This window comes from Argiope bruennichi, chromosome 10 (genome assembly GCF_947563725.1).
Source record: "Argiope bruennichi chromosome 10, qqArgBrue1.1, whole genome shotgun sequence".
Taxonomy (NCBI): Eukaryota; Metazoa; Arthropoda; class Arachnida; order Araneae; family Araneidae; genus Argiope; species Argiope bruennichi.
This window is the reverse complement of record NC_079160.1, coordinates 10569133-11090198: the sequence shown is the minus strand read 5'-3', so window position 1 is coordinate 11090198 and position 521066 is coordinate 10569133. Positions and strand designations below refer to the sequence as shown.

Sequence of the window (521066 nt, the reverse complement as noted above, 5' to 3'; positions counted from 1 at the left end):
GCACATGACTCATAATGTTATTCATCCAGCTGGGTCATATTATTATAAATTTGCATTTAATTAAATCTGTATTATATTATCATTTTATCTATTGCATTATTTTCTTTTACTGTATTTTCTGACAAAGAATCCCCTTCCCTTTATGTTTTTGATTCTACATTCTATCTTTAAAATGATATTTTATGTATGCCTGGCTTTGCTCTAAAATTTATAAATGGCTAACATCCTTCAATAAAAAGATGAGCTCAACCTCAAAGACCACTCGCATTTTTATGAAATGCATTTACTTAGTTTATTTAAAATCATATATGTATTGAAGAAATTATGAAAAGAACGAATATTGGAATAATAATAATTGCATTGTTGGAGATTCCAAATTTCAGAATTTTAAAATTAAAAACTGAAGAAGTAAAAAAAACACTAATCTGATTGTCACAAAATGGCAATTTGCCGAATGAGTTGCTACATTGGGGGGAAGGGCAGAGGTTGCTTATTATGATATTAGAAGTTCCATTAGTATTATAAAAATGAAAATGTTTTTGTATGAGCCATTGCATTGCTATTGAGTTATATCTCCTATAATTTTTAAAACTAGCAGTTTTATAGCTTTTTTCTTTTAAGAAAAAGATTTTTACATTTTCAAAATTGTTAGTGATGAAGGATACTCAAATTTGAACTAGAGACCCTTCAAACTACTGTTGAATGATCTTCTGCTGAGTTATATCTCTCCAGCTTTTACCAACTCATGAATTACAGTCACAAAGACATGAGTAGCAACACAAATGTTACACAGTGTGTGTGTGTGTGTTTTTAATTTAAGCTACACTTCTACTAAATATGAGTCATATGACAAGTCCAATTACATCTGCGCGATTAGTGCCCAACTGAAACAAGTAATGAGAAGTTATAAACTCTGATTTAGTTGGTAAATGAGAAAAAAATCTTGTAAATTTTGATTTAAGATTAGGTAATTGATCTTCGTAAAAATGCTTTTATTTATTTTCTTTGTCTATATGTTAAGTCTAAGCAATGTCCAACTACCTCCAGTCTTCGCTAACACCAATTATGTAATTTGATTCAACTTTTCCTTTAGTTACTGTTTTAACTCATCTATTTACAGATATTGATATGCTCTCTTATATTGGTCCTTTCTATAATTTCATCATGTTTCCGATTTTTAAAAAATCTTTTAAAAACTTTTTTTAAATATCTTGAATTTATTATTCAAACAAAAATTATGAAGAACAATGCATTGATTTTTATTCTAATCCAGATACAGATATTTATCAGATGTATTGACTGAGAATAAGTACACAGTAATTTTTAAGAGGCATCATAGAATGTTTGTAGATACATAAGCAAATGTTGTTTTATAAATTAAATAACTAAAGAAAATAATTTAATCTATAAAGTTTAAATATTCCATTTAGTTCCTAAATTTTTAGCATTCTGCTTTAAATTTTTCTTATCTATTTTGGAATCATTTCCTTTAAATATTAAAAATATGTATTCTATTCATGAAAAGAATATTTTTCAAAATTAAATGCTCATGTCAGTGCAGTTCAACAAATATACATGTGACAATATATTAAAATGTTGAGTATAACAGATATGGAAATTCTTAAAAGGCCCAATTTTTATTTCAGTTAAATTAAAAAGATGATACCTATGAGATTCATTGTAGGAAATAATTTTGGAATTAAAATTTTGTATAGTATTTTAAACTTTTAGCTAATTTGAAAGACGTCTAACACAAAACAGATATGGATCAAAAGCCATATTCAACCCAGCAGCAATTCTGGTAGATAAGGACTGGCACTGAAAATTAAATATTAATAGCATTTCTTATAATATACATATTAAATGTTTTTATAGATCTATCTTGCTTATTGAAAATTTTTATCAATATAATACCTAAGTTTTGTGACAAACGTTTTTTTTTTTTTTTTTTTTTTTTTTTTTTTAAGAATTTGTGCTGAAAGGAATAGGAATGAAAAAATGAAATGGCGTTGGAAAACAGAAAACAAAATATATCCTTCTGATTTAGGTAAAATTATATATAAATACAGTAAATAATATCTCGGTTTCATTTCAATTGATTTGAATATGTATAACTTTGTTGTTTTTAGACTTTAATATCTATTATAATCCTTAGGTTTTTAAAACTGCTGGATATTTGAAATTCAAGACAAAATCAAAGATGGAAAACTCGTTTAATCCAAAAATGTGTTAGCTGCATTCAAGAATATCTGCAAAAGATGAGGATTATATAAATATAAGCATATTTGAAAACTTAAATTGCATTTCAGTAATGCAAAAATTTTTATAAAATTTCATATATTTTCATATTTAGTTTGAAATTTTACACAACATGCAAGACAGAAATGTAAGAATGATACATAATGTGATAAAAGTCATTGCTACAATCATTAATAGTATCTTGAGAAGAGCTAAATCCTTCACTTTATAGATGAAACACTTTTTAAATTTGAAACACACATGAACATCATTTAACTCATTCTGTTTCAAATTTTATTCATAGTTTTGAGTATTTAAATTTGGAGCATTATCTTGTCCTGCATGTACCATGTCATTAAACATTAATAAAGACTATGTTATCCAAGATTAAAAAGAATGAGTTTTAGATCAGTTATAAAACCTTTGTTCTTCAAAAGAATTGAGGTGCAATTCTGTTATTCAGTTTTGTATTTATGTAAAATTTATCTCAAATCGTTTTTAAAAGCTCACAATAGAATTCTACAAGAATAAGGTCATTCTAGGTAGAAATAAATGCTATTAAAATTCATATTAAGAAATTTTTCAATTTGTGTAATTTTTTAGAAAATTTGAAATATATATAACTCTTATAAAACATATCTCTTTTTCATACAAAATAAAAAGTTAAATAATTAAATAAAACACTTGTATTTTTTATTTAAATTAATGAATCATTTTTAAAAATATTTTATTTATATTGAGGCATAATTCAAAGTATTTATAGAATAATAGTCTTGCAATTCACACTTCTTAATGCTCTTACTTTAGCTCACAGAAAAATAGCTTGAAGGACAAACTCTAGTATTTGTGAACAATATACTTTTCTGTGTTTTAACATACAATAGAATTCCAAATATATGGATTAAAGAAGCTAGACCAAATCCAGATAATTGTAGAAGGGGGAAATTATATCTCAATGAGGGGGATGAAATTTGCTTACAATACAGTTGATATTTTATTTTACATACTTATTATGTTAATAACTGCTTAAACATGTCAATAAGTTATTATGTTACTGTCTTTACTTGGAAAATATTTTGTTAGCAGATTTCTTTTCACCTCTCAAGTGATCCTCATATATGGTGTAGTATTTATAAAGTGAGTATTTTGGATTAGACAGTTTGAAAAGCTCCACATCATAACTTTTCCCACCTTAAAATTTGGTAAACAAATTACAAATAAAAAATAAATTTTGATAAAACAATTTTTTATACAATCAAATCATGAGTTTCTTAAACATTTAAAGTTAATTTAAGACGTTGCAAAAAATAGGAATATAATGAAGCTTCAATTTCAGAATTATATATAAATATATATAATTTAATTATGAACTGCCAAATTTAAAATATATAAATGCTTTACTAGTAGTTTTTTTTCCCCAAAAAAAACAGCCACAACAGCAAATCAATTTCCTCAAAATAATATTTTTTCAGTAGGGAATAAAAAAAATCTCAATTTTAATATTATATTCTGAAAATTCTTTATTCTTCTCACATTGTATAATTAATGGGAAATTGACTTGTTTTTGCATGTCTGGAATAACTTTAGTTTGTCCTATAATTAAAAAAACCCATCTGTATAAGATAAATATAAAAATAATAAATTTTCATAAAGTAATGTCAAGGTTTATTTTCATACACCTGTCTCACACTGATATTAATACGACCATTACTTATGTACTTATAAAATTCTACCCAATCGCTGTCATCAGTGTCCCAGTACCTGTTAACAACATTCTCTGTTAAAATGCAAGGGACAGCATGGTAAGAAAGTCTGCAAGATTTTGACATCACAATTATATCGCCACTCCTTAATAACATCGAAAACGGTTTTTCAAATTTATTTTCAGTTCCTATTAAAAATACTCCAGTCTGTCCAAAACTAAAAGATATTATAGGTGCATCCACAGCTTCTTCTGAATGGTCGTTGTGTATACTTAAACTAGATTTTAAACTATAATAATTAACAATTGCTGCTTCTGGTTTGAAAGTGGCAAAACCTAAACATTCAGCAATGTGTTTAGACAAATTTTCCAAACAATCAGGAAACTCGGATCGCGAGCTGGGATCATACACTTTTGTGTCCCAGTTATGATGATAACCAAGGGTGGCCCAGCACAGTTTCGGTAAGTATTGTCTTTGTATAGGATCAGAAGAATCTCTAAGAGACCAAATGTCGTCTATATTTTTGTAATGAAGATCGAGATTAGTAACTGATGGTTTTCTAGGATATACCTCTAAACATTTTCTGATCCATTTCTGTTGTCCAGAACAGGTAAATGGGTTTTGTATGTATATAAAACCATTTAAACTTTTTATTGAAAATAGGTTCCATGTCGAATGATTTCGAAGACTAAGTTGTTCGCACAATACACACTGACTTTCGTTGGCCATCGTTTGTAAATATTGTTCTTTAACACAAACTATAGCATCAAAGTTGCATTTTAAATCAAAATCTATAACCCGATTTAAATTAGGAGGAGGATTTTTCTTCTTGTAATATTTAAATTCTTCTTTGAAAAAATCCCTCTCATTCATCTTAGAGCACACTTTATATATATTTACGTTTTTATTTGTAAAACGATGATGCAATATCTTTTCGTTGCCATTCCTCACTGTCAAAATTTCTTTCCGACATATGGCAAGTTTCAATTGATTTTGAGGAAAATTGAAATGTATCTTAATTCCGATAAATTTGGCCCCTATTTGGAAATTAAACTTTTTATTTGAAGTATGCCTTTGTTAAAGCAGAAGATAAATTTCCATGGACATCGCAATTACAGAAGAAATATTACAGCACAGATTTCCTCCAGTAGGACGAAGCAAAATGGATTAGAGAATTAGTAGATAGAGATGCATAATCCACGATTTTTTGAATAACAAATAATTTTGCTATTGTTATTTTTAAATATTTGTTCCAAATATCTGTTATTTCAATCATATTATTAATTTAAAATTATTATTTTAAATTAAATATAAAATTTATTAATTGTAATTAATACTTAATTTACTAATTTAAGTAACGTGTCATTGAATTAATTTATTTATTTCAGCTTACTTCTTAAATTTGATTTTTTTCAAAACTATTTATTTAATTTTTGTATTGGAGTAAACCATTTTCTGAAAAATTTGAATTAAATATAAATGTTATTTCTTTAAATTGTTTACTTTAGTTCTATATTCTATCAATAGATGGCGCGAGCAGTAAATGGAATATATGCAAAGTCAAATCACAAGCAATTAAGAACGATTTGTACATACGAATACCAGTAAGACCGGTTACTCTCATGAAGTGGAGCGGCGACTTCACACTTTCCAGTGAAGTCACCGCTCCGATAAATTTCAGTGCAATTCAGTGATACGATGATTCCAATAACCGGTTCGTTCACTTTTCAATCCGTTCACAGATTTCTCCTTTTCTGTTATGTTCTAGAGCTTCCATCGGACAGATCGTATCGATTGTTACTTTCCAGCAAAGTCACCGCTCCGGTAAATTTCAGTGATATCGTATCGATTGTTACTTTCTATCGTGATCCAAAACCTGTAATCGAAATATCACCAATAAGATCGCATCAAGGATTTGAATCACACCCCTCTTTGAAAAGTATTGATCCCTTGTATTTGTGACTTTTTGATATTGGTTACGTAATAACCGCTCGTAAAATATTCGTCATCCCTATTAGTAGAGAGCATTTAGTGCATTTAAAAGGCCTTCATGAATTCAGCTCACTGTAAGAAAAAATTATTAACTGACAGAAAATTTTCATTGAAATTTAATATATTAAATTTATATAAACCATAAATCATATTATATTATTCCGAAAATCTTCCAGTCTGTATAAAGTGAATTTGGTCCAGCAAACAAGATAATGGAGAAAGATGCTTTGTTCCATAAATATTCCAGAAAACGCGAAGTATAGGCGGCAAAAAAAAAAAAAGCCAAGGTGTACGTAAAATTAGCATTTTTAAATATTTGTCTCCTAAGAACACATATTTCTTTATTACATAACAGCAAGAATGTGGCGCCTACAGCTCGCAACTTCGGTCTTCAAATAGAACTCCAGAGGGAGAGAGAATGCTCGCTTAGTCATTTTGGGTTTATTAAAGAATTTTTGACCATACGGGATGTCATATGGAATTCGCCAGAGGAATCTTCGAATCTCTACTTCCAATAGAGATCGGCCACAAATCTCATATTTTTCAAAACCTTCATTTTTGTCGCCAAAGCTCATTATTCACCAATTCAGATTCATCATATTTCTCTCTTTTCAACAATAAAATGTTGGAAAGACACTCATGGGACTAATATGACAGAGGAATGGTATAACAGATGCCTAACACTATTCTCTTCAGTTAAATACAATTATAGACTAGCACATTAGATAGACAAAAATTTGAATAAAATGTTTATTTTCAAATATGGCGCACTTTTTCCATTAGATATTTAATACCGCTTCCGAAAATATTGTTTTTAAAGAAATCGCCTGTTAGTATTTATCCATGGAAATCCATTTTTCCTTTTTCTCTATGATTGGTGGCAACGCAAAGCTATTAAATTTGTTATTTATGAATCATAGAGATTTTTATTCAGCTGTATAAAGTGAAACAGGTCAAAATTTTATTTAACAGTTTTTATTCAACATAGCAAAGTTAATGTCTGCAGGTAAAAGAGCATTAAATTATTTATAATTTTGAGTTTGTAATGAACTTAAAATATTATTAAATATTTTTAAAGTAACAGACAAATTTTAAAAATAGCTCTTTTATTTGCTAATTTAGAAATCAATGATATAGATTAAACTATACATTACTGTTTTTAGCCACTTTTACATTGAGATCCATAGAATAATTGAATTTTTTTTTTCTTTCCAAATTTCAGCTGTAGATCAATGAAGGTAGAGGATGCTCGGGTCATGGAATTTTTTTTTTTTTTTTTTGCTACATTATCATATTTTATTTTAAAAAGTCACCTTAGCTCTCTTTAGCTCTCCTGGTTGTGATAAGATTTAAAATTAATGTACGGTTTATCGCCAAGTATATCATAATCGCGCCGACCATCCCAAAACATGACAAAAGTTATCTATAAAGGTAATAACTGGTTTTTAGGGCTAAATTTTGATATACAGACCTTGTGAGATTGGCATTTTTTCGGTTGCTCTTTTGTTACCGTTTCACTATTGCTGCCATTCGCGCCACATTCGTCCATTTCACTAAAATTTGGCGATAAACTTTTTTTTTTTGCTGTTGTTGAAAATAACTGTCTATCAAAGCTGCTCCATTTTTAGACTTACTATAAAAATTATCACATTATCATTGAGGAATCGGGATTAATCCTAATATCCGTTACGAGGACGATTTGGCGAGATTTGGAAGAGCGATAAAGTTTGCAATCTGTAGCTTTTTTTCATAGTATGTTTATGTATTTACAATTTTTAGCTACGACATTCGTAAACACGTCATTTCGGCGTTGGCAACAGTTTGGCGACAAGCACCAACACGTCATTTAGGCGTTGGCGACATTTTTCAAAATCGCGCCGATCGTGTAACGGATACTAGGATTTGACCAGGAATCGCCCCAAAGCAATTCCATCTTCCGTAAATTAATCTTTACTCTATCTCCGATTGCAACACCGCTGTTTCTTTATAAGTTAATTTTTTTTTATGCATTTGAAAAAGTTCCATGGCTTTTTTAAATCGGCAGAACACAATTTTGGGGAAAGAGGAGGCGATTTTTTGTCAAATGTAAACTTGGTAATTCTTTGTTGTGGCCCTAAAAGCAGTTTGTTACCATTCACTTAGCGAACCAAGATGGCTGGCTTTGGCGAGTTTTTGCAGGTTGGTCCGAATTTGTCTTGCTTGGCGAGGACACTAATCTTATCCAAAATTGAATGAAAATCATGATTAGAGTGCATTGACTTTATATTAGAACATTATCTGAAAATAATAATAATTCTTATTAATTCATTTACCTAAAAAGTTGTTACTCTTTTCATAATCATAACGTTCTCATGCATCTTTTGCCTATATTTTGAATAAAAAAAACCTTGAACTCATCTGGAAGTGAGTTTATATAATTATTTTTTATTCTTTAATTATATAATTATTTTATAATTTCGTTTATATGATTATTTTAACTATTTAATAAAACACCAATAAATAATAATAAAAAAAAGTCATTCAAAGCCGTGCATCAGCATATGGAAGAGACTGTATATGAAGTTCATTTGCAGATTTTGCAGCAGCATCGGCTTTTTCATTGTGATAAAAGATTTGCATATCAACGTGAAATATTGATTTTTTCCAAAAATATCTGAATTCAAGTAAGTCAGATTATAAAACTTCTTTGTATTGAAAAATACACTTTATCGGAAAATATTTACTTCACAGAGATTTAAGTCTATCAGAATGGCAGCAGCTCTGAATCATGATCTTTGGAAAGACTGCATGAGAAGAGAAGAAAAAATTAGAAATAGATTTAAAAAGAAAAGCGATGGACACAGGTAAATTATTTCGTATAGATTCTTTTAAAAAGTTGATTGCATAATGGTTGAGCACAGTTGACGAACAGTATATAAAATTCCCAGAATCAACTTTTCGTATATGAAATTATTAGAAATTCTATTTCGATATTTTGATGAGTCTTCACGATTTAGAACTCCTTGAATTCAAAAAACACATATTTTTTGGAATCATGTGTTTGTCTTTGAACACGATAATAGTAAAAACGTATTGTCACAAATCTATGTTGCTGCTTCCCAGCATGGTTGGTTCTATAACAGGAAAGACCGATTTACAATCATCCGTATTGTAGGCTGCCGGATGCCGAGCCAGTGATCCTAGAGCTTGGCAACAAACTTGGCGATCATTTGGCGACAAAATGGATAGATATGGGAAACTTTGAGAATTTTATCGATCCGTCCATTAGGAGCAGAGATACGCCTGATTGGTCCAGAAGGTTCTCGTCCCGCCTCCCGGGAACTATAAAAGGTCGGTAGTCCAAAGCTACGGGCAATTGTAGTCGGAGTCGTCGACAAGTAACGAGTCCTCGAGAGGATGGTGAAGCAACAGCGGAGTGCCAGCGTTGTGTGGAGCAAGTGCTGAATTGCTGTGTGCCGAGTCCTGTTGTCTACTGAGGAAGCAGCGTCGTATTTTGTGTGTAGTAGCGAGTTGTGAGAAGAAGCAAGTCGGCAGCTAAAACGAGGTGACAGTGAGAAGTTCAGCAAAGCCCCGAGGATCCCCTCTCCTGCTGGATTCTATCTGGCCGCTTTGTGTGCTGCGGTCAATTATTACTTGTGGGCTACTGTCTGTCTTAGTGTGCTGTCTTGTATTTGTCTCGGTTGTAAATATTTGTTGTCTGTGTACTCGTGTTCTTCGTGTAAATAAACGTCGTTGTTTTCTACTGAGGCCTGCTGATTGTGTTCTCACACTATACACACACTATAGCGAACCCGGCTGTAAAAATTCGTAACAGTATTGAGCTGGACGGATGAAATCTGCAATGGGACTCTAATAGTAAAAATATAGGTTTCTATCAAATTGTGGACAAAATCCACTGGAGGGAAATTATTACTTCCTTCGTATTCATGTGAAAATGATAAATCAAAACACGCAGAGAACGAGATGGATGAAATTTAGTGCATAATTTTAGCATCCGAAATATAGATATACATGAAATGTTGCACCAAATCCACCAAATGATTGACCTTGATGCCTGCTTATCCATATGTATGAAAAAGCGATAGCCTAACGGCATAGAGAAATAAAATTTCATATGCCGTTTTATCATCAAAATTGTACATCTACATTCTGATTTAACATTGCCAAAAAAAAAAAAAAGATGTTCAAAATTCATACTCGATTTTCTTTTCTTAATTCTACGAAATATAAAATATTATGGAAGTCACAACTTGCAAAAGTCGAGTGAGATGGAAGAAACTTGGTCGACAAAATTTGTAGATTTCTACCGAATTTTGAACAAAATCCATTAGAAAAAAATCTGTTGTCCGGCAATTCGAGTACAAGTAAACTCTATAACTACAAAATGTAAAGATCTATATAGATAAATTCAAAATTTTATCAGTGTAACTGTAGCTTCGGGAGCTGTATTTCCGTTTTTCATATCATTCTTGAACGCATGCCATATGCCTATTTCAAAATTTTATTCTATTCGGTCCTTGTTATAAAGTTAAATGTCGTTTTCCTTCTCTTTTTTTACTATTATAGTGTAAGCAACATATTATCACGGAATATCATTCTGCTGCAAATTATTATACACTTATGCAAAATATTTGTTAACATATGCAAGTTAATATCATCATTTCAATTTTTTAAAAAAATAAACTTTAGCTTCTCTTAATATTATCATGAATCTATTATGTCGAGTGTTGAAAATCACATGTAAATCAATAATCTTTTCCGTTCGACTGTTTATTTTTATAGAAAAAAAAAAGAATAGACAAATTGTGGCTTTTGTTATATGTTTCTAGTGGTACACCTATAATCTCTGATTACTTTTGATGAAATGTTTAGTTACATGAATAAATTAGCTCTATTAAAAACAATCATTTGTTATTTTTTATAACTAGATTTAAATTCTACCCCAAACTGTTGCCAGTTTACGAGAGACAAACGACGACGATAAAGAGGGAAAAATTCTATGCACCACCAGTATCAGTTTGCGAACCTATACATCAGAATACCTATACCTGCAATCCCAGGAGGCAAGAAATAACTGAAGACATACCACCAATTACTTGCATCCCTGCAGAAGTTAGTCAGGACCACAGACCAGCTTTACATCTCGTCAATTCTTGCCCGCAAATAAAGACGCTTCAGCTTCCAATATTCCATAAATCGGCTAGCTCTGCAAATATGGTGAAAATGGAACATGAATGTGCAGAAAGGTCTGTTGTTCAGAAGGAGTATCTACGGCCTTTAGTTGTGGAGAAACACCATTATCCGATAGTGCATAAAACAGAAAAAGTGAAATTAGAGCCTCACTTTATAACAGCGATTGGTGACCAAGGAATACCATTTCGAGAACGTTGGCTGATAGTAAAAAAATAAATTTATAGCAACTAGAAGTAAAAGAATGGAATAGATAAATATATTTAATATCAGTAATATTAATTTCTTGCCTTATCATAGAGAAAGATGAATGATCAAAACCTTTGACTTTTATTATAAATATATAATTCACTTCTAATTGATTCAAGAACTAAAGATGAAATACTGAATTAGATTTTTCAGGCAATTTTATAAGCATTTTCAATAGTTATATTTTATGTCAAATTTAGAATTTATACATATTTTTATCGAAAAATAAAATTATATATTTTACATATTTTTGAAACATTTGGTTCTGTTTTAATTGCTTAATTTAAGCAACGAAAAATAATACAGTGCATTTTTAGTAGCTTAATGCCAAACGACATTCATCAAAACAAAAATAATATAAGATACAAAAATAATATACGATATTAAACATATAATAACGCAGTTCATTATATGTTTTGTCATTTATTTAGCTTTATAGAATTCAAAAGATGTTAATTTTAGATAATGTTCGTAGAGTTTTACAACGATATATGCAAAAACAAATCTGTTTATAAATAATTTAATTTTTTTTATTTCCGATAATAATGCGAAATATTAAATTTTATTTCAACCAAAAATCATTTAATTTAAGGCAGAATGTATTACTATGTTTCTAACAGTCTAAAAGAAAGTTACTTGGGAATAACACGAATGAATCGAAATGTTTCATTGAAACCCTTTTAATTGTCTTCTGATAAATGGCTGTTTCTTAATTATAGATGATATAAAAAGTATTTCTGTCGTTCTTTCTAAATTAAAAATCGGTTAGAACTCTGAAAAAACGATCGACTATAGGGAAAAAAGGGGTGATTCCGCATACAGCCGATTTTGGTAGCAAAAAGTACAACGAAGGATTTCGAACCACCTGCCCAAAGCCAAAAGGATACGTGATCGAATAAGGCCTTTTTCCTTTTAATTTCTCGTTTTCAGTAGAACATTATTGGATATAGAAATGAATTAGCATTTTCCTTATAATTTCAGACCTTCAAATTTAAGATAAGAAATTCTTTTCGTAAATAATAATAACAACTTCCACTTACAAATATTTTATGTGAGCAGAATAGATCATTTTTTAAAAATCAATTTTGCGAATTTTAATCAAAACAGGCCCGTTGAATGAATTGATTCTGAGTGAGGTAACTCCGTGCAATCTGAAAAATGGTGCACGGTATTATCCCATATCAAATCAAGTGAGCGGCATTGCATCGAAGTAAAAATTATTTACTTTATGAGTACCTTGTTTATCTTATAGATGCTTGAACTTATATACGGAATAATAATAAGGGGTCTCAGAGACAATATCAACTCAAAGAAGCTATTGAAACTGTTTTACAGTTAAATTACTGTTAAGCTAGTTAAATGAGGGTAGTTTTAATTTGTTCATTATTTTAATGATAAAAGAATTTTTAATTCCAAAATGACATTATTTTTTACATTTTTGTTTGTAAATATAAGATTGTATAAATTAAATAGAACGATGGATATAAGGATTTTAAGAAACAGCAATATTTTCTCTCCTTATTTATCAAACTGATGCGCGGAATGACTCGCCATACTTGGTAATACCGTGCAAATGAACTTTATATATCTCTGTGTGTGTAAAGATATTTTTAATTATAATTTAAATATTAATTCATCTCCAAATTTTTAGCTTATATTAACTTCATTCGAAAATAGTCTCTTATTTCCTGATCTATCTCTGCCCTTTTTATTTAATTAATGCTACACGCGATCTGTTCACGCTCCGAGTGAAGGGATAAAAGTCCTTAATGTTTGCAACGTTCTTTTAAAGATATCTCAATTTCTCTATCTTAAATCTACATTTGTCAAAGAAATCCATATCGAAATCTCATTGCAAAAACTATTGAAGGGAAAATTTCGATCTCTTTTTTGCTCTTCTGCTCTTGTGTCATGATATAGACTGACGTATTTCTTACCATTTATTCTTGTACATAAATTATGCCTCCCCCGATGAAATAAATTTCAAAAATTTCTTCTCTTCAGCCACGCATCTGCTAATATATATATATATATATATATATATATATATATATATATATATATATATATATATATATATATATATATATATATATATATATTAAGTGACTTGGTTGGACAAAAAGGAACCTTTTTCAGTTTAAACTTCAAAGTTTGCATTTAATGAATAAATATTAGTCTGTGTAAAAGCATTATTAAATTCTACACAAAGTACTGATTAGGGATCTTGGACTAAAATCTACTATATAACTGGACAGTTGGATTATATCAACTAAAAGTAGCTATTGGAGGTGTTTTAAAGTTAAATTACAGTCACGGTAAAATTCGTTAAATAATGTTGCAAAAATCTCTCAGGTGCGCGGAATTCATCCATTCTATATTTTCTTGTTCATTATTATCATCTGCAATTAAGTAAGACCTTTTAAATGTTCATCTGAAAATAGAAATTAGTATAGAATTATCAATAAAAGAGATATATTCATAGTAAATTTTCTTCATTCAAAATCTGATTTCTTCATGAACACAAAATAACAGAAATTTTTTGTTCTCTGATTATCTGAAAATTATTCATTACCAACTTCCTTTCCTGAATGTCGACCTTTATCTGTCATAATTTCTCTTTTATTGTTTAACTGCCTTTGGCATCGCAAGTAACGATCGTAATTGGAGCCTACAAGAATTCTCAAGAGCAACATTGCTAATCTTTAATCCAATCCGTATTGCTCGCAATGGCTCGGTTTGAGTACCAGTTTGATGAAGCTCCTGGGACCAATGCTCCTGTTTCTAGCCGAGCAATCGCCTTTCATTTTATTGGTTCCATCGCTGCTGTAGGAAGGAACTATTTTACGAAACGTGAGGATCATTCAAAAGGCTCGAGCGATTATACCCAACAACAAGGGCTGATCCTGGAGGCTAAAATTGAAAGTTCTTTAAAGTATCTTCACGTATATTTACTATAGCGCCGAATCCTTAAGGCTAAAACAGAAAGTTCTTCCAAGGTTTTTCTTTACAGTTTCTTTATACGAATATCTCCTCAAATATGAGATCGAAATACATTCTTTTTATACAGAATGCAGTTCTTAGTATTTTCTTATTTTTATATTATTTCTTATTTTTTGTGTAAATTTAAACAATGTATTTGGTTGTTGCATTGAAATTAATATCGTTTTCATTATTTCATCAACTATTTAATCTCATGACTTTCATTCATTATTGAATCTAAACTAGAAGGATTCTGTTTAATAAATGTGAAGTTGACATGCGAAATATACAGGGAAGTTAGAGAAACGCAAAAATCTAAAACTTCGAATTTGAAAAAAATCAATAGAAACATAATAGGATGACCAACGGAATGGATAGAACGGGTGAAGACTATTAAAATAAAATAGTTTTAATATTAGTAACAATTGTTGAAGAAATCATGAACTGTAACGTTTCCCCTCTTTTCTCACATGGTAATTGGCATTCCGTCTAGATGTAACGTCACCCGTTTTCCCACACATAATTAAGTGCATACGCACTTCCAGATGTGGATCCTTTTCACTAGGTGAGTCATCATGTCTGGTCTTTTGTTGCTATCCAAGTGTGGTAGCATAGATGTGTGCCTCGTCGTTTCAAATAGATCCATCATATCTTCAAGGGAGAAGAACGTCAAAACATCCAGATGCTAAACATTTTTTTTCTCTTATGCAGAGACTCCTCAAGTCATCACGAAACGATCAATCACTAGCAACCGTTGTCATTAAGTATCAAACGCAGATGCACTCAGCCGGTGTTAGCCGTGAATTGATTATAATTAACATGTGTTCGGGAGGGGTCAGCTACAAAGATGGATCATTAACAGACATTCCAACGATCGACTGGAGACCATTGAGGAAGCATTGCTGAGCAGCTATTGGGTGATAAAGAACTCAAATACACCAATGAAAAAATTAGTGGCGGAGATCTGACGGAAATAAAATGCGATATTTTTTGTTTGCTTGTAAAGGCGTCAGATGAGTCGGAGTTTGAGATGCGTCGGATTGGAATTCGGAGAAAGGTCGGTGTCCGAAGAAGTTGTTCCTGATTTTTTGAGAACCTTCGTGTGATTCGGCTTTCTGTGGTAGGATCCACCCGATAAAGATCGGTGGACTTCAGGAGCGGCCCTGGAGTAGCCGTTAAGAGCTAACAGCCTGTTAGCGTTTTCAAGATATTTTTGTGTACATATATAAGGCTATAAATGGAAGAATTGTTTGTTAACAGGACTCTCTTATTTGATCGGTCTAGATAAAGATATTACAGAATATATTGATTGGAGAAACTGACTCAAAAGTTTGTGAAATACGTAGAAAACACTGATAGAGAATTAAATGTATTGACAAGATAGAGGGAATGTTAATTATTTTAGATAAATTCATCATGATATCAAAATTCAAAAAAAATATTTTATAATAAATGCATTATGATTATAAATTAGGATTTAATTTTTTTTTTCTCTCGTTGTCATTTTCTCTTAGGAATTTCTTTCTAATTTACAAAACCTTAGTTTGGAAATTTAAATGCTTAGCTTTATGGGTAAAAAAAGTTATTTAATTCATTAAAAATCTAATAAATAAAACTTCAGGACCAAGTATTTTAAAACTTTTAAACGGAAAACTGTGAAATGGCAGACATCATTTCATAAAATTTCATCGAACGACATTGTTTGATTTTCGACAAATATTTGCCATGTCATTGAATTCTGCCAGTAATGAATTTTTATCATTTGGCATTCATTACTACACTGAATTATTCATTGCAGGATCTGATGAGTGAAATCCTTCTTTATGAAAATGCCATTGAGTGTGAGGTTTGTCACATTTGCAATACATATGAAATGCGACATTCCGCTGCCATTGGTTATTATAGCATATTAAAACCACTTGTTATTATGCAACATGTTTATTAAAGATTTGAAGCAAACCTTCCAAATTACTAGTTATATAATAGTTAAAGTAGTAAACAACATGCGAGTTATTAAAAGAGTTTAAATGGCCTTTTCCGAAAGAGAAAAGACACTTTAATATGATGTATTTATTAGAGAGTATTATTTTTATCAGAGAGTATAAACCCACCGGGGGGGAGGAGGTTATAACTGAGGATGAGAAATTTCCAGCATGGTGGTTGGTTCTCGTCATCCTGGTGGGAACACAAAAAGGTGGGAGTCTTGCTCTTTCCATCGATGACTGAATGTACTTCCCAAGGGAAGGGTTGTACCGTGGCTGGTGATGGCCTTTAAAACTCAAACACAGATCCCGCCAGTGCTGCTATTGCGGCGGTACGGTCATTCAGGTTTTCGCGAGTGCCTTACGGCGAGTCGGTGTCGCCAGTTTAAGGTTTAAGATTATTAGAGAGTATAGGAGAACGTTTTGGGGAAGTTTAGAAACTGAAATCTGTAGCAACCCCTTTCATTCTCGGAATATGGAATTTTTCAAAGACGTAGTGTATATGTACCTTCCGAAAGAGATCTTTGTGCACCAAAATAGAATTTTTGTGATGAAAAAAAAGATTTACTAATAAATATAATTTTGTGAAGGTCATTAAATATAATAAATAATTAATTATAAACTTTTTAAATGTATTCTTATAAAAATATATTTAATGATGAAGATTTTAAGTCCACATCACATTTTTGAAAATGGTGGAAAAATATAAACAAGTTCAAAATCGAGCCACAACTTACCAAATTTGACTCATGACCTCATGATGTTTTAGCAAAAAAAATAAAATAAATAAATAAAATAAAATAAAAGTATTCTGTTTATTCCGGAAAATAAACGTATAAGAAATCTTTCTATTCTGTTTATATAAAAATAAGACCGACGCTAATCAATCTGCTTTAATATTATATGCTTTCCCTATACAATAGAACCTCGCTTATTTATTATTTATAATGCATCATTTTTTTGAAGAAAGTTGTCTTTGGCTTCGCTTTAAAATTTGGCGAAAATGGGACACAACTTCGTTATTAAATGAATTAGTAGCAGGTGTAACTTCTGCCTTATCAGAGCAATAAGTATGCCTGCTTGCATGATGTTCTCAACATATGAAGCGAAACTTTCTGGAATATTGTTGTCTTCCTCATTTCACCGGAAGATTGTTGCATTGTTGCGTCCATTATTTCGTCCTCCTGTGACAAAATCTCCGGCGCAGAATTTTGTTGTGACACGGAATGCGGTTCCATAAATTCTTCTGTATTTCTGGCTATGTTTTACCACCATCTCATCGTGGTGTTGCTATCCATCTCTAGCCGCATAATCTTGGCCAGAATCCTCGATGAAGGCTCCGCAGACACTTGGTCGAACCTTCCGAAATCTAACTCGATAACCCTACTCGGCCAACACAAGAGCACATTCAAGCCAATCCAATATCAGTCACTGTGTCTCTCCGCCACTCGTTTTGCGAAACAATGCTCATTAAACGAAACACTGCTTTATATCTTGTTTCGCTCGCTATACGAATCTCTCGTTATGAGATATGTTCGTTTGTGGAGATAGCAATCCCGAGGATCGAACCCGCGACGTTAGGGTCCGTAGCCACGTAACTACTAGACAAAAGGGATCACCCTTGCCAGAGGCTGTTAATTTGCTTATGAAGCTACCACCACACTTTAAGCGAAGCTTGAGTATATTCATTCAGCCGATTTAATCGATAACTCCTTGTTAATTTTGTTTCCTTTTTTTTTTTTTTTTTTTTTTTTTTTGCGTAGAAATAAATGAAAATTTTTTCCTTTACCTCCTTTTCGCCAACGACACCAATACCACAGAGAAGTGGTCCTTTTTTTTCTCCGCTCTTCTAGGAAAGTAAATTTTTTTTTTCTCTACTTTCAGTCTGCGATCTTGAAAGCATTAAAAAGGCATCGAATATTACTTGCAATTTTTTAATGAGAAACGATAAATATAATAATTGTAAGTTAAACAGCTCAATAAGAGACTCCGTTTTTCATTAAAAATATATTCCTACAGTATTTTCTTTTTTTTGGAAATCATTTTTTAAGCATGCATTTTAACATTTCTCAATGTTTAACACAGTCCATGACGTACTGAAGATTCATGTTTTCTCAGATCAAGCTACATGTTTCATTTTCTAATTAAATACTACAACAATGAAACAATAAAAAAGAAGCAAAGAAATAATGAAAACATAAAAACCAATAAAACAGTGGTTTAAAAATGAGTCTTTGTAAAAAAAATCGATTCTAATACTACAAACTTAAGTATTTGCTCAAATCAGCGCCTTTTTCTTTCATCGAGTGATATGACAATTTATTTATGACAATTAAATATAAAAGAGGATTAAGTTCTTTAAACGCATCTCTACTTTATATTATAAAAATCTATGAAGCATGAAACATCTGCAAATTATAAATGGTACTTACAGCGTCTTCATAAACCAGCAAATAACCTTTTATTCCTTTCAATCAATAAGATTTCCAGCAAGGAAAGGAATAGAAGATGCCTGAAACATTTTATTTTTTGAAACATTTTAATTTATAAATTTAATGTAATAATTTTCTTATTGACATTTACATTTTACATTTACATTACATTTTTTATTCTTACATTTTTTAAGAATATCCAATATTTCCACATTATTCATTCCACGATCATTTGGGATTAAGTTTTTATTCTTTTCTGGAACAATTACAAGAATTTCCCATAATGTCTGGGAATAGGGGAAAAAAATCCAATTATTAACTTCATCTTTCCCAGAATTCATTCAGAATAAAAACTGAAGATGCATTCTAGTAGGAACGCTCCTTTTTAACAGTAACTTTTTTAACAGATATAAGAATCTATACAGTCTATCAAACTTTTAACATAAAATATTGTGAAAGAAATTGAGAATCCATTGGGAAATCGAAGAACGAAAATTTAAAGAAATGCTTATAATAATTTAAAACTTAATACAAAAGAGAGAATAAAATTTTGAAAAATGTCTCATGATGATATTTAAAAAAAACACAAATAAATTACACCAAAGAAGATTTTTACGAATTCAGTTCAAAATTCTGTTTAATTTATTATTAATGCAATGTTGAATTTTGTCTCTCAAAATGTTTTATGTAACCTATAATAAAATACTCTAAGTTTTAAAACGTCAGAAGCATTTTTAAAAACGTTTAATAATAGAATTCCCAAACCGAACATTTAAAATTACATATTGACAGAGGTTTCAGGATGTTTACTTGTCTTTGACAGTTACTTTATCTTTGATTGTAATTTTTTTTTCATCATTTTTTTCTAATATGAATATTGAGAAATTTTAAACCAAATTTTCTTCAACTGCTTGTCATAAAAATCTCAAAGATTCTATTTTTACCTTTTCGTACACAAAATATAAAGAAAATATTGTAATCGTCAAAAAAAAAAAAAAAAATCGAATTCGAGATCTTGGCGAATCTCCAAGTTTCAGATCTGCCGGATTTCGAAAAACGCATTTTTGACATTATGTCTGCCTGTCAGTCCGTCCATCTATCTGTCTCTGACAAAGAAAAATCAAAAACGCTTTGATCTAGACGGATGAAATTTGGTATGCTCTTTCAGAAACATGCAAACGTAATAACTCAAAAATACAATGACTGAAATATACCAAATTTGGTATGAAATTTTGTAACTATAAGTGTTGTTTAGTGTCAACTTTTTGTTTATATCGGTCAAAGAAAATGTGTCTAATCCTCAAATTCCATTTTCGGATACCATTAACCGCATTGCAGGAATTAATTCATCAACCCCCTCCCCCACCCCAAAAAGAATCTCACCAAGGATTAATCCATAGATTCAGTGAAAAATGACGCCAAAGATGAATGTTTCGTTAACTATTGTAAGCCAAAGTCATGCGAGGAGTTCTCCGGAATAACATAGAGATAATTTAATAGAGACTATGCTAGAAAGTTTTGAACAGACCATTCATGATGGATGGGTTTTTTTATATGTTCTCAAGTATTTTTAAACAAATATAACTAAACAAATCAATTTCAACTACTGCTTTAACAATTCGTTGAATAGTTATTTTAAATGTAATATTTTTTCAGGCGCCATTCATTAATATACAATCTTTTTAGAGGTTTCTAAAATTTATTTTCTACCTAATATTCCCGGCATTATTCGTGATGAAAATGCTGTAAAATATTTTAAAAAAATATTTAACAAACTGAAACGAATTCTTCCTCGAGCTGAAAATATTTATGAGCAACATTTAAAGCACCTATGTTTGATTTGTTTTATGGGAATGCAATTCTCATAAAACAAATCAAATTATTGACGGCTACGTAGTTTCAATGTATATGTGAACCAGCAGGAGCGATCTCCTCAACGCTTTCTCGTATACTCTCTAATAAAGATGTCATAATAAAGAATGCCTTCATGGAATTGGCGCACAATAGTTACGAAATATTAACCTTTGGCTTGAATTTAGGATTTTTACTGAATTCATCATTTGATCCTTGGCGAGTTTTTTGGCATTCCTTGGCATGCGGTTGGTATCTGAAAATGGAATTTAGTCGTGTGAATACAAGTAAAAAAAATCGAGACTAAATTGGACGCATACTTTGTATTTCATCTGAATTCAGTTTAAAACTTTAATCAAGGTTTCATCTTTAGTTATACTATAAATTTTTTTAAAAATTTTATCGAAAATAATCAGAGAAAGTGGTTTTCTCTAAATTTTGTCGTATATTCTCTATTAAAAGTGATTTTGCGTTTTGGATGCATTTTCCCAATTGATGGAAACAAATATTGGACACAAAACTACATTTGATATATTTACGTCATTGAATTTTTTTGCGTTTACATGTTTGTAAAAGCACAGACCGATAGACGATCAATCCGATGATGGATTTGGCTCACAATTTGACAGGTGTCTGCAATATAGATGATAAATTTGTGTACCTAATATTATCCTTCTAACTGCCTTTGTTTTGTATTTATTGTGTTAACTTATACTCGAATAACCGGGCAGACAAACTTCCTCCGAACAAAATTCGATAACATTCTACAAATATGGTGTAAAGCCTCTAACACAAAGAATGTTCTTTTGTTTCTTACGCAGTTTATAAAGACAACCTATGATATACTTAAAAATCATCACGCTTACGTGTGATAAAATTAATTATTATTAATGTTCATTTAACTGATTGAATTAAACCAATTACAGTGAGGAATATCCAAGATTATATGGAATATTCAACTTGTATTATTTAATGCAAATGAATAATATAGTGAAGGTCATTAAAAGTTATTTTCAAAACAGGAAGTTCCGCCCTCTACAACTTAGTTCTAAATTTGAACTTCATCACAATAGTTGATGGTCCAATCATCACGACGTGGGAGCATTTGGAACTAAATCTTTCCATTCATTTCGGCGGAATAATTCGAAAGAGGAGGGATTAAACCTCCCAGAAAGATGTATCCGCCACACTGGAGACAAGTCCTAATACAATTCCGGAATAAATCGTCCCAGAAAGTCTCCGCTCCAGACGATTTTGCGAAATTTCCACTTAATGATTGAGTTTGTGGTGACTGAGGGGCACAGGTGATCAACGAGCGGAGGGGAATGCTGGGATGTGATTTTCCATTTCAAGAACTTCGGTCGATTAAATGATTCAACCTGCATGCTTCTGCAAGAAGTTAATCATTTCGACACTGAGGGTTTATTTTTTTTTTTTTTTTGTGCTAAGCCCTGAGAAGAGTTATGAATTTAATAAATAATTAATAAATACTTTGAACTTCTGTGAAAAATGTATCTTTTAAATTTATCAATGCCTGACTGTAATACTTTTTTTAAACGATACTAGTTTTATTTTTGTTATTATGTAATTATGATTTATTGTTTTAGTAAAATGTATTCTAGACACGAAAAAAGGAAATAAACAATACTTATCCATTAATGTAAAAAAAAAAAAAAAATGCTTACATATAAAATCATTGTAAAAAAAATAAAAAAAATACGAGCGAAATAAATGAGCAATTTCCATTTTTATTCTGAGGAAAATTATCGTTTGGCACTCGTTTATTCTTTTCTCTTCTCTTCGAATGAAGCAGAATCAGCATTCTTATTCATAGTTTTTCTGGGGAAAAACGTCATCAATAAAATGAGAATTTGTTCTTTCTCTATCACAAAACCTAGTAATTTTGAAGATAGAAGAGGATTCTCGAAATAAATCTAGAAAACAGTTTATTTGATTGCATGCAGTTATTTATAAAAAATAAATTATACGGTTCCAGTATAGTTATTTTTTGAAATACTATTAGCACTTCGAATAACAGTGAAAGAATGATCGCTTTGCCACTGAAAACTTAATAAGACGGTATATTTTTATTGCTACTTATCTATCAAAAAGGATGGAAAATAGCCCAAATCCAATTTAAGAGAAGAAATTCGTTGGTTTATTTTCGATAAATTAAAAATATATATGATATTGTTTAGCGGTTGAAAATGTATTGTAGCTTTTGAAAAGAATTAAATGAGCATCAACGTTCACGAATTTTTAATGAAATAAAAGTTAATTCAGACCAAAATTTTTTCGAATTCACAACTGAAATCGGAAGAAATTTAAAGTAGTCAAAAATTTAAATCTTATTTTATAACATTCACGTTAGAAGATTGGAGATTTTTGACATGATAACATGCTTAAACTGGATAATATTTGCAAATTGCATAAAGAAAAATTGTTGAAAAGGCAGATGGTTGGGCATACAGATACTGAATTTGGCAAGACTTTTCCTCATAAAATGCAGCAATAACTAAAAAAAAGTTGTTTTTTTTTGAAATTTTAATCGGATGTTTCATTAAAAATTAATGGAAACACTAAAGTACAATTAAGTAAATACTAATGTACGATTAGTTGAACAATATTTTAAATGATTTTACAATATTTCCACTGCGTAGCTCGCATGTTTCTACACATATAGGTGAGGGGAGACAAGAATTATGCGCTCCTAAAGGAGTCTTATAATAGTAAATTTAAATAAGACTTTTTGCTAATTTATTTGCTATATTCTTTAAGTGCAGCAGTTCGTTTTTTGTTCAACTAGTATGTTTTTTAAAATAATTGATTTTCCAAAAAGTTCAGTTCCGAGATATTATTCCCTATGGTGGGCAATTTGAAAAATTTATTAAGAAATTCTAAAAAGAAAAGAAAAAAAAAAACCTGAGATTGGAATAAAATCAAATCTATAAGGTTCCCAATATTTTCCCCCCTCTAAATGTCTGAGAACAATAAATAAAGCCAACATATTTCAAAATGTTATAAAAAGAAACTTTCTTCAAAAATATATATTTAGAGGCAAGGTTTTCAGTTTTATTTAAAGTATTCCTTCCATTCAATAATTCATATTTAAAAAAAAAAAAAAGGCTATTTTTCGCTATATAAAGTAGTCTTTTGATGAAAATATAAAGAAAAGCATTGATCACTTTTCTGTTATGTATTAGTATGAGTAAAAAAAAAACACATTTAAAAGTAATAAACACTTTAAAGTTAATTAGGGAAGGAGAAAATACATTCCTCATTATTTTTAATAGTAACTTTCTTTATAGGAAACAGGAAAACACTCTCGATTAATGTTGAATTAAAAAAGAATGATCTGTACTGCTAAGAAACCGATATGAAATCCTGAAATAATATTCAGCATGTTAGATCATTTAAGGGGCTAGCAAACTTCCTCAACGTATCAAGAGAGAGTTCAAATTTCCGCTCTTTGAAACAAGTTGGAATGAAGAGGACCTCTATGGGAGTCGGAAAGTGAGAGTCCTATTTCCAAAATAAAGAACAATTTCCTTCTATAACGAAAATTTTCTTTCAAGAAATTTTGAACAAAGAATTCCAGTATTATTTTGTCATCGCTACTGAAGCACCTAAATTGGAGTTTATCATCTCTATTGCAGGCCTATCAAAACACTCAATTCTTGGGGATCAAATTGATCCTATCAATTCCATCTTTACAGCCGAAGCTTTAGCAATCTGTCTTGCCATTGATGAGCAACCTTATTTCAGCAGTTCCGCTCAAAATAAATTTAGATTTAGTGTTTTTTAAAAAAATATATCTATATTTTTTAATAATTATTTTTAATTTACTATGCTACGAAATATACAAGATGATCTGTAAAATTCTTTTAAGTCCATTAAATTCAGACGTTTCGGTCAAGAAAGTAACGTATACTTACAGTAAAACGACTATGCTGCATTGAGATGTTATAGTGCGAAACAAGGAAATTATAAAAACGTATTCTCCGATAATATATGATTTTAAATATTTTTTCCGAGTTAAGCAACAAAGAAAGGAAACTAAAATAATAATAAAAATCTGATAGATAAATTCGGGGAGATCAAAGGACATATTTTTCAATTTTACGACGAACTCTTTTTGAAGACACAAAAAGTTAATAATCTCAAATATCTCCACGAAACTTTCCCCCTGTGTTTTTCATGGCACAGATTACATTTTTGTGATTGGAATTTTGGCCAATACTCTTCCCTAGTAACTTTTTTTCGCCTCTAGGGTTGCTGTAACCTGTCTCAATAAATTCAGCACAATCACTTAACTATAGGTATAAGTTTCTCCCTTGGCTATACGAGAAAACGTTCTGAATTTGAAGTGCTTATAAGGACTTCACCGATCATCCTATCTACTGTTTCAATCTACAAATATCTTATTTGAAAGTATTTGCAGCAATTGATACTTAAGATTACTGGTATGAATTTGTATAAATTGCAATTATAACACGGTATCCGAAAAATGATAAATATCGACCCCCCCCCCCCCCATTTTTCTTTTGAAAGGCCATACTCTTAAGAAACTTGAAAACCAAATTTTAAGATTTCACGTAATATTTTGAATCAAAAAATATCCAATCGCATTGAGTTAAAATAAGTATTTTGTGTGCATTTTTCTAAGTTGGAAATAATTTTAAAAATACAAAGTTCCCCGATTGTTGTCAATATCAAAACTTAGCAGCTTATGTGGTCAGTTTTATCATTCTGAAACATTTTCACATTATTAAAATTTAATTTCTGTTCTTTCCATGATCTCGAGATTTGCACATGCAGAAAGATGAGAACTCATTACACATCCTACTTCTGTGAATAATTAAGTTGATCTTGTAGCTAAATGTAAGCACTTTTCACCTCACCCCTTTCGACAAAATCAATATCCATTGAAGCATGCGCAAAAGGTTTCGAAAACTGAGTATGAACAACAATTAAAAAACATTTTTGAATAAATCAGTCATCTTAAGTGAATCATCTTTCACTTCTCAAATCGTTCCGCTTTCTTCTTTTCAAAGTTAGTATTATCTGTTACCTATAAAGAAAGGACGTTTAAAAGGCTAATAGTTTTTAAACATTTTTTTTAAAAAGAAAAGTAGAAGAAACTTCGCAGAATCTTATTCATTTTGTTGAGAAAACAACTGAAGTGTTCCCGAGTTACCATGAGTAAGGTGACCATTCGTACTGATTTTACCAGTACAGTACTGGTTTTCAGGGCATAAGTCCTGGTTTGTCATTAAACATAACCAGTACACGAAAAGTACTGGTTTTAGATTAGAAAACATTAAAATAAAAATAATAAAATTAGAACTGGCAACCCTGATAATTCCATGTGATATCGTCAGGTGTCGCATGAGCAGAACCGCCACGACGTCATACAAGCCAGTGGTGGTCTGATGTACTAACTACTGTGATGTACCTACTTTATTATTATCATGGCGGCAAAACGACAAAAGTGCGTATTTAATGATGATTTAAAATTAAAATATACATTTATTAAAGAAAGTAATAATATTGATCCTAGTGAAGTATATTGTGAAAAATGTAGAAGTACGTTTTCTATTGCAAATAGTGGAAAAAGCGACATTGAAAACCACATAAAACAGTTAAACACAAACGAGCAGTGTCAGCAGCAATTGCAAGTTCGAGTATGACATCATATTTTAAGAAAAAAGAATTTGAAACTGCCGAGAAGAAAATAGCTGCAGCTAAAGGTTTGTGGGCGTATCATACAGTTATGCATAATCAATCTTTTAGATCAATGGACTGTACCTGTAAACTTATTACGGAATATTTCGATGCTAAATTCACATGCTCTAGGACCAAATGCGAAGCTATAATCACCGATGTACTTGTCCCTTATGCAAATCAAATATTGGATGAAGATTTGAGAAACGTACGTTTTATATCAGTGTATTCAGACGCCTCAAATCACAAAGAAATTAAACTTACTCCTTTACTTGTCAGATATTTTTCATACAAGAATGGAATACAGGTAAAAATTATTGAAGTAAAGGATTTGCCGGGAGAAACGTCTGACATAGTTACCGAATATATTGTAGAGGTCTTAAAAAAACATAATTTAGAAAGCAAGATATTAGGGTTTTGTGCCGCCAACACCAACACTAACTTTGGAGACATGCGAAGAGCCGGGAAGATAATATTTTTACCAAGCTAAAAGCTACTTTGGGCGAACGGGAGCTTGTGGGAATTGGTTGCTCAGCGCATCTTTCAAACAATTCTATACAAACCGCGGCGGACTGCCTTCCAATTGATATACAAACTTTAATTACCAAGATTTACTCTTACTTTCACATTTATACTGTGCGCGTCAGTGAATTAAAAGAATTTTGTAGACATAGAATATTAAAAAATTTTGGGTTACAGTGCTACGCGGTGGTTAGCGTTACGACCAGCTATTGAGCGCCTGTTGGAAATATTTCCTGCATTAAAATCGTATTTTGCGTCTAATGAAAAAATTCCGACAATTATTAAAAATTATTTTGAGAATCCTGAAACCGAATCTTGGCTTTTCTTTCTCCATAATGTGTCGTCAATGTTTCATAACACGGTTTTAAAGATAGAAGGACAAAATATTTCTATGTTGGAAACAAATATCATTTATAAAGACCTTAAAACCAAAATTGCTGACAGGATAGCAAGTGTGTTTCTGCCCCTGCAAGTTCGACAAAATTTAAAAAAGCTAGAAGACGGCTCAGTTAAATCGAATATTTTCAAAGAAAAAGTGGTGGAATTTTACAGTACATGTTTTCAGTATCTGGAAGAATGGGAAGGCCATTTTGAGGGAATCGAGAAGTTTAATTGGATTACATTAAACATGAAACCTATGCATCAAATGGTTCAAGTATGTAGTGACTATTTAATTCAATATTATCCGGAAATAAATTTAATTGAGCTCTTAGATGAAATCTGTTTCATTCAGCGCTACACCACAGATGAGAAACTTGGGCATTGGAAACAAAATTGTGTTTCGGTATCAAATAGGTGGATTGAAATATTTAAAACCTTTAAAGAAAATGATGTGTCCAATAATATTGGAAAATTGGTAGAGTATTGCCTCTGTATGCTAGGAACTAATGCACCGACCGAACGGGTTTTTTTCTTTATTAAACAACATCTAGACTAGCAAGAAAACCCAATTGAAAGGGGAAACTTTGAAATCCTTGTAGATTGTAAAAAATAATTTAAATACAACCTGTATGGAATTCTATAAAAATATACAGGAAAACAAAAATTTGTTAAAAGCAATTCACTCCTCAGAAAAATATAAAAAAACAAACTAAATTAAATAACTCCCTATGTTTTATTATGTTATTATATTAGGTATGGCTTATCATGTTATGTTTTATTTTTATATTGTAAAATCATATTTTAGTTTTCACATTTCTTGTGTTTAAATAAACGCAGCATTTTTTGATATCTAAATGTTTTTTATTTACTTAGGTGTACAGGTTGGCCGTTGAGTGAATTTTTGATAAAAAATTATAAAATTTGGGCGTGGCTGGTCAAAATTCATGTTGCCCTGGTTTCAGGTTAAAAAAAAAAATGGTCACCTTAACCATGAGGCATGTTTTGAAGAGAAGACTTGTGAAAATAATTATGAAAATCAACCATACAAACGAATGCGACTTTGAAATACAAGTATTGAAACTAAAATTGAAAATATCTCTATTGCATCAAACTAATTATTGTATAAATACCGTAATTTTTTTTTTGGCTGCATGGAGTTGATTTAAACTCAGTAATTAAGTGTTATGTATAAAGATAATTATTTTTATTATTTTACAAGTGCATCTGGTTACATTTTTAAAAATGAAAATATTAAATTTCATCTTTTTCAAAATGGAAATATTAAAAAAAAATCAAAATTGTATGAGCATTATTAGTTGCTTTATGGTCTTACAAATTTATGTATTACTAAACTATATGTATTAGTAAAAATAAAGATTTTAAAAAAAAGTTTTCTACTCAAACGCATATCTTTCCCCATTAAGATAGAAATTTGAAATCTTTTGCAGATAATTTCATATTTTATGTACAATAAGAAATATGGATTTATGTCCGAGATTCCAATATATTTTTAGAATTTCAAAATCACTTTTAGTTGCAAAAATAATAATTACAATTTATCAGTCAGTCCCTCAATTCCATATTAACTTTTGTTTCCAATAATCTAAGATATATATCACATGAAACAATTAAAAAAAATATTAAAAATTAATTTATAAGTTTAAAATAATGGTGCCATTTGAATTTTTCTTGAGAATTTAATCATCAGATTATAAATGCCTTTATAAAAATAATTGGCAATGAATTTTTTTTTTTGCAACAATAAGAGCAATTTGTATAAAATTCATTAACAGAATATGTATCTCAGTGTTTAATTTTAGTATGCAAATTGCATTTATAATGGAATGTGTTTTCTAGTACATTAATTGAACTTTTAAACATGCTCATTAAAATAACTTTTATTGTGAAATGGCAAAAAGCTATAAAAACTACTATTAAAACTTGGCAGATATACATCCCAAGGATTAAAAAAAAAAAAAAAAAACCCCAGCACATTCAATTAGAAAAATTGATGTAAAACAGATGAATCGTCATTATATTTGGCTTTTTACCAACTACAAAGTTTCATTTCATAAATGCTTATACATTTTTCAATTACTTGTCATTCTTTAAATATTACATTTTTATCTTTAAAATGCAATTATATTTGAATAGTTCTAATAAAGTAAAAAATTTAACACTCGAGGAATGGATTAAAGTAAATAAAGTCGAGGACTTTCATTTAAGTTCTGCCATTAAATTTACCCATTGTCAGCAACACCAAAGTACAAGACAAGTTATCATTATCAACGATACATTTTTTTATGAAATAAAAATAACAATTCTTTTAATACTTTGGTTTATCAGTATTATTTTACTCAAAAATAATCAGCAATAACTTTTTCAATCACTTAAAAACTACAATGTTAAATAGCTCCAACTTGAAATCTCGCTTATTAACTTCTGCAAACAATTTTTAATTTTGTAAAATATTAGTTAGATGAATCATCCAAGGCAGCAAAAGAAACCAATTTTAAATCTAAAAATAGTAGACAAGATCTTTCTCCATTCAAAAAAATCTCATTTATTAAAAAAAAAAAAAGTCTAGCATCTAAAAACCATGAGGGGAATATATATATATTACTTTGTGTAGCATTAAAATTTTTTTTCTAAATTTATGCTAAGTGGCATTTGTAACAAAATACTACTAAATAATTCAACTACACACATATACAAAACCTTTATTGACTGCTTAAAATATTTGAAATGTTAAACTCAACTCCTTTTGTAGCATTGTCAATAATAAATGCAACGCAATTCTAGAAAACTTTCGCAGATTAGCTCCAACACTTGCCATGGAAAAATAACCCAAGAGGAAAGCTTATAAAAATAAGGACAATTCTCAAAGGAATTTCACCAGGCACCAGCAAATATTTACACAGTATCTAGAAATAAAAAAACATAAAAAGCCATTTAAAAACTACACTAAATTTTCAATTTTAATGTAAGTTAAACATCTCAGAATAAATATTTCACCATTAGAATCAGACAAGAGGTGTTTCAATTCATCATTAGAATACTTAGTAGATATTATACAAATTATTCTTGTAACTGTATCCAGGATATTATTTGTTTACAAAAAACAATAATGTTTGTAATACAGTCAATTAATATACCCTTTCAAATAAATACCACAGAAACATAAGATTCAAGTGGCAGCGTTGTGAAGGGAAAGCTTTGTAATAGCAAGTGTAGAAATTTCTAAACTATTGATAGCACAAGGTAAATTTTTTAAGAATCGCACTAGATATCAACGAGTATGTTTGCGATATTCAAAAACAAAAGTAAATGAAGAAAGAAATTTTACATATATTCAAGATGAATTTGAGAATTCTTTCTTCTTAAGGCTTACAACTTGCTAAACATAATCACCATTTACTTCCTAATGACACTCTTCAATTCACAGCAGGTTAAAATAAACATTGAATTATTTCCGCATAAAGAAATATTCACATATAATATCAGCAATTGCAGAATATAATTTTGCAGTTATTGGGAAAAAATTTAAAATCCAATGTAAAACTTCAGAATTTTACTATCATTCATTATACGAGTCAGTCAAGAGGTGTCTTTGTTTTCATCATGTTACAAAAACATTGGATTCAGAATGGATCTCAGTAATCAATAAAAATACAAATCAAGTCACTCAGTAAATTATCCAGTCATCAATTAAAATCAGCACTCTAGCCTAAATTTTCATCATTGTAACAGTAATAATTTTATCAAATTAGCATTGTATCCTCATTCAAGAGTTTCTATCATCATTTTTCAAAAGCTAATACATTTTAAATAATCATTGGATACATTCACAGCAATACTTGACAACTAAATGCTTAGAAATTAAATTAGCAATACACATGAAAATAAAGTAAACAACCTTCATAATTGCAGGATTTATTTCATTTTCAGATCATCTGGTTGATATAATCAAGAGGCATTTCTATACAAGCACAATATAACATATATAAAATTAAAGAACTCTCATAATTGCAGGATTATTTTCATTAAAAAATCAAAATGGTATTTGTAATCATAGAGAACTTATCCTTAAAAAAGGCAATTGAGATCTAAATCTATTGAACTTTATCAGAATATAGCAATTTTGTTCATTAGGTTCACTAGAGGTGTCAGTGTATTTCATCATTTTCAGTTCAATAATTTCATATAGAACACTTTAATAAAGCAGGAAAGAAGCAATTCTTCAATGTATTCAGAAATTAAGCTCATGGAATCATAAAAACATCATATGAGGTGTCAGAGAATTTCATCATTTTCAGTTTTAAAAAAAAGATTAAGAGAATGTTCCGCCAGGCAAAAACTATTTTAATTGATACTAGAATGTTTGAGAACTACGGAACTTGCAGGCCAAACAGTACGGTTCCTGCAGTACGAGGAACTCCATTTATTTCCCTGCTTTTATCATTCCATCTAGTGCAACTACACTAGCTGGTCAAGTGTCAACAGGTTTTTCTAAATCACGAGCAATATATGATCAGATGTCCGAGAACTACGGAACTACCAGACAATGATTGTTCTGAAGTACGAGGAACTCGGCTTTACTATTCCTGCTTCATATCCCAATTAGAACACGAGTTCTAAAGGTCAAGTGTCAACAGGGTTAATAATTTATAGAATAAGATCTTACCATTATTTCATAAATTTGATATATCATACTTGTACGCTTTAGCTATATCAAATTCATTTTATAAAGTATCCAACAGCAAACTAAAAATTTTAAGTCATGATTTTAAATCCACAATTTAAATGCAAAGAAAATTACTACATACTATTGAACTTTTTACAATACGATTATGCTCATTAGGATATCAGGCAAAAAGTTGCTTTCACGTACTCTTAAGAAATAATTGCAAAATAATTATGCATTTTATTGAATGCATATACTTTCACTTCAGAATCAGTATATGCCTATTTTGATAAGGAAAAAAAAATGGTTGCGTTAAGAAATAAAGCACGTTACAATTGTGAAAACTCAATCTGTTATAATCGGCAAGAAAAAATTTTTACAAACAAAATTATAGAATAAAAAAGCACTTATAAGCCTTTAAAATATTTTGTTTCAAATATATTTCGAGAGAAGAAAGACAAGAAATACTTTACCACACTATTTCAACTACAAACCTATCATAATCAAACATTCCCAGCATCCACGCACCACTCACTACCAAATGCCGAAGGAGAAATGGAGGAAGTGCATGCAAAGAGATTCCAGATTTTGAAAGCTAACTTTTGCTGTTGCCATATCCTCTTCATAAATAGAAAAACATAATTTTTAATTAGTTACTGTTGCTCTTGAGGTCAGAATCGATCTCGGAGACTGGAAAACGCTGAAAGAATATCAAAATTCCATTGCTTAAGAGCTAAATTTACAATTGTTTCATAATATTCATAAGATTTTAAAGTCAAATCAATCAAAACTTTATTTGCCCATCATGATATATTTTTGTAAAACGTGCAGAATCGTTAAAAGGTTCTCCAATTATTGTTCTCCTATCAGCATAAAATATTCAACAACATACTACAATATCTTCATAATTCAAAATACTGAACAGCATCGTAGAGATGCAATACAGTGACTTGTGTCCCGACGGGACAACCATTTGCCATTGTCCCATTGTGGTCACGTGATTTTCCTGAAGTAGGCGTGACATTCTATTGCGCGTAGGGATGACGAATATTTTACGAGCGGCTATTACGTAACCAATATCAAAAAGTCACAAATACCAGTGATCAATATTTTTCAAAGAGGGGTGTCATTCAAATTCTTGATACGATCTTACTGGTGATATTTCGATTACAGGTGTTGGATCACGATATTAAGTAACAATCGATACGATCTGTGAATGGGTTGAAAAGTGAAGAAACCGGTTATTCTAGGAATTATTCACCACAGTATCATTGAATTGCATATCACTGAATTTATCGGAGCGGTGACTTCACTGGAAAGTGTGAAGTGACCGCTCCACTTCACAGGATTTACCTTGACTCTCCGATATTTATTTGCATTTGATGATGCACTATTCCATAAAGATCATTTTTAATGACTTTATGACTGCATGTAACATGACTGCATATATTCTGTTTACTGCTGGCGTCATCTATTGGTAGAATATAGAACTAAAGTAAACATTTTAATGAAATGACATATTTTTAATTCAAATATTTTAGAAAATGGTTTACTCCAATGAAGAAATTAAATAAATACTTTTGAAAAAAAAAATTAAGAAGTAAGCTGAAATAGATAAATTAATTCAATCACACGTTACTTAAATTAGTAAATTAAGTATTAATTACAATTAATAAATTTTATATATAATACTAGTTAATAATTTTTTATTTATAATATGATTAACAGATATTTGGAACAAATATTTCAAAATAACAATAGCAAAATTATTTGTTATTCAAAAAATCGTGGATTATGCATCTCTAACTGCGCGCAATAGTTGGCCACTTGGGGAAGACGCGCTACCCCTAAGCCAGGACGCCGGCAAACCGGATAAATAAACATGGTAATGATGTAAAATAATTTTAAGTAACTTTGTGAATATCTGTGTGCTTTTATTTATTACTAATCGCTCATGGCCACCAATGGTTCACCGGAAATATTGACTGTATTTAATTTCAGATATTTCGTTTAGATATAACTTCATGTTCATGATTTCATCAAACTGACACATATTAAAGATGTGTTATTTTAATTTTCTCACTTGAGTTCTGTTTATTTTATAAATGAAAGTTTTCTAATGGAGACCAGTTCCATGCTCTAACGACACTATTAAAAACAAAAATGTCCCATTTACGTAAATTATAAATTTCATGGTATTGCCACTTTACTCTTTTATTCGTCTTACAAATTACACTAGTATTAAACAGAATCTTTCTTCTTAAACTTTCAAACACGAAAAAAAAAATCACGCGTTTAGATAATTGCTGAAACAATGAAAGTGGTTTGAGCTTCAGGACAACAATGTAATTTGTTGTTGGAAATCATTAAAAAGTCATCGAGAGTGGTTTCCTCAAAACTTTCTCGCACACTTTCTAATAAACTTGTCATGTCAGAGATCACCTTATATGGCATTAGCTTATAATAGTTAAAGATAGTAACTTTTAGCCTGAATTTAGCATTTTTACTGAATCTGTCGTGTCATCCTTGGCAAATTATTTGGCGGTGTGTTAAAAGTATTCAAAAATTGAACTTGAGTTTTAGACACGTTTTTCTCACACGATTGAAACAGAAATTTGCCAGGAAACTACACTTGTAGTTACAAAATCCCAGACCAAATTCGATACATTTAAGTCATTGCGATTTTGAATTATTGCATTTACAGGTTTCTGAAAGCACAGACTAATAGACAATCAACCCGTAATTAGATTTGGTTTCAAATTTGAAAGATATCTATACTATAAAAGTTGAATCTGTTTATCGAATTTTATCAACCTAACTCTCTTTTGTAATTATTGTGTTAACATATTCGAACAGCCTGACAGACGCACTTCCTCTGAACAGATTTTATTCAAAATTCGGTAGAAATCAGCAAATTTGATATAAAGATCTTTTATCAACAATCTAGTTTAAAGCGTTATGAATTATCTGTATCACAAACAGACAGATGGACATTTTCCCAAAATGAGTTTCTTTTAACTTAATGGAACGTGGAGATTCGCCGAAATTTCCAGTTCAAACTTTTTTTGACGATTACTATACTTTCTCTATATAATGCATATGAGAAGTAAAAGTTGCCGAAATTCAGCAAAAATTTACACCGTGTTTAAATTGGTATTATGGAAAAGATATATTTTTTTAAATTTTGAAACTGTGTAAAATTTACTTTTATACAATAACATTTTAAGCGAGAAAACGATAAAATTTAACTTAATTTTTAATTTAATTAAAATTTTAAAAAGTAGCTCTGAGATGAACATTTCTGACTTTCAGTGAACAGATAAGCAAAATTTGATAGCTACAGGTCAAATAATAGGCCTATAGAGTACCAACCATTGACCTGCAGATGTATGAGTGTGTGCGGGCGCACACACACACACACACACATTATTAGAATAGATAACTTATGACTGGGGATATTCACGTTTATTTAAAGTCATATTTCAAGAGATGCTTGTTGTTTTTGGATATTACAATAAGAATGTGGACGCAATGAAGTAACTAAGTTAATAACGTTATGTCATCGACGTCCTTTAGACTAGGGGCCTTAGGCAGTTGCGTAGGCGGTAATTCACCATTCCGCGATCAACACTTTCGATTTATTTTTCACTTTCGTTTCTTCACAGAGAGATGGTGTTTAAGAAATTCAACAAGCATTTCATTGCTATCAATTATGCACATGTTCATGTCAAATTTTCACCAGGTTTCTCAAAATCTTTTGAAAAGTTTCATGTCTGAGGCAGAAGTTACATTCATCAATGACACGACACAGTTAGTCAAATGTGTGACAAAGGCAAGGGAGAGAAAAACGAAAAATCCTTATTACTGCTAGTTTGTCAATTTTTTCAACACCTGCGAATGCTGAGAAAACTTTTCTTCCCAATATAACACTAATTCTTTGTAGTAATATATATTAAATTTAAATTTCCGTATGACTTACTTTCCTAATTATTTTTGAATATGTTGAAAATGAGTTCTGTTTACTTGCTCATATTTACTTGTTAGTGACAAAACAATTTTCACTGTCTACAATTTTACTGCAATTAAAATAAAGGCTATCACACAATTTAAAACTCCAAAAATTCCTTAACAAAGCCATCTCATTAATAGAATAATGAGAAAATAATCATGTCATTCACCGATCTCAATGTGAACAATGAAATTAAATTTTCTTGTTGTGCTCCTTGCTTGGTTAGGTTTTCATTCATTTGATTTTTTTAGTTAAGAATTTATCGATACTAGTTGAAGAAAATATTGTAAAACGCCAAATGTATCTGTTCCGAAGAGAAAAGGTACCATATAGCATGAATATCTGCTTTTTACATGGTCTATACCTCAATTAATTATTATGAACGAAACCAAAGTTGTTTTTCATTGCAGATGAGGAAAAAAAAGTGTTGTAGGAATTTAAAAGGAATATTCTGCATTTGTACTTCACAATTCTCTTTAATTGGTAAATTTCATTCATAATTTTGGTTCAATGACGTATTTAGACATTTTGCGGCCGTAAATAGGGCTCTGGAGGTTCTTTATTTAGGAAGTTGGTCAGTATAATTTCACATTTGAGCATATTTTTAACAATAAACCTTTTAAAGATTTATTTTAGGTTATTGTTTTTTAGTATATATATATATATATATATATATATATATATATATATATATATATATATATATATATATATATATATATATATATATATATATATATATATGTTTATTTATTTATTTGCTATTATTTTATTTACGTTTGTACGTAATATTAAGAAATGAAACGCTCAAAAATTTTAAGTACTGTGATACCGGAGTAAACATAATAGTACAGATAAGAATCTTGAAAAATTTTAATACTATTCCAATATTTTATCCTCTACATTTTTATAAATTTTTTGGAAAGTTTTTTAATCATTCCGAAAAAGGTTCTAGCTCTGCCCAAGCATAAAGCGCTCTCCATATACACTATTTATAGCGAAAAAAATCATTTGCATTATTTATGCATGAATTTGGAAACCCACTGCGCTTTTGAGCATACGTCAGGCATTTATTTCGTCAAAAAAGGGGTGAGAGGAAAAATGAAAAGAAAGGATGTTTACATTTAACAATGAGGTGAATTATAATTATTCGCAAAATTAGGAGAAATGATAATAGCTCATCTTTCTACGTACACCTTAGTGAAGTACAATCACCAAAGTGCTAATTTGCAGTATGTACTGCAGATTGCTATTTGGCAATGAAATTAAACTGAGTCTCAAGAGGAAAAAATTATATTAAAGTAAAAACCGTAGTGAGATTTGCCAAAATTTACTTGCATTCATTTTAAATACTATACAAGATTTTCCTTCGGAGAAAGTAAATCTTATTCTAATATTCTCAGGTATTTTTATAGTTTCTTCTTTTTTTCTGATTTTAACAAAAAAAATCTTTCGCATTTTTGCTTGTTTCTTGTTAGTACCAATAGAGACATTGATATATATTATTAAAGTCTTGAATAGAAGGTTGGCATTAGATTTTAGGAATCATTATTGGACTTGTGCAAAAAATGTTCCATAAATCATGCCAAGAGAATCATTGCAACAGATAATTTCCTTCAAGAAATTCTTTTATTCCTTTTTAATTCGACAAATTACATTACAAATTCTATTGTCTAAAAACGTTGAAATTCTGACAAAATGCATATTACTAAGAATATTATCATTGGATGGCGCCATTAAAATTTATTTTTGCATCTTTTTAAAAATCAGTTTGTGAATTTTTAATAATACTCATGCTCTCTACCGTTTTCTCTCGGAACTTACGAATAAGAGAAGAGTTAGAAAATACTATTAGAGCACATGTGCACAGCATCATTTCATTTACCATAGTAATGGATAGTAAGATGCACAAACAAATCGTCCTGGCCGGGTTGTGATAAGCGACCTCTGGTGATCGACCTAAACACCTTCGAACGACCAGGTTAAGAACTATCTTTAAATGCATTACTCGTTTTTAAAGCAACGCACAACAACTGTTAATTAACGCAGCTTCCAATTTATTCTTGATTTTTCAGTTTTAAATTCAACAATTGGTAAAAATTCGAAAGATATTAAAATAAAACCCAAGAATCTCTAAAGAAACACATTTCAATTAAAATATATTCAATTTTATTTTTTTAAGAAAATACGTAGACACAGACTATCTACATCACTCATCCATCATTTCATTAGTGGGGGTAATCGAATTTCCATTAAGAATCGGTCCGCCACCCCTTTTACGAAGATCGATCAGACCCTCATTAGCGTAAGCATTTTTAAGTCTTGTATTCAAGTTACAATGGAATCGCATCTTGTCCAAGCAGATTCGATTCGATTTGTTGCCAAATTTGAAAGGAGCAGTCATTTATTCTTAAGATGGGGTCTTTTTGTAAAGAAAATGCGTACCCTGTTTGCGGGGGAGTGCTTACGCTCACGTGGTCTCACAATGTATTCGCTTTTAATGAATCTCTAATGGCTATGTTTGCTACATTTTGAAAATGATGGTTTTAAAAGCAAGATACATTTTTGGTAATGCCCATCAATTAAGGATAAAAAAATGATGTAAATGAAAGATTTCATAAAGGGAAGAGAAGATAAAAAAATAGCGATTTTTATTTTAGCTACATTTTTTTCTAAAATAAGTAAACTTTTTTTCCCTTATGCATTTCATTTTATTACTTTGTTTGTATACGAAGTAAAAAAAAATAACGCAATATAATTTCCACCTCAAGATTTTGACTCGAACTGAGAAGGCATAAAATATTTTGATTAAATTAATATGAAATATTGGACATTATCAGTGAAAGAGAAGAAATCCAAAATACATATCCTATTTTCATCATTTTACTGCGAAGGACAAGATATCCAATGTTGAGATAGAGGGAGAATTCTTTTATTGATAGTATTAAGGAAAGTTCAATTTAGCTGAATATAACTTCTACCGACATAAGATTATTTTTCCGCATTTCTTGCAAAGGGCGAAATGCTGGCGTAAATATACATCTAATTTTCTTTTATTCTTATTATCTTCATCGGAATAATCAATTTGTAATAAATGAAATAAAAGCATGATTTTAAGATTTATACTACAAAATAAAAGTATTTTCTTCCCAAAAATAAGAAAAGGTTACAAAAAAAAAAAAAAAAATCAGAACAGAAGGTGGTGGTGGTGGGGGGGGTAATACTCGTAGATTGATCAACTACTAAAAATTCTTTTAACACTTGCAGTTTGAGAGGATGAAAAACAAAGGCATTCTTCTTGAACATATTACGCCATTCTTTTATTTATACTTAAATAAATATACGTCATTCTTAATAGTTCCCATTCTTTTCCTTCTTTTAGTTTTCATATGTCATTCTTCGTAATTTTTATTGTTTTCAGTCTTTTAGTATATATACGCGATTCTTTATAGTTTTTTTTTTCGTTCTTTTAGTACTTATACGCGATTCTGTATAGTCTTCATTCTTTTAGTATTTATGCATCATTCTTTATATTTAACCGAATTAGCCGACTAATGTGATATTTAATTTACACATTTTATTGTAATAAATCGATTTTTCACCAACCCATTTTAACCGATTTTTTTTCCGGAATTTAAGCGTTAAGCTTAAATAATGACTTTTGAATTTGTTTCCTATTTATTTTTAGCAGTATAAAAATAATTTAAACAATAAAATAATAGTCATTTGATGTGGGTGAAACATATTTCAACTTCCATGTAAGGATCCCTCTGTCTCAATCATATTAATATAAAAATGAATTAAAATTGGTAAAATTGTGGTTAGCATGGATCAACATAATTTTTTGAGTTTATTTAAGGTGGGCATTAAATTCACCACATTCTCTAGACGGATTCCATTTAATCTTACATATTAGTTCATATTTCCAGATGGCGCATGCAATAAAATCTATTTTTGGTTTTAGTATCAGAAACTACATACATACAAATCGAAATACTAATGCTTTATACTTGCGCCTTCCACAATTTCAAGCCTTTTTCTGCGAATACAATTACAGTAATAAGGCGTTTTGAATGATTGCAGTGATTTGTGTGCCTTGTTGTGTGTAGACATCACTAGACTTATAATGCCCATATTTACAACAAAGCTTCAATTGGCAGAGTTAAAAATTACCAATTTTTTATTTAATATTTTTTTTGTTAAAATTTATTTATAAGAAGTAAAAAAGATATCATTTTAAAATGAATAAATTATTCAATGATTCAAAATAATTAGAAGAGAAAATTTGTTATAACGAAATGCATCACTATGATACATAGTATTGATTACAATGAGTATGCTGCCGTTGTCCGAAATGATAGGTGTTTCCTCTGTGATTCAATAGCTAATTCCGAAACCATTAAAAACCACTTCCAAATAAAACTACCAATATCAAAAATAATCATCAATGACCTCCTCATTCTATTCTGTATTTTCTGGTTGAAAAATATATTCTAATGTAACTGAGCATGTTTGGTTAAGAAATGTACGTTCTATGGTGTATGTCGTTGGTATTACACTCGGGATGAATATTTTGAAAAACCATCTAAAATAGCTATATTTTTACATAAAAAAATGGAAAAATATATCTTTGAAAATAAAGTATAGCGGTTGAATGACAAAAGTTTTTTAAAAATACAATAAAGAGTTTTTTTCCTGCTAAAAAGAGATATAAAGCAAAACTTCTAATTTAGTGGTTTAGGAAACGATTAGTTTAAAATCTCGTACCTAACTTAAAAAAGCATGTTATATACTTCTTGAACAAAAAAATAATCTGTGCTTCTATTCACCCTTTAAATATTAGGATTCGACTGATAAATAATACAAAATCTTCATTTCTTTTTTTTTCACATTGTGAAACATTAAAGTAACTATGGAATATTTATGGATTACTTATTCTTTAGTTAACTGCAGGACATATTGAGAAATTATTATACCAAATTTGAAAAAAAAATAAGCAACAAATTTTAATTTATGTGATTTTTTGTCAGAAAATTCTCCCAAAGATTTTGAGAAAATAGTACATAAAGATGCAAAATAGCATAGAATATATAACTATGGAAACATAAAAATCAGTGTAACTTCTCTCCAAAAAAGGGACGTAGAAGCAAAATTAAAGCAGTTTTATAAAAAATTTTCAAACAATAATAATATTAATTAAAAAAATCCTATTTTCTCAAAAAAAAAAAAAAAAAAAATGAATTTTTGAACCTTACCTACATAATCACCTACCTTAAGACTGCAAAAACAATTTCCATTTCGCCTGAAATTTTTTTTTCGCCTGAACTGAAAAACTATAATTCTATTCACTCTTTAAATATTGGTTTCGACTGATAAATGACACGAAATTTTCAATATTTTTTGCATTGTATTTAAACTTATATAAAATATTTCTTAATGAGCAGATTAGGTATTCTCTGGTTCAAGCATTGTAAAATGTACTGAGAGATTAATAAACGAAATCTGAATTAAAAATATGCATTAGATTTTAATTTAATAGGTTTTTTCGTAAGAAAATTCCACTAAAGATTAGCATTTGAGAAAACAGTATATAAAGATGTAAAATAGCTTAAAACATATACAAATGAAAACATAAAAATCAATGTAAAAACCTTCAAAAGGGATGTAGAAACAAAATTCTGATGATTTTTAAAAGAAAATTTGTCAGATATTAAAAATATTAAATAAAAAAAAATCATATTTTCACAAGGGAAAAAAAATCGAATTTTCGAACCTTAACTACGTAATTGCCTACCTAAAGACAGCAAAAACAATTTCTCTCTTGCCTTTTTTGTGATCCAAATTTTTCGAATTCTGTCATTCACACTGTTTTATAAATATAGTCTCTACTAACTTACGATATATTTAATGTTGTTCAAAGCGAAATTCTTTTAAAATACTTACATTCGCGCACATTGGGGAGGAAATAACTGCTAGTTGAAAGCAGTTGTCTTTTAGGATTCAATTATTGAAAGCTAAATTCAAATTTTCATCTTTCATCATCACATCAGCGAACATTTTCAACAAACCACGGCACAGACAATTGCATTTTGCGTTGCAATAAACGCATATTTACATTTTGGATGTGATACTTTCAAGGTATGGTAGTTTATTCAGAATAGCGAGCGATACCGTAAAAATACGATACAAAATTTTTGCGCTTTTAGGATTGCTTCCGTTTAGCAGCCAGGCTGCCCATGTCCCTTTCCCTACTTTATTTCTAGAATGGAAGAAAATCAGTCCTCACCATTGATTCGCTCAGCAGAAGGGAGTGGCGTCATTCAATCCGAATTTTCAATTGATTTCGATTTTGGCCTTCGCTATTTCAGAACTGTAAAGGTACTTTACTTTCTTGTTTAACTGATTGGTTGTTCCGTTTTAACCCCATGATTAACATGGATTTGCCTCACCATAAACACGGAAGAACTTTTACAATTAAGTGATTCAGTTAGTCTCAAGGTGGGTTCACACTCATCCAGTTATAAGATTTCAGTAAGTCATGCATGCGCAGAAGTAAGATTGCTCAAACTCTGAGAAAACGGACACTAGCAAATTCTTGTCTCGACGGGAAAAGGACTTGTATAGTTTCTGCGCATGCGTGGTCTTACTGGATGGTTTGTAACTGGCTGAGTTTAAACCCACCTTCAGGTTAGACGAATTAATTGAAAAATTGCGTCTTGATAACTACTATTGCGTTGTAAGATTTTCATATGCTGAGAGCATGCATGATGACCTGCCCCCACCAGGCCGAATAATTAACCAATGATATTACCCAATTTTCTTTCATGCTCGAAAAAATTTAAGGAAATGACACTTCTTGATATACAGAGATATTCTGTTAGTATTTATTTCATCTGCATGCTTTCAATGCTTGCAGATGAATCTTTGCTGAACTTTGAATGCTTTCAATCTTTGGAATATTTGTTTTTCCAATTTGTATTTTATTATTTGAATAAAAATATAAAGACTGGCATGGAGCCTCTAGTGTTCTTATAGATACTTTTGTCATGCAACCCTTTTCATCTTGGCAGTGGCGAACAATAATTAAGAAATATGAACCTTTGGTGTGAAATCAGCATTTTTACTGAATCTATCGTGTGTTCTTGGGGGATATTTTTGACGATTATTCCCTGGTTAGACGGTAAATAGTACCTGGAAACTGTGTTTTAGAGTGTCTTTACCAATCAATTTAAACCAAAATTTGCCAAAATAACATGCCAAATTCGATATATTTAAGTCATTACGTTTAAATATTTATGAAATAATTTAATTTAATCTCTAGATAAATTTGGTCTCTAGTTTAATAGCTATTTACACTTTACAAGATAAATCTATCTATAAAATTTTATCTATCTAAATCTTTATTTGTAGTAGTTATCGCATTCACATCCACCCGAATGGGCAGACAGACAGACTTCCTCTGAATGGATTTCATTCAAAATTTGATAAGAGATCAACAAATATGGTATAAAGATCCTGTACCAAATTTCATCCGTCTAGCTCAAAGCGTTTTTGTCACAGGTACATAGACATAATGCTTAAAATGTGTTTTTTCAAACTCAATGAGATTTAAAGTGTGGAGTTGTCACAAAGTGTCGAGTTTGAATTTCTTGACAATTACAATGTTTACTTCATACTTCATAGACGAGAAAGTAAAAAGGATGGACTAGACAGACAGAATTTCCTTTGCACCTTCTCTCACTGCACGTTTTGGAAGCAACACTCCATGAGACTCTAAGAACTTCTTTCAGAAGTTGTAGTAAATATGATATTACCCTATTCAGAAAAATTCAGTTTGGTAGGCATTTCGATGCGAGCTGAATACATTATTATTATCTATTCATTCAGCATGCATCTTCGTAAATGAAAACAACATCGTAATGACCATTTAACTGAAAATACGTTAGCGTTAAAAATTTTGGGACATTCTTTTTCTTTTCAACTATAAATTCTTAAAGCAGAATATTATTAATATTGGATGGAGACAGCTATTTATCTGAGTATGAAAGCATTAAGAAAGAAAAGCACCTAAAGGAGAAAAAAAAAAAACCACCTCCAGTTTTTATTGAGATTTGTTTTTTTTTTTTTTTGCAGCTGACCCCTTTTACTTCATGCTCACAACAAACAGAAGATAGGGACATCCGACATTTCTTTTTGAAGAAATGAAGAAACTGATATTTGATGAATCACTTTATAGATATTGACTGTGGACCTGCATTCGATTGAACTATTTTTCAGTGTATGAAACTCTTTTTGCACCTTTAATAAAAAACATTTCCTCAGATAAAATGATGACTGGTGAACGTATTTTTTCGCCGGCGCCCTGGCATAGGGGTAGCGCGTCTTCCCCGTGATCTGGGCGTCCCGGGTTCGAGTCCCGGTTTGGGCATGGTTGTTCTTCTGTTGTTCTATCTGTGAGATGTGTGAATGTGCCCTCCTGTAAAAAGGGGTTGTGCAAGTGAATGAATGATGCGTGAGTGGCAAAGTCGTACTCTTGGCCCTAGTTGGCGCTGCTATAAAAAATAAGAGACGCTCCCTCTCCGGCTTAAATCGCTGTCTTCGTAACAGCGGGCTTGTCAGTGGCAAGTGCCATAAGAAACAAACAAACGTATTTTTTCTTCCACTTCACTTATTCTACCACATAGTAGAACCTGACTTTCTGGCTGATTTTAGAAGTCATTTTTTTTTTACTTGTTTTCGGAATTAAATACGCGAAACTCTGAGATTTTACATAAGTAAACAGCGGGAGTGATCTCTTTAATACTTTGTCGTATACTAACACAATACGGCATTTTGTGCTTCAAAGTACAGAGAAGAAAATTGTAGATCGAATTCGAATGCTTTCCTTTCTAGGAAATAGTTCCAAAATTCTCTTAACGTTGAGGGCAAGATTACATATCGAATTCCACCTGTCTAAATTGTAGCATTTTTAAGTTATCGAGTTTGCACACAAGTAAATATATTGGCGATGTTCTGATTTTATCTAACTTTTTACATTTTTTAAGACTCTTTGAGTAATGTGTTCTCATGAGCATAGACAGATGGATAGACATATTTCCTGAACACGAATTTGTGTAAATATAATATGATAGAAATGTATAAAGCCGGTGAAAAAGCCAAATAACATGTTTCATATCTGCAATCCATTGAGTTTTTGAATTATAGGGCTAATAGACCTAAAGCTGAACATAGTTTCAACGATTGGGAGGGGTCTTTCCAGAACTTTCTTGCATACTCTCTAATAAAATGTGTTTTAGATAAATTGTTTCTCATTCGATTGAAACTAAATTTGACACAGAACTACTACAATTATAGCCGAAAAATCACATATGCAGCACCTCTTTTCCCCCTTGAGCAGAGAGCGTCCCCTTATGGCGTTTTGCAGAAGACAACCAGTTGAACGGCAGACCTGCACCCTGAGGTTGACTTTTTCCCCCATGCGCAACCCTTGCGCTAACGCCGAATGTTTTCGGCTGGAAACCGTGGAATCTCTCCACCATACTGTTCTTTAATCTAATTTTCTATGTGTGTCTGTAGTAAAAAGTATTTGTGAATTTTGTAGTATAGCTGCGTTTGTGAAGATTAAAAATAGTGCATTTAAAACCGGGCAGTTCCTTAGAAAACCACAACACACCACTATACATATTAAATTCCATATATTTAAGTGTTAAATTGTTGTGTTATTATTTACATGTTTCTGAAAGTGCAAACCGATAGACAAACAATCCCTTGCTGGATTTGATTTAAAATTTGATCGGTGTCTACAGTATAGATGTTAAATCTTTGTACTATGTACTTTTCTTCATCTTGTACTTATAGGATCAATTTATATTCGTACAGACAAACTTCCTCTAAATAGATTTTTACTCGAAATTCGATAGAAATTTACAAATTTTGCTTGAAGATCAGATGCCAGTTTTCTTCCATTTAGCTGAAATGCTTTTTATTTATCTTTGTCACAAACAGACATTTTCCAAAAATGTGTCTTTCAAACTCAATGCGATTTGAAGTATGGAGATACATCAAAATCTAGAGTTCGAATTTTTCGATAATTACAATAACTTCGCTATACAACGTATACGAGAAAATAAAAATGTATTTTCTAGATTCAAGGAAATCTAAAATGCAAAGATTCATCAAAATCTCGAAGTCGAATTTTTTCTGATTGCAATACTTTCTCTTCGTATACCAGAAAGTAAGACAGTGGAAAATGGTGCAGCTTATTTGAGAAAATATAAATTGCGAATCAATTTAGATTTCAGATCTTGTCGATATTTTGAGGTAAAAAATATATTTACGAAAACAAAGGATGATAAGACCCAGTGGCTTATTTGCTTCATGGATAGCATTCGATTGTATCATTACAAAACAGAAGGTCCAAGACGAGCAAGCAAGTGTGAAAAAACTCATGAACCGTCTACATTACCTTGTGAATATGTTTTATTGGCCATTCATTTCCAAAATAGTATTCCACGAGATTTATTCTGTTCATAATAAAACTATCAAGCTTCTAGTTTCTATAAATGAAGGGGAAAAGAAAAGGAGAAGGAAATACTAGAAAAATGATCAGGAAATAACAGATGTAAGGATATGATGCGTAAAGCATAAAACGTACTTTGCGATTTAACCTTTTGTTAAAAAAGATTTTCCGGCACTGCAGTTCAGAAATTGAGAATTTTCTTCATCGACATCCGAATTATAGATTCTAAGACAATCGTCCAAGCAAAATTAATCTAGGACAGAGATTCCCACTAGTGGAATATTCGGGAATCTGTGGATTAAGTGAAAATAAAGCTGGCAGTAACGAAAAATGCAAATATACCAGTGAAAGTGGTCTTCTCAAAACTTTCTTGTATGTACTCAAATATAGATTTTATTCTCTTTTTTCCCACAGAACTAGGAATCTTGGGTAAGGCTGCAAATATCTTGCGTGACATTTTAAGATGAGATTATGTATTTTGGGAGCCTTTTTCCCGGGAAATTGACAAAAAATTTGACGTTAAACTACAATTATAATTACAAAATAGCATATCAAATTTGTTTAAATCTTTACTTTTATGAATTATCGCAATTGCATGCATGCGGAAGTATAGATGAGCAATCATTTCACTGATCTGGTTCAAAATTTTCTTTGTATTTTAGATGCTAAACCTGTGTATGAAATTTTATATTCTTAGATCTTGGCAATTATCATATCCATTTATGCTCGTTACAGCCAGATAGACACACTTCCCATGTATCGATTTCGTATAAAATATGCTAGAAATCTACAAATCTGGTGCAGTGCTCGTATGCTAAATTTCATCCACATAGTTCAAAATGCTCTTGAGTTATCTTTGTCACAGACAGAGAGACAGACGGATATTTTTCAAAAGGGTGTTTCTCGAACTCAGACAGGACTGAAATATAAAGATTCATCAAAAATCTCGAGGATGAACTTTTTGACAATTACAATACTTCTTCTATACTTCGTATACAAAAAAAGTAAAAAAAAAAAAAGGAATATTTAGAATTTTGTTTCAGCAGTTTCATGCGGAAAGATAAAGTTTGCTATGTAACGGCTGAGTTAGCTTGAATAAATAGTCCCCGAGGCATTATTTATTATTTTCGGTCCCATTCATAATTTATGGATTTACAAGTAAAAATGGTATCTGGGGTAATATATTATTTTTTAAACCTCCTTAACATATTTATCTTTAAAAGTTGAAATAAAAGTATTAATATTTTATCTCCTTACTATGTCCTAACAAGGGGAAGACATGAGGTTGAAAATTCATGATGAATTGGGGATGAGATTTAATATAAAAGTGGTATACATTTAGAATGTTCACACACGAAACTATTAAAGCGCATTGACGATTCGATTTCGGAAAAATGGCCCTCAAACTTTCTGCATAGCTTATATATTAATAATGTGTCGCTGTTGCCGAGGCGCGAATGGTATATTGGCTAAGACGCTGGCGTAGCAAACAGGCGACCCGAATTCGATTTTGGACTAGCATTTTTTTTGTTGCTTTTTTTTAATTTGTTTTTGTTTTTGATTAATTTCAAATTAATTCAGCAATTTACGAACAGTTTTAATTAATATGTTTTTCATTTTTTATGCAAAAATAAATATTTATTCTCCTAATATTACAATTTAATTTTTAGAAAAAATACAATATGAAGAAAAACAAATATTTTTTTTCATTTGAAATGTTTTTACGATAATTATCTCTTCTACGTGACAAAAAATGAATGAAATATTTTTATGATGTCAGAAATTTAATTAACATTCAGTTATATATGTAATCATTTTTCCTGTTTAAATATAAAATCATAATTCGATATTTATTTTTAATGGAGATTAATTTTTAAAACATTCATTTTTGATTGATAAAAAAAATTACATATTAATTGAAACTGTCTGTAATTTCATTTAAATAATTTTTTAAAAGAAAAAAGCGTTCATATTCCAGCATTCATTTTTTTAAAAAAAATTATAATTCAAATAATAAAAGAAACCAATTTTTTTTCGTTTAAAAATTACTATCATACTAATTGAAATTATTTTTAAAATGTTAATTTAATTTAAGTAATTCTGAATATTTAAAAAAATGAATTCTTGCTCATAATTGTATTTCTTCTAACAATTAAATTGTAATATTATAAGAATAAATATTTATTTTTGCATAAAAAATGAAAAACATATTAATTAAAACTGTTTGTAAATTGCTGAATTAATTTGAAATAAATCAAAAACCCAAATAAAAAAAGCAAAAAATACTAATCCAGGATCGAACTCAAGTCTCCTGTTTGCTGCGCCAGTGTCTTAACCACTATACTATTTGGTCAACAGTAATACATTATTAATATGTAAGCTATGCAGAAAGTTTGAGGGCCATTTTCCTGAAATCTACTAGCTATTTCGCTTAAATATTTTCGTGAGGGAACATTCTAAATGTATACTACCTTTATACTAAATCTCATCCGGAACTGAATTTTCAACCTCGTACCCTCCCCTTGTAGGACCAGAACCCGAGGCATTACTAACCACATCATCTCCCCCTCCCGATCAGCTCACTACAACATTAGTAACAGTTACAGAAAAATACAAAGAACCGATTTTAAAACAGTAAAATATTTAATACTTTTTCATGAAAACGAAACTTGAAGAAAGGATACATTATCCTTACACGTATCTTAATAACAAATAATGTAGTAAATTTATCACAGCTCGAATGACGAGATTGTATTTATATTCATTGGTAATTTATGAAATTCATATTCAATGAACATTAAGGATTTCATTGAAATTGTTTTCCACTTGTATATTGATAAAGTAGAGGAGCACATAGTAGTTTTAATTATAAGATAATGCAAGATTATTTCAATTCTGTTTCCATTAATTAGGAGAAGAGAGTTAAAACTATTATAAAAATGAAATAAAATATAATATAAAAAACAATTTCTTAGAATTACATAGGTTTCAAGTCCGAGACCCGATTCCACCGAAGAACCGTTGTGTAAGGGGGTCTATTGCACGTTAAATCCGTCAAGGCCAAACGTCCTCCCGCTGGTGTCTTGTGGTGTGGAGAGGTGGGTACCAGCTCAGCTGTCGTCCTCGTCATCTGACCGCGGTTCAAAATTACGATGTCCGTCCCAAAATAGCCCAAGTGTGGCTTTACAACGGGACGTTAATATAACTAAACTAAACTAACTAAACTTAGAATTACATAGTGATAGTTCTTTCTTTAAACTCTATTAGTTCTTAACATCTGTATAGGTATTAATAACCAGCCGCCTTTGGCGATCAGTAGGTTCCTCGTGATTAAGGGATGCAAAAAATTTCAGTTGTTTCCTCAGCAAACTATTTATAAACTTCAAATTTTTATAGAAATGACTTCAAAAACCTTACACCACTCTGCCCATTATGCTTTGCATTTCCCTAATTTTCTGTCTTCATCTGTTTACATCCAATTATATCACAGAAAAAAAAGCAGCAGTATGATAAAATGAAGGCAGTTTAAAATTTTCCCATTGTTGCTTGATTCTGAGCTTAAATTTTAATTTTAAATACTACAAAAATTCGAAAAAAAAATAATATTAAAAGCGGGCCTCATATTGAAATCTATTTAACATGTAAACCTAAACCGAATCTTCATATCTTGATTCCAGCATTTGAAAAGAAAAATAAGAATGACATATTAGTAGTATTGATACAAACGGTCACGAACCTCAGTGAAATATATTGTTGAAAAGTGCCCTTAAAATACGCTATTTCAATGATACGATACGAAGTTCATTTCATTATTCAAGTACTATTGATAATTGTATTCATTTACAGTTCTGTTAATTAACTTCAGATTTAATTTACGTACAGATGCACTTTGAGGTTTTAATTAACAAAGCTGCAGATGGTTTATTTTTACTTTTTTATTTTAAATGCCTCTTGATTATATTTTTGTTTTTGAAACTAATTGTGCCATTTAAAAATTAAAGCTTTTAAACATTTCATGATTTATAGTAGAATCTTCAGTTTTATCTACCATTTTCCAAAACTAACAGTATTTATGTCCAGAAACTTTAATTGGAAGTTGTTTTGGATTGTATTTAATTCTGAACTATTAAAGAAAAATACAAAAATTACAACTAATTTAAATAAACTGCACATTGGTAATATTATTAATATAACTGAATCATTATTATTTCTACATTTATTATTACATTTTTGAAATTATAATTAAAGTATAAACCATTTGAATGTTAAACCATATTTTTGTGTTTCCCCGATATAAGCCTTCGAAATATTATTGTAAAGAAATGATTTTTACAACATCTTGACATTTTTTATATGTCTTTTGAATGATAGCCATTTGTTTCGGTATTTTTTCCACTGAAGTTTGATAAAACAATTTGTTTACATTACGTTTATCAATGCGTTTGATTGTTTTTACGAAATTAAAATTGTAAATAAAATAATTTCACTAAATATTTAATTACGTGGTTTTCTTCAGTTGAGGATAGCTAAGAAAATAAGATTTTGTGTTATAGTTAGGATTTCAATATCGCTATGATGTCGACCAGAAATGTTTTTCTATATGATAAGCAGAAAAAGTATTAGGATATTAAAATAACAGCTTTAATGTCTATGATAAACGTACGAAACATTTGTTTTTAATAACATTAAGCTTAAAAACATTTTGTTGTATATCAAGAACATCAAATTTTGCATAAAAAATTCAGTTGAAATTAAATGCAGCAATTATTTTAGTCAAACTAACGGCTTCGGAAGCTATTATAAAAAATTTCTTTGCACGAAGATTTTTTTACGGGTGTAGTCAAAGATAACAAATATAATGAAAGGGTAGAGGAGGAAAGAAGGCTGAGAGCCACTGCTCCATCTCATTCCGGTTCTGAACAATAGTGTTCATATACATGTAATGATATTTTCAACTCTTAATTTAATTCAAATTAATTTCCAAAACTTTATCTTAATTTAGCCCATAGTAAAATATTCTCTTATTTTCTGATCCAATTCCACTTTCGGTTTAATTAATTCCTTTATAAAAATAATACCCCATCAGTACTACGTATCAAATGAAAGTGATACTTCTGTTGCCCTTGTCAAAGGTCAAAACTTCTATTCAATTGGCGCGTGGCCGGAAATCCCATGTTATATAAGACTAGTGATCATTTGGTTGTCCCTTTTTTCTTAGTTCTACTTTTGTGTCGCGCTGCGTCTTCTTGTAAATAATTATGCTTTCCTGGAGGGTTGTAGAGAGAGAATAAAACGAAATTAAAAATACAAAGTCTCTTCACTCCTTGTTAAACCTGCATCCTGCGTCATCCAAAATAATATTACATACATGCATGAAAAAAAAATGGCTTTCCGGGGTTCAAAAGTTGCTCAGATGAGTAATTTAAGTGTTAATATCCATTGTTTTCTTTCTTCTTACTCAATATGTAATTATTACTCTGCTAGTCGTCTTTAGCGGTTATGTGGTTCGCAGGAGATATTATATTTAATTTCAATAAATTGTTCAGGTAAAATCTTCATGCCCATGATTCCATTAGATTGTCAGACATTAATTATTATATTTATATGCATATGGTCTGCATATGTTTTGTTCATTATAATAGTGCATATAGACTTTTCTAGTGGACACCCGTTTCGTGGAATTATGCTCTATTCACCTCCGAATTCAGCGCTATCATAACTTCACTTTTTTTATTTGTCCTGCAAACTATATATTAAACAGGATTTCTTTCTTTAGGTTTCTACAATAAAAGAAAATCACTCAATTTGATGAAAGAATGAAAACGATTTCGGTTTCATTCAAAACAATGGAAATGCTGTTTTAAAATATACTTAAAAGTTAATTAAATCTGAACTATAGAATTTTACAGCAACTAAATTGGAATCATTGTAAATAGAAGTTTTTGAATTTTAGGATGATGTAAAAATCATTTTTGTGTCAGAATCAATCGCGAAAAAAAGCTAAAATTCTGCTTACTTTTTGATTAATTAAAATTAAAAAATAATTGTTCCACACACACAGGCACGCACGCATACACACACACACACACAGAGAGAGAGAGAGAGACTCATCTTTATTATCATTATTATTAGCATAGAAAGCATAATTTTAGATTAAACTTGTGACATTTGAGATTTAGCAAGCTCAGAAATTCTATTATATTGAAAACATTCAAGTACGCTTCCATTTTAACCTAATCAACTGTTGTATGGTGCTGCTTGATATGGCTTGAAGATGTTTCACTACATTTTTTTTACGACGCCATTAACTCTCTATACTACACAATACAATGTTGGTAAATGATATTAAAGAAATTTCCTGTTAAATGCAACGCAATTCTCGAAGAAATTTTTACGTTTCAGTTAAAACATTATTAAAAAAATTCGCTTCGAAAATGTTGTTTGAAGTGAAATGAGTCGTATTCTAAATTTTAATATATACTGTATGCTAGATTTTTATTATTATAAACAAAAGTTTTTTTTACTAATAGTTTTTTTAGAGTATTTACATTAAATTGTTCTTTTTATGCGTTGTGTTTTTTTAAATTTTACGTATGAAACAAAAAAAGAAAAAATTACAAGATTCGGTGAAATGGGTGTCCCATTATGCTTCATAAAATTCTATCATATAAACTTTCATAAAAATATTTGCAAGAGAAGAGACCAGTAGAAAAGAAAAAAAAAGTAATCATTTCCAAAATTTTATTCCATTTTGTCGAAAAAAACAGATCTTTATTTCTGTAAATTGCGAGGGCAAGTAATAGAAGTAAAAGATTGATGCCATTATGAAAAAGAAAAATTATCATACCAATGAATTAAGTTTGGTGGTAAATATTTCGAAAGAAAAGTTTTTTCTTCTTTAAAGAAAAAAACTCCATTGAATAAAAGGGAAATGAAGATGAATAGAAGGAAAAAATCCAAACAGAAAGAAACTATCTTCTAAACTGAAATCTAATATTTAAGAAATATCCCAGTTATTGCAAAATTTTCCTGCTTTTAATGACAGAAGGATTGTTCCTATGATATATGACAGTTTATAAAAACCTAATAAGTCAATAAAAATGGTTTGGATAATTTTTTAATGAAAAATGAATAAATAAATGAAAAAAATTTAATGAAAAAAATAGTTAATTGAATTTATTTTTTCATATTTAAATCATCTCGAAGCATTTCTTGAAACAGAAATTACAATAAAATTTGAAACTGATAATTTTAATTAAATTAACGATTATTATTAATTCATCCTTTGATACTACCTGCATTACTCTCAGAATGGAATTACTTTTTAATTTTTTCACTATTTAAACATTAACAATTTAATAATTTGGCTCAAAATTCTAATTATAATCTTACGTATATTTTGTATTTGGGAACACAATTTCCAATACTTATAACAAAAGTTTAGGGTAAAGAGTAAAGTTATCATGTATCATATCAGTTACTGAAAGTGGCATAGTATAAATCACAGAAAAGGAGGAGACAGAGGTTTCACTTGAGCTTTTGATTAACGATCGCAGCGCCATCTCAACCCAACAATTCTAAGAGAACTAACTACAAAACACAGAAATCATGGAGAGAGGGATTTTTCTCTGTGTTATACACATCTTAAGCAAGAAGTAAAAACGTTTTTAATATTAGCCATCGTTGTAATTCAAATACGCCTGTAACAGAAGCTTTTTAAATGTATAGGACATTTTTAATGTAAAAGATTCCTTTATTTAAAATATTATAATACAAAATATAAATATAATTCTTTTATCGTCTAAAACTTTATTTTTAATTGGAAAGTATCTTTTATATTAAATATTATAATATAGAAACTTCTTCAGTCGTCTGCAATTTTATTTTTTACTAGCCGCCTTTGGCGATCAGCCGGTTCGCCAATCTTAATGTTCGTTTAAATTTTAATAATTAAATAGCTTGAATCGGAGTTTAACCCCCTTCTTCGCCAAGTTGCGATAACGCGCCAAAGCTGGCAATCTTTATTATGCACTATGATTGAACATCTGCTCTTTTGCTTTTGAACATTTCAAAAGGCTGTTGTTGGCAATTTTTAAAAATTTCGCCAAGCAGGGGGTTAAACTCCGGTCGTACCATTAAATATTTTACGCAATTCCAACTTTAATAGATTCTTCAGCAAAATATTTTAAAACTTCAAATTTTGATAGTCATATAATTCACTCATAATATTATAAAGGCCTTCAGTCATAACGTGATATGTATCTCTCTAATTTTCTGTCAGCACCCGTAGAATTTATGGTTTAAATTAAAGTGTAAATGATTAATCTTCAATTAATATAATAATATTTTTTACTGAAACAAAGCATTTTCTTTAATAATATGATTACTGATAATAGAGTCACTGAGCGTTTAAACTTTGTGGGCACTAAAGAATATCTTTCTTAATTTATGTAATATCTCAAGAATTTGTCAACAAAATTTTCTCAGATTCATCATGAACAGATCGATTCATTAACAATGTTTCATTTTAAATGCCTCAAACACTAAGAAAATAAAATGAATCGTTTAAAATAATCGGTCGAAAACAGGTTTAAATAAACTACTTAAAAAACGATGACTTAAAACTGTAAGCATATACAAAAAAATATATAACTAACATAAATACAATTTAATTACAAAAGCATGCAACTAACCTAAAAATAATTTAAATCGTTGAAAACAGGTTAAAAAAAACTACTTAAAAAACGATGTACTTAAAACTATAAGCATATTTAAAAAATATATAACTAACATAAATACAATTTACTTACAAAAGCATGCAACTGACCTAAAAATAATTTAAATCATCTGTTGATAACGGTTGTTATGGAAACAATCAGAATGCGCATGCGTGAATTTTCTTCGCCACTTACGGTAACGTAAATGCGTGAATTTTTCTACGCCAGTTGGGGTAACGCTATGCAGATTAGACATTTTTAATTTCCTTTATTCTGTGTTATTTTAATTCCAAAGTACTTCAAAATGAATCTGAAACATGGATTAATTAACAATGTTTAATTTTAAATGCATAAAACATTAAGAAAATAAACAGAAACGTTTGAAATAATCCGCCGAAAAATGTTAACCCTAGCCTCATTACTGTTGGGAGAAAAAAAACAAAAAAACTAAAGCCTTACTCATTTGGCGGTGAGGAAAATGGAAGATTTTTTTTGTCGGAAAAGTTGGCGGTGGGGAAAATGGAAGATTTTTTTGGCGGGAAAGTTAGTTTTTAATTAATAATTAAAATTCTAATTAAAATTTCAAAAAAAGGGACCCCAGGTGCACATTCCCGACCTCTAAGGTATACATGTACCAAATTTGATAGCTATATGTCAAATGACCTGGCCTGTAGAGCGCCAACACACACACACACACACACACACACACACACACACACACACACACACACACACACACATTGAGCTTTATTATAAGTATAGATTATCTATTATTATACATCAAAATTTTTAATACCTCTTAGCTTCTTTACAAATTATGGACTGCCCAGAAATATATGAAAACGTCAGAAAGCTGATTTTTTTCAATCAATAATTAAAAAAAAAACAGTTACAAAATTTAATCAAAAATTAAGTGAGAACTTAATTTTGTATTTTTATATAGAATAGGAAATCAGTAATTTTCAATTGTGGATTTCAATCATCATCGATCGTTAAAGCAAGTAATCAAGTTTTTAATCAATTTTTAAGCAACGGAAAGTCTTTAAAAGTTTTAAAACACTCACTTATCTTTAAGTCTAGTCTCTAATCTCTCTTATATCTTATCAGATGAAGCTTATCTTATTGATAGATTTCCTTTTCTTGTGTTTCAAATATTTCAAATTCAGTTTACTAAACAATCCCTAAGTGCAGTAAATTTGCTCGCACAATACTGCACATGCGCCATGGCGATATAGTTTTTAATTTATAAGAATTTAACTATTTAATTAATTATCCCGAACTTTAGTTAAAATTTTCCTTATGCTTCATAATATTTATGAACAAAATTTGAAGGAAATCTATTCTTTACATTTTTATGAACAACAACAAAAAACCCCCATTAAAGTTTTAGTTTTATTTGTGTAAATTTTCACTAAATAAACAACATTTTTATAAGTACAGTTTCATTTCCCCCCAAAAATTACTAAAATACTTTTCAATTTATAAATTTGTTGTCTTTGTGTAATTATTTTTGACATTTGAGTTGATCTTCAATAGCAAAGTGATGATATTGTTAGTAGTATGAAAAAATTTTGTGTCTTGTTTTGTCCGAAAATTTTCTGATGAACCACTCTCTATATAAAAGAATTTTCTGAAAAAAGTTTAAGGAAAACTAAAACACGATTTATAATACTGGGAAGTTTACGCGTGTAACGGCACAGATTTATAAATGTGGAAATCGCGTGTTGTCGCGTTTCTATTCGCATAAAAGAACACAAGATTAAGTAAGCTTGCTAAATCTGAAACTTTACATCAGAAGTCACAGTTAAAGTTACATCATAGTCTAGAAAGGTCTGTGGAATAGCTTGAAAAATCGTTGCTTACATGCGACCTCGTCACGTTAGGCAACTAACTATTCATCGGTTGCTAAATATCTGCATTCCAAGAAAAAAGTGAAAAAAGCCCCTTCTTTAAAAAAAATGCTACAAAACAGTTTTCGAAAGAGATATTAAACCAAGACGATTTTGGGAAATTCAATGTAAATGGAGTTTTCTCAAGCGTTTAATAATGCCGTCAATTCTTACAAAAACAAAGAAAACGAAATTAATAAGAAATGACGTTACATTCTTTTTCACTTTATTTGGCGCGAAGCAATATCACTCCGTAAATCAATTACGGTGCATAGTTGCGTACAATTTTCTAGAAAGAAAGGCATCAAGGCACGCAAAAGATGAATGCGAAAATATTTCATATCTAAAGGACATAAACTGAGTAGAGACAAGTGAACAAAAACATATTTTAAATCACTTAAAGTATTTTAACACGGAAATACACATTCACAGTTTGTAAGCACATTAAAAAAATAAATTAAACTCTTTATTGAATTCAAAAATAGATTATTCTTATTATAGAAAAAAAAATGAAAAGTCTGGAGTTTCTCCTCTCGAATTTCTTATGCACTTTTTCTGCGTAATGACATCATTCATTAACGGTATACAAGCAAAATAAATACACATTTATGTATGTAATGCGATTACGTAGCTAAGAAAACTGGCACCATTTAAGAAAGTAGAAATCCAAACAAACAAAAGAATAAAACCCCACTTACATACAACAATTTAATATCTATATGTAGCTTGCTTTTCCAATTTTTAGTCAGAATTTTAATATCATAATATTCGTAGACTGTCAAATTTTCGGTTTATTTCGCGATGAAATAAAGCATGCCTCACACAAAAAACAACAAATCAGACCGCTGGATTTAGATCTCCCAAATTTTCTGTGTAATTATTTCTTGGGGAACAAATACTCAGTAAAAAGCTTTCAAAATTTTAATTAGAATTTCAATTAAAATTAACGGAGATTTGAACATTTTTCTCAATAACTTTAATATTATTGGACAAAAACTATTTTTACACTATTTAATATTAAAAAGATAGTTTTTTTAAGGATATCAATTGTATTTCAAAGAATGTTTCTTAAATTTTAATAAATTTTTCAAAATTAGTTTTAAGCACACTTTTATTCCAATCCTTTTCTTTTATATAGCTCCAGGAAGCAAAATCTTGGATTGTAAATAATTCGTACGAGTATTCTAAAAGCTTTCGTATGACTAAAAATATATAAATGTTAGAATTTTTAGTTCTTAAAAATACTTTAACATATTTCAAAATATTAGGTACTTTTTTAATATTATATTAAATATTTTTTACTCTGACATTCTTCTGTAAATTGTTTGTTGTCAAAATTGTTATGTATAGAATGTCACGACTGATGCCATCAAGTTAGACAAAAATAGATAGAAGAATCAAGTTTTAAATATTATCATTCTAGGATTGTTATCAGATTTTAATAAAAAATTTTTTTTCGAATATGCTTGCAGATAAGTCGACTAGTATGAAGAAATAAAATACTACAGTAATGACAGATTCGTAAGAAAAAGAAAAAAAAATATCTCATAATATTTTTAAGCATCAATCAGAATCAAATTGCATATAAATAAGTACTTAGGTGCCATGGTAAGGAAAATCTTGCTTTCATTCGTAATAGCATATTCCCTATTTGTGATTCAATTCGAATCAGAATCAATTGTAATAATAATAATAATTAAAAACACTTTTGTATAAATTTTTAAAAATAAGATTTATTATTTAACTGCAATATTTTTATTTGATATTGAATTCATTATAAAAATTAATTTTGAAACTGAAAATTATTCTAGATTTCAATAGTAATAAAAAAAGCAATCGCTTTTTTATAACTTTCATAATATTCTACTATGCTGCAATTATCTCTTTTGATAACTTCAAAAACGGGCTAAATTTTGCATCAAAAATTTCTTGCATAGAAAAAGAAAATTTTTTTGATGCTGCTTTAAAATGAAGAAAAAAGAACACTCATACGTATCCACACACAAAAAAATCGGTTTACTTTGCATCGATATTATTTGAGAAGGAAGAATGCAGCTGTCGTTTATCGTTTGCTGAAGAACCCTAAAAAAACAATTTCATTCCCAACGGAAGCAATAACTGCTGCCCACTTTTTTTCTTTTCTTTTTTCATTTCTGTGCAGGAATTCACACCACACATTTGGAACGTACTTATTTCATTCGGCTTCTGAGTCGGAGTAAAAGAAAGAAAAAGTTTTGCAAGTCATGAGAACAAATGAGACTATTCGAAGTACAGAATATAATAATAATAAAGATAAACGTGTTCTTCATTTTATATGTTGACGAATGAAATAAAGTATGTAATTGATCAATGGCTCAGTTTCAGATGGAGTAGATTTCTTCGTATTCACCTTCCATACATAAAAAAAAAATCTGTAATTAGAACTATTTCTGGAATCTTGGGATTTAAATTAAAAAAACAATTTCTGTATATCGTAAAATAGTTCTACAAATTGGGGAAAATGATTTAGGATAGAACGTTATGAATGCATATTGAGATTTTAAAAAATGACTACATAAGGGAAACATATAAAGACATAAAAGGAAATAAATAAATAAATAAAATTGAATATGAAAAAAAAACCGTTTTACAGAATCTGATCTTTAATTGAAATTCATGAAAAACCAAAATTTGCTCACTAAAAAAATAATGAATACTTGCCGAGGGATATTATGTAAAGCAAAGTTTACACGAAGCTAAATATTGTGCCAAAGAAGCCCATGTCTGAATCAGGAATCCCAATGGGGAAATGGGAAGTGATTGTCCTTTCGAGTCAATTATTTGTCATTTTTATGACAATGAGGGCTCAACTGTCCACATTAGGACAACAGCAGAAAGACAACTATCGCTCACAATAATTGGTATTGTGCGATCGTACCTTTATTCCTTTATTCTTATCTTCTGTTCCAGGAATTTTAACTTGAAGTGAAATTTTGACTATGAATTCAGGCTTCAGCTGTAGGTTTATTATTATGAAATAAGTATGTTAAAGAAAATCTTTGAGTATGAGAGAGAAATTAAGCTAAGTAAAAAAAGAAAAATCAAATGAAGCATTAAAGAAGCAACGAAGAAGTATGGAATTTCAACACAACATAAGAGGCGAGCAACAATTTCAAAAAATCATTGTTATTAGGATTGATCTTTTCCCTGCCTAGACATCCTGAATGACTTTTGTTGAGAGCTGATTGATTATCGTCGAAATAGCAGAGGCGAAAAATGTGAGTGTATGACTGAAGCACCAGCTGTTTTTATTAGAAGTGTACCAACTCTTCCTAAAGGAGGTATGTTCCATCTTAAAAGTAGAAATAATTTCATCCAATTCCTTTGCTATACTTACCAGGATAGAGAGAACCTGCTTATTCCCCAACCAATAAATAAATCCATCCACAAATAAGTAATTTATTAATTTCATCGAAATTAATTAATAAAAAATATTCATCGTTATTAATCTATATCTAGATTATATAATCACCTAGGCCCTATGAATCTTACTCTAGCCAAATGCATTGCAGAAATGCATGCAGTTGCAAACTATTTTCCGTAAAGCAGTTATACATGTTAACTAATTAATAGGAAAAAATATATGTAAAAACAAACTCAAAACCATTTAGCATCACAATTGGGAAGGATTAAATATCCATTTGTTTTCAGTATCTTTTGCATTATGACGGCAAAAACATAAGGAAACTTGCACGTGACTTTATTGCAGGAAATTGCATCGCTTTGTTTACGTTGGGTGGTATAAATCGAAATAATTAACAGATATAACGTGGTAATAATTATAATCTATGTAACATAATGACGATAATTGATTGCCATTTGATTCATACTGATTTATCGAAACATTCATGAATATTACATATTTATTATATATAAATATTACATAGATGTACCTAATATTTATTTTCATTTCGAATTATAGAAATAAATCTCTTATTTTTGGAACTAGAAGCATTTGATGCAGAGAGAGAGAGAGAAACTGCTTGAAGTACAGTTAGTTGTTATACAGCAAAAAATTAATTTGCTGTCTTATTTTTGATGAATATTTTATTTGTACTTGTCAAAACAGAGTCAGAATAGAATTTTTGCAGAATTAAATCAGATTAATTCTTAAATAAAAAAATTATCATATGAAAAAAATGCTCTTCTGATAAATAATTCTGATTTAGTATGGCGATAATTAGGGTTAAGCGTCTAAATTATGGTTAATGTCAAAACAGTTTACTCGAGTCTGTTCTGGTAATTGCTTGAATTTAATAACATAAACGCAATATTTACAATTAATTAAAATATTAAAGTAAAATTTAAGATATGCAGTATTAAATTATACACAAATTTTTAATAAATACATTATTTTTGGGGATATTTTTTAATTCTTTTAGGCTTAAAAATTTTGTTCTTTAGATAACATGCTATTTTCATTAGATAAATGCTAATTACTTACAAAACACAAGGACCGAATCAAATAAAAAATGTCATTCAAAGAAAACCAATTATATCGAGTAAACATTTATTAAATTAATGCTATGCATTTCTCGCAACCTCCAATTTTTTTTATCGGGGACAGTTTTGATACCAATAATCCATAAAAAGAGAAATTAAACTGTAAATCATTTGCATACAAATAAAAAGTAATTCATTTATAAATTCTTGTAAATAGTTATATGTCGATAAACATGATTTAAAATATCTCTCGTACATGCAATATATGATATTTGTTTTTTAATTCTTCAAGCTATTTTTAATGGACTTATTTTATATTCTAAAAGATGTTTATGTATAAACTTAAGAGCATAAATTATCTTACATTTAGAAGCAAAATGTATCATTCTTCAGTATGATGATTAAACGTTAAAATTTCAGAATTTTATTTTCGTTTTTGAAAATTAAATCATTTTACGTGTTATAATTTAAGCATTTTTTCCATATAATCAAAAAAAAAATGTTTTTTGAAATTTGCTTCAAGAACACGAATTTTGAGATAAATATTCCTCTGTGACTTGTCATTTGATTTGATTCGCACCGAAATTATTTAATATACGTACAGGAGAATATTGAAATCACCTTTCTGGCATTAATACAAACAAAAGTCACTTGCTGTCACTTGCTTGAATGTTCAACTAAATTGTACAAGCAAATCTCACAAATAGTTGATTTTGTTGTTTCGTCAAAGAGCGAACTTTCATTGGTTTTCTTTTTTTGAAATAATGGAAAACATTTCTCATATATAAGTAAATTAGATTAAAGAATTTCCTCGGTGGGCTATTTTTATAAATATCATGACGTGAAACTGAAAATTAAAATAGTTTGAAAAAGAAATCAAGTCAGTTATCATGAAATTAAACTTTTAATCTTTTCATATTCAGGTGAAATGTTTAAAATGTGCAGGCCATTTTAATTTTAGAATCGGCTGTCTATATCAAAGAATGAAAAAGATCTTATTAAAGAAAGAAAAGATAACTCAAAACTGAGCCTGCTGCAAGCTTTTTTTTAGAATTTCGCAGAACATTTCGAGGCATTCTTTTGTTTTATACGCGTGAGTTCTTATATTAAAAAATAATTTCGATTAATAATCGCGATTAAATTAACGTTGTTATTAAAAATAAAACAAGCATATTTGGTTAATGCAAAATTTCTTAAAAACAAATTTTTTCAATTTTATTTATAAATTCTTTTAATACAAATTATATTTCAGCATTGGTCATTGTTATTATTTTTTTTAAAAAAACTTAAAAACCGGGAAAAACTCAGAAATTCTGTATATTTAAATTTTTTTTCATTTAATACAATTTAATTAATTACATAATTGATTAATTAAATACGCAATTTTCATTCATTTGTGCGTAGATTACCATTTAGTCCTCATTACAACTTCTCTAGTCTAAAGTAAAAGTGGATATGCAATGAAAAGCACATTAATCTGAAGATTCCATAAGGTAATTACAAGCCTGGAAAGGTTTATGCAATTAAAATATTTAAACAAGTCGCTTAGAAATACGACACGAAGCAGATTTCAGGAAGGCAAGCAATATCCTTTCTTGTTTTTGAAAGGATTTCATTCCAGTTTATTTTTTATAATATTATTAAATTAAATATAAAAATAAATACATTGTTCAGCAAAACGTTTGATTCATGTCCTGTTTGCTGATTAAGAATGGTTTTCTGGCTAGAAAATGATAGAGATTCCTATTTTTTAGGCATATTTTGTTGTAGACACTATACTATTAATAAAAGTGAATGTGTGCGAGTGCATGTGTTGGCACTCTAGAGGACGACACTGTTTAACTTAAAGCTACTAAATTTGTCACAAATATACCTTGAAGGATGGGAATGTGCACCTCTGAGAGAATTTAATTTTTAAAAAATTAATTTGAATTTAAGCAGAATTTTGTTTATTTTTCGAGACAACTTCCTAAATTATTATCGCAAATAATAATAATAATAATTACTCCGTTTTAAAATACGGAAAATTGTCTTTTTTTTGACGACATCAATTTAATAATCGTGGGAATTTTTGATGAATTTTCGCCAATTTTACAAATATTTTCTTGCCTAATAAATAACAGTCGATTACATTATCGCCCCGAAATTCAATTCGCTTTCATTGTTTCATCAACTCTCTGACCGCGAGGTTTACTTCCATTGCTGAAAGCTAAAAAAGCATTCTGTTTATTACTTGTGCAGTGTATAAAATAAAAAAGTGAAGTGACTGTATCTCGAAATTTAGACAAACTGGATATTTACGTTTTTCGTAGCTGACTAACAATTTTTAATGTTACGGGAACTATCTTCATTAGAAAGATTTATTTTCAAAAGAAACATAATTTAAGGCAATTAAAATAACACGATTTTAATGTCAAACAATTCAGCAAAATCATGGACATGAGTTTATATCTAAAAGATTTATTGGAAAACAAATATAATCATACTACTCATCTCTGGCGAAACAGTTGGTCGCCAAAGGCGTGTAACCAGTCATAAACAACAATATATAGACACAGAATAATAAGAATATCCTATGAGAACTTTAATAAATAAAAAAAAATTACAGCAAACTACACAATTTGATGAAAACTGTTATAAATTCATTTCAAATAATCTATTTTCAGATATCACTTTTAATATTCAAAGTATTGGAATGTTAGGAACCTAAAATTCTTATGATATTGAATATCATATCTATATTTTATACTTTATTTTCAAAATATTTCCAAGAAGCATAAATGATTTTTCTGCTTTTGCAGTTTTCGTCTGATTCGAGATTAGATTCTTAGACATGAGCAACTGGGAAAGCATTTTATCAGAGGAATTCAGAAAATGGAAGACGAAAAAAAGAACTGGAGAGAAAAATCCACTTGCCCTCAATACTCATCCAATAAAGGTTGCTAAGATGTGGGTGCTTCAAAAAAGTAGCTGGAGATTATCTATCCAATCAGACGAGGAAATTAATTACATTACTTTAAAGAGAGTTGTAATTAATTTCTCATTCTGCAAAAAAATTCAATCAGTCCCATGTAATATTTATTAAGAAAATATGAGTTGTATAATTCTTGTAAAATAAATAAAACCATATTTTAGAAATATACTTTTTAAGTGTACTGTGAAGTAAAATGATTCGGTTTTAATTAACTTCAAATTGTTATTCATTATTATAAACACTTTGAAATTTTTTTTTAAATTTCAAATTCATGACTAGATAATGTTATTGGTATAGAATCAAGATTTAATTAAATGAATCCCTCTACTGGTAACTAATTCTAAAGAAAGAACATCTTTTTCTTAAAGAATATAAGAATATATTATTATTATATCGTAAAGAATATACGAATACGAAATTTAAATGAATGGATTATTAAATGAATCCCTCAACTGGTAACTAATTCTAAAGAAAGAACATCTTTATCTTAAAGAATATAAGGATATATTATTATTATATCGTCAAGAATATACGAATATGAAATTTCAAAATACTGGCCCAACAATGCATGACTAAAAAAGTGATTGTAAAATTTTGTCCTTTCAAATAAGAAACCAGAAAAAATACAAGTGGACTTCTTGCGCATTTTTACTTACCTCGTTTCTCTTCATTTCTCTTGACTACATTTCTTATGCTATTCAAACAAACGGCCATCGAGTTCTACAAAACTGTCACTAAATCCAACATTTTTGTTTCATAGCTGCATTTAAAGATACCTATGTTTTCTTAAAAGTATATCAAACAGAACTATTGACATCTCAAGCATTTAAAGTTATATAAAATATAAATTTTTTTCTCCATAAACCATAGTTCTTATAATTTCGCGATAGATTTTGTCATGCAAGCTTTTCTTTCATTTAAATTTATTCTCCTAGTTTATAGGATCTTCAAATTTTTTTTATCTGTGATACTTTGAAGCTTTCTTTCTCAAATTGCTTGAACAATAATGATCAATAGAGCATGATATATATTTAGCATGGATATATTTAAAGTGCCATTTGAGAGTGGTCTTACTTGTTAAATATATTCCTTTAGCCTTTACTATATCTAAGCAGTAGGAGTGGTCTTTCCAAAGAGATTCTCTATTTTTTAATAAAGATACTATCCCTCTCCCAGTATAAAATTGTGGATCTTGGTAAAGCTGCCAATCCTTGCGTGGCATTGATACAATAATTAAGAAATATTGATCGTCGGTGTGAATTTACCATTTTTGCTGAAACTATCATTGATCCTCGACGATTTTTTGACAATTAATCATGCAATTTTTTTTCATTTAAATTTATTAATAATAACCGAAAATCAAATTTGTGTTTTAGATGCATTGTTTCCAACCGATTGAAATAAAAATTTGAAGTGGAATTACAATTGTAGTCACAAAATAACATTCTAAATCCCATATATTTAAGTCACTGCGTTTTTGAGTTTATCACGTTGTGAAAGTAAAGGCAACAAAAAATTAACCACTTGATGGAATTAATTCCAAATTTGAAAGGTATCTACACTTTAGATGATAAGTCGATATACAAAATTCTAGCCATTTAACTTTCTTTGTTTAGTAGCTTTCATGTTAAATTCTATTAGTACATTCGGATTGATAGACTTTCTCTGAATGGATTTTTCTGGACATTCGATAGAAATCTATAAAACTATATACCAAATTTCATCTATCTAGATGAAAGCATTTTAAAATTATCTTTATCACAGACAGACAGAATGCCAAATATGTTTTTTTGATTTCGGAACCGATTGAGGGGAGTGTCGTGAAGTTTCTGAACTCAAGGTTCTTAACCTCCGGATATAACAGGCGAATAGAGTAATTGCATGGCAACGAGATTATTAAGTAAGTGGCGATCTCAGAGAGCTCTAAGACGTACAGATTCGTCAAAATCTTGTGTTGAGAGTTTCTGAAAATTATAATATTTTCCCTTCATTTAGTACAGGAGAAATTAAAAATTGCATTTTCTAAACTAGATTCTCCAGTATACTTGAATTTAATGTGACAAAACTTAAAATAATATATTTTAAAAATTTGTTTTATTTCAGAAACTATATTAGTTTTGAAAGGAATATATTTTTATTCCTAAGTTATTCTGTATCGAATTATTCTGTATCTATTTATTCCTAAGTTATTCTATACAAAAGCGCTTTTCATTTTCCCTTTCTTGCATAGCTTTAGAGAGTAACCAGAACAGAATGGGCGAAATTCCGGATTTCTACAAAATCCGATGGCGTCTTTTGTATGAAGCAAATGTCACCGGCAATGCTTCTTTCTGGACTTTGAAAATGGCCCAGAATTCCAGTGGAACGGCATTTCTCCGGATAAAACAGCTTTTTTTCAAAATCTTTTGTATCAAAGCACAGTCACTTAGATCACAGTTTTATCTCATTTCTAGTTGTATTCTTTTTTAAAATGCTCGGTAGTAAAATAAGGAGTTGAAAAACGATGAAAAAGAAACTGAAAATGAAAAATGGCATCTATTCTGGATTTAATTCGGATCTGGAATAAAAAAAAATTCAAAAATTTCTTTTACGTACTTCAGCGATTTAACTTAATTTGTTTTATACTTGTGAAGATGAAATTTTTTTGAGACTGAAATTTTGCATTGTTGTGTACTCTTGATGACAACATGGCATTTAATATTAAAAACGTAATTATCAATCAAAGGACTTTCTAATTGAATTTCGATTTTGTATGAACGATGCTGTTTAGTAATAAATTTAAAAAAGGATTATAACTTCTTTTTAATATTGATAAGGACGAATTATGTAATTAATAAAAAAAATTAAGAAATAGAAATTAACAAAAATAATGAATATTTTTTAATCGCACGTTTATTAATGTTTCAAAAGTAGAAATAATTTTGTTTTATCGAAAGTATGGAAGTAAAAAAAAATAACAATAAATCGTTTGGATAATGAAACAAGGCAATAAGGATAACATACATTACCAATGAACGGATTCGAGAGGATTGAATCCGGATAATAACAAATCAATAACTTAATTTTTAATAACAAATCAAATTTTTATTTTTGATTTCTCCTCTAAATGGGAATGGATGACCGTTCGCTGGCGATGTTAGTACATGCAAGCACATTTTCAAGGAAAACTATTATTTTTGTGTATTTGGCAATAGAAAGTACTACACTAAGTCAATGGGACTACATGATGGTGCATTACGTATTATGTTAGTTAACAAAATCAACTTTACACACAAATAGAGATCTCAGTTCATTTTTTAAGGCAGATAACCATGTTGATAAAATGATATTTTTTACAAAAATAATAATTTTTTAAAATTTATTATTTTTATGATTTGAGCGGTTTTCTAAATAAAACTGTTTGAATTTTGTACCTAATTTCATTTTTGGGAAGTTATACTAATTTTTATATTTGCATTTATATACTTTTTAAATATTATTCCATATCTTCAAAAACTACTTTCTCATAATCTTATTTTTGGTAGAATTTCTTACGAAAATCCTCACGAATTAAACTCTTATGCATATTTTTGTTCAGATTTGGTGTATAACTTTCTGAATATGTTTTGCAGTTCCTGAACTAGAGAATAATTGCCGTTCATTAAGAAATATTCTATAGTTATTTTGATATTTCACAATGCAGAAAAGATTGAATATTTCGTGTAATTTATCAGTCGAAATCCAATATTTAAGGAAAGTATAGAAACACACTTTATTTTTTTAGTTCAGGAGCTAGGTAATATATTTCTTATGCTACCTGGAAAATTTTAAGTAAATAATTTAATAAACCTCTAAACTAAAAGTTTTTTTTCTTTACAACTTTTTTTAGAGGGCGAAAAAAGCCCCTTTTCACAAGTAAGAAACTTTCGCCATTAACTGGTTATTTTGCTTTCATACATGTCTTTTCAATCTTTTTTTAATACAAAAATTAAAAAAGAAAAATATAAGTATTTAAAGAGCGTTTTTTCTGAAACTTCGTTCCGAACGGAGTCACACGTTTTTCTGTGCAGTTTGCCTTCCTAAAGTCGAAAACTTGGGCTTTTCGTTTAAGAAATAGGGGAGAACGAAACATGTGTAATACGAGTACAAGAGAATAATTTCGCCGTAATATTCAAATTCGCGCGTGCTCGACGGACCGCATCGCGAACACTTCCGACCGAGACACCAGCTCTTCTCTCATTTCGCAGACAACATGAGATTCTTTTGCGAAAATTAAGAATGAATGAATCACAAGCTGAAAATCCTACTTGATTATTGAAGCACAAAATACTAAGACTATACGAAAGTTTGTCAATATATATTGACAGGACTTATATATATTAGCCTTTTCATTTGGGTTTTACTTTTTGAGAGGGCCGCGGTGGCCTCGTGCTAAGGCTTCGAATTCGGAACCAAAGAATACCAGGTTCGAGACCCGATTCCACCAAAGAACTGTCGTGTAAGCGGGTTCTGGTACGCTTTAAATCCGTTAGGGGCAATCGTCCTCCTGCTGGTGTGGTGCGGAAATTTGGAGAGGAAAGTGCCAGCTCAGGTGCTTTCCTCATCACCTGACCACGGTTCAGAATTGCGAGATCCGTCCCAAAATAGCCCTAGTGTTGCTTTAAAATGGGACATTGATGTAATTAAGCTAGTATTTCATGTGGGAAAAATGAAAATAAAGAATATCTGTCGGAACGTATTATTAAGAAATGAAAGATGTGCCCATCCAGATTGTTAGCAATACTTGTATATGATTGTCACAAAGTAACTCACGAATGTGCATGCGCCAGTGTGCACGTCTTTAGACAAATTTTTAGTTCCACAATTAGTAATAGAAAAACATTCTCAATGGCAGAATGTGAGAAACAGAAAAAAAAAATAATTATAATATACATTAGATTTACACATGTATTAACATTAAAAATTTTGCTTCCTTGCAGTAGGATTTCTCTGCTCCTAATGTTCACGAACGATCAACTTAAGGATTGAAACAAATAATGATCCACTAACAGAAAAAAAAAAGAATGCTGAAAATAATAAATTAATAAACTAATAATTTTACCAAATGCAAAATAAAAATAATGCTGATAGTCAATACTAGGGATAACCTCTAATTGAAGTGGGCATATTATGTATCAGTGTAAATGTAAAATAATAAAAATTGCAGATCTCTGCTCATTAACCTTTGTTATAATCCAGCAATAATAAATAAAATATGAATTAGAATAAAAATGTGAAATTTGAGATCTCGTAATTACTTTTTATTCGTGCTTAGCTTTATGCCCACATAAATAAATCACTCAGTGTAAGCATTAAAAAAAGCACGGTCTCAGTTGCTGGACATTGAAGCATGAAGCGAAATAAAATTCTGATTTCTCATCCGATAACGAGCCAGTCCAAAAGAGCGGGGAAATTTTTAATTCCTTCCAGCATTACAAACGGATGTGTATGATTAGATTATAGATGATAAATGTTTCATTTTCTTCAAATGCATACATACGTAAGCATACCAAGTGGATAAACAGTTGGAGGTATTTCACTGATTTCGGACTTTATGAGGCATTATTGTTTTTTTTCTATTGAGCTGGGCCATTTCAAAAGTCTCTGTGACTTAACGAGTATTTCTCATAGTAAGAAAAAAAATGATTTGCTTAATCAGCGATGTTTCTCAAAACGATTTGAGAGGAGGCACCTTGACGTCATATGCTAGATTGGCCTATATCAGTCTGTGTTTGTTTGAAGAAAACCCTTATATACATATGGAAGAAGTTTTAGATGGGTAGCGTTGTCGAATGCTATTTCGAGGAGTTCGAGAAAATGCCTATAGAGCCTTAATTGACGAGATTTTGTTTCTAGCATAAGTTTTGAGGTTAGAGGTGGACTTATTATCCATCTCAGAGAGGTGATATTAAGTGAGCAAGAAGATCGCTTCTTAAGTCCCAAAACTTAAATGTCCCTATATAGGAAAAGTAATTTTTAATATCTTAAAAATGTTACAAATTCATAGTACGTCAATAAATGAGAATAAAGTGCTTAATAAAAACCAAACATTTTCTACATCCTTCATTCCACAGATATTATGTTGAAAGCGACACCAACTGGTACATGTGCGAAAACGCGGAGGTTTTCTGTTTTTATAAATGAAAAGTAGATGTTACAATTCATGATATTTGCGTAAAGCCAATAAGGTCCCGCAATAAGATCGTGTAATGTCCTAACAATGACATGTACTCTCCCTGATGGAATAATTGCATTTTTTTTCATTTAAGTTCCCTGCCCATGCATGATCTTATTTACTGACAGTAATAACTTTATGCAAATGTCTTTGCAAATGCATGCACATGGCAGAAAATATCTACAAAAAAATGCGATGAATAAATGTAAGTATAGTTAAGTATTAAATCTGTTGATATTAAAATAAAGTCTGTTATTAATGTAACTGCTTTTATACGAAATTGCTTTGCGAATATTCACGAACTACAAATTGAAATGAATTCACAGTAATTAGGAGGTTAAATGAACTCCTAAATAAGAGCCACGTTTTATTTCCTCCTATATAAGAATGGACGGGAGACCAGATATGTTAAAGAAAGAGCTCTTTGAATTTTGAATGAATTCTGTGTTCATTTAAATATAGATTTAAATATCAAAAGACAAAATACGTCATTCGATGCACACGTTTGAGACTTCATTTTAGTACAAAGGATTAAGCAGGTAACGCCTTGCGTCCCATTTATAATGCAATGACATCTCACTTTGGAGGCTAAGCTAAATGCATTCCATTGTTTTCTTTAAAAAAACATTCTTTTAAATACGTCTGCGTGCATTTTCAAATTTCTAAGTACATCTCAACTACCTCATACCAACCATTAATCATATTTTTGAAGTCAAAATGTAATCATTCCGATTTTTTTTGCTACTTTCTTTGGTTTTTTTTTTAACTTTTTATTTTAGCTTGCAAGAAATTCGAATCTGTATTCTTTGGTATTTAACTACAATTTAAAAATCTTTTGATTTACTATAAAAATAATTTTTAAAGATTATTTCGTGACAATTCTTCGATATTTTTAAAAAATTCAGAATTTAATTTTATTTCCCAATTATATTAATATTGGTGTTTTTAGCGTGATTTAAAAGAAATTTATTGATACTAATTTAAAATTACATTAAATTATAAAATAAATGCATTTTTCTTGAAAAAAGCTCCTTTTTAGCCAATAAAAATTCTTTTGGAGAACAACTTGTGCTACCCATCTATGAAAAATATTTAAAATGTCGAGGATGAGGTGAGTTACTAGAGATTCGATTCCTAATAAAATAAATCGCAATGTTTTAAAATTTGGGATCCTCCGGTTGAAGATACAGCCTTTTTGATTCCTGAGTTCGCATATGCGCGAAGATGCAGATCAGTGGTCAGCCGAGTCTTCAAAGGGTTAGGTTAAAAAGTTGATATATCTCTACAATTCTACGGAGGAATCTATAGATTCCTTGTCAGAAATGTAGAAAAGTATTTCTTTCACTTCATTATTTGCTTTTTGCTTTCTGGTATATAAAGTATAGAAAAAGCACTGTGATATTTAAAAAATTCGAACTTGAGCTTTTGACGAATCTCCTCGATTTAGACTTCCCTATGTTCGAAAGTTGCATTTTTTGTATTACGCCTATTTGTCCATTTATCACAAAAAAACAAAAAAAACAAAAGAATTTCAGCTATACGAATGAAATTTGGTATAAGTCTTTACACCAAATTTGTAGATTCCTGTCAAATTTTGAGCAAAATCTATTCCGTAAAAGTCTATCTCTCTGGCTGTTCGAATATAAGTTAACACGGAAAACTACAAAGCGAAGAGAGCTAGATGGATAAAATTCGGTACTCAGATTTAACATCTGCAGTGCAGACACTTATAAAATGTTAAGCCACATTCAGCAAGGGGTTGACCGTATGCCGATCTATGTTTTCAGAAGCACGTAAATGTGATAACTCAAAAGCTTACTGACTTAAATATGTCAAATTTGGTATGTGATTCTTACTGCAATAAAAGTTATGTTTCAAATTTTAGTTTCTATCGATTGAGAAAAAAATGTGTCTAAAACACAAATTTTACTTTATTAGAGAATATGCTAAAAAATTTTGGCCACTCTCGTTGATTAGAGTTATTTATTCAGACGAACATGAGCGGACGTATTCACACGGAACATGGGCAAACTTCTCCTTGGCCTATTTTAACAAAATTTGATAGAAATCTTTGCTTCTGGTATACAAGATAAAGAAATCTCAGAGTGTATGCGAGCAAGCCAGTACTGGTATAAAACCGGCATATGAAATACATGTCTCTAGCTTTCTGTATTTTTAATCTATATATCATGTTCAAAGACGTATATAATTCTAGAAATATGCTTCTCGTATTCCCAGAGGCGTAAAATGTTGAAATTCTTCAATATCTCGAGACCGTGGCTTGAGAAAGAGACAAGAAATATGTTTTTAACAATCTCGAGAGATGGGTTTTTAATACATGAAGTCGACATTTTGATATTCTAACTGAAACCGTGCAATGGAAGGAAAAATAGAAAAAAGAACATATGGAGCACTGCTCTGTTAAAGCTCTGTTTTTTCTCAGTTTTAACAAAAATGGATGCACATGGAAATAAAGAATCTATGATATTTTTACAACAAATGATTTACGAATTGTCCATGTAGTATGTTTTCTGCCCTCGAAAGGAGCATCCACTTTGTTGAAGATATAAATATACATTTCACGAATAGACGGAAAAAAATAAATTACAAACAATGCTCCCACGCGAGTTTGTAGGGTGGATATTGCAGCTATAATTCTTTGCTCCTGACTTTAATTTGGTTGGCGAGAAATATATCTTCTTAATACCGCAATTCAGTTTTCTATTTTTATGTACTCACATTTGAAAAAAATGTTGTATTTTAAATTTGTGCTCATACGAGGAAACAGTTCATTATGCGCATTATATTACTGCTTTAAAAATGTTTTTTTCCTATCTAACAAAAAAAAAAACCCATTAAAAATTGAATAAAGGAATTTCGAAATATGTTTGAAAATGCGATTCAGTTGAAATCGTGTGTTCTATAATTTTTTCCTTGTATTTTTACGTTCTCATAGGCAATATCAATTGATACTTAGATTTAAAAGGACTTGAAATCACTTACTACCTTATATATCACATACCGTAGTACTTTTATGGTTGTTACAAACATAAAATGGAATATACACCCAAACACTGTGACCACCTATTGAACTATCCGACTTACTTCAAAGTCAAAATCAATCAAAGTGGTCTTCCTAAAATAGTCTCGCATATTCTGTAATAAAATGGAATTTGTGTTTCAAACTCGCTTTTTTTTAACTGTTTGAAACCAAAAGTTGACACAGAACTAAAATTTTAATCATAAAATCACATTGCATTCATTCAATCACATAAAAAATCGATATATTTAAGCCATTGCGTATTCAGTTATCGTGTTTACATTCCTCCGAAAGAATAGACCGACAGACGTTCGTTCAATCAAACGTTGGATTTCACTAAACATTTGATAGATAGTAAGTTGTTAGACAGACATTTTCCAAAAATGTGTTTTTGGAATCAAGGATTTCAAAAACACGGAGATTCGTCAAAATCTCGAGTTCGAATTTTTTTTTCTGACTGCAATATTTTCTCTAAACGAGAAGGTAAAATCAATTCACAAAAATTGTTTCAGCTGTCAAATTGATGCAAAATTGCAAATTTCAGCTGTCAAAGAAAATATAAATTCATCAGCTATCAGATGCGTTGGAATTCTGCTTCAAATTATTAAATGCATTTGATTTTTTTTTCTTTCTTCACAATGGTTTTTAATAAAAAAATGAATTTTCTAGAATGGCGTGTAATATATAGCTCGACTATAGAAAAGCCATTTTTACATAAAGAATTTGGCAGATATTAATTTCAGTATTCCTTGTCTTCTGATAAAGAAATCCCGAAGTTGCCGATTACATTATTTTCTTGTAAACGAAGTATAGAAAAGTGGGAAGAAACATTTCTTTTTTGCATCGAGTTTTCAGAAGATATCTCCAACATATTAAACCAGTTAAAAGTCTAACAGTAATCTTAGATACTGGAACTAAATTATACAAATATCACTCGGATGTAAGATAAAGTATATATAACATATAAATAAAAATATATGATAAGAATATTGATGGGATACAATGAATTTAAATAAAATATTATACAATAAAGCAGTACAAGAAATGAAATACAATGTTTAAGACTGTGAACGATAGAAACAAACGTTGGCAAATTATTTACACTTTCAAAAATCAAATATGTGAAAGACAGAAAATTGATTTTGAAGAACAACAACAACAACAACAACAAAAAAACCATTTAGAAAAAAAAGTGGAATTGAAACTATGAATATAACTTAGTGTAGTTTTAGATACTTAATCTTATTTTGCAGCTAATCTATTGACTCATGTAAAGATTATAAATTTTCCTGGATTTACAGAATTTATTTAACTTGGATACAAGAATTAATAATTTAGGGAATTATTCAATATATAGGTTTGGTTTGGTATTGTTATTGGCGCAAAAGCCATATAAGGCTATACTGCGTCATGTTACGTATATAAAATATTAATGAAAATATTCATTTATATTAAAAATGAAAGGAAAATATTATGAAAAACATATTAAAATGCACAAAAGTTCAAGGATTCATGTTGAGGTGGGATTTGATAGATAGAGAAATCAGTAGCAGTGTTAAAAATTCTTTCGCTGGTATGGTGTGGAAATTTAGAGAAGGTATAAGAAATATTTTTATGTATTGCTCTCGTCTCTAACTACGATTTACAATGTTGAGGCCCATCCCAAAATTGCGGTTGTGTTGCTTAAAAGTGGGATAAAAATATAATTAAAGAAAAACTAAACTCTAAAAATCGCCGTATATGGCGAGATAATGTTTAGCTGTCAGGAAACTCGATTTCGAGACTTAAATGTTGGTGGGAATTTCAAGACCTTTTTTTATTAAAAAAATATTTCTTAAAAATCGAATATGATGTACCTAAATAAATGTGCAAAAATAAAGAGGAAAATATGGATGATATTCAACAAAAACATTCTTAGTTTTGATAGGAACCTTGAAATAAAAATAAATGACGTTCAATTTTTTCCTATATGTACAATTATGAAAAGGAAAACATTTTGTTCATGACTGCTCAATGCGGAATGCATCAAAACTTTTAGAAAAGGAAACGTTTGTTTTGACATTGTGCTGGTGGCACAAAAGGCAAAATATCGAAAAAAACTATGAACAGTCTTTTATTTGTTATCAGTTATTCTTATTTTCTTGTATTCCAAATTCAAGAAAAGGAAGGAAAGGAAAACGTTAAAAAATTGTGCCTTGAAGGAGGATACATTTTTATGCATAAAATCTCAATAAATTAAATAAATTCGCCTTTGAGATTATATCTTCCTTTTAATTTATCTATACATATGATAATTCAAAAGCTGAATGATCCAGGTGAATGCCACTCAATAAGTGATCTTCAATATTATACCGTACAACAGTAATTTCATGAAGCTAGAAGCCTGAAATAGGGTTAGACATTGGTTAATTTCTTGAATAGAAAATATATATCCACTTTGGATTTAGTCTCTCAAAGGGTTAATTGTTTGTAAAACTATTTGTTTGGGGGAATGTGAAAGTGAAATTTTGCAATAATAACGAAATAGAGTAGAAAGTTAAATTTTAGTGTGTAGCAAATTGTACAACAGCTTTAAATTTTGAGACATAAGGCATCAATGGCTTGATTATCTGTCTGTCTGTGTAATTAGAATATTTGCCCTTTTAGATGGGTTGTTATCTTACAAACAGTATCCCTGGAGTGATAAACAAAGATTGAGAAATGAAATTGCAGTAGAAAATTTCTTGCACATTGGGAGAGTTCTCAGGGGGAAAAAATGGTGGTAGCTTATTGAATTTTCTTCAAAACTGACAACATATAGTATGGATATTGGAAACAGACAAAATTAAGGTTTGAAAATCCCTTTTTAGTCCGTAATTTTTAGTAATGGCTGCTGTCAAAAAACTTTCAATTCAAAAATCGTTCGTCTTAAGGAAGCGCTAATTAGACTAATTTAATTTATCTTCTATTTTTAATATTAAGGAAATTATAAGTAAGGGAAAATTTCAACCCCTGTCATTTTCACCGTCTTTGAGATAAAAGGCAAATCTACGAACTCAACCGAGGTTTATATATCTTTTACAATATATTCTAAACCAGTTAAAATCCAAATAAAATTACTCTAGTTATCTTGTAAAAAGGATAGCATGCGCAAATCGTTATACCCACAGTAATTTTCCCAAAGCCATGTCAACAAGAGCTATTGCAACAAGGCGGGAATAGCCTGGTTGGTATGGCTTTGGGTTGCGAGTTCGAACCACGCCGGCCGAAGACTGTTGTTGATCCCGCACTAAGGTAATTAAAAAAATGCAACGAATTAGATACTTATGATTTTGTTTATTGTTGCATGAAAATAGTATATCACACCAAAATTTGGTCCCAATCTTCCAAAGGAAGAGGTCTGAAGTACGTACTTTTTGGAAGTTAGAATGTAATTTTTGCGATTATTAATCTGGAAACTAATAGATTTGTAAGAGAAACGAAAATGCCTCATAACGAAATTGTTCGTAGGGAATAGATTATGGCCTTTTTTAGTAGTAGTGATTTAATGGAATTAATTTTTATTCTTGTAGTATATATGATATACTCGGTAGTAATTATGTTTTGAAATCCATTCTATCTCTTGCAAGCAATACTTGCAAGAGCACAGATAAACCTGAAAGAATATGTAGTGAGTATTAGATAACACCTTATCCATTTAATATTTGCTTTTAGTAAATTCTGTTGCACTAAATCAACATGAATTGATAAAAAATACGAGATCTTTTACTTCTCGAAACTTTTTTAATACAATTTTTTGTAAGTAAATTGTTTTTCAATAATTCCTATTCAGTTAAATTTTAAAATGATCTTCCTTTAAAATTATCTTCATAGCGTTCTTAAAAACGTAGTTGAAAGATAAGACAAAATTAAAATTTCTTCCCAAACTCCCTTGAAAAAAAAAAAAAAAAAGGAAAGCCCTAAATAACCTACTACAACAAAGATAATCATTTTAATTTTTCTCTATTTCAATAATAAATAAAATATTGAAATGTATTCAAGAAACAAACATTTAGCTATGTTCTGAAGAAAAACCCTATATACCATTATTCAAAAAGAGTTAATTTAATAAAAGTTCAAGAAATATTCAAAATGTGTCGTCCAATTATCCAAAAATAATGTTTAGTTTTTAAAACCCGTCAACATTTTCTGATATTATAAGAAAACTGTTATTCACGAAATTGAATAAAAAAATTCACTAAAAATTACCTGTACCCGTAATACATGACGAATAAGTTGATATTTCCATTGTATTTCGAGCCATGATTAAAATAATATATTATTTTTGAGCTGTCCCTTCAACAGAATGGTAAAACCGAGTATTTAAGCATGGCGATGAACATCAGCTAAATAATATCTATAAATTGCTTGATGCAAGAATTATTCAAGATGCTAAATTAGACAAATAGTCTTACCTTGAGTAACTAAATCCGACTCGTATTTACCTACAGTAAAAAACTTTACTCACTAAAAAAGGAGCTTTCAAAACTTTAATTAGATTTTAATTAATTGAAAAGCTAACGTTTTCTTTAATATTTTTGAAGTATATTATTGTATAACTATTTTTAGAACAGTTTAATATTTAAATAATTACTTTTACAGTGATACCAATGTTATTAGGTATATTTTTTCTTATTTTTTGGATAAACTTGAATTTATTATGAATTACGCTGATTTAATTATAATAAACTAAATAACTATTACAATTTGGCCACAATGTTTTTTCTGTATATAATGCGTGTACGAAATTGTGTTGCAAGATAGTGTGTAATCGATTAGTCTTTTAACAGCTGTCGTACGATATCAACAAAAAATAAAAGATTTTTCTGGACGAGACAAAAACCTTCTTTAAATTAGATACAAGTAACACGAAAAATATTTTGATAATAATTATTAATACTTTTGAATTTTTTTTTCCAATATGGGAAGTTAAAACTAAATAAAAAGTTTTGGAAAGTATGTACGATTTAAACCGAAAATGTAATTTAAAATATAAAAAAATTACCAACCGTCAATATACATTTTGATTTTCTCATTGCAGAACTTAGAAAAATAAGTATGCAAATGCAAGCATAAGAAATTAATTAAAGAAAATTAAATTTATTAATAACGTCCAATTTAAATTAAAGCACAGAGTTTAGAGAGGTAGGTAAACTAAAAAGAACAGAACAGAACGCCGTCTCATTCCCCCGTATCCATGACCATTCTAGATTTGGTGGGCGTTATGGGAATTTTATTTAAGTACCAAAATATTTACAATAGAAAAAAACTTAACTATGTACAGATTTTACAAGCATATAAGAAATGATATTGAGATGGTTTCGTTTACAAAGTTTTCAACCTTGAAAAATGATTTGAAACAATAATATGCAGAAAGATAAAATGTATGAAAATGTATCTACTTATTCAGTGTCCACTTATTATCGTGACATTGTAGATGAGGATACAATTATAAAAATCAGATGGAAAATAATTTGAGTAATGGTAACAAAGAGAAACTTTGTTTGATCGATATTTTTGAATGCAAATATATAAGAGACTGTGGGGCTTGGTTTTCCCCCTTAGTCTTTGTGAGCATGACACTTGATGTTGAGAGCTAGGGAGGCAAGAAACTTAAAAATAATAATAATAGCGGAATGCATAAGGTCTAGAGGGCAGTGAAATGGAACTGTCTTATAAAAAGAGCGCTGGTTCCTATTTAAACGGGTAAATCTCGAAATAATTGTTCTTTTGCGCTTTGTGTTTCAAAAAGTTGTTAAAAGAATAATGATTCACATACGAGTTGAGAGACTTTTTTATTGCTTTAAGAGTTGAGAATTATAATTGCTGATGGATTTAATTTTTATGAATTACCTTAAGATATGTCATTATTTTATGCTTTCTCATGGTCATTAATATTTATCAAGAATGCGAATCAGTTTTAGAATGACGGGTCAATTTCGAAATAGAACATCAAAGTCTAAAAAAAAATTGCTTTTGATGAATTGTTTGTAATTTTTTTTTAAATGAAGTATTCTTTCTACAAGTTTAAAAGGAATAACTGCATAAAATCTAGGTTCTAATTCAATTAAATGTTTTCAAAGTTCATTTCATTAAAACTTTTATTTTCTCTAAATTCTGCTCCAGATTCCCAAATTTTATGCCAAAAATGACACCACAGAATCTTGGAAGAGCGGAGTGCATGAAATTCTATTTATCTCTCTTTTCCGCAGGAACAAACTTACGGCAACTTTTTGACAAAACTCTTAACGCTATGTCTGGAAAAATACATAATCTAATCAGAATTTTTCAAACGTCCCAAAACCACCTGCTGCCATCAACACTTCTCTTCCCCCTCCCTCCCCCCTTTTTTCGTTTTCTCGACCACTAAACGATAACTGGAAGAAAACTTTTCGAAATTTTTCCATTCGATTACCGCCACTAGAGGCGCTCCGCTGCGGCTCAACCAAAGCGGCGCGCGCCCAGAAATCCGAAATCGTCTGCTCATTTCTGCCACGAGGAGCCGGCACCGAAGTTCGAAATCGTTTGTGAACTTCCCGAAGAAACAGAAGCCGCAACAGCAGCTCTCTCGTCAACCCCTGCTGTTCTAATGAGCGTTTAAGTGACCTATTTGATAGTGAAACTGACACTCGTATCATTAACATTTCCTCCTCATCATATTTTATCTTTATTTATTTATTTTTTTTTCGTTTGGAGAACCGCATAAACATTTACTTATTTCTGTGTCTTTTTTTTTTAAAAAAAAATTTTGAAATGATGTTTCATATGGACTGACATTTGAGTTAAAAATTTTTGAGTTATGATTATAATTGCTTTTGACAATTTGAATCTGCATGCAGAGACGCACACTTGAAATGAGATAAGCAGATGAACTGGGTTTTTATTTTCTGACCTATAAATCAGGAAACGAGTTTGTTTTAACAAGTGACAGAACGCAACGAGATTTAATGCTGCTCTAAACGATCTGAGAGACGTGCGCCTGCCGTGACTGTAATTAGATTTCCTGTTAAATATTTTGGATAATCACTGGAATTTTATGAGCAGAAATTTATAATCGTTATATGATTTTTGGCATTTTTTCCCCTCATAGTATTGTAACAGGAGCACAAATGTTAAATTTCTGCTTTCTACAGGACGGAAATAAAAAGAGAACTTAAATTTGAAAACTTTAGTAGTTCTTTCTTTGGATCTGACAACAATTTTGAAATGAAATAAGTAATAACCACCATTTCAAGAAATGGGAAAATAAATGGAAGTAATGAACGGTTTAAGAAACTTTTCGAACACTGAAAAACAAGAACTAGTGTGATATTTTTTCAAAAAGATTCAGAATCGTACGAACTATTTTAGAAAATTCTGTTAGATAGTGAAATATTCTTCAAGTATTACATGAATGATTTGAGAATTCGTGGCCATATTGACATGCAGCAAAATATAAACTGAATAAAGAAAACGCTACAGTGTTCCACATGGAATTTAAAAGTCCTTTAGGGATTTTCCGGATCATGACTATATTTTGAGCATTGCCAAATACTTTTGAATTATGAAACGCTTGTTATCGCTTATTTCTGAAATTTGAATTCGGTTTTAACTTTTAAAATGGAAAATCTTTCTCGAAGCGACAATTGTGGTTAAACTTCTATCCCAGAATTTTTAGAAAAATATTGAAGCATTCGATAATCTAAAGAGTAGAAAATGAAAATGAATTCATCAGTTAAGGTAAGCAATTTATATCATTTATATTTTTTATGGTTAGTATAGTTATTTAATGAGCAATTTTAAATTTTTGGCTTCTTCAGATCATAGATTAAATCTGTAAGGAAAATGGTCCGTAAAAATGTCATCAACTAATAAATGCAATTTTATACATATTTATATATATATGCTATACAATTTTACATTTCTTAGATCTAATAATATAATGTTGAAATATTGCTTTTTATTTTTACTAGTGATGCTTTTTGATCATGTTTAAGTAATATGAAAGATATCATGATTAATACCATTTTTGAACTGAAGTAGTGTTTACCAACTGCCCGAAGACAAAATTTTAATTTTTTCGTTATAAATTTTTGAAATTTTTTTCCCGTGATCACTTTTTGGCCAAAAAATTTTTTTTTCATGATTTTTTTTTCCTTCTTTCGAAAAAATTTATAACAGTAACACGATTATACAAAATAAAACTGGAAAATAAAGCTTTAATTCATGATCCAAATCAGTTATCAGTGAATGAATAATATCAATAAATTATTCAATTAAAATAAATAAATTCAAATTTTTGAAATTCTTTCAGATAATATAAATAATTCATTTTATGCCAAGGTGATTTTCTCAACAGTTCCTGCTTTCAAATATTAAAGAATAGGAAAGAAGTCTAAATCTAAAAGCTATTCAAAACCATTTGGCTCAAAAAATGAAAGTTTTGTATAATAGAAAGAAATTCTTTCCATAATTCTTTAAGAACATTGTTTTATTCAAATAATATGAATTCAATACAGATAGGCCTAGCGATACATTTGATATAAAGAGAGAACTCAATTTGATTATCTCTTTACAAATAGATATAAAAAAATCGTATTTATTTAAATTCAAATTTGATATTTTTTTGAAATGCATCGCTTTCTTGAATACAAAGTATAGAGAAAGTGTAACCGTCCAAAAATTTGGATTCGAGATTTTTACTAATCTCGATGCTTTAGATCTCCTTCAAACTGAAAAACAAATTTTTTGAAAATGTCTTGTTGTCGATATAATAGATTAAATTTATCAAAAATTTATTCAAAAATGTCTGCCTGTCTGAGACAAAGATAAATCAAAAACACTTTGAGATGAAATTTGTTATATGATTTTTACATCAAATTTGCAAATTTCTATCCAATTTCGAGAAAAGTCTATTAAGAGCACGTCTACCTGTCCGGCCGCTCGAATATAAGTTGACACGGTAGCTACAAAATGAAGATAGCTTGATGGATAAAATTCGATTCACTGATTGAACATCTATAATGTAGACACTTATCAAATGTTGAGCCAAATTCAACTAGGGGTTGACCGTATGTCGGTCCGTCGGTTTAATAAAATTAAAATCCTAAACTTTCATTTGAGATATTTTGATATTTTGTATAATTTTAATGATTTTCCTAAAAAAACTATAAAAGATTTTTAAAAAAATTTAAAAAGTTAAAGGAGATTTCAACTTTTTCTTTGAAACATCGTAGAACGATAACGTTTCAGGCTGGATTCGTTTGCTTTCGTTTTACTTTTAAAATTTATTCTCAACACGTTGAGTGCCGTTTCACCTTTATTTGACTGACAGCCAGAGTTCACATTCAGTGCAGAATTCGAGTAGAGCAGTATCGTTAATTTATATTTTCTTGTTGTATCCGTTTGTTCACCTTGTGAATCGCCAGTGATTCACACCTATTATCTAATCAGATATTCTCTTCTCTACTACAGTTAACCAACAGTAAAGCATCTTATTAGACAGTGGTTCGATTCACAGTCATGATTGATGGCAAAGAACGTGTTAAGTTACAAAGCAACAATAAAATGCGTATGTAAAGTGTAACTTGGCGGCGTAGTACATGAATATAAATGTAACTAAATCAATGAAAACTGTTGCTGTAAAATATATTAATTTTTTAAAAATTTAAATTAGAGAAAAAATGTTAGGGAAGTAAAATTAGTAGAACTGAAAGGCTAGTTTTTTGAATTTTAAAATACTGAAAAAATATAGCTTGTGCAGTTTTGTGCTCTAAAGTTATTGAGAAAGGACTCAATTTTTGTTCATTATTATTTGGTCTACTAACGTTAGTTATAAATTTTAAGTTTATACTGAATGGTATACTTTTACAATTTGGATGTTATCGAAGTATTTCTTGATTTTTCTATATACTTCCACAGTGTGACAATTTAAGTCTGGGATCACCATGGAGTAAAGACAGCTTTTTCGCTCTGACAGGTTACATTTTATATCTGATACAGCTATTCAATTTATGCTTAAAGATCACACACTGAAATTCATTCTTACAACTTTTTTTGTATGTTTGCTTTATAATGCTTACATATAAAAGGTGAGACAGCTTCCTGGTCGAAGGTTTTATTCGAAAGTTGACTTAGATAGTTATTTTTGATATTACTTACTGTAATTCATCCATCTAGAAGTTATAGAGTTATGTTATTTGTTATTTTTAATGCTTACATATAAAAAGTGAGATAGCTTCCTGGTCGATGATTCTATTCAAAATTGGACTTAGATGGATATTTTTGACGTTATTTACTAAAATTCATCCATTTAAATGTTATATGGATTTATTATTTTTTTAAGACAACCCAAAAGATAGATATTAATTCAAAAAAAATTTCATAAAAATGTTAGAGGTACTTTATTTAGAATTTGATTCATTTAACCGTTTTATCCCTGTTCTCATAATAATCATTAATCTAACTGACACCTTTTGCAATATTAGTTATTTTTTTATAATAGATCAAAACGCAGATGTGAATTCATAGTTTCATAGATATTTTTTCTGATCTCACGAATGTCTAAATGATGGAACTTATCGAATTTTTCGTCATTTCATCTTTTAACGACAGCAGAGCTTTCTATAATTCGCATGCGAGAAAGAAAGTCGTTCAGAAACAGGAACTCCGTCAACAATCATCATCGCTAATTTTTGAATTGAAAAATAATTTAACGAAGTGAAACAAAATGTTTTCTAAATTTTTTGGGTGTAGAATTCTTTGATCTTAGTTGAGAAAAGAGTTATAACAAATTCGCAGAGAATTTAATTATCTGATCTGAAAATGTTCTCGTTATTTTCAGTAAGGCCTTTTACACTAAATCTTAAAATTCTAAATAATCCGTGATGACAATAGTTAATTGTTTTTAAAGAAATTATGACCATGATTGCAAAAAGTTAGTCATGGTTTTAGAAGAACTTCTACCAAAGACGCATTATATTAAAATTCACATGAATTCAGTAATATCTTTCCCCTACCTATTCACTTGAATAATGGCAGCTCATTTTTCGAAGGAAAAAGTCTACGATAAATTGGGAATGCTCGACATTTTCATCGGTTCTTTGCACAGAATTCTTGTATTTCATATTGTTAGAAAAGGATGACTTGATATAAGAAAATCATTTTCTTCTTTTAATCTTAAAAAGGTGTCGGAATTCTAAGGTAATTAAATTGTTGTCGTATTTACATGTAAAATTTAAAAAAAAAATGATTTACATTACTAATGACATCTATCATGCATTTGTATTTAACATATTTCTATCTTTCGTTTATGAAGTACGAAGGTCGTTTTTTCTTCTAACTCTGATGGAATCATAAAGAAAAGCAAAATGAATTTGTTATAAAAGTATAAGTTATGTTTAATCTCTTTTACTTTCTTGTATATGTAGTACAGAAAAAGTGTAGTAATCATTAAAAAAGTCGTCGAGATTTTGAAAAATCTCCACGTTTTAGACCTCAATGAGTTGGAAAGTAGAATTTGTCTGTTACAAAGATCTGTTACAAAAACGCTTTGAGCTAGACGGATGAAAGTTGGTATAGAGTATTGATACAAAATTTGTAGATTTCTGTCACATTTTGAAGAAAGTCCGCTCAGAAGAAGCCTGTCTGTCCGGCTGTTCGAATATAATTTAATTCGATAACTACAAAACGATAAAATTCGACACCCAAAATTAACATCTAAAGTCTGGATAACTTTCAAATTTTGAGTCAAATCCAACAAGGGATTGACCGTCTGTCAGTCTGTCATTTCGAAAACATGTAAACACTATAACTCAAAGACGCAATGACTTAAATATATCAAATTTTGTATTAGATTTTGTGATTACAATTGTAGTTCTGTGTTTCAATTTTGTTTCAATCGGTTGGGGAAAAACCGATTGAAACACAAATTCGATTTTCGGATACTATTTATCTCATGCCAGGAATTAATAGCCAAGGATCGCACGACGGATGAAGTAAAAATGCTAAATCCGCATCAAAGGTTCATATTTCGTAACTATTGTACGTCAATGCCACGCAAGGTGTTCTGTGGGATAACACCTTTATTAGAGAGTATGCTAGAAAGTTTGGAGGAGACAACTCCCAATGGTTACTTCAAGATATAATTGCCATGAAGACATTTGTGATAACTGCGGATGAGGTTCCCGAATCCCTCTTCGAAAAACGTTGCCAACAGTGATGTGAGATGTACTCTAATGTCCATGTGAATCTCCACATTAGGCATTTCTTTTTCTTTTTTGGGGGTGTGGTGTGGGGAGGAGAAAGAAATACGGAAAAGGAATGCCTAAACATTCCTCATTCAAAATCCCAGTTTTTACATAATTGTCTCTCAGTTAAGATTCCAACATCCATCGTTTCTTTGAATGCCTCGATCCAATGGTTGAACAATATTCTATGTTTTGCAATAATTTTTCACCCTTATCCTTGTTCATGAAGAAGGCGGCTTAGAGCCGAGTGATTTTCATATTTTTTTTCTGAATTGAAGAGCTTTTTAGGATGCCGAAACAATAATTTCATACTAATCAAGATCTTCAGAGAAATATTAACAGCTTTTTCTTGTTACGTGAGACAACATTCCTCGAGCAGGCTTCCTGGCCTACGAGTAGCGCGTCTTCCCCGTGATCTGGGCTTCCCAGGGTCCAGTCCTAGTTCGGGCATAGTTGTTTCTCACCCTGTGTTCTATCTATGAGGTGTGTGAAAGAGCTCCCCTGTAAAAAGGGGTTGTGCAAGAAAGTGTATGAGTCATCTTCATATGAGCTAGAAATCAGATTTCTACCCTCAGATGCTCAGGGATCTTTTCTGGAAGTACGTTTCTCGATGTAGGAATCGGGAAATTCATCCACCGTACTAATTATTTTACGTTTCGGTTGTTGAAAATAACAAAATAAGTCTATCAAGTAATATGATCAAAAGTTTGCTATTACTAGAATATTATGGAAGCTGTTGTATATTTGGTAAAATGAATAAATGCAATGCGGCTTGATTTTAAAATTATATTTTAATATTTACAACATATTTACACATTCATTGAGAAAACAGTTACAATTCATGAGAGTGTGGTTAAAATTGTAAAAATGCGGTTATAAAGCATTTATATAAGTTGAATAATATAAAATTAAAAAATATATATATATAAGTTGAATAAGTTGAAGTGTGATAATTAAAACATTAAAAAAATAATCGAAAATACCGAACGAAATTCTCGCGATACTTTGGGGTTTCATATTAATTAATTAAAAATAAAAAACGCCAAACGAGAAATTAATAATGCCATTTGAAGTTCTTAATTAATTAAAAGTAAGAAACCAAACGATAAATCAGTAGCGCCATCTGAAGGTGACGTCACTTCATAAAAGCGCTGAACACATCCTTTTAAGAAAATTTCTGAATGTCACGTCGATTAAGTCGAAAAGTAACAATGATTAAATATAACTCTTAATAATAATTTTTTTTTGTTTTCTACAATTGTCTTTTTTTATAGATCATCGGAAGTTCAACAATGAGACGTCTCTCGTATACAAAAAGAATCGGAATCATTCAAACAATACACTTCGATATTTTGATGAATTTCCTCGATTTAGAGCTCTTTGCGCCGGCAAAATCTATTTTTGAAATTCTGTCTATACTGAGAAAGCTCTAACTCAAAATCTCAAAAAGCTTTATAAATGAAATTTATCACATGGTTTTAGAGCTTGAATTTTATTTCAAATGTCATTGAATTTTATATCAAATTTTTAATTAAATCTGTTACGAGGTTAACAGTTTTTCTATCTACCCTTTGTATGCGAACGCAATGACACCTAAGCCTCAAATTTTGAATCCAGTCATCTAATGGAAAGAGACAGAAATTGCATATTCGGTTGTTTTCTCCATATGACGAAGAAAAACGAGAAAACGAGTCTATTTTGATTTCATACCAGAGAGTCGAGGGAAGACCATATCTGTGGGTTAAGTAAGATGCGGCGAGCTTTTTAACCTCTTCTTAGACAGTAACGAATCTGCCTCGCGCATCGAATTACTGAATTTTTAATTTAAAATTTAAATAAAGCTGAACGATTGAATAATTAAAATGTAAAAATCAATTAAAACACTTCAATATCTCATATTATTATAGAAATTAAAGCAGTAATAAATGTCCCAAATGGAATGTGCCATCCAATTAGGAAGTTAAGTAAATTCGTTATGCTTCAATAAAAATAAGTTGCTTGATGCTTTAAATGTTGGCTGGACTGTCAAAAACGACTTACTGTAAGTATTTCTGAAGTATATCTTTTAACGCAGCTGAAATCTTAAGCGAGATATATAAAAACATGAAATGACATTTCTACTCTCTAAAAAATTCATTCGGAAATTCAGAGTTCCATTTTTAGAGTTTTAACTCTCTGTTTATAGTTCATAGTAACAATGGAGCTTAGCCCCCGCTTGGATGTAACTGAGCCAGGAATGTTTTGACAGGCTTGTTATATTATTCTCTTCAAAGCCATCTCCACCGAATGTTTTTCAAACTTTACCTTTGGCTTCAACAGAATTGTCTGAAGCGGGATGTATAAAATTTTCAGGCTTTATATTTGAGTCGTACGAAAGCAAACAGTAAAAAAAAACACCTGGAAAATTATTATAAGTAATAATATTTAAGGTGTTAAAAAAAGAACGATCATGGATAGAGGGTGATAGAATTAACAATTTCGTAATAGTAGTGAAAGGAATGTAAGATAGAAGCGTGGAAGTAAATAAAGTAAAATATGTTTTAATCACGAAATATTAAATAAAATAATGCTTGATGTTTACTAAAAATACTCAGTTTAGCAAATACTAAAATGTTATACGTATTATCATCATAATAGTGATGGATTGATCGAAGTGCTTTTTAAAATGCAAGTAGTTTTCACGTATTTCAATCCAATAACGCTAAATATAGTGACACTAGGTATTCAGAGATATTAATGCGTGTCTTATAAATGAAGATTTTCAAATTTCTACACAGAAATCAACGCAGAAAATGTCTATCGGTCCTTCTGCCACACGCGTGTATCTCGGAACAAAAATGAAAAAGCGCTGAGAGTTAATAAAGAGCAAATGAAGTACGGCACGCAGTTCTGCTAATAAAATGGCACAGAATGACCAAAAATAACTTTTCCAACTTGAAGATATTTGCGATTTAAACTAATGAATGCAATGAAATAAATGAATGAAGGCGGGGATCTAGAAGGCCAAAAAATAGGGCGAGAATGCCCAACACCCCCTTTTTTTCTCTTCTAAAATTGGGAAATCATGTATTTGGTGCCTTCTTGTTACAAGTCACTTGTGCCTGACCCCCCACTCCCTCACATCATCTAAATTGCTAATTTGCCCTTATTCAATAAAATCCTTAAAATTCCGATCACTCTTTTGTCTTACCTTTTTTATATAAATATCTGATATCAATTTATTGAATATAGATTTTTATTCATTGAAAAATCAATAATATTCCTTACGAATAAATCTATGCATTTCACCTGCTATTCACTATAGGGCAATAAATTAACAAAATAGAGAAAATAAATAGTTTTCTGAAGAATTAAAAAATTATCATAATTAGATATTTGGGAATAGTAAAAGAATTTCTCTGATAAGTATTTATTTGTAAATCGTTCTTGATATTTTTGCTTTTTACTTGTATACGCATCATGATATAAAATACTGTGCAACTTATCCGGTTTAATGGAGCTTGAAATGAGGAAAAGAACATCTCATTGTTTAATTTTTCTTTTAAATAAGATTTTACTCTTCTTATATTTTCTATTCCTTAAATTGTGTTGAATTCACTGTAAGACGTATTTGAGAAATGCAATTTACTTTATTACTTGATTTATGCAATTTGCTTGAATACTGGTTTCAAAAATCGTGAGTTGGCATATAAATTTCATATATTTGATTTTACAAACAAAAATTTACAGGCTTAAAATGACAGACCATTATCACTGTAAACATATAATTTCAGTTTCTGTTTTCTGATATTCAATAGAGATACTCTTGATTCTTTTCTCACCTCTTTTTGTGTTAAAATCAGCTGCAGAGGTCTAAGCAAAACTATCTTACACATTCTCAAACAAAGGTGCTGTCCTAGAGGACGCTCCTTGCATGGCACTGGCATACAATAGCTACGAAATATTAATCTTTTGGAATGTGTTGAGGATTTTTACTGAATTTATCGTGTGGTCCTTGGAGAATCTTTGCCGATTAATCCGTGGTTTGTGGTACTGTAAAAGTACCCAAAAAACAAACTATGTATTAGACGGGTTTTTCCCAACGGATTGAGTTATCGCGTTAAAAATGCGAAACTCAATATAAATTGAGAAATTAAAATTTGTCACAGAAATCAAAATTTGATATAGAACTACAATTGTAATGACAAAATCACACACCGAATTTGATATGTTAAGTCGAATTTGATATGTTTTTGGCAGTACGATACTAATTTGATATGTTTTTAGCAGTATAGACGGCCAACCTCTTGTTAAATTTCCCTCAAAATTTGATAAGCGTCTGTCCTACAATTGTTAAATCAGTCTGTAGAATTTTATCAATTCGTCTTGTATTTATGATATTAACTTATATTCGAATAGTCAGAAAAGACTTCCTTTAAATGAATTCTCTCCAAAATTTGATAGAAATGAAAAAAAATTGGTGTAAAGACCGTATACTAAATTTCATCTGTCTAGCCCAAAGCATGTTTAGATTATCTTTGTCACAGATAAACAAAATTTTTCCAAGAATATTTTTTTCGAACTCAGAGATGTCTAAAACCAAGATATTCGTCAAAAATTTCGAATTGGAATTGCTTGAACATAAGAATATTTTCTTTATACTCCGCATATGAGAATATTTGAAGGATTAAATGAAAATAAATATTTTTTTTTAATTCGCGATATATACAGCTATTCAAATTTTTAGGGTCGTCCAACTATTTTCTCACGGATTAAGTTCTAGGCCGAAACAACGGAATTTCACATCGTATAAACTTGACCCTCCAGAAAAATTGAAAGGAAGAGCTCTTTCCGGAAGATGTCTGAGACTTCAGTGATAGTACTTCCGGGCGTAGCTATTTTCGAACAATGGACTACAGTTTCTGATGTGAAGCTGTTGTAATTTCGAGAAATATAAGAAGTGCAGACTGCAATATTCGACAGATCAGATGACTGAACGAATGAATAAAGTATCCAAATGTGTAAATTTTCATAAAAAAAAAACCCATTGAAATTCAAAATATTTGTTTATGGTATATAAAATGTTGCAAAATATGCAAAATTAAACAGAAATGTCCATTATACATAATAAATATTGCAAATTCAGAGCGTTAGCATATTCTTTACGCCAGGACAAAGTCATTGAGATATGCGTGCAGTGAACACATTTACTAGGGTGGAACAAAAATGGCCTTAATATATGAAAAATTATAAACTTTGCGAAAATATTTTTTATATGAATGTTCGTAAATATAATGTTACAAAGGGTTGTTTCAAATGTATATATAAGCATTACAACTAAAAAAAATTATTAATTACAAAATACATAAATAGGAATAAAATATTTTTAATGCCAAATTTTGTGCTTCTTACTTCTGTATCCTTAATGACTGCAAATGTTACAACTGCGAAATATTTATTTCTATTTCATTGCCACATTTAACAGTTTATTGTATGAAATTTCGGCATATTCAAACTTGAATCCATTTTTGTTCTTATGTATCCTTCTCTTGCGAAGAAACCAAGACATTTTGAACTGATTCGGTCTTCAGTTTTACAGCTCTTTCCACTGCTAGCGTATGGCAAGGAAACCGGGGAAATTCGATAACCGGATCCACTAATATATTCGGCTCAGCTTCAGATGCCTTGAATATAAATATAATATTACCAGTTAAATATAATATCAATATTACCTAAATAGTTATAGGTAATATTGATACCTAGTTAGCTACCACAAGTGCTTTGAGGAAGAAAGAAGCAAGAAAAAGTTACTAACTACAAAAAAAAAATTAGTTAAGTTTAATCAAGAACGGACAAAAATACTAGTGTTTCAGAAACGGTTACTGGCGACAATGACAACGCTGAAGATCAACAGTGTTCTTAACAAAACGAGGCAAACCAACCAGATCTTTCAAATACATCTTAAGACTTTGGCTGAGTGCATTGTGAAAGTGTATGTGTTTATCTGGTTTAATATTAAGTTAAAAATCTTCATATACTTATGGATCCAAACATCTGCTTAACTTTATGTCATATTCAAGATATCTCTAGGATGATCTCAAGAACGTTATATAACTGATTATTCAAAGAAATGGGTACTTTGTTGCTCCGGAAAATATCCTTTTGTCCATGATAAGTAATAAATTCAACGAGAACTTGATTTAAGACGTGTTTTAAAAGTAAAAACAGAAAGTAGAAGCGGAGTCAAGAATTTTAAAGCTCCAAAAATAAACTTTGATGCAAAGGCTTATATCGACATGATCTCATGGCTTGAAAATGACGTAACTGACCCCCCACCCACCCACCCACTCCTTGTTAAACATGTTTTCTGGAGACTGTCTCAAAGTGTTACATATTTCACTTACAGAAGGATACTTCTCTGAAGTAATTTTGAGGTTATGTCTGATATAATAGTAGCACTTCATAACAGATTTGTAAGTAGGCAGTTCAACTTCAAGCAAATCACCAAATTTCCCAAAAATAGGACATTCTGACATTTGCCTTGTCTTCACTAATTTAGTCTGAACCGTTTCTATTCACAACAAAGTACACAAGCACACAAACTAACACATCACTTACGATACTCAGTTACACAATAGACGAAGCGGAGATGCCAACTGAATTGAACTCAGCAAAGTTGCTGACCTGACACCAACTCTGAACTTTTCACCACATGCGGGCAAATCTCCGCCTCCCTTCAATAACATCTGCTCCGGTGATGACTCAGTGTCCTGGATGCCATACCAATGCAATAATAAGACTGTTTTTATATTTCTATTCATATTATAATAACCATTTAAAACTTTTTATTTCATAATCGAGACATGCAAACATTTTTGAAAATATTCCAAAAGGTTTGTTTTTATAAAACTTTAACATCCTTTCGGCATTTCAAGATATACTCCAATATTTTTCATATTTTTAATTTATCTTATCTACACCAAAAGGCAAATTTTTGACGCCATTACGAATTAAAAATCAACAGTTGAATATTTCTTTAAAAAAGTTTAATATATAGCAGAAATTTCTACTTTATGAAACTGTAACGTTTTTGTGGCACCTCAAAACGTACTCCATTATTTTTCTTATTTTCAGTTTACCTTATCTACATCAAAAGACAATTTTTCTTCGCTATTACAAATTAAAAATCAAAAGTTGATTTTTTCGTTCCACCCTAATGTTTACTCTTCTAGCTCACAACTCACCCTTTTGAATAAACCCATCTAAACAACCATTTGAATTATTGAGAAACTATTGTTTAAAACCAGCTAGAGTGGTCTCTCTATAAAAAATTTTCGTAAACACTCTAATAAAGCCATTATATGCCTCCACCCCCTGCATAAAATTGAGCCCCTTGGGTAAGGTCACGAATTCCGTGAGTGCTCCGTTTTTTATTGAATGATTTATCCGCAGTGAAGAAAACAATTATTTACGTATGAATTGTATCTTAATGGCGAACAATAGATACGAAAGATCCATCTTCGGCGTGAATCTAGTGTACTTTCATTGGGAATTTATTTTGATTCGCTGACATGCAGTTAATACACAAGTATCAAAAATCCAATATATAATTTCAACTCCTTTATATCGACGGATAGAAACGAAAATTTGACACAGAATTACTATTGTAATCACAAGATCATTCAAAATATTTGTTATTTAAGTCACTGCGTCTTTGATTTATCGCTTTTGCATTTATGAGAAAATACAGGCCGATAGGTTGTCACCCTTTGAAACATTTAGTATAAGCTTTTATATGTATATGCACTTTAGATTCTAAAATTGTGAATCAAATTTCATTTATATAAGTGATTACGATTTTAAATTGGTTCATTTATATGCTAGCGCAAACATACACACGGAGAGATAATCTCCTCTTCACGGATTTGGCTTCAAATTTAACGCGAGTCTACAGGTGGTTATCAAAATAAGGGAAACCCCTTAGGTCAATTAAGAATCCTTTATTAGTATGGTGTAGGACTGCTTTTGGTATGTAATACAGCTTGTATTCGCCTAGGAATCGATACATACAAGTGTTGAATAGTGTTTAGAGGAATATTGTAGCATTCTTCTTGGAGATATTGTGAAAGGTCTGGGAGTGATGCCGGGGGAGGATATCGATTCCGTAATGAACGCTCTAAAATAGACCATAACGGTTCAATTATATTGAGGTCGGAGGATACTATTGTGCGGGTCAAGATAGATATTTAACTTCACCCTCGTGTTCATCAAACCATGATTGGACAAATCTCGCTGCATAGATAGGTGCATTATCATCCTGAAAAATTTCATCTCCTGCAGGAAACAATGTTTGCCTCATAGAATGGACATAGTCAGCTAAAATTTCTCTGTACTTCTTCCCAGTGATTCTTCCTTTCAGGGTTACGATTGGTGCAGTAGAAAACCACGACATGGCTGCCCATATCATGACAGATCCGCCTCCATGCTTGACAGTTGGAAGGAGACAATCACGATCATACGCTTGTGCAGGTGTCCTCCAAACGTGCACCCTTCCTGTTGTAGGGAAAAGTGTGAAACACGATTTGTTATTACTTTCTTCCACTTATCAATCGACCAGGTTTTGTGAGTGTGACACCACGACGAGTAGACGACGTTTACCATTAACATCTGTGACAAGTGGCTTGGGAATTGCTGCTCTGCCTTAAATGTTCTTTTTATTAAGGTGCCTTCTAACTGTAATCACTGACACTGAAGAATCCAGTTGGGAATTGAGTTCTGTGGTCACTTTTACTGCAGTTGGCCGCTTTTTAGACATTACAATCCGCTTCAATACCCGTCGGTCTCTTTCACTGCGCTTCTCTGTCCACCCACTATTTTCCTTTGCTTAGCTTGTCTTGCTGCACTGTGTATATGGTGTCATGACTTTAGACGCCAAATCTCTAGATATGCCTAAAAGTTGGTATTTTTCGGTCACACTTGCACCAGCTAGAAGGGCTCTTACTATTTGGCCTCTTTGAAAATCTGAGAGTTCTGACATTTTGCAGTTTTGAAAAAAAATCCAAGAATTACAGAATTTTAATAAGGCTAAAGCTTACTACCAGAATGTATACATTGCTATTCATAAAAAAACCGGTGGCTATTATTATATTTTAATGCTTACGAAGCGCATTCAAAAATATCACTTTTATTCACAGGTGTTTCCATTATTTTGATAACCACATGTATATTACAGATGCTAAACTTATATATCAAATTTGATCTACTTATCGATTTTTTTTGCTTTTAGTTGCTATCGCATTCGTTGGCACTCGCATAGACGGCAGACAGATTACCTCTGTGCTGATTTTGTTTAAAATTTGAAAGAAACATACCAATTTCACGTAAAAACTAATATCAAATTTCATCAAACTAGTTCAAAGCGTTTTTTGAGTTATTTCCGTCACACATAGACATAATAACAAATATATGCTTTTCTAAATCGCTAAAGCGTGAAGATTCGTCAAAATCTCGAATTCAAATTTTTTGACGATTACTATACTTTCTCTTTGTTTATTTATTATAAGAGAAAGCAGAAAAGTCCCGCTGTGTTTTGATTTTTAACAACAATTTATTGAATTATTAGTGTTATAATAGTGTAATAATTCAATAGTGTTGAATAATTAGTGTAGTGTTAATTGAATATATAGTGTTACATTTTATTTGCATTTAAATTTATTTTTCTCAGAAATAAATTTTAAACGGCGCATCGAATCACAATCTTCATAAACTGAATTGTGGAGACACATAAAGTGAAAATGCGAATGGTATTCAGTTCATTTTATAATCTTTTTTCTCATAAACGAAATGTTTTTATTTTATTACATCTCTTGGGGGGGGGGTCATACTTCTTGTATACTACCACGATATCTCGAGTTTTTTATTTTTATTTTTCGCTTCATCGCGTAGAAAAAAAATGCCTGGAACAATAGATTTTCACATTGTGAAAGTATTGTAAAATTTGACAATGCTCTGAAATGTTGGTAAGAAAATATGTACAAAAATTTAATAATGTTGCATTTTCCCTTTATGGTGATCATAAACGCATAAATAAGTGTACAGAAAGACACTCAATCTGATGCAGTTTTCATTATAAAATATGATATGAAGCTTTTGTTTTTTTATAACATTTTTATTTGGCAATCTCTCTCTCTCTCTCTCTTTCTCTGTCTATCTATATATTCAACACATGTCTCTAAAACGGGAAGCATGGCGGAAAACATTGAAAAAATTTATGTTTTATTAAAAGAACTGTCTTTTATTTCTGTTATATGTGAATAATCGCAAATAGAATCAGCATATTAAAATGATCTGAGAAGTATTTTAAAAAAGAGATTGGTTATATAAGAGGGAAGGTGACATATGACGGATTTGATTATCCAGTTTTTTCGAAGAGGAAAAATATTAATAGTATAGCATCTGTAACACCTTACTGAAAAATTTTACACACAAGCACACCATCTTTCGAAAGATTATTATTCAAATTCCGAATCTATCATAAAATGGATCTTTGTTCTAAATTTATGACTACCTAACCGCCTTTGACATTCCACTTTCTCTCCTAAAATATGGAATGTGTTTAATTTCAATTAAATATCTTCTATATATGTTGATATCTAGAGTTAACAAGATATTTTTAAACATTAAATTGTGTTGGATATTTATATCAATTTATTTTGTTATCTTTGCATCTACTCTATTTATTCCTCGTGTACACTAATTTCTTTATGAGAGTGAAGATAGATGATTTTACAGTAGCTTTAAAACTGTAACTGTCTTCGTTATTTTATTAAATACACATTGCCTTACGCTGTGTTGTAACTTCATCTGCTTATTCCTCGTGCAAAATTATGAATGGGTTCCATTGTGAAATGAATGAGGTGCAATTGATATGTGTTAAGTGAGTACATACAGAATTTTGTTAAAAGAATTAAATTATTGCCGTTATAATTATTCAGTATGCTCTATTTATTTTAGGACGTAAATTAATAACTTAATGGACATTGCTTACATAATTCACAAAATCTTTAATAGCTATCCCTACAAAAAGGAATATCATATGTACATGACAAAAATAAAATGAATATATAGCAATTATTTCTTAGTTTCTGACTACGGATTTAAAGCACGCGATTAAATATTTGTACAAATTATAAAAGTAGCTTTCATTTCCTCGTAACAATGAAAAATAGGGTATCAAAATAGTGCTTAAAAATAATTTTTAAAAATTGTCAAAATCAGAAAAGAAATTTTACGATACTATACAAAATGGTTATGACGTGACATAAAGGTGAATAGTTTTTGAAATTTGAAATGATATAAAATCTTTTTTGCATAATAATATTTTTGAAAGTTGTGGGAAAAAACATTGAATTTCACTTTAATTTTTAACACTTTCGCTTTAATGATTAACTTGTGATTTGGATCTGATATCTAAATAGCTAATTTATTTTTTGATATTTTTTAAAACACAAATAGAGAAAAAGTCATCTAACAAAATATAACGTTTGAATCAGGCATAAAGCAAATGGCGTGAGTGGCAGCAAACTTAAGTGTATTAGCCTTAATTAATAAAAATTTCAAAAGAAAAATAAATGCTCCAAGGGCATGTTAAAATTCTTCAAAATATGCTTGTGTCAAATTTGGTTGCTTTATCCCAGCAATCTTCTCTATGAAGCCCCAAAAGACATACAAGCTTTCTTTTCCACTTTCTCGTTTATGAAGAATAGACAAAGTATAGTTGTCGAAAAAAAAAGATTTAGACAAATCTCCACGTTTTAGATCTCCCTGAGTTCGAAAAACACACAAGATTTTTTTATTACACCTGTCTGTCTGTGACAAAGATAACTTAAACTGTCCAATTTTTGTTTCAATCGTTGTGGAAAATAGAGTCTAAAACATCAATTCGATTTCTGGGTATTATTAACCGCATGCTAGGAATTAATCACCAAAAAACTCTCCAAAGATGACACGATACATTCAGTAAAAATGTTATTTCCATGCAAAGATTAATACTTAGTGACTGTTGTACACTAAAGCCATACGTGGTATTCTCTGAAATGACACCTGTATTAAAGACCATGCGAGAAGATATTTAGGAGAGCATTCTCACTGGTTCATTTTATTAGTAGTAGGTATGTAAAATTCATTTTAAATATTAATTTTCATGGATTTCAAGTGAAAAAAATATGGGTCGTAGAATGTAGCAATGAATAAATTACAAAATATTCCTTTTCGACACGCGAGTACAAACACACCGGCGATCTTCAAAGATCTAAACCCTAGCGGGCAAGTGGTACTAAGGAGCTTCACTGCATGTGTCATCCTCTGGCTGAAAAACCGTTTAATCACCGCGAACCTTTCTTGCGCGTCAGTGGTCCAAGAGATAAATTTTACAAATAAAGTGCTGGGTGCTGCTCCACTTTCTCCTGTCGCCGGCAGGAGGGTGAACAAATCTTTTTTCACTCGGCGACTGTTAGGAACGAAAGATGTTGATTTTTGCTTTCGGCGTTTTCGAGGAAATTTTGTATTTGTCTTTTTACCGTACTGGTGTCTTCGTTTCTGTATTCTGTTGCTAGTGAAATCGCGTTATAATCTGACTTCAGTTTGGATTGTTACAAGAGTGTCGTACAAAAAAGACATATTTATGGTTTAACACTTTAACCTGTTAACTGGGCATGATGAAATATTTCAATGCAAAACGAACTGAATACAATTACCCGGTTAACAGGTTAATGGCCACTCGCACAGCCTGTGTGAGACAGCCAGAACAGTTATCAATGTCGCTCGCACAGCATGCGAGGGATGTTTTTTACTTTCGCATATACGAAGTATTGAGAAAGTATTATAAACGTCAAAAAATGTCTAGCTGTCTGTCTATCTATCTATCTGTCTCTGACAAAGCTAACTCAAAACACAAAAAAATGTTTTGAGTGGAAATTTCGTATATGGTCTTTGCATCAAATTGGTAGACTTTTATCAAATTTTGAGCAAAACCTATTTAGAGGAAATATGTTTATCTAGCTGTTCAAATATAAGTTCAAATGATAACTACAAAATGGAAACAACTTGACGGGTAAAATTCGGCACATAGATTTAACATCTCTGGTTTGACACCTACCAAATCTAACTAAAACTTGACCGTCTGTCTTCTCTTTTCAAAAATATGTAAAGGCGATAACGCAAACTTCAATCTATCAGTTGATAGTTCTGTGTTAAATTTTGGTTTCAGTAGATTGGAAGAAAAACGTCTGTAACACACTTTAATGAGAGAATAGGCGAGATTGTTTTGAGAATACCACTGCCGCTGGTTTGTTTCATATGTATGTTCGTGCATGTAGAATTATTTGCATAAAGAGTTTTAAAATGAATTCTTCAAAAATATTTCCGACTCCTGGGGATATTTTATTGGACGTGAGGCTGTTACAGTGTTAATGAAGTTTGTTATAAAATTTCGGAATGCCCCGCATCGATTTTCTTGTTTACTTCGAAATATCACACTTTTGTATTTAGCTTCGTAATGTAGAGAAATGTAAGGAGTTTTGACTTGCATGATTCCTCTTTGGCAGATTTGTTCTGAAATCGGGTGATTTAATTTAAAATTGATCAACAATCTGGGAGAAAGCCACATATAATATTTAATGCATATTTTTTACCAAGCTTATGAATTCCTTTCATTTACGCACGTTTGAGTGAAAACAAACCTTTTGATAGATTTGGTTAATATGAGATCCTGATATACATTTTTAATATTAAGATTATATATTAGAATTCAGTAATTTAGCCTGTTGTTTCATTTTGAGAGATTTTGAGTTATAGCGTACACTTAGAGGCCAACGCACATAGCGAGAGATATTCAACCATTCTTCAGCTTTGGCCCTACTCCAGATACAGATATTTTATTTCGACGATGAAACGTTAAGAAAATTTCATTTATATAGGTTGAATTTTTCAGTTATCATATGCATATATAATATAATTTTCCAGGTGCGTGGCCCAAATGTAGGTAAATTGGGATGAAACTTGAATTAATTTTTCTACGGAAAGGCAAACATTTTTTATAGGGACGAAAAATGGAACCCGACTGTTCGCACCAAAACACATGATCAAAGTGTTTGAAATTTTTCTCTTAGTGATTCTACTAAGAAATTCTTTTAGGGATTTCTTTACACGTGTTGATTTAGAAAAGGGAATCTTGGGTATCTTTGAAGCTATGTCTTATGTGTTAAGGATATTTTAATCCTTTCACTCGGAGATTGAGAACCAAAGAATCAGCCATTTTTTAGAGTGGGTTCTGGAAATAATTGAAAGAAAAAAAGTGAGGTTTAAATCAGGAAATAAGAGAAAATTTTAAAATAAAGTAAATGGACCTATTTACGATAAAGAAAAGAGGAAGTGAATCAGGATTTCAATTAAATTAAGAGATATTATAACATATATACATACATACAAGTAGACGTTTCTTCGAAATTTTTTTAAATGGGATATAAAGCTACAGTTTCAGTTTAAATATTGAACGCGGATGGACATTTCAACAAATGTTGTTTCTGAACATAGGGAAGTCTAAAACATGAAGATTGTCAAGATCGAACATTTAATGATCATAATTCTTTTCTAAAGTGTATTTGCAGAAAATAAAAACTTTTCCTCTCATCAGCCTTTTATAAATACTTTATTTCTAAATTTCTATATCAATTGTAGAAGTTGTCAAAAATCAAACCAACTAATCTTTAAACAGTGATTGCAGCCATAAAGTTCAAATCCAAAATTTTGTGCTAAAAATTATTTATTCAGTGATGCCAGTTTGGCTGAAGTTATATTTTCTGTTTGAACTTTCTACAATTTCAGAATTTTTTTTAAACTTTAGCTACGACTAGCTGTATACGAATAAAATATGCAACATTTTTCGTTGACTTAAATGGTGTGGAGATGGGCAATAAAAATAATAAATGAAAATATATACGCTATTTTTATCCATTGAATGGCAACTCGTGTCAAAAATATTTATTACTCCTATTTTTTTAATTCAGTTTTTTCTTATTATCAATAAAAAAGAAATAGAAAATTCATTTTAAAAAAGATCTTAAAAGATCAGTTTTATTAAAAAATTTAAAAAAGATCTACAGCTTCGGCATAAGAAACATATTTCAAATCTCATGAATCTAGATCATTATTTTTTACAGTTACACATCAACGAGTAGATAATTACAATTTTTTTCGAAGTGGGGAAGTTTTGAAACTGAAAATTCATAAGAATCTTCAAGTTTAATCTTCATCAGTTGCGATACTTCTTTAAAAACATTTTTATTTCACTTCATTTGATTCATGGTAATAGAAATGATATTTTACAATGGATCTTCCTCTCATTTTCCGATGCATTGCAGTTCTGAAAATATGTGCAAACGTGAGTTCTGAATGAAGATACTCGATTTTAATATTTACAGAAATGAATCAAGAATTCATGGATCTTTTTTTTTACAAGTATAATTTCAGTTGTAAACACATTTGAAAAGAAGAATGGATTTAAAAATTCTATGACATTAAAAAAAAGAAAATAATTATTAAAACAAAACCTAAAATTTAAAAAATAATGAAATTTTTTTTTATCACACACTAAAAAAAAATGGGTTCATAAAATTTGAATTTTATTCTAAGATTTTTTACTAAAAATGAAGTATTGACGAGTTCTGTAAAACAAAAGATCTTGTTCTAGTTTTTCACTGCATACGATTATTCAAATCCGGGCACTCCTATTTTAAATTCGCCTTTTGTGTTCCAATGAAATCATACATCTTTTTAAAGCAACGATATTACTTAACAACCAGTGGCTGCGCACTTACTCAAGCGATAACGAAATCATACATAATGCATTTAAACTACTATCCCTAATAGGATAAGTTGTGTCAGTATTTGAAACTTGAAACATAGCAAGAGAGAGAGAGAGAAACAGAGAGAAAGTCAGCATTATACTGAGATGTTAGAATTCACCCTATTTATCTATGTTTTCTTTCAATCATGAAAGAAATCGGTTTAGAGGAAGAATATAAATTTTTGTTGTTAAATCCTAGATCAGTTCCTAAGTCAGTTTATATTATTTTAAATTGTATTTTAAAGCCTTGTTTAAGGAAGAGATATCTTGATGATATCTTAATCTTCTAAGTTACAAGAAATTTCAATTATTAAATGTTTCTTACCCCATGTTTAATCATTTATCTACATTCAAATTATTTTTTTCTTGTCAGAAGTTAATTAAAAGCATAATTTTTATAAAAAGGAAAAAAATTAAAAATGTTTTGTATTTATGTTGAAATATATGGAAACACACAGAAGTAGACTCATTCTGTACTGCATTACATATTCCATTTTACGACTACTAATTATAAATCACGACAATAGTTAAACACATTAAGACTTAGTTAAACAACGGAAGTTTGCTTAAGGGAATAGTTAATCGTTTCTTTCCTAACTATATTTTATTGTGAGGAGCAAACGATCCAGAAGTTTCCATTACTTCCTTTCTCTTCCACTTTTCGTTGCTTAGAGAAGTAATTGAACAAAAACTTTTCTTAGTGGCAAATAAATTGGTTGAGGAACCGAGAAAGCAAAGTCGAGGATGGTGATTTTATTTGGCATTCTTCCCTCTACTTGGAGGTTTCTAGATATGAGGATGAGAAGTGTCCAATATGGCAATGGTTTTCGCCTCCTTGATGGAAACTGTAATGATGCGTAGCTGAATTGCCTTCACTACAATGACGGGACGAGATTCTTTTAGATAGGGTTGTACCGTAGCCGAGGACAGTTATTAAGATTCGACTATAATTGCCGCCTCATTGCGGTCACTGCACCCAGATTATTCAACCAAATCCTTATACTTTCGGGCAGAGGGAATGCAGCTCCTAAGTAATTATTTTTTTTTTATTTCAATAAGGAAATAAGGTATTTATATGTGACCAAATTAGAAATAAATATTAAGTTAATAGTCAAAGAATCAAAAAGAAAGATTAACTGAATCCGGCCCGAAGACTTTTTCAAGGGTCACCCTCAGGCAAGGATTCAAACCAGGGATTTTTTCTGTGAGGGGTCTGACTTTTCGTCCAACAAATTGACCCCTCGTGACCCGAAAATCCCAGAAAATTGAGGTTTTAGAGATAAATTAATATCACAAGATTAAAACAAGTAAAAACACTAGCAAAAAACAAACCAAATAAGACCACAGCAAATCAAACCACAAGATACATGAAAAAAAGTAATATAAACACAAGGCAAATCACTTACAAAATGAAAGTACAAATCTGAAGAAAACTACTTGAGGTTAAAACGTGCTATTGTAGATGTATTTCGTTGAACTAAACTAAGAATTAATTTTTCCACGTTTACAGCTATATCCGCCTCCCACGTTTCGTCATAATGTATCGTCATCAAACTTGAAGCGCCATCTATTGAATTAAAACTCAAAGCAAACAAACCAGAGGAAGTCAGAAATTAAACAGACCCTCTCTTATCAAAACTTCTATATTGCCAAAGTTTTTGCAGAAATTAAACAGACCCTCTCTTATCTTACCCTCTTAGACCCTCTCTTTAAATTCTGACTTCCTCTGGTTTGTTTGCTTTGAGTTTTAATTCAATAGATGGCGCTTCAAGTTTGATGACGATACATTATGACGAAACGTGGGAGGCGGATATAGCTGTAAACGTGGAAAAATTAATTCTTAGTTTAGTTCAACGAAATACATCTACAATAGCACGTTTTAACCTCAAGTAGTTTTCTTCAGATTTGTACTTTCATTTTGTAAGTGATTTGCCTTGTGTTTATATTACTTTTTTTCATGTATCTTGTGGTTTGATTTGCTGTGGTCTTATTTGGTTTGTTTTTTGCTAGTGTTTTTACTTGTTTTAATCTTGTGATATTAATTTATCTCTAAAACCTCAATTTTCTGGGATTTTCGGGTCACGAGGGGTCAATTTGTTGGACGAAAAGTCAGACCCCTCACAGAAAAAATCCCTGGTTTGAATCCTTGCCTGAGGGTGACCCTTGAAAAAGTCTTCGGGCCGGATTCAGTTAATCTTTCTTTTTGATTCTTTGACTATTAACTTAATATTTATTTCTAATTTGGTTAAGTTCATTTGTGTTTTAGTTGCAGCAGCATTAGCGCTCTCTAAATACAAAGTATATTTTATATTTTATTATTATATAGATTCAGAAAAATTATATAGGTGTTTTTGCACATTGTTTATTTATGGATTGATAGTTACGTATTTATATGTGCATATTTTAATACTTTTATCTCTGTGAGTCATTTGAGTTACATCTAGAAGATCCCTTCTAAATTATAATTAAGAGACAGTATAGAAAGGTTCATCTAATCAGATGGAAGATGTGAAGCACAAGCGCAAATTAATGAATATTGGAAAAAGTATATGGTGACTTATCTGCAGGGTGATTCCAAACTCATAGTACAGACTTTGAAGGGTACTAGGCAACAAGGATACGAATAATATTCTCATAGTAAATCCAGATCGCAATGCATTTCTTTAGTCATAAATACAGGGCGTTTCAATTTAACTGAAACAAGATATTTTCATTCTTACTTCTGAAATAGGCAAGATATTTCAATGAAATTTTCAACAGTGGTAGATTTCTTTAAAATAATCATTTATTGTAACAGGAATATATGGGTGCAAGTGATGAGCTGAGACTCAAACACAAGAAATAAGAGATAAAAGGAAAGACAAATAGAGTTAATAGAAAATGGAAAATTGTGGGGCACATTGAATAGAGCTCGGTGAACAAATCCCATGGCCATCAGGATCTCCCGATGTATACAGCCTCGATTACTTTTTATGAGTATGTCTAAAAAATCTTGTTTATGAGACTCCAGTTGAGTCAGTTCAGAATACCGTTGCTCGAATATCCAGTAGTTGCTGAACACGTGCGTGTAATACCTGACATCTTTGGCAGTGGTATACCAATCGTTCCACCGACGCTGTCAAGCGTGTATCGCATATGCTGGGCGCAATTTTGAACAGTTTAGGTAAACATTGGGCTTGTCAACGATGCAACCAATAAATATTTTGTCTTTCTATTCCTCTTTTACATCCATCACTTACGTTCATACATTCCTGTACAATAAATGATTGTCTCAAATGAATGTATAACTGTTGCAAATTTCATTAACCTATCTTAACTAGTATAGAAGCTAAAAACTAAACATCTTGCTTCGGCTGAATTGAGACACCTGTATTTATGACTTTAGAAATACCGGCATCCTGGCATAGGGGTAGGGCGTCTTCCCCATGAACTGGGCGTCGAGGGTTCGAGTCCCGGTTTGGGCATGGTTGTTCTTCCGTTGTTCTATCTGTGAGATGTGTGAATGCGCCCTCCTGTAAAAAGGGGTTGTGCAAGCGAGTGAGTGATGCGTGAGTAACAAAGTCGTACTCTTGGTTCTAGTTGGCGCTACTAAAGAAACAAGAGACGTTCCCCCACCGGTTTAAAATCACTGTCTTCGCAACTGCGTGTTTCTCCATAAGAAACAACATGACTAAAGAAATGGTTTCCTGAGTGAATATTATTCCTATTTTTGTTCTCTGCCTCCCTTCCAAGTTTAAACCGTGACTATGGATTTTATCACCTTTTATACTAAGTTTGATACTTCTTATGCCCTTTGGAGAGTCGGAGCAGTACTGTGGTTGTTATACCAAATTTGATTTTCCAGCTCTTATGTCTTTAATAAGAAAAGGTTTAGTTATCATAAAATACATATTTTACGAGAATTCTTGATAAACACGTTGCATTTACTTCACAACGGCCCAGATGCAATTCTGACACAATTCCAGAGGGTGGCGTGTCGAAGCGAGCAATTGGGTTTGTCGTATCTCCATGTTTTATGATTTCAAAATATTTTATTCAAGTAAACCTAAAAGAATATAAATCAACGAATATTACTTTGTATTCTTAATACCTCTACCTGAAAACATAATCTGAATTCTTAAATAATCAGACAGTGGTGAATTCTTAAATAATCAGACAGCAACAAGATATTCGAGTAGAAATTTATAAATTTATTTTATGTATATCCTATGTACTTGAAAAAGTGATATTATATTCTCAATTAGTTTTTACAATTTTTACATATAGAAAAACCTTTGCGTTATAGTGAAACATAAGACATTTTCAAACTAAGCAACATTTTGTAAACCTTTTGTATACTTAAATACAATAACGAATCTGGGCAATTCTTCTATTATGAAATATGTTTTAGGGATAAATTTAACGAGTTTGGATCTTGACATTCTTTTTTAAGTACATTTCAGTCGAAATTATGTCAGAATGAGACGTCAGCAGTGCCGTAATGTCTTCGTTTTTGATCATTCCGTTTCCATGCTATCTTCATGAATTCGATCATTTTCATGAGATGAATTTCTGAAAATAATAATCATAATGAAATCTTCACTAATATCAGGTTTTCTCTAAACTCATTATTAGATGGCACTAGTTTAAATATAAACACTCAAGTGAAATTAGTTTTGTAATTAATTATTGATTTAAAATACTTACTAATGAATGAGAGTGACGGCATGAGTTTGGATTTTTTTGGAGTGTCATTTCAGATTTGCAAGTTTAATTTAGTTTTATTAACATGACATTTTGAATCACCAAGAGAGTTATTTTGGGAGAAGCATAATAATTTTCGAAACTTTCTTAAACGACGAGGAGGAATTCGCCTCGAAATGATCCCTTATTTCTTAAACATTCTCTGCAATCAAGAGAGTTTTTGTATTCCATTTTTTTAGAAAGCTGACAGGCATGAGATTTGTACACCAAATGCAATTCTTAGACTTTTTGGAGTTTCTATCTAAAAAGCATTCATATTAACTTTTTATACCTTCTTACGAATTTTAAATTTGAAAGCAATACATTTGCTTTTTTCACTATGATTTAAAAAGTGATCCATATTTTAAATATAGGAAAATTTTAATTTTAGAAATTTTATTAAATGAAATTTCTGTAAGAAATAAAGCAAAATAAATGCAACAATATGCCAACCCATTTAATTTTGAAATTTATAACAAATTTGATGATGAATTTCTTCAAAATAAAGAGAAATCACGTATAAAAATTTTGTATGAAATTTATATTTACAATCCCAGATAAAGAATGATATATTTGTAACATTTCAGTACCTCATTTATAGTTGAAAAGTGTGTGAGTACTTTCACAATATTTTATAAACTAAGAAGTATTAACCACTAATACAATTAGTCAAAATGAAAAAAAAAATGTCAAAACGAAAACAATTTATGCCAATCTCATGCTTACAACCACTGCAAAAGCCGATCGAATTTTGCACATTTATCACTTCTGATAAAATCTATCCATGAAATGTAGTTATAAACTCGCCCCATCATAAAATCCATTTTCTTATCTAAGTCAATTTCTTGATTGCACCCAGTGGAATAGCTCTCCAATGTAATGAGAAAAAAATAAAGCACAAGGAAAAAACCTCATTCACTGATGCCAAGGAAACGGCAGTTCCGAAACATACAAAAATCGTAAATGGAAATAATAAGATGCAACGCATGGAGAAGAAGAAGGAACCTAAAGCGAAATGTTTGCTTTATCTCTTTCTTTAGTAATCCGTTAGATAAAGCCATAGAGTCGCCATTTTCTTTAGATATATTACAACTTCAGGTTATTTCAGTGTCTGGGGACCTTCTTAAGCAAAGGAGGGTTTGAAAAACAAACAATTCATTTATTGTGAAGATTTAAAATTTCTTTCTTGGTGGTTGAAAGGCTTGTAGCTATTGCTTCAAGGACTCGACATTTTTTTAAGTCTAGGTCTTCAAGCTGCTTTCAAAGAGATGCTTTTAGTGGATGTAATGATGTCGACGAGACTTCGGAATTTGAATTCAGTGAGGAACTTGGGCAGTTTGTTTGAGAAAAAAAAAAGGATGAAAAGGGGAACAAAAATATATGCATACTGTATCTTTATAAACTTTGTCATTTCACATTCAAATGGATTGTAAAGGACGAGGATTGTTGAAAAAGTATTTCAGTAGAGTTACTTTCAAGAGATTTAGCAGATTTAAGCATGATACAAGCCAATTTTGTTGTCAAGTTCTCAGTAATAGTCTTATTTATAGTTGTTACTGTTCTGAGGAGGACTTCAAGTTGTTTTCGTAGTATGATGTCTTTTAGAAAAGAAATTTATGTATTTTAGTAACATGTAATAAACATTTTTGTTTCTATGATACATGGTTAAAAGAAGCGAATCACTTTCACCAGAATACAAGCCAAGATAAAAATATAATATATAAATAGGTTATGCTGAAATAAAGATAATCTCGCGATGTTTTATTTTAAAATATTGTGCACTATTTTAGCACTACATAGCTTTATTGAAAAAATTTGTATGTTGTGCAATTGAATTATGAAAAAAATTTGCAATATTTTATAGAGAGTTTATTTCAAATATTTAGAGCAGTTCATACTAATACATATAAAAGTTGCCCTATGTACAAAACGAAAAATGTTATGAATTCTAAATTTTTTAATCATTAAAATTGCCTTGTTATTATAAACAGTATAATTCCTTATATTTCTTAAATTATACTCGTATAGAATCAAAATTTAATTAAATTAATTGGTTATTTGTTAATTAATTTCTGGAAATATTAAAATAATCTATTGACATCTAAAATACTTTAGTATACAAACATTAGGAAGTGAATGAAAAATCTATTGTAAATTCTATTTTTATTAATTTGAAATAAGTCAAATAAAAAAATGTGTACAAAAAAAGGAGTCACATGAATGAGACTTGAAAAATACAATAAGTAAACCTTAAACGTTTCATACTATTAAAGGTTACGATTCTTCTTATTGGAATCTCTTTATATTGCTGCACCATTAAAAATAATTTAATTGAGTTTATTTATAATTTACATCTGATGTGTAAGAAATTCACAGAGCTCAGATAGACAGACACACTCTCACGCACGCACGCACACACACACATACAAAACTTCATGTTATTAAATATTTTTAGCATAATGCATTCAGATAATACAACTTATTTTTATTCATTATTTTTTTATAAACATGCAACAGTTGGCAAAAGATAGTACATTTATTAAATTGTTACAAACATTTACTATCATTTAAACTGTTAAAAAATAATTATATTACAAGCATTGTACTTTATAATAATGTACTTTATAATAATAATAATAGATAAAGATACATTTCCATTCGAACTTCTCTTAGATAAAAAAAATAACCGATGCGAAACGCAACCTTTAATTAAAAAATCTTGTACCAAATTTGACACTTTTACATAATTAAATAAACCATCAGAAACAATAACAAAATTCCGATTGACTGAGTTTAAACATTTAAAGAATCGTTCCTACCAAAATACAGAGATTTGATTATCCCACTGATTTGCCATTCATTTGAGGTTCTTGGATAGCTGTTAATTAAAGGGTACATTCCTCAGGTGGTCGCTTTGCTAACATCTTAAATAATGGCCCGACCAGTCTGCTAATTGGATTTCTGTGAGTGATATTTCATTCCAACAAGCAGGAAGGTATCTTCTCAAACAGATCGCCCATCTGTTTTGTATGATCTAAGAATGATCTGAATCGGGGGAGCGCATCGATCTTTGCAAATGTCAAAGAAGCCATAGATTAATCCCTAGATTTAAGAAAATTGCTGCATGAAATCCTACTTTTTAAACAGGCGAAATTGTTTAAAAATATCTGTATAGTGAGTGCTTGTTTCTGAATCCTGGAACTAGTTTTTTTTTACGTTTTTACTTCGCAAAAGGATGATGCAAACGAAAGCGAACAAATTTCCGTAATTATTTGTTTCTTGATGATTTCAGCCCGTAAAATGCGTTTTCTTTCATTTTTCCTTCGCTTCTCGCTCTGGACTGCACTAATCTATTTTGATTCGAAACTTGTATATTGGTTGGTCATATTGCTAATTCAAGTGGCAATAACTATTTCAGGTACTGTCTTTAGCATCATTTGAAAAATGTTATGAAATGAGATTAAAAACGTTGATGAAAATTCAATGAGAATAAAAAAAAAAGGGGGTATTTAAAAAAGATTAGTTATTATTTGAAAAAAAGGTTAAATAACCATTTTTTTGACAAATCTACTATAATAAAAATTTACTGCAAATAAAAAATGTTCTAGAGTATTTTGTTTGTGACCGTTTTGGCAGTTTTGCAGACTATCCGGGATTATTATGCCTCGTAAGGTTAAGACTAATTTGGGTTCCATTACTTCTTGCCAAGAGAATGATGTCATTCTCTTGGCAAGAAGTAAGATTCTAAGTAAAAATACTTAGAATCTGTATTTTTACAAATTATGTTCTTCTTCGGATTAGGCGTAGTAGAAATTTGTCTCTGTATAGGAAATAAGGTTTTATAATGCACAGGCAGCTTTTATCGTTCAATAATTCTTTCACATGCAGCACCAATTACCAAAAACTTTATATCCACGTTACTTCTTTATCCTTTGTTGTTATGGACTCTAATTGAGACACAAATCGGACATCTTGTTTCGACCATTACAAATAAAGTTTCCCTTGATAACTTTAAATAAATTCTTAATTTATTCACTTTTAGTTTCTCGTATTCGAAGTATACAGAAATTATTATAATTGTCATAAAATTCGATTTGATTTATCCCCATACTTTTGATTTCCTTGAGCTCGAAAAATACCTTTTTGGCATCATGCCTATCTGTATGTGACAAAGATAATTCAAACTGTACGTACAAAAATTCTGGCCAGATGCATGAAACGTTATATTCGGTCTTTATTTTTATACAAATTTTATTAAATTTTGTATAAAATATATTCTAAAGGACATCTGACTGTCCGGGCGTTCGAAAATAAGTTAACACGATAAATGCAAAATGAAGTGATTTAGGAAGTTAAAATTCAGTACACATAAATTAACACCAAATGGTAGACAGCTATAAATTTTTGAGTAAAATTCAGCAAGGGTTTGACCATCTGTCGGTTTGTACTTTTAGAAGCATATACACATAACTGAAAACTGATACCTGAAAAACTCACTGACTTAAATATATCGAATATGGTGCGTGATTTTGGGACTATAATTGAAATTCCGTATCAAATTGTGGTTTCAACCGGTTGGGGAAAAACGCGTTTAAAACACAAATCCTATTTTCGGATATTATGCCAAGATTTAATCGCAAACATCTCGCCAAAACCACATAATAGGTTTAGTAAAAATATAAATTCATCCGAAGATTAATATTTCTTGACTATTCTAAGCGAATGCCCTGCAAGGCATTCTATGGGATAACACCTTTATTAGAGTGTATGCGAGAAAATTTTGATGAGGCAACTACGCTTTTTACTTAACAGTAAAACAGATTTTGAGAGGGCCAGGATATCCTGGTTGGTAGGCTGTTGGATTCCTGTCCCTTGGGTAGCGAGTTCGAACCCCGCTGGTCGAAGACTCTCCGTATATGTGGTGGCTGGCGCATGTATAAATCCTTCATGGTCAAAGTCCTCCATGTCGAGTATAATACCACTGGGTGTACTGGATCATAGGTACGTTTAGGTAAATTGCGATCTGCGGTGAGTGAATGAAATGCATGAATGAAGTCCACCTCGTAAAAAGGGTTATGACATGTATGTAGCCGAGTCGTACTCTAGATGGCGCTAGTGAAAAAACAAGAGACGAATCCTTTGATTAAAATCACTGACTTCTAAAGTCAGTGGGCTTGTCCATGACAAGGTACCGTTAGAAGCAACAACTGATTTTGAAAATCTTAAATGCAATATAATGTTCCAAAATTATTAAAGCCAATGAATTATTTCGCCTCTATTAAGCTGGCGTTCGTTCCAAACTACTAGGATGATCTACAGCTGGTGTTAGTTCATGGGCACTACCTGCTCTATTGGAGATGTAAGGTCCATGAACGTCAGATCATCGAGGGAAACATAAGGCAAAAGGCAGGATCATTTTTGTGTCATTATTACTGTTCTTTTAGACAGATGAGATTTGTTGACAGATGGAATAACGAATCAATATCAAATTTTTAAAATATTTATTTCTAGAACACAATAAAAAGTTTTTCAATAGAAGCTATAAAAATGATGCAAAACTAGAACAGCTTTCAAACTAGTTTCTAAAAGCATGGAACGTATGCTATCTCTTCTACTCCCTAATCGCCAAGTCAGTATAAAGAATCCGTTTTTGTCAAGTTTAAGATAAATCATCTGAGGTTAAGAAATAAAAGTTATTTTTAATTACCCACATAGAGAGTGAAATTTGGCAACAGGTTTCTGCCTGCAATTCAATAATTAAACTAGATTCTCCTATTTTCTCACCAGAAATAGCATTTTGTGACATTCTTATTACTATTATACTGGCTCAGATGTGTCATATTGTTTTCCTTTTTTGCTGAAGAATATGCTCTCTCACGACCGCTACAAGAAAACAAAGTCGAAAATCAGCGCAATAGAGATATGAAAACTAGCATTTCAGCATAAAAAATATTTATAATACAAATGGTTAAGAAATTCCTTTCCACTTAAATATATAATTAAACTCCCTCAATATTTATTTTTAATTGAGTTAAGTTAAATTACCAAGAATGAATGCTTCTTTTATTTTTTTATTATTAATTTCCAATTTTTGGATGGCAACACGATTTTTTTTTTATTTAAAGAAATAAGTTCGAGAAAGAAACATTTTTAAGAAGATTTGTTCTGAAGTTAAGGGTAAGTGGAACTCATTCGTGAGTAAAAGAGAAATTTGTTATATTACATTGATCTTCTAGTGAAATTTGAATAATTGTATTATTACTCAACATGGGGGAAAATTAAGTTTTTTGTTAGTTTCAAGAAGCAGAAAGTTTCTGTCGAAATTAAATTATTATTGTAAATTATCTATCAAGAATACATATATTTAATTATGAACTCTCGTCTTCCGCACCAAAAAAGTTATCTAATGAGAACAACAGTAAAACGAATTACGAATTTTGTTTTATAGTGAGTGCAATGTATCTTGCACAGTCAGTTTTATAAAGAGTTTTCAGAAGCGTAATGCATTGTGACAAAAATTAATTGCACAGTAAAAGTTCTTGTGTTATTTTTATTATGTTGTGCAGTTGTGAAAAGAGAGTTCATTATGACTCATTAATGTGTTCGCTTCTCGTCTGGAATAATTCTTCTACCAACTCAGAAATAAGAATGTTCTTTTTGGAACTTTTAACTTCACGAATATTGAAATGTCTTAGTTTCATGCTAAGATTTTATTTTTATCGTTTGCTCCTGTTTCTAAAATAATTTGATTTTAAGAATTTATTTAAAGAATAATACATCAATACAATATTAATTAATAAATATATTAATTAAATTAAAGTATTAATATTATATTTGGAAAAATCAATGGAAAATGTACCATTTAGAAATTCAAAAATATTTTTAAATTATACTAATTCAGTTATTATGCAGTTTTCGTAGAATTTTGTAAATTTTTTGGAAATATTTTTTTAGTATAATTTTCAAGATAACGTTTCATTGCTGCCTTGAGATTCAGACTTTTTCGTTTTATCAAATATTTAATCACATCATTTTCTTCCATTATTGAAAGATAAGGAAGAAAAATGTCTGTTTATTATCTCCGTCGTTTATTCCTTCAATCAAAATGTGAAATACAAGTCCTTTACTAGATAGTATGCAATTGGAAGATGAATTCCCCAGGCAGTCCCTTTTTATTGCTACTATGACGCTATGGCACTTGATTCCATTTGGAAGGTGATTAATAAAGAGATGAAATATAATGCTGTTAAAATATAAAGGCTTTAATGTTTATAGTAATATGATGCTTATGAATATTTTGTTCAGATAATTATGAACATTGAAATACACATATGATATTTAAAATCAATATTCGGCGGAGAAGTTATTCGCCAATGGCGGTTAGTTCCTAATGAGACGTTTATCCATACCATTACCATTCCTGTTTTGCCGGATGAATAATTAGAATTTTTTAAAAACATTTCCAGTTTGTCATATCAGTCACGAATTCTATTTGATCGCTAATGCAATGCATCAAGAAATAATCAACATCATAACCAGCTCTAAAGAATAATACATCAAAACAAAAATTGCTTACGTAATAAAAGCGTGTTCGTAGTTTGTGTGCGTTATTCTGCTGACGCACACAAGGTGAGAATGCTCTGTGACTAATTAATAGCCTACTCTGCCAGCCTTACCCTAACACACTCTTGGGGATTATATCCTTTTCAAAAAGCATAAACGAATATTGAAATACTTTTGTTTTATTAGCGTTTAAACGAACGCTTACGTTGTTTTCAAATTTCCTTTTTGTAGTTTGCTCTTGAAGTTAAAGAAATTTTATATATTATTTTTGGTAAATATTTTATTAATAAGAAGCTTCAGAAATTAGATAAAAAAGAAAAGGAAAATAATACTTGATAGAATATTAAATACTACAGATTTCATCATCCCCAAGGGAACGTTGGAAGGGAGAAAAAAACAAAAACACTCGTTTCTTATCTCTGAAGAAAGAAAAGAAAAAAGGCACTCGTTTTCAGGTGTTTAGCATAATTGTGAAATCAATTAACTTCGAACTTTCGCATCTTTTTTTCCTTATAATTTTGATGAATTCTGTCAAATAAATGAATGGAAATGAATAATTTGAAAATCGACTTGTTTAGATAATGCAAAATATCGTATTCTAACTTTAAATTTTACGGCATAAAAACCAATCATACAAATTTCAGAAGTTAAGAAAATAAGTAAATAAATTACTTAATAAAAGCTTATTAAAAATCTTTTCATTTATTGACGACATAGCAAATCAGGTTAAGAGAGACATAATGACTAACATGACTGCATTTGTCAATTAATGATTCAGTGTTTTACCTTATTTTGTGACGTTACCCCCGCTGGTGTTTTGTGGAGAGGGGGGTGCCAGCTCAGGTATCGTCCTCTTCATCTGACCGTCATTCAAAATTACGAGGTCCGTCGCAAAATAGTCCTAGCGTTGTTTTAAAAAACGGGACGTTAATATAACTAAACTAAACTGTGATCTTACATCTTCTTTTTTTCTTTTCTAATACGATAATAATGATTTTCAAAAATTTAATGAACCAGTATAAATTAAATCTTTTAGTGTTCTTTCTTTCATTATCTTTATTTGCGACGATTCTTTAACCGTTTATCTTCGACGAATCTTTTATCAGAGACACTCTTTCAGCGCTCTTTATTTCATCTTTGTTTGCGAGGAATCCTTAAATATTTATCAGAGAAAATCGACAAACACGTCATCTTCTCGCCTTCAGCTTTGTGTTGAAATTATGCATTTTTCATTTTGCATGAATCGAAATGGATTAAAAAATAGAATATGCGAGGTGCATTTGAATACATACAAGTTGAGCATTGAATCAACTTCATAATTTAAATACTTCATTAAGTTATAGTAGAGCAAAAAGCAAAAACATGGTGACAATGCTGACATCAGATAAATGATTGAATAAATTAATTTCTGATGAAGCCTGAACGATGAATTTCTGCTATGATATCTTTAAAGTTCCTCAAAACGTTAAAAGATTAGATTATGTTAAATGGCAATTTTAAAGTTATCATTTGTTAGTCAACAAATCTCTAAGAATAGAGTTCCTATCCTTAAAAAAATTCCCCTGTTGTTTTTGAGATGCACTATCGAGGGCCTTCGATATTGCAAAAAATATTTTCTTATAGAAATGAATCAGAACAGAGAAAAAAAAACCCGAGTCGTACTAATGAACGACATACAGAGATTTCATTATACCTAATGCTTCTATTATGTCCATGAATTCAGAATATGTGGCTGAGTCAAACTACAGTCAATCAGTTCTTTGAATTGATTCATTGCAACTATACTTTACTTCTAAACTTTATTGAATAAAAATTATTGGACTTGTGTGCATCATTCGTCAGAATGCAGTTTATTTCTTTCTAATTTTGTAAGCTGAGAAAAATTTACTTTTTAATTGACAGATCAATTGGATGGAAAACGGAATTATCTTTAACTTTTCTCAATTCATAAGTTCGTCAAAATTTCAATTTGCTACTTCATATATGTTTAAAAATTTATTTTTGAAACAAATACGCTATATTTCATAAATTATATATTTCAGGATTTAAAAGTCATTCAAAGTTGACTATTTTATTGGACAATGCTCATTTTGTCTAAACATACTAACTGGGAAAATGGAGGACTGTAAAATTTCTGCCGCTTTAAAGAATTTAACTAGCAATTAAGTAATTAATTGACAAAAATTTTGACTTTGTCCGAACGTAAACTGTGTATTTTGAAGATTTACTATCAAACATTTCAGCTAATTAAAATATTTCATCACTGTATTTTTCTTAAAGGGTTTTTCATTCTTACAGTTTAAAAATTATTTGCAGGAAATTTAATACACTTTAATGTAGAATTTTATTTATTCGACGTCTATGACAACAAATTAGGAATGGAAGGGACATGCTTCATACAAAACACATTTCGCCAGCTATGAAACGAAAAGCTTTTCATGATATACTATATTTGAAGATAAAAACAGCAATTACATTCATTATAAGCAATCATCTAGGTTTTATCTGTAGCAAATATTAAAAAGATTATTAAAATGAATCAATTAGATCAAAACAGTTAAATACTATTTTCTCGTGTATAAGGAAAAAAATACTATAATCTTCAAAAATTTTGACTTTAAAATTTAGATAAATTTTCAGATCTGTACGAATCCGATTGTTTTATAATTAAATCAAAATTATTCTTTTTATATATGGAAAATTCAATCAAGTGGACGGCTGAAATTTGGTAGTCTTTCTTACACAAAAGTTGAAGATTTCTGTCAAATTTTCAATGGGATATAATTATGAAAAACTGCTGTCTCTCCTCCAGTATAATTAAATCAAAAGTAAAAATCTTGTTTGATAAAATTTAAATTGTAATTCTACCATAGTAACTGTAAATGCAGCTGCCAAATTTTGGATTCAATCTAATTAAGGATTAAGGACAAGTATATCCACGTTTATGTGAAAGCGGTTACTCAAAATTGCATCGACTTGGTTAAGTGAAGTTTGGTATATGGTCATGTGACCGAAAGTGTGCATCAGAAACAAAGTTCTGTGTCTTATCAGTTAAAAGAAAACTTAAATTCGACACTTTATTTTTCTCATACTATAAAGGCATAAAACTTACTCATTGTGTCAAAATGTAAAAATTTGGCGCAATATATATGCAAACATTTGGGGAGGGGAGGAGGTGCAGGAAGAATAGTTCTCTTTTATTAGTTAGTACTTGCAGGTTACGTCATTACGGTGCGTGATCCTCTTGTTCGATTTGTCGCCTTCCTTTATGGTATGTGTCAGAGAGTTAAATATTGAAGATTATAATTCTTGAATAAAGAATAAAATATTCAATAAATTTAAAAAAAATGGGGAATAAAATTATGTTTACAGACAAATATTAGTTCGGGAACAATGATAAAATATTTTGTAGCATCTCCATTTGTAGTATATATCCATTTGTAGTATATATATATATATATATATATATATATATATATATATATATATATATATATATATATATATATATATATATATATATATATATATATATATATATATATATATATATATATACAGGGTGTTTCATAAATGATGGGAGTAACTTTAAGGGGTGATAGTTCTGGCAGAAGATAAGGTCCAAGTAGATGGTCATTAGATACAAGCGTTTAAAATTTAACCCCCTGAACGCGGTTAAATTTGCGCCACTTAACCGCTCCCGGTGGTTTCAATTTTGCGCTCAAAATTTAAGTTAAAGTCTAAGCTTTAGTAAACATTTAACAAAATAAAAAAAATACTGGTAAAAAGTAGTTGTTCGGTACTCCAAAGTCTAGAGCGCCCTCTATCGGCATTTTTTAAACTTTGTCTTAAAAAATTTTTTTAAAGAAAATACTAATTTAAAGAATGATTTTAGCGAAAACCGCAAATGAATCGATCCATTTTTCCGTTTTTTATCATCATTTGAAATTTAGGGCTCTAAACTTTGATGGCGCCTATCTCCTTCGGAAGACGTTTGGGACACTTGGTTTCCTATTTACTATTACTCGTCTTGATGTGTACTATCACCCCGTAAAGTTACTCCCATCCTTTATGAAACACCCTGTATATATATATATATATATATATATATATATATATATATATATATATATATATATATATATATATATATATATATATACACGAATGCACGCAAATGCTAAAATTATGCTGTCTACAAGAAATTCTGCCGAGATACGCCAAAATCTCGAGTTCGAATTTTTTTGGCTATTTACAATAGTTTCTCTTTGTATACGAGAAAAAAAATAATTCCAAATAAAAAAATTTTATTTTTCAAATATAAAAACAAAAGCTCATTTTAAAAAGTTATTTTCATGGATTTCTTGTGAAATTATCTTTTGTTATCAAAAAAATTCTCAAAATGAGGGAACCATTCTAAGTCTGGCACCAGTTTTTTGCAAATTGTGGCAACCCTTAAATATATTCGATAATTGAATAATAATTGCTTTTTTTCCTTGAAGCTACTCACTGTTCTCTCCTCAGCCCCAAAAGCACTTAATGGTGAATGCTTTCAAGTTGATTTAAATTCCTAGAAAGATGTCCATTGAGTGGACACTCACAAAGGATTTTATCGATTATAACTTGTGCAAGGTCTTTAAGAAGTGCTCTGAATATTAAAAAATTTAATAAAAAAAACGCGACAAAATAATCCTATTAGATACTGTTTTAAAATCCCCGCCCACCAAAGAATTTTAGTCCATAATCTTTTGCACAAAGAGTTTCATTCTTTTTAATCTTGTCTATAGACATTTTTTAATACAAAAATAAACCTTGAACTGAATATTTAGGATATTTAAAAGATAATTTCAGTCTGAATTTGCACTAAGAATAAAGAGTTCTGATTCTGAAATAAAGAATTTTGATAAAATTCGTAACTTGTTTGATTTTATATTAAAATCTATTTATGTTTTTAAAACATTCACAGTCTTTCCATCTGTTTATATGCAACATAATACACATTGTAAATCTCAATTTTGTAGATTGTAATATGCATTTTGTAATTTGTAATATGCCTTTTAAAAGTTACACGAATACCTTTAGATAATTTCGAATTGTGATTAATTGATGAAAGAAACACTAGAGCCGAAACTATATTATCCAACTTACGCATCAAATAAAGCGATGGTATTTGACTCCGTGGTGAAAGCTTATAAGCCAGTTAACAACTATGCTGCACGAACAATTGCTTTTGTATCATGGTCATGTTACTGGACTGCGAACCACAAGGTCTCAGGTTCTATCCTCGCTCATACCTATTCGCCACAACTCCCAATGACAAAATTCACAAGCTAAAAATAGTGACAGAAGTCTCACAACCGCTACCTTTCCACAAGAGCACATATACTAAATTTTTTTTTTCATTACAGTGTTTATAAATACAATATGAAGGAAAAAGGATGATGCCATGACAACAAACTTAAAAGTGTTATTGAGAACGGTTACTGTATTTTGTTTTCAATAATTTAATTTGTATCCGGTTTCCTAAAGTTTAAAAAAACTCTAGTGGATAAACTCTAATCCACATACGTAAAAGCCATTTTCAACATTTTGTATAGTTTGTGACAGCCAATTATAGAAGAGTTAGTCTTTCTGCTAATAAGGCTTTTGCTAAAAAATTTTCTGATATATATTCTTTTTAAAAACTTCAATTTAATTTGATTTGTTTCTAAAAATGGAATTTTGGAATCATTTTTCATTTAGTTCTATATTTTCTGAAGTTATGATATTTGTGCATTTATGTTGTATCAATGGCAATTATTTTAATATTTTAAATGAATTGATTGCCAATGAATCGATTTATTATCGAATTACCAATTAATCGATTTATTTTATTATATTTTGACTTCGTATCTGTGATGCACCTTTGGGGATAAGTCCCCAAACATTTTCAATAATGCTTATAAAATGAGTCCCCTGACATAATAATGCTATAATGAATTAGAAATTAATTAAAAACTAAAAATAGGAAGTAATTATGATGAAAATCAAATTTTTAGTAAAAAATACAAATTGTATTTTTAGGAACAGCATTTTCTTTTTTTCTGCTATTTTTAAAACCGTTAGACCTTATACGGACATAAAGTAAAAACTTGAATGTGAAACTAGTATCAAACTTCATGTTGCATTAATTAGTACTGCGACGTTATATCCTTTCTCCTCCTGCTAAATACACAATGTATTCAAATTTAAACTGACATAACATGCATGATTCTTTATTTATCATAATTCCTTATAATGAATAATAAATAATTTCTTGCGATGAACTTCATTCAATCACAAGAGTCCTTTTATATCATATAAAATAATTAAAATTTTTAACATTGAACTCATTTGTACACCCGTTTTAAGACACGAATCCTTGTGTTTCTATGGATCACAGTTTAAAATCTAAGGTCATAATAAGGTTAATCTAGGATCTAAGTCATTATCAACCAAGAGTCAACAAAGTTCTTATAAAGTTCTGTTCTTTGTCATTTTGGACAATTCATTGCTTCTTTTTCTCTTACGTTATTCTTTGTTCACACTTCGTTGTCTTCATTTGCTAAAATTACTTTGAAATGTTCTTCCAGAATACTTTTACTGCAAGCAGCAAGGTCGCCCTAAGTTTTGAACTGTTCTTGTTTGACTAACACTCCTAAGATGAGGAAGAACGATAATAAAAACTGAACGAATGGAAAGAAACAATGCACAAAAAAGCCCCTCCCTCGGTTGGATCTTGAAAGAGGCTATTTAAAAACGAAAACAATTGCCATCTCACAAATTCTGAAATCTAATTTGAATACAACTGGCAAACATTTCAGACGCACTTAGCCATAAACACTTTCCTTTGGCATTGCTTATGACAATATTCTTTTGTACGATGCAATATCCCCTGTTTTATTTTGTCATCAAATATTCCAGAAAAGAATATTTATGTTCAATTCATTCAACATAAGGCTGTCCTTGAACTACATGAAATTTATATTAGTTTTTTTCCCTGAAAAATAAATCGTTCTTTTAGCAAATGATCTTCTAAAAGCTTCGAATTACTTTTTCAGATAAAGATTTCAGCTCAGGAATTCTTCATTTGAAGGCGGGAATTCTTGTTGCCATTTTCAAGTTCATTTTTGTATTTTTAAAACGCTGTGTTTTAATTTCTCTTTTTTATTTTTAATTCACGAGAATTATAATAATAAATTGACTATGTTCGGGCCGTAATTTACCAATTGGTATTTCTTTTTTCTGTCTAAATATTATGTAGAAAGTATTTTTTTGAAATAATATTAAATTATAAATAAAATATAGCTTGTCAAGCGGCAATAGCAAAATTTGAAGAACTATAAAAGACTAAAAATGAATATTAACAGAAAATTTACATGCAAAAATATAACAAAATTTAGATTATAAAATTAATGAACATTTTTAATATTTAACAAGAAAGTTTTAAAATAAATCTCTCTCCATAATTTAGATAAATAATTTATCCAAATTTATCATTTAATTTATTTATCAATTAATTATTTCCAAACTATGATTTCTTTTATTTATAATTTAAGTCAATTTTTCTACTACAGAAAATAAATAAAGTTCCCAACTATGATAACATTTTTTTGAAAACCAATGGAATAATATTTAAAAAGTATTTATTACTATATTTCAAAAACATTTGAAAAATAACAGGGCTTCTTTATTTAACGTATCTTTTTCATTCTCACCAGTTATTATGTTTTATATAAACAAACACAATACTAAAGACTACAAAAGCAGTTATGATGAAATAAAAAATTATTACGTTAAATTTTGGAATAGCAATAAAATAGGAAAGGAAGTGTTCTATTCTCTTTCTCAAATATTTACATAATAAAGAGAGTTTCATAATTGATTTCGTCATATAGTGGAAAGTATTGAGGATACTTTCTCTTTGACCAAATGAATCCAAAATTTGATACATAAAGTGGATTAAACAATTGAGAATACACCTTGATAAATCCATTTTTCAATATAAATAACCTATTGCCGAGAAGTGCAAACATATTTTTATCTTTACACGTAGCAAATGGTTTAATTTAAAGTAAAAATAAAAAGCAATTAACGAAACATTTCTAGAATTTACCCCATTCTTCTTGCGTTACTTATTTTAAATGGGTTTTTGTTTCCAATTTTATGTTTCTGGACCACTATTTCGAGTGTGGTCCACAGATATTAAATGACTTTGATGCCGAGGTACTATGGTAGTGTGTGTAACTGATGTTTATAATGAAAAAGACACCACATTTTGACACATGTGCAGTGTGCTTTCCATCTAGTTCCCTTTAATTTCATCTTTCCTTTAGATTGCTGCGATGGTTCATCCAACTTGCTGCAGAGATTTCTCAAATGATAGCCAGAAGTGTAAGTACTGAAACTGTGCGAAATGTAATTTGACAAGCTGAATATAAAAGTCGAATTGTTAGAGAGAAATCATTCATCAGCTTGCAAATTCGTTTGCAAGGCGTTTGAAATTTGAAGGCGTTTGAAATTTGCAAAAACTCATCAACTGAAGACCAATAACTTTTGGAAGAAAGTTATATTTAGTGATAAAAGAAAACTCAACATTTTTGGCAGTGACAGTCGTCGCACCCTATGAAGAAAGCCTAATACTGCTTTTAACCCAAAAAATTTACATCCTACAGTTAAACATGGTGGTGACTTTGTCCTGGCTTCATCCAAGGTGGGGAACTTAGTTCTTATAGATGGCCTTATAAACCATATGGTTTACTTGGATATACTTCGCAGCAATCTAAAGAAAGTGCTAAACATTTGGGTTCAAATGGAAATTTCATTTCGGACAATGACCCGAAACAGAATGCACATAATGTCAAAATGTGATGTCTTTTTCATTGTAAACATCAGTTACACACACTACCACAGTACCCCGACATCAATGTCATTGAATATCTGTGGGCCACATCGAAACAGGGATCCAAAAACACAAAATAGTTGCAAAACCCATTTAAAACAAGTTTAGAAGAAGAATGGGATAAAATATCTTCAGATACCACTAAAAAATTGATCTATTCAGTACCGCAAAGTTTAAAGGTCATTACAAAAGCCAAAAGACCTGCAACTAAATACTGATACTTTCTTTATGTGTAAGATATTACAAAAATTTCATTAGTGTATTCTCAATTTTTTTGAGACAAAAATCCGTGTATGTTTATTTAAAATGCTTCAGAAACTTTTCAATTTAGAAATTTTTCGTTGATTGCTCTTTGTTTTTACTTTAAATTAAAGCAATTGTTACGTGTAAAAAAAACACGTTTGCACTTCTCGGTAACGTGTTATTTATATGAAAGTCAGATTTATCAAGTAAAAGTAAGGTACTCTCAATTGTTTGAGCCACTGTATATATAATTTTGGTTTCAGAGATGATACATTAAATTTCATTTATCTAGCTTCGAGCATTTTTGAAGTACTGCCTATACATACACATGAATACATATATATATAATGACAGTAAACTGTTTAGAAGATTGAATGCGGCTATATGAATATGATGATAAAATCTTACTCAAAATCTTATTCATCTAGCTCAATGCACTTTTGAGCTATTGTGTTCATATGAACGTAATGACAAGCATATTTCCCGTTGTGAGATTTCATGTGAAATTTGACAGAAAACTGTATATACAGAATAGTATTGGCATCACATAACAAATTCCATTTATTTTGAATATTACATCTCCGAGATAATCGTAATCAAATAATCAGAACATGCATGCCATAAACCAATGTAATTCTCATATGATTTTTTTTGATCATAGAAGAGGTTCATTCAGTTAGTGGGGTCGATTTTTTTTGGATGATTTCAGTATTATCTATTCAAATTATTTTGGATGAAAATACCACCAAATCCTTGTCTAAATATTGTGACAACATCGTCCTTAACAATCATATGAATCGGGTGATAAGTTACTCTAAAAAAATGAAACTGAAATAAAAGAAAATTTGTAAATAATAGGCAAGAATGCATCATTATACAAAACATAAATTGAATAAAATACCAAACGTTTTCTACGTTTTTCACTTTAATGATAGAAATTTTTGAAATTCATTAGTGGACTATAGACAAAATTGTTTTCAGAAGTTTCCTATAATAACTCTATGAAATTCAAGAATAATTTTAGTATAAAGCATTTATTTCAGAGAAAGAATATGATCTCATATTCCCGATTAATAACTCGATTTTTACCAAATTGTAGAAGCACAATAGCGTTTCTTCTTAGACATTTCATAAACAATAAGAAAATTCTTTGTACTTTTCAATTAATTTCTAAATGCAATTTTCAGAGTTTAAACAAGCAGGTTGAAGCCGGAAATTAAGTGAATTTAGCGAAGAGTATCTAATAATAATTTCATGAGCCTCTTCAAAATGGATTAGATGTGAAAATGACGTGAGGACGTTATAGCCGCAATTCCTGAGTCTCTAATTCCACGAGAAAATATAATTTATTACTCAACTCTTTGAGCAACGAAGATGAATTATTTCTCGCCTAAAGTTGTCGGGTTATTATCGAAGGATTTCGTTTGTCTTTGGCATCAAGTCCAGAATCGTTTGGCATCTATTACTAGGTATTGATTCCATGAAGATAAAAATTTGCTGTTTTTTTTCAGTTGTATTAATGTCAGCTTAATTTATGATTGTAATTGGTTTTAAGCCTCATTAAAAATGTTAAATTAATTGAATAAATGTGTTCAATATTAAAAATTCTACTAAAGAGTAATTAAGGACAGCTCGGTAAAATTAAGATAAATGGCCTTTCTGTAGCAAAAATTAATGAATTTGAGTAATTTTTTAAAGAGGCTCTAGTTTGCAGAAAAAAAATACTATAAATGATATCGAATTCAAAAAAAATATTCGATCATTTTTCATATACCTTGCAGAATATGTAGTTTTATTGTTAAATAAAACGTCCTTTCAATGACCTTCTAAAATAAAAGTAAGAAAAAAAGTTACTATACAATATTACATCTTTACACACATAAAATTAGTAAAAAATAAATAAATATGTAATGAGGAGATTAGAATTGCAATGTGCAACTGCAACTTTTGTCTAAAGTTGAAAAACAATGTCTTTAAATTTTTGTAAAAATTCAGACTGTAGAATTATTGAAAATTTTGTTAATTTTTGTCTCTGAATTTTACCATTTTATTAACTATATTACAGTGGATTAAGGGTGCAATATGGAAGGCTACAATAGCAAAAAGGAAATTTTGTTACCATCGAAACAGAAAGAAAAAAAAATGGAACATTGTTTAATCTTGACGACAGACTATTATTAATTCTAGTTGCAATCATGCGTCAACTGATAACAATTCGAGGACCTTTTTTATTTTATGTATAATATATTATTATATTTTTATTTCGAGGTTCTTTTTCATTTACAATTTTACTTCTTGGTTGAAAGCTTCCGAGACGTGTATAGAAAAATTTGAGAAAATTCAGAAACAATGTATCTTTTCCAGAAAGTTAAAGCCTTCGTTTCTTTAATAATACGAAGTTTAATTTCACAGATCCATCCATTTGGGTGTCATGGTGAGTGGGCAATTAGTGAAATATTAACGAACTAATTACGCAAGTTCGTTTTTAAAAAGCAATTCTTTTAAACAGTAGTTAGCTATTAAAATCACATTAAGGTTGATACAAATATAATTAAATGGGATAAGGATCGTGCCTTGAAATAATGAATTTCCATAATATATCTCTAACATTTTTCAAATAAATGAAATGCTGGTTCAATTTTTAAAGTTCTAAGATTATTTTTAATTGATAGGATATAGTTTCATTTGTTAACTAAATAGAAAAAAAAAGAAGAAATGAGCATCTTTCATGGATTATTTATCTGAAAAATATTAATTAAATTAAAAGATTTAAAGTGAAACTATGGAAGTAATTAGAATGCTTAATACGAATGAATGATTCTGTATACAAAATTAGAAAATAATTTTCAATGTAAATTAAAAAATGTGAAATGACTCACAAATGTCTATTCAATTTCAATAAATAATTTGAATTCAAAAATTGCAATCACGGGTTTTCAAATTAATTAATGATTTTGAAAGATTAATTAAGAATTCTTCAATTCCTAATTGAATTGAATAAATACTTTCAGTCATTAAATTTTTACTTGTGTGAAAAATAGAAAGCTTAACGTTAGAACGTAAGCATCCATTATGATACTACAACTTGTATGTAATATTTAAGGGTTACTTTTTAAAGAGACTAATTTATTAAGTATATTGATTTTATAAAGTTAATTTATTTTTACAATCGCTCTTTGTTTTATTCTATTTGATTTGTGTAGATTCATTGTCTAAAATAATAAACTGAAGCCATTTTTTTCACAGCTTTTTAAGCTTCATTTATGTTGTCATTTTTTACAAACATTTGTTTTTCTTTGAGATTGTCAGGAGCTTCATTAATCGTTCTTTATGTCGCCTCTTCTACCGGGAACAACAGATTCCGGTGTCAAGATTTTGTCCCTCATCAGTTTCCGACGTAATCACCGTCTTCAGTTCTCTTCTGTTTTCTTGTTATTTTTGGCCATTACCTTCAGAAAAAATGAGAGGGAAATCTTTGGTTGTCAGAAATATGAATTGTTGAGTTAATCTCATTAAATGTTCGGTAAGAAGTCGATAATGAAGCAAATTCCAAAAAGTGTATTGGATTTAAAAAAAAAAGGGAAAGTCTAGAAATTCCTCTAATAAATTGCAATTTTTTACCTTTAAATTTCTGAATATTTAAAAAAGATTTTCAAAGTTTGAAATTTTAAGTACCTGTCGGTTTTCTGAAAGTATCAGTTGCCCTCAATAGTTTTTATGAAATGTACAATAATTTTTTAAAAAAAATTAAGACAAAAATTGTAAATAATTTCTTTCTAAACATAGGAAGATCATAAAATAAAGGCAGACATTATTAAATCTCAATTTGATATACTGGCCGATGTTGAAAAATGGCTTAAAATTCGATACGCATCCATAGTGTTAAAAATAAAACCATATGCAAACTTTTTATTTTTATTTTTTAGTTGTGATTCAGAATTATAAATATTATAGAAATGCGAAATCATTTTCTTAAAATTCATTATGAAGTGGTGCCATTTACACATTAAAATCACTCATTTTTGATGAAATGAGTCGATTAGCTGATAATTGAGAATTGAAAGTTAAAATATATTCTAATGTATTCGGGATTATATAAATGTTTACAATTTCAAAATATAAATTTGATATCCAACAAATAATTAATTAAATAATTTTTTTATTTCATTTATTATTCGAGAATACAAAATGAGTCATAATTTTTTTTTATAAAAATGTTTTATTCTGCTGTCGTCATTTTCAACTAAGCCTAATTTCTAACATACTTCATTTTCATGTTCTTAATGTTTTAGAACGATTTTGAAGTCTGATACACTATTCTCTTCAAAATTATAAACATGCGTCATTTAATATGTTTAGAAAGTAAAACTGCAAAATTTTGAAGCACCATATATTCCAATCGAATGCTACAAAATTACTAAAAGCTTCTATTTTACAACCAGCATATTCAGTTTATATTAAAGACACATAATTTATATAAAAGTTTAAATTAAAGGAAAATTTATTATCCTGGACTTCATAAATGAATGTGCAAAAGTTTCGCATAAATTTATTAGTCTAATTTAAACATAATTATAAGCTCTGACAAGAAAGTAACATAATTCTAAAATAAGAGTTTTGCAGATATTATTTCATTGCAGGAAATAATGTGAAGCTTTACAAAAATTTACCATATTAAAATTTTTAAGTTTCAGTTAATCAATATTAAGATTAAAGTGCTGTCAAGTATTGGAATGATATTTGTTTTATTTTATACAATAAATAATATATAGAAAGACAAAGCTGGATGCAGTTAGGTGATAGGTAACAATCTTCTTGTGTATTTCCAATTTGCTATCAAAATTCAGTATTGGACACAATGTAATATCTTGCTCACTAGACTGCTTATGCTCACTAGCTACATTCCATAGATGATAGTGATAAGCCGGTAAGCCGGGAGAAGAAAGTTTGGGTTCTATCCTATTCTAATGATCAATATAAATCTATAAGCCTTTAATTGATATACTCTGTAGCAGCTAATGTTAGAGCTTCGATCAATCTCATTTCGGGAGGTCTTTTTTTAAATTTTAATTCCTCCTCTTCTATAGGGACTCAAATGTGGGCCAATTTCCCCTCAAGTCTTTCAAGAATCAACGAATCACACATGTTGGAACTAAGTCAGATAGTACCTGTGATAGAAATCGAGGGTGGCTTCGACCTACAATAGATTTCACACTTCATTCACTGTCACGAGTTTTCGAATAGAAAGGCCTACACCATCATCACAACAAATTAATAATAGAAAAATTGGGATTAAAAAATAGTGAAACAGAATCTTTTCTGTAAAGCTTTATGAAAACTCCTAAATTTCAAAATGTATAGTTCGATATCTAATGGATTACTGGGAGTGTGATTTAAGTTTGAGAAGTCTGACAAATTATTTTTTGTGGTTAATTCACTTAACTTAATTATATTTGCCAGTTTCTTTTGAAGTTTATAATGATGTAAATATAGGAATTTGATTAAAATGGGTGCAATTATATTCATTAACATGACATTGTATATTGCTTGAATAGTCTTATTTCAAGTATAAAAAGATCATACACATTAAATTGTTGCCACTTATTGATTGCAAATAAAACATGATATTACAGTGGTTTGAAACTTTGGAATTAGAGATAAATGCAACGTATTAATCCACTCATGCAAAAAAACTGCCAGAATTTCAGTCTATTAATTCCATTCATTTTGACTTTCTTATAAATTTTTGCCTTCTTTTAGAATGGGAAAAGATGAAGAAAATAAGAAAGAAAGAAAGAAAAAAAATCAAGAAAGGAAAAGAGTGGAAATGAAATTCGTTAAGTGAATTTAAGAAGGGATAAAGCAGCCATTTTTCTTTTGGCTAATTGCGTTTCTGCAATAGACTTTTGAGTAAGAAGTTAATGGAGTTAATTTTAATTTTTAGTGCAAAAATATATTACTTCTAGTAGTCTTAAATTATCCACTTTCTTTTTTACCAAGTACTCAAAATTTCACTAAGCAATCTAGAAATCCTCGTTATTTGCTTTTATTGTTAGTGATAAAAATTACTTTTTAAGAGCGTGTTATTTTTCCAACAGCAGTATCCATAATTATCACGGGCCTTTAAAAAGTTATTTAAAACAGCTTTATTATTGTTTTAACTTTTAGTCTAATATTTTGGAAAGGCAACATATTTTAATAGCAGTCAGAAATATTTTGTTGATGTCAAGTTTTATTATCTCACACATTTTAAGAATAAATAGTACATTAATGCATGAATGAATAATAAAAAGTTTGTGATGTTTAAACAAATTGCATAAAATGTATAGGAAAAAGTGACTTTTGTATTAGTTGTCTGTAATATAATTAATAAATTTAATGCTTTCGTTAGCCTTAAGACATAAAATATTTAACTTAATAAGTTGCTTTTAATTCATATAATTTTTTTTCTTTGTGCTGTACCACTAGATTATTCTGCATCGGATTTATCTGCTGCTCGATTGTATCTTTTTATATGCATTCTTCTTGTGTTACTAATTTGTGATGTCATTAAGAACACTTTAGAGAGTTTTACTTATTTGCTAATTTTAATGGTTTAATTCAACCTAGATATATTAATTTATATTATTATTTTTCCTGTGTTTACAGGAATTATTTCTGAATATCAGTCGAAATTTTGAACGTGATCAAAGGACGAGAGCGGCATCTCAGTCGGTAGCCCCTTCCTCAAATTTTAGAATCGCACTAGTAAGTTCTTGTTATGGATAGATTTCGGATCGATCATTAAATTCCTTAAATGATAAATGTAAACAAGAAATGGTAATAACATTGATGCTGAAAGACGCAGATGATGCAAAACAAAAATGTGGCCCAGTTTCCTCTAAATTCTTTTCAGAAAGGCGGCTTACTTCCATATATTAAAACTAATCTTAGATTTTTGTCTCTCATTTATCTAACTCTTTGCGTTTTTCAATGAAGGCGCTCATGTATATTTAGATGAAAAGATGGCGAAGTCTCTATCAACTTGGTCCAAAAATCATTACAGATCTATTTCTTTATACAAAATTTCATCTTTATAGGCTTTTGTACTTTCGAATTATCATGTACACATACACACAGATTGACAGACTTCCTTTTGGCAAACTTCAACCCATATATAAGATAGAAATCCGCAAAATGAATGGAAGGACCACATACAAAATTGGATTGGATTTCTTTAACTCATTCCACTTTTGAGTTGTCATTTCAGGACACAGGGAGTAAAAACAGGTAGAATTTCAAAAAATATTTTTTTCTTGTATTCGGAATAGTCTGAAAGGTGGAAGTTCATAGAAAGTTCGATGTCGAATTGTTTGAAAATCATTCTATTTTCTCTTTGAATACTTTGTACAAAAGGAAGTAAAAAAAAAGTTTAAAAGCACAAGTACAGACAATGTGTTTTTATTTTTACTGTCCATGAAGACTGCAAAACAAAATTCGAAAAGTATGGGAGGGGGGGGGGTGTAGAATTTCCTTACTTCAAATACGAGCATGAAGGTATAATGGACGCCATTCTACTTATTTTAGCAGCCCTTTTCCCTTTCAACTCATCCTTTTTCAATTGCGTTATCAGAGACGTAATAAAACTTGAAATGAGACAAAGCGCTCGTTTTAAGTTGCTGTATTTTGGTAAAGAGGACATGAAAAAAAAAGGGGGGGGGCTGTTTCATTCGCCATTTCAGAAGAATGCGGCTCCATTAAAAATCGTTCTGGTCTTTTCCGAAGTCCAAAAGGAAGCAAGACCGGTGACACTTGCTTTTCACAAAAGGCTGAATTATAGAAATCCGGAACGACTCCATCCTAAAAGGAACATAAAAGTCACCTAAGAAAATAATAATAAAAATATCTTTGTTAAGAATCTTTTTTTATGGCAAACATTGATACAGAGTATTTGACAGAAAAAAAAATCATTTGAAACTCTTTTGAAAGAAAATAATTTTGAAAACTCATGGTTTCAACCTTTCTGCTATATCGTTTTCAAGCATTTTTAAAGTCTGGAAGATTTTGAAAATTTAATTTCTCAGTTAAGTTAGAACTGAACATTTTATTAAAAATATGAAACTTAAATAATACTTAAAAAGCTTAAGATATAAATTTATTAAAGTAAAGACAAGGAAAAGTATTGTTGTATAGACTTATATTATCCTATGCATTCATATTTGTATCGAGTTATATTTTCGACATCATTCATAAAATTAAGTTGTAATTAAAATCATTATAAAGAAACCAAGCCAAAAATATTTAATAATTCCAGGCGGAATTCCAACGCACTGATGATTAGATGAACTTAGTTTTTAGATTTTCTTTAGCACCTGATTAGCAATAGGACAACTAAAAAAATCTTTGTAAATACATTTTAATTTTTATATCACGAAAATGAACAAAAATCAAATATTTAGAGTATAATTCTTTCTGATGACGTATTTTTCCAAAAAAAAAATTATCCGTATCTACGCTTTTAGAGAAAAAAAAACATATTATAAATTTTACATATTCATCTTGCTGCGCTTCGTATTTATCCTGTGCACACACACACACACGCGCGCGCGCGCGCTTGCCCAGACAAGCGGATGTATGATTTGCACATCGAGTGTAAAAATTAAAACATATTTACAGTGTACTTATAACGACAAGTCAAATTCTGTGTATCTAACCCTTTATATTTTTAAGTATAAAGCTCGCAATCACTCAGATAGACAGATGTGCTGTCTTTTCATTCTTGGATTTGGCCTAAAATTTCATATATTTCTGAACTTTATATGTACTGAATATCTATAAAAATTTATCTGTCTCGTTATGTTGCATTTTATCATGTATTAAGGTAATTTACGCAAGGATAGACATAATTCCAAGAATGGTTTATTGAGACTTGGATAGAACTTAATTACAGAATTTTACAAAATCTTCGACGCCTATTATTTTGAAAATTACAAAAATCTTTATATACTTCTCATATGAAAAAGTAAAAAGAATGTTTTTTGAAAGATTCCACAACGCCTGACTAGGTTCAATGACTTCCTCAGAAGTCTTTCATTCATTTAAAAGTTTAAGTGAACGTTCATGTGTAAGGAACGCATAAAAAAGGCATCATGTGTTTTCATAACATAATGCTTCATCTACTGTGGCAAAAAACTTTATACACTTTTTATTTAATTTGATTTATTTCATGTTTATAAAGATGTAATTTTGTAATAAGTGTTTCAATCTTTTCCTTAAAAACTAAAGTTTTGAAACTTTTCTGATTTGTCTGTTTTTGATGAAAACGAATTATTTTAATATATTCAGAATACAATCACTAAGTAATCAATTGATTTAATTAAATTTTAATTCCATAGCAATGACATTATGTGATCATAAATTTAAGAATAATATTTTTCATAAATTAGGTTTATTTATTTAAAGAATATCTTCTTTTCAGTATACTTGCAAAAATGATTGTTTTCTTTTTAAAATTATATAACACTTTTTTCTCTGAAATGGACTCACCAATACTTTTGACACTTAAGAAAATCGTTGTTGGAAACTGCATAGGAAGTTTATTTCACTTTAACGCTCTTTCATTTTGAATATCCATGAAGAATGGGAGCAACAAAAGGCCGAAACTATGGAAAAAAAAAAACGAAGTTTTCTTTTTTCAAATTCTATCATAAAGCTATCACGGATGAGATTTCCCCTACGCACTTTCTCCTTTTCATTTCCATCTTTCTCAAAGAAGTGTAATCAAAGAAGTTATAAAAGTAGAAATGAGGGAAAGCGTTCGTTTTAAGTTGCTATATTTTTACACAGTTTTCGTATAAAAAAGATGTTTTATCCGCCATTTGGTAAAAACGCTGCTCCATTAAAAATCTTTCTTGTCATTTTCAACGTTCTCCGGAAGACAAAACTGAAGACAAGCACTTTTTTCAAAAAAATCCTTTGGAATTTATCGAAATCCGGAATGACTTAGCTCTAAAAGGGATGTAAAAGTTGCATAAGGATGTAAAGATAAGGATGTATGCTTTTCTAAAGTATTACTTTCTTATATAAAATATATAAGAACTATAAAATATATATATGGAGATATGGAATATATATATATATATATATATATATGGAGAAAGCACTGTAATCATCAAAAATTCGAACTCGAGTTTTTGATCTCCACGTTTTAGACCTTCCTGAATTTAAAAAACACATTTTTGGAAAATGTATTTCTGTCCATCTGTCTCTTTGTGGCAAAGAGAATTCAAAAACGTTTAAAGCTAAAGGAATGAATTTTGGTATATGATCTTACCCCGAATTTATAGATTTCTAACAAATTTTGAGCCAATCTGTACAGATGATGTCTATCTGTCTGGCTGTTCATCTATAAGTTAACAAGATAACTACAGAACGGAGAGAGCTAGATGGATAATAACATCGACAATGCAGACACCTGTCAGATTTTGAGCCAGGTGTCGAACGTCTGTCGGTCTATACTCCCAGAAGCATGTAAGCGCGATAACTCAAAGACGCAATGACTTAAATATATCAAATTTGGTATGGGATTTTGTGACTACAATTGTAGCTCTGTGTCAAATTTGGTATGGGATTTTGTGACTACAATTGTAGCTCTGTGTCAAATTTGGTATGGGATTTTGTGACTGCAATTGTAGCTCTGTGTCAAATTTGGTATGGGATTTTGTGACTACAATTGTAGCTCTGTGTCAAATTTGGTATGGGATTTTGTGACTACAATTGTAGCTCTGTGTCAAATTTGGTATGGAATTTTGTGACTACAATTGCAGTTCCGTGTCAAATTTTGTTTTCAAACAGCTCGTCTAAAACACAAACGCATCTATTAACAATAGTCAGGGATTAATCGAAAAAAAAAACCTCGCCGAAGAAGAACACACGAAGGATTCAATAAAAATGCTAATTTAACGCCAAAGCTTAATATTTCTCAACTATTGTACCCCAACGTCATACAAGGCGCTCTCTGCCTTATCGAAGGTTCACAGTTTTTTGCGAGGATTGGTAGATAATATCTTTATCAGAGAGTATGTGAGATAATTTTGGGGAGAACCTTCCATGATTTTTTTTTATGTCTGAAGTATCGAGGTTAAATGAATAAGAAGAAAGTGAGTGCTGTTTGAGATTTTTTAGAAATAGATTAATCCCGAGAAGCAAATCATGTTCATTTTCTGTCGTTTTAATATATTTTAGTAATCTTGTGATGAGATCTCAGTTTCGGAATTGGATTCTTTTATATTAACAGGCCGATTCCAACAAGCTTTTTTTTATTATTTATTTTTGGCTTGGTGTAAATACGGTCGGATGTCGAGTATCAAAAGTCCCCCTCCCCTGGTATGAGAAGGGAATTTAGAAGGGAATGTATCGTTTCATGCATTAACCGTATCTTCTGGCCTCGGTTGGAAACTACGAAGTTCACCCCAAAATAGTTCTGTTATTCCAAAGCAGAATTCTAATATATCTAAACTAAAATAAAAATTTCCATCCTTCAATAAGAACATAGGGAAGATAGATTTAAGCTAAATTAGAAATCCAATTCCATTCTTGCCATTTTGAAAATAACTTAAGTCAAAGAATGGCCACGGGATAACATCAGCAAAATGTAGTATGAAAGTTCATTAATTATGACAATTTCAATAGACATAATTCATAAAAGTCAACGAACATGCCTCGTGATAAGGAACTGCTTGTTGTCTTCTAGCGTTATATGACATTATAGAATAGCACCTTACATGACATCAACAGGAATTTTCCCATCCCATATGATTTTGTAACATCTAGAGTCACTGAGAATAAGGAATTTCATTCTTTGCTTCATTTTAAATAAAAATAATTGATTCTTTTTGAACGAAATATTTTTTTTTATCATTCTTTATAACAATCTGAACATAAAAAAGATTTTTTTTTGGTATGAGGAAACGGGTGACGAGATTAGCCTCAGTAATCTCTTAATTTGTAGGTTGTTTGTTCAAACCTGGTTCTTTATCCCTTTTCCCATTTATTGGATAAGAACCGAGTGCAAGTAGAATATTTTTTCTCTGAATTCTTTAGATGAAGGGCTCTAATGTTTACAGAGAGTCAAAATTCTAATATGGAATCGGACTAAAATGGCTGAAAGGCAAAAATCATTTGAGATTTCTGATAGATTTCTAAAAATAAGTGGAAGAGAATATATGCATGCGGTTTAGGAACACTTTTTAATTTTGAAAATCCACTTCCACTTTTTTAATTTTGAAAATTCAAAATATGCACTTTTTAAAATTTATTTATTAAAACAATCAAAATTCAGGAATTAAGTGCTGATAAAGTTTTACATACTTGAAATAAGGACTATTTTTCAATAATTTTCACGGGAAATAGAATTTTTATGAAATTTTCATCTCTATTTCATACCGATGACGAAAAAAATTTTGTGAGTTTAAACTTTTGCAGAATTTATTTTCGATTTACGACATGAAACTTTTTCTCGCCGATAAACGCATTTTGTTGCCAGCAGATTGCTTACCTCAGGTATATCTGGTTACATAACCAAAATATTATAGCTTTACATTGTAAACGAGCTAATTGAGTTCATAAAATGAGCTTTTTAAATATGCTTTACAAATAAAATGCAAACTTAGCAATGTTCAGAAATAATTTTATTGCCAACGATATTCCATTATTGACTTTTGAATAATTTCTTGGAGATTATTCCGAATCTCGCAGTATTCTTATCTCCTAAAAGGGAAAATTAAATTTCGAAAAGGATATTTCTTGACACTTGAATTGTATAACAGATATCACAAATATAAATCAGTAATAAAATTAATCCGAAATGATAGATAAATTTAATTCCAAATAATAATAAATATACAGATAAAAAATTAATCTGTACTACAAATCATAGAAAATTTCCAATGAATGTGAATCAAAGAATAAAATTTGAAACAATATTGAAAAAAGAAAAAAAAATTCAACAAATCTAGCTGGTTCAGTAGTTATTACATACAAAAAGAGGAATGATGTGCTATAAAAATTCAAGATGTTGTCAAATTAAGTGTAATAAAATTAAAACTAAATATTTGCTTCAATTAATGAATGGTAAAACATTTTTATATAATTTTCCTTTATTCATAATGAAGTTTTGTATTGAAGGTTTGCAATCAGTTTGACTTCATGTTGTATCTGTCTGTCTCTCTTGATATCTTAATTCCATCACTTTAATATCTTGATGGAATATTTGTCTACATTCCCTACTAAAATAATCCATATCCGCTGTCATGCTGCCTCCGCCAGTCTCTCTTGATATTTTTATTCCATCCATTTATTATCTTGATGGGATCTCTCACTTCTGTCTGCATTAAAATCATCAAGATCTGCTGACATGCTGTATTTGTCTATCTGTCTTGATAACCTTGATCTATCCATTTAATATCTTACTGGCATATCTTTCTTTATTCCGCTCTAAAATGATCCAAATCTGCTTCCATGCTGTATCTGATTATCTGTCTTGATATCTTTATTCTATCAATTTAATATTGTGCAAGAGTCTCTCTTCTATAATGCATATTCAAAAATGATCCATATCTTCCTTCAGGTTTTATCTGCCTATATCTCTTGATATCTCTATTCCATCGGATTAATATCTTGGTAGAATCTCTATCTCTTTATTGCGCACTAAAATGAACCAGTTCTGCCTTCACGTTGCATTCGCCTATCTGCGCTGATAACTTTTCCCTATCAATTTAATATCCTGCTGGAATCTCTCTCTTTATTCCGCACTAAAATGATCTAGATTATCTGTCAAAACGAAAGAAACGAAGAAAATGCACCTTTGTGTTGATATTAGCATACAATTTTTCAAAACTTTTAAGCATATTTCGTAATTATTATTCATAGTTCTCTGATTTGTGATTACCACAGAAATTACTTAATAACTAATATGAAAATTTCGCAAGCAGAAGACAGTATACCGGTCATAGATGCTGAAATATTTTACTCTTTAACCAGGAATGAACGAACGTGAGAGCAATCGAAAATCCCACTTATCGCAGTCCAGGAGACGTTTTACGAGTGATGATTATTTGATGAAATCTTCTTTATTGTGTCATCTATTGAGCTGATTCATTACACCAAGTTTTATACGAAGCAAGGCAGAATGATTATACATCTATAAATCAATGACTATTTGTTAATATTTTATATACCTAACGTCAGCAATTTTATTAAAGACTATCTCAGTTTTCTCTAGTGTGTCCATTATTACAATACCAAGTGAAGCAAAGATCCTTTATGATTCTTTTGTTGTCCTAGTAGGAAGTTCACCATCTTTAAATCAACAAAAATGGTTCACTGATATTTATTTTAGTAGAACTCATGCCCGGCGATTTCAAAATTGTGGTTATTTTTTTTTTAATTTACAGAATGAGCAAATGGCTGGGAAAGTTAGTGATTAGCTATTGTAAAAAAAATTTCAAATTGTCTGTAGAAATCTTTGCATGCTATGATTCATAATCTATCTTTAACTAAAAGAAAAGCGGAGGAATATTACTTCAATATGCAAGCTCCCTATATCGACAAAAAAGATTGGATGAATTTACCTGTTAATTCTAATGCAAACAATTTCTATAACATTAATGCAAAGTTAAGTTAATGCAAACAATTTCTATAGCATTACTTAGTATGCAAATAAAGTAATGAACAGAATAAACGGGCAAATAAAAGATGTATGTATATAAATTAGCAATATAACTAGTGGCTGAAAATACCACTAAAAAGTTGTGAATATGCATTATGTCAAAACTTAACACCAATTTATCAAAAATAATATCACTTTTGAAATAAGTATCTTGAAGATATCTAAAAACAGTTAAAACCTTGTTGGCAACTGAAATCAATATTCTTGCTTATATCATTAACTAGAAGAGTCATGTTGTATATGATCCTCCACAATTTAACTATGTATACGCATGACTTTCATATAAGAAGCGCATAATTAAAGTGTAAAAATATTTTGTTTTTAAAAACACTTGTATCTGAAATAGTATTAAAAAGTAGTTTCCTTTGATTTTGAATATTTATGAAATTTTAGTCTTATAATGAGTTACATTATGGAGTCTTGAAATAAATATTTCTTAAATTTACTACTTGGTGATAACATACATATCTGGTCTAAATTTAAATTAATTAATCGATTAAGGGAGAATTCAGTTCAGAAAATATTAAAACTTTTCGCCCTCGCCGGAAGCATGCAAATTCGCACGATTTCAAAGCTTTTGTCCATTAAAAAGAAGTTGAAAGATGACTGTAAAATGCCAACTTTACCAACATGAAGCAATTCATTTCAATAAAGAAGTGTAAAATGGAGATGAAAAAAAAAATGTTTTCTTGCTTTCGGTTTTAAAAATATTCAAACGAATATTCTAACAAAACAGGGTCTCACATTTTTTAAATAAGCTTTTATATTGCACTTTATAAAATTAATTGCTGGTTTTTAATTGATATTTACTTTGACCTTTTCCTAATTATGAGTCATTTTTCTGTTCATTCTTTGACTAACAAGCATTTTTTAAAACGAAACTTTCTGCAGTGGACTTTCCTGGAGGTAATTTTTTAAAACAATGCGAGGTCGGCTGCCCAAATCTCAGTCTCCATATTCGAAGTATTTTGAAGGAATTTCTATGCGAATACATTAATAATAGATTTCGTTAATCCTTCAGTTCCTGAAGTTTGGAGCCATTGCATATTTAAGAGAGAATTTTCTGAAAGAGCTTCTGGGTAAAATGAAGATGAATTTTTCACATGGGCAACATTTAAGTACCTGAAAACAGATTTCACGCTGAAATTGCCTCTGCGAATTTCAATTATCTAATTAATCTTTCGGATTTATCTTTTACAGCTTACGGAATGTTGGATTATTAAAACTATATATTTTCTGAGAAATAATATGCCGTAAAATGGAAGCGAAAAGCGTTGAAAGATGTTAAAATTAAATAATTGGAGATTTTTAAATAATTCATATAAACGAAAGTTAAAATTCATAAATAGTCTGCAAGTTATAGAGAACTAATAAGCTGATTTCTTACAATTTTTGAAATTAAACAACATGAAGCATCAGGATAATTTTAATGGTGGTTGCGCGATATAATTTAATTAATTATTTTTTTAATTAAAAATTGTATTAACAAACAAAAAATTATTTTATGTTCAATTTTTGCCATTCGTAAGAAAGAATGCGAAAGAATTTTAGATATTTCAAATCACGTGAATTATTTCCCCTCAAGTGTTGTCATTTGCAAAGCTAAATTAAATGTTGCATTATTTTTAAAAATGATGAATAGTGGAATTTTGGTGGTTTTTTTAATAATCATTTGATGCTGCTGATATCCTCATATTAATTAAAGTTACTGACGATTAGAAGATATTATATATTATAATCTTTATTATTCCGTCAAATGTTGAAATAATAAGTTTTCAATTCTCTCCATAAATGTTGATATCACGTCAAAAACTGATTAGAGATGATTGCAATCTTCATTATAAGTATTTCAAATTTGCATTTTCGAAACATAAGGAAGCTTTTATTGAAAATTAAGTGAAAAAAAATTTAATGGATTATTTTCTATTCATAAAATATAGGAAATAATTTTTTACTGCAAGTAACACCGTGTTACTCGTGATACTCCCCTTTTGTCATACCAATTTTTCTTGACAAAATCTTGGCTCAATCGGATTCGCACTAAATGGGCAAGAATGATATTAGTTGCAATACGAGTATTGATTGTATTGAAATAAATACAATAATACTTCATGTTTTTATTGTCTATGTATGTGTCTTTTTAATATGTATTTTGTATCAAATATACTAAATTGAATAAAACGTCAATAAATAATGAGATGATTAACAGCCATCTAAAGAGATGTCATCTGAGTATCATCAAATGGAATGTAGTGATACGACATCTAAAAGTAAAAGTATAATTGTGAATAAACAGTATACAAAAACAAATTATAAATGATAATTTTTTTCTTCTTTTCAAAATTGTTTACTATACAGTTATATGCCTAGAATTGCTCATTCAATTACATAGTACAATTCATCCGGATATGATTAAGTGATTATAATGCTGCGAGGACAATACCCAAATGTATGACCTGAGCATGTATGACCTGACCTTCATTTCATGAGAGTGACTCGTGACAATCATTATCGCCCCTCTTTTGTGCCACGTTTGGGACTCGTCATTTTCACATTTGCTTCGAAGCTATTATCTCGAGTTATATTCAACACGGTAAAGCAAAGCTTAATCAGCATGTTTGAAAGGTCAGTATTACATCAGTTATCGCTCATGGACTTGCAAACACTAGATTAACTTCCTAAACACAGGAGCTGTCCACAAGCTATTTCAAAAGAGTTTTTGTGTGGTATAACCTTTCATACAGTTAAAACAGTTCTTTCAAGATATGGGGAAATGAGTTATTCCTTTTCGTGATTGATTTTGGAAAAGTATTTCTTTACTTCTTTTTAACATTCTTTGTGTGGGTCCGGGTCACCAATGTGGTTTAATCCTTGTTCTTTGTTTATAGTTTGCAAGAATAAAACTCCGCTTTATAAAAACGAAATATTTATTAGTAAAACACCATAACAACTTCACACGCGACCAGCGTGCTGACGTCCGAACAGCTGTTGTTACAAGTGACTAAGAACAAATTAAAAATTGACACCACATTATTTATATCGCGAAGATCAGGTCAGTTTCAGTTCACTTCACTTTACAGAAATGCCGATCAATATAATAGCGCCGCCACACTTTGTTTTGATCTATTTACATAATAATTTTCCAAAATGGAATTCTTGTTCTTCGAGTTACTTATTTGCAAGAAATATATATTTTTTTAAATTTTAAATAATTCAAGGTATTAGAGAAAGAAATCGAAGTTCACGTTTGTGTTTTCCTTAGGCTTGGGCAGAGATTAAATGATTCCGTTCTCATCCTTTTAATTTAACTAATTTTTCAAGCTGCTATAGATGTTCTAAAATAGTTCCCGTGATCAATGCAAAATAACCCAGATGCTTCAAGAAACTACCAATTTACGCTTCATTTTAACATTTTTTTAAATTTGTTTTTGTAAAACCGATTACAGCTTAAATGTCTTTATTTAATTTCTTTTTAATAGAAGAATTTTAAATATATTAGAAAGAGGTTCAAATTTTCTTGATTTATTACCTTACCTAGTCATTTAATATAAAAAGTTAAAATGTACATAATAAAGGAATGCGTTAAAAAACTGCAAAACTATATAATTATGCTGCGCATTTTAATCATTATGGATTTAATATTGTTAGCAGAATGATATGCCTGAAATGAGGAACTAAATCAACTGCATTCATATTATTAAACAATATGCTAATTATCATATTATATTTAAGCGAAAAAGATGTTGCGTAGACTAATGTTTGTAATAAAGAAACAGTGGAAGTGCTCTAGTATACTTTTACAATTTGTTTTAAACTTCATCGTCCGGCGCATAGAGACGAGGAAGGAATAGTAGGGTGTATATACCTCAAGTATCAGTCTTTGGAGACGCAACTGAAGCAAAATTATAATGGGTTTTATCAACTTTGAAAGGCAATTCTGATAAAAAACTGAAAAAATAAAATTGCCCCTACCAAAATAGGGCCATTGACACTTGCTAAGCCGTTGATGACGACTAGGGAAGAAAATTCATATTAGATCTTTGATGCCCCTTTTTCTCCCTACGCCATTGTTCGCTGTGCAGTGAAATGAATGTAATATGGATTTTGCTTGTATTTCCATTGAAAATCCAATATTTGATTCAGAACTTCAATCTGTATCTGAAAAGCACATTCTAATATTTTATTTATTCCCACTTCTCGAGTTATTATATTCACGTACTCGAATGGGCAGACCAATCAACACATTGATTGGTCTATCAATGTATGATTGAGAAAAAAACGCTGCACCAATTTTCATCTATACAGTTTGCTGCTTTTTTGAAGTATTATGTTAACATAAATATGAACAACAGATAGATGTCTTCTGTAAACGATCTTCGTTCAAAATACAGTACACTCCCAAGTATTCGACCTAATATGGCGGAAGAATAGGCCGGATAACAAAAAACCGTTTAAGCCAGAGTTCTATGAATTCATTTCTTTGCCCATGAATACCAGGTGACAAAGTTTTTATATCAAAACTCATTCTTATAATGCATATTTCCTCACTTCTTATTGAGTACTATGCCCTCCATTTATCCCAAACCGTGTAGAAGGCGAACGCGGCCCGCCCCGAAGAAGCAGTTGCCGGTAACGTGTCGAATTAAAATAAAAGTTATATATGCTTATATACTGCACTGCAAGAATTTATTAGAGAAAAGTAAGTTCAAGGATACAAACTGTTCACATTTTAGCATGAATTCTGTACACTTCACTGTGGTAAAATTGAAAAAAATAATATTAAGCATACCCAAAGAACAATTTATGAATTCTGTACGTACTGTGAAGTTATAATCAGGAACAGCGTTAACAAATGAGGTCCGTTACAAACTGACGAAACAATGAACAACGAGCGGAACGCTATTCTCTTCCTGTCACAACTTGTATTTTGCGCAAGACATGCAGAAGGATTGTAGTAGACGCCCGCTACCAAAACCTTGGTAATGTTGCCAATACAATGCTTTGTCTTCTTCAGTTCATTGCGATAAAGAAATCTAGTTCTGATAGTAGACGCCCGCTTCCAATGCCTTGGTAATGTTGCCAATGTAATGCCTTGCCTTCTTCAGTTCATTGCGATAAAGAAATCTAGTTCTGATAGTAGACGCCCGCTTCCAAAGCCTTGGTAATGTTGCCAATGCAATGTTTTGCCTTCTTCAGTTAATTGCGATAAAGAAATCTAGGTATGATAGTAGACGCCCGCTTCCAATGCCTTGGTAATGTTGCCAATGTAATGCTTTGCCTTCTTCAGTTAATTGCGATAAAGAAATCTAGGTCTGATAGTAGACGCCCGCTTCCAATGCCTTGGTAATGTTGCCAATGCAACGCTTTGCCCTCTTAAATTAATTACGATAAAGAAATCTAGGATAGTAGCGAATAGGATACTCGGAAGTGTACTGTATAATATAAATCTACAGTTTTAGTTTGAATAAAATATACTAAATATCGGCCAATCCCACTGCTTTCGGTTATTTCCACTATTTATGCCTTGGACAACCAGAAACTCTACTCGGTGAGACGTCATTTTTTTAAATATAAAAACTACAGTATTTTCTCTGTTTACGAAAAAGTTATTATACCTCAAAATGTACAAATTGGAATTTGCTTTTTTTACTCAAATAACATAATTATTCATTGAAAATTTTTGATTTATTAATATAAATGTCTTTATAATCCTCAAGAAACACAGTTCTTCGGTTTTAGAATTACATTTTCATTTATATTTTCCTACCTTGCTCAGGTGTATCGATTAAATACCCCAGATTATAGTCTTTAATGTCTCAGGAGGGAAATTTTGAAAAGGTTAACTTTATTTTAAAGATTAATGACACTTTCATTCCAAGTATTATTCGAGGCTTCATAAATTAATTAACGGGACATTTGAATCTGACGTGAGCAAATACGCAGACGATGAATTTATTATTAAGAGCATTATATCGGCACAGATTTAATCAATAGCGATTTTATCGATTACTCAACATAAAAGGATGAATGAAAGAAAGTAATATATAACTAAAGTATGAAATGAACTTAGAATGAAGCAGACTCCTGTTTTTTTTAAAAGGTCTTCCTGTGTGATACAAGCAATTTGTGTTGGAAAAGGATATTATCTAATTTCTATGCCGAATATATTTACTTTTTCGTATATGTAGTATTAGAGAAAGTATTATAATTAGTAAAACGTTCGAACTGTACATTCTAAACTATTCGAACTATACATGCCAACAACTATACTTGAAGCTTATCAACCACATTTTTGAACTGCCCCCTGTGGGAGTGCAGTTAGGTGGAAAAATATATAATAATAAAGTATTCATTTTCTATCTGAATCGTTGCAAAGTTAATATAAAAGTATCAAAATAAATATAAAAGTATAACGCAAAATAGGCCGTTGATGACTTTGTAAATCTAACTCTGATGACTAAATAATTACCTTTTCCTCTTTATAAATTCTTTACAATCAGTTAAATATTTATATTCTCTGCCTTGTACTTAAAATATGTCGTTTGTTGGATTCAGTTATATCCGGAATTGTTTCCATCAAACCGAGATCTTCTGTAAGTTTGTAATTGTCATTTGGTTCTATGGCGAGGTTTAGGTCAGAGGTATTGGCAGCGATTTGCTCATACATCTGCTTAAGTGCAGCGAATGCCACCTGTAGTTGTGCCAGTTCATTACATTCGTTTTTGACGGGATTGATAATATCGTTTTCTATTAACATGAGAGCATTTCATTTTATTATTTTCGAGCATTGTTTCTGACTCAGCTTTGAAAAAAAGACCCACAGAGGGAGTGTTTTCGCGAATTTTTCTCACATAGTTTCTTAGAAATGAATTATTAACCGCATGCCACTAGCGAACGATAGTTATGAAATACACAAGTGCACAAAAATTCAATTATATAGATCATTTAAAATATTTGTAAGTATGATGACAAAATTACATCCTAACAAACATCAAACAAATCAAGTCAAACGTAAAGATTTTCAAAAAATATGTTTCGAATGCTTAATATGTTTAAATAGAAAAATAATAAGTTTTTTAAAAGACCTATTTTTCAGATAAAATTAATTTGATGACCCATCCGTTTTGGCTGTTTAATCAAAAATTAAATAATGAAACAAAACGCTTGGTTATTATTTGAGATAAGAAACTGAAACAAAAAAGATTTTTTTTAAAGGAAGGATTTGTTGAAAATTTTTAAAACGCGAACCTTTTTTTCAGCACAGTGTTGCCCCATTACTATCTGAAAATGATGATATTATGTTAATTAATTGACAAATTATTAAATTACTATAACAAATTGATAAACAATTTTATTGCTAAAATCTTATTACATGGTCTAAACTTTCATCAATATCTTTTGGTGATTAAGAGGTAGAGACTCTCATCAGAGGCTGTAAAATGGCTTAGCATGCAATTATTAATTGTTGAACTTAGTAATGTGTACAATCTTTACATTATTGGAAGATTTAAAACGTGCTTCGATCACGGGAGAATTTTTCGATATGAAGCAGTAAAATGAATCTGGCATTTATTTAAATGCAGAATGAAATTTTTTAATGTTTCTTAAACAAAAAGAAACTGATAATAACTTTATTAAATTTAATGACAAATTTTTTTTAAAAATAGGCAAAACTGGTACAAGAGGTAGCATATATTTGTCATTTAATTATTTTCTTCCAATATTAGAAAATTATAGAGACAAAATGATATTTGATATTAATTGTTAAGGAATCAAATTGTGATATATATAAATATGAAATAGAAATAGAATATATAGCATTGTTATCATGAGCATATAAGCGTTCAATGTTTCAAAACTCTAGTATGGAAAATAATCCAGAAACAGATAACAGAATTCCATTTATTGTCACTATGCGACAAATAAGTTAAATAAAAGTGCAAAACCCCCTTATTTTTAGTTCTTTCTGTAAAAATCGACCGAAACGACTGAAATTGAAAATGCAAGGATCTGAATATGGATGCATGAAAAGTAACGAGGTATAAAATGCTTAGACATAGGTTTTAAAAAATCAAGGGCATTAGGAAAAGATACATAAATGATAATCTGATTGATGCCATTGCTTAAAAAGCATTTTTTTGTGTAAAAATTTGCAACGAATAAAAGTGAAATATTGATATTTTCTTACCCTCGAATTTAAAGTTAACATTATTTCTAGATAAGTAATATTTGCTTATTGCAAAATATTAATAAAGTATAATAATCCGAAATGATCAAGAAATGCTATGAGAAAATTAAAATTGCAAATGCATTGTTTTGGTTTTTAGAGACAGATTCAACGTGGGAAGTACAAACCATTTTTTGAAAGTCTAACTTTTAATTACTATTTTGTAACTTCAACAAACAATGACTGTAATTAAATTTATTATAATTGGTGTTTTCTTAAGATAACGAGTTTGATTCAAAAGCCCTGTCGTGTTCTATCTAAAAACATGCTTTTTAATTAGAAAACAGAAAAATCCATATTTCTTACAGCAATGCCTGGCTAAAATAGCAAATTCATGCTTTTATCCACAAGAATAAATATTCCAAACTAAAACAATCACCTTAGAATTTTCTTTGTTTAAAATAATGTTTCGGGGGGGGGGGGTGTTTCTATTCATTTCAATTTGAAACGAATTATAATTTGGAAGAAATCAGCCTACGCAATAAACAATTTCAAAGGTCTGGCCATTTTCTTCTTATAAATATTTCGTCTTTTCAGAAATAGCATAGATATTTTAGGATGGAATAATAGATTTTTCCGGAAGAATTAATATTTTTCATATATTAAAATGTGTTTAGTTATAGGTAACCTGGTTGAAATTAAAAGTTTCTTCATTTTCTTAAAAAATATCAATTGATATTGCCCAACAGCGATACTCAGAAACAATTAGGTGTTACTAACGGTATTTAAAGGATATTTCTATGTTTTGATATACGCTTTCACCGGTATCTTTATCTTAAGTAAATTTTAAGAGCAAAAGTGTGGTACTTTCAATGGATCACCACATTTCAACTTTCACCATTTAAGAAAAAAAATTATTAGGGTACTGTTCAGCAATGGATTGTAAAACTCTCTGCACTTTTGCGCATGCGTTAGGGTGGGTTTAATCCGTCAAATTAGGAGTGAAAGGAAAGATGAAAGGAGGAGTTACATTTAATTACATTACTTAGTATCTAATAGGGGAAATCCAAGGTCAAAGGGAATACCGAAAATGCACCCATCGTTCCGCGTCTCACCCTTTAATGAGTGTTGCAAATGTGATCGTCTCAGAGTCTGTTGACGAAAAGTATGTGACTATGTTGAGAAGTCGAATTTTTCCCCTAAAATCTAAAATTTTTTTTAAAAAAAATTAATTTTTTAATATTTGAATATTAAGAAATAAAATCTTTCAAACCGTTCTTCATAAAAACTTTTGAATTCTGTTTTTAAATCAATTTTTTGGGAAATTACACAGATTTTTACATTTGCATTTGGATACATTACAATGCTATTTTACATCTTTATATGCTGTTTTCTGCGATTCTAATCTTCGGTACAGTTTTTTTACGAAAACCCTCATAAATTAAAATCTAAAGAGTGCTTTTTTTGTTCAAATTTGATATAATAATTTCTCAATATAATATGCAATTCCTGAACTAGAGAATAAGTAATCTATTTATTTGCAAATATTTTCTGTTGTTTTAGTACTTCAGAATGTGAAAAAATTGTTAATGACATTTGAATTGAAAGTAACATCAGAAATACTCAAAACCCATCATATATTTTTATTTGCAACTCGTTGAACATTACAGATTTTTTTTTAATTCTAAGAGACTTATTTTCTTTATAATATTTCATTTCATACTCTGGTAATGGGAGATTCGAATTCGCACCTTTTAAAGAAGACACCTTCAAGACCCGGAGGTGGGATCCAGATTCACAACTTGTCGTCTTCCTTCTTTCGAATTCCATCAGAACTCCCTCAACAATTTTCATCTCACTCCATTGATCGATACTCATATTTTAAACAAAATTGCTCCCTCCGACGAACCGAATTGTAAAAAGATAAAAATAAAAAAAATCGACGGTTAGGTTTCATCTCTAGAGGAAAAAGCGAAAGGAAATTTCCTGCAAGTTCTGCAAAATGATCTGCACAAGGAGTGCTCTGTAGAGATATGAAGACGTTTAATGAGCTCACTAAAATCGTCTGCAGTTGATACAATTACGGACGATTTCGTTGACAGAATTGTTGAAAAGGATTTTTTTTTTTCGTATCTTCAGAAAGATAAAAAGTTTTAAAATTTGGGAAAATGCCAAAGGTGAAAAGATTTCAGTTTTGCACTTAGAACTTCACCTATTTTTGTAATATTGAGATCTACAGAAGGCGTTTAAATTTTTACTAGATATTTCTAATTCGGTTAAAGAAATCTTTTCTTACTTGAAATGCATGGAGTTTCTTAACATTCTTAACCCATAACTCACATCTTATTGATCAATATTTATTATTCTACAAATCTTTTATCTTGTAAAAATCTGTGTTAAAGCAAAGTTTAACTTAGTGTAGGAATAATTTTAGTATGAGGTTCAATAGCTTAGTAAAAAAAATTTAAAGTTAATAAATTTAGTAACTTATAACCGGCTATTCCGACCGCCCGAATGCACACGGAAAAATCTGAATGACCGGACGGCCGCAACAGCAACATTGGTGGAAACTGTGGTTGAATCTTAAGGGCCATCAGCCATCACCGGCCACGTCCCAACCTTTCCCTTGGGAAGTACGGTCCGTCATCGATGGGAGTTAGAAGACCCTCATCTTTTTCTGTACCCACCAATGTGGGGAGAACCAACCACCATATCAGGATCTTCTCATCCTCAATTATGTGGTGCCCTCCAGTGGTATAAATTTTATAAAAGTATATACGTCAATATTTCATACATATACACTAAGGTACACTGGTCGAAATGTAAGTTTTTAAAGTTACAACTAGCCAAATAGGCAATCGACAAAATTTCATTCAAAATCCTACAAATAGAAAAATGGAACATTTTTTAAGAAAGAACAATCCTTTTACTATCTAAGATGACGTCCGTTTGGCGAGCATTTTAATGGATGTCAAAAATCCATGAGGTGCGGAAAGTTTCATGCGATAACCAATTATTACCGATTTAATAATCAATTATATTTATTTCGCAAATATTATAATGCAATATATGATGATAATAAACTGTCATTCAAAATTTCTTAAACACTTAGTCACAAATGCCAATGGGATAAAAAAAAAGATTATTTGGATTAATTGCAACAATTTTTTTTTTTGAAATCATGAACGCTTGCAAGAAATACCAGGAAAGGAACAATCTTCAGTTCAAATATTTGACAAAATATTATGGAAAAAATGTGTCACACTGCATATTCTTGCATTTATGATAATTTCATGCTATGCTGTTGCTTATCCCTCTTGGATTGACCCCCAATTCAAACCAAGTCCAAGAGATCGGGAAAAGAGAGGCGCAGTAGCTTCTGAGGGTAAGAATCCCTGAGCATCTGAGGGGAGAAATCTGCCTTCTAGCGCATATGAAGATGGCACTCACATACTCGCTTGCACAACCTCTTTTTACAGGAGGGAGGGGGCTCTTTCACACACCTTACAGATAGAACACAGAGGAATGAACAATCATGCTCAAACCCCAGATCATGGAGAAAACGTACGACCCATAGGCCAGGACGCCGGCTTTCATGCTATGTATATTTAATTAAATTTATTTTTCATCAAAAGTAGTAGCTGCTAAAATTTTTCAAGAAGAATAGGATAAGGGAAAAGAAATAATCATCAACGTTTCTTTTTTATTAACAGGATGTATTTTTCATCTTTATGTATTCTTTGATATATTATAAATTGTAGATGGAAATTTTCATTTCTCACTTCGTTAAATTCCAGCGGATTGTATTCTTCAGCCAAAGAAATAATTTGTTTTCAGATGCTATTGGCACAAATATGAATACAATCAAATTGAGATGAAATTTGATTGTATTTTAACTTTTTAAGTAATTAAGAAAAAATTTGCTGTAATCAACAATGCGATGCAAATTTGAAATTTCCTGCTGAAAAAATGTTCATGAGTGCTTGTGAGATATGCAGATGACTCATATCTTTGATTCATAAAATTGTGAAGTAAAAAAATTGATGTTCTTAAAATTACCATGCACGCGCAGAAAGGATTTATTTTAAAATGATATTCTTCTAAAGATGGAAGATTTTACGATTCGAATCTTGTTATATACACTCCAGAATTTACATCAGAATTATTTCGGTTGTCCGCGAGTTCTTAATGTTTTAAAAGTTCGAACCATATATTTTAGATACATTTATTTTATATGGATGACATTGTTCTTGGAAAGTAAACCCTTTTATACTCAATAGAAATCTCAGAAAGAACTGGTAAGTCTTGCAAATAAAGTAACTTCAGAATACTGAAAACTCATCAAATGTTTTTGAAAAAAGCATAATATAACTTTATATATTGTAATATTTTCCGTTCGAACACTGATAATGAAGGACTTGAATTCAGGTATGATGAAGACAATTATGAACCCCTGAAGGGGTTCATTATCCAACTCAAGATTTTTACGAATCTTGTCAGTCTTTCAATCGAGTTCTTTGAAAACGCCCTCATCAATCCATTCACCCATATTTTTAAAAACTTGCTCTATTCAATAAACTTAACTGTAAAAAATGGATTGTTGAGTCTTTTTTCTAGGAGGACTGGAAGGAAATTTTTTTTCAAGCTTTGCAAAACGTCTCGTATGAATGGCATTCGTCGGAAAAAAGGAAAACATTTAATAACTTCGCTCAAATCCTCTGCAGTTGATAGAATGGCAATTAATTTCTTTTGTAGGATCTTCTAGAGAGAACTTAATTAGTTTAACTAGGTACAAAAATAGAAAGAGTAAAAGCATAACAAAACAAAATGGTGATGTTACATTTTTTTAAAGATATTGTGAATTGATCCAGAATTTATTAAAAATTGTATTATTACATTCGACGTTTTAATTGATTGCATACATTATTTGTGAATAATACATGTTTTTTTGTGGTTAAAGTTAACATTATCTCATCTACGCGTTTTTTTTTCATATATTTTATATCCAAGAAAATCTTATCTTTCCCAGAAATTTACAGACAACTTCAACAAATATCTTTTTAAATTTCCTAGAATAAATTTTTGAACCGATTTCAATGTAAACTTTGCCTTATTTTTCAACTGCAAACAAACTAGTTTGGAAGGTGCAGAATTAGAAGTAACAACTTCTTCCAAATATTAACCGTACTGCTACGAAATTTAACAGAGAAGAGCAATATGTTTTTTCATTAAAAATTTAAATTTAATTACATAGTATCCATTTGAAATCGGTATTATTAGCTATATTTGTTATGAGAGATTGTTAGAAAAATTAGAAATGACTCTTTTCTTTATTGTATGATAATAAAATTAATGATAAATATGATTTTATTTATTCCTTTGTTGGTTGGTGGAATGGTGTCTAAAATCAAAGAAGTCAATTTATTTTTATGAAGATCTGAACAAATTTAAATAATATTTTGAAAAAGGAAAAACCCCTTTTCCATGAAAAAAAAATGATTTAAATATAGTTAAAATGAAATTAACGAAAATAAAGTAAAGGAAAATTAAACCTAAAATGAATACCCCTTCGTTTTCATAAATATTTAGTTAAATGTGGATACCTTCAAAGAAACAAAGTATAACACTGGAGTAAAAGAGTAACATATTTCTGTCTTTGGCTAGTAAAAGTCTAAATTTGAAGCCATTCTTTTTACAGAAAGCATAAAGGTTAAAAATTTTTATCCCTTATATATGTATATATAATTTTACAGGACTCATTAAGTAACATGTCTTTTTTTCTTTTTATTCTATTGAGTGCTTTCCATGATGAATATTTCGAAAAAATGGCAGCATATTTACTTTCCCATTTTCTTAGACGGACGTAACCTCACCATCGATTTTTCATAATTCAGTTTGCCGGATGTTACCTTTTTTCTCCTTTAAACACGGGTATCGATCAGCAGATTGAGACGGAAATTGACGGAGAATTTTTGATGGCAATGAAATGACAGAAAAAGAGGAGTTGCGACGCCATGGATATCTTGAGAAGTTAAGATAGAAAATGAAAGAAATTTTTTTTTGTATACGTCTTAAGAAAAATAGGAAAACTTTTATCTGTAATTTATAAAATCATTGGTTAATATTTGTGGTTAATTTGTTATTATTTTATTCATCTATATATTGAATTTAAATAAATAAAGGGTATAGAATATTTTTATTGAAACAAAAGATAAATAATAATTTTTATTGAAAAATTAAAATGAAAGATTTAACTATTAGCTTTACAATATTGCTTCCGTTGTTTTTTCATAGCTGTTGGTCCAAATAGGCAGATCAAAAATGCCACACAGTAAGCCTGAACATCTGTTAACATAACGATAGCACCTTATTAATGAATTTATGTTTGCATCATAAATTTATTCTTGATCGAAGATGTCACTTTTCGCGCCAAATTCAGGTCATTTGCGGGGATTTTTGATTCATTTGAAGAAATACTGCGCCTGTAGAGCATCGAATATTCTCAAGTATGGTGAGTCTACTCTAAGTAAAAGAACACGTGGTGAGTGATTTCAAGGCTTCAGACCGAATGCTCACGGTGTCAAGGTTATGTTTTGTTTATTTGATGAGACTAAATCAGTATGTATTGGGACTAAATCAGTATTATATTATAAGCTGATGAGACTGAATGAATCACGGGAGATCGGCATCGAACGCAATTGATGCGTTTCAGCCGAACATTGAAGTGAGAAATGACAAAGTTATCTTCGAGCATGACAGAGCTCGGCCGCAGGTCTCAAGATCTATCAAGACATGTTTGGAAATGATTATATGGGAGGTCTTGGTCCACCCGCCGTATTCCCCTGGTGTTGCTCTTTTCGATTATCATTTATTGATGGCACGCCACCTTCATGTAGCATTTCCGTTCTTATGAAGATGTCCAAAAATGTATCGATTCGTGAATCGCCGCAAAAGATGCATCATTTTTTTAGATGGATCCAACGATCGTCAAAAAGGTGGGGAAAAGTAGCTATTAGCGATGGACATATTTTAAATCATAAATAGGTAATCATTTTTTAAGAATAAAATCTTAAATTTTGATTAAAAAACCGTCGGCAGCAAAGTTGTAAACCTAATAAAATAAATTACCATGTTAATCAAGTTAAAAAAAATGTTGTCGAAATATAAAATTAAATCAACCATTCATTAAAACAGGAGTCACAATATGTACATTACTGAGGGTAAAAAATACTTAAATCTGCCCCTTCAAGCGATAAGAAAATCAAAACTTGCCAAAAAGAGAAGGCTATAATATATAAATAATAGTAACACTCAGTTTGATGACTACGTATAAAAGAAATGTGTTAGCATCTCACTTTCATTTCATGCCAGATATTAAGTTCATAGTTTTTTCTGGGATTGTAATCTTTTTACCCTAATCAACTTGCGCATAATAAATTTATATTTGAACTGAAATTGAACTTTGAAATTGAAATTGAACTTTTCATTGAACTGAAAAGCAAAATTTAGGGAAAAAAATCGTGCATTGAAACAAAATTAAAAAAAAATCATATTATATAGAATTTTAGGACGATTTGAAATTAAATAAATATTAAAGAAAATTAATTTTTGAATGTATGACTTATTATTTGTATGAGTGAGTATTTTTATGATTTAACCATGTAATAACAAAAAACCAGCCGAATTTCCTGGACTCAATGAATAGATTTGAAAGTGTTATTTTTCAATTTATTTTATAATATTAAATTTCATTTTTCCAATTTATATTTGAAATCTTTATTGCAGTAAAAAGTAAAATTAAAAAAAAGGTGCTTCCAAACATAAAATAAAATAAAATACATATAGTTGAAATTTCAAAATCTGCTGAATTTCGGAACAACTCGAAATTAAATGGATGTTCAAGAAAATTCATTTTTGATTATATGATTTGCTATTCGTATGAGTAAACATTTTTATTATTCAACCATATAATAAAAAAAAACCCGGCCGAATTTCCAGAACATAGTAAATAGCTTTGGCAGTTTCATTTTTCGGAAAATACATTGCCATTAAAATAAAATTATTTTACTTAAACAGTGGACAATTTTTTTAGTAATTTCGAAATAGTTAATTTTAATAAAAAGATAAAATCATATTAATTTTAATAAGTCCACGAAATTTTGTCTTTCACATAAGAGTTATTCAGCCAAATAAAGAGAAATTATTAAATTAGTATTATTATCAACTCAATAAAATGGAAAAGAAATGTTAAACCATTAGTGAAAAACTTTGCATTCGGTGAAAAATTGTTTCTGTTATGATTAAGCTTTCATTTAGTTGAAAATAATATAACTAATATTAACTATTAATTAGTTATATTTCCAGATAAAAAAAATCTTTTCCATACTGTAGAATTTTTAAAAATAAAATATGATTGTCAGTTTTTTTGGCGAGTGAGAGTTTAACTGGCGAAATAAAACAGTTTTTGAATCCCCCTAAGAAAAGTAGGTTAAATAATACAATTTAACTAAAAACTTATTTATGTAGAAATCCTATAAAGATCGTTAATTTAACGCCCTATAAATCAGATATTCTTTAATATATTTCTATATTAGTCATAAATTAAAAGTGCTTATGCAGATTCTTATTATGAATATTCAAATTAATGGCATTCTTAAAAATTTAAGAAATGTAGTAAAAACCATTAATGGTAAAACTATCTGGATTAAGTTATTAATTAAAATAATTTAAGCAAAAATAAATTATCTTCTATTAGTTTAGGAATTCAGAAGAATTTTCTTTATTTAAAAATCCCCTCCCCTCAAGAAAAGCTGTACTTTTCTGTGACGTACATTATGACAGGACATTTAGTAACAATTCTGGTTTAAGTTTAATTTTTTAAAACCCTTTTTTTTTCTAATAATGGTATATTAAAATATTTTTATGATTGAGATTGACTTAAGAAAAGTAATCCATTTAGATTGTTGGATACATTTAATTGGATTAATTAATTAATTTTTTTAATTAACTAAAAAATCAAGACACATCATTTTTTATGAAACCAGAAACTAAAGCATCTAGTATTTTGTCGAAAAAATTTGCTAGAACTTATACCAGTCTACGTAATTTCATTCAAAGATAGATGTATTTGATGATCATCATACTTCCCATGGCCCTAGAAAGGGTTAATATAACTTTTAACATTTAGGCATATTTTTATTTAAATTAGTGATGCATCGTGAAGCTATATTTGAGCTATCTGGGAGCAGATAATGGAATTTCGAAGGACAGCAAATCATTTATTTAAACGATGGCTTGGGTGTGAACTAAGAGGAGGCTCTTTAAAAGAGAGCAGTGTTGCAAAAAAGGTTTTATCTCTAAATAATTCAACATTTTTAAAGTAATCATATGAAATGAATATGAGAAAATAATTAATAAATAAAGATAAATAGATTAATTGGAGATACTTATAAATAATTTATTGTAATAACCAAATTGCTGATGATTCTGTTAAAAGATTTTACTGTGTGATAGTGGATTTTTTTATGGAAACAATATTAATTTAGTAATATTTATTCTAAGCTATTATAATATGCAATTGAATTCCCTCGCCTGTTGCGAAACGATGTTTTGACCTTTTCTGTCAATATACATTCTCCGGTGTCTTTCGAATAAGAGTTTTCAAGCAATATTGGACGTTTTGGAAACTCTAAATCCTCTCTCTCACTCTTATTAAATACTCTTGCTCTCTCTTCCTGTCTGTCTCTATCTGGTTTGCTGTAGTGGAGATAATATGTTATGATTTGGAAGATGCAAAGGTTTTTTCTCCGTCTTTTTATTATTTTGCATGTCTCTAATACATAAAATATTCCAACCTCAGTCTTGAATATCCTATATATCTCGATATTAGAAGCAAAATTAGTATCCATTTCACACTCTTGGGAAATATTTTTTTTCATGTAATGAACTCAATAAGTTTTATGTAAATGAAGGATTTGTATAGAAAGAGATGATTCCAACCTTAGTCTTTAGTATTCTATATATAATGTTATTAGCAGCAAAATTTATATCCATTTCACACCCTTCGAAAATCTTTTTTCATTTTACGAACTCAGTAAGTTTTATTTAAGCGAATGATTCGTATAGAAATAGATGAGCAACCTTGAAATTAGGGTGGCTATCATAATTTTAGAAGGTATACTAGAATTCATAAAACACATCTGTCTCGGACAGTCTGTTTGTGACAATTCTGGCAATAATTCGAAAACTCAACTAGCCAGAATGATGAATTCTGATCTATACACGAAGGTTTCTAACACATTTTTGACAAAATACGTCGGAGAGAAGTATACGTACGAACATGGTTAAGGTTAATCAAATTTACCCAGGTGAATGAAATTTATTTAAATAAAATACTGCATTATCACCAGAGTCATAGACCAGTCTTTTAATCGAGTAGTCAATTCGTGTGTCTGTGACGACCAGCACCATATATTGGAATAGGAAAGATAATTCGGCTTTCTGTTTAGTTTACATAGAGAGAAAGATCTCTTAGAGTGAAAGTGTGACGGACGGATCCAAAATAATGACTTTTAAATTTTATGTTAAATGAATATTAATACTTATCAGTTTAAAAAAATTAGTGTTTGTTATGTATTCAATATAAATAAATTAGGAATTTGCACTAAAAGTATGCTGACTGTTGATTGTTTAGTTTGCTGAAACGATATACGGCGATAAATAAAAAAATAGGTAAAAACATAGATGATTAAAAAATGGGTATATCATTGTCATCGGTAATTTCTTTTAAATTTTGAATCCAATAGACCAAAAGAGAACGGTACAAATACATACTCGATACATACTTCTGTATGCTAAGGAACACAATACAAACCATGTCATAACGTATGTAATTACACGAAAAAGGCGAAGAAAAATACATACTTGGTACATATTCCTATATGCTGAGAAACACATTACAAACCATGCCATAATGCAGAATTGTATATGAAAGTCTAAGAGAAATAAATACTTGATAAACACTCCTATATATTGAGGGACATGCCATAATGTGTAATTACACGAGAAAGTCGAAGAGAAATACATGATAGTACTTCTGTATGTTTAGGAAAACATTTCAAACTAGGCCATAATTTGTAATTACACCAGAAAGTCGAAGAGTAATACATACTTGATACATGCTTCTGTATGTTGAGGAATACATTACAAACCATGTCATAATTTGTAATTACACGAGAAAAATGAGCAGAAATACATATTTGATACATACTCTTATATGTTGAGGAATACATTACAAACTATACCATAATTTGTAATTACAAGAGAAAGTCGAAGAGAAATACATACTTGGTACTCCTATATTGTGTGGATCACATTACAAACAATGCCATAGTTTGTAATTACACGAGAAAGTTGAAGAGAAATACATACATGATGCATACTCCTATATGTTAAGGAATACATTACAAACTATGCCATAATTTGTAATTAAGCGAGAAAGTTGAAGAGAAAATAGCTCACGATGACTGAACCATTTGATTACTTATAAAAAAAATCTAATTAACATCCTCTCTTTTGTACAATCCGAAAATCAATTCCGGCTATCTTTTTCCTCGAACACACCCAAAACAATGTTAATTAATAGACACTATTTAATTTCCATTTATCCCTGAGACATCGCCGCTCTAATAACAAGATCTTCCGCATGGTTGGATTTCTCTGATAGAAAAGAAGCAGCGACCGCCATAAATTATGCCGAGCATTATGAGAAATCAGTTTTATTTTTGTGTCGTTTTTCTGGGAACGTTCGGATTTGAATTGCAATTACTGAATTCTTCCCACCGATGCTGTGAAATCCAAGAGTTGATTGTCTATTGTTATGCAAGTGCTCTTTTGGAGTGTCTTTTGAATTCGATTTATTTCTTTGTCCCCCCCATAAGTATGATTGATGCGAGTCATTTTTCTGTCTTAAATAATGCGTGGAGATATTATGGGGGTGAAATGAACATATAGGAATTAATATTTTGCGGTTTCGTTTTATGAAAATTAGAATCGACTGTCAAACTCTGATAATTCAAAGATACTGAAACATAATAAAATTTCGAGCTAACTAAAAAAAAAAAAAAACTGAATTATGCTTATATTATACCTATAATGTATTCTTGGAATATTATTGAAATATTCTAATTAAGGAAAATCAAATTTGCTTTGTTAAACCGTATTTGAAAAATTAGCTGTTTAACTTGTAAAATTAGTTAAGTTTATTGTGCTGTATCTCAGTATTTGCCACATTGGTTAGCTTTATAGTTCTTTTAAAAAGTGTAATTCTTAAAAGTTATTTATATAAAACTATATCCTTTTATATTTATATATATATTGTTTTGTGAACTCTCTGAACGATAGAACGGTGCGATAACGGTTCAACCACGTTCAAACTCGCGAAACGTTCTCAAGCCACATAGCGCTAAAACACTAAGTTTTAAAAATTAATATTTAATGTTAATTTTGTTGAATTACAATAAAACTTTATATTTTGACAAATTTGAGGAATTATCTTTTAATTATTATTTTCAAAGGTTTAGCTTCGCCGCCAAACTCGAGAAACGTTTTTCAGTCAAAAAGCGTTTAAAAACTAAGTTCCTGTTGGAAAACATTCAATACTCGTTTTGTCGGATTACAATAAAATGTTGTGTGTTTGTCATATTTGGCGAATTATCTTTTAGATACTATACTCAAGGATACAATAGAGACCGATTGATGTTCCGACGTTTTTTATTATTTAATTTTGCAGGTAAGTAATTGAGTGAGTCATAATTTATGACACAGGCACCACTACTACTCATCATGTTCCAAACTATGATATTGATCTAGGTTTTTAAAAGATGAAAGATAAGCCTTTACAACTTAAATGCTAAAAATATTAAAACTGCATAAATGAGATCACTGCCAACAAAAGTTTTGGAAGGGAAAATTGCCAAAGACTGAAGTTACAAATATTTGAATACAGTTTATATGTTGACTTTAAAAATTGTGTCCAAACTTGTGTCCTACTTTTACGTTGAAATTACTTAATGTTAGTATTATTTATAAACGACAAAAATTTTAAATATTATCATTTAACATTTATTTTCATTATGTTTACGTCATGAAATACATTATGAAATAATTTATTTGTTTAATGAAAAGTAAAATTTAAAATATCCGTCGAGTCATTGTTATCATTTTTTTATTTTACAATTTCGTTATTTAGATAAAGTAAATATACTTGTGCTTTAAATGTAAAATTAAGTTGTATGAAGCGATTCTTTGGTTGATTTCACTATTTCTGCTTCTTCCTTCCTTCTTCTTTCACCATAACCACCAATTTCTAGCAATTGATAATTCAAAACTGATGGGATTAATAGAGGGTTAGAAACACGGCACGGTGTGTTGAAATGAAGAAAAGTGAGAATGCATTTTTTTATGACTGCCTTTTGAAAGATTGAATTTAAAATTTGAAACAGATCTATAATTTTGCCGACATCAAATTTCATTTACTTAAATAAGTGCGATCCTGAATTGTTTCTGTTGCGAGTAGAGGAATAGACAAATTTAGAAACACTCAGATTTATGTATCCTTTTTGACAGTTTGTCTAATAAAATATTCTTATATGCTCCAATAGACGCTAAAGCTACGTATCAAACAAAGAACATCTTATCATTAAAACCGCATTCGTATAAAACTACAGGCAGACAGATTACAGAATAGCTAGATTAATTCCTTGAAGAGAGAATGCTCGAAATGTTTTAATAGATGATATTTTACTGGTACAAATAATTTAATATTATTCCATTATTTCATAGATTGTGTACCTGAATTTAACTTATGTAGCATCCATATCCGTTTGTAGAGACTCTACTCCTAAAGTATTCGCTACAGCGTAGGAAGTACATTGTTATTTAAAATAGTGGAGTTGAAGTCTACTTTGAACTTGCTATGAATTGAGGTCAAGGGTAACAATCCATACCACAAGTAAGATTCCCAAACCATAATTCCACCTACGCCAAACATTACTGTAGACACAATGTAATGTATTTTGGCAAAAGATGTTCTCCATCCATACGCCAAACCCAGACTCAGCCATCCGACTGGTAATGATTTAACCTTGATTTATTCCTACAGATAACCTGCTTCCACTCATCTACGGCCCAAATTCGATGTGACTTGCACAACCTCCATCGAGCAGCGCGGTTGGATTTTGTAATCAAGGCTTAAGAATGGCAGCACAACCATGGTAACCAAGCAAATGTGTTTTCCTTCTGATGGCATTTATCGAAACAACAGTCCCGGATGCTTGTTGAAACTCCTAGAGTATGTGGGCCATCGGTTTGGTGCGATTTTTCCAAATGTCTTTGGACAGCACTGATGGTCTCTATCTCTTAGTTCCACGTGTCTGCCGGGTCAAAGCATATTCCGACAATCACCACTCGCCTTCCACTTCTTAATCACAAATACCACTGTCGATTTTGGAATGTTTAACTCACTAGATATGTCCCTTAAGGATCGGCCATTTCTATGATATCAGGCGATTACGCCTTTCTCAATGTCAGATAGCTCTGCATTTTGTGGCATCTTGCATGCGACTAATGCCAGTGGTGTTTCTTATTCGATATTTAAGTACAGAAGGATTGACGTAAATCAGGATCACAGATTTCCTCATTTGCATGGGTGTCTAAATACTTATTGGTAGATGTGGCATCCATACCGTTATGTCAGTATTATGCTGCTATGAAAGCTATATTGCCATGCAACTATTCTAGTAATATAGCAACTGTATAATTACAACACTATTCTATAGGTGCCACATCTGCATCACCACGATTCTATTTTACTGTTACTACAGTTTTAAGCTATGCCATCATTTTACTGATGGTATAAAAGCTATATAAAAATCTACTGCTATCCTTCTACTGATTCAAAAACTGTAAAAGCAATACCATTCTTCTATAGGTACAAAAGTTATGTCACTATTTTAATGTTGCAGAATCTGTATGATCAATAGGGGAGGGAAAAATAAAAGTAACTACTCTTTCTTATGATTTCCAACAGTAGAAGAATAGATTTAGATCTATCGTTCATCTTTACAATCTTCTGTTCTTCTTAGTCTAAGTGTTTTAATGAAATATAATTCAGGGCCATTTCTTGTACAAATGTAAAGAAGACCTCTGTTTGAAAAAAGGAAGAATTTTTGTTGCCTGGCAACTATATTAAGATTATCAAAGAGAATAAGATACCGTCATCATAGATGAGTAAATCTATAAATTAAACAACAAGTGGCGTTTCAAAATGTTCACTTAGGCCAAATTTGATTTAATGTTACTATGTGTTCAATAAATAAGAAATTGCTTGATTCAATGCTGAGACAGATTCATTTAATTTAAATTTTTAATATAAGTGTTCATTTCATAGGGTATCTCTAGAGCTTATTTACAAACTTTACGAATAGGGAAAGCATTAAGAAGCAAGTCATTTTTACAACTGAACTGAGAATCGGAAACGCAAAAAGTGATCATCACAGGGAGCTCTTTTTCAATGAATTAAATGTGGATACACCAGCTAAAATGTACACAGCCCGCATTTCAACCTAATGCAGGTTTACAAAATGACAAGGCATTGCATGTATAAATGTATACGATTTCTGTATATTTTTGCATGATAAATTCATTGAACATTTGTTTTGAATGCTCCAAACACTGCGTCCTATTTTCTATTGCATCTCCTTTCCTTACTGGAGGAGCACCACGAGAACGAGGATGAAAATCTACAGGATCCTGAATTTGAATAGAAATTTAATTTATATTCTATAAAACTTGAGTTGCAGTTTTTATCAAATGTATCCCTTTCTTTTACTCACCATTTTTAAGAAAATATTACGGAGGTCCTTTTTTTGTTTTAATTTAAAATGCCCTTTTACAAAAAGTTTTCATTTTTTATGCTTGATGTAGCAATAAAGTTTTTAAATGGCATTTTGTAAAGCCCTATTAAATGCATTTTCCCATAATTTCATTTGAGAAAGAGTGATTTTTAATTTTAGAAGTGCGTTATGCTGATGTAAAAGGTCAAAAAAACTTATAACTGTCTTAAAAAATTAACCGAATAGAAATTTCTATTTTAAAATTTTTTAGTTGCAGAAACTACTTATTCAAATAAAAGAAAGGTATTATATTTCATATATAAGTAGCCATGAGAGAAACTTTATTACTACGTTACATTTGTGCAAATTGCAATAAACTAATATATTTCTTATTTTTAAAAGGAAAATATATCCAATGGCTCTTAATCAGCTTTCTAAATATTACAATATTAGTTAAAGAAAAAAGTATCCACTCTAAAGACTCATGTCAAGAACGAGTGTATTTCTTAACTAGAACAAATACGTGAAAGTTTCAGACAAAACAAATGTTTGGATTTCTTCTTTTAGAAACTAAAAGTACAATTTCACGCACAATTTGTTAATTTTGGAGAATTAAGTACATAATCCAATATCAAGCATCAAGAAACGGAAGGAACCATGAAATTAAGACTAGAAGAATAAGAAAAATGATACGATAGAACTGCTTTACTTCGTTAAAGAGTTTGGGGAAGAAAAAATATCTTCTCAGGCTTTGTCTCTTAAAAAAAGCAAATTTTTGTAATGAACGAATAAAAATGGCAAGACCTTCAAACAATTCCTTCTTTTCTTTTTGTTATTTTTGCCCGAATTGGTCATTCTGTTGAAATCTAGAGTCAACGCCATTTTGCTTTGTTGTTTCTGAACAAAAGCAGCAAAGGCCTTGCCTTCGTTTGAGATGAGTCTTTTTGTTTTGATTGCGTATGTGAAAGATGTTGTTTTAGGGTCTTTTTTTTTTATATAATTCGAGTTTTAAGAGAATGAAAGAGAAATCTTAAGAAATAAGATGAAATGAATAGCAATCTTGTTAAAGGATGGTTCTAGTTTGAGATTTAATCTCTCCATTCTTCATGAGAAACGAAAATTATGAAACATGCTTCACGCTTAAACTGAGATAAGTGAAAAATTTAAGTTAAACTCTTATCTATGCTGTTTGCTTTTTGAAATGAAAGTGTTCGACAATAAGAGTAAGCTGAAAAAATAGACTAAAAGTGTTTTTGGAGAATACTTTTAAGTACTGAGACATTATTATTATTTTTTTATATATTTATTTATTTATTTTATTGTTTATTTGAGAATGAAAAAGTAACTGAAGGGGCAAAACCAAGAACAAAGTTAAAACCACAAATTCTTTTTAAATGAAAAACAGCTAAGTAAGAATAAAACATATTTATTATTTACGTATGTTAGAACCAGCAGGAATTTCTCCTCCCGACTTTCTAATACTATATTTGATTCACGTACACACTATATAAAATTTATGTAAAAAAAAATGCATAATGAATATAATGAAAAACAAAGCGCCATAATGAATATAATCCAAGGACTGTGAAGGAAAATGAATATAATTTTAGACGCTTTCCTTTCAACAAATTATGTCCAAATTTGACTCTAATTTATATTTTTCAGTCACAAGATCAAATTTTCTTTATCTACTTCGCTGTGATTTTAGTTTATTTCATTTTCATACATACGAATGTATGTTTGAAAATGAGAATAAGATGAAATGCCTTGACTGATTTAGCCCAAAAGTAGAGTATATATTTACACTTGGCGTATAGTAATCCACGTGAGTGTAGCACCTAGTAGTTAAGTGCGCTTCGTAGAGAGACGTTTGAGAATGAGTATATATTTTGGACGTTTCCTATTTCGCCACTTAAACCATCCGGGCCAAGCGTCCTCCCGCTGGTGTGGAGAGGGGGGGGGGGGTGCCAGCTCAGGAGTCGTCGTCGTCATCTGACCATGGTTCAAAATTACGAGGTCCGTCCCAAAATAGCCCTAGTGTTGCTTTAAAAAACGGGACGTTAATATAACTAAACAAAACAAACTAAAACTTATTTCGACATATTATGTCCAATTTGACATCGATTGACGTTTATGGTCATAAGTTTTCGTATTTTTTATCTAATTCATTGCAATTTTGAAGCATCTCCTTTTCATACATTCATGCGAATATATGTATAGGAATGATAGGGATGGATTTTGTTCAAAAGAAAAAAAAAACATATTTGCAGTTGTAATTATGAAACCGTTTGCTAGATTGTTTATACCTAACTTTGTATAGATTCCACTTGCACATGGAAGAACAATAAAAAAGTCTTTCAATAAATTGTGGTACCAAAAACTCTTTACGTTTGGTACTATTACTAATACTAAATTTCATTTTTCTTTTGTATTTCAGCATTTCTCAGTTGTTATGTTTTCAGGCTGACAGAAAGACCCAATATTAAAAGTATTTTCTTCGAATTCATAGCCTAGAGACCTATCAAAATCTCGGGAATATTTTTTATGTGTCGCTTCCGATATTTTCTCTAAAAATGTGAAAAAAGAGAATAATTCCCAGTTCATGAGAATTACGAAATAGGCACACGACTTTGAATAAATAATCCTTTTACATTTGTTTCGGCCTTCTCTTTCAACACAAATATGTTTAGACTGCGTGCATGTGATAATGTTTTTGCATGTTGTTCATTCAATTCAATAATAAATTACACTCATTTTATGTTCTTTTTGAGCATTTTTATTTAACTTATTTGTTACATGTTTTTAAAAATGGATATTAATAATGGATTGGTTTTTCATTCAATTTTTGATGTTTTCTAAAGCTAAGGAATTTTTTCCATACGTATTTTCTGAGTGAAAATTCAGCCTTTTAATATTTACATTATTTAATTATCAGCTAATGTTTTAATTTAACTAAATATTCATTTTGGGGTAGTAGTAATACTCAAAATGGAATTTTCTAGATATCAGCTAAGGATACACTTCATTTCAAAAGTAATATTTCTTTTAAAAAATAAAAAAAATAAAAAAATTATAAAAAAGAATAAAGTAATGGAAATGAAAAATTTCACTTACACAAATAATGTTTTAGAAATTTTTCTGCAATTTATTGCGTTTTTTTGTTTTGTTTTTGTATGTAAATGTGGCTTTATTTTATAAAATTTCATGACTGATGAAGAATACAGAATTTAATCTTTTAAATATTTTTTTTAAAATAAACAATTTGGGAACGTAGAATGAACATTTAGAACGAGAATAAGCAATTAAAATAATTTTAAGAAGAATCAGTTGCATTTTACTGTAGAAAATCAAATCGTCAAGCTCGGCATGATCATTATCGATAACCGAAGGACAATCATTCCCGATTCTTCATCTGGTTAACGCCGGGGAAGAAAAAGACAAGATAATCATTAAGCGTGTTGTCACCTGGTGGGATTTAATACCTATTCTGCATAAGTAGGAGAAATAAAGAAAGTGTTTAAATAATAAATAGCAAATTGCGTGAATGCTAAAGCTATGATCAAAAATTAAATCTGGAGAATAAAACTATTTTGGAAAAAAGTAGGAGGAAAAGGAGGATAATATTACTAGACAATCGATTTTTCTATTTACTCAATTGCTGGGGAAATCCTGGGGGAATTCAGGAAGTGATTCATCTATAGTTGATTACTCAGTTTTGCAAAATCAATAAGATCATCTAGTCGTAAGTCCTTTTTATAGGGTACACCTTTACACCAAGCAAATATAATGTGTATTTATGTAGAAATTTTTTTTTAAAAATTCATATGTTTTCGTGGATTAGATCAAACTGTTGGATATTCAGATTTTTAATTTCAAATTGTTGGATAAACAAATTTCAAATATTATTCGTGTCATGGATTCGATTAGAAATTTGATACAGCTCTTTGATTCTAACGGTAAAACTACATGAAATCCTTCCAGCTATCTACTGGCTTGCGAGTTAAAATGTTTAAATGGAAGTGTAAAAAGCGTATGGCCAGATTGTTGTTGAAGGATTTCTGTGAAAATTTAAAAGAAGTCTATAACTTGACTGTAAATTCCACAACCAAATTTCATTTCTGAAGTTGTTTTTCTAAACTATGGATTTCATGATAATACCTGAAATATATGTTCGGACTGTTGATTCATTAGCTACTCGCAAAATTTCTTGACGGCAACTACTGGCAGATTTCCAGTTAGGCAGACTAGGCACCTGCTTAAGGCTACTAGATTAAGAAGGGTGCGCAAGCAGGTAGATTAAAATAACTTTATTTTTCCATTTGTCGAGTGCATAAGTTTTAAAAAAATCAACGAATATTAAAATATTAATATAATATTAACTAGTCTAGTTGCTCATTTTCCTATATTTTTTATCACATAATTATTAAAATAACCGCATACCTTTTTCAATAATGTCATAATAGATAAATTACATATCTATTCACAAATTTAACGAAATAAAATTTTTTTAGATTAAAATAATTACTTAACATCTTAAAAGTGGCCTACAATGTGAAACTAGATCTTATTAAACCTTAACCATTAAGAGAAACATCATAATAGAAACATCATTAAGAGAAACAACATGCATAGCTACAAAATACATGAATTCTCCACTGGCGGTAGTGATATTGTTTCTGTCAATTACATTATAATTCCCAGTATACTATAAAATAAAACAAAAGTTTATGAAAGCGTTTGTAATCTAAGCTGAAACTGCATTTAAATTTTATTTCTATTGAATCCTTATATTTTGTTGTTTATTTCGCTTTTAATGTCTCCACCTCTGTTTTTGGCATTGAAATAATTTATGTCTTTTTTCATTTTAGGTAAGTACATTCTTGACTTTTGGTTTGGATGTGTTTCTTTTTAAGGTGATGGATATGTAAGTTGTTTTTTTTAAATTTTTTTCAATGGTGATTGCTACAAATCTATGAAATCCTAGGGTTCTGAAGATGACAAATATTTGTATGTTTCTGAAATAACATGAAGGCTAAAATTAGGGAATGCTATAAGAGCCAATTATATTCAAATATCGGTTTTCACGTTTGTGGTAAACTAGAAATGTGATTGGTAGTCATTCAAGTAGATTGTAAAGAAGTCTCTACTGTGAACATTTTCACATTTCCGCTTTTGGCTCTTACAAAATTCAATTATTGCCAACAGTTAATTATTGTTGCAATTCAATTAATTATGCTATTCGATTATTAATTCAATCATTGCAATTCAATTATTAATTTAAGTACTGCAATCAGTCATCAATTGTTACTAACAATTTATTTTGGATTTATTCTATTGCAAAATAATAACTTTTTTACATTGCCTGTTATTCAATTCAATTCTAGTCATTCAATTCCAATTCACTCTTCTTGTTCATCCAATGTCCCAGTTCCCTACAAGATGATGAGGAAGAATACTGCTATTATTATTAAAATTCTTTAATCAGAAAACATCTCATTTCTTTTTTTAAAAAAATTCTAGATGCCACAATCTTTCTGCGTTTATGAAATTCTATTTTATTACACTGTTTCTTTTTTTCTGTCATATTGCGTCGAAAATTCAGCCTATTTTTGATAAGCAATTACATAATCAAATCTATTTTATAAACTGAAATCGACAATCAAAACTATTGCAAGTATTGAATTTAAAGAATTATAATATTTTTTTATTTATAGTGAAAAAAATGATATTTTTATTTTAAATTGACTGGGAAGGACAATCTACAAAAATGGATATTATCTAGAAAAGAAAAAGTGTTTTTTTTATTTTACTTACATTGAATATCTTTTTAAAATTCAACTTTTATATGTTACATTTCAAATTCAAAAACTTTTCGAATTTGAATTAGATTTTACAATTTCACATCATTGATAAGGAACTTCATCATTACCAAAATAATTTGAAAACTTCCAGATTCTCTGTCTGAATACAATATATTTTGTTATCAGGCGTTCGCTGTCACTCATCCCAATTTTATTTTAACCTAAAATTGAAAAGAAATATTATTTGCAGCATGCGATACTCCGAATGAGTGAAAACAACACAGGTGGCGTTTTCTACGCAAAATAAATTAAATAAAGCCTAATACTACTGAAGCTTCCATCTGTCAGGATCATTGAAAACTAAATGGTTGAAAAATTAGGGAATTAGACTATAAAATCAGGTTGCCCGACTGGCTTTCTAGCAAATCCAGCCCCTTCCGAGCATTTCGGTAAACCGAAAGTCCCTTTACCGAGCATGATTTAAGGCAAAAATGTTAAGTGGCTAACAGTAATCATGGGATGACTCCTGAAATTTATACCTAAAAATTTCTTATGGACCGAATAGTCATACAAAATCATAAGGTATTTAGAGCTGGAGTAAAAAAATAATTATACAATCTAATATACTCTAAACATGGATCAGAAGCCAAATTCTAAACCGCTAATGATAAGCATAAGATCTAATTAGAAAATGGCGTTAAGATCATTTTAGTTCTATTTAATCTAAGAATAAAGAAGAGCTGTTTTTTGTAACTGAACATTGAGTTCGAAACAAAACTCCGCAAAATTAAAAGTTCTTTAAAAAAGCACTGAATAATTTTTGTTAATGTCAAATTGTTTTTTAATGTCAAATGCATAACAGATTTTAATTAACAGTTTCTTCCAGTCATTTATTTAAACACCGTACCGAAAAGCTGAATGATAATGAAACCATTTTGAATGTCATAAAAAGTAAAAAAGTAGCTACAGAAAAAAAATAATTATTCAGTGAATAAAAAGAATGTTATCTGGCTAGGTTACAATGGAAACGACAACTTAACAAACGTGATTTCATTTAAATGGCTTAAACAAAGATATTTCATTGTCGCTTATAAATACAATGCTCCTTCCAAAACGCGATATTCAAATTAACTACAAAAATTAATTACTGCTTTACAGATTAGACTTGCATATTATTGTTCAGTTAATTTTTTATCAAATCATTTTCAGAGATGCTTCCTTTTTTTTATTTCATCAAAAAATGAAAGAAGATACACTGGTATTCTTTTCTTTTAATTATATTTTTTTAACGATGATTATGCCTTTAGTTTCAATTGTTCTTTTTAGATAAAAGCTTTTGGAGCTATTTAATGCTTAGGAGTACAGTAATTTTTTTTACTGTTATTCAGTTCATTTTTTTTAATGTGAAAGCCATAGTCAAGCATTCAATTCCCTAATGACATTCTAAATGAAAAGACGATGCTTTGCATATTAATAAAATTATTTCATTACTTAGCGATAATTAGATTTATTAATGTCTATGGCTATAATAATTCATACAAAAATTTAATGCTTATGTAGCTGCGAGAGCTTGTATAAGCTAAAAATAAAATTTCTTTAAAAGAAATTTTAAAAAGTAAGGTTGATATTTAATTGATAAATATGGATAAATTATTTTACGCTTTGAAAGTTTTGAAATTTCTATAATTAATGATGGCAATGTTCAGGAAATTTTTAAAAATTATAAGATGGTCTAACATCTAACGTTGAGACTTGCTTGCAATGGTAGAGTGAAAATATGAGATACAAGATATTTTTAGGTTTAGAAAAAATGAATTAAAATTAACTATTATTATATTGAACATACAACACTATTTTCACAATATGATTAAATGTATTGTAAGCTTAACTCTCAGTTTTAGGAATAAAGAGAAATCGCATGGTGCAAAATCAGGTTAATGCGGTGGAAAAAAAAGATATTTTTAAACAGGATTCGCCTTGAACTTGTTTCAATAAATAACACGTTTCACATGCTCTTTTCTCAATTTTTGTTTGAAATTTAGTTGCATTTCTTTGTTCTATCTTCAAAATTCATCATTAAAAACATTTGTATTTTTCTAAGTCACATCTATATCGTTTAAGATAGTGAACAAATTCATTGATATATTGGCAAAGCGTCAAATGATCATTAAAGGGCGTCATTGGACGGACAGACTTCCAGACTTCAGAGGAAGTCTGCCCATCCTATAACTCGAATTTAAATTAATACGATACATATAAAACGAAGTGAACTATATAGATAAAATTCGGTGGACATATTTAACATCTAGACACGCATTAAATTTTGAGCCAAATAAATGAGGAGTTTGCCGTCCGGTGGTTTGTACTTTCAGAAACATATAATCGCGATCGTTTAAAAGCGTAATGAATAAAATATATCGTGACTACAAGTGTCATTCTGTATTACACTTTTGTTTCGATACATTTTGTTAGAGACAAACGCTTTTAAAACATAAATTCGATTTCCAGATGCTTTTAACCGCATTCCAAGGGTTAAACGTCGCTTACACATATTAATTCAGATCATTTTTTTTTTCAAATTTCTTTAAAAAAATTTAATTGCATTATTCGAAGTATTTCCGAAGTACACATTTAACATTAATAAAATGAATCGAAAATGCGGTCCATAAAAACTATGTTTTAAACATTTTTAATTCTAGTATTTCTTAAAAAGCCGAATGAATTTTTCTTCAGTTTTTTTTTAAAAGGTGAAAAAAATTTTAGGAGGAATTTCAAGCGAATCGTAAAATTTCGATTTCCCATTCTATCAAAGTTTTCATCCACGTTGTATTAACCTTTTATTCTAAACATGTTCCTCATCCGTGTTTAAATGCAGAGCTCGACGCGAGTCGTTTTACGGTTCGAGTTAAAATATAAAATTTTTGAAGTATGTCGACGCATCCAAAACAGCCAGGGTCTCATGGAGCTACAGAAGTTATAGGAAATTTATTTTATGATTTCTTTCTCGTCGTAATGAAATCTATTGAAGCTCGAATGCAATTGAGTTGCCCGGAACATAAAACTTCATCGTACGCGAAATGTTAAGTATATTGTCTCGAATTTCTTACTCAATGGAATGGACTATCTCTCTATTAGCTTGATAACTTTCCTATGTGTATTTATTTATTCATTTAGAGATATAATCGTTTCACTATGACGTAAAAAGTATTATAATCATGAAAAAAAAATTCAACCATGAAATTTTCATGGATCTCGACATCTTAAATCTTCCCTTGGCTGAAAAATCTTTTTTACTTTTTCCTCATACAAAATATAAAGTATTGTAATCGTCAAAAAAAAAAAAAAAAATCGAAATCGAGATTGCGACGAATTTTCATGACCCCTCCTTGAGTTCGAAAAACACATTTTTGCAATTATGTCTGTCTGTGACTAAGATAATGAATAAACCTTTTGAGTTTGACGGATGAAATTTGGTCAAAGATTTAAAATGTAGATTTGTATCAAATTTTGAAATAAATCTGTCAAAATGTTATTTGTTTGTCTGTTGGTACTTTCAAAAGCTTGTTGTTGTTGCTTATCCCCTATGGATTGAACACCCATTCAAGCCACGTTTAAATCGGGGAAAGAGGGGTATAGTAACTTCTGAGGGTAATGTCCCCTGAGGACCAGAGGGCAGGAGTTTGACTTCTAGCTCAGATGAAGATGACACTCATACACTCGCTTGCACAACCCCCTTTTAAAGGGGGGGCACTTTAACATACCTTACAGACAAAGCACAGGGTGATGAACAACCATGCCCGAACCAGGACTCGAAACCGAGACGCCCAGATCACGGAGACGCGCTACCCCTAGGCTAGGAAGCCGGCTCATAAGCATGGAAATCCGATCATTCAAAAACGCAGTAAACATGTCAAATTTGGAAGCTACTGTTATAGTTTTGTATAGTTTGGTTTCAATCGAATGGGGAAAAAAATACTCATTTTTATAAGAAAATGCGAGAAAGTTTAGGAGAGACAACTCCCGATGGTTTGGAACAAGATCTCTCTCTAAGCATAATGACTAGAAAATGTAATTAGCTAAAAGAATGAAATTTGCATATTATTATTATTATTGTTTGAAATTCATCAACGGAAACCTGCCTAATTGTGTCTTGAGTCTGTTAATATGATAACTCAGAAACGAAATGCACGGCATGAATGCTTCTCATTTATCTTTAGCATTATAAGAATTCCGTATAAAACTGTCCGGCCTAAACTATCTATTTCAGACATTTGTTTTCAAACTATAATTGTAGATATTTGTTCAAATTGTTTTCGTCGTTGTTTTTCTATTTATATGTATATAAATGTGATAATTCAAAAGCGTAATCAGCTAGATAAACGAAATTTTGATTTTCATCTTAATTATTAATTATTTGGATTTTGATTTTGCCAATTTTGCCAATTGGAGGATTTTATAAATATTTTAGGGGTATTGTCAATTATTATGAGACCCTTTTCTATATAAATGACCAGTTTAACATCACGTATCAACACATTTCTAAGATTTTAATGATTTATAATATTTTAATGCGCAAGTACCAGAATACTGAATATATGTTTTGGAGAAATATTTTCGGTCTATTAAAACCAAACATTGACATAGAATTTCAATTGTAGTTACAAGGTCTTTTGCCATTTTGCCCATGCCATTTTGTTTTTATCTAAGTCATTGAGAATTTCAGTTATTGAGTTTTTCATACTTGGGAAAACGCAGATCGAAAGATGATCAACCACTTGATGGATTTCGTTCCAAATTTGATACATTAGATGTTAAAACAGTCTACCAAACTTTCCATCGAGCTCTCTTCGTATTGTAGTTACTATTTTAATTGATACTGGAGCAGCCGGACAGACAGAATTTTTCTTTACGGATTTCGTTGAAAATTTGACCCACCCACCTTTCGATGTTGCGACGATACAGTGGTTCTTTACTAAAAGTCATGCGAAAATCTCTTTGAACAACGATAAACGAAGAGGTTTGGGAATATCCCACAACCAAAAATGCTTTCTTCTACATGGATGACGTCATTTTCATAGTGGCGTCGGCGGATGCTTTCTCCTTGCAGCTTCTAGCAGTCATTTCGCTACTAAAAGAATTTTCAAGTTATAATTCACTCATATAACTGTAATTTCAGAATATATTTTTTCAAGTAAATAAATCATTTACAAAATTCGTATTATGTTATTATTTTTGTCCTATTTGATACGAATCACCTTGTTTCTGAAATACATTTCAATCCTCTGCCTCCTGAAGTTATTTCTTTCACTATTTTGTTTTTATTAAGACTACTTATCAGTTACATGAGGACAGGGCGTTTTGACTAGTTAGTATTGATTTTTACTGGCATATGCCGATTTCGCCTGTTTGAACCGAGATAGCATGGTTGGTAGGGCGTTGGACTCGCATCCTTTGAGGCAATACCACGGCGGGGTACTGGTTCAGAGGTGATCATTGTCTGCTTTAGATCTAAACTACGATATGTGGATAAATGAATTAAATGTATGAATGAAATTAGTCCCCTAAAAAGGGTTGTTACGCATGGGTAGCTAAGTCGTACTCTTAGCCCTAGATGGCGCAATTGAGAAAAGAGACGCTAAATTTCTCGGTTTTTTAATCGCTGACTTTATCAGGGGGATTGTCTATGCCAATTGCCATAAGAAACAACAACGTCACCTGTCTAACTCAAACATTTTAAAATTGTCTTTGTCTTGGACAGTTAGACATTTTCCAAAACTGTTTTTCCATTCTAAAACATGGAAATTCTTCGAAAGAACGTGGAATTATTCTTGAGTTCGAAGTTTTAAGGATACTATAATTTCTCTATGTTTCATATACGAAAAAGAAAATATAAAATTAAACTCAAAAAAGACAATAAAAGCTGTGGAAGATTGTGATAAGCGAGGATAGAACCTGGGACCGTGCGGTTCGCAGTACAATACAAAAGTATCTGCTCGTGTTAACTGGCTTATATAATAACTGTTAACTGGCTTATATGATATTCGCTACAGAACCATCTATAGATAGTAATTCTACTTGATCTGTAGATCAATCATCAAGTAGATGAACCATAATGGATCGTAAATTCTACTTGAAGCATTGATCCCATGTATTATGTCATCTATTCATTTCATTCTAAAATGAAATGAAACTTTGAGCAAAGTGTTAAGTCAATCTTGAATATCTGCCTCAGAATAAAGGGCAAATAAAATCTCATTGGCTTAATGAACGGCTGAAAAACACTTTATCCAAAGCAGATATCAGAAAGTCTCTTCTGAATTGCTTGGGGTCCTTCAGAATATTTTCTTTCCCGAAAGAATTTAAAAAAAATATATCTCATCATCATCTTTGTAAAGACTGAGCACCAAGCGATTCAAGTACTTCAGACCTTTCAGTATGGCCAAATGGAAAATCAATGTTAATATCACAGCTACTGTTAACGATATCGTTCTTTGTTAGGAGTATTTTAACGACGTGGAGGTTCATCTATTAAGATTCAGTATTACGGAAAGAGACGTATTGAAAGACGTATAAAATAGCTATAAACTTTTATTACTGGGAAAAAAATTGAACATTGTCATATTGATGCTTGATTTTTCTAGAGTTTTATTTTAAATTGATTGATGTTTTTAAGTGTATGAGTTTCAATTTGAGAATAACTAACAGAAAATTAAGCTGATTTAAATGCCTGTTATATTTAATATAAGATTAAGAATAATACAGCAGCCGTTCAAAAATATTTTATTTAAAATATTTTGTTTAAATATTCGATTCGAACATTTTTCGTTTGATAAATAAGGTATAAATTTATTTTCAAACTAGAGAAAGATTTTCTCAAGGCATAATATAAAACAAAACTGTAAAGAAAACTAATAGCATGGTCTCCCAAAAATGTTCTCGCATATTCTGTAATAATTGTTTTATCACTCCGACTTAAAAATATGGACCTTAGATGAGACAGAGAACGACTTGCATGACATTGGCATTAGTCACAAAATATTAACCTTTGGTGACATTGACTTTTTATGACAATTATATATTTATTACAGTTAAGTATTGTTTTATAATTATTTAGCAATTTATAAACTAATTTCAAATTACCATTAATCAATGATAAAAATATTTTTAACTAAATTTAAAATTATTTATTCCAAATTAAATTATTATCCATTATCAAATGTCAGTAACTCATTCAGAAAATAAACACGTGTGAAATATGATCTATTTATCGGCAAGCTGTAACTAGCAAAGCTGCTTTGACTTTACCTAAAAGGCACGGTTTGACGATCGTTTTGGCTGTGACTGACTATTGCACTTTCAGATATTAATGGATGTACTATTAATATCCCGAAAACTGACGTATGAGTTTTCCCCCTCCATGTAAATTTTACTGTTTTTAACACTGTGTTCAAAAATTATTTTATCAAAGAATTCGTTTTTTATTTTGTTCTTCTTTTTATATATATGAACCTTCACATTTAAGTTTATTTGATAAAACTGTTTAGAGCTATGGAAGATAAAGGAATCGATTAGGAAAGAAAGAGGTTTTCATGTTTTAGATTGAAAGGTATCTAAAATAGATCGTTCGTTCAAAAACATTACTTTCTTTCAAAAGATTTTCTAAATAGAATACTTTCTTTATTTAGAACTAAAAGAGATCTTTTTTATTCTTCACAGTATCTTTTAAATTTTTTATTGTTTACATAGTGTTACTTTTTAAAAAAGAATACGATGTATCATATATTATTTAATTTCGCATACAATATACTAACACAAATTTGAGTTTATGAAATTATAAATAACAAAAATATCATTAATCATATTGCATGGCTTTGGCTACAACTGCTACAATAAAACATATATATCAAGTCAATTATTGGTGGTTACAGAAATGTCAAATATATATATATATATATATATATATATATATATATATATATATATATATATATATATATATATGTAGGACTGGGTGGGACAAAATGCCCATTCAATCCCATTTGGATCAGTGTCTAGGGTACTGATCAAGAAACTTTTAAAGAAAAACAAATAGTTTATTTACAGTAAACAAAATTAAAAGGATATTAACAATTAGGACGGGAAACATTATTTACATTAAAGTTAGAAGTAAAATATTTAGATGACACCAAGGGCGAAGCCTAACAAGATGCCTGCTCATAGCTAAGCTATGTAACGCCTATCCTTCTCTGCTCTGCTCTCCTCTGCCCCCGAGCTAATGCCAACAGCTCGCTTTTTCAAATTTATGGTCACGTGACCTAGCACTTTCGATTAGTAGAACCCGTGGTGCCATCTATTACAATACAATAAAACTAAATTGAATTGGATGCATTCAGTATAACAGTGGAATGGTAATGGCCACTAATTAAAACTCTACATATATATATATATATATATAATGTAAAACATATTTTTATAAAGAGTATTATAATTACATTAATTGCATAATGTTACATTACATTATTTCTTATTTGCTGTTATTTAAAATTAAAAAATAGGTTGCCGAAGCAATTTATAAAATAGCCAAAAAGTTCTTTCTCTATAAATTATCAATAGATTTTAAAGTATAATATAAAAATAATCAAAAAGTTCGTGAGGAAAATTGAAATTAAGTGAATAAAATGATATAAAATATATATTACATTTTCATTCAACATGAGTGGCAACACTAAAGATAAATTAGTCTTTTTTTATGTATGAACAAATGCTTTTTTATTAAAGAAGTCTATCTGTTTAATGAATTGGCATGAAACCTTTAATCACGATGATATTTTATAATATTTGCGAGAAAAATTTGAAAGAAATTATTCAGTGATTTGAATTTTTTAAAAGTGCAAACTACTTAAGAATTTTTAAAAAATTTAAATGGATTGTAGGTATTTTTTTTACAGTTACAATGGGCATAAAAATTTAAAATACATCTGAAATTTTATTTCTGTAAGTGAATATGAAACATCAAATTGAAATTATAATTTTATTTAAAACATCCATAAACAATAGGAAGTAGTTAATCAGCAAGAACATTCAATTTTCTAACAAACTGTTTTGAATAATAAGGAAGAAAACTTACAAGTTACAAATTTCGTATGCGAGGAAGTAAAAAAGAAATATGCACCAACAAATCATCTACTTATTATAAAAGCTAATAAAATACTCACAAAATATAGAAATAATAGAAATGTACTTTTAAATAGGCATGCTTAGAAAGGGAGTACTCTTTGCTAATGGCTCTATTAAAACCACTATGACATATTCAAAAGTACATTATATTATTGCTAGAAGCGGTGGTTTCGTACTTCTATATAAAATATTGTCAGTGATATGATAGTATGAGTTTGTATTTTGATTTTGTATTTTAAAATTTCGCATTTTAAAATACAAATGATAATTTTTTTAAAGCACAAAGAAACTTTATAAAATATTTAATAAATAGAACAAATTCATAGAATTTTTAAAAATCTTTTTATATTTTTTTAGAACCTAAAAAATTGTTGCAGCCCTGGATAATATCAAAATGTTTTGCGTTTATTTTTATTATTTTCTTTTACCTTTTTTTTTTTTAATGAAATAGAAATTTCAAATGAGAGATAAGCAAAAAAGTATATTATTAAAAAGAATATTTAAAATTTTTTTTAAATATTCTTTCCTTGCATAGAATAATGTTTAAAATATGTTATATTTATAAAAATTGATTTTTATAACCTCATAATTCAGAAATATTTGAACTTTTGTTCAAATTTTATTAAATTAAATAATTTTATTTAACTTTTGCATGACATGCAAGAATTAATAATTTATTTTAATTAAATTACACTAACAGTTTATAGCGGTGAAAATTCACAGCGTAAAAAGAATTTGTTTGATATTCGTTTTGATATTATCCAGGGATAGCTGGTCTTATGACAAAAAACGGCATGTAAAAGTGAAGCAAAAGCACTGTTCAATAAAACGTCATTAATTGAATTTTCTTTTTTGATCAGTCGTAAAATATTTTGTTTTATAAATGTGTATAGAAATATTTTGCGATGAAAGAATGCAGATGGCAACTTGGGCAACACAAATAAATTCTGTTCCGTACAAGTATTATATTACTCTTTTGCATCCATTTTTATGGGAGGTAATAGCTATATTCTTTGAGCTAGAAACTTTCATAAAAATAAATATAGTGCAAGTACTAGCAAAAAGTACTAGAAGTGATACTACAATTTTTTATGGAAGTTGGCTGGTTCTTCTAATTAATAAGAAATGATAATATTTGCAATAAAGCAAAATTTTTCTGCTGTGCAAGAATGGAATTTTATTATAGTTTTCTCTGGAATAAACTTTTAAGAAAGAATAACTTACACTTGTATTGTAAGTACTAGAAGGTAATTTGTAATAAAATTAGTTTAATATTGATTATCAAAGTAAGAGAAATTATCAAACCATTATTTACATTTTTAACAGGTAGTGAAGTAGTGATTAAATTTTTTTTATATATTTGTATACATTTTGCAAGTAAAGGAAATGAAGAAATTCCTCTCTGCAAGCTGGAAAGAAAAGGCAGATTTTTTTATATCTGTCCGACAACATAAATTGTTGATGTTAGAAACATTCAAAATGAGGGTATGAAAACCACTTTTCAGCTCTTCACATCTAAGATATTGCAGTTGTCGAAAAACTTTAAATACAAAAGTTATTCGGCTTAATAAGGCGCTGATTTGGCTAATTGGATTTATTATTATATCTTCAATATTAAGAAAGTTATAATGAAATGTATATTTCAACAATCCCCCACCATTTCCAAAACCTTTGAGCTAGATGGCCCATTTATGAATTCGTTCGAGATTTTTCCGTTTCTAACAACATATTCCAAGCCAGTAAAATCCAAACAAAATTACTTTAGTTATCCAGTTATCAAGACAGCAAGGCAAAACGTAATACCCATATTATATTCTTTTGAATGAAGGGTTGTTTTGGGTCCTTGAGACCATGGTCAAGTGAAAAACCAAAGAAATTTAGCCGAAGTCTTGTCATGAGAACCAATGCAATAAGTAGTCTTCCCAGAGGAATCTACCTAAAATTTTCTCTTACCCACCAAAGGAGGCAATGGTAGCAATTATTCATCTTGGTTAAAAATATTTATAGGTGAACAGAGTAAGAGCACACCAAATGACGCACGAACATATTGCATCAATAGAATGATGAAACAGATAATAAGTATAAACAGCATAAAAACCAGGAAATCCTGAGCAGCGCTACCATACGATACTTTTGGATTCAAAGAATTATAGTAATTGGAACATATACTGTACAGCAGAATTTTTTTGTGTACCGCCCGGTATACTATTGTATTACGAAGTCTTTAGTAGTTCCATCCCAAATCCCTTCACGAATCAAACCTGCCTGTATTGAAGTCCCACTTCTTGTGTACAGCCGACCATCCCACCACCAATGAATGAAGCAGTATCGACAGCTGAAACACGGTAAATAAGTTTTGCCCCTGTTTTGTTTTATGAGGTATGCATGTTTTGGAACTCGTAGCTCTTTGTCAACTCAAGCACAGGGCATTGATGACTCCATCCTTCGCATTTTGTTTAAAAAGACTAGGAATTTATTATACACTTCCGTTTATCTTCTTTATGTTCGCAAAGACGGAACTTGGTAACTTATTTCCCCTCACTTACGGATTTATAAGAGAATTAAAATAATATTGTACATTCGTGTGCTCTTGATGACAATAGACTAGCTGAATGCTTTATGACTTTTATTCTCAATGATTCCCTTAATTTAAATAAAATTTACCTCTATACTAGTACTACTAGTAAGGATATAAACTAGTGAACTAACTAACTTCATTACTATACTAGTGAATTAAAATTATGGTTTCACAATATTCGCAATAATGAATTATAAATTAAAGACAAAAGTGAAAAGTTCAAATAAAACCGTTTTGTTTGTTTGTTCAAATGACTGCTTTCGGTTCTCTAATAAAAGTGTGTTTTTAAAAATTATGTTTATTACATTTATATTTATGAAGAAAATAAAATAGACCTTTGAACTTTCAACTCTCAGCTGGGGCGCATATGTGAGAAACGCACTAGAGAAAGATTACGCTTTTTATCTTTACTACCATAGGGCGCTATGAAAGCATGGCTTTATCTATTCTTTCAATTCTTTTCGACAAATTATTGTTCAAGGTCTGGCATTCCAGGAAAATTCTTTCAGTTTAATAAATATTTTCAGTTAATTAAGTACAAAATATTAACTGAAATAGCAATCTAGGCATTATTTTATTATTTGTATTTTTTTACAATTTTGATTATTTTGTATTTTTCAATATCTTCTATGGCATATATTATAAAATTCATGCTATTATTTAATATATCTGCTCTAAGATATTTAATGAGAATAAAACACAAAAGCGCCACCTTTGTTGATTTTTTAAAATTGAAATGTTGTTGCAAGTTTTAATAGTCAACGAGACGTTAGTCTAACTCTTAACAATGAAATTTTTAAAGTTATTCGAAAATATTCAATTTTTAAAATTAAGATCTCGTTACTCCACAAAATAATTATAATTTATTACATTTCACATTATGCGTTGGAGATTTTGCAAACTAATTGGGTAAATTTGGTAAATATTTAATAATTTATCACGTTTACCAAATTTAGTAGTGATTATAAATAATCAGTCACCGGATTAATCACATTTTCCGTAACATATACATTAAAGTTTCCTTAATAAATGAACAGATATTTAGTTGCATGGTAGAAAGGCATCTGAATACCTGTTCATTTGTTTTTGAGATTTGAAATAAAAATGTCCCCTTATCTTCTGAGTGATATTTTCTGCATGGATGAACAAGTTCTTCTTCGTTCTAAGTGTCAGCAAGAATCTCAAGTAGTTTCTCCCTCGAGGCGCAAGTCGACATCTCCGCTCAGAAACGGTTGTACCCATCAAAGAACAGTTTGATAAGTGGATCTTTCTATCCATTAAACCAGAAGCATTATTTTTAAAGTTATATTATGAATTTTTCAGCGTCTGAACTGGTTTAAACGAGCAGGATTTAATGTCTGATTTGTTGTTAATTATCGCGGGAGCGTGGGTTTTAAACACCCACTCTAAATTATTGTCGCTGTTAATTATAATATGACATATAAAAAACAGTCATAGCATATATGCAAAATTCTGGCATAACAGTTAGAACCACTTGAGACACATTCTATTTTGTGACAACTTGCAACATTCCTAACAATTTGAAAGCACATGCATTTAACCTATGAAACAGTTTTGCAACCGGCGTACTGGCATAGGTGTAGCGCATCTTCCCCGTGATCTGCGCGTCCCAGGTTCGAATCCCGGTTCGGACATCGTTGTTCTTCATTTGTGTTCTATCTGTGAGGTGTGTGAGTGTGCCCTCCTTTATAAAGGGGTTGTAAAAGCGAATGTGTGAGTTTCATCTTCATATGAGCTAGAAGTCAGACTTCTTCCCTCGGGTGCTCAGGGGTCTTTACTCTCAGGAGCTACTGCACCTCTTTTCCGTGGTACCGCGGACACATCATCATCAACAGTTTTGCATTGTAATCAAACATGCTGGCAAATTTGAATACGTATATGGGAGGTCTTACAAGTCAGTGTGTGATTATATAGATAAAAATCGCTTTCGTATAAAAACACAAAATAATTAAAATTTTTGTAAACGAAAGTTGGAAAAATGCCACGAAAAAAGATCTAAAAGCAGTTAGTTGGAAATTCTGTAATCATTCTTAAAAACTTGTTGAATATTTTAACCTTTTAACAACCAAGCAATTTTCCTCATCGCAGAATAATAATAAAAAAAACTGATGGTAAAAAATTGCCTATATTGTCATGAAATTGCTAAAAATACTTCGTAAATTTTCACTTAGAAATAATATTTCATCTGACTTTTAGTTTTTCTTATGTCAAAAATACGAAGAGAAAGCACGATAATAATCCAAGAATTTCACATCGGGATTTGGACACATCTTGAATTTGCAAGACACCATGAATCCTTAGAATTATTTTTGAAAATATGTCGGTCCGTTCGTCTGTACTTAAACACAAATTAGAACCATGAAATTTGGTATGTTTACCTCACATTAACACTATAGATTTGTAAACTCTCATTTTTGTCTTGCCCTATTCTTTAATCTGCATTTCAGATGTAGCAGTTAATACAACTCATTTCTTAGATGGTTGTGCCTACATCAAACTGCATAGTTTTTTAATATTCACAAATTTTTGAAAATGACTACTTTTCTTACTTTGAAGAAAACGTATAATAGCCACTTATAACGAAGATTAAGTTCAGTTTAATCAGTTAAAAAAGATAATAAAATTTAATTTCGTCTAGAAATAATTCCATTTAAAACAGGATTTTATTTGTTATTTTGCTCTCAAAAGTTATTACTTTCATATCTTGAGAAAAAATAAATATTACATTTTAATTTAATATTAAAATTTAATTAGGCATCTTTTCAAATATAATTCATTCTTTTGTAGCCATCTGTTATGCAATTACCAATTTCTTATGTTTCAAATAGTGGTTTTAACATGTTTTTGAGAAATTAATTGATTTTCATAATTATTAAAATAATATAGTATCATGTTTTTAAAATTAAATAAAATAAATAGCTCAAGATATTTTGAAAAAGTTTTTCTAAAACATTAGAAGTTATTAAATTATCAAAACAAATATTAATTGAAATTAATATTTAAATGCGCAATGATTAAAAAGCGTGTTTATTTATTTATTTTTATTTGTTTGGCTTAGAAATATTTCGAGTATTATGAAAAATGTTACTGCACTCGTACATTTGTGTTCTGACTCGAGGAGAAATAGAAGTTAATTAAAATAAATTTTTCTGATAATCTAGCTATTTTTAAGCTACACAAGGATTATATTTTTATTCTTTTTGTAATTTGAATCGTGTTCTGGTGACGAGGATGCCAACTTGATCTTACTCTTCAATCTTCCGTGCTACTCCAACCTAACATTTGTTTTAATGTAATTTATCACATATATGGTGTATTCTTTGTGTAACAGCATGTTTTTAATCCGGAGTTTTTTCATATTACCTTGATTCTTTAATAAATTAAAATGCAGTTATTATATGAAGGGTTTTGAAAGGCTCGAGGAACTATAAAATTCAGAAATTTTGAGATTGAATTGAGGGATTGAAGTATGAGGATTATAAATTTTGTTACATTTCCTATATTTGAAAGGAAAAATCATAAAGACATAAGGTAGATTAATTATTTCTCATAAATTTTTTTCATTACAAATCAATGCTTCACTTTTTTATCTATTCTCATATTTAGATGTCTTGAGAAAATTTTAATCTTATGTCTATTAAATTCTATATTTTTTCGCTAAGATTTTTGTTTCCTGTATATCAACTAAAAATTGTCAGGGTATGAGGGGAGACAATGTAGAATATTGGGTATTTGAAAATTTATTTATTTATTTTAAACAGTTGTTTTATTTTTTTGAAAAGATTATGTTCTTTTTTTAGATACATTTTTATTAACAAAAATTCTATTTTTCTGGAACGTTCTTGCAGCATGATAAGTTTTGCAGATTTTGAAAATTACAATTAAAATTTTAAAATTTTCAGCACAAAAGAATAAAAAAAATATCTGTAGACATAGCTTCAAATATTTGTTCACTTTAGCGCTTTTCTAACATAATTCTAGTTCAATTAAATAATAATAAAAAAAAAGATGTTCTTGAATTACAATTCAAACGTAAAAAATGAATATTTCAGAGCATTAAAAAGAGCAAAACTGCATTTAGAAATATTAATAAATTAAAAATAAAAAGGGTAACAAACACAAAAACATCATTTTTCTAAACACTAGAATGAATTTACCCTGCAAATAATACTAATTGATTTCATGCAGAAAAGCTTTTAAATTCCGTTTTATCTGCTTCATAAGTAGCTATAAAGGAGGGAAAAAATGCATGCAAATGGAAAATAAATGTTTATCAATAAGCAAAAATTCTTTTCAGATAAAGCACCTTCATAGAGAATTCTTTTAACTTATAAAACATTTTTCCTACGGTTGAAGTGAACAGAAAAATCTGTCAGCATTCGATCCAGTTATTTATTCGCTTAAAAGCTTTGAACCGAATAAATAAAATGGATGCACAAAAAGAAGAATTTCATGCGAACCATCAAAATCCTTTCAACGTTTCTTCCATGAACCTGGATAATAGTTTTTATAAAACGGATGACGTAAATAAAATTCGCAAAAGCTAATAAATATCGTTTGGTTATTGATATGCAATATTAAAATCTGTGCATCGAATTTTTGAAATCATTTTTTCTAACGTTGTGGCATTTATTTGATGATAAACAATGTTAAAAGCATCAGTTTTTAGTTGTTTTCATTTTATGGAATAATAGAATTTGAAAATAGTGTAGCCACATGAATCAAGATTTTGGTATTTAGAAAAAAAACCTTAACCTCACTTCAGTCATTCATACAGAAAACAAACTCTTATGATAAGGTTTAAAATTCGAAAAAAATAGGTAAATAAATAAATACATTAATTTTTTCTGCTTTTTTATTTTAAAAATATATTTTGGAATCTGTATTTTCTTTATTTTAAATAAAACTGCATTAGAAATGAAAATATTAAGTTTGTATATTAAAATTGTAAACCCACAATTCTTTAGACAATGATGTGCATTTATCTTATAAGTGCATATTATTGGCACTTATAAAATTGGCTACACTTGGCACTATAATTTTTAAAATTTCTGAGGAAATCCATTTGCTTAACTTCTTAGCATAACGTTATGTGTCGCCTGAGAAGCGTAATTATGTGTGGTACCTAAAATCTAATTGACTTTCGTCTTGCCCAATGCTTTGATATCAGATCCATTTTCCTGCAGCCAGACGAGCTGTTGATTCCAAAATTAAATTGGCGTAGTTTATATCATCTTATAAAGGTCCATCAATGTATTACATTAAATAACATAGTAAATAACTAATGAATAGTACAAGTACATTCTATTAAAAAATGGTAAAGATTTTAAACCTTGATCACGATTTTGGTGCATAATTTGTACTAGAATACAACTGCTCAAAGTTTATAAAATCATTTTTATATGGGTTTTTTTTTCTGTTTCATAAAATATTAAAAAAATCTTATTTTTATTCAGAAAATTTAGAAGACTATTTGTAATGAAAAAAAAACTGATTTTAGCATGGTTTCATATTTTAAGTATTAATTTCCAACGTGTAAACAGCTTCTTAAAATACATTTTTATTCATAATGATAAAAATAAGAGAAAAGCAACTTTCTAAACAAAAAAAGGGTAACAAACAACAATTTCAGATGTTCAATCTATATATAATAAGTAAAATTGACAGCGTACGTGGAGGACTGATACTTCATAAAAAATAATGCAATTAAAAAAATATGAAAACAAAATTTTGATGCCATTTGTGTACAATAAAAACTAAAATTTATTGTCACACCCAGTGTTCTTCAAGTATTAACCTCTTTATCATTACGTATAACAGCAAAATCCACTGGACAACAAAAATGAAAGTAAAAAAAATAAAGATTTTAAAGAAATTTCTTCAAACTTGCTTGAACATTTTTCTACTAAGTGTCAAATTCAATTTTTAATTTCTATCTTCTTGAGGATGTGATTTTTGAAGAACTTGCTTCCATCTTTGTGTTCAGACATAACAAAAAATACAATTTCTGTAGAAACATTTCTTTGCTTATCTTATTTTCTATCTTTTTAATATTTCTTGCTTTTTTGCCATTTTCTTAGCAGTTCCAAGCTTTTATAGACCGTCAAGTGAGGACAATCATAAGGGGAAAAGAATCTTTTTGACACTGATGCGATTTGAAAGAAAAACTCCTTCATCTCTCATCTCCCCCCCCCCTAAAACCCACACAATACCCGAATAAAATTTTTAAAGAAAGAAAAAACAATGATGCTAGAACGGAATTTTAAACCCCACTCCGATTTTCTACAAATCGCGAAATTCAAAATGGCGTAACATTTTTTCTTTATAATTCTAGGTGACAACATTTCACTTTATATAACAATGAAGTAATAATGTTTAAACAGAACAAAAAAAGATATATTTAAAATGACCCCGTACTTCCAATTAAATAAGATTTACAACAGTCTAAATCCAAGTACAATTATAGTGCAAGGCTCTTGGACCAATAATATCGATACTATGTGATTTGTTCATAATGCTATTATATTAATGAATGCATCGTGATTCTTTTAAAATAAATGTTTGCAGGGAATTTTTATTATTTAAGAACACACCTTATGATATTTTAGTTAATAGAATCGTGAAAACTATTTTAGATAAGCTACAATCAAATACAATAATTATATGTTACATCTGCATTTTACTTGAGCGCATCTTAGTAGATGCATCATTTCGATGAAGATTGTAGATATACTATGCATGGAATACCTAATCCCTCTCTCTTTTAATGGAATACAACAAAAGGTATAACCTTTTGCAATAACCTATACAACGATTACAATTATTTCAAATATCGTTATCGTCTTCATTGGGAGCGGGCTTTTACTAGATGTGCATCAAATCTGGGAATGTGTCCGTAATATGCAAATTTGCTTTATGTCCCATAGAGCTCACGAGCGTAATTGCTTCAGGTAATGATTATTCCCCCCGGAAATTTCCATCCTGTGTTCATGGATGATTAAAGTTTCATTTGTCCATTAGTAATTGAAGGCGAAATAAACAATTCATGGGGCTTAAGATCCCCTCAAATGGCCAGAAACGAGGGAACTAGAAAAGTAAATGGCCGCTTTCGCTTGAGTTATTCCTCCATTTCGACAAATAGTGTCGCTGCTGCAAGTGGATCTGTGGAATCTAGGGATGTTCTAGGGAATAATTTATGAATTGTTGTTCCTTTTTGCTGCTAAAAATAGATTAGATACGAAATTTATAGCGGCTGTCTTCTCAGGCTTTGTTTGTTTTTATTAATTGAGAATGTCTCTTCGGTACTCTGAATTCTTTACTTGTTTGCGGAAGGTGGCTGAACCGTTTCAGTTTTGTTCTCACTAAAGATAGTTAGAAATAACTAATATTCCCGAGTGAAAGCTGGAATAACTCCGAGAAATAGTTAGCGAGATACTTTGACGTTAGCTTATTCACTGTTCTTCACTGTCTTGAGAAATGCTAGTGGTTACAGTGTATTCCATTAGTGATTTCCCCAACTTTCACCAAATTTTCCCAAGTCTCCAATTTTGATCCTTTTTTTTTTTTTTTATCACAGCTTAGGTTTCGTATAAGCCCATAGGTATATAAGCCCATAGTTACCAAAGCGTGTACTTCCGCATCCTGGGTAAAGTTGACTTCTTATCAAGAATGAATACCCAGGGAGTAATTGTTTAATAGGTGGGTATTGTATTTAGTGGAAATGATGTACAGTGATTGGAAGTTAATAAATATGTTTGACTGGATATCGTTAAAAGATTGACTTCAAAATTTGGTGTGTATATATATATGTAATGATATTTTAATTCTAATTTCAATTTAATTAATTTCCAAGATTTTATCTTAATTTAGTCCATACTTTATTTGCCCTTAACAGAGGTCAAAACATGTATTCCATCGGCGCGTGGCCGGAAAGCCTCTGTTATATAAGAATAGTGATCATTTGTTTCATTCCTTTTTCCCTTTTTGCTTTCTGCTTTTGTGCTGCGCTACGTCTGCTTGTAAATAAATAGCTTTCACGAAATGGATATTAAAATTAATTAAAAATACAATATCTCGTCTATGTCTTCAAACCTACCTTCTGCTGCAAACAAAATAATGTTACATATTATTTAGTCTACAGGATTCGAAGAGAGTTTCATATATACATATATATATATACTTTTTCGTTACTTTTAGAAAAAAATTACAATTATCATAAAGAAAAGGACTTGATATTTTGGAAGATTTTTCACATTTCAGATCTCTCTGTGTCCGAAAATGACAGTTTGGAATGATGCTTTTTTGTCTGTCTGTCTGTGCAAAATGATAACTCAAAAAACAGACAGAAGTTATTTGGCATGAGGAACAAGCCTGTATATTTCTATAAAACAATGAGTGAGTACAAGTAAGCACGATGAGTATAAACTGTAAAGAGGTAGATAGATAAGATTTGGTCCGCAAGTTTAGCTTTTAAAATATAAATCCATATCAAATTTGGAGTCAAATCTCTGAAAGAGTTAACCTTCGGTCTTTTGTAGTTTTTTTGCATGTAAAGGTAATATCTCAAAAATGCGATGACTTAAATAAATACAATTTGGCATGTGATGCTGTGGTTACAATCGTATCTCTTTCAATTGGTCGGGAAAATGGCATTCAAAATACAAATGGAATTTTCTGGTACTTGTGTATTAACTCGGCAATTAATTGCTAAACATCGCTCGCCAAAAGGTCACTGCGCCCCAATGGCATAATCTAATAATACACAAGAACCAGTTTTCCTTCCAATTTTGAAAATAATGTTCTAAGCACTCGAAGCCTTCACACCCATGCCCAACGTTCACAATTTTATGCGGAGATTGTAACATCCTTTTTTAGAGAACAGGCGTAAAAGTTTCGCCAAGAGCATTCCCCCAATAGTGTACTTGATTTCATGAGTCTCAACAACCAGGTAATCTAATCTACCCTTTGATGGATTTCATCCAAGAGATTTATCATACATGAATATAAAAATAATAAATATATATTGCCGCATTCAAAAAGAGAGAGTCGAATCTCCATGGCCGAATGGTCATAGCACTGTTCTCATAATCAAGAGACCGTAAGTTCGAATCCCGATAGAGACAATGCGATTCATAACATGTAAATCTATAATCTCTTGATTTTATGTTTTCCTTGATTTCATGTTCCAGAAGATTCTGGACATTTCTTTAGTTTACCAGACAAGTGTTCTGGACTTTTCTTACTGTCTCCAGAAAAGTATTCTGGAACTTTCTCTGATAGTATAAAAGCAGAAGATCTATCAGTCACTGTGTTCTCAGTTCCGAGTTGGGTTAATAAATTGGTTTATCTCTACTTCTTGTGTGTGTCATTGCGTTCCACACTAAAGTATCTACGTGACAATATATTAAACTTTGCACATCTAGCTAGTTGAGGTTTTGATTGAACGTGCTCATATACCGATAGACCATTGACAAATAAGCTACAAAATGTGTTGCAGATTTATAACTTTATTCTAAAGATCTCAAATCAAATTTAATTCTTCTAGTTTGTTATATTGTTGTATATAGTCAATATATAACTGCTGTATATATATATATAGTATATAAATTATACTGCAGGTAGATATAATTTCAATAAATTTAATAAAAGCATACTTAAAAGCACACTTTTATGGACATTCCAAATCTTATTTTTTTTAAAAAAATAATCGATCCTTTTAAATCTTTAAATCAAAATTCATTGTTCTAATCAATTTCTCAAATTCAGCACCAGATGGCACCGCAAAGATTAAATTAAATTAAATGAATCGATGGACTTATAATCAAATGCCGAAAAACATTATTGAACAGTTTTGTGGTCGAGAGGACACAAGAATAATAAATCTCAACATCCTAGCACATCAGGAAGTCATTAACCCTTTCACCTACGAATTTACTTAACTTCCTAATTAGATGACTCATCCTTTTTGGGGCATTTATTATTATATTGATTCCTATAATAATATAAAGTATTTGAGATATTGAAGCTTTCTTTCTCCGATTTAATACTTTAAATTAATTGCCGGTTTAAAATTATTAATTTGATGCGCGAGTCAGACTCATCGTTGTATTCGAAATGGTAAAATAAATTATTGCAAATTGCCTTTATTAACGTATGAAACAATTTAAATTAAATAAAATCAAGTAAAATTATTCGTTTCTAAGCGAAAGAGGTTTATAGAGATTTAAAGATTTACAGAGAAAGGTTTTCTCAAGATTTTGCTATTTATTTGTGTTACTTTCTTCTAATAAACCCCTAAACATAAAGTGTCCTTTTTTCCAAAACATATAATTCACAAATTTGTTGTCAACTATCTTGAAATAATACTTCTCTCTCATCTATCTTCTAATCGCAATTCCTGTCTATTTTTTTCTGACAAAGATCCTCTCGGTAAAACAGCATCCATCTTTGGACGTAGATCAATGAACTAATATTTCTGAAAAGATAAAAAACATCTTAATCCTCCAAATCGCGAAGCCAGAGAGAGAGAGAGATCTCCATCATCGATCTTGAAATCAAACTTGCAATAAAAGGGACTGTCCTGAGTGGGGCTATGAGAATATCGATAGAATATCTAGAGACGTCTTCTCTTTGCCATTTTTCTTTATTTTCATTTTTTTGTGTGCGTGTGCGATTATGTTTTCTCAGGAAAGAGATGAATAAAGGACCATTTTCTGTTTCTATCGATTTTTTTTTCTGGAACTCGTTGCAACCATCGTCACTTTCTTGCAGAGATGGAAAGAATCTGAGTTGTTGGCATGCCCCTTTCTCTGGCAGATAAATGCATTGTTTCCTCGCATAGCAAAGTAGAATAAGTAGGCGAATGGCGGTGCTAAGAAAAGAAGAAACGCCCTTAAAGGTCTGAAAAAAGGGGGAAAAGGAAATAAAAATTACTAATCATTCATTGCAAAGAGACGTAGACTTTCATCACTCAAATTTTGGATTTTAGCTGTTAATTTGAAATACTTTAGATTAAATTGCTAAAATAATTTATCTGATATGATTTTGAGAGAAGATATTTTAAATAGAGCATTTAACTGAGCAATTAAAATTGTGTTGGTAATATTTTTTGAAATAAAAATAAAGTTTGAAAAATTCTAAATTCGTTTCGACAATATTAGGGTTTTACCAGAACATAAGTATAATGCAATATTTCTGTAAGGAGTGCATTAAAATTGGAGCAAACGGTTTGTGCAATGACATATTATAATTGTGCATTATACTATAATATTGATGTACTGTAATATTATACTAATGTATTATGATATACTATACTATTTGGATCTCTATTTATATAAAAACGTTGACGTACGTTGATTGGTAACATGGTGAGCCCTCTTCCGAGCAATGCTAATAATATTTTGCATTTCCATTAATTAACTAAATGAATTGCTTCTGTACAAATTTTCAATTAAGTAATTTTAAGCCTTCGTAACACTTTTTGTTTACTTTCATTTGTTCCCTTTGTTTGTTATTTTTTTTGTCACCATTAATAAGTAATAAGAACAATTTTTGCGCCACACACATTAGCGTATTATATACATAGATTTTTAGACCAAAGTTGTTAGTATAAAAAGGTATTTAGACGCCTAATATGGTAAATCCTTCTACTTCCAATAGTTAATGGGTTATAAGAAAATAAAAATTTCTATTTCGTCTCCTTTGACCTGGAGGATTAAACAGCGAATTTATCCGAAACATTCACCTTCCTTTTAACATATCCCTCGCCGATTTAAATTCAATAAAAATTACATTGTGGTGTTCACCAAATATCATGGACAAAGCGTTATACGCATATGTAATATGCATTTGTATAATGCATAATATATATGTATTTGTAATTTTCCAATCTCGGAAACACGAGCGTGAGTGAACATTTTCTCACTTTCCTAGTGGAGCGAACTGTGTTTCGAAGATGTTATTCCAGTAATGCATAGTGTACCCTGGCATGTATATTTTCTAAAATTTAATACCGCTGTGCATAATGTTACATTCCACAATCCGAATTACAGAAATTTTTACTGAATGATTTCAATATGGATTATTGAACTGCTGTATTTTGATTTCTTCACCGATCATCACTAACTTTCTCATTCGAAGAATTTTCCATAATATGCCATTCATCTTTTCAGAGTGAATGCCATATTATGGAAAGAGGTGAATCTCGAAAATCAGTCACAAGTTATAGTTCAGAAAGTTCCTGCCAAACAATGCTAAATTTCAATGGCACCCATTTCTATTACTTCATCAATAACTTCCAAACATTTTTCAATCAATTTCCACTATCAAAGGTTACTGAAAATCGCCATCATAACATTTTCAAATATATTAAGTAACCATCAAGCTTTCCTAGTGAATTATACACATGACAGTAGATCTCTTAAAAGTGACTAAAGAGGCTAAAAGACTTTTACCTGATAGTATGCCTATAAGGTATTATGAAATTTAGGCATCTCTGTTATTCAGCAGTGTAAATTCAAACGAATGAAAAATTCTTTCTAGACCCCAGAGTATTAATTAGAGATGATAATGAAATACATATCCCAAATCGGAATTTTCGAAGTTGGTGAGTTTCTAATGACTACTGCTCTTACAACTCTACAAAGCATCAAATACAGAAGACGATGAAGCATACCTACATTATCTAAAATTTTCCAACTAAGTGACTTTTACTTGACTACCTCACTATACTTCAGAGCATTAATCAGAGACAGAGACTATGATGATATATATATCCAAAATCGAAATTTGGACGAAGTGACATTTACCTGAATGATTACGACAATATATCATATAGCGATGAGTGATTCCGAGTTTTAGAGTCCATGTTCTGAAAATATCTGCAAAAATCCCCCCCCCCCGCCATTCTCTTGATAAGATGAACTATTATAATTGTCAGACTTTGTAAAAGGGATAAATCTATAAAAATATTTGTGTTAAAATTACTACAAAGAAAATAAACAGTGATCACAGTGAATGTCAGATCTGGAGTATATGCATTTTAAAACACGAGAGTAAGAGAATGAAAAAATACGTTGAGAGGCCCAAAATGAATAAAAAACGAAAGATTAACATTCATTAGTATAAATATGATTACACTTTTGAAGTATAGCTATTCATTCATAACTAGGACTTATGTTAATAAATTGTTAATTATGTAAGAATATAATAAATATACAAATGACAGTTTTTGGCATATACTTTATGATTCTAAGGTAAAATTGGATATTCTTTTTCATTAAATATTTCTTCGATTGCTTTTCTTTTTATATAATTTTACTTAGCTTTGTTTGCTCCATGCTAGCAAAAATAGTATTTGGCAACTGATATTCATCGACTAGACGACTGCAATTTCGTGTACTCTCAGTGACAAAAGGCTGCTTCAATATTTTAAAAATTTAATTTTATTTAGAATTTGAATCTATTCGAATGACGTCACTTAACAGTGAAATTCATAAGAAAATTCATTATTGAAATTTCAAAAAATTCTATGGAGCAATTCCATGAGAAAATTTCAAAACACTTATAAAATTGAATTTTAAATTACATCATAGAAAGTAAAAAAAAAAAAAAAAAAATCAATGTTTCAAAAATTTTTATTGATAAAGTTGTTTATAAAAGTGTTTTATTTTTATTTTTTGAATTTAGTTTTGATCCATTCATTTTTCACTATTCTAAAATTGATATAATCTTGGTATCAAAAGAATTAGTGTCTTCTAGAATTCACTGGAGAAATTGGTTACTATTCTGAGTATGCATTTTATCATTAGAGAATTCAGCAAAACAGACTCAAAAATAGCATAATAAATCTATGAAACATATTTTACGATATTGCCTCTAACGACGGAAAAATGATATCTTTCTTTATTGCCATCGACACTTTCATAAGTCACAAAACCATATATTTTTTTCTTTCTCACAAAGGCCTTCTCGGTGAAACGCCATGTTTCAGAAAGCAAAGAACAATGAACTTAATATTTCCGCTCACACTCCTCCCCCTCCCATTTGTTCTGAAGAAATATCTTAATTCTCCAAATAGCGAAGAAGCCAGAGGGCCTTTTTATCATCGATCTCGAAATCAAACTGCAATAAAAGGAACGGATACGCGCTGAGTAGGTTAAGCGGGTGATGAGAACGTCGATAGAGAGTCTTTGAGACGTCTTCGTTCTTTTCTGTCTGTTTTCAGCGATTTTTTTTTCTTCCAAACTTGAAAGAGATGAATAACGGACCACTTTCTGACAGATCGATTATTTTGGAACTCGACGCAACAATCTTCGAGTTCTCGCAGAGTAGAAATGTGTGTATGCTGTTGGCGTGTCCATGTTTCTTGTGGATAAATGTATGAGTTTTTCCCCCCTCGCACAAAGAAAAGGAATTAAAAAAAAAAAGAAAGAAAGAAAGGAAAAAGAAAGCGTGAGCTGAAACAATCGATATTTTGAAATAAGAAATTTCTCTCCAACTTTTGAAATATGAAGAACAGAGAAATAAAACACAAAGTTATTTTGATGCAATTTTTCAATAGAAAAACAATTCCAAAAGATATATTTTATATGACAGCTATTTTTCAAAAATGTTACCAAAATAATAAAATGTTGGTTCAATCTAAAATTGATTACTGAATTACAACCAGGCACTTCTGGAAAAAATTTGAGTTTATTTTATATTTCACATCTAATTATGCACGCTTCGAGATAGTTTTCAAAAGTAAACCTGCCATTCACAAAACAATCGCGTTCTTCACGCATTGTACACTGATATCTAGGATTTTATTCTTTGTTTTATTAAAAATAGTTGTTAATTGTTGAATATTTATTTTGTGCTTATTGACATTTTCTCTCGAAAAAAGAAATTTATGAAAAAGCAAATTTTAAACTAGGGATTTAAATTCTAATTAATTATTTTAATTAAAAAATAAAAATTCTGGATCAACTTTTAAAATTCCAGTATTCCGAATTTTTTCCAGTATTCCGACATTTATTTTATATTTATACAACCTAGGTTAAAAACAATCATTAGAAAAACAGTATATGGCAAATAAATGTACGCTGACAATTAATCCCTAACAAAATATGTTTTTATTGTTTCTGACAGTTAATTATTCTTCGGTCATATTTCAAAAATATGTTAGAAAACATGAATTTAAACGGCCAACATTTTCTTGTCGTTGTGACAAGTAAAAAAATTGTTATTTAATTTTTTTTTAAAATTAAGAATTCTTAAGTTTAATTTTTCTTATATATTTTTCATTTCCAGTAACAAGATTGGTCAGCAAATTATGGTTTAATTTTTACATTCGTATTGTTTCTTCAAACATTTAAGACAAAAATAAAATAACATATTTTAAATCAAAATAGACAAACAGAATTTATAATTATCTTCTAAATATATACTATTTCTTTATTTTTTTGCATTTTTATTTTATCGTATATGAAGTATAGAGAAAATATTGCATATACGGTATGCGTATGATAGACAAACAAATTTTATAATTATCATCCAAATGTTTGCTATTTCTTTTTACATTTTCATTTTATCGTATACGAAGTATAGAGAAAATATTGCAATCGTCAAATATATATATATATATATATATATATATATACCTCGAGATTTTGATGAATTTCCTCTTTCAGACCTCTTAAGAAAAACAAACTTTTTAGAAAGTGTTTGTCCTTGACAAAGACAACTAAAAGTTTGAGATAAATTTGGTATATGGTCTTTAAGCTAATTTTGCAGATTTCTAACAAATTTTGTAATTTGGAAGTTTGACTGTCTTACTGTTTGAATAAAAGTTAACACGATAATTTCAAAAAGAAAAGATCTTGATAAATGAAATTTGGAACATAGATTTAACATCTATATTATAGACACCCATGAACTTTTGAAACTAATTCAACAAGGGCTAATGATGTGTTGGCCAGTACTTTCAGAAGCATGGGGAGCAATAACTCAGATAGGTGTATTCAATTTAAATATATCAAATTTGGCACGTGATTTCCTGACAATCGTAGTTCTGAGCCAAATTTTGGTTTCAGTGGGCTGAGAAAAACGCTTCTAAAGCTCAAATCCGAATTTGGGATATTTTTAATCACACGTAAGGGATTCATCTCCGAGGATGACACGCTAGTTTCAGCAAAAATGCTAAATGCACACCAAAGGTTAATATATTTTTTTATTTATTTTAAACGTTAAATGAAAGGTTAATTCTATGGTATAAGCTAATGCAATGCAAGGCTTTCTCTGAGATAACACCATTATTGGACAGTATGCGAGAAAGCTTTGGGGAGACCATTCCTGCTGGTTTCTCCTTTTTATCGACCCTTTTGAGATATTTTTAGGACGACACTTTATAAGCTCCTCATTCTCTTAGAGCTGCCTACATAATATGCTGTCTATTTTGGCACGATTTCTTTTAAACATGTGTTCTTTGTTTTGATGCATTCACGGATTTCTCCATTCATTTTGTTGTTACAACTAGATTTTTTTCATTTATTGTGACAAATTTTATTTCAAAAGTATATATGTTGAAATATTTTTAGTAAAATAAAAACTACATCAAATGGATATTTAATATAGGAGAAAAAAATATGAATCTGTTTAGGGCAATTTTTATTCCTTCACATTCTTATACGCTTCCTTCTACTGTGTGGAACATACTGGATTTTATTAAATGTCTCTTATAAATGAGTCTGGCAGCACTGATAATTAAATGGCATTGCCGCAAAAAATAAATCAAGACACAAAACATTAATCTGGCACTGTTTCTCGTGTAGTGATCTGGAACCGTTGAATGGAAGTAGCGTTATATAAATGTTTACAAGAAAAAAGTTTAAATAATTGTTAACATAATGATTGATACTCTAAAATGTCCAAGCATCACACCGCTTTTAGAAGTTATAAGTACATTTATGTTAAGTTGTATCCCTTCAATTAGAAGTAAAGAAAATATGAGTTGAAAAGTATAGAAAACCAATTATATTAATGTTTTGGTTTTATCAGCAACTTCACGAGTAAGTGAATCTAGAGTTGCACTCATTTAATTTTTAATTTTGAGCTGTAGCCGGATTTCAGCAATTCACCACGCGTCAACCAGTTAATGACGGAGTTTATTTTTAAAAGTCTCACAAGCTCTGCATAATAAAACGCAAGCAATATCGAACGCAATACAAATGACTGCTTAGTAAATTGTACGAAAAAAAAATCACAGCAAAGCTAAAATTGCATAAAAATTAAAATAAACTTTTGTTTTTAATGACATAAAAATGCAAATTTATTGATGAAAACGGAATTTGTTATTGAAAATTTAAAAAATGCCAAAAAGTATTGCTAAAAAAGTAAATGTATTGATAGCGTAACTGGTATAAAGTTGTGGTAATGTTCTCCAAAATTTGTTTTTGAAGTAGGTTTTGCAGCTGAACTTAATAGACTAACGTTAGAGTATTAAAAAAATCCAAGAAAATTGTTTTTGAAATAATTTATAATTTTCACGTTGTTCCCAAAAACTAGAAACTACTAAGGGCTTTATTTACGTCTAAAGGACAAAGTTCTAGCGTATTTTATTTATATTTTGCTACATTTATCTGGGAATACCCGATATAGGTAATAAAGAATCAGGAAATCTCGGTATATACAAATAAACTACGGGGAATACTCGATACATTATGAAAAATAATTAATTCGTTTTGTAAAAAGCAATGCATTTTGCAAGAAAAAACTTCTGCATCAAAGAATGCAACCTTTATAGCAGGCGTACTGGTCTTAGAAAGAAAGCATACCACTAAATGACATTTGTATTACGTCTTGCTAAAATTCTGATTTGTTATATCGAATTATAGTTTTTTTTAAAATTTTACATGGCATTTATACTCGTTGGCAGCAACAAAATAAAGCTTTGGATTGAACTTAAGTTGAGTTCTTACTCTTCGAACAGAGTTAACTGGTTAAAATTTCAATTCCTCATTAAGAACTGACTGAACAGGCATCTGCCTTTCACAAAATGGATTTGTTTTTAATAAAATGAAACAAAATTGACAATCCAGTCTATCCCAACTTTCTTAGAATCGATGAATATTTTCAATGAATTGGTAAAAAGTTTAGAGAAAGAAAGCATTGAAAGCGGTTTTGTTATTTATTGAAAGCAGCATTAAGTTGTTTATTTTAAATTGTTAAAAATATGTAATCAGTTTAGAAAATGTATACTAAAAATATAAATTAGGTCGAATTCCAATTATATTAAATAAAGTAAAATAAATTTTTAAAATTCATAATGTAAAAAGAAGAAGAGCCTAATCAAATATTTTTAATTATCACACTCATAATGAGAAAACCAAAACTCATAAAATTGATAACTGATACTGAAAAATCAATAACGATACGATAGAACATATAAAATAATACGATATGATATGATAAAAACAAATTAAAACTTCTCAGTTCTGCAAGATTTGGTTTCCCTTTCGATATATATTTCAATTTCACACACATACAATATTTTAATCTCATTCTTGATTTGCAATTCTTAGGTCAGTCGATTTTCAAAATTCTCTGAAAAGTAAATCCATGCTTTTATCTGGAACACTAGGAATGCACTTTGCAAAGCTTAAGTAATCAATGCACTCTTTTTTTCATGCTTTTCTATTGGAAAATCTCTGCTTGGTATCGAGTATTCGTTTGTTTATGACTCACTGCTGTAGAGCCAATAATAACTCTTCTAAAATGACAATCATCATTGAAACTAATGCACTAAATGACTCGTATGAAGCTTTCACTTCAAAGTTCTCTTTCATAAACAGAGTCCATTAAAACTGTGAATAGTGACGGTTTAAACAAACACGTACAAATAACTGTCGACTGCCTTTGTATTGATTAAGTAGGCAGCTTGCGGATTACGATTGTCCTCCTGTTGAATGGTTGAAATTCATTTTGGGTCCAATCAATTATGACAGTGCTTTCGAATTTCAATTTCTGCTAGCTGTGATGGAAAATGACGTATTAATATAAGTGATTAATTTATAGAACTTCTTGATGACCCGCCTAGTTGCTCTCTGTCATTTAGGCGTATTGAATATATCTGAATGAGTGTTCTTTAAATAACAGCTTTACGTTGCAATATAGTTTAAATACTCTTGGATGAATCCTGAAGTTCGTCAAAAGTGTTCAAACCTGACACCCACGTGAGTCAGATAGAATTTAATATATTTATTGAAACATAAGGATTTAATTAAAGGATTAATAATGGTTGCAAATGCTTAATAATTAATTTTACTTTTAAAATAATAAAAATTGTGGTTTTATTAGTATTTGGAAAAAGAAAACAATGTCTTTTATTAAAAATCTGAAGGTGATATCGAAAATAGTGGAACCATGGAGAGTTGATAAAAATATTGAAAGAATATATTTGTTTTAGCTCACATTCGTATCAGTTTTTAAGAAATGTAAGAGTTTTTCCTTTTTAAGATATTTGTTGTAGTTTGATTTCCTTGTATTATTAAGACAAAAGAAAAAGTCTTTTCAATCTGAAATTAGGATAAAATATATTCTTATTCACGGAATATTTGAATTATGATCTTCATTTAATATATATTCTCGAAATTTCACAAGATAAAAATAATTTACACTTAATCAAATGCATCTAAAAACATAGAACGTGATTTTAAAATTTAAAGTAAAATATACAAATGATAACATTTCAGCCATTCCTAGTTTTACAAAAGCACTTTTCTTTCTTGGAGAGCAAGACAAACTACCGCAAGCAAAGTACAAGGCATAATACAATGCGAATTTCAATGCAACTTTTAACTCAAATAATTTTATAAAATCTTGCTAAATGTCACTAAGAAAATGTGCAAGGAGAGATAGAATAATGGAAAATTATTTAAAGTTACTTCTACTTTATTAGAATATGTCTTCAAAATCTTGATGTTAGATTACATTTATATTGTTAGTAATTCATGTTTACAAGGGGTGTTCAAATGAAAAGGTACGAAACGATAATGTGCGTATAAATGAAGACTTTATTCAAAGTATACACCATAGACCTGAACACAACGATCCCATTGGTTAACGAACCGAAGGATTCCGTGTTCCCAGAATTCCTGTGGCCGTGAAGGAACTCAGTCCTTCACAGCGTCCTTGAGTTCGCCATCCGAGTTGAAGCGCTTTCTTTTCAGATGTTTTTTCAGGAGACCAAACATATGAAAATCACTGGGCGACATGTCCGGGTTGTAGAGTGGATGGTCGAGCTGCTCCCACTTGAACTTGGTCAATTCCACGTGCGTGATCTTGGAGAAGTGTGGACGCGTGTTATCATGGAGCAGAACCACACCCTCCATGAGTAGCACCGGTCTTTTGTTCTTGATGGACCTGCGCAGTCTTCGGAGTGTCACACAGCACACATCGGATTTAATGGTTCTTCTGTGCTCGAGGAATTCAACAAGTCAATTGGACGGCGCTCTTTTTAAGAGCCTCTGCTCTCTCCTGCGCGTGCGGGCGTCCGCGTACGCTCCGATCTACGCCGGAGACTCCAATCGCATCCCTAAATGTCTCTTTACGTTCTCCCATAGCAGCATAGGCAAATATGTCAACGATTACGTTGTTACGACGTTTTTTACCTTTTCATTTGAACAAGCCTTGTATGTAATGAAAATATTGCACTAATTGTAGTATTGGAAGTTGTTTTTAACATTCGAAAACTAGCCTAAACTATATTCTATTAATACCTATACCTTAATCTCAGTATTGACCTCCTTATTTAACAGATATTAATCCGTGTGATTTCTGCCTCTGGGATCATATGAAAGATTTGTTTTACAAGTAGAAACAGAGGGATTTAATTAGCCACACAATGATATAGTTGAATTAGTCAGTTTAGGATTAGTTTTAGGCTTAAAAAGTATTTGAATCTGTATTTATTAAGTTTGTTTTAAATTTTGTTGTCAAGTCAAAGTGTTTTGTGGGATAAAATCCTTGTTAAATTTGTGTAAAAGTTTAAACTTTTAACTCAACAAAAAACGCTTTCATTTCCGACAATCTGCCATGCTTCACATGTTAGGTACCCTCGTTACTCATCTGTTTCAAACAGAATGGATACATTTGAAAAGCAACCCAAACGAACAAAAGAAAATAAAACAGATATTGAAATACTTATTTAATTCAGTATTCATTATTCTTTAAATAGTTCTTTTTTTTTGCCGTCAATTTAATCGACGAAAAAGAAAAATTCCTTTAATCTCAAATTCGGTAAAAAAAAGGATTCGTTAAATAGGGGCCCGACTGTATTATGGAAATCAACTGTATGAAAAACATTTTCTGCTTGCTTTTCAATTTTTATTCAACGTTAACAATGATAGCAAGTGTGCTTATTATAAAAAGACAAATCAGCCAAATGAAGCAATAAGTTCGTGCAGAATAAACTTTCAATAATTAGTCTAATCGATTCCATCAATCCATTTAAATAATTTTGTTAAAGTAACACTAGATTCTAGAATCAGTCTGAGTGCGGATAACAAATGCAATTTTAGAAATATATTTTTCGACTGAATATAACACTTTCTAATTATTTACTCAAAAAAAAATGTGTCTGTAATTAATAAAAGTTACAAAATTTTATTTAGGAAACTAGATTTATGCACTTATAACTCAAAAGAAAAAAAAATTAAGTTTTTCACAAACTCCCATTTGTTATATAACAAGTTTTCTTGTATTCATATGAACTCGAGTTTGCAATTAAATCACTTAGAAATCAACGGGAATTCTTGATTATTTCAAGAGCGACACATTTGCAAACATTTCTATGCGCTACCAGCTTGAAGATGTTTATGTGCTTTATTCAGTTTTGAAACTAGCAAATTTTTAATCAAAACAAAATTAGAAATAACTATCTGGCACTGTATCAAACTATAAAACGTGGAATAATAATTTTTTTTTTACTGTAAAATTCTAAATCAGCAATTGAATTTTTAAACACAAATTTATTTTGGAACAAAATTATTAATGGCGGATGTCTCATTCTGTAAATGTGTTGTATTTATTTTCCATTCTTTTAAGTGTAAAATGATAACCAATAAGTAGTAAATTTTAGGAGAAATATTTCTTAATTTTGACAATAAGTATACCATAACCGGTGAAATGACCGATTATGAATTTTTGCATCGAAAATGCGCATATCGTTTTTACACATTTGACTTCATGACTTTTACTAAGAATTATATGCAATTAATATTCTATTATTTTTTATTTCTATTTTGTTTATCTTGAGTAATACTTGTCGTATATCAATAACTACCGCAACCGGTCATTTGACCGGGAGAGCAATTTATTTTTTTATAAGGTTATCGCATCAGAAATCATGATGTAATGCGTATTGAACGTATTGTATTCAGTTAGTTGTACATTTCTGCAAAGTCTGCAGCGTAGTTTGTTTAAATGCCTGGATTTTGCACAAGTAAACTACAGACGAAAATATCTCGAAACAAGATTTTTTACTACAATTAGCAATAGAACTTGTCGCCGATTTTCGAGAAGCACGTGAACAACCAAAAGAAAGAACAAATACAAAATGATCGATGCCTAAATCTATGACAGATTTTTGTTAACGTAAGACATGTCAAATAGCATATTGTAAAAAAAATAAAAACATCAAAATGTGTTCTAAATGTGAAAAATATGTTTGCGGAAAATGTACAATGGAAAAACCCTGTATATATAAAAAATGCGATAAGCAATGAATTCAATGTAATACATAGAAATTGGCAATATACAATTTTGTTTAATTATAATGAAGTTAATTTGTTTATTTACTATCAAAAATTCATATTTCATACATTCAATCAGAAAACATAAAGTCCGGAGTGATTTTTTTTTTAAAATTTCAATAAAGATTATAAATCTTTCCTAAAAATAACTTGCCAAGATTGATGAAGTTGAAAATAATTTTTTAAAAGTTTCAAATATACTATGAAAATATTCTTTCCGTCGTATGTGTCCGTAACTCATTTATTTGAGTAAAAATGTGAATTCTTTACTTCTCAGAAATATCAGACCGCTCAAAAACGGCGTGTGATGAACTTTGTTTCCATAAAGTATCACGGTATGAAAGGGCATAAAAATAGCAAGAAAAAAGCTTAAACTTTGGCACGTCTCATTTATTTTCTGCCGGAAACGTGGTGAGAGGAGACAGAATTAATTATGCTCACGCTTCCGAAAAAATGACAATTTACAAATTAGAAGCGATCCATCAGTTGACTAGCAACAATGATGAAAAAAATATAGAGATGAAACAATTTTTTTGAAAGATGTCGGAAGTTTATTAAAAATAGAAATGTTTCATGTGTCATATATTATAAAATTTTCTACATTTATAATATGATCTGAGGAATACATGATTTCGCTCACTTTATTTGATTTTTGTGAATTCAGTACCCGATGAGTATTGAAAATTATTACCCAATGAGAAGCCCGAAAATTGTTATTATTAGATTTGTTAACTTTTATTGAAAATAAATTATAAATTTCACCTTCCATTATAATCCTTGTTGTTCAATTTATCGCCAGCGAACTTTGTAACTTGTTTGAATCACTCAAGTATTTGGGAGGGCCGCGGAGGCTTGGTGGTAAAGTCTCGGTCTGGAAACCGGAGAGTTTCAGGTTCGTGACCCGATTTCATAGAAGAGCCGTCATGTAAGGGAGTCTGGTACACGTTAAAACCGTCCGGGCAAAACGTCCTCCTGCTGGTGGGGTGTGGAGAGAGGGGTGCCAACTCAGGTGTCGTCCTCGTCATCTGACCGCGGTTCAAAATGACGAGGTCCGTCCCAAAATAGCCCTAGTGTTGATTTAAAACGGGGCGTTAATATAACTAAACTAAACACAAGAATTTGGCCAGTGTTTAAGCTAACTATACCGTTTTTTGTGCCTCTTTTTTTATCTGATGAAAACTCTACCTGGTGAGAGTTCTCATCAGATAAAGTCACTTTGAATCACTTTGAATTTTGAGTCACTTTGATTTTATCACCTATGAATTCTATTTGTTTTTTTTTTACTAGCTTTCTTTCTTTTTTTTTCTATTATTAATATTGTTACAAATCTGTAATGTTGCTTCCCAGTACGGTTAGTTCTATCTATCTGTTGGATGCTGATCAGGCGCCGAGTCCCTTATCCCAGAGCTTGGCGACACTTTTGACGACTTTGACGGCAAAATAGATATTACAGAAAATTTCCAGAATTTTAGCGAACAAGCCAATAGGAACCGAGATATGCCTGCTTTTCCAGAACCTTCTCTGCCTACCTCCGGGAACTATAAAAGGCCGAACTGAAGCCGAAGTCAGTCATGAAACGAGTCGTAATTGTGGGAAGAGTCAATGACGAATAGTTGGATCAGTCCAGCAATGCGCAAGCATTGAGTGGAGCTCAAGCGATTGCTGAATTGAGCTGTGAGCCGAGTCCTATTGTTATAGCAGTATCGAGTCGTGTGAGGAGTAACCAGTCTTGTAGTAGTGAGTTGACAGTTGAATACAGCTAAGGCGAAGTGACAGTGGAGAATTGCAGACATTTGGAGAGACCGTAGAGTGAAACTTACACAGATTCCCTCTTTCTGCTGAATTCTGTCTGGTCGCTTTGCGTGCCGTAGTCGTTATTACTGCCAATTACTATATGTGGGCTACTGTTGTAGTGTGGTGTTGTGTGTTGCCTGTGTTCGTCACGGCTGTATATTTGTCGTCTGTCGTTTGTGTTAGTAAAGGTCGTCGTCCTTTGTTACTGAGGCCTTATTGCTTTTTTATCGACCAACAAACAGCAAAAGAACCCTAGAATTTCTGTAACAATATTATAATTTTTATTCTTTTCCTTTTTTTACGTCACTTTTTTCTTCTTTTTTCTCTCCTACCCCCTTTCTATCGTTTTTCTTTCTTAATTTATATATACTTTTTTCTTATTTTCTTTTTTATCTCTTTTCCTATCCCCTTCTTGCATCAAGTTTATATTTCGTAGTGTCCTTGTTTTCTAATTTTGCATATATTTTACCAGGGAAATTTTAATTTAATGTTTTATTTTAATTGAATATTAATGAGCTCTTTACTAGCGTTGGGTGATGACGAAATATCATCATTGTGATATATCGTTCAACACATATCGGTAATTTCGATATATCGTGATATCATTATTTATTTATAGCTATTATAAATTATAAATAGCATCTCTTAACATATTGATTTATCATAACGACTCCAAATAAAAGGAAGTTTCAATTATATAATAAAATATTCGTTTTCTTTCGATAAAATAGTTAGAAAATAATTTTGCTAAAACCCTTTTAATAAAGTATGTCAATGCCAAATCAATATCACCATGTTACAATTTATAGCACTGTATTAAAAAACAAGTATTTTTATATATTAGAATATGACAGTATTTATAGAAATATTAACAAAAATTCTGTATGAAAGACAATAAGAATGAAGAGCAACAAAAATAAGCACTAATCGGTAACTAAAATGAAATCGAAAACGTAAACTAATTGTAAATATCGATTTATTGTATCGCGATTTATCGTGAGCCGCTGGGCAAAACTGGAAATATAATGGATTTTCTTCTTTTTTTTTTTTAAGTATGCTTAAATGTAAAAAGTACGTTTAAGTGTGAAAATGCGAGCTGCGAATAAAATTGCGAATTCAATCTAAATGAATCCTATTTGCTTTTATTTCTGACGATGAATTTTTAGCGATTAAACAAAGGACAGACAACAACCTTCTGATAACACAAAATTATTTTTCCATAATGGTATCATTCAGTTAGGGAACAGGAAATAATTTATTCCAAAATGACATCTTTAAAATAAGCATTTTTATATATTAGCATAAGACAGTATTTATAGAAACATTAACAAAAATTCTGTATGAAGGAAAAAAAAAAGAACGAGGAGCAACAAAAATAAACACTAACCGATACCCAAAACGAAATTGAACATGCAAATTAATTGTGACTGTTGATTTATCGTGAACTATTATTCATGGTCATAATTTCGATATATCGATATTTTTCCAAAACTGGCATCGAAAAATCGATTTTTTTCGATAAATCGAAAATCAGCACAGCCCTACACAAACAATTTTATTCAATTTAAACACAAAGAGTAGTCTCTCAAAAATTGTCTAGAATATTCTTTAAGAAAGAGACCATCCTCTTCCCCCATACAATTGCCCACAGGGCACAAGGCCTGTGAACGCCCCAAGCCCACAGAGTTTTATTTTCAGACACACGTGCATGAGAGTTTCGTGCTTCGTAGTATAGTGAAGAAAACCGAATATGTATTGTGAATGCCTTTTTTCAACCGATTGAATTTAAAATTAAACGCTGAACTAGAGTTTTAATACCAAGGTCACATATCAAATTTCATTTATCTGAATCATGTTTTTTTGGTTGTCGCGTTTACATGATGCAAAAGTATAGACCACCAGATGGTCTACTCTTTGACGAATTTAATTTAAAATTCGATAAGTATCTGCACTGTAGATGTTAAATTTGTGTATCAAATTCATGTTTTGCAGTCATCGTGTTCATTTGCACTCGGACAGCCAGCATCCATACTTCATGCCAGTGGATTTCGTTCAAAATTGGATAGAAATCTACATATTTGATGTGCCAACCACACACTAAATTTCATCTTGCTAGATCAAGACGTTTTTGAGCTATTGTGCTCATAGGCATGCAGACAGATATAATTCTCAAACTGTGCTTTACGGACGCATGGAAATCTGAACTGTTGAGATGATCAAAATCTCGAGTTCGAATTTTTCGACGATGACATTAATTTCTCTTTATATATTTTGTGAAACAAGTAATTAAAAATGGGCTTGAGTTCATAAATTACTAAATTTTTTTGAATTATAGTAACTTTCTGATAACTATTAGAGAAAGGACAGTGATTTGGGATAACTATTAGAGGATAACTATTAGAACTATTAAGTGAAAAAATTATATTTTTTCTGAAGTACAAACTGAAATAAACATTGTCAACTTTCTATAACACAAAGATTAAATAGCATATTCTATATTCTAGGATATTTATGAGAAAAAAAGACTAAAGCTAAATGAACAGTTTTGAAAGAAAATTATAAAAATATCAAATCCAAATACTAAATAAGATAAGACTTTAGAAAGAGGTACAAACGCGCATATTGGGTTGCATTACATTCATGCATTTGTTGTGGTAATAAAAGAAAGTTAAAAAATCGACAGTAAAATTTTACAAACAAAAAAAAACCATTGAAAGGCATCAAAATTGACATTCTTGTTTTTAATTGAGATAAATTTTGTATCATTTTTTTATGACATCATTTTCAATGAAAAAACGAAACAATTGATTCGAACTATTCTCCAAATAATTCTTGACTACTTTAGAATAGAAAACGATCTCTGTCAACTGGCCATAAAAATTTGTCATGACTTCCAGCTAGATTAATGTTATATTCATGCACACATTGTTCAATCCACTTTTAGTAGAATTTCTTAAAAGCAGATGTTGTTAAGCCCTAGTAGGTCTGTTTAAATTTCATTAAAACCATGAGATTAGCGAGGAAGTGCATGTGTGCAAACATTCTGAAAATTGAAAAGAAAAAAACTGTTCAGCTCTGTGCTGTTCATTTAATGCACTATCTACATTTTTTAAATAATTACGCGCAATATTACAATAAGTAATTACTGCAAAGTATGTCACATTTCTTAGACTTGGAAATAATATGAACATAAATACTTTCACTGTATTTTTTTCTGTTTTCATTTTATTGTTAGTAATTTAAAGTATTGCAAGTTTAGTTAATTGATCAAAATGGTAAATATCTCAGAAATATGAGTCTAGTTATTAGCGGAGGAACATTAAAATACTTGGTAATTTAATTTTTTATGGAATTAACTTAAATAGATTTAATTGCTTTGCCCTTCCGCTGGTGTAATGGGGAAGCTTAGAGAGAGGCGCCAGCTCATATGTCGTCCTTGGCGTCTGACCACGGTTCAAAATTACAAGGGCTATCGCAAAAAGGTCCTGGTGTTACTTTAAAGAGATCACATCTTTTTTTTTAACTGTAATGAACGATCTATCTAATTAGATGACCCTTCTCTACTATAATTAAACGCTTACAGTGGCAGATGCGCGTGCCAAAACAGTTCACTGTAACTCGCTGCGAGGGTACACAGAGTATCTGATGCTTTATAGAAATCGAAAAAAAGATTTATATCTTCTAAATGAATTAATTTTCGACATTAGACTGTGTTCCTGTAAACAGTGCTCTGCCAAGCAATCTTAATGGATGAGTGGCGAACATAATTTTTACTTCTGTGACAATTGCCCGCTGACTTGTGTACACATCGTTGGCTATTCTGTGACAAAAGCATCCCGAGCTGCGCGGCACGTTTTTCCGCCCCAAGTGGTTAGGAGGTAAAAAGGAGGGCGTCATCTAATTAGATGGATAATCCAAATATCAGATTTGAGCCGTGGCAACGAACGTGTTCGAAATACTTATTTTGTCCATCTATGGATGTAAGAAAATACGATTCAACGATATTTAAATGTTATTACACCGAAACTTTCTGGTGCCTGTAAATCAATCCGCCTCAAATAACAACAAAGAAAACCAAATTTATCATTTCTTTATTTCAGTCTCATGGCTTATCAAGATAGACGGTGCAAATAAATTGCGAGACTCCATTTACTGAAATTTGACACATACAAAAAAAAAAAAAATACTACTTTAAGAATTTCTCATCGTAAATAATCCTCATTGCCTCACTGCGCGTAACGCTCTATCAGATAAAAGCGTGCGGTGTTAATTTCGCACTAATGTCCGCCCTCGATGCGTGGGTGGGGGAAGATTAAGAAGACGGATGGCGCTTTTGATCTCTCCGAAATTTGGCTTTCTGCCCGTTGTTGAGGGATAAGGAAGACTTCTGACACTATCGGAAGTTTTTCACCCTTCGTGCTATTAGGATATACTGGATACGGAAAGAGCTTGCTGGTGGGTAATGAGGTGGGTGCAATATTTATGAGGATTTTCTCCAAATGTTAAAAGTTGGCGCATTATTTGGCTGAATAAGGTGATAAAGAATTTGTAAAAATTATAGTGTTATTTTAGGTTACCTTGTTTAAGAATTTTTAATTCATTAGAGAATCTAATCATTTCAGCTGAATCAACATCTGATCATCCAATTTTGAAGGTACGCAAAACAAGAATCGACATTTTAAACATTGGTTAGAAGTCTACAAGATAGACAACAACAACCCCAATGCTCCCAGCTTCAATCTATTGCTACAGTGTGAATGCTTTACGTCCATTGATTCAATGCGTTTCGGATCTTTTCTTTTATAATTTGGAAATTGTCTCGTGCACATCATTTTTCAGTTTTGAAATCAAAATAGTAACCATTGGATCATGGCTGCACTCTAAATGAATGCAATTAACCTATGGAATAACCTAAAATTATTTTTTGATTGCAGAAACTTTAATTGTGCACTTTAAACCTTTGAGAAAAATATAAAATCAAAAATGAAACTCCGGATTCCAAATAAAATGGTTAAACATTAAATTTTTTTAAACAAAAATGTAATTTCTTTAAATAATTAAATTGTGAAATGATTGAAACCACTGTCAAAACTCGCATCAGGTAGAGTAGAATAAGAAATTAAACTAAAATGGTTCTTGAATTCATAGGAAACATTTTGCTGGCACGACTCTCACTAATGGCCTTGCTTTTCTCTTTAGCTAAGTTTATGCTTCATGAAAGAGCCATAAACGGTATGCGATGATTCATCGCATATTCATGAAGAGAATGAAAAGGTTATATCAAGTCCAATAGTATATTTCATTAATCCAAGTCACTAACTGCATAAAACCATCGGAAAGGGTCTCCCCAAACTTTCTCGCATACTCTCTAATAAAGGTATGAGATGAATGCTCTGCATGTGATAGGCGTATAATAGTTACGAAATATGAACCTTTGGAGTGAATTTAGCATTTTTACTGAATCTGTCTTGTGATCCTTGGTGAGTTTTTCAGCAATGAATCCTTGACAAGAGGATAAAAAATTTGACACAGAACTTAAATTGTAGTTACAAAATCACATATCCAATCCAATATATTTAAGTCATCCTGTTTTTGAATTATCGCGTTTATGTTTCTGAAAGTGCAGTCTGAGAGACGATCAACCCCTTGTTGGATTTGGCGCAAATATTGGCAGGCGTTTACAGTACAGATGTTCAATCTGAGTGATAATTTTATCTCCTTGGCTCTTTTCTTTTTGCAGTTATCGTGTTCCTCTGAACCGATTTTGCTGCAAACCTGAAAGAAAATCACTAAAGATTGTATACCAAATTTCAAAAATCTGCCTCAAAGCATTTTTGAGTTACATTTGTCATAGACAGACAGACATTGTCCAGAAATGTGCTTTTCGAGTTGAGTGAAATCTAAAACGTAGATATTCGTCTAAACCTTAAGTTCGAATTTTTAGACAATTACAATGCTTTTTTTATACTTCGAATACGTGAAAGTAAAAAAGAAATTATTCATCTTCTTTATTATTGAATTTTAATGATGGAAAAATGCTATCTAGACACTGTGTCGTTCAAATACTGTCTGCAACAAAAATGGCTTAAATTTACCAAGATTCAGTAGAGATAAGTGCATCATTTTTTTATTTAGAAATTTAATAATAGCTGGGGAGAGAATAATTGGTAAAGAGGATTTTCAGGTTCTTTTGCAACTGAAAAAAATACAATTAATGAAAATGTTCATCAAAAGTAAATTGTCCTCTTGAGAATTTTTCACGAAGCAAGTCTTTCATATTCTGCCTTTTTAGCTGAAGAGGAGAAAGTTCTTAAGAGGCCATCTACTTAAAAGTTATCATTTTCAATTTTTCAAGATATTTAATTGCTTTTTTACTTAATCCTGTTCAAGAAAAAGTTTTTAACTTATTTTAGTAGTTTATAAAAAAGGATTCATCTGCTCAGAAGTCTTTAATTATTATGGACAGGATTCATTGATTTTCACGTATTTTAATGTTTTTTGTAATTAAAGGTAAAAAGTACCGATAGTTAATGATAAAAATAGCGACAAAAGTACTCAAAAATAAGGCTCTATCCTAAACATATTTGGAATTCGACGTTATAATATATGTATAAATGCATTAATGCTTGTTTATATATTTTCTACAAATACATAAAGTAATATGTAAACAATAGAGTGAAAAAAACAAGTAAAAATATAACAAGAAAACTAAAAGGCAAGAGCCGAAAATAAAACTGAGAAAAGAACAAAACAATTTAAAACATATGAAAAGAGGGATAATATATATTTTTCAATCTGTTTTAAATAATAATCAATTTTCTATTTTTTTTAATCTTAAATTAGCTATATTACATTATTCTGAAATTTACTCTTACTTCCTGATCTATATCCAATTTTCATTTATTTATTTCCAACATGTGCTCTCAAAAGGAGATGACTTATAAGATTCAAGACCAGGGATAAAAAAAAATCTCTAATACTGATATCTTCCTTCGTAATTTCCTTTTAAAATTGATACATGTTAAAGAAATTGTTCCATAAGACTCTTTCAGTAAAATCATCAAGGGAAAAAGTTAACATATTTTCGTTCTTGTGTCCTGGTGAGAACGGACGTTTTCTACCTGTTTCTCCATGTCCAAATCATACCCCCATGGAAGAATAAATTCAAATTATTTTAAAAAGTGCTGTTTTCTTATTGGCCTGATTGCTGCAAATTGAGTTAAAAATGAGTTATATATAAAATTCTCACGAATATCTGAAAAAAAAAAACAGTCCTCCAAGCATCTTCTATATTGGGATTGTAGAATAAACTACACTGCTTAATAATTGTTAAACTTTATGAATTTTTCAAATATTTCTTTCCGACACCCACGTAATCAAAAAAAAAAAAAAAATCACACGGTATTCTGGAGCAAGACTTCTTATCTGTATAATGTGCTGTGAATATGAGTTATTTTTATTAAATGTCAAGCAGAAAAGTCCAAGGAAAAAAATCATATTGGTTAAATAAGAATTTGAGTTTTCAAGGAAAACACTGAAAAAAAATGTTTTGATTGATTAATAATTCGAATTTTAAAAATTTGAAATTTAAAAAAATTCACACCAGCAATCGATTTTTAATTTTATATGATTTTTATATTCATTATTAAATAATTAAATGTAATTTTACATAGTATTAAAATTATCTAATGGGACAAAAAGAAGTAATAATCATCTGCAATTATTGCAAAACGATATTTTTTACTTCGATATTATTTAAACGATATTTTTTTTTACATGTAAGACCCTTCTTCTTATTTTTCCAGAAAAATAAATGAACTTTATGATTGCTACCCTTTACCAAAACTTTGATAGAGAGAAAAAAATTTGTTCATCTTTCGAAACACAATTTTAAAATTAAAGTGTATTGTTCTGATACATTCGCATCTTTTCAAGTCTGCATACTTATTACAAAATGTTAAAAATCGCAATTTTCTGAAATTGAAAGAAGCGTTGTGAGGAGCAACAGTGGCAGCGTTCAAAGAATTTCATTTATTTGTAAAAACAGAAGAGGAAATGGAAAAGTTTGGTGATTGAATGTTTTCTAATGAAACAAATGTGCTCCATGTATATCTATTAAACTGATGCACGGTATCTCAAAGTTGCAGAACGGAAATGTATCCGAGGAGAATGCAGTGCTGCGAGCGTGGAAAAATTTCGCTTGGCTGAGCTGCGCTAACTTAAATGTTCACGGAAACCTTCCTTTCCTAGGAAAGGCCATTTATTTTACTTAGTATGATTCCTCTAGAATGCAAACGATCGGTTAGACTGACAAAAGTTATACATTTTGAAATTAAATATCTGCTTTCTTCAACTTGAATGTAACTAATATAATATGATCAATAAAAAAAATCTAACACAATCTAACATTAAATCGATTTTTATACTCTATTTAAATTGGTTCTCTATAATGTTTGCAAGGATGGAATTCCATTTTTCAATCATTTTCCAAAGAGCTATAGATTTAAAAAAATATTGCACTTCTCTTGATGACTTTACGCTATTTTAATATTTTCATGCTTTAATTAATCTGCGAATCTATTGATTTAAAACGTCCGTTTCCATGAATCATGCTTGTGATTCGAACCATTCTTTAATAAGGCTCTTACTTAGTTGCTATCTCCCAGTTGTGGTATAGAAAAGAATATCTAATTAGATAGCAGATGTGAATCACAGGCGATTCATACGGTGAACAAAAGGATAAAATAAGGAAATATAAACTAAACATAAACATACTCTACTCGTATCAAATTCTACACTGAATAAAAACTTTTACGGTCATACAAGTATTTGTGACATGGCACTCTCAATGTGTCAATTCATTTTTGTTTTCATACGCATGGCGCCACCTGACCGTGAATTTAAGAAAGAAAAAAAATATAGAGATTCTATAATAATTTTAATGAATTGTAAATTAAAGAAAAGGCAAAAAATAAAAATGATTTCTCTTTTTAGAATACTTAGAAAAGTGTTATAAAACTGATTCCCTTAAAACCTAAATGTATTCCGTTTTAATTTGGTATCAAAGATATATATAAAGATATGCCGCTTCTTTATATTCCGTTTTTCCAAGATGACATCGTTTTTAATACGTCGTTTGTATCATCTTCATAAAATATGTTAATTTGGCTATATAATTTAAAGCTGAATCTCAAATTTAATTCAATTGTCTCATATTTCATCTGAATCTCTCATTTAATTCAATTGTCTCATATTTTATCTGAATCTCTCATTTAATAATGTCATGAAAATGGATGAAAATTGCAAAGAATACAACTGCATAGTAGCAATTTTATTGCTTTAAGTTGTTGGGTGAGCCATTAAAATAAGATAACACCGAAAGGGAAGTTGAAACACTGGTTTTTCCTGCTTCAATAAAAGAATATTACTTTTCAAAGAAAAGTTTAAATTAAAAAGTTATTGATATTAAAAGGACCATAAAAGATCTTAAAATAGCTAAATTAAGTTAGAGTAAATTTTAAAATGCTTTAAATTTTAAGAAACAAACATTTTTCATCTGCTTTCATTTGACTGACAATTTTTATAATTCCACTTATGTATTACACAATTAGAAATATGTTGTACAAATTTCAGATCAATACTTACTATTTCCTTTTTCGAAGAATTCAAATTTATGAGCAGTCGCAAAGTGCTTTCAAGTATTTTCTGTCTGACAGATTGGAGATTTTATATAGATAAAGTTCGATTTTTAGAAAAATGAGATGAAAATGCAATTTGACATTCATTTCAGCGAAAATCAGCGATAGTCTTTCAATTATTTCTATCCATTATGATTAGTTTGTGAGAAGCCGAAACAGCTGATGGCATATAGAGCGAAAACTTAATCAATGCATTTCAGCTTAAATCTTTATCTTTTGAGCCTGACAACGATCAAGAGTCAACCTTTCATTTTCATGCTTTTATACTGAATATTTCCTCCTTAAACTGGATTGTGAACTCATGATTAAAAGTATTCCAGAATGACATTCAAAGATTGGGATTCGTTCACTGAGCGGAACTTTCATTTTAGTGTACCTTTTTAAAAATCAAATGGGAAAAGTGACGTTTTGGGAGGGTAATGCACAACCAGAGGTGAATTGCCTTTGGGATAAATAGACAGTTTGCGGATTACGGCTGCGTGTGTTCCGGTGGAATGATGAAGTTCATTCTGGATTCGCAATCCATTAGAAAGTGGGCATGTATTTCAATTTCTAGAATAGAATGATGAGCAGGGACGCAATCAATTGTTAGGTCAGCCTTTTAATTATCTGCCTCGGTGATGACTCATCATTATTAATTGGACCTTATGTAAGCTAGTATTGGGAAAGATCTAGAATTATCACAGTATGCAGTAATATAGTAGAGTCACTCTCATAATTCGTGAATTCGGTCTAATTATAATAATCTTAATAAAATAGAAATAATTTAAAACGTATATGTTAGTTTTCCTTTAACACATGCTTGCCTATTCAAAATATATATACAAATTTAAATGCTGATGTTTTTAAAAAATGTATACCTAATTGGCTTTCTAATGACATGAAGAATCAATGATACACATCAAAGTTTTGCAGTTTAATTAACGAATACAAATGAGAAATAGAGCCACTTATTGGAAGGATGTACATCGTTATGTATGATGCACTGCTACTGATGCCACCGCTAGAGTTGCAAACATCGCTATGTATATATATATATATATATATATATATATATATATATATTTATTTGCCGTGTGACTATTTTAAGCCAAATTTTTTCGCAGTAGCTTCTCATGGTAAAGACCCTTGAGCACCCGAGGGCAGAAGTCTGAGTTCTAGCTCAAATGAAGATAGCACACACACACTCGATTACACAACCCCTTTTAACAGGGGGGCTCATTCACGCACCTCACAGAGAGAACACGAGGAAGAGAACAACCATGCCCGAAGCAGGACTCGAACCCGGAACGCCTAGATCAAGGGCCAGGACGCCGGCTGTTATGCATATGCATTAACAAAGCATTCTTGAACAGCAAGCCTTATATTGTACTATTCTTTTCAGATTCCCGAGATTAGCACTTTTAGACTATTGTACTTCACTAAGGGGTGACACGCATGAACACGAGCGGTTTTTGCGCCTCCTAATTCTGCGAACAGTTTGAATTCACCCTATAGCCAAATATGAACATATATATAAATATGAACATCTTCTTTCAACTTTCTCTCATCCTTTTTTTTAATAAATAAACGCCTCCTGACGCATGCTCAAAGACTGGGAGGGTTTCTGAATTCGCGAATGACCAGTAGGTGGACACAATTGTGAAAGTATTACACCAGTGGTAAGATTCGGGGGACGTGGAAGGAATTCTGTGCTTTCTTCCCCTATTTTTTTAATAGAATTCCGTTTTAATAGAGCTTCTGTTATCATTGTTCTAAAATAAAAATAATTTAAAACTAGACTTCAAATTACAGCTAAATATGGTTGATCTTTAAAATAAGCCTTAACTAAAAAATAGAATATTTTTCCCAATAGTATTTTATTTTTTCAAATAATTGTGAGATTCATTTTGGCGTCAGTTTTGACAACTTCGGAGGCTACCAATTCTAATTTTCCCTATTGGTACTCAGCTTTTGCATTAAGTGTGTCTAGTACAGAATAAAGCAAATAATTGCTCAAAGTACAAATGATTGCAATTTCATATTGAAATAGGATGAGAAACGATTTAATGCAATATAGGCGGAAGCTCAGAATTTTATTTGTTTTTGTTACGGTTGTTCCGAGCGACTACATGCCGAATGAAGATAATAGGAAGATAAATTTAAATATTGTGATGTCAACAAAATACTGCCGAGTGAATAGGCCAAATTTATAACATCACAGTCGGACAAAATACACAACATAAAACACATAACATAAAAAACATTCACAACATATAAACAATAGGAAATTCATACATTACAATATTTGTAAAAACATTCCTACGACCATCATCTTAATCCACAAGATAGAACACCATCATCAGGCATCAATGCCTTTTACTTTCAACACCATATAACACATCACAACACATCACACAGCACCACGCTGACTCCCGCCGAAAAATATCTCCGCCTCCCAAAAGTACTACCGGTGTGATGTCATCATATTTTTGATCTATACCAATACGGTGCTGCCATCTATCTTCTGGCAATTTTCGATCAAATTCTTTACAATAATTAAAATGCGCAAATTACGTAGTCGTGTGTTTAAGGTCATTTAAATTATCCGGCATTACATCTTGCGTCTTCCTTTCATGTGAAGAATCAGAGAATAATCTTAGAGTCAAAGCATTGAGACAGTGAGATGAACTCCATTTCGTTAGGATGTAAAATATTTATATGAGAATGATTCGCCTGATGGTTGACCTGAGTTTGGTTGGTGTGATACAGGATAATCACGTGAAAAAATTAAATAAGGCAAACAATAACTATTTGTAATGATGGTAATAAATTAAAAATGCAATGACTGGTTTAACGAACATCTCTCGAAACGAGTGCTTCACATAACGAACAAAACAAAATGTAAAGAGTGATTAATTATTTTAACGGGCGTCGTTTCGCAAAACGAATAGAGTAAAGACACTTTGACGTCACATAACGGATGGGTCTGTATCACTTTATACTGAGAGCTTGTTGAAGATGACCCCTATATCCACTTGGAAATTTTTGAACGTATATCGTTGTAAAATGCGACGCCAAGGAGTTTGGAGCCTTAATTGACGAGATTGTGTTTATGACCAGTTATAGAACTATAGTGGGATAGCAGAATCGTCGATTAGCTGATGGAAGACATAACTAGAACTAATCAAAATATGATGAGGCTACATTCTGTGTCACAGAAAAAAGTTGTATCAAAGCGGAGAAAAATTGTTTGCGAGAAGAGGAAACAATATATTCAATAGAAGAACAATCTTTCAATGAGAAGTTAAAGGCGTGGTAGAAGGAATGTTAAAAGCATACTTTGAACGTTCAGAAGTATCGCCTTCATAAAGTAACAACTGTGCGCAATGCAAATTCATTTAACGATACTGTTGTATCTAATCTACGCCAAATTTTAGCGAAAGGCAGATGTCCTTAGATATCTTTCTTTTAAATAAGAAAGATAAATGATAAATAATAAATTATGTTATTATAAATTTCTATGAATATTTTTTTCGGAATGGAACGTATTGTACTATTTCACATGGATTCCTATAGAAAAAATTGTTTCGTTTTAACGGGAGTTTTGGTACGAGTAAGATTTAGGAACGCATTATGTTCGTTGAGTGCGGTTCCAATATAGTATAAAAAGGATAAAGCAATTCTGTACACATGGTGATGAGATAAATACAAAAGATTAATGCTGACAGGAAAAAAAATGACCGACAAAAATAATAGATGAGAATTTCTGTTTTCCTTCACTACAAATAACTTAGTTATTATATATAGATAATAGCTAAAAACGATTTTAGTTCAAACGATTTCAAATAAAAAAGTTATTAGCCGTACTCTACGGCCAGCAACTTACACATTATGGTGATAGTATTGATTTAATCGTGTCAACTAAATTTGATGGACTCATCTTCTCAAAACAAAACAAAAAAAAACAATTTTGAATTATACTTGCTCAATAAACTAAGTTTTCTTATTTGTAATTTATATGAACAATAAAAATGGAGAATTTAGTACACTTGATAGGGCTCGGAACTCTCTCAATATTCTGTTTTGAAATATTTCTCGAAATTAAGGAGCGGTGCTGCCAGACTAACAGTAATGTCTTTCCAAAGAATCATGAGATACCACATGAAATGAAAACTGACGAATTCGATCGAATACTTGGTAGCAAAGTCATGCACAGGGTTTTTGAAGTATTTCAGGACAATGTAGGGTTTGGAGTACAAGCGGCTATTGATGACATGTTTAGAGATCATTTCAACTTTCAATAAAAACTTTCTTATAAAACAAAAGTTGGTTATCTTAAAGAAGCTAATCCGACTCGTCCGAAAGCACACGGAAAAATCTGAATGACCCGACCGCCGCTATAGCAACACTGGTGGTTGAGTCGGTCAAGGTACAAACCTTCCCTTGGGAAGAACATCCCGTCATCGGTGAAAGGCTACTCCCACCTTTTTCTGCTCTTACAAGGATGATGAGAACCAAACACCTTCCCGGAAGCTTCTCATTCTCAATGACGAGATGCCCCCCGAGGCAGTTACAAAAAATTGTTAAATGGAACAGTTTTTTGGGGGTGGAGAATTGCATTTTTAGTTTTTATCAATTATATTAAATACATAAATGACATATAAAATGTAAACAAATAATTACAAAATTTATAACAACAGTATACTTTTTTCTTTTTTAAAAACGGAATACTTTTAAACCAATTATAGTATCATGCATATAGCGTGCATATTATTGGAGAATATTATTAAATGATTATAAGTAGAGGATACTTTTTTAAAAATGTGAAATCTTTGTTTATTATAACGTCTGCTAAAACATATCGAGACAATATTGTCGATTGTTTAAGCATTACATTATGTGCAATCATTATGGACTGTATACTGTGCTGGCATGTGTATCCCAGCTAATTGTTTGGAATAGAACACTGACATTGATCATTCAGATTATCGCTCGTATCAGACAGGTGTTCATTAGGACGATCGGGGATAATCATTGTGCTCCTGTGCCAAGTGGAGGCGATAGTCATTCTGAACCTGAATTGGAAATGGAATCCTACAATCAGCACTGAATTCATTTTGTACTTGCATAAATTGGTATCGGAATTTGGTCAGGAAGTGAATGAAACAGAAAAAAAAATTACTATTTAATGGAATACTCATTTTGATTAAAATAAATAATCTCTTTGATTGTTTTTTTTAAATTTTTTATCCCTTTCTCAGATGTTTAATCGGGTATTAACATAATGCTTCTTTGGGTGGATAATCTGAAGCATCGACAAAAATACTCTAGAATCAAATATAAATTAGAAGTGTTTTCAAGTAATTGCACATCACAATATTGTAGAATCACGCAATTAGAATTCACTTTCCTGGACTTAAAAGATTGCTGATCGTGCTGATATTTTGCTGATTTCAACTTAAATTTCACATTAAAATGATAAAGTCATGGAATATAAAATGAAAATTTCATTCACAATGTTCCGAAATTCAGTAAGAATGATTGACTTTATGAAATTTGCTCTCACTTCTAACGTTTCTAATTGATTTATTTAGGAAGTTAGGATTAATTTAGAATGCTAATTACAGAGTAAAATCAAGGTGGAAACAAGATTTTGTTTTCATTCACTTAATCACACAATTGAAATACGGACAGCAAAAGAAAAATTTACCCTTTTTGACAGTTTTAGATAATATTATGTTTTTCCTAAATAATGGCAACGCATGGTTTCCTTACATTCCTTAATTTTGAATGAGGACTATCATGCCAAAAATTGTATTCTGAAGCAGTTTGACGAAACTGTTAGAACTGAATTTACATATCGTGACTTAAACAATTAGGAAAATTTAGATTGTTCTTTATTTTAATTTTAAATTAAACCACTTGTTATGTGTAAAAATAAAAGCACATTAGCACTTCATGGTAATGCGTTATTTATATTGAAAATTAGAGTAATGAAATAAAAGTAAGGCGTCACTGTGCATATAGTAACTTCTGGCTTTAAGTAAATATTTTTATCGTCACAAGTGTCTATTACACAGTTATTGGCGAAAATGTGTCTAAAATTTCAAAAGTGTCATGCCACTCAAAAAATATATGAAATATGTTGTGAATAGAAAAAGAAGAGATATAAAAATGCTGAAAAATTGTTAATTATTGGTGCATATCATTTGTTTCCAAATGCAGTTGAGAAAGACAAGAGACAAACTTAATTATATTCACATTTTCGAAAAATTGATAATTTACAAATTAGAAACTGTTTATCAGTAATTAGCAGTAATGCTTAAAAAATACACATGAAATGTCTTTGAGAACAGGAAAAATTACCCGAAGCCCGCATAAAAAAATGAAAGATAAAATTGATGTAAAATGCAGTATTTTATGATACAAACTTTCAGTACAAAGAGCAGAGAAAATTGACTTTTATTACAGCCTTTCATTGGATTCTAGGTTCTCCCCCTTTCTTTCTTCTTTTGACCTATGGACAGGGATTACGCGAAAGTTCGTGCCGCGTTCTTATACTCAAGTTGCTGCAATTCCCACTTAAACTATGTGAATCCTTGTTAAAGCGTGTAAGCGTAGAGATGCTAGTTTTTCAACTTAAAATTCACATTTTCACGAATGTCGGGGGACACCTTTATTGCTTCTAAGCACGCAGTAATGAGAAATGTAACCAGAGCCACGTGCTAACATGATTCATTTTCTCAAACTTTTGCATCATTGTATGTTTCTTTAAATTCAAGTCTCCTCTTAAAAACATCTGAGCATTCAAACTGTCACTGTTTGTTTTTAAATGAAAGTCATCTTAACATTTCGTACTAGCCGAGAAGGCATAAAGAATTTATAGATGCCTTGATTGCTTTCCTGTGATATCGTGAAAATCTCTTGTTTGTTCTGGCTAAGCTCTCTACTTCAGGTCTGTCAGAGTCAGAAAAATAACAACTTACGAATGGAATGCCAGTTAATAAATAACTGCCAACTATTTTCGAAAAATGCAGAAAATTATTTTATTTTATGGCAAAAAGGAAGAAAACCCGATGCAAAAAAAAAAAAAAAAAGTTAATTCTAAAGTTTTAAAAAGACTCTTTATAAATTTAGATTTATTCAAATAAATTTGAACCGTTAAAAAAGGTTGTAAACGTCCTTACAAATAACGGTAGGGAAAAAAATTTGATCATAATACAGAAAGAAAATGTTATTTTTGATACACATCATTTGTGCTCTGGAACTAAATTGGTAGTACGGCAATGTCCGTGCGATAGTCCATTCCATCAAGTAGTTCACATAATAAAAAGCGCTTTCGCAGCCATTGATGCTTGTTTTGTAGGTGGCTATTAGAATCTTCTGAAATTATATTTTGCGTCTTCATTTTACTGGGATATGTCTTAAATTCTTCCTTGGTGCCTCTTTTGCGCGCGGCAATGAATGAATTGAACACTGCCGCATGAATGAATTGACAGAGTATAACAGAACATTGATATTGAATGAACTGAACATTTGTACGCATTAATGTGGTAAGCGCTACATCAGTCAATGGTGACTGACATTGAACTCTCTGTTAGGATCTCCTCAATTACTGTTGATCGGCGTTAAGTTTTCCAAACAGATCTTGTTAGTTACCGGTGACTGATAGCATAAAATACAATATAAAACAAAAAATTGCATAATAAATGCCCCTAAATTTTCCTTATCAAAGTATTTTATTGGGTTTCATTAAAACACGGTAAACATCTTGTGCGCAAGATGAATCTAAACATCCAGGACATCGTTGGAGACCACGAATCAAACAGAAACGAAGATTGTATCGGCATGGCATTTAAAGATTTAAAAATGCATCACCTGGCAGTGGAATGGATCGCCGCTCGAATGTTACTTTCTTTAGTTTCCCACTCAGTATAGTTTCAAAAAACAATTCTATTGTTTTATTTTAGCATGGTTTCTCCTATTTTATTCTCGAAACAAGAAAATTATTGAGTTTCCAGATTTGATTAGAACATTTGTTACATAGAAAACTTCCTCTTACTTCTTTGAATTTTCATGTTGCAAATTTTCATGTCGTGTTCCTCTCTAATTGTCTTATTCGGATTCTTTTTAAATGATATCTTAAAAATAAACTCATCTTAATTTATTTAATTAGCTCTATTTCATGTTTAAAATAAAACTAATTTGTGTCACTTCCTCATGTCTTTTATTGCAATTCCTTTTTCATTTTAGATGCCCTATACTTGCAGCGGAGTTTCTTCTGTTTTTCTCATGAACACGATAACTGAAGTAATTATGATAGAATTTAAATCATTTAGGAAAACAACTTACTGCTAAATATCACTGTTAAAATAGAAAGCACTTCGTTTTCAATTTCTTGCATACGAAGTACACAAAGCAAAAGTATTATAACCGTCAAAAATTTTGAGTCCGACATTTTGATGTCCGTCAACAAATGGAAGTCATATCACTGACTCTCCGACCTGCCCGGACCATTTTTATCCCGAATGCACACGGATAAAAATGCTGAATAACCTGACCGCCGCAACAACAACACTGGCGGGAATTGTAGTTGAGTCCTAAGGACATCACCGGCCACGGTACAACCTTTCCCTAAAAAAGTACGTCCCGTCATCGATAGGAGGAGACAGAACCCCCACCTTTTTATGTACCCTACAGGGTGGCGAGATCCAACCACCATACCGGAAGCCTCTCATTCTCATTTCCCCGGGGATTTAGTCAACAAAGGGAATGAAAACACTGTACGGTCAGCAAAATAGACCAAGGAAAAGATGCATTCGGATTTTTCAATTTCGGTTGGTTATATGATTTGGTTGGCCATCGAACACGGAGGAAGAACAAGACTAATGTTTCTGCGTAGCAAGCCTATACTTCCTAAGTGGCAGTCATAAACACATAGACCATATTAAAGTATTGACTTCATAACTCCTTTTTTACGGCGTTGGCCTTAAAAGAAATGACTGCACTTTTCAATATGCATAGCATTAATTCTCACAGATAATGAGATTAAAAATTATTTTGCTGCAAATAATGTTTGGGTTTTGCCTGGACTGCTTAAAACTCGAACGTCAATATTGTAGAGAACATATGGGCCAGGATTGTTCGTCGCGGGGAACATTTACATATGGGAAACATTTTGTCAAACATAAATTCAAATTTTACCTGATTCGATGCCAAACCGAATCTTAGAAGAAATCAATGCCAATGGTGGAAAAATTTTCTATTAATACGATTTTTAGCAGCATTATTTGAAAATGTCTTTCTACTTTTTTCACAGAGTATGAAATAGTTCAAACAGATACTGTAACAAAACTGAAGTAGTTCAACTTTTATTGTAGTTGACTTGCGTTTTATTTGTTTGTTGTGCTTTGAATTACAGATACAGTTATCCGTTTGTAAATAGGCCCTTTAAAGGGTTGCTCATTAAATTGTTCTGAAAAAAAATCAGCGTTTTTCATTTATCTAAAAGAATTCTTATGTTCTACTTTCTTCACTCAGTGTACTTATAATGTTTAAGTTCAAGAAAATTATTTCAATAGCATATGTATACATCTTATAGGATTTAAAGATATTTTACATCTTACAGGATTTAAAGACAACATTCGTTTTGCAATATATAGTTTACGATTTTTTATTTTTTGAATAAAATGTTATTCATCATGACGTTCGAATATATATATTTTTTTTTTGTGCTTGGGCATCAAACTTTTCAACCTTAACTTTTTAATAATCAAATTTTTTCTCTTTTTGAGCTTCGAATATATGAAAATAAAAAAGTTTTATAGACTTTTCAACTTTTTTGAATTAAAATATTTTTTTATACGCATATAGAAAATTAATCAAAATAAAAAATCTTTTTCTAAAAATCTGTGGATGATAAAAACTTAGCGTAGTACATTAATTTCAACTTTAAAACTTTTACTATCTTTTTTTATCTGCTAAAATATTTTAAAAGCTTTGCCACCAATTTTTTTTAAGTTGAATGTCATTTTTAATTTAATAAACCAGAAGATGTGTTTACCCATTTATTGTTTAACTTTCTTGACATTTACTATTTTTTAGATGCAGTATTTTTTTTCGATGAACTCACATTCATTTCCGCCTTTTTATTGTTTTAGAAAAAGAAGCCCTAGAGAAAAAAAGTGTAAATCATAAAGACTATATAATTTTTTTTCTTTCTTTGTTTTGTCAGTAGGAATACACCTCCAGATCATTAAACGGAAAAAGAGCGTTTTCTGAAAATCTTAGTAATTTTATTTACTAATTTGGAAGTAGGGACGAAATAAATATAAAATTATGGATTTTTGTTATTAATCTAATTTGATTTCCTATATTAAGAGTCCTATGAGAGAGAGTAAACTGAGAATTATAGGGAGTGCATACCAAACAGTACTAGAACGCATGAAAATTCGCTCGCTGCCCTTAGTGAGATGATACATCAGAAGGCGAAAAGAGTTTATCTAGACCTATTCAAGACGTCACTGGAAAAATCACAGTTAAATAATGTTTCATATTTCTCTTTTCCAGTCAAGAATCGTTTTCGCTCTCTTGATATGTTTTTCGTAATTTTTTTCCCTCATTTTCCATATTTTGGATTGGGTTTCGGTTTCACGTTGCCAAAATAACTACTCGTCTAATCTTATACTATGCTTTCTCTTGTGTTCGATGCCAATATGCGTTATACAGTTTTTCTAAAATACGATTCATTTGATATTAATTTCGAACTTGGGACTACTTAGTGGGAAAATTAGTTTTTTTAACTAAATTTTATATTCAGCTCTTCAAGAAATACTTTGGGCCACAGTGGACTGGTAGTGAGGTCTCGGCTTCGTAGCCGAAGGGTTTCAGACTCGAGACCCGATTCCTCCGAAGGACCCTCTTATAAGCGGGTATGGTGCACTTTGATTCCGTCGGGTCCAAATGTCCTGCCGCTGCTATGGTGTGGAAGGTTGGAGAGGAGATGCCAGCACAGTGTCGTCCTCGTCATCTGACCCGCGGTCCGTCCCAAAAGAGTCTTAGTGTTGCTTTGAAAACGGGACATTAATATAATAAACTAAAATCTAATAAGAAGAAATACTTATCGCTACCGTACTTGTTTCTGAACTAGGCAGCCTCCTCTACATTGAGGTATGAGGCAATAATAAAAATATTTATGAAAGATAAAACATGAGAAGGACGAAGAGTAGAATAGAAAAATGCAAATTATTTCTAAAATACCTTGCAATTAATACTTGTCTTTCTTATCGCCTGATCGCGGTTCAAAATATCGAGGTGTAACCCGTCCTAAAATAGCCCTCATGGAAGCATACGCATGCGAAAATAATCATAATGCAGTAGCTCCCACCATTTTCGTCATTTGGAAAAACGCAGGCATTGTGCTATTGTCCCATTTGGCGGAGAAAATTTAGTTGAAAAAAGCTTTAAGTCTTTGAATGTTCAAATTCCTTGGATTATAAATATATATCCTCAATTCCCACTCTGTTAATAAAGTTTTCATCCTTTTCATTCAAGAAGTGCAGGTGAATGTTAATTTTTTCCTTTTGCCAGCAAAGCGGAAAGCTTGCATAAAGAGCATGACTCAGCTCACGTCTCAAAATGCTTATGCTCAATGCCAAATTGAACCTTGCAATTCAGAATATCATTTATTGTCAAAAAAAATCAAACAAAAAAAACAACAAACAATGTGTTTAAATTTGCCCATTTGGTATTTTGAAATACCTAGCATTTTTTTTTTTTTGAATTCCCTCATTTTTCAGTTGAGTTTGAGGTATGACATTCATATAATACGAACAGATATAAAAAATTGATTGGTCTTGTTTCAGATGTGATACAGATGTACGATACTGGCGTTTATAATTACTTTGATTTTAATCCATCTAACTCATTGTGTTTTGGAGTTTTCATGTTTTGTTAACTCAGAGTGTGAGACGACAGAGAGAGAGTCTTTCGCTTGAAAATTTTCATTTAAGTGGGCCGCCGTGGCCTGGTAGTAAAGTCTTGGCTTCGGAGCTGGAGGGTTTCAGGTTCGCGATCTGATTCCACCAAACAACAGTCGTGTAAGTGGATCTGGTGTACGCTAAATCCGTCAGGGCCAAACGTCCTCCCGCTGGTGTGGTGTGGAAGCTTGAAGAGGGAATACCAGCTCAGATGACGTCCTCGTCATCTGACCATGGATCAAAATGACGTGATACGTCCCAAAATATCCCTAGTGTTGCTTTTAAAGGGACTTTATTATAACTAAACTAAACTTGAAAACTTTCATCCAAAATTCAATTCTAATCAATTATAATGTCTTAAAATTGTATGTCTAATTTCTTTCACTACTTCATTCATTTCCGAATTATCAGAGCCATTCGCTATCAAATAAACAAATATTTTTTTATTTTATTTGAGTTGGAGTGGTCTAAAACTTGAAGATGTATCAAAATAGGAAGGTCATTTATTTTTACTGTTCTTACTCTGCAGACGTCGCACTAAAATAACAAAACAAAAAAAAAAAAAAAAGGAACAATTGTTAAAAATGCCAAGATAAAAAATAAAAATAAATTTTTGTTTGTGCCATATTATCAGAAAACTACGGATTTTATGTCTCATTAACGCCTTCTCGATTTAGCTTCTGAAATAATTTGATATCTTTGTTTTCTGAAAGAGAAGTTGTATTCAAGTTAAGTGGTTTCTTTAAAACAAGCGGCAAGCAGCATTTCCATTTTTTTAACGCATCAAAAATGTTGACTTTTTTTTTCACTGGCTCTTTAGAAATGGTTTGAACTGTCGAAAACGAAGGTCAAAAGGAAAGCCAAGGTCAAAGACACCAGGAAAAAAAACTCTGAAAATGCATAAATAAAGTAAATAAAAAAAAACGCATCAGTTTTATATTTGCTAAGAGATTGCTCCGCCATTTGAAGTTAAAACAAGGCAGGCTTGTTTACATTAATTTTATTTGATTATTTTTAGTATCTGATATTAATCGCGGGAAAAAAATTGTTGTTAAGAGATAAAAAAGAAAAGATTCATTGATAAATGCTTTAGGATAGAAAGTTACTTTAGAATCATTGCTTTCATTTTTCGTAAAATAATCGAGATTCGTTATTAAAGCAACCATGCAGACACTTGAATTTGGTCTTGATTTATGGATGTTCCTTTTAATTGGGGTAAGTTTAAAAAAAATTTCAAGTCGTTTTGTTCCAAGAGCTGTATGTTTCCTTTTCAGCTGTTCAGTTTTATTGTGCCATTACACCAAAACATGTGTTATGACACTTTAAAAAAATCCTAAGTGGGTTAAAAATTCATACCATGTCAGGGGAGTCACTCTTAAGAGATGTCATTATGCCATTTTTTAAGAGATGAGAGGGTTAAAAATTAATGCAATGTTAGAGGAATCACTCTTAGAAGGTGCCATTAAGTCAAAGTATGCGTTATGCTTTTTTAAAAATAATGGTAGGCTAAAAATGAATACAGTGCCAGGGGAGCTACTCTTAGGAGGTGTCATTATATCAAAGCATGTTTTATGACATTTTTAAAAAATAATGAGTGGACTAAAAATTTATACCATTCCAGGGGAACCACTCTTAATAGGTGCTATTATGTCAAAGATGCATTATGCCACTTAAAAAAGTCATGAGGGAGTTAACAATTAATGCAATGATCCAAGTACCACTTACTTTCGCTATGCCATTGTTTTTGACCATATACTTCGATGAATGTCAACAAAAATTATTTTAACTTCGAGGGGGAGAGAAAAAATATTAAGTGTGGAAAACAAATTTTGGATTTACTGATCATTCATTAACTCTTCATATATTCATTTTTTAACACTTTTGTTAATTAATGGAAAAATTTTACTGATTAAAATAGAGATCCGGAAAATTTTTCAGGCCGAATAAAATAAGGCTAGCTTGACACATATGATGATGTATTGTTGGAAGCAATTCTTTTATAGAAAAGAAAGTGAAGTCTCCCAGCAAATGTTCCATTCTTTGTTGTTCTTCCTCGAGCAGCCTTTAACCCAGAACGGAGTGCCAAGGTCAGTTGACCGCGGTGCAAGGTCGCCATGAGGCGAAGCGTCATAGGCTATTAGGAAAAACTGATATCGGCCGTGTCCTCCCATCCGGGCTCTCCTCCGGAGGCGGAAACGAGGAAGGGATATCGCTTTTGTTTCCCTTCTGGCTCCGTTTATCTTTCAAGAAAAACGGCAGACGCAGAGGGCAGATAGCCAGCCGAAGAAAACAACCCAACTGTTGATGTGGGTGGAAAACTGCTTCATTATGGTGCGAAATCTGCATGAGAAACTCTTTGCTTTTGTACTTTCTCGAACCAGAAGTCTAAAAAGAAAAAGTTTTGCAATAAAAAAATGCGAACTCCAGATTATGACGAATGAATCCGGATGAGACGAATTCCAAATTATGAATCCATGCTTTATTAGAATCTCCATGCTCCATGTTATAAAAACACATTTTTGGCATTATATCTGTCTGTGACAAAGATAACTCAAAAAGGCTTTCTTTCAGCTAGACGGAAGAAATTTGGTCAAATGTGTTCAATGGAAGTATGCCTGTCCAGTTGTTCCATGAAGAGCTGCATGTCTTCTTTTCAGCTGTCTCGTCTTATACTTACAAAATATTGTTCAACTTAAAATATTTATCGGGAATTTTTTTCAAATTTCAAGATGTAACTAAATAGAGAATGAAAACACTTGTCAAAATGTAGGATTTAATAAGGGAACAGAGAACGAACACTTTTTCCTTTTTTATATGAGAAGTACAGAGCAAGTATTGTAATCGTCAAAAAATTCGAATTCGAGAATGTGAAGAATTTCCTCACTTAAGACCTTCCTGAGTTCGAAAAACACATCTTTGGGATTATGTCTGTCTATCTGTCTGCGACAAAGATAACTCAAAAACGTTTTGAGCTATACGAATGAAATTTGGTATAAGGTCTTTACACCAAATTTGAAGAGTTATATCAAATTTTGAGCGCGATCTATTTTTAAGAACCTTTTTCATATAGGTAGATGAAATATAACATATGCCGGTGTCCTTGCATAGGGGTGGCGCGTCCCGGGTTCGAATCCCGGTTCGGGCATGATTGTACTTCATCTGTGAGGTGTGTGAATGTGCCCCCCTGTAAAAAGAGGTTGTGCAAGCGAATGTGTGAGTTTCATCGACATATGAGCTAGAAGTCAGACTTCTGCCTTCGGGTGCTCAGGAGTCTTTACCCTTAGAAGCTACTGCACCCCCTTTCCGTGGTAACGCGGACACGATATCATCATGATCATCATCAAATATAACATATGCTCTTTAAAACAAATTTCTCGACCTGTATTAAATTTTGAGTAAATCCCATTCAGATGAAATATGTCTGTCCGGCTGCTCGAATTGAAGTTAACACGATGACTATAAAACGAAGACAACTAAAATAAATTTCGATTCACAGATTCAACATCTATAAAGTAGATGCGTATCAATCCAACAAACTAAATCCAACTATCGGTCGGCTTCTACTTTCAGAAACATACAAAACCCGGCAACTCAAAAGAGCAGTGACTTAAATCTATCAAATTTTGTATGTGTTTTTCCGACAACAATTGTAGTTCCTTGTCAAATTTTACTTTGAAACGCTTGGAATAAACGTGCCTAAAACATAAATTCGATTTTTGGATGCTATTAACCACATGACAGTGATTCATCGACAAAAAAACTAGTCAAGGATCACACGACAGATTCAGTAAAAATGCTAAATTCCTGCCAAAAATGAACCCGTTGCACTCGAGAGGTGCACACCATTCAAGACGGTGCATCATTTTGACGTTTCACTTATTTATTTTTCAATTGTGACTGTTAAAAATTCCTACAGAATGGTCAAAAGATGTAAATTAACTTTTCGGGAAAATTCAATTTGAAACGATTATATATATTTATTTTTTGAAGTAATAAATCATATCACTGACTCTCCGACCCACCCGAAGGCACACGGAATAAAAATTCTGAATGATCGAACCGCCGCAACAGCAACAATGGCGGGAACTGTGGTTGAGTCCTAAGGGCCATCACCGGCCACGGTACAACCCTTCCAGAAGGAAGCAAGTCCCGTCATCGATGGGAGGAGCCAATCTCCACTTTTTTTGTATATCCTCCAGGGTGATGAGATCCAACTACCATACCGGAAGCATCTCATCCTCATTTCGAGGTGTCACCTGGGGTTTTTTTCGGAGTAATAAACAAGCTCTTGTATTTGGTGAATAATTTTGCATTAAATTACTTTTTCGAATGCAAAGGGTTAATATTTTGTCGCAACTATTGTACACAAATTCCATATAAGGCGGTCTTTGGGATAATATCTTTATTACAGAGTATATGAGAAAGTTTGAGGCAGCCACTTTCTCAGATTGCTTTATTAAATTGACACATCTCTATACAAACGAATGGCCCAGTGATAGTTTGATGCATTTTATCCAGATGTATAGTTTTTAGAATCTCTTTGACTTTCTCTAGTCAACAGTAGGACGCTTTTTCTATAAAGTTTTGTCAGGTAAAACCAAATATGTATTTTGGAACTTTTTTCTTATCAACTATTGTTTTTAAAATATAAAAATCAATAATTTTGATATCAAAATCGCAGATTACATTTCAGTCTTCTAATTCCTTTTATTTTTTATCCATCGCGTTCATTGAAAAACATAATTTTTTTAAAAAAATAATTGCTCCCTTTATGTGTTTAAACTTGAAAATTCATCAATATTTCGAGGCTCGGAATTTTCGAAAATTACAGTACCTACTTTCTGAGTTTCATATACTACGTTCAAGTAAAAGTTATCATGTCAGAACATGATTATGAAAATATCCAATTAATTAAAATTCGTGTTACTATTTAAAGGAAAAAAAAAAATATTTTTTCCTCTAAAGGAGACTTAAATATTCTCTGTCTTGCAGGTGGTCAAAAAGTAAACTTGTCGTTTCCGCTACACGACATTTTTTTTCCCTTCCTTTTTCGAAAATAGCAAAATATTCATAAAGCGATGGTAAATCCAGCTCCAATAATCGAATTAATATTACAGAAACATCCCCTAAATGTGCCTGCCATCTGTTCTACTACTTCAGCATTATTCGGAACGCAAAATAGCGAATTTTTATCCACGTTACTGGTAGCGAATTTCTCAGTAATCGAATTATCATCCTCTCCAAATGTGACCTTTCCACCAATGATCGCTGCTCAAGTTAATCTAATCACCCATTCGCTCGCCAGACACACCGACGTATTAGTGACTTGGGCCAGTCGATGGGTTCCCAGAAGGGCCCAAATTGGACCCTTTAAACGGTCTCTCATCTTTGTCAGGAGTGGCTGAAGGAAACGCTGCTTGATGGACTCTTCATGCGACATCATTTATTTTGCCGCGATGGCGAAGTACATTCTAGTTACGTTTCCGCATCTATAGCGGGATCATTTGTTTCTTTGCGATAAATCCGGTGAGAATTTTAATCAAATAATACTCGCTGCCGAATGCGGGTAAAATTGTTCTGATAAAGAGGAAACAAGGAACAAGTTGGATGTGTTTTAACATCGATTTCAATTAGAGCTAATTACGAATACACACTTTTCCTGAAATTAACTATTCAAGATCCTTTGCTGATGATATATTTTCGTTTGTCAATAATTAACTAAATTTATACCTTTTAAGAGATAATGATTCGTTTTAAAAGTGGTATCGATTGTGGCTGATAAAGAAGTGAAACAACATTTAAAATCACCCATTCTAATCATTTCTTGCATTAATTTATAAAATTCTTCATTTAAATCAGTGATTCCTTTGTATTGAGAAAAATAAAATTTTAATTTTAATTTAATTACTATAATAACATTTTATTTTGAACTAACTCAAAAATTCGTTTGAGATGGGTTTTAAAATTTTATCAGGTACAAAGAGGATACGTGTGTTAGCTACCATTTCTCCAAGCTTCCACACCACACCAGTTAGAGGAAATTTTGTCCCTTGATTTCAGATTCCGCATGTAACAGGTTCATATAAACAATAGTTTTCAAATAAAATCGAACTTTAATTCTTTCCAAACCAGAGGCCATGGCTTTATCATCAAACGTGTTCTTTTATGTCTTTCTTAGTGAATAGCACGCAAGGAACTAAATACTGAAGCAAGTGAATGAAGTACTTATTTTAAAAAAGAAAGATGGCTGTGAGAACATAATTAACAATTGGTTGAGAAACAAACATCTAAAACACAAATTTGAATGTCAGATGCTATTAACTGCATGCTAGGGATTAATCGCTAAAAATTTTGCTGATTGCCCAATAGATTCAGTAAAAATGCTACCTTCAAGCCAAAGGTTAATATTTCGTAACTATTGTACGCCAGTGCCATGCAAGGCATTTTCTAGGATAATAAATACCTTTATTAGAGAATATGCGAGAAAGATTTTGGGAGACTACTCCTGCTGGTTTAGGCATAGAAGTAGTTAATATAGATTTAATTAAGGTCATTAGTTATTATGAGGTTAACAACTACAACTACTTCAGTTTTTCTTCTGAATATCATGACTTCAATTATAGCTTTAAACACTTGCAAAAAAATTTTTAAGATTTATTTTTGTATGGTGATTACTTTTTCTAACTGTTAAAGCTTACACATAATATTTCCATGCTGACCATTCCATTATTTTTTTTTTTAAGGTGAATGAAAACTATTTTCTTAGATAAACTTTATCTTCTAAGGACACAGAAATATTACTCGGCATCATATTATTCTTCATTGTTATCGCTCATTCATTTCTTCTTTCTGCTGTTTTTAAGCTCTGATGAATGCTCAAGGCTTTATTTTTCTTCGATGGTGTTCTTGATCCGTTGCCAAATTTCTTAGTGTTACTCGGATGAATAACCACTTTCGCGGAATATTTTGTTCTATTCAAACTCTAATGAAAGTTGGCAATACAAGCGCATTCCTCTAAATATTTTGTAAGCCAATCTATTATTAACGGATTAGTGTTGAAGGGACGTTTGAATAAGCGTTTGTTGACATCATGATAAATGGTGAAATATTAAGTGGGTTTTTAAGTTGGAAATATTTTGTCTGTCTTAAGTAAAATTTTGGAAGCGAAATGATTGTCGTTACTATTTTAACCTAAGAATTGTATGTGAGGGCATGCCTTTTACGTGTTTAAGAAAAATAATAAAAATATTTCCAAAGTAAGTTCTCTTATTTAAAAATCTATTCAAAGATCATACAACTGAAGAAATATTTTTGTATATCAGATATATTTTTGCATACGTTCTTATTACATTAACCTATATAAGTAAAAGTAAAACTCAAAAAGTATGTAAATGATCAAAATTTAAATTACTGAATACATTTTCTTCACATTTTTTTTAAACACTTAAAGAAGAATTTTAGTGAAGATTTCGTATTATTAATTCTTCAAAAATAATCTTGACACTTCGGAATTTTTTTTCGTGCGACATGTTTTTTTCTATGACATTTGGCAATGTCTTTTGAATATTTCAATTAAAGCCCTTACTGAGTATTGTAAAATAAACAGTCATTTATTATAAATTCCTTTTAAACACTAAAATTAAACATATTTCTGTAGTTCATGAAAGCAAGAAGCAAAGCTTAGAAAATATATTTTATTCGTAACTTCGGCTTCCGTACGGGAAGTTCTTTCTTTTTTTACTTTTGTACAAGTCATAAATTCTTTTTTATTAAAAAGTTTCTTTATGCCTGACATATTTTAACTAGAGAAATGATTAAGCATATAATTTTGAATAAGAGTATTTCGATATCAATATATTATAGAATAGAACAATTATTTTAACTGCAAAAGTCAAATCGTTGATTTATTCTTTTTAAGAAATTCCAACACATATGCTAAACAGATATGTACTTTATTCGAAAACTGCAAATTAAGACCGTCCTGTTCTTTAGTAAGGGATGGTAAGACAGAATAACATTAATTTTTGTTAAACTTTATGTATTTGTTGTTCTTGATTTGAAATATATTATGAAGAAATATTTGAAAATGAAAATGAGAAAGAAACATTTAAATGTATTATATGATTATCATATGTTGCTTTAAACTAGAATGTTTTTTTATCAAAATATTTTCATACTTTTTATTATGCATGTGAAGAAAAGAATCCAAACTTTCCATCAGATGCAAAAATAGAATCGTGTACAGCGAATTGTTGTATTTAAATTAGACTAAGTTTCTGTATTAAAAAAAGTTTCAATAAAAACTTCTTTTCTACATCTTTTAAATTCAGTGTAATTATTCAACTGGACGGGAATGAATTTTTAAAATCCCTAACCAGCTTAAACCTCTTTTTATTTAAACTGAAGCCCACGACCAAGTTAAAAAGAACAAGATGTTCCTTTAAATTCACGAGAATGAGAAGAAAAAAAAAAAAAAAAAAGAAAAGAAAAATGAAAGTTTAAAATTTTTGGCTTGTGCCCGAATGAACCAATATTGACATTCGAGCTCCAATGGGAATTACATTTGCTTTTAACATCCGGGAACTTTTGAATCGGGCAGCTGGAAAAAAGAACATGAGAACGCGAATATTCTATTTATGTGAAAGAACGTAAACAGTGGTTGGATATTAAAAAATGAAAATGGCGAAATAGCAACACATACTTTTGCCGGGGCGTTTCGAAGTTTGGTTTTCCATTCGCCATTCGGAGCGGACGCAGATCTTTAGTAGAAAATGAAATTCGGTTGATCAAAATTCAATTTTTTTTCTTTCTTTGTTCCCATCATTTAAATTGTTTCGTTGTGTTCGGCATTTATATCGACTCGAAATTATTCCAAAAATGTTTATCGAATAGTATTTTTCATTTCAAAAAATAATAAATGGTTCGAATATGAAAAGTTTATATTTTATTTTTAAGAGCGAGGAATGTGTTCTGGATCATATTTACTTACATCTCCACTTGCTTTTTTCCTATTTTCGTATAACGTTTACTTCCTAAAACGATTTTTTTAGTTCCTGGGCAGGGAAAAAGGATTATAATATTAAATTTAAAAAAAACTTATTTAATTCTAAAATCCTTTTAGCATTTTTTCCTTTATCGCACAAGAAAAAAGTCTTCTGAAGCTGAATATCCAAATAACCTCAAGTTTTTCTTTTGTGTTTCAAATAAGTTTTTTTTTATAAAAATCCCTCTAACATTGACCTTGAACAAAATCCTAAATCCCAAAGGTGACCTTTGCATAATGAAACAAAAATCTGGCCATGTTTCAGAGACTGTCCGTGAAATTTTAACGTACGCAGAAAAAGTTGCATCTGATTTTTTTGTGGGCATTCATTGAAAAACTGGTCGTAGTGTCCATATTCATTGGAATACTTGAAATAATAGCCACATAATTTCAAGTTTCTCTTTTGTGTTTCAAATAAGTTTTTTTTTTTTTTTTTTTTTTTTTTTTTTACAAAAGTTTTCTATCATTGATCTACAAATAGCTATTCCGAAAGTGACCTTTACATAAAGAAGTAAAATTCAAATGCTGTTTCAATGACTGTCCATAAAATTATGAAAAATTTGTAACGTACGCAGAAAAAGTTGCATCTGATTCTTTTGTGGGCATTCGTTGAAATGCTTATCCAAATAAACCCGAGAAAAATTGTGGGAATTTGTAGAAAGATAAAACAATCTGTGTTAACTGTATATTATCAATAGGAAGTTACATCATCTGAAACCAGAATGAACCAGAATAATCGTCATGAAACACCATAACCATTGTGTCTTTGGCACAAAATATGGCTTCTGAACTGAAAGAAAGTGGTTTCGGGATCTGATTCCACATTAAAACTGGAATGATTATACAATACTTTAAATTCTTCCAGAGTGAAACGCTTCTTTTTAGTGTGGTGCAGAAATTTGAGGGCGATGTCCTCGTCTCTGACCATGACTAAAATTATATGGTCAGTCACAAAATAGCCCTGAGGTAGCTGCAAAATGGAACATAAATCTAACTAAAATTGAAGATGTGCTCTTTTAGATATACCGCTATTTTGTTTATAATGCCTCGGGTAGAATTTTCATCTATTAAATAAGAGAAGTTGTAAATGAAAATGTCTGTTCTATCCACAATATCTGCAAACACTCAAATCGAAATTATCATTAAAACTGAAATGAAGCAAATAGTGATTTACTAACAGAAAAAATTCAACGCAGATAAAAGAAACTAAAAGATATACCGAAAAGAAAAGAAAATGCCAGAAAAAAAAGAGGCAATGAGAAAAGAAAATATTAGCAATAATCTTTTTGGTCCATGAAGGGAGAATATAATGAATAAGCATATAACATAATAAAAATAGTAAACTTCAGCTCATCCATTCATACTTAGGTTTATCCGCATACTGACAAATCAATCAATTTAAAAACATAAAAAACATTGTCTCACTGTCACCGAAACGGAAGTTGGGATTTCGCTTATGTTATGATTCATACCTAAAGGGCCAGGATATTTTTTAACATCAATCAATGTTACAGACGGCGGTGGACAATTATAAATACTGATGCCAATTTGATTTCCTAGTAGTAGAATTACAAGGGTAAATAATGCTCGGGATGAATTTCCTTCCTTTCTTTGATTTTATTTTCGCAGTTTTCTTCAAGATTCGTGAGGGGGGGGGGATAAATAGCTCTCTGATAGGCCACTTCCGCAAAGTATAATTCAGTATCGTTTATCAGAAATCGCTCTCAGCCAATTTGTTTCTAATAATTGCATGTTCTTTCACTGCTGGAAAAGCACCCCCGTTTTATGAGAAAATTTAATTGGATAAGTTCGAGTACTATGCGTGAAATTCAAATGCAGAATGTACAGTAAGCGAAGCACGAGGACAATAAAACAAGCTCAAAGTGGAATAATTTTAGCTCAGATCCAGTTTTGTTGAACATGCATGCTTGGAAGTGTAGGTTCTCTGTAATATGTATATTCGGAGCTGGGTTAATATTTCTCCATCAAATTTCTGCGGTTTGTCTCATAGAAAAACTACCTCAGTTTTACTTAACTAAAAAATTACCTCTTTCTTTTAATTCTTCTTATTGATAACTTTCTCGCCGATTTCGTTTAATATTAATTTTCTTATTGCAATTTTATGAAATTTCCTTCCATTTTTAACTTTAAAGAAATTGCTAAAATGATTGAATTGCCCTGGTTTTAAAAAATAAATTAAGATATAGTATAATTCAGATGCAAGTGCGTTACCAATAATGGCACATTATGAGGGATGTCATTTCGATTCGAGAAGATCTACGTTTAGCAGATCTACTTTAGCATGTAGCAGAAATTTCATGAACGAATTTTAAAAAGATCTTGTGAAATTTTAATTCAGAAACAGTTGAGGGTAATTATCGAGAAAGCGATCAAGGCCACGGAGGCCTGGTATTAAGATCTCGTTTTAGGGATCAGATGATTCCAGTTCCGAGGCATGGTCCTACTAAAGAACCGCCGTGTTTGGTACACATTAAGTCCATCTCGGTCAAATATTTCAAATGTTCTCCCGCTGATGTGGTGAGAGGGATGCCAGGTGAGGTGTCGCCTTCGTCATTTAATTGCGACTCAAAAGTAAGAATTCTTATCCTTAAGAATCTAAAATTAAGAATTACAATATCCCTAGTATTGGTTTATGATGAGACGTTCAAATAACTGAACTAAACTATACCAAGAAAAATATGAAATTTTCGTTTAGCACATCATTTATGAAATCGGATTTTCAGCAATGTTATTAACTAAAAATAGATATAGGATACGATTTCAACTTGAACGTCACTTGTCTTGAATAAATTGGATAAATCCCCAACGTATCAGAATGGGTTATTCTTTACAATTCGTTAATCCTCGACAAAAGATCTTCATAACTCCTTTATGAATTATTATCCATTATTTATAAATAAGCAACAGCTTTACATATTAATATTTCATAAAAGTTTCATTTACGAATTTAATTAAAATAAAATTAATTACAAATATTTTGTCCTTTAATGATGAGCATTCAATTAATTATTCATTTAATTTTATATGAAAACCGATTTTTTCATGTAATATAAATTTTCGGTTCGTATTTATGCTATACAAAATTCAAAATTCCTTTTTTTATTTATTTATGAGTATTTTTTGTGGTTGAAATGCTTTATCACAACTGCGTCTTTTGCCTCTAAAACCGGGGCGTCAATTTGCATATTTTTGTGGGTGCATGATTTGATGATTCCTTTTGATGTTTTCAGCAAAAGCAAAACTATGTCACGGCTACTGCTCTGTAACAAGAAAAAGTTGCTGGGACGAATACTAATATTCGACTCAAAAATCCTTGTTTTCTGTGGTTTTCGGGCAAAACAAACCGTAAAATATGTGCCCATTTATTTTTAGCATTTCCCTGAGGGCACTAAATCGTGGGAAAGAAGCACGCTGGTTTGAAAAACAAACATATAATCTGAAATATATAAAAACAGATAAAAAAGTAAGTAAGTTATAATGTATTCTAATGTTTAGCCTACATTCTATACAATTTGTTTCTTTTTTTGGCCATTTTTTATGAAATAAAAAAATGAGACAATCGTAAATAATCTGTGTTTTACATTTTTGTAATCTGAAAGTCAAACACGTAGGTCACATTCGCTCAGAGAATAAAAAAAAGAAAGGGGAGGAGGGAGAAAGAACGCTGTTTTTTTTTTTTTTTTAAATCACCATGCAAGCATTTACTATTTCTTTGGCAGTATTTGATTCGATTAAGTGAACAAATTAACAAGCTTAACTCTTTTTCAAAAATAATATTTGTCCCAAAAGCATTTGCACTTTTTCCCTACAAAACAGGATTAATATTCAATTTTTTTCGAAAATTAATCTTCCAGTAACCAGAATTAATAAAAGCACATCAGTATTTTTTTTTTTTTTGACTCTGGATATAAATAGATTTAAAACGGAAAAGGGTTTTTTTTTTTATTAAGATCAAATCAAATCCAATTAGATAAATACTTTATTTTTGTTGTTTTAAAAGTAAATCCAATAACACTAATTCCTAAACATTCATTAAAATTTACTCTTCACAACAAGTGGATTATTTTTTTACTGTGAAAAATGGGAAAATAGTTCCCCCCCCCTCCTTAACTTTTTTTTAATTATTTCCTCATTCAGAATATATTGTAATCATCAAGAAATTCGCCGTCGAGTCTTAGATGAGTTTAAGCCCGAAGAACACACTTTTGGATTAATTTGTTTGTGAACTCAGAAACGAACTTGCCAGCGGGTGTCCCAACATTAACGCAAGATTCTCTCTCTCCGTTTGTCTATGGCAAAATGCTCGCGATAATGCCGAAATCAAAGCTAGGCGAAGTAACGGAAGCACACATATCAGATGACCCAAAAATGATGGATGGATTTTGAAAATCAGTTTAAAGATTTTGGTGGAATGCTATAGAAATGTATCATTTGAGGCCTTATGCTTGAAAAATCAAGAAATTTTATACCGCCAAATTGCAAATTTAGTTTACATAACCACCAGTAGGTGGCACTGCAAGATAGGAAAAATGAAAACCGGTATGGAAATGTTGCAATTAATGTTGTAAGAAAAATTAAACAACGGTGTTCTCAATGTAATCCTCATTTGCAGCAATAGCGTTCTGCAGTCTGAGGCTACATTGTGGTGCAGATTGGCAATCTCGAGCACTTCATTTTAACTACACCTGCTGCAGATATCCTGCAACGCTACTTATCAGTGACCATGCTAGCTAAATTTGCAATTCGGTGGATTAAATTCCCTGATTCGCCGCTATTTGCGTAAGGCCTGAAAAGAGACAATTCAATCGAATTCCGATTTTTTTTAAAAATTGATTTTTCAAAACCCATCAGTCATTCTCAGGATCCCGGCAGATTAATCATCTGTAGATATGCATGAGTATTGGGTCTAAGTCGTCAGAGGATTGATTATTTGTCGATTTCTATATTTGCGAGCTTGCGGACGCAATAACTAGAAAGTGCAATGATTGAAACAAATGACATTCGATGTGTGGACTATCTAGAAATTTCTGTTTTTATATCCCCAACACTGTAGATATATATGTCAAATTTTGAATCAATGAATCGAGAGTAGCACACTCAAAATCCATATTCAGCTTGGTAATGGATAATGACGCTTTATTCCAGGAGAAACACTAAACAAAGGTGTCAAAATAAAGGTAACAAATAATAGCACTCATAGACATTGGCAGCAAAAGCAGATAGTAAATCGCTAATAGAAGATATATCAACGTAAACAGCTAGAGAACTCGTTCTGCGGTCAACACTTCAAAGAGAAAACTTTTTCTTCGTGTGAGAAAATATTCGAGAAATGTTTATCCAACTCGCATATTTGTATAAACTAGTGACGTTTAGACACCGAGAGGTACAAAACAGACAAATTTTTCAAGTGCTATTTTCTTTTACTTACATGATATATTGTCACGGTAAGCTTAGTATATGAAAAAATGAATGAACGGTTATTTTCTTGTCAATATTAAATGGTATTTTAGTCCTTTCAGCTAGGATCAAATCTTGCTCATGTTATTCATTGAATCTTTGTGTAATTATTTTCATGTGCACACAATGCAATTTCATTTCTCGAGGAGAAATAACATGAAAATTAATCAAAATACTAAATTTTTATTTTAATTTTTTATTAATACAACACTTTGTCATTGTATGCTTGATATGTGAGATAGTTATTAATATTTATTTTATAGTCAATATTAATTTCAGTTACCATTCAGACGATTCAACTTCGAATTCATGCCGGTTCTTACTGAATCTTTTCTCATCTTTCAAAATTCATTTTATTATTATTAATTCCATCAAAAGCGACATTTCTCCGTTCCAAATCCCTCTCTTCAAATTATTTACAAATAACTAAGTATTTAATTTTGTGAAGATGATTAAAGTCTAGACAGGGAGTACGAGTCATATTTCTAGCTAATGAAATGTCGCATTTTAAAATAGCTATTATTCAGTCTGTTACTTGACACTCTGATTAATTCCGATTGAATTATTTCTTTTCTTAAAAGCTTCAGTACGCTGCCCATGATATTCTCTTAATCTTTTAGCACCCATCCAATTTACGTCGAACAATTTATTAGGGACAAGCAGGTAAGAATACATTGACGGCGACAGAGTGGTGCAAATATTCTTCCTGCCAAGCTGCACCCTCTGGGGTGGGGGAGGCACCTCGAAATGAGGATGAGAAGTTTCTGGCATGGTGGTTGGCTCTCGCCACCCTGGAGGGTACATGAAAAGATGGGGGTTTGGATCCTCCCATCGATGACAGGGGACGAACTTCCTTAAGGAAGGGTTGTACCTTAGTCGGTGATGGCTTTTAGGACTCAACCACAGTTCTCGCCAGTGTGGCTGTAGCGGCGGTGCGGTCATTCAATATTATTTATCTGTGTGCCTTCGGGCGGGTCGGAGAGTCAGTGATATGGCTTCCCGAAATGCTGTGGTGTCGAAGAAATAATTAAAATTACTGTTGTGCAGAGATTGACAAGAATTGGAAGTATGTGTGTATTATTCAATTGCTATCAATACATTACAGTTAACCTCTTTTCAGACATTTTATTAGAAATAACTTTTTCGACACAAAACACATGTGTCGAGCACAGGGCCTTATGCTCAGACAGTATGAGGGCCCTGGTTTGGCTTCGATACTGGAGGGTTTCAGGTTCGAGACCCGATTCCATTGAAGAACTATCGTGTAAGCGGTCTGGTGCACGTTAAATTCGTCGGGACCAAACGTCCACTCTCTGGTGTGATTTGGAAGTTTCGAGAGGGGCTGCCAGCTCAGTTGTCATCTTCGTCATCTGACAGTGATTCAAAATTATGAAGTCCGTCCCCAAATAGCCCTAGCATTGCTTTAAAAAACGGGACCTTAATATATAATTAAATTAAACTCACACAGTATACCGCATTTTATGTTAAGCTTCGTACCACGAATATTAGAAGACAAAGTTTATATACAATAACTCACTGTTATAATACGTATTTTCTCACTTCTTATTGAGTACTAAACCCTCCATTCATCTCAAGCCACGTTGAATATGAACGCGGCCGCTGCCCGGTGAAACATAGAAGCAGTGGCCGGTAACGTGTTGAGTTAAAATAGAAGGCTCCGTACTGGTAGTTTATATATGTTTATATACCTCACCACAAGCTTCAAGAATTTATTAGCGATAAAGTAAGTTAAAGGATATAAACCACATTTTAACATAAATTTTGTAATCCTTACTATGGTACATTAAGGTTAGCACAGTGAAAGTTATTTGTTAAGCATACCCAAGAACAATTTACGAATGTGAACAAGTACGTACTGTGGAGTTATAATCAGGAACAGCGGTAACAACTGAGATCCGTTACACATTGACGAAACATTGAATAAGGAGCAGAACACAGCTCTTTTAATGTCACAACTTGTATTTTGCACACGATTCATAGGACCTTGGCAATGTTGCCAATGCAACGCCTTGCTTTCTTCATTTCACTACGGTGAAAGAAAACAAGGCCGGATAGTACGGAATCCGGATACTTGGGAGTGTACTGTATTTTTCAATCCCTAATATTTTACCAAACCCCTAATACGTTCCAAAGTGAGGAAAATAATACACCCATCCAAGACATCTCTCGTCTCTTAATCCAATCTGCTCAGGCCGATGAATTAATCCGTTTTATCTATCAGAAAGGAAAATATTTGCTCTGGGCTGGGGCAGTGGACGGAAGAGCAATTTGTTTTGGAGCTGGGACAAGCCGCGTTTTCCAGCGAAATGGGCTTCTTCATTAGTCTCGCGCGGTTATTGCTGACGCTTAGCGACACAAGCAACGGTTTCTGGTTAATTAAACGCAATATTGGGCAGAAATCCTCTTTTCGAAGCAACCGAGGTCGTAGAATGTGACGCTCGTGTTTATACTGATTGATTTTGGTTGGGGTGCGTATAATAATAGTGACTTGGGGAGATGGATAATAAGGTGAGGTTCCTTCTGTAAATGAAATATAATTATTTGATTTCCATTATTCTTGAGTTTTTATTATATTTTTTATAGAAAATAAGTTTTATAGGGTTCAAGATTCTTAAATTTTACATTAGATGAGTATTGAATGTATTTCTTGCAAATGCCTTGCAAAAATTATTTCTTCTCCCATAAAAGTGAAAGTTATACCAAAGAAACATTAAACACATGGAAGAATGAATTAAATATACCGTTTACTTTTGTTTTTTTCTCGTAAGATATTTTCTTTTTTCTCGAAATAAACAAAAATTCTCCCTCGTTATATGGAAGAATCTTCAAGTTTTAGATCTTCCCCTAGTCAGAAACGAATTAAACTACTTCTCACACAGAAACGAATCGTTCATATAAACTTGTAAAACTTTCAGCATGTCAGGTTATGATGCTTTAAAATATCGCATATTTTTAATCATAGTAGCTATATTAATACTCATTAGATTTAATATAGCTACTATGTAATTAGTAATTTTTAATTTCTGTCTGTAATTCGTGTATATAAATATTTTCGAAATAATGATTGTGTAAAAAATAATTCCTTTTACTCTTAAAAAATTATTTGGATATAGCTATTGAATAAATGTTTGCTATATTTTACGCAATATTAAGTGATTTATATATTTCAAAATAATTCATTTGATTGCAATTATTGAAATGTGATAAATTAAAAATAAGAAAGACAGGAAATGTCATGTTTGAATATTCATACTTATATAACTGATTTACGTTTCCTTTTTTAATGATGAAAAATGAGTCATTTTTATGTGCTTATCCAAAATGAACAAAAAATGTTCAACAGCATTGTTATGATATCTTCACAGCAGTGCCCAGAATTTAGAATATCGAATAGCATCTTGGATGTACCCTGCAATGTCTTGTGCTATTAAGATCAATTATCAAAAAAATAAATAAGTAAATGAATAAATAATAAAAAAAGTAACGAGTTTTGACTCTTTTTTACTGCAGTTTAAATTATAGTATTATAGTATACACTGTAACAGTATTTCACTATAGTTTCAATTAAATATCCTGAGTAATTCCTATTTTTAAAATTACTAATACATAGTGTACGTGGAAAGGAGATTTTTGAAAAGAAGGAAAGAAAAAGAAAACAAATGAGCTCCTGAAGAATGGTCCTCCCGCCTTTTTACATGATAACAAAAGTAGGAGGAAGAAAAATATATCATTAATGTTTCATATCATATCCAAATTGTATTTTTTTAAATTTTTCAATAAATTAATTTTTTTATTCGTTTATCAATACTTTAATAGCTATTCCATTTTTTCTGATTTTATTTGCTTTTTGAAGACTGTGACCACTTTCACTAATACGAGATGACTTTGTATAATGGAGTCATTTCATGTTCAAATGAATTACATTAAATGTGTCATGCCCTGTGGCAAATTTTCAACAAAGAAAATGCTAGGAAGAAAGAGGGTAGCAGATAGGCCAGTAAAAAAAATATTTTGCTATTTGCCAAATAGATAAATTCTTAAAAAAAATAGGAAATCTGTAAATGATAAAACATTAGCCTTTTATTAAGTATAATTAGTCGATTTCTAGATGTTTTATCATGTTCACTTAATTATCGAATATTTATATAACCAAACCTGTGCTTCAATAGCATTGCTTACACATTTGGATGTCCGATGATCTGGAGTCATTACAGATAATTTAAAACAATATATATTCATGAAGATAGTAAAATAAAAAGATTAACCTAAAATAAATCATTAACATGTTAAAAATAATTTGAATTGTGAAATTAAATTGACCAACATAATAAAAGAAGCGCCTCATAATCTGCACAACTTACAGCTATAAAAATACAGCTTTGATAGTTTAATTTATAAATCCATCGCGCGTCTTGTAACAGAAAGGACGAAGCATTGACATGAGTAGAACTTTCCTCCGCCATGGGATTGATTCATCGTATGAGTTCACTTCGATTGGCTTTTTCCTCTTAACATACAGATTTTTCAGCGAAATTAAAGTATGCCTATATATTTGATGTATGTCTTGTCACTGGTGGAATGGAGCATTCAAAATGATTTATAATAAAAATAAATGTTACTATTTTCATAAGATTTAAAAAGTTTTGGTAATTTTTATTTTTTGCGTTATGAAAAGCTTAAATTACTCGCAACAAGCAGAATGTTTTATACGTGTTACAGTATAACATTTTTGCACCTCTAATAAATTACATGCATACAGACACACACACAAAAACAGATATCAGAATTTATTTCTCATGCATATTAAGTCTTGTTTCTTTAAGAAACTTATAAAAAAAGTAAATCCAAAATATATTCAAATTAATTAATGAAATACTCGGAATTAATATTTCACAGGTTTTTTTTTCAAAAAAAAAAATTGACCCACAATGGAATTTTTCAAAAAAGAGTGGAAAATATGATATATGGTAGGCGGAAAATCTGCACAAAAAATGAAAAAAAAATGCATGGAATTATCTTTGTGTTCAAAATATACCTAGTTAGAACATATTCATTTCAATGCCAAAAGCAGAAAAAGAAATTTCTTCAAATAATTCTTGACATCAAATGTTTCGAAATGGCTTTTAAGCCTTTTTTGAAACGAGAAAACAAAGGAAATAAAATACATATATAAAAAAATGATCCGCATGGAAATAAGAAATAATTCCATTGAATGAAAGAATACTTCGTCGAGTGAAAAAATGACCATCTTTAATCTTAACAGAACTTATTACACCGTGCAGCGTTTTTATTGTGCTTTAGGGAGAAATGGCGACAGAATATTCAGGAATAAACTTCGAATTTTTCAATTTGCTTTTAACAAAAAAGAACCGCGAAGGACGCGATACATTTCAGCATATAATGAAAGTTTCTTTGTTTTTTAGCAGCCATATCTCAGTCAAGTTCACCCACTATCATGGCGCAGAATCGGCATTGAGAGCTTTTTTTTCTTGTTTTTTTCTTTTTTTCTTTTTCTGTTCTTTCTTGGTTTGTTTTACTGTGTCAGTTCTCTGTTGCCAAAAGATAGAAAAAAAAATTATCTAGATGTTTTGTCAAGTTTTTAAATGTAATATTTCTTCTGTTAAGTGTAAAATTTCTGCTGGAGCTCAGGATGAAACTGTGAAACATGTTGAATTAGGAATTATTAAGAAATAACAATTAGTTGCACTTTTAAAAGTTGAAATAGGCGTTAAAAGAGATAAATAAGAAATCGTTTCGTTTAAAAGAAAGCTACAACTACGGTGTCATCAGATATTGCTCAAATGGTAAGAATACTTAGAAAATATTTTCATAATAAAATTGTTAAAAAATATTTTATAATTTTAATAACAAGGCTAGAAGAGGCATTTGTTAGTTAGATAAAAATTATGGCTCTGTTATTTTTTCCCCTTCAGTGTAACTATTTTCAGAAATCATAGCTTTTTTTCTTCTTTTCTTCCTTTAATAATGTGCCGTAATATGCTGCAATTTTTCATTTTCCGTTACTGTAGACTTCACTTTCTTTTTATTTTAGTGCAATTTTAATATTAATTTTGTCCAAATGTTATTAGAAGAATTTGTTTGAAAAGTTGAATCGCCTTTTAATAATAATATTTTCCAATTTCAAGATGAAGTCTTTCATGCGAAAAAATCTTTCAATGTTTATCTTTATTTTTTGACTCATTGATATAAAAAAATATTTTCATCTATATTTCTATTCTATATTTTCATCAAGAACTAATTTGCAAATAAAATTTAGTTATTTCATTATTATTTATGTCATTAAAAGACTTTGCACATGTTTCAGTTTTTGAAAGGAAACTTTGAAGTTATTACAATTTGATAAACTCGATAACAAAGACTATACAACTATCATATCGAATTATTTGATATAAGTAGATAAATTCCTATTTAGTTAAATGCATTACGAGAAATTAAAAATGCGTTTATAAACAACATTTGACGGAATATTAATATAGATCTAAAAAAATACTTTTTTAAATAGTATATAATATTTTTATATCAAAATGCATTTATATAAAATAATAAAAAAGTATATAAAAGGGAAAATAATTCTACACAGAATTTTCAAATTGTTCACAACTTCGTTTTAAATTTAATTTAGAATATCAAGTGAGAAATATAATTTTTTTTAAAATCTTGTAACCTTGTAAAAGAAAAGGGTAGAAAGTATCAAACAATTTTAAAAAAAAACCTATCAGAGATCATTCATCCGTAAGTTATTAAAAGTTTTTAAAGAATAAAACAAAATTTGATTAAAAATTAGAAATTTTAAATGCGAGGGAAACAGACAATATTATTTGAAATATCTTTTCATTTGATGAAAAACATCATTCTTAAAATAATCTTTTCCATATGGGAAAGCTTATCTACCAGTAAATAAAAAAAAACATATGTGACTCATTGTCACGAAACCATATTTATACTTCCTAATATATGCGAGCAAAATATGATGAATCTCTGTTCTGAAGTTTTGATTTTTTCGCTGAACAAGCAATTCATAAGATACTTTTATTTTTTGAGGTAATTCAACAATACAATAATTACAAATCATTTTACTACAAATATTTTTTTTTAATTTCTAATAATATAGAGATATTTATTTTTCTTTTTAAAATTTGGTTTTTAGTTTGTTGTTCAACTTTGTTTGTTTCTCAGTATGATTCATTAGAGTACATCCACATTTTACCTCGAAATACCTTTTCAAAACTGGTAGCAATAATGATTGAGCTTGAACCCGCACTGATTAGTCGTGTTCTCTGCTACGAATTCAACGAAGAACAAAAATTATTCTGTAATAAAGTGCGTGAAAATACCATAATCTCTTCAATCTACCATGATTTATTTAATTAGTATGCGTTACTGTGGTGGGGAAACAGAAGTGAAATGAAGGGTGAGATGGTTCTCATTCATTTAGAACCGTAATTAAATGCTTACCAAAAGAATTCGAACTATTTTGGTTTGAATTAGATTGGAAATTTTCATCCAATTAGTTTAATGAGGAAATGAATTCATTTATTCTGTTTGATTCCAATTTCACTTTTATTCTGCTCCATATTTGATTATTCGATGCTCAATTCACGAAAGATACATCGTTCGAAAATTCGAAACAAAAGGCTGAATTTTATAAGTTTGTCGTTTCTCGTGCAATAAATATTCTAACTATGACAGATATAAAAGCGTGATTAAAAATTGTTTCGCTTATTCATCAATTATAAAACTCTGCGTTAACGAAAAAGTCCAAATTGACAATTATTTGTCTTTATTTTTGTATTGCTTCAGAGCTGTACTTTGTTTTGATGTTTCGAATCAAGGGGGTAACGAGTTTTTTAAAAAAATGCATATTTATTAAAGACTTCTACACACACACACACATATCAACATTAATTCATTTCCAAATTTTTATCTTAATTTAGCTCATATTAACTGCATTCTAAAATGGTCTCATATTTCCTGATCCAATTCCACTTTTTATTTAAGTACTTTTAACACGCGCTCTAGAAAACTGCTAATTCAACAGGCTCTCACGTTCTCAGGGAAGGGATAAAAATCCATAATGCTTGCAACATTCTTTTAAAGATAACTAAATTTCCCTATCCTAATTCAAAACTTGTCAAAGAAATCCCTGTCAAAATTTCATTCTCTGTGGGAAAAATGTCGGTCTCTTTTGCTCTTCTGCTTTTGTATCGGAATGTAAAGGTACGTCAGTTACGTCATTTTTTCTTGTACATAATATGCCTCCCGTGATGAAAGGAAAACGGCAGTCTACAACGCGACACAAGAGCAGAAGAGCAAAATGAGAACCAAAATTTTTCCCCTCAGTGATTTTGCTATGAGATTTTGACAGGGATATGTGTTTGATAGAGACGTCTTTGACACGTGAAGAAATTTAGGTATCTTTAAAAGAATATGGTAAGTATTAAGAACTTTTATCCTTTCACTCAGAGCTCAAGAACCTGTTGAATTCTACCATTTTGTAGAACACGTGTTAAAAGTAATTAAATAAAAAAAAGGGATTTGGATCAGAAAATAAGAGAATATTTTGGAATTAAGTTAATATGAGTTAAATTAAGATAACAATTAGGAAATTAGTTAGGATTTAAATTATATTAAAAAAATATCATTACACACACACACACACACACACACACACACACACACACACACACACACACACACACACACACACACACATATATATATAATTACGAATTTTACTTTGTTTTTACTCTCGCTTCAATTTTGTATTTGTTGCGTCAAACTTTGAAGTAGTGAAAAGTGACAGAGCAAATTAAAATAAAATAGTTTTTTTAATTTTTCGCGCTTTCAAAATATACAAAGAAAGATTAGCATAATTATAAAAAAGAGAAAATCGATTTCGAGGTTTTGTTGAATCTTCCATTTCGGACTCCTTGAAGCGAATAAAACCATTTTTGAAATAATGTATACCTATTTATTTAGAAAGACGCTAAGAAACGTTACAAACTAGACGAACAAGTCTGACGTGGTTTTAACATCAATCTTGAAATTCTTTTCCACATTTTGGACTGAATCCATCAGAAAGTTAACTGTCTGTTTGCTCATGCGCGAAAATGTGTGAATACAATTCTCCAAAAACAAAAAAATAAATAAATGAAATTTGTTATGCAATATTGATCACAAAATCTTGATATCAAATCAAAGTTTCGAAAAAAAATTATATCAAATTTTGAGCGTAATTGATAAAAGAAAAGAAATGAAAAATGTATATTCGATTTTCATCACCTTATTCAAAAAATGAGTATAATGTTTTTCACCATTTTGTCTCAGCTCAACGAGCCATTCTTATTGTAGGGAGGGGGTGGGTATATTCTCTTCAGCTTATCATTTAATATGGATTTTGAAATGGCTCTTCCATCTGGGTAAGGATACTGTTCGTTTCAGTTAATGACCTTGTACTTTGACATAATGCCATTCGCCTCTAGAAGTTCCAATAACAAACTTTAATACATGAAAGCTGTTTGGATGGGATTAAATTTTTGAATTTCTCTTGATTTTTAAAACCCAGAACTGGCTATATTGCCCCTAAGACAAATAATGTAAATATATTCCCACATAATTAAATAAGAGGTGAATAAGGGTTCTTTCAAATTAAAAAGTGAGCAACCGGGAGTAGTCTTCCAAACATTTTCTTGCATACTCTCTACTAAAAATGCCTTGTATGGCACTGGCGTACAATAGTTACGAAGCATTAATCGTTGGCGTAAATTCAACATTTTCACTCAATCTGTCGTATAATCCTTGGTTAATTTTTGACGATTCATTCCTCGTATGAGATGAATAGTATCCGAAAACCTAATTTGTGTTTCACACGCTTATTCTCAAATAATTTAAACACAAATTTGGGACAGAACTATAATAGCAGTCACAAAATCACATATCAAATTTGATATATTTAATTACTGCATTTTTAAATTATGACGTTTACATGTTTCTGAAAGGAGAGATCGACGGAAGTTCAATACGTTACTGGATTTGGCACAAAATTTGATAAATTTTATAATATAAAGGCCAAATTTGTATACCTAAATTTATCCATCTAATTCTCTTTATTTTGTAATTCAAACAGCCGGACTTTCTCTGAACAGATTTTGCTCCAAATTTGATTGAAATCGGTAAATTTGATGTAGAGACCACATACCAAATTTCATCCATCTAGCTGAAGGAAAGTTTGAGTTAACTTTGCCACTGACAGACAGACGGACACACAGGCATAATACCAAAAAAAATTAGTTTTTGGAATACAGAGAAGTTTTACTCTTAAAGATTCGCCTCATTCTCGAGTTCGAATGTTTTGACAATTGCAACATTTTCTCTACACTTCGTATACGAGAAAATAAAAAAATGATTTAGGTTTCTATATTGATTTCTCCGTTGATAAAATCACGAGGTTTTAAAGAAGATTTAAACAAGATCGAGGTTTAACGAAGAGATAAATTTGAGAATAAAATGCAATTTTTTTTCCAAATAATGAAAAACAATGACATTTATATAAAATGTATAAAATTAATTGCTTGTAAAAAGTATAAAATCAGAAATTTAGCAGTTTTGTCATCCAAACGCGAGATACTTTATACTCTCAAGACGGTCCAATGTTTTATTAATAAACGCAGAAATAATTTTGCCATATTCGAATTTATTTTGATTTGGAAATATGACGATATTCCTCATTGACTTCCAACAAAATCTCATCGCTGGAAAGTCTATTGTTGCAGAAATCGGGAACAAGTTAGAATTGTTCCGAAATGTGCGGAAGTTCATGCATCAAGAATTTCAAACTTTATCTTTTGTTTTGAGCATTTGATGTTAATAATAAATTCATTAAGTATTTAATTCGGATTATTATCACTTTTTTCTTTCAAATTTTTTCTCGCCAAAAGCATACGAAAAACGAATTTTATTCGTCTATTTAAATAATAATTTACTCTCTGTTATTCAAAGAAATAAATGTTACAGCCCAAGCTTCGATGAGGCGCTTTGTGGGTTATTAGCGTAGAATTTCGTGTTTTACAAATGCTGTAAAGTATCTTATCACTTTATGGCAAGTAGTACTACTCATTCAAATAAAAACCATATCTTATTTGTCTTTGTATTTCTATCTCCCTTCAAAATTAGTCAAGTACCAGATATTGACTTCGCCCATTGGTTGGTGAAAGTCGTTTGAACGGCCACAAGTCGCCAAATCGTCATTATAAGTTTAATGTTTTATTTTTATTTATTTGGACTTCTATAATTTCTTTTACTTTTCGAAACTGTAACGGAAATATATTAAAATAAGTGGGGGAAAAATAAAATGCGTTTTTAGCAATGGCGTAATCCATTGAAACATTTGTCAACCTCAACAAAAATGCAGATTAACTTCATTTGTTCAAAAAGCAATGCTTGATGATGATAAAATTTGACAATTTACTAGTCAAAATGTCTAATCATGTACTGAAATTGCATTAGTGATGAAAATAAGTGATATTTAATTGAGTAATTAACGAAAAAAAATTATTGTCGGAGTTATCTAAAAGGGCCTTCAAAAATATATTTTACAAAAATACGGAATATTTTGTATTGTTATTTAACATAAATACTGATATATATTTTCATCCATGTATAATTTGTAGGTTGCGTCTATAGTCATTTGCCCGTTCTACTTTGATTACTAAAATGCAGATTAAATTTATTTGTTCAAAAAGCAGTCCCTGAAGATGTTAAGTTTTAAGCATTTATTGGTAAAAATATCTAATCATATATTGAAAATGCATGGTATTTGAATGAATAATTCGCGAAAGAAAATATTTCATTTTCAGAGTTACCTGAAAAAGTCTGTCATGAAATATTTTACAAAAATATTGAATCTTTTCTACTGTTATTTAACATAAATATTGATATATATTTTCACCTATGTAAAATTTGTTGGTTACATCTATAGTAGTTTACATATTCCACTTTGATTGCTGAAATGAAACTCTTCATCTTAAGAATTTCCTCACACTTAACTGATTTTTTTATCCTTTTTAATTACTGACGTTCCATTAATTTCAATGATCACAATCGATAGCTGGCCCAACTTAACCGTTTCTCCACAGCAAGAACCCACCCGATTCATAGATAGCAAGAAGAAGAATTCCCTTAATTTTTTGATCCAATCTATTATGCTTCCATCAGAGACAATGTACCAGAGTGATTCGCTGAATCAGCTCTCTGCTGTGCTATCCGTGGCCTCTCAGCAGTAGTGGCAGACAGAATAGCCATTGCGGTGTCAATGGCTGCTGTTCTCGGAATGTTTGTATTGGATGAAAAAGCGGACTCAGCTTTTCCATTCAAAGCGAATGTCTGAATTGATTCCCTTTTCCTATAGTGCCGTGATAAAGCTAGAGAATTCCAGCTTTGATTGCAGGATATTCTCCTTCAACTTGATTGAACATAATTTAAGCAAACGTTAGTAAGTTTAATTTCTAGTCCTGCCATTACGTTAAAGAGAAATAATTAATAGTTAAGAAAGAGAATTATATGATTGTGCGATAGGGCTCTTTATTTGTTATACCTAAATTAAATTAGATTTTCTGCAGCAATTTTATAACGAAACGAAATAATTATGAGCTTTATATGCTATATTCACGCTTTTTAGTGTTCTTATTCAGAAAAATTAATTGAAATTCAAGATCACTTAACTGGATTTTTAACCTGATACTGACATTCTTTTTTCTATAAATGTAGGAGTGATTCAGTTTCGTCGTTTAAAAATATGAAGTCGTTTATTTGAAGTTTACGAATTTTCCTAAAAATAATGTGGGATGGGGGAGGGATAAATTTCCTGATGTTTGTCCCCATTTGGTTTAAAAATACTTTCTCATATTCTTATAAGATATAGACAAATAAAGATTTCCCATATCGACGTTCACAATTTTTCTTCACAATTCTTCAATTGAAAGTTCTGTGTCTTTCAATCTAAATTTCATTTTATCAATGGTATTTTAAGCAGATTTAAATTAATGACTTTAGGTTTCCTTCAGCTTCAAAGAATAAGCTTAAATTTCATCACATATATTTTAAAAGAAAAAAAGTAGAAACGGAAAACTTGATTTTTATCTATAAATTGTTAGAAGCTTAAATTTTACTGCAGAAAAATTTATTTCGGTAAATATATTGTCTCTACGAAATTAAATTAAATAAATTAAAAAAAACATACTCAAGATGGAAAGCAAAAGTATCACACGTCTCCTATGAAGCATTGAAAATTCTCACAAAGTATTACTTTCTTTCTAATATCCTCATAAACAATTTCGAACACAAAAAGAATATTTCAAATCTATTTTTTTTTATTCTGATGAACCCCATTATTCTAAAAGATAAAAGATGAAATTTTAATTTATTCCTTGGACAAAAACTCAAAGACAAATTAAATTTGACAATTTCTGCAAAAAAGATTTTAATTCGCAGTTACAGTACCTGCAAATAATCAAATCAATAAAAATTAATTAACAAAATTTTCTTAGGATATTTTAAGGAAATCTTGAATTAAAAAAAAATATGGAATCGCTTATTGAAATATTATAAGTAAATAAGACTTTTTTATTTTTAATATAATTTAAGGAATTTTAATTTTGTGATGTTTAATATGTCTATATTTTTTTCAGTACATCGCAATTTTATAATTTAGCTTTGAGGTCCGTATATTGTATAAAAATTATAATTCCCCGCATTATATATTACCATAGTAAAAAGGTGTTTTAAAAACTTTTAATTGCTTTCTCTTTTTTTTTTATTTTTCAGTAAATTTTGTATTCTGGTTTTATAATTATGTCATGTGATATTTCTTTTTCAAATTCCATATGAGACAGTGTATTTCATATCAAATCGAAATTGAATAAAAAGGAATAAATCAACTGTAAATCATAATCAGAAAATATGAACGAAAACGAGAAAATTTTTAATATCTGAAAATTCTGGTACGTCAGAAAACAAGGGGAAAATCGATTACATTATCGAACCTTTAAACAATATGAATCAAGCATTTTTTTAAATTACTTACGAAAACGGTAGAAGGTAAACACTTTATTTTTTAAACATTTATATAATAGGTTAAAAGATCCTTTTAACTATTATTTATTTAAAATGAATGAATCATTTTCGTTTATCGAAAAGAATCAAAATACTAACAATTAAGACAAAGGCTAGAGATGTGGAACAAAAACGTTCAAAAATCAAAATTTTGACGATGGAAGTGAGTGAAACTTCAGCTAATAACTTCAGTCAAATAAGCTAAACGTATAGACAGGGAGCAGATGTTTTGCAGACCAAAAGTTTGCACAATATAATGTCCATAATGTTGGCATCACAAAATCAATACCGCTGTTGATTGAGGATATTACTTCTACAGATGATATTTTTGGAAAGTCTTTGCAGACATATTCCCAAATGTTTAAGTAACATATTAAAGGGAAAACAGAACAAAAAAGAAAAATAAGAATGAATATCAATTAAACAGATAAAGTTAAGACATGGTTAGTGAAAAATTAATTTGCTTTAAAAAGTATACATTTATTTTAATTATTAATTTTTAGTATGGATTTTATAATAGCTAAAAATTATTAATATTTAAATAAAAATTTATGTGTTTAGAATTATTTATAAATGACAGGCTGGTTTAAAAATAAATACCAATTAAGAAAGCTACCTTGCTATTTTAGGAATTAACGGTTTCCCTGAACACTGGTATAAATTCTTAGTAATGCTCTATTTTAATAATCCAAATGAAAAGTGGAATATTTTTTAACCCAAATTATCATTTTTAAAATGTCAAATAATTTTCAGCGAGTTAGAATAACTTAACCAAGATCAACTTTTTTAAATATATCATGATTCGATTACAAAATAAATATTTTTTTTTGTAATACCCTAGTAAATTCTTATCTTTTGACTAATCCATAATCAACAATATTCTGATAAGAATTTGTAATGCAATTGGATATTTTCAGTCAATGTTCTATTTCATGCTGCAAGTTTTTTTCGCCACATGAATTATTTAAATATATATTTTAAGCAAAAAAAAAAAAAAAAAAAAAAAAATGTAGCAAAAATTATTAAAAATTAAATTTTGAACTTAAAATTCATATTTATTAATTTGAAAATATTGTTATTTATTTTGAATTTTCTGTCTAAAAATTTTTACTCATCAAAAAGTAGTAAGTTAATGACATAGTTTTTAAATTCTTTAAAGTTATTTGGATTGGAGAAAATTGATATGACTCAGATGCAAGTATTAATTATCGTGTGATGTAGATTATTTTATTTAATAAAAACTTTCGGTTTAATGTTATTTTGGTTGAAGCAGAATGCAGGTTCGAAGCAGTGAAGAGACTTGGTATTTTTAATTTCGTTTTATTCTCTCTCGGGAGGCAAGCATACTTATTCACAAGAAGGCGCAGCGCGGCACAAAAGCAGAAGTAAGAAAAGGGACGAAACAAATGATCACTAGTCTTATATAACATAGGATTTTCGGCCACGTGCCGATGGAATACATATGTTGACCTTTGACAAGGGCAACGGAAGTATCACTTTCATTTGATACGTAGTACTGATGGGGCATTATTTTTACAAAGGAATTAATTAAACTGAAAGTGGTAATAGATCAGGAAATAAGAGAATATTTTACTAAGGGCTAAATTAAGATAGAGTTTTGGAAATTAATTTGGATTAAATTAAGAGTTTAAAATATCCTTACACACACACACATATATATTCTAATTACTTAAGTTTCCATTTAGCAAAACAGCAAAAGCATATTTCAAAGCAATGCATTTCATTAAAACCAGAGTAAAGAATGCTTATATCTACAGATTGGGATGTTCTGAAAAGAAAAAGGAATCAAAATGAACAACAAGAAAGTAATAATATATAACATAGTCAAATAAATGTTGCTGTTTCTGTTTAAAAGTTTCAGCGATCTCATTTTTAGCCTCATTAAACCTACCACGAAATAATTTTTTTGAAAAGTCGATAAGATCTTGCTTCATTCATCAACGTCAGAAAAAACGTAAACAAGTATTTTTAAAGCAGAATGTGATTTTTTATCTATGATGGAATAGTCCATTTATAGGTTGTGAGCCATAACTCCTTCGTCACCACACTTCAAAGCAGAGGATCCCATTTTGGCGACAGAAAATCAAAACCTCTTTCCAAAAAAATGTCAACTCTTTCCTTCAGCAAAATAACTCCATTGGTAACTAGGTAATATAAACGCAAACTGACACGTGGAAAAGGGGATTCGTTGGAATTGGCTTGCTGCCACAAAAGCAGTGAAAACTTCCTGTCAAGAAAAGCAAAACAAGTCAGCAGTGGATTGGTGAAATGGCATTCGTTGTGGCCCCAAAAAAATATCAGGAGACGGATGTACACCCTTTTTCAGAGAAAAGCTGTTAAATGATGTAACGCAATAAAAGAAAACCATCAATGTTGCAGTGTTTGAAATGGGTTTATCTCTTAATCTAATTTGCAAGACCACGTGATGAAAAAAAAGCGGCTGTTTTTGATTTCTCTTGGCTGTCTTTTCCAACGCAAAAGGGATTTTATGATTCCATTTGCACTTTAATTTACTTTTTGTACCATGTGGGGTTTTAGCATCTTTTAGCTCAATCGCTGTAGCATGATTTGTCGAGCAATAACTATAAAAGTAAGGCATTAGATTATTACAAAGTACGTTTCAAGTAATGGTATGGGATTTGTAGTTTAGCTTTGCAATTTCCATTTTGTATGGACCACAAACTGTATTATATTCTGTCAACAATTTCTGTAACACTGACATTTTTTCTAAAAAGCATCCAAAGTTCCGAATGAAGCTTCAAATTGTTAAGATAGTTTTATGTAAAAAATAATTGAAATGAAGGAATTTCTTTTTATCATTTACTGTCATGCTGACTTTTAAATAGGCAGAAAATGGCGTTTGCTAAAATACTTAAGGAAATAAATTTAAAAAAAAACAAACGAAATTTTAAATGAGTGGCACGTTGCAATGCCTTATAAGGAAATGCTTGGGAAATATTTTTTCGTTTAGATGCACAATCTATTTAATTTAGTATTTTAATGTGCACCGTACGGTAAAAAAAGAGCAACAGTACTAAGAGACGGTAAAAATTGAAGTAAATATAAAAAAGCTAATATTTAATTTATTACTTACTGGAAATTGTCTTTAACCATAACTTAAATATTCTTTAACCACTTTACTTTTAAAGATGAAAATAATACTATTAAGAAAAAAAAAATGGAGTTTATTTTTTATATTTTCGGGACACTGATAATTTGAATGGGCAGGGAGGGATATGAACCATAATCTAAGAATTCAGCTTAAAAATAACCAAATGGGAGCTTATGGCATTGTAAGTAACTTCGTACTTAAACTATGCCAGATGATCAAAAGTGTGTGGGCACTCCTTTTTACAAATTTCTGCAGAAACGTCAAGCAAACTGTCCTAGAATTTTGATCATGTGCAGAATAGGCACCATCTCGCGTTTTTTGGTAAGATTCGACTAAGAGGATATTTAGGGATCGACCACAAAAAGATGAAGATGAAAGTGTTTTGAGCTTATGCCGCTAAACAGAAACCTGATAATAATTTGCAACGATTATTAACGTGTTTGTTTGCTGTGTTCTAATGCAAATGCATGTTTGCTGTGTGCAATATTTACTTGCATTTTCGTAAAAATAGAACATTTATTATGAAAAATATCATGATTAAAAAAAATAATCGGAAAAATGTTCCGCATTTTTTAATTTATAACATACACAAAGTCATGGGGAGCTTTCAGAATGTCTAATGATTTATAGCTTATTATAATATTAAACTTTAAAGTATGTAATTATACTTTAATGTGAGACCGGGATAGCCTGGTTGGTAGAATGTCGGATTCGCGAGTTCGAACCCCGCCGGCCGAAGATTCCCCTTGGCGGCTGTCGCGCGTTAAATCTGTCGCGGTCACAAAGTCCTCCATGTCGCGAGTTATACCACTGGGGGTACTAGATCAGGGGTGATCGTTCTCTGACTCGGGTCTAAATGACGATCTGGGGATAAGTGAATGAAACGCATGCATGAAGTCTACCCCGTAAAAAGGGTTGTGACGTGTGTATAGCAAAGTCGTTCTCTTGGCCCTAGATGGCGCTACTATAGAAAGAAGAGGCGCTCCTCTTCAGGCTAAAATCGGCTGTCTTCGAACAGCGGGCTTGTCCATGGCAAGTGCCATAAGAAATAACAACAACATACTTTAAAGTATATATTTTGAATATAAAAAGAGAACTGATTATATTTGTGGCTAATAATTTTTAGCTGCATATATGTGAAGAATACTTGTTTACTTTTATTCGTATATATATAAGGCAACTTATATAAATATCTCAGATAAATATCGTTAAGATACATAAAGCTATCGGCATTTCAGCAATATAATTTTGAATTACTCTCTAATTAAAGTTAAATGAAGAAGGAATTCCTATGATTTGATCGTTTTGAATATGATTTCTCCATAATTATTATCTATAAAAACTCAAAATATGCAAAATACTCCTGCACACTTATAATTATATAAATTGTTGAAAATGAATACAATCATAAGTAAATATAATATAATCATAAATACCAACAAAATTTAATACATTTTTACATTATTCACACAAATATCAGATTGGGATCGAGGTGAGTGCAATTTCTCAACACTTTCATCGGAACATCGATTCGATGTGGATCACGACAAATCTAACGGTGAAAAGCTTCAAATTTTCTTTTACAAAGATGGTATTTTGATGTTTTTTAACGATGATTGCCAGAAGTGACGTTGTACCGGTAAAGAGCTCGCAATTAAAATTAAAAAAAAGAAAAAAAAGAGAGAATTTAAATAGCGGTCAATAGAACAAGCCATTCAAAAAAAAATAAAAATAATAATAATTTCATACGCATGTGCACTATATGTAAAGAAAGCTGAAAACAACCAAAGAAAATAAAAAAGTCAAATCGAAATAAAGAGGCAAATATAAAAAATAGATGTGCAGGAGGTCTATACATAGTATTACACAGTAACAGTATCATTCAAATATAATTAATAAATAATAATTTTTTTTTCAAAAATAGGCAATTTACTTTTAGAAAATACAAAAAATAATAAAAAAATTACAGAATTAAAAAAAAAAGAAAAATATTAATAAATAAATGAAGACAGAAAGAAAAATAAATGAGTAAAAATAAATATATACATAAGCTCAGATAAAGTCCAAACTCAAGAACAAAAGGCTTAAAAGTGTATTCTTTATCGGCTTCTTCAAATTTCTTATGAGTTTTTACCTATGCTAGTGGTTTCTCTGGCCATACTTCCTGCCGGCTTACGCTATTTTTTTGTAACAAATGTAAAAATTTTATACTGCCAAACAACTATGAATTCTAAAGTAACTTGAGAATACCGACTATGTTTTTGTTATTTCAAATTTAAATGTAAATAAAAAAAAATTCGAATTGAAACCCAACCTAAATTGAGTTTTTTTCTGAAAATACAAACTCAGAATGAAAGAATGCTTAATTTCATTTCATATAAAATTATAATACTTTACATAGAGTTTTTGAATTATTACTTCAAACCATTCGTGTTCAATGGCTCGATGCAAAATTTCGCTATCAACTACAGGCCTGATTCGCTTTTTCTTCTATTTTATAGGAAAGTGAAAACGGAAAATAAAAATAAATACAAAAGAAAAAAGTACTGTATCGCCGCAGAATTTTTTGTAATCCCGCATCAAGATGTCATTTGCAACATATTAAAAGAAAAAAAGAATTTTACGCTATCCAACAGACGTTTTAGATAGAGATCCATACAATTTACTAAAAACATGCACAAATTCATTTCTGTTTCTTTTCTTTCTGTCTGTTCTTCTGTTTTCTTTTTATGTAAATAATAAATCAAGTGCTTTAAAAATACTTAAAATATTATTTTTTCTGTTTAATTTTGGAGTAAAGTGAAAAAAAATTGAATATAAATTTACAGAAATAAGATAGCTTCTTTGTGTTAACAGATTCAGTGCAAAGCTTAGTACAGAAATTTCGGTTCGATTTTCATTCATTCATTTTCTATACATGTTGTTCTTATGGCACTTGCCATGGACAAGCCCGTTGTTCGAAGACAGCGATTTTAAGCCGGAGAGGGAGCGTCTCTTGCTTTTTTAGTAGCGCCAACTAGGGCCAAGAGTACAACTCAGCTACTCACGCATCACTCATTCGCTTGGACAACCCCTTTTTACAGGCGGAAACATTCACACATAGAACAACTGAAGAACAACCATATCCAAACCGGTACTCGAACCCGGTGCGCTCAGATCACAGGGAAGACGCGCTACCCCTATGCCAGGACGCCGGCATTTTTCTATACATTAATTATATCAATAATCCTATTCTCAAATGTACAGATAGATATACACACATCTTCTAAAAATATGTTTTCAAACCAAAAGGCCTAATTAGATTAAATTTTCAGAATATAGACTCTCAAAGCAACCATGCACGTAAAAATATTTCACTCATGCCGCTGGCAACGACGAATACTCATTATTTATGTGTTTGGTGTTATTATCATTGTCCTTCTTCTAAGCATGACTATAAAGCAGATTCCCACAAGGCCAACTATTGCGCCCAATGGAAGGTCACGCCTACCTCAGGAACATCACGTGACCCCAACGGAACAAAGACAAATGATTGTTTCATCGGGACAACTATTCGCCATTATCCCATTGTGGTCACGTGGTCTTCCTGAAGTAGGAGTGACCTTCTATTGCACGCAATAGTTGGCCTCGTGCGAACGCTGATTAAGGCGGGTTTGCATTCAGCCAGTTATAAGTCACGAGTGCGCAGAAGGGAGATAGCGCATTTGCTGAAAGAGGGAGCAATAGCAATTTCTCGACGGACAAGTACTTACTACTGAACAGCTTTTGTGCATGGATGGTCTTACTGGATGGATTGCAGCTGGCTGAATGTAAACCCTATTTAAGGATCAATGGCTTTTCCTCACTTCAGAAATGAGCCACAGCGCAAAAAAAAAAAAAAATTTCACTAGAGAATACAATTAAAATGTAATTCTTAAAATACCAGCTTTATTTCTAAATAGCCAACATTTTTAATCATATTTCATGAATTTGTTACTGCATCTCTCGAGGAATGTCATCTAATGAAAGAAAACGAATATATATTAATTAATGTAGATACTTCCGTCGGTGCAAATTGAAAGCGAAAGCAGCACCAAATGATAGCCAGTGAGAAAAATAATGTATAAATACAAGCATTGCAAACAGGAGTTTCCTAAAATACATCACTCTATCGAAACATTACAATTGCTTTTGGTAATATAAATGCTTGTCTATTTTTTTAATACTATAGAAACAAAAATCAATTTTCTTTGACGCACTTTCTTAAAATACAAACTTGTTTCTAAAAATACTTTCTAAGTCACTATCTTAAAAGGACATAACTATTGATGACAAACATGAAAGTAAAAATATTAGATGAAACATTTGTTCCAAAATGAACTCATCCGTAAATTTTATACGACTGAACTAACATTTCTTTCTAGGGAGAGAGAGAGAAAAAAAAAAAAAACTTTCTAATATGCAAATTTTAACGATTTTTTTCTTTTAAATAGACGTGTCTCCTGCTATCTTGAATATAAATGTCCGAATCTATGGCTTCAAATTATGGGCGCCCGTAGCTGGACAATTACTCCAGCCAGTCCCATAAAGCGTTTGGAACAACCCTCTTGGAAATCGTTTGCACTTTTCGTTCTGACACTTTTTCCGCAGATGCGTTTAATCCCTGGCTGTAGCGCCCACTTTGCCCCCTAACCTATTATCTCCAACAACGAGTCAGAATCTACCGGGTTTTACAGCCCCAAAAGGGCCTGACAACTTGCCGTAGACTTTACGACTCTGCCGTTTAGAACGCTTCGTCTGTTTTATGACCTTCCCCTTCCGCCACCCCATCTCCTTCCTTTGAGCTATTTCTGGTGCCGGGGAGTTCCCGAGAGTTTCCGAATTCTTTTTGAGGGCAGTCGAGATACTTGTTGACTTTTTCGGGAAAACTATCCGGCTTATTTCGTCAGCTTTTCATCTGGAGGCGGTTGGTATTTGACTGGGCCATTTCCCACGGGACGATTTGTGGTTTATGCCTGATGTCAAGCAAGGTGAAAAGAGCTCGGAATCCATTCAACTTTCAAAGTCTGCATTCGGGTTAGATGATATTTTATTTATGAGGTTGATGCAAATTCCTGTCCCACAAATCGATGCAGGGAAGGTTCGTGGTTGGATTCTTCACGGAGATTTTAAACACTAACTGGAGCTGATAGATTTCAAATATCTGATGTTGTTGTTGATTCTCGTATGTTGCAGAGGCCAAAACATTATTGCATTGCCACAAAAGTTGAGTTGTTCATTTCATTTAATTTTATTTGGGCGCGTGGTGCGAACCGGTGCTTAATTTCTAAAAAATATGAGTACCAGATTCTATATTTATAAAAATGAGTTAAAAGTAAGCACTGAAAGGTAGAAAACACTTAAAATAAAATTTTTTATTTTTTAATAACTTTGAAAAATTAAATTTATTTCTGTGTTACTTTTATCTGTATGATTCTTACCTTTTTACGTTTAATTAATTTCATACAAATTTATTTTACAACTCGTTTAGAAAAAAAAAAAGTCGTCCCTTTATTCTATTATACTTATTCATAAGTTATTCTAGATAATTGAATTTTCATGGTATTTTGATTAAAATATCATACAGATAATAAAAATCAGAAAAGAAAGAACAGCAAATTGTCATGAAAATAAAAATATTATATCGAAATATTATTAAAAACCAAAAAAGTTCAAAGCATTTACACTGAAACAATTCCTCTCAAAGTCTTAGAATGTGAAATAAAAAGCAGATTTATTTTAAAGAAACTAATTCAAAAGCTTTATTAAAACTTAAAAGCCCATTCCCATGGCTAATTCGTATTTTTAAATATTTGCTATTATATTTATTTCATCTTGTGTAAATGTTTGACTTTTTAAATAAACGAAAAGTATACTTATTTCTAATTGTGTGAGAAAGCATAAAATTGCTGACAATCTTCTTTTTCATGTTTTTTTTTTTTTTCAGAATAGTTCCCATCATTTCTCCCAGCAACAACAGTTGTACGTTCTAAGAGACTCTCAACTCAAGTGTATTTATTCTATGAACGAGACATCACAGCCTCAAGATGGTGAGTTAAGCCTACCTTTTTTTTCCTTTTTATTTACAACTCATTGAAGTTAGCCACAAGTAGTTTCCTAGTATGAGAAAAAAATCCTAGGAAACTTCAATGACCCTTTTGGGACCCAGGCTTCATTGTTTCTTTATTGGACTTTATTTAAAAAGAAACGTAAAAGCAGAATCTAATAGGATACTCATAGATAAGAACTCCATAGAATAGAATTTTTTTAGTACCGAAAATAAATTTTATAGATAAATGCTCAGATTCTTTTTAAGTTTTAATTTAGCATATTATCTATTTAGCATATTTGATTTATATCGATCAAATTAAAGCCAGAATTGTTTGAGAATATGCACGTACAACTCCGAGTGCTAGATATGAGGTGGAATATTAGGCAAAATACATTAAACAAATAAATAACATAACCATTTCGTTGTTTCTGTACTTCATAAATAAAAATAGAAAAATGAAAAGTGAAAAAGAAAGAAAGATATATTTGATACTAATTTTGAAACTTTTCCTTCATATTGTTACGAATCTGTAATGCGGCTTCCCAGCATAGTTGGTTCCATAGGAGGTTCCAGAGTTTGACGACAAACTTGGCGACTGTTTGGTGACTTGGCGACGAATTTGGCGACTTTAGCGCCAAAATAGATTATACCCGAAACATCGAGAATTTTCCCGATCCGTCCAATAGGAACGGAGATACGCCTCGAACGTTCCTGATTGGTTGAGAGGCTTCTAGCCCCGCCTCCTGAGACCTATAAAAGGAAGCACCCGCAGCTGCCGGGCAGTGGTGAGTCGAGCGGCGAATTGAGGAGAAGTCGGAAGCGACAGAGCAGAACAGAGTAGAGTAGAGTGAACCAGATTCGTCGTGGTGAATTGAGTCGTGACCCAGCAATGGTGAACCAGTCGTGAATTGGAGTGCTGGACCAATAGAGTCGAAGAGTAGTCGGAAGCGACGGTGAAGAACTCGTCTTCCAGGGACTAGCGGAGCAGCGACGGAGTAGAGCTGTTGTATGCTGCTGTGTATACTGTTGTATGCTGCTGTGTATGCTGTTTGTATGCTGCTGTGTATGCTGCACGTCTCGGCTGAAGATAATCGTCTTTTGTGCTGTCCTGTGTGTCTTCGTGTAAATAAACGTCGTTATTTTATTTTCTACTGCCGCCTGGTGATTGAGCGTTCTCCACGCCATATAACTCCCATTATCCAAACGAACCCCGGAAATTTCGGAACAATATTCACATGATGCAGAGATCAAATTACAGTAGCTATATCATGTTTATAGTGAAAACTCAAGAAGATAACTGTTCTGAATCTTATTTTATAAGGAATTAAATTTAAATAATCTTTTTTTTAAATATGAGTTCTTTACTAATAAATAAAGATAAAGGAAACATCGGGGCACTTACTTAATCTAAAATAAGGTATTGAAAATTGAGCCAAACTCTTTAATCTCATACTTTGAAGGGGTTAATCCGAGATTTATGGTAACTTCAAGTTTAAGGATAAAAGTTAAAGTCGACAATGAGAAAGTTGAAGGAAAAAAAAAAATGTAAATACAGTTAAGTCTATATATATCGAATTCTTGAAGTTCCTTCTGGTGCTTTAAAAGGAAGCTCAACGTGGAATTCCATCAGTTCTTCAAATTGAATCTGTGGCCACTTTAATTTTTCTTAACAAATTTATAAAATAAACAATATTCAGGCTAAAAATTCCGCACTGGGTTTAAAAAGATTTTTCTCCTTTAATACTCCTTTTCCATCTTCAGAAATGTCTTAAAATTTGCGAACATTTATATTAAGTCTTCATTATTTGAGGAATATGAATATTCAGAATGAACCAACTTTTCTGCAGTGAGTGGCAACTGAAAGTAATCAGTATTGAGAAAACAACATAGCGCCTCTTTTTCTTTGGATGACTCCCATGGCTTTATACTTTTAAGATTTCACAGATATAATTAGAGCAGAAGTTCCATTTTTAATGAATCTGCATTTTTTTTTCAAAATTTTGAAGAGAAAATGTTTTTTTAGGAATAATTTATATAATGTATATTTCTTAATTTATAAAAATATAAACTTTATATAAATTTACTGCAGTTCATTTGTAGAGATGAAAATTTCGTTGGCTATTAGTGATACAACATTGCCCGGAATGATGCTTTACGTTTAGAAGAGAAAAGCTTATAGTTCAATCAAAAAACTTCAAAACAACGGAAATATTTTAACAAGAAACATGACAGAAATAAATTGCATAATTAGAACAAACAAACTGGCGAAGAAGAAACATGACAAAAATAAATTGCATAGTCAAAAACAAATAAAAAAAACAACAACATGAAATTGCATAGTTATAAAAAATTGTTTTCCCTTCTCAAAGGCACATAAAACTATAAAAATTGAGGCCCCCCTCTTAAATTGGAAATAATAAGACGGTTATACTTCAAGCAGCATTTTCAGAATGAATAGACAGTTATTTAGCTGTAATCCAAAAATTTATAACAAAAGTAATTTACTCAATGACTTAGAAAAATTTGGAATAGAAAAATTTGAAATAGATGATTATAGCATTTGTCGAAATGCACACGACTTTGCAGACATCTTTTCGATTGACTCTAAATTCCTTAATTAGATCCGCTTTGTGGACTTGTAAGCCCTGTTTCCTTGACAACTTGAAGTATCTAATTCTTCATCCGGAAGAAAAGCTGTAGTGACTCATGAAATCTAGAACCCTCTCGAAGAAAGGTTCACTGAAAAGTCAGAGAACTGAAAAAAAAACAACAAAACAAACCAGATAATGGATTTGAAGGCTTTAGTTCTACTTGAAAGATGGGGGATTTCTCTTCCTTTTAAGAATTAACACATGCGCAGCTCACTAAAAATGACACACAATCAAATGCACTTTCTAGTAAGTATTTAATCCTTCTTTTTTCTTCTTTCACATTCAAAAAATTAAAAAAGAAAATGAATTTAGCGTCATGATCTAAGGGTAAAATGGCAATTTATTAGGATTTCTTGATTTTTTTTTTCTAATTGTTTAGTTATGTTTGTTTTTTTAATTTGGACGAAATTTTTGAAATATTGACTGATATATGAGTGTAATAATATAACCAAGCTGTTTTGAAAAATATTGATTATCCTTTTCCCTTTAAAATGCAATTTTTTTAAAATTCAGTACTATTTATCTAATAAAATACTTTCTTGTGCTCCTCAGCTTTTTAATATCGACTTTGGCAGTCGTAAAAAATGATGTCTATGTGCAGCCAAGTAACTCTAAGTAGCTCTGCGCTGGCAGATGAATCTTCTCACCATTCCACCCAGTACTTCTCTCATGAATTAATATTTCAATCTCGAATGCCATGAATAAATTCCTAATTAGGAAGATATGATATGTTAGCAATTTACTATGAAGAAACACATTATGTATTTGAAAGTTTAAAAGTGAATGTATACATTTCCCATACAATTGCCCGTGGTTCCCAATGCTGTTACGTCAAGAAAGGCTTCAGAAATGAACAAGTTACAGTCGTCGGTTTTCAATCGTTTTTTTTTTTTTGTCTCTAGATCGAATCTCGCTCAAGAGATTTTCAAATGACAAATCGTCAGATAGATGGTGGCGATAAGTAATCTCCATGATTAACTAATCTCACAGCAGTTTATTTTATTTTTACCACACTGTCTTAAGGATAGGTACACGGTACAGAAACACACATATTTTGTGGTGGAATCTGTCTTTGAAAATGGTACTTTTAGATGGTTAAGTTTGTGTCTGAGAATGTGAATTTGTGTTCCGGATACCCATTTCGAGCTATTTGCATTACAATCCCAGTAAAGAACTCACTTTCATACACTTTTGTTTGGTAGAAACAATTTTTTTTTTTTTTTATAAAATGCTCCATGCATATTTTTTAGTTGTTGCGGACCCTGTTGATTCAGTAATTAATCCGGAATTTTTCTGGATAGTCATAAGAACATGTGTCATTTATTGTATAATGTACCAAAAGCTAAGAATTGCACCCTTGGGTGCATTGCAAACGTAACCTTTTTAGTTATCAGAGTTCTATTATCTGAAATCTTCAGTCATCTCTACGGATCTTTAGTATTGTGTCAAAATCCCCCATATATAGGATTTCTTGCAATTTAATACCATTTGAATCAAAACTGATGAATTTGAAGCTTAAAGATTTTTAAAATCCTATATGGATTTCTGGAATATTGAAAGTTAGGATTTTCAAAGAATCATTTCTTTTTAAATGCATCATAAAAGAAATGTGTGACTTTTAAGAATAACTATTATAAACTCAGTATAGTTTAAGTTGCTTCAGAAAGACAGATATGCAAGTATTTAAATTCTTACCTTTTTCTTTAGAATTTGTAACTTCTACTAAGTTTTAAATTTATGAAAAATGTAAATTCTTGAATAATTTATAATTCTTGAAATATATATAAAAAAAGAATAATTGGGAGAATTTAATTTAAAACATTGAAAAGTATTCAAAAACATTGAAAAGTATTAGAAAAAATAATGAACCCAAAAAGGGAAATAGTTAAGATCGATTGAGGTTGAGAAGCGAGAAAGCTTTTGAATTTTGAAAAGAACTACTTAGTTTTATTTAGTTAGATGGATCTATTCTTTTATTATTTAGCTGATAATGCAAAACTTATATTCTTTTGCTTAGTATATGAAAAAAGTAATTAACCCTTGTCCATATTATATGAATGACATTTTGAAATCTTTTATGTATTAAATAAATTTATTCTAAAATATTTTCTTTTAATAATGTGTGTTTTAAAATTGCTAAGAAAATCTCCTTTGCAGATTTTACCTTTTAATGCTTAACATTCCTAATTAAGTGTGCTCTCTCTCTCTATTTTATTTTAAATCTTTGTATGTTCATTTTTTAGCATATATATTTGATTAAAAAAAGATAATATTGGTTTTTTTTTACAAAATAAATGGCAATTAAGAGCGAAAGTTAAAAAAAAATTAATGAAAAATAAATCAAAATTCTAATTTTTACATAATTTATTTTCGATTTCCACTGAAGATATCATCATATAATTTCCACTTAGAAAAAATTTCGCATTATTCGTAAATATATTTGCAATCTAATGTGAATATTTCAATCCATGTAGTATATCGAAAATAATATATAGAAGGAAACTGAAACTTTCACATTACATATTCATATTGTCCAAATAATAACAGAAAAGGTGATCATAGCCTAACGCCATCTTGCGCCCCCGGTGACTATAACACTGCCTGTATATACAGAACGTAAGCGTAGTTTACATTACAAGAATAAACAGTTGCAAAATGCGACGGAATTTCCGTTCCTATTCAGTAGGATGGTCGAAGTTCAAACGATATATTCCGTTTGTTTTACTTTCACGATTTCCTGTTATTACTTTGATACTGATAAATATTTTCTTCCAAATATTTCTCGTGTTCATTTGACATTTTGTCGAATAATATTTTGAAAGCAGTCAACTTCCGTAAATATTATTTTAAGGTAAAATTTCGATGTAGTCGCGTCCCTCCTGAGAGTTTGAGAGAATTCAGAGAAGGGAAACTGTTATTACTATGAAAATTCTTTGTGGCAACACGTAAAAAATAAATTTATTCTTGAACTATATGACGAGGAAAGTTTTCAAATATTGAATGAATAATTTATTTTAATATAGAATGTTGAAAAAAGGGAAAGCCATATTTCTTTTACCGTTTATTTGAACATTCCGTTTTTCAATTGAAGTTGCAGTTTTAGAGTCACATGATTTAAAGAATTCTGAAACCAATCTCTTTTTCGCAGTCTATCTTTAGAGCCCGTCCTATATTGAGTTATGGCTGTGGTTTAAAAAATATCAGCATTAAGAAATATATGAGTCGGCGTCCTGGCTTAGGGTTAGTGCGTCTTCCGCGTGATCTGGGCATCTTGGGTTCGAGTCCCGGGTCTTGGACGTTCTTCCCTATGTTCTGTCTGTGAGGTGTGGGAGTGAGCCACCCTTCCTCTGTAAAAAGGGGTTTGCCCCAGAATGTGTGTCATCTTCTGTGGATGAAATGCATGAACCAAGTGCGCCATGTGAAAAGGATTGTGACTCACGAGTAGCTAAGACGTGCTCTTGGCCCTAGTCGCCGCTACTGAAAACAAGAGACGCTCTCTCGGCTTAAAATTCTCGTCAGCGGACTTGTCTATGACAAGTGCCATAAGCAACAACAACAGAAAAATAAGATAAGTTTATCGTCAAAAATAAACTAATGTTTAATATTAGTAGATTCCACAACAATAGAGTTATTATATAGTTAGTTTGAGTTATTAGAGCACAATACGTAATTGAAAAATAGTAGTGTCAGCGCAGGAAATGATTATTTATATTAAAGTCAAAACAGAAATATTTGTGCTAAAGAATTGGGCAGAAGAAATATTTGTGCTAAAAGGGTACGCCATGTTGGCATAAGAAATTCGCTCTGTATTTTTCAGACTTCGTTTCTTATAATTCAAGATGGTTAAATGAAAATTTCGAAATACATTTTTTTGACTGCATTAAATATTTTGCTGGAAGAAATAAACCTCGCATTCAAAAATATGTCTCTAAGTAATTCAGCTTTCAGTTAAACGTTAAAAGACATGTACATTCGGATGTGTCATGAACTGATCAGTTACATCAAAACACTGTCACGTGATTCACATAAAATATACCTAATCAACTTAATTTAGAAATCTGGAAGAATTCCAGTTACATAATATCGTAAGACAACATAATATTACATCTTAGATAATATTCAGAGTTCTGATTGTCATGAAACTATGTGAAGCCAGTTCAGACATTAAATTAGTCTCTCCTTGAAAATATAATAAAATACTATAAGGAAAATCAGGTGAGTAAAACACATTTTATGTTGCGATATTCATTTGTTAACCGCTTAGCGAAATTCTATTATGTCATTCGCATTAAAAATATAGAATATTTAATAAAGCAAATAACTTTCAATTGTGCGTATTTCGGTTTATATTTAATAAGACTTGTTTCATATCAATAAAGTTAAGATTTTGTAATAACTTTTTCTTTCAATTCTTGATGTTCTAAGAGATTCAAAATTCGTACATTTGCGTGCTTTCGATGACAATACAATATTTTAAAGTTTTATATATTTAATTTAATATCTCATAGAATTGGCTGCACATGAGAGTAAATTTGAATAGAAAATTTATTCTAGGTTTCCATAATATTTTTAATGATGAATTTACTTTAAAGACTAAAAAGGAAGATCGAATTCAAATACGAAAGAAATAGCTTTTTAATACACTAACAAAAATGTTTAAATTTATCGTTAAATTTAGAAGTGTGTTTAGTACCAGGCTCACTTTCTGTATCGTGAAAATTTTAATTGGACTTGCAAGTTCAAAGTTCATCTCCGTTTCGCTTTTCCTAATACAACTAAACAGTTATCGGAGCAATGATTTAATCAAATTCCATCCTCAGACTTCTAAATATCTCACCACATTCTAACCGAGACAAAAGCTACCGCCAACTGAATAAATGAATTCACTTAATTCAATATTGGGAACTGCACTGTGGAATATCATTGAATTACAATAGACTTAAGCTGTGGCATTCCACATTCTAGTATTCAAGGCAGTTTCAGCTTAGACAGAATTATTACAAGATACCTGACAACTTAGTTGCATTAAATGAAGCCGGAAACTGTTTAGAATTTCACTTAAATGTCTATGATACCTGCTTATCAAACATTCATCTAATTGTGTCTCGTGTAAGACGCTGGACTCAATGTCCTGGTTTCGTTATTAAAGACAGAAACGCAATGCCGTTATGATGTGGACATCGTATAATATTACACTTCGTTGATGATGTATAATCTTGGCCTAATTTTGTAACTGTATTGGATTCCAATAAATTATACCAAACAATTCTGATTATAATGAACTAGACTTTATTATTATATATTAATCCATGTAATGTTTAGGCTATAATGTTAATTCATGTTGTATAAATGAAATATTTATTAATTTTGAAACTGCACGTAATAAAATAAACCAACGCGAGTAGTCACCTCAAAATTTTCTCGAATACTCTCAAATGAAAGTGTTATCACAGAGAACGTCTTGCATGACACTGGCGTACAATAGTAACGAAATATTTTGCATGACTCTGGCGTACAATAGTTACGAAATATTTTACATGACTCTGGCGTACAATAGTTAAGAAATATTTTGCATGACTCTGGCGTACAATAGTTACGAAATATTTTGCATGACTCTGGCGTACAATAGTTACGAAATATTTTGCATGACACTGGCGTACAATAGTTACGAAATATTTTGCATGACTCTGGCGTACAATAGTTAGGAAATATTTTGCATGACACTGGCGTACTATAGTTACGAAATATTAACCTTTGGCATGAATATAGCATTTTCACTGAATCTATCGTACAATCTTTGGCGAGTTATTTGGCGATTCATTTCTGGTATGCGATGGATAGTATCCGAAAATGGAATTTGTGTTTTTGATCAGTTTCTACCAAACTATTGAAACCAAAATTTGACATGGAACCACAAATTTAGTCACAAAATCTCATACCAAATTTGGTATATTTAAGTCATTGCGTCTTTGAATTATCACATTTACATGTTTTTGAAATTATAGACCGACAGACGGTCAATCCTCTGTTGGATTTAGCTCAACATTCAAAAAGTTGACTAGTCTATGGATATTAATTCTGTGTGTAGAATTTTATCTACCTAGTTCTCTTCGTTTTGTAGTTGTCGTGTTAAATTATATTCGAACGGCTAGACAGACAAACGAATTTTGCTAATCTAAAATCTAACTATCCGAATCTAAAAATTCGGTATAAAGAACGTATGCCAAATTTCATCCATCTAGATGGAATCGTTTTTGAGTTATCTTTGTAACAGACGGACGGACAATTTCCAAAAATTTATTTTTCAAACTCAGGGATGCCTAAGGAAATTCCTCAAAATATGGAGTTCGAATTTTTGACGATTAAAATACTTTCTCTGTGTACGTACTACGTATTCGAGAAAGTAAAAAGAAACCAGAAAATGTAGTTGCTAATATTGCAGAATAGAACTGGAATAATAAGAAATTAGAAAACTTGAAAAGCAAAAATTAGTTTAAGTGCTGTCATGTAACTACAGTGCCAATGCTATTGAGAAAATTTTGAAAAAAAGTCGTTCGATATTAATAATTGTTAATTAATAAGTTTCAATATATATTTAATATTTTTCGTTGAAATAAAGTAGCAGAGGCAAACTCAATAAATGATTTCAATGTTTAACATTTTCTTCTAATCAATCTTAGTAAAAATTGCTTTGAATTGACGCTGTTTAAATTTCATCTCTTAGAACAATTTTTACGAATTATTTATTCTTCATTTCAAACATTAACCAATGATAATTTCTTTCATTATGGAGTTCGCTTTATTAAACTAAATTTCGAACACCATGTATGTAATTAGAATAAAAAAGACAAGTTCTCTGCAAATCGAAATATATTTTCGAACATCATCCATGCAATAAATGTTCAATCCTTTTCATTTATTGGAAGAAGCTTTTTTCATTAATGAAGTGAATTGTTAGACTGCAACACTTTGCTTCGGAATAACAAAGCTTTCCTTAAAACCGTTTAATTAAAAGTCATTATAGAACTTAACATTCTAAAAATCTTATTTTGACGTATTTCGGAAAGCAATTAATCTCCAAGAGTGAAAAAAAAAAACTATTTTCAAAAGTTACTGATGTTGTCTCTCTATTAAATTTCCGTAAGCATTTAAGATGTTTAGAATAAATATCAGCTGTAATCTTAGAAACAAGCAAATATTATTAACTATTGGAAAAATACAAATTGCTTTCTCTTAATATAATAACCATTTCGGAAGATTCTTAGGAAGCTTGAATTGCTGAGTTCGTAATTTTTGTTTGTTTGTATATTGCGGTTATTATTTACTGTGAAATATTTTTCTAGTTTAGTGAAAGCAATAATTTTCAAATGCTGTCATAATCACTTCAAATTATATTTTACAGTTAAAATGTAAAATCTGCTGCTGTGCAAAAGATATTAAAAGATTTAATCGTTTTCTCTCTATCTTTTATCTCTATTTCTATCTAATAATACAATATTGATTTCTTAAAAATACGATAAGCACATGTTTTTAAATATTACTTTATTACATATCTTATTTTTTTTCCATAAATACAGAAAATAATTTAGAGACAGAAACTATTCAACACTTTTTTTTTTCATTCCATTTTTACATGATGAATTTTCATTATAAGAAAAAAGATTATTTAAATAGATGATAAATTTTCTAATTTCTTTCGTAATGTTTATAATATCTTATTCACTCCAGAAAGGTATTATATATTAATGAAGAATAATATTAATATTAATGAAGAAAATAAGTAGAAGAAATCGATTTTTTCCACCACATCTGCTTGAAGTTCTTTGTGTGAAGATATATTTATAGAAATAGAAACTGTACAAAATAATGTTTGAATGTTATTCACGTAAAGATATATCATGAATATATTTATTCTTTTCTTATATTCCTGTTTTTCGTTTCTTTTAAGACAAGGAAGTGTAAAAAGATAATACTTTTCAAAAACTTGAAATTCCTCGTTCTAACTACAACAGTATTTTCTTAACCAATAATGCATAAGTACTGATTCATATGTAAGGAAGTATATATATATAATATTAATTTCAGTTATTTAGAAATAATTTATAAAATCACTTGATCATAACTTATTAAATCTATGATTTGGGGAGCAATTTTTTTTCAGTACATTCTTTTTTGCTTTCTCTTATACGAAACATAGGGGGCATATAGTTAAAATCAAAGAATTCGAATACGAGATTTTGACAAATTTCCACGTTTCTCATCTGCATGAATTCGAAAAACACTTTTTTTCCATTATGTCTGTCAGCGAACACGATAACTGAAAAATACTTTGGGCTAGACATATGAAATTTGGTATGTGGCAATTATGTTTCCATATACATTTCAGATTTGTAGACTTATATCAAATTTTCAAGAAAACCCATGCAAAGGAAATCTGTCCGTCCATCTGTTCCAATGCAAGTGAAGTCAATAATTATAAAACATACATAGATAAAATCTGGTAATCAGATTTTGCATTTAAAATGCAGATTCATATAAAATTTTGAAATAAGTCAGTTCAAAGGTTTGCTTTATCTGACTTATGTTTGAACGTTTGTCTATCAAATTTTTGAATACATATAGACACGATAATTGAAAATTGATTTCAGCCATTGAACACAATGGCTTAGATAAAAAAAAATTCAATATATAATCTTGTGATTACAACTGCAATTTGTATAGAATTTCGGTGTTTGAAAAGACATCAAAAAGTCACACAAACACATATTCGCATTATAGTAAAAATTCTGGATTCGCGCCGAAGGTCTGTATTTCGTTACTATTCTTTGCCAATACTATGCGAGGCATTCGCGGTTTTACTATAATGCGACGGTTTTATGCGTGGAGAGTGGGGGGGGGGGAGACTTTTAGTGGAGTTTATGCAGGAAAATTTGCTGAAAGATCGCTGGTCAGTAATTAAAGGTGTATAAAATCATAATAAAATTTTTTATAACTCTTAGAAAAGGAAATATTGGTTGTATGTCGTTTTCCGAATTCATTAATAAATATTCTTACCTAAGTTCTAGAAAAATACGAGTTCTTTTTCTAGATCGGAATAATAATAATAATAATAATAATAAAAAACTACAGAAAAATGGCTTTATTTACAATAATCCGAATTTTATAAGAACTAAACATTTGTGTTGACAGAATCTATAAAACCTTTATGTTACTCCATTAGTTCTTATGGAAGAATGTGAAATCAGTAATGCAATTTATTCTATTTATTCAATTTATTTTTATATTGTAATTTTTACTCAAAATCGATTTCGCCTATCTCTATTAAGGCATTTAACATTAGTAAAAAACAACATCCCAAACTCATAAGCTAATTGATGATAAATGTCCGGAAATCTGTGTCGTTCTAATTTTTTTTTTAATTCAAAAATATTGTTCTTTTAATGAAAATAAAAAAGTTCTTTCTTTTCATATATGCATTTTTCATATATATGCAATTTTTATGTATAAAAATTACCTCATCTAAGAATTTAGAAGTTTTTGTTTTCATAAGAAAGAATAGAATTTTATTATCATTTGGTAGTATACGAAGTACTGTTCGTTTTAGTATCTTGGGACGACCGCTTTTCGACGGTTCTATCTCACTAAGAGATGAGATGCGGAAGGAGGAGTGCATTTCTCGAATTCTTTGTTATTCTTTGACTTTGATTCCCGCCCTATTAGATACTTTTTGTTTTATCTTAATTCTTTCGTTTCCTCGACACATTTTTTTCCCCACGTGTATGTGAGTGTCATGTCGTTTCCGACCTAATTATTTTATTTTAATTTAGTCTGCGAATAATCTGAGATTACTTTATTATTTAATGTAAACAACTCCTCCTTTTATCCTTCCTCTCACCAATTAGTGAGTTATTTTGAAGAATTAAACCCATCCTAAAGCATGCGCAAAAGCGCGGAGGGTTTTGGAATCCGTTGGCAAACAAAATTACTTTTATAAGTATTAATTTGTTTTCATTAAAACAAAAACACCTGAATAAATTTGCAACATTTTGCAGAAATGGGCTTGAGGCAAATACCTTTGTTAGAGAGCATCTGAGAAAACCTCGGGCACACCACTCCGCCGGTTTTAACCCAAGTTTGTGATATTAGGGAACGCTCTGTAACCGTTTTCTTTTCTGCCTTCATACATCCAATGTCAATAGAATGGTTGTGGAAATGCAGAAAATTCTTTTAATTTCCAACAATCAGTTGCTCCTTCAGGCTATGCGAATTTGTTTCTATTATTCTAAAGAAGTTCGTTATTTTTACGAAACAGAGGAAACGGTGTTCCCAAAATTTTCTCACATACGCTTTAAGAAAAGTGTTCTTTTCCACTCTCCGCAAAAATGTGTGGATCTTCAGTAAAGTAGAGAAAGCTTTGTATAGTATTGATGTACAAAATTAAGCTTTGGCGTGAATTCACCATTTTTACTGAATCGATCGTGTGAACCGTTGCGAATTTTTTTGGCTATTAATCCCTCAGATAAGGTTAATAATAACTGAAAATAGAATTTAGATTTTAAACTTGTTTTTCTAAACCGACTAAAACCAAAATTTGATGTTAAATTAGTCAGAAAATCTTATATCAAGTTTGAGATTGTTACGAAATTTCCGGGGTTCGTTTGGATAGTGGATGTTATATGGTGTGAAGAGCGCGGAATCACCAGGCGGCAGTAGAAAATAAAACAACGACGTTTATTTACACGAAGACTCACAGGACAGCACAAAGACGACAACTATATACAGCACAGAAGACGATTATCTTCAGCCGAGACGTGCAGCATACAACAGTATACACAGCAGCATACAACAGTATACACAGCAGCATACAACAGACTCTACTGCAGACAGTAGAACACAGCTTAGTTTAGCACTAGCTTCACTCCGTCGCTGCTCCGCTTATCTCTGGAAGGGCAGTTCTTTCTGTTGATTCCGACTACTCTTCGACTCCACTGGTACACGACTCGATTCGCCGTCGGTTCACAACTACGACGACTCCACTGGTCCACGACCACTCTTCTCTGTCGCTTCCGACTACTCAATTCACCACTGGTTCACCACTCGACTCACCACTCCTGGGTCACGACTCCTCGGCAGGGATGTGGTAGAGTTTTCCGGAGCACCCGCCTTGCGTAGCAAGGCTATCTCCATGATCCTGGTAATAAAGACCTGGCGTTATAGTATGCCATTAACTTTGGAAATAGATGGTGAGCTGTAACAGGGAGCTGGTCGGGTAGTCGTTAGCATGGGTCTGGATCGGAGAGTGAAATGAGCAGAAGATCTCTGTAGACGCTGTGCCATAGTCTAAAGACAGGGGAGTAGGAGCGGGAGTGAGCCTGGTCAGCCAATAGAAGAGCGGTGTTCCAGCAGGGGGCGGAGTCAGTCTAAGGTGCAGTGAAAAACCCAGAGAGAGGTTTTTTGGCAGTTTAGTTGTTCGATTTCGAGGCTAGGCTACTGTTCCCGGGTAGCGAATAGGAATCGTTTCTTGGCTGGGTGGGCTGGTCGTGTCATGAGTACTTTAGGCATTAGTGTTGGGTTATTGAAGGAGTAGCACATTTCGGGGTTTTTTAATTTTAATATCTGGGGTGTATTTGCTAATCTGGGCTATTGCTTCATTTTTATTAATGTCCATACTATTATAAAATTTAGTTGAAAGTTGTTTGATGGTTTCGGTAAAGGTTGGGTACTTTATTGCATTGCAGACATCGACGGTTCTCATGAATCGCCTGGCTTTGCATATCGTTCTAATGACTTGGTTATGTTGCTGCTAGATTATTTTTAGGTTAAATTTTGCAGCATAACCCCAAACGGGGCATGCATATGTGAGTACTGGACGCAAATAGGCTGTAAAGATAAGCAGTTTTGTATCCCTATGCATTTTTGAGTTCCGGCCTATTAAGGGAAAAAATTTACGTGACTGAGATCGGAACTTGTCCCTAACATAATTAAAGTGTTTTTTCCAGGTTAATTTCCTGTCAAGTATTACTCCTAGATATTTGGCTTCCTGAGACCACGGGAGGGGATTATTTTTAATGGTCAGTTTAGGAAAATCCGGCTGTTCTTGGGATCTGTGAAACATAACCGCCTCCGTTTTGGAGGCATTGATTTCAATTTTCCATTTCTGGAACCAATCCTCCAACTTGTGTAAGTGTCTATTGAGTGCTATGTGCACGTATTTAGGATTCTTGTTCTTGGCCAGTATTGCTGTGTCATCTGCGTACAAGCACAACATCGTGTTGAATTGCTTGGGCATATCGTTAATATAGATTGAGAATAACACAGGTCCCAGTTTTGAGCCCTGCGGTACTCCTGCACTTATGAGTTTTGTATCCGATAGTTCTTGTTTTACCCTGACTTTAAAGGAACGATCGATGAGGTATGATTCTAATATACGAATCAGATAGCCTGGAATCTGATTCTCAATTAGCTTATAGATAAGTCCATTGATCCACACACGATCGAACGCTTTCTGGATGTCTAGGAAGACAGCTCCTGATTTCTGTTTGTTAGCAAATCCTTCAGTGATGTATTCGGATACTCTGGCGAGTTGGTGTGTCGTAGAGAGGTTCGGTCTGAACCCGAATTGTTCCGGACACAGTATGTTGTTTTCTACTAGATGTGTATTTAGTCTTTTTAAAATAACACTCTCAGCAATTTTGCTTAGCGATGATAGGAGAGAAATTGGTCTATAGCTAGAAGGATTTGTGGGGTCCTTTCCTGGCTTAAAAATTGGGACCACCGTTGCTGTCTTCCATCGTGTTGGGAAGTGTCCTACTTCCAATATCTTTTGTATGAGTAGTGTGAAAATTATAATTACGTTAAGGGGGAGTTTTTTAACTGTTTTATTAGTAATATTATCGTATCCTGGGGCTTTGTTGTTATGTAGGTTTTTGATTTCTTTAATGATTTCAGATGGGAAGATAGTTTCAAGTTTTGAGTTTGTATTTGCTAGTGTCGCCATCTGTGTATTGTGAAATATGCTAAGAACTTTCTCGACCTTGGATTCAGTTTCCTTGTGTGTTAGATTGTTGTTTTTAACGACTCCTCGGCAGCGGCAGTTGCTTCCTTTTATAGGTCTCAGGAGGCGGGGCTAGACGCCTCTCAATCAATCAGGAACGTTCGAGGAGTATCTTCGTTCCTACTCGACGGATCGGGAAAATTCTCGATGTTTCGGGTATAATCTATTTTGGCGCCAAAGTCTCCAAATTTGTCGCCAAATGGTCGTCAAGTTTGTCGCCAAGCTCTGGGTCCTCCTATGGAACCAGCTATGCTGGGAAGCCGCATTACAGGTTCGTAACAATATATTAAAGTCATTGCATTTTTGAGTCATCGCATTTATATGCTTTTGAAAATACATATCGACAGACGTCCAATCCCTTGTTGGATTTGGTTTAAAATTTTAAAGGTGTTTACAATATCAAATTTGACTACAAATATTATTTGATCGGTGCCTGAACCGAATTTCATGCATCTAGTTCTTTTCGTTTTGTAATTATCGTGTTAACTTATATTCGAACATACGAACTATTGTAGCAATTTCTCTGTGAATATATTTTGCTATAAATTTGATAGAAATCTTCAAATTTGTTTTAAATACCGCATACCAAATTTCATCTTTCTAGCTCAAAGCATTTTTGAATTAGCTTTGTCACAGACTTGCAAATAGACAAACATTTTCCAAAGATGTGTTTTCCGAATTCAGAGATGTCAAAAATGTGGAGATTCGTCAAAATTTCGAATGCTTTTTCTATACTTTTTATACGAGAAAGTAAAAAAGAAAAAACTTTCCTTTTTTTCTTTTTTTAGATGGAATAAATCTATTTTAACAAGAAGTACATTTAATATAAATTTAGTGGACTTTTCATTAATAAATCTATCTGAAATCAGTCTTCTGTTTTTCTTTAGCATTTCGTTTTCCATTAAAGCGAGACAGATTTATAAATGGGTTTAACATAGGTTTGTCACGCGAAGTTAATTAACTAGGTGATATGTATGAAATAAAACACAGTACTTAACTATAATATTACCGTACTTCTCAATTGTTCGCATGACATCTTTTACAACTATTTTTAACCGTCTGAAATTTACTGTTCATTTTATTACCAAAATGTAAGAGGCCCCACCCATGAAAGTAGCGTGCCGAGAGTGATTTAATCGAAAATTTATCTTCTTGTTGAAAATAAGAAAAATAACAGCTCTGAGCAAATGGCACTAATCAAGTTAGTCATTTTCTGGTCACTGATACTTAGATACTCGTGACATATTATCTGAGATGACTTCATTCCGAACTTATAATTAAAGACTTGCGAATATGGGATGAATAAACTTGTGGACCCGTTTTGTATTAAAGAAAAATCTGTTTCACATTTAATCATATGGCTAGAAACAGGTGCAATATTACCCTTAATCTATTCTTTTTATCTCTATAATACAATATCTTTTTTGTCGAGATTGTACAAGCTAAAATGTTCTTTAAAAAGTATAAAAGCACTAAATAAAAACTTTTATTGCATTTCGTACATATTTTATAAATGCATTTATCTGTTGAACTGCAACAACAGTTAAATGAATGAATTATTTTATTTTTGTATTGAATCAATGAAACAAAACTAAACTTTACGGTTCTAAAATGCCTTATGTAGTCACACGGTTTTAATACATTTCAATACATTTAAACGCGCCGTACTACATTGAAAATACATTTTAAACGAATGACTAACATTACGTAATACATTTTAAGTGCACCGCGTCTAATTTAGAATCTTTTTTGAATCTTTGAAGTAAATAATGGCATCGAACAGCGGAGCATCTGACAAGATGCAGTTACATGATACGTTTAGCTGTGATGATGTCACATGAAATGACACCAAAGAATAAAGAAAATGATAAATTAATTTTAATTCTGACATGACACTCAGAAAAAAGAAACTTTAACGGCAAAGCAATGGTAATGAATGATTCAAAATTGAGTTGCATTATTTATTTCGTAACAGATTGCATTATATTACTAACTAGTCCCCTTTAGTTATTACTTGGTTCGTCAGAAACATTGATTGCGTTTCATTTCAGTGAAATCTCTTATGTTTAATTTGATCTTCAAGCTCCCTCTATAAAGTATTTGTAAGTATAAATTGTTCTAAATATTAAATCCATGCAACATTCATTATCATACACCTGTTCTGCTTATTGAATAAATATGCCATGATCGCTATAATTAATTGATTCATTTTAATAATAAATGATAATGCTCATTTATTAGCATTGTTGATTTGATTAATACGTTATTATGAATCATTACTGATGATTATTCATAATAGCCAATGACCTGACATTTATGTGAATATTTTTGTCCCATAACATTATGACGTTATGGAACAGTTCTAGAGAACGGGTACCATTTGGCGATTTTCCGCAAAATTTTTCTCTCCAAGCCCCGCGGACGCTGTCATCTTCAGAATTTTATTTCTCAATAATATGATTATTTTCAAGAGTCTTTTTTCTGAAGATTACAGCGTCCATGGGGTGCCATATTGGTGACTTTATCTTTAAAGTTTGGTGCCAAATTTGGCGGTACCCGTCCCTAGGATTTAGCCGACGTTATTGTGAAACAAATGTCCCGTAACATCAAAATGCCATTAAAAATGAAGCTCCAGATCATCTGTCATCGTATGCGCATTATATTTCACTTTTTATTCCTCATGTTAGTGGTGCAGATAATAGATAGAATATTTCTTAGTTTCCATGTGCTGAAAAGAAACGCAATGACCGACTTTACATGGATTCTTATGGAAAAGAATTGTTTCGCTTATCGAGTGTTTTACATAACGAGTAAAATTAAAGAAAGAATCGTACTCGTTAAACGAGGCTCCAATCTTATCAGCTTTTATGGCACTGTTAAACACACACACACACACACAAAGGCATTTCCTCTCTTTTCACACTTACTTTAGTGAAATCTTCGAGGGAATGAGCAAAGAAGCAGAGGGTTACCATGTCTGAGAATAGATAATATAATCATAATAGATAATAAAATATCATCCGTAACAACATATGCTATGCATATACTGACATGCTTGATTTTTCTGTTAAAGACAAAATATTTTAAAGGAGCAAGAGTGCATTAAATTATTATTTTTTAATTTGATTAATTTTAGAAATATAATCATTATATGAATGAAAATGAAGTTTATGAATCGCATTCCCAAATGAGGACAATTATGGATCGCCAGTCATCTCTTTTCCAAGTTGCCTTTATTTTAGGCGATTTTCACATTTCATTTTTTATTATACATCATTGAAATGCGAAGTTCTGTTCCACATGTCATTCATTCCAGTTGTGGCGATTCTGTCGTTGAAACGAAACCACGTTTAATTTTGTCAGTAATTCAAAAAGGTTGAAAAATCCAAGTCCGTGACATTAGTAGTAGATACTAATTTAAATAAGCTTTAAATGCCCATTACATCATTGCAAAAATAAGTTCATTTTATTACTGTAATCGATGAAGAAAGGACTGCATTTAATAAATAGCCCATAATAGGAGTCATCATCTGAGGCGTCACAGAAATAAATGATTGCGTACATCAAGAAAACATCATTACTTAACATTATTTAAATATCATCATTTATTATAGGACACCGTGCATTGTACTATGATGTAATATTGTAGCGAATGCAGCCCAAGTATGTACAATTATCACACAGTTAGCATTGTATTAAGTGTCCGTGGCTTGGAAGAAATTGCGGGTTCAAATCCGGCTGCTGCCAAAAGGCGTAAACGTTTGTTGTTTATTACTCCTTTATTCTAAACTATTTATTCAGATTATTATTATTAACTATAATTATTGGCGTTAACTTTAACTGTATATCATCTCTTGAAAGTTCTAGCAATTTCTTCTACTATTTTATAATAAGATATATAATTAAATACTACGGGACATAAAGTGTGAAGTAAAGAGAACTACATTTTTATTTTAACTTAGCTTACACGTTGCTTTAACTAGTTTTATCAATGCGACTGATGCGAAATGAGCAATGGATTCGAAAATTAAATTGGAGAAGAGAACGTGACACGTCAACTCTAATTAACTCTACTAAGAATCAAAATTATTTTACAAATCCTTCACTAGACTTAAATTTGATAGTATGAGTCGGAAATGCTACGTGCAGTAACATCGGAACTGTCACGTTCTTATCAGTAAATATAAGAAACATGCGTTACATGAAAATAATTATTGATGAAATGCGTTTATTGTTCAGTGCATGTTATAATGTATGTTGTAATTTAAGTAATTTTTAGCATTTTAATATAATATTAAAAGTTAAAAGAAAAAAAAAGATGACAGATTTCAATTCATGTTATAAAATCGACCCCGCTCAAAATAAATTATCATTTTTCCCTGCAAGATTCTCTATTTGGTTATTTATATTTCGAAACATTTCTAAATGTTTAAATGCTTTATCAAGGAATTTTCTTCTTCGAAGTTTTGTAATATTTTTTCTTTAAATAAACCATAGAATACCATCAGTGTAATGAAATGGAATACTCCTTTTAAAGCATAGTTATTTCCTATGTATTTTAGACAAAATTTCAGAACATTAATTCTTGCACTTACTCTTAAATGAGAAAATCCACTTCGCGAATCGAAATAGCGTTTTCGGGATGTAAAGTGATTATTTAAATTAATTATCTTCTCTTGGTAATAAAAATGCATTTCTAAAAATAGCTTATTAAGCTTTATGGAAATGTAGGTCAGTCATCTTATTTTGGAAAGCAATAAAGTGCCAAGAACGAAAAAAAAAAAGTAAATTTCTATATGAAGAAAGAATATTCAATTTAAATACTAACAAAATTTTTGAAACAATGCTTGTGGTGTTGCAAGTTTCAAAGAAAAATTTAAAAACTCTCAGCTAATTATGAAAGATAAAAGTTTCGAACGATTCTGAGAAAACTTAAAAAGCCAAGCAGAAGAACTTTTCACTTTGATTTTTGAATTTTCATTTCAAAATACCATTATAAATTCCTGTTTCTTACATTTATGTATTTTGAATAATCACCGGTAATTATACACAATCACTAGTTTATTACATTTATCGTAACAAATATACCTCTTCATATTTCGCAATACGCATAAGCACTCTTGGTATCCAATATGGATATTTTACAAACTGTCTTCCATATTCCATCAACTCAACGGTGTAAAGACGTTACACGAATATTATTTAACATTCTGAATGATGTACAATATTCTTAAGACACCGTAGCAACATTGTAAAACATCTTGAGACATTAAGAAACTAAATTTTTAAACATCAACTATGAAGAAATATCCTGAATATCAGATAGTGGAGGAAATCACTAAGAATGGAAAACAAGTTTATAACAGCAAATGAAGGCAGTAAATAAATCTTAAAACTTGAACCCCCTTCGATACATCATTAAGCGCCATCTATATTCCGTTGCGCTACAAACACTTATAAAAGACGAATTAAATATAAAAAATGGTTTAGTTGTAATAAATTTTACTTTCTTCATTTAATCAAGTTGATATGGCAATTTATTATCTATTTTTGCAATTTTCGTTTAAGAATCAGAGCTGGCTGAAACTATACATTTTATGATGAAACGGCTTAAAATTCGTCGTTGGAAAAACAAAATGTATAATTTACATAGGAAATTCTTAAAGTAATTTTTCATTCAAATTCATTCAAAAGTGTTATTTCATCTTTTTGAAATGTGAATTATTTCTTAAGAAAAAAATTATGAAAACGAGAAACTGTCAGAATTTTATTTAAAACTAATATTGATTTTTAAAAGAGATAAGATTGAATAAAAAAATAAGTTATTTTAACAAGAAAGTATAAAACGAAGAATTAATAGCATCAAAATAATTTTTTGAGAGAATCAATCAAATTTCTGTTTGGATAATAGAAATTAAATGTGAAATGGTTTGAAATATGATTTGAATTTTAGATAGAATGAAAAGAATATTCTAGCTATTTTAATAAAATCGGCTTTAAAAAATTAAGTATAAATAATTTTAGGAAATTAAATTTTAGAAAGCAATAATCTTATTCGTGAACTATTTTAAAATTTTATTTTTAGAATCTAAATATTTATTGAAGAACAGTTAAAAAATTTCTGAAAATGTTTTCTTTTATAAACCATTTAGGATTGAACAAGAAATCTTTTGTTCCAATAAGTGAAAAAATATTATGTAAAATAAGAATTTATAATTCGAAATATCTCAATTAAGAATCAAAGGAAAATTAAATTCTTCATAATTTTTAAATTCAAGTTTTATTATATATTTTTTAAAAAGTTGAAAATTTAGTTTCTAAAATATTTTAGATTTATATTTTAAGACAATTAGTACATCGATTGACTATTTAATATTTGAAAAGCATGAATTTATTCAAATTATTAATGAAATGGACGATATCTTTAAAAAAAAATGAACTAAAACATAAATATAGACTAAATATATATAATACATATTATTTATAATAATATATATATATTAATGATTGTAGTATAAGATAAGATATCATATTTCAATATAATGCTTATAAAGGCAAAAATAACTTTCATCTATAAAATTGTTTCTCGAATTTTTTTCAATCGTTAAAAAGCGCAATCTAAATAAAATGGCCTTAAAATACTGGACTTTTAATTTTTAAAATTTTAAATGAATATTAAAATAATTAGTTAATTTAATTCAGAAAGAGGAAGATGAGTGGACTCTAATTTTTGCAATTTTATTTCAAAATCAATTCTAAATTAAAAAATTAATTCTTAGATATATTTGATGTAATTATCAGTAAAAATATTTCATTTAAAATTTTCGTTTTTGAATGATGTATGTTAAGAGAGATCTGATTCACAAGATATTTAAATAAATTATTCTCTTTCCTAAAAATAAATAATAGCTATAAAAAATTAGATGAATTTAGGGCAGAGGAACTTAAGCATATACAAATATTTTAAGGGGAAAAAAAAATAAGAATTTGATGTATCCGTGATAATGAAAGAAAAACTATAATTATATAATAGTATCTATAATTAGTTTTCTCTTAATAAATAATAAAACTAATGTGCATATTTAATTTTATAAACTTTATAGATTTTATCTTTACTTTTTAGCTAATATGCCAGTATTTGTTAAAAATATGAATTTTTAATTTGCAATTTTCTCTCAGGGAATCCAATATTTTTTTTTCTGCTGCAAAGAAACGAAACCAATATTGTTTGTTTTTGTATAAGACAAATAATTGCATCTATTGCTATTATTATTACTGTATGATATTTCAATGAAACAAACTCTTTAAGCTTTATATAAATAAAATTTAATTAGTTTTCATTTAAAAAATTCTAAAGACAAATACTTTTGTCTTTTGAAGTAACAGAATATTTTATTCTAACGTATAGTCAAAAGTTAGAATTGGTGGAACCACAATTAAAGAATAAGTGAAATTTCATTATTTTATTTTAGTACGAATACATTTTTGGTGTCTGGAGGAACAATTGGCTTTTTCTTTTCATGTATTGTCTGAAAGCAACAAAATATTTTCTGTAATTAACAGTACTTAATATTTAAAACCTTTCAACTTTTAAGACATATAACATGTATATTTAAACATAAAATTTATGCATTTTTAATGCAGTGTAAACAGTGATTTCGTTTTCTTCCAGACAATTCTGAATAATTGAAAAAAGTAATTATTTCAACCTTTTGCTTTAAACTTAAATAAAAATATAACGTCTGTTTCTTTAACTATATTAAAATGTAGATGATTTTGAATGCTGGTTATAGTTTGTAAGAATCTTTTATGATAAGTTTTTTTTATCTTTAAAATTAACCAAAAAATTCACATCTTGCTTAATGAGTGGCTCTTTTTTCGTTTATAAAAATTTAAACATTAATTTCATATTTTTACAACTTGTTTCAGTATTTCAAGACAACGCATCAATTTTTATTGTTGCGATTTTTGCTCTATGCTGATGTCCTGCCAGTTTCAATTAATATTCAATTTTAATTCTAAATAATTCTAAAAAATATATTTTTTGAAGTATTCTTCATAGTTATGATAAAAACACTAGGGTAAAATATTTGAATCTTTAGTTATTTAATAATCCAGCGTCTTGAAAGCTTATGTTAAAAAATATACAAAATGAACATTTGCCGTTATGATTGTATGGAAAATATAACTATGTAAATCATTTAACAAGTATTGATTTTTGCTTTTTTGTATGAACAATTGGTATTCAAAATATTTAAAAGAAAATTAGCGCGACTAATTTGACATGCATTACAAAAACTTACATTAATTTTGTTTAAAATTTAGAATATTTTCTACTGCTAATAAAAGAGAAATATGTGTTGGTGCCAGATTATTTGAGATAAATGTACCGCATTTTGTGCAAATATATTTTAAAAGCGCTTTGTAGAGAGTTTTTTGAAATTTTTTATTAGAATATACATTAATTAAAAAACTCAGCAATATTTTGGCTCTTTACTTTAATAAATTTTATTTATACTGTAATTTTTGTATCAATTTGAATTCCAAAATTATCATTTTAATAATATAAATTTAATTGGCATCCCCCTCCCTTTAAATTTTGAAAAAATAATTTAAAATAATTTTTAAGATTTCAACATTAGTTTTTATTGTTGCAATGAAATTGAAACTGTTATTATCAGATATTTAATAGCGGGAATTTCGTCAATTTTTAAAGCTAAAAATTTCAATTTCAATATATTATTTTTGTTGTTTACAAGAGAAATCAGATAGTGGAGTTTTACAAAAGAAAACGCACAATTAATAGATGGGAAATGAGAATAATTACATTTTTAACGAATTGCGGATTTTACATAGGAGTTTTATTCGTTAGAAGATTTATGTATACAGTAAATAGAATGGGTTTAAGACTTAAAATAACACGACTGTTTTACGTTTATTATAAAATGATATTAAAAAGTAAAGAGTGTCCCAATATTAACGCAAGATTTGAATTTGCCACTATTCGTGCGGTAAAGTGTTGGCAATCCTACCATTTGACAGCTGATAGTTTAGGGTTAGTAAAAATTAGTAATTTAGTGTTAGTAAAAATGGAACGTTACACGAAAGAACAGTGTGTTTTCAATGTTGAACAATATTTGAAAAATAATGAATGTTTGGCTGTCACAGTTCGAGAATTTGAGAATTGAACCCCTAGATCGTGTGATTTACCACCATCGGATTTCTTTTTATGGAGTTATTTGAAATCAAAGGTCTATGTCAAGAAGCCTACAAGCACGCGTGCATTGATGGAGGAAATTAAAAGCTGTATCAACGAAATTCAGCCATATTTATGCAAGATGATTATGGAAAATTTCAACAAAAGAGTGCGTATGTGCCAGTCAAGGCGTGAAGGCATTTTTCCCTGTGTTATTCTAAACATAATCCTATCCTGTGTCCTTAACGATTCAATAAAATAAAACAATTTAAAGAAAAAAAAAATGTTTTTTTTTTAAAAATTTAATTCAAATCTTGGGATAACACATTGTTCTATCGTATAATGCTCCGAATTTACTAATCCTAAACTATCTGCCGTCAAATGGTCTTTTTAATCGAGTTGCCAACGCTTTGTTGCACGAATGGTGGGAAATTAAAATCTCGAATTAATTTTTGGACACTCTTTATTTTCTGGCTTTTGGGAATCATAAACATCAAATTATGTTTAAGAGAAATGAGACACAACCAATAATCCGTCGAATCACATGCGGTAAATAACTAAGCACGATGAACATCATTACACAATATTATCTTCAAAGCATTCCATCCATCCAGATACAACAAATAAATCTTTTCAGTGTGACAAGAATTGATCCATCATATTCACTTTGTTAGTTTCCTTTATTATAATTTCAAATAGTTGTAAATCCAGACAGGGTTTTGAATCATCATCGAAGTGTATTGCAGTAGAATGTCCACATGAGATAGGAATCGCGCCAGTTTCTGCTTTTAGTGGAACAGTTAGGGTCGTTAAGCTTTAGTGTGTTAAGCACGTATCTCTGACAGTTAAGTGAAATTCTAAACAGTTTTCTGACCTCATTTAATGTAAGTACATTCCAAGACTATATCATGTACGCTGCAATTATTTCACATTCCAGCCTGTGGAATTCCGCATTGTAAGCATATTCACTGACTTCTGGCAATGTTGCAGATAGTGAATCGTTTATTCAGTTTGACGGTCTCTCTCCTGGGCAAATGTGGTGAGCAATTTAAGAGGAGTTTATGGAGTGAATTTAATTAACGTTTTACATGCCTAACAGTTTCAGTGTATTTGCCAAGTCCCATAAGAAAGCCCGTCTTGGGGTTCGAAATGAGCTTTCCAAGACAATTCGAATTCCGAGAGTGCTGTAGGGGAATGATGCTAAAATGGAATCTGTTTACTGTCTTGGTGAAAATGATATATACATTGGATAATGACTCTTTCTCATAAAGGAACAAATGGAACATATTTTTTATATTAAATATTTCTTTTTAAAATTGTCCATTTTCCATTGACACTTATTTAATCGAACTGCTTTCACGATTGTACAAATTGAATTCTGTAACAGATTTTTCACTCGTTTTTGAAATAAAAGTATTGAAACTGGGCATTTATGTGTTTTCCCATGATAATATCTATTTTAATATTTTCAGCACATCATTTTCGGTCAATTGATTAATTAAATTATGCTTATGCTTAGATTCTATGTTAGTTACGAAAACAAAGTTGAAAATTTAAAAAGAAAAGTGATATTAAGATTCCTAAAATTTGCAATAATTAATTATATATAAAGGATTAAAACAGCAAAAAAGACAAAAAAAAAAAACAATTGAAATGTTTCTTTTTCAGCAAACCAATAAAAATTGTATTTAAAGAAAATATTCTTACTTTATGTATTCTATTATTATTTCTGAATTAATTTTGTTACATTATTTTGAAAACAGATTGCTTTTAGGCAGTCAAAGGAAAAATAAAAATAACTACACATAATCAAATGTTTGCATGAAATTTTTTTTTTCAAATATGAATACACACAAGTCTTACTGGAAACCCATGTTAAAGTATTTTATTGACTGCTATTTTTATCAGGTGTTAAAGTGTTTATTAGGTCAAATTAGACTTTACACTGCCGGCGTCCTGGCATAAGGATAGCGGGTCTTCCCCGTGAATTGGGCGTCCTGGGTTCGAGTTCCGGTTTGGGTATGGTTGTTCCTCCGTTGTTTTATCTGTGAGATGTGTGAATATGCCCTCCTGTAAAAAGGGGTTGTGCAAGCGAATGAGTGAGATGTGAGTGGCAAAGTCGTATTCTTGGCCCTAGTTGGCGCTACTATAAAATAAACAAGAGACGCTCCATCACCGACTTAAAATCTCTGTCTTCGTAACAGCGGGCTCGTCCATGGCAAGTGCCATAAGAAACAACAGCAACAGACTTTACACTAAATTTGTAGATTTTTTACCAAATTTTGAACAAAATCCGTTGAGAGGGAGACTGCTTGCCCGACTATTCGACTATAAGTAAAGATGATAATACAAAAGGAAGAGACCCAATTGAATCCAATTGGTACACAAATTTAACACCTTTATTCAAGACACATAAAATTGTGAACCAAATCCAAGAAAGGGTCAAATGTCGCTCAGTCTGTTCATTTAGAAGCATGTAAACGCGACAACTCAACAGTGCAATGACTCAATTCTATAATATTACTATTATATACTATTATATCACAATTAAATATATACTATTGCAATCACATACCAATCAAATTTGGCATGTGATTGCAATAGTAGTTGTAATCGCATATTGTATATTTTTTTATTGCAATTGTAATTTTGGTTTCAATTCTATTTCATTTTTATTAGAGAATACAGTGGTAGCCAAAATTGTGGACACTTTTGAAAATATTTGTTTTCTGATTTTGTATGCTTATAGAAAATGTTACATTTCACAAAATGCAAACTCTTGCATATCATTTTAAAGAGAATTGAATGCTGATTTCAATACAAAAGAAAATCATTTTCAAATATTTGCAATACAAAAAAGTTATATTTACTTTAATCTGAGAAACAAACACAGTGATGAAGTGGATTGTAATTTCTTATTTTCCTGACAAATCACTGTTCTTGTTTTGGAAACCAATAAAATGTTAATAACTGCCGGAAGAAGATGACATCATGTCTGAAGTTGGAACAGGTCATTATTCTGCTTTGTTCTCTATAAGGAAGACTGTTTTCATGTAATCAAATTATAAGCAAGAAATTTAGTTAAACTTCTAATATTTAGTAGGAATTTTTGTAAACATTTCTTACACTTAGTCAAGAAGCAATGAAATTAAATAAAATAATAAATTTGACACCTAGAAAGAGAACTAAGATTATCGTGTTACAAGAATGTGATCTTTCCGATGCTGAAATAGCAAGACAGGTGGGTGGTTCAGTGACTACATCGGGTGTCCTAAAGTTTTGTTTAGGATATCAGGAGACAAATTCAATAAAAAAGCAAAGCAGGAAAAGGTAAAAAAAGGTGCACTTCATCTGTTTTTGTCTCCGAGATAGAAGAATATCATCAGAAGTCAATCGATTGATGCTGGCTTTTCTGTCAGTTCAAGAATCAGGAGAATATTATTAGTTGGATTAAGAGGTAGAATTCCTCGGAAAAAGCTTATCTTAATTTACAGCAGCGTTTAACAAGCTTACAGTGGACAAAGGAACACATTAATTCGACAAATGACTAGTGGTCGCAAGTTATATGGAGTGATGAAACAAAGATAGTGTTATTCGGCAGTGATGGCCGAAAATGTGTAAGACGTAAATAGGGGGAGAGCTACATCCTGGCTGCATTCAAGCAACTTCAGTTAGTGTTATGATTTGGTCATGCATGTCAGCCGATGGCGTGGGTCTCCTTCATGTTATCGATGAGACATTGAATGCAAGTAAACAAATTGACACTCTTCTAGAGCCAAAACGTATACCTTCCGTCAGTGATCTCTTTCCCAACAATGCATCATTTACTTTTCAGCAGGATTCAGCTCCTTGCCACACAACAAAGATATCGAAAGAGTGGTTTAGTACAAAGAGCAATGAATTGCTATCATGATCGGGAACACAGTCCTGACTTCAAACCTATTGAGAATTTATGGCAACGTTTGAAAATTCTTGTATGAATGAGGAGTCCATCAAATTAAAGAGAACAAATTGAGACTATAGTTGTTTCCTGGCATCATGTAATAACAAAGGAAAAGCTTAAAACTCTCGTTAGCTCAATGAAAAATCGATGTGAAGCTATAATAATTAAATAAAGGCTATATTTCGAAGTATTGATAACTCACTGCGATCATCAGTATTTAATGCACTCGATAATTATTGCCGCCAATCTTTTTTCTATTGTAGATATTTGAATTTTGTTTTCGTAATGAAATCAGTATTAAATTCTGTTTAAAATGATATACAAGACTTTGCGAAACGTAACATTTTCAATAAGCACTCAAAGTTAGAAAACATAAAAAAATGTTCAAAAGCGTCCACAATTTTGGCTGCCACTGTATGTCAGAAAGTGTTGGGAGACTGCTCCTTTTGGTTATATATATCTCACTTTAGGATTCCGGTAACGTAATGAGAGACAAAACTGTGATATCAGTTACCGAATTCTCCTCCTAACTCATTCTTATGCAGACATATATTCTGTCATCTATCAGCCTTGTTCTTCCAGTTAGCAAGCAGAATGAAACATGGCAAGAAACGAATTTCTTACCATCAGTCTTCTCCGTGAGTTTCTGGAGACCGCGGTTGCCTGATGGTAAGGTTTCGCCTTTTGAACCAGGCGATTTCAGATACGAGACACGATTCCACAAAAGGATGCCATGTAAGAGGGTCTAGTGCACGTTAAATCCGTCAGGGCCAAACGCCCTCCCGCTGTTGTGGTATGAAAGTTTGGAGATGGGCTGCCAGCTCAGGTGTCATCGTGGACACCTGACCGTGATAAAAAATTAAATTATGAGATTCGTCCCCAAAAGCCCTAGTGTTGCTTTAAAACGGGACGTTAATATAACTAAACTAAACTGTGAATTTCTGAACAGAAAACTTCGCTTGTGACCTATGCGCTGTACTTATGAATACTTCTTCTTTGTAAGTGTCTATTTCAAGTTGTAGCCATTTAGAAGATATTTTAAATATCTAAAACATTTTAATAAGCTGCGTGGTATTTAATATTCATCAGTTGAAGAACTTTCACTCAAGCCGTTTTAAACTAATATTTTATTCAAAAAAGAAAGAAAAAAACTCCACAGGCATTTTATTTAACCTTTTCGTGGACTCGATGAACCCTAGAGTTTTCCATAGCATTTAGTTTTTATTTGCTCTGGTCATTTTCAAATTTAGGTCTTAGTAAGATTGATATCAGTTTATTTTTCTTATTGCTTTTACTTGGCTTTAACTATAACTGCTACCAGGCATTTCATCCTAATGCCGTTGTTAGAATGAAATGCCAAGAAATTCTTTTCCTTCACTGCATTTTATCTCATCTGAGAATTTTACAGAAAAAAAAAATTCAATTTTCGTAAAAAAATATTTCTTTAATGAGTAGACAACCCAAGCAACACCTCTAACGTATTAAAAGTCATACTTTTTACTAATTACTGCACCTGCATGCAGCAAAAAACATATGAGAAAAAAACTAAGCCTTTCCGAACAGATTTATCTCATTTATCGGATTATGTTTTTTTTTCTTCCAGATAACGCGAAGATGTTTGAAATAGTATTAACACTTTTTACATGCTTTATAATTAGAAAAAAAAATAAAATGGCTAACCGATTTTTACTAGTTTTTACTAATATAAATTATTAATTATAGAGGCGGCTTAAAAATTGCTGGGCCAATTTGTTTTCATATGTTACAAAAAACACCATTAATTATATCTTAATAGTTTCACATAACGTCTATTGAAAAAAAAAAATCCTATATTTTTGAAATTTAATCCAAGGAATGGGACACTGAGAAATTAATAGAGCCACAGCTACTTCACTAATTAGCTTTCAAAAGGTTTTTTTTATGTTTAATAAAGATTTAAAAAGTCCTCTAAGGATTTACTTTTTCTCTAAGGTTCAAACGGTGTCGCATGAAAAAAACTTCTCTCTTGAACTAAATATAATGAGTATAAAATTTACTTCTTCCAACTCGAGGAAATCAGATCAATTTAAAAAGCTTATATCGGAATTCATCCTAAATAATATGGATAGAATTCATGAACTTTTCAAATCAATTCATATTTCAGCCGGAATACGTAATAGAAGTTTTGTATCTGAATATTACATAGATATTAGTTAGTCGCCTTCAGTGACTAGTTTAATCGCCCTGATTAGTGAATGTTTCGGCAGTAAAAGATCAATATGGAATTTACATAATAAGGTATATATTTATGTTTATAATGTATATAATAATATATATTTTTAAATAATTAAATGTGTTTTTTAATACCACCGAATAACATGGATTTAATTGATTCAGACTACTACAATATTTTGAGGTGCAGATTGGAGAAGGCATACTGCAAAATAAAATCAGAAAAGAAAATCTTACTTCGAAAGCAATGTACAAAGAAGACAATTTTTTCAAATATTATTTTTAGCACTTGTGAAAGCATGCAATTGCGTATTTTGACGGAAAAGCTTGAACTTCAACATGGCCAGGTTTTGCACTCGATTAAAGTTTGTTTGATGCATGTCTGTACCATTCCGCCTTCTTTAATTATTCTGTTCACTAAGTGAATGGAATTTTTCGACCACATAATTTAATATTTTGTATTCTATTAACTAGTTAAACATACAGTTAAATTAAGCGCAGCAGTCTTTCATTGATTTCAACCGACAATAAATAATAAGTGTGGTTTCTGTGTCACGTACGTCACACACACACACACACACACACACACACACACACACACACACACACACACACACACACACACATTAGGAATACAAGGGGCAGATTAGATCGATTTGCGCCAAATACATGATTGAAAATTAATAATTTTGGAGATAAACATTTAGTTTTTTAACATAATATTTTGTTGAGGAAATCATGAACAATATATGTTATGCATATGTAAAACTCTTATATTATGCACAAGAGATTTATTTAAAACAATCAATATTGTGGTTTCGAAAATAATCCTGTTGTTTAATTGAATATGAATAAGTAACATTTAAGCTACGCTATTTCTTTATTTACTATACCATAATTACTTTTCGAACGATAACATCTTCCCAAAATAATGAAATAAAGATTTTTTGACTTTAAATAATTGTAAACCATTACATTTTAATTTTATATGTCCAGAAAGAGTATATTTCGATTGAACATTAATATAATTTGAATTGAATTGATTGTAATGGAAACAAGTATTATTATCGTGAAGCGAATAATGCTAAATATGGAGTATAATTTCTCTCAAGCATATCTAATAAGATCTATGATCATTATTTATATAAAAAAACTTACTTTGCAAAATTTTATGCTCCGAGCTATTTTGAATACATTCAAATGGAAACAATGTGATAGATTAGCTCTTTAATATTAAAAAATGACTTATTAATTCTAATAACTAGCACAACAAAAGGTAGTTAAAAGCTGTTATAAATTATTCGAATTAGAGAAGAAAATGAGTCGCTTGATTATTTCTGCTTAAAGCAAAATTTGCTGTTTTAGAATTTTCTTAAAATATTGACTAAGTAATTTAAATTATTTTAATCTCTCTTTCTATTAATTATTTTTGAGCCTGAATTAACGGTAAAAGATATTTATGATGATTTACCCAGAGTTTTGTATAATTTTAATAATGCCTGAAGCCTGAAAAATTCTTTAAATCCCTCTAAGAATTAGGTCAATATTTATAATGAAATTACTTGCATTTAATTAGTATTTCATTACACTATATTTAAAATAACCTGCTTCACAATTAAAAAAAATAATATTTTCTCAACGTAGAATGAGTCTCTTGTCAATAAGTGATTAAGAAATCAATTATTTTTACCCGTTTTACGAAGATGATTCTCAAAAACAAAAACAAAATAATAATGCAAAGTCTGCAGCTGTTTGATACCTTTTTTTCCCTGCAGACGATAATTAAAAAGATGGAAGCCATTTTTAAAAAAAGCTAAAATGCTCCCTAAAATTTCTTTGAAAGTATAAATAAGAGAATCAATTACACTGTATCAAAAATATGTTTCATAAAAAATCGTAACAAAAAAAGAAGAACAAATGATGACATTTTCATCCGTATGAGAAAGAGGAAACCTGCTAGTTTTCTCAAGGGATTAAGGAAATGAATCAGAAAGTACTTCGTTAAACTTAAACGGAGTCAGGGATTAAAACTCCGTTTCGCCATTTTCATAAATCGTCGAATAAACTCGATCGTTCTTTCTGAAAGAAATGAATTTAAGAAGTTCTATGTTTTGATCTGATTGGAAATGCAATTTTTTTTCTTGTCTGTTCTGAGAATCGTATAGAAAATAAGAATTCAAATATCAAGTAAAAGAATTCCTTTCAAATATAAAAATAGCGCGTTATGAATGTGTGTCTCATTTCTCAAAATAATTTGAAGCGCTTTTTTTTTTCATCTCGATTTCTAAATGTCGTACAATATTCTTTAGATAATCAAAGTTATACATCTTTTTCAAAACTTTTAACGCTTCGATGTTAAATTAAAAAAAAATATTTTGTCAAATGTATTAAAAACAAAATACAGTAATTGATGTTTCCATATTTTCTAGGATATTGCAGTGTTAGTGCGTTGTTTATAAACTGAAGATTGGTGAGCTTAAGAATCGGAAAAAAATGATAAAATGTTTACCCTCTTAATTCTGAAGGAAATGTTAATGTTATTGATAATTTGTTTGTACTTAGATTTCATTTTTATGGCTCATGTTATTTTTATTGAAAATATTATTTATCCAGATGGAATCATAATTTGGAAATATTCTAATTTTTATATACTTTCATGTACTGAAAAAGAAACTGAGGAGCTATATAGAAAAAAATATTTACTGCTTGAAATTTCTGTTTTAAAAATGACTTTTGATTTTTTTAACAGAATGGAATACATTAATAGAACCTATTGTAATGCATCCTCATATCTTGAAAAACAATTTCAAATAAATTTGTTTTTCTTTTCAATTAAACATTTATATCTTTTGCCTCTTGAAGATGTTGGGATTTGAAAGAAAAAATTTTCAGAAGACATTTTTTCTATTAATTCATTCAATTTAATTCATTAAATTTTTTATTTAGGTGTATTAAGGTTTTTAAAGGACATAAAACGAAAAGAAAAACGGTTTAAAAAAGACAGATGTTAGAATTAAAATATTTTTCAAGAACGTTTTGCCCTTCACCATCGAAAAAATGTAATTTTCAACGTAGGTTGTCACCATAAAATAAGACATCTTTATTATCTATGGCAGTTTGATGCATAAAAGCACTATTATAGGAATCATAAACATTATATTGGGCATGACTCACATGAAACTGAGCTCTTGGTATTTTAATTATTAATGAAATTGATTATGGGAAAAAAATGAATTCAAAACTGATTTTAAAAAAAATATAATGTAGCTTTATCAATTCTTTCAATGCAATTCCACTTTCAAACAATGTGAATTTTATTTAACAATAAACTATTAATGAAAAAAAAAAGAAACGCTATCAAAAGTATTGGAATTAATTTTTTTCTAATATTGTATTTCTCAATTAATTTATATAGTTTAAATCTTTTAAATTGAAAAAAAAATACTATATGCATCTTTTAACTCGTATAACGTAGATTTCGCACCTTTAATATTCTTCACAATTTGTCAAGGGAACCGTATTATAGAATCGTATTTAAATAGAAAATATGTTTGAATTCTTTATCTAGCAATGTTTTTTAAATAGAAAATTAAAATAACTTCCAACTTTGTAAAAAAAATTATCTCAATGTTCAAGAATTAATTAAAATTAAAAAAAAAAAACTGGAGCATGTCACTGGCAAAATAATATTATCTGTTAAACTCCTGTTATATTGCATTGACTCATATATATGGGGCCAAAACGTTTTGTAATTCATATCGAAAAATTCTATATATGTAAAATGCTAACGTATGTAGCACAGAATTCGTTCTTATTACTTACTACCGTATGGCAACAAACTAATTTAAAAAAATTATATACTAATATTTCAAACTGCTTCATTGAGGCTTTGATATCTCAGCTATTCAATGCATCGTTTATTATAGGAATTCTGAAATATTATTAAAATTGCTCTGAAGCGAACTGGTGGTGCCGACAAAATTTCCATTCACCAACAGGAAAAAAGTTTAAAAGAAATAAAAAAAAATAGTCCTCAAGCTGAAAGTTTAATCCAACGCAAAAATAGGCTTAAAAGTCGCCAAATGAATAATCGCTGTGATTCACATATGGAAATGGATGACCATATCTTTAAAAAATATTATTACACATAAACGACTTTTAACTAAAAAAAAAACGACTTAAAATTGAAAAAATCATATTATTTTTTAAATGATATAATTCTTATTTTTGTACAATTCTTGTCTTTATTTCTGATAATTTTTTTTAAATGCAAGGCACAATCTATAAACACGTTCAATTGATAAGTTGAATTGTAATGGTATATGACGGTTGCAAAACAAGACTTTCTTAATATTCTAATAAAACACTGCGAGTCCAATTTGTATTTATCATGGTACCTTATAAGGGGAGATATTTCAACTCTCATCACCGTCACGGGGAATGCTCTGATGAGACAATTGCAAAGAATTTGTGCTGACACTCGCGGCTCCTTTTCTCAAGAAGAAATGTCTCTGGGAATATATCAGAGATATGCCATGTCATTATATTCCGAGTATTCCAAATGGATGTCATAACTAATAGCTAAGGAAGCGACACATCGGGGCCGCAATGAATCGGTCCACAGTAATAAGATGAAGACGGAAGACATGCGAATCCATTCCACCGTGAATGAGATGGGGGGGGGGGGGAGGTGTCGTGGAGATATAGGTGCTTCTATTTTTGGAATGTGTTTTTTTTCTTTCTCTTTGTTCCTTTATCACAGTTATTTTGAGCTATTCATTCTTTAGTTGATGATAATACCGATTAAGATAAGTATATTATTATTTGTTTTGGTAATGTTGTGCAAGGAATAGCCCCGCATATTCTGCTGAATGGAATTTGAGTTCTTGCGACAAAAGAGGATATTAGTAAGGGATATTTGTCGTGCAATGTATTCGATGTCGATTGCGTGAGTTCATGGCTAATTTACCAAAAATATAAATATGTCTTTACTTTTAACACTTTGAAAACGTACCATTTCGTATAGGAATATAAAAAAAACATCTTTGAAGCTTAATCATGTTTAAGTTTTCGTAATTAATTTTAAAAAAAATTAATTTCAATTTTAACTTTAGTACATTTTTAAATACCAAGAATTTAAATTTTTTTTCTGGCATGCATAGTATAGAAAAAATATAGTAATCGTCAAAAAGTTCGAACTCAATATTTTTACGAATATGTTGAGGTACCACTGGAAAACATTCGAAAAACATATTTTTGGAAAATGTCCGTCTGTCTGTCTGTGACACAGATAACTCAAAAACGTTTTCAGCTAGATAGTCGAAATTCAGTATACGGTTTTTTCACCAAATTGACAGATTTCTATAAAAGTTTGAGTAAAATCTGTTCAGAGAAAGTACGTCTGTCCGAATATAATTTAACATGATAATTACAAAACGTAGAAAACTAGACAGAGGACATTCGATACACAGATTTAACATCTATAGTGCAGACACTTGTCAAATTTTGAGTGAAATCCAACCGCGGCTCGATTGTCTGTCGGTCTGTACTTTCAGAAAAACGTGACGGCAATAATTCAAAAACGCACTGACTTAAATACATCAAATATGTTATGGGAGTTTGCGACTACAAGTGCAGTTTTGTGTTAAACTTTTGTTTCAAGTAGTTGAAAAAAAGGCGTCTACAGCATACAAATTCGAATTTAGGATGGTATTAACGCATTCTGGGTATGAATAACGAAGTAACTAGCCAAGGATGACACTATAGTTTCAGCAAAAATGTTAAATTCACTACAAATGTTAATATTTCGTAACTATTGTACGACAATGCCATGTAAGGCGTTCTCTGGTATGGCCAGCATATTAGAGAGTATGCGAGAAAGTTTTGGGGAAACCACTTACTCTGGTTTTAAAATTGAGTTCTTATGAATCCATTTCCTTTTCATCTCTCACTGCGCACAATTGTAGTAGCATCTGGTGGGGTTTGTAGAAGTTAATCCGATCGTTAGTTTCGAATGATTTAAAACTCGCACAGTATATCTACTTTAAAAGATAATAAAGATCAAAGAAATAATTTTATTGCTGTATGTTATGGAAATAATCAGACGAAATGAACTCTAGTAGTACAGGTTTCAAATCACTCCACGGATCGGATCAAAACATTTCGTAACAGGATTGTTACGCATATCACGTGAATAATTTAAATCCATTAGTAGACATTAAATAAAGCAGCGTCCCTGACACTGGACATCAGATTCCACAGACGGTTTCTGCCCGTGGACGAACGGATTATCCGTGTGGATGGCCACTAATGGAAAACCACTGCCGGTCACTCAGACGGCTGTTTGCTTCGGAACACGATTGTATGAGACGACGCATATTACAAGTGAATAATTGATTTCGCAGATTCCTTTGAATGACCCTCAGTAAGATATATTTGTGAGAAAATTCAATAACGTTAGTTTTTATTGACATACTTTTAAAAAAATTAGAAAAAAAAAGGGTGAAAACATAGATTTTTTTTTAAATTTTAATTATTTTTTACCTTTTAGTTTCTTAAATATTATTGAATGCAGAATCAGTTACTTCTGAAATTCATTTCCAAGTGGCGCCATCAGCAAGGAATCAAATTTTATTAATTTATCAATCAATTAATTATTTAGTAATGAAAATATTAAAATGATATAAAGTCATGTAAAATACAAAAAAAAAAAAGAAAAAAAAAACATTTTAGCATGCTAATAAAACAGTGTAAAATAGGTTTTTAAAAATCCCTCTTTAGAAACATTGAGTCAAATGAAATAAAAATGTTTAGTAAAATGCAAGTAGTAGAAAATTTACTAATAAAAAATTGACAAATCTTTGTACTTCTCTAATAAGGCATACTAGGTTTTCTTTACTATATTATAAAGTGTTGGATTTTGGAAATAAAATTTTGACTTTCGCTACCTGTTCCAACGCCTTCTATTCTTATCCGAAGTTAGCGCCTTTAATAGAGAAGATGAGAGAAAGCCTCAGTCAGATCACTCCCGCCGGTTTTATATTTTTTGTGCTTCAAATTATCGTTTGGCACCAAAAATATAAAACGTTATCGCTAGCTCTTCTATATCAAAATTTATTGATTATAATGTAATGCGCCACCCCAGAAAACCCATCTTATGATTTTAGGCACACCGGTGTTGTAAACTTTATGTAATGTTTTTCACTGAATTCACTAGAAAAGAGATCTCTGTAGCCCTTCTTTGTGTTTAGCCCCTCTTGATTATGAATAAAATTTATGTAATCTGTCTTTACTTTCATTGATTTCACTGGAAAAGAGATCTCAGTAGCCTTCCCTCTTCATATTTAGCGCCTCTTGATTGTGAAAATGACTTTCTACATCTCTAACCTATGTTTAAATTTAAAATGTGTACCATGATTTTAGAATCTTCCTGAAAGTTTGAATTCTTTTATTTTATTTATTATGTAGAAGATTTCAAACAATTTCTGCGGCGAAACTTCGTACAAAATTCCATTTTATTTAGCTTCTTGCATTTATCAAAAATCATGTTACATGCACATGAGCAGAAAAACATACAGTTAATCTACGGTTTCACCCGTTTAGCTCAATGAGTTGTTTTCTTTGGCCATATTTTCATATTCTCGAGTAGATATTTAACTTTTCTACTTAGATTTCTTTCAATATTTGATCCTAAACTATAGTTTTACTGAAAAAGTCACATATAAAATTTGATCACTTTTTTTTTATCCATACGCTATATGCACGTTCTATATTAAGCTCCGTAATGTAGACTGCTTTGTACTCTTCTTCTCTATACTTTTACCTCTTTCTTTCCATCGATTGCGTTTGAAATTTGTCAGGCCAATACTTCTATTGAAAACACTGCATACTAGATTTCATTTATGTAGTTTGTAGTGCAATGAAGTTTCCTCCTTCAAATATTGACCCATTTTCCTAAAATCTGGTATACATCTATAGTTTGAATGATAAAAGTATCAACGTAATCTTTTGCTCTTTGTCATGTTATATTCATATTCATACCTGTGAACTTACAGAGACATTTCCTAGATTTTATCCAAAATTTTCTTATACTCTTGAAAAACTTTAATGTAGAGACGTTATATTAAATTTGCTATGCTTCCTTCGATGTTTTCCTATCTCAATTATTCAGTTCACAAACTGAAATAAATCCAAAAATACATTTTTCGGATGCATGGAGATCCGAAACGAAGAGTCATCCACATCTTGAAGTGTTATTGAGAATTACTGCACCGGTATACAAGAAAGCAAGAAGAATGAATTTTTAAATGAAAATTTTAAAGCCAAATATATTTATATGCTAAGATTTATACGTTTATATACTTTTACATACTCACTTTTATCCATTTTACTTTCGCATGAGCTTTATACTCTCTATATGGTAGGTAGTACTGATATGCCTTTTTTATTTTTTTTTGTCAAAAAAATTCTAAAACGAGATTCTCCACGTTTCAGATGTCAGTGAATTCGAAAAACAAATTTTTGGGTTTATGTCTGTCCGTCTGTGACAAAGATAACTCAAAAACTCTTGGTGTACGTTCTTTATACCAAATTTGTAGATTTCTCTCAAATTTTATTAAAATACGCTCATAGGAAGTCTGTCTGTCCGGCTGTTCGAGTATAACTATAAAACAGAAAGATTTAGATAGATAAAACTTGATACATACAATCTACATCTATAATCTAGACACCTACCAAATTTTGAGCCAAATCTTATAGGTAAATGATCGCTTATCGGCCTATATTTTTGAAACATGTCAACGCGATGACTCAAAGACTAAATGACTTAAGTATACCAGATTTGATATGTGGTTTTATATCATATTATGAACGAAATTCATCTACTGAAATCTGCCTATTTATCCACCCGTGAATAAGATAATCATAGCTGACTACTACTATCCACCTGAAGGCATATGGAACATTCTGAATGACAGGATCGTTGCGACAGCATTGGCGGCAACTAAGGTTGAATCCTAAAGGCAATCACCGGCCACAGTTCAACCTTTCTAGTATTAGCCACTTCCCGTCATCTGTAAGGATAGCCACCCCACACCATTCCTGTACCAACGAAGGCGGTGAAAAAAGACTACCATTCGAAAGATTATCTTTCCCATAAATGAAGTGCTCCTCCTGGGGGATGTGAATAAGAGAATACAAAAACACAAATGAATAACTAAAAATCATTCGGGATATTGTATAAAATTTTGTATCTCTTTAATCTTTTGACTGCGTGCATATATGCGTTCAACAAAAACCATTGGTGTGATCTATAGGCTCATATGTGCATCTGGCGATAACGTTGGCTGTTTACTGCAGTCTCATGTGATGTTCGGAATTATTTATATCGTGTCCAACACTCGCAAAAACTTTATAACTCGTTGCTTAGCAGCGAAAAAAATGAAACTTCATTTATTTTATCATTTTGGTTGGTTATTTGATTTGGTTCATCCTACCATTTCGTCTGATGGATAGACATTTCTCTTCAAAAATTTTAAGTGCAACAGGCAAATTGAGAAGAAAATATGTTGTTTGTAGGAAATATAAAAGACGGAGGGATACTTCATACAAATGTACAGAAAGCGACTTTGGATTATGTGCCGATACTTGTTTTGGGATTTACCATGCGCAGTTGAATTCTTAATTTTCTTATTGTTCTTCTTTCATAAAAGAAAGTTTTTTGTTTATAAATGGAATATTTATCCTATTTTTTTTATCTGTTCAGTTTTTCAATTTGCAGTATCCATATATGTACATGAATTATAATTATCAAATTATGGCGGTTTAAATCTTTGCAATTGCGGAATAAACAATATATATTTAACTATCAAAATGGTGTCTTCTATGTAGGAAGAATCAGTATGTTTTGTCGAGGCCGGCATATCCTGGTTGATAGGGCGTTGGATTCGCATCCCTTGGGTTGGGAGTTCGAACCTTTCCGGCAGAAGGCTCTTAGTGTGTGTGTGTGTGGTGGCTGTCGCACGTGTAAATCTATCGTGGTCACAAAGTCCTCCATGTTGCTAGTAATACAACTGGAGGTACTGGTTCAGAGGTGATCGTTCTCTGAATCAGGTCTAAATTACGATCTGTGGATCAGTGAATGAAACGCATAGATGAAATCCGCTCTGTGAAAAAGGTTGTGATGCGTGAGTAGTTAAGACGTACTCTTGGCGTTAGATGGCGTTACTAAAAAACAAAAGACGCACTCTCGGCTTAAAATTACTGACTTTGTCAGCGGGCTTGGCTATGAGAGGTGCTATTAGAAACAACAACAACTGCGTTTTGGAATTCGCCAAAACATCTTCGTTTATATTGTTGTTGTCTTCTTCTCCTTCTTTCTTCTTCCTTTATATTCATTGTCACAACATCGAAAGATGGATGAAGCAGATTCAGTACACAAGGTGCTTCATTAAGAAAACCATCCCATAATGACCACCTGTGAGAGCACTTCTTGAAACGATTTCATGGAATTCTGAAAAAACAACAGGTCGTGTGAGTGCAAAATTAAATATGCTTGAAATGAAATTGTGGTGTGTGTTAGCTGATTTGTTGGACTCGTCAACAGAGAATTATAAATGTGGAATATCACATAGATATTTGCCGTGTCACCAAAAGGGCATACATACAACCCTTATCAGAGCAGGAACTTGTACGATATTTGGATGACGTTTTTCGATATTCTGAAAGCCGGCTAATAACATGAAGATATTGAAATAATGTTTTGGGGCCTTTTGTACTCATAGGGACAGCTATAGAAACTTTGGTAATTGTAGTTTCATAATAAATTTGATTTATCAAAGCAAATTAATTACAGCATCCATAGGTATGGTTTATTTTGTCCAATTTAATATGAATCGTCCTGTATTTGCCGTCTAAAAGAATAGGAATTTCTTTTCGAAAAATGCAAAATATTTTAATATTAATAATTAAAGAATATATATGTAAATATTTAACGTCATAAGAAGCTTTTTTTATTCCCTTACATATTACAATTGCTATTTATAGAATTTTTTTTATGAAGTAAGCATTTCTACAAAAGAATACTCCACATTTTATGCTAATTGGTAATGCAAATCTTTTCAGAAAATCTCAGACACGCCAACGTAATTTAAAAACTTCCCCGGTGTATTCAAAACGTTGGTAAAACCTTAAGTAGCTGAAAATATTAAACGGCGTTTAAGAAAAGGTCATGAGGTCACGTAACCTTTAAGTGATGGTAATAGCTTTTGAGAAAGGTCATATTTATAGTTAGAATAAAGAAGTCGTTGCTTGTTAAAGAACTTTAAAGCTAAAAGACAGTTTGTATAATTCAAGAAGTGTGAATATTAATATTAGAGAACAAGATAAAAACAAGAATCCGGACTTGGTGACAAAAATGATGATAGTTAACTTCACCATACTCCCTCAGATAATGGCGTAGAGTATAAAGGAAGAATTAATCTTTTCATATAAGTATATGTTGTAATAAACGATCCATTTTGAAGTTGACTTAATAAACGATATTATTTTGACGCATTTGTTGAAATAAAACTATCTTAATTCGAAAACTTTAGATTTTTTTCATTCTTTAAGCTTTAACTGTTGAGGAATGTTCCAAACCAATCTGAATTATCAAAAAAGTGAGTGAATAAAAATATAAAAATGCCTATAAAAATTCTATTTAAAACATTATTTTGACTAAATCAATAAAACTTAACAAATCCTTCTTGTTTGGATGGTTCAAATTGGTATCCAATTTAGATCGTATGAGGGAAACTGGAATTGCAGCCATCTTTTTGTGATAAGTTCTGGGTCATTTTAAGAAAAAAAATTATAAAATAAATGAAGAGCTGAAAAGTAATATAGTCTTATAGAAGTGAAACACAAAATGTGTGAATTATCCATAAATGGTGTTCTTTTATAATTTAAACTATTTGTAAAATTTATTTTTACAATAATTTAAACTTTAAGTTAGTTACCACTTTTTAGTAAAATAATTAAAACCTGTATTTTACTTTAATTTAAAAACTTAGGTCTTTTGCATTAACTGAAATCATAACATATTGTTTATAAACATAATTTTTCTATCATCAAGGCAATAAGATACGATAAACAAACCCTAACCAAGCCAAAGGTCAAATGGCAGTGCTGGAAAGACGCAAGCGAAGTTGTTGATACCGAAAATCGGCAACCAACACAAATTCCAAATCCCTCTAAGAAGAACGTACCGAATTTCTCCAGTACAGCAACAATCACGAAACCACATCTATATAATCAACATAAAAACCACCCACTTTTCTGGAAATACTTAGTTAGATAAACAATAACAACAGTAGAAACAGTTTCCTAACAAAACAATGATGATAAGTATACAATGAAAGTTACAATACGATAATAGTTATACAAAAAGATTTCAATGCAATAATTGTTATACAATGAAGTTATAATACATACCACAAAAAAGTTAAACAGAAACAAAATAATATAATAAAATCACAGAAATTCAATTGATAAAATTGTATCGCTGTGATCAATCAATAACATCGATGCTTGATTTTTTTTACAACAGAATGTCGAATAAGATTTTTTCAAATTTTACTATCCAATGCAGCCAAAAATCCTTCCTCCAATTATCCAGAATTTTTAGACGATCGGGAAAATGAAGTGAAAGAGAATTTAGGCCTTGTTAGAAAACAAAAACTGTAACCGGCATCATTTTAGCACAAAAATAAATGTTGATATTTTTTTGCCGTATTTTTCAAAACTTAGACCCTTGAATGGAACTGAGAAATCAATATTTAATATTTTTCATACTTTTTTATTGATTAGAAACTTTAAACCTATTAATATAAATAAGATTAGTATAAGGTTGGACGACCTGTAACGAAAATTTCAAATTATTTCTGCGTTTCTAAGTATTTTTTCTCATATAAGGGGCTAATCGTACTTAGGCAAAAATAATATAGAGAAAAACAGAATGCTTAATCATTTGTGAAAATGCAAAAGAATAAATCAAGAAACAGAAACTTTTACTCCCCTACTAATCCCTTTATAATTCTACTATAATACTAAACCCCTTGTGCCAATTTCTCATCTTTCATTTACCTATCGGTAAGCATCCTATTCATCTCGTTGAACACGATTCTGACGTGTAACCACGTGGCCGTGACAGGACCATGTGAAACACAGTTAAGAGTTACTAATTGAAAATATCTGTAACATGTCCAACAAACTTATACATTTAAAGTCCGTGGCAGTGACCAGTTGAAATGGAAATGACCACAGCGGAGTCCATTTCACTGCATGGAATTCCCAGACCGTTATTAATGAGAAATGAATGTGATTAGTTCAAAACATTATTTGACAGTCATTTAAAAACTCTGCATATGACAAAGCTACTTAATGAACGGAGTGAAGCAACACATTGTTGATTAAAGATGATAAATTTAAAGAAAAATGAAATCTATAACTTTCTGCCGGAAGTCAGATTTTAAATTTATTAATTTCTTTACTGGTATTTGAGATTTGATTTTGATTAATCCTTTTGCTTATTTATTTAGGCTTTGTTACGAATGCATTTCTTCTCTCTTTCAATGAATATTCTGTCCTGTGGTTCTTTTAATTTTCTTGTGTTGCAATTCATAATTCATTGAAAGCCCCTGACTATTTCAGGTATTAAAAAATTTTTACACACTTTTATTTAAATTATACATTTATAAACCCAATATTTATGAACTATAAATTTTGTAACTGATTTTTACTAAATTTGTTATTTTGTATTTTTAAAAGTACATTGTGTGATCCCGATGACATTTCAATATTTCTCTTAATTTTTATTCGATTCCTTTTAATTTAATCCACAGTAAAGAGTCATATGTAGTAAAAACCTTCAAAAAACGTGATCACATTAATTTATAATATTCCTTTTAATGAATTATGATATATATTTAAAATCCAGAAGTAATAATTAAAGTAAAACAAGTTTTAAATGACACATTTACTATTTTGGTATATTAAAAAAAACAGAAACTATTTGCATTAAAATTTTGTCTGTCAAAGCAAAATTTTAAAAGAAAAAGGCACTGAAAAATGAAACTAAGCCACATTGAATATCATAATAAAATTCCTAAACATTTTTCAAAGGTTGAAAGCCATCGTGAATGTCATTAAAATTTAAACTTATTTCGTATATCTCTATCAATACTTTATGATTCTGTTTTGATTTCTAAATTATTAATAGAAGGATTATTTTCTACTTCAGAGGCGTGCATACCAGTTTTAAATTTAACTTGTTTTCATTACTACGGTGAAGCAAAGTTGCTTCAAATAAAAATTGTTCTAAATATTTAGGATTAAAAAAACTGTACTACGGTAAATGATTCCTATTTCAGTACATAACCTTTTAGATGAATTTTTTAACGTACAAAAATATTTCCATGCTTTGTTTGAGAAAATTATCTAAACGTATATATAATTCTAAAAATAACCTTTATGATATACCGATGGCATCATAAAAGGAATTTTCTTCAAATACATCTAAATAATAACAACTTGAATTTTTATGTTTAAAAAAGCACTGTGTTTCTTCTTTCTCATCTCTAACAGAATAAACATTTTTTATGAAGCTAAGTTGGGTGCCTATAGAAATATTGAAGCAGACTTCATCTAAGTGAAAATTTCTTCTTCTAGTCAGTAAGAAGAAATTTACATCACAGGGACAAACTATCGAAACTCTTCGAATTTTCTTAATTTTTCACCCAAACTCATACTTCACTAACAACCTGTTTTATAAAGTAATCTCTCGCGCTGACTGCGACAAAAATGCGAGAGAAGCGCCAGCCACATTTATACAAGCCGCAAAAGTTTTTCAATTTCCAGGCCACATGGATAAAATTCCGTTTGCATTGCTCTCGGAATCAAACTCGAATTATATTAGGATGCACGAATGTTTTTCTTTTCTTTTTTTTATTTCTAGTACTTCCGAATACTTCTTTTCAGTTATCACGTGCGCGGGGAATCAATAGAGGAGCGAGTGAGAAGTGCATTGTGGAGCGGATCTAAATGTGTTGGAAAGTTAGAGGAAACACTATAAATTCAATATAAACTCTTTTCCTAGGGAAAGTTGGCGCAAAGGAATGTTGCTATGTGTTTTATAGTTACGGAAAGCCCATTTAAAAGGCGGAAAATTTGGAATGGATATTTATTAATTTTAGTTTTAAGACATTTATTTTGAAAAATGAAATCCTTAATTCTAGAAAGACTAAATTATTAATATATATATATATATATATATATATATATATATATATATATTAGAAGAGGAATATCTGGATAGCTATTCATTTAATTTAGATCCTATTAATTTCCTAATTTTTTACCTTAAATTAGTCCATATTATTTTATTCTAAAATTTTCTTTTATTTCCAATTTTCACTTTTTTATCTAATTATTTTTAATACACGGTCGAAAAAATGTGTTGAACATTTAGAAAGGATCCATACAGAAATTTATTTTGGATCCGAATTTTCATGGTGTCCTTGTGTTTTTTCCAATTCCGTGCCATGATCTCAAGTAAACAAACCGATTCAAACCCGACCATTTTTTTTCAAGTTTCGTGATTTGTGGTTGGCAGCAACTGCAATGCAAATTTGGCTACTATTTAAACTCGCCTCGTGTAAGTTTTTTTTTTTTTTTTTTTTTAAATTAGAATATGAGACGTGGTTTACGCTCTTCAGTCGAGGAAGAAAAAGTTAGGTGTATGCAACTGGTGTGTTGCTTCACCATTTTAAGATAGTTTCTTTCAGTTGATTTAAATGTTAGACAGAAAGCATGAATGGTTCGAATCTGTTGATCAAGGTTTGGTGATGTTCATTTGAACTTAGATTTTAATATTTAATGCATTATTTTGATTGCTCCAGTAATGAGCACATTGACTTTATACTTTGTAATCAATAAAAGATGTTTTAAGGAAACTGCTTTCAACTGTATGCCTCCTCGACATCATTTCACTGTTAACTTTGTTTGTCAAATTTGGGTTAGTTTACTCAGAGGAGTAACAAAATGGATGATTAAGTAGTTCTCGCGAGTAAACTGTGGGATAAAAGTCCTTGACGCCCACGGTATAACTTCCAAAGAACCCTAAGATTCCCTTTTCCTGAATCGACAAATGTTATGAAATCCCTACAATAATCTTACACTAAAAACACTTAGTAAAAATTTCATTCACTTTTGTCTTGTATTCTTTTGCAAATCGACGTATGCCGCCTTTATCTTTATATATATTAACCATGTCCTCCCGTGGAAAAATAAATTGAATTTAATTCTCATTTGTCTTCTTATCGATTACTCATCTGCAAACTTATGTTACACACACACACACACACACACACACACACACACACACACACACACACACACACACACACACACACACAATCCTCCCCATATTTAACACGCTTCATCATACATCAAAGCGATGTTCCCTTGAATTATTATCTTCTATAAAAATGCATGGAGAACAAATGAAAATGTGTAGAATATTTATATATATGGTTTCTTGATTTAGCAGCGAAACGGATTATTGAGAGAAGGCGAAATGAAGATTCATTTGGTTCTATTTGATTTATTGAATGGTTGGTAAGTTCTCAAATTCGAGATCAGAGATTTCCTGGTTTCAAACTCGATTCTCGTAAAAATCCTCTTTATATGCAAGCCTAGAGCACGTTAAATCTCTGGCCGAGTATTAAATGCCATCCCACTAATGTGGTTTGGTAACTTGGAGAACGGGGTGCTGACTATTGTTTAAAAATATGAATTCTTTTCCGAAACCCATTTTATATTGTCTTAAAACTGTGCGTTTATATATTAAAATTAAAATTAAAATGACGTCTGTTTAGCAATAAATAATTTTTTCTAAATTGCGTTTAAATTTTCTTAACAATAATATAATACCAAAGTTTACTGATCTGTTTCAAAATGAAAGAATTAAATTGCTTGGTGGGTTTTTTCCAGTCATATTCTATGGTATAACTAGATATTCTGTGTGTATATTCATTTAATCAGTATATAAGACATATAAAGTATATATATATTAAAAAGGTAAAACATGATAGTTTTGACCATCAGAAATCTACTGTCACCGACTGTGTTCATTTGTAAATACATTTTTTTTTTAATTACGTAAACATAATAGAGCCGAACGAAAGAAAAAAATTTGATGTTTCTTTAATATAGTCAAAAGAAACGAATTAATTTCAGTACCATTTCACATTATAAATAGTGTCAACATCTGTTGAGTGCCAGGCAGTTTTACAAAATCCAAGGATATATTTGCTAAAATTTATGTTGTCACTTGACCTGAAATTCACCAGTAATATTTCCAATTGTGCAAACTAAAAAAAATCATTCTTTTTAATTTTTTTTTCTTTTCTTGTATTGTCCGTAGTGACAGAATCTCGAAAGCATTGCTCATTATATTTAATTAGCAAAAAAAAAAAAGTGCTGGATTTTACTTTCAAATATTAAAAGAAAAATAATTATCTGTTTCTAATTTTCGTCCATATTTTATTGGCAGGTAAGTTCATTATTTTTAATCCATTAAAAAAAACTTTCCTTAAGTTGAAGGAAAAACTTATTCAACCAGATATAATTAATTAAATTTAATGATTTCTTGATTTGAAATGCTTTGAAGTTGCAAGAATGTTCTTTTTTTCAGTCGAATAACGTCTTCGTTCTTTTGTATTTTCAAGTGACAGGAGCACTGAGAAGCTTGTCAGGCGCTGTTTATTTACATGCACATGCAGCAGCGGTTAAAGAAAGGAAAATTAATTTTGGGGACCTACCAATGAATTCTAACAAAAGATGAAATGAATTATTTTATGATAGTTTATATTTAGATTATTTAAAACTAATTTTTAAATACCATCATTTGCTTCATTTATTACTTTCGTACATATAAACGTGTTTTTATTCATAAGAACTGGTTAAAAATATTTTGTTCTTAGGTGTAATGTATCGCAAAACAAATATTCCGAGTTCTATGAAAAATGGCATATTATATAATATTATGTAATTAGTGCGATGTTACAAAAGCAAATTAAAAAACTAAACTAATGACGTCGTGTTGATAACCTGTGCTATGTGTTGATTCACCTTTTTCTGAATGAATGAATGGACTTATCTAATTAAATGAATACTTTTTAAAAAGACATCTAAATATTAACAAAATAAGTTGCAGAAATACAATAATGAAGTAAATTGTTCAAGTGTAAATTGCTATTAACCAATTACGTAAAATTACTCACGTAACAAATTTTGGAATTGATAAAAAAAAAAAAATGTGTTACTTTTCTTTCTAATGTGTTACCTTGTCTTTCTCTTCTTTATTTTACATCCTGTGCTACCGTTTTTCTAAGTGAAATATATCTATTAAATCAATGTTTTATAAAATTATCATTTATCTAAATGTTAACAAAATAAACTTTAGAAACATAATAAGGAATAAACTAGGGAAGCGTAACTCAAGTGAAACCTTTTATGTGAAAATGCTCAAAAATTTTGAGGGAATGAATGAAAGAAATATGTTACTTTTCTTTCTAATTTGTTATACTTTTCTCTACTTTCTTGAGGAATGAATAAAATATGCTGTAAACGACCGGAAAATGTAAAACTTAAATGAGTCATAAACCAAAATGCTGATATTTTAGTTTCCTCTCGTTACAAAAGTCTTTTTTAGTTAGAATAATTTAAATTTCAATCCGGTATTAGAAATAATTAAAACAAAGGTTTGAAAGTATCTTTATATAAGGTCTAAAAGTTTCAACTTAAAACAGCCCCATTTTTCTTTTTAATTAATAATTGCACGAGTCAAAGCGACAACTGCAATGGAGTCATCCGTAAAACATCCATTCTTTACAGCGCTGGGAAATAGCGAAATAATGAGGTAGTCATTCGTTTCATTCCAAAGCCAGTCTTGAAATACCGCCCAAGGCAAAATAATAGTGCACTAATATAATTTTTTGAAAAGAAACATGACAAAATGGGAAAAATAGTACTTTTCCAGGTGCATATTGTCTCTTATACTACTAGTACGGGACTGTATTCTTTCATCTTCCCACATCGCGGGGCGCGGGGAGGGGAGCAGTCTCAGAAAGGGGACTGAGAATTTTCCTCCAGCATGGTCATTGGTTCTCACCGTTCAGCAAAATGGTGTGGGATTGGCTACAGGTGACGAGACGTGTGTCCTATGGGAAGGGTTGTATTGTAGCCGGTGATGGGCCTTGGTATTCAACCTGCCAATGCTTTCGCGATATTCCGGGTCATTCAGATTTTTCGAATGCCTTTTGGCAGGGCTGAGTAGCTTTTTGTAGTGGTTATTAAATGATACTTTGTTTCTCAAAAAACTTTATTATTTTAATTCATTTAAAAATTAAGAGAATATTTGTTATATTTATAGATTTCACACAATTTTTGTTACGTCTTGTAACATTTATGAATGTTTTTATTTTTATTTTCGCGCGAAGAAGCCATCGCGCCAACCACTGCATCGAGGCATCTCGAGATGTTTATGAATCGTCACGTTTCAGACCTTTTCGAGCTCTGTAAACGCATTTTTGGAATGATGTCAGCCGATCTATGAATGAAGTTATTCACAAACACAACGAGTTATTGGCAAGAAATTTGATACATGACCTTTCCATAAATTTAGAGATACCTACACATTTTTTTATAAGAAATACGTCAAAGAAAACTCTGTCTGCTTCTCCATCCATGTCTTTATGAATACGACAATTTAAAAATTGAAATAACTAAACGGATAAAAGTAAGCATATGGATTCATCGTAAGAATTCTAGGTTTGTGCCTATTGCTCTATATAGTTGCCAGTTTATGGAGACAATTATTCATAAATGCATTAACTTAGTCTGGGGGGTTTCTACACTTTTAAACATTGAGACTAATTTTTTTGTAGGAAATAGGATACGCAGTGGTCTACATCCTTGTTGGTGGAAGGAATTTTTTGGGGGACGGAAAGCGCACGCTTTTTCAAAAAGAAGTTTTTTTTCCTAACAAAAAAAGAATTTTTCCAAAGAAAATTCTTTTATTAAATATTATTAATGTTTACAGAAATGATAACGAACCGCTTTGAAATGATTGTTCACACAAATTGAATTGAACATTCATATCAGAAGGGATTTTCTGACTAAGTGGATGGGCTCTAAGCTGACACGAGCTGCTTGTTTGCATATTGCCTTTTTTGTGTGGCTTGAGGAAAATTGTAAGTCATCACCATATTTTTGCAAGTTGTGGAAAGATACATTTACCGTGTTGTTTCAACTCAACTTTTGTGAACCTCTGGCTTAGACAAAGAGAATATGGATTGTGATCGAGTGAATAGCATTGCATTTTTGCTTTAAATTTCCAGTTGAATCAATACAAAAAAAAGTAACCCCAAAGTTGTACTCAGTTTCCGTCAATGTATTTAAGAAGAAAGAAAACACGATATACTGTGTCAATATAAGCTAAATACCAGATGCATCATCGCTCCACATGATTCATTTGGAGTGTAAGTTCTTTTGTGATTTCTCACCGGAAAGCAGACTGTTATGGTGAGAAACGATCAAAATGTGCCACACTGAGCAAGTGTATTTAAAAGTTTAAAGCAGAATATTCCCTTTGTTGTACAAATGCTTAGAAATTGGATAATTGAATATTGTTATGGGCGAATCAAATAAGTGATTAATTAAATAAGTTTGAGATTTCTTTTGCTATTATAAAATGCCGATTGAAATGCGTTGCTCTCTTTCAGGACTGTATTGCCCCCAGACATGGGATGGCGCTTTTTGCTGGCCCTATGCAGCTGCAGGGACACTAGTGGTCAAACCCTGTCCAGATTATGTGCATGGATTCAATCCTAACGGTGAGAAAAGTTACTTTTTTGGTATATATTTATGTATCTCTTTATTTTGAAAATTTCCAGTTAATGAGATTCATTCAGTTGCTCTGTTAATATTATATGATCTTTTGAAAGTGTCAATAATATTTTTGATTCGAAAAATGAATTAAAATCGCAATGCGAGAAAACTTCTGATAATTAATTTCGAATAGAACTATACACTTGAAGTTCTGTTGAAATCTTCTAATTATTATGCAAATATTTCGATAAAATCTACTATATGAGTTTTGCATAATATTTATTTTTATATCCATTTAAAATAAATTACGGAAGTTGTTAGGATCTGAGAGGAAGCAAGTACCAGCTTCTTCCACATTCACCAACAACTCCCAACATCAAAATAATGCGCTGGTCGTTACGGAAAGTAACATTAAGTAGTCGAACTATATTCCAGTGCAAGTTAACTTGACAGCATATTCAAATCTACGAATGGCGCTATTTCGCTGGGAAAAATAGGCTTAAACTGATCCTTCTATATATATATATACAGTAACTGATATATTTGAGCAGAATTTGGTTTTAAATATCAATATTCGTTTTACAAAGATAAAGCTATTTAATTCCATAGATATCCCGCTTTCTATTTGAGTTTACGGGAATAAAATTTTCATTTAATGAAATGAAATGAAAATTCTTAACCATAATAAAATCTTGCTTTCTTGGTTATAATTTTTTTTATTTGTAGAGCAATTTGTAATACGACACAGATTATGCCATTAGTGGCATGCATTGTCTGTATGTTCATTTTAAATGGTTGTTGTGGAACCACTTATTTTTTCCTTATGATAATCACAAAGTGCCTCTCTACATTGTCCTATCTTGCACTAGCGTCTATCTGTGTCTAGTACTAAGATTAGGCGACTCTTGAAATAAGTAGATACTTCTTGATATACACTGATTTTATTAATTTTTTAATTCTTTCAACTCTTTACTACATAAGCTCAACATATTCCTACTTATTTTTCACAAAATTCACACAAATGTCTGTTACTGTTACTGTCTGTTAAAAAAGCCAGAAAAATTTCATGTATTATAATTTTAATGCCAATTTCTGTTTCAGAATGCTACTTTGGGTTTGGGCTTACATCAGATATAATATATTATAATCAAATTAACTTTTTTTTCCTAATGAACTAAACAAAGAATGGCTAGCGGTTTTGTAAGGAATGATCTAAACGTACAAAAAAAAAAAAAGCAAACAATTTATTTTTATGGCCAAACCAATGGGAAATCGGTGTTTTCAACGTATTCGGATACCTTAACAGTATTTTCGCTCAGATGTGTTATACCTTTTATGTTAAAAACACATGTTAAAACAAGTGTAGAACATATGTGTAGAAAAGATTTCCAGAAGGTCAAATTTTCATATTCTTGTGCTATTTTAGAGTTAAAAACAGACACCAGTTTTTGCTTTCTTCTTTAATAAAACTTCAGATATTATTTCTTTTCTTAAGACTACTGTACAAATTGCAAAATATAATTCATTACTTTTATCGTTATATCCTATTCACACGACAAATTTTTTACAACTCTATGTCAAATTTGCTCATTGTTAAAGGAATAGATGTCAAATCTCTGCAGGCTTTTAAGCTTATTCTAGGAACTGTCGAAACTTTGCAGAAAATAACGCTGTCGAGTTATTGTTGGGTGATATGAAAGTAATTGAACCTATTTTATTTTATAAATAAAACATGTTTAAATACTTTCATAAAATCTATCGAATTTAAATATCATACATAAATAATAAAATAAGCCTGCTACGGAATAGTTACGCATCAAATTTCAGTTGTGTGTCTACTTGCTAATAGTTTATCATTTCGTAATTTGTTTTTTTCCAAGTAAAAGAATTTTAAATGAAAGTATGTTTAATGAGAACTTTTATCATGGCTGAGGGCGCTTTGTTTTACGAGCTGCCAATAGGGAAATCAGAAATATTATAAGTACCCTTTAAACAATGATAGCATTTTACGATGTCATATTTTGCGAGACGTTTTCAAAGCTTTTAATATTAATTAAAAAAATTAAAAATCAGGTTTCTTTTATAAAACGATTTTTATCGTGATTTTTACTTTACATTAAAACAGATGTGTACTTTTTTGAATCTCATTATAACTTAGTCTTTTGCGCGCGCACGCACACACACACACACACACACACACACACACACACACACACACACACACACACACACACACACACACACACACACACACACACACACACACACACACACACACACACACACACACACACACACACAAACACACGCGCATGCACGTACGCACCCTAAATAAATAATATTTTTAAATTCAAAAATTAAAGGAAAAATCGAATATTTTTTAAGCATATCTGATTTTGAATTTAAGTAATTGAATATAGTTTGTAAAAACTTCCACTAATTGCATAAATGCAATGAAAGGTGATAGAAATCAAATAATGCTAATGCTCAATATCAGTTTTCGAAGATGTATATTTCAAATTCTGCTATTTGTAGGATTTTTTTTATTGCAATTTATTAAAGTAGACATTATTGCAAAACTTTAATTTTTCCATACTTTTGTATGTTTAAAATCAGTGAAGGACTAAACGGAATCTTAAATATATCGGTTAATAAGAACTACTTAACTATTTTATGAAATTTAAATTGCACTCAGTTTTTGGGAACTTCAGGACAGGGACACAATCTATTCCTAAAGTATATTCAAAGAAAAAATTTTAATATATTGATGCATGGAAGGGATACTGCAGAAATCTTAACAAAAATTGTAGAGAAAAAGGGTAAAAAATAATCAAAAAAAACCCCATCCACGCTTTGAAGAACATTTGAATTCTATTGAAGAAAATATTCAATCCTCTTGCTTATCTATGTTTCACTTTTTCTTAAATGCTATGCGATAATCCTGAAAAAATAGCAACCGCAAAGCTAAATATTCAAGTAACCATCGAATTCCATCTTTATATTACTTTTATATATCTTTATATTACTTCATTCGAAATCAACGGAAAAAAGCGATTGAATTTCGAGTAAGTGCTTATGCTGCATTGGAAACAAAAGTTTATTGTGAGAAAGCATTCATTGAATGACAGTTAGTCATAGGTACGATTTACCGCCATGATATCGATAAATTAACCCTTTGTTGGATATGGCTCAAAATTTGATAGGTGTCTACACTATGGATGCTACATCAGTGTACCGAATTTTATTCATCTAGCTCTCTTCTTTTTATAGTTTTTATGTTCATTTATATTCGAACAGCCGAACGGACAATCTTTCTCTAATCGGATTTTGATCAAAATTTGACAGAAATCTGCAGATATTGTGTAAAAATCATATACCAAAATTCATTCATCTGGCACAAAGCGTTTTGAGTAACTTTGTCATCATAATCTTCAGTTCGAATTTTTGGAAGATGGCAATACTTTTTCTGTACTTGAAAGTAAAAAGATTTCGTTTTCCTGATGTTAGAGCTACTATCTTTTCTCGCAACGTGTGTATAAAAATTTGCGTATTTGTTCATTCTCCCGCAATGAAACGAATCTTTTCAAGGAAGGCGCCGAATTTCATAGTCGACATTGTTTTACACGGAATGCACCTACTTAAAATGCATACACATTTTAATTCACAAGAATTCACTCCAAGAACTTAACTTACCAAAGAGATAAGCAAATTTCTTTCCCTCTCTTAAAGCATGAAGTTGAGCAGCTGTTACTATTTCAGTGGTCCTCAGATTTAGTGGTCTTTCTCTTTCCTATATTTGTAATTGCTTACCTGCTTAAAATTATTATAGTTTCCCTTATAATCGAAATATTTCATTTCTGAGTTTTTTTTTTCTTGAATTTGGCATGAAATTTCTTTTAAGTAAATATAGTATACATTTTTTTGTGTTAACTGTGACATTTTTTATAAGTATTTAACTTTAAAAATGTTCACATTTCAAATAGCGTCTGAAATTTTGGCCACCATTTTAGTGCTTAGCCTACATTGAGGGAAACAAGGAATGAGATTCTAGTCATGGCAGCTGCCTCTATAGTGTCCCTGGTAACGAGATTCCAATTCGAATGAGCAGGGTTGGCATTGGTAATGAGGCTTTTTATGTGATTCTCATAGAGCCGGAACGAGGGATAAATGACCACGCTTTGACCAGTTGGAACGAAACTGTATACTTCATCTCTTGGTTTATGACCATGCTTTGAGCAATTATTCGCGTATGTTTAGATGGGATGTGTCATTCCTTAATGCTTTCAAAATAACATGAATATATAGCGCAAAGCTCATCAAACTGTACTGATATGACTTTTTAATATTTTGCATCTGAACGACTAGAATATATATATATATATATATATATATATATATATATATATATATATATATATATATATATATATATATATATATATATATATATATATATATCGATGCTTAAAAAGCCTAATACGTTCTCAACTGGCAATCCGAAACACTTGTAAAGCGAAAACATTTTTTCCATAATAAATTCATGCAAGGCAATGCGTTTCATTCCGAAAAAAAAATCAAATAAGTTTATGATAATATAATGTATTATTTATAATGCATACTTTTTTTGCAAGAAGAATTTCTAAAGACATTTAGCTTTCATTACGCCACAAAATTTGGCGAAATTTAGATACAGAGAGAGATACTATTCAATATCATTACATGAATTTATAGAATACACAACTACTGCTATTTCAGATGATGCTTCTCAAAATATGATAGAATAAATTTTCATGTTTTCTGCAACACTCTTTTTTCACTGGAAGGTTGTTGCTCTGTTGAATCTGTAATTTTTTATTCTCCAGATCAAATCTCTTCTGCAGCTTTTTGCTGTGACATAGAATGCAGTTCCATTACTTCTTAGGTGGTTCTGGCTATGGTGTTCTACCAAGTTCATCGATATCGTTGCTTTGGAACTCTAGCTCTAAACTCTTGGCCAAAGACGAAATCCCGTCAATATAGAATCCGATCCCGAAATCCCCGAAAGTCTTCATAGGCACTTGCAAAATGTAACTCAAACCCATCAATTCAAGCTTTCCGCTCAAACCCTCAGATTAGTGTTGGACAACGATTTTCAAACGTGTCAACGTTGGTCAAAAATTCTTCTATGTAATATATGCTGGCTTCAAACAAGTGTTCTTATACAAGACAATCCAGAATGTGACGTTACAGAGTCTCCTCGCCGCTCATTCTTCGAAACATCGCTCAATGAGCGAGGAACGTTTTTGAATTCTGCAGTGCTCATTATATGAATTATTCGTTAAACGAGGTTTGATTGTATTTTAAACTTAAGAAATTAGCAAATGTCTGGCCATTTTTAAGGAAAATCTCCTCGTTTTACAGATTAAAAATCAACTCTATCCGCATTTTCAAGTGATAATCCATTTAATCCAGATTTTCCTCACAAACATAAATGTTATTAAGATTTTTTTGATGATCCCTTGAAATCAAAACATTGAAAACAATAACTTCTGGTTGGTATAGTTTACTTTCAAAACATTTTTTATACAAACATTCCGAACCTACGAATTTGCTACAGTAAATTTATTACAATAAAAAATAAACCTTTGAAATTGTCTGCAATTACTGGAGAAGGAAATATTTATTTCCAGAAACACATCTTCTTTCAAGAGAGCGAGAGAAATGTCTCAGCTTCGACGTGAATCGGGGAGAAAATGAGGCTATTCGCAGGTGGCAATCAATAAAAAACCGCATAGAGAAGGAGTAGGAGAATTGCTGGCTGTAAATCATTTTACAGTATTATAGAAATCAAGATCCTCCACAAATCGAATTCCGGTTGCATCTGGAAGCCATAAATGAAAGAGGAATGAATTTATTTTGTTTTGGGTGTAATTTTGCTCAGAACGATTACAATTCAATCGATTTCGCCAATTTGATTTTTGAAGATTTTTTAAGTGGAAGGAGGTATACTTTTTCAACGGCTTTTTTGAGAAGGTCCATAAAAGTTATATTTTAAATTTTATTTTAATTATATTTTCATATGCCCTAGCTTGTTAACTTACCATCACCTACTTGTGATAAATGACAACCTTATTATTATTAGAATTATTCCAGTGATAGATGAAAGAATCAAAAGAATGGAAAGCAAACGAAATCTAGAAATTTGAAGTTGATGAATTCCGCGAGGGCTTTAAAATGAATAATATTGTTACATTAGATATTGTTCCTACTGTAATTCAACCTAATTTTTTTCTTTTTTTCTTTCATTTGATCTTTTGAATGATTTAACTGAAAATACAGGGTAGTTATAATTAAAGTTCCACTTTGAAATGGTCATAAAAGGAAACTGCTCATAAACATCTGAACCAAATTTTATCAAACTTGGTAATAATATAAAGGAGGTCATGGGAATTTTTTTAAACAAGAAAAAAAAATGTTTTAAAAACTCACCATCAGAGCTGAAATTGCGCTGTATCAATATATCAATAGTTTCAAATGTGTTTAATCGTTTCTGGAACGTGTTACAACGCATGTTCAATGTGGCGCCCAGCATTTAAGGAAAGCAAGTTAAATCGCATTACTCCATTCTAAACAGTAGGTCTTAGTTATATCAGGAGGAATATTACACACATGTCGGTGTATCGCAGTTCCGCCAAATTATTTAGATTATCACCATAAGCAGTGTTTTTGAGATAACATTCATTGAAAATGCTTTGTAACACGCTTCAGAAACGATTAAACACCTTTCAAACAATTGAAATATTGAAAGCCCTCATGGTGAACTTTTAAACCTTTTTTTTCTTGCGGAAAAGAAATTCCCTTGATCTCCTTTAAATTATTACCAAATTTGATAACAGATAAGTAGTTTATGAACAGTTTCGTTTTATGACCATTTCAAAGCGGAACTTTAATTATAAGCACCCTGTATTTTCAGCTTATGATTTTAAATAATATTTCTGTCTTATAAATCAGAGAATAACTTAAAATTTTGGTTTTTATTAGAAGCAGTAAAGGAAAAAAAAAAAAAAAAACGTTGGTCTTTCTTGTAACTTTCTCTTCATAGTATTAGCGTGAATTTTACAAATTGAGAGTTGACAATTTTGCTGTTAAGAATACATATCTCCGTATTCAATCTTTTTAAGACACTGTTTGAATACTAATTTCAACAAAGAAAGTAAATTAAAAAAAATACATGCATTCGCAATAATCTTATTTCAGAGTGTGAGTATCCAGGAAAATAAAAACTCATATTTTACTCTAATACATCTCCATTTTGTTATAATTGAGTTTTTAAGTAATGCTATTAGTGTGCAACAATTCTTAAAAATCAAAAACAGTAAAAATAAGATTCTTTAATCAATTTTAGAACATGAAAAATGTTGCACAAATACAAATTTGTTTTCTAAATTTTTTTTTAATACTCCACTATTTATTTAAATCATTCATCTGCTACACAAAAATGAATGATAAAAGTGTTCTTAATATCTGCATAAAAGAATATTTTGAAAGAAGTATCTTTTGATGTATTTAAATTGATATCCAAAGCATTCCCAAATAGAATTTTCAAGCACATATATAATTAACAAAAATTCAAAGCTATGCAGTTTTTATGATGCTAATGATGAAGCTTCTATTTATTACTAGTAGTGTATTTTTATTCGAAAGAAAAGGGCGGGAAAAATGGGCATTTCATTGGTATGCCATTTTACAACGAATAAAAAAGAGAAATTATTCATAATTCGAAATATATCCGTGATTAGTAATCATTCAGAAAAAGGGTGGGAAAAAGAATGCAATTTTTAGAATCCTGTGTATTTAAATCACTCGTAAGAAACATTTCCCAATTTTGGCACGTTAATTTAGTTGGTAAGATGCGGATTCAAAGTTATCGATGGCAACAGCAACCATAAAAAAATAATGAAATGTTTGCAATTCTGCTGCAGGTGCACTTTCAGCGAAGATATTCAGAAAGCAAACTTGTCTGGCATCGTGGATTTTCGTTTTCTTTTCAAAAAGGGAACGGATATCTACATTTCGAAAGCTTTTCACCTTCTATCCTTTCACCGCGCAAATTTTCTTACTACAATAGTTGTAGATTCAACATTCTTGTAGAAAAGTTGAACCAACAATGCTATATCTAGTAACGATTGCAATAACATGGTGACAGAATTGTACCATTTTCCAGATAGGTGTTTAATTGTTAGCCTGATTTGCAAAAAAATATCTCAGTATGATGAATGCGTACCCTCTGTCGGTTACATTTGATATAATTTTTTTATTCTTAAAAAAAAAAATTCCTTGGATGATATTGACGCAAACCGAAATTTTCGCCTAACTTTATTTCTTTTATTATGAATTTTTGCACGACTTTATGACACATTTAATATTTAATCCGAGATTGCAAATTTTCTGTAACTCCTTATTGTATTTGTCTTCGAAGAGAAGGATTATTTAAAGTTCTGCTCAATCGAATATATTTGTTGTTATTTATAAGGGTTTTTGTATATCTATTTTTACCTGTGAGTCTGACAAAAACATAGTACGTCAGAATTTTATTTTATTTTATTTCTTTTACGATAAAGAAAACATAGCAAGGCAGACATTATGTCTCTCTAAAATATTTTATTCCATAAATCTTTTTTCGTTTGACGTTTCAAAAGCTTTGCTGTACGAATTATGATAGATTACTTGGAAATATTAATGAGAATTGATATTTTCATTGGTATGTTTTATATTTCTAATATAAAGAAATAAGCAGAGTTTCTTTTATCATTTATTAAAATCTAACGATTGGAATTTATTTTTGTTATAAGCAGAAAAATGTCTTTTATTTCGTATGAAATGTAAACATCGAGTACATTTCTGATAGAGCATTAAAGAAAGCTACTGAAATTCCTTAAATGCAGCAAAACCTCCTCAGCAATCTGTTCAAGACAGAATTTGGAAAAAGTGTTACACAGAAAGATGTTTTATTGAAACTTAGATCAAAATGCTATAAATATTGTGCTTTAATTTAATTTTACAATATACTGGTATACGTTTGTTTTTCAAAGAGATTCCATAATAATTATTATATTATTGTGATTATAATTTCAGGCAATATCATATGTTACGATAATAACTGGTGATTACGTATAATTACCGGTGATTATTACTAATCACTATTAAATTTATTGGTGATTTTTGAATAATCACAGCTAATTATACGTAATCACCAGTTTATAGTATTTATCATCACAAAATGTATTTTACATTAATTCTTTTCAAATGTATTCGAATCCCCATACAATGAATATTTTTCAAGAAACTCGTATTTTAATTTGTCAGACAGTTTCCGTCCATCGAACGAAATTTGTATGCTTCGAATAAAATCTTCGTTAACAAAAATTCGCAGATAACTGGATAAATTTTTGAGAAGTGGGCAATCCTTTTGGGTAAACGGATGATAATTTTTTTCGTGGATAATTGCTTTATGTCCACGAAAAAAAAGCTTATTGCTTTATGTTAATGAAAACTAACTAGCATTAAGCTTTATATCAAATACGACCAAGTGATAATTAAAATTTTGATTTGTCCTTAATAAAATATATATTAAATCATTAATTCTTTATACTTAAAAATGGAAATACAGAAAAATTGATAAATCATCGATAATGCCTAGCATTGACCGTAGCCAAACTTCTGGAAAGTGATTATTTTTTCATTACTATCAAAATCTGTTTTATCAACAGTAGTTTGGTAGATGAAGTATACGAGAAAATTTGGATTTCCAGTAGAAGCGGGTATCATAAGAAGAAACTCCCACCCTGCCTTAGCATCCTGGGTAACTTGAACGATACGCCGACTATATATATATATATATATTTATAAATACGCCGAGTTATCGGCAGTGGATCCAGAGAGCAGCACTGTCTTTATGTTCACTAGGTTAGAGACAGGCAACACCTTAACCGAATCTTCTCATCCCCATGTATGAAATGTCACCCCCATGGGAAAAATAGCACTCTTTAATGAGTTATGATATGAAGTACGATAAAATTAAAGAAAGGAAAATAAAAGAAAATTTTAAATCACTCGTAAAGAATGTTCACAACTTTAGGGCAATAGAGAAAATGCGGGAAATACGTTTGCGAAACAAATGAAGAATTTACTGATGGAAACAATAACCATGAAAAAAAAAAAACACGAATGTAATTTGTTTCGCATTCTGTATATTTTCAGGCCGTGAATTTAAAAAGTAATAATTTTGTACGACATGCCGCGATTGCTTTTCGAGGGATATATTCACTTCAATACAACGGTGAATAAATATCTTCTTCTAGCTCCTCCACGTATATTTTATATGAAATTTGTCAATTTTCGTGTTTGTTGCAACAAAAAAAAAGGATTATTTTAAACAGAAGATAATCGATTATGATCAGATTCGAAGTCTGTCGCAGAGGCGGCCGTTTCTCATTTTGTTTTCATCGCGATGTCTAACGCGAACTGAAACTGTCGCCATTTCATCCGTTTACGATGCAAACATAAAACAGAGACATTCTTGTGCATTGCTGAAATATTCCATTCCGTAAATCCATTTTCTTTTTCCTTTCCTGACACGCTGTCATAAGATATTGAATAGAATGTCGGGAAATATCAAGGAAAATTGACACTTAAATTCACAGTCTGTTTCTATCACTACTGTCTCATATTGAAATATTAATTTCAGTTTAAAAAATGTAGTGTCTGCGCGTTCTATATAAAAATCCACATTTTTTTTGGTCTAAAATGGAAGAAGAAGTCATTGCCAAATTTCAATCATAATTTATCATTTAATTAAGAATTAATGAAAATTTTGGAGCTTTTCGATAATATGTTCAGAAAATATTATTTTATAAAAAATGATTTTTAGAAGTTTTCAAAATTTGAAAAATGACTACTCTTTTGTATTTAACTCAGCTAATAACTTTTGTATTTAACTAAGCTAAACATTTCCCTAATTTTGCAAAATTTTTAAAAATATTTTTTATGATTTGTAGCAAAATTGCTACATTCTTTCTTTGACGTTTTTTCTTTATAAATAATTTTTGACAGTAAAAGTTTCCATTGTAATTTTTTTTTTTAGTTTTGAAAGATTTTATTGCATAAGTAGTGAATTTTTGGTTCAGCAACAAAATGATATTTTTTATAATATAATACGATGATGGAGAATCGTTTCTACTTTGCTTTCTAATAATAAGTTTTTAGTTTTGCTCTAATTTTATAATTATTTTAATTCGGATTTCTTTTCTTTAAGATATTTAGATTGAGCTGAATGAAAGTAAAGATTATTTCGAAAAGAAAAATTCTTACAATTCTTTTGGAATGATATTTTGGGCACACTTAAATAGAAATTGTATACTGCCAAAATAAAAAAAAAATAATCAAGCAATAAATCGCCAAATTTGGCATTAGATTTAACTCGGTTAAGACGTGATATTTATTTAGATAATTTTCCTTATTTCGAAAACATTAATGGAAAAAAGTAATCAACACTTTCGTGGATTTTGCCTTCCATTAAATTTATATTCTCATTATGTCATGTCAAAAAACAAAGGTGCAATTTAAATAATTTTGCATTCCAGATTAAAACATAATAGTTAAAAAAATTGAATTGAATAGTTTAAAAAATAATGAAATTGAAGTCGTTTCATAAATGCAGAGTCAATATGCATTTTCTGTATACACAAATTTATTTTACAATATATCATATCAATGTGTGATACAAATTTAGCAGATTTGAGTGAGACATCTCTATCACTTCTGGGCTTTTAAAGCAGACCAAATGCTCTGTCCAGCATACTTGGTATAATTTCAGATTCATCGGAAATCGTAGTACTTATCTTTAAAGAATATTCCTTAGATACTCGACAAAAAAAATGACATGCTCAGATATGGAATGTAGCATCATCGTAGAGCTTTGTTAGATCTCTATAAATAGCTTATCTTTAATGTAGCATTATTGCATTTATTGCATATTATTTAAATTTAATGTAGCATTAATTGCAGATGATTATAGATGATGCAGATTAATTTTTCCAGAATATTAACAAGAAACGTAATTGTTAACTAATATAGTTTAGAGAATGGAATTAGGAATTTAAAAAACAGGAGTATTTACTTAGACGATTCATCTAACAAACATGTTTCATTAAGTCGGCATTTTTCACAGCTTAATGTATGACGATAGGTTGCCGAGCTGTATATGGGCATTTTGTCTAATAGCACTGTCATGCAAATTAGTGAAATATGGATAAAATACGCAACAACAATTTATTGCTTACGTGGTTGAATGGATATCCAAAGCTATTTTTATACTCGCAGATTTCATTGGATAAGTAAGTAATGGAAATGTTAACATTGTGGTTTCATATTTAAATAAAAAAGTTATTGAACTGAGAGAAATAAAACATATATTCAAAAAGACCTATACATTGAGCCATAAAACGTAAAAATAGACTCATTATATTGGAGGTAAATTTTGAAAAAATGCTGATTTGAAAAAAAAAATATTTTCCATTTTTTTTTAAATTTTAATTTTAGAGAAATTTTCCAAATTTCATTTCAGTATATATTACATAGACGATAATAACTGATAAAAATAAATTTCACTATAATTTTTCTATACTTTTTTCAAATTTCGTCTTTGTTGAAAGAGCAGAGTTGCCGAAAAATGCTTATACTTTTTTATCGGCTGGAATTCAACGAAAGAAAAGAAAAAAGAATTCCATTTTAAAAGAGATGCTCCGCAATTTTAAATGATGTTACAATGATTTATTTTAAAATTTAAGTTTTGTAATTAAATTTGTAAAAAGAAAAGGTTTTCATTAAGGCGATTGAAAAATTGTTTAACAGTTTTCGGGAAATGAATTCAAGTCTAAAAACTGAAAAAGAAATATATTAATTTCAAATTTAGGTCTCAATTTTTTTTTTGAAAATCGACCCTTATGACAATATTTCAGATTGCAGAATAACTCTTTTAGAATAGAATCTTCTTTTTCCCCGGATAAATCTATTGATTAAAAAGAACTTCAAAGCATTTTTTGACAATTCTGTTTATACGACAACTTTCAATTTCTAACAGTCCAATTTGCCAAAGCAGATATCCATCTGAAATTTTTACCTTCATTACTTTCTATAATATATAGACCAAAGTAAAATTGGGAAAATTCCTTCTGAAATTTAAAAAAAATATATGAAAAATCTTTTTTTAAATTAACGCTTTTACAAAATTTACAGTCAGATGGCTCACTGTATAGGATTTTTTAATACCTACAATTTATTTTACTTTAAAAACAGAATTTTATCCAACAGATCTTTATTATTTAAGCATGAAATGCCGTTTTAAAAATTCTCACTCTCCACAACCTTTATTAGATGACATCTCCGGGTGCAAATACAGAGGCTAGTTTTATATCGCTCACTCAACAACTTGTCGAATAAATTGCTATTATGCTATTTGTTTAGAAAAAAAGATACAATTTAACTGAATGAAATCTGGATGTATCTTCCAGTTCTGTAAGCATTGTGGACGTTGGATAGATACGCTTTTTAATTCCTCATATATGAAGTATGCAAAGAAGAAAAAATATTGAAATCATCAAAGCAGTTCCATCTTGGGATGTCCATGTTTTAAACCTCCTTGAATCTGAAAAACACATTTTCATATATAATAGCCATCCTGAGGGTAGGATGATTGATAGGCATTTTTTATGAGATATAAATTATCTGTTAGATAGGAGTTATTTTGTAGTTCAATTAGATAAGAGGAATTTGGCATGCTGTTTTTATATTTTTACGAAGTTCAGTTAAATTTCGGACGAAAGAAAATCTGTCTGCAAATATGCCATTAATGACGTTAAGTAAAAAAAAAATATTCTAAGACTTATAATTTGTTACACTGTGTAATCATAAGAAGTTCAAATCTATTGCAAATTGTGGACCAAATGGTCAATGAATTGACTGACTGTCTGTCATTCGATATATTTGAACGTACGTAAACGGGGTAGGTGAAATGAACTTTTTAGAGAAATAAAACTCTTATTCGGTTTTGTTACAAAAATTGACATTTTGATGAAATTTGATTTGATTTGATGGAAAATATAACGGTTTTCTTTGAAGACAAAACATGCTGTATTCAGCTGTAAACCTGGTGTTTATGTATGGGTTATGGGTACCTCTTGAGGATTTTGCATGAATTTTCAAATTTTTGCAATCTCCCTCCTTAACCTTTGCAATATGATCGAAGTATAGAACCTTCTTTTAATTAGAGTCAAGAGAATATAGATAAATGTGAGGGGAGATATATCCTCTTGGTTTATCCTATAACATGGAGTTTTTTTTACTTGTACTGTGGCATTCTTTCTCTTTCTGCCTTTTTTTTTTTTTTTTTGGAGAAACAGATGAACTTTCAGTAATTAAATTCTGTACATTGTATGTGGTTCGTAGAATTATTCAGATTATTTTATTACTAACTTTTTTCACAAAGATCTTTGTCTTTAATGCAAAATTCTCGATAGCCAGCCAATTGGAATCTAGTTTTCTAAATTCGCGGGTGAAAACTTCATTATTTGCTTACCCATATTTTAGTTTTAATAATTTAGTTTTTAGTTTAATCAACACAACAGGTCGAAAACATGACCTTTTGATACTGTCTGCACCGTCAAATATTTGACCTTAATTCAATATAAAATGAATAGTTACTTGATTGATTGGATATTGCTTTAGCGCTAATTCTAGGATATATTGTACAGTCCAAAATATGTACCAAAATTTTTTTATTTAATTATGTTGCGTAAAAAGAAATATAAAATTGTATTCGTAACATAATGGTCAAAAATACGGAGATAGTTTTTTATTTGTACCGTGCATTTAATATTGATACATATTTGTTTCCTTTAATCAGTTTGATAAAAAAATTGGGTTTCAAATTTTAAAATATCTGCTTTTAAAGACATTTTTATGTGTGTGTTTTGCTTCTCTTCATTCAAATCATATGGAATTAAATATCAGTTTTTAAGTGAAAATATTTAGGACATTTAACCATTAGTTAATAAAATTTAAACTATAACAAATTGATCAGATTTACAACTGTTTCACGTAAAAATTCAAATACTTTAGTATTAATGTTTTGGTATTTTAGCCAACAAAATGAAATTTTTATAATTTTATTTAAAATATACAAACATATCAGAGGGAACAATTGGAGTGTTTTGTCTAAAAAAAATCTTATTAAAATGATCATTTTGAATAGGAAATATCATTGTTGAAAAAAAACAACAATTTCTTTTGAAGTATTCGGATATCTTTTAAGAGCCTGTTTAATTATTTTGGCAAAAAAGAACTAGAAGAAATTAAGAATTGAATTAAGAAAAAGAACTTTTTCTTAATTCAATTAAAAAAAATCTTATATAGAATAAAAAATTAATTCATCTTTATTTATAATGAATATGAGCATGAATTTTATTTGGAACATATAATCAGTAAAAAACATGCAAAGAAACGCTACTGGAATTCATAGCTCTAAATCATTCGAAACGAATATTTTTCTGATTGGAGGAAATCGAAAAGATACGGCAAACGTCATTTACGAAGAAGTTCCAATTTGTCAATGGGAGCAAGAACTATAAAAAATAAAATTCTTTCTATCCAAAGCACATTTTTAGGATGAAGAAATTCCGAAAGCAAGCAAGTTGTTTGACATTGTCGCATTCAGCTCTGTGAATGATAGCTCTCTTCAAAATCAGGATAGATGTTTATCTTTTTATATCATTTCTTCGTATATTTATTTTATCCATATTTTAAACGAACTTTTGTATTTGTCGTTGAAAAAAGAGATGATTTAAAGTGCTACGTATCGGGTTGCGATCTACTGTGATGTCTGTCGCAAAGATTTTTGAATAAAAGTGAAATTCGTTTTTCTGGCCATGTTTTGCATGTTCTGTGTGACAATTTTATCTGTCTGTAATAAAATGATAACAAACTGTTTCTTTGTGCATTATTGAAATATATCATTGAGTCAATACTTCCACGATTCTAGTTCCGAACGAATTCGGCCATTATATTTGAAAATGTTCCAAATGTAGAAATGTAGAAAATATTTCTACGCTAATCACATCTCATTCGTGCATGTTTTCTTTTTCTACTTATTATAATGATTACAGACAAACCTTTAAATGTATCTAAATACGCGAAGAAAATGAGATATTTTAAACAAGTGGATTGGAACAGTAGGACGTACTTCTTTCTTCTACGGACATATCAAGAATCATGTTTACGCGGATAAAATTCAGGATGTTAACCATCTCAATCAAAGGATAATCACTCGTGTGGTAAACATCATTCCAGACATGGAAAGAGGTTGAATACCGTTTGGATGTGCGCCGTGCGACAAACGGGGCCCATATTATGGAGATTTATCTACTAAGTAGTAAAAATCTTGATGAATTAACATATAAGTACATACAGTCGCACCAAGCCAAACTCGTACTTAAAAGATACGAATACAGTCAAAATTTGTAAACTAAAAATGATAAGAAACATAGTTAAATAAATTTTCAATAGTATATTTATGGCAATTATAAAAACAAACAACAAAAATTATATTAATTCATTTTTACCAGAAATTATGGCAAAAAACAAAGAAAAAATAATGCACATGCCAACTCTGACGGAACAGAAGATTCTGAAAACTATTCAATATTTCATTTGTTTATATGTAATTCCTATAAACAAATGAATTATTATTTTGTATTTAAGTCCTTGTTTTTCATAACCATTTTTAAGACGTTTAGACTGAGATTGCACAAATTTTCAACAAAAATTAAGTTTAACATTTTCTCATTCCTGCAACATTACTCTTTTCAATTCATCTTAACAGGAGATGGCGTGTTCCCGGACTTTAGCGGTATTCCAATAAATGTTCGATGGGATTTATATCGGTGCTTTGGGGGTGGAGTCTCCATAATGTGAGGACAATTATATAGAAGCCAGGAACGCACTCGATGAGCTTTATGTTTCCGGATCATTGTCCTGATAAAACCACCAGTTGCTGCCAAGAGAAAGTTTCAATACGCATTATTTTAAATTTTTCTTTAAAATGTTGAGGTATACATTCTGATCCATCCTCCCTTCAATAAAATGCAGAGTTCCTGAACCAGTAACCAAAAACGAGCCCCTGGCCATTACTGATCCGCCTACATGCTTCACAATTGCTTTCAAATTTTCTTTGTGCAAAATTCCTCTTTCGATTGGCTTCAGATGTAAGCCTTGTCATCGGATCCAAAAATGTCGAATTTCCTTTCATCATTAAATAAGATATTTTGCCAAAAATAAAAATATTTGTTTTCACGTTCCTTGCGAATTTAAGTCCTTATTTTGCGAATTTAATTCTTAGTACGATTTTGCTTACTTATGAAGGGCTTTTGTCTGGCTTTTCTCTCATTGAGATCTGTCTTATGGAAAACATTTTTTTTTATTGTTTATGGGCTAACTTTTTTCCTCAATTCCTTTTTAGCAATAATAGATAGGTTTGGTGCTCTAAGGAATGGATTTGCTTTTACATTTTTGATTAAATATCGATTATCTGTTTCTTTGGAAATCTTATTGTAGGTTATCTTAAGCTTATTTTACACCTGATTATTGGTTTTGAAGCAATCTATGAGGTCATTAACAGTTGAATGACTTCTGCGGACAATCTCTTATATTCCTGGCACATATTTTCCGTCTTCCGCATGTGTAATAACCAATTTTCTTAACTCAATACTCGTTTGGCTCCTTTGCCTTGATATTTTAATTAAATTAATATTTAATTCCCCAGTAAATGAAAATAACACAATTAAGAAATTCACCTAAACAATTATAACGTTAATCATGAAGGCGGCAGTAATTTTTACAATTATTTGATGCTTAATTGTGAGGATATCCGAGTTTGGCTTGCGGACTCTTTTTCACAGATTTCACTTTTAAGTCTAAATTTTTCATTACAATTTGTGAATTAGCGCTATTTGATTTTGTTTTTAGCTGTACAATAAATTTACTGGTAAAAAAAACCTTTTCATTTTTTTTTTTTCTAATTTCTTTTAGTTAAAATATTTTGGCAGAGCAAATGTTTTTTCCTATGGTGTCCGAGTTTGGCTTGTAGCGACTGTACATATAACATTAACCTAATTTTATGATTGGTTTAAAAAAAATTGCATCAAAATCCTGGAGTTCTTTTATGGGCACCCTGTAATTCCATTTTATATGTGTGAGATAAACTCTGAATAATATGTGCTGATCGCTGCAGCTAAAATATTGTACACATTGAATGGCAATATCTTGTGCAGCTGACTATTCAGTAATGAAAAGAAAAAAAATTAGCGTTTGCACTAAATATTTTCGATTTCATTTCACTCACATTGACTGGCATAGATGATATTAATTTTTTTTGTTTGTTATATGTGTGTTTAACTTCGAATGACATGTTTCATTTCCTGTTTGCCTTTTGTCAGTTTTAAAATAATGTTGAGTCCTAGAAACGTTTGAAACGATTTGTTTGTAAATTTTATTGCGTTCAAAATAAATGCTAATAATTGCACTGTGCTCATAATCTTTGCACAAGTGAAAGAAATAAATCGACAAAGTTTTATCGCAAATGGATGAATTGTACGGCAGCGTATAAAATACGAACAAACACAAATTCATTTTGATATATTAGATTTTATATCTCTAGTATGTTGCAAAGTAAACTTTGTTATGATTCCAATTACAACAAATAGAGTATTATTTAAAATAACAATATACAATAAATGAAAACTGCTCAAAGCGTTTAACAAAAACATTCGTATTTTTTCTAAATTTAATCAATGTCACTGGTTTCTTGCATCTTACCTTTCAAGATCAACTGATTTCTTAAACCAGGAATTCGGTATTATATTTCTTAAGATATTTATAAAAAATTGTACTAATAACTCAATAAGGTTGTAAACTAGAAGGTATTGCTTAAAATTTCTTTTAATAATAAAAAAAAACATATTTCAAATATTCAAAACACGTTTTTCAATTTATTTAAAAAAATTCAAAATATAAATATTTTATAACATTTTCCAAAAAATTCAATCTGAACAAAGTCACATATACCTTAATATCTTGCTTTCATTCAAAATTTTGTGCGTGTCATTTATAAAAAAGCTAAAAACCCTTAAATAATTCAATGTTCTCTTCTTTTTATGAACCTTTCTAGCAACCGCAAGCAAATACTGCTCCGAAAATGGGACGTGGTGGGTTCACCCGGATCTGAAGCAAACATGGACAAACTATAGTCTCTGTGGCAACATTCAACCCTCCCAGGACGAGGGAAATGTCTTCGTGGTGAGTTACAAAATCAGGATTCTTTTCCTACTTTTAAAATTAAATGTAAAGAATTGTAATCAAATAACAATTTAAATAATATGATTCTTTTTCTGACAACTGCTCTTTCATAGCTTAGTGGAAGAAATCTAACCAGATAACAGATAGAATTTATGATAATAACACTTATCATAGAATTCGAATTAAGAAAGTGAAGCAAGATTAATAAATCTGTAAAAATGAAGTTGATGAAATGATGCAAAAATGTATTTTAATAAATGGAATTTAAGAACTTATTCGGACATTTATTTAGAATGTAATTTTATTTCAAAATTATACCGTGTAACAAGTTAATTGTATTTATTTTTTGTACTGAATTATTAATGGGCTTTTTTTGGTATTAAAGTTAACGCTTCTTTATTCGATTCTGTATTTAGTACTAAATTTTGATTCGAAATATAATTGTTGATCTATTTTTCCACAAAGAGCTCATTTTAACTAATAGAATACAACTAATAGGAACAAATATTTTAAAAGAAAGAAACTGCGGAGAGAATTTGCTTATTAACCCTTATCGTGGCAAGATTGCTTTTTTGAAGAAAAGCAAAAAAAAAAAAAAAAAAAAAAAAAAAAAATGTATATAGGTAGCTTATTTTATATTTTATATATATATATATTTATATTTTATATTTTTTATATGTTATATATATATATTTTTATATTTTATATTTTTTATATTTTATATATATTTTTATTTTATAGTGGTAGTATATTTTTATAAAATTGTATGCATGGTATACTATACAAAATGAACATAAGGGTTAAGAGTGACCTAGGAATAGCTACATCTAAAATATCAGTCTAGAATTTATTTTGACAATTTTTATGGATAACTTTGGAATACATTAGTGTAAATAAACTGTATCTCAACTATGTGTTTAACAAATGCATTTTGCAAAGCGTAAATCTAAATTTTACCTCAAAACGTTTTCAGTTTCCCATTATTAATTTATTTATTTTACAACAGTTTGCTTTCATGATGATTCAAAAGATGAAACTTTATGCATTCATTCCACAGGTACACATCCCAGTTATAAAGGCCATTTCGCAAACCGGTTACTCGGTTTCTCTGACTCTGCTGCTGATCGCCTGCCTGCTGCTCGGGAGTGTCAGGTGAGTGGATGAGCATCTAATATCTGGAGGAAGCGACAACTGAAGATGAGAACGGCTGTTGATGCGTTCTCTCAATTGCAAGATCTGTTCTACCGAGAATTTGATGCGCTTTGTAGGGGAACGGGGTTCTGCTGCTGGTGTCATGTAGATGGTACCGTCCTTGTCATATAACTACGGTTTAAAGTTATGAGGCTTCCCACTTAAATATTCCCTGTAAATCTTCTGCACATAATGTTAAACCTCCAATTAGCAGAAACTGTTGTAGAGAACATTTAGAAGCAATGTTTGCGAACAGGTCTTCTCAAACGATGCAAATTGTAGTATCATATAACTTTAAGCGAGCAATTCTTGTATTTATATAAATTTATTTCTTGTATCTAGAATACGGCTCTAATGATTTGGATCAAATTTTATATTTAGATAAGGTTTTGCCTTTTAAGCTTATACTGGTGACTTTCCTCAAAAAACGCGATCTTACACACATACAAACAAAACATTTTTTATTACTAAATATTGTAGTCTTTGTCTATCTGTTCTCATGCTGAAAATATCATATAGCGTCCTCTCGAATCCGATTTCACTCTGGTAAAAGTGAATGTAAGTTAAAAAATCTAAGCAACGATCGATCAAACGTAAAATCAATACTGTAATATTGCAGATTGTTTCGAATAATATGTTAAAGTAAGTGCATTCACGATTTTTTGAAATTTAAATGACCAGTTCATAAGTAGGTAAGATTGAAAAATATTCATATGTAATCAGTGTGTGATTCATATCTATTTCTTTAAAAAAAAACTGCCCAGTGAAACATTGTTTTCCAGATATTGTATACTATATATGAATTGTAGTAGAGGTGTGTGTATGTAATGATTTCCGTTAAGCTAATTTAAACTTTAATTTATTTCTTATTTTTATCTTAAATTAGCCGATATCATTTTATTCAAATATAATCACTTATTTTCCGATGCAAATCTTACTTTTTCTTATTTAATTATTTTTTACACGGATTCTGAAAAATAGCTGCTGCATTTCATTTCTCATGCTCCGAGATAGAGGATAAAAATCCATGGCATATAGAATTTTTTTTTCAAAGGCACCTAAGATTCCCTTTCTACACATGTCAAAGAAATCTGTAAAGGAATCTCTTAATAAAAATTTTCAAGGAAAAAAAACTTTCATTTTGCTCTTGTATCACGATGTAAACAGACGTGCATTTTTATCATTGCTTTTCCCCATATACAAATTATGTTCTTCCGTGATAAAAAAAAAAATTGAAATTAAATTCCAATTCTCTCTCTCCTCCCTCTTTATATATATATATATATATACAATATTAGTATAAATGTAACTTAGTAGTAACTATAGCTTATTTAACAACAATATACTGCTACTATATTGTAATTATAGCAGTAGAATGTCATTAAATGATATAAAAGCTATAGGCAAACTCCTATAGCCTATAGAAGAAAATATATTTTATTCTGCATTATAATCATAATCCATTTTAAGTCCATTTTCACCCTTTGCTTGAGTACCTTTCAGTCATATAAATACCACGTATTGTATATTTAAGTGCATGAGCTGAAATCAAATCCTCCAAAAGGTTTAAATTTAGATTTAGTAGCTGCAATTTTCTCCTCTCAATTTTTTTTTTTTTTTTTTTTGCGTAATAACACAACAGACCCCGTTTTGTATGTCATAGTGCAGTTAAGAAAACTGAATATGAATTTGGAGTACTTCCCCCCACCCTAAACTTCAGCTATTTGGTATAAAAAGTAAATTAAAAGATCACATACGTAATTTCATTTATCTAAAACGGCGAAGTTTTTCTTTTTCGCATACAAGTATAGAGAAAGTATTACAATTGACAGATAAAAAAAAGACTGGAAATCAAGATTTAGATCTCTCTGAATTCAAAAAACATATTTTTGGCATTACATACTTTCGTCTGTATGTAAAAAGGTAACTCAAAAACGCTTTGAGATGGACGGAAGAAATGTGGTATACAATCTTTGAATCAAATGTGTAGATTTCTATGAAATTTTGAATAAATTCTGTTCTAAGGAAGTCTGTAAATCCGGCTGTTTGTATAGAATTTAATATAACTACAAATCGAATAGAACTAGATGGATTAAATTCGGTATCTGACATTTGTAATGTACACACTTACCAGTTTTGAGCAAAATTTAACGAAGGGTAGACCGTCTGTCATTCTATATTTTCAGAAGTATGTAAAAGCGTTAACTCAAAAAAAGCTATAAATTAAATATATAAAATTTCGTACATGATTTTGTGACTGCAATTTTAATTCTACTTTAAATTTTGATTTTAATTGGGAATTTGTTTGATTATATTAACGCCACGTTTGAAGCAACACTAGAGCTATTTTGGGACGGACCTCGTCATTTTGAACCGTGGTCAGATGACGAGGACGACACCTGAGCTGGCACCACCTCTCCACACCACACCAGCGGGAGGACGTTTGATCATGACGGATTTAACATGCAACATACCCCCTTACACGACGGTCCTTCGGTGGAATTTAATTGATTGGGAAAAACACGTTTAAAACACAAATTCGATTTCTGGATATTATAAACTATATTCCAGAGATGAATTCGTAAAACATTCGCCACAGATGGCATGATAGATTTTGTAAAAAACGTTAAATTCACGCAAAAGGCTAATATTTCGTCACTTTTGTACGCCAGTGGCATGCAGTGCATCCTCGGGAATAAAACCTCTATTAGAAAATATGCGAGAAAGCTTTGGGAAGACCATTCCCACTGATTTTATTTATCGCATTTATTTACCGACGAAAGATGGACTAATAAGCTGTCAAGCCGTTTGATATATTTTGAATAAAACTTGATAAAGAATTATGATTTTAATAATTAACTCTATAATAAATACTTAATGTTTTTTAGACAAGCGGCAGTTACAAATATTATACAGTGGCTCAAAAAAATTGAGAGTACACTTTACTTTTACTTGATAAATCCGACTTTCAATATAAATAACACATTGCTGGGAAGTGCAAACAAATTTTTATTTTTGCACGTAGCAAATGGTTTAATTTAAAGTAAAAATAAAGAAAAATCAACGAAAAACTGAAACAAAAAAATAAACTGAAAGGTTTCGGAAGCATTTTAAATAAACATATGCAGAATTTTGCCTCAAAAAATTGAGAATACACCAATGAAATTCTTGTAATATCTCGCATAGAAAGAACGTGTCAGTATTTAGTTGGACGTCTTTTGACTTTTATAATGGCCTTTAATGTGGTACCGATTCGACCCATTTTTGGCGGTATCTGAAGATATTTTACCCCATTTTTCTAGCACCACTTTTTTTAAATGGTTTTGTTTCTAATTTTGTGTTTTTGGACCACTGCTTTGAGTGTGGCTCACAGATATTCAATGGTATTGATATCGGGGTAATGTGGTGGTGTGTGTAACTTCTGTTACCAATGAAAAAGACAGCAAATTTTGATGTTACGTGCATTCTGTTTGGGGTTGTTGCCCAACTGGAAACTGAAATTTCCATCTAAACCCAAATTTCACAAACACGTTGAGTGTTCTGTGAATTCTTAGTTCATTCAAAACAAGATTTTCTCAAAACAGAAGATTATTTAATTTGATAATGGAGGAAATAAAGTGGGTAAAAGTGTCAAATGATGCTCCATGCATACTCCAACTTCAGATAAAATTGGATAAACTATAACTTAAATTAAAACTGGAGATGGTTTACATAACTAGTGTCAAAACATAGTAAAACCATTTACAACCATATAAATCAACACAGTCGATCTAAAGGTGTATTTGAACATACTCTAAACAGTTGGAGCAAGTAGTGGTAGGTCTCGGCACTAACATGAGTATAGCGATGAACTTGTAGTAAGTACCTTAGTTATCATTTCGTCTATTGTAATTTTATCATTTGTTGGTAATGGATTTAATAATTGTCGTTTTGCATCAGAATCGCTACAAAATGTATCTAGAAACAATCACACGACATAATAATAAAAAAAGGAAATCTTCCTAGAATAAAATAGGTTTAAAACGCACGATTATATACAAGATATTAAAAAAAAAGATTCTTCCTAGAAAAATGTAGGATTGTGTACATTGATAAAAGAGGATGAAAGATGGAAGTGGAACACCAAGTATGTAAAATTTACAATTGCTGTCTTGCAAATTTACAATTTAGCATTTTTCAATTATATACAGCAGATGGATATCTAATATGTGTATCTTTTAAAGCATAATAAAATAAAAAAAAGGATGTAAAAAAATGCATTTTTATGAGGTTCCATTATAATTTTTTGGCGCATCCTTTTTGATTAAATGAAAAGAATAAGAAGTGAATTTTTTTGTGAAAGAAAAATAAAAGTTAATACAAGAGAAACTTAAAAGTTTCGAATAAAGAAAATGAGAAAAGTTAGAATTTCCATAGCGGTTGCAGTGAAGTAACATTGTTCTCAGCATTTTAAAAAAGCTACTTTCATTGTAATAAATGAATAGAGCTATAAGAGATTGAATATTCGATGTTATCAGATGCTTGCTTTTATTTGAAATTAAAACTTAGTTTCTCCTTCTTTCTTAAGTTTTTATGCTCTTATTTTCTTCTTTGAAAATTATTTAGAAGAAACAATCTTTTTTAATTTTCTACTTTAAGTAAGAGTTGCATAAAATATGTTCCAAAGCTAGTTGTTTTGTTTCCAAACTTAGTTTTGAAACTAAACTGTAAAACTGTTCCAAATTTAGTTTTATATGTTTAACATCTCGCTTTTAATCATGCCCAGTTTTCAACATCTTTCCCAAAAATAATAGAAAAAGATTTCAGAATAAAGAATTAAAATTACAATACAACATTTTGTCTTTAAGAAGTAATAAATGGAATTACTAAACTTATAGCTGATGTTATGGCTTATTGCAAAGGAAAAGAATTTAATCAGTTTCACATGTTAATGCTACATAGAACATGAGGATTTTTTTTTGGCATTTCTAAACACGATACACTTTATTGCATATATCAAACTTCAGTTTTATGACAAATATCTGCATTTCACTCGCTTAGGTAGAAATATTTTCACTAAAAATATTTTAAAATGTAACTAAAGTAATTGCATCTATATGTTGTTTAAATGAAATATATGCAGGAGGATTTTAAATGCATATCCAACTTTGCAGGTCTATTAAAAGAAAACCAAATAAAGCACAGATTTATTGTTCATTGGGAATCAAAAATAACAATTGAAAGCTGAAATTCAACACAGTTATTGTTTGCTAACGGATTCTAAAACTCTCAGCGCTCTTGCGCATGCGTTAGGATGGGATCAATTCGACAAAATAGGGGTGAGAGGAAAGATGAAAGGAGGAGATGCTTATATTTAACAATAAAGTAAATTTTGGAAATGCACACATCTTTCTGCGTCTCACCCCTTAATGAGATAGAATCGTCGAAAAGTGATTATCTCAGTACTGAAACGAACAATATGCACATGATATTCAACACAATTACACACAGTTATTTACGTCACGTCAACACATGAGTCTCTCCAGAAATATGAACGAAATCGAAGCGGTGCGATAACTCATCCCATAATTTTTTGTGCATTCTTGATATGAAGCTTTGAAAGGATACAAGTATATATATATATGGCAATATTTGATTTTTTTGCATTAGCTACACCAAACAGTAGGTGTTTGTTTCAGAGCTACCAATTGATGTTGACGAACTTAAGGCATGCATACCTGCAAGTGCTGAAAAATTATCGGATGAGTTTTTGCATCGACTTAATATTGTAATATTCCCCGTTTCCCAGTACTGATAAGGCACTGTGTTTTACTGATTCATTGTATCGTCGCTGTTATTTACTAAACTCCTCGAGATAGCCAGATGGTGGATCTTTTCACCTGGGTGGTCCCGCATCTGTTCATTAGCGACTACAATGGAAGACCACATGTAGAATTCCTCGTCCAATAGGTATTGATAGTAACTTCAAAGAGAAAGGGGTGTCCAAACATCTGGATGCTAGATGTTTCTCTTTGTGAAAGGACTTTCCCACTACCCACTGGCGCCGCTGAGAGAGCCTATTGCTGAACCCCGATTGGCCGAAAGAGAGCTCAAATGACTAATGTAAATTAAGAGGCGGAGATTGTCGCCGAAATAAAGTGCGGAGTTTTTTTTTTTTTTTTTAGAGGGAGAGAAGAATTGAATTGCAGAGAACGGTTGGACTACGCCCACGAGTTCTGTGTCTGAGAAACTACACCTGGAGTTGTCGTGTTAAAAAACTGAGTTCCAAGAAAACCCTTCGATTTTGACTGTTGTAGTTTCTACTACAGGTGTAAATAGCTATTTATTTAACCAAGATTAGAACAAGTTGTTCTTTGTATATATAGGGCTGTAAAATAAAGAATTGTCTGGAAATTCTGCTTCGTTATTTGATCAGTCCAGATCAGGACATTACAATGTCTTTTGTATTTTAAGAGGGTCTTATAATGAATACTTATAATTGTGTTGAATTTAACTGCCATTTATGATCTCCGATGAACAACAGGGTCGAACGCACTTTATTTGTTTTCTTTTAATGGTCCTGCAAAGTTGAGAAACTCATTTATAATCATTTTATATCGATAAACCTTTCGTTCATTTAATCTATTAATGCTCATACATCAAGCACTACACTTTAATTTTAAAAACTAGTGAGCGTTTTCAGACAAAACTGAATTGACAGCATAACATTAGATCACATGATTAGCTGTTGAATTACATAATCAGTTAAATATATGATTAAAGCGTGACTTAATTGAACCCACTGCATGGAAGTGAGGCTATCAATGCTGTTCAGTGGAATAAAAATAAGATATCCCTCCTTAATTAATATAAATAAATATATTGTGACTGTGCTTATGTATATTTGTCTGTCTCGCACTTTCGCCAAAATGAATGAGTCAAATTCAACCAAATTTTGCTCACACTGTTTAAGACAAGAGAATGAAAATACTGTCAACTTCTCGAAGTACAAAAATTAGTTAAATATTCAATTGATTAGAATTGAAACAAAATTTCACTTCTTTTCCTACAATAATCAGGTGAAATGATTCCAGGAGAGATATTTTTCACCATTCTTAAAATATCACGGGTTTAATGATGATACTGTAACGGCTACTATACAAACTAAACTCTAGCGATCCATTATGCCATCTGACCAACAGAAACATAAGATTTTTCCCGCTCGAGAAAACTACTATTTGATCTTTTGTTCATTTTTCTTGTTTTGTTCATATTTTTGTGTAGTTTAGTTTTAGTTACATTAAAGTCCCGTTTTGAAGCAATACTAGGGATAATTTTGGACGCACCTCAGAATTTCGAACCATGGTCAGATGACGAGGATGACACCTGAGCTGACATCCCCTTCTCCAAACTTCCACACCACATCAAAGAGATGACGTTGACTCCAACGGATTTAACCTGCACCAGACCCGCTTACACGATGGTGTAATAGGATCTCGAACTTGAAATCCCCCCCCCCCACGGTTCCGAAGCCCAAATCTTACCACCAGGTCACCGGGGTCTATTTTTTGTGTCTAAAAAAATATAATCTTGTTCTTCTTAAAACGTAGCGTTTTTTGAAGTTCTCAACATTTAAGCGGAGGAACCTTTTAAAGTATCCAAGTGATGATCTAGTAATTTGAACACGCAACATTTCAGCGCAATGTTTCTTTCAATTATTATTACTAATTTAAAAAAAAATTAAAAGCATTAAAGTTAATATTAACTTTGAACTATTCTCCCACTGTGTCTTTTATTATATGTATACTTTCTAACAGATTTTCATTTGCTTCAAAGTAATAATTTAACAATACCTAAAACCATGCATGCGCCAATCAATCAAACGTAGGCAAGAAAAATAAAGTTTTTGCTAGCAAATGAAACCGATGTTTGGCGACAACAGCGCCTTTAGATTACGAGAAATTAGTCAATATTTTGCCTTTTTTTCTCCTCAAAAACTTTGAAAGAAATAATTCTGAAAAAAATGTACATCATCTTAAAATTAAACCTTTCACTCTTCCAATTATGCGAATTTCATTTTCTTCCAAATATTATTCATTTTTTTCTAAATTTCAAACTAGATGACTTTGAAATAAGGGAATTCATGGGTACGCTTTGCTGGGTGACGTTGAGACTTTGAACGACTTACTCTACGGTTATTTTTTCTTTTATTTCACTATACATCTCTTGCAAAGAGTATTGTATATTATGATATATTTTACAAAAGTAATTTCCGTATCAAAAATATTATATAAGAAATGATTTTGATCCTAAGCAATGCCGAGTGTATCAACTAATATAGTTAAAAATGTCTAAAATAATTGAAAACAAAAATATGAATAAAATCTCCATTTTTTTAAAAAATTAAATATTTCTAGTCAGCTTTACAACTTTCATTTTATTATTTGATTAAAAAATGCTTAAAGCTAATTAAAAGCTAAATACTCTTTAATATCTCCACAAAGCAAAACGGTTTATAATTAATTCAGACCTTATCTAATATTGATATTTTTTTTCTACTTCCTCAGGAGATTACGTTGTCCCAGGAACAACCTTCATCTTCAGCTGTTCGCTTCTTTCATTCTCAGAGCATCCGTCTCACTTTTTCGGGATCTCGCTTATGGCAACAGCTTGGACGAGGTAAGAAAATTTACCATTTTGTGTGCGGAGTATAAGTAGCTACCTTACTTATACATAAACCGACTGTGTGTGTGTAAGTCGACCATACCACTTCGTGTGTGGATTGCTACTTATATACATAAACCGATGTATAAGTAGCAACAAGAATCTCCAAAAGCTAAAAACATTTTAAATTATTTCAAGTCCTAATTTAGAGTATCGTACTTTAATAAATTTTTAAATGACATCTTCCATATGTTAAATTTTATAAAGAAGTATAAGGTGAATATTTGAACTGTGAATGCATTATAATATACTGAAAGTCTTCTAGTCTGTTTGCTAACAGAAAACTAAAAATTGCCCGATATATATTACGTTGCTGGATAATTTTTACTTTTATATCAGCAATAATATATAGTATTAAAATATTATAAATAATAATATATATTATAAATAATATATGTTATTTTATATATATTAAAACCTACTTTGAGTATTAAGCATAGTTTTTTTTAATTTTTAAATGAGCGCTAGATAGAACTTTTAAATAGAGGCTGGTGAATTATTTGTTTTTCCCTCTTTTAGATTTAACAAAAAATAATCTGCGGTCCTTTTTTTATCTAACCTGTTTATCTGATCTTACTTCTTTGAAATTAATATAGCTTTGTGATTTAATTGGCAGGGAAGTTAAACACTCAATAGATAGTTAGAAAATATAGAAAGTACCTTCACTGTGAATGTTGTGAAATCTGAATCATAATTGTATGCGTTTATTTATAGAAGTAGACTATATCTGTACTATTCGTAATAGAACGTTATAATGACCGTTCTTTTGAAAACATAAACTGTCATTTTAGCATGGAATTTTTTAATTTTGCATATTCGAAAGACTTCTCTCCAAATATCCTTCTAGACAATGTATCATATTGCAAGGTTTTTTTTTCAATTTCTTTAATTCTCTTTCAAAGTTTTAAGAAATCGCAGATTAGTTTTTCGGGAAAAAATTATATAGCTGCATGTTTTAGGTGTCGAAGCAATAAAATGAACCTGAAGAGGGACTAGACTCTTTATAACTTCATTATGAAGTAAATGAAAATGATAGACGAGTTTAAGGAACAGTTATTTCATTATTTTCTAAGTTCCATCTTTGACAAGACAAAATAAACGCAAGCGTGAAAATACACGACACTCACTTAGAATACCATCTAATAATGACACCCAAGAAGGATCATGGGAAATATGCCTTGAAGTTAATAAGGTAACGCCATCTGTTGTATCAAATGAGAAGGTAGTGGAGTTATATAACCGCTACAAACCCTTATACTCAGTGAATGATTATAAATCCAATTGCTTCTCTGAATGCAAAGAGCTAAAGTAAAGAAAGCAAATCATACTAATATGTTTTTTGCTACATTCAGAAAATTGCATTTTAAGAAATACGTTGCAGAGAAAAGTCCCTCCCCGATCTGTCATCCACTTCGAATTTTCTGTTTCGGTTTCATTATAATAGGATTACCTTGGGCACGAATCGAATCTCTTTAATCCTCGTCTTGTGAGCATTTGTTGGAATTGTTTCTGAAGAGGTAAACAAATCCTCTCCTTCGAAAAGCAAGGATGTTGGATGTGTCAAAAGAAAAGTGAAAATTCGTTTCCATCCGAAGTTTGAAATCGCATAATCTTCCCGTTTTTGTTCTTCGAACGCCAAAAAGGAGAGTTTAATTTGTTGCAGAAGGGATTAAATAGTTTAGGAGCATTTAAGTCTTTTATAATGAGAAGATTGATCGGTGAATGTATGCTGCATCTAACCTTAGAGAGAGTGATAGTTACATAAATGAGTTTTTGCTGTTTGAAAAATTCGAGATTTTTATAAAATAAAGAGTAGCTGAAGGGAACAAGGTGGAAACATTTTCCTAAAACTTTCTCACTTACCCTTTAATAACATTTTATCCCCTTTTCACCCATATAAAATTTGTGAATCTTGGGATAAGCCGTCATCGATACGAGTGCATCGTATCAATGACTCGTCATCGATACGAGATTTTTTTTCTTCAGATCCACATACATGAAATTTTACACTTCGTAGTATAGTGAAAAATAAATAGAATGCACATTTTTGGGGCCCTTTTTTATCGGTTTATTGAAACCGAAATTCGACATAGAACTAGAATTTTAATAACAGAACCAGACATCGAAATTCATTTATCTAAGTCATTTTTTTAGTTATAAAGCTTACATGCATGCAAATGCAGAAACCGGCAGATAATCAACTCTTCGATATTTTGTCACTAAAATTTGATACAGTTCTTTTACTATATGTTAAAACTGTGTGCCAAATCTTATATTCCTAGCTCTTTACATTTTGTAGTTATTACATTGATTTGAAATTGGATATATAGACCATCTTCCTTTGAATGAGATTCCTTCAAAATTTCTTATAAATATATCAATGAGATTAAAGACTAATCACCGATTTCCATCCGGCCAGCTCAAACTAGTTTTTAGTGTCATCGCTATTGAGTTATAGACAGATATATAGAGTCTATAACTGGAATAGAGAAAGGCAGAAATAATCCCCCCACCCCCTCAAAAACAATTCTCCTTCAAACTGAGGAAGATTTGAAGTATGGATACTCATAAATATTTCGAGCTCGAATTTTTTGATGATTATAAATATTTTTCTTTGGATTATTAATATTTTTCTTTGAAATACGTCATAAAAATCAATTGCAATGGTCGAATCATAAACTAGTATTAACAAACCCATTGCAGGTCACTCGAAAATTATATGATAGATAGAAAATGATATTTCTTTTGCCTTTCACAAATTCAAAGCCATGGATGAAATATCTCGCCTTTCAGGATTGTTAGCTGTGTGCTAAAGTCGTGGTTTGTTAATACTAGTTTAAATAAATTGCTAATACAGGACTGCAAAATATATTCACTTTTTTTGGAGTATAAATAACTGTGAACGCAGTTACTATTTGTCCTTTATGGGAACGTTACTATTTGGGTTTTTTTGGTTATCATCCTGATATACGCCCAAACAGGCAGGACGACAAGCAGTAAATCATTTGTCCTATACTTAATACATATATACATACCGGCGTCCTGGCATAGGGGTAGAGCGTCTTCCCTGTGATCTAGGTGTCCTGGGTTCAAGTCCCGGTTTGGGCATGGTTATTCTTCATCTGTTCTATGTGTGAATGGGTCCCCCTGACAAAAAGAGCTGTGCAAGCGAATGTGATGCGTGAGTATCTAAGTCGTACTCTTGGCCCTAGTTGGCGCTACTAAAAAAATAAGAGGCGCTCCCCCACTGGCTTAAATCGCTGTCTTCGTAACAGCGGGCTTGTCCATGCAAGTGCCATAAGAAACAACAACAACACATATATACATTTCTGACAATAAAGCCATATATGAAATCTGATTTGCTGGATATGCTATTGAATCAATGGGCAACCATTAGTGAAATTTTTAGATTTGGAGAAAAACTTTATATTAAATCCCAGCGTCAACTTCTTTTTTGAATTATTGGGTTGACAGACAAATATAATACAATTTTTTTTTTTTATGGAATCGGAGAAAGTTTAAAGCTTTTAGTTTCTTTTATATCTCGATATCGATCTTTCTTGACGGTTACGAAAAATTTTTTAATGCTTTTCGTGTACATGATTATAAAATATTGGGGGATAATTATCTGTAACACCCTTACATTGTGTGCAATATGCGACATTTATATTGACCACTTAAAGTAGCAAGAAATTCATAGATGCGCTTACAAACACCATCCACGTAATTCGCAGCCAGCGACGCCACACAAATTATTTTATACCCTAAAAAAATCGGATAAAGATTTATATCTTCTAAATCAGGAGTGGGCATTAAGTCGATCATGATTTACTGGTGAATCACCCAGATTTTTTGAGGTGACCGCCTTTACTAAGACCTAAGACTCGCATACTAAAATAAAATAATTGTTACATTCATGTGTTACTCATTTCGCAATACCGATATGGAAAAAATAATTAAAATATGAATTATATATCTGTTTATCTCTTAAAAAAATGAAGTTTCTCTCCTACAAAATGACAATTTTAAAAGCACGTAGTTCAGAACCCAAGAATTAACTTTTGGAATCTGATGGACGAAATCAAATAGCCTAATTTAAAAAAAGTTGCACATCATTTTAAAACGTTTTTTTTTTTTCATATCTATTTATGTGAATCTGCATTTTCAACGCTGAATGTAATTAAGACAGCATATAGTTCCCGTTTCACAGACGACCACTCAGAATCCAGTGCAAGATGAGTAGTTAATGATTATATACCGGGATATTCAAAATTGGCGGACAGAATGAAGACTAAGTCTTCTATTAACTATAACTACTAGAACTAATTTTAGGTGAAAATGATTTATTTTTTTAATGTATTTTTGAATTGCTGAATATTAAATGAATCATTTCACATTATTATATTCTGGCTGTTATTATTATGTTTGTAGTTATGTAGGTAAGTGCATATTCTGTATTTATCATTAAGTTATAATGTAGACCATTGTAGACCATTTTCTTAGTTAACTACACCTACGCCACTGGGTGGACCGTAACACCTTGAAAAAATTCGAAGTATCCCGAACCCTGGAAAAATCTGCTAAATAAATTAATTTTCGCCCTTTGACTGTGCTGCTGTAAATCGTGTTCTGGCAAACAATCTCAGTCAATGGGTTTCATTTCAAGTCATTTTTTACTTCTATGAGAATTGCCAGCTGTCATGCTTAACACGTCTTTGATGATTCTGCGACAAAAGCATCTCGACGTGCGTGGCACATCTTTCCACTGCAAATGTTTAATAGAATGTTTAATTGTGTTGTTTGTAATGGCACTTGCCATGGACAAGCTCATTGACGAAATCAGCGATTTTAGCCGAGTGTGCGTCTCTTGTATTTTAGTAGCGCCAACTAGGGCCAAGAGTACGACTTTGCTACTCACTCACCACATTCACTTGCACAGCCCCTTTTTACAGGGGGGGGGGGGCACATTCACACATCTCACAGATAGAACAACGGAAGAGCATCCATGCCCAAACCGGGACTCGAACCCAGGACGCCCAGATCACGGGGAAGACGCGCAACCCCTATACCAGGACGCCGGCAGGTTTAATTCTAAACTTCTAATTGAAAACTGAAAACAAAAGAAACATCTGAATCTCTGTTTTCTTAGTTCCGATTTTTATATTAAAAACGTAATAGAATGAATATAGTATATTTATACTTCCTGGAAACCATTATTACTGTGCTGCAATTTTTAATATTCAAGCTTCATGGACTTACTTGAACAAAGGAATTAAAGTTATTTCTACCAAAATATTTATTCTTATTTCACAGACTACATCTGTATTTTTACTAAAATACACATAAATGTTCCATCGTCCGCATGAGCACTCGCATTATTTATTTAACACTTATGAAGTGTATTTCTACTACAAAAACTCACTTCCCTCCAAACAGATCTGTGCGAGTCCGCGAAAAATTAATCTAAACTCGCGCAGCTGAAGAGAACTTATGAGATTTTGAAGAGGGAGAATCTAGATTACTTATTTTGTGACGAATACAAATGCCTCCCAGAACAAATAAGAAAGCCTTAATAAATAATTCATGCAGGAGAACGAAGGAGGAGATTTATTTTACCTGCCACTTGTTAAATAAAGAGAAATATTCACCGCATTCTTTCTCGTACAAAAGTTCTAAGCACGTTTTTTTAAATGTATATTTTGAAAGCTTCTATAATGAGCAATGTAAGATTACAGCATTGTTACTTAAAATGAGAGAGCTTATCGTGTGTATATCTTTATTAACAGTGGTAAATAAAAAAAGTACGAACTTTTTTTCTGTAAAATCTTCCGTCTTTTCTCAAATGATTTAACCTTTTGCTTCGTTTTTAAAAGTTACTACATAGTGAAATGCGAACGCGGAAAAAAGGTAAATACGTCTACTACTGTAACATATTTATACCTTTTTATTTTCTCGTATGCGAAGTATAAAGAAAGTATTTCCACTGTCAAAAAAAAAAAAAAAAAAAATTCGAATTCTGGATTTTGACGTATCTCCATATTTTAGACTGGCTCCCTGAGTACGAGAAACACATGTGTGGCATTATGTCTACCTGTGACAAAGATAACTCCAAAACCTTTTGAGCTAAACGGATGAAATTTTGTATATGATCTTGACACCGAATGTGCCTGAATCAAGCCTGTTAAGAGGAAGTCTGTCTGCCTGGCTGTCCCAATGTACTTTAACATGGCAACTACAAAATGAAGAGAGCTAAGTTGATGAAATTCGGTACACTGATTTGGCATTTGGCTTTTACAACAAAACTGTAAGCTTCAAAACCTTGATCTAACGAGAAATGGAATGAGTTATAATTACATAATTTTATTTATTTTTTCTACAATAATAAACGGCATAAAAATCCGCCATATTTACATAGATTGTTTGAACGTGTGCAATGTCATTCGCATCTAATTAAATTATATACATATTTTTAATCACTTTATGAACGTACTTGAGCATTGCCACTTACGTCTTGGAAATGTAATGTATTCATCATTATTGAGTTCATTAACAAGTTGATCTTGATACTTTGAATTTCTAGAGTAGATTCTAATAACATAAGTAGATTTGCTTCTTTATATTAGGAAACTGCAAAAAAAAATCTACCATTTTACAAAGGTTGCTTCAACATGTGCGTTGCCATTCACGTCTAATTAAATTATGTACACATTTTTAATCACTTTATGAACGTATTTGCGTATTACCACTTACGTTTTGGAAATGCATTGTATTCATCATTATTGAGTTTATTTATATGAGCTTTTTCCTCGGGATAATTTGAATTTCAGGAAAAACTTCTAAACTGAAGCAATTTATATAAAACAGTTTATGTTCTGACAAAAAAGTTTGCTTTATCAAATGAATCAAACTCTTTATACATATATACCGAGTTTCAATTTTTTTTTAAAAAAAACTCTTCTTCAGCAGTTTTTTCTTAAATATAAGAAATTAAACTAGATTTAAAAAAATCAGCCCTAACAAAGACAAGTGAACAGTTTTGTTATTTCAAAATTCACTATAAATAACCAAGGTTTTACTGATTAAATAACTTTCCGCATACTTTCATTTTATTTCGCGTGCCAAGAAGAAATTTCTTTTTCTTTTAAGGATGTCCGGCAGGGGATGTTATTGTGCTCATTTTAATTAAATTCCCAGCATTAAGAAAAAAATGCGAGAAGAAGTTTCATTCGGGAGACATTTTATGATTGTCGGGGATATTTTTCGCAGTAATTAAACTTTGCTTCCAAACAGCGCTTCATCTGTACAACCCGCCTAATTAAAAGAGAGTGCGAACTGCTTAATGTTACAAAGGCATTAATTAATTATCAAGGGGGGTAGGACATTTCCTCCCCCCTATGGAGGTAGGGGGGAGGAAAGGAATGATAAATCGTTTACTCTGGCTACTAATTAACGTGTGAATGAAATAATCGAATAAGTGAAGAAAGATCAGAATGACTTATGCTCTAAAAGTCTTTTTTTCTTATTTGTTATACTTAAAATAATCGTTTACGAAAATATCGTACTAAAACTTGGGAGCCGAGCAAACTTTAAAGAAATATAAATCGATAAAATTAAGAATAAGAAAAGCATCTTTAAATATCAGATTTTTAACAAGATAGAGATTAGCAGATGGCGTTTAAAAGACTTATTTGCAGTTAATATATTCTGACATTAGTCAACTGACATTTAAGAAAAAATGTGTCTTTCATTTTGTTTATAGTCAAACGGATTTTTCAATATAAATAATTAAAATTTAAGAACAATTTTGGTAAGTCCATTCGCATTTGGGAATCAAGTGCTGTTTAAAATTAGGAATAGAATAAATAAAATGCAGCCTATTTTTGTCTTTAGTTAACTCCGTTTAGAAATTCAGCTATCATCATCCATATTTATTCTTCTGGCACCAAATTATATTCTGCAGTTTATAATATTAATTAATCATTCACGTGACATATATATTACTTTAGTAATGTCATTTTTCCTGCAGATGAGTTTTGTTTCATTTTTTTTTTCTTTATGGAAATCGAAATTCTGTTTCCATTCCCCAAGCATATGACATTTAATGAGAACTGTCGGAATCCCTGACAACACTTTATGACCGCCTTGTTAAGATGATTAGAGACAAATTTAGTTAGAGCAGTTTTGCTAAGAATATTAGCGAAAGAATGTTTTTTAAATTCAATTTTACCAAGCATTGAACTGTTAAAAAAGTATATATAACATTTTCTCTGAAACTGCAACATTATTTCGTGTATTCTCAATATTTTTTGCAAGTATAAAATTGATCAAGCATTCAAAGAAACTTTTTCAAATTATCACTTAATGTTGAAACAAAGAGACTCTAACCCTTTTAACTTTCGTGTCTGAGCTTCATTGGGCATCGACTTATTATACTCTTAAATTCAAAAGCTGAAATAAAGTCATTCTCTCTTAGATGCTATTTGATATAAAAATGATGAGTAATCCCTATACATCTCAAATAATTTTAATTAGGGAATCAATGATTGTTTCTGGTTGAACTTAATTGTATTAATGACACATTTTGAAGGAACGCAAATCAATTTTAAAACGGACCTCGTAATTTTTTTCCGTGATCAGATGACGAGGAAGATACTTGATCTGAACTGATCCCCCCCCCACACACATCAAAGCATTTGCACCACACAAGCAGAAGAACCATGTTGTCAATTTTAACATGCACATATCTACAAAAACGACGGATCTTTAATGTAATGAGTACCGAATTAAAGGCTTCCGGTTCCGAAAGCGAAACCGTACCACCACGGCTCCAATAAATTTCTAAACCAGAGGGATTGTAAGGTTTAGTGGCGCAAGAGCCATACCTGGCCATACTGCGCCAGACCTATGGTTTTCTAAACCAGAAGAAGTGTAATTAGGTGATAGAGAAAACGACACAGTTAAAGAAATAAATTATAAAATGCATTCTTTAAAATACCCTTTTATAAATCTTTCTAAACTCACATTTAACAATAAATATTGGGAATATATTGACTAGAGACTGATTATAAACTCTTTATAAAACAATATTCATAAAGCTATAGATATTTTGCTATTACTATTGCTATTTGCTATTAGTAGTTAAAAATATGTGATTTTTTTTAAATATTCACACAGCGGAAACATTAATTCACAAATAGCCATTGCATAATTTTAACACTGAAAATCAGATGATTTTTTAAAAATTTTATATCATGTATTACTAAATAATTTTGCATATGTGTACTATGTATAATCTGTGTTGAAAATCATTTTTAACAAGAATTGCGAATTCGGAATTTTAGAAAGAAAGCTTGCATATAGAAACAATTCAGAATGAAATAATTTTTTAAACATTCTGTTTTACAATGCAAAAGATTTATGGGCAATATATACAAATATTATATCTATTTTTTAAAACTATATAAACTAGTCTATTACTGATATATACTAGTCTTAAATCTTCTTTTTCTGTGAAAATAAACATCTGCATTTTCATATTTAAATTTTATATACTCAGTATATTGTTTGGTATTTTTGAGTTCATTTTCTTTCGGTTTCAATGATATCACTCTTTGTGAAGTGGTTTCAGTAACAAAATGAAACTTGTAAATTGAGATTTCTTTCATAACATCACTGTTCACTAAATGGATAAAGATTTATAGGTTTATACTGAATAGTTGATTTAACGAGTCATACGATTTTCATAACATTGCTGATTTCATCTAACTTTGCAACAGGAAATAATGCATGCCTTAGTTAATCTTTTGGTCTCTTCAAATATAAAATTCAGGAAACTGTTAAAGAAAAGATAACTTAATTTGAATACATTTAAATTCTTTCTCTCTTCATAAAATAGTTTCACTTTCAAAGCAATTTAAGAAAATGCATTTTTGCATATCAGCAATATTTTGCAAAATACTTTTAATTTGTTTATATATTCAAGATTTCTTTCAGAAAATTCACAAATAGAAATATTTTGTCTACTAAGTGGATTTGTAGCATATTTTAATAAATTTTACATCGCAAATTATGAAAGTTAATATTTTTGTATATTTAATGCAAAATACGTTTTGATAGTGAATAACATTTTAGAAAATGTTTACGTCTTCATTTTTGAAAGTTTTCGTGAGTTAAAAAATAAACGAATTTAAGGTTGTTTTTTTTCGGAATTAATTTTCCTTTTTCTATGAAACTGAAAAATGTTATAAAAATAATTGTAATAAGAGTAAAGTGTTTTCCTAATTTTTTTAAGCATTTCCAGTGCAAATGTTCTGATATTTAAGGGCAGCCTAATGATAATTTATTTAAATATGAGACGCTTAATAGCTTTCATAGTTGTAATTGCTTTTATAATGAGTTGTTTTCGTTTTGTTTATCGCTAGGACCCGAAAAAGGAAATTAATAAACATTATAATCATTCTTATTTCTTTATATTCTCTTCTGAGTGTGCAAAATATAAAATAACACAAATATAAATTTATAAGCTATATATCATCAGGTTGGTAGTCAGCGATTTACTTTAGACGAGAACTTATTATCTAATAATTATACTCCCAGTTCATTAGCATGCGTGTAAGCATAGCACTGAAATAGGAAATAATAGAGTGTGATTCATTTGCCGCCTTTGGCGACCAGCTACTTAGCCGAGATGAATTTAATTTCATTAGAATTCTTATACATAATTTGATACTTATTCTCCCCTTAACAAATTTATTTAAATTTCAGTTTTATTTAGACATTTGTCTTACTTTCGTAGCTTTAGATTTCTTTTGTTTATTGTACTTTTGACTCTCCCTAGTGTTAAGTTACATAACATCTCATTTGCATAAAAATTTTACATATCCGCGTCTCTTAATAGTACGTTGTCTTACGTGGTGCTTTTTACTTCCTTTTCTTTTTCTCATAAAAAGTGCGCAATGATTTTTAACACTAAAATTTTGAGTAGTATTTTATTTATAACTAGCCATCTTTGACGACCAGCTAGTTAGCACAGAACAGAGAATATTTATGGCTTTTTTTCATCTCTTAATCATAGTTCGAATGTTAGCAACTCCCCCATCCCCCAAGAGCAATTTTTAATCGCAAAATGTGGCAGACATTAAAGCCGTGTTATTTTAATAGCCAATTTATTAATTGTGCTCACGAACCATCTTACTAGAGTCAAGTCTCATGGCATCAGAATACTATTAAAAACGTCCAGCTCATTGGCTTTCTAATTTTTACTTTTTTTATTCCTTATGGCAGGGGTGTTTGTGCTCCGGGGAAACCCCGGAATTCCGGGGATTTTGAACTTCGATCCCCGGAATTTCCGGGGATCGTCGTTCAAAAGGAAGTAGGAATAATAATGAATTATTTATTTTGATCTGGGTAATTTTGTTTGCTTTTAAAGCAGAAAACGCAAGGTCAGTGTGTGTGGTGAAAACTTTTCCTTTCTTTCTCCAAAGGCAGTGATAATGCGTGAAAAGGGGGAAAAAACTTCTTTTTTGTTCTTTCCTTATTGCGAGTTATGACTCATTCCCCCGGTTCTCGGACATTCTCTTCTGGATTCTTTTCGGCAAGTAGGCGCGGCAGAAAAAAAGGGGGAGACTTCGTTCGACCAGATGTGCGATAACGTGACTCTGGGTTCAAAGGTCTTATCTCTCCTGGCGTGGCGCCAATAAGTAGAGAAGGGGGATTTTTCGCCGTATTAGCTATTTGTCATTGATCGCTTCGCAACTTTTCTTTCTCCACTGTGTAAAATTTTCGTTTCATTTATTGATGCACGTGTAAATTTTTCGTTTCGCTTATTGAAATATTTTTTTATTTATGTACGCAAGAGAATTTCATTTAGAAATTTCAGCATATGAAACAGAAATTACCCCTTAAAAATTCATATCTAATTAGTTTTACAGCATTAGATCCAGAGCTAAGAGGTAAAACCAGTACAATATTAGCTTTTGAAAAATTATCATCTTTTATGTCCCATATTTTTAGTGATAATGAAAAGTCAAAAGTAGAAGCTGAAATAAGGTTATACCAGAGTGATATTGATATCACCAAAGAAATGCTCTACACATCTGATGAAAGTGGAAATCAAGTCAAGTGTACAATTGATAAATATTGGTCTAAAGTTTTTAATTTAAAAGATGATTTCACAAATGATTATAAGTATCCTACATTAGCTAAATTGGTCAAAGCCTGCCTTAGCTGCTTCCATGGCCCATTAGTGGAAAGTGCATTCAACTTAATGGATACACTTGTCACTGACTATAGAACCTCTCTTAAGATTGATTCCCTAGATGCAGTGCAGACTATTAAATATGATTTAATGGCTTCTAAAGAAACCTCATGTGAAAAATATGGCTCAAAAAATCCAATGACTGATCCAATTCACAAAGATCTCTTACTGAATATGAACAGAAGTTGGAAAACATATGGAAAGAGGACTTAAAAACATGTATTTCAGATGAGTCACCTATAAAAGTCTCTGAAAAACCTTCTACATTAGCAGAAAAGCAAACTGCTTCTACCTCTGCATGTGCAGTTCTCGAGGAAATTTCTTCAACTGTAAATGAGGAAAATAAAAGTCAACCTTCCTGCAATTATGAAGTTCACCACAAAAGAAAGACAAGCCCACAAACATCAGAAAATAAAAAAAAAGCAGCAGAAATTAGATAATTTTTTTAAAAGAATTAATTCAGGTAATTTAAAATATTTGCATAAAATGTAGTAGTTTATATGTTTGAAAATTTATGGTTATTAATTTTGCAAAAAAAGTAATTCATTGAACTTTTATAATTAGGTCATTCAATACTTCATAATTGTAATTTTTCATTTCTCCCCCCCCCCTTCTCGAAACTCCAAAATGCCGGTAGTAAGTCCGTAAAAGTTTCAGGGGATTTTTTGGGGTCCCACAAACACCCCTGTTATGGAAATCATTCAAATGTTAAACAGAATTCTCCCTTAGATTTCAAAACTTGAAAAAAAGTCTCGGTATAAAACATTTAATAATGAAAAAGGTTTGAATTTAAATTTAGCAACGATCAATCTTTGATATAACTTGGCAAAAGATATTTTTAAAAAAATGCCAAAATTCAGAGGAAATCTGTGCAACGGTTGAATTGCCATTATTAAAAACAAAAATAATTTTTTGTAAAGTTTCAATTGGTGTAGAAATCATTTTTGTGAAATTATATTTTGAAATGCAAAACTTTCCATTACTTCCATTCTAATTAAAAAAATATTTTTAAAAAAAATTCGATAACATCTGCATCTGTAAAAGCATATTTGTCCTAAATTTTGTAATTCAAAACTTAAGAATTTGTCCTGTAAAACGTAACACAAATGGATATTAGTAAAAATTGAAATATGCTAGTCTAGTTAGCTTAAAGATTAGTTAAATAATTCTTAATTTCTTAAAAGACTGTTTGTAGGTACTATAAGAAAGATGATCAAATAATATAAGAAAGTAAAACCTCATTATGATATTGCCAAATGATATAAAAAGATAATCTTTATTTATTATTATTATTATTATTTTGCTTTTGACGATGAAATAAAAGCAAAAAGCAGTTTAAACAGCAGGTATAGAAATTACTTTTGAAAACATGGAAAAAAAAATGTTTTTAAGAAATTGCCAATTTTTTTTCTCGACATCTAAATTATTATTAATAAAAATATAAATGTTTCGTATATTAACATATAGGTAATTGTTTTTTTAGATGTATTTCTCTAAATTGTTGGGCAAAAACCTCAAGTTTTTCTTAATTTTTAACTAAAATTCTAAAATAATTTTCAGATATTGACATTTCCACCTTCAAAAAGGTATCCATGCTAAGTTTAATAGTGTAACAGTATGCCTTATAAAGCGGCAACACATTCATATATTCGTTTCTGTTATTAGCAGATATATTCAGAAATCGCTGGACGAGCACCTTGCATGGCTAGCGTCGTGCATGACGAGCAAAATGTCCCGCTTGAATGTCTATAATAAAAAATGCTAATAAAATAATATATGTTACCACTGACAATAATCATGTTAATAAATGTTTTACTTAACGGGCGATGAATCACAGAAAGAGTGGCGAGGAGACATCGTGACGTCACATTCTGGATTGGCCTATATCAGTCTGCGTTGACAATTGTTTGTAGATAATCCCTGCATCTACATGAAAAAAGTTTTGGTTGGATAGCATTGCGGAACGCTATTCCGAGGAGTTTGAACAAGTGCCTGCAGAGCCTTATACAATGAGACAGTGTTTCTGGCCCACATTTTAATGCTTCATGTGGATCACAGCGACATCGATGAGGATGCCGAAAGCAGTGGCCCGAAGTACATAAGAACTTATGGATCTTCATTCTGCATCACAGCAAAAAAAACTTCTGAGATTTAGCCAGGAATGGAGGAAAAATAAGACTCCGCAGAGCAATGACTTCCCAATGAAATAAGGGAGATGATGAAAAGTGTAGGAAATTAGGGCATCTGCGTTTAGAAGCATCAATGTAATAGCAGTAGTTATCTACAACACGAATTCAGTTAATGCTGATGCTGTGAACCATTTTCATCAAATTTTACAGCGTAGCCCCCCGCCCCCCAAAAATGTCTGTATAATTTTTTTTTCTAATAAAGTTACACATTATAATGAATGAATTACATTATTATAAATTTGTTTGAGTATATTTTTTTCTCGGAATGGAGTACGTTGTCCTATTGAACATGATTCCTATAGAAAATATTGTTCGCTTAATTAGAATATCACATTACGAGTAACGGATGCTGCTTGTTAAGCGAGGTATCTACTGTATATCAAAACTCATAAAAACAGAGTTTTCTAATAATCCAGTTGTTCGCATAGGTGGTATGATAATAGTATAATTTTTATTAAAAACCAAGTATTTTTTTATGATTTAATCTATAAGACGAAAAATTTAAGCTGTGAACTTGCAAATTGGCCTTTTTCAGTTAATTCATAAAATTGACTTATCTTCACTGCATATGAAATATGACATCCACATATTAATTGAACTGAATCCACATATTAACTTCTTGTTTGTTTTGGTTTTATGATTTTAAATATCAATGCTTTAGACTAATTTAGTAATAGATAAATTAGTCTAATCTTTAGTAATAGCACTATTTAATCTCTAGTAATATCTAAATGAGTCTAATATTTAGTAACATCTTAGTCTAATCTTTTATAATAGTAATACCGAATCCTTAATAATATCTAAATTAGTCTTTAATAATATTTTCAGAATTCTGCAATTAAATTTAATGCGCCATTAATAACTTAAAAGTGGAACTTAGATACAATAATTCGTGATTCTTAAAGGGAATATATCTATCCTTTATGAAACTCTATTGCAGATTAATAACGAAAATAAAAAAAGAAAACCCATTATCCAACTTTATTTGACGTCATTTCAAATGTGCATTGCTGTTTTTTAATGCTTTATAATTTCGAAATCTTTAATTTTCTCATTTTTAAGCTGTTTGCTGAAGTCTGTTAACATTTTAAGCAATTAATTACTTTTCATTCCTTAAATCCTCCAAAGTAATTAATTTCTTAAGTGAAGCTTGATATTTCAATGACATATTTACACCCTAAGGTCATTTTTATATGAACAATTTTGTCGTTTTCAATAAAAAAAATAACAATAATTTTCAGTTTTATTACTGTTGTAAAAGAAAAAAAGTTGATTATTATAACTAATTCTCTAGAGATATAATCTCACTCTTATTTTGATAGAGCCGTAATTGAAATGATAATTGGAAATTCCGTGAATTTAAAATTCACTTTTTCCAATTTTGTTACAGAAGATGGAGGACATGCTGATAAAAAAAATCACCCACAATTGCTATCAAAAAGCTTCAGAAAATATTGATTCAGATTTCAAGTATTTATATTTATGTGTCTGTATTTCAGCTGAAGAAGGTTATTTTGCAGTTAAGAGGACAGGGAATATTTGTATCACCCAGAAATTGCTTTTTCACTTTTATTCTAATAAGATAGGGAATTACAGAAATGTATAATTTGTATAGAATTGAAAAGTCAAAAGTTTATAAATTATCCTTTAACAATGAATTCATCAAAATAAATTAAGCTTTAATAATGAATCTAAGAGGAATTCGTATGTTAGAAGGATAAAGTTTTTTGCCTTTTTCTCGAAATAAGTTTTCTTCAAATTTCGCTTTGCATTTTAAGTGCTCATTCTAATCATATGAAACTTTAAACAGCCATATTTACAAATATCATGCATCTGTTAAACATATTTCTTTCAGCGCAATAATTTTAAGTTTTAGAAGCTATTTATCAAGCAAAATTTCATACATTTTTAAAATTTTTCAAGTTACATGGCCTTCATTACTTTTTAAAATATTTATTAATAGTATATTTAAATAAAGAAAAGTTCAATATAATTATTTATATAATATATGCTAATTTGGGGAATTATTTTTTTATACTCAGAATTATTTTTTCTGAGCATCACGATTTATATTTATGAGCTTGAAAATTATCGCAACACAAAGCATATTCGATTGATCATTTAAAAACAAATATTTTAAGAAGAAAATATATTCCTATTGCTTTATAATTAAAATAAATCATTCGTTCTGTATATCATAAATTTTCTGTCAGATATTAAATTTCACTTGAGAAAAAAAAATTCCCTTTTTTACAAATAGAATTTCAGCAATTTTCATCGTCACAAACGTCTCAGTTCCCTTAATTCTTTTTTCTGCAGGAATATTATTTGAAGTTTAGAATCATTTAGACATTATATTTAATATGCAAAATTATAACTATTTTTTTTAAATAATGAAGTTAATAATATAAAAAAAAACAATGGAACATCAAGAATATTCTTAACTTGATTCTTCGTATTTTAACACAATATGGTAGTTTCCTTTATAGTTAAAGTAGAGTGGAGAAAGTTTAATCCTCTCGCTCTATTTCTTTTATTCCGTCAAGTTTACATCTTCCACCCCCCTCCACCCCCGACTGGAACAAAAATTCTACTCAGATCTAAAAAAAGTTGCTAGCAAGACCAATTTCCATAAGTCTAAACATTTATATTTTTGAATCACTGCATTTCACGTAAGCTTAAATATGCCAATTGATAAGCTCCTCTCAAAATTTAATACTTATCTGCTATTTCAATGATGCTCCATTTCATACATCTAGCTATTTTCATTTTTAAGTTAAGTTTTATGGTTACTGAAAATAAACAGAAATATTTCTCATTGACGCAAGTCCTACAAAAATTGTATTGTGTGATTTGGCAAAATCGGTTTGGGCTCTTTTTCATGAAATTTTCATTATGAAGCAATTTTTTAAAATTCAAATCTGAACTCTTGTAATTTCCTGCATTGGTCAGCTTGACTTGAGCAACGTACGTAGAAATTAGAATGTAGTATTTCTGAGCAGCATACTTCATGTTGCGTATTCAATTTGAGATTGGGAATCCATTGAGTAGAAATTCTGAATTCGCTCGCTGCGGAATGAATTGTTTAAAAATTATTTTAAGCACAATAAAAAACGAATATGTAATTCTTGATGAACAGAAATCGTGATCGTGCACAACAATAAAGAACAAATACGTAATTCTTTATGAACAAAAATCATGCAGAATAATAAGGAACAAATATATTATTCTTCATGATCAGAAATCGTGTAGAACAATAAGGAATAAATATGTAACTATTTAGGAATATAAAATGGAGCAATAAGGCACAAATACGTAATTCTTCATGAACAGAAATAGTGCAGAACAATAAGAAACAAACAGTTTATTCTTCATGAACAGAAATCGAGCAGAACAATAAGGAACAAATATGCAATTCTTCATGTTCAGAAATCGTGTAGAACAACTAGGACAAAACATAAAATTCTTCATGGATAGAAATCGTGCAGAACAATAATAAAATTACATTAAACTCATCGTTGATAAATTATAATCTATAAAACTCAAAGAGTTTTGCGCATTCGTTTTTTTTTTAAGAAACTAAATTGCTTGTACGTGAAAATAGATTTGGTTCTTAGACTTGCGTGTACTTTCGAAGTAGATTGTTTCTAAGAAATAAAGATTTTTCTCTAAAGTTTCTAATTCATTTCTTCCAACACGTGCGTGTTAGAAAATTTTTTCCAGTTTTCTTAAGAGAAAAATATCTGGACTGAAATTCTTGAACAGAATTCAGAAACGAAAGCACGGAAAAGTTATTTCAGAAAATGAGAAAAACTTTTCAAGTATATTTTTTTTTAAGTTAGAAAAAGAGCAAGTTGTATTTCTACAAATGATAATTGAAAAATGTAAGTTGGATTCGCTGACAACGAATATGGCCATCATACAATACTTGAAAAACGTAACTTAGATTTTAAAAAAATGATTCAATACTACATAATGGATTATATCAAATATCATGTATTTTACAATGATAATTTCATGATGGAGAAAAAGTGGTATCTAATAAATAATAACTCAAGATAAAATTAATAATACTATTATTAATTTGATTGATAATTGATTCCAATCATTTTCTTTAATTTCAAAATCTATTTTGTTTTCTAAAATTTTGTAGAACTGCGTTAATATATGTTTGATTCTGTTGAAACGTGACTTTATTTTCTTTATAATTTTTGCAATGTGTTATATTAAAAATTCATTATTACTTCTTAGGTACTTTATTCAGATATTCCATGCCTGATTCATCACACATGAAAATTCAAAGATTTTTAAAATTGTAATTCTATAATATCTTATAATCTCTCACTAACTCATTCTCTCTTTATATATATGAATATATGTATTTATATATATGATATCTCTTAATCTAATTTGAGTCTTAGTTAATTTCTTAATTTTTATCTTAATTTAGTTTATATTAACTTTATTCTGAAATGTTCTCTTATTTCCTGATCCAGCTACCACTTTTTTTTAAATTTAATTCAACACGCTTTCTGTAAAACTGCTGAATTCAGCAGGTTCTCACAATCCGAATGAAGGGATGAAAAAAACCCTAATGTTTACAACATTCTTTAAAAAATACCTAAATTTCCTTTTCCTAAGTCTGCACTTGTCAAAGAAATCCTTATCGAAATCTCATTGTAGAACCACTGGAGAGAATAATTTTGGTCACTTCTACTCTTGTATGGATGTGGACGGACGTATCTCGTCGCTTCTTCCTTGTACATAATGAGCTTCCGTGATGAAATAAAACAAAGTTAAAATTTCAAAAGTTTCTTCTATACAACCGCTCATCTTCTAAACTGCTAAGCACACACACACACACACGAACACACACACACACGAACACACACACACACACACACACACACACACACACACACACACACACACACACACACACACACACACACACACACACACACTCGAGCGCGCGCGCTCGTATTAGCTTATTACTTATGGTTAAATAACAACTATGGTATATAAAATAAAATACGAATTTCGTTGAGCATTTTTTTACAGTTGTACTGATTACAACGCTTTGCATTACTAATTAATAGATATGCAAAATATTATTACAAATATTTTGGAGTTGTCATTAAAAGAACATTTATTCAGAGGAAAGAAATTAAAAAAGAACTGAAGCAGAAAATGGAATCGAAAATAAAAAATAGGTTGAACTGTCGCCATATGAGTGATTGTTATGATTTACCTACGAAAACTGATGCTCATATCTTCCAAAACAATTTTCTTGCAAAAATAATTTTCTTCTTATCAAAAAATTAAATTACCTTTTTAATGATATCAATTCATTTCCATGTAACTTTTTCTTTAATTTCAATAGGATTTTTAATTCAGTTTGCTATGATGGTTTCCAAACTCATTCAATAAAATATTTAATTACATGTTTTTGTCAATTATTCGCTTCTTAGTAGAACTTTTACTTCCGCTTTTATTTCGTAACAAATACATTTTTTTTAATTCCGCAGCAAATTGATTCAATTCAATTCATGTTTTGCAGTCGGATCAAATAAAAAACTGAAATGATTTTTTAATGCTGAAGAACAAATGGGTCGCAAAAAGTGGTTAGTTCCTAAATAATTAATATAGCGAAGAATTCAAAGCCTTGGTCCATTCTAAAATTTCAAGGAAATTACAAAGTTTTTTTTTTACGCATTTAAATTTTTTTATCTGACAATTTAACAAAATATGGATAGTTTTTCTCATAAATATAGTTTTATAACTGAGTTAATAATGTAGTTGCGTACAGAATAACTGACAAAAAGTATGGTACGTAATTCTTTTTACAAAATTTGTGATTGCATATAATCGTAAATGAAATGTAAAAAATATAAATTTTTCTTGAATGTTTAGGGCTGTACACATAGTTACTTTGAAAATGTCTAATCCGTAAATTCATTATTTCTTATATTTGTTACAGTACACTGTTAATCATATTATGTGGAGTGTGCCTCTTTTGGATATTATTTTTGTTGTATCGAAGGAATTTTTTAATTACAGAATAAGAATTTCGTGAAACCACATACAATTTTTCCCTTTTCCAAAAGCTGTTCTTTGCATTCTTCATTATTAAGAGAACACAGAGAAAATGATATGAACAACCACAAACTACAAGCTATTTATCGACAAACTTAAGACACAATAATACAATATATTTTTGCAACTGACCTGTTAATTGATATTTTTAAAACTACTGAGTCATAAAATGATACAACTCATTTGTTTTCAATGTGTCTTATTAATTAACATTTCAGAGCACAAAGTTCTTTATTGCATAAAGGAGACTAGGTAAAATATAAAAATGTTTCCGTTCTTATCTGACCCAGTAACTGATTTTCAAGCGATTCAAAGTGGTATATTTATTTTGAACTTAAATAGTATTTGCTTTAAACAGTAAATAAGTGTACTTTGCACCTTTTGAATCTTTATAGACACTGCTTAAAAATTATGAAATATTTCTTTTTATATTGTCCTTGATCGTATTAGTCATACATCACAAAATAGCTAGGTTTTGATATTAAATAAATTTGAAATGAAGAAATAACATATAAATAAAAAAGTTTCACACTTCAGAAAATTCAGGAATCTGCTCGTGCTTTAAAGTTTTTGTTTTCTTAATCTGTATCTAGAAGGCGACATCGCGAGTGTTACTTTTTGCTTTCTCGTTCTTACACTTTAAAAAATAAATTGAATTTATTAAAATTTTATTTTATTCGCGACGTTATAATAAAAATGATGGAAATTTTTTAAAGAACTGAACTAATCTTTCGATGGATGTTTTTCCATCATCGATAAAGTATGAAATAAGCTGTATTTTTATACCAGAATAATTTAAATAAATTCAGAGAGAATGCATAACTTTAAATGGCACTTAACTATATTTCTTGAACCCTTAACTAACGAGCGGCTGTTAAATCGGGGATAACTAAGCAACCTGATATCCAGCAATTCCTTTAACTCGTTCAAGACTAATGGGATATTAATTACTAACTCGCCAAAATTACATTCCTTCTACTCTAATCGCTCACGTATTTCAAAAGAGTTTAAATTAAAATGTAATTTAATGACTAATAAGTAACGGCGCAATCACTTGAATCTTGAGCAGAAGGGAGAAAATGGCAAAAACTCATTCTAACTAACAACTGAAACATAATTATCTACTATTAAAAGTTTTGCGGCAATGATTATGTTAATAACAAACAAACAAAAGCTTAAGTTTTTTCCTAAGTTTTTTTTAAAGGAAAAAAGCTTATGATAGATGAGAATTGACTTTAAGTGTTCACTTTTTATTCTTCTAAAGGGGGGGGGGGGATTTTGTTGTTCCTAATTAACTTCCTTCTGTGAAGTAATTAGATGAACACATTTTTTTATGAAACGTTGCCAATTTTAGATGTGAATTCAGTTCCTGTAATTATCTGCAAGGCTATATTTTTCATTTATATTCAATGCTTGTTTAAATATCAGCAAGAAGTAGAATGCGTTAATGAAAACAATCTTGTAAGATGACTAGTAAAGAAAATGAAAAGAAAAAAATTAGTTTCTTCATGCATTTGCTTTAATTACTTAAAAAGAACAGAATCCTAATTAAAATTGCCGATCATTTTAAATTGTACTAGGACATAAAGTATTAAAAAAGGTTTTGAAATTAAAGTACAGATTTTAGGAAACATTTCGAAAATCTGTAAAAGTTTTGTTAATTCATTTGATAGTAGAAAATAAACGTTTGATATTTAATGATTTGGTTTTACTTTGTCGTATGCATTGTATATAGATAGTTTTGTACTCGTCAAAAAATTCGAATTCGAGATTTCGAAGACATTTTTGGAAAATGTCCGTTTGTTATCTGTGTTTTATATAAGAAACAAAATATTCTCTTTAAGCCATAAAAAATGATTTGCTTTTACTTTCTTTCGAATTATAATCTAACTTGAATTTGAATAATATTTCAAAAAATTGACTTTAATAAATATATGTCTTTCCGAGTTACATCCACAACCAATAAGTGCTGCGAACGGGATGTTCCGTCAGAGTGAATCTTTTCGAAATTTTCCCTAAACGTAAATTGTTCCAATTAAGCATTAATGATGCAACATCGAGAGCAATTAGTTAATGTTTCATTAACAAGATACTTGCAGGACACCAAATGGTCACGTAGTCGCTAATGTAACTACTGCAAGCGCAACATTTCTTTGCTGTTTTAGGAACACTTTGCTAATACATACAAGCGTTTACAGTGTTAACGCGTTTTAGTTTTAATTATGTCAAGCATCATAAAGAATCTTTTGTTTGCAAAATCTATGAATTTTCATAGCAACTGATGGTTAGAACTGAAATTTCTTAAACATGGCATCTCATTATAAACGGCAATTAATATAATAATTTAGATCAAATATGAATTTTTATATTTATTTTGATGCACGGAAATATCCAATGTTTTTTTTTATTACTACGCTAAATATTTTCAATGAGCCAATCTGTATATATGAAAGGCTAATATATGCGGGGCAGTAATCTCTCTCTTATTATATATTGTCGAATCGAAGAGCAATTAAGCGCAAACAAATCAATATGCAAACGTTTCGAACCGCTTCATTTTACAGTTGCACTTCATTCTACGCTTCGCTAATTAATGAAGCTTGAAAATTCATTACAAATCGTCTGTATTGGGTTCATCAAAAACCTTGTCTACTTAGAGGAAAGAATTGAAGAAAAAGGTGTCGAACAAAGTCCAATCTAGTACGAAATACACTTAGTCATTACTACAGGATTAATCGTTATGATTTGCGAAGGAAATTGTAAATCATATATTCCAAAACTATTATTTCCAAAAAAATTGTTTTGGGATTATCATAAATCTAAACAAGTAAGCTTTTTTAACAATATCAATTTCATTTCTACACAATGTTTTCTTGATTTTTATATATTTATAATGTAATATACAATTTGTTATGGGTAATTTTTAACTTTGTGGAATTCAAACTCATCAAAACATTCATGCGCGTGCTTTTAACAAAGTTAAAATAAGGATTTAAATATAAACGCTTTCTTTGGACATTAATTCCGAAGTACTATTTTCCCTTCCGCTTTTTTTTCGTAATATATTTTGTAATATTTTTGAAACACGAGTAATAGTTTATATATATATATATATATATATATATATATATATATATATATATATATATATATATATATATATATATATATATATATATATATATATACTACTGCTCGTACTTAAAATATCAGTAATTTTGGTGAACAGACCAGTCTCCAAAGACGGCAAGTATAAATATATAATCTTAAAAATATAATGTATTAAACTGTAGTGTTTGTTCCGATTAGGTACATATATTTTCTTTTGTTATCCTGTAAAATTGTGAAACAATCATAGATATTTACGATAAACACTCACATGTGCGATGATTCTTACAGGGCAGCACCCTTTGTAAAGCACTGACCTGCTTCTGGCAGTACTGCTTGATGGCGAATTACTGCTGGATTCTGATGGAGGGACTCTACCTGCACAATCTCGTCTTCTTGTCCATGTTCACCGACACCGCCGGCATACTCAAGTACGGCATTCTGGGTTGGGGTAAGTACTGGCATTCTTTCACCTTCTTAATGTTTACATTACCATGGCAGCGACTGTTTTTAATTAGTTATTTCGAAATGAGAAAATTTCACTGATTTTTCTGATAAGTAAAGTAAATGGTTCGAAACGTTAATATTTCAAAACATACAAGTATAAAAATATTTAAGCTAGAATTAATTCTATAAAAGGATTTCAATTTTCTCCTGTTATTCATTCTTTTTCGCACACCTAGACATAAACAAATCATTTTAATGTTAATGAACTCACCTAATTGTTTTTCAAGCACGTAAATTTTATAGTTTTCAAATATATTCGGCTAGACTTAAGGTTTACGTTCGGTCATCAAAGTTGAATGATTTTTGGGGGGGATTTTTCTCCAAATGTCATCTTGTTAATTTTTTATAGCAACTTTAATAGTCCTTTGTTAGTTTTTCTTTTTAGCCATTCAAGATCACAGACTTCATGCATGTTTTGAGGTGGTAGGCCCGATTTTCTCGCACTTGGCGAGAAAGTGGACAAAAACATTTTTTTACAATAAGCACTCACTATTAATTCGTTCAATAACAAAAATTGGCGGAAGATTCGTCATGATTTCAATTTTATGGCTAGTCATAAGCGATAATTCATGTACCTAATTATGACATTCTAAGTATAGGGAAACAAATAATCTAATCAATGAATGTGAGGAAACTAAGCATAACTTTAAATTGATGATTTCTAATAAATTAAGATTTGATGTAAATTAAAGTATGTTTCCAGATAACTTAGGCGCAATAGTAATTCACTTTGAAGTGAATCTTCAAAGCGCATTATTGATTGTTTGTTAAATAATAGTCAAGTCAATTTTAAAAAGTGAAATCAGAATAATTGCCTTGCTTTTGACAATCCTAAGTATCTAGAATAAAAAAAAATATATTTTAGGTTGATATCGGCAACTTATACGGTTAGCTGAAGCCAACACTGTTGTATTTAATTCATAAAACAATTTCATATTTCTAAATGTTATTAAATACGAAGAAAAATATCACAGAAATGTCATTTTCTACATTTACAACATTTTAAGGAGATCTATTGGTAGCTGAAAGGCAAGGACATTGTTAAATGTTTGTATTTTTGAGTCATAAAGCAATTTTTTAAGATTTTACATTCCGTAACAATCGACATAATCAATAAAATCTTTTTTAACCAGCATTTTAATTTTGATTATATTTAAGCTTCATATAAAGCAGGAATTTTTTTTTCTCGAACTTTTTCTTACAAAAAAAAATACTGAAATAATCCGGTTTTAAGGAAATATTAAAAAGCCCCATGGATGCACAGTTCCAGTGCTTTATAAAAACATTTTTGACATTATAATACGAGTATCAGCCTACCAAACACAATTCTTTTCTCAGTTTTACTGCAATGAACAATTTTGTTTTATTACAGGAATAATATTAGTTTTAGTTTCAGTAAAGCTATGATATTAGAGGAGAAAAATTGTTCTGAAGGAAAAAAAATGTTTTTTTTAAAAGTTTGGAGATGAGAAACTTTCAAACTGTATTTTTCGAAAGTAACAACATTACCAATATAACTTTTTATAAGAACCAAGAACTGTTTTTTACGTTAAACTTTGGTTATTTGCTACTTTTTTTTCTTATAAATTCATCAGAAAGAAAGTAAATTTATATCTAAAGCACACTTTTTGAAAATAGTACTTTAAGTTTTGAAGAATAATTTATTATCAAATATTATTATTATCAAATTCCTCCCCTCCAAAAAACAAAATGCTTTGAAACACATCATACCGAATTTTAAATGATTAAGATTCTCAACATTTGCTATTCTCGAGCTTAAGTATTTAAATGAAAGTAGGTGTATAAGATCCTTTACCCAATTCATTTTTCATAAATTAATAATAGAAACTTTTTTATAATTATTTTTAAATCGATAATTTTTATGTTTATTTCATTGGGTTTAAATAAACAAAACTAATTGTATTAGATCTTTGTTTTCTTTTTTCACACAGCTAGATTTAAAATTTATTTTTACAATCAGCTAAGCGTTTTTCATACTTAAGTATGCTCTACGTGTTTTTAGAATAAATAATCAGCAAAACAGAAGGATGGAAGTTGTTAAAAAAGCACTAAAATCTCTAAAGTTTATCAACCTGTTTCAGAACAAACTGCATGCAAAAGTAATCAAGTTCAAATTAGTCACTAGCTTTATGTCCTCTCTCTTTAAAAAACTCTTTTCAGGTTGTCTTAACTGCTCTGAAACAAACATACTTTCTTTCATACAAACATCCCTTCTTGCAAAAACTTAGCAATTAAATTATAAATTAAATTGTACCTTCAAGAACTTGATTTTACAATTATAGTGTAATAAAATAGGGGGCACTTCACTCATTAATGAGATGTACAATTTGTATCGGTTTGAAAAGCCGAAAGAGTATAAATTATCCTTCAACAATGAATGTATAGGAGCACCCCCTGTTCCGTCTTAAAGACGCCTTTTTCCCTTTCTAACTGTGGTTACCATGGAAACTGACGCATGCGCAGTTTTTTTAGAGCGTTGATACGTTTTTTTATGCTTAACTATACATATTTGTTATATCTAATTAGAGATGTAACGGTGAAAATCTTTGTGTTCGTGTAGGTTTTCATGTTCATCAATAAGTGTCATTCTGTATTTAATAATATCTTTGATTCTTGAGAGTTAGAAAATAGATTTTAGATGTTAGATCATATATGATTAAAACCACAGAACCACATAATAGAATTAGAATGGCGCGACTGCACTTAGAATTATTTGTTGAAAGCTCTGGCGCCATAGATATCAGCATCTATTATAGTAGTTTTCTGCCTTTTTCTTGAAATAAGTTTTCTTCGAATTTCGGTACGCACAGAATGCACTCATTCTATTCGATCATTGCAGTATATGCACGCATTTGTTAAACATATTTTCTTTTTTTCTTTGAGCAACAGCATGACTCTTTAGAGACTATTTATCATGCAATGTATCATATATTTTTTACAATTTCAAGTTACATGACATCCATTACTTTTCTTTTTTGTTTATTAGCATAACTAAATTAAAATAATTTCATTGTGGTTATTAAACATATGTCCAAATATGATATTAATTTTGGATTAATTTTACTTAGAATTATTTTTTCTGAGCACACCAGTCATTAACCAATTTGTAAATATGAACTTAAAATTTATTGCATCACTCCACATATTCGATTTTCCATCAAACAACAAAACTTTTTTCCATTAATTAACAAAACCTTTTCTAATGTTTCATGATTAAAATAATTTTTTTTGTTAATTTATTTTGTTTGTTACATCATTATATCTATCTTTAATCTTCTACTAGATATAAAATTTTACTTACGAAAAATAAACAATTTAGAACTAAAATTTTGGCAATTTTCATTGTCTCAGTTTCCAGATTGGGAGTTTAATAGTTTTCTCATGAATTTCCAAGCATTCTATGCATTATAGCAGGCAGAAGAAAATGAAGCATGATTTTAAAATGTATTTTATTGTATCGATTGGATTCGATATTTCGTGCAAATCAACAGTGTTGGAAACAAGGATACATGTTCTATTTAGTTTGCATAATTCAGTGAGATTTCTAATAAAAACGATGTAGATTTATAGACCCTCTATAGGGTCAAAGCCTTTGACGAATTGGTCCGAAATTTTAGTGGCATCAGCTATAAGACCAGCCATAGATCTAACAGATAACCAGATCTAGATCTAACAGATAATGGCTAATAAGCCATAGATCTATACAGATCTAAAAAGTCAATTAACTAGGTTATTTTTTGATGAGGGTTTGAGGCGACTGATCGCGATTAGAAAATATTCTCTTGAGTTGGTAATTACAATATGTCCGTCCAGTGATTTCATCGGAGATTTGTTGCTCGATAAGTCTTCATAGAACCCGGATGCAAAGGCTAGGCAGGGACTCACCCATCTGGATACACATCTGCATTTCTAATCATAAATCCATCCATTTAGCTATTACAGTTGTTGAGCACTGGTTTGAATGAACATGCATACTTCCCATTGACGCATTTCTTCCAAAATTCGATAAAACTTTATGAATTTGGTGAATAGACAGCATACCAAATTTCATGAATGTAAATTGTTGCATTCAATGATTACCATATTCATAAATCGAGATACATAATTCTTAAAATGGCTTTTCTGCGAAATGTGAAATTTTAAGAGCATCAGAAACTGTAAGTGAACATTTTTGACTATTGATTTTAATACATGAGTTAAGTAAAAATATTATTATTTTAATGTAACGTTTCATCAGCAGTCTGAGAATATGAATACTTCAACCCTTTATTTAATGATTTTTTTATGATAGGGATATACTGTAATTTGTTTCAGGTTTATCAAGACTTGTAAATTCATATGATTTCTAAGAGATGGCATAAGTTGATCTTCCCATTTTCCTAAATTCTGTTTCAGTAACCTTCACCTGCACGAAACAGACAAAAAGAAATTCATGCATATCATCCGACCTCACGGTTTTGATGAGTGTTTTCTCGTTTCAAATGTCAATTTGTATGCAAAATTTGTTTCGAGAATTCAGTCTGATGACTCGTTTAAAGGAATTCGTTACATATACTTTATTCAATAATTATAGCTATCTTTGAAAATACTAAAACAATATACTATTCTTCAATATCTGTTCGAATTGTATCCGCAAATTATGAAATCGTTGAAATAATTATCATATTTGCAAATATTACTATTCACATAGAATGAAAATATACATTTTTTTTTATTTTTTTTTATTTTTGTTTTCTGATAAAAGAAATTTACGGTATTGAAATCGTCAAAAAATTCGACATCAAGAATTTTTTTCGAATGAAGATTGTTTCAGACCTTCCTAAAGTCCAGGCATAGTTCCATTTTTGGAACTATGCCTCTCTGAAATTCATAACTCAGGAACTATGCCTGTCTTTGGAATTCATAACTAAAAAACGTTTTCAGCTAGGCGAAGGGATATATGCGGCCCTAACATTATGTTTGTGAGTTTCTATTGAATTTTGAAGAAGTTTCATTTACAATAAATTTGTCTGTCTGCTTGAGTTCAAGGCACTGCGATATCATCACAGCAATAAGAGCTAGCTCGATAAAATTTTTGCTTCTAAAATATAGTATCAAAAATTCGTATCAAAATTCGCCGTAGTATCAAACTTCATCTGCGAGTTGATCGTCTGTCGATCTATACATGTAAACACGATAACTTAAAGACATTACGATTTACAATAATAAATGAATTTGATATGCGATTTGGTAACTAAATTAAAAATAAAACGTCCGCAACGTCGATGAAAAAACATCCCTAATGCATACTTAATATTCTGCACTATAATGCGAAGCATAGGACGCTCATTTTTGGGATATTGAAAATAAAAATTTTGCACACGCGACACTCATGAATTTGCTCAAAGTTTCTAATTCTTTGGTCTAACTTTTTAGACCTAATAAAGATACGATGATAGCGCTTTTATTCTTTCCTCGTTTTATTCGTATCTCGTATCGTTCATGCCCAAGTAAAATATCATAGATGCTGGTTATCCTAAAATTTTTTTCAAACTTTTTTTTTCTGTATTTTCAATAAGGTCATTAGACTTACATACAGCTATGAAGGTTTGTAGTTTGATTGTTGATAATTACATAAACGCGTCAATATGTGCTTCACTTCTTCGTTTTCACTCAGTAATTATACTGATAACAATCGTTTATTTTTACAATCAAGATTTTGTTTTTCAATTATGAGGACTTAAAAGAAATATCCAATGAGGTCTCTCACTAAATTTAATTATTTCTATGGTGAAATGCCCGCAACGCTCGTTCAAGCAAGGATCGTCCGAGTATTTTGAATAATCCAGCGAATTACCTCCCCGTCGTTAACTGTGATGAATTGGATGCCCAAAAATTGTTAAAGAAAGAATTATGTAGTCGGGAAACTACAAGCAATGCTGAGGCCTGATTTGAAGACAGTTCTTATAGAATGCAAGAAAATAAATTTTTCTGCACATTAACTTCACACAGAGAGTTAGAGAGCCTTACAAAATAGATTTGTGTTATTAAATTCCTTAAATTTTTTCTTACTGTTCTTCTATACTTCTTCGTTTAATTCCTTTAATTGATACCATCTCTTTTATACAACAAAGAGAAAATTTTAAAAATAAAACAGATTCCTAAATGAAACCTAAAATATTATTATATTACTTTGTTTCGGACTAAAGGTGAAGCTTTCATTTTTTTCTCTACCTTACATGTTTTATGCTAATTTATCTACTGTTCGCTGTTAGTTTAAATTTACTTATTAATCTTAGTGGATTGAAATAAATTATAATTTTAATTTTTCTATTACATTATTGAATTTTAAAGTATTATTAAATATAATGATTAATATTATTAAATATAAATACTTTTCTTAAACATATTTATTCATTGATAAATATTTTTGTAGGTTTGCCACTGTTCTCCATTATTCCCTGGATAATTGTGAAAGCGACATTGGAGGATACCTTGTAAGTATTTTCTTGTAATTTTCATGCAGCCTTACAAATGTATTTTCGCTCGATAATATTGCAAAGTAAGCAAATTTAAAAAAAAAAGCTTTTTCAAAGCTTACTTTTAATATGGATAGAAATTTTAGTATGGATAGAAATTTTATTAGACTCCTGAAAACTGTTTTGTCAATAACATTTCTCAGAGAGAAGACTCAAGAAGTCTACATGCACTTATTCTGATCCTTTTATTGAGTAACTACATTATCTGAATAGTTTCGCTTAAACGGGAAAAAAAAATCAAATTTTTTCGAATATTTTTTTCTATTAAAATTTTGAACGTAGTTATGATTTTACCACATAAACCAGACTAACAAGCAGTCGCCGTAGCAAGTCATCAAAGCCTTTCGTTTAAGATTGGCTTGTCCGTGGCTCGAATCCCAGCCACTGTGTTTAATCCAAAGACTGGAATTCTTTTATTTAAATTGTTAGCTATCGTTTATCTAAGATCTTGAGGATTCTAGGTCTTTCTTAACTATTCAAATTGGATTGTTCTCAAACATTCCGTATATGTATAAAATCTGAGTTCCATCAGTGATGGGTAAGTTCTCAGTCTCATGCTGTGGTGAGTTGCTTCGTTCTAATAAATCTAAATGTTTGTTTAAACTAACGGCATTGTTCTTTACATTTTCGTGACAATATATGCTTCATGAACTTTCAAATACCTTCTTCATCTTGTGATGTACTTATAATACTAATAATAATATTATATGATTTCTATAAAATATTCAATTTTAGAAAAATAAATCTTTAGAATATTTGAGCAGCATGCTGCTTAAAAAATATTTGATATATTTAATTTCATATCAAATATGGGTCATGTTGGTTTGATGAAACCGAAATGAGTCTCGACTTTAATTTCGTTTTTGGTTCAGTTTAGTTCAAAGAATGTCATTCTTTGCAATAACAGGAAAACTGTTTTGATGAAGGCTCTTTTGTTCTGAACAAAGGTCAGATGATGAAAAGGAAAAATTTATTTCGCGCCTCCTCTTCAGACAACCGATGACCACAATGGTCATTTAATTGAAGCCGGCTTGCATTTGAATCTAATTACCAGACCGCTGGCTTAGAGGGCGGAAGAATGTATTTTTGTAGAGGGGGAGTATAAAGAGTGGCTTGCTAATTCAGATGTCGTTCTCTTCATTCAACCACGACCCAAAGAAACGATGATCGATTCAAATAATCTTCATTTGGCTTCAAATGGAGCATAAATATAAAAATAGTAGCAAATTAGTAAATTTATTATGACAAGGGTGAAGAATCATTAATAAGTTTGCGTACTAAAATTTTGTCTTAATTTGTCCTATTTGCAATAAGTTTCTTCAAATACTATTCCACTATTTTTTGTTATACTTTAGGTGAAACCATTTCGACTTTCTACTCCATTACTACAAAGAAAGATGGTTTGTTTCATAAGATATAATAGAAACATTTTGGTATCGTACCATTTATTTCTCGTGTTCTTACACTGCAATATTGAGAAAAATACACCAAGATCTATATACACAACAGAAACTTTTCCAGGCTTCTACAGATCGCACTTTATCCACATTACGAGCAATGATTTATAAGAAAGAGTATGTTTACACTAAGTAAAAGGAAAGGAGCCTAGAAGTAGGGGCCCAGCGAGATCGCGAAAAATAACGACTCAAAAAATCAATGGCGAAAGTAGTGAAAAAGGAAATGAACAAACATACCAATCTTCCATTTTCTTTTAATACTTCTGGGCGTATGGACAGAATGTCAGTTATAAATTTCTATTGGGTAATAATTTAGTACGACAACTGAGGGCTTTTTCCTAAAATAAAAATTGTTTTATCAGACCAGAAGGCTTTCTAATGTTTTGCTAAATAAATAAAAATGGACTGATGGACGTTTAAGTCACTGAATTTTCTAAATTTAAATTTTATTCTATTTGTCCTATTGAAATGTAGGAATGGCAATTTTGTCAATGGTTTCATAGAAATAATTTTCAATTTTCAAAAACATTTCCGAAGAAAATATATTTAAAAATTTCTTTCAGAAGAAAATGTTCGTTTTATGAGAAAAAAAAATAACTTACTAACTTTGTAAAAATAGTTTTTTGTAAAGTGAGTATTTAAAAAGCAGAATTTTGTGCGCGTGTGCCTGCGCGAAGTATTAAAAGAAAGAAGTGTTTTAAGTCGGTATTAAAAAATTAGACATTCATATTTCCCTGAATCTCATGTTTTTCAGAACTCCGTGGATTAAAAAAGGGAATCTTATTGCCTATGAGTATATCACTGCAATCAACTTAAGAATGCAATAAGCTATAAGCATGAAATTTCGTATGCGGACATTTTCTTAAACCCTTAATTTTTTTAAAAATCGAATTTTAAACGAGATCCAACTATGAGAAGCTCTAGGTTTATTGTAATTGTAATTATTACTCAAAAACGCAAACATGTGACTAAATAAAATTAAGTGCACGTGATTAGCATTAGGATTATAGATATTTGTGTAATTCTGGACACAAAATGTCAAAGATAATCTATGATAATTTATAAATAGATAAGTGAAAATCGGTACAACTTAGAGATCAGAAATTCGGTAGGCGTTCTTATTTACAACTCAGTTGATCAATATGGAATTTTAGAGTCTAGAACCCAAAATCTGAACTCGATTTTATTCACTGTATTATGAAGCATGAAATATACTGTATTAGTATGAGTGGAGGGGAGAAATATACATCTTTCTATTTTAATTATCTCCAGTCTTTCACTTATAATTACAGTTAGCTAGCAATGCTGAACTAAAAATGTTAAACTAAAATTGCTACTCTCATCCAAATGCTCAAATCCAATTTCATAATTTGGACATAAAAAAATCGATTCTATATAACAAACGATTTTTGAAAATCTGAAATCAATAAATTTAAATAAATGTCCAAAATAAAATATTAGAATTTAGAAATATTCCGTCATTTTCTTTTAAATTTCTCAGATGTTCTCCCTCAAATGCTGAACTTATACAGCAAAAAACATTTTTATTTAAAACTGTCACCACCCTTTTTTTTTAAGGATTCAGTCATTCTTCACAATGATTAAATACTTCTTTGATTGAACTGATGAAGGATTTTTATGATATTCGAGGTGGAAGAAAACTAAAATGAAATGTCTGTGCAAGCTAATGACTCAAATAAAAAGACTTGATTAATAGTTCGAAAGCGTTAAACTTATTTTGATTTCTTTAAGTAGATTATGGGGATCCGGGAAAGGGAGAATAGTTCTTACCACAATACACGCCTAATTCCATTCGTGACTTAGAATATTAAGTACAATCCATTTTCTTATGCTGAATAGAATCACTTTTCTTTTTTATCATTTAAAAATGAATTTCCAGAAACAATTACTTTTATAATAGCTGATATAATCTTATTTCTGGGAATGAACCTATTTTATATCCTTCATTAATAAAGATATAAAAACATTAATTAATGAATGACTTGCTTTGGAAAAGTTACTCAAACCTTACTTTCACCAACGAGAAATTTTTCCATTCTTGATTATCTGGAGATTTTTAAAGATAGCAGATCCGGCGCAGATGTAGAAAGCTTTATGAAAGACTCTTCTAATAGATTGGGATCAGAAGATAAAGTGCAAAATCACCGGTTCTGATGCAACCCATTTCAACATTGGTTATTTCACGAATTCCGTTAAATTTCGAGAGAATTTATTTTCCATGCCGCATTACAAGTACGAATTAGAACTATGAAGTATTTTCGAGCATATTTCCATCATTTATTAGTCACTTTCGCGAATTTAAGTGACTATTAATTAATATATTGTTTGTATGAAACCGATATAAATGGTAGAATTTTTTTAAAAATATGTGGGTGAATATAAATGCTTCAATAAAACATGTAGAGAGGGTAAAATACTGAGCAATATAAAATATCTAACCAATGCACTGAAGAAAGAAAAACTATAGAACGATTATCAGAAGCTTTTTTAAAAATTATAATTAGTTTTTATTGGAAGGTACACAGACTCGACTAAAAAACTAAAGCCACCAAAGGTTTTACATCATGCTCTAGGATGGTAAAAGCAATTTATTTGTTTAAAATTCTCTATTTTCAACGGCATTTAATTTTAAAAGTATCGGGTTGTAACAATTAAAATAATACTGATTTATTTCTTATAATAAAAAAATGTAAAGAATGGCTGGATAATTTATCGGCAATCAATGTTCCATTTAATAATTTAATGTTTTAAAAGCACTTAAAAATATGAAAACATAAAGTAAGACACTTTTTCGAATGTTTTGAAGAAAGTGTCATTCAGCAGTTTTAAAATTTTGTATTTTCATACTGCAATAAAATTTTAGTCATTCGTTTTGATTTGAGATTTTACGAACATCATGGATAAAGAGGATCACACTGAGAAAAAAGAAACCTGAATTTCTGATATTATTATTATATATTCATATCTAAAGTGTGCTGCAAATATTATTATTTTTTATTTATTTCTGAAGTACTGTGCATGACATTTTTCTATTACAGCTTTCGTTAGTTAATCTACCACAATCAGTTTTGAGATATTGTTAACTAGTTAATAGCCAGATTTAAAGGGTTTATCATTTTGTTATTGCAGGATATTTCTGAATGACTGGGATGTTATGTATGTGATTAAAGGTTTGCATATGTGCGCATGAGTGAAAATTACCTTTTGCATATGAGAAAATTGTCGATGGCGATTGAACTTATCGACAATAGGGATTGAGGGAAGCCGATTCAACCAATTACTTCAGAAAACCATCCACTTCATTACCCATAGTTGGGCTATCTAATTTTAAGGAAAGCTTAATGTGAATTACATTTACATAGTTTACAGTTATCATACACCAAATCACTTATTAAATGGGTATATAGAGTAAATCACAAACATAAAAAAATTAAAAATGTCTTTAATACCAGAACTTGAAGGAATATCATAGTATGTAAATGGGAGATTTCTTAAAAAAATATGTAAATCATTTTAAAAATAACATTATTTTTTTAATATGAAAATTATTTACATGCGAAATTCTCTTAACATATGCGCTTGAAAATATCGATTACAAATTTTTTTTGTCTAAACCTCTATTTTTTTAAAAATTATATTAATTTTATTTAGCCATAAAAGCCGATACTCGGAAGTACACAGATAAAGTAATTTGAAATATATATAATGTCTCTGTTATATAGCCTTTCATCATATTAGAAATGGATGAAATCTGACATAAAATTTTCCTAGAATGCTGATTTTTCAAACCAAAGGACTTGATTGATAGAATAAAAGTTGAACTTCTGTTGATTGTTTTTATAAAAGAGGGTTAGTAAACAACCTCTGCTCGAAAATAGTTCCTGCTCCCGGGCACATCGCGGATGTTCGCGCTTTTGAATATTAAACCCTATTCAAGTTTTTAAATTCGGAGAAGCATTCCCTTTTACCTAAAAGACTTTTGCTTATTTTTCTTCTGATTATTCAAAAACAGTTCTTCAGAAGGTTCTATTTTGCTTTGCTCAAGAAGAATTCAAACAGAATTTAGAGCAGACATTTTCTGAAATCGCTGTCTGAGATTCAGAAATTTGTTGAATTTTGTTTTGGGTTATTCTAAATCAAAGTAAAAGGAACCAACCAGAATTGTGGAGAATTTACGAATTTTTAGGTTTAACATCTTACTTTTCAGTCATAAATAATGCCATTTCCCGGTATGAATAATTATTTATTTATAATTTTAACGCCATTTTATATTTGAATTTGGAATAAAAATTATTTTCATATCTAACTTGGTTTGTGTATTTTTGCTTTAGTGAAATTTAGGAAAGTTGGATAGATGTGTGCTCACGATGGCAATATAATATTTTAATAATAAATGAATTGTTTAATAATAAATGAACTGTTTAATAATAAAACGAATTTATTTATTCATTCATGGATCAATTTTTATTCGATTTGAATTGAATTAAGGACCGGACATCTGCTAGGGAATTGAAAAAAATTGAATGCAAAATTTCGAAATGTTTATAATAAGATTAGGAAATACAAGGTGACTATGAAATCACTTTTTTTGTTTATTTGAATGTGTTGATTATGTGTGGCACTTCATGCAACTAAATTTCATATGCACAAGTAGAAAACAAAAGTTATTTCACACATATAAAAAAATAATGATTAAGTAAGAAGGAGATATTTTGGCGCTGTCGGAACCGACAGGAACGGGTAAATAATTACAATGAATGGAGGGAAAATGGATTTCACAAACTTCATTAATATATACATGATAAAAAATGCACTTATAGATGTACTGACATAAGCATGTATTCTACTGAAAGTAATCTGTTACTAATTCGCATATTATTATTAATAGATTAATAATCTATTATTCATCCTCTCCTAAATGCAGAGCGTCATTTCAATCATTATAAAAATGAACCAAAACTAGAGTAATTTTCTCCCATCTAAACTTTTAACATTGAAAAACTAGAATTGTCGAAAATTAATCGTCTTTTTTTTTCCTAAATTAGTAAAAGAAAGAAATTCTATTTGCAACAGATCTTGCAACTTATCAGAAAATGGTCACAGCCTGTTCCACTGAGGTATCCAGCTCTTGAATTCTTCTGTAAAGAATTGAATTCTTTTGTCTTTTACTTTTCTGTATAGAGAGAAAAAGTATTACAATAGTTAAAATCGTTATTTTCCCCGAATCTTCACGTTTAGATCGCCTTGTGTCAGAATAACACATGTTGGAATTATATTTGTCTGTGGCCATGAAAAATGAAAAATATTCTGAGCTGGTCGGATCAAATTTCGTATATGGACATTACACTGGATGTGTAGATTTCGAACGAATTTTGAACCAAATTCATTAACCCATTAACCGCTGGTGTTGCGTTGACGCAACGGCCAATATAAATAAATATAAAAAAATAGCGATTAAACAAATTTTTGAATAAATTACTGTTTTATGTTAAAGAATAGCACTACTAACAAATCAGTGAAAAAATTGACTTAAATAAATTATTTTACACCTAATAATCGATGTTTTACTTTAAGCATTTTTTTTGTTCAAATTTCCAAACTCAGGTTTTCTTAGAAAAAATTAAAATTAAAAACAAATCAGGGTTTGGCTGTGAAATACATTATCCAAGGTCACTCTTTGTCAGTACATTCCACAAATCAGGTGTTTCTGTGGGGAAGGAGGGGAAAGTAAAAACAGGTGTTGCGTTCGCGCAACGTCAGCGGAAAGGGGGTACACTGTTATCCTTCTTGAAAGATTTCATTTCAGTACTGTGCGTCTTATTGGTAGCAACTTTTTTATCCTCTGTGGTTTAAAATGCGTAGAACAAGATATCTTACGTTAGAAGAACCTTTGGAAAAAAATTTCGAACAAAATTCCGATGACGAAGATGCAGATGAGAACGATATTGTTGTCGTACCTCCAGAAACAGCAGATGCTAGTGATGAAGAAGGTAAGGAAAATATTTTAAATAACGATAATGAAGTTTTACTGAGAGATACTACAGGGGAAGTTGAAGTTCATGTAAAGAAGAAGTTAGATCCTCCAAAAGTTCTGCTAAAAAAACAAACAAACAAAAAAATAACGGAAAAAGGAAGAATTGCGATGGACAAGAAAAGAACCAATTGATAGGCCTCAACCAAAAAATGAAGAAAAAGCTTCAATTGATCGTATGAAACAAATCATAGAGGATAAAACTAGTGCAGATATTTTCAATCTTTTTCAATATGAAGAAAACAAAATATACTTGTTGCTCGGTGGAACGACAACTCTTTTGTGACAATAGGATCAGCGTTTGGAAAAATTGAACAACTAAAGAATGTTTCTCGATACTCTAAAAATCAGAAGAAGAAAATATTAGTAGCCCAACCTCACTGCATTGAGCAATGTAATCAGAAAATAGATGGTGTAGATTTGTGTGACAATTTTGTTTCCAATTACAGAATTAGGGTCCTTGGCAAAAGATGGTGGTAGCCGATATTTTCAAACTTCATCGATGTTGCACTAATAAATGCTTGGAGAATATCAAGATTTTCTGAAGAAGGAATTAAAAAGTCACTGTTGGATTTTAGACGAGAGGTTGTGCTTCATCTGTTACAGACGCCCTTGGATAGTGAGATAAATAAGAAAAGATCAGCTACAGGACGTCCAAGCAAATTCAGCCTTACAAAACCAATATCCGAAGGACATTTTATTGTTAAGTCTACAGACAGTATAAGATTACGTTGCAAGTATTGCCACAGCCAAACTATTTATCTCTGCAATGTTTGTGAAGTTGCTTTACACCACAATTGTAGTGAAGCATATCATACTTGAAATTTATATAACCTTATTCTTACATAATAAGCTTATCAACAACATTTATTTGTTAATTTTTAATAAATAAAAATTTTCAAAGAAGTGTTTTGATTATTTTACACCCTTTAATAAGCTCACAAAAATTTCTATTTTTTAAAACGTGAAGAAAATGCAGTGTAGTGCTCGGTGATAACGATCAACATTCGTACTTCTTTTCCGCTGACGTTACGCCAACGCAACACCCTATATTTTTAAAAGTAAGTGCAATTTCCTTATTTTTACATTAAATTACAATTATAAGTGGTCAAAATAATAACTTGTATTGTTTGCATCGAAAACAAATAATGATTTTGAGTTTTGGCGTTTAATGGGTTAAAAGGAAGTCTGTATGCTCAGATGTCTGAATATAAGTTACTACGATAATCACTAAGCGAAAAAATTCTGGATGGATGAAATTTGGTGCACAGATTTAACATCTAAATCGTAGATCCATAACAGATTTGGAACCAAATCATAAACTGGAAAACTAAAATGCATGACATTTAGTATGTGATTTTGTGACTACAATTGTGGTTCTGCGTCAAATTGTGGCTTTAACTTGTAGGAAAAAAGTGGTTCAAGATATACATTCGGTTTTTCGATATTTTGTTTCAACCGCATCGCTACGATTAATCGCTAAAAATCATCACATATCACACTCTAACATCTCTTTCTTAACTACTAGACACCTTTGACGACTAGCTTGTTCAGAATGCTTTACTTCTTTAAAAAAATTACCTTGTTTTTTATAGGATTAAAAAACGTGAAAACTGAATAAATATACTGTTTAATATAATGAGTAATAATAATAATAATATAATAACTGAATTAATATAATGAGTTAATGATTGGTAAAATGAGTCGATCGAATCTTTTGAATTAAATCATAATATTTCAAAACAGATTGCTCGACAAATTTAATTAAAAATGTTATTAAAATGATGTGGGAAATGATGCAGAAATGAAATGGATATCATTAATGACATTAAAGTTTTGAGTCTTAAGACAATACGAAGACCATTTTTTTTAAATATACTTGTTGTGGAACATTTGCATATCTATTTCCATAAGCAAGAGCTATTAATTACACATCTGGAAATGGTTAAACGTCTTTTAAACTTTCCGTTTGAAACCTACTTCTTGACTTGTTTTCTTCTTCTAACTGAATGCACTTTTGGTGTCTAAATTAATCTCTCCAGAATATTTCAAATAATATTTTGTAGTTCTATTAATTGGCTAAGAGAATCATTGAATTCAATGCAACACTAAAAAGATTCTTTGAAGAATGTCTGAAATTCCTACGATGGTTTATTTACATTTGCCTGTTTCCAATCGTCATTAAATAGTGAGAGCGCTTTCTATGCCACGCACTTTAGCTTTTAATCTATACACAGATCATTCCCCAATGGGATATGGTTAATAATATACATTTATTAAAGTAGATGTGAGTATGATTTGTGGAGACTATTCTCAATAGTTATTTTTAACATTATCATTTGCCTTATTCAAAATACTGAGCTCTTCAGATTTATTTCATATTGTTTGAGTTTATATAACCTGTTACCAAATAAAATTGTGGCAAGCATTATAAACATTGAAATTGAGATAAACACAGAAAATAATTAGTTCAAGGTATTAAAAGCTTAGTAATAAATTTCAATATTTAAAAAAAAAATTAATTTGCGCATGAATGCAAACTTTAGATATATTTGTATCCTTAATAATAGTTTTCATGTGTTTTCTATTTTTGCATTTTAATCAGTAGTGGCTGTTGTATCAGACAAAATAAATTAATTATATTGTCCATTAAAACAAAATCAATCCTTAAGGTTTTGATATTATTAAAATTTTTATTTTTGCTTCAAGCATGAAAGCATTTGAATTTTCTTTAGAAATCTAATCGTCTTCAAATTCTTATTCTTCACAATAAACAAGACTCTTCTATTTAATTAAATTCTGCCAGTATAATTAACACATAGATAATGCATACTTCAAATTTTTTTCTTTTATTTTTTTGTCTATTACTATTAAAGATATTTCTCAGAATCATTTGAACATATCTCTTTCCTTTCGTTTTCTGAATTCAGTTGAGAAGATAGGAGTCACTTTCATATTTTCAAATAAATATGAAAAATGAAATCAAAAGTGTATTGATTTTTTTTTTTTGTGATGCTGCTTTTTTTCAGATTGTAGATATTGAAAAAATTTCTGTGGTCCATTCAAACCAATGAAAATCAAACTGGATCTTAATATTGAGTTCTATTTTAAAATTTATAAGTTTTGGTTATAGAAAGATTTAAATATAATGAAACTAATTTTTTAGAAAAGAGTTGTTTACATTTTTTTCAAATCTTAATGATTATAATACTGAAGAAAAAGTATCTTGATAAAACAATAAATCAAATCTTTGCAAAACATATTAATGCAGTTAAATTTGGGAACAAAATAAGACGTTAACTTATAGAACTCGTCGATTGTATAATATTAAGCACTTTTTTCAGCTCAAATTTATTTTCAATTATTGCGCCTTTGTGATTTCACCGAGTCGTTAACTTAAGTCTGTTTTGGTACAATAAGGAAAACTTTATATAGTCCGAAAATCAAGCTAAAACAGTATCGTTTAAAATAGAACTACGCGTAGGGTGAAAGACAATTTCTTTGAATTGGATAATATCTTGATGGCTATCGGAGCGAACAGATTGAAATGCCGTAGAACTTAAATGATATAAATTAGAATCAAGATCAACTATTCTTCTTAGAATCTCAGAATCAGATATTCTTCAATGAAGTTATACTTCTTAGAATTAGATCTTATTAGAATCTTCAGTTTCTGCCAATGCTAAGACTGCATCTAAATAATTACTACGTCATTAAATGAGTTACTTTGAATGAGAGAATTATCAGATTTCTCAAACTTTCTTCATAATCTTACTGTAGATCTCCATTCGACAATCAACATTTCTGCAGAGGCATTTTTTGTTCTCATTACCATAATATTTTTAGCCAGTTTTTAATTCATCTGTAAATGTTTTCATTCATTAATAGTTGGCCTCTTTTCTGCATCACACTGCATATTATTTCGTCATTTTTTTATCTTCTTTTTTAAATTTTTTCATTCCCAAGAAAAAATCCAGACTCTGTAGATAGATTATCAAATCAAGTTTTAGAGAACATACTAAAACGTGGGCTCTTTGCAGGCCACATTCATTCTTTTGAAAGGTTGGTCAATACGTTGAAAAGTCGATTTTTTTGAGAAACTATGAATTTATCTTTTAATTTAATATTCTTAATGCTTGAACAAGTTTCTTTATAAAACCTTTGGAATTTTGTTCTAATTCTATTTTTTGGGAAGTGACACTGATTTTTATATTTGCATTTAATGCTATTTTACATCTTTAGATGCTGTTTTCTAAAATATAGAATATGATTGAATTTTCTTACGAAAACTTCATAAATTAAAATCTAACGCATATTTTTTTTGTCCAAATTTGGTATAATAATTTCGCAATCTGTTTTGCAGTTCTTGAACGAGAGAATAAGTAAGCTATTCATTAGAAATATTTTATAGTTATTTTAGTGCTTCACAATGTGAAGAAAAAAGGGAAATTACGTGTTATTTATGAGTCGAAACCGAATATTTAAAGAATGGACAGAAATACAGATATATCAAATCATTTGATAAACCTCTAAACTAGAAGGTTTTTGCTTTTTACCTTTTTTTAGCCAAATAAAAAAAGTTCTGGCATGTTTTGGTTTCATGGAGTTTTTTTTTTCAATCTTTTCATGCAAATATTCAAAATTTTACCAATTTTCGAACGTTTTTCAAAAAATCCATCCCGAACGTACTCACATACCTTTTAATGCTAGTCTTTGGGTGTTTCTGAAGGACTTATTACTTTGCCGGTCATGAGAGATGTCCAACGTGGGTTTCAAATAACCTTATTTGAACTGAGATAATTCGTCTTGAATCGGTGGAGAAAAGAATGAAGAAAATGAATTTAATGTATATTGCTTGAATTGAGAACATACAAAAATCACTCATTGGCGAAACTTACTCAGAAAGATGACAAAATATAGTTTAGTTGAGTTATATTAACGTCCCGTTGTAAAGCAACACTAGGGCTATATTGGGGCGGGCCTCGTAATTTCGAAACGAGTACAGATAACGAGGACGATACCTGAGCTGGCACTCCCCTCTCCACACCACACCACAGCAGCGGGATGACATTTGGCCCTCACGGATTTAACGTGCAATAGACCCCCTTACACGACGGTTCTTCGGTGAATTCGGGTCTCAAACCTGAATCCTTACGGCTCACTAGCCGAGACCTTAACACCAGGCCACCACTCTCCTTAAGAAAATACAGATTCAAGTGGTTCTTTTTATATGATTTAAAATAAGTCGCTAATGGTATTGAGGCCAATAGGATTTTTTTGGTTTCTTCTTGTGATGTTGGTTTTTCAGAATGACTTCTAATGATGGGAATTAAATGAATACGCTTCAGTGCACCAGGATATACATTTGTGCATCAATAAACAATGTGTTTATAGCGTAGATTGGTTTCTGAATGTTGAAGACATTTTCCACAGGAACAGTGTTGCATTTTCATTACATAAAGATCAACCCTTTGCAGTAAAAATATTATCTTCGATTAAATATAATAATTCAGAAGATATTTAAAAAAATATATAAATTAGCTTAAACATTTTTTCTTATACCTTCTCTCTTTGCATATTTAGTGCATTTTTGAAAAGTCATTTCAATTCAATGTTGTAAGTTTGTTAAACTTAATCCTGAATGCTTTCATATTAATTTTACAAGTTAATTTGTAAATTCACTGAAGTAAATAGGAAGACTATATTAAACAACGATATGACTTTGGGTTTTATGATACGACATTTTTAAGTGAGAAAATCATTTACTATTGTTTTCACTTTCCTAAGGCAAGTTATTGCTACTTTCATAACATGTATGCAGAATTTTAACAAACATTGTATCTCGAAAGTTGAATAAGTTTCCTTTAGGGCATATCAGGTGGCATCTATTAAAATGATTTATCACATGTTTTACATTCATGGTTAGATCGGTCTTGAGATGACATTCTTCGATTTTAGATGTTTTAATAATGAAAGGACTTTCAAAGCTTGGGCGCTAATTTGGGGAAAAGTTTGGTTGCGGCTTAATAGAAATCTTGATGGATTGTAATCTTTTGTTCGTATGGGATTTTTTTTTCTTTGGATTGTCAAGAACTTGTTCTTGGGAGTTATTTCCAAAATAGCTCAGTTACATTCAGTTAATGTGAAACTTTTGTCAACTTTCTATACAAAACGTTTTTCTAATTATCGAATTAATATTTTTTCTGCTCTATACTGATTTTTCTACTTCATTTAGTGAAAATAAACATCTGTTTATATAGAAAAGAGAGAAGAACAGTTTTTTCAGTCAATAGGATATCAAATTATTTAAGTACGAAATGGTTTGCCAAATTTAAGAAATTGCCGAATTTCAAAATTATTTTTTGACTTGTTGTCCATGGTGAAATGGAATAATAATGTAAAGAAATGTCTTATAGTGAAATTTGTTGTTGTTTCTAATGGCACTTGTCATAGACAAGCCCACTGACTTTAGAAGTCAATGATTTTTAGCCAAGTGTGCGACTCTTGTTTTTTTTCTCAGTAGCGCCATCTAAGGCCAAGAGTACGTCTTAGTTACACACACGACACAACCCTTTTTACGGGGGGCCTTCAAGCATTTCATTCACTCATCTACAGATTGTAATTTAGACCTGAACCAGAGAACGATCACCCCTGATCCAGTTACTCTGGTCACGGAGTACTTTGTGACCACGACAAATTTATATGTACGCCATCACACACACGAAGAGTCTTCGGATGGCGGGGTTCAAACTCAGAACCCAAGGGACGCGAATCCAACGCCCTACCAACCAGGCTATCATGCCCCAAAATGAATAAAAACAGTGAAATTTAATTTGATTAGTGTTGGTACCAAAAAAATGAATCAGTTTGGTTTGTTTCAATAGTTGAGACTTGTTCTACGAATAGCATGATTTAATCTTTATCAATATCATCACTTATGATTATATAAGCTTCTGTTTAAAAATATGGCGAATATGTTTCGTTTAAAAATGCTGAGTTTGAGAACAAATGGAAAGATATTTGTAGGAATGGAAAGTAAAAGTTCATAGGTTCAGTTTTTAACTACAGAATTACAACATCATTTCGTCAAGAGTAGAGAGTTGCAACTATTGACAGAAATGGTATATTTTAAAATGATTTTTTTCTAAATTAGATTTCATTTTAAATGATTACGCGTAATTATGAATTACATGTTTAGTTACATGGGTATCGAGTATATTCTAAAACAATGAATATATAAGCCGTTAATGGTCGTTAATGTGAAGATTACCTAACTAATCTGCAGATTACCTTATCTACTCCTGTAAAGTGTACAATCAAGAATTTTCCTCATTTTAACTAAGCAATGTGTACATTAGAGGCTTCCGTATCGTCACAGTTCAAAAGTTTGTTTCTATCATTTCCTTTCTTACAAACGTGGTGCTAAAACGGGTATTTTAAAACAATTGTATGCGAGATTTGAATTCAGTATTTGCAAAGAAAGATTTTTAACGAAAGTAGATGTCTACAACAACATGTAGAAACAACAGAAAATGTAGAAACAACAATAAAACGATCCTTTGATACCAGGCAGGATTTCAAAAAATGTGACTGCAAATCTAAATATAGCACAAATAGGTGTGATTGTCGCAAAAATCAAATGCAATTGAAAAACCGTTTGATTCTTTGAATAAGAATTTTTCGATTGATTGGAGATTAATTCTATCAACTATGTTGTTGTTTGCTTAATTGTATTAACGTGACTCTTCCGATATCGAAAAATGAATAAATAACATTATATCGATTGCCTTAATTGCAATAATATTTTAAATGTTTGATTCTTTGTATTGAAGTTTTTCGATTGTTTGATAATTGATTCTATCAATTAATATGTTGATTGTTCGATTGTATTAAATTTATTCCTCGACTCTCAAAAAATAAATATACAGCATTTAATTTAAGCCTACAGAAATGTTGCTGTTGTTCCAGCAAATATCTTATTTTCACTTTAACGAATATCTAGTAGGTTAGGTGCAGATTATCTAGGTAACTTTAGAAATGAAGCAATTTTCTGCATTTTAATGGATTACCCTATTTAATGTGCGGATGAATTGATTTCTGCAGTTTAGCAGTAAGATAGTAATCATTGAAAATGCATTACCTTTCATTTTGTAATATTTACAAGATGTTGAAGCAATCGCTTTAAGGTTGATGCAATGAAGCAAAAGCGACGATTCGGCTATGTATTCTATCAAGATTGTTTACCTTTAAATGCTATCATTTTTTCCATTTTAAATTTATAGTGCATTGTTGAAAAAAAAATCTGAGTTGTGCATTTTTATTGGCCATTTTTTATATACAAATTTTAATTATTATACAAATTATTTATTCTAAAACAATCTGCGGTTTCATTTTCGTTTCTATAACCCTGCTCTGATTTTTCCTTTTGTAAAAAAAATATTTTGATTTTAAAGAAACTCCATATCAACTCTTACTATTTTCCCTTTTAAAAAAATGAATCCTTTTGTATAAAAATATCCCTTCTCTCCTTTCAGAATATTCTTCCTGTTTCTCTTTATGAGTTTTTTTATAAAATTTTAACTCTACGCTCTGGAATTCTCTGGAACGCTCATAGATATCCAAAATACTTTTGAAAACGAAAACGTGGGAAATATTTTTCTTCAAAAATAAAAAAAAAAAATCACTCACTCAGTGATTCCAGGAAAAATGTTACTTTTCCTTTGATACCCCTGAGAATTAAGTCGTGAAGGCAGCATGCGGAAATATTTCAAACCGAGTTATCAGCTACCCAACAAAACTTTTGGCGCAGCCAGCCATCTATCTCCGGCTTTTTAGAGCTTAGGGAATGCACCCCATAAAGTTTTTATGGATTTCTGTAGCTGTAGAGTCTTCATAATAAAATCTGTATGGAAATGAAAAGCATGTAAGCTAAACAACTCGAACGGAGTGCCGCAAGGATGTATTCGGGCTCTGTGCATCCTTATTCTCTAGGAGTGAAAAAAAAATGGCACGTAACTTATAGTTTGTTTAATTTGATCAGATCCAACACTAGCACAATTTTGATTTGTTTATCCTATTGGGTATTAAAATAAAATATAGATGGTTCAGTTATTGTCTTTTAAAAGTTCCTTTTTTGGTTATTTCTTCTGTAAGTAAACAAATAAATGGAAAATAAAATGAATCAACAAGAAACTTAAAGTGTATGCTTTTATTCTTTATTATTTTTAATGACTATTAATAAACATTTTTGCGCATATTTTCGAGGTATGCAATTTTTGTACTTAGCGTATCGTCTTTTAACGCGCAATATCATCTATTTCACTTTTCCAAGAGCAATAAAAAATATCGGCGCCCAATAACAAATGTTTAAGATTTTTCCCCCACATACATGTATTAAGGTTGGGTTGATGAAAACTGAATATTAATGATGCATTGGAACAAATTCAGTTTTTCTTGATCTTGTGAAATTTGGAAAACTGAAATAGGTAGTCATGTTTGTTAAGCTACCAATATTATGCCTTATAAGTTGACAACAAACTTATGAAGTGCAAAACAAAATATAGAAAAAAAAATTGTTGAGCATTCAAAGTTGAACTCAAATACTGAAAAGTTCATAGTTTAAGAAACTCTGATTAGATTAATATATAATTAAGTGCTGTAAATAAAGTAATGGCAACATACTTGGAAAATAGTTTTTGATGAACATAAAAGCAAAATTGCGATTCATTATTTCTATAAAATCATTAGAAAAGCCTTGTACCTTTTGACAGATATCAGGAAGTCTTAGGATACCGTTGACAAGGTGTTTTGTTGATTTCAACGACGGGGAACTCTACGGTTCGATTCACAGATGTCAAGAAATAGGATGCCTCGAAGGGGTTCTTTCAAAAAGTCATAATCATAAGAACCATGTCAAATGAACACAGAGGGCGTTTCAACACTTCCCAAGACTCACCATCGCAAAACATCTTGTGTAGCATGTCAATTAGCATTGTCATGTAATATAAAATAAACCATAATAATAATTCCATAATAAACGTGGACATTTCCTATCCGATAATGGCAACATGTGATGTATTCTGCGATGTTATCGTGGCGTTGAAGAATAGATGGCCGACCTACGAGATGCTAATCCAGAATCTTATTAAGGGCTTTGATCAATTGTGTCACTGCCCTACACAGTAACGCATTCTCACCACAGTCTTCAGATAATCCTTGATAACATTGCGATGCATTTCTGCCATCAGCAACCTCGATTTCAATCCACAGCCGCGTATCACTTTTTGTCAACATGATTTACAGCGATAAAAACAACACTGTCCACTTCAACGCCACGCAACAACCATCCCTTTTAGTGGATCGTCGGTTTTATGCACTCTGCACATCGACAGAAGCACTAACTATCTCGCTGCCCCGATATTCTGTTCGCGCATGTCTGATATTCTGTACTTCCTCTCTTATGTTGCCACTACTTTATGCCGGTGACCTGGCCTAGGGGTAGTGCGTCTTCCCCGTGATCTAGGCGTCCCGGGTTTGAGTCCTGGTTCGGGAATGGTTGTTCACTATCCTGTGTTCTATCTGTGAGGTGTTTGAAAGAGCCCCCCCCCCCTCGTAAAAGGTGTTGTGCAAGCGGATGTCATCCTCACATGAACTAGATGTCAGACTTCTGACATCGGGTTCTCAGGGGATCCTTATCCTCAGAAGCTGTTTCACACTCTGCTTAAGTTGCTGACAGTTCGACAGCGGGTTTATAAAGTGTCATAAGTAACAACAACTTCTTTATTTATTACCCTCGAATGTAATTATTCAATGATGGTGTATAATCGTTTTGGGAAAAGTCATTTTTAAGATTAGGTTTAAAAATCCTTCATTTTCATGATTTAAGAATTTCAATTAAAAATTTAAAAGCACGTATTTTTTTTCTTGATAATGCAAAAATACAAATTCTTTACTACAAATTACATAAGATATATTTTATTTGCTATGTGTTTTTTTGCGTGATTTTATTAGCACTATGCAATTGTTAATAGAATACAATTGCTTTTGTGTATTTATTGTATTGTGTTACTAAGAATATCATTCAATATCTTATACTCTTTAAATAATACTAACTGAGACGAAATTTAATTGCAGATGCTGGACGGTCAATGAAAACCAAAGCTTTTTCTGGATTATAAGAGGCCCGATCACTGCTTCCATTGTGGTAAATATATTTTCCTTGAAATGAAAAAAATAATTAAAATTTATATATGAGATTATTATCATTCCTTTTCTTCTACGTTTAAAACATCAATATTTCGAATATGTAAAATTTTAACTCTTAAATATAAATAAGTTGCATTGTTATCGTTAGAAATGTCACATATCCAGCTAATTTGAATTCAAGATATAAGATAAGAAAGATATATGATTTAATGTTCTGAAATCAGTAAAACCAAATAATTTCATTTTGTCGCATATCTATAAATTAAGCCTTAACTTGTTTTGACTCGTGCATTGCTTAGAAAGACGTAACTAGAAGACATTTCAAACAAATAATGAAATATTAGAGTAGCTCGCGTTAAAATTATTTTATCTTAGTTTAGAAAACTTTAACATATATTTCTTACTTAGCATCAGGATAAATCAGTTATTTAAAAACTTCGACTCTTAATTGAAAATAGGGAGTATCTGGTAAAATTTTACGATGTCATATATTAACGTTGAAATATTCGAGACGTCCATTGAAAAAATGTTTTGATTAGCGCTACCATATTCGGTAAATAAGTAGGTGATATATTTTGAATATCTTGACATTTGTTGAAATTTATGCTGATTTTCCTTTTTAAAGAATTTGCAACGTAAATTCTGGAGCCAAATGACACCAATTTATCTTACTGCTTTAAAATGCGCCAAGAAGAGCCACGAATTTCCATATTTTATTTATTATTGAGAACTGTAAAATAAATTTTGTTAATGTGATGTTACAATGTTTCGGTTGCCTTAACACAGAATTATTTCATTATTTATTATTATTATTTATCTTAAATATTTTATAGTTGATGTCTTGTAAATATTATAAATATTGAATCAAAATTAGTATCTACAATTGGGGATTCACTAAGAAAAGGCATCGAAAATTTTGAAACTTTAATTCAGACTAATTATTATTAGAAATCTGATTTATTTGAAAAGAAAATTTCAGTAAGAGTTTAGTTCAAAATTGTTTGTTGATTATCAAATCAATTTATATCAACCTAAATATGAAGGAACATAAAAAAAAAATTATAAATTCTTGCTAAATAGAAAAGTCAATCGATATTTAAAGCTTTAAAGTCTTTTTGAAATAGTCGTAGTATAAAGCTCTGTTAAAGTAATTATAATTGTTTGAAATATTCATCTCATTTAAATATATATATAGATATAATTAAACTGATTTTTTTTTCATAAAATTATTAGTTTCGATATAATCTATCTGATTATTTCTCAGTAACAATATAATTAAATGAATGAAAATGAATAGGCAAATAAAATAACAGAAACTTCTGACGAAAGATTTTTTTGAAAAAATGAAATTTTTACCTAGATGCTCTTTTTTATCAAGTTGGAATGTATTGAGAATACCAGTTTTCATATTAAATTTGCCAAATCTTCTCATCTTTAAGTGGATTTTATCTATTATGAAATTGTTTTATGTTTAAGAGAATTTCCTTAATATCTGTATGCCATTTTTATAAAATTATAAATGCTTCAAAATTATAGCAAATATTAATCTTTACTTTTATTTTAACTTTTATTGTCTTTTGTAAGGTAAAATGAAATTTATGCTAAATGGAAATATATTTTTCTTTATTTCCATTCATTTAAAACTCCATCGTTTTAAATTTTCATTCTGAAATTTTTTTTATATATATTTTTTCATTTTTTTTAAATTTAGTATCACTGTTATCCGAAATGAAATAAAGAACACATTTAACAGACAAATTCCAAAAAACTCGAAAACTTTAAATTGGCAATCATTAGTTAATGTATTCATTAGTGAATCCATTAAGATTAATTCACTACATAATTTGAAAATCTGCAAGTATGGCGTGAATAATGATTAATTTAATTGCACTCTTATTAATGTTCGCTGCCAACAACGCGCCAAATAATTCTTTGTGGAACTGATTTTGCCGGGAGTGCTGACACTGCATTTTCAAAACTAACTGGGGAAAAAAAATCTTGAGCAGATGTTTCCGCTCAGTTTAGCACCTCTTTCTTTCGGGTGGGTGTCGAAACATTTGCGAAGATTTTAATCCCACCTGCTTTGGAGCCTGCTGAGTGAAAGAGTCCCAAAATAACTCGTGGGTTGTTGACTGCGTTTGATAACTTTTCTTCTACAAAACACTTAATGCATTCATATTACTTCATTTTTCTTGCAGCTGAATCTCATCTTTTTCATCAACATCACCCGAGTTCTCTTTCTTAAGATGTTTTCGTCACAAGCCATCCAAAGCCGAAGATACCGTTACAGGTACGGTTACAATATTGATAAAACTGAACAGTTTTTGTTTTTTTTCTTTCAATGACATACTTTTTATTTAAAGCACTTTTTATAATCAAATTTTTTAGGGATGAAGTAAATTTTTACTGGCCAAAAAGACGGAAATTAAACATTATTAATTTATATCTCTACGAAGAAAATAGCTTTCACAGTTTATTAAGCTTTGATTTTTGAATTATTATAATCACAACATATCTGTGTTAAAATTCTAAATTGTGGTTAAATGTTGGAGTAGCACAATTAAATAGTGCATCATTCTCCAAATTATATATCCATTAAAAAAACTACAAACCATAAATTATTTTGGAGCATAACATCGTACAGCTAGCATTAGGTCTGCATATATTGTTGCTCTCTTGCTGTACTGAGTTTAAACATCTTTCTCCATTTTTTCTGAAGTCAATAACCTTTTTTCTTGTTCACTTGACAGTTCTTAATTAAGTTTAAATTCCCCATTTTGTTGAACTTTTGAATTCCGGGGAGATGGTTCCAGCAGTTTGCAAATTTTTTTCTGAAATTCTGCACCACACCAGTGGGAAGATATTCGTTCTTCAACAAATCTAATACGAATTATGCATAAACATATTAGTCGATAACATAATAATAGATATTTTGTGGAATCGAGTCTCAAATCCATGGATCACCGCTCTGGATGCTTGGACGAACTGAGGTGGCATAGTGATAAGGTCTCGGCTTTCGAACCGGAGAGTTTCAGATTGGAAACCTGATTCCATTAAAGAACCGTTGTGTAAGCGGGTCTGGTGCACGTTAAATGTTCGGGGTCGAGCGACCTGTAGCTGTCGGTATGGTATGGAAGTTTGGAGAGGGTGGTGCCAACTCAGGTGTCGTCTTCGTCATCTGACCGCTGTTCAAAATTACGAGGTCCATCCCAAAATATCCCTAGTGTTACTTTAACCACTGAACCGTTTTATTTTCTTTACTATCTAATAAGATGACACCTTCTATTTTGGGAATATTTTCTGATTCTGATTCAAATAAAAATCCATTGAATACTTGACTTATCTATGTATTCGAAGTAATTTTAATATTGAATTACAATCGTTATGAATGGTTTATTTTTTGCTTAAAACTATCAAAATTCGATAAATCGATGCACGTATGGCATACGGCAAAACAATTAAGCGGTTAAGAAAAGGTTTATCAGTTATATAACTAAACTGAATAGGTTAACTGAAAACCTAACTAACTGAACTGAAAAGTTTTCAGTTTATATAACTAAACTGAATTAATCCGAAGCTGAGACTCACAATGTCCCAGGAGTTGCAGGGAATTCTGGATCAAAAATGGACTCCATGAACAATTTTAGCAATGGGAGAGTAATTTTTGCTATACCCGTTTTTACTTTTTACCATTGTGTATAAAAATTCCTTATTTTTTGATAAAAGTCATATATTGAGCGTGTATTGTGCGCATTATTCAATACATGCTCACATAATACATATCAAATACAGCGTGCCAATTTAATTATAGAATCTTTTGCTCTTCTAATAAATAAGAAATAAATAAACATGATTTCGTATCGCAGACGAAGTTCAGTAAGCTCATGACAATAACATGACTTCATGAGGCAAAGTACAGCTAAAATACTAGATGATGTGCGGAATGCCGATGGTCATGTGATGATGACGTCAAAGTGACGTGACCACCGACGTAATTATCTGACTTCATTTCGTTTTACTGTCGAAATGACAAAATTACATTATTTCAATACATTCATTCTAGCGCGTTATCCACATCAATCAGCACCGCTTGTTTATAACTCGTTTAAGAACACGCCAATCGATTTAAATATATGACAGGGACAAAGTCAATTTGTGAAAGGACGTTGTGGAATTCCCTTAGTTCCATTCAAGAATATAAATAATGGACATATGCCATCTCGTTGCGTTTTAGAAGTTCATTGAGTCACGTCTAAATGTGGGAATTTATTACTTGAGCGCTGAGGAGTCAGATGAGTTTATAACTGGAATGAGTAATTCATTCATATTCTGCATCTCATGAAGGTTTCTGTTTTTAAGTCCCAATGTTGTGAATTAGATCTAATGAGATCTCTAGGATTAGATTGAATCCATTTGGGATCTAAATTATTATTATCATTTTGGAAAAAGAATAATATTTTGGATTAGCATTTGTTATTCTTTGTACAAGTGTAACGAACCCACTGAAGCAGAAAAATTTATTTTCTTCTTTTAATAAAGATGAATGAATCTGTAGCAAAGTTGAAAATTTCATAAACTAAATTTTTGTTTCCGCCGACCTTTTAAGTGTCACAAAAGATGCTTCCATTGAATTCCATTAAAAAAAATTTCAAAAAATATACTCTAATGAAATTATAAACAATTAAGTTACCATTTAACAATAAAAATATGCACTTGTAAAAGATTCGATCAAATATTTATTTCACTTTTATTCAATTCATGAAGAAATATAAAGGGAGGATTTTTTTTAAAAAAGGCACAGTTTAATAAAAAAGAACACCTTATTCCAATTTCTCTTAATAAAACGAAACAATTCCATCTTTTCAACTTTGAAAGATAATTTTAACTCAAGAAAAACAAAGATGTTTTATTTGTTTCCCTCCATTTAATTTCCATCTTGTAAAATTTCAATTTCTTCTTTCATTTTTCAGAGTTTACTTCTAAAATTACTCAAGCCGGAACAATGAAACAAAACGAATAAACTTTCCGGCGTCCTCCTTTCGGCATAATCACCCCCAGTGGGTTCAGTTTGTGGCAAAATTAAAAACAAAGTCATATTTTTTCTTGTCGTTGAAGAAAGTTCTAAATTTCGTCCAGTCTTTCTATTTTCGAATGATAGAATGTTTTTGTTTTGTTTGTTTTTTAAATTCTGACTATTATTTTGATACTTTCAGAGTAATAGATAGAATAAAAATGGTCATTTAACTCTTTATATTATAAAAGAAAATTAGTTATATAAATAGAATTATTAATGAATAAATGGGAGGAAATACAAGATGTGTATTACCTTTAAAACTTGACTAAAAAAGGAAACTAGATTAGTTGAATTAATTCCAGAAATTTATCGGAATTTTTTACATAGAAAGAAGAAATACAGCTCCAAAAGTTCAATTTATTCATTAAAGTGTGAAATAATCCTTATAAGCTGAAATACATAAAAAAGCACACACACAAAAAAAACCTAGTCACAAAACCTGTGACAGTTTATGTAACCGTGGATTGTACCTATGGCCTCTGAAATCGATCTTTTTATGTAAACTAGTATGGCAGAGGAGAAATGTACATAATCAATTTTATATAAACCAGTCATTACAAATCTTCCGAAGCTAAAACTAATGATCGTGCAGGACATTTCATCTTTCAGCATTATCGTTCAGTATTCACCAAAGGGATGTCTTTTCTCTGTTTGCAACATGAGGCTGTCTTGACTTGCAAGAAACGTTTAGCAGTCAATGCCCTTTCCATAAATGAGCTTAACCCTTTGGGTACAGGCCGCGGTGGACTGGTGGTAAGGTCTCGGCTTGTGATCCGTAGGGTTTCAGGTTCGAGACCCGATTCCACCGAAGAACCGTCGTGTAAGGGGTTCTGTTGCACGTTAAATCCGCCATACCAAACGTCCTCCCGTTGGTGTGGTGTGGTGTGGAGAGGGAGGTGCCAGATCAGGTGTCGTCCTCGTCATCTGACCGCGGTTCAAAATTACAAGGTCCGTCCCAAAATAGCCCTTGTGTTGCTATACAGCAGGACGTTAATATAACTAAACTAAACCCTTTGGGTACATATTTATTTGAAAATTTCTTTGCACTTGGAGCATATTTATTTTGTGGGCAAGTAAGAGCAGTAGATTTTTATGACGAATCAGAACGTCATTCGCCGGATTAGTCAAAGGGTTAATCAACATCACTTGTTCTGGTAATGTGTGCATCAAATGTAGTTAAGAAGTGCGTCTAGTTTCGTTAATGAACTTTTGCTTTCTATAAATATGCTTCAAATTCCCCGCCAACATACTCTGTGAATTTTTGAATACAAAAAATAAAATTCAAGCTGGGTATCTATTAAGATTATTTGTTCCTTTTTGACGAGCTCCACTGTTTAAGAAGATTAGATTTTTTAAATTGCGTTTTAAGGCCTCTTTAGTGGTTACAATATGACTTTCAAATTGCATGCTCTTTCTTTTAAAAGAATTTGAAATGTTTATTGAACTGACATATAATCTAAAAATTCCCTCATGCAAAATAATTTGAAATTATCTATAGGGAAGATAATTGGTACTAGAGTAGTAAATGAAGCACATAATTGCTTTTGAATATTACGTATTAAGAAAAAGACTTTGGAATTTTTAATAAAATTTTTAATGTATTGAAAATGAACTAAAAACAAACATTTTTACTAATAATATATAAGCATATTATTGCTCAAAAATCAGTGTACAATGACACTTTTAACTGCTTTAATCATCAAGTTATATAGGCTTTATAATTATATTAAATACATTTTTTTGTTCCAAATTATCATTGTTAAAACTGAAAATAATTTTTAAAAAATTCGAACTCGAAGAAGGACACACACACACACAAGCGCGCGCGTCTAACACCATTGTGCACAATAAATAATAAATAAAAAAACGTTTAACAAATAGTAATGTGTTCTAGATATTGTTGAATAATATTTCATAAGATTGGAATGAATAGAATGCATTCTATACACACCGAAATTTGAAGAAAAGGTGTCTCGAGAAAAAGGTTAAAAATCTTTATCTTTCTATCTTAAGAGCTCCTATTCGATGAATTGTTAAAGGGTTATTTATCAACTTTCGACTTTCCAAAGCTATACAAATTATACATCTCTTTAATTAGTGAAATGCTTCCTATTTTATCAGCTGAAAAGTAAAATTGTTCCCGCTTCCCTTAATATGAAATGAAACTTAAAAATCAAATAAGGTAAGAGAAAATACATTTTTTAACAAACTTTCATTAGTGTACTATTTTATTTTACTAACATTGAGGAATTTAGAAAGCAATTTTTTTTCTTAAATTAATTTCCAGATTGTGCCAATCATATAGAATGAAAATTTAATAAAATGAATCGATTAACTAATAATTAAATGTACACAATACACAAAAATACACAAATGTACAAAACTTACAAATTTTGTCACATCCTGACGCTAGCGAAAATCAACTTCAAATTTCATTTTTGAAAATACTAAACTTATTAAATAAAAATATTTAGTATGAAAGTATCTAGTCAAAATTTCTATCGACTTTCCCCATTTCGATGTCCATTGTTGTCTGAAATAAAAGACTAAATACTGCTTGCCTTCTTCCAAACAAAATAAATTGCTCATTTGTTGTGAATGGAATTCCTGCCTTCCAGAAGTAATGGGAATGAATTAATGGACATTTCGAAAAAAAATCAATATCATTCCCTTTGTATCAGACAAAGAACCAATTACCGGAAAAATCTATTGACCAGAAACATTTAATTGTGTTCACTGGATGAAAAAATATCGGTGTGTTCCGGACTGTTGTCAATAATCATAGAATTTATTTTATTTTTTATTGATTGCTGCGTGAGTGTAGAGTTAACTTTAGGCCATTTATTGGTAGTTAAGTAAGAAAAATTCTTGTTTTACAAACTGTACTTAAGTACACTATCTTCTTTCGGACTTACGATTAAAAATAGAAATTTTGGAGTTGCCGAATTTAGGGAAATTGTTTTGCTGCTTTTAACTTTCACTTCAAACTACCCAATTTTTTTTAACATTATCTGGAGACAGAATGAATGGAAGTTAGGATTAGGAAATTTACTTGATATACGATTCGATTATGTTACAGTGACGTTTGTTTTTTCGAATAGAAAAAAATAACATAATTGGATAAAAAGAAATTTATTTAAAGTAAATTAAAATTATTATTATTTAATCATTAAATTAAATTAAACGATATTTTATTTAGTTGTTTTCTTGGATGAGTGTAGATTTACCATTAAGTTAACTTTTTCAAAAATTTTCATTTAAAGATAGTTTATTTGAATTGCATAAAATGAAATTTAATGATATTAAATTAAATTATTATTATCAATTAATTATTTAATTAAACTGAAAGTTAGTTTATTTAATTGTTAGCTTGGATGAGTACATATTTAATTTTGGACCATTTATTGGCAGTTAGACAAGAAGAATTCTTGGTTTTCGAAACTGTATTTAAATACTAAAAGTTATTCGTTATTTAAGTTTAAAAGTAGAAATTTTGGTCTTCCTGAGTTAAAAGGTATTGTGTGTCTGCTTTTAAATTTCGCTTGCTTTCTTTGCCAAATGTTTTAGATTTTCTGGCCATAAAATGTTTTGAAATTTAATTAGTACATTTCCCGATTATGTAACAGTCACGTTTGTTTTCTTCGAATGAAAAAATATTTTTTTCTAATTAGATTATTGTTTCGTTCTAAAGATAAAACAGGATTATTCTTAGGCAAACCAGGAATTTCGAATCGTTATAATAGCTGTTTGATAGTGATTATAATAGCTAAGCCTGCATCTCCCTTCTGCTACCTGATTAGAAGGATGTTTGATTACTGACACACCATCTATTGAGATTATTTGGTGAAATAGAAATAGGATTTTCTGCTTCCAAGATCATCAGCTAGAGGATATTATGCATAGAATAATTCAAGTATTAAATTTAGGAAATTCGTCTGTTTAAAGACATAAATGAGTAAAACTTTTAATTCTTTTAGATGTTTTACTGCCATGGCACTCATTTTGACACTTATTTATTCTTTTAGGTAAATATGTCCCATTTATTTTGCAAAGAAAATAACTATAGAAAATATATTAGTTGAAAACGTATCGGTACTTGTTGACTCTTTTAATCTCACTGGATCATTATACCAAAATATTCTTTTATAACGTTTTCGTGGGGAAAACAGGAAATAATTTTTCTTTTTCTTCTCTTATTTTTACATTTCAAGATGAGATCGTTGAACCTTTTTATTAGCATTTAGCCTTACTTGTTCTTGTCTTCGTTAATGATTAATAAATCTAGCTGTTGGAGTTCAGGAGACATTATAATATTGAAGAGCAAAATTCTCTAAAAGGCGATTTGGTGACAAAAAGTTTATACTGTTGCAGAATGTAATATTATTTTCTTCGTTGTCTATAGTCTTATATTCTATTGTCTGTTATCAAAAATGTCTGTTTGATACAGCCGTAAAGCAGGTATTTAACATATTTATAATGAAATTTAAAAGTTGAAGAATATGATATCTAATTCATTATCATAAGATTGAGTGCATAATGGATTTAAATGGCATGTTCTAATGAGAACAACTGAGAATGTACCTTGTCGATTTCAATTATGCTCAGATGAGAAAACTTTAAATTTTCATAAAATACTAAAGCCGCACTCACCAATTTATTTGGTTCCGCCTTTCAGAGAGGGAGATTATATGCAAGTTCTGTTTTTTCAAACATCTGCTTCTATATGACTTCTATATAATCTGTCGGCGTCTCCGTCCTCTGGGCGTCCCCGGTTCGAGTCCTGGTTCGGGCATGGCTCTTCTTCCCTGTGTTCTACCTGTGAGATGTGCGAATGAACTTCATTTGAAGTCAGACTTCTGTCCGCGGGTGATCAGGGGTCTTTATCCTCGGAAGCTACTGCCTCCCCTTTGCGTGGTAACGCTGACACGACAATAACAACAAAGTTTAATCTGATGTTAAGGGTGTTAGGGTGGCGAAGAATTTTGGAGATAGGAGTACAGGCTTGAGTATCATTCTTGTCATTTTAATATGGTTCAAAAATTTGAACTACCCGAAATAGCCAGTATAGGAATTCCAACATACGGTGTTCATAGCAAGAAATCACGCTAATGAAACGTTAATGTTAATTGTTCACAATTGAGTGTAAGCCTTTCATTTTCGGACATATTTTATGTACATCGGTAAACATTGCTGGTTATTGTTACAAAACAATTAAATAATCTTTAATAATAAATCGTCAAAATTACTCGCAAACTTTACCAGTCCACCATAATTTTACGCTTTGTTTGGAATCATCGATCCTTTCCCTAGAATCAAACCACCGTTTGATATCCGCTGGTATAGTGTATGGTACTGTATATGGATAAACTTTGTAACAACGTCATTATTTTATTTATCCGCTTATTATAAGTTATTCCGTTTCTGATATTTCGCATCCAAATACGAAAGAATTTGAGAGGCGATTAACTTTTTAAAGTATTCGGTCAGAAATGTAATAATTATTTACAATCCTGGTGATAAAACTATGTGCCAGGTTTCATCTGTCTGGATCATTGCATTGTTGAATTATCATATTTGTGTACAACATGATAATACGATATTTGTATACAACATGATAATAAATGGTCAGGAAGACTTTTCTTTAACGGATTACTGAAAATGATACAGATCTTCATTTATTTTGTCAAGACAACGCAAAAAACTTTATATGTCTGCTCAACATTTTTTTTTAATAATTTTGCTCCCAGATACGTATAATTCCAGAAATGAACAAATTCCATACAAAAAAAAAAATGTGCCTAAAAATTTGAGGTCTATTTTAATGAAAACGATGAGATATATCATTAATATATTATAAATATCAAAATGAATCTCATTTTTTAGTTTATTATTAGGGAGCTTGGCCCTGTCATTCTACTACCTAATCAGTTGCAATGAGGCTAGATGATACATTAAAAGGAATGGAATACACACGTGATATAGCTGAACATGATCCTTCGGACAAGAAAATATTTTAATGATTACTGCATATGTAACAATACTCTACTAAATAGAGAATGAACGTAGATATATCAGCAAGTTTCCGATTATATTTATGCTTTCAGCTCCAGTTTTATTTCAGTTTGACATTGCTGGCTTATAACATTCTCTGACTGAACTGATAGGCTCTGGCTTTGATGAAAATATCATTCGATACCGGGAACTTTATGATGTTCGGATCAATGTGATGAGGATTATGTGATGAAACAGAGGATATGTTTAATGGAATATTCATTTGATATGTAGGATGGTAATAAGTTTATTTCGTCTGTGTGAAATTCGTATTGTCTGTAGTATGTCACACATTTTTCTCTGTGTTGCAGAGAAATTATGTTTGCAAAGGACTTGACGATATATCTCAATAAAAATAACTTATTTATATAGCCATTAAATAAATAACGTACTTTCCATTTAGAAAATGCCACTAACTTTGTTTGGATACCTCAAGTAAATTAAATTTGTTTCAAAGTCGGATAAAATTTATGTTCCCATTATACTTCGAATGATCTTTGTCTAAATTTCAGAAATACGACGAAATCTTAAATACAGACCCATATCACTGCTAAAAAATATCGAGTCATTTGAAGATTTAATCTGATTTGAACTTGTTACTCGTCTTCTGTTGAAAAGTGTAAAAGAATCGTAACTTAGTTGTAAGGGTTAATGTCTTTTTCTTTGGAACATCGATTATCGGTCGTTTTAAGACGATAAAACATTTCCGACAGCTGTTCCGGAATATCGGAGAATCTTGGAGTTTGTTTCTAGTTTTGGGCTTATATAAAATACAGAAAAATATAAGCTGGAAAGTGAATTTTGAACGGTAATTGATTTTCAAAGAAAAAGATTTTAAAAAGAACCTTCCTTAATAGATACAATTTATAACGTTCATCAATTCTTATTTTAACTTTGAATTGTATCAGATATTCTTGTTGAATGTTACATATATATATTTTGGTATTAATTCTTTTTATTATTAAAAATATGAAAAGTATGTAAAGTATTAGACAATTCTAATACTTTACACACTTTTCATATTTTATGCATGTATGAATGTGCACTTAATCTGTGTAGTTGGTTAGTGAATTGTCCATAACCATTGTTATGAATCTGAATGAACCACTGATAGTATTTATCATCTTATAAAATTACACTGATAGATATTTAGACACAATAATATCATTTTCGTATTGGTAAGTTTGTTTCTAAATTGGTACCAAATTTATCTTAAGTCTACAATAAATACTATCAGTTAAAGAATTATCTTTTGAATAATTTTATTTGACGGTAATTTTCTTGTTTGTTTTTTTCTTTACTCACAGTATCGAATCATAATTAATAATCAACTTTCACACGTGAAAAGTATTATCTATTCAGATTACATGGTAGAATTTTAAAAATATGAGGTGCTGATTTGGCATAAAATAATAAGCATTATTGGCGAGATCATGCTTTAATTACCATGTTTATAAACTTAATATAGTAACTTCTTATCATATGATTAATTATTTAAAATGCATGAAAAATAAAGGTTTTAATTACATTAAAACCTGTTGCTAACTACCCCATAGTGACATAATTGGGAGTCCTATTCTGTTTCAAGTGAGAAAAGCTAAAAATGATTATTAAATCTCGTTTGTAGCTGTTATATCCTGTAAATTCAAGAAATGCATAACTCAGCAATTTATCTTGTAAATAAACGACTTGCGAGAGAAATAATGACAATTAGAAAAAAATTGGATCCACTTTCTTTTAATATGGTTGCAACTAAAGCAAAAGAAGTACCGTTGAAAGTTTCACTGGGGAAAAAAGCAGAGAAGTGTTGTCTTCCTTTAGAGTGCTTTGAAGCAGACACATGTTCTGCATCTCACTAAGACTTCACCTATGCATACTGTACTCACTGTTCCCAGCTAATTCTAATCTTCAATGACCTCCATTGATTTTGTCTTAATTCCAAAATATTAAATAAAATATGCCTATAAGTAGATTGCCTGTCTGTCCGTCCATTCGCGTGTGAGCATCATAGATAAGAAACAGAAGGAGTCAGGAGAGTAAAATTCTATACAAGTTATAAGCATTTTAGATGTGTTTCAAATTTTTTGCCAATCTTTAATTTTTGGAAATTTCTAATTCTTGATATCATTTTTCATACCTTCAGGAAGTGGTTCAAGTCAACTCTTGTGTTGGTCCCGCTTTTCGGAGTGCACTACGCTCTCCTGCTGGCAGTGAGTTTCGCAGCAAATCTGAGTGAAGCTCTGGAGATCACCTGGCTTTACATTGATCAGACATTCTCCTCTTTCCAGGTACTGAATTTTCTCCCCATTTCATATTTTAATGACATTTTTAAATGCAATATATGTTTATTTTTTGATTTGCGATAACAGTCATTGGTAAAAGCTGGCAATTTTGAAAGAAAATATAGCATTCTTTCAAAAATAAAAGTTTTTTATTGAGAAATTTACCTGATATCGATGTCTAAAAGAACATAGGATTAAACTTTATAAATAAAGTTGTAGACAATTTCAGTCCATGCATATTTAAACATATCAGGTTCTAATCTACATATTTTACTAGAGAACGAGGAATATTCGAATGAGTGCGTGGAATTTGAAACGAAACGTTCTATTGCTTTGAAAAGGATGAATATCCTTCCTTATTTTGAAATATTATTAACAAAAAATGGCTAGTTCAGCGTTTGAAACAAGTTCGAGAAAATCCTAAGAAGAGACAACCATTTTACAGCAATTTTTTGAAAGCTATCTCATGCGCATATATACATATATTATCACAAAATATTTATATGAAATTTTAAAAGATATTGCATAGAATGTAAAAACGATATATTCGGAGATAATGAATTTTAGATTTTCCATATAATCAAAAAGAATCTTTTCAACTTCCATAATAGAGAGTTTGTCCTTTTCTTCCTTATATATAATATGTTACCGTAAATGTCAATAATCCGTTGATTATGTACATTTACCGGTGATTATTCACAACACTAAACTTGGTGATTATGAATAATTAATAATTAACCCCCTGTAATTATACATAACCGCCAGTTTATTACATTTACCGTAACATATATATATATATATATATATATATATATATATATATATATATATATATATATATATATATATATATATATATATATATATATATATATATAATATGTTATTTGGTCATGTACACTGACCAATTTCGAAGCAGTCCTGAGCTACCACCAGAAAGCATTCCATGAATGCTGGTCACTCTGTGTAATATAATATTCTTTTTAAGCTCTTCAGTAAATTTCGTCATCTATAACAAATTAAAATACAATATGCTGATTGATGAATGCAATCTTTTAGAGACGTCGAGAGTGCAATAATGGTTGCATTTCAACTAGTGAGTTCTACATCACTGTTTCTTTTTATTAAGTGACAAACTTTCCTGCAAGCATCTTTTTTTTGTATCATATAACGTTTCCAATTTTTTTTCCATCTTTAAATGTTTTAAATGATTTTTTCCCTTCATTTTGCTCATCTGCATCTGGACAAATTACATGGCTCGAACAGAATCCTCGTTCCAGAAATGCTTTCTCTACCAATCGCGATGTTTGAAAAAAAAGAAGAAATTCATTTAATGACATGAAGATCTCATTTGGAGTGAAAGAATTGAGAAAACGTATTTTAAATAGAGATATTGCGAATGCTAAAATAAATAAATGAAGGAGATTTAAATTTTAGTTCTTTGTTCCTTGTGATTTTGAAAAGAATTTCGCAGAAACTTCTTAATGAACAGAATAATTGGTTGATCGTATTTTTATCTGGGTATGCAGTCATCTAAGTATATACATATAATATTATTTCTAACGAATAATGAACCTCTAATTAGGGTCTTAATGTCTTTATTTCGCAATTTTGCTACAGCAAAAAGTTGATTGCAAAATTTTTGTGGAGATAAATAAGAATTAATGAACCCATAGTGGCCACAGTTTCCGATATTTTAGATATTCTCATTTTTACTATGTTAATTGCCTCGTGGGGAGTTTCGTTTGATTTTTGTTAAAAATGGGAAATATGTTCCTTGTAAATATACAAGGGATTTTTTTTTGTAAAACAATAAAAATATACACTTATGTTAAAAAAGATTTTCTTACTAACATGATTATTGCTACTCACTGTTTTCTAACATTTTCAGTAGTTAAAAATAAGGGCTGAACAAAACATTTTGTTTTTTAATTACATATGTGATCATTGCTTCTCTTCGTGTAACATCTTTATTTGCAAGTAGGGTTCTTCTTCTCCTATTTCTTTTTTTCTTGTAAAAACAACAAAATATCTATTATACGAATTATGATTTTATGAAATTTGTAAAATTTCAAAACATAGATATCCGAATGTTTCGTAATAATAAAGAAACAATCAGAATTGCGGAAGTGTATTTTCTCCATATACGTGTAAAACTCGTTTCATAATTTCTTAACTTTAGTTTATTATATTAAAATAACAGAAACTGTGTGTATATTTGAGATTCCGATTAGATTGCAGAATTATTTTAGTTAAACAATAAAATCCCAAAACATTAAAGATGAATATATCGCCAGTGATAAAAGAAATATTTATATTTAAGATTTGAATAAATAATAAAGTGAATTGATATTTAAAATTTTTATAATTCTATAAAGCAATAAGAAATAGAGAAAATAAAGCAATAAAGATAGAGAATAAGAAAAAAAGAAGCAGTCAACATTTCTCTTTGGAAGAAAGACAACTCATTATTCAAGAAACTCTATTTATAAGAGAACAACAAATGTTTTTTACTTTTTCATGTAAAAAACAAACTCAAGTAAATATTATAAATGAAAGGAAGTTTCGATAAATGTTTCATATTACTAATCGCCTCAATTCAGTTACTAGAGCTCTTACATTTCTGTAATGGAATATGATTCCTTTAACACAGATACGGATCTACAATGCGGCTGAACTGCTCTTTCCTAAAATTGCGATTTCGTAATAAACAACTGATTATCAAAGAAATTCGAGAGACACATAACGCCTAGTTGATCGTGGCATTCTTTGATTTCTTTCTTTACCGGTTTATCATCTAAATTGTATTATTCATAAAAATAACTCAGGGTTTAAGCTGCCATTACAAAACCGTGAATATTATGATTAATATGTATGAAAAGAATAAAAATTTTGATTAAAATGTATAGATCAAATGTTTCAATAAAAAAAGACTTCATTCAGTGAATAGAAAAGTAAAAGAATGAGTAGCAGAATATGACCTTCAAAATAATTTTGCTCGTAATGCCATTTGTAGTACATTTGAGACTATTTCTATGAATTCTATTGATCCCTATTTAATTCATTTTTAGGGTTCATTCGTTGCCCTGCTGTACTGTTTCTTAAATGGAGAGGTAAGTCCATAATATTATTTGACTTGACTAACTTAACGTGATTTCGAATGAGAGTCTTTAACCTTTTCAAACTGTCATTTATTTATTTATTTATTTCTGCTATAAGACTTACTGTCGAACGTTGAGTATGAAAAACAAAGGAGCATCCTCGCAAACTAGATTATGTAGTTATTTCAAATTTCCTAACACCCTTTTTTTATTAATTAATTGTTTTAATTTAAAGTGTACCTTAATCTAAGATTACTTAAATTTAAATTTGACTATTACTGTATATTTGGCATATTTAGAGGGAAGACCGCGGTGGCCTGGTGGCAAGGTCTCGACTTCGGAACCGGAGGGTTTCAGGTTCGAGACCTGATTCCACCGAAGAACCGTCGTGTAAGTGGGTCTGGGACACGTTAAACGTCCTGGCCAAACGTCCTCCCGCTGGTGTGGCATGGTGTGGAGAGGGGGGTGCCAGCTCAGGTGTCGTCCTCGTCATCTGACTTCGGTTCAAAATTACTAGGTCCGTCCCAAAATAGGCCCAGTGTTGCTTTTAAACGGAGCGTTAATATAACTAAACTAAACTAAACTTGGCATATTTAGATTATTTGGCACATTTTAGATGTAAAGAAAACTGTTGTAGAGTTTAAAAATTTGGATTGTAAAGAAATATGCATTTATAGGATATTTTTACTCAATGACACTTAAAAATACGCAGTTGTATAAACATTTTATTTATACTCTAGAAGGTTACCTTGCTTTAAAGCATATAAAATCTATAAGCAGTTTGCTTTTACTAAAAGTTAATCGTATTTTATAATGTTTAAATTACAATGTTTTATATACATTTAAATATACTTTGTTTAATTAAGTACCTATGAGTTAACAACTGAACCATCGACCCAGTTAGGATATCATCCATTTTAATTTTTTTACACATCAATCTGTGCATTTGATAAGAAACTCAGAACGTCGTGTCAACAGGTCGCTAATGCGATGGTTTTAAATCCTGATCGAAGAGACCCCCATTTCCCATTTTCTAAGATTTTTTGCTTTTGGTATTTCCTTTCCAAATACACATTTTAAAAATCTTTTTACGTCAATTTTTCTTTCCAGGTGCAGAGCGAGGTGCGTAAGATGCTGGAGAGATTTCGCGAGAAGGAGGGCGGACACAACCCGCAGAACTCTCTCCTCACTCAATCTCTGACGTACATCAGCAAAGCTCGCTCTTCGGTGCAGTCTCTTCACAATCTACCGAGTAAGTCCCACTCCTTGCTCCGTCAGACCACAAACGAGAAACGCCACACATCATTTCCGTCTCGAAATTCTCCTGCTGTTATTTTTATCTCTCAGAAATAATAACAGAAGATGTTTCTAAAATAATACGCTATTATTTCTATTTATTTTCTCTTTATCACTTCATTTCTTAATTTCATTATTGAGTTTTTTATTGCCTTTCTAATACACAGTGTGAGTTTTAATGAACCTAAATCTTTGAAATAAAAATCATCTATGATCATTTAAAAAATGTCAATGCTTTCAGATAATGAGAGAAGGGATAAAAGTAAATGTTTAATGTCGCATTCAATTTTTTTTCAAAATATTTCCCACACTTTGTTATTTTTCTGAAGACTATTTTCCCATCGTAGAAATGAGTGTTTTATTGTAGAAATTCGGCGCTTTTTCTATAGAAGTGTTTTACAGCATTCTAAAACCAATCATTCCAAAACCAATCTCCTAGAACACATGTTTCCGATGAGTGGTACACATACCTCTGGGGAATCAGTTCCGAAAGGTAAAGGTAACTTGGTAATGGCAGAAATCAGAAGACAAAAAAGATTAAAATTTAAGAGAAAAGGAATTCTAAAATTTTATTACCCTGAATACCAGTTTAAAGTGATAGTTGTGAACATCTGAAAAATGTTTTTCAAAATAAGAAAGGGTAGATTAAGATCTTGTAATCGATCGATAATTGGCTGTGATCAACCCCACCCACCATCCATCAAACTGTATAATTATGTATGAATCCTCCATGCCTTCGCAAAAGCTAACGCTTCTAAAGTTATTATTATTTTTTAAGGGTTTAAAAGGCTTAATGAATTAGAATTTATCAAGAAAAATCTCGAATCCTCCCTTCTTTTGATATTTTTATTCAAAATGCGATTAAAATCACAAAAGAATGATTGATTATCAGTTATTGCTAGCTTTCTTCATAAGTTAAAAATAAAAGAAGAAATAGTAACTTTCATTATAAGTTAAAATGAAACAATGAAAACAGCATAAAAGTAATTAAGTAATTTTTATGTTGTTTTCATTTATTCTGGCGCTAATGCTATTATAGAAAATGAAATAAAATACAAAATCAAAATAAACCTTACAAATAATATTCAATTAATTCGAATTCTTTGATTTTTAAGCCAATTAAAATTTTGCCGCTGTAGATAAACACTCTGTGTAAAGTGATGTTCGGTTTGGTACAACAATACGAATACTTAAAAATAGTTAAAAAAAAAAGACTAATTATTATGGTACGAAAATAAACAAATTTGTCAATAGATGCTCTAGATCAACGAATCATCAAATCAAAACTAGATCATCAAATTTTTATAAAAAAAGAAGAATTCGAATCTTCTTTTGTTAGACAGCCCTTTATTTTGGTTGCGCTAATGTGCTATCTCTGAAGGTTCTCAATTGGAAGGGATTATTCTTTCTACACCTTCTTATCATTAAAAGAAATTCGTATTAATATCTGCGACTATTTAACAAATATTTCAGATTTATAATTTTATTAAAGCGTACTCTATAAAATGTATCAAAATTACTTGAAAAACTGGTAATTTAGATACTATAATACTGAAAGTGTTCCTATAGACATGATATATTTAACCACTTGACCTACGAATATAATTAACCTTCTAATTAGATGCAGCATCCTATTCGAGACAATTATTACTATTTTAATTTCTATAATAATATAATAGGGATAAGAAAGAGGAGATATTGGACAAGTTATAAAATTGTGAATTTCGGAAGCAAATAATTAATTAGCATTATTACATTATGAATAAATTGTGAGCCTAATCCGCTTCAGTTACAGAAAGGAAAGATAACTGGAAGAATGGCGACATGTCTCTTGTCCCTCAAGGAACGCCCAACATCGCCGAGAAAGAAGACTGGGGTCAATCAGTTGGTCGCCAACAACACGCTGAAAGTCTCCTCTAAGCCATGGATTTGAAAATATCTCCAGGCCTAGCAAGGTATAGATCGCCTAATGAGCCAAGAAAACACATTTCAGTCTGTTTATCATAAGATGTTGCACATGAATGATTATCTATTGTAAAAGTTTTTGAAGTTGATGGATCTCAAAACTGACTTTGTGCAAATGCCATTCCAGAATTTGTATTTGATGTGTATATGGTGTGGACAATTATTGATACGCCATTATGTAACCTAAAGTATATCGTTGTATCCTTGCTGCATATACAAGTTAACGTGTCTATGTCTTTGTACTTTTAAATTATTATCTTGTGACCTTTGATGTGTATATATTGCATCTGGAAATCGAGCATGCAGTCGCGATTCATATTTCTACGAATATGATGACAACTGACTATTTAGTTGAATGGGAAAAAAAATTAATTTTTAAATATTTTGAAGTTGATAAATAATAAAATTAAGGCTTTTTTCAGATTAGTTTTGGCTATAAAAGATATTTTCAATAAAACATCTTTTATTGCGATTTAGTTTAATCCATCAAGATCTCTTTACGTAATGTTCCAAATATATGATATTTAATATATCGAATTTGTAGTATAATACTTTCATCAAAGGGGTTTATTCTAATACAAATATGACATGAACATAAAACTGCAATATTGTTGTATTTAATGTTGATCAGAAATATCTGTATCTATACATATACAAAAAATGTGCTGTGTTATTCTATATGTAGTAAAATCCCTGATAAATGTTTCCCTGTGCGATTTGGTATATTCTGCACTTTAGTACATAGATGCAGGAACCGGTGCTGCATTTTAGAAGATAATTTCGCATAAGTGAAATTATTTGGTAAGTGTGACTCCTTTATATGTGCATAGATCAAAATATAAGGCTGATTTATAATTAGCCTCTTGAAATTTAAATGTTAAGAAAGAGTTCTTAATTAGAAAAATAAAAATCTATTATTGTGGTAAAGCATATGCGTAGGTTACAACCATGGCGAACATCGACAACCAAACATCTGTTGCCAACATTCGTTTTCACAAGTTAACATAAGCTAAACGATTACAATTCTTTCATCGATACACAAAGTGAACCTTACATTCGGCCCCGCTCAATATAAAATTTAGACAGACAGAAGAAATTTTAAATTGAAGCGTAAAAATAAAAGAAACAAAGTTTTTGATGAAATCATAGTTCAAGTCTCTGGGGAACACAGACCAGTTAATATCTTTTTGATGATGGCTCAGTGGCTCTCATTCTCTTCGTCTGTGCTGTTTTCCTCGATGGTTGGTGAATTTCGTTTAAAGTAAGGGCGAAGATGTACGTGAACAACCTTGATAAATTTGTTCTGCTGTGTTGTAGACTTGATCTCGTAGCACACGGCCCCGACTGGACGTATAATCACAAATGGTCCTTTGAAAATAGGAGAAAGTTTGTGATCTCCTTTTTTCGGCCAGTCGTACAATACGAGATCTCCTGCCTTGAAGGAATGGGATCTGCGATGGAGATCAAATCGTTTCTTGTTCTCCAAATGTGTTTCATACACACTATTTGCTGCTTCGGCCCTGGCCAAAGTTAAAAGGTCTAGTTGGTCTTCACGTGGCGTGTCATCTATGAAGCTACCAATGTGAAGTTCCCGTGGAAGGCGTGGCTCATATCCATGAAGTAAATAAAATGGCGATTTCTTAGTAGAATTTTGTTTTGTGGTGTTAATTGCGAGTAAGGCATTTGGAAGTAATTCGTCCCATTTATTCTGGTTTTTGTCAATCATTTTTTTTCAAAGAGGACACAATGATGCCGTTGGCTCGTTCAACGATACTATTAGCTTGTGGTGAATAAGGTGGTGTCGTTGATTGTGTGATTCCATGTTTTTGAAGAAACCGCTGAGTGTGACGTGCGGTAAATGCTGTTCCTCCATCTGATAAATACATATTTGGCGGTCCATATCTAAGTATTATATTATGATACAGAGCATCAGTCACTGTATGAGCGGCAAGAGATGCAGAAGGTGTTGCAATTACATAGCGAGTGGCGTGGTCAATTTGGACAAGCATATTTGTATTTCCATTTCTTGTTTCTGGCAAACAGATTATGTGGTCAGCAGATACAATTTCCCAAGGTGTGGATGGAATCGGCAATTGCTGCAAAAGACCATAGGCATTAGCAGTACGTCGGTTGACAATTTGGCATTTATGACAGCTTCGAACATATGCTTTACAGTCCTTGCGCATATTTGGCCACCAATAACGTAATTGCAAATTGTGAAGAGTTTTTTTTGCGTCCATATGTCCAACATCATCGTGACAAGCGATCAGAGTTTTCTCTCTCATTGCCTTAGGAATCACTACTACAGATTTCGAATTATTATCTTTAACTCGCACAAGAGTGTTGTTATCGATATTATAATTGCATATGATTGACATTGTCCTTTTGTTTGGATTTTTTTCTCTGAGTAAGAGAAAAATATACTGACAAAAGTCATCTCTTTTCTGTTTCACACAAATGTCTGATTCATAACTTGCAGTAACTGTTAAACAAACAGGTGGTGTTGGGAAACGTGAAAGGTGATCAGCGATGACATTTTGCTTTCCGGGTCGGTGCTCAGTTGTGAAATCAAATTGAGCCAAATCCACTAAATATCGTGCAAATTTTCGATTAATTGCAGATTTTGCAACTACATAAGCGGTTGTATAGTTGTCTGTGATGAGTTGAAACTTGTGACCTAGCAGATAGAGTCGAAATTTTTCAGTTAGGGCCCAATGTACAGCAGTACATTCCAGTTCGTTACTGTGGTAGCGTGTTTCAGCATCTTTTAAGGTACGTGAAGCATATTCAATGACACGACGCTTTCCATTCTGTTCTTGAGATAAAACTGCTCCTAGTCCAGAATAAGATGCATCAGTTTCTACAAAGGTTTGTAATCCTTGTTTGAAATACGAAAGAATTGGAGCAGTAGTAATTGCAGTTTTTAAAGATTCAAATGTATGCTGTTGGTCTTCTGTTAAAACTATGGGAGCATTGTTGGTCTTCTTTTCTAAACCTTTTAAAACGCTTGTTAAAGGTTTAGCAATAACAGCATAGTTACGAATATACTTTCGAAACTGATTAGCAAATCCAAGGAAACTACGAACTTCATGAATTGATTTGAGAGTTAGGTAACGTTCAATTGCTGCTATGCGTTCAGGATCAGGACGAACACCATCTTGAGAAATAATTCGACCAAAACGAGTGATTTCTGATACTGCAAATTGCGTTTTTTCTCGTGTCAGCTTGAAGCCAGCTTTTTGAGTTGCTTCAAAGATTTTATATATCACTTTGAGATGATAATTGAAGTCATCATGAGAAGTTGATATATCATCAATGTATGTGTTGACATTGTGGGGTGCCAGATGACTGTAGGCTAATTTAATCGCTCTTGTCATTGTAGATGGGCCATTTGTGACACCAAAAGGCATTCGAAGAAATTCATAATGTCCGTCAGGAGTGACAAATCCAGTTTTGTAGGTGTCAATGTCTCTTATGGGAATGCAGTGAAATGCAGATTTTACATCCATTTTAGAATTGTAGCTCTTTCCTGCCATGCGTTGAATAACGTCTTCCATTTGGTCGATTGGATGCGGATCAATATTTGTGATAGGATTAATAGTGCGAGAGAAATCTACCACAACTCGCCTAGGAGTACTTTCATGAAAGGGCTGCTCCACAATGAAAGCTGGTGCTGCGTACGGTGAGTTGGAATGACGGCAAATTCCTTGTTTTAACCATTTTTCAATTTGCGTTTTTAAAAACTGGCGATCAGGCTCTGAAAGTCTATAAGGTCTACATCTAATAGGCTTTTCATGTTGCAATTCGATTTTGAATTCCACATATGGACATAGTCCAATGTTATCATCATTCGAATAAAAAACATCAGTAAATTTTCCAATTACTGCATCAAGTTGAGCTTGTTGAGTTGTAGAGAGTCCTGCGGATTTAGGGATAAGGTTTGTTTCGGATGAAATTATATTGGGTGTTGCTTCTGGCAAAGTAACATCATCTAATGATGGTAGTGAGGGTGGATGAAGAGCGACACAGTTGATGCTGGGTTTCGAAGCATGAATACATTCGTACAAATGAAATGAAGTTGGAGTAGAAATACATAATGAGCCATTAGGGTCGTAAGTGCATCTAGCTTGAACTTGTTGTTGCCAATCGAATCCTAAAATAAGCTTAAATGGAAGCTGGGTGCACACTCCAATTTTAGGCATCATATGTTCCAAATTACCAACAATTATGTTTAACGAAATCCAACCTATTGGCTTTATTTCATGGTCAACAACTTGGAACTGTCCATCAGTCCACGGGTTAATAACAATATCATTTGGAACACAAGATTGTTGAATGACTGTGATATCTGCACATGGATCACAGAGGGCTTGAATTTCTGTATCATTGTTGATAATAACAGGTATTAAGGCACGTCTGTTAGTTTCAGTTCTAATACAATTTATGGAATTATTATTTGCACTATTTGCGGTTGTAGATCTTCCGGATGTCGAGTTGCGATTGTTGTTGTTGCGGCGGGAATTTGAAGAGTTCAAACTTATAGTTTTGACTACTGTGTTATTATCAGAACTAGTTGAACTGCTAGAAGATGGGATTTGGACATTAGTTTGACTGTTGGTATATTGATTTTGTCGTGACGTGTTTCTTGGTTGAGCTATGGTTGAACCACGTGGAGGAGGTGGTAAACTGCACATAAAAGATGCATGGCCTTTGTTTCCACATCTCCAACAAGTAATATCACGAACATCGTCAGTTACTGGATTGTATTTACGACGTTGTTCATCATGTGTATAAGAAGATCGAATTTGAGATTTCGGAGAATGTTTCTTATGCTCTTGTTTTGCACTGCGAATAGCATCAAGTGCAGTTGCCCTGTCAATTAATTCTTCAACAGTATTCGTATTTTGAGTAGCTAATGCAATTTGCCATTTTTCCTCGGTAATATCACCTATGATCATAGAAATACGGTCAGGTTGGGGAATGGTGAAGGGAGCTTTTTCCAAAAGAGCGTCTTTTGAATAAATATAATCTACTAAACTTTCATTATGCCTCAACTTTCGTTCATTTTGGTGAGCCAAAAATTCTTGCATTGTAATACGCCTTTTAAATCTTGAGGCGAGAGCATTTTTCCAAGTAATCCAATCATTAAAATTTTTTCCTGTTGTTAATTGCCAATTTTTTGCAGATCCTGAGAGACGAGAAATAGCATTAGTTAATTTTAATTCGTCGGACCAGTTAGCTAAAGTTGAAATTCTTTCAACTTCCTTTAACCATTCAAGTGCATTTTCAATTATATCACCTTTAAATATTTGAATTGAATTTGCAGTGTCATTTGTAGATGTGATTTGAATCACATTTGGATTTACTTGTCTTTCTAAAAATTGTTTTTGCGTTTCCATTAATGTAGAAAGAATAGCTGCGATATTCGGATCTATTTGAGAAGGCGGAGGCATAGGAAGTGGTGATTGTGTAGAAGAATTACTTAAAAGTTCTACTTGTTTTCGCAGAAATTCAATCTCTGTCAATAAATGTGCATTATCAGAAATTGCCTCCTCAACGTTATTAAGATTCTGCGCTCGAAGAACATTTAATTCTTCCAAAGTTCCTTCACTATTTCTTTTAGTATTATCCTCTACAATACGCAAAATTAGTTCATTCTTATTTCCAGTTAGCGAAAGATTTCTGAAACGTAATTCTTTTTTCAGTTGAACTATCGTTAAAGTTTGTAGCGGTTGCGAGTCTAAAGAATTAAAAATGTCATCTTTTGTTGACATTTTTTTTTTTTTATTTCTGTTCACTGTTCTTGACGAACGAAATAAATTAGCGAAGATTGCTTGGCGACGTTCTTGTTTAAAAAGCGAAGATTGCTTGGCGACGTTCTTGTTTAAAAAGCAAGCAATAAATTTTGCAAACAGAATAATTTTTTTGAAGGTAATGCGAAATCAATATTCAACATTCGTTAGAATACTCGCACTGATTTGTACAAAGTTTTATCACAAGTAAAACGTAAGTATATAAAGTATCTCATAAACTTCACTTACTATGCGTGGGCGATTTTTGGAATACGTTCAGGCAGAAACAATCTTGGCGAGATTATCATTCCTTGGCGAGGATTCTGAAAGTTCCAAAGAAGGCTTAAAGAGTGCGATGTTTTTTTTATAAAATATTATTTGAAATTCCTTTTGCAAGTCCATTAGATTCCGGCTGCGCCATATAAGGCTGATTTATAATTAGCCTCTTGAAATTTAAATGTTAAGAAAGAGTTCTTAATTAGAAAAATAAAAATCTATTATTGTGGTAAAGCATATGCGTAGGTTACAACCATGGCGAACATCGACAACCAAACATCTGTTGCCAACATTCGTTTTCACAAGTTAACATAAGCTAAACGATTACAATTCTTTCATCGATACACAAAGTGAACCTTACAAAAAATAAAATATTAGATAAACTGTTAAAGAGTTTTGAGTTAAGATTTAGATATTTTTTTTTATTTATTTATCAGTAAAAAAAATTGTTTTCATTTAATACATGAACAATGGAAAAAAATATGTTTCTATATGTCTTTATTTAGACTTGTAGATTTTTTTTGTAGACTTGTAGACGAATTGTTATATTTTTGATGATTTAATTTTGTAATCGATTTCGGATTCACTGCCTGCTGAGTTTTGAAATTTAGAAGACTTGTGTATTCTTGCTGAGAATGCATCATTTTAATATTTTCAGAAATCGGTTCTCAGTGAATCGAATAATTGAATTAAATTTTGATTGTGTATTCATGGCGTTACTTTGTAGTGAATTCGGTAAAACATGAAATTTTGACATTTTCTATTATTTAAAATAGTGAATAATAAATTAAAGATTTAAATTCGGAAAGTAATTAAAAAAATCTTTTAAAAACTGTTTTTATTAAATTTTTTTCAATTGTTTTAACTAGCATTTATAAAAGGATTCCTCTATCTTTCAACCTGATTTTCTTCTCATTATCTATCGGGCTACATTTCATGATCAATGGAAAATGATCCATATTATTATTAAAATATTGGCTGCAGCATGAATCACCTGTGATTCACGCCTGCTAACCAATTTGATGAACCTCCTCTATTACAATTAAGGGACGGTAAAAAAAGAGTAATCTAATTTGATAGATAATCCAGATCACAAGCTTAAATCAGGGTAGAAAACGTGTTAATTGCAGGTTTATACAAAGCCTGAATTATAATTATTGATTTGAAAAATTTATTAAATTTATATTAAAATGATTTTTATGTTATCTCTAAAGTCATGAGCATATTTAATACAAATAATTCCATAAAAATAAAATAATTTATTTCATAATTATTATATTGATAGCCGCAGGATTCATGCAGGCTTCACGTATACTAACCCATGAGATTACCCTTCTAAATGACAATTAAGGGGTAGTAAAAAAAGATAAACCCAATTTGATAGATAATCTAATCAAAAGTATAAATCAGGGTAGCAAATGTGTTAATTGTAGGTTTATACAAAACCTAAATTATAATAATTCATTAGAAAAATTTATTAAATTAATTTATATAATTTTTTTTGTATTATATCTAAAGCCATGATCGAAAGCAGTGCGTTAAAATTAAAATTCAACTGCTTTAATTATCATAAAAATCTACTGTATAATAATAGTAAGCAGTTAAATTATACTATAATAATTTTACATTCTTTTATCTAAAAATTTCTTTCTTTTTTTTAAAAAAAATATGTATTAAATTGTAGCAAAGGGAGGAAAGTGATCGCCAAACTCCTTGCAGTTTGTAATGCCTGAATGTTCAAATTATATTTCGACAATTTGGCTCCAAATTCCAAAAAATGGGAATCACTTGTGATTATTTCTAAATTGAAGTTCATAGTTCTAATTAAATAGTGCTTATTTATTAAAAAAAGTAATTCAGTGTACTGTAAATAAAGTTTACAAATTTTGTATTTTCATGTTTGTATGTGTCAATTGAAGTACGTGTCATTTAAAGGACATTTACCCGTTCGAATGTAATATACACTGTGGTATCTCGTCATTTGATTATTCAAAGGAAACTGGTCTTTTAACCAACTGCAGTGGACTCTCTTATAGAGTGCTAAGCAATAGGAAATCGCGTTATATGGACATACATTATCGGACGAAATTATCCTAATTCATGCATTTCTCTCGCTGGTAACTGCACATATAGCTAGCAAGATACCGCTTTTTAAAAATACTCTCAACGAAATAACAGATAAGTGTATACATTTGCTTTTCTAAACAAAAATCCCTAATAATACTAAATCTGTTTTATTTATATTATGAGAATTTTATTACTTCAAATGCAAATGTGTCATCCATTTTTTTAGTAGTGTTATACGAATTCAAATTATAAGAGAGTCACGACTATTAAATGTATATTAGTATTGAAGAAATGACCGGTGCAACGGTGAAAATCCACACATATATATATGCATAATATTAGTTGTTTGTTGTTAAGTGAACTAGTTCACATTCAATGTATTTTCGATGTACTTCTTGCGCTTTGAATAAAATAAAATATATATCTCATGTAAATGACAAAACTTTGGCACTTAATGACAAATGCGTTGTTTCACACTTGTATATGTGAGCATATCTCTGTCAACTGTAATCACTTCTATGTTGAATATCTGTCCATTTTGTAAGACAGCCAATAAAAACATTCGAGTGTTATAAAGACGCATGTTTCATTCCCCATGAAACTTAAGAAGGATAAACATATTAGCTACTTCGAACAACGTGTGCTACGCTTTGACAAATTAACTGATGTTTGTTTTCTGTTCCGTACAATGGATACGCCCATCCCTAAATACATCTCCTATTATTTCTTGCATATTTAACATTCAGTTCAGTAGTTTGCTTAAAAAATACATTTATCTTGAAAATATAAGTTTGCCGAGGACAATAAATATCTACGGCACGCCTTATGCTCAACTTAGAAACTATGTTTTATTCATGCAACAATTTTGCAACATATTCCCTCAAATTCGAAAAAGGTAATATAAATTATTGCTTATGATGAGACTGAAGCAACATAATGATAAGTTTACAATTTTACACGCATTTTCGTCGTTCACACACGAGCTATGAAAACATCCTTCTTGTATTATATCATTGCTGTTTTCTAAGCTCCTGGTAATATTATTTGTGTGAATGTAAAAGTAGATAGAAAATACATTGTATTGCACATGCACTGATTTCCCCATCGATGGTCGGTTTCTTCAATGGGGCCCCTATCACTTATAAATAATGATGAAAATACTTTAGCAAAGAATATCCATATGCCATATTATTAATTCTACTATCATTATATTTTTTTCATAATCTATATAATTAGTCATCAGCCTTTGTTTATATTGGAAGTAACAGGGTAAATTTTTTTTAACCTATATTTTAGAAAGTCTGTTTGGACGTTTCCGAAATAAATGAAACAAGCTATTGAATAAGCTGTGAAAAAGTAATAAGTATCAAGAATTAACATCGTTTAAATATCGAAGCTACAAAACATGCGTAAATTCCTATCATTTAAGTCAAATAATCCTATTTATTTTATATTCATGGTATATTCAATACTCAAATTAGTAGCTGCAACATCTAAGGGCTCACAAAACGAGTTTTTGTTCTTTCTGCTATATTAATATTGATAGGAGGCAATGATTTTCCCCTTTAGTTTGACAACTATAACGACACCCTTTAAATATATAAAGTAATTAGATATTTAATTATATTAATTATATAACGCAGAAAATTGTTATATTGAGGTCTGCAAAGTTTTCCATGACAATAAAAACATTCGATGAATTAATTTTTACGGTTACTCTGGAAAGCGATTAAAATATTCAAAAATAAGTAAATTGTGACATTATAAATACATCGATCACGTAATCGATATGAATTATCAATTACGCGTCTATTCGATATCCGAAATTGTCGGTGACTAAAATCTTTGTACTGTATAGTTAAATGGAATTAGAATATTTAATGGTTTCCGGAATAATTATGAATGACCTTACTGTGTGCCAATTATTTTCACTATATATAGTTTGCATTCATTCATAAAAATCTCATATCTGATGTGCTTTTTGAAAAAAAGAATCTTTTCTGTAAATTCCTTTACTTTATGTAAATGACAAAAAAGATGAAAATGATTCGATGTATACTTGTATATTGTGTGTGCAATAAATATGTCTTTTTTATTAAAATGTCACTGAATTCTTTTTAGAATGAAAGTAGACTCTGACAAATTTAGCTGTTCCACATTTCTGCGCAGTGGTATTTGTAATCGACTTATATCACTTCACAAATTTTCAGAAGTATTATAAAGTTTATCATAATATCAAGACAATGAAGACTTACAATACAGTTCATGATGATAAATATTAATCATCCAATCCTTCAAAAAGGTCATTTATATTAATTTATATTAATGTCTAAAGATTAATTTTAACGTGCTTTATCTGAATTGGAAGTGACGCGATTCCATTAAATATGCTTGGAATTTTATAATTGTAAATAATAAATTAAATTTATATATTTTTATAATTATATTATTTTTTATGATTGTAAATCTATATAACAAGAAAGGAACAAAATAAGAAACCATAAAGTAGGACATAATTAAAATAAAGGGAAAGAGAGTGCACATATGTATTCAAGTACAGAGCCTTTAAAATGTGAATTTCCGTAAAAAGGAATGAGAACGTACTGTTTATTCTTGGAATTAGGAAACCTTCTGCGATTTCGCGCATGTGTCAAGAGATATTTATTTCGCCAAGAAAGAGTTGAAAGGAAATATGTGTAGCGAATTTTTATGAGAGAAGATAGAACCTGGGTTTGCAGCCGAGTAACAAGACCACAAGACAAAAGTAATACTCATGTCTCGTCGCTGTTATCTGACTTATAAGGTTCAGCACATATGAAAGGAGGATATGTTTATATTTGACAATAGAGTGAAAGATCTTTCACAGAATTAACCATTCATGATGTACACGTGTCTATTCTGTCGAACATACACACGTGTGAGATCAAACTGATCTCATTTCTCCAGTAAAGACATTGCGCCATTTTTTCTAATCTGATCTTCTTTTTACAACGTCCTAAAGAAGGATGTAACAAGTGTAAAGTTTTATAAATTATTCATACATTCTCTGGGTTACTCTTGTTCTCTGAATTTCTGCTGCTCATGTTTACACTGTCATAACCTTAACATTAAAAGAATCTACAGTTATCTACTGTTTTTTACTTTGCACTAAAAATGAGTGATATTAGCTTAATTTTTCTCGTACTATTCTTTTTAATTATATACACTGTCTTTTCATGTTTTCTGTTTTGCATTTTCATCCAAATTTTTAATTTGTGTCTGGTGCAAGATTCATAAAACCTTTTGTGCAAACACATAAATTGATTGAAATTAAATAATGATACAAAAATATTGCCCTCAGTAGAAGAACAAAGTAAAAATTCCGGCATAGAAGCATTAAAAATATCAATAAATATATACAGGTCATAGTAAAGCTTTAAAAAATTTATTTTTTACGATTCAGAAGAGGCAACAGATATTTTTTTCTTATAATCATGATAAAACTATTATAAGCTAAAAATTTTAGAAAAAAAATTTGAGCTTATTTGATACTTTTTAAAAATGTATAAACGTTAGTACACGATAAAGTCGAAAAATGCTTGAACAACGAGTTTTATTAATCCATTGCCAGCGTATTGGTGAGTACACAATAATTCCTGCATGTATATTTTTGCAATTATAAGTATTTATGAGCAGTTTATGTTTACAATCACGTATAGCTCTTAGTAAACACGTAAAATCCAAAAAAATTTTTAAAAAATGAACCAAAAACTGTAAATCAGATGCATGTTTTTTCACATATTTACTTGGAATATAGTAGCTGGCTTTTCTGACTCAGAAACAGCTAGAAATAATCTCAAGAAGATTCCATCAATTTTCTCTTCATAAAGATACGAATCGACCTCAAAACATATGACTGCAGATTATAACTATCCTCAAAAGGTTCAAACTGCTCTCTTCAAATTCCTTATCATATAGGTTAAAAAAGTGCTGGAGTAGTCTTTCTAACTCTTCCATTGTGCCAGATGGGCGTTAATGACCCTTCCTTTCATCTGTAACTTTGAAAGAAATTTTGTTGCCACTGATTAGAGCCGGTGAATCAAATTATTGTAATCATATCAAAATATGGCAACATGAAAAACATTACTATCAGTAAAGTTACTTCGCTGGCATTCGTTTTACTTTCTCGAAGCTCAATACTTTTACCTACTGTCATTTATATTTTTCAATGAATCACTTTGAAGATAGGCTCAAAATTTGCCTATAAAATATTTATTTTAGGACAAAAACTATTCCTCACAAGTAGTGATCCTGTGAATTTGAACTTTTTAAAGTTTGAGTGAATAATATCTTCCATTTTTAAATGTCAGGTATGTTAATTCCTGGATCATTTTTTTTTAAAATTTTTGCTTGACATTGTTCTTCTGCGTACAAGCGTTTTAAAATATCTATTGAAGTTGAAATCAATGAAAATAGATTTTGTTGCAATTAGTATATCTTTTTCGAAAATGCGTTCTGAATTGTAGTTTTCAAAATTCAAATCCTTCTATATTACAGCATTTATTATCTTGGAGAATTCTATTTTTTACAGTGGGGTATCTCTTTTGTATTATGATATTTTGGAAATCTAATTGTAACAAATTTTATTTTAGTAAATAGTATTTTCGCATCTCTTCTGCATGTTATAATACCTAATCATAAAATAATATGCATACTAAGAAAAAATAAAATTTCACTCTACGTTCCTGTGGCATTAAAATATTAATTTAGTAGCTGTTAAATTTTTGTAATATGATAGGTTTTCCCGACGGTTTTCACAAAAAAAAAGAAGTTCCGACGGTAAACAGTTGATGTCAAGTGAAAAATAAATTAACTGAATTAAATTTTTTTTTTTTTTTTTTTACATTCAAACTTGTCTCATAAAAAAATAAAATACAAATGTTGGCAAATTAATTCGTAATATAAAAGCTAAAAACATTTAATATACAAATTCCGTTGTTCAGAAATAAATTCCTGTACAGCTTTTAATGAATATGAAGAAATTAAATAATCATGTGGATGTTTTAAAAAAGTACAGCATTAGTTAGTTATATCAAACAAATTTTGAAGAAATGAACTAAAATTGCTGATAAGATCAATCAAAACTTCTATTCTCGAGGCTAGTGTAGCATGAGACATTTTAGATCCAAGTAAATAATTCGAGAATATGTCAAACCATTTTCAGAGGTTGCTAGACACTTCTATAAAATATCGAGATTTAGAACCCCTATGTCTTCTAACATTATTCGCTAATAGTTGTACCAGTAAAAAATGTTGTTACCATACGTGCTAAACTGATAATACTAAAACTGTTTGGAATTATGATTCTACACAGATATCATATATCAAAGTAAGTCATCAAATAGGAAGAAAATTGACGATTGTAATGAATTCAACTGTGTTTTTGTTTAAAACTGTATCTATAAATTCAAATTTTTTCTTTCTCCTATACGGACTATAATTGTAATCCTTACAAATTTCAACCTCACCGATTGCGAAAAACACATTTTTGGCATTATATCTTTGACAGAGATAACTTAAAAACGCATTCAGCTAGACAGATGAAATTTGGTACATAGTATTTACAGCAAATTCGTAGATTCCTTTCAAATGAACAAAATTCTTTCAGGCGAAGTCCGTCTGTCATGCCGTTGGAATACAAGAGAATACGATAATTACAAAATGAAGAGATCTAGCTGGATAAAATGTATTGTATAGATTTAATATCTATAATGCAGACACCTATATTTTGAGCCAAATCCAAATAGTACTTGTCCGTCTGTCGGTCTGTATTTTCAGAAACTTGCAAACCCGAACTCAAAATAGCATTATCTTAAATACATAAAATGTAGTAAGAAATTTTTTAATTACAAATTTAATTTTGTAACAAATTCTTGTTTCAATCGGTTGAAGAAAACGCGTGTAAAACAACAAAATTCTATTTTTAGATATTATTAGCTGCATGCCGGGGATTAATCGCTAAATAACTCGCCTACGATCGTATGAGAGATTAAATAAAAATGCTGAATTCATGTACTGCGTCTGATTCTTTTATGTCAGTTTTTTTTTAATGAAAATCTACCAAAATGTGTCACAGAACTTTCGCTTCGTATGATGCAAGATCTTCAGCCACCCAGACCTGCAGGACTGGTGACTTTACTATCAGGTTTCAATTTGCTGCAGCTATTTTCCTTGACACTTGGAATTTATTATTTTCAAAATCAATACTGTTGATAGAATGTTTGAAGATTTGAACTGCTTATCTGTATCTAAAATGGAAGGGTAATGGATCAACCGACGTCTCTTAAGATGAAAATTTCAATTTGAAATGATCCGTCAATTGGTTTAGCAACTCTCATTATAATGGAATGATATTTTAATATAGCTAAACATACGTTCAAGTTTAGACTAATAACGCATTGATGAAGTTATTTCATACTCACTTAATATGTTCGTTACCAATAATTTCGCCTATGATTCACAAAATTCTAATTAGACGACTCCTTTTCTACCGTAACAGAGGAGTCATCGAATTAGAATTCAGGTATATATAAGCACAAGTACAAAAATATCAACCCCAATTTAATGGCCAACGTTTAATCCCGAAAACGCTTTTCTGTTTTCAGTAAACAGACTACTCATGAAATTAAAGCATTCTAAGTCATCCATAATAAAATAAAGCATTTTACGCTTTTTTAGGGGTCTATTGGTCAGTTCTATACTTGCAATGACAAAATGGCAAGCACAATCATATTGCGATTTCCACAAATTGAATAAGTTACAATTCCGAGTAACTTCGCCTACCTAATTTTTCAAAATTTTGCTACGGATTTAAATGGGAAAACCATTTTTTTCTATACTGGATTTAGTCAAATAATGGTTAATAAATCGGATGTTACTGCAATTATCTGATTTTTAAAAAAAATTCAGTCGGATGGTGTTGAACCATTACTTTACCTTGTTAAATGAAATCATTTGCATCCTGGTCATAATGTACTTTACAAATATATCTCATTCTATGATATGTTCATAAAACTTTGATAAAAATAACTGCATTATTAGAATAATTATTTCTAATGAGATTGTAAATGAGCATTCTGCAAGAAAATGTCGAATTAAAATTCGTTAAAAATAACTTTGAAAAAACTCAAATTGGATCTATATCTCAAAATATAGACTAAGAATTGTAGCATTTTTTGGATGACATTTTGTTGGTTTTTAAATTACTATGTTGATTTGACATTCTCTTCACTTCTAAAGGTTTTTTACATGCATTTGGAAGACTTGAGACAGGTTTTTCCTCATTGTTTTAAATTTTCGAAAACGTATTTTTTTTATCTTTCTTTGAATTTGTATAGAAAGTATCACCACTGGGAGTGAAAAAAAATTAAAATTGTTTCTAAATATCCATGATCTAAAATGGTTAAATTTAAATTGTTTTCTAGTTATGATTAATTTTTCTGATCCCTTAAAGAATCTGTGCTAAGTCAGACCCAGTTGCTTATTTTAATTAAAAGAAATAAGAAATGTAACATTTTTCTTCGTTAGCAGTATACTTGATTCAAAATATACTTGCTGGAAGCAATATACTTGATTCAAAGTTTATAAGAACAAGTTGGATGAGACGGCTTTGCTTACTCTTGAAAAATGATGTGGTTTTCTCTCATGATTGATATACCTGATTTTGCTTTTGGTGCTGTTTTCAACGAGCATAGATAAGGCAGAAAAAGTTCGCATTCTTTTTTTACCATCTTTATAGGTTGGTATTCTTTCAGTAACTGCCTTATACAAAAAATTTGTTAGGCACAGAATGGAATGCCAAAATCTGCAGAGTAGATCTTGCGAAATATTAACACGCGATATTTACGTATCGAGTCACGTATTTTGATTTCTGGATAATTTTGTGTCATAGATTTGTATTAGTTTTTGCAAAGGTCTATTTTTATCCTTATTTATTGTAAATTTCTAGAAAATATTTCGAATTTCAGCTAATCGGGAGGATAATTGGTGTGCAATTGCTTAAAGAGCTTAGAACTTGAGATTTCTTGCTTCTAACGTACTGTTTCTAGGCATACATTCTCCCTATATCTAATGGATTTATATAAAACAAATCTAAAATCTCTACAGGCTAATTAATGGAGCTGTAAAAAATTATTAGAAATGTCTTGAGGGCGACTCACTGTGTCAAGGAAAAGTCCATTTAGACATACAAGAACAAAAGAAGAAAACAAAGAAAAAAAGAAGGAAGATAAAAGAAATCAGGAAATAGGCTCCAAATAGAAAGTTTAATTTAGTGCAAAAGTAGACTTCACAACGTTTGACTTCTTTCGGAAATAGATGCTCATTTTTTCCAAAACAATTACCTTGCAAAAATTGTCTTTGCATAATAGTAAAATTCAAAACGTTACCTTTTTAATGATAAGTTTTATTTCTTAGTTTCGATTCTTTTCATTCATGTTAATATTTTCTATAGACTTCCTAAAATTTTTTATATTTCTACGATGAAATTCAAATTCATTCATTAATAAATTCGTCACGCGCTTCTGCCAATCATTAATTACGTAGATTTTCACTTCCGCTTTCATTTCGTAATATGTACACTTTTTAATTTTTAGTAAATCGATTCAACTGAATTCAGGTTTTTTTTGTTGTATGTAACAAGGCGAAATATGTTTTTTAAATCTCTGATAATATGGAGTGAAGACACGGATAATACTTTAAGAAACTGCTATATTTGCTTCCTGACATGAATTGAACAAATTTTTTTCCTACCGTCATTAGAATTTCTCGCCCAGATGATATTCTGCATTTTTCAGGCGATTCCAACGCTTTAGAGGAATAACCAGTTAACTGTTCTAGACAATTATACTTGTCATGGCAAAAGTACATTTTGTGTTATAACGAGTTTATTCGTCAGGAGTAATAAGCAGTGACAATTTTCTATTTGAGTTACAATTTTAGTAAAAACTCACCTATTCGTAAATTTCAAGGTGTTTAAAATACTTTGAGGCCAAGTCGAAACCAAAGGAACAATTGAAAGATTATTAATAAATATTAAAAAAAACCCGCTTATAATATAAATTATTTCCTTATACGTTTTGCTTTACTCAATATCCTTCTCTAACAGTAAATTAAAATAATAAATTATTATTTTATGCTTCTTTTCTTTCATATACAAAAAATGTATGTTAGTTTAACCCTTTCTAGGTCTCTGGGAAGTATACTTCCCACCAAATGTATCAATCTTTGTATGGAATTATGTAGGTTGGCATAAGTTCTGACACATTTTTTTAGTAAGTCAGAAACTTAGATGCTTCAGTTCTTTATCTCAGACAAAATGTGTCTTGATTTGTTACTTAATTATTAATTAACCAAATTAAATGTATCTAATAAGCTAAATGAATCCCTTGTCTTATTCTAATTTCAAGCCTAAAAATATTTTAAGATAATATTACTAAAAAAATGGCCCTTTAAAGGGTTAAATAAATAAATTTGATTATTGAAATAAAAGTTATTTCATCACAATATAATTTCATATTACACATACTCTATGCTTGACGAGTGTACCCGTCATTGTTAAATTTTTGCGACACAATTCAAATAAGCATTTTTCGAAGATGTAGTAACAATTAATTGGTTCATTTCTCTTGTATTGCTGGGATTAACTTAAATAATGGCAATGAAAATAAAATGCGAAACTAGGACTTAGAAACAATCTTTGGTCATCAACGGATTCCTTCATTGTTGTGGTAAAATTGACTAAGATGCTATCCACAGATACAACGAAAACAAAATTCGAAATATAAAACGGATGTTTCACTATCCAGTCGCAATGAAACATCTTGCATCATTATTTAAAATAAAATCACTTTAAAATACTTCCGTCTCATCTAAATCAAACGAGACGGTTGTTTTAATCTTGTCTCTGTGCCTACTTCAACTGTGAAAGTAAATAAAATGCCATCTTAATTGCTTTAAATATCTTCATTTCAAATCAGTGGGGAGGGTTTGGGATCGGAAGCAAACAGAAGTTTCATCCGAGGTATCATCTTCTCTGGAATTCCAATTAGAACACGAAAGAAGTTGCAAAATGTTTTTCAACTTGTTTTTTAGAGCGCTGTTGTTGATTGAAAGTTGACGAGGCGGATCCGTGTTATAATTCTTGCACCCTCCTCAGCTGTTACTTCTTGGGAATAAAAAAGGGCGCTCATTAATCTAGATAAGATGGATTTTCTCTTCTGAGGCAGGGGGAGGCTTCGGGATCTCACTATTTTTAGATTTATTCGTTTATTACAAATTTCGAGGAATTCTCTAGTGCGGAAAGGCTCGATTTAGATAACGGGGCTTATGGATTTATTCTGATATTTTCATTGGTGAATGGATTTTCTGGGAATGGTGATGTTTTTTGAAAGAATGGATTTGGTCATTTTAATAGAAAAGTGTTTAAATAAATAAAAAAAACACTTATAATATCTGACTAAAAAAGTATCTTCGTATTTGTTTTTCAGTTGAACTCTGCATTTTTTTAACGAAAGAAATAAAATGCATTTTATACAGAAATGTGTTGAATAAAGTTGCGAAAGTAGTAGACAGGATTTAATTTAAAACTAAATAAAAAAAACCGGTATCCAAAAAGGAAATAAGCCAACGAATGGACTATATGTATTTTTCTAGCTAATTATTAGCCTATGAATACGCTAAACTTATGAATATCGCATATCTGAAATAATATGATTAAAAAAAAAGAACATCGCTGGTAGATTTCAAACATTTTTCTAGAAATACTAATTATCTTGCGTTTTAACCAGAGCAATCCCACACACATATTAACAATTCATTAGAAATCATAATAATAACCAAGGAAATCAGAATTTGTTTTCATTAAAAAAAAATAAGTCCTGAGTTATTTAGATTAGTTTGGTATTGCAGAACTCAATTCCAATAAGAATTGTTTTTCATCTTGTTTCAAAAATAAATATCAAATACTGTTCGCTCTCGGATTCTGAAATCCTGGACGATTTAGCTCATGACGAATTTATTTCGTCAAAAAAGGGACGAGAGGAAAGATGAAAGGAGGGGATGTTTAGATTTAGCAGTAGGGAGAATTCGGATTATTCGAGGAATTAGGAAGTGTAAAAACTGCTTATCGTTTTGCGCATCCCTCCCCCCCTTTAACACAAACACAAGCGTCGAAAAATGCTAATCTAGGAATCTTGAAGCAATTGGCCACAATACAAATGTGTATTACACTTTGTATTGTGGCTTTATCACTTTGGCGAAATTTATTTGGCTAGCTCTCAGTATAATCGATTTTCTGTTTAGAGAATGAATCAAATCTGCTTTAAAGATTTCTTATAGATAATTTTGCTTCTTTTTTTCCTTTTCCGTTAAAAAAAAGTATTTCTTCTAATCAAAAAAAGGCTATTTAATTTAGATTACAACCAGATCCTCTTATTTTGAATCGGCACGGACCTCGTTGACCTGGTGTTAAGATTGATCTTCGCTCTATTGTTGGAGGATTCAGTTCGGTACTGGAGAGTCATTTAAAAATTATTTTTGTTTTAAAACTGTTCATTTTCCCACACTGAGACTTCGATAAACAACATAAACTAGTTATAAAGACTAAAAAAAATCAGTAAATAGTAGATGCTGAAATAGGGGCTATTAGGAGACTAGCCTCGGAAAGTACCAAAATTCGCTAGCTGCCCATTAAATGAAAGAGGAGGGCAGAAGTTTTCTGACATCCTGCATAGCGGTGGCTGGACTACTCCGATCACAGTCACGCTTGAATCTCGGTGTTTGTGAGACGTTCCTTTTGGTTTTCTCTACCTTGCTCAATTGATTTTTTTCTTGATTTGTTTTTCTTCCCTTTCTTTCGTTAACTCTCTTGATACTGATTTGGCTATCACATTGCTAAACTGACAGTCCCTTATTTGAGGTCATTTATTGAAAAACGATATATCGATCATTTTCTAAAGTATTCATTCCAGCTGAAACTTTTATGCGACGTAAAGCTGTTTATTTTGCATTTCATTGTATTTTTTCAGAAACATTTCTGAATGGACGAGCCACCATTTTAAGTCGACCTCGTCAACCGACTGTGGTTTAAAATAAGGTTTGTGTCCAAAACGAAACGCTAATGCAATCAAAATAAATTTGAACATTGAAAAAAAAAGACATTTTAAATTTTTTTGCTAGGTTATTTTTAAATACGATTTTACAAACGCTGACCATCTTTGATAATCAACTATTCATCCAACAATATCAATGATATTAATTTATTCACGTCAATCAACTTTGAAATATGAATGCGATAAGTAACAGTTCAATATAATTTAATATATTACTATTTCCTATAAACATAAAGCAATGTGATGACAACACGTTCATAGAAATTAATTTTTCCTATCGACACGTAAAGTGTTTGCGCAGGTTAAATATTACTGTGAAATAAATTCAGAATATATAGTTAAAATAATTTAAATTCATCGAAAATAAAAACTTCATCCATAGGTTAAAACATTGGTTCGATTGAAAAGAGATTTCTTTTATAATTTAAGATGATGCAGAACTCGTTTTTGTTGTAATATTTTAAGAGATTATCAGGAAAAATGCCAAAATTCAACTTACATTTTGATTAAAATTTTGAAAAAACTCTGTTGGACAAATTCGCACTGTCCAAAGTATATATGTGAAAATTTGATAACTGTAAGTCAAACAGTGTGCATGTGTATGTGGCTTATAGAACGCCAACACTCACACACATATGCATATAGAAACAAACCTTAATTTTTATCATAAATAAATCGTAAGGAAACATAAGAAAAGATGGAATTGCGGTAAATTGGACAATGCATTCGTTATTTTCATTAAAAACGATGAATTATAGAGATAAATTTTTAATGCTTATTTCACTTTAAAATAAAAAAAAATATTCGTAATCCATAGAATCAGAATAGGTATTACATATTCCCAGATTTAGTATTCTGAAATTTACACATTAAATTCAATTTATTTTTACACCATTAAAATTTACCATTTAAATTTTTTATAACATAGGTTGAAATAATTTCATGTCGTTACATTATAAAAATTGTTTTCTTAAAAATTCATTTTTAATTAAACAATTAAAATTTTATCTGAGGAAATTTAATAAAAACCCTGTTCAATAGGAACTTTTAATAGCTTCTATAAAAAGATGAGAATAATTTGAGGTTTAAATTCTTGAAGTTTTCTATTAGGATGTTAAAACATGATGCAGAATCTTGCTAATTAACATGCATTCACTGTGCACTCAATGTTATTCATTACAAAACTAACAAATTATTGAAATTTTTAGAATTTTTTGGCAGTATATTATCTATTAATCGATCCATTTAAATTTTGATTCCGTGTATATGACGCCACTGTGTAGTGAATTTGAGAGAATTTTTTTTTAATTCCATAATATTTATTTTATTGCATTGTTAATTGAATATTAAAAGGTTAAAAAATATTTAAATTTCATAATTTCGTCATTTATTACATTGAATAAAGCATTTAAAAATAATTTTTATTAATTCAATTTTCGACAAACTATTCTAATTTTCACTTAAAATTTTAATTTAATTAAAAAAAAATTAAAAATCACATTTTTATTTTTTACACTTAATCTCTAAATGTTCATTTTTATCTGCGTAATTTGTATAATAAAATATATAATATAGCTGAAAATGAGACGAACATTCACATAATGTTTGGCGTCTATAAAAATCAGATGTAACTTCTACCAAAACGAAAGAGAAAAATAAATGCATACCTATCTGAATGATTAATGAAAATATAATTTACTTTTTAAATTTCTTTCGAAAGTAATTTATTTTATTCTCAATCATTAAAAAAAAATGCGAATGTCTAAAAGACAATCCACATTTTTTTATTTTTTTTTACAATGGAATTTTAGTTTGTATCGGTTAAAAAATTCAAAAAAAGCAGATTTGGTAAATGAGACATTCGTTATTCCTCCATAATATTTTTTTAATTAAAAAAAAGCATAAAATTTCTTTGTCTTATAAAAAAAATATCAAAATAAAAATGGACTATTGTTTTGTTAAACCCGTCTTTCTTCCTTTTTACTTGAAACTGAACACCACGTGTCAGATAATGAAAACTTATTATCTAGCAGTTTTAATGAAAATTCATAAGCCTGTCTTATAAATAAGGCACGCTTCCAAAGTTTTTTAACGAATACTTCATTTCCATGGAGCTAGTTTTTGTTGATATCCTTCTATATATTTTGAAATCAATATTTCCAATTATTCATGATTTCGAGATTCTAATTATATAATTTCGAATTCATCCTACTTTGTTACGAGACGACTAAGACGATGGTCATTTTTAAATACATTTATGTTATAGAGTAAATAACATGTTCTTTTAAATTACTGTATATGACAGTAACAAAAGCATAAAATAATTCCTTCATTATTTAGAATCACAATTTTTGGTTTAAATTCTCATCTTTTAGTGATACTAATAACGGGCGTTGTCATTGAAGTCGGGACTCATTTAAATACTAGCTGCCTCTGGTGACCAGCTGAGGTTTATGCTCACTAAAGTATTCCGTTAAGAATTTGATGTAACTTAATCTCTAACTAGTATTTTAGCAAATTATTTATAAGCTAGAAATTTGGATTATATAACACATACTATTATAGAAGCTTTAAATTGTTTTGTTCAGATCTTTCTAATGTATCTTTCTAATTTTCTATCAACTCTAACAAAGTACGAACTTTAAATTAAATTGGAAGTGATTAAACTTCATTTTGCACAAAAATATTTTTTGTTGAGATCAAGCAGGTTTTTTGTAATGGGTACAAAAAAACAGAATCATTAAGCATTGAAGTTTTATGTGAATCACATCATTATTTTCATTATTTATGCGATATCTCAAAGAAATATTCAATAAAAATTTGATTCATCAAAAAAAATTCTGAGTTTAGTTTTATTTTTAAAAAGGATTTAAATGAGGTAAATATTTTTCTTTCAGTCAATAAAGGTTCTTTCTGAAAAAAATCTAATTTTTTTATAGGCCTTTTGTTCTAAGGAATCATTCAGTGAAATATTCTTAACATTCCAACTTTTAAGTTAAGAAAAAATAACATTCAATTGTCTGTGACAAAAAATGACCGAGTTATGAAATTTTGAAGACCACAATTTAGGACAATCAACAGTTTCATAATTTAATCTAATTGCTCTTAATTAAATTCCGGGCATTGATTGATGTATTTTTCCCCAGGCCGTCAATGGAATGATCTAAAATACGGAATTTTCTTAATACAGTAATATTCAATTTTTCATATCTTATTTCTTCTTACTTGCAATAGAATAGACCTTTCCTTTTATTTAAAAAGTTAGTGTCTCAAAAATATTTTCATAATGCGATACCCAGGACGGGCAGATCTGTGTATAAATCTGAAATTGGTAATTTGTCAAAACATTTATTGACTTAAACTGCGCAAAAGAGTATTCTTTCATTAGATATTTTTTTTTCTATTAGATATACATATTTAATACTGTTTAGGAATTGAGTGTTGGGACCCGATTAGTTCGTTCTGCATGCATATATCGAGCAGGCAAGGACTGAAAATGATACTCTTATAAGTTTAGTTTGCAGTATGAATTAACTTGTTCTTTTACTTTGATTATTTGTCACCATGATAGCAACACTTGATGAAAGCCAATTTTTTTCATACATGCTTAACGTACTCGCGCACATTAAATTTTATTTTTATATAAAATAGATTTTTGGAAAATATGCTTGATGTTTTTTTAAATTGATTAAAAATTATAACTTCATTTATGTTTAAAAAAATGGATGTTATCAAAAAGAGCAGTTTTTAAAATTTTAATATGATGTAAAATATTTCTTATACAGTTATATTTTCGAATGTTATCTTAAGAAAATGCCGAAATGGAGCTGAATTTTTATTTAATATTTTACAAAAAATATTGCTTCGAGGTGCATATTCTCACCGCTCCAACGTATGCATGTGCCAAGTTTGGAAGCATTGGGTACAAATGGTCTGGCCTGCAGAGCACCAGTGTACGCGCACACAACACACCCACACTCACACCCGTACTCAAGTGCTGGTTCATCGTGTTTCATTGCTCCACAAGATTTTAAACTAGCAAAAATATTTCTATACCTGATTAAATCAAACATCATTTCAAAGAACTTTATGTGAACTTTCTGTCATCTCTTTCAAGAAATCAAAGGTGGTAAATAATCTTTTGAGTAATAGTATTTATGTTTTTAATCAAATTAACAGAATGGGGCTTTAATATTTTTGTAAAAGTCTTTAAGTTTCTATGTTTAAAGTTTTGAGTATTATCTTCGATTCTTCTAGAAAGTCTTAAAATTTTCATATACACTTTTTTAGAAAATACTCTAAAAATCTGCAAATTTTGCTTGTTCTTCTGTAATTGTATTGAATGTCAAATGCGATATGGGGAAGATGTTTAATTTAACATCGGAGTTTTCAATAATATAATGTTGAAAAAGTGATGAATATATGAATTATAAAATCTATAAAGAATGTATATCACAAGTATATCTTAATTCATAACATTATTATAATAGCAGAAAAAGTCGATAGATCCAAAATTCAGATTTAATTGCAGCATTTACCCTCTTTCCTAACATGGATATTGGCATTCCGGCCAGAAGTAACGTCACCCTTTTTCCCACACATAGTTAAGTGCATCGGACCTCCAGACATGGATATTTTCACTAGTCGAGTTATTGTGTCTGGTCATTTGTTATATCCAGATGAAAGCCATAGATGTGTGTCTCGCCATTTCAAATAGATACATCATGTCTTCAAGGAACTAGAAAGTCAAGACATCCAGATGCTAAAATTTTTCCTTTATGAAGAGACTTTTCAAATCATCCAGAAACAATAAATCACCAGAAACCGTTATCATTAAGTGTCGAACCCAGGCGGACTCCTGTCGGTGTTAGCTGTTCATTGATTATAATTAAGATGTGTTCGAGAGGGACCAGCTACAAAGATGGATCCTTAACAGACACTCCCACGTTCGAGGGGAGACCATTTAGGAAACATTGCTAAGTAACTGTTGGGTGATATGGAACTCAAGTTCACCAATGGAAAATCGGAGGCGCACAGCTGACGGAAATAAAATGAGGGGTTTTGTGTTTATAGTCAGAGGAGAGCAGTGAGAGGCTTCGAATTGGAATTCGGAGTGACATTGGTGTCCGGAGAAGGTGTTCCTGATTTTTTGTGAAGCTCCGTGTGAGTCGGGTTTCTCTTTTAGAATCCACCCGTTAAAGATCGGTGAGTTTCGGGAGCTGCCCACTGAAATAGGCATTTGAGCTAACAGCCTGTTAGGGCTTTCTTTGGTGTCGAGGAACTGTTTCATGATTACACTTTCATCTGTTGTGTAAATTTTGTTAATATTTAGATGAGAACAAGTTTTTTTTTGTGTACATATTAAATAAAAGAATTGTTTTGTTAAGCTACTCTTTTGTTTGATCGGTCTGGATCAAGATATTACATAATCAGTAATATTCATATAATTTGTTCCTTATAAATAAAATTCATAGGCGTTTATAAGGCTAATATCATTATAGTTCTGAAGGGGGAAAAAGCCAAGATTTGTTTTATATTTCAGAAAAAAAATTCAAAATAAAGAGAGAAATAAAAACTTCCCCTTTTAAAAGCAACCAATCCTTTTGGTTGGTAAAAAACAAATTTCAGAACGTTCAAAGAAGACTGGAAATACACTTTGTAAAATCTCAAGAAAATAACTTCAATGTTTTTCCTGTGTTGGAAATAATCCGGTAGATATATTTGGAAGCACCCTATAAGAAAACACTATTTTCAGCCCTCGTAACTGGAAAAAGTTGCAGCTGACACAATAGTCGATAAAATAAAACTAGTTTTAAAATAGTTTCTTTCTTAGAATGTAGATAAATAAAACTTTTCTCTTTTCTTCAAAGATATAATGCAATTCCCGTAGCACGTTTGAATGTATAAAATAAAATGAAAAATGCCACTGCAGTCGACTGTTTCCATTGAAAAATTTCAGCAGTCGTTTATTTTCGATACCAAAATTAACCAATAATTTATTAGTTTTGATTGCTGATTTCATCGTTAATTTTAGGGAAAATTTCACTTAATCTGGATTGTAGCTTTTACTTATTTTGGCCCATCTCCATGAACGAAAACACAGTTAACAAATGCTTTATTCATCAGTTTTGGTTCCGTAACATAAGCGGAATTTCGTCTGAATTCAGAGTATAATTTGGACTGTAATTTCGAGATCAGGTCTCGCCAATGATGTCACGGTAGCTTATGTCGCTATGTGTATGGGAGCTTCATTTTGGTAATTCCAGATTCATTGGCCCTTACGAGCTGCCTGTACAGGACCTCGTTAGCCAAAAAAGAAGCAACAGCTATTTCAGTCTATTTGTGAATAATATGACGCTCCGCTGGTGTAACGTGCAACTAAACTTATTTTAAATAAATGGACTTGCAGCCTTTCCTAAGATGCATAAACAATTTTTATACTGTCAAGCACAACTGTGTTATTACATAAAATGAAAGAGCTTTTAATAAATGCCCGCCATAACATGCTCGTTTCAAATAACTGGTGACCTAAAATCGACCCTAACGTGCCTCTTGACACAGAAGTCTGCTTCGTAAAGAATGCACATAACAAGAAATAACATAAAAAATAAAAACAGTAAGAGGAGCATCCAATGGAATGGGAAGAATCTTAAAGTCGATAAAGTTTCAGATTAGTAATTTTATATAGTTTATTCTTATAGGAATTTCACTTATAATTGAGGATGTTTAGATAATCCAAAATTTTCTAATAATCTCCAATAGGCAAATTTGAATGTAAGAATTTTCTCTTGACTAATTGGATTATTATAAGTTCTATTTTGGGGCCCTTGAAGATCGTATGAATTACATCTTTATGAACTACAATTTAAGGATAAGGAAAATAGTTTAATTGCAACCCTGGATTTCAAACTTTCATCCACAACCTAGAAGGCCCCCCACGCAAACATTAATACGACAGAGCTTTATTAAAATAGTTTTTTTAAAATACTGTGATCCTTCGGTTTTTTATGCTAAAATCAGCTGGACGAATCTTTCAGGATTTTATGAGTGAAACTAATTTTATATTCTAAACCTTAAAAGGCCGTGATATCCTGGTTGGTAGGGCGCTGGACTCGCGTCCCTTGGGTTGTGAATTCGAACCCCGCCGGCCGAAGATTCTCCGTATCTGTGGTGACTGGCACACGTATAAATCTGTCGTGGTGATGTCGTCCTCAATGTCGAGAGTAATACCACTGGGGGTACTGGATCAGGGATGATTGTTCTCTGATTCAGGTCTAAATTACGATCTGTGGATGAGTGAATGAAGTCCGCCCCGTAAAATGGATTGTGACGTGTGTGTAGCTAAGTGGTACTCTTGGACCTAGATGGCACTACTGAAAAAACAAGACACACCCTTGGCTTAAAATTCCTGACTTCTAAAGTCAGTGGGCTTGTCTATGACAAGTACCATTAGGAACAAGAATAAGCCTTAAAAACATTTTATATATGTCCTTTTACATACACCTTATCAATCTATAGATTTGCTGTGCATACCTTAATTCCATAAAAACTATGTTATACCCTCAGACTTTTAAACTTTGAAAGCCATAAATAGCTTTTATAAACGTTTCCCAAATTTCACAATTTTCCTTTTATAAATTTTAAGTTTTTGAACAAATTTTAAATTTATCTAATATGAATCTATGAATCAGTCATTTGGAAGAATTCACAGATTCAAAACTTTTATTTTTAGTACGAATTCAATTGTAACAAATTTACATATATTTTTCAGAGAAATACATTCTATAAATTTTTCACAATTATACTTTGTAATAATTTCCAAAACAAATTTTTTATTACATTTACCAAATTTTTCATCTTTTACTTGAACTAAAGGAAGGTGTTCGCCATACTAAGACAGGTAGCGGCACAAAATTGCATTAAAATTGCCATGATGATTTAAAATCAGCTATTCATCATTATCCATTGTGATACGTTCGTAATTTTCAGTATTTTGACGCATTCTGAAAATCCTTCTTTTTAACTCTTTTTGTCCCAATATTCTCCTAAAAAAATTTCTTTTGAATTTTATACTTAGATTGATTTTTTATGCATTATGAACCTACTTTTGATAATGTATATATTCGAAAAATAGTTGCCATAAAATGGTATATGAGGATGTTTCCACTTCGTGAAATCTTATTCAATTTAGTATTGTAACATTTCAGATAGTAAACAAACTTGAAAATAAGGTATCTAACTTTATGTGTAACACCTAAGAAACGTGAATCCTTTTTTCCTGAGCATAAAAGGATGCAGCACGTAATGCTTAAATCGCATTACATGCGTTAGAAACAACTGAAACGCAAAAGATCAGCGTGATTTGAGGATATTTCGTTACTCTTAAAACTGTCTTACACGTATCCATTGAATCGAAAAGAAAAAGGGATATTTCTGAGAAAATCCGATTTGGGAAAAAGTCTCCGATCGTACTCTTCCTTTTGTTGGCAGTGAAACTTCCACGGATTTGATTCTCCCAAGTCGATATTTATTTCGACTGTTCCATCATTTTCTTATGCTGATAATGTCATGCCTTTTGGTATTTTTAAATTTAAAAAAATCCATTTTTTTAAAAAACTATGAATTAAAAGTTTAAAGTAAAAAAAAGCAAGTTAATTTTGTGACCTTTTGTTAATATTAAAGACATAAATGATTTGAGCCTATACCGTCCGTAGATCTGATTATTAAATGAAATATTCAAAAATAAATCGATAAATTATATTCATAAATAAATCATTATAAATTATAATAAAAATAAATAGATAATAAACTACAATAAATCTATTGGTAATTTTGATATTGATGTTGAAAATTATTCTTGCTATAGTGGCGTGGAAATTCAGAGAGTCAGCCGAGAACTCATATGATCACCGTCCAAAACTACGCGATACACTCTTAAGCTTTTATTAATGACTTATTTTTCCACAAAACATCTTTATTAAGGTTATTTTTTGTTTTTCACACAACGAATTTCTGAAAGTACTAAACAGGAGTCGTTTTTACTCAACGTTTATCCCCACCCATCTCAAGGACTTCAGAGAGATATCACTCCCTCACTCTTTTCACTACTAACCGATGAAGAAAAAGAAGCCCCCTATCAATCTCCTTGAAATACATGTCAGGTAATAGCGGGGAAATGATGGATTTGGTTCGTCGCGAGCAGTTTCTCTTATTGAGGTCGCCGACACCCCAAGGCAGACTTCTGCTGTCTGCAGTTATTGATGAGCGGTGGCGAGTCAAAACTCCATCCAAATCGTCACATCATTCGAAGGGAATAAAATGCTCGACTCCCTCGTAATAAGACTTTTAATGGATCAATGAAATGGGAGTTTTGGTGAAAAGTGTTTGGAGACTGAGCTGATCTACAGAAAATTTTTTATTCAAATGATTTTGAAAGTAAAATGTGAAAAAATTTCAATTTGAGAAAAAAAAAAGTTCGATTTGTTTTGACTTGACTTTTTGCCAGAAATGTTTCACGGAACGTTGACACTTCTTTGAACAGAGATCTGGTGTCCTCATTTCGGCAACAACATTTCATAATTTTACTTGTTTTAATGCTTTAAGAGAAGTTTTCAATGAGATTTAAACCTTTGAAAGAAATCTCAACATGCTAATATTTAGATTTCTTTAGATTATTTATTAAAAATTTTAATTATGAAGAGCGGTACCGGGCATATAAATGTATTTAATATCGCTACAACTCGTATGCAATCTACTAATTATAAAAAATATCATTGTAAAGTATACTTGAAAATATTTAAAATAATTTCGGATTTTTTAAAATCTAATTTTTTAAATTTTAAATTGATGTAAAAATATTTTTTGTGCGACAAAAGTTCCTGAGGTTACTGAAAAAAAAACTTAATTTCCGAATAATTTCTGATGCAAATTTAAACTCCTACTTGGTCAATACTTACTACCCAAGAAATTACTGCATGCCAACTTGCGTAACCTTGGGTCCAGTGATCTGATTGGCGAATGCTTTCACGATTTTTGATTATGCAAATCGCATCACGCATAGCCAGCCTTTAAACATTATCATGTATCATTATGTTGACTCATATTTAGGCATCCGTTTCTTATATATGAATTCATTTGTCATAATTAAGCTACGTCAAGATCAATAATCGATTTCTGATTAGACAAACCAGGTAGCTGCCTAGAAGCGCTAGACTTAAAAGGAGTCATGGGCAAATCGAATGACAAAATTTAGCATAATTGTCGAATTAATAAATTTGAAGAAATACAAATTTTATGAATAATTAGTGCAAAAATGTATTCAATTATTAAAATGTCTAATTAAAGTATAAATAATTATTTTTTATAATGAAATATGAGCCATTCCTTAACTGATAGTTCCTGTCAAATATTTAATTTTATATTGACTTGAAATTTAATATTTCTTTATAAATGTTTCAAGATAGTTAAATTCTTACGTTTATGAGCTAGGAAACCATTAACTAACAATTATATTGATTTATTCAAGAATTTTATTTTAATTACATTTTGTGTAATATACATTTAAAAAATAAATTTTTTTTATAATTAAGGTATTAGAATAAAGAAATTAAATAGATTAAATCATTAATATGTTAAGATATAAATGCATTGAAATGTAAAATTTATTGAATACATTATTAAAAGAAAGGACTTTCAAGGTGCATTACCTAGGCTCGCAAAATGCCTAAACCCATCCCATTCAATTAACCAATTTAACAGAGATCATTTACTGTGTTTAGTTACTTTGATCCCCAGAAAAGTATTTCATTGAAAATTATTTTTGAAAAGTATATAAAACGTATGTAACCACACATATACACGCACGCACGCATTCAAACACAAGCTCAGAAATTTCAAGATCAGTTTGCTTCGTATCTTTTAAATAATCTAGGTAACCATGTGATCTGCATTATCGATTCAGAAAGCGAGTCATTTCTTCTCTAAAAAGCTTCTTTCAATCTCTCTCTCTCCCATAAAAATGGATGTCGGTGCCAAATAGAAGGAAAAAAAATTATAATGTTTTCATGTTGGTGTAAAGTCAGACACCAACTGAAGATATTTAACGCATGCATCAAAGAGAGGGAGGAAAAAGCGGAAGAACTAAGAGTACACTTGTGCTTCTCATGAAGATGGCGGATTACGGCAGCAATCGCACAAATGGGAACTTTTATTTATTTTTTTGCAGAGGAGAGAAGTGGTAATTTAGAAGGTAAAAATTCCTGCTTATCTACTAAAAAAAATGGCAAAGCCGACGTTAACGTTTTATTCTATACTGGGAGATGAAACGAAGAAAGAAATTTAGGCTTTCTTCGAATTCTCTGTATTATAAATGCAAAATAAAATGGAATGAGGTTTCTCCGAGTAAGAGACAAATTGTCGAGAACCAGCTTTATTTTATGCATCAAATGACAATAAATTAAGGTATTCAGATAGAGTAAATAATTGAATGAGTGTATATTTACATTACTGGTATATTGAGGTTAAAAATTTGAACCATCTGCAACGCCCATCAGCATGAAATATTTTTTAAACTCATTTATTTTTGTTTTCTGCTAATCTCTAAATAACTTGCTGTTAATAAATGACTTTTTTAAATCTATATTCCTCATTCATCTTGTCACTTAATGGAATAAAAGATAATTGAACGTGTTCAAGTAATGTGTCTCGTAGTCATTTATAAAAATATGTTTCTGGCTGCTGTTCAAAGTAGCTTATGGTCATTATGTTTCTGAACAAAAATGAAATCTCTGTACAGTGTATCAATACTGATCAGGAATATTAAATGTTAACATTGCGCTTCATCATATCATTTCTTTTAAATATCATTTCAGAAGCCTCGAAATTTGGTTTTTAAGTGAGAAGGCATTGTTCTGGATTTATCAAAAATTGAAAAATACAAGTTTCTTATAGTTTTCAAATGAAAATGAAATGAAATTTTTCTAAAAAAAATCAAAAGCTTGGAATTCGAAATGTTGACGATTTTCTACCTTTCAGACTTCTCTGAAACCTAGAAGCATGTTAGTCTGGGAATACGATAACTAAAAAAAAATGCTTTGATCTAGACTAATGAAATTTGATATAGTCTTCTGAAAACTTCATCTTCCTCAGTTTTCCCGCATTTGTTTACGTGTACGCCAGATTTTAATCCTTCCGAATTGCATAAGCTGGGCGAGAAATTTGAAGAGCGAGTGACAACTCAAGCACATCCATCGTCCTCTGACCACAGCTCAGAATTTCGAGATACATCCCAAAATAGCCGTTTCGTGGGTTTAAAATGGGATGTGAATATAACCAATCTCCTGATAGCAGAATCGGTACCATCCTCACATTTCAACAATGAACTAAGCAATGGCAGGTATATGTTCAATATATACACATCTTTGCCCTGACATCATTTGGGAAGTGGATGGTGCTCTATTTGAACTCGTCTTTCTTTGGCTCATCGTGAAACTACGTTTTATGATGATTACAAAAGATCACTAAATAGATCAGAGAAAACAAGGGAAAAGGGGGAGGGGGTGTCAATGAAATGAACGATCAAGAAAAAACCGTTTTCTATAGCTTTTGAAAGGCCGTGGTGGTCCAGTTGTAATATTTTAACTTCTTGGCTAAAAAAGTATCAAGGTCGAAACTCGATTTCACTGCAGAATTGCCGTGTATGTGGATCTAGTGCACGTCAAATCCATTTAGGTGCAATTCCTTTCGCTGGTAAGGTGCGGAATTTTACAGAAGGATGGTGTCATTTCAAGTGCCATCCTTGTTATCTGACAGCAGTTCAAAATTTCCCCGTCCCAAATAGCCTTAGTATTGCTGCAATACGAGACGTTAATATAACTTATGTATGTATGCGCTTATCATGTATATTCACTTATCAGAAATATAACACTTTACATAAGGTAAGCCTCTAAATTTAGTGATTTTTCACACTTCCGAGGGTTTTGGATTTTCCAGTCCAATAATAGAATTATTAATCATTAGAATAGGCGGAATTCGGTGAATTTAGATATGGAAGTAGATTGATATTTATGCAATATTTTAATTAGTATATTCGATTAATTGTTATGTCTGCGATTGTTACAGGTGCTGACTACTGTATTATTACTCAAGAATTATATGTATAATAATTTTACTTATTAGAGCCAGCAATGCAGAGATAAATTCTAAGATATGAAAATTTATATCGTATTTCCTTTCAACATTTATGATATGGTCAGTGTTGGAAAATATTTGCGCATGTATTCATGAAATTTTCCTCTTAAAATTTGATCCGTATCTACAGTTTCTGATGCAAGCAGAATTTCATGCTGATTTCAGTTTTGAGTAACACATACAGAGAGGTAAATAAAGATTTAAATTTACTTGTATTAATATAATTGTAAACTAAGATAAATATTTAATTTAAAAAATATTTTAGTATTTCTAAATTTCGACGCCTGTAAATCACTTACTATTACGAGAATAATGTTCGTATATATTTTACAAATTTAAATGTAATATTTTTACTTCATTTCCTTTTTTTAAAGACTTTAAATAAATAGCCAAAGAATTGTAATTTCATTTAGAATTAAGTTACTATATATAAATGAGAATACTTGGAGATTCCATGGTAAACGAAACAAAATTCGGTTTAGGGAAAAACTTGAAAAGTTTACTATGCAATTAAAAACTACTTTCTGGAAATTTTTCAGAAGAATCTATTTAAACACGTCGAATAAAATATACACACCCTGGTGATTAGCTGGCTGCATAAAAAAAAATAAGAGGTACTTTCCTTACTAAACCACCGCCTATTTTGTGATGTTAAAGATTTTGTGAACTATCTTTTCTTTTCTTATTTCCTCTTCCATCGTGTAATCTGTTTAGGACACAAAAGAGAACCCAGAGCGATGACACGAAGAAAAGAGCCGGAGTAATTGGGGCAGAGTTTCTCCGATCTTTGACTGGCTAAGGAAGACAGATTGCTTTCTAGTCTCTCGTCACTCGAGCTCACTTCCTTCGTTTTCTGTCTCGAGTAAGTGAGTTGATCAACAAAGTTCCCATCGTTGAGTCTCAAGAAATTTCAGTTTACGAGGCTAGTATTACATTTAATAGATGGTAATGTCTAAAAAATATCTTAATTGTTGCTTAAAATACATTCTTTGTGGAGAATTAAAGAGGAGCATTACGCTATAATTGCTGATGTTTTAAGGGAAATCCGTAATTATTAACTTTTCACATAAAAATTATCAGTCTTTTCTAAATAAATTTGGAATATTTATTTACGTAACTAATGGGATAATCTCCTTGAAACGTTCTTTCATTCTCTAATAAAGACGTTAATTCCTCTTTTATAATTGTCTATAATCTGTTTGGGGCAGCGGTGGCCTGATGGTAAGGTCTCGGCTTTGGAATAGGAGGATTTCAGGTTCGAGACCCGATTTCACCGAAGAACCGTCATGTAAGTGGGTCTGGTGGAAGCTAAATCCATCTGCCTCCACTGGTGTGATGTGGAAGTTTGGAGAGCGGGGTGTCAGCTCGAATGTTGTCCTCGTCATCTGATCGCATTTCGAAATTACGAGGTCCGTCCCAAAATAGCACTGGTGTTGCTTTAAAACGGGACGTTAATATAACTAAACTAATCTAAATTCCAATTACCTGGTCATTGATATTTGATAATAATAATGTAATAAAATCGCAAAAAATAATTTTACAAAAGGCACTGAAATTTAAAATTCAGCACTCTAAAGTAGACACACTCACTTAACATTATGTATATTAGTTTATTCAATATTCAGAAGCATTCGGCATTTTCAACACTATTATATTATCATGCGTAGGAGTGAAAAATAAATCTGCAGAGGGGCGAGACTCTTTCTAACTTCAGTATGAGGTAGATGAAAATGATAAACGAGTTTCAGGAACAGTTATTTCAATAATGTTCTAAGTCCCATGTTTCACAAGACAAAACAAACACGAACACGAAAATACACGACACTCACTTAGAATATAATCTAATAATGAGCCCCCAGGAAGGATCATGGGAAATATACTTTGATATTAGTAAAGTGACGCCATCTGTTGTATCAAAAAAGAAAGTAGTAGAGTTATGTAACCGCTAGAAATCGCAGAAGCCCATCTTTCGAAACTTGAAAGCTCATGAGAAAAGCATAAACTGTAAAAACTAAAAACTGTCATGGAAAAAACACAAACAAAAGCTTTTTCTAGTTTTCTAAGTAGAGTTAGTTTAGTTTTCAAGAAATCTTTTAAGAATCAAGTTATTTTATTAACTTTTCAATCGATTCTCTCTTATTCGCTTCCCATGTTTATCCATTATTTGCATTGTTTTTATCCACTGCAATTTTTCAACATTTACTAACAAATTTCCATTGATAATCGATTTTAACAGAGGAAATATATATTCATCAATGTTTTTAGAATGCTCAATCTCAAGGAAAACTACGGCCTTTTTCTTAACTGAAGGTTTCAAGAGATCGTAATTTCTATTGCTATGATTTAGAAAATTTCTATTTTAATTTCAGTATGTATGAAATAGAATTTCTTACCTTTTTCAACGAGGGCATTTTTCTAATGTCGAAACCGATACATATACATTTATATGTCACATTTACTTTGAAAAGAAAATATTTTCTTCGTGGTAGAAATATGAATCAAATACTGAGAGAAACTCGTTATAAAAACATGTTTTTCTAATTCTTATCAAAATTTATTTTTTTAAAATTTTTATTTATTGTTACAGGAGTTCAAAAAGGTTTTTCGTGGTTGCCACAAAAGTCTGATGATTTCTTTAGATTCAAAGAAAATGAATTAAATGCCGGTTGTTTTCGGATTAATGAATGCATCCTTGGCGCCGCTAAGTCGCTTGGCGTCAAAATCTTCCACCTCTGAAATAAAATCTCTCTAGAAATCAAATGGGTGCAAAATATAAATGTCAGATTTTATTTGCTCCAATTTATTGCATGGCATATAAACGAGATATTTGAAACTCATCATTTCGGATTCATTAGAAAGTCTTATTGAACTATAGCTCTCTCAAATAATCAATAAATTCTTGAAATTTATGATCGGATGAAATCAGACAATTAATCATGGATAACTTTCATTCAGAAAAGTTCTGTGGATTTTTAATTATAAAAGATGATCCAATTAAAATTCAAGTTTTCCATGAAATAAGGGCGTACAAATGACCTCTGTTATTTAACTCGAAGAAATGGTTCCTTTAGTAATAAGATTTAATACCATGCACATAAATGCAGTCTCAACTTCGTCTTGATAATTGATGTATTTGCATGTAACATTAAATTCTTATTTCTCCCTCAAATTCAGCCATCTGAGCGATTTTAAGATGTTCAGAATTAAAGTTTAAGTGTTAAAGCTCAATGCCAAAGGGAGTATTGTAACACACTCAATCCCATTTCGCATTCTTATTATCGAGACAATGTTGAATCGATTTATAAAGAAAGAAAATAAAGTTGAAATTTTCACCGCCAAGTCAAAAAGGGAGAATGAGATTGAATTTGGCGAATAAAATAAGCTGAAAAACTTTTAAAGAAAAGGGAGATTATAATCCATTGACTAAATTTTTTTGTTTCGTTCATTTCACGATATAAAATGTTTTCCTTGCACATGCTGCACCATGGTCATACTCAAAATAAATGACGACGGAAAACTCATCTCCATCAATCTATTTGACACTAAGTATTTTACGATCTCCCAAATCAGCTAAATTATCAATCTTTTTCGAGAGCACAAATCACTTTAAATGACTCACAGCTATGGGGAGGAGATTAAAAAGAGGGGATGAAATCCAAATTTATGTAACTTTTGTTACAACAAATTAAATTCTGTAAAAAACATAGCTACTAAAAGATATTTGAATTAAAATGTTCGCCAAACTGTTCATTAAAAATTTCCAAGATATTCATATGCTGCAAATCAGTATGCTGTACCGTTGTTGTTTCTATAACGAAAAATTGAATTTGAGGACACACTTCATTTTATAAATCGTTTGGTAACCAGTATTGATAGAAAACTATGTTTAGTCCGGCGCTTTCTTTGTAATTCATCTCCAAATAATTTATGATCTCAATGAGTATGTACCTACGACAAATATTATTCGATGATTAAGTTATCACCAATTATTAATTTATTACTAAAAGGAATTAAATTTGTTAATCTGTGTCTCAACTTAAAAAGAATTCGGATTAATAAAATAGCGCATATATTTAAAATATCCTTTCTGGGGGCATGTTTTTATATTAATAAAATGCATTTTGTAATTGTATAGTGTGATTTCTAGTATCTTTTCAATGATAGATCGTGGATTAAAATGAAATATTGTTTTAATTTCCTAAAAATCCATAATTTTTTTTCTTTAAGTTCATAAATAATCGCACAATAAAGTTTATTGTTTTAACTTTCAATAGAATTTGCTTTAAAAATTCATGTTATTAACAGGCTAATGAATATGCAAATAGTCTTCTGTGTAAAATGTGTCGTTTAATCGAACAAAAGACATGTCAGGCGAATGTCTCGGTGACCTTAGGCCAAACGAATATATATACAGTACACTCCCGATTATCCGCGGAATTGGGTGGCGCGGCCGCCGCGGATAACAAAAATCGCGGATAATCCGAAAAAAGCTAAAAACGGGTATAGCAAAAGAGAAAACAGTCATTCCAACTTTGAAAAATCGTTTTATGTACCATAAAACGTAAAATAAACTGCAGGAAATGTTTAACTATCGATTAATATTTTAGTATATCACTCAAAACTAACCTAAAAGGCATTTTGTTAATGAAAACAGAAAGTGCTTTGTACTTACGAGAGGCGTCAAGGATACACAGAAAAATTAATGCATATGTATTGTTTTAATACTGTAATGTATTATGTAATTACAAAAGCATAACTGTAAAACTGCACCTTTTTGAAAAAATCAGTCAAAAAAAAAAAAAAAAAAACTTTGTGCGGCAGGCGCGGATAATCCGCTCCGCGGATAACCCGCACGCGGATAATCGGGAGTCTACTGTATATATATTTTACGTAATTAAAAATTCCATTATTAGAAATGCGGGAAATAAAATTAACGGAATTATAATGACATGTGTGCATTCTTAAGGTGAGTTTTACATAATCTTGATAGTGTATAAGAAATTAAGGTTATCGCGGAAATGCTTTATTTATAATTATTATTTTACTTTCTCGTATAAGAAAAGATAAAATATTGCAGTCGTCAAAAAAATTCGAACTCGATATTTTGACGAATCCTCTCGTTTTAGAGCTTCCTGGATTAAAGCAACAACAACAACATATTTTTGGAAAATGTTTTCTATCTGTTCGTTTGTTAGAAGATAACTAAAACATTAAGCTAACTGGATGAAATCAGGTGCATTTTATTTATAACAAACTTAGATTTCTATCAAATATTGAGCAAAATCTCTTCAAAGACCTTCTGTCTGTCCGACTATTCAAATCTAAGCTAACACGAGATACTTATATTTGAACACTCGGCTACGAGCAGAGCTAAGTATGAACTATGTATACTTATATTGCTTTGAAAATTACTACGTATACTACTTTGAGCAGAGCTAAATATATTTTAATAGTTCAAATATAAGTTAAAAAATGTAGAAACTTGAAGGAAAAAATCCAATGCACATATTTAATGTTGTAGGCATCTATCAAGTCAAGAATGAAATCCAACAAATGGTTGTTCATCTGTCCGTCTGTACTTTTAGAAGAATCTAAACACGGTAGCTCAATGACTTAAATATATCAAATTGAGTACCTGATTTTGCGACTACAAGTGTAGTTCTGTGAATATTTTGCTTTCATTCAGCGGGAGAAAAGGAGTTTCAAATGAATTCACAAATTACTTTTCGCTTGTTTTCTTGACTTAAAATCAATTCAAAATATGGCATCTTTTTAGCAATTAAATTTATTTTGTTGATTCAAGTTTAACGTTATTCGACTAGATTGGTTCATTTCTGAAAATTAATGAAGAGAAAATTCAGATAAGCTTAGCCGTTTATATACTTAATTAGCTGGGATGTGTTTGCTCTTACTTTGTGTTCAAAAGAAATGCAATTTAATGGGTATATAAAATTAATATTTGATTACTGAGGTAAATCTGAAAGCACAGAAAATATCTTTTGTCGTAAAATATTAGACATAGATTTAAAAATATTTTTCTCGAAATAAATATAAGAAATGATTCATCCATTAATCTGTTCATAGAAAGGCCGAAAAATTCATGTTTTTAGTCAATTATTTGGTTTAAGAAATTTATTACAAGCTTTAGGAATATTTTTGGAGCATTCGTCAATTATTTACTTAATGGATATGTGGAGGCGCTAGTGGAAAATGTACTTAATTGTTAAAAAAAATGCGTTCATAATTAGCTTTTATTCATACACGAATTTAGAAAATTCCTCATTAGAATCATTTAGTAACTGAAAATTAATTTAACTTTTTCTCATAAAAAGTTCGCATAAAAGTCAACTGAGCAATCAATATTTTTTTTCTGATCCACATTATCTTTTAATGATTTTTTTATTGATTAACTATAAGATATTATACATGGATGCTCCAAACATGTTGGATATAATTTTGCTAATAAGGCATCTACTTTCAAAACGAATTCATCATTATATTTTAAAAAGAAGGGCGACAAATAATCATTTTTTGTATATGTAAACATGGGAAAGAGTGCTTGCAAAATTCACTTATGATATTCATTTAATCCTTTTGAACCCAAACTCTGAACTCCATTTGAAGACAATTATTCAAAAATTATGTTTAAAAAGCCAATTTACTTGTAAATAATTGTTGTAAATACTTTCAAAAATGATTTCGTATTTAATGAATATGACATAGAATGAATGTATCGTTTACAATGAAGAGGCAGTGCAATCGAGTATTTTTAATTGCAAATGATGTTTTAAACAATTTCACATTACATATTACAGCTACTTTTGAGAATAAATGCCAGAATATATTTTTTTAACAAAATAATTAAATTACTTTCATCGAGCAATGAATGAGAATTGCCAATAATTTATTATCAATTATTCATTATTCTTGATTATGCATATCATTAAAAGATCGATCTAAAAATTGTTTTCTATGCAAATAGGAAAATGCAAATAAGTGATTTCTTTACCGTTAAAACTAATTCTATTCCCATCATAACATAAGATTTCGTCCTTGAAATTTCCCTTCCACCCCCAGCTCTATTAGAATTCGATTCTCAAAGGACTAATTTGTTTCCTGGCCTCACTCGTGATTTCGAAGGCAGGACGATAAAATCGTTTTATGAATCTTCATCGCAGCACTTCCTTACACATTTCACTATTGACCCCCACAAAATGGCCATGCAAATTCTATACTAGTGTTGTCTCATACGAGGGATACCGGATGTAAAATGATTAAGGGTGTCTTCGAAACTTGCCCGCCAATATAGAATTTATACAACTGGGTGAGGGGAATGGTCATGAAAGTGTTAACAAAAATTTACAAGAGAATTCGTCTTATTAAAATCGAGTTTTGGTACAATCATCTCTCAAGACTTTTCTAAATCTGTTTATGAAAGAAAAATTGCAGCCTTTTAAACTTGTCAAAATATTAGTATTGGCTATTGAATTCTAAAAATGAAGATACGATCATTAGCTATTAAAAGTCAATTGTATTTAAATAATGATTTTAAATATGTAAATTATTTGAAAATCTATTTGATAAAAAGAATCACAATTCTTCATTTTGATTCTTTCATAATTCTAAACAGTTAAATATAAGAAGAACATATTCTCTGGGATAACATTTAAAATATAATTCTTTCCGTCTATTAATGGTGTTTGAGTTAGTAAATATACTTCTAAAAATGACGAAATTTAACTTTTTAAAGAACCTCCTGTCCTATCAATAATACTTAGTGAAATAGGCTTGGCATTGTAACATTTGAACAAAAAGGAAATGACTCTTCTGAGACTAAAATGGATCAAATTATGAGGCAGTGAAAATTTCTGTTTTAGAAGAATTTTAGACACAAATTCGCGCTCTAAATAGATCTTAAGGAATCTTTTGCAAACAGAATATATGCTTTTTTTGTATTATTAAGCTTACATTTTTTGAATATCTAATATGAAAATATATTTAATATTTAATTATTTGTTGATCAATATTTACTTCAATTTTATTTTCTTAGTTTTATTTTAGTCGTAGTTTATTTTTAAAAACAACCTCTAATTCGCAAAATTTGGATTTCAAAGGATAAAATAAATAAATTGACTTTTGTAATAAATTGATAAATAAATTGTAGTAAAATTGTAAAAAAAGGAACAAAAATATCAGTTTCCAAATAGAAACAATGTGATTATGTCTAATTGATCGCAAGTCAGTTATCAATATGCAAATGAAAATTTAAATGTTTTCATGAAAAGTAAAAGTTCAGCTACTAATAACATTACGTCATTCCTAATTTTTATTAGATTATCCTTATTATGGAAAATTCATTCTATATTTGAGCTTTTTTTAAAAAAAAAAGCCATATGTGACTAAACACTTTTGTTACTGCTATTTACACTTTGTCTGTTTGAGTGTGCATCTGGAAACGAATTAGGAAATATGTATCGTCTTGAATATAAGTAGTTTTTAAAGGTTTATGGTAAAGTGATTTTTATATCTTTAGAATAGTTGATTATAATATTTAAATATTACTTTATTTTGCAATAAAAATTGTTTTCTATCTGATTTTTTTATCGGACAAGACGTATTTTTATGCACAAGCTGAATATATTTTTTATAATTTTGAATCCTGAATGCTTTTATTTCGAATACGTAAACCAATATAAAGCAATGACATTTTGTTTCTCTCAAATGTTTTACTTTCTTTAATTGTTCCTTAAAATAAACTTGTAATAAATCACTATTTAGGTTTAGCAGTTTAAAATTAGTTCAGTTTTCGTTATAAAACAATTTAATTTTTTTATTGTATATTTTAGGTTATCAACATTTTTTTCTATGTGTAATTTATAGGACCCGGTGACAGTATAATAAGTTGGAATTCAAAACTTTTTCAGAAATACATTCATTGATTCAAAATATCCAATTCTCCCTATAGTTTAATGATTTTTTTTCCAACTGGAGCTATGCGTCTGTCTTTGATGTCTTGGATATTGGATGGATACGATAAGAATGGACATTCTGTCTATATTAAACTGCTCTCCCATAAGGAACTGACACAAAATAGCAATTTTCACTTTTAGTACGTACATGTTGGATTAACCGCTTAATTGGTTTGCCCGAGTGTCATACATGCATCGGTTTATAGAATTTTGATAGTTGTAAGCAAAAAATGAACCATTCATTACGATTATAATTCCATATTAAAATTACTTCGAATACATAGATAAGTCAAGTATTCAATGGATTTCCCTTTGTATGAAAACAAGAAAAAATAATACCCAAAATAGAAGGCGTCATCTTATTAGATAGTAAAGAAAATGAAACAGTTAAGTAGTTCATTGTAAAATGCCCTCTTCCAATTCAAATCCCGATTTTATCAATCACTTACCGAACAAACATCTTTACCTTTTACACGTTTCAGAATTGTTAAGGCATGAAGAGTTCACTTTACAAATTCAGTAATAAGCAATCTAAATAAATTTAAAAAAATCAGATTTTTTTTAAAAAAAACAGGAGGATTCTCTCACTACAGAAGGGAAGGGCATATCATGCACAAAACTGACAAAGGTAGATCCTATTACAAGTGTCAAACTACTGAAATATGAAATCTGAAAAAGGAAGCTAACTGTTCAAGCGTATGAAAACGAAGCTATTCAAAATGCAGGAAAAATAAAAAGTACTTCAAAGAAAATCGGATTTCAAAGAGATTATCCTTGGGCCCCTTTTCTCCGTTGGAAACAACGCCAGGTGATTTTTGATATGCTTTAAGGGGACGAAATTTTATATCGAGCGATGCATCATTTTTTTTAAAAACATCAATTCTTACTACGTTTCTTACCAATCGAAAAAACGATTCTTGTAGAGTATCTGTCATTGACACGAGCGTTCAAACACGAATGCAATGGAAAGATAATTCATGCTAGAGAAGCATAAGAAAAAGGTAATTTCTTTTAACTTGGTATATTAAAAAAAAGTTTTCGTTCCTTCTGGCACTTTCTTTTTACTTTTTGAGCATTAAACCTAAGGGAGTAAAGGAGCAGGGAACGAAAGCAACTGACTGCAGCTTTCTGCAATGGATCCCATGTAAAGGTTTAAAACGCAGTCGGAATTAAAAGATTGGAAATCAAATTTCAATTTTCTAATTTCAATTATAGGTATCATAAAACTTTGTTTCATTACAACAAACAACTTCTTATTCAGTCATTAGCGTTTTGAAATATTCTTTATATTTCTTAAATAATAATTTTAATAAATATTATTTTTAAGTATTCTTATTTGAAGGATAACTAATGCACTTTCTATCTTTGTTTGTAAGAGAATAATGAAAAAAAAATATTGTCACACTACAACTTCCATTCCTTTCGAGATGGAGGGCTTATTAACGAATTTTTAAAATTTTTACCCATGTAGCTTCTTTTTTTTTTTTTGCTTTTGAAAAATAAATCTAAATTATTAAGTAAAATGACCCATTAATCTAGGAACGCAATGACAGGGATCAGTGAAAATTAGCAGAAATTTTCTTGCATTTGTCAGAAAAATCAAAGTAAAACCATGAATATACCTAAAAGAAGTGTATTTAAATGAGAAAATTATTTAAAAAAAATTGGTACATTATATTAAAGCAAAAATTCCAATAGCTCTCTTAAATAATTTAATTCTCCTATCTCTTAATTTAATTTTAATAATAATTTATTCATTAGATAACTCATGAATAATAATGCAAATGAAAAAAAATACTCGAAGAAAGTACTGTTTGATAAGAAAATAAATAGACTGCTGAAAAAATAGTTGCAACAGAGGATTTTAGGAAAATTTAATTATCTAACTATACTTCTGTATAATAAATACTTTATAATGTATACTATATAATAAAAATTGTGTTTGTGTGTATGCGTGTGTGTTGGCACTCTGCAGGCCGGACCTTTTTATCTATAGCTACAAAATTTGATATATATACACCTTAAAGATCATAAATGTACAAGTTGGTGTGGTGATTTTTTTCGAAATTTTAATTAGAATGTAAATTAAAAATTAAGCTGAATTTTAATATATTCTCGCGATAACTTTCAAAAATATCACTGTTCAAAAATGTTAATAAAAATTGAAGAATTGTATTTTACTGATGCCAATTTAAGTCAGCAAATTTTGACTGGTTTTTAGCGATTTTTAAAACATATTTGTTTGCCTGTTTCCAACAATTGATTACATTGTTGCGCTGAAATTTGAACCATTTCCATTGTTTCATCAAATATGTAAACCCGTGATTTTCTCCCATTGTTTAAAGCTAAAAAAGTGAGATTCTTTTTAATATCTGTGTAAATCACGAGGCGAATAAAAAAAAAAAACGGAAGTTATAATATCACGAAATTTAGACAGATGAACCAGACATTTACATTACTAATAGCATTGCATTTTTCAACGGTTATCTCCATTAGTAAGATTCATGTACAAAATAAACAGAAAATATGCAAGGCAATCGGATGTAACCAATATTTTCGACAAATCAAAGTATTTAAGAAAATAATCCTTTATACCCCTTAAGACAATTCAAAGAACGCAGTTTTAATATTTGTCGATTGTACGAAATGATGGAAATTTAAACGCTTTATTTAAAATTAAATGTATCGAATATTTTCTGCGGACTAGCTTGTTACCAGAGGCAAGAAACCATTAATAATTGCGAGAGTCTTTTTTAGATATTTTTTTAATCTAAACAATGAGTCAGTCAACAATGTAATCCTTAAATTTCAGTTATGATTGGCGCAGCTTAGAAAGATTTTTTTCAAAGTTCTAGATTTATGCATACGTATAAAAGGTGCACAAGTGACTAATAACGGTAATAAAAAAAATCCGAAATCGGGACTGCTGCAGAGCAATCCATCAACTTGCCATCGCCATCGAAAGGATAGAAAAAAATCTGACTTGACTACGTTCAGCTGTTTTTCGTAATCGTTGTGTAAGCAGATTAGAGTGTCAATGTTGGACTTAGATGGATTTGAGAGTAAATCCTTCATCGCAGAAAATTGTATGTTTTGAAAAAATCTGACATTTACTGATCCGTGGATTATTCAAATGATTCATTAATCGTTTAATTTGACGAATCATAAATCAATTGCGTAAATTTATTTCTGAAGCACTCATAACAATTTATTGCCGATTTCACTTAGTTTAACATTTTTTTTTTCGCTGAGGTATATTCTCGTCCAAGAGAAAATACACTATATAAAGAAAATTCTGCAACACTATCTTGTATATCATGTGAAATGATGACTTCTTCATAATTTGTTTTTGTTTATATTTATTTAGAGATTATAAATTTAAAAAAATAGCTGAATAATCACTCTTTTTTTAAAATGATATATCTATTCCATCGCAAAACCATAAAATTAGCAAAAAAATTAACTTCAAAAACTAATTAAATGTTTTTAAATGTAAAAAAAAAATATGCATGATGAATTATGCAAAACAAAAACGTCTTAAATCAAGGTATTACAAAATAAAATATTAAAGCTTTTATTTTGTATGTCAATGATGAAATTCGGAACGCATTTGCTTTTCTTGCACAAATTGGTCAAGCATTTTAACCCTTTGCACTGAGATGTCTCCTCTCGGGAACCTTTGAGGACGGTGCACGATTTTCGCATTTATTACTTATTAATTTTGACTGTTAAAATAGGTAAATAAGTTTCAAATAGGTGCTGGTGTTAGTTGAATAATTATGCATTGAATTACTTTTGCGAGTGAAACGGATTGATGTTCGGCCATCCAATAGCGAACTAAGAATAGAAAGTGAGAAGCAAGATGAGAATATCAATAATAAGAACGCCGGATGACTTGGATTGGAGGGAGTGGATGCTGAGAGCGAAAAAAATATTCCAAGAATAATTATATGCATTTGTGTTATCAATTTGTTTAACACCAAATATGGATAAGTTATTTTGCAACTTTTTAAGTTTAACATTCTCGAGATTCAATGCGAAAAGAGTTTTCAGAAAAGAATCCAGTCATTTAGATAGGAAAATGTGTTTTTTTCATTGGAAAGATTTTAAACCTGTGTAGAATTCTACCGCTAAGCTATATCGGAACTTGGGGTGTATTGTAAATAAATATTACAGTACTCGAATTCCTAGTGTCCTTTTGACTCCACAAAAAATAAACACTCATTTTATATCTGTAATTTAATATCCCGGGTGTACTCAGTGGAATGGAGTTTTTAATAAGATAAAAGAAAACGCAGATCAAGAAAGAACACATAATGCAGAAATGAGACACGCTACTTGCTGTCAATGGGTATCGAAAAAGTCTTCAGTGACAAAAGGCCGGAAAAGCGATTAGTAGTATGAAATACATGGATAGCTTCTGATTTCCATCCGATTTCTGGCGAAATGATGAGAAAAATTTTCGGTATTAATTATCCAAAGACTCAGTTTGGATGCAAGTTTGTGCGAATCGATGTGCACTGTTATCGATGCTGATCACTTGAGGTGGCTAATGGGGAATACAAATTTTGCTGGCTGTATTTTATTTTACTTTTTTTGTATTCTACTTTTTTTTTTACTTTCTGCAATAGGAATTTCATACAGAAAAAAATATATAGTAATCTTAAAAATGAAAAGGAACAAACCGGTCTTGAGATTCTGTGAATTCCGCGTTCCCAAGGTACCTTATTATTTTTGAGTCTAATATTTTCCCCCTTAGGAATTACGCGGTGTGTCTGCTAATATATATGAATGCCAATATTTGTGAAAGCCTAAACACACACACACACACACACACACACACACACACACACACACACACACACACACACACACACACACACACACACACACACACACACACACACACACAATCAACAGTAAGGAGAGATGAAATTTGACGCTTCACTTTAACATGCCTCTTGCCATTCTAGATAATTTTGATCCCAATGAGTCAAAGGGGAAAATAAAACTTATTGTTAAAAAGTCTGTTGTCTATCAGGGGCTATCAGTTTGAATGCGTTAAGATTTCTTAAGTGCAAAGCACTACCGAGGAAAGATCATTCTTATTTTTATTGTTTTATTTTTAAGGCCTAGCTGGCCTTAAAACAGCGAAACCTTATCTTTCAGCGTTTATTATCTTCATCATTTGATTTATTCAACTTTTGCTTTGAAACACGTTTCAGATCTCTTATAAATAATTATAAAATATTATAAAAGATATTTCCATTAGTATATTAAAAAGAGAAACCCTGTCAAGATACAGAGGTCAGGTGAAAAATCGTAAAAGAGAAATGCAAATAAAAAAAAACTCTAAGTAAGTTGTTTCCATATTTGCATTTACAATTTAATTTTTAATTATCAATAAGGTTTAAGAGATTTATTTTTGAAAGATATAAAGTAATTCATTGTTTTTATATCTTATTCAGTCTCCTCAACACTACAACACCTTGTACAAACCACAATGTCAGATAGACCAGTTCTTTTTTTAATATGCATTTATATTCTAACCTCCATATAGCATTTCATCGTAGAGAAAATGATCTATGTTTATGAAAATAATCCTTATTTATAAATCATCCGTATAATTCTAATATATTTTCAAATATTCTTGTTCTCATTAATAATTTTCATATTTCAAAATATTTTTTTTTCCTTTTTACCTTTTAGTAATATTAAGTTCTTGCGTTTATTAATTTTTTTAATTAATAATATGGATGTTTAAACAAAATAATGAAAATGATGGAATCTAATAAAAATGATATATGCCAACTAGTATTCAATCACTTTTATAATGCTTCATTGTATAATAAATATAGAAGGAACTTCTTTTCATTAATATATTCCTAATTAAATTTTTCATGCGATTTCTTAATTTTCGATGAAAAAAATGATTATCTACTTTCTTACTGCAGTAATAAAAAGATGTTTAAACACTTATTTAAGTTTTAAATACTGAAATTTTTTTTAACATGTTGCATAATTCATGGTTTCATCTATTATAGATTTAAAAAAAAAATGAATATATTTCTCAAATTTACTTTCTAGTTGGCGTAACATTTGTGAAATCTGTTTTTAGCTAAATCACTATATTAATACAATCTGTTAAGACAGTATCATTGCAGTGAAGAGCTCTAAAATTTTTAAAAATATTTTACTGTTATCGGAAATTGATAATAGAAAATTTTAGAACTCTAGTGAATGTGGAAGGTTAAGGAATTGCAAATTTCTTCTTTTATAAATAGGAATCTGGTAAAATCCGGTAGAAGCATTTTACGAGGAAATCGGCAATTATTTATGTATACACTCATGTCAGTACTTTTTAACAGAAACTTGTAGTACGCATTTGCTTAAAATATAACCATTATTATATATATATAACTTTAAGATGCATATCAAAACTTACTCGAGACGTGATTATCAAAGGGAAAAAAAATCTACTTAATGTATATAATATTATAGGTTATTTCCATTAATCTCCTGGGATATTTTTTTACTATGTTTTTCCTATCGCTAAAAATTGAATTGCTTCATTACACTCTAATTTATTGTGAAGAAACGAAACTCAGTACTTCACAATTATGGAAGTATTTCCTGTAAAACTATGTTTTCATTTTTGCCGAGTCGATTGTTTGCATAAGACAAAACATTTTTTTCCACTGGTACACGTCGTTGTTTTTTTTTTCCTTCAAATTATAAGAAAAAAAAATTCTTGCGATTTAATTAGATAATGGAAAGGCTAAATTCAAGCTAAGAGCTTTGATGCTTGCGTGCAGAAAATGTTTCTAATCCCTTTTAGCTTTTTCCTCTTATCCACGAAAACTTTTTTTTCTTTTTTGTGGGATGAATAAGCAAACATGCGGATGAGTAACTTTTTTAAAGAGCATATCTAACTTTAAGTATTTCAACCTAAAATAGTTGAACAAATTTTGTGTGTTGGATCTTACTTATTATAGTTACAGAAATAGTCCTGTTTGAAAATGTATAAGCTTTTTAATTATATTTTTGGAAGAGAAATTCACAGTCCCGTTAAGTTTGTAAGTGAGGTTAGAATCGCGCAAGATCTTTGAAAGATTCTCAGCTGCGTTATCGTTGGTTCTCGTGTTCGATATCAGGTGGAACCAGAAATATGCCGGACAGTCCGTCAGCCGCACTGCAATTCAAACGGAATTCATCCTATTCTCGTTGCGGACTCGTATAAGTTACAAGAGGTTGATCCAATTTTAATGTGGATCCAATGAATCATCCTACCCTTTTAGTTCATTTTTTAATATGTAGAGATGGCAAATTAGATCTTTATTTAAATGATAGAACATGTTTCGGTAATTTTATCGCCTATTGTTACGAATCATAATTAGATATTCAGTAAAAAAAATTTCTAATTGCAGAAAATTAAAAACAACTAAACGATGCAAAATACGTCCTTATCTGTAAGTTATTGAGACTTCAGTACGACCATGTTCACAAAGCATTCACTATGTAAAAGTTGATACCAAATTTTGCGTGTTGATCAAGAAATTTCAGAGGTATGAAAATCAGCGGTGCCTTTGCCAAGTAAAATGTTTTACTAGTACAATAAGATGGTTATTAAATTAGCATCTTTGAATGTAATAAATTCTAAATAGTTTCATCAGGTAGCATCTTTTTCGCTGTTATCCAATGAGTGCGTCATTGCCCGGGGAACAACTTAGTAGATAGGTTCATCTCTTTTCCTACCTACTATAGTCTGTGTATTTTCTGTAGGGGGTTCAAGGTCACATTTTCTACCTCGTTGTTGGTTGTCTGGTGCCAGTAACTCGGTAGAAAATGTGACCTTGAACCGCCACAGACTATAGCCCCCTTCCCACAATTATTGTTGAACGAACGTTCAAAGGTGGCTGGGTGGTTGGCTATACACAAAAAGAAGTCCCTTCCTCACAACATTGGTGCAGCATCAACTGCTTTGTGATTATTCTTTCAAATTGTAAATTTATATTGATCCTTAAGGTAGTAACAGCATTAAAAAAAGCAGATGGCAATGCTTTTAAGTATATTTAAATTTTTAGAAGTCACAGTCCTTTGAATGGGAGGTAGATATAGGAAGCAAAAAATATACCAATTACTTCAAATTATATGGTGTACTTTTCTGCTAGAATTGGCACAGTTATTAGCTATTGTAGTGTTTACAATTGTAAATTATTCATTGGCGTACTTATAAAGACTATGGGTTAAGTTTAAAACAGTTTTGCTTTTCATTATTGAATTCCGCATAATGAAAATGTACAAAAAAGAGAACGAGTTCATTCATATAAAGTCGCCTGGAATCATTCGCTAATACAAGTATCGGAGGTTTCACCAAAAGTGATCCGCATTTCCTTTTCCCGGTTGGATTTCTTATAGTTCCGGATAGTAGCAAGCACATTAATGATCATAAAAAAGATTTTTCTCCTGCATTGTGGTTCTCTTGTCAGAGGATATAACAGATTCCACATTCTTCATACTCCACGTATGGAAAAGAACAAACGGCAACGGAATAAAAAAAAGGAATTAACATGATAAATTCAGGAGCAGATTACTAAGGTAATTTTGATTTAAAAATAAGTGTGTGGTTTTCAAAACATTGGGATCAAATTTTCTAGATATTATTTAGAATTGAAATAAACTTAAGAGCAAGACACGGCACTTAAATCTTTTAGTCGATTATCCGTCAAAGTTCTGTGTGTTCATAAAGACCTTAGCCATCTTGTCAAAACTGATCTTTTTCTTATGCCTAATAGTAAAGAACTGTAACATATATATAGAAGGGGAGGTTTTTCATTCTAAACTCTTTGGCGAAATCGAGAATTCATATTATAGAATCTTTTTTTTTTGTTTATTTAAAACTATTATTATTATTTTCTTTTTTTGCAAATGAGTTGTGCTTAACGAATTGTATAATGATTTAAAAACTATTAAGGTAATGAAATGTTATTTAATCGAAATTTGAAGAAACTAAGTAGTCACAAATGATATTGTATAATATCTATGTACCTTATAGCATGAGTTATCAAATATAAAAATATTTTTATGTAAATAAGACAAATCTTGTACTTACAATACCAGACGGATTTTCTTGAAAACTTTTGGAGCCATTGACGATTCTTGGCACTTGACATGAAAGATATCTTGTAATACCAATCAGAAGATTCAAATCAGAGCAGTGCAAAATTATTTCGATATTTAAGCGTCGGAGAGTTCTCGCGAAACAGGCAAAAGCATTGATTGTTTCGCGATTATTGTTTCCTATTAATAATATCAGTACATTGTTACGCTTAATAATATTTAATTAATATAACAATAAAGACTTTTATTGTTATAGGATTGTTGAAGCTTATTACTTTTCTCGTATATATAGTATAGAGAAATGACTGTAATAGTGTAAAAATTCAAACTCGAGATTTGACGAATCTCCACATTTCAGACCTCCTTGTGTTCGCTACACACATTTTTGGAAAATGTCTGTCCGTCGGTCTGTGGCAAAGATAACTCAAAAGTGGTTGAAATTTGGTATAGGGTCTTTACACCAAATTTTGTACATTTAACACATTTTGAGCAAACTCTGTTCAGAGAGAGTCTGTCTGGCTGTCCCAATATACGTTAACATGGCTATATCATAAAATGGCAACCAAGAGAACTGGGCAGATAAAATTCGGTATACAGATTTAACATCTATAGTTTAGATACCTATAAAAATTTTAAACAGATTTCAGCAACGGGTTAAACGTCTGCCAGTCTACACTTGTAAACTTGGAAATTTAAGCTCAGTGATTTAAATATATCAAATTTGATACGAGTTTATGTAACCCTGTCAAATTTTGATTTCAATCGGATAGCTGATGGGGTAAAATTTAAAGGATAAACCTTTTGATTATATTGAATGGACAGACTTGTAAATATTTAATCGGTTGGTTGCTTTCATCTAACATCCCAAACACATCAATTCTCATAAAAACTATATGCTAATTTGCATTTTTTTAAAAATTCCCGAGTTTTTGAGTTTGCACCTATGCCGATGGACAATTATACAGATTGCTGCTGGCAGATTTAATGCAAAATAGGAAAAAATGATTAGTTTTGGTATTAAGACCACGAATAAAATATTCTGCAAAGTTGATATTTTCTGAGTTTTTGTGTTCATGGACAAGCGTAATTTCAAAACTCTGTTTGTTGAACTCGAAAAAGTCTGAAAATAAGATTTATCAAAATCTCTAGATTAAATTTTTTGAGCACATAGCAATACTTTTTACATTTCGTATGAGAAAAAGCAACTGTATAATTTTCTAAGTACAGAGTGTAACAAATAAGAAAACTGTAAAATTTTACAGTATCTTAAAGGAAATGAAAATTTATAAAAATGATATACTAAACAAATATTTTATAGTAATTTTAAATCTTAGAAAGATCTTGAAATTTAAAACAAAACCGAAGTAAACTAAACATGACAAATTTGTTTATTTATTCAAAATGATTTTAGGCAATCTTTCTTTGCATTTTTTTAAATATAAACATCGTTGTAATTTTGACTTTATAATAATTTCTGGAAAATGCATCGATTGCATGAATCAGAATAACATAATTCCCATCTTTCTATATCAAATTTTGCAAACAAATTCCCTGCAGCAATCTTCTAAATATTAAATGCTTTTCTTATGAAAGTTTCCTTTTCTGCAGGAAAAGTCAAACATCTCTTTTCTGCGAATGGATTTTTAGATTTCGCCATGCATAGATGAAAGTATTGAAGGTACTTTCTCCTCTTCTTCGTTTTTTTTTTAAATGCATTTGTTAAATCTCGCGTTACAGTTTGCGTTAGATTTCTTTCTAAATCGGAAAGAAACATTTTCGTTTTTTCCCTTATTTGGATGCAATTCCTTTTCTTTCTTTCTTTTTTTCTTTTTTTTTTTACTCCTTAAACTTTCTGACTTGACTTCTGGACGGCGACATTGCTTGTCCTGGAAGAATCCTTTCAGGAAAGGATTACCAGATTTCTGGGAGTGTTTACTGAGGAGGGATCACGTGACCGCCTGGATTACTCAGACGAAGTGCGAAGTAAATTGCTTGGAAGCTTCTGCTTTTTTGTGTTTTGTTTTATTCTTTACTTTTCAGCGACTGCGTTTGCTTCAAATCCCAGCATTTTATTTGAGAGTGTAAAGTTAGTAATGGAAAATAGTATCTACAGTTACACTCAATAGTTCTTTCGGCCCAACTTTTAAGACCTTTTATGCGCTTTGATTCAACTGGATTTGCATCGTCTTTGAGTTTGGAATTCACTTTACAATCAATTTTTGATGTATAAGATTTTTGAAATTTGACATATCCTTGTTAACCAATTTTTGAAATTTATCTTATCTGTGTTGTCTAAAATTTGAAAGAAATTGTCAGTTCTGGTATAAAGACCACGAACAAAATATTATTCTTCCTGGACGCTGTTTCCTAAGTTTTCGTGTTTACAGACAGACAGATGTAATTTCAAAGTAACAAATAAGAAAATTGATAAAAAAAGTTTAATTAGTATCATAAAAAAACAATAGTCTTGAAAATGTGATGTATTAAACATTATGTAATCTTAAATCTTGAAATTTATTCTTTGACTAGAGATGGAAAAGGAAATAAAGCTGAAATAATCAAAACATGACAGATTTCGATAATTGTAAAGTAATTTTGGACACTTTTTTTTCTTTGCAATTTTTAATCTAATCATCGTTGTAATTTTGATTTTGCAGTTTCGCCTCGATCATATACCTAAATTTACATCATTTTGAATCAGATTAACACTACGCAGTGTTTGAATATTTATAGAATTATCAGCTAATTTATCTATTTAATTATGTTTTACTTCCATATCAGTTAGTCCACGTAGTAGTACATGAAAGACTGATTGCGAGATTTCATAAGAGTTATAAATTAAATATTAAAAAGTAAAAATTTAAAATTAAAAAATCCATTTTTAGGATTGAAAATACGTTTTTAACGATGGTTTTTATTCAATATACTTTAATGATCATTTAACTTGTGTCATGTTTGTAAAAGTGGAAATTTGTAGTGGATTTTCGTTAATATTTTAAGTTCTAGAGTTTTGAAATATTGGTTATATGTAAGTTCTCGATGATTATATATTATTTTAATAGTTTCGTAATGACTTGTCGGTTTAACTATGATTTAAATATTAATTAAATTTGACTTTGTATTAAAGGCAGCACCCAGTAAGGAAATGCGTAATATTTATAATAATGACTTATAAGTCAAAATTTTAAAAAGAAAATAATTGTAACAAAAGGAATCAATCTACTTGGTATTAAATTAATAAAAATGTGCCTTTAGAAACGTTTAATTTAATACCCTTTCCAATGACAGTATTTTCAAAATTGCTTTATTGAAATCCCCCCAAAAAGTTTAATATTGGTTGCATAGCAAACAAATACATTTCATCTCAAATACAACAGAACATTCTTCATTTTGTTTTATTTTAGGTGTAAAATGATTTTTTTAAAAATCTAGAATTAATTTAACTAAATGACATAATCGCAACCAGATTAATGTATTCATAGGTTGGTGCAAAATATGCCATCTAGGACAAAAGTCTTTTCCTCCGAATTTTCATATTAAAATTACTTTATTTTTTAATTTTTTTTAATTATAATAAAATCTTTAGCAGATTCTTCAATTAAAAAATCTTCAAACGAAGAATTCTATAGTTTTTATTGGTATTAGATTGGTCTATTATTTCGAATGCTCTATTTGCTGTATATGAGACATCAAACAGACTTGTGACATTTGGACACCGTTTAGTTTGCGTTGTGGTGATTTCAAGACGGTTAGATTGCTGCAATAGTATTTACATTTAATAAACATTTTATGCTTGATTCTTGTACTTTAATCAATTTTCTATTAGTGATAACCCTGGATGTAAAGGATGTCGAATTGGAAGATTACAGTGTACTTATAATGAGGATGCTAATACTGGAAATTTCGATTAATAAATTATTGCTGAAGAACAAAGTGCAGTAGCGGCTGATGAAGCAATTCATAATGCTAATAACTGGAACAAATAAACAAAAAAAAATGCACATAAATTAGGATTAGTGATAATGTTATTATGACTGATAAGAACGAATATAGAGTACTGAAGCAATTGTTACATAACGATAAGTATTGAAAAAAGAATAAAATACAAATTTTTCTTTGTCTTAAATAACCAGAGATACTAGAGAAAAGATTGAAAATCAATTGGGATTAATGATAATGTAACAATGACTGATAAGAACGAACACAGAGTATTGCAGCAACTGCTATGTAAAGTTGAAAAGCGAAACAAAGAGCAGAATGCAAAATGATTGTGAAATAGCCAGAGATGGAATAGAAAAAAATTAAAATCAAGATTAAAAAAAATACTCAACCATTTTGTATTTATAGATTAATTTCCATGTTATTTTACTAGCGATTAGATTTTTTTATTTTAAAATATAAAGAAATTGAATATATTTTCCATGGTATTTTGAGCCTTTTTTTGCATCAGAAATAAAAAAAAACTGCAACTGATATTTTTATATTTTGTGTTTATTCAGAAAAACAATTTTAACAACTTTTACTTAATATTTATCAGAAGGATATCAGATTGCTCAACGAATATTTTTTTCCATGCTTTACATAACTAAAAAATAGCATTTCTTAAGACCATTTTTCTTACAAAGAAATCGATTCGTGACTACTGGATACTATGCGCTTTATGAAGACACTTCTCACTGATAAATGGACAGCATAAATTTATTTTATTTTCAGTAAAAAAATGTCTACAATGGTACAAAGCACGAATCTCGTTTGAAATAATAAGGTACGGCCGGGGAGAAATCTGGAGAGTGTCTATATATTTTTCTACTGGAATGTATCGGCTCCAAATGATATATATCAAAATCTGCGGACAACTTTTATGCAGGTAACGAAGGGGAATCCGAGTCGCTTTCTTTTGTTGACTCTGAAAGGGAGTCCTTTCTGTTGCATCGTTTCACTCAAACGGATGGCTTGACATCATTCATGGATTGGAAATATTTTATCATCTTATTCCACGAAAATTGGAAGGAAAAAAGATAAAAATATCTGTCGATTTCATAGGTTCTTTGAAATTCGTTGTCATCTGTCCTTAAAATCTGTCTGATGATTACTATTTTATAGAGAAACGGGGAAAATGAAGCAAATACTGACACTTTACAGTAATTGCATTGCGCTTATATTTAATAATAATAAATAATAAAAAAAATAAAAAATAAACCGAGCCTAATTCCTCAAAGGAACTTTCTTTAGGCATTCAATTGTAACGGACATCAAAGAAGAGATATTTTGATTTCAGTTTCACCTCCTTTACCTATTGTGTATATGCATTTTCTTAAAAGAATCAAGTTCTATGATATCATAGTGATATTTAAACATAAATGACAAATTTTTATATCTTCCAACTACCACAGCAGTGTAGCTTTTTTAAAAATCTCTGTTAACAATAAAGATCAGTTTGTATATGCGCGCGTTCGTGAGCGTATGTTGGCGCTTTACAGGTCAGACAGTTTGACCTAAAGCTACTAAAATTAGCACATAGGCACTTTGGAGGGTTTCTTTAGAATCGATTAAAAAAAATTAATTCGAATTATTATTAATTAAAAATTGAGCGAAATTTTGAAGTTTTTTCACCATGACTTCTGAAAATAGAGTAGCACAATATGATTTGTCATTTTAAAATTTTAAAAAAGTTTCTTTTTTTTATTATTTTACTTTGGTAGTCGGGAAAAATTTTCTTTTGGTAAATCTCAATTTTTATTTTTTGTTATATTTCAACAATCGATTGCATGATTGTTTTCAAATTCCAATTGTTTTCATTCTTTCATAAACTATTGATTCGAGTGATTCTCTTCCGTTGATAAAAACTAAGGGTTCTTTTTAATATCTACTTAGTTTACAAGACTAATAAGAAAGTGAAGTGAAAACACAGATGAACTGGATATTTACGCTTTTCGTTGAGTTTTGAAGTCGTGGGACTGGTCTTTATAAGTAAAGTTTGTATACTCAATGAATTAAGCAGTAAGCGGGGCAGTTCGAGAAAGATGGTCGCTGAAGGTGACTAGTATTGTAAAAGATAATTAATTTGCTTTTTTTCTGAGAGTGAATTCTAAAGAAAGAAAACGAAAGTGCTTCAAAGCAAATGAGTTTCCATTAGTCAACGCAAAAGCGTAATCAGAGCCAAATAATCACTAACAAGAAAATGGAAAGAAAAAACAATCAAGAGATAGAAGAGAAGGGATAACAAAAACGAGAGAGAATAATACGTTTGACCACACGCCAAATCGGAGCCGTAAATCTTCCAGCCGCCAAATTCAATAGGAGAAAATGTAGTTTTGTTTCCAATTGGTTCCTTAGCTATTGCGTGGTGAGCGAATTTTGATGCTTCAGACTTCTACACAGTGTTCTTAGTCAATTTAATTTTTTTTGTCTTGATAATTTTTTTTTTTCTGTTTGTGAAATATGACCATGGAAAAGCAAGCAGGTTTTTTATAAAGTAAACATTTAAAACAATATCAGGAAATACTGTAGTTTTGGAGTCCTTAAAAAGAAGCAGCCACAAAATATTAAAAAAAAAAAATCTGTTAGAGAGTTAATTACCGTCTACAATTTAGGTAAGAAATAGCATATCTACAAAAGATTGTAATCGATAGTAAAAAGTGTAAATCTTATATTGTGATATTTCTATTTTATAAACTTTTCAATACCATAATCAACAATAATATCGAAAGGAAACACCGTTTTATTTTGATTCTTTTTTTTTTTCTGTTTCCGGTTGATGAATTTCTGCTTTCTGGAAATATTTTATTTTTAACAGAGGCCGCCATTAATGTTGTTATATGTTTGATTCGACAAATTATTTATTTTCAAGTCAGGATAAATTTTGTCCAACAGAATCAGGAGCTTTGTTATTTCATGGAACTGAAAGTGTTTTCTTAATGTTAAAAGTATTTAGGTTCATGGTTAGGTTTTAAACGGCCATTAATTACCTTTTATAAATGATATAGAGAGAGAATGCACATTAATATGTAATAAGGATTTTAGAAATGCTTTTAACTAGTAAAGTTTATATTTCTTCTAATGAATGAAAAGATAACACAGAAACTAATAAAAACTCATTTTTTTACTTCTCCGAATTGAAGATTTAATAAATAGTTTATAACAAACCAAAACATGCGCATGCTTTCCAACATTCGGTGCTTTTATGCGTATGTGACACTCTAGTTTCTGTCTAGCTTCCTTTCTCAAATTGGGCCTATTCAGCTTGTAATCTATTACAACAAAAACTCGTTGACTGGAAAAGCAGATTCCTCGTAATTGGAGCAGATTTTCTGGTTTTCTTTGCTAGCAGAAGAAGATAGATTACTCATGTCACTCCATTTCCTTACAATTTCTTTCTCCACCGGGCTAGTCTGGCAACAAAATACTCTTGTGAACATAGAAGATCAAGAATTTTGTCATTTTATTGCAACTGATACCTAGTATTTGTGTTAGGTATTCTATGCAATTGCTCATCTTTTAGATTATTTAATTTATGACTACCAATAAGTTATATATATATTTTAAGAAAAAAAAAGCATGTTTGCCGATTTTTTTTTTAAAGCAGAAATATACATTCTTCAATATCTTCATAATACTGCTCATCATTTTCAATATTGCTAAATGTTTTTACGAATCAGTGATATTTCTTTCTTCCTTAGTTATACACTTAGTAAGAAAGAGAATTTTACAGTCATCTTCAATGGATGCGGGATTACTAATTCCCTTCACTTGATGGGAAAATTGATGCCTCCTTAATGAAACACAACGTATTTATGACAGATATGTATTTATGACAGTATCTAAAAAATACAGGAGTTTTAGCAATATCTTTATTAAGAACCTTCTCGATTATTTGATGCTCTTTCATGAGAGCTATAAAAATGGAGGCATACACATGAGTATGGCCGATCGAATCATTTCTTTGGAGTGTTGATTACTATAAGTTTCTCTATGAATTCTTAATAATCATTTGTGGTTTTTAAATAACGATTTACTACTTGTAAGTATGCTGTTGATTACTGATGTCTTTTTTATTTTACGTTTTGACTTATTTTATTACTTGTGCCTTGTGTTTCGTCTTAGTAAGGTACTTTCAAAAACGCTTTCAGTAAAAATCTTTTTTTTTTATTTAAAACATATACAATTATCTGAATTTATTTTTTAAACTCAAGAAAAAATAGCAAGTAAAATCCATCCACAACACAATTAGAAGTTACTTATTCGATTTGCACGTGTGGTATAACAGCATGAAAAAGGATATGAAACAAGCACTAAAAAAAACCTTTAGCATGAAATGGTATAAATGATCACTTTAAAAAAATTCAACAATTCGTTTGTTTATACTTACGAAAATATGTGCACAAAAATAGATCTGATGCAATTAGTGTTCATTCAAGTAAATTAATTTTCTATGTTAATTGTTGTTTTATAAATGCTGAAAAAAATGAAAAAAATAAGAGGGAAAAAAAACAATATCAAAATTAAAAGCAGGATTTTAAATCTTTCTCAAATGTCAGTTGAATCTATTTTTTTTTTCTTTTAATAAAGCACTGATAGTAATGTAGTTAATTATTTATGTTTAGAGAGGTTAGTCAATTTTTTAAACGACAGTGTTATTATCTATTTTACTTAGAACACTCTTGTGCTTTTGAATCTTTTGGTGATCAAAAATGAGAAACTAAATTTTATTATTTAAAGACTTTGATTATTATTTTTTATCTTTATAAATTATTTTTTTACTGTGCAAATGTTTTGAATGCCTTTTTGAAAGAGATTTCCATTCTTTTGAAAAATTTAAATGTCAAGTAGAAAATAAATCGAGACGGTGAAAGAGACCAACCATATAGAAAGTTTGGTGTTAAAATGTGCGAAAGAAAATGGGAAAAGTGAGATTCAAAATATTATACCTTTTTGTATTTACTTCTCAGTAATTCGTTCAATCACATATTACTTCATTAAAATATGAGCATTTGTATACATTTGATTGTTAATGCTACGGATAATATTCTATTGACTATCAATTCATTCTTTTTGGATTTGTTTAATAAAATAGATAAACATTAATAGTTAAGATACGAGAAAGACAAAGAAGACGACTTTCAATCATGTCACCTACAATCATTGGCCAATCTGGGGGTAGTGGAGGCCGTGATAAGTATCAGACACTAATTTGATGTTTACAACTCTGATATGGAGCTGAACATTTCTTATGCTAATACAGATCTTCATCAATTTCAGTTTAGAACAACATTGCAATGGGAGGAATCACCTCTCCAATCATTGCCTTGTTCTTTCTAAAAATATATCGCCCGGGGGTAGATCTGCATGCATATCCTGGAAAATACTTCTCGGAAAGCCATAACCTGATTTCCGGTGCTCGAGTTTAGATTCGAAACCCGTATACACTGAAGGACTACACTGTAAATGGTACTGATTCATTTTTTGTATTGTTCAAAAGTCTCCCCGCTGGTATGCCGCAGAAGTTTTAGAGAGAGAATCTTATTGTTCAGGACGTTTATTATCGCAGATGCCATTTTTGGCCATACTGCGCCGAGCATTTGGTGTAATCTCATACCGTACTTATAAAGCAGGTATCTAAAATTTAAAAACTTCGGTTCATTAAAAAACTAAGCTTTCGGGAAGTATCAATAAATGCATAAAATTCAAAGATAAAAGTGATTTCTAATTTTTAAAACTATTCTCAAGAAGAGGAGAAATTGAATCAAAACTCTTTTTAAAGCTGAATGAGACAGAATACAATAGTTAGATGCGTTAATGCATGTAAAAATATGGAAAGCTTTTAAAAATTCCAAAGTACTTGGATGGTATGTTTTATGCACCAAGTTCGGCAGGTGAAGAGATGCTTGATGGAAAAAGTGACGGTAACGAACATTAAAATCAGGAAACTCAATCAAAATATGTTTAACACCAAAATCAATGTGAAAGTTGGAACACATTGATGCCCCCATTCTTAGAAGAAGACACAGAAAGAAAGGGAGGAAACTATTGGATCCGAAGTTGTTTTTATTCTCTAACCACGATTCGAGTGTCGAAGTAATTTCCATCTTCTGGTATTGCTTCAAAGAGGGACATAAATGCAACTTTAATAAAGTAAAATTCCTCGATATTCGTAAATTAGTTCTTATCAGCTCCAGGCTATCGATAGAACCGACAGAAACTCTTCTGCTCCGAACGAACTTGTCCACCATTTAAATCTTAACCACTTGCGGTAGAAAGACATGTCACTTACGTCGAAACTCTTTTGTTCTTTTGTCGCAGAATTGCCAACGACGTGGCAGTTCAAAGTCCACAGGCGGTGTCATAGAAGTAAAAAAGATGTTTGTGACCCGTCCATTGAGATTACTGCCGAAACAGGGTCTTAATTAAAAAACTAATTCAGTTAGAAGATATGCATCTTTTTTCCGATTTCTGTACGGTATCGAATACTTTGTGTAGCCACGCTGCGAGTTAAAATGGATTGTTTTGTAACACTCACCTGTGAATCTTCATTTATTACCAACCTCTGTATTTGCCAATTTTTCGTTTCACTAATCATTCCTCATTGATCAGACCAGATAATATTGCGTTAATATTTTTCTTCAAACTATCTATACCAGGAATTGCAAGAAATTGAGATATCTGAATTCATTATATCTTTCTACTGTTTGACGGAAGAAAAAAAATTCATCTAGATCTAAAATCCTATTCTCTTCAAAATCATTCATTTGTATATTAATAAACTTTATATATTTCTTTGAAACACTGTGCATGCATTTGATCAGAAAGCAGCATTTTACAGCTTTATCATTTCATATAGGCAACAGCAAGCGTGAGATGCGCTATTATCATCAAACAAGCAAATAATCTTAAACTGAAATCTTAACTCTTACCTGAAAAGCATTAAAATTTTTTACATAATTTGTAGATCCTTACAATGCCTTTCTGATTCGGTACTTTATTCTCAAAGTCCCATTTCAGAACATCTTTCAATACTGATAATAAAATGCTTATCCTCAAAGCAGATCTATATTATCAGCTATAAAAATTTTATTTTATCGATTATAATTCCAAAATCAGTGCTCGCGCAAAAGAATTAAATGGCGAAGAAAACAAGCAAAATATTGGTCCAGAATAAAATAATGTTTATTCTAATTCAACTTAAATGCGATATGTTCAATAGGGAAAAAAAAAGAAGAAACAGCGTATATTGAGAAATCCCAAAAATTTCAGATCAACAAGAAAAATAACCGATTACAAAATTTTAAAGACTATTAATTGGATTAATTAATAAATTTAATATATTTTAAAAAAGAAAATCTGTATCGAATCTAATAGAAATTTTAAATAAAACATTCAACAAAATTGCCAAAAATGTTTTAAATACTATAAAGGTTGTCTTTGGGAATTAATTTTGTTCTAAGTTTGTAAAATAAGACTTTTCTATCTACTTTTCATTCGATTCTTTATGTTAAGAAGTTTTGTTCATTTTTATGTTCTTCATATCAGTACACTATTTTAAAATGTTGAGATCTTGTTAATAAATTAACTTATTCGATTTTTTTTCTTGGGAACTAGCTAAATAGCTGTAGATAATAGTTATATCTAATTTAAATCGTTAAAAAAATAATCGTTTACATATAATTTCATATTTGAGATGCCATAAAATTGTCAGGAATTATAATTGTTTTATTTTAATTGTCTTGCATATACTCCATACATTATGTACATAAATCTTTCAAATGGTGACCTTAGCTTAATGGAACGTATAAATGTGTATTTGAACTTTCTTTTAAATTTTGCAATATTGTAACTTTTTATTTTTTTATTCGACCTGTAATCTACACAAATGTTAACACAGAATTCATTTAGCTTTTATCAATGGAAGAAAATTCAGTCGATCAAACATCTGATGAAAGAAGGCTTGAATTTCAGGGCCTCAATATAATTTATCCTTAGACATTCGAGAAAAAAAAATTTAAAAAAATGCTAAAATTCAAGAAACATTTCAACGGTATCATTAAAAAGGTTTTTCCATTTTGAAATGGGGTGATATTCATTATTATTCATTATACAAAAGCTATCGTTTAAAAACGCCAATAACTCAGGTTAATTTCGCAATAAAATTCGAATTAAGTTGTGCATTCTCACCGTCAAAGGACAAACTTTGGTAATTGGAAGTCCAAATGGTCTGGCCTGCAACAGTGTCAACCACACGTAAACATTCATTTTTATTAGTAGTAGAAATGATGAATTATAAAATAGATTAAAAATTAGAAATAATTAAAATGGAAATTATTTTATTTCTTAATACACTGATGAATGTGTTTTTTAAAAACACCGTTTTCATCTATTTTTTATATGAATTTTCTCATTAAAATATTATAAACCAAGTACATTTTCCCTAAATCATTTGTACAAAATCCTATAGTGTTTAATGCAGTGTGAAGGATAATTTTAAATATAAAAGAAAAGGAATTTGCTTGTGATTAGTACAGCGTGAACAGCCGTTTAGTAAAGCGTTGTTTTAGAAAGAAAAAAGTTTAAAAAAATATCTGCTTGTATTCTCATTTATATTAAAAAAATATCTTTCAAAGAACCAAGCATTTAAGATAAACGAAAGTTAATATTTACTTAGATTAACAAATATTTCTTGTCTGGTTGTTCTTACCAAACATGAAATATTCAGTCATTCGTTAAATTACATGAAAAATACAGAATTAAAAAAATATATAAAAATTTATTTTTGTTGATACAAGGATAAATGAAAAAATAAAATTTGTAAGAAGATATCGCATCACTAGTTACGAAATAACTGAAGTGAAAGAATGTCCTGAAATTTTCCATTGTTGATGAAAATGTATCAATAAAATGATAGAAAGTAACATGAAAGGACATTTGAAAGAAAGCATCATGTCTCATTTTCCGTAGGATAGTGACACATTTTAGGAGAATTTTTGATACATTTTAAGACGATATAGCTTCCGATCGTTTGGGACAAAATTTCTCATTAGACTTTCGTTTAAAGTTTAAGATTAGAAATTATTTATTCTTTACTTTATAAATAAGATACAGAAATTATTTTTTAAACATTAACATTTTATCATTTGGTTGCTTAATACTGTTACAAAATACATTTAAATATTTATTGAAATTATTGGCATATGAACTGCTTTACCATAGCAACAGTGTAAAAATAGTAACATGTTTGATTGCAGAACATTTTGTTTTGAGGTCGTGCGTGGTTGTTCATATCAGTTCATTCAGATAAAAAGAAATTCATTTAGTTATTTTTGGCATTTGTATTATTGTTATTTTTGGCACAAATATCAACAGGTTTGATTACTGATAATCTTTCTGGGTTCTTGTGTGGGTGTTTATGTCGGTTGATCCAACTGTAAAAAATATTAAAGGATAGTGACACATCATTTGTAAATTTTTATATAAAGTAACATTTGGAATTAATATGATTATTTGGTTAAATTAAGAACAAATAATAGATTATCATACTCATAATCACTGATACGCATTTATCATTTTGCTCTTCCATTTTCTCTTTATATTTCAAGTTTCTCCTAGAAATTGGTCCCTTTTAATTAATTATCTTCATGTTCTCCGATGAAAAATTCTGATTTCATTCAGTTCTCATCAAAGACTAGAAATCCAAATACCAAGTTCTCGATATGACATGCCTAAAATCCTAAACTTTCTATTTCTTTCATTCTTTTTTATTTACAGATTCTAAGATAAACATTATTGTCACTGTTTAATATAAGATAGATTCAATGTGATTAACTAATTTCTTAAAAAATACTTGTGACTGTCTAAAAGAAACACGCCTGTTTTAACATTTTATACTAATTTAACTGAGGTCCCTATAAAATAAATTTGAAAACAATGAAAAAAAAGTTGCATGAAATAAAAAATATCTTTATAACATTACGGTAATAATAAATACAAAATTAATACGTTTTCTATATTTAGCTATAAAGATTTAGACAATGAAGATAAAAAAAAGCGCATAATCTGAGAGATTTAACGAGAATCTATCATGAAGCCTGTAATAAGTCAAATTAACAAAGTTTTAAATTCATATTATCTGTTATTTCTAAGCAGACTTGCACTTATCTACATTTACCCCAAATGATATTTTCTTTATTTTTCATGCATTGATAATGCATTTTAATGATTATTTGCATTTATTGGTTACAAAATACTTATGTTTTTTTCCCTCGACTTTTCTAGCATGATTCAAAAATTTAGACTTGTCCCATCTCTACTTCCTTCTCGTATATATTTTCGATCAAAAGATGGACTCTGGTGGCCTGGTGGTAAAGTATCAGCTTCGAAAACGCAGGGTTTCAGGTTCGAGAGCCAATTCCACCGAAGAGCTGCTGTGTAAGCGGGTTTGGGACGCGTTAAATCCGTCGAGGCCAAACGTCCTCCCGCTGGTGTGGCGTGGAAGTTTGGAGAGGGATTTCCAACTCAGATGTCATCCTCTTCATCTCACCGCGGTTCTAAATTACAAAATAGCCCTGGTGTTTCTTCAAAATGGGACGTTAGTGTAACTAAACTAAATTCGAAGAAAAAGGTCACTTATAAAATGAAACAAACTTTTGAACACTAACGAATCTAAAATCAAAATTTTAATTAACGTTTTCTCTTATGTACGTACTATGGAAATGACTCCAATTGTTAAGGAATTCGAGTACTGATTTGATTAAAACTCTCTCTTTTAGACCTAGCTTACATAAAATTAAAATTTAAAAAAATCATTTTTTTTTCAATCATCACAAGCAGATCAAAATTTTTGATCTGCTTGTAAACCTTAATTAAAGATAAACGGAATTGCATAGAAAGTTGACATCGTAATTGAAGACTTTTTTTTCAAATTTCGAAGTAAATGCATCAAAAGAAATTATGTCTGTGTCGTACGTGTGATGGATGAAATAGTTTAAAACTGCCACGGGCACGGAATTTTCCATATGGTTTTACTTTCATAATTTTAAATATGTATAACATTTTGATTGATTTTAATCCGTCTGTCGGTCTATATTTTCCCTTGTGAACGCGTCAAAGGAATGACTTGGGTAAAGGAAATGCGGTATGTAGCCATTTACTCCATTATTATTAAGCAATGTAAAACTCTAGATCTATGCCAACTGGCTAGAAAGAAATAGGCAGAAAAAACGATTAAAAGAACGTGACAAATCAATTTTAAATAATTTATTCACAAAAATAATTCCAATAACGGTTCAGGAGCATGATATTGTAAGCATCGTTCATAAAGAATTAATACAAATTTCTCCTTATAAAGAATACTACGGGAAATGTTCCCAAGAAGAGTCATTATTTGATACATTGTTTATCACAGTTTAAAGAATGGTCAATGAAAAAAAATACTAATGAAGCTTTGGTGAGCTTCAGGGGGAATTCTGAGAGAATTTATATTACAGGTGGACACTAAATCTCTCCGAAACGGAAACAACTTTTCCAAAATAATACGGATGGGGACTGTAATGCCGTAATCCCAAACCATGAATGATATCCAGCCATACGTATCAGTGATGCACCCAAGGGAGACATCATATGATTCCTTTACACGAAAAAAAATATGAAGAATTCTGATCTTCTGTTATTATGGAGAAAACACGCCTAAGCTTTCCACTAGAGATTTGCAGTAAATCACGTGAAGAGGATGAAATCCAACCGGAAAGAATTTTTTTTCCTACCTCAGCCTTAATATTTTAAAGATTGTAGATTTCTACCATTGAAGTTACTTTTTTTATTTAAAATAACTAAAAATTATTCTATGAAGTTTTCAAAGGTAATGACTGCAAGGTACTCACGGATTTTCTTTGGCGATTAGGGATTGTTTTGTCTTCTGTAATTTAGCAAAGATGTGAAGTCAGATTGGCGAAAGAATTTATTGCATAAATTCAAAAAGAAATATTTTTATATTCGTGAGTATTGAATTGATAAATCAATTGTCTTACTTTAAAATATATTTTATATTAAATAACATTTTAAAAAAAAAGAATTTTGAGGTAAGGCTTAAAATCTATCACAGTTTCAACAATCCTAATACAATTTCGATTGTTTCCATAGATTTGTTTATTTGTTATAGTACAATGGAATCATGCTTGACGAGAATGGTTCTTTCCCAAAATTTATGGGCCGCTGTGGCCTGTTTGTAAGGTCTAAAATTGGGAACCGGAGGGTTTCAGTTCGAGACCAGATTCCTTCAAAGAGCTGTCGTGTAAGAGAGTATGGTGCACGTTAAATCCGTCGGGGCTAAATGTCCTCTCGCTGGTGTTCTGAGGAAGTTTGGAGAGGGGGATGTCAGCACAGATGTCATTTTCGTCATCTGATCATGGTTCAAAGTTACGAAATACATTCCAAAATAGATCATTGCTTTAAAACGGTACGTTAATATAACTAAACTTACGAAATTTACTCGTAATGGGGTACATTCATTAAACAAAACATTTTTTTCCATAGGAATCCACGTAAAACAACAATGCGTTCCATTTCGAAAAAATATATGCGCATAAATGTATAATTGTCCTTTATTATTTATAATGCATGCATCTTTTTACAAAAATTGTTAAGACATTTGTCGTTGGTCACGCTTCACAATTTGATAGCACAGCTTTATCATTAAATGAATTTAATAGTATAGTTTCTCAATATAGGTTGCAATAATTTCCCATTCCTTCCCTTCACTTTCCTTATTTCACTGTGCTCTGTTGTGTTATTTCTTCCCTCCTACAAATCTCCTCTGTAGCTCTTTTGTAGCGACTTTGAATGAAATCCTTTGGTAGTTTTCCAACAACTCATTGATACCGTTGAAATCTGGATCTCCGTCATTTTGGACAGGCACAATCTCGTTGGACAAATCTTCCAAATCTTCCCAAGTCCTTCCTCACACTCCTTGGAGTCGTGTTAGACAACGCTATCTGAACAAAACCTTTATGTTGATGTGAGGATTCTCTTCAAACAAGTGGTCAACAAAAATTGATTCAAGCCAATTGAGCTTGTGTCATCACAGTGTTCTTTACTACTTGTTCTGCGAAGCGTCGCTCGTTAACCGAGTCGTTTTTTTACATTTTGTTTCGCTCGTTAAGTGAGGATTGATTCCACTTCTTAATGAATGAGTGAGTTGAACTCAATGAGTATGAACTGAATGAGTATTATTTTTTCCCTATGAAATTATATTTTAAAAAATTGCTAGTGGTATGAAAATCAATATCATTTTTTATATTTATTATGCAAGCTAATTTGTATGCAAGTTTACAAAAAATGGAATCATGCTTTTTTGGATTGTTTTAATACATTTGATGATTTACATTAAACGTAACGAAAACAGTTCCTAAAGCTTTTTAAAAATGTAAAGACAAATTAGTTTCAATGCTAGATAAAGCATGTCAACAAATAAACAGCCGTAAGAAATAAAACTGAAATACCAACTAAAAGAATATACACAAAAAATGTAAATTCTGTATTGTGTAAATTACTTTTTGTCTTTTTCATACTGAAGCTTTATTTTCAAATATAACAATTCTTAGCATTGGCCCTTTGCACTCGGATGGTGACTGTCTTTCCCCATTCAAAACGGTGCACCATTTTGACGTTTTATTTATTTCTCAATTTTTATTATAAGAAACGCCTACAGAAATGGTAAAAAGATGCAAGGTAATTTTTCAAAGAAATTCGATCTAAGACAGTTATGTATATTTATTTTTCAGAGCTATAAACAAATCTTTGTAATAGGTGAATAATTATGCATGGAATTTCTTTTCCGAGTGCAAAGCATTAATTGTAAATATAAATATTAAGGATTTTATAGCATTTTAAAATATGTTTACAAATTTAGCAAGCCATGATTTTCGATAGTATTGTGAGTTATTTCTATGATAAGTTTAACATTTTTTTGCCATTAACTTCGTTGCTATTTTTCTTTCTTTTCTTTTTCGCCTATACTTTTTTCACTTTCTTTTTTTTTTTTTTTCGGTTCATTCGATAAATATAAAATGTCCACTTTAGATTTCTCCATCACTTAGAAGAAACATTTGAATTTCCGCTCATATTTAGACACTTTCAGCATTTATTCCTAACTTTTTTTATAAGCGCTAGCGGTTCATGTACTGCTAGAAAGAGAAAACCCCCTTTTTCTTTTTAAGGCTTTTTCTTTTTTCCCGAAGTTTCTGAGGGTAGATCACGTGACGCCCTGGGTGATTCAGATGAGGTGCGAGGTAAATGGCTCGTGATACGGATTTTTCTTATTTTCTTTTTATTGGCTGTTGGAACCAGCGAAGTCGGGTACTTCATTTGAGAGCAGAAAGTTGGCGATGGGTAACGATGTTCATTGTGTCGAACATTTTTTCAGCATTATATTGGTTTTAAGTTTTTTCAAGAAAACATTTTAAAAATCCTTTGTTGGACGAAGTTTAATGAGAAAAACTGGCATTAATTCATTGGAAGTCCAAGCGTTAGCTCCTATAGAAATGTTATTACATGTTTTATCTGTGCAATATGTACCATTTGTTTAGTTACCATCATAACATAAACTTTTTCCAAAAATAAAAAAAAAAATCATCTTTATAAAGGCTTTATGATAAAATAAATCCTACAGAAAATTTAAGTTAGAAGTCGAATTTTTTCGGCTGCAATTTCCAATTGAGTTATAATATTTATTCCCATATGGTGTATTTTTGTTTGATGAAAGCACTGAGACATTTTTTTTAAATTTTGGCTTTAAAATTTCGATAATGTTAACCCTTCTTTGCATGATGATAGAAACCTCCATCATGACATTTAGTGAACAAAAAATTGTACTCAAAACAAGTGTACTGTAAATTGGTTGTTGCTGGCAACTTTTTTCACGACTATTGCATAATAAGGAACGTTGCTGTGAAAAAATTCAAACGTCACAATCATTATAACGGGTTGAAACTTGTCATTCGGCTGTTTTGTTGTTGTTGGAAGAAACGTGCGATTTCTTGAATATTTTGTACAACTAATCTGTGATTTTTTTTTTCTTATGAAAACGATAATGAATGGAGAAATTTAGAAGAGAGGGACATTGAAGAATTTGTTCTGAGCTTAACATGTAAATTTGCATGATGATGAATATTTCCATCCTATTTTTTTATTTATTTTATATTATATAGTTATACTAGGATTTTTTAAAAAAAATATTTCCTTTATTCCATGAATTATATTCTCCAAATTTATTTACACACAAAAAAAAAGATAAAAAGTATGCAAAGAAGGGTTAAAGATTTTATATTTTTTTATTATTCAATGAATAATATAATTATTGAGCTTTAGTTTGAGTTTTCAAAAATCAGGTTTACTGAAAATTGTATCCTTCTAGTTATTTATTATCTATTATCTAGTTTAATTATTTTATAATTAATTTATTATTAAAAGAAATTACTTATCACAAAATATCTGTTCTGTAAGAGCTCACTCTATGATGAGTTAAAATATACTACTCATATCTTTACTGCATTTCCTACTGAAAATGGTAGTAATAGTCTCTTATTTTCACTAAAAATATCTCAAAGAAAGAAGTCCCGAATCTTTCTTAAAATATAAAGGATTTCTAGAAAAATTCATGACCATATGAATCTGAAGAATGCATCGTATCCCCTTGCGATAGATGGCTGAGGGTTTGTAAGGAGGTCTTCCCATTACAATGGCTGACTTATTCTTTCCAGCGTAATGGAGTCGTATGTCCCAGCTTCTTTGTGATGTGTTGATGATACTTATTTCTGAGCATTTTTTGTGGTTTGCGAATACGGAATTTTGCCATCTACCTCTATCCTAGTAAAAAAGAGCTTCTGGTCGAAAAGGATTTTTTCTCCGTCATCGGAGGTCAAGCTCGCGAACATAATGCTAGTATCAATTCGATTCTTTTTTTCCCCTGAAGAGCCTAGCAATGCATCTACTCCATTAGACTGGATTTTGCTTCATAATGTGTCTTTCTTACAATTTTTTGTAGGTAAGTTTCTCTGAGACGCCGAAAGAATTTTTTTGTTATTATGTTATTTCAATTATTTTTTTAATTCGGTGATCATAATATTTGATTAGATCTACAATAAATTCCTGATTGTGTCAATGGTAAGTTGCTTCTTAAGTTCTTTTTGTTGTTAAAATCAATATCATAAAAGAAAGTCGCTGTCTCGAAAACGTCCGACAAAAAAAAAAAAAAATCTAACTGCTGCATATTATGAGTATCTACTGTATTCGGCGTAAAATACTCCCACTTTACAACCAACTCACAGATTTCTTCTTAACGGAACGGGGACTCTCTCGGCAGTGAAAATTGCTAAAATTTCAATGGGAAATGAAGGTTATTTTTTCGGAAATAAAACTTATTATCCGACTGAAAATTTAGGAAATATTGAATGAATGACTTTTTTTATTTATAAAGGAATAGAAAAATATTCGATTTTTAAAGATGTTTTTAAATAGTAAATAGAGTACGTGTTGTGGTGCGATAATTTTTAAGTTCATAACCGTAAATTGGTATGCTCAGGAAAAATGATTCTGATCAAAATCATTTCAAAATTAACATATGAAACAATTACAGTGAACTTATTTTCATTTAAATATTCTAATAATACAAGTTTCAAAATGATAATGAATGTTATGTTGCTTGAAAAACTAAAAAATATATTTTACATGATAAATAATCTCTAAACTATTGTACAGAAAAAAAAATATATATTTAGCAGATATATAATATTTGTGAATGTTTTTGTAAAAAATTTTCTACCATTGTATTGAAGAATGGTATTGTAGCAAGATGTAAAGAAAACACGTTTCGAGAAAAATCTTAAAGCTGCTGTTAGATTCCTTATTAAAGAATTATTTGTAAACTTTCGAGTTTTTAAACCTATGCAAATTAAACATACCCGTAATTAGCGAAATACCCCCCCCCACACACACACATACTCTGTTTTAATAAACTGAAGTTGAAAAATCAGTATTTAAAGGATACAAATATTTCCAATTCCCTTGAAGAACATCATGTCTCAGTGATGGGCCAACCCAGCCTCACTGCAATTTTATCTTATAATAAGTGTATTATCGAGGGACTGCTTAAATAAACGTGGACAGCTATGGATTTTATTTTTAGTTGACATTTATCAAATAGAGATATTAAGACATTATGAACTCGGAATTTAAAATTGACACCAAGATGAGGAACCAAAAGCATTGAGCACTCTTAACCACTTGAGGTCGCAAGAAATTCAAAGGTGCATCTACAACAACAGTTCACTGTAATTGAGCGAAGCCACACATTCGGTACCACACAAAGTATTCGGTACCTTTTCAGAAATCATATAAAGGTTTCTATCTTCTAAGTTAAATAAATTTTTGACCGAAGATTGAGCTGCTATAAACAGTGTTCAGGAGAACAATCTCAATTGACAGGTTGGAAGCATCAATTTATTTCTTTGACAATTGCCTGCTGACATATAACACATCGTTGGTAAAAGCATCTCCACATGCGTTGCACACCCTTCCAGGTTAAGTGAGGATTTGTTGTTTCTAATCCAGCATTCACATATAATATTACAAAGAACATCTTTACAGCATGGTAAAAAAAAATACGAAGCATAAAAACGTTTGTTATACAGATTCGTGTCGGAAGCGTAGAGAAAATACATTCTTGTTGGTAATGAAGAAAAATGCCCTTTAGGAGCTAATCATTGCTTGATTGCTGAAATTTATTATTTTGATTAAAAACAGTGATTAAGCCATACATTTTAAGATCCAATCTTAACCAATCGAAAGGAAATTGCAAATATTTTTTTTGAGGATATGCGTTAGAGATGGTGATATTTTAACCCTTTCTAGGGCCGTGGGAAGTATGCTTCCCACCAAATTTATCAATCTTTGTATGAAATTATGTAGGTTGGCATAAGTTCAGACACATTTTTTTAGAAAGACAGAAACTTAGATGCTTTAGTTCCTTATCTCACACAAAATGATGTGTCTTGATTTGATACTTAAATTTAATTTGGTTCATTAATAATTATCTAATAAGCTAAATGAATCCATTTTCTTATGCTAATTTCAAGTCTAAAAATATTTTAACATAATATGACTAGAAAAAAATGGCCCTTTAAAGAGTTAAAATCACCACAATCTCATAGTTACGGTGAAAAAATTCCGAAATTTTTGAATGGCAACACCATTTTTTGCACACATGGATCCATGCATTGAAAAACCATAATAATGTATAAACGATACACGAATTGAGGTAATGAAACATTTAGGAAGAAGAGAATTGTCTCTGCCAATAGCGGCAGTTTTCATCATACATATACCATTCAAACGTCATTCCTGGTGTGTTTTTTTAAATACCAGAAGTTTATTCATCGGATAAATAATTTTTATGATAATTCTGTATACATTACTCCATTGAGTGCACGCAATTATTGCTCATAAATTTTATTCAATAATTTCTTGACATGTCTGGAGGAAAATTGTTCTTCTTATTATTATTTTAAATGGTTCAGAAATATCTAATTTATCAAAAGTCTTCAGATAGAAACAGTACAGGATATCTCAGATACGGGTGAATATTTAGAATGACAGTCGCATGAGTAATTTTTATAACATACATCAACTCTAATTTAATGTTGAAAGAGCTCATACATTTTTGGTGTACCCTGCATAAAAAAATATATTACGAGGGTAAAAAAATATTTTCCGCTTCTGTTCCCTTTAACCCTTTATTTACTGAATTATGTTGCCATCAATTTTTCAACTTCATTTTTGCATTAGCAGTTAAGTTTTCTTGCAGAATAATCCCAGAGAATCCAAGAAAAATGTTTTAATTAATAGAAGTATCTTAATTAATTTAATTATTAGTTAAATATTTTTAATTCCTACTTTTAGCTTATATAAACTTCTTGCTATTTGGGTTACATTATCCGTGTTCTTTAGCATACCATCAGCAAAAATTGTCATATTACGAAGATATAATCCAGATTTAAATGGTACTTTTAAGTACCGTCAGTAAATAAAGGGTAAAAATAAAAATCGAATAATAATGACCAGGAAGATTCTCCGTTTATGATACTTTCATTATAAAAAGTTCAGGGAATTTTTTGTGCTCGAAAAGAGTTATTTTAATGCTAGGAATATTTGGAATTTCTCTTAAAATGACAGGTACGCCTAAAAATGGAACCGAGTATTCTTTTCGATATGCATCGTCTTAAAAGAACAGACGTAAAAGCTTTGGAGGAATTCCAAGGCGTGGTTTTTCCATAACGAGATACCGAGTTTTATTACTCATGCAATGCAACCGATCTAACGTCTCCCTTGTGGCGTATCATTGATATCCATAGTTCGAGATCAGTCTTGGTTTTCGGGATATGATATTATTTCCCTGCATTTGTATTATTCTTGGAAAAGGGGATTACCGTTCAGAATGATGTGGAGTTCCACAGCATGACTTAAAATCTGTTTTAGATATTTTGAAAGTAACAGGCACATTTTACTAAGTGCCTGATATACTTTCATTATGAATGCTTAGAATGCCATTTTATATTAGGAAAGTATTTTATAGCTACAGGATTATAATTAGAACAAAGTCACTTATTTTCCACGTTAATTACTATACATCCCGAGATTAGTCTAATGCTCGAGTTGTTCTATACATGACGATGCCATACCTCTTGCTTTCTGTGTGCCCTAGAATACGAGATTTCTAATCCACCAATGAATTATATTTTCATTTTGTTTTAGGGGTAATCCACCTCGGAAAGCAGTCGCTACTTTAAAATTCCATTTAAAATGGCTAAAAGTCATACGTTATACCTTTTTACTTTTTCATATACTAAATATAGCGAATGCATTGCCATTGTCAGAAAATTCGAACTCGCACATTTCAACGAATCTCCACGTTTCAGATCTGAGTTCAAAAATCCTATTTTTGACATTATGTTTATCTGTCTCTGACAAAGATAATTAAAAAACACATTCAGCAAGATGGATGAAATTTTGTATATGATCTTTACACTAAATATGGAGTCAACTGATTTTTAGCATCTATTTTTTATTAAATCGCCTTTCGCGTACACTATTCAGTTCTATTCAATCATTCAGTTGTATATTTACTATCAGAGTAGGCGTTGTCACTATAACTTAAGTTTTCTTTTTAAATTATATTTCATTTTTTACTTTTATCTTTTTAATTTTGAAACAGATTGAACGAAAGCTTCTCACATTTTAGTTGATTTTAATATAGGAAGATATTTTAATAATTTGTTCGTTTTCTTTAGAAATTATAAAGAAAATGTGGTATAAAAAACGTAAACGATGAATAGGTTTGCTTTTTAAAATCATAATTTTAATAAACGTCTCATTATGATATTTAGGACAAAAGATTTGAATTTCCTTTGAAATTGAATAATTGTTAAATTTACAGATAATACAGATATATATTAAAACACTTGCTGTTGTTTCTAATGGCACTTTCCATGAGCAAGCTCGCTGACAAAGTCAGTAATTTTAAGCTGAGGGCGCGTCTCTTGTTTTTTTAGTAGTGCCATCTAGGGCCAAGAGTATATCTAAGCTACCCACGCATCACATTCGCTTGTACATCTCCTTTTTACAGGGGGGCACATTCACGCATCTCAGAACAGATGAAGAGCAACCATGCCTGAACTTGGACTCGAACCCAGGACGCCCAGATCACGGGGAAGACGCACAACGCCTAGGCCAGGATGTTGGCATTAAAATACTTAAGACTGACTAATTGAAAAATGTATTTGACTCATGTTTTTCTGGATAGAATGATTTCTTAAAATATATTTTGAGTAGATATTTTAATCAAAATGTGCGCATGTAACTTGTAGCTGTTTACAGTAAAAGGAATTTATAGACATAAATTTTAATTCTGAGCATATTGCATTTTCCTTTCCATTAAACTCATTGCTTCAAACATTGCGCTTTCTTTTTTGTTTTATTTAAAAATTTATTTTAAAATTATGAATTTTGCTTCTTGAACATCTTTTTCAATACTTTCAAATCACTAATTTTTTTTTCCGTCAAGGAATACCAAAAAGTATACTGTTAAAAAAAAAGGAAAAAAAATCTGCTCACTAGAAAACTGTAAGGGAATACATTATTTAAAATTTATAAACACGATTCAGCTTAAATAAGTCTCAATACACTTTAATTTATCAGCTATTAGCGTTTATACCCGCTAGATAACGTGCGCCTATTGTTCTATTTTTATGAAAAAACAAAAGTATAATGCATGTATTTGTTAGCCATATCATTTATAGTCGTACAAAAATACTCTAAATTCTATATCAAAAAATTATGCTTGAAATAAATTTGGAAAATTGATTCAGAAAAAAAATTGTACAGCATTAAAATGGATGTCAATATGAAGTTATTTGTTTTGAACTTTATAATAAATAATGTTTGCGATGATTTGTTCAGAAGTCAAGGAAGAGAAATCTAAAATCTTTGATCTTCATTTCACCCTCCCCCCCCCTTCCTTAGAGGAGAATAGAAAGCTTTTAATAGTTCCCTTAATGCTTCTAAGTGCTAAGAAATATGTGCCCTAAATTTCATTTGAATTCATCAAGGGGAATTGTATAAGTCACAGACAAACATTGTGTGTACGTGTAGTCATAATTGTGCAGACTCATGGCTGAGAAGAAGGAATTTTTAATATGGTTTTCAATTTATTTCACTAAGCGACCCATAATTTGTACAAGGGGACAAAAGGCTGCACATGTTTGTTCGCACTTGAACACGAGCTCTTTTGAACACAAGCACTCATTTTTCCTTTCTGTGAATTTGCAATGAGATTCTGATAGGAATTTTTCAGACACGTGTCGACATGGGGAAAGAAATTTTGGGTATCTTTGAGAAGAGCGCTTAGGTGTTTGGGATTTTCATCACTTCGTTCGTGTCATGATATTTACAGATGCAGCAATATTTTAGAGCGCGTGTTATAATTAATTAAATAAAGAAAACTGGAATTTTGGTTAGGGAGTAATAGAATATTTTAGAATGAGGTAACAAGGGCAAATTTAAGGTAAATGGAATCTCAATTTTCTAATGTTTAAGAGATGTCTTTACACACACCTACATACACATTATAGATTTTGTTGAAGGTTTGATGTTTAATAGAAGGATTATCCCTTACATTTGAAAAAAAATTATTTTTGAACAACAGTGTCGTCGTACTAAAATATTTTTAAATGTACTGCTCACTTTTGAATTCAGGGCATTTGAAAAGTCAAATTTTGCAAAATAAATACAAAATTTCATGTTATATCTGTTTGAAATGATACTCTTTGTAAAATTTTCATTTACAACATAAGCAAAATTATTTTTAGTGTTTGATGTTAAAGAAAATGAAAGAGGTTATCAGCCCACATTCAATAACGGTATTTTTAGTGTTTTTAAAAATATTTCAAGATCTTAGATTATTTAGTTAAATTACGAACAATGTTTTCTTCCAAAGAAGATGCGCGTAATAGGGAAATTCTGTTGACTTGGATCATGAAAGATTTGATTAAGCTGAAAAAGGATTTTGCCATTTTTTGCTGATTAGATGAAACGATAAATGTGTTTAAGAGATACGTATATGATGAAAGGCAATACCCATTATTGATACATTAATGGTTCGATATTATATCTCAGAAATAAACTTCTTTAATAATTTTCTTAGCAAAAAAGACGGTTTAAAAGTAAACTATATTTAATAAATGAAAGCTTTTTGTTTGCATTATTAACCTACTTTAGGGAATACTTTTTATGGAGTTTAATAATTTAATAAAACTCGGTTTCAAAATTCTGAAATGTTTTCCGGTATGATTCATTATGACGCTTTAGAAGACTTGTTTTCATCGATCTTCTTGATTTCAGATGACATTTTAATTTGCAAGAATTACTTTTTATAACCATAATGCGAAAGCTTTTGCTGTTTAATATTTGTTTTTGTTAAATGCATTCACTTATTTTCTGATATGGTTTTAATATATAAATAATAATTTAATGTGACAAAAGAATTGACAAAAAGAGAGAATATTCGAAAACAAAACACAAGTGACAAAAGAAAGAATATTCGAATGGACAGATTTCAAGTCAACGCTTTCGACATATATTATACTGACATATATACTACTTATATTATACTGAAAGTTTTTTTCCCAGAAAAAAATGAGATTGTTTCAAACGGAACCGAATAACGCTCAGGAATTCATGGTGGATTGTGATAATATAATTTTATTCATTGGATAATCACATTTTTTTCGATTGAAAAAAACGTAATAGCAAAATGTGTAAATTCCTGTAAAAACTTTCTCTGAATTATGAAATATCAGTACAACACTTCCTGGCTTTGAATTAAAATCCTTATTAAATGAATTAAAATACAACTATCCGCCTGTGACGACCGGCTAAGTTCGCTCAGATATTGAATTTTTAGGCAGTTAAATTTTTTAATAAAGAATGCGTTTTTTAAACAAATTTTACCATGATATTTGATAACTAATATTTTTTTAATTAATATAACTAATTTTTTTTTATTTTATAAGTTTTTTGAAATTATTCTGAATGCAAATGGGTCAATATGGATAATGGGAAATAAAGGTTTAAGTGAAAGTCCTACTTCACAGTTATTGTCTAAATAAAGCACTTTTTTCATTTTAATTTTGATATTGGTCAAAATCACGCAATTAAATATTTTGATGGATGAATTTTGAATTTCTTCATCACTTTAAAAAACATTGTAACAAATCGCGTGTCAAATTAAATTTAAAAAAAAATTAAGTAAAATTGTTTATAAATGAAATGGATATCAATAAAACTTTTTTGAAATATTTTTCGATTAAAAATTTTTTTGAGCATTAAAATAACGATTCGGCTAGTTATATTCTATAGTTAAGCCTATTTTACCGCTCCATTAATATTTCTGATTGATGGCCATTTTTTTTTTTATCTTATTGCATTTTCTTTCCTCTAACATTTCTTATAATATTTTGCAGCTCCATTAATTTGCGAAACATTGAATTAAATACAAATGTTTAGATCAAACTTGGAAGCAGAATTTGGAACGCATAGCAACTAGGGTTGTTATCTCCTGTTTTAGATGCAAAAACGCTCAATGAAGCAATCTGAATGTCCGTTAAAAATTTATTTTGATGAAGGTTGTCGAATACTGTTGCCATTCGACGATACGTTATAAGAGGAATTTTTGTGCCATGTACGATAGTTTTTGTAGATTATTTATACATAATACTCTTATATAATATTTATTCATTTAACTGATTATATATCACTGGATGGTGAAGTAAAATTATAAATTTTAATTTTATATTTTCTTGAAATATTATTTTATAATCTATTGAAAAAATTAAATGCTCTTTATTTCGAATGTGGAAATAATTATTTTATAATTTAATTTATGAGGATCTTTTACATTTGTCATTTTTTTCTATGATTTACATATGAAAAGAATAAATAACTGGAAGCATATTTCACAAAAAAAAAAAAAATAATAATAATAAAATTAAATGTGTCTAAATGTGAAACCGAATTGGCCAGATATTAAAAAAGGGGTCTCATAATGTGCATAGTCTAATGCAGGAAAGTTCGCACATCTGCCGCTGCTTGTAGTACCACAAAATTGAGTTGCAAACTTTATGTGAAGAGAGAGTACTTCCGTGAATTTAGAAAATTGACTATAATTAAAGTCTTTGAAAATATAGTTTAACTAATATAATAGTTTTTATACGATTTAAAGAATATATTCCTAAGAATATACAAAATTAACAGCAATAAGCAGTGAAAAATTTGTTTTTCTTATAATTATGTTTTGATTTGTAATCCATTTATTTTTAAGATCCTGTAAGTTTTGGCAACTCAGAATACTGGGAATTTCGAGCTTCATTTTCAGAAATAATTAATATTTTTCACATCCCCTCAAAAACCGCAATGACGTCCTTTATTTTTTGAGGGGTTTTTATACAATAGAGATATCATCTTAGCTGATAGCTGCTAAGCATTCTGTACATTTGTAATTTATTAATTTGCATCCTGTACATTTGTACAGGGTGATCAAGAAATAAGAGGAAGTATTGTAGTAGGACCTGTAGCGTGTTATATACTAGACGAAATATAACAAAATTATCCCATCATACACATTAAAGTATGCGGTTTCAACTTATCAAGGAAAAAAAATTAATACCAATAAACGTCAATAGGAGAAATACTGGCTCTGCGATCGAAAATGTAATTTGCTTATAGGATGCTTTGTGACATGACATCGAAGATAAAATGAAGGGTTGCGGGAATTTGTCATTCTTGAAGAATTTGTCCGTCGATTGCGTTGTCACTATGTGAATTTGCCTTGTTAATCAGTAGGATGAAAATGCCAGTGCTGCTCTTCGTGAATACCGGTGTTTAAAACAATTACGTAGAGGACCGATGACCGTAAGTTAGTTAACTTACGAAGAATGGTTAAAATATTTGAAACAACAGGAATTCTCGGTGTTCAACCAGGCCGAGTATGTAAAGTTATCAAGCAGGAACAAGTTGCAACTGCCCTTATGGATCAGGCCGACAGCTAATAAGCAGGTTATCAACAGTTCACGTTCAATATCACGACAGATACCCCGTTCTCGACGATGCAGAAGGTATTGCGCAAGATCCTGAAATTTTATCCATATAAGATAACACCCATTAACTGATGACACTGATCTGAGTCTTCTCAATTTATGGTTGTGAGGCGGTTCTGGTTCACTTGAAAGGCGTTGAGTATCAAGGACATGTTCCTGACATTCCTACTTCAAAAGATCAAATAACGTCACATGCCAGACGAATAAATGCCGATATGCTGCGAGCCACCGTCGAAAACCTCGTGTGCCGCATGCAATTACAGAAACATCAGTTGGTAGTCACCTTGAGCTAAATTTGGAATTTGCTATAACAAACGTTTTTCATTTGTGTTTGGTCTATTGCTACTTACTTTTTCCATTTGCAGTTATGTATTTTTTTCCCCACGTATTATGCGCTTGCAGCGCCAGGATTTCCCCTATCGGCGTTTTTTGGTACTAATTTTTTTTTCTTGGTAAATCAAAACCGCATATTTTGATGTGTTGGTGGCCAAATTTTTTATATTTCGTCCAGTACATAACACGATACAGGGCTCCGAACACCTCCTGTTATTTCTTGATCACCCTGTATGTTCGAACATCCTTTGAGGGTTATTGGAAAATCTCCTCGTCCTCCAAATCCTCTGGGCAAGTTTCCTTAACGAACAAAGCCCACGCCACGGGTATTCGATGATTCATACTTAACGAAAGGGAGATGGATTTATGAATATCTGAGCGACTAGGTCGGATTCCGTAACTTCGTCAAATGACCGTTTGCTGCCTTTCCATATTGATATTTAAACATATGATGATATTTTTATTACAATAGCTTTCCTTTAAAATTTCTTCCTCGTATATTTTTTTTATATTCACTTTACAGGGATGTCTGAATCATCCTGTAAATCATACTGATTACTAAAGATACAATTTTTCGAGTATGTTATTGTCTGATCAATTATAAGGATATTACTGCGGAAAGATATAAAACAGCTTTTATTGTATTTGATGTTTATGTCTGCTTTGTTTTAATTACCAAATTTTCACTTTATCATTTCGTTAAAAAATATAAATTTTAAAAGCATTAAATTACAACAATAATGTGAAAGATATCAATGTGTAAAACTAGGTGACTTTTGCTTTATAAAATGAAGGACATTCTCCTCCTAAATATGTGTTCTTCTTATGGAAGAATGTTATGCTTTTATAACAATTATCAGTTATCTCAAACTTTTATTCCTAACGAGTTAGCCCTTATCTTTAGAAAAGAGTTAAATCCCCTAAATGCATCGTGGATTAACAGGATTTATTTGTGTACTAGCTGCCTTTGGCGAGCAGTTGGTTCGTTGGAAATACTGATTTCACTAAATTTCAATTAAACTTTTGCATTGAACTTACTATCAATCGCTTTCTCAGCAAAGTAATTTTAATCTTCAAATTTTGATAGTCATGTAATTAGCCCTGTCATGGATAGTCATAGTAAATTTTAAGAATCTTGCACCATTATGTTTGTCATGTGTATTCTAATTTTATGTCACTTTGGATAAATTTTGTGCATTCATTTGAATTAAAAAGTTATTAAACTTTAATTAATTCCCTAACATGCTTGCCTAATAAATGTAATCCTTAAAAATATAAGAAAGAAAAGAAATATTGATTTCTGAATTACATCTATACCTCAGAATGCATTTTATAATTTGTATAATATATCATATTATTCAGTAAAAGTTTCTTTAATTCAATAAAAAGAATTTCAACGTGCTACCATAAGAAAGCAATGCCATGCTAAAACGTTCCAATTACGTGTTAAAACGTAAAGGAGCGACTCAATAGAAGTATATAAAAATGAGCGAACATTAAAAAATATTTATTGCTTACATGTGAACTTAAACCTTGGCAGTAATTTCCAAATTATTCAAAAATTTCTTTATGAAACATTGAAACATACTCAACATGAAAGAATAAAATGAATCTTCACATTTCGATCATCAGCCATTGAAAAAAGCCAGTATTCCAACACGAACTATCTCTAAATTAAAGGCAAGTAAATGCGCTTACCTTTGTTTTGTTGGTTGGAATCTCTTTTAGGTTACATACTGGTGTTGTTGTCTCCATCTGCAGCTGAAAATCTCAAATATCTAATTAGTGGCAGGTTCAGTGACTGTATGACTCATTAACATGGGGAACTTCTCTTTAAGAATATTATTTTAATAGTTACTTGATTATATGTTACATGATTAAGAATATATTTACAGGTTAAAAGAGTATAAAACGCGTTCGTTGGTTGCCGCCAAATCGAGAGGAAGTCAACAAACCCCTTGTGGTGAGAAGGGAAAGTTCTTCACAGTTAAAACTGGTTACAGTTAAGGCCTGGTATCCAACAGCCAGACTGATATTTAGCAGCAAAAATGAAATATATTTTCATAAAACAGGTTTTAAATATTTTTTTAAATTTTATTAAATATTGAAAAATAATTATAGGCAAAAGATTTGTTGCCATTGAAAATATAACTTTTTGAATTTTAAGTTCATGTAAAAATTATTGTTTTTCTGTAATATTTTCGAAAGTCACAGGGTGATAACGGTCAAGTTTTGCTTAGTATTTAACCATTTAAAGGACCTTTTTTTTTCTAGTCGTATTATGTTAAAATATTTTTAGCCTTGAAATTAGAATAAGAAAAGGGATTCATTTAGCTTACTAATTCAATTTGACTAATTAATTTGGTTAATTAATAATTAAGTGACAAACCAAGACGTATCATTTTGTGTGAGATAAAGAACTGAAGCATCTAAGTTTCTGTCTTTCTAAAACAATTTGTCAGAATTGATGCCAACCTACATAATTTCATACAAATATTGATAAATTTGGTAGGAAGCATATTTCCCACGGCCCTAGAAAGGGTTAATTAATTCGCATTGTAATTTAATTTCGAAAAATCCATCTCTAATATATACATCATTATCATTCGAAATATGCATGCACTATATTTTGTAGCTCTAGTCAAACAGTCAGATTTTGTAGAGAGCCAACATACGCAAGGACATATGCATACACATACTCACGTTTTTCTTTATTAGTAGTAGAGATAAGTAACAAACAGCATTTTAGCCAGATGAACCAGTCATTCTTTTTTAGATTAAAAGAAAACAAGAATCATTGGCATCTCAGTGTTAGAAGTTACACGTCAAAAAATGATGGATTTGATTGTTGCAGTTGCTCACTTTCTTCGATAGATCATGCACCGAACGTTAGCGATCAGTCATGTCAAGACCTAATTCTGTCTGACTCATGACATCATTGCCTACAAAAGTTCATCAGAGGAGGAAATAAATAAGTGCCGTGAATGTCTCAACAAACGTCTAATTTTAGCCTTTGGATATTTTTGAGAGTGAATTGCTAATTTAGAAATAAAACAAATTAAAATGATCATATCTTACATGAATGAACTTTCTGATTTACCAATTTAAAGGAAAAATTGACTGTAATACCATTCAGGATGCTGCAGTTTCCCAAAAAAATTATATAGCGTAATTTGATTTGATAAAAGCATTTTTCCATTTTTATTTCCGTTTTCAGATTACTGATGACTACTGCGATTTAAGTAATTTTATCGCGTACAGTTTTTTCACATGTCACCGATCTAGTATGTACGAATAATGAAATATGACTTACACGAACTTATTCAATATATTTTTACACTGGTGTTCAACAAATTTATGAAGGATCACTGTTACAGCATCACGCCGATAGATGGCGTATCTGTCGAGTACAAAGTTTTTGTTAATTCTTTTTTATATCAGAACGGAGTGTGTAAGAACTATTCTGTGAACTGGACGTGGTACCAATTGTGAAAGGTGTCCTAATCTGTAATAGTCTACATAAAGTGGTACAAAAAATGTGTCCGAAAATAAAATGGTGTTCACCAGAAAGAAATGAGTAATTATTTGTAGAGAATTACATTAAGTGGTCCGTCGACTACGCAGTATTGAACCATCGAGAGTTTTGAGAAGTCGGCAAGTGTTTCTGTTTTGCCGCGTGTGTTTACTTGATATTGTTCTCAGCGATTTCTGAATCGTTTAGAGTATCTACAATGGATATAAAGTGTAAATTCCTATGACTGGACTATCCGATGATTGGATTATTATGTCCGTTTTGGTTTCAGGGTAACTGTGAGTATACTTTTGTTTTCCAAATTTGTGTATTAGTTTCGTTTTTATGAGTTGCGTATATTCAGAGTTCTCTTTTCAAAATGCTTTCAAAACTTAAAAAGAGTGAATTAATTGAAGTTGCCGAGGAACTAGAAATTGATATTCCTTCGGGTGCCAAAGTAGTTACAATTAAAGATTTAATTGAAAAGAGCGAGATCTATAAAGATAGTTATGAATTCGTAAAAACTGTGGTTGAGTAGTCAATAATTGAAAAGAAAAAATATTACGAGATGAAAAAATGAAGCACAGGAAGTAGAATTGGAAAAACTTAAACTCGCGGAATTAGAAAAACAACTTGAGCTTGCGAATTTACAAAAAGATGTAACACAAAAGGTTAATGTGACAAATAGCGATTCTGATTCAAATTTTAGTTTAGAAAGTTTGATAAAAAGTGTCAAAACTTTAACTATTCCAGTTCCTACACGAGCAGAGTCGTATAAATTATTTTTCCAATCGCTTGAAAGAGCTTTCAAAACCAAAAATATCCCAGAACAATTCAAATCAGAGATCCTATTAAATATTTTAGGCGAAAAAGTTACCAATTTAATGATATATTTAAATGAGGATGAATTGTGTATGTATGACAAATTAAAGGAATTAGTGTTAAAAGAATTTCAATCCACACTACAAGAAGTTTTAAATAATTTCCGTAAAGCGAAAAAACGCCCAAACGAAAGCTATATCCAGTTTGCATCGCGACTTAGTGCAGCCTTTGATTATTATTGTCAATTAAGAAAGGTAAATGATTTTAAGGGAGTTTGTGAACTCATGGTTTCCGAAAAAATATTTGATTCATTAGATCGTGAACTACAAATTCATATTGGCGTGAAACAAGGAGAATCTTGGTATGTGCCACCAGATTTGGCCAGGCATTGCGATATTTATGTATCGTCAAAATTCAAAAACGATAGTAATGTGTTTTCACGACCGCAAATTGTAAACCAATCTCAAAAATATCGTAAAAAATACAGTCCACAAAAAGCATTCATAGCGGAAGTTAAAACTCCGAAATGTGTAATTTGTAAATCTAATGAAAATCATTCCCTGAATGTATGTCCTGTTTTCAAAAATATGCTTATTAATGAGAGAATAAAGGTCGTTAAAAATAAGCAATTATGTTTTAATTGTTTAAATCACCATAAAATTGCTGTTATTCAAAATCCAATTGTTCCATTTGCAAAAAACGACATAACACTCTTTTGCACTTGGGAAATACTCAAAGCGAAACTGAAATTCGTTCGCAAAATGCTAACGCGGGATTACATCCAAGGTCAAATGTATTCGTTCCGAGAATTGAAAATCCTAGTCATAATTCTTCACAACTGACAAATGAGTCACCTGCGAACAGTACGCATTCATTCACTGCTACCAACTTAAATCTAAACAAAATGGTTTTATTAAGTACTGCAAATGTGATGATTCAAAATAATGTAGGAATGTTTATGAGTGCACGTGCGTTACTGGATGTTGGTAGTATGAGTCATTTCATTTCAAAACGGTTAGCCGATAAACTGAATTTGAAAAAAGAAAGACGAAACATCGTGGTTTCTGGACTAAATCAATTATCATCTGTTATTAACTGGATCGTAAAAACGAAAATTTCGAACGTAAGCAGAAGCTTTGAAAAGGGAATTGAGCTATTGGTAGTAACGCATATAACAGATTGTATCCTCTCCAAACAATTTGACATTGATACGCTAGAATTAGATAGTTTCAATTTAGCGGATGTGAGTTTCAATGAACCTGGAGATGTGGATATTTTATTAGGTGCCCAAATATTCTATGAACTTTTAAGATCGGGTCAAATTAGGTTTCCGGGAACATACATTGTTTTTCAAAATACTGTGTTTGGGTTTGTTGCTACCGGAAGTGTTCCAATAGAAAACGAAACTACTGTTCATTGTGGATTGGTAATAGAAGATTTGGATGCAAAGTTAAGGAAATTTTGGGAAATTGAAGATGTTGAGGGGGATAAATTACAAAATGATGAGAGTTTAATATGTGAAGATCATTTCATGAAAACACATTTCAGGATTGACGATGGAAGCTATGTTGTTAAAATGCCGTTTAAAATAGACCCCCCATGTTTAGGCGAATCAAAACACATTGCTACTAAAAGATTTAATTCACTTTGGCAACTTTTGAAGAGAGAACCAGAGTATAGGCAACTATACAGCGAATTTTTAACTGAGTATGAGAATTTGGGGCATATGCAGGCAACTTGCGAAATTCCAAGGTACATTATGCCTCATCATGGCGTTTTTAGGCCAGAAAGTAGTACTACAAAATTACGCGTTTTTTTTAACGCATCAGAGGCAACGTCATCTGGACAATCGCTTAAAGATAATTTGTATTCAGGATCTGTTGTCCAAGATGATTTGTTTGCTATTTTGTTGAGGTTTCGAAAACATTCTATAGTTTTCACCGCTGATATAAAAAAAGATGTATCGTCAAATTTGGATACATCCAGATCAGTGTGATTTACAATGTATTTTATGGAAGGATTTAGAGGATGAGAAATTACGTGTATTTAAGTTGCTCACTGTTACCTACGGAACCAAATGCGCTCCTCACTTGGCGACCAGAGGACTAAAACAAATATGCTGTGATGAGCGGAACAACTATCCTTTAGCCGCTGCTGCTGGCAAAGATTTTTACGTCGACGATATACTCAGTGGTACCGAGGATTTATCTTCTGCCATTGAACTACAAGACCAGTTAATACATTTGTTAAAAACAGCTGGTATGGAGTTTCACAAATGGAGCTAAAATAATCCTGTTTTGTTACAAAATGTACCAACGTCGGACCGAGAATACAATTTCGATAACCCCAACTCAGCAACTTTGAAAACTTTGGGATTACAATTCAATCCTGAAAAGGATACATTTAGTTTTAGTGTTCAAAAAATTGTGAGACCTGCAACAAAAAGAACAATGCTATCGGACATATCCAGATTGTTTGATCCTTTAGGCCTCTTAGGACCTTTGATAATCACAGCGAAGATGTTCTTGCAGAAGTTGTGGATTTTGAGAATTGATTGGGACGATGAAGTTCCCTTACACTTAAATAGAGAATGGGAAAAATTTAGTTCTGAACTGAGTCAATTGAAAAATTTAAACATAGATCGTCATGTGTTGTGTTCTAAAGTTCTGAAAGTAGACCTAATAGGTTTCGGAGATGCTTCGAAAAATGCATATGGTTGTGCTGTCTACACCAGGTCTTTGTCAAGGTCTGGTGAGACAAAGGTGTCACTCTTATGCAGCAAATTTCGAGTGGCTCCCATCAAAGAAATTAGTATCCCACGTTTGGAGCTGTGTGCAGCGTATCTGCTTTCCAAGCTTACCGTTAAGGTTCTGTCATCCTTTCAACTAGACATTCATGGAGTACATTTGTACTCGGACTCCACTGTGGTGCTTGCTTGGATCAAAACTCCACCTACATCGTTGAAAACTTTTGTTGCTAATCGAGTCACTAGGATTCAAGAGTATACTGAGAACTTCCAATGGCATTATGTAAATACTGCTGAGAATCCTGCGGACTTGATATCACGAGGAGTATTTCCTTCAAAGATCCAACAGTTGGACATTTGGTGGAATGGACCGTCTTTTCTTTCATCTAGTAGCTGGCCAAAATCTGTAATAGTCTACATAAAGTGGCGCAAAAAATGTGTCCGAAAATAAAATGGTGTTCACCAGAAAGAAATGAGTAATTAATCGCAAAAATAGCGATATTTACTTTAAGGCAATCAGTACAAAATGGTAGGTCAGTTTTGTTAAATTCTATAAGTAACTTTTTTGAATAATCGTCATTTTTTTTCTCAATTTTCAAAAATCGATGTAGATTGAATATTATAAGTTGCTTTAAATAAATTTTATCCAATAAATAATGGTCTATTATATGCTTAGTACCGTCTTCTAAGCTAGTAAAATTATTTTAAACTCAAAAGGAAAGCGTTATAGCTATATTCATTACAACAATATTCCTGCATTTTATGTAAAAATGTAATTCTATATTTGTTAGCTAAGCATACTGCTTAATGACGAAGTTAACTGAGTACGCTGCAGTCATTTCTTCCATTATTATGTAAAAAATAACTTTGCACCAATGATGAAAATTACGCGTCACTTCAGGCGTATGTTTTCAATCACTCATCAATGCACGAGACTTTACAATCATATGACCAATGATACTATTTACGCTAACTTTCATTTAGCTGCCTGTCATTTTGCACTATTCTATGTATGACCTCTTAGTTTTTCTCTTCGCCCTCACAAAATGCAAAATGGATTTCAAATTTGGTATAGTGGTACAGTTCAACATGCATCATGTGTGTTTGAGTTGATTCAGTCGGTCTATCTATTTAAAATATTCTTTACTAAAATTTGGGGATCTTTTTTTTTTTTACAGATTCATTTTTACCACTTTCAGTATATAATATGAAATGTAAAAGAAAAAAGAATGAAAACAACTATCAGAAATAACTATATTAGAACTTAATACATATGGTTTACACTTAAAAAGGATAGTTTCAAGACTTGTTTCATCGTTTATGTTTCAAACTTAAAATTTTTTTAACTAATTTTCGCTAAATATAAATCGACTCCGTTGTAAAAGGCATATCAGTAACAGATTTTGCAAACTTGTATGACAAAAGCCATGTGAAAAATAAATTTTGGCGCATATCGATAACTTATTAAAATATAAAAGTACCTAATTTAGTAATATCTGTGAATTTTGGTTTATAATTGTAAAGATGTTAGTAATGAGATCAATCACTTTTAAATTATACTTTTTGAAATTCTAAAGATATTATGACATGTATGAAAGGCCATTTAGGAATAACACGGAAATTGTCCAAATCATTTCTCAAAAGCTTTTGGAATTAATATTTTAAACTTTTCTCATTAAACTATCAGCAAACCTGAATTAACAGAATTAATTACTGGTAATTAATTCTGGTTCCTACATTAATTTTAGGTACCTAAATAGCAGCAAAGTTTTTTTGTACCATGAAATGTATATTGTTAACTGATTTTTAGTCTAGTAATATGTCGCTAGAAAAAGAAAGTTGACGCGAAATAAAGTTCTACAAAACTGGGCCACGTTTTATTCTTCTTTCCTCCGGATGTCAAAAGAAGACAAATTACTCTGATACGAGATTTTCCTCCTATCTAGTTACGTCACTTGCTATAGAGTTTCATTTATAGAAGTCAATGATTTGCAAAAACTCTAAAGTATGTCAGTTTAAAGAATGTTGTTTTCGGTTGTTCGAACGAGACTCTTTATAACTTCTTTATGTGGCAGATGAAAATAATAGACGAGTTTCAGGAACAGTTATTTCATTATTTTCTAAGTTCGACAGTTCGCAAAACAAAACAAAACAAACATGAACACAAAAATGCACGACACTCACTTAGAAATACAGTCTAATAATGACCCCCAAAAAGGATCATGGGAGGTATAACTTGATGTTAATAAGATAACGCCATCTGTTGTATGCAAAGAGAAAGTAGTAGAGTTATGTAACCGCTACAATATTAAAATATTATTCCAAATTGTATTTAAAGATACAAAAGATATATTATCAAAAATGGATGTACTTGTTATCAGAGTTTGAATTAATTTTATACCATATTAGGGTGTCAAAGACATGTAAAAGAAGCTTTTTATTATTTAATGAAAATTACTAGTGTAATTAAAACCCCAATCTTGATGCTTTAAATGAGTAGCACTGAATAATTCATTATTAAATTCTATTAAATTGAAAGTCTTTTAATGAGTTAATATGAAAATTTTTAAATACAAACTTCTAAAAAATTTTTGAACTATAAAGTATTTAAACAATCTTACTTTCTCTAATATCTAAAATGAATTTATTTTATAACGGTAAAACTGACTGAATCAACTCTTTTACACCAAGTGGATTTGTTTTAAAAGAGGAGCGAAAGAGGAGTATATAAACCACACACTGTAATAAGAGAGAACCATTTCCATACTCTTTGAATTATTCACGACAGTTGATAAAAAGAAAAGTTGAAAAATCCTTTTCCTGCTGAAAGTCAGCGGCAACAGATACTTAGAAAAAAAACTTTAAAAAGTTCAAAATGGCGGAGAACACGCGAGAGAGCTATTTTATTTAAATCGAGTCAGTTTTTCTCCCTTTTTCTTAATTTGACGGTACTGCAGATATGAGCAAAGATGCTAGGTTTCTTTGAAAAAGAGAAATTCCAATCTAAAAGATGTAAAGCAGGTACGGCGAATTTTACTTTTTTAAAGTCGATTCTTTCCACTTTCAAGAATAATGGTGAGGATAAGGAAACTGTAGAAAATCTGCTAAACGACGTATCGAAATTATTTTTATTCAATATTATTTAAGTTTTCTTGTTTCATAACTGTAAAAACGGAATTTTGTAATAGGCTTTTTTTAATTCTTTCTCTTCCTAACGGTCTAAACTTCCCAAACTTCGTAGGCTTATTTGTTCTAAATGTTAATATCTTAATTTAATATTTACATATTTTAATTATCGGATAATGGATCCATTTCTGATAACATTTGGAACTGCGGCTACAATATTATATGTGTGCTGTAACAATACTAAATGGAGATTAGTTTTGCATAACTAAAATCTTCTAATTTGTTATTCCTAGGTTTTTGATTTGATGACTTTTAATATAACAGTGTTAATTGAAATATTGCAAATTTTTAATAATTAATACTAAAGAGAGTTTTAAGAACCTTTCACGCACTTTTATAGTTTTATCAAGTGTATAAAATGAAACATAAAGGCACTTGGTAAAAGTTCACATACCTTTATCAAGTGCTCTTATGTTTGTTTATAAAGATTTAGGCAAAGGTAGACGTAGACGGGCGGACAGACAGAATTGCACCTCATGGATATTCTCCAAATTATGATACAGATACACACCTTTTGTATTAATATTTAGAACTTAATTCATTCTTATCATTTTTTTCCAGTTGTAATTTTTTTACACATGTTCTGTCATAATTCCAATGTTTTTTGGCGGGAAGCTGTGAATTCAGGGTTCTCTTAAACTTGAATGCTTCCAAAAATTTGTAAACTGAACATTTATAATTATAATTCTTTCATTCTTTACTCTGCGAATTCTAGGAATAAAGAAAAATTATTAGTTTGATTAATTTAGTTACTTATTCTTATTTTTTAATATGAAAGCTCTTACTGATTCTCTTTAAGAAACTGCATCCATTCCCTTTCTTATATTTTACTATAAATGTATTCTTGTATTTTATTATGAATACAAACTATGGCATTAGTCTCAGTATGTGATATCATTTAAGGAAATGTGTACCTCGAAATTGCAGTTTTTTTCTAAAAGTGAACCATTTTTTTAAGAAAATAAAATTGTTTCACTAAGAATAATACTGGATATGCAGAACTAATTGTTTTATACTTTCAACATCATAAATAGAAACTATTAAAAAGGATATGAGTGCAAAAAAATTTTAACTCATGTGATAGAAATGATCAGATTCAGTAATAGAACTATAATCGTCTTTAAAATTGTTTTTATTTGTTATTAATTTCTTTCAGTTTTTTTTTTCATTTTTTTTAAATACTTCACAGTTAAATTTTTTTTTTACTATTTTCCTGTTACCGGTGTTGATCTGACATTTTTTGGAGAAATCTCAATATTCGCAACGGGATAAAGCTTCCTTGAGACTGATGAAAGGGAAATTTTCCTCATATAAACCTTATTTGTTTCTTGGATGAACAGAATAATTAATCTGTTGATGGATTTGGATATTACATCGCGAAAGCCAAATAACTGATTAAATTTATTCACTGAAAAAAATTCAGGCTGGCTGTAGTCCTTGTTTGATTATTTATCTAATAATGCATTTAAGAAAAATATAGATTTCATGTTCCCGTAATATTAATATTTGAATAAAAAAAGTAAAACTAAAATCATTGTAACAGATAATAATTTATACCTTCTTTTTTCTATAATAAACGTGAGTTTTAGAAATGATTATTATTAAATTTATGTACTGATGTATTTTTTTTTGTAACAATTTTTCTTCTTTTCAGGTCAGTGAATATTATCGGAAATGACATATAGACAGTCGTCATATATTTTTTTAGTGTTTGGCAAACAAAGAAAAACGCATAATAATTATTGATTTCAATAGTAGACAATAATCGTATTTTCTTGTATTCAAAAATTACTTAATTCAGACATTTAAATAAATGGCACACATTTTGAATGAAAGCACAGCATGTTAAAATTCTATGTTTCAGATGCGAAATGCTTGCATTTCTTTCTGAGCTTAATATCGTTAATTAAAATTAATATCTCTGTATTCAAAGCACTAAAAAGAATATTCTGCGGTATAAATAAATCTACACAATTCAACTTAAAATTTTTTTGAGTATTTACATTCTTATTTTTTTAATTAGAAAAAAAAACAAGGAAAAGATATTAAATGGTTATTTTGAAAATGGGAGCTTTAAACTGTAATCATAGCTAATTAAAAACGGAAAAAAAAAACCTAGGCACACGAAAAAAACATTGCGAAAGCGTAGGTGGGAACTAAGATAGAGTCCTAAGGGCCATCAGCTATCACGGTACAGCCCCTTCCGTAAGAGGCAAGTCCCGTCATCGGAAGGGGGGAAGCGACCCCTCCATAATTTTTTTAACCCACCTCGGCGGCGAAAACTAAACACCATTCCAGAAGCTTCCCATACCTATATATATATATATATATATGAATGGTCATTTGCACTAAAATTAATCTGGTGTTTATCAAAGAGCAATTATTTCGACTATTTCCACTCAAATTGCAACGTTTTCTGTAATTAATCTGAAAATCCTAAATATTACTGTTTTCTGCTTACTGACATTTTCTGAATAACTGTATAAAATTTGCTGACGGAATGCATGCTACGTAAATTTCAAAGAGAATAATCTTAAAACACTTTTATTTTTCAACTTTTTTGCTTATAATCCATCTTAATTTTGTAATCATATTTTCCTCACTTCTTGATACACAAGAGTTTTGAAATTCTGCATTCTAGATGGCAAATTATTTCAATTTCATCAACAGTTGAACCACATGCATGACCCTATTTTGCACTGAATTAGGAGAAATTACTGTCTAGATTTTATAATATTAATAATAATAATTAATTAATAAAAATAAGTTGTAAAAATATTATAACGGAGTTTATTGATTTATAGTTCCTATTCGGAGTATAATTTTTTTGAGACTTGCATTATAAAAAATTTTATAACAAGAGATACTAATAAAAATTCAAGTACTACGTTTACTCTTTAAAAATTGATTTCATATTCGTTTCATTTATTTCTCTATAAGTGAAATCGAAAATGTATGTTTAAAATTGTAGAGAATAATTATTTAGAAATTAAAAAACTATTACGAAAATTTTTCAGTTTCAGAACAAAAATTATAACATTTCACTGAATAAAATTTGTAAGGTATCTAGCGCGAAATTCGCTAAATCTTAAAAGTAAGACAGTATTTACCAAGTATTAAAACAGATTGCATCAATAAGGATACAAAGAAGTCTCACGATCAATTTTATTTCTTCCTCTTCGTTGCTTGGTCAGTCCCCAGAAAAATCGGGAAATCTTTTCGCACTGAAAGAGAAAGGCATTAAAAAAAGTCAAGAGGAGGAAGAAATTAGAAATGTTTTCTTTCTATTTCTTGAAGAAATCGGGAGTGAATTGGGAAAACTTAACGTATACATCGAGGAAAAAGGGGGAAATGTTGGGGAAAGTTACAAACATTTGTGCATATTCTATAAGTGACTAATCCCAGAATCAATAGCAAAAAAAGTGTTTTTTTTTACAGATATTTTAGTTAAAAAATATCCCGTACAGAAAAAGGCAGAAATGATGAGGCTTATTTTTATACAAAGGAAATGAAATTAAGAATTATAAGATTTGCTTAAATAAGAATTGCTCCTTTTATAACGAACAACAAATTATAAAATGATACATCTTTTCACCATTGGGGCCATTTTAATAATAATCTTTGTGATTATAAAAAGTTTATATTGTGGAATTAATATTAATTACAAATGGACATTAAATACTTGTAACATTTTTAATGCTCTTGAATATGCTCCAATTTTTTTAAAAATTTTTCAATTAAACAGTTGTGATTTTGAAGTTTTATTCAATTCTTTCTTCAATGATTTATGTTCCAGATTTTTATTCTTTTCATATTCAATATTCTTTCTCTTATTACACTTGATTCGCTTTACATTGGTAATGATAGAATTTTTCGACCCATTTTTCTCAAATTAACTAATATGCAAAAGAAATAAATGTAAATTTTCTACCTTAGTGCATTAATAGTAATTCATATTTTTAACATTTTCGTAACATAATTGCTATTTAATAGATTAGTGTAACTATCGATTCTGCATCCTTAATATTTTCTAATATAGGGAATAAAAAATGGATTTTTATATTCCATAATATTTATAGTAAAGAATTACAAATGAAAAATAGTAAAAGCAAAACCTATTCTTTTAAAAAAACCGTACGAATTTGGAGGTAGCTGTTGATTTGTCTTCGGGACATAGCTTAATATAGGAGTGTTCATATTTCATAAGGGTTCAAATTATAAATTGATGTATATTTTTTGATGCATCCTTTTATTAGTTATTTATTTCTCAAACAGCCCTTTGTAAATGACTCTTTGCATTTACAAGTTCTGTTATAAAAAATTATATTATATTTGAACCATTTTTAAAGCTTTTTTTTATGATATTGTTGAAACTTTACAAGAGATTGCGCCCTGGACATCTCTAATTGCATTTTTAATCTTGACAGCTGAGTATTGCCTATGATTGGGTGCATTTGTTCCATCTTTGTTTACTCTGGATTTTAACTACGCTTTTTAATTTTTGTTACTTTTCATAAATTGTTTCTTTCTTTATATTCCAGATTTTCAACTTCATTCTTCAAATCGTACAAATATTTTTTTTTTTTTTTAAATTCAGCAATTATTCTTTTTGAGTTAAGACTTCGTATCCTTTTTTATATCGGTTTAAAAAGAATGTATATTTTTTTATCAGAATGTTTTGTCTTTTTCATGCTTTTATATATTTTTTAAATATTTTTTTGCCCTTTAGGGACCTGAATCGAAAGCTGACAGTCACTGAATAACTTCCGAGGTTAGAGTAAATCAAGAAAAACTGTTTAAGTTAAGAAGAAAGTCATTTCAATCGATCAGAATTGTGTATTGCCTTAGAGAACATCCATCCAAGATATCCTTGACACAAAGAAATCACGAATGCTTTCTTTGAAATCCGATTTCTTTCAATTTCTTTTCCTTACTTCGTTTATGCATGACTTATTTCTGAGACATTTTCGCTTGAAATGTAAAAAATTTCTCACTTTCTTCGGATTTCAAAAATTTGCCCCACTCTTATCTGTAACAAGTTTGTGTATTTTTTTACCTTCAGTAAGAATGTTCATGATTCTCTTGACAGTATAGCATTTTTACTTTCTTTTATACGTAATACATAAAGAGAAACTATTGTAATCATCAAACAATTCGAATTCAAGATTTTAATGAACTTCAACGTCTTTTCGAATTCCTGCAATCCGAAAAACTACTTTTTGAAATTAAGTTTGTTTACCTATGAGCACAATAACTCGAGCACTCTTTGAACTAGACAGATGAAATTTGGATATATGGTCTCTACGCCAAATTTGTAGATTTTTATCAAAGTTTTGAAAATTTGAATCGTAATGTGTCTGCACATCTATCTAAATAAAAGTTAAGGCATTAATTAAAAAGCGAAAAAGGTTGGAAGGCTGAAATTTGATAAACAGATTTAACGTCTAAAGTACCTATCAAGTTTGGCTAAGTGTTGACCGTCTGCCGGTCTGTAATTTCATAAACGTGTAATAGCCATAACTTAAATGCATTAAATTTAGTATACGATTTTGTTGTCACAAGTGTAGTTCTGCGCCAAATTTTGGTTTCAGGCGGTCAAAAATCAAAAATACATATTTCGTATTAGGCTGATGGAATAACCGTATTACAGTGTTTCATCGCCAAAATAATCGCCGAGTACATCATGCTTGTAGACTGTTTAGTAATTATTGTTTGCCAATAACGTGCTTTTAATAATACACAACAACTGCTACTATTAATAATAATTTACGTATATTCACTAATAAATATATGACAGAGATTACCGCTCTTTATTTTCTCGTTACAAAAATCAGTGATCGATATATCATTCGATTTCGAAATTGTGATTGAACAACCTGTATTCGAAAAATTCATTTTTGGAAATTCATCTGTTTGTCATGCCACTTAAAATAGTAAAAATTATAAGCATGAAATTGACATGTTGTGTTTTCACCACATTTGCAGATCTGTCACATTTTTGATGAAATCCATCCATGGAAAGTTTATTAATTTGTCCATTTGATGATTTTTATTAAAATGATTTTTGAAATCTTTTGTAAAATATTTGAGTTCGGAGAAAGCTTCTTAATCGAAAAAACTAGATGGGTTTGTATTCTTCCTAAATATGTCAAGAAAATATTTTGATATTTTTTAACCCTTTGATTACTAATGCATGTCCCACGTGCAGTTGAAATAAGGGCTAAAGGGGGTTAAGTTCAATTGCGCTCTTGAGATTTGTTTGCAAAAGTGATCCAACTTATCTATGGGCCAGTGCATAGAGAAAATTAAGCATCGAATGTGGTGCGAAAATGTCATAAATCTATGACATGTGTGAATGTGCGGTGAAATGTCATAAATCTATGACATGTGTGAATGTGCGGTGAAATGTCATAAATCTATGATTAAAAATTGGTGAGGTTTTCAATTTTTAATTAATGTTTATCCTTATTTATCAGAAGATAAAAACCAATTCCTGTTCGTCTATTTAGATATAAGATAGTTATATACAGGATCCAAAAATTGAGGGTTAAAATAAAACCGATCAGAAAAAGGAAGAAAAAACATGCATTACTTTCAAAGTTGTCACTAAATTTTTTTTAGAAAATTGCAAGAATCCCATCTATATAATGATATGTTCTGCGGGCCCTCCGGTTATACTGTGCAAAGACCTCGTTGTTGACCGGTCGGGGGTGTTCCCGTCATGTCTGTATAATGATATGGGAAAACACTTTAAAATTTTAAGGAACTGGATTGTAGCATGAGCTTAAAAAACTTTTTGTATTCATATTTCATGGAAAATGCTGTGTTTAGTAAGGGACTCGATGAAAGATTTCACTAAGCTATGAAGTGTTTATGAAACGATATGAAGGGCACTAGAATTTAAGTATGAAGGCACATTATTTTTGGGGCAGTTATGTAACTAGATACTGAATCAACTTCCAAATCTATAGAATTCTTCTGCAGGAAAAATAAAATATTTTTGACAAACTCATTTCTTTATGAATTTATATCTAATTTTATGATAATTAAACTTTTTCAATTTTTTATACAATTTTATTTAAATAATGGATATTTTGCATATAGTAAGAACAGATGTTATTAAAAATATCTGAAATTAAAATTTTTTAACATCAGTTATATAACATCTTTAGGCCATACAAAGAAAAATGAATGTTATTTTTGAATTCGGAATGACAAAAATCATATATATAAAAATCATTTTACGTGAATTTTAGAGAAAGAAAAAAACCCTGCAATGTAGATCCGTGACACTTTTTCTAGCGTTAAACCATTGCAATGCAACATTTCTTTATTTTGTTCAACAAGATTCAAGAGTAAACGAATGGTGATAGGAGTGTTATCGAAAATATATCAACTTTATTAATTGTAAAAAAATACTTAAATGCCATCAGAAAATCAGATAAGAGACAACTATAAATAAGAAATTAATTAAAAGTTATTTCGAAAGCGTTTAACTTACCTTTTTCAGAAAAGCAAGCATTTATCCATTTGCTGTTTGGAAATTAATTTTATCTGATTTCTAATTAATTACATCAAGGCTTCTTTGGAATTTAAATCCAGAAGAAAGGAATACTGCTTTTGATTTTGTTTGCAGAAGTGAAATATTATCTTCCCTGTTAACAATGAGAATCAAGCAAATCCATTGAGAATAAAACATGCAGGGAACAGCATCGCATAAATTTAATTAATGAATGAAGTTTCCTTATTTTTTTTTGGATGAAATCCATATATTTTCTGTGATGAAACGGATACTCATTTAATTATCAGAATTTAATTTTTTTCGAAATTTTACTCATGTTTGTGAGTGCTTCTTATTCCCATATAAAATATTTTTTGATTTCTGACTGTTCATTCCATATTTGAACTCTCAAATAAATGCTGCTATTTCTAATGAATGAACTCGGAATTTAGCAGTCGGAAGTTCTTTATAAAATGAAAATAAATCAGAACTGTCATATCTCAAATTAGAATGATTCTTTAAAATAAGGGCACTTTTCTGTTAAAAGAATTTAAAATAAGTTTTTAAATAAATTATCAGAAAAAAAACGACGTTATAAATTTTTCATGGATAACAGAATTATGCAAAAAGAAATTCAATTTATATATTATAATTTAGTGCAAGTGAAGAAATATGAAGCATTAAATTATTATTTTCTATCTAAAAAGTACTTTTGTGCTGATATGACTACAGTTGGAATGGCAGAATTAGGATAGTATTAAATAAATCAAATTCGTATTGTAGTAATGTACTGGAACACAAGTCAAATGCAATAGAATTAAAATGTACGCAATAGCAATGTGAGAATATTAATCATTGCTTATCTTAAGTTTATAAAGAGGAAAAATAATTTTTATTGAATTAAAAATCTTGTTTCTAGATAAATGATCGATGTACTAATTTTTATAAAATAAAAATTGTTCGGCAGTTATTAATTTCCTGTCGCATTTGACCATCAATATAAATGAAAAAATAGCAAATAAAATATTTCATATGTTTAATCTAAGAAAATAATCTCAACGGACAGGACAAGAAGTGTGTTAAAAAGAAAAGGGAATAATAAAATATCAGTATTCAGTATATCAATCAATATCAGTATCAATATATCAATACAAATCCAAACAATAAAATAAGATTTACTAAAATGAAATACCATCTTTAAAAATAGACTGAATGTTATGAATAATCCGTTTGGGTCTAGTTTGATGATAAGAACTGTGAAAATTCATTGAAGGTAGCCAAAATGTAAGTGCTGGAAAAAATTGTGACTTAATGAAATAGAAAATACATTTTATAAATAGGAATAATTGTTTAAATAATTTATTAATTGAGATATCCGATTAAGTTGAAAAGGTGCATATTGATTAAAAATTAAAAATAATATGATCTGAAAATAAAATCTTTATCTTTAAAATTTCAAAAGGAACCTTGTTTTTATTCCATGTCTGATTTAATTCTAAATATAGGAATTATTAATATTTCTCTATACCTGAAAACGAAAGCGAAAATAATGATATTGAGACAAGGAAAGAATGATATAACCCAATGTTTAGAATTCCTCCAAATTTATTGAAAAATGCATCACAAAACTCGGCATCCGAAATATATTATATAGAACATCTGCTCAGAAATGTATAGAAAAAAGCAAACAACGTTAGAAGAATATCTAATAATTAACTGAAACATTTAAATTAAATGGATGGAAGAAATATCGTAAAGTCTGAATATTTATTGGAAATGAATATTTTTTATGTATGTGTAAGTATGTTAGTACGTATAATAATGTAAGTACATTTTTAAACAAATATATATTTATGAGGGTATGTATATTTAAATGCGCTTTTTAATTATGATTTAACTCTAAAAATAATATATTTAAAACAATTCCCTAAAATTCAATGTCATTTGATACACATTTATTACTGAGGATGTAACATGCTGCAGTTTTCAAAATAGCTTCGAATAGTCATGTTTTACAGTTTCTTTCAATTTAAAACTTAAATCAAGGCCTCATAAAGCTTTTAATTATTAAAATAATTTTTTTCTTGCGGTCTGCTCCATTTAGCCATTTAACTCTTTTATTTTCTTTACTTTCTAATAAGATAACACCTTTTATTTTGGGAATATTTTCTTATTTTGATTCAAATAGACATCTATTGATTGACTTATCTCTGTATTTGAAGTAATTTTAATATTAAATTATAATCATTATGAATGGTTCATTTTTTTGCTTATAACTATCAAAATTCAATAAATCGATGCACGTATGACACATGGGCAAAACAATTAAGCGGTTAAGAAAATTTGAAATATACATACGTGAAAAAATATTAAATATGTTCAATATGTTTTGTAATATCATGCTAGTTTCCATAACGCGCAAAACTTTCTAAACCTTTCGCCAAAAGAAACAAAAAAATAATAGATAAAAATCTATAAAATCTATTTCTGTTACACACAAAAAAGTTTGTTTTAAATATCATTTTTTAAAATTTATCTCTGAGCTTAGTCTAATTACTCAAAGAACAAATTTTAGTACAAACTAAAGGTGAATTATAGAAATTAATTATGGCTCGAAAATGGGACAGAAAATATTTTGAATAATTATACGATTTTATAAAGATGCTTTTACAAAATATTTCTGAGCAAATTAGGATCCGAATTAAATGGGTTCAAAGACTAATTTATTTATAAAATAAAACATTTAATTATAACAACTTCTTTACAAATCGCTATGTAATTAAATCCATAATTCGTGCGTACAGGAACATAGCCATGTTATTCAAAATATTCTTGCTTTTGTTAGAAATTCATAAAAGGCATTTCAATACATACTTTAACCCGTATCCCAACTCATTTCACTTGAAACTTCACATTAAATAGTTCTAACTATTGTATTCAAAAATGCGAAAATTATTGCAATTAAATGTAATTAAGATTTCTGCATTCGTTATGGGGCTGATCTGCAAACGGTAATACTTGTAAATACAGCGCTAAAACATAGATGCACATGATTTGATGCAGTACGAGTAAAAATAATGCCTAAATGATTGAAGGCGGTCCTTTTTGAAGCTAAGTTTTTGACATTTTTAAAAACACAAGGAAAGAACATAACAGAAGATTTAAACAAAAAATAGCAAGCGAAAATGTGTCACATTTTGTGTCACTGTTTAATATTATGCGTTGTATAAATTGCTTGGATATAAAGTTTAATAACTGGAATAATACAATAAATTAACAGGATTCTAAAGTCACGTGACAAACGTAACTACTCATGCTATTTTTATTGCTTACTAATTAAAAAAAATATCGTTGGTATCTTTCTTATGGTTATTTTTCTGCTTTGTAGCTGTACTATATCCAACTGTGATATACATGATGGACAATGGATTATTGTGTGTATCGTGAGAAAGTTTACTAACTTCGCGAATAATGATTGTGTTAATTAGTCATATTTTTTAATATTATGATGGATAATTTGTTATTTTATTACTTTGAACAATTAATGAATTTGATAATTTTTAATCACAACTGTAATTATCTAAAAACAATGATGTTTGATTTATTTGTATTTCAGGACTTCATTTAGAAGTCGAAATTCGTTGCTCTATAATTCTACCCGAAATATGTAAAATGTTTTAAAATATATCATTTTTTTATGCTATGTGATGTTTTAATAATTATTTTAGATTTTAGAGCTACATCATCCCACGAGGGGGCAGGGGCTCTTAATTGAGGATGAGATGCTACAGAAATGTGGCTGGTTCTCGCTACTCTTGTGGGTACACGAAAAGGTGGTGGTCTGGTTCCTCCCATCGTTGACGGGACGTACTTCCTTAAGGAAGGGTTGTACCATGGCCGATGATGGCCCTTAGAACTCAACCACAGTTCACGCCAGTGTTGCTGCCGTGGTGGTCCCGTCATTCAAGTTTTTTTGTGTACCTTTCGACGGGTCGGAGTAGTCAATTTGTGATTTAGAGCCACATTATCAATCTTTACTATATACATCGAACGAAACTTTCAAGAAAAAAATTTGCTAGCATGTTTAGACGAATCAATTATTTAAAAATCATCACAAATCGCTTTTATAACCAAATAAGAATGGTGTGGTTTTCCTTAAAGTAGTCAGAAACCACATTTTATCACCGTTTCACTTTTAAAAAAGACCAAAAATTTTTTATGCGAGAAAATGTGGTAAATTTATAATATAAATATTTTTAAATACATCCCCTGGAGAAATATCTATTTTTCATACGCCATCTTGGGAAAATTTATTAGAAGTGCATCGGCCGTATGAGATTCTTGGATCCATTAATCATCTTGTGAAAAAAATAGCTTTAAGATATTTTATTTTACAGTCTTCTAAAAGTTTAAATCCTTTGAATCAAAGCATACTGGGAAGCAAAGAGAAATGTCACTTTTTTCTTGCCAGATGTTTTTGAACAGCATTATTGTGCCAGCAAATCGCCATTTCCAAAATTCTTCTAATCTACTTTTTTTGATTTATAAATCTTAAAATAACTATTTTTAAATTTTCTCTATATATTTTTTATTTTTTAAAGCTATGGCAGAAAATTAACAAAAGTGTTTTGTAAAAAAATGCTTTTGCGAAATTGTTTGAAACGGATTATTCATAACAGAACAACAAATTTAAAACAGAAATCTTAATTCTGAAACGCATTCAGATGGCAGACGATGAATGAGCTCTTTTCACTCTAATCTTCTCCACTACGCAAGTAAGATACCATTTCTCTGAATAAAATAGTACAGTCCGCATATTTTAAATTACATCATTGTTCAGAATGCAAAAGTCAAAATCGAACCACCTATTTGTAAGTAATTTTATATTTTTCACTATTCCTACATTTAAATATACTTTAAACTACGTTAATTACCTCAACATCATTTCCTTTTCTCATTTGTTATCCTTCGTTCACCATTAATGATGGGTTTTTGAAAATTGCCTCTAACTTAAAAGGCTATATAACATCCCTCTTTGATTGCTGTGCTCTTTGAATGTGTAACTTTAATTTGTTCCAACAAACAGGAGTATTGCTGGAATTAGATTCGACATCGGATTCTATGTAGATTTGGTTAGGATATCTGAATGTGGCTTGATTTGTTTCATCAAACAAATGTACCGCTTGTATTTGTATTCAATGTAGACCAGCTAATGACATGTTCGGATTGAACTCTAGTTCAAATAAAAGCTTCATATTGGGATGCCAGAGGTACACCGAAATCATACTCATTTTCCGTTTCAGTTTCCAGATCAGAAATTTGAAAGTGGACCTTAGGATATATCTTATTCTTGAAATATATCATCTTATCTTAGATCAATATTTTATGACAGCTGAAATTTGACTGTGGATCTTAGCATATCGCTTATTCTTTAAATATATCATCTATTTTACATCTATATCTTAATAAGATTAAATGGAAGTTAAGCACTAAAAAACACAATAGGTACCAAAATACTTTTTTTATCAGTATCAAAATATAGTAAATCAATTTTTTTAAATCTGGATAGTTACGAAAGTATCCAATGTAAATTGTTTAAGAATTTGAAAATGGCATTGCCTCATGTCACCTATAATATAAGTAAGAAGTTGTTGAAAACTCAGAACTAAAACTGACCTCAAATCAGTAAGGGCAGCTTTAGTTCATACTGATTTTTGCTGTAATATTTATCATTTGGCTTTTATTGCATTCTGATTGTCATTCTTCAATTTCGTCGCTGTCTACTTCATTTTGTTTGGAACGCTAAATTTAGTTGCACTGCTGCATTAAAAACAAAAATGTTATTAAGAAGTAACAGACTTGGGAAACAAAAATCCTTCATTTTCTGAGTTATTTCTGTGAAATATTTCATCAAACCTTATTGTTGGTTTTTAAACCTTTTTAAATAAAAAAAATTAAGATATAAGGAACTACTTGAACAGAAACATTTTTGTAAACCAACTGACAGAAAATGAATCTAATTCTTTTTAATAAGTAAATATTTACCGAAGTAGGCCTGTTTTTTTAAATTTAAACTATATTTTACAAGATTTATTTCTTTAATAAATCGATATTTTAAAATTTAAAAAGAATAAAAGCACATTATTAATCTAATAGCATTAATAAGTTTACTCTATAAATATTAGCATTTAATTACATTTATGTTTCGGGCCAGTAAAATTTCGAAAATCATTAAGTTCAAGCATTCATTTACAAGTTCATAATAAAATTAAGCGTAATAATTATTATTTTATAATCAATGCTCTCATAACAATTTCTTTTTTAGAAATGTTGTCAACATAACAAGATGCTTAATATTTACCAGTTTCATACATCTTAGTCACATTCATCGTGTGTACTAACTGATTTTGTAAGAACATAGAGAACTTTCCGCCGCTAAAGGATAACATTTAGCTGATCAGTAAAAAGCTCTAATACAACTTTTAAATGATCAACCTTGATCATCAATGGAAAAGGTGATAAAAATACGGATTACCTCTGTTCCACAAGAAAAAAAAACTTTTTATTCTACTAACTTGGACTAAGAAGAAAGAAAATATCCTGAAATGATGATGGCTGCTGTGGGTATCTTTCTTCTAATAAGCAGACATGGAGGCACTAATTACGTGCTATCACTTAACAGCCCTCGAGCCGTAAAGAGATTACACATTATAGACCCTGATTTTTTTGTTAGATGAGAAAAATCTAAACATAGCAAAAATAAGACTAGTATAATTAGGAGCGGATATCTATAGGCTTAAAATGATAAGGGGAACAAAAGAACCAGTCATTCAGATTCAATCACTGAACTGTGAGAGCTAAATTTTATTTTATATAAACATCCACAGCCTCTAGGTATGTAATTAATGTTGATATATCCCTAGTAACCTCCGAGTTTTGTAAGAAATACCTCAAGCTCTACTTCATTGATATTCCCTATTTAATAATTCCACCAGAGAGTGCGTTAGCTCAACCACTATGGAGTTTTTTTCAATTTTTATCAAATTTTAAATCTCATGATTTCTGGATAAGTTATCTATGATCGGCAACCCTCTTCTATTTCCAAGAGACATTGCAACATGAAAGCTTGATACCGTAACTATTATCAATAAGTAGACCGATTTCGCCAATTTTGTTTGCCACTTCATTTCGTCACATTGCATGCATATCCCCCTTGTCAAAATGCTTTGTTTCTTTGGAAAATATAATAACAAATATAATTTTGATGACCTGGATATCTCAGTAAATGAAAGTTGGTTTGCATCACTAAATCAGTCACAGAAGTTTAGCTCGTTCCACCATATAATAATGAACTATTGCAGTTTATTATTTTATTTTGTTTTAGTACACATTTGTAATAAATAATTTCTGAAAGTTTTGCTTGAAAAAAATTTCTAGGAAATATAAATTATACCCAGATATTAAATTCCCCTGTTGAATATCTTGAAA

At 30.4% G+C, this 521066-nt stretch overlaps 2 protein-coding genes and 1 long non-coding RNA gene across 5 annotated transcripts; 1 reads left to right on the top strand and 2 right to left on the bottom strand.

The window, feature by feature from the left end:
* Positions 1-2020: 2020 nt before the first annotated feature.
* On the bottom strand, positions 2021-4850 carry LOC129988432 (nucleic acid dioxygenase ALKBH1-like). The gene has a single exon (XM_056096658.1). It carries the CDS (start codon positions 4812-4814, stop codon positions 3897-3899), a length of 918 nt encoding a protein of 305 aa, XP_055952633.1. The 5' UTR covers positions 4815-4850; the 3' UTR covers positions 2021-3896.
* A 25100-nt stretch (positions 4851-29950) lies between these two features.
* Positions 29951-32476, bottom strand: LOC129988511 (uncharacterized). Its single transcript, XR_008785652.1, has 2 exons — positions 32404-32476; positions 29951-30170 (listed from the first exon to the last, which is right to left on the bottom strand). It is a non-coding gene; the product is annotated as an uncharacterized LOC129988511 (long non-coding RNA).
* Positions 32477-80273: 47797 nt separating this feature from the next.
* Positions 80274-415058, top strand: LOC129989178 (parathyroid hormone/parathyroid hormone-related peptide receptor-like). Of its 3 annotated transcripts, none has more exons than XM_056097548.1 (14): positions 80274-81490; positions 263686-263788; positions 315668-315778; positions 335032-335159; positions 336217-336311; positions 344897-345008; positions 368994-369153; positions 375646-375706; positions 394391-394460; positions 396661-396752; positions 407731-407875; positions 410941-410982; positions 412081-412222; positions 414062-415058. In XM_056097548.1, the coding sequence occupies exons 1-14, from the start codon at positions 81467-81469 to the stop codon at positions 414184-414186; spliced, it is 1410 nt and encodes a 469-aa protein (XP_055953523.1). In that variant the 5' UTR covers positions 80274-81466; the 3' UTR covers positions 414187-415058. The 3 variants fall into 3 exon arrangements, with proteins under 3 accessions (XP_055953523.1, XP_055953522.1, XP_055953524.1); XM_056097547.1 differs by having other exon boundaries at positions 414056-415058; XM_056097549.1 differs by lacking the exon at positions 80274-81490 and adding an exon at positions 246171-246261 and having other exon boundaries at positions 414056-415058.
* The last annotated feature ends 106008 nt before the right edge of the window (positions 415059-521066 follow it).

Excerpts from the sequence above, each read along its gene's own strand:
- LOC129988432 (XM_056096658.1), bottom strand. The coding sequence starts at position 4,814 with ATGAATGAGAGGGATTTTTTCAAAGAAGAATTTAAATATTACAAGAAG.
- LOC129989178 (XM_056097547.1), top strand. The coding sequence starts at position 81,467 with ATGAAAATGAATTCATCAGTTAAG. Across the intron at positions 369,154-375,645 it reads GTACGGCATTCTGGGTTGGG|GTTTGCCACTGTTCTCCATT; the intron begins GTAAGTACTGGC and ends ATATTTTTGTAG. Across the intron at positions 412,223-414,055 it reads GTCTCTTCACAATCTACCGA|TTACAGAAAGGAAAGATAAC; the intron begins GTAAGTCCCACT and ends AATCCGCTTCAG.